At 39.1% G+C, this 576716-nt stretch overlaps 4 protein-coding genes, 1 long non-coding RNA gene and 3 pseudogenes across 27 annotated transcripts; 5 read left to right on the forward strand and 3 right to left on the reverse strand.

The window, feature by feature from the left end:
* Positions 1–4496: 4496 nt before the first annotated feature.
* On the reverse strand, positions 4497–16068 carry PRDX6 (peroxiredoxin 6). Its single transcript, XM_524972.9, has 5 exons — positions 15797–16068; positions 11808–11964; positions 7771–7917; positions 6879–7025; positions 4497–5542 (listed from the first exon to the last, which is right to left on the reverse strand). Exons 1-5 carry the CDS (start codon positions 15889–15891, stop codon positions 5414–5416), a joined length of 675 nt encoding a protein of 224 aa, XP_524972.2. The 5' UTR covers positions 15892–16068; the 3' UTR covers positions 4497–5413.
* A 66-nt stretch (positions 16069–16134) lies between these two features.
* Positions 16135–320295, forward strand: TNFSF4 (TNF superfamily member 4). 23 transcript variants are annotated; one of them, XM_063811290.1, is made up of 9 exons: positions 16141–16291; positions 16515–16668; positions 51534–51629; positions 52798–53089; positions 147325–147419; positions 295770–295966; positions 296746–296907; positions 315459–315507; positions 317162–320295. In XM_063811290.1, the coding sequence occupies exons 5-9, from the start codon at positions 147407–147409 to the stop codon at positions 317509–317511; spliced, it is 771 nt and encodes a 256-aa protein (XP_063667360.1). In that variant the 5' UTR covers positions 16141–16291; positions 16515–16668; positions 51534–51629; positions 52798–53089; positions 147325–147406; the 3' UTR covers positions 317512–320295. The 23 variants fall into 23 exon arrangements, with proteins under 23 accessions (XP_063667372.1, XP_063667360.1, XP_063667427.1 ...); XM_063811312.1 differs by lacking the exons at positions 16141–16291; positions 16515–16668; positions 51534–51629; positions 52798–53089; positions 147325–147419 and adding exons at positions 82356–82503; positions 90969–91099; positions 91278–91441 and having other exon boundaries at positions 295819–295966; XM_063811294.1 differs by lacking the exons at positions 52798–53089; positions 147325–147419; positions 295770–295966 and having other exon boundaries at positions 16167–16291.
* LOC134810092 (uncharacterized) lies at positions 66455–78319 on the reverse strand. The gene is made up of 3 exons (XR_010157299.1): positions 77931–78319; positions 76064–76207; positions 66455–67810 (listed from the first exon to the last, which is right to left on the reverse strand). It is a non-coding gene; the product is annotated as an uncharacterized LOC134810092 (long non-coding RNA).
* LOC737481 (centrosomal protein of 57 kDa-like) lies at positions 122696–131668 on the forward strand (annotated as a pseudogene).
* LOC112207571 (small nucleolar RNA U13) lies at positions 213173–213297 on the reverse strand (annotated as a pseudogene).
* LOC107973502 (ribosomal protein uL30-like) lies at positions 249034–250652 on the forward strand. Its single transcript, XM_054673374.2, is given in 2 exon segments — positions 249034–249827; positions 250515–250652. A coding segment is annotated over 1 exon segment (765 nt). The 5' UTR covers positions 249034–249056; the 3' UTR covers positions 249822–249827; positions 250515–250652.
* Positions 320296–361684: 41389 nt separating the features above from the next.
* LOC469585 (aspartate aminotransferase, mitochondrial-like) lies at positions 361685–362991 on the forward strand (annotated as a pseudogene).
* An 85540-nt stretch (positions 362992–448531) lies between these two features.
* Positions 448532–460434, forward strand: TNFSF18 (TNF superfamily member 18). Its single transcript, XM_001147996.6, is given in 4 exon segments — positions 448532–448634; positions 448637–448935; positions 455692–455722; positions 457947–460434. Coding segments are annotated over 4 exon segments (765 nt in total). The 5' UTR covers positions 448532–448546; the 3' UTR covers positions 458294–460434.
* Positions 460435–576716: the final 116282 nt, after the last annotated feature.

Genomic DNA, 576716 nt, shown 5'->3' on the forward strand with positions numbered 1-576716 from the left:
GCTCATGCTATTGTTTGTAGTTTAAGAATGCCTTTAAGAGGTTTCCGCCCCGGGTGGGCCAGGTGTTCCTTGCCCTCATTCCAGTAAACCCACAACCTTCCAGCGTGGGCATCATGGCCATCATGAACATGTCACAGTGCTGCAGAGATTTTGTTTATGGCCAGTTTTAGGGCCAGTTAATGGCCAGATTTTGGGGGGCCTGTTCTCAACATTACCCAGCTCCTATTTAAGATGGAGTTGCTCTGGTTCACACACCTCGGACAGAGGTAAGAATAGAAGGGAATACAAGAGAAGAAATCAAGTTCAAACTATTAAGAAACTTCTATACCTAGCTTAATAAGGCAGTATTTCTCAGCATGGTCCTTGGAGCATCTGTGTGTCAACAAATATGAGGTGTTTCTGAACATTACAGAAACCTGACCACAGTGGCATAACCACATAGGGGTTCATCTTTCCAGTTTAATAGGATGTCTGGAAATAGGCAGACAGGAGTGGTGCAGCTGCTTCAGGATGTTATTATGGACCCAGGGTTCCTGTAGCCTACTTCTTCTTCATGCTTGGCTTGTGATATTTATCCTCATGGTGGCAAAACAACACCTGTTAACACCAGGCCTCCCGACTGTTTTTCAGGAGTAGGGCTAAGAGCTTTCTCCTAATGAGGCTTTGCCTTTTCAGTTAGAAAGGGACCTGACCCTAGGCCAGAACTGTCACATGGCCACACCTATTTCAAAATTCACCTTGAGATGAAATGGCACCTCACCTTGTTACCCTAATGCAATCTTGGTGTTCTTAGTAAGGCTTAAGAGGGAAATGGGTATTGGTGGAACAACAGCAGTATTTGTTGTATTCTGTCACAGGTCACCTGGGTTGTCAAAAGTGAATTTGTGAGCTGTGTGTGGTGGTATGTGCCTGTAATCCCAGCTGCTCAGGAGGCTGAGGCAGAAGAATCCCTTAAGCTCAGGAGTTGGAGGCTAGCCTGGACAACATAGTGAGACCCTGTGTCTAAAATATTGTTTTAAAGTTAAAGGAAATGGATTTATAGCCACCTATGGAATCAATCCCTGAGGGTAGGCCTTTGGGCTCTGCATTTTAATGTGCTCCTCAGGTGGTTTAGTGCAGATTGAAGCCTGAGTTCCATAAGTATAGGTGATAGAGGAGTAGAAGAAAACATACGTCTGTTTGTTTAGGAGGCGGTACATCACCATATATTTGAGACAACTAGAGGATAATACTTCATCCCATGCATATGTTAGGATACTGTGGGCTGCAAGTACCAGAAAACCCAACTCAGACTTTAATACTAAAGAAATTTTTATGTAATGCAAGTTAAGAGGCAGGACATGTTTGTGATTGGTAGACTCAGTGAAGGTCATCAAATATCAGTTTTTCTTTCTCTCCACTCTGCTGTTTACCTTTTCAGCCTCATTCTATGGCTGATTCACTACTCCTAGGTTGTAAGACAGCTACCAGCAGCAATTAGTGCTTCATGTTTTCTTTTTTATATCCAGTGGGAGACAAACAAATGCTTACAATTGCTCTCCAGAGTGAGAAAGAATTCTAGAAACCTCCAACAATCCTCCATTTGTGTCTCATCAGCAAGAAGTGAATTACATGGCCATTTCTGAATGACAAGAGGGTAGCGATGGCCTTTTAACCAGTTAACGCTATGCCCATTTAGCTAGAATCAAAGTTGTCAGCATTTCCTCAATTTGCATTGTTTCAAAGAGGAAGGGTCAAATGGATGTGAGGGAGTAAATCCCTATGCCAGTTCACTGCACCCAGTAATTGGCATCCTGACTTGGCCATTTAGGCACAGCCATTCTGGCTTTTCATCCCTTTGCTGAGCTTCTCACTGCAGATCCCTATCTTTTGGTTGGAGGTTGGGGGTAAGATCAGACTTTTGACAAGACCACAACAAAGGAATCACAGGTCTATCACTTTGGTCACCTTAGAAGACTGTACACTTTAGAAGACTAGCCAAAGCATTTCCTAACTCTTTGAGGCCGCATAGACTGCCTCTCAAGTTGTATTTCTTTCATAGCTGCAGTAGCCACACATTAATTCACTTGCTATAAATAAATCATTGGATGCATAATGAAATTTATACTTTTCTACGAAAATTGAGGGCAGCAATTCTCATAAGTGGACTCTACTCTCCCTGCCTAATAGTGTTACAGTCATGCGTCACGTAACAGTGCTTCAGACAAATGATGGACCACATTTATGACAGTGTTCCCATAAGCCTTTAACGGAGCATTTATAGAAACCCAATATATTGCATTTGATGTTGGCATTGCAGATCAAGTAGGGAAATGACTGATATTCAGTAATGATGCTGGGACATTTGGTTTTCAATATGATAAAATATATAGAAAATAAAAATATATACCATCTAGGTTTGTATAAGTACACTCTATGTAATGTTCACACAACAAAGAAATTGGCTAATGGTGCTTTTCTTAGAATATATCCCGGTCATTAAGCAATGCATGACTGTGTTTAAAAATGTACTTAAGGATCACTTCTACCCTGGAAATGCATATTCATTAGGTAATATTTTATGTTTGGAAAAGAATACTTGCACAAGGTCTCATGGCTTCATGGCTGCTTAGTGACAGAACCAGAATTCAATTTGAGGGTACATGACCCATTTTCTTTGAGCTCTCTTTCAGCATTTTTATACTGACATCATCTATACTGGTAGAATAGTATATATAGCCAAGCACACACCAAGGCTGAATAAGAGGTAAGAGGGACAATAGATAGGTTTGAGGTTGGAGAAAACGTTGATGAATCCCATTTAGAATTTGCAAATTAAACAGCAAATATTCCATCCATCTGTAAACAAGATTCAAATCTGCGTAACTAATGTTGGAGATTTAAACTCTGAACTAGCACCATAATAAAGGTGAAGCCAGACTCTCCATGAGAGAGACAAGAACAAAAGAGGCAAATATCCAAGTGAAGAGAAGAGAGCAGTAAGGACCCTGATAGGGAACCAACAGGAGCCGGGGATAGTCAGATTTGCTGTAAGAGGACAGAGAGCATTTATTTATTTAAGAGACTGGGTCTATGTTGCCCAGGTTAGACTCGAACTCCTGTGGTCCAGCAATCCTCCTGCTCTCAGCCTCCCAAGTAGCTGGAACTACAGGTGCATGCCACCATGCTCAGCAGTATTAGCTCAGGGCAAAATATATTGAAATGGGGAGGAATGAGAGCAGGAAGCTAGCTAGCCCTTTTGTCTCTTTCAAACCAGCATTCCCCAGAATTGGAATTTCTACCTACGTTCTTGACCTTAGTGTTACTCAAATTCTACATATGGAGTAATCAAGGAAACTAAAGGTTTAATGACTTGTCTAACACGTGGCATTAGGGCTTGTTTTACATTATTCTACTCAATAAAAATATAGAGGTTTCGACCGGGCGCATTGGCTCATGCCTGTAATCCCAGCACTTTGGGAGGCTGAGGCGGATGGTTCACGAGGTCAAGAGTTTGAGACCAGCCTGGCCAATATGGTGAAATCCCGTCTCTACTAAAAACACGAAAATTAGCTGGGCGTGGTGGTACGCACCTGTGGTCCCAGCTGCTCGGGAGGCTGAGGCAGGAGAATTGCGTCAACCCAGGAGGCAGAGGTTGCAGTGAGCCGAGATTGTGTCACTGCACTCCAGCCTGGACAGGGTGAGACTGTCTCAAAAAAAAAAAAAGTTTCATACAAAGGACTATACCAGGTGCTATGGACTGAATGTGTCTCCTCAACATTCTTATGTTAAAGCCTAATCCCCAGTGTGATAGTATTTGGATGTAGGGCCTTTGGGAGGTAATTATTAGGTCATGAGGGTGGAGCCTTCGTGAATGGGATTAGTGACCTTATGAGACGTTGAGCGATGATCCCTCTCTTGGTCATGTGAGGATACAACAAGAAGGCAGCAAACTACAAACCACGAAGCAGGTCCTCGCCAGACAGGATTTACCAGTGCCTTGATCTTGGACTTCAGTCTCCAGAAATGTGAGAAATGTTTGTTGTTTAAGCCACCCAGTCTATAGTATTTTTGCTATAGCAGCCCAAGCAGACTAAGACATCGTAAATGGGACACCCTTTTCTAAACCTGGCACTTACTAGTAGAGTATAATCAAAGTCTGAGAGAGTATTAGTTCAGAGCAGCAAAAAGCACAGATGTACCATTATCTTTGAGGTTCACATTCCTACACCCAGCAATCCCATTAAGGAATTAGGTTAAGAGAACTCTTTATACCAGGGATCATAACATCATGGGACTGTAGGATCCAAGCAAGTAACATGAAGGAGCAAAGTGGACCAAGATATGTGGTGACATCACACGTTCTTCAGCTGTTCCTCCATTTTCATTATATAAAATCTTATGTATCTGTCTTTGGAATAAATTACTCATGCCAATCCTAGGAAGAAGGAAGCCTCTGCCCTTCAGGACATAAGTCTAAGCTGATACTTCAAAATATGACAACAGAATTCTCTGACCCAGTTTTAACAAAGGATTTTATTTTGTTCCCTAAAAAGTAAAATCTAGAAAATAGCAACCCACTGCAAGAAGAGTTCTATAATAAAACATTTTCAATCATTCTCTCTTCTCTTCACATGGTGTACTCTTTCATGTACACATCATCGGAAAACAAACTGATAAATGCAAACCCTGTGTGAAAGGCACATGGCACTAATATTGCTCACACCTGCTACACCTCCTTGGGAGCAAAGGGAAGCCTTTTCTGTAATCTCCCCATTTTGATAGAAACTTATCACAAATTTTTTTATAGCAAAATATTTAAAGGTCTCTTTCCCTGCTCTTCACTTATCTACTAGAAAGGTACAGAATTAAAAAGCTTTTTTTCCAAAAGAATATGAAAGAGCATCTGGGTTATTCTAGAAGTTCTGTGATCAAAACATATTAAAAAAAATTAAAGTGCATCTGGGTTATTCTAGAAGTTCCTGGCCTTTATACTTGGATATTTACAGAGGAAGTTGAACCTCAAGTTCTGCCACTCTTCAAAATGGGTGACAGGAGAGGATGTGATAGGACAGTTAAAAAAAATTGATAGTCATTCTCTGATGGAGTGAAGCAAGCTTTGTCAACCATCAACAAATATGACCTCATTGGTCACAAACCCTGCAGAGATCCAACAAGATTTGAGTTTTAAATACAGAACATATTTCAAACAGAACCAGTAGAGTGCTGATGTATGAATGGAATTGATTGCTGAAGGCAGAGAGTAAAGAATCTCAAGAAACTTTTAGTGCCATTTTCATTTAATAAGCCATTGGTATAGCAACCTAAAAACCTTGGCCATGATGACACCAGGATGTGTTTATGGAATTGCTGCAGGGAAACACAATTGGCAGCTGACATCCTCTGGCTCACAGCACCAACTTCTCCAAGAGACTTAAGGCTGGGGTGTGTAGCGGAGGTATTTCTTGCCAGATGGGAGCTCTTTGGTGAAGACTCCTTTCGGGAAGAGTTTTTTGGCTTCTTCTTCAGGGATGGTTGGAAGGACCATCACACTATCCCCATCCTATTGAAAGACATTGAGAATGGTGAAATTCAATCTCATAGTGAAGCTTCAAGGCCTTCAGGAATTAACTTTAGAAAAGTAGCTACAGGTGCTAATGAGACTAATCAAGTGTTCTTTACTCTCCCCTCTGTGAGGATTTTGTTTTCCAAGTTGATCTTTGGCACTTTTGGCAGGAAAGCAGTTCCCCCATCTTAACAAGAAACAGCCCTGTTTTAAACCCAGTAACAGCTGGCCACCACACTTTACATTTAATTCTGAGTATCATGGCCTGCAAGCCCTGTGTGATGGAATCCTGCCTCCTCTCGTCTCTTGTCCCTCACCCCACCTTCTGCAGCTTCTTCTCCAGGCATGCTAGCTTTCCTTGTATTCCTCCAACATGCCAAGCTCACTTGTAGGCCCAGTTTCTTGCACTAACTGCTCCTTCTGCCTATAGTGCTCGTCCCTCACAAGTATACATGCCTTGGTCACATCTTCTCCGTGTTTTTCTCCAAAGGTCCCTTCATAGACAGGCATTCCTTGACAGTCACTCTCCCACCCCGTGCTGTTATTCTCCCCATCTGTGCTTGATTCGTCCCTGTAGCACCTGTTATCACCACTTAATAAACTTGTTTACTGTTTGTCTCCACTCACTGGAATGGAAGTTCTATGAGGGCAAGGACTTTCTATTATTCACTGCTATCTCCCCAGTTCACTACTATCTGGGCTCAATAAGTACATAAATAAGTAATAATAAGTTAACTAGTGGATACAGAATTTAAGTGATTTGTCTGTCAGAAAAAACAAAACAAAACCTGCTATTCAGGTTAGCATTATTTTAAAAATGTAGCAATGTTAAGATACTCTTGTGATGTTATCCATGTCCTAAAGATGAAAAGTTTATGAACAAATTTTGGAGAATTCTAGCACAGGTTTAAAAGAATGAAGCTTAAGAGAAATGAAATACTTAATGACATTAATACACCAGTACTTTTACAGCCATGACTTAACGGAAATGGCCAATTAAGATTGTGCGATAAATATTTTGCCATCAGGGAAGGGTTAGATAAAAGTTTTTTTTTTTTTTTAAACCTTCTATTGGGAAAAGGAATCATTCTGACCAATAATTTTTCCAAATTATCTAAAAGTTGGAAAGCCATATAGGGAGTTTGTGTTGTGTATAAAAGGTGTTATAAAGACCTTGAAAAGGGCCTCTCAGCAAATCTTGAACTCAGCCATGAGGAAAAATCCTCCCAGCGTACTTGCGTGCTAGAAACAGGTAACACAGACCTTGAAGTTGGCCATTTAGAGACTGGCCCTTCAGGCAAGTAGAGAAACTGCTTTTTAAAAACATCTTTACCTTCCAATCAACTGGGGTGGCAACCCTTTTTTCTGCTGTCAGCTGGAGAGAGATGACTACCCTGAGAATCTCATCAAAGTTCCTGCCAGTGGTAGCTGGGTAGAGGATAGACAGCTTCAGCTTCTTATCAGGACCAAAAACAAACACCTGTAAAGCACAGAGGGGCATAAATAGGAAGAGTTTTTTGAGTGTTATTAAAGCCACTTAGAAAGCTCTGCAGTCATTAATAATGTTCAAGGGTATAAAAACAAGACAAAAACAAAGCATCTAGAAGGATACACCAACTGCTAATGTGGATGGCTGGAATACAGATAATTTTCTTCTCCCCGTTATTTTCTAAACGTAGAAGGGAATTCTATTTGGTTCTGGCTTTCCCAGTAAGAAAAACTGATATGCAAATTTAATCAAGGGAAAGGCTGTGTCAATTGGGGATGACTCATAAAAATAATACTAATGGGAGTTGATATTGTTCCTTGAATAGTTGTGCATTTATTCAGATGAGGGATTGGGTTTGTTTTCTAGTGGGCGGAGGACAGAACAAATAAAAAATTAAAACAGAGCTGCCTTATGAAGAAGGATATGGCCCATCGCTTTAAAGACAGGGCAGTCAGGAGAGCAGTCAGGAGAGCTATGAAAAGGTTTCTCAATTCTGGAAGACATTTTAGGATAAACAACTTTTTTTTTGTAGATTTCCATGAACTATGAATAAAGCGGTTGAAAAATTTAGCTGAAAATTGCATCAGCATTACAGATAATCGGTGATATTGTCGCCAATACACAGTTATTTCATAATTGTAGATATTCCCCTATCTCCTCTAGCTGGTACCAGCATTTACACGGACATACAGCCTGATCAGTTATGCTAACTACAAAATGAATTTGTATGACCTACCACACGAGCTGTCACAGGCATGCCCTTTTCATCCTTCTCTGCTGGATCCAGCATGCCCAACAGGATGGCAAGCTCCCGATTCCTATCATCGATGATGGGAAAAGGTAACTTTTCTGTGGGCTCTTCACAATTGTAGGCATTGATATCCTGAAACACAAGTAAAAGGGGAAAGAAGAATCTAAACCCAACACGTGCTCTGAATTTCATCAGTTAACAGCCATCACCTTGCAAGACAGGAAAGAGGACCAAATCACAGTAATTTTCTTTAAGCAATTTTAATTTTAAAAAGTGAGTAGATGAACACTCTTCATTCCAATTATTGCCAGGAATAACAGCAGAGTACAGTACTTAGGTTGTAATCATGGACCAAAGCTGTTTTCATGCCCAGTTCTCTTAAATTCAGCATGCTTTTACTGCTATGAGAAAATAGCAGCAACCCCTTTAAAATTGCAATAATTTAGTTAGATCCAAATACAAGGTACCTCTGGGTACCCAAATACTGTAAAAATCATCAGATAACAATAGGTTTGTTAAATCCATCACATCTAGAAATAATGCCATATGTAAAGAAAATCTTATAGATCTGGTCCCTACCTCAAAAGCATCCTGACTCAGATGCTAAGTTACAAGACAAATAAGAAATGACCAAAAAAAAAAAAAAAAAAACAAATCACAAAACAAAGCAAACACAAGAATGGAGAGTTGAATATATACTTGAAGGACAAGTCAAAAATAAATGGGTGAAAAGGCAGAAGTAAACCTAAACTAGGGTGAAATTCAAAGAGAAAACAAAGCATTTCAAGTCTGAACTAAAGAAAAATGATACACCTCCCTCCTTCCCTAGTAAAACTTTATTCATCCATTTATTTCTACTTTTCCTATCCCTGGAAGCTTTTGGAGAAAAAAAAAATCTAGTTTTGTTATTTGATTAAGCATTGATATAGCACTTAAGGTGGGCTAAGCATTATGGTAAATACATGTGGAATACAGATGAGTAAGACACGGCTCCTCCCTTCAAAGGAACTTCTCATTTGGTTAGAGATGATTCCAGTATGAAGCAGCAGCAAATGCAAGACTAATGTTAAATGGTGGATGGTAAATACTGAAGTATATGAACACTCCCATTTGTAGGACTCCAAAAGTTACAAAAGGCTTCAAGAAAAGAACAGGACTTCTATCTAGGCCCTTGAAGGATGGGTAAGATTTTTCACAGAGAAAAGAAAGGCATTCTAGGAATCAGGAACTATATATATATATGCACACACATATATATATGTGTATATATATTATATACGTGTGTATATGTATATATATGTATATGTGTGTGTATATGTGTGTATGTGTGTGTGTGTGTGTGTGTGTGTGTATATATATATATATATTTTTTTTTTTTTTTTTTTTTTTGAGACAGAGTCTTGCTGTCGCCCAGGCTGGAGTGCACTGGTGCGATCTTGGCTCACCGCAACCTTGGCTCACTGCAACCTCCGCCTCCCAGGTTCAAGCAATTCTCTGCCTCAGCCTCCTGAATAGCTGGGATTACAGGCGCCTGCCACCACATCGGCTAATTTTTTTTTGTATTTTTAGTAGAAACGGGGTTTCGCCATCTTGGCCAGGCTGGCCTTGAACTCCTAACCTTGTGATCCACCTGCCTCAGCCTCCCAGAGTGCTGGGATTACAGGCGAGAGCCACCGTGCCCAGCCAGGAACGATATTAATGAAACATGTGGGCAACTCTGTACATAAACTATTGATAGGAGAGTGAGGAACTTAGTTGGATAGAGTTTAGCAAGTAATGGAAAAGAGGATTTAAAATTGGAATAACGTCTATTGTGTGTAGCTTGAAAGTAAAACAGGGGCTTGATGGCATAGCAGATACAAAACCATTGTGGATTTCTCAACAGAGATGTGACAAATGTGGCATTAATGAGCTCTGAAGTGGATAACAACAAATTCTTTTTATTTATTTATTTTTTTGAGGTGGAGTCTCTGTTGCCCAGGCTGGAGTGCAGTGGCGCGATCTCAGCTCACTGCAGCCTCCACCTCTCGGGTTCAAGCCATTCTCCTGCCTCAGGCTCCCGGATGACAACAAATTGTAACATTCCTTCATTTTATTATCTTAACTTTCTGTTGTCATTGGCTGCTTATGAAGTCACCAGAGCTAAATAATAATTAATATAGTCTCATGCTAGAGGCAGATTATTATATAATCAGTTGTTTGTCAAAGTTGCGGCACTGCTTCTGATAGTTCAGACTTTTTTCCTATTCAATGTAATTACAATTCTGAAAACTTCTAAGGCAGAAGCTCAGCAGGTAAAATAAACCTGAGTATGCGTCTGTCCTTTAAAAGGTATTATACAATGGGCTATAACCGCTTCCTTTGGCAATATGTCACTTTAATTATTGCTGTGCACTAATTCTCTACTCTGCCACTTGCATCATGGGCATTAGATTACACCCATGAACACCAAAGAACCTATCCTAAATTATTTGGCTTTATTCTATCCTAAATTAGGCTAAATCCTACTCTGTATCATCTTGCATTAAAAAGAACATTGATTTGAGGTTGAAATCTCATTGCCATTGGGCAGTCTTGGGCAAGTCCCTCCAACTCTGTGAGTGAAAAAAGTATGTTCAACTGCAAAAATGAAAATGAAAAATGATAGCAAAAACTACAGTTACCACTCACTGAGAAGTGTAAGGAATGAAAAAAAATTCTACTTCAAGACAGATAACTGCCCTTCTTTTTTCTCCTACACATGATTCTTCTAGTCTCAGGTATTTAGGATTAACTGGCATTAACTGCTATAGGATGCAGCCACAGACCCCTAACTCACAAGTCAATACATCTTTCATTCAACTGCACGTTTGACATAGTTTCTAGTATACAACCCTCAAAAAGTAGTTATCATTATTACTTAACAGCACAGTGCAGTCAAGTTCTTAAAATGTTTTCAAGGTAAATTCAGACCACCAAATTTACTGTTCAAGTAAATTCTTTTGCCAGAAGTAGGTATTTCCTTCAGTTAATTCATTCAACAAATATTGACTGATCGCCTAGGATATACTGAGTAGTGAGCATTGTTCCAGCAGTGCACTAAACAGGAGTCTCTGTTCCTGCTGAGTTTACACTCTACTAGGAAGAAACAAACAAACTAAATAGGTAGTATGCAGAGTGCTGAGGAGAAGGGGATGGTGAACGTGAAAAGGAGTTATAATTTTAGATAATGAGGACAAGAAAGGCTTTGATGAAATGTCCTGTGAGTTGAGACCCAAAAGAGGTGAGGGTAAGTCACACAGATCCCTGGGAAGTGAGTCTTCCATCTATGATACAGGACATATTTTGAAGGTAGAGCTGACAAGTTTGAGGATAAATCAGATGTATGACGTGAAAAAACATGAAGAATTCAGAATGGCTCCTGGATTTGGGGTGTGAACAACTATAAAAATGTAGTTGCCATTAGCTTAGATGAGTAAAACTCTGGATCTAAGAATGAGGCCTAGTTAGACATGCTAGGTTTGAGATGACTGGACATCCCAGGAGAGATGCTAGGTAGGCAGTGGTTAAATGAACCTGGAAGAGTCTGGCATAGAGATGAAAATTTGAGAATCACAGCACATAGATGGTATTTAAAGGTGAGTGGATGAGCTCACCAAGGGAAAGAGTGCAGACAGAAAAGAGAGGAGGTCCAAGAAATAAGTTCAGGGTAACTTCAGCATAAATTAGGAGTTGGGAGATGAAGAATCAGTGAGCAGGAACAGCTAGAATGTGGTGTCCTGGAAGTCAAGAAAGGAAAAAGTTTCAGGAGGTACAGTGATCACCTGGGTTGAATGCTGCTGGCAGGCCAAGAGGAGGGCTGAGAATTGACTGACCAATGGATTTAGCAATGTGATCACTGTGTGGTTCAATTGAAATTTTCAAATAATTAGTGAACTCTGAACCTAAGGCTTACTTGTACCTTAACCTCAAAACCAAGTACTCCATAATTTATAACTTGACCTATAATCTCAGGCTCAAAGCACATGCCAATTGATACTAACCTTGCTCCAGGCAAGATGGTCCTCAACACTGTCTATTGAAAGGGCAATCAACTTAACATTCCTCTTGGCAAATTCTGGTGCCAGCTTTGCAGCTCTGCCAAGCTCTGTGGTGCACACTGGGGTAAAGTCCCGAGGGTGGGAGAAGAGAATGCCCCATCTGAAAGGAAGAAAAACAAGGTCACAATTGAATTAAGAGTTATCACCAACATCACAGAGAATGAAAAGTCGCAACTTCTGGATCAAAAACAGGCTTTCTTTTTTAAATGAATGCTTATGATGATATTTACTTTTAAGCTTTTCTGTTGAGGAGTGCTTTTCAATCTACTTACCTCCAGAGAAGCCTATGCTTATAGCCCAATTCAATCAAAGACATGAAATTCAAGATGACACATATTTAAAAAGACTAATGTTAAGGTGTTGCCTCCTTTAATAATTATGGTGCCACCCTGACTCCTTTTTGGCTAATACAATCTGTGCTATTCAAGCCAAGTAGTTCACTGAAAACACTTAATTATTTCTTCTTATCCTTTTCTACATTTTTTTCTAGCATAGACCCTGACATTCAGCTCCAATAATGGATGTCCCAGTATGCCCTGAATCCAAACAAATGCCTGACTGTAATAATAAACAAATTATGTAATCTGAAATAAATAGGTTTCTATCTTCTATTTATATGTAAAAATTAAAGTTGACACTTGGCTTCTTTGAAGCAAGTGGATATAAAATCTTTTGTAAAACCACTTTACTGATCTAACCTGCCAAACATGACACTCAATATTTATACTCTGACAAAACAATAGCACCTTCACAGTTTTACCTATCTCTTCATTTGCAGTTTCTTTTTCTTCTTTCTTCAGACCAAGCAGGTAGAATTTTGATAGCCTGCAATGTAGATTTCTACAACAGCAAATTCTTAGGTAAATACTAATATCTAAGTCATCATTGTCTAAGATTTTATAATTTTGAGCACATTTCAAGCTGTGACGAAGAAAGCTGAAGTACCATTTCCTTCTTCTTGGCAACAGAAACTACTCTTTCAACTGAAAAGGAAAATTTAACACTCAGTTCTCCACATCCCCATCAACTTAAACCATCCTAAACCAGATGATTTAGGCAGGATCCTAAACTAGTAGATAACTAAATCTAGCCTAGATGCCAAGTTGACCTTTCCGAAGTTTCCCTGAGCACAGAGAACAAGCAAAGACAAGGGCACCTCCTTCCTACTTACGGCTGCCACTCAACTCCCAAGGTTTCAAGAAGGAAAAAGATCTTCTTACAAAAAGGATGGAGGGCCCTATGGCAAGACTGGGAAGAAAGTTAGTATTTTTTTTTAAGATTGTGGAGGTGTGCACTATGTTCACTTTACTATGAAGGGCAAAAGGAAGAACATAGAGTATATCTTTTGAAGTAGATAATATCACTATGAGTAAAATCTAGGCCTTAGATTCTATGGAAAACGATCTATTTAATGGTTAGATGAGACTTAACAGAAGGTCTCCAGAAGTTGAGAAGAAATGGAACAGGGCGTTTCCTCCTCTATCGTTAAAAGGAGGATAAATTAGAAAAGTTAGGAGTTCTTTTTCCATTGTGAGTCCATAAAGACTGTTTTGCTGAATCATGCAAAAGGAACTGGTTTTAAGCCAGTTCACGTCCTTCCCTCCCTCAGAAGTGAAACTCCAGTTTACCTCATGGCTACAAATACGATAAACTCCAAGAATGTCTTACCTTGGCCTTCCTTCCCCTCCAAGTCTTCCTACTGCTGTACTTAAGAGTAATTCAGTGACATTCTCCCATTTTCTTACCCATTTTCAAAAGACAAAAGGTTTCCTCCTTCAAGAGAATGGTTCCCACTTACTAAGCCCCAGAAGACCCCTGGAAAACACATATTTTGCTTAGTGAAGATGTGCTATGAAGAAGCTGCTTCTACCACTTAAAGAAACAGCGATAAGGTCCAGTAAACTCAAGCACCCAAACTCTTTAGTTGTTTACAATGATCAGGGGTAAGGTAGAGAGATACATTTTAATTTTTTCTTCTCAAAAATACCTGAATCAAAAATTGACAGTCTGATTTGGGATCATATACAGAATAGAAAATTGGAAAAATCAGGCAAAAATCCATGTGTCATAAACCTATAAAAGGCTCAAACTTCTCTTCCCGGTAAGGTAGGGAATACTATGCCTGATCCTAGGCAGACTTGTATATTAGTTAATAAATGCAGATATTTCTATCGTGTTCCTAACTATGGCTCCCTGATAAAGTACCACTTTTGATCAAATCTAGATGGATCTAGAGGCCAATAAACATTAACAAAACCCCAAAAAAGTATGGTTAGCTTAAAAAGTGACAGCATTTATAATTGTTGGCACAGTAAATACGTTTTATGCTAATATTTAATCTATACAAGCTAAGAGTTCTGGAAATAGTTTATGTTTCATGGGGATGGGGGATGAGGGCTGCAGGTAGAAATGGGAAGGAACACAACTCTAAAAATCCCAAGGATTGCTGGAGAAATATTACTACCTAGATCCTAAGTATAAGAATGGCCATAAGCTGTATTTCTAAAGTATTTTTCTGCATTCAAGGTTTGAATATTCCATTTCTCAACCTTTTTATGGCCTAGTCCTATCTTTCACAAAGCTTAACTTTTCCCTATTCAGTGGCTGGAAAAGGGACTTAAGAGGTTATAAAGGGTTGGATAGGCATATGATGTGTAAGAATCTCTCCCTGGTTCTCTGCACAGCCCTGTCCAATCACTGATTAATTTCATAAGCCTGTCTCCCTGGATACTGTATATAAAAAGGATATAATCTGGGGAAGAACTGTCGTCAAGCCTTGGAGCCCCACAGTGTAGTGGGACCACTAGTACTCCAGAACCATAATATAACTAGACATGCCTGGAATGCTTCTGATGAAAACTAAGCAACTTCCAGTTTGCTGATTCAGGAGCTGTTAAAAAAAAAAAAAAGGGCAACACCGATTTACTACTCCTATCCATAATGGTAAAACTGCCAAGTCAGATCACAGGTCATCAATTTGGCTATCATCAGCAAGCTCATGTGCTAGAAGCAAGGTAGAAAGCGGAGGGGACAGTGAGGGGCAAGCCACTGGGAAACAAGAGAGTATCAAAGTTGGGGAGTACACGTGTCCTGGAGCCTGGAACGGCCATCACTAGCAAGAATAGGCCACTCCAGCGGAACAGCGTCAGAATGTCCTTCCCTCCAAGTGTTGCAAGTTCTGGAATCTCTGAAGGCACACCTACGCAGAGTGTTCTTGGCTCTTCCTAAAGCTGTTATCAAATCATATCTTGGCCATTGGAGGCGGCTCTGGACAAAAAGTCTTTCGGCCACCTACTTGGCAGCTAGTGGTTTTAAATTTCACATTTTGTGCCCAGAAGCCTGCAAATACCACTGCACCCTCAGATGATACGTTGGCCTTCCTGTAACCTATAGCCAGCAGCTGTGTCCTCCGACTTTGGCTTTAGACACCCATCCTCCCCAGGGAGCAAATTCCAGAACGGAGGGTGGGAGGGCGGTGCGACCCTGGGCACTAGTCCGGGGAAGTGATCGTCAATGCCGCCCCGCCCCTGCGCCCTCGGCCTGACCACGCTACCTGCACAGTTTACTAAGACGAGTTAAACGGACAACAAACCCTCCCGCGGGCGGTGAGTTTCCAGAACCCGCAGAACCCAATTTTATCCTCCCCACCCCCCACCTTGGCGTGGCCTTGCCCAGCCACGCCGGAGGCGGGGAAGCCAGGAGGGATCAAGTGGCCCGCGCAGGGCAGGCCGAACGGGTGCCAGCTCCCAGCAGCGCAGCCGACGCTGAGCAGAGGCCACACGGCCTGGCGCGCGCGGGAACCGGTGCGGGGGAAGGGGCGGGCGGCGCAGGGGGCTGAGCGGCCGGGAGGACGGAAGGGAGAAGAAACAGGGAAGGAACCTCCGAGTCCGGCGCAACCGAGGCCAGGACAGGGCTACGCGGTGGCCACTTACGAGTCTCCCAGAAAGTCGTGGAAACGGATGCGGCCGACGGTGGTATTGGCCTCAAAGTTGGGAGCCACGTCCCCGAGAAGCAGACCTCCGGGCATGGCGACGGTGATGAGGGGGCGCCGCTGGGACAGCAAGCAACCGGGTGATTCTGGCGAAGAAGCAGCCGGTCCCAGCGCGCGGAGGAATAAACGAAGGCGCGAGGGGCGGGGACTGGGGCGGCGGGGGCGGGGCCGCGGGAGGCCGGCCGCTGGGGGCCGGGCCGCGGGGGCTGGGCGCGGGGCGGGGCTGGGCTGGGCGCGGGGCGGGGCTGGGCTGGGCGCGGGGCGGGGCTGGGCTGGGCTGGGCCGGGACGCGGCGCGAGGTGGACTACCGCGGTCGCTGTTGGTGGCGCCGCCGGGCCTGCGACTAGGTGGCATCCTTCAGACACTATAGGCCGTCTCTGCACACGTGATGCGGGGCTCGGTCACGTTGCCCCCTGGAAGCTTGAGGATGCGCCAGGTTTGACTCTGCAGGGCGTGCGCGCTTTGGGGGTGGAAGGAAGAGGAACGCGGCAGGAAGGCGATCCCCAAGGTGGAGAATCGCCTGGGCGCGCAGGCTGCGGCGGCTTCGCACAGCCGCCCTGGGCGCTGCACGGGTCCGCGCGCACCCTCCTGCGCACCCACTCGCGGCCAGCTCCCTACAGAGGAGTGGAGTGACTGCTCGACTACCACCCCTCTTTTAGTGTGAGCGTCTGGAGTCCTGACCGCCCCAGCCAGCCCAGCCACGATGAACTGTCTAAGAGGATGTGGCAAGACCCAGAAGTGTGGGTGACCTTATGTCAGAGGAAGTGGCTTTCTTATTGCAGCAAAAATTCCCGTACCAATGTCAGTGCTAGGGTAATGTAACTAAACTTTTATTTATTTTTATTCTGCCCTCCCCTTTCTGTTTGTTATGAACCATAAAATATTCAACACAATTATCTTGAAATCTAAATATAAAATTTAAAACATACTCTTTGAGACCTACTGTGTGCAGGTCAACTCTGTCACCCAGGGAGGTGGGCGGCTTAGATTCATTTATTTGCTATGAGCCAAGTACAAGGTAGATAAGATGCCTGTCCTCTTGGAGCTTTCCTTCTTGTGAAGGGAAACCGGTGACAGACAATAAACACACAAACAAAAATATGTTAGACAGCAATCAGTCGTATTCAGAGAACTAAAATAGGGTTATGTGCCTAGAGGGTGACTGGGGGGCTGCTTTGGTTTGGGTGGTCTGGTCTGGGAAAGCCACCAGGATAATGTAGGTAAACTAGTCAGCTCACGGTAGGTGCTCTGGAAATGGTAGCTATTGTTTGGATGATGATACTGGCTCATGCAGTAGCTCTTGCTTTGCCTGCTGTGTGCTGGACACTGTGCCAGGCCATACAGTGGAGAAACACAGTCCCTGCTGTTACAGGGAAGGCATATTTATATGCAATTATAATAAAATGTAGGGTAAATTCTGATGGGGGAAGGTGTAAATGATTGGAGTTCAGAGATGAGAAAAATCCTCTGGATGGGGCTGGCAGGTTTAAGGCAGGGGCACGGCAGTGTTGAGAGTAGTGACTCACATACTGTGATTTGCGTTTTCATCACAGTGATGTGTTGGTGCGTGCATGCTAATCATATTTACCCAGTTCTTCAGTGACCCAGGACTTGCAGTAAGATTACTGGTAAAAATTTCTAGCCACTCCAAAAACCGTTTAAAGCTAATGTAATTTAATCTCTAATTTGGCTCCAAGTTTTAACAGCTCCTTGTTTTAACTCCCTTTGTAGGGAAGAAAGAGAATAATTGGGAAAGAAGAGTAGTTTGGCCTAAGGCACTGTTAACAATGTGTTGTGGAAATCAGCTAGAAAACACAATACTCTATAAATATGGAGAATGAATACAGAAACAGATTATTGATGTCTGTCAAAGGCATAATTATATTATTGTCTGTTGTAAATTAAGCAAATATAATAAAATACTCATTAGAATTTACGGTGCCAGAAGCTGTACACTGGCAATGCTTCTGCACTCTGTGAACTTGTTTGCTTTAGACTTTGGAGCATTTTAAATTGTCTTGAATTAGCTGTCCACTGAAGGGGGCCAGCCCCTCCACACCTGTGGGTGTTTCTCGTCAGGTGGGATGAGAGACTGAGAAAAGAAATAAGACACAGAGATGAAGTATAGAGAAAGAACAGTGGGCCCAGGGGACCGGCGCTTAGCATACGGAGGACCCGTGCCGTGCCGGCACTGATCTCTGAGTTCCCTCAGTATTTACTGATCACTATCTCTACTATCTCTGTGAGGGGGATGTGGCAGGACTATAGGATAATGGTGGGGAGAGGGTCAGCAGGAAAACATGTGAGCAAAGGTCTCTGTGTCGTAAATAAGTTTAAGGAAAGGTTCTATGCCTCGATGTGCATATAGGCCAGATTTATGTTTGACTTTACACAAACATCTCAGTGCAGTAAAGAGCAGTATTGCCTCCAGCATGTCTCACCTCCAGCCATAAGGCGGTTTTTTCCTATCTCAGTAAATAGAATGTACTTCTGGTTTTACACCGAGACATTCCATTCCCAGGGATGAGCAGGAGTCAGATGCCGTCCTCTTATCTCAACTGCAAAGAGGCCTTCCTCTTTCACTAATCCTCCTCAGCACAGACCCTTTACTGGTGTCGGGCTGGGAGACGGTCAGGTCTTTACCTTCCCACGAGGCCGTATCTCAGGCTGTCTCAGTGGGGAGAAACCTTGGACAATACCCAGGCTTTCTTGGGCAGAGGTCCTTGCGGCCTTCCGCAGTGCATTGTGTCCCTGGGTACTCGAGACTGGAAAATGGCGATGACTTTTACCAAGCATACTGCCTGCAAACACATTTTTAACAAAGCACACCCTGCGTAGCCCTAAATCCATTAAACCTTGAGTCAACACAACACATGTTTCTGCCAGCACAGGGTTGGGGCTAGGGTTACAGATTAACAGCATCTAAAGGCAGAAGAATTTTTCTTAGTTCAGAACAAAATGGAGTTTCTTATGTCTTCTTCTTTCTACATAGACAACAGTAACAGTCTGATCTCTCTTTCTTTCGTCCACATCAGCATTTTGAAAACATGATTTTTCATAAAAATATCTGGATTTTTGTCTCCTGAAAGGTCAGAAGATCTAGCAACACAGCAACACCAGGCCCATGTTCCATCTGGCAAACAGTGGCTGCTGAGTAGCCTTTTAGAGGGCGTATGTTCTCTGTTACTCAGAAGGTCCTCTGCCAGTTATTAACATTAGAGTAGAATTGGGAGGAAAAAGAAATAGTTCTTGCATTCTTATCTGTCAAAACTGCAAATGAAAGCTTAACTAAGGGCTGTATATTTCAAGAAAAAAATGATCATGTTTCTTTGTGAAAGTAGAGAATGTTCCATGAACTTAATATGCAAACAAAGTCAGAAGAACGCTGTTCTGCCTGGCCTTTGTAGGTAATTGAGTTTAACATCTGACTTATACCAAAGGTAGGTGCTCTGTGGACTGGGCCCCATTCCAGAGGGGAAATTCTAAAGCTATTTTCCTGAGGGTTAGTGAGATGTATAATGGGAAAGGAGGAGGGGAGGAAGGACAGAGGAGACATTCCAGGGAAAGACCGGAGTGTGGAAAAGGGAGAGCTTGACTAAGAAAGGATTTACTTTCCTTAGAGAGAGGGTGGAGGCTCTCATATCAGAAAAAATGTTTTCATATAGCTATAAGGGTTGGAGAGAACCTTGAAGTCCTTACAGTGATCTGAGGGTCAGGAAAGAATGGATTTCAGGCATTTCCAGAGGGCTGTGACTCTGGGATGACTCACATCTTCTCTTCTGTCCTTACTGCTTTGACAGAAGAATAAGATGAACAGATTAGCAATGGGCATTTGGAAAAACAACAGTGCACCGTGATGCCTGTCTCTCTCACTAGATTGTGAACTCCTAAAGGTTTGACTATATTTTATTAATGAATATTTGTGACCTGTTAGACATAGTGGGCATGAGGACTACGTTGTACAAAGTATTAGAGAAACATTGGGTTGCCTTCCTGCAGCCACGACAGCAAAGTTTCTTGTTTGTCCACAGCTGGGAGTAAAATAGCAAGATGTCTGTAGTTATACAGTCATGTGATACAACATTGGACCACATATACTACGGTGGTCCCATAAGATGATAATGGAGCTGAAAAATTCCTGTCGCATAGTGATGTCTTGAGGATCCTGACCCTGTGAAGCCCTAGGCTAATGTGTGCATTTATGTCTTTGTTTTTAAGTTTAAAAAGTTTCAAAAGACAATAACCTTTTAGAATTATAAAAAAGCTTATAGAATAAGAATATAAAAAAGAAAATACAGTATTTTGTATAGCTATACAATGTGTTTGTATTTTAAGCTAAGTGTTATTACAAAAGAGTCAAAACATTAAAACAATTTTAAAGTTTATAAAGTAAAAAAGTTATAGTAAGGTAAGGTTAATTTGTTATTGAAGAAAGAAATTTTTACACATGAATTTAGTGTAGCCTAAGTGTACAGTGTTTATAAAGTCTACAGTACATTCATTCACCACTCACTCACTGTCTCACCCACGGCAACTTCCAGTCCTGCAAGCTATATTCATGGTAAATGCCCTATATAGGTGTACCATTTTTTATCCTTTTTTTTTCATTTTTTTTTTTTTTAAGACAGGGCCTTGCTCTGTCACCCAGGCTGGAGTGCAGTGGTGTGATCATAGCTCACTGCAGCCTCAAGCTCCTGGGCTCAAGCAGTCCTCTCACTTCAGCCTCCTGAGTAGCTGGGACTACAGGCACATGCCACCATACCTGGGCAATTGTTTTATTTTTGGTAGAGACGGGGTCTTCCTAACCTGTGTTGCCCAGGCTGGTCTGAAATTCCTGGGCTTAAGTAGTCCTCCCACCTTAGCCTCCCAAAGGGCTGGGATTACAGGCTTGAGCCATATTTACCATGGTGTTATAATTGCCTACAGTATTCAGTATAGTAATGTGCTGTGCAGGTTTGAGGCGTAGGAGCAATAAGCTATACCATGTAGCCTAGGTATGTAGTAGACTATACCATCTAGGTTTGTGTAAGTGCACTCCATAATGTTCACACAATGACAAAATTGCCTAATGACACATTTCTCAGAACATATCCCCATCGTTAAGTGATGCATGACTGTAATTAGAGCTAGGTAAAAATCCCTGTACCAATGGGAGGAGACATATAAAACTAAAATTAATGTTAGGATGGTGAGATTGTGTTTTTTTTCAACTCTATAAACTTTATTGTTAGATTTGATTGTCTTTTCAGAAATAAAGAAACTTGGGCACAGTAACCTGTACATATCATTAAGGCAGTCCTGTCAACCTTCAGTGAGTGGGGCTGATAATCTCTCCACTGCTTTTCTTTATCATCGTAATAGTTCGTTTTCATGATGCTGGTAAAGATATACCTGAAACTGGGTGATTTATACAGGAAAGAGGTTTAATGGACTTATAGTTCCACATGACTGGGGAGGCCTCACAATCATGGCAGAAGGCAAGGAGGAGCAAGTCACATCTTATGTTGATGGTGGCAGGCAAAAAGAGAGCTTGTGCAGGAAACTCTCATTTTTAAAACCATCAGATCTCGTGAGACTCATTCAGTATCATGAGAACAGTGCAGGAAAGACCTGCTTCCATGATTCAGTTACCTCCCATTGGGATCCTTCCATCACGTGTGGAATTGTGGGAGTTACAATTCAAGATGAGATTTGGGTGGGGATACAGCCAACCCATATCATTCTGCCCCTGGCCCCTCCCAAATCTCATGTCCTCACATTTCAAACCAATCATGCCTTCCTAACAGTCCCCCAAAGTCTTAACTAATTTCAGCATTAACTCAGAAGTCCCCAGTTTAAAGTCTCATCCAAAACAAGGCAAGTCCCTTCTGCCTATGAGCCTGTAAAGTCAAAAGCAAGTTACTTCCTAGATACAATGGGGTTACAGGCATTGGGTAAATACAGCCATTCCAAATGGGAGAAATTGGCCAAAACAAAGGGGTTGTAGGCCCCATGCAAGTCCAAAATCCAGCAGGGCAGTCAAACTTAAAGCTCCAAAATTATCTCCTTTGACTCCATGTCTTGCATCTGGGTCATGCTGATGCAAGAGGTGGGTTCCCATGGTCTTGGGCAGCTCCACCCTTGTGACTCTGCATGGTACAGCTTCCCACTTGGCTCCTTTCACAGGCTGGTGTTGAGTGTCTGTGGCTTTTCCAGGCACACGGTACAAGCTGTTGGTGGATCTACCACTCTGGGGTCTGGAGGATGGTGGCCCTCTTCTCACAGCTCCACTAGGCAGTGCCCCAGTAGGGACTCTATGTGGGGGATCTGACCCCACACTTCCTTTCTGCACTACCCTAGCAGAGGTTCTCCATGACAGCCCTGGCCCGGCAGCAAACTTCTGCCTGGATATCCAGGCATTTCCATACATCCTCTGAAATCTAGGCAGAGGTGCTCAAACCTCAATTCTTGACTTTTGTGCGCCTACAGGCTCAACACCATGTGGAAGCTGCCAAGGCTTGGGGCTTGCACCCTCTGAAGCCATGGCCCAAGCTGTATATTGGCCCCTTTTAGTCATGGCTAAAAGAAGCAGCTGGGACACAGGGCATCAAGTGCCCAGACTGCACACAGCATGGGGACAGGCCCCCGAAACCATTTTTTCCTCCTAGGCCCCCAGGCCTGTGATGGGAGGGGCTGGCGTGAAGACTTCTGACATGCCCTGCAGACATTTTCCCCATTGTCTTGGGTATTAACATTTGGCTTCTTGTTATTTATGCACATTTCTGCAGCCAGATCGAATTTCTCCTAAGAAAACAGGATTTTCTTTTTTATTACATTGTCAGGCTGCAAATTTTCTGAACTGTTATGCTCTGCTTCCCTTATAAAACTGAATGCCTTTAACAGCATCCAAGTCACCTCTTGAATGCTTTGCTGCTTAGAAATTTCTTCTGCCAGATACCCTAAATCATCTCTGTCAAGTTCAAAGTTCCACAAATATCTTAGGCAGGGGCAAAAAGCTGCCAGCCTCTTGGCTAAAACATAACAGGAGTCACCATTTCTCTAATTCCCAACAAGCTCCTCATCTCTATCTGAGACCACCTCAGCCTGGATTTCATTGTCCATATCATGATCAGCATTTTGGTCAAAGGCATTCAACAAGTCTCTAGGGAGTTCCAAGCTTTCCCATATTTTCCCGTCTTCTTCTGAGCCCTCCAAACTGTTCCAACCTCTGCCTGTTAGTCAGTTCCAAAGTTGATTCCACATTTTTGGGTATCTCTTCAGCAGTGCCCCACTCTACTGGTGCCAGTTTACTCTATTAGTTCATTTTCACACTGCTGATAAAAACATACCTGATACTGGGTAATTTATATGGGAAAGATGTTTAATGGACTTACAGTTCCACATGGCTGGGGAGGCCTCACAATCATGGTGGAAGGCAAGGAGGAGCAAGTCACATCTTACGTGGATGGTGGCAGGCAAAAAGAAAGCTTGTTCAGGGAAACTCCCATTTTTAAAACCATCAGGTCTTGTGAGACTCATTCACTGTCAAGAGAACAGTGCAGGAAAGGCCTGCCCCCATGATTCATTCACCTTCTACTGGGCTCCTCCCGTGACATGTGGAAATTGTGGGAGTTAAATTCAAGATGAGATTTGGGTGGGGACACAGTCAAACCATATCAATCATGTTTAATGTTGTCATTATATCTACTACTTCCTATTATATCTACTACAGGACTTCTACAATCTGGAGAGAAATCAAAGTAGGAAATGTAGGAGTGAAAATGAAAGACAACAGCTAATAAAATGCTACAATGAGAAATAACTCTCAGAGGGATTTTGGAGTAGTAAATTATTATGGTTATTATTTGATTCAGGACCTCGCTTCACCCATGCTGGAGTGCAGTGGCATTAACTTGGCTCACTGCAGCATCCAACTCCTGGGCTCAAGTATCCTCTGCCTCAGACTCCTGTGTAACTAGGACTACAAGTGTGCCTACACTCCCTCATAAAGAAAGCTGGCCACATGGTGATTGCACAGGACCATTGATCTGGATACTGGCTATTACATGTGTTTAGTTTGTAAAAATTCATCAAACTGTACATTTAAGATAATTGCCATTTTCTCTATGTGTATTTTGCAGTACTTCAATAAGGTTAAAAAAACAGGAAGAAAAGAAAAGAAAAAGAAATTGCCACTGTGTGTACATTAGAATAGTTGTATATGAACTATTATTTTCCTGAATTGTTCAAAAAGCTCACTCCAGTGTTTCAAAACAAACTTCAGGAAGTTTCAGTCAATGTTGCTAAATTGTTAAAATCACTATAATTACTAGGAAGGTTCTTCTTACATGAAAAACATTGTTGAGATCATGCTTTCTTTATAAAACCTTTGTTTAGATGCATCCTGGGTGTAGAGGTTCATTGAACCACTGATAGCCCATAGCCTCTGGCTGTGATTGAGTAGATAGCCCACCCAGAGATGGTAGACGTCTTTGAGATCCTCTACTCTACAAAATTCTTTACATATTCACTCATTGAGATAGTTGACATCCATGCAGCAAGTGGTACATTTGACTAGCCTGGTATCTGGTTGATATGGTTGAGCTGTGTCCCCACCCAGATCTCATCTTCAATTGTAGTTCCCATAATCCCCACATGTTGTGGGAGGGACTCTCATGGTGTTCTTGTGACAGTGAGTTCTCACAAAATCTGATGGTTTTTTAAGAGGCTTTTGTCCCACTTTGCTCTGCAGTTCTCCTTGCTGCTGCCATGTGAGGAAGGATGTGTTTGCCTCCCCTTTTGCCATGATTGTAAGTTTCCTGAGGTCTCCTTAGCCATGCTGAACTGTTAGTAATTAACTTCTTTCCTTTATAAATTACCCAGTCTCAGGTATGTTTTTATTAGTAGCGTGAGAACGGACTAATACACTGGTGATCTCTCAGTGCATGTTAGTGCTTTTCCTGAAGATCCTTCCCTCAGGATATTTGCCTTTTAGTAAGTAGCCATCAGACTATAAAGGATCCCTGAAGTTTTGACTGGGAGTCATTTTGATGTAGCCTAAAAATAGACCACTATACTTTAATTTTTAAAAAATTTACCAGGTAATGTGCTCAACATACACCCTTTCCATTTCACAGAGTCTCGGCCTCACCCTTTCTTCACTCATGTGTGAGCCACACCCAGGTTCAGGGAGGGAGAAAAGAATATTGAGTGTTTGAGAAGATCAGTTGGGCATTACTTAGTGATAAAAATAATATAGTTTTTACATTTTGGCTCATCAAAATGTTCTTTATGGAGAACTTATCCAGTGGTCACTGCAGAGTGTTAGAGTCATAAATCTTTACAGTGGAAGGGAACTTTGAGGTCATATAATACAAACCCTATCTCCAACCCCCTTACCACCATTTTAAAGCTGAAGAAACTGAGTTCAAGTCAGGAATGGATTTTTAATTTTATCAAATGTCTTTTGGCCTTTAGTAACACAAAGCATGAGGCTTTTCTCCTTAATCTATTAGTGTAATACATGAATACATTTCCAAATGTTCAATCACCTTGTATTCTTAGGCTAAATCCTATTTGGTAATACTGTTTTATTAATAGATTCTTAGATTAGCATGGAGGCTGCTGCACATCCATTTATACTTCCTTATCTTCTAATAGAGTCACTGCTGTGTTCAGGTATCCATTCTCGGTGTAGCTAGCTGTCTTGGGGAAGTTGACCTCATTTCCAGCTCTAGAGATAGTCCTGACTGGTCCAAGATAATCAGTATTAATGTAACTGGGGAATTTATTAGAAATGCAGAGTATCAAGACCCATACCAGACCTACTGAGTCAGAAACCCTGGGGATGAGGTCCAGCAATGTATATTTTAACAAGTCCTCCAGGAGATGCTGATGAGCTGGTCTAAAACAACTCCATTCTGGTGATTAGGGTTGGTTCAGTTATGAGCATGTAATCCAACTCTTGCTAGTAAGCAATGACGCCTGCTAGGTGAACTTCTGCAAAAAGTGTCTTTGGCTCCTGAGTAGAAATCTAAAAGAGTTAGTGTTTCATCTTTTTCTGGAAATCATGTCTGGATGCTTGGAAATATTGCAATCATGTTGCTACCTAACCAGGAATGAAATAACACAAAGAATGACAGACCAGGAAGATGGAAAGGATGGATTCTTTTTTTAATTTCCAACTTTCATTTTAAGTTCAGGGGTACATGTGCAGCATGTGCATGTTTGTTACATAGGTAAATGTGTGCCATGTTGGTTTACTGCACAGATCATCCCATCACCCAGGTATGAAGCCCATCATTCATTAGCTATTCTTCCTGATGCTCTCCCTCTTCCCATGCCCTGTCCTCTGACAGGCCCCAGTGTGTATTGCTTCCCACAACGTGTCCATATGTTCTCATCATTCAGCTCCCACATGTAAGTAAAAACATGTGGTATTTGGTTTTCTGTGTCTGCATTAGTTTGCTAAGAATAATGGCCCCCAGCTCCATCCATGTCCCTAAAAAGGACAAGATCTCATTCCTTTTTATGGCTACATAGTATTCCATGGTGTATATATACCACATTTTCTTTGTCCAGTCTATCATTGATGGGCATTTAGGTTGGTTCCAGGCCTTTGCTGTTGTGAATAGTGCTGCAATGAACATATGCATGCATGTGTCTTTATAATAGAATGATTTTTATTCCTTTGGGTATATACCCAGTAATGGGATTGCTGGGTTGAATGGTATTTCTGCCTCTAGGTCTTTGAAGAATTGCCACACTGTCTTCCATGATGGTTGAACTAACTTACTTTCCCGCCAACAGTGTAAAAGTGTTCCTTTTTCATCACAACTTCCCCAGCCATTTGTTGTTTTTGACTTTTTAATAATAGCCATTCTGACTGGTGTTAGATGGTATTTCATTGTTGTATTGATTTGCATTTCTGTAATGAACACTGATGTTGAGCTTTTTCTCATGTTTGTTGTCCACATCTATGTCATCTTTTGAGAAGTGTCTGTTTTGTCTTTTGCCCACCTTTTAATGGGGTTGTTTGTTTTTTTCTTGTAAATTTGTTTAAATTCCATATAGATGCTGGATATTAGACCTTTGTCAGATGATAGATTGCAAAAATTTTCTCCCATTCTGTAGGTTGTCTGTTCACTCCAATGATAGTTTCTTTTGCTGTGCAGAAGCTCTTTAGTTTAATTAGATCCCATTTGTCAATTTTGGCTTTTGGCGTCTTTGTCATGAAATCTTTGCCCATGCCTGTGTCCTCAATGATATTTCCTAGGTTTTCTTCTGAAGTGTTTATAGTTTTGGGTTTTACATGTAAGTCTTTAATCTATCTTGAGTTAATTTTTGTATATGGTATAAGGAAGGGGTCCAGTTTCAATTTTCTGCATATGGCTAGCCAGTTCTCCAGCACCATTTATTAAATAGGGAATCCTTTTCCCATTGCTTGCTTTCATCAGGTTTGTCAAAGATCAGATGGTTGTAGGTGTGCAGACTTATATCTGGATTCAGTATTCTGTCCCATTGGTCTATGTTTCTGTTCTTGTACCAGTACCATGCTGTTTTGGTTACTGTAGTCCTGTAGTATAGTTTGAAGTTTGGGAGCATAATGCCTCCAGCTTTGTTTTTGTTGCTTACAATTGCCTTGTCTATTCATGCTCTTTTGGGGTTCCATATGAATTTTAAAATAGTTTTTTTCTAATTCTGTAAAGAATCTCAATGGTAGTTTAACAGAAATAGCATTGAATCTATAAATTACTTTGGTCAGTATGGCCATTTTCACGATATTGATTCTTCCTATCTATGAGCATGGAATGTTTTTCCGTTCTTTTGTGTCTTCTCTGATTTCTTTGAGTGGTGGTTTGTAGTTCTTGAAGAGGTCCTTCACTTCCCTGGTTAGCTGTGTTCCTAGGTATTTTATTCTTTTTGTGGCAATTGTGAATGGGATTTGGCTGTCAGCTTGCCTGTTGTTGGTGTATAGGAATGCTAGTGATTTTTGCACATAGATTTTGTATCTTGAGACTGCTGAAGTTGCTTATCAGCTTAAGAAGCTTTTTGACTGAGACATTGGGGTTTTCTAGATACGGGATCATGTCACCTGCAAATAAAGATAGTTTGACTTCCTCTCTTCCTATTTGAATATGCTTTATTTCTTTCTCTTGCCAGATTACCTTGGCCAGAACTTCCAGTGTTGACTGGGAGTGGTGAGAGAGGGCAGCCTTGTTTTGTGCCACTTTTCAAAGAGAATGCTTCCAGTTTTTGCCCATTCAGTATATTGGCTGTGCATTTGTCATAGATGGCTCTTATTATTTGGAGACATGTTCCTTCAATACTTAGTTTATTGAGAGTTTTTAACATGAGGGATGTTGAATTTTATCAAAGACTTTTTCTGTATCTATTGAGATAATCATGTGATTTTTGTCTTTAGTTCTGTTTATGTGATAACTTAACATTTATTGATTTTTGTATGTTGAACAGCCTTGCATCCCAAAGATGAAGCCAACTTGATCATGGTGGATAAACTTTTTGATGTGCTGCTGGAATCAGTTTGCCTGTATTTTGTTGAGGATTTTTGCATTGATGTTCATCAAAGATATTGGCCTGAAATTTCTCTTTTTTGTTGTATCTCTGCCAGGTTTTGATATCAGGATGATGCTGGCCTCATACAATGAGTTAGGAGGAGTCCCTGCTTTTCGATTTTTTTGAATATTAAATTGTTTCAGTAGGAGTGGTATTAGCTGTTCTTTGTACCTCTGGTAGAGCTCACCTGCGAATCTGTCTGGTCCTGGGTTTTTTTTTTTTGTTGGTGTTGAGGTGATCAGACCCAACACCAGGTCATGGGGGTGACAAAGTCCAGCAGAGTCAAAGGATTGAGAAAAAGACAGTTTGAGAGAGAAAGGTGGAACCAGGGGGCCATTGTTAGTGTATGGAGGCTGTGAAGGCTCTGAGCTCTGGGAGCCCATGCTATTTATTGGTAATCCAACAGAGAAACAGGTGGTGAGAATGTGGCGGTCAGAAGAGCAGGTGCATGATCTACAGCTGTGATGGTTTGGCATTTATAAGGAACATGTTCTGCTACTTGAGATAATGAAGATACAATCGAACTAGGAGCCTAGGAGGGCTAGAAGCAAGGAGCCAGCAAGTCTAGACACATTCCAGAGGACATTGTGGCAGACATGCGAGCCCTGCCTCAGCTTTCTTCCCAACACTCAGCTTTTTCCCAACAGTTGGTAGGCTATTTATTACTGCTTCAATTTCCAAACTCATTATTGTCTATTCAGGGATTCAGTTTCTTCCTGGTTCAGTGTTGGGAGGGTGTATGTGTCCAGGAATTTATCCTTTTCTTCTAGATTTTTCTAGTTTATGTACATAGTGGTGTTTGTAGTATTCTCTGATAGTTGTTTGTATTTCTGTGGGGTCAGTGGTGATATCACCCTTATCACTTCTGATTGTGTTTATTTGAATCTTTTCTCTTTTATTCTTTATTAGTCTAGCTAGCAGTCTATCTATTTTATTAATTTTTTTCAAAAAACCAGCTCCTGGATTCATTGATTCTTTGAAGGGTTTTTCATGTCTCTGTCTTCAGTTCTGCTCTGATTTTGGTTATTTTTTGTCTCCTGCTAGCTTTGGGTTGGTTTGCTCTCTTTTCTCTAGTTTGTTTAGTTGTGATGTTAGGTTGTTAACTTGAGAGCTTTTTAGCTTTTTGATGTGGACATTTAGTGCTATAAATTTCCCTCTTAACAGTGCTTTAGCTGCATTCTGGAGATTCTGGACATTGTAGTTTTGTTCTCATTAGTTTCCAAGAACTTCTTGATTTCTGCCTTAATTTCATTATTTAACCAAAAGTCATTCGGGAGCAGATTGTTCATTTTCCATGTAGTTATATGGTTTTGAGTGAATTTCTTAATCTTGTGTTCTAATTTGATTACACCTTGGTCTGAGAGACTCTTTGTTATGTTTTCAGTTCTTTTGCATTTGCCAAGGAGTGTTTTACTTCCAATTATGTGATCAATTTTAGAGTAAGTGTTGTGGCAATGAGAAGAATGTATATTCTGTTGTTTTGGAGTGGAGAGTTCTGTATATAGCTATCAGGCCCACTTGATCCAGAGCTGAGTTGAGGTCTTGAATGTCTTTGATAATTTTCTGTCTCAATGATCTGCCTAATATTGTCAGTGGGGTGATAAAGTCTCCCACCCTTATTGTGTGTGAGTCTAAGTCTCTTTGAAGGTCTCTAAGTACTTTCTTTTTCTGGGTGCTCCTGTATTGGGTGTATATATACTTAGGTTAGTTAGCTCTTCTTGTTGAAATGAACCCTTTACTGTTATGTAGTGGCCTTCTTTATCTTTTTTGATTTTTGTTGATTTAAAGTCTGTTTTGTTATAAACTAGGATTGCACCTGTTTTTTTCTGTTTTCCATTTGCTTGGTAAATTTTCCTCTATCCCTTTATTTCGAGCCTATGTGTGTCTTTGCACGTGAGATGGGTCTCTTGAAGATAGCATACTAATGGGTCTTGGCTCTTTATCTAGCTTGTTATTCTGTATCTTTTTTTGGGAGGCATTTAGCACATTTTCATTTAAGATTAGCATTTTTATGTGTGGATTTGATCCTGTCATCATGATGCTGGCTGGTTATTTTGCAGGTTTATGTGGATACTTCATTGTATCATTGGTATGTCAGTGTGTTTTTGTAGTGGTAATGGTTTTTCCTTTCTATATTTAGTGCTTCCTTCAGGAGCTCTTGTAAGGCAGGTCTGGTAGTGATGAATTTCCTCAGCATTTGTTTGTCTGAAAAGGATCTTATTTCTCCTTTGCTTATGAAACTTAGTTTGCATATGAAATTCTGGGTTGGAAATTCTTTTCTTTAGGAATATTGAATACTGGCCCCCAATCTTTTCTGGCTTGTAGGGTTTCCACTCAGAGGCCCAATGCTAGTCCGATGGCCTTCCCTTTGTAGGTGACCTGGTCTTTCTTTCTGGCTGTCCTTAACATTTTTTTCTTTTTTCTTTTTTTTTCCAGATGGAGTTTCACTGTGTCACCCAGGCTGCAGTGCAGTGGCACGATCTCAGCTCAATGCAACCTCTGTCTCCTGGGTTCAAGCAAATCTCCTGCCTCAGCCTCTTGAGTAGCCTGAGTAGCTGGGACTAAAGGTATGTGCCGCCACACCTGGCTAATTTTTGTATTTTTAGTAGAGACAGGGTTTCACCATGTTGGCCAGGCTGGTCTTGAACTCCTGACCTCAAGTAATCCACCCACCTTGGCCTCCCAAAGTGCTGGGATTACAGGCGTGAGCCACTGTGCCCAGCCAGCATTTTTTCTTTCATTTTGACTTTGGAGAATCTGCTGATACATATCTTAGGGATGATTTTCTTGAATAGTTATCTTACTGGGGTTCTCTTGTTCCTGAATTTGAATGTTGGCCTATCTTGCTAGGTTGGGGTCATTCTCCTGGATGATATCCTGAAGTATGTTTTCCAACTTGGTTCTATTCTTCCTGTCTCTTTCAGGTACCCCAATCAGTTGTAGGTTTGGTCCTTTTACATAAACCCATATTTCTCAGAGGTTTTATTCATTTATTTTCATTCTTTTTTCTCTATTCCTGTCTATCTGTCCTATTTCAGAGAGATAGTCTGCAAGCTCTGGGATTCTTTGCTCTGCTTGGTCTATTCTGCTATTAATACTTGGGATTACATTGCAAGTACTTGTAGTATGTTTTTCAGCTCTATGAGGTCGGTTATGGTCCTTTCTATACTGGCTGTTTTGGCTGTCACCTCCTGCATTGTTTTATCATGATTCTTAGCTTCTTTGCCTTTGGTTAGGACATACACCTTTAGCTCAGCAAAATTGGCTTTTGTCCACATTCTGAAGCTTACTTCTGTCATCTTGGGTCAGCCTAGTTCTGAGCCCTTGCTGGAGAGGTGTTGTGATCATTTGGAGGAAAAGGGGCTCTCTGGGTTTTTGAATTTTCAAGATTTTTGCATTGATTCTTTCTCATTTTTGTGGGCTTATCTATCTTCGATCTTTGAGGTTGCTGACCTTTGGATGGCGCTTTCATGGGTTGTTTTGTTTTTTCATCTTTTTCTTTTAGCAGTCTGTTTACTCTTCCTTACAGATGCTGCAGTTAGCTGGGGGTCCACTCTACACCCTAGTTGCCTCAGTTTTTCCTGTACTTGGAGGTATCAGCAGTGAATGCTATGAAACAGCAAAGATGGCAGCCTGCCCCTTCCCCTGGAAGCTCCATCCCAGGGCGGTACTGTCCTGTTGCCAGCATGAGCACACAGTATGTAGGGAGTGGCTGGAGACCCCAGTTGGGACATCTCACCTAGTCAGGAGGAACGGGATCAGGGATCCACTTAAAGAAGCAGTTGGGCTGTTTTTGATAGAGCAGTTGTGCTGTGTTGGGGATCCCATCAGCCCCTTGTTGGTTTGGGCTCTCCGAGGCCCACAGGCTGAACTGGCTGAGGTGCCCAACAGCCAAGTTGGTGGTCCGCCTTCCCCTCTGGGCACTCTGTCCCAGGGAAAAATTAGAAGTCTGTTGGCCACAGAACATGGGTGGGGGTGGCTGGATACCCCAGCTGGCATGATCTACCCATCAAGGAAAAGTGGATCAGGGTCCCACTTAAAGAAGCCATCTGGCCATGCCTCAATAGAACAGCCTTGTTGTGCTGGGGAACTGCTTCTGCCCTTGTTGGCTTGGACTCTCTAAAGCCCACTGGTTGGAATGGCTGAGTCATTCAAACAGCCAGCTTGGTGGCCCTCCTTTCCTCCCCTCCTCCCCTCCCCTCCTCCCCTCCCCTCCTCCTTCCCTCCTCGCCTCCCCTCCCCTCCTCCTTCCCTCCTCGCCTCCCCTCCCCTCGGGCATGCTATTCCAGAAAGAGATCAGGATCCGTTTGTGGAATACAGGCAGAGATGGCTGGAGGCCCCGGTTGGGAGGTCCCTCCCAGTGAGGAGGAATGGATTGGGGCCCCACTTAAAGAAGCAATCTGGCCACGTTCTGGCAATGCCGCTGTACTGTTCTGGGAAGACCCTTCCTTGTTTGAACCATATGGATTCTCCGAAGCCCATAGACTGAAATGGCTGAGTCAACCAAACAGTAGAGATAGCAGCCCACCCCTCCCACTGGGGACTCTGTCCCATCACAAGTAGGCTATATTCCAAGCCAGTAGGTCTTATTTTGTGAGGTGTTGTGGAAGTGGGACCCACAGATTGATGCTGCTTGGCTCCCTGGATTCAGCCCCCTTCCTAGGGGTATGTACAGACCTCCCACCTTGCCTGAGTTACAGACACCTCTGCTGGGGATCCCAGGGCCGGAATATGTAAAGTTCCTGGATCTCTATGCATGCCTGAGCAGCTGCTCTGCTGAGACTCAACACACCTCTGTGTGTGGGACCCAAGACCCTGGTGATGTGGGTGCACAAGGTGGTGTGGGTGCACTGATCTCCTGATCTGTGGGTTGCAAAGATCCGTGGCAGAAGCGTGGTTTCCTGGGGTTGCACACTCACTCACTGCTTCCCTTGGCTGGGGGTGGGAGTTCTCTTGGCTTCATGTTGCTCCCAGGTGGGCTATTGCCCCACCCTGCTTTTCTCTCTTCTCCATGGGTCGAGTTGTTTCTGTGATCAGTCCCAGTGTGAGTGCCTGGATATTTCAGTTGAAGGTGCTATATTCACTTGCTCCTTTCTTCCTCTCCCTGAGTGCCACAGACAGCTGCTCCTTCTAATTGGCCACCTTGGCCCCCCTCCCCTGGGTTCTTAATAACGTAATTAAACCACAACCCATCCTAAAACTTATCCTACTTCTAGATTTCTGTTGAGTTCAGAAATACCCTCATTTTTAAAGATAATTGGAGTCAGGGTTTCTGTTACTTGCTGTCAAAAGCATTCTTAATTAGACTTGCTAATATTTGACTTTGGATTTTAAGAATAACCCAAGATGTATTTTATTTTTACTATTGTTTAGTATTTAGTATACTTTAGTATCAGAATTAAATTTCTCAGTGAAGTGTATTGGGAAGTTTTTCATAGTTTGTACTGGCTGAATGTTTAAATAATCCAGGAATTATCTGTTCTTTATGATGTATTAGAACTTACTGATAAAACAAACTGGAACTGGTGCTTTTTTTGAAGTTAGAGCTTTTGCTGCATTTTCAAGTTTTTCTCTGATTATTGGGATAATTTCCTCTCTTCATGAGCTAATATTAGTAATCTGCATTTTGCTAAAAATTTGTCTATTTCATGTAGATTTTCTAATTTACTGGTGGGCATTTGGAATTTTAGAATTTTAAAAATCTCTTAATGCTGAATTATTTTTCTTTCCTTGTTGTAGATATTTGCATTTTCTTTCTCTTTTTTTCTTGTTCAGACTTATTAATGGTTTGTATGTTGTAGTCTAAAAACAAAAACAAAATAAAACAATTGCTTTATTTACCAGGTCTATGCAATTTTGTTTTGCCATGCTTTCTAGTTCATTAATTTTGAATTTTATTTTTATTAGTTTCTCCTATTCTCTGTTGGCTTATTTTTTTTTTTTAATTTTTTTAAACTTTCTTGAACTGGGTGCTTAGATCATTTACTTTCAATCTTCCGTATATATTAAGAAGATCACTGAAAGCTCTGAATTTTCCTTTGAGTTAAGACTTTGGTGGTATCCCATAAGTTTTGAAATGGAGTGTTGTTTCATTGGTAATTTCAAACAGTCTGTTTTCTAGTACTGATTTCCACTTTAATCCAAGAGTTGTTTAGAAAACTGTTTTATAATGTCTATGTAATTAGATTGAGTTTGCTGTCTTTTTCATACTGATTTCCTGTTTGATTACCATGTGATCTGTACTTTTGGATATTTGATATTTTATTTGTGACTTAGTCCTTGATAAATGTTTATTACTGCTTCATGGCTGTTTAAAAAGAGTGAGTTCTTTCTGTATAAAGGATACAACAAATATTATCTATGTACATGCCTTTCTCTACTTGTTTGTTGATCTATGTATGATGTCCATCACCCCTTATCTGCTTAAGCTCTAAAGGTCTTTTCTCTTTTCCCTACTCTTTCTCTTTCTACATCATCAATTCCTGATTCTCTACTAGATCATTATATTAGCATACAAACATGCTCTAGTACAACTCTCTCCAGTATAAATATGATGTGAGCCACATATGTAATTTAAGATTTTATGGTAGCCATATTAAAAAAGTAAAAAAAAAAAAGTAAATTTAATTGTCATATATTTCATTTAACCCAATGTATGTGAAATATTATTTCACCCTATAATTGATGTAAAAATTATTGATGAGATATTGTATATATTTTCTCATACTGAGTCTTCGAAATGTGGTGTGTAATTTATACTTATAGCATATCTAAATTTATGCTAGCCACATTTCTTTTCTATATACGTATTTTTTATTATTATACTTTAAGTTCTAGGGTACATGTGCACAACGTGCAGGTTTGTTACATAGGTATACATGTGCCGTGTTAGTTTGCTGCACCCATCAACTCGTCATTTACATTAGGTATTTTTCCTAATGCTATCCCTCCACCAGCCCCCCACCCTCCGGCAGGCCCAGGTGTGTGATGTTCCCCGCCCTGTGTCCATGTGTTCTCATTGTTCAACTCCCACTTATGAGTAAGAACATGCAGTGTTTGGTTTTCTGTCCTTGTGATAGTTTGCTTAGAGTGATGGTTTCCAGCTTCATCCATGTCCCTGCAAAGAACATTAACTCATCCTTTTTTTTTTTTTTGGCTCCATAATATTCCATGGTGTATATGTGCCACATTTTCTTAATCTAGTCTATCATTGATGGGCATTTGGGTTGGTTCCAAGTCTTTGCTATTGTGAATAGTGCCACAATAAACATACATGTGCATGTGTCTTTATCGTAGAATGATTTATAATCCTTTGGGTATATGTCCAGTAATGGGATTGCTGGGTCAAATGGTATTTCTAGTTCTAGATCCTTGAGGAATCACCACACTGTCTTCCACAATGGTTGAACTAATTTACACTCCCACCAACAGTGTAAAAACATTCCTATTTCTCCACATCCTCTCCAGCATCTGTTGTTTCCTGACTTTTTAATGATCGCCATTCTAACTGGCATGAGATGGTATCTCATTGTGGTTTTGATTTGCATTTCTCTGATGACCAGTGATGATGAGCATTTTTTCATCTGTCTGTTGGCTGCATAAACGTCTTCTTTTGAGAAGTGTCTGTTCATATCCTTTGCCCACTTTTTGATGGGGTTGTTTTTTTCTTGTAAATTTGTTTAAGTTTATTGTAGATTCTGGATATTAGCCCTTTGTCAGATGGGTAGATTGCAAAAATTTTCTCCCATTCTGTAGATTGCCTGTTCACTCTGATGATAGTTTCTTTTGCTATGGAGAAGCTGTTTAGTTTAATTAGATCCCATTTGTCCATTTTGGCTTTTGTTGCCATTGCTTTTGGTATTTTAGTCATGAAGTCTTTGTCCATGCCCATGTCCTGAATGGTATTGCCTAGGTTTTCTTCTAGGATTTTTATGGTGTTAGGTCTTACATTTAAGTCTTTAATCCATCTTGAGTTAATTTTTGTATAAGGTGTAAGGAAGGGATCCAGTTTCAGCTTTCTACATGTGGTATACTGGCCACATTTCAAGTCCTCAGCAGCCACCTGTGGCTAGTGGCTGTTATATTAGACAACTTAGTTTTCATATTTTTTCAGGTTTAAAACTTCTAGTTTGACCCAACGTTTCCTTCTCCTACCACTTATTTCTCTGTTCATGTTTCTTTCTTTCTCTTCCTTCATACATTGAAATACATCTTGTTAAATCCAGGCTGGGTGTGGTGGCTCATGCCTGTAATGCCAACACTTTGGGAGGCCAAGGTAGGTGGATCACTTCAGCCCAGGAGTTTGGGACCAGCACCTGGGCAGCATGGCAAAATCCCATCTCTACAAAAAAAAAAAAATACAAAAAATTAGCCAGGCATGGTGGTGTGCACCTGTAGACACAGCTACTGGGGAGGCTGAGGTGGGAGGATTACTTGAGCCTGGGAGGTTGAGGCTGCAGTGAGCTGAGATCACATCACTGCACTCCAGCCTGGGCAACGGAGTGAGAACCTGACTGGAAAAAAAAAAAAAAAAAAGAAAATCCAATGGAAGCTTTTCTTCAATTTCAATGCATTTGACAGAGTTGATTACTTTTTTGGAAACACTTCTTTCTCTGCTTCCGTTACACCAAACTCTCCTACTTTTTTGTTTGTTTATTTGTTTGTTTGTTTGCCTCTCACTGGCTACTCTCTCTGTTTCACCTCTTCTCTTACTTCTGAATGTTGGTGTGTCTCAGGAGGTTCTCTGGCTCTTTTCTCTATCTGTGGTTTCTCTGGAGGTGATATCTAGTCCAGCACCCTTAAATAACATATATATGCTGTTGATGCTAATTTTTATCTTCAGACAAGCTCAACATTTGTATAGCCATCTATCTGCCAATTTGACACCTTGATCTGAATATGTCATAGACATTTGATATATATTCAAAATTTAATTCTTAATTCTCTTTCTTTCTAACCACAACAAACTCATTCCATCCACAAATGAATATACTATTTTCCCTTTCTCTTTAGAAGGATCATCCTGATTCCTCCTTTTACTCCCCTCCCACAGGAGCCTTAACACTAAGTCCAAGCGATTCTATCTCCAAAGCATATATTGTAACTGTTCGCCTTTCCCCATCTTTACTCCTAGCCTCTATATTCAAGTATGCTTATTATTAATTTATTTCCTCTTAGTTCCAAACTACCTTTCTTTGTCCTACTTCACGATACTGGAGATGTACACTGCAAACTACATTTTTTTCTCAGATATCTGGCTTTATATTAGGTTCAGCCAATTAGGGGCTAAGGGAGTGCTGAAGGGATTCTCAAAGTTGGAGAAGGAAAAAGAGATTTATCTTCTCCTGTTATTTTTGCCTTCTCCACATGACAGTGAATGGGTCAGCACACACCTGGCCCCGGCAGTATTCCTTGTGGTGGTGAATTGTTCCTGTGGTTCCAGCAAGTGAATGTCCCCCGGAGGTTTCTTCTTCACCCCAGCAGTGGGTGACATGTTTCTGCACCAGCTGAACCATCTCCTTAGAGGCCCAAATGTTAGTCTGCTGGAGTCCTTTCTCTCTTTCTAAGTTTCCTCCTTGTTTACCTTTCCTTTCATCTTAAGAGTGATAGCTGTAGTCTGAGGTTGCCACCTCTATTACACCATACAATTCTCTTTTATCCTTTTTAGTGGTTAACCACCTTTTTACCAAGTTAACAGTTCTTCATGATTATACTTTCTTTATTTGAATTACTGTGTGATTTCTGTCTCTTGACCGGACACTGGACTCTTAACGGCCGTAGTGATCACTGCAAGGACTGTAGCGTAGGATGGATATTTCTGAGTGTAGTGCAGTGCTTACAGACAGAAGATGAAAAGCTCAGGTCCTTAAGCTCTTGGTTTAGTTCTCGGTCTGAGAACTAGAGGACTTCCATGGCAGCCCTAACAGGATCTTTTATGTCTTGTAGCCACAGGGTTGGTATTGTTAAAAATTAAACACAAAATTTAATTTTACAGGTTGCAGAACTACAACATCAGTAATTTTCTTGGGAAATTAATGCCAAGTTTCTCATGTGAAAGTTAGGTCATTGATTGGGAAGGAGACCCCAAAACTTGAAATGGGCACATATGGTTGGTCTCAAGTGAGAGTGAGAATCTTGAACCCCTGAGTTGCTCTGAGTCTCCCTTGCCAGTGGGAGTATCTTGCTCTTGTGTATCTGCAGAATTTTTTCTCCCCTCAAAAACCCTGTAATTGCCTCGCCTGGAGCAAATACTTCACAAACAAGAGGATGCTCACTCTCCTCGGAGCCTACCTGAAACACCCGTTACTGCCGCTAGACCCATAACTAGGGTCAATTGTCATCATATTCCAGTGGCCTGGAAGTGGCAGCCAGTCTGTAAATATAACTCTGGCCCTGAGTCCCAAGTTTGCCCCTTATTCCAAAAAGTCACTGTTTGCTATGCAGAGGAAGTATGGGCCAAGATAACCTCACCAAACACCGGGTTCCAGATTCTCAAGCAGTCCCTTTCAACACCATGGTTTCAAAAAGTAAATTTGAGAGGTAATTTTAAGGCTCTTACATAGAAGAATTCTCCCCAAAGAAACATATCTATGGTGATTATTGTTCAATTCTGGACCTCTCAGCATTGTTTCCTTGCTTTGTCAAGGAATATATAAATATATTTATATCATATATATATATGTCAAGGAATATATAAATAAATATAAATATATTTATAAAATAAATATACTTCTAGCTTTCTGGCTGTATGGGTGATACATGGCATAGAAATCTTGGGTGGGAGAAATGGGGTGTCTGGCAGGGACAGCCCCTTTCTCTGAGATTTGTTCTCCTGAGCTTTCTGAGTGCTGAGTCATTTTTAGCAAATGGCTGCATTTTAGCTGTTGAAAAAGAAGATCTCTCTTCCAAGGAGAAGGAATGTGGGCTTGTCCTAGTCTTTAGATACTGAGCTCAAGTGTCCCTAAACTAAATTGTTTCATTTTACAGAGGGCTAGACAATTAAAGTATATAAACAGAGTATTTACATGTGTTATATAGTCAGTAACGCTGTTTCCCAAGAGTCCCCATGGGCAGATAGGTTTATTTTACAATTAACAATCACAACCCTTTGTGAAGTTTTGATTGGCAGATTAGAAGCCCAGAATTTACTCTTACACCTCTGGGGTTTTTGTGTGCCCACTTAGGTATGAAGTCAGTTCTTGTTAGTAAGCACTCAGCTTTCATTTCCATCTCATTAGCTGAGAGTACAATCCCACTGAAAACTCAACTGTGGCTTGAGGCCTAATGGGCACCTGTTAATTTTCCTCTGTTCCATAGTCCCATCTCTCAGATCAACAACCTGATCATAAAGGTAGGTGATAAAGGTAGTTACTCATAAAGATGTGTAACTAATTCACAGAGAAGCATCTCTAGTGGAGGATAAACAATTGAAAGTACATAATTCTGGCCAGGCACAGTGGCTTATGCCTGTCATCTCAGCACTTCGGGCGGCTGAGGTGGGTGGATCACCTGAGGTCAGGAGTTTGAGACCAGCCTGGCCAACATGGTGAAACCTCATCCCTATTAAAAAAAAATACAAAAATTAGCTGGGCATGGTGGTGGGTACCTGTAATCCCAGCTACTTGAGAGGCTGAGGCGGGAGAATCACTTGAACCCTGGAGGTGGAGGTTGTAGTGAGCCGAGATTGTGCCATTGCACTCCAGCCTGGGTGACAAGAGTGAGACTCTGTCTCAAAAAAAAAAATTTAATTAAAAAAAACGAAGTACATAATTTTGTTTGGAGGCGCTGAGAAGAAATGATATTGGTGTTGCCTTTTTATATAAAGTTAGATTATTAATGATATTGGTGTTGCCTTTTTATATAAAGTTAGATTATTAATGATATTGGTGTTGCCTTTTTATATAAAGTTAGGTTATTAATGATATTGGTGTTACCTTTTTATATAAAGTTAGGTATTTAATATTTAAGACAATTTACAAAGTTAAACTTTGTGCAAGGTGCTGGTATAAAGCATTGATGAGTTTATAGTGTGATGTTCTTTTCCCTGACTTCTTTTCCTATATTTGCTCATTTGTCATTCCATTTTCTCTAAACATTTCTTCTTTCCTATTTTTTCTCTTACATTATTTAAGTGTGTTACAAAAATAATTGTTGTCTATTGAGATTCAGCTATCCCAGAGCAGGAAGATATGGATTTTGAGTACTTCTTATAGCCATGGTGGGCTGCACTCCTGCATTTTGCCTTTGCCACTAACAGCACCTGCTTATGGGACAGTTAGAGGCATGGGAGTAGTAGAAGCAATGCTAGGTGCCCTACCGAGATCAATTCCATAATGTTAGACACTAAGCTGTAGCCATCTGCCCCTTCTAAGTCTATCTTTGTCTTGCTCCAGCATTAATTAGTACAATTCCTACTTCTCTCTGAAACAATTTTAGTTTTAGGTCATTCTGTCTGCCTAGCTACCTTGCCCATATGAAGTCTGGAAAATTTCATTATGCAGAGGTGTGCCACCCAGAAGAAAATGGTTTGGAGTGGCTCCATTAAGCGTAATCTGAAAACATAAAGCCATGTATTTACGATTAGTCTAGAATGAACTCTTGAGGGTTGGGGACTTTGGCTTTGTATTTTCTTGTGGCTGCCTAGCACATTATGTTTTACTTGCCCAATAAGTCTGTTAATGCTTACTTAATAAATATTTACCGACAGCCATGAATAAAAACTAAGAAGCTAGACTGGGTATTTCAATAGTCAGGTGGACAAATTCTGTGAGAACAAACAAGTAAGAGTGACTACCTTATTCACCTTCCTTTCCAAGCTGGGGTTTGTTTTTTTATTCCAGCCTTGTAACCTAACCTGGAGTCAGAAACTATTGATCCAAGGAGGAAAAATGCTGAAAACAAGGCCAGAGATGAGAGATATCTACACCTCAGGCTGTTTCGTAACAGGTGTTTAGTAAAGACATCACTTTTAGTTTATATTGGCTCATACTCTGCAGAGCAAGTGGAATGAGACAAATCTGGGAACCTGGGCTCAGTGCCACAGTTATACTCAGAGACCTGCTGCCACTTCCAGGCTGCTGGAACATGTTGAAATTGGACTCTAGTTATGGGTCTAGTGGCAATAAGAAGTGTTTGGGGTAGATTTTGAGGAGAGTGGGCATCCTCTCTTTTGTGAGGCATCAGCTCCAGGTGAGGCAATTACAGGGTTTTCAAGGCGGTAAAAAAAGAAAAGACGTCTTAAAAGACACGGAAGGGCAAGATAGTTTCTTTTTCTACAAGTTTATTAGCTTTAGACTTTATAGTCTATGATCCATTTTGAGTTCATTTTGTATAAGGTGTGACATATAGTTTAGGCTTATTCTTCATATGTATGTATGTGTGTATGTATGCATGTATTGTGTGTATATGTATGTATGAATTTATGTGCATCTGAATGTCCAAATGTTCCAGTATCATTTGTTAAAAATACCATAATTTCTCCACTGAATTCCTTTTACACCTTTAAAGAAATCAATTGACCATAAACACAAAGGTTTATTTCTGGACTGTCAATTCTATTTCATTGATTTATCTTTTCCTTTGCCAATCCCACACGATCTTGACTACTATAAAGTCTTGAAATCAGGTAGTATGACACCTCTGATGTTATGTTTTGTTTTCTTTCTTTTGGCTAATCTGGTTATTTTGGTTTTCCATATAAAATTTTAATTGTCTAAATCTACAAAAAAAACCTACAAAAATCCTTTGGATTTTCAATTGGAATTGCATTAACTCTGTAGATTAGGAGAATTTACATTTTAACAATATTGAATTTTCCTTATCCATGAATACTGTATCTCCACATTTATTTATATCTTCTTTGACTTTTTCATCAATCTTTTGTATTCAGCAAATTGATTATGCACATATTTTATTGTTTATAACTAAATATTTTCCTTATTTTTGGTGCTATTATAAGTGGTATTTTTGAAAAAAATTCAGATTTCAATTATTCATTGCTGGTATATGGGAATATAATTAACTTTTTTATATTGACTTGTACATATGCTGGCACCTTGCTAATTCACTTACTAGTTTAAAAGCTTTTTGTAGATTCAATGAAATGTTCTACATGAACATGTTATCTATGTATGAATAAATATATTTTTGCTTTTTCCCTTCCAATATTTATATCCTTTACTTCTTTTTATTGCCTTATTACACTGGCTAGTACTTTCAGTACACTGTCGAATGTGTCAAGAGAGGACAACTTTTTCTTCCCAGTCTTAGGGGGAAAACATTAGTCTTTCATCATGAAGTAAAAAGTTAGATGTAGGTTTTTCATAGATGCCTTTTATTAGTTTAAGGAAGTTCCCTACTCTTTCTTGTTTGCTGGAGTTTTTTTTTTTTTTTTTTTTTTTTTATCATGAAGTGATTACTGAATTTATTCTAAACTTTTTCTTCATCCAATAAGATATTCATGTGATTATTCTTTTTTAGACTGTTGATGTGGTGAATTACATTGATGGCTTTTCAAATGTTGAGTGAGCCTTGCATTCTGGGGATAAGCCCCACTTGATCATGCCATATTATTAATATATTTTAAATATATTTTTGGATTCAATTTGATAATATTTTATAAGATTTTTGTGTCTGTGTTCTTAAAGGATATTGGGTTGACATTTTCTTAATTGTAATGTCTTTGGTTTTATTGGGTAATGCCAATCTCATAAAATCAATTGAGAAGTGTTCCTTCCTCTTCTTTATCTGGAAGAGATTATGTAAAATTGTTACTTCTTCCACAATGTTTGGTAAACTTCATCAGTGAAACCACTGGGGCCTAGAGAATTCTTTTTGGAAGGTTTAAACTACAAATTCAATTTAAAAGTTATACATACATATATATGAAATAAATCATTGCTTTAACATAAACTTTTTTCTTCCTGAATGAATTTGGTAATTTTTTTTAATTTTAAAAATTAGTGCATTTTGTCAAATTTACAAACAGCTTTTCATAGTACTGTTCCCTTGTTATCCTCTTAAGGTCTGTGGGGTTAATAGTGATGTTTCTTCTCTCATTTCTGATGTTTCTAATTTGCATCTTATTTTTCTTGGTCATCCTGGCTAGAGGTTTATCAATTGTGCTGAACTTTTAAAATAATCAACTTTTAGTTTCATTAATTTTCTCTATTGTTTTTCTGTTTCCAATTTATTTGAGTTCTGGTCTTCTAATAATACTTTCCTTCCTTCTACTTACTTTGGGTTTATTCTGTTCTTTTTCTAGTTTTGTCACTTGCAAGCTTAGATCCTTGATTTGAGATGTTGTTCTTTTCCAATATAAGCATTTATAAATTTCTCTAAATCACTGTTTTAAATGCCTTCTGCAAATTTTGATATGTTGCATTTTCTCTTTCATTTATTTTTCTAAATTCCTTTGTGGCTTTCCTTTTGGCCCATGGGTAATCCAGAAGTATGTTGGTGTATTAGTCCGTGCTTGCATTGTTATAAAGAAATGCCTGAGGCCAGGCACGGTGGCTCATGTCTGTAATCCTAGCACTTTGAGAGACTGAAGTAGGCAGATGCTTGAGACTAGCCTCAGCAACATGGCAAAACCCCGTCTCTACAAAAAATTAAAAAATTAGCTGGGTGTGGTGGTGCATGCTTGTAGTCCCAGATACTCTGGAGACTAAGGTGGGAGGATTCTTTGAGCCAGGAAGATGGAGGTTGCAATGAGCTGAGATTGTGCCACTGCACTCCAGCCTGGGTAATAGAGCAAGACTGTCTGTCACACACAAGAAAAAAAAAAAAAGAAAGAAAGAAGAAAAGAGAAATACCTGAGACAGGGTAATTTGTAAAGAAAAGAGGTTTAATTGACTTATGGTTCTGTAGGCTGTTCAGGAAACAGCTCTGGCATCAGCTTCAGAAGAGGCCTCAGGAAGCTTACAATCATGGCAGGTGAAGCCAGGAGTGGGAACACCACATGGTGAGAGCAGGAGCAGGAGTAGGGGGAGGTGCCACACACTTTTAAATGAGCAGATCTCACAAGAACTCACTCACTATTGTGAGGACAGTACCAAGAGGATGATGCTAAACGATTCATGAAAAATCCACCCCCATGAGCCAATCACCTCCCACCAGGCCCCACTTCTAACATTGGGGATTACATTTGAATATGAGATTTTGGTGGAGACACACATCCAAACTTTATCGGTTGGTTTCCAAATATTTGGAGATTTACTAGATATCTTTCTTTTATTAATTTTTAACTTAGTTCCATTATGGTTCAAGAAGATTGTCAGGCCTCTGAGCCCAAGCCAAGCCATCACATCCCCTGTGACTTGCACTTATACGCCCAGATGGCCTGAAGTAACTGAAGAATCACAAAAGAAGTGAAAATGCCCTGCCCCGCCTTAACTGATGACATTCCATCACAAAAGAAGTGTAAATGGCCAGTCCTTGCCTTAAGTGATGACATTACCTTGTGAAAGTCCTTTTCCTGGCTCATCCTGGCTCAAAAAGCTCCCCCACTGAGCACCTTGTGACCCCCACTCCCATCCGCTAGAGAACAAACCTCCTTTGACTGTAATTTTCCTTTACCTACCCAAATCTTATAAAATGGCCCCACCCCTATCTCCCTTCTCTGACTCTCTTTTCGGACTCAGCCCACCTGCACCCAGGTGGTTAAAAGCTTTATTGCTCACACAAAGCCTATTTGGTGGTCTCTTCACATGGACGCGCATGAAAAAGATTCTTTGTATGACTTCAGTTATTCCAAATTTGTTAAAGTTTGTTTTATGGTCCAGAATATGGTTTAGGATGGTGAATATTCCATGTGTGTTTGAAAAAAAAAGTTTTCTACCTTTGTTGGGTAGAGTGTTTTATAAAGGTAAATTATGTCAACTGGACATAACGTTGTTTGGGTCTCATCTGTTGGTACTGATTTTCTGTCTACTTCTATCAATTACTGTGAGAGGAAAGTCAAAGTCTCCAACTATGGTTGTGGATTTATCTAGTTCTCATTTCTGTTTCTGTTTTAAGTTTTTGGAACTTCTCTTAATAGGTGTGTACATTTAAGATTGTTATGTTTTCTTGATTAATTGAACCTTATCCCATTATGCAATATCTCTGTTTATCTTTAGTAGTATTTCTTGCTTTGAAATCTACTTTGATATTAATATAGCCACTACATTTTTTCTTTCGATTAGTGTTTGTATGGTATCTCTTCTTTCATCTTATTACTTCTATTCCCATCTATGTCTTTATTTTTAAAGTAGGTTTCTTGTAGATAGTTAGGTCTTATTTATTTTTAATCAAATTTGACAAACTCGATGTTTTTATTGGTGTGCTTAGATAATTTATATTTAATGTAATTATTGATATGTTTGAATTTATTTTATTATTGATTTTCTAGTTGTCTCCTCTGTCTTTAATTCCTCTGTTTTCCCTTTCTATTGATGTCTCACTATGTTTGCTGACTCTTTTTTTCTTTTTTCTGTATTTTGCTGTCGAACCCATCAATTGATTTCTTAACTTCACACAGTGTATTTTTCTCACTTCTAAAATTTCCATTTCATTCTTTAAAAAAAACTTTAAAAAGACTATTTTTAGAGCAGTTGTGGGTTCACAGACAAATTGAGTGAAAAGTACAGAGAGTTCCCATATGCCCTCTACCCCTACACATGCACAACCTCCCACACTGTCAACATCTGGTACCAGAGTGGTACCTTTGTTACGGGTGATGAACCTATACTGAAACCTCACTATCACCCAAAGTCCATAATTTACATAAGGGGTTTATTCTTGGTGTTGCAGATTCTGTGGGTTTGAACAAATCTATAATGACATATAGCCACCATTATAGTATCATACAGAATAGTTTCACTGCTGTAAAAATTGTCTATATTCTGCATATTCATCTCTCCCTCCCTGCTAAACTCTGGCAATCACTGACTTTTTTACTGTTTCTATACTTTTGCCTTTTCCAGAATATCGCATAGTAGGAATCATACAATATATAACCCTTTCAGATTGGCTTCTTTAACTTAATAACATGTATTTAAGTTTCTTCCTTGTATTTTCATGCCTTGATAGCTCATTTCCTTTTAGAACTGAATAATGTTCCATTGTATGGATATACCACAGTGTATTAGTCAGGGCTCCGTGGAGGGACAGAACTAATAGGATAGATGTATATATGAAGGGGAGTTTATTAGGGAGTATTGACTCACATTATCACAAGGCAAAGTCACGCAATAAGCTATCTACAAGCTGAGGAGCAAGGAAGCCAGTCCAAGTCCCAAAACCTCAAAAGTAGGGAAGCCAACAGTGCAGCCTTGTCTGCAGCTGAAGGCCTGAGAGCCCTTGGCAAAACACTGGTGTAAGTCCAAGAGTCCAAAAGCTGAAGAACTTGGAATTTGTTGTTTGAGGGCATGAAGCATCCAGCAGGGGAGAAAGATGAAGGCCAGAAGACCGAGCAAGTCTACTTTTCCATCTTCTCCTGCATGCTTTATAGCTGTACTGGCAGCTGATTAGATGGTGCTCACCCAGATTGAGGGGGGGTCTGCCTCTCCCAGTCCACTGACTCGAATGTTAATATTCTTTGGCAACACCCTCACAGACACACCCAGGAACAATACTTTGCATCCTTCAATTCAATCAAGTTGACACTCAGTATTAACCATTACACACAGTTTATTTATTCATTCACTTACTGAAGGACAATCTTGGCTGCTTCAAGGTTTTGGCAGTTATGAATAAAGTCACTATGTACATCCATGTGCAGGTTTTTGTGTGGACATATGTTTTTAACTCATTTGAATAAATGCCAAGGGATGTGATTGCTGGATTGTATGTTAAAAATATGCTTAATTTTGTAAGATGGTTCTTTTTTTTTTTATAGTTTCTATTATTCTGCCAATAATTTCTGTTTTTTTCCCTTTGTTCAAGAGTGTTTATCTTTACTTCGTGGAGCATAGTTACAATAGTTGCCTTAAAATCTGTGCCTGATTATTCTACCATCTTGGTCTTCTCAGTGGTAGCATTTATTGACTGTACTTTTCATGCAAATTAGTAAACTTTTATTGGTTCTTTGTACGCTGAGTGATTTTAGATTGTATCCTGGACATTCTGAGTATTTAATTTGGATGTTTTTCATTAAAATCCTCAAGAGATTTGGAAGATTGTTTGATTATTTGAGTAGGTAATCATACTGGTTTTGTTCAGACTGTCTGTATTTTATGAGTGATACTTCCAATGTTATCTCAGTTTTCGGAACCTCTACTTGGCAGCTTTGAGTATGTCCCATGCATGCACAGCTCAGGGTTAAGCCTGGGCCTGTGCTAGGTCATACACAGAGTTAGGAGATCCATTTCTCTAATCTCTTATCTCCGGGACTCCCCATAGTCACCTACCTATATGTTTTCTATTCCTCATCCTCTGGCCCAATAGACAGGGGTTCTTTTGGAGTTTTGGCTGCCTGTGTTGCTACCAGGTCCTGTGACCAGGACCATTTTGGGTGCTATGTGGAGATGGAAAAAAGAGAGAGAAAATTTACCTACTGACTTACTCCAGTACTCTCTGGACCACAGGAGCCCTTTTCTGTTTGTTTAACTAGAAAAACAGAATTTCTATTGGGATTTTAGCTGACCATGCTACTTTTCACCCTGGCTCTGCTAGGCAAGCTGTGAAAATGGGGGAGGGAATGAGAATGCAAGGATTCCTTTCTATGTTCTTCAGCTTAAAGGATCCCAGCCTTCTTTCTAGACAGAAGGGATTTATCTGAAAGTATTAGCTGTCTGCAGCACCCCCATCGCAGCTCATTTGTGTGATTGCTTTCAGCCGAAGCCTGTGAAAAGAAAGAGGAAATAAAATGAGAAACTTAATCCTGTGCAAATTGCTGTTTCAGTTTTTGACTTCTCTTCATAATCTGACTGCATTTCTTTACCTTTCAGAGTCCTTAGGTAGTTGTTTTTTGTATTTTGTCCAGAGTTTTTAGCTGTAATTAGCAGAAGAGGTAGGCTTTATTGAATTCACTCTTGACTGTACTTTCTTTTATATTCTTTTTTCACTTCTATCTGTACTACCTCTCTCAAGATACAATGACTGACACTAATTCTATCCTTTTATTCTTTGAAGTAGAAACCATGACTATCCCTTTAAAGACCACATCTGTCACTTCAGGTATTTTTACTTGTGGCTTTCATTTGCTGGCTGAGCGGGTAAAGCCTGTTTAGGAGGAATACAATTCAAGAACCTCACTTTGAAGCTAACCATAGCAAACCTAGTTTACCTCTAGAATGCAGGTGACAGTGTGCAACCACTCCTGTCATCTGTCTTTTGTATGCTCTTCATTAGCAATCTTCCTCTTCCTTCCCAGTTCATTTATTTAGCCTCTGATTCATTCTTCTCTTCTCCCACCCCTTTCTCTTCTACCAGCCAGCCTACCAATACTTATTCTCTCTGAAAGGATCTTATCCTTTACCAGAAGTTCAGTTATTACCTCTAAGAACCAGTCCCTTCCCTTTTAAATTTTCTTTTCCCTGAAAGAGTCACAGTTTTATGTATTAGAAAAATGAAGGTATATGTTTTCCTTTAAAGGGATTATAATCATTACAGAAAATTTGAAAGTTTTCAAAAAATTAAAAAAAACCCCAGAATTTCCCAAAACCTGACTATCCAAAGAGAAGCACTTAATGTTATGTGTGTGATCTTGAGTGAAAATTTAAAATTTATATTAGAACATTTTATAAATTATCCCAACTTTTTGTACGAAAAAAACAGAAAATGTAAATAATAAGAAAAAAAACACTCATCATCCTACCATCTAGAAGTAAATACTGGTTTTAGTTCAGAGTATGTGTACAGATACGTGTGTGTGTGTTTGTGTGTGTGTTTGCAGGCTGCTTGGTTGGTTAGGGTGGGGAATAGTTGAGCCTGATCTGGGATCACAGCCTTGCTGTGTTGGAGAAAGGGGTTGGGTGGAGTGGGTGTTGGTATGCAAAGGTTGATTTAAATAAATGGTTTCGATTTTGGTATTTGGACAAGGCTTGAAGTGGAATCTCCTGGTGAACAAAATTGGGGAATGGAAAGAATTTGGTAGTGTTGTGTTTTGTGTCTTCCTGTCCCTTTTCTTCTGATTTCCCAAAGAGCTCACCCTGTTCTGTAGACTAAATCTTAGGCCTCTATGGCAACAAAGACTATAGGCTAATGGCTTAGATGACAAAGAAAACAAGAGTTGGAAAGGGGCTTTCTCTACATTTCAATCAGAACATAGCAGGACTGCAGCACAGTCAGCACTGAAGTGAACTCCACTGCATCAGTTTTGTAGCGTCAGGGAGTTCTAGAAAACAGTGCCTTGTGTTGGGAACTAGCATTCTACCAGTAACTATGATATTGGTGGAGCAAGGGTGAAGAGAGGACCAAAGTGGAGGAACATGAAGGAAAAACAATGAGCAAGTTATTAGAAGTAACCCATGAAGACTCCAAAAAAGAATTAGGGGTGACTTTACAGGGGAGAGAGGTCCTGGAGTCAAGAGCCTGAGGGTGTGTGTGTATAAATATATGTCTATTTATATCTATATCAATCGCTATCTATATCTACATCTATCTTTCTTCAAAAATAGGACATTTTTACATCTACTATTGTATAATAGTTCTTCCCTTAATAATATATCTTGAAAATCTTGTCATATCAAATATAGAAATATTTTATCATTTTAAATGGCTGCATTATATTCCATTGACTGCATGAGGATTCCATTGTAATCATTGTATGCATGTATGTGAGTATCAAAATTTATTTAACCATTATCTAGGTTGTTTTCAAGCTATTATCAATTTCTTATTAGCAGTTCATTTTATTATTAAAATAATAATGTATTTTTCTCCTTTAAAAAACAACATTGTTCTGGCTTCTCATACTTTCAGCCATAGAATCCTTAGATGGCATTTAAAAGTTTCTGACTTATTCTTGCTCATCTTTTCTGCATAACCACATTTAATCTGTTTTCAATTTGATATACATGGCCAGCGGTACTGCCCCAAAGGGAAGAGGCAAAATGGACCCTAATAGTGCCCACATGTTGCTCACCTTCTTTCCTGCCCATCTTAAGGCTCACTGTCTGGCAAGGATCTGTTAGACTTACATATTCTGAAATATAAATGTTATAAAACTGAGTGGCCTGGCATGGTGGCTAACATCTGTAATCCCAGCACTTTGGGAGGGTGAGGCAGGTGGATCACCTGAGGTCAGGAGTTTGAGACCAGCCAGGCCAACATGGTGAAACTCCGTCTCTACTAAAAATACAAAAATTAGGCCGGGCACAGTGGCTCACACCTGTAATCCCAGAACTTTGGGAGGCCGAGGCGAGCAGATCACGAGGTCAGGAGTTCGAGACCAGCCTGACCAACATGGTGAAACCCCGTCTGTACTAAAAATACAAAAATTAGCCAGGCATGGTGGCGGATGCCTGTAATCCCAGCTACTCAGGAGGCTGAGGCAGGAGAATCACTTGAACCCAGGGAGGCGAAGGTTGCAGTGAGTTGAGATTGCATCACTGCACTCCAGCCTGGACGACAAAGCGAGACTCTGTCTCAAAAAAAAAAAAAACAAAAAAAACCCACGAAAAACCAAAAACCAAAAACCAAACAAACAAAAAAACCCGAGTGGATTAGATTTCTCAGGGACATTTTCATTTTAAAGGCAACAAAGAAGTTTTAGAAGCAAATGATTGAAATTCTTAGGTATGTGGGAGAGGTGTTGCATTTGGTTTTGTTTTGAAGGGGTTCTGGGGAGGAGTTGGGGGAGCAGGATCACTTGGATGCTCTTAAACTCCATCAGGACATGACCTGTTTTTCCTGAATGAAGGTCTGATCCTGGCGGTCCTGGTCTGTGTGGTGGGAATACTATACTATAGAACGTGGACTTACCGTGCATTTACTCCCAACTCAGCATTCAGTTATTTCACAGGGGGAGCTTGAAATCGGTCAGGGTAAGAGCATTTACACCATAGAAAGCAGAAAATACTACAACTCAGGTTTTTCATCACTCTCCTCCCAACCCAGACCCAGTTATTAAACATTACCAGCACAACATTGGCTTCTTATTCCTCAGTTTACCAGGCTGTTACTCAAAATTCACTTTCCAGCCCTGCTTTGGAGCAGTTGGGAACTTCAGCATTTTGATCCACCTTTCTGGAGCCACCTCATGTGAAAGATGGATGAGACCTTCGTCAGCAAACCTGGTAAGACCTCACCAGTCCTGTCCTGAGGATTGGGTGTTAGTTTTTGCCTTGCCCTTCACCCTGGAGAGTTAAGCATACGTTCTTTGGGTGGAGGTAAAATGTGACTACTCTCTCCACACCACGGGGAACATCAGAAACACAAGTATGCAAACACACATTCTTGTTCACCTATACACAAATAAACTCCCTTTTAGAGTGAAAACCAGAAACTGTTTAAAGCGCCCACTTTAAAAATGAAAACTAAGACTTCTGAAAACAAGTAATAACAACTGATCTTTGGACTTAATTTTTTTTTGAGACAGAGTCTCGCTCTGTCACCCAGGCTGGAGTGCAGTGGCTCAATCTTGGCTCAGTGCAACCTCCACCTCCCGGGTTCAAGTGATTCTCATGCTTCAGCCTCCCTAGTAGCTGGGACTACAGGTGCACACCATCATGCCTGGCTAATTTTTTGTATTTTTAGTGGAGATGGGATTTCACCATGTTGGCCAGGCTGGTCTCAAACTCTTGAGCTCAGGCAATCCACCCACCTTGGCCTCCCAAAGTGCTGGGATTATAGGGCTTGAGCAATGGTAAGGGAGGGGAGCTATAAGGAAGGAGAGGAAGTGAGATTGAGGTAGAAACTAGGAAAAGCAAAGAGAAGGGAGGGGAAAAAGGATGAAAAAGAAGAAAAGGGTGAGAAGTAAAAGAAGCAAGTAGGGAGGAAAAGTTTGGAGAGGGTGGATAGGAGAAAAAAGTGGACTGTGGAATGGAAGATGAGGAGCCTGCCGGGCTTTGGGGTGAGTGTGGTGGTTGGAGTTGAACTGTTTTGGTTTCCTTGGGCACAGGCCCTGAGAGGAGGTTACCCCTGCTCTGACTGCACTCAGAGGTTTAGTAACAATAATATTCTAAGCTTTTATTTTTATTTCCATCTTTATTGTCTATTTTTGACAATCAGAATATTTTCTACTGGGATTTTAAACATCTTCACCTTGCGACAAAATTACTTAGAACTAAAGATTTAGAAATTTAGTGATTAATATTAGATTGTATTAATATGTATAGCCTGTATTTTGCTTTGATGGATTTTAAACCTTAAAGATTGCATTAATTATTTTTAGGAAAGATTGAGAATGTGTCATTTCATAATGTCTAGATATTGCATCTTATTAAAAAATAAACCTATTTTTAGTCTACGTAGGAGCTGGTATGAGGATCACACAATGCAAGCAAATAAAATGAGAAAAGATGATTCAACAAGAGGCTTCACTGATTTACTGTTTATTTAACTGCTTTGACCAAAGTGCTTGGTTCTTATATGAATAAGAAAGGGGATGAGTTATCCACCAGAATGAAAGTTATATTCTGGTTTGAAGCTTCTGCTATCAGATAATATAGTTTTCTATAGTGTGGAAGAACAGCATCATCTTCAAGCAAGGTGGACTTAAGCATGGACAGAACTGTGTTTCTCACCCAGGAGGAGGGTAGGTTTTTTTTTCTTTTTTACTTCTTAAAACTTATTTTAATATTATTCTTCCCTCCCCCACCCCATTGGGAAAAGGCTAAAACAATCTGGATGGGTTTAATTAGAAATTAATACATACTGTCATTGTGTAAAGTCAATCAACGTTGTGGCAACAAGGGACTATTCTTGGAAAAAGTGAAACCCATATTAACAAAATATGTCATGGAAGAACCCCACTTAGTGATTTCACTGGCTGCCTGAAAGACAGACAGTGTAAAGGTCGATGTTCTGCATGTTCTCTGGGGCTTGTCCATGCAACGGAAGAAGGTCTTTCCCAGACTCAGCCAAGCCTAGTTAGCTCCAACCAGGCCCTAGACCAAAAGCAAGGGAAGAGCACATCCTTTCAATAGAATAAGGTTAGAAAGGGATTCTCTGAATGTAGTAACTATGAAGCTATGCCAAAGGTAGGCAGAAAATGGGCTTGGGAGCCAGACACTCCAGGGTTCAGTAGTTCCTACCCACAGTCTTTGTGTGCTTGCTAAATGGTGTACATTTCTTGTTAACCACGTTATTAAAACTTGATCAGCACGTAAGCTTTCTTCTGTTAGATCTTTTGGCAGCAAACAACCTTCCCCCCAAGCCTCTGAATTTTGGAGGAGGGTAGGTTTGATGAATTGTTTAGAAATTTTGTGTTTGGTGGTGGCAGGAGGGGAGGGATCATGCGGCCCTCTGGTCACAAGCAAGCCTGCAGAAGATTCAGTGGCCTTTCCAGTTGACTTAGACAGCCTGTGTCCCTGGTGTCACTGACTGGCACCTACAGCAATACTTGGTGTTATTTAGCTTCTTGTCACATACAACTTTCTTCTCTTCTTTCCTTCAATTGTCCCTTTCCTCCTGACTTCTGTGAGGGATAGCAGGATTGAGGCCACAGGCCGCCACTCAGGGCATTCACTCTCTGATAAGAGTCAGTAAGGCGGAGCCACTGGTGCCCCCTGAACCCCTGCTACAGGTGGGCAGAGGCTGGGCTGCTAGTGTGGTATCCAAAGGACAGTAGCTCTGCTCACTATGGCAGAGTCTAATTTTGAGATGTTGGGGATTCTGGAGGAGAAACATTTTGTGTGCTGCTGAGTCATTAGGAATTGACCATTATAGGTAGTAAATAGCAGAACAGAAGAAAGAAACAAGACTGATCGTGAAATAATTGGAGCGAGGAGTTCTGCTGACTGTAACAATGTAAGACATTTGCATGTACATTGTGTGGTTGATTAGGAAAGAAGCTCTTTGTTCTGAAATGTCTTCATCAGTGAAAGTTGAAGAGATATGCTCAGCTGGGATACAGTGAACTCAATCTACTCCTCCAGGACTGGATCTGCAGAACTCAGATCTACCTTCCATGACAGCTTCTGGCTGTTGGCATACAGAGCTCTCCTCTCTCTCTGCACGTAGCTTGTCACTCACTCAGCTTGTACTGATGGGGTGGGGCAGTCTCAGATTGTTTTATAGGTGCAATTATTTAACTTCTTTAGATGAGGGTTGTGCTTTATGTTACTCTCTGAAGCCTCATTTATTTGCCACATGGTGGGTACATGAAGATACATGCTAAATAAAAGTTGTGCAAAGAGCTCTGAACTTGGAGGCAGATGACCTTGGACTTTTACTCAGTCTGTGTTACACATGAGCTTGGATAAGACTGATCTTTCAGCTTTCTTCAGACCTTAAGCATGAGATATAAAACAAGTAGAACATATACATAAATAGAAGAAAATATACACAAATATTACATGATCTTTGAATTGTAAGACTCACTAAGCATAAATGCCACTGAAGAAACCACAAAGAATAGATTTGCCAGTATGGAAAGCTTTTTAATTCTATATATCAGAAAATGTAATAAAATTAAGAGGCAAATGACATACTGAGAAAAATACTTCTACTTGGTAAGTCGAAGTATAGAAAATAAGCAAAAGATACAGTTCACAAAGAAAAAAATACAATCAGCTGATAAATATATGTGGTCAAAGAAGTACACTTTAAATCTACAGTGAGATACTTTTTAATCAGCTCAAATTTTCAGGGGGACCCATTCAGTCTTATATGATGCTGGTGGAAGTAGAAATTTCCTGGAGCAGTGTGTATTAAGAGCCATAAAAATGCTATTTCCTTGAAGTTAACAAGAAACTTGCTAGACCTGTATGAAGGATGTCAACTTAAAATAATTTATAAAATGTATTTATTTATTTTTTTCATGTTGTATAGGTTTTAATGTTTTTGAAACAAAATTAACCCATGGTAGACTTTGGTGGACAATGTGAGTCTTCTACCTAGATACTCTCTAATTTAGTCAGGGTTTAATTAAAGAAATAGAAGTACTAGGATAAAAATGTATTTGTTTTTACTGGGGGACATACCATGTTCCTGAATGGAAAGATTCAGTTTTGTAGGTATACAAATTTTCCCAAAATTAATATTTAAGTTTAGTGCAATTCCAATAAAAAATTCTAGTAGGATTTTATTGGGGAGGGGCAGGTGTGATGGGAATTGATGATGTGATTTTAATTTTTCTTTTATGTTTCGAGTAAAACATTTTCTTGGGGTGCAGAAAATTTTATGATGAAAGAATAAGAAAACTAAGAATATTTTGAATAGGAACAATAAGTAGGAAAAATGTATGCAATGGGATATTAATATGTATTATAAACCCATAGAAACTGAAGACAAGAGTGATGGACTGTATATAGATGGAACAAAATAGAGTGACCACATATGAACCCTAGTATATGTGGGAATTTAGCATGTGATAAAAATGAAGAAAAATACAGTGAGGCAAAAGATGGTTTTGGGTCGACTGAGAATCAGTTTGGGAAAAAGTAACAATAGATTTTTACCTAAAAGAGTACAAGAAAACAAATTCCAAATGGAATTAGTTAAATGTGGGAGAAGGACACTAAAAAACTTGAAAATAAAGATGAATGCCTATATAATTTTGTAGTGAGAAAGACCTTTGTAAGTACAGAAAAGCTGTAAAGGAAAAGACTGATAGAACTGGTTATACAATAACTTAAAGCTACAAACTAAATTAATAAGCAAATAATAATAAGCTATTTACAACAAAAAAATTAACAAAGTTAAAATACTTAAAAAAGAAAAAGCCGAGAGACCTTGTCTGTGGCCACCCTCAGGTTGGGTAATTCACAAGAATGACACACAGAACTCAGGAAAGCAATTTTATTATGCTTACAATTTTATTATAGCGAAAGGACACAGATAATAAAATCAGCAGAGGGAAGCGACATAGGGCAGAGCCTGGAGGGGTCCATGCACAGGGCTTCCCATCTTCCTCTCTCTACAGAGTCATGGATTGTGTTACCTCCTGGTTACGATGTGTGACAATACATACAGAATACTGCCAACCAGTGATGCTTACCTGAGCCTTTAATGTCCAGAGGGTCAAAGCCCTCACCATAAATCACATCTCTAGACTGGTGGCCAAAGCCCTCAGGCCAACAAAGATACTCATAACACGCTGGGCATTCCAGGGGCCTAGAGATCACCTCCCAGTAGCCAAAAGCCCTAAGTTAATTCTTCACTATACAGAAACCTATCATTTTATCCCTATCAAGTTGACAAAATGTAGCAGATGCCTTCAGTGCCGGGATACATTTCTGGACATTTCAGCGCTCCCCAGTAGATGTCTAAGGGCAGTATTTGCAACTCCATGCCTGAGGGCTTAAAAAAAATGCTGAAGGTCCTGTGCCCTTTTCCTTAAGTAGCCCTCACTTGGCAGTGGCTCACACCTGTAATCCCGGCACTTTGGGAGGACAAGGCAGGTGGATCATGAGGTCAGGAATTCAAGACCAGCCTGGCCAAGATGGTGAAACCCCATCTCTACTAAAAATACAAAAATTAGCCAGGTGCCGTGGCAGGTGCCTGTAATCCCAGCTATTCAGGAGGCTGAGGCAGGAGAGTCGCTTGAACCCGGGAGGGAGAGGTTGCAGTAAGCCAAGATCGTGCCACTGCACTCCAGCCTGGGTGACAGAGTAAGACTCCGTCTCAAACAAAACAAAACAAAACAAAACAAAATAGTAGCCTTCACTTAATGACTCTTGGAGTTGTCATGTAAGACCTTAGCCCTTTAGGTGGGATAATGCCGGGGCATTTTGTATTATTTCCCAGAGTTTCTCTGCAAGATTAAGTTCCAGTTGCCCACTGCAATAGGTGGCTTAGTAATGCACCCTTTATTGGCTGCCTTTGCTTCTGGTTACTTCTTACCCATATCCATCCCTATTTCTGTATTACTCAGATAAACTGCCTGCACTTGAATCCTTGTCTCAGTGTCTGCTTCTGGGAGATAACAAACTAAGACATAAAATTTAAAATGAAGTTCAGAGGTGGCATGAGTACATGGAAATAGATGTTCTCCTCTGTTGCTTTGTGGAGTGTAAATTGGTTCAACCTTTTTGGTGGATACTTTGGAAATATTTATCCGGTTGCTTTAAAATATGCATAGTCTTCAACTTAGTAATTCTACTTCTGAGAATGTTTCCTGAGAAATAGCTAGGGATGTGTACTAGGTTTTCTTTTCTGTTTTCTAAACAATAAACTACTTTGAAAATGAGGAAAGGACACTAAATGACATTCATGGGTAAAGCTTTTATGTCTCATTATATTCAAGGTAGGATGCAACAAATAATTGACTACAGTTTTTCTTTCATAAGCAACTATTAATCTTTAAAAAACTTTCCTCAGAGATAGATTAACTTTTATTGAATATAGCTGTTAATAAGAAATTTTAAATTGATTGCATACTGTGTTAGTCGGCTTGGGCTGCCATAACAAAATACCATAGACAAGGTGTTTTAAACAACAGAAATAGAGATTTATTTTTTCACAGGTTTGGATGCTGACAGGTTCAAGATCAAGGTATTGGCCAGTTAGTTCCTAGTGAGGGCTCCTTCCTGCCTTGTAGATGTGTGCTCATGCGGCAGGGAGAGGGAGTAAGCTCGCTGGTGTCTCCTCTTCTAAGGACACTAATCCTATTTCATTGGGGTCTACCTTTATGATCCCATTTAACATCAGTTACATCCTTACACCAAATACAGCCACACTGGGGGTTAGGAGTGCAACACATGAACTTTGGGAGGACACATTTCAGTCCAGAGCACAAACTAATAAATAGCTCAGTTATTTAGTAAGTTTTAGAATGTTCTTATTTGCTCCTTTTGTTCTTTTCCAGCTCTCTGGGTTATATCTATTGATGAGTATCTCTAGTAGGTAAAGCCTGTCTCCCATCACTTTCTGGGTCCATCTATATAGGGGTTTTTGATGCCATTGTCCAAAAGACTTGGCTTTACTGCTTACCAGCAAGATAGGATCAGGACTAGCAGATATGGTCATGAGTGACCACGAAGCTGAGAGTTGCAGCAGTCCCCTCAGCCTTCCATTGGTTGCCCCTGTCCTGTTTTCATGGGCCAGCTCATAGGTGGAAACTCAGTATTATTCATGCCCAGCACTCCAGTTTTTCACCAGAGATGAATCCTAGGCCATTTGGCTGTGATCCTCTTTCTTTCTTCAGTGTTTCACTGTTTTGTCCCATGGGGCATTAGATTGCTCTCCCAGTCAAGAGCACATCTGACACTGAGAATTTCTCTGGATATTCTTCTGTCTGCCAAATCAGATTTCCTCAACTAAAATCCTGCGTGATCCACAGTTACATTCACCATTCTCTTTAGACACTGTATCTCAATTACCCAGATGGTATTATGGTTCCGGCCTCTGCAGAGGAGTGTCTTTGCTGGCATTTGGTCTCCATGGCATCGAATACCTCGCACACTTTTGTAGCCACTCCCATTTCATGACCCTCAAACCTCCCAAATGTTAAATGGTAACTTTTAGAAAACTACAAAGTAACGTGGATAACACATTCACCAGCACATCCATGAACTCTCATCTGTTTGCACCCATCGTTCACTCTACTCCAATGCTATGCCTCACTGGCATCTTCTTTTGATTTGGCACTTGGTGATGAAAAAGGTGAAAGGTTAACCCATTGATTGCTCACTTACCAGTCTCACTTGCTCACTTTTCTGCCAGGTCTCCTAAGTGATCTTTTGTGTAAAAAGAAGTTTAGAAAATGCTTTAGGATAAATTGTATGAGGTTCAATAGGGACAAAAAAGCACCTACATCATAATAACAGGTAACATGCACTTGTAATATCCTAATTAGATACAAGACAAGAAAACATAAGGGAAGGTAAAGTAATTTACAACAACTGTGCGTTAGTTTTCTAGGGATGCTGTAAGAAAATACCACAAACTGAGCAGATGACACTGCAGAAAAGTGTGTCTTATGATTCTGGTGGCTAGAGGTGTGAGAACAAAGTGTTAGCCGGGTTGCCTCCTTCTGAGGGCTGTGAGGGAGAGTCCGTTTCATGTTTTTCCCTTAGCTTTGGGGTGGCTTGCTGGTAATCTTTGGCATTCCGTAGCTTGTGGCAGCATAACTCATCTTCACTTGGCATTCTCCTTTTACATATGCCTGTGTCCAAATTCCCCCTTCTTATAAGGACACCAGCCTTACTGAATTAGGGGCTATTTTACTCAGATATGATCTCATCTTAACTGACTACATCTGCAACAACCCTATTTCCAAATAAGGCCATATTCGGAGGTAGTAGGGAGATAGGACTTCAATGTATGAATTTTGGGGGGACAAAATTCAACCCATAACAACTTGGAAGTCTTTGTGGTGGATTGAAAGTTGAGTCAGAGTCAGTTTCTTTTATTTTTTTTTGAGACGAAGTCTCACTTTGTTGCCCAGGCTGGGGTGCAGAGGCATGATCATAGCTCACTGCAGCCTTGATCTCCCCAGGCTCAGGTGATCCTCCCACCTCTGCCTCCCTAGTAGCTGGGTCTACAGGTGCATGCCACCATACCCAGGTTTTTTTTTTTTTTTTTTGTATTTTTTGTAGAGATAGGGTTTTGCCATGTTGCCCAGGCTGGTTTGGAACTCCTGGACTCAAGAGTTCCACCAACCCTGGCATCCCAAAGTGCTGGGATTACAGGTGTGAAACATCTCGCCTGGCCAAGAGTCAATTTCTTAAGAGATGTTTGTTTACTTATTTATTCCTTGTTCGGGGGTAGAATTATTGTACCTAGCTGCCACCCTTAAGACTATACTGCAAGTCTGTATATGAGTAAATTTCAGATTAAGAGCATACTGTGTTTGGGGCACTTGAGACAACACTCCGTATTGTGACTACTTTAGATGGCCTAAAAGGGCAGCGTAATACGAGGAGTCTTGGGGACTGCCACAATACATTTATATTTCTGTGCCTTCAAAGGGTTAGTGAATTAGTACTCCTGAGACTTGACATCTTGTTTGCTTATTTTTATTTTCCCAGTGTCTAGTATAGGCAAAAAGTTCCTGACAAATGGGTCAATAAACATTGAGTTAATCTTACCAATCAATGCTAAGATGTATATGTATATGTTACGTATATGTGTTTATGTACATACATACATATTTTCACATTTTACTGTCTTTGAAATAAAGACTGTCTTACAATACATGGAGCATAACAATTGTCACTTTTCTTCTCTTAATAGCAAATACAGTAATGCCTTATAAGCATTGGTTTCTTAGATTTGATGAAATGGGATATTTGCACAAAATTTACCTAAGAAATTGCTGTCGTTTTTACATGAACAAGGTAGATTATAGGTAAAACACCTAAAACTGGTTTTTAATGCTCCTTCATTTTTTTTTCCAGGAGAGTTCTGTATTCCTCAAAGATCCCTCAAGAATTTTGTCAGTGTTGCCATAACCTCTTGTTTATTAGTCTGCTTGGGTTGCCATAAAAGAATGTACACAGACTGGGTGGCTTAAACAACAGACATTATTTTCTTACAGTTCTAGAGTCTGGAAGTCCAAGATCAGGGTGCCAGCAGGGTTGGTTTCTAGTAAGGCAACCTTCTCACTGTGTGCTCACATAGACAAGGCCTTTCCTCTGTGTGCGTTTGTGGAGAGAGATCTTTGGTGTCTCGTTCTCTTTCTATAAGGTCACCAGTCCTACTGGATTAGGGCCCTACCCTTATGACCTCATTTATCTTTAATTATTTCCATAAAGGCCCTGTTTCTAAATACAAACACATTGGGGATTAGGACTTCAACATATGAATTTGAAGGGTGGAGGTACACAATTCATTTCATAACACTCTGGTTTGGATGGCAATTGTCTAACAAAGATCTAGTTGTTTTGGACTCGGGTGGCTGTGAGCTGGTCTCTGGGTTTGGACTGGATTCCTCACTGGGGAGCAACCCCTCGCCCTTTATCACCTGTTTATAGCATATTACTAGGAAGTGATGTGTCTTGCTTCACATTATTATGTGCCAAATGCTAATTGTGGAGGACCTCTTCTTCTTCTACCCTCTTAGGTCTTAGCCATTAGGTATTAGTTGTCAATCCTTAAGGCCTCCTTCACCCAGTTCTTTTAGGTCCTCTCAGGGCATTGCTACACTCTGCTGATTTCACTTTGCTACTATTATCAAGTGTGTATTCTAGCCAAGGGGGCTACATACTGAGCTTCAACACCAGCCTGTGTTCATGGTACATCATTGGTCACAAGTGAGGCTGGAGGAGATCTCATCTGCTGAGGAAGTAAGCACATGACCTGTCACCAAGGAGTCACCATTTGGCCAAGATCGAAATCCAACACTAAACTTCATTACACATCACCATCAGGTTGCAGTCCTGAACATGCATTGTATTCCATGCCTTCCGAGACCCTGAAATGTTGTCAGTGAAGGACAGCAGGCAAGGTAGTGCATGTGAAAACAATTGTTGACCATGAAATATTTTATTCAGAAATGAGTAAAAAAAAATCTTTGTAGCAGCCAGCCTTTCCCTTGGGGGAGAAAGCTCAGCAGTTGGTTTGGTCAGTTGGTTCACTGAAGGCAGATGAATTGGCACTTTGCAGTTGAGAGCCAATGCAGGCTCACGGAGGTGGCTTCTCTCTGCAGGCTGATTTTGGGCCCCCAGCAGGGCCCAAGGCCCAACAATCAGCGCATGGCTCTTAATTCTGTGCAACTAACAAATCCCGTCCCAGTGTGCTGAGAGCGCCCTCTAGTGCCCAGAAACTTCCACAAGAATGGAGTGTAAAGACCTTTAAGGACCTTCATCAGGAAGGAACCACCATACTTTTGAATTTCAAGCCTAACCTGAAGATTATTATTTAAGGAAACCGACAAATTTTCTCAAAGAAATTATTGTATTGGAAAATGTTTAGAATGCAAACACATTCTCCAAAGAAAACCAAAGACAACTACAGTGATTCATTTACTTTAGGTCTACAACAACAAAATATTAATTTAACAATACAAATAACATGCTCTTTAGCTCTTTGAAGGATGGCAATGAGGAAAACTGGAAAATAATGATCTAGCAATTACTGGCTGAACCACATTCTAAGAAATGTTAAGATAACAGGTGAACATTCAAAATTCAAATTTACCACTTTGGAGGCTGCTTATTTGCATGACAAATGGATTCTTTGTTTTACAGAAAGGCTTTCTCACAGGCCTGGGTTTTATTACCAATTAGCCTTAACCCCAGCAGAGCTTTAATTAGAATGCAAAGGGTTTGTGGGATCTGTGGGCACTGGAGGAAGAATGTCTTATGTTGAGATTTTTATAGGATTAAGTACACAGCCTCTGAGTTACATCTGCTATATATAGCACAAATTATATAAACGTTGGTATTGCCTGTCACCTAATACAATTATTTGTACAGACAGAGTATGACATTAATTCCTGCAGTGAACAACTCTATAGACCCTTCACCCTAATGTGTCCATTTAAATGGAGCCCTATTTGCTATGCACACACTTTTTCAAAGAATCTGTTAGAGAATGTGAATACCAAGTTATAAGCAACAAAAAAGAAAGCAACAAAATATAATGAAATCCCCATTACATCCCTTTGCCCTATAATACTTTCCCTTGACTTTGCTATAAGCATTCCTCTGGCATTCCCACTCCTGACCCACAAGATTATTAAATGTTTATTGTCTCAACTAACTATGCCAACAGGTTCGTAATATCGATACAGAGAAAGTGGAAGACTCTGTGAAAGTTATTTACATTAAACATGCAAGTGTAAAAAAGGATTGTTGAGCAACAGGAGTGAGCTAAGAAGGCAGTTGTGAATTCTGTGCATTCAAGATGAAACAATGTTATTTGTGTGTGTTAGCTGCCTGGCTGAGTAAATAAAGAAGATTCAAATTTGGCGCAGCTGTTCTTTCTCAGTGCTGCCTGGATATTAGATTCCCTGCAACCGTCTGTGTGCTTAGACCCCGCGTTCCATTGCGTAGGGAGCTGGCAGGCCTTTTTTTTAGCGGAATGCAGCTGGGAGCAGGAAGGGTGGAGCCTGCTGGGGTTTGACTCAGCAGCTGTGGGCGAGGCCCTACACACTCTGTCTTGAGGACTGTGATAAAGGTTAAAAATAAAGGATAGCACTTGAGTGGGCTTCATAAGGAGTAGCAATCTAATTATAGGGCTTATTTTTACAAAGCAGCAGCTGACAGCGTCAGCCCAGCACGTCCTAAAAGTTCTTACTAAGACAGGAAGCTGCTACATTTGCTATGACCAATGTCACTTTAAGGGGTCTTGGCAATTACATTCTCACTCAACTTTTCCTTCTGCAACAAGGATATATGAGGGGGATTAGAGGATATTGCAAAAGCTCACCTTTTATTCAGACCCAATTAAAAACTAAACCCACTAAATCAACTTCCTCTCTTCCTTCTCAAACATTTATAAAGCGCCACCACGCGGCAGGCACGGTGCTGGGTGCTGCCATTCACACCCCACATGGTCTTTTCCCACAGCTGGTGGAGGTTGTGGCATAGCCTGTGCTCAGTCTTGGATCTGTCTCTTGAGGACCAGTTTCTCTTTGGGGTCTTGTTTCCAAGAGCCATGGAGAATGAGCAGAGCAGCATCTAACAAAGGACGGGGTCCCCTCTCAGCTTCTCTGTCTTCACAAGTGAATGTCACACATTTTAAACTAGAACTCTTTCTACTTATTTAGCACCTAACAGATGCTACGAGAATTCTGGTTACTTTTCTGTTTGGGTCGGGAGTACATGTCTAAGTGTGACAAATGTGAGCAGATTATTTGGAGAGGTGAGGAAATACAGGAAAGAGGGGGGCCAGTCTTTTCTCTCTTTTGGAAAAATAATCATTTTTCATAGAAACCAGATACTTTCATAATACTCTTTTTTTTTAGAGAAATGTTTTAACATGAAAAAAATTTCAAAGATACATACAAGTAGAGATAATAGTGTAATAAGTCCCCATGTACTTTTTGTCCAGCTTTAACAATTAGCAGCATGTGGCCTGATCTTGTTTTACACATATCCTCTCTCCTGTATTATTTTGGAGCAAATTTGATATGTTCTTTCTTTCTTTCTTTCTTTTTTTTTCCTTAGACAGAGTCTTGCTCTGTCACCCAGGCTGGAGTGCAGTGGCACAATCTCGGCTCACTGCAACCTCCGCCTCCCAGATTCAATCAATTCTCCTGCCTCAGACTCCCGAATAGCTGGGATTACAGGCACCTGCCACCATGCCTGGCCACAAGTTTTGTATTTTTAGTAGATACGGGGTTTCACCATGTTGGCCAGGCTGGTCTCGAATTCCTGACCTCAGGTGATCCTCCTGCCTTGGCCTCCCAAATTGCTGGAATTACAGGCATGAGCCACTGCTCCCAGCCAATATGTTATTTCATCTGTAAATATTTCAATATGTAGTTCTATAGATAATAATTCCTTTTCAAAAAGTAACCACAAAACAATAAATTCACCTAACATTAGCAATAATTCATTAATATCATAAACTAGTCAGTATTTAAATTTATAATTATCTCATAAATGCATATGCACATTTTTTACAGCTTGTTTGAATTAAGATAAAAATCAGCTGCACATATTATAGGTGGTTCCTTTTTCTCTTAAATCTTTTATTCCATAGATTCCCCTTCCATGTCCCTCTCTGTTTTGTTATCCTGGCAATCAGTTGAAAAACTGAGTACTTTGTCCTGTAGATTTTTATGGATTGGATGCCTGTGGTCCTCTGTAACAGTATCCTCCATTTTCTGTTTCTTGTAAATTAGTACAGTCATGCCCCTCATAACAAAATATTCTGTCAACGATGAACCATTATGGATGGTAGTCCCATAAGATTATAATAGAGGTCGGGCGTGGTGGCTCACGCCTGTAATCCCAGCACTTTGGGAGGCTGAGGCGGGTGGATCACTTGAGGCCAGGAGTTCGAGACCAGCCTGGCTAACATGGCAAAACATTGTCTTTACTAAAATAAAAAAATTAGCCGGGTGTGGTGGCGGGTGCCTGTAATCCCAGCTGCTTGGGAGGCTGAGGCAGGAATCGCTTGAACCTGGGAGGTGAAGGTTGCAGTGAGCCAAGATCGCACCACTTCAGCTTGGGCAACAAAGCAAGATTCTATCTCAAAAAAAAAAAAAAAGATTATAATGGAGTTGAAAGATTCCCATTGCTTAGTTATGTAGCCATTGTAACATGGTAGCACAACACATTACCTTTTCTATGTTTAGATATGTTGCAATACACACTATTGTGTTACAGTCGCCTACAGTTTTCAGTACAGTAACATGCTGTACAGGTTTGTAGTCTGGGAGCAATAGGCTGTACCATATAGCCTAAGTGTGTAGTAGATTATACCATCCAGGTTGTGTAAGTACACTCTGTGATATTTACACAATGAAATCACCTAATAACACATTTCTCAGAATGTATTGCTGTCGTTAAGGGATGCATGATTATAGTTGACTCTAGAGACTTATCAGAGTCAGGTTTCATTTTTCTGTCAAAACGACTTCATACATGGTAGAAAAATCTCATGTCTCTCTTTTTTCCCGATGACATTCTTTACACTGTCAGTGTAGTTTCTGAACTTAGCTGCAATCTGTAAGAGAGGGTTTCTTGACTTCATCACTATTGAAGTTTTGTACCAGCTAATTCTTTGTTGTGGGGTCAGTGGGGGGGCGGGCTCTCCCATGCATTGTGGAATGTTTAGCAGCATCCTGGTCTCTACCCACTAGATACCAGTAGCAGCCACTCCCCAGTTGTGACAATCAAAAGTATCTCCAGACATTGCCAAATATCCTTTGGGAGGGTAGGGAAAAATCATCCCTGGTTGAGAACCACAGCTGTAGACTAACCATCAGTTATTCTGAAAGGTTATCTGTCCACAGCCTTTAACGTTTCAAGTGCTAATCCATTGACCATGAGACCTAGGCCATTCACTATGATTATTGTATTGATTTTTTGTTGGTGCTGTGACAAATTACTACAAATGTAGTGGCTTAAACAATACAAATTTATTATCATACAGTTCTGAAGGTGATGAGTCCAGATTGGGTTTCACAGGGCTAAAATCAAGGCATCAGGAGGGCTGTGTTCCTCCTGCATGGCGTTTTTCTTTGTCTTCAGAGCCTACAGTATAGCATCTTCCAGTCTCTCTCTCTCTCTCTCTGACTGTCTTGCATCCCCCCTATAAGAACCCATGGGAGCTGTGCGCAGTGGCTCACGCCTGTAATCCTAACACTTTGGGAGGCTGATGCAGGAGGATCATTTGAGCCCAGGAGTTTGACAGCAGCCCTGGCAACATAGCGAGACCTTGTCTCTACAAAAAAATGAAAAAATCTGCTGGGTGTGGTGGTGCGTACCTGTAGTCCCAGCTACTCGGGGCCGAGGTGGGAGAATTGCTTGAGCCCGGGAGGTTGAGGCTGCAGTGAGCTGTGTTGTGTCACTGCACTCTAGCCTGGGTGACAGAGCAAGACCCTGTCTCAAAGTAAAATAAAAATTTAAAAAATGAACCCATGGGATTACATTGGGCCCACTGAATAATCCAGAATAATCTCTGTATTTAAAAGTCCTTTATTTAATCATAGTTGCAAAGTCCCTTTGACCATGTAAAGCAGCACATTTACAGGTTCTGGGGATTAGAATGTTAAAGCTCAGAAAACAACACTCCTAAGTATGGCATTTTGACATGCTGAGTATTTTGAACTAAAGAAGCAGCCATGGAAGCAAGGTATCTCTGACCACCTCCTGCCCGCTGTCTCTTGCCTATCTGCCTCTCCTGAAGCACAGGGAGGAAATTTTTCTGAAGTTCCCATATCTGACAAAGGGAAGCACTTTTTCTGAAGTTTCCGTATCTGACTAAGGGAAGCTCCTCCAGAAGGAAGCAACTGACTTGAGCCCCACTCCCTATAATCTCATCAAACAGGGAAGACTGACTCGCAGGAAGGAACGTTAGAGTTGACGCCACACCCAGAGCCCAGACGAACTTTGTTCCAGGTTATTATCTGAGTATATAAACTTCTATTGATACAGCATGTTGGATTATTGGGTACTCACTTTCCTGTGATGCTCCATGCACTTGATAAGTCTATATGCCTTTTCTCCAGTTAATCAGTCTATTATCAGTTCATTTTGAAGACTCAAACCTCAACAGGGGAGAGAAAGAGTTCTTTTGCCCCAGTAAGGACTTTCACATCTTTTGGGGACCATATCCACATAACTGAGGCCAGAATGTGTGAAAAATTCATCAAGAGATTTACAAGGAATGAATGCAGGTTGTAGAATGTGGGAACAGTCCATGGTTTGGTCACAGTGTCCAGGCTCAGCCTCCTCGCTCTAGTTCATAGAACCACCTGGAACACACAAAGGCTGTGAGTGCATTAACCATTTACTCTATCATGTTTCTTTCTTGAACAGGGCTGAATTTTTAACTGCCTGATGTCCTTTTCTGTCTGTTTTTATGATTGCTGGCTCCTCCAAGTGTGTCCCAAACAGATTCATTGACTTTGCTTCTAAATCTGCTCTTCTTCCCCATATCACTAGTTGTGTTAATGGCTTTGCCATCTTCCTAGAGCCAGATTTCAACCTCATTATTTACCTCATCTAACATGCAATTATTTGCTAAATCCTGGGGATTCCATTTCCATGGGAGCTCTTCAATCTATCCTTTCTTCCCTATTCCCAGTGCTATTCTCTTATTTCAGGCCTCAAGTTGCTTTTTGTGGATTATGAAATAGTCTTTCTAAATGACCCCCTAGCCAGTCTCCATAGCTTGTTTTTCCTTTTCTGTCAATGGTCACACAGAAACAGCTATTCTTATGAAGCACTCTAAGTCAGTAATACCCTTAACCCTCAAACCACTCCCTGAGCTGCACTGAGCCAAGTGTAAGCCAGAAGGCAGAAGTTCAAATTCACAACCTATAAAAAAATACCAAGACATCATCGAAAATCAAATCCACAGGGAACTTTTGTACCCAATTAAAAGAAAGGAGAGGACTCAGATTAGCTGCAGGGTCATATGTGGCTGGGTGGAATATTGACAATTCCTGGGACAGTGGAGGAAAGGCTAGGAGTCATTGCATGACTCAATGCTCAACCTCTCCTTTGAAAAACTTGAATATTTAAAGAATAAGAAATATTTAAAGAATCTCTGATTGAAGGGGTGCCACCTTATTGCATGCCTGAAAATCCACCTGTCTGGTCGCATTCTTCAGATGAAGCAACTGAGGCTCAGAGGATTTAAGTAATTTGCCTGAGGTCATGTAGACAGTAAGTGGCAGAATTGGAATTCTGTTTTAGGAATTCAAAGTTTCATATTCTTTCCACTGTATGACCTGGTTTCATCCATATTTGCAACTTCATTTTCCATTCTTTTCTTTTTATCTTAATGTTGCAGTAAAACCAAATTCCTCACTCTTTTTTTGTGGGACCTGGAACTTTTCCACCTTTATATCTTTTCTCATGTGGTTCCCTCTGCCTAGAATGGCCCAGAACCTATCTTAAGCCGTGAAAATTGTACCCTTGAAAATCCAGCATCAACAGCATTGCTTCCAGGAAGGGAACAGACAGTTTCTCTCTGGCTTTAATGCACCCCTTTCATAAGAACTCATAGAATCACATTGGGCCCACCGGCCCACAAAGATCCCTACTTTGAAGTGATAAGCACTAGTAGCAGCTCATAGCTTGTTTATGGCTGTTTCTAGTTTGTGCCTTTCATTATAGATAGTCATGCATAGGTCTTCCTCTTTTAGTGAACACATTGTTCACGAGGGAAGAGCTGTGTTTGATTCATCTTTATGCTTCCCATAGAGTCTTGCCCATGAGAAGCACTCAAAATACGTATGGACGAAAGAAGCAAGTAAAGAGAAGAAATACTTTGTCCAGAATTGTCTATTTCTTTCTGGTATGGTCTGAATGTGTTCCCCCAAGTTCATATGTTAAAACTTAATCACCAATGTGATAGTATTAAGACCACAGGCCTAAGTCCTGAGAGCAGAGCCTTCCTGGATGGAATTAGGGTCCTTACAAAAGAGCTTGAGGGAGTGTTTGTTCTTTTCTGTTCTTCTGCCATGAGGATACAGCATTCACCCCCCTTTTTGCCCCTCTGTCCCTCCCACCATGTCAGGACACAGTGCTTAAGGTACCTCCTTGGAAGCAGAGACCAGGCCCTTTCCAGCCACCAAACCTGCTGGCACCTTGATCTTGGATTTCCCAGCCTCCAGAACTGTGAGAAATAAATTTTTTATTATTTACAAATTACCCAGTCTCAGGTATTTTGTTACAGTGGCATAAACAGATGAAGACACTCTCTAATTATAAAGGAATTGCCGAGGATAATATTAAAGGCAGACATAGAAGATAGGCATAGTTTTGGTTCACTTTGCTTCTGTGTCTTTGTACAAATTGTTACTTCTCCATCACCGGTGGGATGTTCTCCTTCCTACCCCATATGCTTCCACCAGTTCACAGCTACCAGTTTCTTCAAGACCTGGCTCAAAGCCTAGTCCTTCCTAGGGGACTTCTTTCCTGAGTCCAGACCACTGCAGTTGCCCCTTTATCCACTGGTCACAAGGCATCCACAGAGGCTGACAGTTGCTACCTGATCATCATCACCAGTCATCAAGCTGTTATTGCATACTTGGTATATGAAAGGCTCTATGTCATGTGCTGTGGGGGAGGGAGGGAGGGAGAGCTTTGCAGAGGAGGTGGGATTCAAGCAGGGTCTTGAAGGCTGTGTTTTAATTAAAGAGGTGGAAAAGAAGGGGAATAAAATAATGCACAACATTGAAGATCAACTTCTACTCTTCTTGTTATTGGCTATATAATTTTGAGAAAAATCCTTTAATCCCTGTGGAAATCCATTTTCTCATATGTAAGGTGGGAGTAATAAAATCTATTATTTTAGATTTAGGGAGGGTGCTTATGAGGATCAATGTGAAAGCCCCATGTATTGGTGAGAATGAATTTATTTGCAAGTGATATTAATAACTTAATTAAGATATAACATGTAAGGAGGCTGAGGCAGGAGAATCACTTGAACCTGGGAGGCGGAGGTTGCAGTAAGCCGAGATCTCACCGCTGCACTCCAGTGTGGGCGACAGAGCGAGATTCCGTCTAAAAAAAAAAAATATATATATATACACACATATATGTACATACATATGTACACATATATACACATATATATGTACATATATATACACACATATGTACACATGTGTATATATGTACATATATGTATGTATGTAACATGTAACATCTCTTCAGTGGTTAACATGAAGCTGACAAACCTCCTTTCTCCACGACATCAACTCTCTCATCTGGTGGTGTCCACTGTCTTACTCCTGTTGGTTGAAGATGGAAGAAGTCTTGCATTTATACTTCCTTGTGCAGGGGCCCACATATGGGTGTTCCGTCATTCCAGTAACTTTACATTGCTTGGTAATTGACTGGTTTTCCAAAGAAAAGGGAACTGAATTGTCTCCCCCTCCTCTGCACACACTTTGTTGTTTTAAGTCTGCACCTTTGCTTGCTGTTGCCTCCACTGCTTGGAATGCGCCATCTTCTCAGCCTCAGCCTGGTCAGCAGTTACTGGGTCAGTAAGAGTCAGCTGAGGTCTCACTCTACGAAGTTTCCCTGACCTCATTTTGACCTCCTAGACTGGCCAAGGTTCCCCTTTTCTGTACTCCCATGCCGTACTGGGTATTGCTCTCTCCAGTGCACAATTATCACACCATACTACAAAGATCTGCCTCTCTCACTGGGCTCTCCATCCCTTTAAGGCTGGCACATAGCACTCACTCATGACATGGTTGTTGAATGAATGAATGGCCTTTCTCCATTCTCTCCCAGTCCTATTTTTTTTTTTTTTTCACTCTGGGCACCACCATTCCTTCTCTCTCATTCTGCATTGTTTATGGCTTGTTAGTTATTAATGCAAAGCCATTTCTGGGTCTCTAGACCCATTGGTAATGGCCATTGGTAATGTCTCTAGGTGTTAATAATAACACTAGCTCACATTTACTGAGCACTTACTATTTGGCTGGCACTGTTCTAAGCACTTTGCATGTTTAAACTCCTTTAAACGTTCCTTTGTTGCCGCTTTTTTTCTGCTAGGGACTAACCTTGACATTGTGGGGGAGAGGTGTTCTGGTATAGCTGTGGGACTGTAACATGGCTTTATTTTCCTATTATGTGCAGGACAGTAAATCCTGCAGAGGAATACAAGTTGACTAAGTCTGTCATCACTCAAATACTGGAAGATATGGCTGGGAAAAAACCAACAACAAAAAGTTTTGATATCCTCATAGTGCAATGACATTACAGTTTTATTTTGTTTTGTTTTTTTCTTTATGCGTAGTTCTAAGTTACTGTATTATGTTTCAGGTAATTAAGCCAGAAGAACAAATTGGGATGGACTGTTGTATTTACATTTCAGTTTACTAGAGGTAGCCTTGAAATAGTTACAAAAATATGAATATCAGTGGGGAAAAGAATAAGGGGGATTTTCATTTTTTTTTTTCCAAAAACAATAAATTGGCAAGGAAGACAGATACGGGAAAATCAGTCATGAGAATTTGTCTTTCAGTGACTCTTTCTTGGCTGGGAAGAAAAGCTTTTCTTCTATTTAGTTGAGAACAGTGACAAGGGTTATTTTACTTGAGGATGGCAGATTATTTTACCAGCAGCTGGCAGATGAGAAGAATTCCCTAGACAACAAGGAGGGGCAGTATGGTAGGGAGGGAACCCGGTTCGGAGGGTTTGGGGTTCACAGCTCCACAGTGCTGCTTACCAGCTCTTAGCCTTCATTACATTGCTTACCTTCCTGGAGGTTCAGTTTCCTTATCCATAAAATGGGGGTCAGGTTGCCAAATTTATCAAATAAGAATCTAGGATGTCCAGTTAAAGCTGAATTTCAGATAAATAATTATTTTTTAGTGTAAATATGTCCCATAAAATATTTATGTCCCATGCAATAACTATGTCCCTAATGGTGCGTGGGACATATGCTAAAACATTATTTGTTGTTTATCTGAAATTCAAATTTAACTGTGCGGCCTATATTTTTTCTGGCAACCCTAAATGCGGGCAGGGGCAGTGGTGGTGACATGAGTAATTATCTTGTAGGGATGGTGTGAGGATAAAATAATACCGCAGTTAGGTTTTATCACAGTGTGTAGTCTGTGTGTAGTCAACACATAACTATAAGTAGTGACTGTAACATAACTGTAACTTGTGTATAGTAAAAAACAAATGGATATTATTAGTATAATAGTTATTATTAATAAAGGTCTTTAAATGACAATTGGCCATACAGGGAGCCTTTGGGGAAAAGTTTCTGACTCTAAATTAAGGGAAGGTAAATTATGATCAAGATCTGGGAATAAGATTTAGACTTACACAGTAATAATTTGAGGAAGAGAAAGACTTAGTAAATTAGTTATGTAATTACATAATTAACAACTTGGGAGGTTTTCTTTACACGTTTATTCCCTAGGGCATCATCTTTAAATTATATTTAGTTTTTGCTAAGTTGACCAGTTTGTGGTTTTAAGTGTTTACTTTCTTTTCTTTTGAAATGTAGGGAAAGCATATTTGACATCATCTTAAAGAAATTATGTAGCCGTATAAAACCGGAGGGTAGGGTCTACTGGCAAGGAAAAAAAAGGCCTTTACTGCCACCTGGTGGCCGTATTCTTTAACTGCAATATGCCTAAGTGAGGCTGGAAAGGAAAGCGTTGGAAAACATGCTAAACCCAGAGGGCACCAAGGCCGTGTCATGACAGTAAGAGCCGTCAAGTACTGTGTCCTTTCCCTCAGTTCTCAATCTCTCACAGCTTGAGGCTTGAGAATTAGCAGCTGGCTACGAGAGGTGGAGGAGAGAAAATGGTGAAGTCCATGCCTTCCTCCTTGGTACCGAGTTTCCAAACCTGAAGTGAAGGAGTCTGAGAGGGGAGAAGCTTCAGGTTGAGTAGACTGTTTTTTACTTTTTTTTTTTTTTGTTTGTTTTAAAGAGCCTCTTTATTTAATGGCTCAGAGTGGCTAGAAAATCCGTGGTATTGGTTAGCTTTCATCTCAAGTGCAGGGACAAGGCAAATCCAGAGAGAGGAGTTGAAAGGACAAAGAAAAAAGAAAAAAAATTGCTTTTTACGTGCATTTTGCTGCATGCAGCTCACTCAATAAACATGCGTTAAATGCATAAATATATCACGAGGTAAAAATCGGGGGAAAGGTGATGCACTGATGCTGATAGAGGACAGGCAAACTGCATTCCATTTGGACCGCAGCCTCTCATCCCCCCCCACCACACAAACTAAGGTCAAAATCAGGGAGGGAGTCCAGGGTAAAGTTATCAGTAGAGTCAGCTCTAGGAGCTATAGTTAATCTATTTTAAAAAATCTTAAAAAACCCATAAGTCCATTATAGCAGGGACATAAAGCAGTCCTAGCCTCCTGACCCTGACCCAGCCATGGCAATCAGGGCTGCTTCCTTTTATTCTCCCTTGTGTCCTCATGGGTCTTTCCAAGCCCTGCAGGGAAGGTTGGAAGCTGGTTCCATCAGTGCCTCTCCCCCAGCTTCCACCCTCCTCTCTCTTCTGTGACCTCTCAGTTTTCCTTCTCTGTACCCCAAATCATGCCTGTCTTAGTCCATTGCTGTAACAGAATTCTACAGACTGGATCATTTATAAAGACAAGAAATTTATTGCTTATAGTTCTGGAGGCTGGGAAGTCCAAGCACATGGTGCTGGCATTTGGTGAAGGCCTTCTTGCTGCATCCTCACGTGGCAGAGGGCATCACATGGCAAGGGGGCAAGAGCAGGCTTGTCCGCTTGGTTTACTCTAACTCTTCTTTTTTTTTTTTTTTTTTTTCTGAGATGGAGTCTTGCTCTGTCACCCAGGCTGGAGTGCAGTGGTGTGATCTCAGCTCACTGCAAGCTCCGCCTCCCAGGTTCAGGCCACTCTCCTGCCTCAGCCTCCCAAGTAGCTGGGACTACAGGTGCCCGCCACCACACCCGGCTAATTTTTTTGTATTTTTTTGGTAGAGATGGGGTTTCACCGTGTTAGCCAGGATGGTCTCGATCTCCTGACCTCGTGATCCGCCCGCCTTGGCCTCCCAAAGTGCTGGGATTACAGGCGTGAGCCACAGCACCCGGCCAGGTTACTCTAACTCTTCTTATAAAGCCACCAGCCCCACCGTGGGGGCCACACACTCATGGCCTTATTTAATCTTAATTACCTCTCAAAGGCCCTACCTCCAAATGTCATCGATATGTGAATTTGGGAATTAAGTTTCCAGCACATGAAATTTGGGGGACACATTCAAACCATAGCAATGCTTAACCTTAGAATACTGCCTGGCATCTGCCCAGGCTTCCACAGCCACTACCTCTGGGACATGTTGGGATCTCTATTTACATGTAAGGCTCGCCATGACCATTACACATCTGTGAGTCAGTGTAGGGTCCTGGTGGAAGCCCGGTCTTGGAGTCCCTCCATTATGTTTGCTACCCTGGCTCTCCACCTTCAATTTCTGGCTTCTCATTTTGGACCATGATGATTTTCTTGTTGTTAATTTTTTTTTTTTTTTAGTATGAAAGTTTTCAAGACGCCTACAAGTGGAAAATGCACTCCTCCCAGCCAAATCAAGCTTCGCCAGATTCCTTACAGCTGTGTGCAGTGAAATGACTAATGAAAGAGCCCTCTGCTGCTGGTGGAACTTTCACATATGGCACTGTTATGCCACTCAGCAGGACCCGACCCTGGTATTTACATATTGGATGTCACCCCAAAAGCCCCTGACCAGGGGGTTTCCGGGATGTAATAAGAATGCCACTCTGGGCTTTGGAAGGTGCACCGTATGCACACCCATACTATAGGGCAGGGGTTAGCATTTCAGACCCCTGTTCCTCCCTTGACAAGCAAGTGCTTTTCTCCAGGGAAGACGTTCAGGTTCATTCATAGATCCATTGGTGCCGTGGGCAGCTCAGTAACAATAGCTCTGCTGCCTACCAGCTGCTGGTGGAGGTGTTGAGAATACCTAATGAGGAAGTCAGGGCCCCTGCGTGCTTCAGCAGAGCTGGATGCCTGGCATGGCAATCAATGGACACAAACCTTTGGATAATTTCCGTCCTTGGCGGTGTATTCTATAGCATAGGTATGAAGTGGGTGCTCTGGGAGCTCAGAAGAGGGGCTCTTCTCTTAACTTATGGGTGGCCAGGGAAGGCTTCCTGGAGCTCAAATGACTGAGTGGAGTCTTCAACATTAAAAAAAAAAAAGAAAAAAAAAGTGCTTCCCTCCCACCCCCAGTTAAAAAGGTAATACACCTCATTGAAATAATTTAAACTTTACAGAAATGTGTTCCTTTAAAGTTCAGAGAGTAAAGAGGAAGTAATAAAGCTGAAATAGTAGAATTTCTAATTAACTGGAGCCTGTAGCTTTCTTCCTGAAAAGGGAGTGGTGTGTGTGCATGTGTGAGTGTGTGTAGGTGAATCTGTAAAGGATGGAGTAGTACTAAAAAGAGGGAGGTGAAGACGGAGGTGAGATCTCATCTTTGTGCCCTGAACCTCTTTGTTATAATGTCAGGCAATGAGAGAAATCAGTACTCACCCTCTATGGGACTCTGGCTTTTTCAAACTTGGTTTTCTAGGTTTTGGTCTTGGTTATTGATGGCTTGTAACTTCAGAGTCTCATTGCTGGCCACGCTTCCACGTGGTTTATTAAGATGTTTTCCTAAACAAAATTGATCTCTCCCTAAAAAAATTATAGGTCTAGCTGTAAGATGTTAACAATATTTAACCTGCTACAATGCCAATAAGAGTTCTTGTTTATTGAAGACTTTTTTTGCACCAGCTATGTGCTAAGAGCTTTACATTTGTTACCTCATAACATCAACCCTCACACGAACCTTATGAAGCGGGTATTTCATTATTCCCACATCCCAGATAAGGAAGCTAGGATTATTATTGCTGTACCCGCAAAGCTGATAATCAGTGGGGCTCGGCCCCAAACCGAGGTGTCTCTGACTCCTGGGTCTATGCTCACAAATGCACCATTCCTCTGCATTATTTCTCAAAAATATTTGGCTATAGGAGCATTTTCAAAAGTGAGCACCACTTACCTCTTAGTACCGTTATTAGCATTCCGTGGGACACAATTTGGGAAATACTGCCCCAGGAAAATACTGCCCTGTCTTTAAAATAGAGATAATAATACAATCTCCATATTGTGATGATTAAAAGACGTTTCAGGAAATGGGTGCTGAGGATACTTACCTTCCACCAGGAATGTGTGTGTGCTTTAAAAATAACATTTGTGGCCGGCCACAATGGCTCACAACTGTAATCCCAGCACTTTGGGAGGCCGAGGCGGGTGGATCGCTTGAGTCCAGGAGTTTGAGATCAGCCTAGGCAACATGGCAAAACCCTGTCTCTACTAAAAATACAAAAATTAGCCGGGCATGCTGGCGCACGTCTGTGGTCCCAGCAATTCAGGAGGCTGAGGTTGCAGTGAGCCAAAATGACATCACTGCACTCCAGCCTGGGCAACAGAGTGAGATCTTCTCTCTCTCTCTCAAAAAATAAATAAATAAATAAATAAATAAAAATAAAAAAATAACATTTATAATGTCCTCAGTGAAAGGAAGCAGTGTTTTGGCCAGGATGATAATGAAGATATTGTTACTGGGCTGGGAGACCCTTGGGCCCTGTTGGGGAGGGCCCTGTAAGCTGCCACTGCCCACCCTCCACAGGTGCCCCTTTGGTCCCCTTCCCTCTCCTCTGCCCTCTGGTTCTCTCCGTCATCCCTCTGTAGTGCTTGTCTTTGTTCAGGAAGATGCTCCATTTGCCTGCCTCTGGGCAGGGGACTTGCCTTAAACCACGCTGCTGCCTACTCAGGCCAGCCCAGGATGTCTCCTTTGCAAATTTGGACCATGTTCTGAGCCCCAGCTGTAGGCCAGAGGTCTGTGACATATTGGGCAGACCACCTACAGCCCAGCTGCTGCCACTGCTTAGCCTACATGTGCCCAGAGAGCTACACTATCACCACCCACCACATCTCACCGACAGACCCTGCCTTTAGAGACAAGGACCAACCTAGGAGAGCCTGGGTTGGCTCTACCTCCCTGGGCATTGATTTGGACAGCTCACCAACTCCCAAAGGAGCCAATCTTCTGGCCTGGTTGGCTCCCAACCTACTCCCTGCCCCATCGGTTTGCTGCAGGGGCCCGGTGGACCTGGCAGTCCCACATCATGACATTCCTTTTCTTCCATGCACCAGTTTTGCACAGCTGTCATTTTTCTTTCATAATTTCATCAGTCCCACAGATACGCACATTTAGGCAAAAATACTATGAACAAAACAGACAAACAAAAACAGGCCCTCAACCCAGCTCCTGAATACCAGTTAGAAAGAGCATTTTCATTCTTCTCAGTAAATATCAAGCATACTAAAAAAGAAAACAAATTATTTCACTTACATTCTTACTTGCACCTGTGAGGGAGCCATTGTTACTGTCATTTCATGCATGGAAAGGCTGAGGGTCACAGAGGTTAGCTGATTTGCCTAACGTCGCAGAGCTGAGAACACCAAAATCAGGGCCAAAATAATTATCCAGTGTTTGTCCCTCTGCCAAGTGCTGCCCCTTGGACTTGGGGCCCTCAGGCCATCAAGACTGGGGCCCTTTGCTTCTGGAGTGTCCCAAATTGATAGTGTAAGGGTGGTTCCGATTGAGTCTGACATGCTGCTAGGAACCCTCTGTTTTCTTCCCTTTATTCTCTTCTATCTTCCTTTTCCTAAGGCTCATCCCACTGTCCATTCTTCATAGGCTTCAAGGTGCTCTTTGACTTTTCTCTGTAGCTAGGCCATGGGACTTTTAGGTGTCACCCATCCTCCCACCCACTCACTTGCCTCTTGACAGTGCACCAGCTGAAGCACAACTATGTGTTGGGGAGATATGTAAGGAGAAATGTGAGACGTGGTCTTGCCCCTAATAAACTGTTAAAGAAAAATTATCCTGATATCTGTGAAAAACAGCAACGAACACTTTATTCAAGGCTATTGCAATAAGGGTCAAGATGATTGCAATAGGTGAGAGGATTGAAACCCAAATACATCAGGGATAAGGGGGGATTTACAGCCAATCAGCACGCTGGGGGAGTGGATGGAAAATTACTAACAGGAACTTGATTAGGTGGAGGAAGAGGAGCTTGATTGGATGTTGAGGGTGAGAGAATCTCAGTAAATGGACTTAACAAGATTCATTGCTAAAACTTGGCTCATCAGGTCAAGGGCAAGGCCTAGTTGAGAAGAAGGCTTCAGGGAACCCGACTAAAGTTTGGTCAAGGAGGGAGTCTTTGTCAGCACTCACAAAGTCATATGAGAGTCAGGACCCAAACACAGGACCCAAGGTGCTACGAGGCAGTGATGTGCCAGCCATGGCATGGCTGAAGCTTGGAGAGGAGCCAGTGGATATATCTGGGTTATTCCATCCCCTCGCTCCAGGGCTGACTGGCAGTCACACTGGCTTCATCTCAGGTTCATTCATTTCTCACTGCTCTATGATACACCATACTTTTCTTCTACTTCATACTTTGAAGCTTGAATTTCCAAGATTTGATAAGAAAGACTGAAAACCATAAGCAGACTGAAAAGTGCCAAGGCTTTATCTAGATCTTGGACAAGAACTTTAACCTCATGTTTCTTGTTTGCAATATTGAGACAATACTTGTTACCGATTGAATTGCGTCCCCCAATAATTCATTTATTGACTTAACCTGCAGTATGACTGTATTTGGAAACAGGGCCTCCAAGAAGGTAACGGTTAAATGAGGTCATAGAAGGTGGGGCCCTAATCTGGTGTCCTTGTAAGAAGAGGAAGAGATACCAGAGATCTTTTCCTCTGTGCACACACAGAGGAAAGGCCATGCAAAGACACAGTGAGAAGGTGGCCGTCTGCAAGCTAGGAAGGGAGGTTTTACCAGAAACAGAATTTTCTGGCATCTTGACCTTAGACTTCTTACCTCCAGAACTGTGAGAAAATAAAAATGTCTGTGGTTTAAGCCCTCCAGTCTGTGGTACTTTGTGATGGCAGCCTGAGCACACTAGTACAATACCTATCCTGTGGGTTTACGATGAGAACTGAACATAAGGTGAGTTGAGGACCTAACTGCAGTTCACACGTTGGCTTGTCCCCCTTTCCTCCTGTCATGTGATTTGTGGGGTGTTAAGTGTCTTTTGCCAGCAGACACCTTCCTTGTGACCATATGATGGTGTGGAAAATTCACACAGTAGAAGCATTCTTTTGGATTCAGGCTTTGCTTCTCTGTATAAACTAAAAGGGGGAATTTTCTGAAAGCATGTTATTATCAGTTAGGATTCCTGGTTTCAAGCAGTGTACATGAATTGGTTGGTTTAGGCCAAAAGGAACTATTGAAAGGATATAGACTGGGGTACAGGATTGGCAGGAAGGATGGAGGATCAGATGTGGGGCCTGCCAGCTGGCAAAAGGGCCAAACATCACACCTTAGAATGGGGCGTGAGGACTGCAGGGCTATGCTGCTGGGCGCCGGCTGCTGCTGCTCGCTCCTCTGACCCTGTGAACACTGGCCTGCTGTGACACTGCTGGACTAGACTCTTCTATGACCAAGTCCTCCACACCGATGTGCCCTGTGGTCTCTGTGATTCTGGAGCGCTGCTGTCTCCTTGGCTGAGCTTAGATCATGAACACTGGCATTTTCGGCACTGAGAGTGGGAGGCAACTCTGCCTCCTGTCAAGATTCATAAGGTGGGGAACTTCCCCAAACAATTAAAAGCAGGCTCAAAATGCCAGATGGTCAAAAAGAATAACAAGTTCCCCCACAGATATAGGGAAACCTTTCAGAACCCCCACATAGGAAGTGCAGCTTCACTCACAGGAGTGAGAACAAAGAATTGGAAAGCCGACGGCTGGTTACTCTGCATCTCTCTGCCCCTGTCTGTCTGTCTCTGTGTCTCTGTCTTTCTCTCTCTCCTGTATTTTCCAGCTCCACTTGCTAAAGGTAAGGCCCACCTCTGTCCTGACCATTAGAAATTAGTTGTCTCCCTTAGAACATCTTTTTCCTCATCTTCTGCAAATACTTCTCAATCCCCCTTGGAGATTCCCTCCTCTGTCCATTTTTGGTCTGGGTGGGCTCCATCCTCAGCCCTCGGGATGGGCCATAGGACCCCGTCCCAAGCCAATCAACACACTGTATTCCCTTGGATGCAGGAGTGAGTATGTGACCTAAACAGCCTCGATTCCCACCCCCTTTTTTATTGAACTCAAACTTATCTGTTGCAAAGTGTACAAAGTATACAACTTGATGAATTTTACATAAAATCCGTTGTATACACCTGTGGAATCATTACTGAGATTGAGATACTGATCATTTCCATCAACCCAGCACCTCCCCTTGTAGTCCTTCTCTGTAATACTCCACTCAAAGATAATCACTATTCCGACTTCTGTTACCATTAATGGAAATTTTACCCATTTTTAAATTCTATATGAATGGAATAATATGTAATCTTTGGTGGCTGGCTGTTGATCTTTCTGTTATTGACTTGCAGCAGTTCTTTATTTTGGATATGAGTCCTTTGCTAAATACATATATTGCAAATATATTTTCTTAGCTCATAGTTGCGTTTTGACTCTCCTAACGATGTCTTTTTAGGGATATTAGTTCAAATCGTTAGTCTTTCCTATGGTTAATGCTTTTAATTGGTTCTATTTAGAAAATCTTTCTATTTAGAAAATCTTTTAATTTGTTCCGTTTAGAAAATCTTTGCACACTCTGAGATCATGCGCAAGTTAATGACTTTGAAGGACGAAGAAGTAAAATGTTTTTGTTGCATTTGAGATTGTGAGGCAGTGAGGCTGAGCCAGAAACGAAGACAGAAAGCAGATAGACTTGTAGGGCTGGCCTTGAGATGGGGCACTGTCACAGGGTGAGTCTGAGCTTTGCAGGCACTGTCTATTTACTATAGTTGTGGCTGAAATCAGAGGCAGGCCAAGTGGATGAGACATGGGGCAGTTGACCTCAGAAGAGATTCCTTTAACTATTTCCTTTTTTTTTTTTTTTTCTTGAGATGGAATCTTGCTCTGTTGCCAAGCTGGAGTGCAATGGCGCAATCTCAGCTCACTGCAACCTCCGCCTCCCAGGTTCAAGCAATTCTCCTGCCTTAGCCTCCTGAGTAGCTGGGATTACAAGTGCCCACCACCATACCCAGCTAATTCTTTGTATCTTTAGTAGAGACGGGGTTTCACCGTATTGGCCAGGCTAGTCTCGAACTCCTGACCTCGTGGTCTGCCCGCCTCGGCCTCCCAAAGTGCTGGGATTACAGGCATGAGCCACTGCACCTGGCCAACTATTTCCTTTTTAAAATTTTTTTATTTTTATTTTTTGAGAGAGTCTCACTCTTTGGCCAGGTTGGAGTGCAGTGGTGTGATCTTGGCTCACTGCAACCTCTGCCTCCTGGGTTCAAGTGATTCTCATGCTTCAGCCTCCTGAGTAGCTGGGATTACAGGTGTGTGTCACCATGTCCAGCTAATTTTTTTGTATTTTTAGTAGAGATGGAGTTTTGCCATGTTGGCCAGGCTGGTCTCAGACTCCTGGCCTCAAGTGATCTGCCCACCTCAGCCTCCCAAAGTTCTGGGAATACAGGAGTGAGCCACTGCACTCAGCCTAACTATTTCTTGATCAAATATTTTATTGAGCTCTTCTGCTGCAAGATGACATCCTCATGGAATTTATATTCTAGAGGATTTTAGAGATTATTTTAAAATACCTTCTTATAGTCCAGATTAGGAAGCCAAGGTGAAGACATGAAAAATAATTTGCTTGTCATCACAGAGCTAGGGAAGAAGCACAGCTAAACCAGAACTACAGCTGGAACCCAGGTCTCCTGGATTGAACTGTCCCCGCCCCTGCCCCTGCCCCTGACACTAGTCCAGCAAAGAAAGACCTGAGGGGTGCTGGTGATGAGTGATGACTGCTCTGCCTCAGGCTGAAGATAGAAGCAGCCTATCTCAGGTGGGTGGAAATTTTCCTTTCTTCCTTTGGCCATGGGCAAAGTGATATGCCCTGGTCCGCAGCAACAGAGACTTCAGGAAGCCCACACACGTCAAGCGGCCAAAGCGGACCAGTGTCAGCAGGGGGAAATCAGAGGGACTTCCCCCAAGTCCTTCCTGTCAAAGAAAGAAGCATGAGAGGCCTTCATGAAGGTGAAAACCACACATTAAGGACTAGTCCAGACTGGGTACATGTCTCCCCAGTGCAGCTGCTACCCCTTGGGTTTTACCCCAGGACACTGGGTTCCGTCCTGTCATGGTGGTCAGTGCTGGAAAGCTGGGGTTTAAAGCTGTACACAGAGCTTCAGGCAAGTCCTAGGCCAAAGTTCAGTCCAAGGAGCACCAAGGTCTTCTCACTAGCAGCAGGTAGGAAATGATGGACATTGGATGATAACCTGGAGGCCAGTGACATGGTGAGACCACTTCTGACTCCCTCATTTCCCATCTCTTACATCACATCTCCACCACGTGGGCTCACTTAGACATGCTCACAACTATTAAGGTACCACTGGGGGCTTCCTATGACCAAGTCCCTTTAAATATCTTTTGAATGTTCCCTCCCATTGTGAGAGGAAGGTAGTAATAAGGTGGTACCAAAATAGAATCTTGACACCCATTTACAACTTTTATTTGAGAAGAAGAAATGGGGAGTTGATTAGTGAGTATACGGAGAACCAGTGAGTGAGTGAATGTATATATATATCTATTTACTTTCCTGGGCCCCAGTAACCTTATTCCTTGAATTCCTGTTGAACCGCAAATTTAGAGCTTCTTTGTAGGTTAGTCTGGTGATTCACTGTTGGTTTGTGGGTGTCAGACATGCAACTGTGACAGCTGTCATCATCTTCTGTTTATGCTGGATTGTGGACTTCTTAAGATCAAGGCCTGTGTCTTTTTTTATTTTTTATTTTTAAATTGAGGCAGTGTCACACTCTGTCACCCAGGCTGGAGTGCAGTGGTGCAATCACGGCTCACTGTAGCCTCAACCTCCAAGGCTCAGGTGATCCTCCCGCCTCATTTTTTGATTTTTTGTAGAGATGAGGTCTCACTATGTTGCCCAGGCTGGTCTCAAACTCCTGGGCTCAAGTGATCCATCCACCCTGGCCTTCCAAATTGCTGGGATTGTAGGTGTGAGCCACTGCACCTGGTTTTTTAAAAAATTTAAGTTTACGTTTTATTGAAGTATAATATGTATACAGAAAAGAGTACAAACCCTGAATGCAGCAGGAGGGTGTACATGTACATAAAGGACTTACACCTGTGCACTCAGAGCCTAGATCAGGAAGCATGGAGAGCTGCGGGAGCTCCTCAGGGCTTACTGCCAGCCACCACTTCCCCTTCATCCTCCTGCCAGCGTAACCACTGCCTGCACTTCTCACACTGTAGATTAGATTTGCATGTGGGAGTCATATTTTTATGCCAGAAAAGAATACTTGATTTTTAAGAAAAAATCACTAAAAGCAAATGTCCTTCAGGGAATACACAATAGTTCAGTTATAAATTCTGTAGTCTTGGGCCTTACCTTAAAAAGTTTGATGACTTTCAATTTAATTTTTTCTTCTTATTTTGAAATAATTTCAATCTTAAAGAAAACTGGCAAGAATAGTATAATGACTTTTTTTTCTGAACTGTTGGAGAGGAAATTATTGCATGATGCCATATCACTTTAATATTTGAATGTATCATTCCTGGACCCAAGGACATTCTTCTATATAAAAATAATACAACTATCTAAGTTATAAAAGTATTAATAACATTAATACATTACTAACATTGAATCTGCAGACACCATTCCAGTTTCCCCAGCTGTCCCAATAAATGTGATTATCGCAGAAGTTCAGGATCAAGCACTGCATTTGGTTGTTGTGCCTCTTTGACCCTCTCAGAGTAGGGGAGTTCCTCAGTCTTTCCTTGATTCCATGACCTTCACATTTTAGTAGATTACAGTTATTCTGTGGAATGCTCCTTCATTTGAGTTTGTCTCATATTTCCTCAGAATTAGATTTAGGTAATGCTTTTCATTTTTGGTAGGAATAGCAGAGAAGTGATGCTGTGTATGGTCTTCTCATTGCATCCTACAGGTGGTGCACAATTTCAGTTTGTCTTATTAATGGTGATGTTCACTTTGAAAACTTAATTAAGAGGTGTCTGCCAGTCCTCTTCACTGTAAAATTATTATTTTTTAAAAAAATTTGTAAATATTTTATGGAAGGTACTTTGAGACTATTTAAATATCCCATTCTGGCCAGGTGCAGTGGCTCATCCGTGTAATCCCAACTCTTTGTGAGGCCAAGGAGGGTGGATCACTTTAGGCCAGGAGTTTGAGACCAGCCTGGGAAACATGGTGAAACCCCCCGTCTCTACTAAAAATACAAAATTTAGCCAGACATGGTGGCGCATGCCTGTAGTCCCAGCTACTCGGTAGGCTAAGGTGGGAGAATCACCTGGGCCTGGGAAGTTGAGGCTGCAGTGATCGAGCCACTGCACTCCAGCCTGAGTGACAGGAGTGAGACCCTGTCTCAAAAGAAAAAAAAAAAACTCCATTCTGCATGAAATGTTCATCCATTAGTTTTAGCATCCATTGATATTTCTTGTCTAAAACCATACTATTATGACGGTTGCCAAGCAGTGATTTTTTAATTTAATTATCCATTCTGCATTTAATTAGTTGGCATTCTACTATAAGAAAAAACTTACTTTCTTCCTTATTAATCAATCAATTATTTATATTAGTATGGACCCATGGAAGCTTATTTTATCTATTGGGTTCTAATCTGTTTTCATCAAATTGTTCCCAATTTGGCCAGTGTTCCTATCATTCTTTGTATATTTTCTTGCCTGTTCCTATCATTCTTTGTACATGTCCTTGCCTTCTGGAACAACAAGGTATTCCAAACTCATCTTGTAATTTTCTTGCCATTTCTCCTGAGGGGCCTGGCTCTTTTTCATGGAAAATGGTATTTAGAAGTTGTCTTAGTCTGTTTGGGTTGCTATAACAAATACCATAGACTGGTTAGCTTATAAACAACAGAAGTGTATTTTCCACAGATCTGGAGGCTGATAAGTTCAAGATGAGGGTGCCAGCATGGTTGGGGTCTGATGAGGGTTTGCCTGTGAGATGCAGATTGCCAACTTTCTGGCTGTATAAGGGGCAAGGCAGCTCTCTGAGCCTCTTCTATAAGGGCATGAATCCCATACCTGGACCTCTGCCCTGATGACCTTATCACCTCCCAAAGTCCCCACCTCCTAATACCATCACTCTGGGGGTTAGGATTTAAATATATGAATTTTGTAGGGGATAAAAACTGTCAAACCATAGCAGAAATAAAAATATGGATGATAGCTGTGTTCATTGCTATTGGGATGTCTCTGCTCCCAGGCTCTCAATGTATAGAGCTAGGACACACACACACACACACACACACACACACACCCATTTACATCTAGTTTTATATCTGTATATTACAGGAAAGCATGAATTCATGCTGATAGTGATGATTTTAATCTAACAGCAGCACAGATTCATTCTAGTTTTCACTTTCCAGATTTGTAACTTTTTTTTTTTTTTTTTTTTTGAGGCAGAGTCTTGCTCTGTCACCCAGGCTGGAGTGCAGTGGCATGATCTCAGCTCATTGCAACCTCCACTTCCTGGGCTCAAGTGATTATTCTACCTCAGCCTCCTGAGTAGCTGGGATTACAGGTGTGTGCGACCACACCCGACAAATTTTTATACTTTTTTATGGAGATGGGGTTTCGTCATATCGCCTAGGGTGGTCTCAAGTGATTTGCCCACCTCGGCCTCCCAAAGTGCTGGGATTATAGGTGTGAGCCACCGCGCCTGGCCAGATTTGTAACTTCTTTTTCTGACTGTGAGAAGCTGGTTACCTTGATCTACCCTCAGGTTCTGACATTCCACACGGACTGTGCTAATATCCTCCTCATCCTTCTTGGGCCCCAACACCCCACGTCAGGCTGTTTGGTCTGCTTTTCTCCCCTCCCGCACCACCTGCCTCCCCAGTGGCCACCGCCTTTGCTCCCTGCACAGCCATCAGCCTTACTCCACTCAGGTGCCAGCAGTCTGCACCGAGTGATGCAGTCACCCTTCTCATCCTGCTGCTGCTGTAATATCCTGCCTTGCCATTGCTACTGTCTCCCCATCCCCCCAACTAGATTCCCCTCCTCGCCCTGCTCAGAACCCAGTACCACCCAACAGGCCGCTGTCACTGTTCACTTTCACTTTCACCCCACGGCCACAGGCTCTCCATTCGGAAGCTCTCCATAATTACCTCTCAGGATTCCCACACCTGGGAATTCTCCCCAGGTCCCAGCTACTTTGATCAGCTCCTTTGAGTAACATTTGGACCGATTCATTCAGGACAGGAGGCAGGAAGACAGAGACTGTCGCAGGGCAATCGCCCCACTGGGCACAACAGACACAGAGCCCAGGGCCCAGGGTAATTTTAGGGTCCACGACAATGTTTTCATATTAATTGCTTTTAAATTCTGAAGAAATAGTGAGTATAATAATTAAGAACATAGCAATGAATCCGGCCTGAATTATATTTATCTTTAAGACAATGTAAAATAAAAATTTTTTTTTTTTTAATGGAAGAAGGGGTCCATGAAGGCAAAAGTGCCTAGGACTCATGGAAGTTATAATGCAACCCTGTAATGTCTTCGTTAGCTATGTAGGCCAAATTCCCTGTAGAGTTCCTGGAACATAGTAGGTATTTAATAATTTTTGTGAAATAAGTAAATAAATTAGTGGTCAAGCACTGGGGCATATAGCTCTTGTTTTTCCTATGGCAGACAAGAATAGAGTACAGTAAATAATAATTAATGATGACCTGTTTACTCAAATGAGTGCTTTTTTTCCCCCTAGTAGTTCAGAGCTATCCATATATTTATTTGTTGATTCAAATATTTATTGAGTGCCTACTATATGCCAAAGCCCTGCTTCCTTTGAGTGTGTTTGTATGGTATTGCACAATGTCTACCTCAGTTTTGGGAAAGCAGGGTGTGTCTACAAGAATATAGCCTTGAACTAACTTGCCAGTGTGAAAACTGATCTGGGCCCACCCTCCTTACCAGATAACTCAAATGCACAGGGCCCACAGGTGAGAAGTGGGTCGAGATCAAACTCTAGATCCAATAACACACACCCACGTGCCATGCAGCCTTTTCTGTCCTGTTGAGATGAGCTAACTCCATATTTCGCAGTATGAGTCACAGTTGAAAATGCCTACAGCATCATAACTGGTTTAGTTACTAGTTCTGTCAATTGCTTTTTAAACAATAATAAAATCAAATCCAATGCTCATGCTGGAAATTTGGATTTATCAATGAGGTACAATGTGAGATGCATGAGATGTTTAGGGCCAGAATTGTTTACCATCTACTCTTTTTATGTAATCTTTGAAAACTTGACAACTTCATTGTGCCAATCTTATTTAATTTAAATGAGTTGTACATAATTCAGACAGTGAATAAACCTAAATTTACCTTGGTACTATGGAAAGGTACCTGGCAAACACATTAATAATGTGTGTATACTTGATTGTATAAGAAATGTTTCATATACTTAAAGTAACATCCCACTTTCAAGTGCCCTCAAATATCTTGGCACAGTGGTTTCCATGTGAGCCCTTAATAGATTCTGGCTCAGGGATTTGTAAACTGTGACCTGTGGGCCAATTCCAGCCTGCTGCCTGTTTATGTGGCCTGTGAACTAAGAATAGTTTTTATACTTTTAAGTGGTTGAAAAATAAAAGCCAAATATATTGTGATATGTGAAGACTATATTACATTCGAGTTGCAGTGCCTGTAAATAAAATTTTACTGGACCCCAGCTACACCCATTTTGTGTGTTAGTGTGGCTGCTTTTGTCTTATGAAGGCAGAGTTGAGTAGTTGCAATGGAAACCATATGGCCCACAAAGTCGAACATATTTGCAGTCTAGCCCTTTACCTTGGGACTTGCTGTTGGCTGTTTAGGTACTTGGGATACATCAGTGAGCAAAACAGACAGAAATCTCTGCCCACAGGAAACTTACATTTAATAGGGGAAGATAGACAATGAACATAAGTAAATTATATATAGCATGTTAGAATGTGATAAATGTGATGCAAAAAAATAGAGCAGAGTAAAATGGATAGGGGTTTTGGGGAAAGAAGGAAGATGTTATAGTTTAAAAGAGGGCAGTCAGGGCTGGGCAGGGTGGCTCACACTTGTAATCTCAGCACTTAGGAAGGCCCAGGCAGGTGGACCACTTGAGGTCAGGAGTTTGAGACCAGCTTGGCCAACATGGTGAAACCCCATTTCTACTAAAAATACAAAACTTATCAGGGCATGGTGGTGCATGCCTGTAATCCTAGCTACTTGGGAGGCTGAGGCAGAAGAATTGCTTGAACCTGGGAGGTAGAGGTTGAAGTGAGCTGAGATCGTGCCACTGCACTCCAGCCTGGCGACAGAGCAAGTCTCTGTCTTAAAAAAAAAAAAAAAAAAAAATGGCAGTCAGGGATGGCCTTATTGTAGAGGTGACATTTGAGCAAAGACTTGAAGTAGGTGAGGGCATGAGCCATGTGGGTGACTGGGAAAAGCATCCCAGGCAGATGAATAATTACAGTTCCTTATAGGGATGTTGTGTGGATTAACAAAATGATACATTTAACTAAGAATAGTACCTGGTACGTGGTAAGTTCTAAAAAAATAGTTATTTGCCTTAGCACAGCTGGCTGTAGGTGCTACTTCCCTCTCTGCAGTAGGCTGCTGCTCTGAGTTACTCCCTGTGGGTGATTCCATGAGGGTCCTGATAACTTAGTTTTATGTGTCCCAGGATTAGCTATCATCCCTGGGGCTTAGCTCTCAGGGACAGAGTTGTCCCTAGAGAATCATGGTCCCAGGAGATATCATATCTGTGGTCTGCATAGTTATACAGATTCCAAGAGTTTGTCACCGCATGCAAGGCAAAGGGACTTGCCCCATTATCACACAATAAGTCAGCAATGGAGCGTCAATAGACATGGGGTCATGGTCTCTTGCTTCCATGTCTAGTGCTCTATGTTCCTGGACTGCATTCCACGCTCTGCAATGAGCCTGTCCTTATATATCTTATTTCCTCCAATAGATTTTCAGGTCTCTTTGTGCCGGTATCATGTCTTACTCTTTTATATTTCCCCCTTCAGGCACTAAACAAACAAACACAAAATGAAAAAATGAAAACTCTCTTTTTTTTTTTGAGACACGGTCTCTCTCTGTCGCCCAGGCTGGAGTGCAGTGGTGTGATCTCAGCTCATTGCAACCTCTGCCTCCTGGGTTCAAGCGATTCTCTTGCCTCAGCCTCCCAAGTAGCTGGGATTACAGGCACCCGCCACCACACCCAGCTAATTTTTGTATTTTTAGTAGAGATGGGGTTTCACCATCTTGGCCAGGCTTGTCTTGAACTCCTGACCTCGTGATCCACCTGCCTTGGCCTCCCAAAGTGCTGGGATTACAGGCGTGAGCCACCGCGCCTAGCTGAAAACGCTTGAAAGGCTACTCAGTTGAAAGACTACTCAGGGTTTTGTTTGATGATACCATTTCAAATCTCAATTGTTACATATGTAGATCTGTCAGAAAATGTCAGTGTGGAATTGATTGTCCTCTGTTCCCTGCGCTTACATAAAGCATGGGGAGGTAAATTATCCTACAAATTAGGGAGCTTCTAGAAAAGACCCAGACACTTACATTGGCGAACTCCTTTATGTTGCAAAGCTCCTGGAGCATAAAAATGCATCTATGTGTTTGGGCCTTGATGGTCTCTGCTGGCTAGCAGTAGCATCAGGCTGCTAGATAACAGATGGCATTTCTAGGGCGAAAAAATGGCCAGATGATGCCAGACAAGCACTCAGGTATCCTTTGGCCTAGTCTGGAGTGTTACTCAAAGTGTGGTCCATGGACCAGCAGCCTCAGTTATCACCTGAAAACTTGTTAGCAATGCAAATTCTTGGGCCAGGTGTGGTGGCTCATGCCTGTAATCCTGGCACTTTGGGAGGCTGAGGCTGGAGGGTCACTTGAGCACAGGAGTTTGAGATTAGCCTGGGCAACATAGGGAGATACCGTCTCTACAAAAAATAAAAAATTAGCTGGGTATCGTGGTGAGCACCTGTGGTCCCAGCTACTCAGGCAGCTGAGGTTGGAGGATCACTTGAGCCTGGGAGGTTGAGGCTGTGGTGAGCCGTGATTGTGCCACTGCACTCCAGCCTGGATGCAGAGTGAGACCCTATCTCAAAAAGAAAAAAAAAAAAAAAAAAAAAAAAAAAAGAAATGCAAATTCTCAGGCCTCACCTCAGACTCCCTGAATCAGAAACTCTGGGTATGAGGCTCAGGAGCCTACAAGCCCTCCAGGGGATTGTTTGAAAGCCACTGGCTACTTTTCTGTCCTTACAGATTTCTGGCCCAAACTCACCCTTCTCTGCCATGTGCCTAAGCTATATGATGGGGTCATCAAGGAGCTTCATTTGCTGAACATGGTGATGACCTTGAAGCAGGATTGATGAGAAATAGTGCTCTGGGGAAAGGTGAGATTTGTACCCCTTTTCCAGTTGGCTGAATACGTTCCATCTGACTGATGAAGGTGGGATACATGTCAGTGCAGAGCATGGCCCAGGGCATATTACAAAATTAGGTCAGGTGTGGAAATAAAGGGAACTTCAAAATCTGAAATTATTACCTCTGGTTGGGTTTTGGTTGTGGCAGGATGTATACACAAGCTGGGCTGTGACAGCAACAGTATGGAGTCCCAGAAGCTCTACTGTGGTTTGTGAAGGCTGAGATTTGAAAAATCCTCTTGCAAGGCACAGAAGGCCAATTAATAGTAGGTGAAGTGGCTTCTCCAGGGTCCTATGGCAAATCAGCCTATGGTAAGTACAGGTATTATTATTTCTGCCTCTCAGGATTGCAGATGTGTTGTACCTTTGGCTGAGGTGTGGGAAGAATAACTTAGGAATGCATCTTTGACCTAGGGTAAAAGAATAGACATTTATTTGCCCACAACCTGCTCCCAATAGAAAGTTTCTGAGCATAAAAAAAGAAGCTTAGGATTTGAGGCCAATGGTTAAAAATATCGTTGTAAAGAAGCCATGAATTTTGAAGACATATTAACAACACAAGTGCAAATGGAAAATACGAAACTGACAGAGAGCTCTAGCTGGCACAAACTTTACACTGGCCATGTAACAAGGCAAAAATAAGGATGATCTAATGTCTGACAAACCATTGCCCATAAGATAGGACATTAGCAGCATTTTTCAACAAATGGACTTATTATTAATGACAAGCCTTTCCCAAATATATAGTTGTATTAACCTGAGTTCTCCAGACATATATGTATATGTGTGTATATATGTATGTATATGGGTGTGTGTGTGTGTGTTGTGTATGTGTGTGGAATTGACTTATGTGACTGTGGAGGCTGAGAAGCTTCATGATCTGCTGTCTGCTAGCTTGAGATACAGGAAAGCCAGTGGTGTAGTTCAGTCTGAGTCTTGAGGCCTAAGAAGTTGGGGAGATGATGGTGTAAGTCTCAGACCAAGGGCAGGAGAAAACAGATGTTTCAACTCAAGTGGCCAGGCAGAAGGAGTGAGTTCTTCCTTTTTCCACCTTTAGTTTTTTTCATGTCCTCAACAGACTGGGTGATATCAGTCCTCATTGGGGAGGACAGTCTGTAGATCCAAACACCCATTTCATCTGTAAACACCTTGACAGACACACTCACAAATAATCTTTGGCCAAATATCTGAGCTTCTGTGATCCAGCCAAGTTGACACATAAAATTAACCATCACAAGTCCACCCCTTGCCAACTTGATACTCATATGTGCCTCCTGAAACCATACTTAACCTCCAAATAAAGACGATAACAATTTCATAATTCCACATGATATTACTATCCTGTAGACAACAAAATGTATAACCTTTTTCTCAGAAGAGGAGTTAAAGCACTTGAGTGAGGTTTACCCTTCTTGAAATCTTATAACTTAAACACTACGATGTAAAATTAACAAAACTTAAATACTATGATTAAACAATACATTTTATGTTATATAATAAGAGAGTAAGAGAGGAAAGAAAGCAAATATATATGTATATATATATATATGCACATACACAATTGTATTCATAACAAAATAAGGAGGAAATAATCATGACAATTAGAGTCCTTGTTTCTGTAAGTAGTCATGTGGTCATTGCTGGCATTTATAACTACTTTCTATCACTACTTATTCGTATTGCCTTTGCCTTCAGCAAGTTTCTCAGTTGGTTGTGATTCTTTTCCTGGTGAAGTGACCCCAACTTCATTAGTGAGGCATCTGGGCCATTAGTAGTTCTGTCTGGATTGTGCTGTAGTTTTCCACTGACCTAATCACAGGGCAGAGTAATAGTAAGAGATGCCCCCAGGGATCTCCTGTATGAGAGATATACTCTTCCTTACTCCATTGTGAGTAGTAGTTCAATTTCCCTTGGGAGTAAAGATCAATCACCCCAGTCAGCAAAGGAACTCCTTTTTTTTGTCTGTTGATTCAGAGGCATGAAGAGCCCAAAGTGGCCAGGTGGCAGTTTTAATTTCCAATTCAATGGAACCATTGTTGTTCATTGTCTCCTGGTTGAAGCATTTCTCCTTTTGAAATTAAGACCTCTAGACAGGCAGAACATAAAGTTGAAGGAACAGGAAGGAAACGTTTTACTGGTGTAACTGGAGTAACAATAAGAGGTGACACTCCTGTTCCTATCCTTTGATTCCTGGACCTGAGAATCCTGGCTATGGGAGAAACAGCACTATCTATTCCTTGCTGATTCAGAGCATATATAGTTTTCTGAGGGAGTCTTGCCCAGTTCTGCAGATATTGCCACCTAACTAGTGCTATAATTGAGTCTTCAAAAGACCATTCCAATATTCTGTCAAATCAGCTGCTTCAGGATGGTGGAAAACACGGTAAGACAAGTGAATTCCATGCTACACTTTATTTGCTGTGAAGTGAGTTCTTTGATCAGAAAAAATGCTGTGTGAAATGCCATGACAGTGGATAAGTCATTCTGTAAGCTTATGGAAGGTAGTTCTCGCAAAAGCGTTGTGTTCAGGGAACACAAATCTGCATCCAGAGTGTCTATTCCAGTAAGAACAAAACACTGCCCCTTCCATGATGGAAGCCATCCAGTGTAATCAGTCTGCCACCAGGTACCTATCTGATCACCTTGGGGAATGGTGCCATTATGGGAACTCAATGTGAGTCTCTGCTGCTGGCATATTGGACACTCAGTGGTAGCTGTAGCCAGGTCAATGTTGATGGAAGTCTATGTTGCTGAGTCTTTGCATAACCTCTATGCCTGCCACCATGGCCACCTTGTTTATGAGCCCATTGGGTGATGACAGGGGTGGTTGGGGAAAGAGGCTGACTGGTATCAACAGAACAGGTCACCCTGTCCATTTGATTATTAAAATACCCCTCTGCTGTGATCACCCTTTGGTGAACATTCACATGGGACACAAATATGTTCACTTTTTTTTTTTTGTCCATACAGAGAGGTCTGTTCACAGACCACTTCTTTAAATTTCTTTGTCATCAATTTTCTAACATGTTTTTTCCAAGTCAGTGACCTTCCAGCTAAACCAGTGGCCATAGATCATGAATTACTGTATACTTCTATGTCTGGCCATTCCTCTTCCCAAGCAAAGTGGACAGCGAGTTGCATTGCTTGAAGTTCTGCCCACTGTTTCCCTTCACCAGTATCCTTCAGAGATGTTCCAGAAAGGGGATGTAGTGCTGCAGCTGTTCACTTTTGGTTGGTGCCTGTGTATTATGCAGAATCATCTGTAAACAGTTCTGGGTCTTCTTATCTGTCAGCTGTTCTTAGGGAACTTTGCATGAGGGTATAGGTGCAGGTTGGCAGAGGGCAGTAGAGCAGGGGTGAGGACCATGGATATTTGGCCATTTCTTCATATTACTTACTTGTGCCTCAGGGCCTGTTCAGACCCAGTCCCATACACATCACTCCCATCTGATGACGGAGTGCTGCTGTGTACACCCAACTTTATGGCTTGCTGGGTCAGATAACACTTCATGATGTGCAGCTCAGGCTACATGGTAATTTGGTCACCCACAGTTAAGTGTTCAGCCTTGACTAAGGCTCAGTAGGAGGTCGAGAGCTTTCTCAACAAGACAGAAGTTATCTGTGCAGGACTGCAGGGCTTTACTTCAAAATCTCAAGTGTTAATGGGTCTGGAGCAACACACCAAAATGAGAATATGTTGCCTCCAGAATCCAAAGAGGCCCAGTAGGCATCGTGCCTCTTTTTTGGTTGTATGAGGGGCCAGATGCAAGAATTTATCTTTCACTTTGCAAGGGATGTTTGGATGTTTCCCATACCACTGTACCCCTAGAAATATCACTGACGTAGGGCTGGGCACGGTGGCTCACGCCTGTAATCCCAGCACTTTGGGAGGCTGAGGCGGGTGGATCACGAGGTCAGGAGATCAAGACCATCCTGGCTAACACGGTGAAACCCCGTCTCTACTAAAAATACAAAAAAATTTAGCTGGGTGTAGTGGTGGGTGCCTGTAGTCCCAGCTACTTGGGAGGCTGAGGCAGGAGAATGGTGTGAACCTGGGAGGCAGAGCTTGCAGTAAGCCGAGATCATGCCACTGTACTCTAGCCTGGGTGACAGAGCGAGACTCTGTCTCAAAAAGAGAACAAAAAAAAAAAAAAAAAAAAAAAAAAAAGAAATATCACTGAGGTAGAAGGCCCTTGAATTTTTGTTGAATTTATTTTCCATCCTCTGACACACAAATGTTTTACCAATAAGCCTAGAGTAGAATCTACTTTTTGCTCACTAGGTCCTCAATGTAATGGATCAGTATGATATCTTGTGAAAGAGAATGTCATCAGTGTAATGGATCAGTGAGATATCTTGTGGAAGGGAAGGTGCCATGATCTCTGAGAACTAAGTTATGTATGACAAAGGGCTGAGGAGAGACCAGACCCCTGAGGTTGGACAGTGAAGTTGTACTGATGACCTTGCCTTAATAAAGCAAACTGGTTTTGTTGGCCTTATGGACAGATATGGAGAATAAGGCATTTGGCAGATCAATATCTGCAAACCAGGTACCAAGAGATGTGTCAATTTGTTCTAGCAATGAAACATATCTGTTATAGTAACTATAATTGGAGTTACCACCTAGTTAAGCTTATGATAATCTATGTCATTCCCCAAGACCCATCTGTCTTTTCACAGACCAAATAGGTGAGTTGAATGGAGATTCGGTGGGTACCACTACCCCTGCATCCTTGAAGTATCTTAGTGGTGGTGCAAATCTCTGCAATTCCTCTGGGAAGGTTGTGTTGCTTTTGGTTTACTATTTCCCTAGGTAGTAAACCTAGGGAAAAGTGGAAGCCTTTTCCAAATGGCTTCCATTTGATCTTTCCCACCAGGATAGCTCTCACTTCACAAGTCAGTGAACCAGTTTGTAGGTTCTGCCAGCTACTGACTATATCTGTTTCAATTATGCATTCCAAAACTGGGGAAATAACCACAGAATGGCTTCAGGGACCCACTGAAATAGTTCAGGGCCCACTATGAGATGAACTGAGCTAAATTCCACTGATCACCTGACTTTCATAATCCACTACCCTGATTGGAGGGCCACAGTGACATTTTGGGTCGCCTGGAATTAGTGTCAGTTCAGAGCCAGGGTCCAGTAGTCCTGAAAAGGTCCAATTATTTCCTTTTCCCCAATGTACAGTTGCTTTGGTAAAAGGTCAAAGGTCCCTTTGGATAAGGCGGGGAGGTGTATTAATATAACTTTTAAGTAGTGAATAGGATCCTTCTTCAAGGGGACCTGACCTCCCCTTCATTCAAAAACGATCTCGTTTGGAAATTGGTTGAAGGGGTTTGGCTCTCTGTTTTTATGATACAGGTTAGACTTTGTTCACTTAACCTAGAACTTTTCTGCTTATCCAGATCAAGTAAGAATTTACTAGGTTTACTACCTATTTTACTTCTAGGAACACCGTGATCAGCCAGCCAATGCCATAGGTTTTATATGTCAGACTATTCAGCCTTCTGCTGTGACTCTGCTGTCCATGATGGTAACCATGCCCACCTTGTCTTTGGCAGTTAAGTGTTGCTGCTTGGCCCCTGCCACCCAGGATCCAATTACTCTCACTGCATTTAATTCTTAACTCAGTGGCTGCAGCTTCCACTGTGAGGTGTGGCCTACAGAGAAGAGCAATCACAAGGCTTTTCAGGGATGCTAGGGCTCCTCTCACAAATTTATTTCTCACAGTATTAGTGAAAGGTCTATCTTCTGGGCCCTCCCAGTGTGAATGAGCAGGCCTTAAATGACAAATCCGCCCTAAGATTCCAATTTCCCTAAACCCTTGAATCTCTTCCTCTACGTTAAACCAATGCAGGTGTGATATATAAATTCCCTCACTGTGGGCCAACTTTTGGTCCACGTTTCAGCTGATCAGTCAACAAAAATGTAGAGCCCTTTCTAATTCCTTGAGCTCAACATTTAATGCAGAATTTCTGCTTAGTGAGCCCATATCAATAAACTTGATTGCATTAAACTTTATGTTCTTTCCACCATTTGCCCAAACCGTATTTTTTTGTATTGAGGCAGGGTCTCACTCTGTTGCCCAGGCTGGAGTGCAGTGGTATGAACATAGCCTACTGCAGCCTTGACCTCCTAGGCTCAGTTAATCCTCCTGCCTCAGCCTCCTGAGTAGCTGGGACCACAGGTGTGCATCATCATGCTGGCTAATTTTAAAAATTTTTTCATAGAGATGGGGTCTCACTTTGTTGCCCAGCCTGGTCTCGCATTCCTGGGCTCAAGTGATCCTTCTACATCGGCCTCCCAGAGTGCTGGGATTACAGGTGTGAGCCACCGTGCTTGGCTCCAAACCTTTAATATGCATTTCCACTTTTGTTCCCTGGATTTGTGACTGTATAAATGAGAAAACTCAAGTCGTTGTTTTGGAGTGTAGCACACCTCCTCTTGGGTCACACTTTGTACCTCACCTTTCAGGGCATACTGGGACAAATGTAGTTATAGGTATAGAAGCAAAGAGAGGTGGTGAGGGTGGGTCCTGAGGTGAATCAGCAGCCTTGCAAGACAGTTGCCTGGGGTGGTGGCATGACAACTTCCTAGGAAATTCAGGGTTAATCCCTTTGATTGGGGTGGAGAGGCCACTCCTACTGGGGGTGGGTAAGTGCTACCACTGGTTGTTGGGAGGCCACTTGTACTATGGGTGGGAAGGCTGTTCTGCTGTGGAGTGGGGGAGCCTCTTCTATTGGCAAAAAAAACTACTAGAATTTAGGAACTCAGTGTTCCCAGCATCATCAAAGTTTTCTCACCTGTCCCCATCCCAATTTATAAGATTCTACACTTTCCTACTTTATGTCCTCACTTTAACAGTAGACACCCTGTGAGGCTAGTAGTTTAACTTGTGTTGTATTTCAGCCAGTTGCAAGATGAGATTCTGTTTTTGATTTTCAGCAATCTCAGCTCTTTGGCTCTAGAAAATAATGGCTTCCTTCAGGGCACACATAGAAGCCTTTAAGTCATTTATGCAGTGCTCAAGCTGAGAGTTCAAATTCCTGAATTAATCCTTTTCTTACACCATTTTGGTCAGCAATATTAGGTGTAAACAGCCAACCTCATTATAGTCACCAGTTTTCCCAAAATTTTCTCTCTCTCTCTCTCCATATATATATATATATTATATACACAGTCACCACATTTTTTTGATGCTTATAAGTGGTTGACTAGGAGTATCCAATGCAGATATTTTGTGTATCTCTATTGCCAGAGTATGCCATGAATTATCAGTGCTCTCTTTACTACTGAAAATAGTCATTAGTATCTTCAAATCTAATCAAATTAGGGAGCCAATTCCAGAACCCTGGAACCAATTCAGAAAATTCATCTGTAGCATTTTGTTCCCTTAGAACCAATCTCAGAAACAAACAAAATCTGTATTAGTTAAGGTTCTCCAGAGAAACAGAATATGTCTTTATAGCCATCTATCTATCTATCTATCTATCTATCTATCTATCTATCTATCTATCTATCTATCTATCATCTATCTATCTATCTATCTATCTATCTATCTATCTCCTCTTATCTATCTGTCTGTCTATCTATCTATCTATCTATCTATCTATCTATCTAAATATAAAAGATTTATTGGGAGGAATTGGCTCACATGATTGTGGAGGGTGAGTAGTCCCATGATCTGCTATCTGCAAGCTACAGACCTGGGACAAAGACTGGAGGTGGCAAAGGACCTTGAAAGGGATAAGTTCAGAGGCCAGGGAAGCCAGTGGTGTAATAGAATCTGCATCTGAAAACCTCAGAAGCAGGGGAAATAATAGTGTAAGTCTCAGACCGAGGGCAGGAGAAAACGGATGTTCTAGCTCAAGCAGTCAGGCAGAAGGGGTGAATTCTCCTTTCTTCAACCTTTTGTTTTATTCATGCCCTCAATAGATTGGACAATGCCAATCCTCATTTGGGAAGACAATCTGCTTTACTTAGTCCACAGATTCAAACGCTAATCTCATCTGTAAATACTCTCACAGGCATACCCAGAAATAATGTTTAGCCGAATATCTGGGCACCCTGTATCTAGTCAAGTTGACACATAAAATTGACAATCACAATAAAGTATCTGGAAATATAAAGTAAGAATAGCATGAGGCCAGCTTGATTAGCAAGACCCTTGACAACAGGTGCTTAGAACATGAAACAATCATTTCAATATTAAAGTCCTGCAGTCCTCAAGTCAGGATCAAGTCTTAACATTTCACCAAACTCATGAACATATTTTTAGGAGTGATGTTAGTTTTTTTTTTGTTGTTTTTTTTGTTTTTTGTTTTTTTAAAGATGGAGTTTTGCTGTTTCCAGGCTGGCCTTGAACTCCTGGTCTTAAGGGATCCTACCAGCTCAGTCTCTTGAGCATATAGGACTACAGGCATGCACCACTGTGCCTGGATTTAAATTTTTTGCTTGTAATATCAAAAAACAAAAAGTTATACACCATGGATAAAAAGCATATCCTTCTTGCTGAAATAATGCAGATATAAATGGCTAAAATAATAATTCAAAGGAAAATGGCATGAAATTAAATAAAACTTTTTTTCTTTGTCAGGAAATAATATTGGAAAATATTGCCAAATGTCCTATGAAGAAACAATAATCATGGCAAGTTATGCAGTATGGGATGCTTATTGCATAAGTTCATTGAAAGTACAGATGTTTCTCACATGTCTCAGCTAATAGCACATTCTGGATTTTGTGTCCATAGTGGATCACAGGAAGAACTGCATTTGAAAGTGAACCACTACAGGAAGGATATACAGATAGTCTCAGTTGTAAATGATTTACTTAAAATCATCATTCTATGGGAAAACTGTATAATCTATAGCATTTTTTATCTTCTTTGGATGAATTCTAAGAAATGCTGCTCTTGCAATCTCATCTATTGTGCTACAGAACTTTACACCAAAGTGTAGCAGAATCTCAAGGTGCCAGCTGTGAGCTCCTAGGAATAAATAGTTGAACTTGTGTTCCCAGTTAAGGGGTTTGGACCTTACCATGGGGGTACATGGATCAGATTTGTGATTTGGGATGGTCATAGGCTGGAAGTGGCAAAAGGCGAAAGGAGCAAGTTCAGAGGCAAGGAGACAGTTGTGAGGCAGGGCAGATGAGCTGGGTGGATGATGGATTCCTGAACTACGGATGTGGCAGATAACAAAGTATGTTGAGTGAGGGTGAGAAAATGTCAGGAATGACTCACACGTTTCTGGCAGTGAGTTAGGAAGCAAGGACATGTGAAGTAGATTTCTGGGATACACATAGAAGGCAGAATGAGCTTTCAGCAGAACTTTTGACTTGCAGCTCCTTTTCTGTATTTTGCTCCCACATCTGGGTATCCTTTTCCACACATTTTAGGAGCTTGGTGCCCTCATCTACGTCTCTGGCTATTCAGCCCTTCCATTCCTACCCAAGCCTACATATAGGCCCCCACTCCACCTCGATTCCTTCAGTGTTCACGTCTCCCTTGTATCCTTTTGTCCCCCACCCTACCCACCAAACATTCATTCCCTTTAGGCTCTGGGTTAGGAAAATAAAATGGTCTGGAGACAGAATATTCCAAAATTTATGGCCTTGTGCTTCCATTTCAATAATTTTATTTGGAGTAAAATCCCCTTCTTTAAGGAGTTGTAATGGCAATTCATCAGTGTTTTATATATATAGCTGGAAATTGTAGATGGTATAGCTGTAATTTTTAAATATTATACTAAATATAAGGCTTTTCCTCCTACCTTTGCTAATCTGTTTTCTATCCAAATTGCCTGATTTAGTGATTATAGATGGTCTTTTCTAATATTGTTTGTCTAATCTGAAGAAAGTCTGACATTTTGCCTTCTAAAATGCCAAGAATAAGTTTCTTGAGAAAGATATATATTCTCCTCAAAGGACTTACCTAAATGTTTTGGCATCATTTCTCAGTAAATGTGTGCTCAATGAGTAGCAATGAATAAATGAATAGATTCTTGGGACTTAAGCTGTTAGTAATACAAATAATAGTTACCAGTTGGTGAATGCCAGGCAGCCTACTATAATTTACATCTATTACTTCTAATCCTAAAAATAATGATGTAATGCAGAGAGTTGTTTGGGGGTAGGGATAGGGCTCTACAATCATTTTTTCCCTTTTCGTTTTCTGGGTTTCTTTCTTCAAACTGACTAGTAAAACTTGGTTTGGTTGTGCAAGAAGAGTACTGTGTTTATTCACATTTATTAACATTTGGAAATATTTTTATGTAAAACATTTAATACTTAAACTAATTCTATGAGATAGGCATTAACCCTCACTTGATAGAGGAGGAAATTGGGGCCCACAGGGTTAACAAGTTAGACACAGAGCTACTAGTAGAGTGCAGGCCTTTCGACTCTGAGGTGACATTGAGTTAGAACTCCATTTGTCACCTGACTCTCATAAGCCTTTGCTCAGACTGGCATATTCTAAAGTGATATTATGGGTTTCAGGAATTAGTATTATCTCAGGGTTTGTAGCCAATATTCCCCAAAGATTTAAGGATATTTTTCAGATAAATGCTTGCAGGTTCATTTGGGTAACTTATGGAATTTAAAGGTCATGATGATTGAGCATTCTGGCTTACGTAAAGTATTTGTTTACAAGGTCCTGCTTTTTATTTTTATAATAAAAATCACCCTAAAACCTCTCAATTTTGTCCTTGAAGGCTCCATGGTCTATAAGCCAGAGTTAGAGATCTCTTGAGTGTCAGGCCACTGATTGCTACATATATTTCATGGTAATTGCTAGTTGTCCTCACCTCCATTTAGAGATTAGTTTAGACTGTCCAGCTGGCAGAGTGGCAGGGTTAGACTGATTTAGATCGAGGAGGAATCAGAAATGTAGGAAGAGGGAGATAAAACTGACTTTCTCAGGGGGTGGGAGGAGAGGAAGATGATTTACTAGCTCAAGACCAAGTATGAACAGGGTCACAGTGGATTCAGTGTCAGTCTAAGACCTCTTAAGGAATTTAAGGGGGATGGGAACTAGTCTTGAGAATATAGGGCTGAGCCAATATTGGAAAAACTTTTTTTTTTTTTTGCTTTCTAAGAAAGATAGACTATGCTAATGGGAAAGCCATACATATGATGAATTTGTATATATTCATTTGGAAATAATCAGAGAGAGCTAATCTAGTGTGCGTGAGAGAGAGAGAGAGAAAGAAAGAAAGAGAAATTTGAAGCTGGAGATGGGGATGCATAGGGACATGGAGAGGGAGAAGGAGGGGACCATAAAGTGGGGTGCTGCATAGGGGAAGGACCAGAGGAAGAATGTGCTGATGGCATGATTGTCTGAAGGCTGAGAATAGAAATGTTGAATACAGATTTTTAACATGTCTGCTGTGGTTATGCACACTTTATTAAGCAAGAGGAAAACATGGCCAGTTTCATAATTTATAGTTTTTCATAAAAGAAGAATGTTGAAGGCTGGGTGCAGTGGCTCACACCTGTAATCCCAGCACTTTGGGAGGCTGAGGCAGGAGGATCACCTGAGTTCAGGATTTTGAGACCAGCCTGGCCAACATGGTGAAACCTTGTCTCTACTAAAAATACAAAAATTAGCCTGGAGTGGTGGCAGGCACCTGTAATTCCAGCTACTCGAGAGGCTGAGGCAGGAGAATCGCTTGAACGTGGGAGGCAGATGTTGTAGTGAGCCGATATTGTGCCATTGCATTCCAGCCTGGGCAACAAGAGCGAAACTCTATCTCAAAAAAAAAAAAAAAAAAAAGAAAAAAAAAAAAAAGAAGCAGAATGTTGAAATTAAGTTGCTAATAATACAATTAATAAGGTATTCTGTCTTTCCACTTGCTTACAAAGTTGAAGAAATATAGTGATTTAGGTTTGAGAAGAGGAAATAATTTGGAGGACAAATTTGGTTTTGTCTTAGGTGACCTACACTTGAACAACAAAGAATAATGAGTACTTCCATTTCATGCAGTATGGTGGACTAGATTATCCATTACCTCTTCCAGTGCAAAACACCCAGAAATGCCAGACAGAGTACAACAAGTATTCTTTTCAATGCATAGTTGAATTTATACAAAAGAAAGGAAAAATCCCAGGGCCAAAACTTGAGGGTAAAATGAAAACTTGGAAAGGTTGTAGGTCTCAAATGCTTGGGGTTTAATGGCTTTCTAAGGCCTTAGGTTCAGTGGAAATGAAATTGAAATGCCAATGCATAGAGACCTACAAAGGCAGCAACAGTAGTGAACAGGGAGAACTAGAAAATGACTACTTTTGGCTGGACACTGACCTGAAGAAAAGTGTTTCTTAAGGAATGAATGCTAGTACTATACTAGTACTGTAGTATAACTATAGTACTAGTCTCACATGGTTTTGAGGTTCATATTTATATTGTCCACATGCTCTAATAACATCCAAACCAAGAAATTACCATATGTGTAAATATTTGGACATCTGGTAGTAGCATACGCAAAATCTCTCTGGAAGGACTTACCCTTAACCCAGGCCCAACAAAACATCCACAGAATTAATTGCTAGGAATTTCAGATATTGGGATTATTCAAGTCTTTAAAATAGTTATGTTCAAAATGAATAAATATATTAATGAAGGAATAAAAAAAGAGAAACAAAGCTCAACAAATAGAAGAAGCTAGGTAGATTTGAAAAAAGAATCAAATAGAACTTCTAGAACAATATAGTAGTCACTGACATTAGAAACTCAAAGGAAGAGTTATGGAGCATATTAGATGCAGCTAAAAAGAGAATCAGCAACTTAGTTAAAATCAGTAAGTTAGAAAGTTTATGAATAAAGAAGAGTGCACCAGAAATAGTTAAAAAGAGATTCTTTCTTTGGATAAATGAATACATCTTTTTGGGTTATATTGGACTAGAAGATCTTCATTCTCTAAGGTGACTTTTATACATTTCTGTTCTGATCCATGCTATATTATAAAGTCAGGCTTGCTTGTATGTTTTTGTATATGTGTATGTGGAGGCCCTTCACTGCAACTCTCATATATAGATGACAAAAATGGGAGATCTCATTTGTGGGGGATCTCGGAGGAGTAACAAGAAAGAAAAAAAGGAAAAAGAAATAAAGAGAATGGTTTTCAGACTCTGAAAGAGGAGAGAATTATTTAGATATTTAACATATTTAGAACTATTTTATTAGTTCAAAGATAAAGTGATGTTAAGAAAAGTTAAAAATGAAATTTTCTGGTAGTCATAGACATGATATTGATTTCTCTTACCCTGTCATTGGCTGCTAGATATCTAAATAAATGTGGGTGTCCTGAATGCCTCAGTGATATCTGGAAGGTAAAACATGCAGCATGTTTTCAAGAGTGTACAGCAAAAGGAAGAGTTGGAAAGTGTAATTAAATGATGATAGCTTTAGTTTTTCCTATTTTAAATTCTCAGTTAGTGTACCTAATACACTACCATTTGTAAAAAGAAAAAATATGTAATGCACATAATTATATATGCACATAACATACAGGGAACTGGTAACAGTGGTTGCCTCTAAAGAGAGAAACTGTTTGCCTAGGGGATAGTTAGGATTGGGAGAGAGACTTATTTCTCACTGTATGTCAGTAGTTCTGAAACTTTTTAGTTTCGGGGCTCCTTTAACTCTTAAGAGTCACTAAAGAGGCCCAAGAATTTTTGTTTATGTGAGTAAAATTCCTATCAATGTTTACTGTATTAGAAATTGACACAGAAATCTGAAAAATATGTATTTACAGATTCATTAAAAATAGCAATAATAAACCCATTATTTGTTAACATTTTACATGAAAAATAATTATATTTTGTAAAACAAATACTAGTGAAAAGAGTGGCATTGTTTGACATTTTTATAAATCTCTTTAATGTCTGGATTAGGAGAGACAGCTGGATCCTCATATTTGCTGCTGCATCCAGTCCGTTGTGATATCACACATCATGGTGCCTCTGAAGAACACTATTGTGCAATTTTGAGACAATTAGAGTGAAAAAGGCAAATAGCATCTTAGCCTTATTATGGACATACTTTCACCTTGTGGACCCATGGAAAGGGTCTTGGGAACCCTGTGAGGGCCCTGGACTATACTTTCAGAAATGCTGCTATAAAATCTGTTTGAATTCTATACCTTGTGCATGGGCCACTGTGTCAAAAATACATGCAAAGTACATAGACACAAACATACATAACATGCATATGCATATATAAATGTACACATTTAAAGGTGCTGTCTTTCAGGCTTTCTGGAAGGCAAAAAGAAAAGCAATTGAAGGTTGGTATGGAACAAGTGTACCACAGTTTTGATGTCAATAATACTATCTCCAGCTTTAGAAGGGAAACTAATATATAACTATTTATTATATTTAGCATTTATTGAGTGCTTACTATATGCCAGGCAGTGTGTCAAGAATTCTAGATGTTTTCTCTTGTTTAATCTTTTCCTGAACCAATGTGAAAGGTGCTATTATTTTCTTCACTTTACAAAAGAGAAAACAGACTTAGAGAAGTTCAGTAAAGTGTCATATATCATGCAACCATTAGAATCTCAGAATGTCCAACTCTAGAGCACATCACTCTCAAAAGCTGGACTCTGAATGGTTTTCCAATCCATCCTTCACTTTCATTCAACTCTGAAAATCATTTTTTTAGTGTGAGAATAAGGTATTTTATGGCTTTAAAATATGCTCAGTAATATGAAATAGGTTTCTTTTCTTGATATATGAATAAAGTTAATGGTTAATGAACAATTTTTTTTACCATATTTCAATTAAAAATTTAAAAATATCTTCTTCTCAGCTCTAAAAACCTGATATTTTAGCCCTGAGGGATAATTTCAGGCTAGTTAGGACTCTGAACATACAGCTGACTGAGGCACTTGAAAATACAGCAATGATCTCAATTGACTATCAGTTTCAGGAAGGAATCTCTTAACTCAACCTGTCTTTCAAAAACATAAGCATGTTCCCTCTGCCTTAATGCATCTTTGCTTTATAACAAAATACCTATGACTAGATAGCTTATAAATAATAGAAATTTATTTCTTACGGTTCTGGAGGCTGGGAAGTTGAAGATCAAGGTGCTGGCAAGTTCAGTGTCTGGTGAGGGCTGCTCTCCTTCCAAGATGGTACCTTGAATGCTGTGTCCTCATGTGGGGGAAAGGCTGGCCATTCCCTCTAGCCCTTTTATGAAGTATTAGTCCCATCCAAGACGGTGGAGCCCTCATTGCCTAATCACCTCCTAAATGTTCCACCTCTTAATACTGTTGCATTGGGGATTCAGTTTCAACATGAATTTTGAAGGGAACACAAACATGCAAATCACAGCATTTCATTGCTGGTTCTCCAAAATTCATGCCCTTCTCACATACAAAATACCTTCATTGCATCCCAATAGCCCACACATCTTAACTCATTCCAGCACCAACTCAAAAGTCTAAAGTCCAGAGCCTCATCTAAGTATCATCAATATCAAACATGGCTGAGAATCAAAGGTGTGTTTCATCCTGAGGCAAATTGCTTTCCAGCTGTAAACCTGCGAAATCAATCAAGTTAGGTGTCTCCAAAATACAAGTAGGACAGACATTTCCATGCCCAAAGGAAGAAATAGGAAAGAAGGGAGGAGTAATAGGTCCCAAATAAGTTCAAAACCCAGTAAGACAAACAACATTAAATCTTGAGGCTTGAGAATAATCATTGACTCCATATCCCGTCTTCTGAACACACTGGGGTGGGGATTGGGCTCCCAAGGCTTCAGGCAGGTCCATCCCCATGACTTCACAGGGTGCAGCCCACACAGCTTCTCTCGGAGTTGGAGTCAGATGCCTGCAGCTCTCTCAGGCTGATGTTGCATGCTGATGGCTCTACAGGTCTCAAGGGCAGCCCTGATCCCACTATGCATTACCCCAGTGGGGGCTCTCTGTGGTGGCCCCGACCCCGTGGCTCTCTGGACATTGACCTAGTGGGGACTGTCTGCTGTGGCCCCACTCCCATGGCTCGACTAGGCATTGCCTTAATGAGGGCTTTCTGCAGTGGCTGTGACCCCACAACTCTACTGGACATTGCCTTGGTTGGGGGATTTCTGTGGTAGCTGTTCTCTGCCTGGGCCTTGAGGCTTTCTGAGGCATCCTTTGAAATCTAGGTGGAGGTAGCTGTGACTTCATAGCTCTCGCACTCCGTGCACTTTCAGAGTTGACATACACAGACACTGCCAATGTTTACCACTTGTGCTTTCTAGAGCAGTGGTCTAAGCCACCTCTGGGCCCACTTGAGCCACAGGTAGGGCAGTTGAGGAGCATTGCAGCAGAATGTGGGGAACAGAGACTTGAGGTAGCCCTGGGCATGAGCCCCAAGGCCCCACAGGCACCCTGGGCCCCTCACTTGCCACTGTTCTGCCTTCACGGTCCTCGAGGCCCATGGACATTCTGGGCCTGTGATGCAAATGGCAGCTTTGAAGATCTCTGAAATGCCCTTGGGGTCCTTTTTCCCTTGTCTTGATGAATAACATTTGACTTCTGTCCACCCATACTAATATACTTATCAAACGGTGACCTGGCCATACCCTAGTGTTCTCTTCCTAATACACCTTTTCATTCTTTACATGACCAGGTGAGAATTTTCCAAATCTTTAAGTTTTGCTACCCTTCTGATGATAAATTCTTTTTTTTTTCTTTTTCTGAGACAGAGTCTTGCTCTGTTGCCCAGGCTGGAGTGCAGCAGCATGATCATCATGGCTCACTGAAACATCTGTCTCCCAGGTTCAAGCAATTCTCGTGCCTCAGCCTCCCAAGAAGCTGGGATTACAGGCATGTGCCACCACACCTGGCTAATTTTTGTAATTTTTAGTAGAGACAGGGTTTTGCTATGTTGGCCAGGCTGGTCTCGAACTCCTGTGCTCAAGTGATCCACCTGCCTCGGCCTCCAGAAGTGCTGGGATTACAGGCGTAACACAAAATCTCTACTAGCTTGTTCATGTAATAACAATTGCTGCTGGATGCCCCTAACATTACAGAAATTGTGTCAATGGCTTGCTGTGCTTTCTCTCTGAGTATAACATCATCACTAATTTTGTGGCTGTTATTAACCTTTTTAGCTATAGAGTGACCTGCACCTGTTTTTTGCTAAGAGGGTTGCAACTTTGAATAATATTTCTTATAGTTTTTTCTTTTCTCTGTCTTTAGGGTTAAAATAATGCTTTCTTCCTAGAAGGCAGTATTTGCCCTTGTTATGAAAACAATTCACCGGTGTTTGGAGATTGTTGGAAAAGTTTTGATGACCTCATGCCACTAGTTGGTAAAATTTCATAATAATTGGTATAATTAGGGCCAGAGATAAATGCATCAAGAACCCAATAAAATTCATTGTTTGAATAAAGGATTCATTGTCCTACTTCCTGTTTATACTTTCCATTTTTAGCTGCCTGGGAAAAATCATTTTACCCACAGAGTCATTTATCCCAGCAAATGCAGATTTACTTAAAAAAATTAGTACTAGAGTCCTGTTTGCTATTTATGCTTCCAGTTATTTTGAGTTATATCATTTATGATGCTGATTTCAGCACTATGACTACACTAAAACCATATTTGAACTATATACCCATTTTTATGAATTGGGATATAAGGCAACAGAGTAGAGATATTAAAAATTTATATTTAACATAGGTAAGTAGTAGCACATAAATATAAGAACATATTCATGAGAAAAAATGGGTCTCAGTTGATTGATTGTTAGTAGCAGTGACATGACATGTGCAGCCCTTATAGTGTATATGCACCTTGTTGGAACATTTGAAAAAAAGAATATGGCAAGATTTCTGTAAGTTGTATATTAAAAATTTGTTTCATCGCTTTTTTTTTCTCTAAATTTGCAGTAGCACTTCCAGAATCCTTAGCAGACTGTCAGGAACCACCACTGGTAGAGGGAAGACCACTGCATATGCTCTGGTGCTGGAAGAGGGGGTCAGGGTCATGAATAGAATCATGCGGTGGGGGAGGGCAAGGATGGTTCCTAGAATTTGGTGCTTTTTATAAAATAAATGTGTTTTTTGCTTTAGAACTACTATAGTAACTCTAAAGAAGGTGAGAACAATATTGTGTACTGCTCTTGGGAATACCTTTAACAACCTTTGTTCTCCCCCAACACACACAAATGTTTATTCCCAGTGGGGCTGACCTTGACCTGCTTCTCCCGATCTCATTTACTCTACTGTACTTTTTATTTCTTTTCTTTTTTTTTTTTTGTAGAATACACCTTCTTTTATTTTTTTTTATTTTTTTTTCTTTTCTTTTATTTTTATTATACTTATAGTTTTAGGGTACATGTGCACATTGTGCAGGTTAGTTACATATGTATACATGTGCCATGCTGGTGTGCTGCACCCACTAACTCGTCATCTAGCATTAGGTATATCTCCCAATGCTATCCCTCCCCCCTCCCCCCACCCCACCACAGTCCCCAGAGTGTGATATTCCCCTTCCTGTGTCCATGTGATCTCATTGTTCAATTCCCGCCTATGAGTGAGAATATGCGGTGTTTGGTTTTTTGTTCTTGCGATAGTTTACTGACAATGATGGTTTCCAATTTCATCCATGTCCCTACAAAGGACATGAACTCATCATTTTTTATGGCTGCATAGTATTCCATGGTGTATATGTGCCACATTTTCTTAATCCAGTCTATCATTGTTGGACATTTGGGTTGGTTCCAAGTCTTTGCTATTGTGAATAATGCCGCAATAAACATACGTGTGCATGTGTCTTTATAGCAGCATGATTTATAGTCATTTGGGTATATACCCAGTAATGGGATGGCTGGGTCAAATGGTATTTTGCAGCCAAAAAACACATGAAAAAATGCTCATCATCACTGGCCATCAGAGAAATGCAAATCAAAACCACTATGAGATATCATCTTACACCAGTTAGAATGGCAGTCATTAAAAAGTCAGGAAACAACAGGTGCTGGAGAGGATGTGGAGAAATAGGAACACTTTTACACTGTTGGTGGGACTGTAAACTAGTTCAACCATTGTGGAAGTCAGTGTGGCAATTCCTCAGGGATCTAGAACTAGAAATGTACTTTTTATTTCTTTCCATAGTACTTATCATCTACTAATATGCTACTTTATTTATTGTGTTTATCATTTATTTTCTATCTCCCCCTTCTAAAATGTGAGTATCACCAGGGTAGGGATATTTGCTGATCTTTACACTGATGGAGCAGTTCCTCACACCCTTTAGCATGCAATAAATATTTATTCAATGAATGAATGTACTGAAAACCAGTTAAGTGTAAGCAATGTCAAATGCATCAACTCGTTTTCTACTTGCTTTGACTTACATGAAGTGGCTAATATCCCCACACCTACCAGAAAATGGGGGGTAAAGAAGATGATGATGGTCATCATGATGACGATAGCAACATAAGTTGTCATTTGCTATCTTTCCACTGTGTGCCAGTTGATTTATTAATATCACCTCATTAAATCCTCAAATTATTCCTGAGTGGTAGGCATTTTGATCCTCATTTTATACGGTTGGAAACTCAGTTCTGAAGGGGTAAATAATATGCTCATGACAACATAGCTGGGAAGTGATTGAATGAGGACTTGAATCTCTGCCCCTGTGGTCCCAGTCCCTGGTTTTCTCCATAAATTGCCTCTTTGAAGAATCTGTTTTAACACTGTTGATCTGAAAAAAAAAAATCTACAGTATGATTAAATTGCTTAATTCTCTGTGGGAATTCAAGATTTTCTTATTCAGAGCATTGTTCCATTCTTTCTGAGAATAACTGGTTTAATATTCAAACAGATATTCCCAAAACCACAGTGTCTCTTTCCAGAATCTGAAAAGGAAATGAGGTAATCTTCAATATGTGAATGAATGAATCCCAAGCTATACAAACCACAGACAGACAAATCAGCTTTTTCCATTTTGATCTCCTTTTTGTTTGTTAAGTATGATAAAGTAAAATTTTAAAAATGTTAATGGATCTTGGTTTAAATGATACTAAAGAAGCTATTCACAAAATTTGGTTGGTCTACTACCTCTACTCAATAAACATTACTGATGTAAAGTCCTATTTCTCTGTACTGAACACATGCACTTTTATTTATGTAGACAGTTTTTCAACCTCAGCATGGATTGCTATTTTGGGCAAAGAATTCTTTGTTGTGGCAGGGGCTGTAAGGTGTTTAGCAACATAGTAAGATGTTTAGTTACATCCTTGGCTTCTACTCACTAGCAGCTAATTAGATCCCCCCACTCCTGACCTCCTGCACCTAATACTTGGAATGACAAGATTTCATCTCCCAACGTATGTTGGGGATAACTAAGATGAAAGCATGAAACAGTGTCAAACAGAGATCCCAAGCAGAGTACCAGAGCTCAAGTTTGTTTTTTAAAAAGGTAATTGCCATTGATTTTGTTCTGCAAAGATGCAAAATTTCAGCTGCTCACTTCTTAGTTTTGATGCACCTTTTTGTGTGTGTGTCTGTGTGTGTGTGTGAAAACAGTAAATCTCTTAGAATGGTGCCCCACCCATATTAAGGCCTTGATAAATGCTAGCTATTACAATCATGAAGGAGTGGTGCATAGTGGCTCTGAGGGTAGGTGATATGGTAGATATGACATAGTCCAGGCAGGCAGGGAAAGGTCCACTTTAGGAAATGCTGATCACTGTGGATTGTGAAAAAGAATAGGAATCAGTCAAGTATTTGAAGAGGAACACTGTAGGTTAAAGGTCCTAGTCCTAGCTGCACACTGGAATCACCTGGGGAAGACTTTTCTTTTTCATGGTATTTTAAAAAAATTATACTTTAAGTTCTGGGATACATGTGCAGAACGTGCAGGTTTGTTACATAGGTATACACATGCCATGGTGGTTTGCTGCACTCATCAACCCGTCATCTACATTAGGTATTTCTCCTAATGTGTCCGGAATTGGTTCCTTCTGGTGGTTTCTTGGTCTTGCTGACTTCAAGAATGAAGCTGTGGACCCTCACGGTGAGTGTTACAGTTCCTAAAGATGGTGTGTCCGGACTGTGTTCCTTCAGATGTGTCCAGAGTTTCTTCATTCTGGTGGGTTCGTGGTCTAGCTTGATTTCAGGAGTGAAGCCACAGACCTTTGCAGTGAGTGTTACACCTCTTAAAGGTGGTGGGTCTGGAGTTGTTTGTTCCTCCCGGTGGGTTTGTGGTCTTGCTGACTTCAGGAGTGAAGCTGCAGACCTTCGCAGTGAGTGTTACAGCTCATAAAGGTAGTGTGGACCCAAAGAGTGAGCAGCAGCAAGATTTATTGTGAAGAGCAAAAGAACGAAACTTCCACAGTGTGGAAGGGGACCCGAGCAGGTTGCTGCTGCTGGCTCAGGTGGCCAGCTTTTATTCCCTTATTTCACCCTGCCCACGTCCTGCTGATTGGTCCATTTCACAGAGCACTGATTGGTGCACTTACAAACCTTTAGCTAGACACAGAGCACTGATTGGTGCATTTTTACAGAGTGCTGCTTGGTGCATTTACAAACTTTAGCTAGACACAGAGCACTGATTGGTGTGTTTACAATCCTTTAGCTAGACAGAAAAGTTCTTCAAGTCCCCACCCGACCCAGAAGCCCAGCTGGCTTCACCTGTCAATCCCCCCTCTAAACAGGACACCCCAACTGCTGTTGGGAATTGGGCAATGACTGCTGTAGCTACTTCCTGCTGGATAGGGGTGAAGAAGAAGCCCTGAAGTTGTAGTGTCCTCCAGAGGGGAACTCTTTAGGCCAGTGAAAAGGCCAATGGGTTGGTTCAGGGGTCCTTGGTAGAAGTTGTTAGTTGAGCTCATTTGGGGTTCCATTTGTAAGACCGTCTGTAGCTTGGTGGCCTTGATCCTGGAGGAAACACATTTGACAAGGAGGTTAAAAATTCAGGGCCCAAAGACAAGTAATAGCAAGATGGCTGTCATGGGACCTAGAAAGGGGAGAAGCCATGTTGCCCAACTCCACAGGTTGGTGTAAGAGTTTGAGAGGCATTGTCTGATTTCAGAAGCCTTTTCCTGTAAATGTCGGGTGGCATCTCGTACTATCCCTGACTGGTTAGTGTAAAAACAACACTTTTCCCCTAAGAAGGTGCAGAGTCCTCCTTTCTCAGCAGTGAGGAGGTCTAGGCCTCGGCGGTTTTGGAGTCACTGCTGCCAAAGAGTCTATTTGGGATTGTAGAGTAAGGATAGATTTCATTATTTCTTGCAGACTGTCTGAGAAATCCTTTGAGAGTGTGTGGTAGTAGGATAATTAAGTAGATAAACTGGCTATTCCGGTTCCTGTAGCAGTAGCCATTCCTAACCCTATAAGTAGGGGTATTAGTTGTATGGCTCTGCGCTGACAGACTTGAGCTTTGAGGGGTACTGATAGGGTCTGATTTCCTTGGGCAATGTTAATGTTGGGACTTAGAAAAACTAAGGTGCAGGTGCCTGTCCAGTTAGTGGGGAGGCAGATATAGGTCGACGTTCCACATAAGAAGAATATACCTTAGCTGGGTAGACAGAACTGGTTGTGTATGTTAAAAAAGGTGGGTGAGTTTGTTGTTTTCTTTTCCCCATATTCCTAGAGTACTTGCCAAGGTAGCTCCGGTGGGTGGCTGGAAAGGGGCGTTGGGAGAAAACTGAGTGGCTCCCTGTGTTCTGTTTTCCCGTTGGAGAAAAAATTGTTCTGTATCTACTAGGAACCATTTGAGAGAGTGATTGAAAGAGGGGATGAGGAAGCATTCACTAGTGGTGGGGACGCTGCTGCAGCGTGTCCCAGGGGTGAATGGTCATGCAGGGAGTATGTTTGCCATTACAAAACCTGGACTGTTTGTTAAGCAGGGAGGAGATGATGATTTTTGGAGGCCCTGAGAAGCGGACAAGTCATCTGAATGGAGCTGTTCGGGTGACTCAGAAGTTACTATGATCAGCTGGGGCTTGAAGTTGTAGGGTGTAATTACACTGATGGGGTCTTTTAGCCTGATTTGGACTGGGTGGGCATTTTTTGCCCTTCCGAATTGTCCTTCCAATGCCCAGACTTCAGAGTTGATTCCCTCCTCAAGCAGGGGACTACAAATGGGTAACTTGTTCCCCATATTCATGTAGATAATAGCTCCAACTTTGGCTAATATGTCCCTCCATAATAAGGGTGTGGGACTTTCAGGCATAAGAAGAAATGCATGTGAAAAGAGCGAAGTCTCCCAATTACAACTGAGGAGGCAGGAGAAATACCTGGTTACAGGCTGTCCCAGGATTCCTCGGATAGTAACGGACCTTGAGGACAGTCATCTGGGACAGGAGATTAACACTGAGAAGGCCACGCCAGTGTCCAGGAGGAAGTCAATTTCCTGGCCCTCAATGGTCAAACGTACCCGGCGCTCAGTGAGTCTGATGACATGAGCTGGCGCTTGCCCTGGGCACACTCAATCCTTCCTAATTCTCCTTAGTCCTTCTGGAACACAAGTCAGCAGATGTTTAAGACTCCAGTCCCCATGATTTGAGTTGAGGTCCCAGTGGGGATCCATACTGGGGACGGCTTTCTGACTGGTAGGGAATTTGTCCCTTTCTTTGGCTGTCATTGTATCATTTACTTGACTAAGATACCAGGTATCTCCAAACTCTCAGGCTGCAGCTAAAGCCGCATTCTTTTCATTAAAGGCCAGGGTTTGATCTAACAATAGCATGACATCTCTCCAAGTGAGATTGAAGGTTTGCCCTAGACCCTGTAGGACATCTGTATATCTAGCAGGATCATCTGAAAGCTTCGCCAGGTCTGCCTTGATCTGCTTTAAATCAGAGAGGGAGAAGGGGACATGTACTCGGGATGGGCCAAATTCCCCTCCCCCTACAGCTTGAAGGGGACATAAATGATAGCCTGCGGGGGGGGGGGGGGGAGGGGGGGGTTCTTGTGGTCCCTTGGGTATTTCTTTGCTTATTTCCTTATGGGCAGGGGAGATTAGCGGAGGCTTATCATTAATAGGAAGGGGAGCTATAGGGAGGCTGGGATATGGGGGTAAGCTGAGAGGTCCTCCTGTGGGATGTAAATTGCAAGCTTTGCATAGTTGTGTATTCTCCTTCGATGAAAAGAAAGCTTGGACATAAGCTATTTCACTCCATTTGCTTTCCCTCTTACAGAAAAGATCAAGCTGCCGGATAGTATTGTAATTTATACTTCCCTCAGGTGGCCATTTTTCCCCATCAGAGAGAGAATATTGGGGCCAAGCCGTAGTGCAGAAAAAAATGAGCCACCTCTTTTTCAGGGTTTGTGAGTCAAATTGGTCCCAATGGCTTAGAATACATTTCAAGGGTGAGCCTGTTGATGCCTGAGTGTTTCCCATCTGAAAGACAAACCGCCCGTGGTTTTGGTTTGTTTGTTTCTCCCCCTGCCCAAGGACCCACAACGGTCCCTGGACCCTGCTGTTCAGAATAGTTGTGCTCACGGATGCAGCAGCAGAAACACCTCTTGCCCAAGAACCTGCAATGGTCCCTGGACCCTGCTGATCAGAATAGTTGTGCTCACTGATGCAGTAGCAGAAACACCTCTTGCCGAAGAACCCGCAACGGTCCCTGGACCCTGCTGATCAGAATAGCTGCACTCACTGACACAGCAGCAGAAACACTAGTTTTCCTCCTAGACCACAAGGGGGACCGAGGAAGGTCGGATTTAGTCGCCCTTACTGATGCATTCTCGAAAACCTGCACCCTTGCCTGTCCTCCTAGACCACAAAGAGGACCAAGAAAAATTGGATTTAGTGGCCCTTACTGACACATTCTCGAAAATCTGTTAGAGTCATAAGCTTTCTCCTGTTAGTATTGGGACTTTAACCATGTCCTATAAAGATGTTATGCCCCCAAAATTAAGTGGAGGGCCATACCCTGAGGGAGGGGAGGGATCTCCAGAGTTGGAAGAGTGAAGGCTTTTGTCCTCACTTATATGAATAGGAAAGATACCATTTCTGAGGTTAGGCCTGCTAGTCTGAGGAGGGATCCTAAAATTCCAGATAAGATAGTGCCCCACCCTGGCAGGGCTTTGGGCAAAAATTGTGTCTTTCTGGTTAGTGAGCCCAGGTGCCTAAAGAAGGGAATAGAGTCCTGGAGAGAAATCATTCTTGTAGGAGAAACTAGAAAAGCACCAGAGACAGAGAGTGGTTTTTAGAAGTGGGACTATCCTCAGAGAAGAGAGGCAAGAGGAAGTTTGTCTGACAAGCATTAGGACCCAGGAGGCAAGGGTCAGGATAGATAGGATAGATGGGCTAGTCTCGCTTGGGCGTCGTGACTTTGAGAGTTCCACTCATGGCCGCAGGGTCATCCAACTTGTTGTCGGGACCCCAGAGCTGAATGGCCTTCCTCTCTGTCGACCCTTGGCTCAGCGCAGAAGTATAGGGAAAGTGCAATCTGGTTCGGGGGTTGTTAGAGAGCCCTTTTCCAGAAAGCCTGACACTCGTGTTTTTAGTCCAGCGGCCGTGCTAGTCACTTTTAACTGGCCAACAAGTGCCCTGTATTTAGCCCCCAAATTCTAAGGAAAAATAGGACAGAATAGCAAGTGAAAGGGGTCCAATGGTACTCACCGCTTGGTGATTGTACATTTGTGGTTGCCAAAATGTGTCTGGAATTGGTTCCTTCCGGTGGGTTCTTGGTCTTGCTGACTTCAAGAATGAAGCTACAGACGCTCGCAGTGAGTGTTACAGTTTTTAAAGATGGTGTGTCTGGAGTTTGTTCCTTCAGATGTTCAGATGTGTCCAGAGTTTCTTCCTTCTGATGGGTTCATGGTCTAGCTTGACTTAAGGAGTGAAGCCACAGATCCTCGCAGTGAGTGTTACAGCTCTTAAAGGTGGTGCGTCCGGAGTTGTTTGTTCCTCCCTCTGGGTTTGTGGTCTCACTGACTTCAGGAGTGAAGCCACAGACCTTTGCAGTGAGTGTTGCAGCTCATAAAGGTAGTGTGGACCCAAAGATTGAGCAGAAGCAAGATTTATTTTGAAGAGCGAAAGAACAAAGCTTCCACAGTGTGGAAGGGGACCTGAGCTGGTTGCAGCTGCTGGCTCAGGTGGCCAGCTTTTATTCCCTTATTTCACCCCACCCATGTCCTGCTGATTGGTCCATTTTACAGAGTGCTGATTGGTCTGTTTTACAGAGTGCTGATTGGTGCATTTACAAACATTTAGTTAGACATAGAACACTGATTGGTGCATTTACAAACCTTTAGCTAGACACAGAGCACTGATTGGTGTGTTTACAATTCTTTAGCTAGACAGAAAAGTTCTCTGAGTCCCCACCCAACCCAGAAGCCCAGCTGGCTTCACCTCTCACTAATGCTATCCATCCCCTAGACCCCCACCCCCTAACAGGCTCTGGTGTGTGATGTTCCCCTCCCTGTGTCCATGTGTTCTCATTGTTCAACTCCCACCTTTGGGTGGGGACATGCGGTGTTTGGTTTTCTGTTCCTGTATTACTTTGCTGAGAATGATAGTTTCCAGCTTCATCCATGTCCCTGCAAAGGACATGAACTCATCCTTTTTTATGGCTGCATAGTATTCCATAGTGCCACATTTTCTTTATCCATTCTATCATTGATGGACATTTGGGTTGGTTCCAAGTCTTTGCTATTGAGAAAAGACTTTTCAATATGTATAGGCTTAGGGCACATGCATGGGTATTCATAAAACATCCCTAGAAGGTTCTTTTGCATAGCCAGTGTTGAGAACCATGGTCATAGGAAAGCACTCATTGAGGGAGGAGTAACATGTAGGAGAAACAGAAAGCCAGAGGGACTAAGCACAGAGAGGGTTGGCTTCCATTATCTTGTGTCCGGAGTTCGTTCCTGCCAGTGGGTTAGTGGTCTCACTGACTTTAAGAATGGAACCATGGACCTTTGCGGTGAGTGTTACAGCTCTTAAAGATGGCACGGACCCAAAGAGTGAGTGGTAGTAAAGTTTATTGTGAAGAGCGAAAGAACAAAGCTTCCACAGTGTGGAAGGGGACCTGAGTGTGTTGCTGCTGCTGGCTGGGGGTGGCCAGCTTTTATTCCCTTATTTGTCCCCTCGCATGTTCTATTTTTGTCCTATCAGAGTGCCCTTTTTTCAATCCTCCCTGCGATTGGCTACTTTTAGGATCCGGCTGATTGGTGCATTTTACAGAGTGCTGATTGGTGCATTTTACAGAGCACTGATTGGTGCATTTTACAGAGTGCTGATTGGTGCATTTTACAATCCCCTTGCTAGCTACAGAGTGCTGATTGGTGAGTTTTACAATGCTAGCTATAGAGTGCTGATTGATGCATTTTACAATCCTCTTGTAAGACAGAAAACTTCCTGAAGTCCCCACTTGACCCAGGAAATCCAGGTGGCTTCACCTCTCAATCCCCTCTCTAAACAGGACACCCCAACTGCTGTTGGGAATTGGGTGATGACTGCTCTAGCTACTTCCTGCTGGATAGGGGCAAAGAGGGGGCCTTGCAGTTGTAGCATCCTCCAGAGGGGAACTCTCTAGGCCAGTCAAAGGGTCAGTGGGTCAGTCCAGGGGTCCCTGGTAGAAGTTGTGAGTTGAGCTCATTTGGGGTTCCATTTGTAAGACCATCCGTAGCTTGATAGCCTTGATTCTGGAGGAAACAAATTTGACAAGGAGGCTAAAAATACAGGATCCGAAGGCGAGTAATAGCAAGATGGCTGTCACAGGACCTAGAAAGGGGAGAAGCCATGTTGCCCAACTCCAGAGGTTGGTTTAAGAGTTTGAAAGTGAGGAGGTCTAGGCCTCAGTGGTTTTGGAGAGTCACTGCTGCCAAAGAGTCTATTTGGGATTGCAGAGTAAGGATAGATCTTGTTATCTCTTGCAAACTGTCTGAGAAATCCTATGAGAGTATGTGGTAGTAGGATAATGAGGTACATAAACTGGCTATTCCAGTTCCTATAGCAGTGGTTATTCCTAACCCTATAAGTAGGGGTATTGTATTGCCCTGCACTGATGGACTTGAGCTTTGAGGGGCACTGATAGGGTCTGCTTTATTTTTATCCTGGCAGGAGCCACAGTATATAGTCCTACTGCAAAGAGTATGGTTAGTGTGCTGCTTAATAATGTGATGAAAGAGTAAAAGGATTGCAGTAAAGGGGCAAAGAGAGGTGTTAAAGATTTATGTATGTTTTCACTTATCTTTTTTAAGTCGGAAGGGGTTTTTCCTCAGAATCAGCTGTAGGAGTCTTTTCAGTCTGGGATATTTCCTTCCAAAATAGGAGACACAAGTCCTCCAATGGTTCACAGGTGTATCGAGGCTGGTCTGGCTGATCTTGGGTCTCCTGAGCTTACAGTCATGCAGGTTCCTCAGGGGGTGTCCAAAGTTTAACTCCGGTGTGGTGAATCTAAGATTTCACTCCTGCCACCTTAACTGCAGTGGGGGTAGAGAGGATTACCGAGTATGGTCCTTCCCACAAGAAATCCATAGATGGGGAGGTAGAGGGGAGGGACTTGACCAACACTAGATCTCCTGGTTGGAACAACTCTGTTCCCTTGTCTCTGTGATATCCTTTGGGTAGGTTCTTAAGGTTTTGTTGATATTTTGCCAAGGAAGTTATTTCCTTGACCAAGTTGGCCATTTCCTGATCAAGTAGGAGGTCATTTGTGAGAAAAAGTAACCCATATAGCATATCATATTGACTGAGCCCCATGTTGTGAGGAGAATTTCGGATTTTTAACAAGAGCATGGGCAAGAGAGTAGGCCATGGGAGATGAGTTTCTTGTGTTAGTTTCCTTAAGTGCCTCTTGAGTGTTTCATTTGCCTTCTCGACCTTCTCTGAGGATTGTGGCCTGCAGGTGCAGTGAAGGTGATATTGTATCCCTAGCACCCTGGAAATTCCCTGAGTTGCTGTGGCTTTAAAAGCCAGACCATTGTCACTTTATAATCTTTGGGGAAGCTCAAATCTAGGAATTATTTCATGAATTAGGTCTTTAACTACTTCCTGAGCCTTCTCTGTCTTGCAGGGGAAGGCTTCTGTGCAATTTGTAAAGGTGTCAACACAGACCAACAAGTATTGAAATCCCCTTGACTTAGTCATATGGGTGAAGTCTAACTGCCAATCCTCTCTGGGATAGTGCCCTATTCTTTGTTCCCCCAGAGGGGCCTTATGATGGACCAAGGGATTATTCCTTTGGCACACCTCGCAGGCTTTGATTACTTATTGGATGGTCCAGAGGAGATTTGGCCCTGTACAAAGGGATTTGGCCATTTGATGAGTGTTCTCTATACCCGTGTGAAAAGTTTGGTGGAGGGTCTTAAGTATTTTCCACTGGCTGGCTTGGGGTATGAGTACTTTTCCCTCTTCTGTCATTAACCACCCTGAGGAGAGAAAACTATGCCCCCGTGAAAGTCCCCATTCTGTTTCAGTTGGGGAATACTGGGGCTTAGTCTCTTGGAGGGGGTTGTTCCATACCAAGGGTCCTTCCATAGGTATTTCTAATGGGAGGTTCCTCCTGGCAGCAATTTTGGCCTCAGCATCTGCCCGATGGTTTCCTTCTGCCTTTTCTCCTACACCTTTTTGATGGCTTTGGCAGTGTAAGACTGCCACCTCCTTGGGTTTTTGTACTTTGTGCAATAACTTCATGATTTCCTTGTGGTATTTATTGGGGGTTCCCCCAGAGGTTAGGAACTCCCTTTCTTTCCATATTGCAGCATGGGCATGTAGGATTAGATAAGCATGCTTGCTATATGTATACACATTTATTCTTTTTCCCTTTCTCCGTTCTAAGGCTCAGGTAAGTGCCACTAGTTCTGCTAACTAGGTGCTGGTCCCTGGGGGAAGAGGCTTACTTTCAAGTACTGTTACATCACTAACTATGGCATAACCTGCCCTTCGTATCCCATTCTCCACAAATGAACTTCCATCGGTATATAGGTTAAGGTCAGGATTAGCTAAGGGGACTTCTAAGAGATCCTCTTGGGTGGCATAAGTCTGGGCTACAATTTGTTGTCCGTCATGCTTGATTGGTTCCCCATCCTCTGGGAGAAAAGTAGCAGGGTTAAGGGCCACACACATGTGTATTTGAAGCACCAGTCCCTCAAGGAGTAGCGCCTGGTATCTAAGCAGTTTGTTGTATGATAGCCATAAATTTCCTCTGGCACCTAGTATGCCATTTACATCATGAGTAGTCCAGACGGTGAGATTCTTTCCTTGTATTATTTTGATGGCCTCTGATACTAAGATGGCCACCACTGCAACTACCTGTAAACAGTGAGGCCAGCCTTTTGCTACTACATCAATTTCCTTACTTAGGTATGCCACTGGTTGTGGGGTTGTCCCACAAGTCTGAATAAGGACTCCAAGAGCTATTCCCACTCTCTCTGTGATGTATAAATATAAGTTTTGTCCTGTGGGAAGGCTTAAGGCTGGAGCTTGTACTAGGGCCTGCTGTAAGGTTTTGAAGTCTGTTTCTGCCTCTGGTTCCCATTCTACTAGATGAGTATTTGCCCTCTGGGTCTCCTTGATTAGAGTATGGAGTGGCCTGGCCATCTCGCTGTATCCGGGGATCCATAGTCAGCAAAAACCAGTGATCCCAAGGAACCCCTGCAACTGTTTTAATGTCTTAGGGTGAGGACAAGCCAGTATAGGCTGTCTTCATTCTTTGCTGAGGGTGTTGGTTCCTCTGGCTAAGATTAGGCCTAGATATTTGACTTGTTGTAGGCAGAGCTGGGCCTTCGATTTAGACGCCTCGTACCCTTGATTAGCTAGAAAGTTCAAGTGATCTAGAGTAGCCTGCTGGCATGAGGCTTCTGAACTGGTAGCCAAAAGTAAATAATCCACATACTGAAGGACCAGAGTGCCTGGACTTGAGAAGTGGCCTAGATCTTGGGCCAGTGCCTGACCAAACAGATTAGGGCTATCCCTAAACCCTGGAGGCAAGACTGTCCATGTAAGTTGGGACGTGTGGTCTGTGGGATCCTCAAACGCAAAGAGGAACTGGGAGTCAGAATGCATGGGAATGCAGAAGAAGGCATCCTTGAGGTCCAGAACAGTGAACCATTCTGCTTCCTCTGGTATTTGAGAAAGCAGGGTATAGGGGTTGGGTACAGCTGCATATAGAGGAATTACTGCCTCATTGATTAGTCTAAGATCTTGCACTAGTCTCCACTAACCATTTGGTTTTTTTACTCCCAGAATTGGGGTGTTGCAGGGACTGTTGCATTTTATTACTAAGCCTTGAACTTTTAAATGTCTAACAATATCCTGTAACCCTTTATGAGCCTCAGGTCTTAAGGGATATTGCCTTTGATAAAGAAAAGTAGGGGGGTCTTTTAGCCTGATTTGGACTAGGCAGGCATTTTTGCCCTTCTGAATTTTCCTACCAATGCCCAGACTTCAGGGTTGATTCCCTCCTCAAGCAGGGGACAACAAATGGGTAACTTTTTTCTCATATTCATATAGGTAATAGCTCCAGCTTTGGCTAATATATCCCTCCCTAATAAGGGTGTGGGACTTACAGGCATAACAAGAAAGGCATGTGAAAAAAGCAAAGTCTGTCAATTACAACTGAGGAGGTGGGAGAAATACCTGGTTACAGGCTGTCCCAGGATTCCTCAGATGGTAACGGACCTTGAGGACAGCCATCCAGCGCAGGAGATTAACACTGAGAAGGCCACGCCAGTGTCCAGGAGGAAGTCAATTTCCTGGCCCTCAATGGTCAAACGTACCCGGCGCTCAGTGAGTCTGATGACATGAGCTGGCGCTTGCCTTGGGCACCCTCAGTCCTGTTGTTGGATCATCTGGTTGGGGGCTTCTGTCCCAGAGAACCATTGCAGTCTGGGGCAGTGCATCTTCCAGTGACTGCCTCAGCATAGGGGATGTGGATGAGGGGGTGGCTTGTTTCTCATTGGACAATCTTTTTTAAAGTGTCCTTGTAAACCACACTGATAACAAGCCCTACTGGGTGATTGGCCTGCTCCATTTTCTGTCCTCTCTGAACCACCAAGGTTTGTTTGTCTGAGGGCCATGACTAAGGGCCATGACTAAGGCTGCGGCCTTTCTCTGATCTCACTTTTCCTTTTCAGCCTGTTCCTCTTGGTCCCTATTATAGAATACTGATGTTGCCAGGTTTAATAACGCCTCCAGATTTTGTTCAGGGCCCAGGGCTCGCTTTTGGAGCTTTCTCCTGATATCTGTGGCTGATTGGGTAATAAACTTATCTTTTAGGATCAATTGACCCTCAAGGGAGTCAGGTGACAGGGGAGTATATATTCTTAAGGCCTCCCATAGCCACCTGAGGGAGGCAGAAGGATTTTCTTCTTTTCCCTGAGTTATGGTGGGCATCATTGAATAATTAATGGGCTTTTTCCTAATTCTTCTTAGTCTTTCTAGAGCACATGTCAACAGATTTTTGTGACTCCAGTCGCAATGATATGAGTCTAGGTCCCAGTGGGGATCCATACTGGGGATGGCTTGCTGAACAACAGAGAATTCTCCCCTTTCTTCAGCTGTCATTGTATCATTTACTTGACTAAGATACCAGGTATCTCCAAACTCTCAGGCTTCAGCTAAAGCCACATTTTTTTCATTAAAGGCCAGGGTTTGATCTAACAATAGCATGACATCTCTCCAAGTGAGGTAGAAGGTTTGCCCTAGACCCTGTAGGCCACCTGTATACCTATCAGGATCATCTGAAAGCTTTGCCAGGTCTGCCTTGATCTGCTTTAAATCAGAGAGGGAGAAGGGGATATGTACTCGGGTTGGGCCAAATTCCCCTCCCCCTACAGCTTGAAGGGGACATAACTGATAGCCCAGGGTTTTCTGTGGTCCCTTGGAGAGTCCTTTGCTTGTTTCCTCCTGGGTGGAGGAGATTAGAGGAGGCTCATCATTAATAGGAAGAGGAGCTATAGGGAGGCTAGGAAATGGGGGTAAGCTGAGAGGTCCTCCTGTGGGATATAAATTGCAAGCTTTGCATAGTGTGTATTCTCCTTCAATGAAAAAAAAAAGCTTGGACATAAAGTGTTTCACTCCATTTGCCTTCTCTCTTACAGAAAAGGTCAAGCTGCAGGATAGTATTGTAATTTATACTTCCCTCAGGTGGCCATTTTTCCCCATCAGAGGAAGAATATTGGGGCCAGGTTGTATTGCAGAAAAAAATAAGCCACTTCTTTTTCAGGGTTTATGAGTCCAGTTGGTCCCAATGGCTTAGGATGCATTTCAAGGGTGAGCCTGTTGATGCCTGAGTGTTTCCCGTCTGAAAGAAAAAAACCACCCGTAGTTTTGGTCTGTTTTTTTTCCTCCCACCCAAGAACCTGCAACGGTCCCTGGACCCTGCTGTTCAGAATAGTTGCACTCACTGAAGCAGCAGCGGAAACACTAGTTTTCCTCCTAGACCACAAAGAGGACTGAGGAAGGTCAGATTCAGTGGCCCTTACCGAAGCATTCTCAAAAATCTGCACCCTTGCCTTTCCTCTTAGACCACAAAGAGGACCAAGAAAACTCAGATTTAGTTGTCCTTACTGACGCATTCTCGAAAACCTGTTAGAGTCCTAAGCCTTTTCTCCTGTTAGTATTGGGACCTTACACTTGTCCTATAAAGATGATGTGCCTCAAAATGGAGTGGAGGGCCATACCCTGAGGGAGGGAAGGGATCTCCAGGGTGGGAAGAGTGATGCCTTTTGTCCTCACTTCTCATCATATGAATGGGAATGATATCCCCCCCCCAATTTTGGAGTCTATAATTTCTGAGGCTCCCCATATCCTAGCTTTGGGAATAGCCTTTTTTAGGCCTGCTAGTCTGAGGAGGGATCCTAAAATTCCAGATAGTCCCCCCACTGATGGGGCTTTGGGCAATAATTATATCTTTCTTATTGGTGAGCCTGGGTGCCTAAAGAAGGGAACAGAGTCCTGAAATTTATACTAGAAATCATTCTTATAGGATAAACTAGAAGAGCGCCAGGGACAGGGAGTGGTTTTTAGAAACAGGACTAGCCTTGGAGAAGAGAGGTGGGAGGAAGTTTGTCTGACAGGCATCAGGACCTAGGAGGCAAGGGTCAGGATAGATAGGATAGATGGGCTAGTCTCTCTTGGGTGATGTAACTTTGAGAGTTCTGCTCATGGCTGCAGGGTCAACCAACTTGTTGTCGGGACCCCGAAGCTGAATGGCTTTCTTCTCTGTTGACCCTTGGCTCAGCCCAGAAGTACAGGGAAAGCGGAATCTGGTTCCAGGAAAACCAACGCTCCCAACTCCAAAGAGTCAGGGATGGTTAGAGAGCCCTTTCCCAGAAAGCCTGACACCCGTGTCTTTAGTCAGGCCCTGTGCTAGTCACTTTTAACTGGCCAACAGGTGCCTGGTATTTAGCCCCCGAATTCTAAGGAAAAACAGGACAGAATAGCAAGCAAAAGGGGTCCAATGGTACTCACCGCATGGCAATATTCCGGAGGAGCCCACAAGATGTGTCTGGAGTTGGTTCTGCTGGTGGTTTTGTGGTCTCGCTGACTTCAAGAATGGAACCATGGACCTTTGCAGTGAGTGTTACAGCTCTTAAACATGGTATGGACCCAAAGAGTGAGTGGTAGCAAAGTTTATTGTGAAGAGTGAAAGAACAAAGCTTCCACAGTGTGGAAGGGGACCTGAGTGGGTTGCTGCTGCTGAATAGGGGTGGCCAACTTTTATTCCCTTATTTGTCCCCTCGCATGTTCCATTTTTGTCCTATTAGAGTGACTTTTTTCAATCCTCCCTGTGATTGGCTACTTTTAGGATCCTGCTGATTGGTGCGTTTTACAGAGTGCTGATTGGTGCATTTTACAGAGCACTGATTGATGCATTTTACAATCCCTTTGCTAGCTACAGAATGCTGATTGGTCCATTTTACAATCCTAGCTACAGAGTGCTGATTGGTGCCTCTTACAATCCTCTTGTAAGACAGAAAAGTTCCCCAAGTCCCCACTCAACCCAGCAAGTCCAGCTGGCTTCACCTCTCAGTATGAGATGCTGTAGAGACAGGTGCAGGTCAAGGAGGCAGGCCCTCATAGGCCACATTAGGGTTTTATTCCATTGGGGAATTTTTAGACAGTTCTGATGATCCTTTTCCCTGAGTGTCCTCCTAAGCAGGGTCTTATGTTCAGAGGCAGATTTTCCATGAAGTTAAAGAAGCTTGAACTTCAGGGTCCTTCATGGCATGAGCTCCTTAAAGGGACACTGGCAGTGGGTTCACATGATCTTATGTTTTTGCAAAATTTGCAAAAAGAAGTTATTTTTACTCCATAAGCCCCCTGACTCTTAACACTACAACTTCTCCTCTGTCAAAAGTCCTTTCTGTTGGTAGGGTTGGAAGTGAGCATTTTTGGGAGGTTAAGTTGAGGATTCATTTAATTTAGGTTAAGTGGGAGGTATTTATGTATTTTACTGTCATTTCCACATGTAGTGAATTATTACTACGTGATCTTGCATAGGAATGGTTTCTAGAAAACGGAATCCTCTGTGCTGATTCATCTGGCACTGTAACACAAAGAGATAGGTTCGGAGGCTGTATCGTCAGATGAATGTGTGCCATGGTAAAATATACAAATGTTGATCCATGGAAGGGAGACAAGATATGGAGTGTATGGGGCTGGAAGCTACTCTGTGGAAAGTCCTTGCAGTCGTGAGAGTGTGGAATTGTAGCAAAGAGTTTAGTTCTCTGAATGATTCAGTCCAGGTCTCAGAAATGCCCATTGTTAACACTATCTAACATGAAGGGATGTGTGATGGAGAAGTCAGTATGGGAAGACACAGTGTTATTAGCCATTTGTCATAAAATTATCTGACTTTTCCAAACTGGACAAATGGATAATCATGTGTACTCATGCGAGGGCCCCTCCCAGGGGCTTAGAAGTAGCCTGTAAAGCGAGGGCCCGGAATACAAAGATCTTGAAAATGGCCATTCTCTTATGTCAGGAATTTATTTTTTAGGCAGCATATATAGTTATACTGCATCACATACTTTTCAAAGAAAATTGTGTCCAATCAAATTTATGCAAATTCTTGTGTTTATAGGACATATATATATATATTTTTAAATTTTTAAGTTTTAATTTTTGTGGGTACATATTCAGTGCATATGTTTGTGGGTTGCATGAGATATTTTGATACAGGCATACAGTGCACAATAATCACATCAGGGTAAATAGGATATCCATTACCTCAAGCATTTATCCTTTGTGTTTCAAACAGTCCAATTATACTCCTTTAGTTATTTTAAAATGAACAATGAAATTATTTTTTACTATATTTACCCTGTTGTGCTATCAGATACTAGGTCTTATTTGTTTTTTCTAACTATTTTTTTTTGTACCCATTAACCATCCCCCTGTTTCCTTCAACCCCTCCATGTGGACTTCCCTCCCCAGCCTCTGGTAACCATCCTTTCACTCTCTAGCTCCATGAATTCAATTATTTTAACTTTTTGCTCCCACAGATAAGTGAGAACATGCAATGTTTGTCTTTCTGTGCCTGGCTTATTTCACTTCCGTCTATGTTGTTGCAAATGACAGAATTTCATTCTTTTTTATGGCCAAATAGTGCTCCATTGTGGATATGTATTAATACCACATTTTCTTTATCCATTCATCTGTTGATAGACACTAGGTTGCTTCCAAATCCTGGCTATCATGAACGGTGCTGCAACAAACATGGGGGTGCAGATATCTCTTCGATATACTGATTTCCTTTCTTTTGGGTATATACTAGGAGTTGGATTCCTGGAACACATGGTACCTCTATTTTTAGTTTTTTGAGGGACCTCTAAATTGTTTTCCATAATGGTTTTACTAATTTACATTCCCACCAACAGTGTATGAGGGTTCTCTTTTCTCCACATCTTCACTAGCATTTGTTATTGCCTGTATAAGACATAAATCTTAAGCAGTATTACAAATAAAGAGTCTATATATGTGTGAACTTGCATATCTTATGCATACCAATATGCTATGAAACATCTTAATGTATTTGATAAATCTTGTCCTGACACAGTTTGGTGGTTCCATATGAAACATCATGCAGATCATACCCCAAAACATTTATTTTACCCAAAACCCAGTTATGTCATTAATAGAAAGAGGTAAATTTCATCAGAAGTAATGATCAACTCTTAGCTTGTTTGATGATTACATTAATTAAGAGAAATTAATTATTCAAACATAACTGGAAAATAAATTTCTTGCCGATTTGACACGACATATAAACAAAAAATAATCAAAAACTCACAAAATGCTACTACAATGAGGACATTGATGACAAATCAGTTAATGAATGATCTTAATGAATGATCGTTTAAGATTACTCACTCTACAAGAAACTTGAAGTGCCCTGAAATTTTACAGTTGATATATGAAAGACACTTGATAGAATTTCCCCTCATTATAGGACAGTGATCCTAAACATTTTGCATGTCATTAACAATAATGAAATTTGAAGCAAAAAACCTTTTGAGACAGTCAATAATAAAAAACATATTTCCATAAATTGTGCTAGAGGAAACACTAAATAATGTTGCTTCTGTAGAAAATGATATTACAAAATTCTTGTTAAAAGAGCATCTAGCCAAAAAGTGTAAGAAAATAGTATTATAGAAATGTATTCTAAAAATAGCAACTTTAATAAAATTTGTTATTTTTCTGGATTATATCATTGTTGTGTTTGTTAGCATTCTTGTGTTTTTTTCTTTTTTCCAAGTGACTTCTCACCTAAGAATGATGCATTCTTTTTTCTGTCTTTTTTTTTTTTCCCTGTGACAGGGTCTCACACTGTTTCCCAGGCTGGAGTGCAGCAGCGCCATCATAGCTCATTGCAGCCTCAATACCTGGGCTCAGCCTCCTGAGTAGCTGGGCTTAGAGGCATGAGCTGCTATGTCTGGCTTGTTAGCGTTCTTGAACTTATTTTTTTGTGATTTCTTTTTCTAAATATTTAGCCTTATACCTGATTTTATATTCATAATTTTATATATTTTTTTTCTTAAAATTGTGTAATTAAAATGACAACTTGTACAAACTTGACTACTGCCCTGCCTGATATGACATTTAGATCCCCTTGAACAGTTAGTGGTATAATAGTGATGTGATGTTCCCATTTCCCTATATTTGTTGTAGAGTGGGAGAGACCAAAGAATACCGAACACTGTTTTCTTACACTTTAAAGCGATATAATTAGTTTAATTGTAATGCGATCCTGATTGGATAACAAAATACATGCAACATAGTTTCAACTCCCTTAAGAAGTATTTTTGTTGATTTTTAAAATTGCAAAGGTAGTACAAATTATTTAAAAATTATAATACAGAAGTAACATAGCAAAAATACCATCCAGTTCCCCAGAGGAAACCGTTGCTTATTATTAGGTGTGAGTTTTTTTCTTCACACTTTTTCTATGCATATACAAATTTACATCTGTGAATATGTATATATATGTGTGTGTGTATATATATATATATATACATACACCCCAATATATATGTACACATACATCCATTTAAAGTTAAAAAATAAACTTAAAAACAAGATGATAAAATACTTACTTTTTTCTTTTTATTTTTTTGAACAATATGTTATGAACCCCATTCCACATCAGTACATATATATATATACCTAGTCTTAAGAAATGCAAAATATAGATATAGTATAATTAAATTAATCCCCTATAGATAGACATTTAGGATATTTTTATTCTTTCCCTATTATAAACAATGCTAAACTGAAATCCATAAAAATATCTTTGTACACATTTATGAGTGTTTCTGGACATCAGATTCCTAGGAATTAAATTTCTGGATCAAAGGCTTTGGGTTTAAAAATATCTGTTATTTATTACCAAATTGTCCTTCAAAAAATGGTTGGCTTTCACATGGTCACAAAATTTATGATTAAGGCCAGACTGAGTTATGTGGTTGTCCCCAACAGACTAAGAAAGTGGCACCAGTGTGTGGCAGGGGTTTCTAAGCCCAGCACTAGCACCTTTGCCCCTTTCTATCAGGGGTTAAGCTTAGGATCACCCCTGGTGGGCAGCTCCTGAGTTTTGAAGGAGAGTACGAGAACCCAGATGTCTCAGAACTGTGGAGGCTCCCTGGGTGGCGTTGGTCTCTGCTGCTTCTGGTTCTCAGTTCTCAAACATCTTAACTGAACCATCAGGGCCTTAGGGAAGCCTGTTCAGCATTCTTCATCTCCAAATGTAGTACATCCATCCGATAAGCCTTTCCTTAATAGTGATCTACGGCACTCCCCAAAATAAGCCTACACTTGCCTATCCAGAAAGCAACAGCAGAGCTATATTTTGTGCTCTTAAGAATCTTAAAGGTAAGATTTGATGCTTGGAACCTGAAAGGATTCTGGCAGAAGAAAGTGTGAAAACCTTGTCTAGAGAAACAATTGAATCCAAGAAGGTACTGGATGGAGAGATATGGGAAAGGGAGAATTCAAAGAATGAAGAATCAAAGCACAATCAAGAACTGATATCTCAGTTGATAGCTGCAGAAAATAAATGTAATCTTTTAGGAAAACAATTGGAATACATGTGAAATATGATAAAGCATGCAGAAAGGGAGAGGACATCTGTCTTAGAGAAACAGGTTTCCCTAGAAAGAGAATGGCGATACAATCAAAGACATGTTTGGAGCCAACTTGAAAAATTGGATCTTTATGAATGGGAGTATAACTTTCCACAGTGCAGGCCCTTGCAGAAAGAAAAATGTAAGAGTTGGTAGCAAAACTCTTTGAAGAAGAACAGGAAAGGAAACATGTACAAACTAAGGCAGCTAAGTTACAGACTGGTCTAGAAACAAATAGACTTATTATTGAAGATAAGGCAAGTCCGCATTTTCCCAGTGCAAGAAGAATTTTAAAAAAAGTCAAAACCACAAGAAAAACTAAGTTCTAGGAACTATTTTGGTGCACGAGTACATTATAGATTATGTTTGGGTGATGTGCCATTTGTAGCTGGGAAGTCCACAAGTCTTAGCCATGCTGTGGCAGCCAATGTTCAGCTTGTCTTGCATTGCATCTAATGAAGCAACACAGTAAAGCTTTGTGCAGTGATCAGTCATTAGTGTTCCTTTGGCAAAGCAAGTATCTTCAAGAGGTGAAGAAAGTAAGAAGTTGTCATTAATACCTCCCTCCTCTGACAGCATTAATGAGGAATTGTCAGAAGTCTTACAGACTTTACAGGATGAATGGACATAGGACCTTTAATCACCAGCAGCATGCAAAACTTACCCAGGAGTTGGCAACTGTTGAACTGAAAGACAACTTAGTGTGAGAATCGGAGGCATTAGTGGGAAGGATGGAGGCAAAAGCCAACCAAATAACTAAAGTTTGAAAATACCAAGCCCAGCTGGAGAAACAGAAGGTAGAGAAGCAGAAGAAGGAATTAAAAGCTATCAAAAAGACTCTGGATGAAGAAGGAAAGAGCAACAGCCATTCTTCTGGACCACAAATAAGAAGGCATACAGTATGAGTGCAACATGAACTGTATACACAATTGTCATCATGTTGATGTGAATCATAATTTCAACTAGATGAAGCCATGTTAACCGTTTATAAATTTGCCAATGAAGTCAATAAAGCATTTTTTTAAAAAAGAAAACACTTAAACTTTCCTTAACAGCCTGTTAACCAAGGCTTTCTTTATTGCATTTGTTGCAACTCTCAAAATTGCATTTCTAAATAGAACATGAAGGTATTGATGATAAGAAAAAACTAGTAATTTAGTATTTAACTTATTTGCCATTCTCATGCTTACATAGAAATTAAGCCCAAGAAGACTAATTTTCCTCATGGTATATGATAAGATACTCCAATAGTGCTAATGGACATGTTAGCCACATATTAGAGGAATTCCTTTATATGGCCCTCTTGGAATTGATGGAGATAGAGTTCTAGGATTGTATCCAGATATCCAGCATGAATTGTCATGGCTACCTAGGCACTAGGCATGTCAAACCTTTCTATAGTTAAAGCTTTTAATTTAGGATCCTTAAATAGATTTTGGAGTATTTGTGAATCTCCTGAAATTATATGTAAACTTTTGCTTTTGGGGCCAGTTTCTGATGAGTAGGTTTGTAGCTTGATCAGATTCACAACAGTGAGTCCGTAGACCCAAGGAAAGTGAGAATCAGTGCTCTGGTGACATGGTAAATATGTGTCTCAACCATCCTTTTAACAATGAAAACTTTTGTTATCTATTTGTTTGGAAAAGAAAAAAAAAGAAAGTGTTACCTATGCATTCTTTTTTTTTGGAGATGGAGTCTTGCTCTGTCACCCAGGCTAGAGTGCAGTGGTGCTATCTCGGCTCACTGCAACCTCCGCCTTCTGGGTTCAAGTGATTCTCCTGCCTCAGCCTCCTGAGTAGCTGGGATTACAGGTGCATGCCACCACGCCCAGCTAATTTTTGTATTTTTAGTAGAGATGGGGTTTCACCATGTTGGCCAGGCTGGTCTTGACTTCTGACTTCAGATGATCCTCCCACCTATAAGTTGTTGGTCATACTTATGAAGAGGGGTGGCTCAGCGATGTGTGACAAAAGGGCAGAAAGGAGGGGTCTCTACAGCAGAGCTCTGCTGCTTCTCTCTCATCCCGAGCAATTCTGCTCTGGTCCAAATTTGTAGATCCACTCAGCATATCAAAAGCCCCGCAGTCATCTGGACCCACCTATTTTAAAAGGCAGTTTAACAAACATCTGGTGTTATTCAAGCATGCTTTTAAGGGGATTTCACCTCCCATTTCCTCCTTCACAAGAAGTTCCCAAATTATTCCTTGTAACCACATTCAGTAAGCTGCACAAGATGAGTTCTAGTACACATGATTTTCTTCATCTCTCTATCTTTCCAGGACTGTTGCCCCATGGTTAGTTTGGCTAGCCCCTTCACTTTCTCTGCCTATTTTCCATCATAGGGCTGTTCAGGCATCTCTTCTCAGCAGCCCGTGTGAAATGCCCCCTTTGCCTATCAGCAATGCATAGTGTAGGCATGTGTTGCCTCGCACCTTTTCTTGCAGCCTTGTTCTTGCTCACATGATGACTTTAATAATTTATGTGGGTTATTACTTCCCTTCCACCCCCTAATTTCTCACAAATGGGTTCCTTGCCCGCACAGTGAGTCCTGCTCTGAAGTTTCTTTTCCACAAGAGGCCCCTCAGTTTAGCTTCTTGTTGAAGTTCTTCTCTATTTCTTTGGACCTCTTCCTGTTTCTGTCACTTGCAGTACCATAGCTAAGTCTGCTATCTCCAGCTATCCACCTTTTGTAATTCAACAGTAAAAGCCAAGGTCATAAAAGCAACAAGCTGGTTGGATCTTCGCAGCTAGTCTCAGGATTTCTAGCTCTCTTTGGTAAATACAAATCAAGCATGGTAAGTAGAATTAACCATATCCCTTTGAAGGCAGTCTTTGATCTTCAAAATTGTCATATTTATTTTAACAACATGCTTAGCTATTGCAACCCACATGTAGTGGGAGGAAATTTTTGAAAGGCTTTTCTGCCACAGTCAGCAGTGACTTGTCAGACAAACAACTTCTGAGGTGCAACTTTGGTCCTGACAGCTCTCATTCCATAAGGCACAGACCAGGAGAATGGGAAGCCAGGATACTTCAGGGAAAAGGTGTCTGTTTCATGGGCATATGCTCTTCACCTGTCAATAGACACTTTTAAGAAAGCATCCAAACAAAGGAGATGGATATAGTTCTCTCTCCAAGGGTAGAATCTGAACTGAGTCTGTGTTATCAGCTGGCTAGTTGGAATGGGGAGAAGCCAAGGATATTGATTGGCAGTATGGCTGCTGGCCTGTGTGGCCATCATAGCCAGGGTGGACAATATGATAATAGATATTGACCCTATGGTCATATAATCTGATCAATGTCCTTAGATCAGCAAGCTTCTCACTATGTGTTGTATAAAATACTGGTGTGCAGAGAATGAGATGTTGACTTCTTAATCCTCTGAGCCCAGGCAGGACCTGGAACATCAGGGAGCACGTGGGGTGCTCACCTTTGGCCTCAAGTAGCCTCTCCCATTTGCCCCCGTGTGCAGTACAAATAACATTACTTTCTCTATGTGTCCTGAAATGGAAAGATTGGAAACACTATCTTAGCAGACCTGCCCTTGAAGGCTAGTGGTTTAAGAAAGTGTAAGGTTTAGGACAGATAGAGCATCCTAAGAAGGAAGCATGAAGGAAAATAAACACGAGAAGGAAACATGAAGGAAAATAATCCCAGAAAAGTGTAATCCAATATGCTAATGTGAAAATAGTAAAGAGAGGAAGGAGAATGCCGTTGGATGGCTAAGGAAGTCAGCAGATGTAGTTTTTTTTTTTTTTTTTTTTTTTTACAGCTGGTAAAAAGAAAGTCCTTGAATTTTTCTTTTTTCTTTTCTTTTTTTTTTTTTAAATATAAAACTCTTAGACTCTGACTGGCATTTGTTTATGCTTGTCTAAGAACTGTGTTTTAAAATCTTTTTATTCCAAACACCTAACACAGGGCCTATCACATATAAGTATTTATTGATCAAATGTTTGTTGAAATGACCAGGCGTGAAGTGATTGCAAAAGAAGAAACTCATTCATTCATTCAACTCAACAAACATTTTCTAGTTACTACTACGGGCTAGGCTTTGGACATTCAAATGAGTTAGAAATACCATAGTTTTCAAGGAATTCATAGTTTAGAAGATAAGGCATATTGATAATACATTATTACGTATGGCATAACAGAGGCTGCACAAGATAAAGTTAAACGCCAAGAAGGGATAATCAATTTTATCCTGGAGAATGGTTAGGAAACCAGAGGAATGCTTTAATTGAGTTTATTTTTAAAGGTTGATTGAAATGTAATATACATGTATAGTAAATGTACAGCTTAATAAAATTTGACAGGTTGAACACACCATGTAAGCCAGGTGCCTAGAAAGATCTCTTATTTTTCTTCCTAGTTACTATCCATCAAAAGTAAGACCTATCTGACTTTAAACAGCATATAGCAGTGATGCCTGCAACTAGTGCCTTGTATAACAGGAATGACACAATATGTAAACTTTTCTGTCTGGCTTCTTTCAACAAACATTATGTCTGTGACATTCATCTATATTATTAGATATGAGTAAAGATCATTCAGTCTCATTGTATGATATTCCATTGTCAGAATATGCATGCATTCATTCCTCCATTTATTTACCTACTGTTTAGTGGACACTTTAAGTCTCTGACTGTTACATATAGTTCTGCTGTGAAATTCTAATACATGTGCTTTAATGAACATATGTATGCATTTTTGTTGAATGTACACCCAGGAGTGCAATCGTTTGTTCTTATGGTATATTAAGCTTTATAGTTACTTCCAAATAGTTTTCCAAAGTGGTTGTACTAACTTATACTCCCAGCAGCAGTCTATGAGGGTTCTGGTTGCTCCACTTCCTTGCAGACAATATTTTTTCTTTTCATTTTAGCAATTCTCATGGCACCATATTGTAGCTTAGCAGACTTTTGAAAGGTGCATTGTATTTTATTAGGCAAATGGGGTGATAGAGCGAGTCCTGGGGAGGATCAAAAAAATAAGAAAGCAGGGAGCCTGTGGGAGTCCTCAGCAGCTCTCCTTGGAGGCACTAGGGGAGAATCTATTTCCTTGTGTTTTTCTAGCTTCAAGAAGCTGCCCAAATTCCTTGGTTCCTGACCCTACATCATTCCAACTTCCTTCCATCATCACGTCCCCTTCTCTGACTCTGACTCTCCTACTTTTCTCTGTAAGGACCATTGTGATTACATTGGGTCCACCTGGCTAATCCAGGATAACCCCCCCCCATCTCAAAATCCTTAACTTAATCATGTTTGCAGATTCCTTTATCATGCAACTTACATAGTTACAGGTTCTGGGGATTAGGACATGAACATCTTTTGGAGACTCTTTTTCAGTCTACCATGGTCATGTTGTAGCCTCACCTTATCTATACTATAGTGTGTGTTATTCTTATTTATGTGGGACAGGTGCTAAGCAGAGTGGTGTGACGGAAGAGGCCAGGTGCAGTGGCTCCCGCCTGTAATCCCAGTACTTTTGGAGGCTGAGGCAGGCAGATCACCTGAGGTCGGGAGTTTGAGACCAGCCTGACCCAACATGGAGAAGCCCCCTTCTCTACTAAAAATACAAAAATTAGCTAGGTGTGGTGGTGCATGCCTGTAATCCCAGCTACTCAGGAGGCTGAGGCAGGAGAATTGCTTGAACCCAGGAAGTGGAGGTTGCAGTGAGCCGACATTGCACCATTGCGCTCCAGCCTGGGCAACAAGAGCAAAACTCCATCTCAAAAAAAAAAAGGCTGGTATGGAGTTAGCACAACAGGAACTCCCAGAACTGCTTCAGAGCTGTGAGGCCTTGGACAAATCATTTAAATTCTCCTGGTTCTCACTTTCTAGTTTGTGAAATGAGGTTATTGGTCTAGGCCAAGGAAGGCAAATTCTTGCTGGGCATACTGTCAACCTTCCCTCCCGCACCCATGGCAGAGATTACTACTTGTTCAAGGCTCTTTCTCTTGTGATCTTGTGTCCCAGCCTAATCTTCCAAATAGGCACTACCAGATGGCATGAGATAATACTGAGATGAAATCTACTTTCTGTCCCCCAAAATGATCATCTCTGAGGCCTACATCTTAAGCTATTAAAACAACATAGGCTCCTACAACTCAACTAACCTTATCGTGGATCGTCGAATGGCCAAAGTCAATTGACTTCCTTTCTTTTCTATATATTTTCTTCCCCAAGTTTTCTCTAACCTATTAACTTGGCTAATCAGTATCTTATATATCTTTGCTTCTCCTCTGAAGGGAGCAGTTAGGAACAAAAAGAGAAATAATAGGCCGAATGGGTCCCCAGCTATCTTATCATCAATCAGGTATAAATAAGAGTTGCTTATACAGAAACACTGCTCTGCCACCACACCCATGGCAATGCAGGTACTTATACTTACACCTGTACCTACACTTACATTTTAAAGCCCATGTCATTTTTTTCCCCCACACATTGATTTCTACATAGAACTTGCCTCTTCCTAATATACAGAGAACACAGCAACAAATTATACTGTTGATTGCTAGACTCATGAGCTAGAAAGAACTCTCTCAAAGGCAATTGGCAACCAGGCATGACCAGGCATGTGAAACATCTCTCTGAGAGTGAGTTTGAAACATTAACATTAAAGACATATAGCTTGGATCGTGAAAAAAGCTATGGACAGGATGTGAACTCACTTCTACTGGAAGGAGTATAATGCAAAGAATACTCAGGGGGACTTAAGTTGAGCACAAGAATCAAAGTCAGGTATTAGACCAAAAAACCAGAATAGTCAAATGATCACACTGTCTTGTGATACGTAGTTTCTGGAATGCATTACGAAAAATGAAAGAGCACTTTTCTATTAAGATAACTGTCTCTTATCAGATTCTACCTAGGTTTGCTGTAACCTGATGCTTTCAACTCCATTTGTGGTTTATAAGATTTTCCAAAGAAGAGACAATTTTTCTTCTTATTCTAATACCCCTTCTCATCAAAATGGAATTTTGAGTTACTTCATTTTATAACCACAGGACAGAGAAGATGCCTCTTCTGAGATCTGAGTTCCTCACTGGAAATTCTTGGTAGAGACAAAGATGTCTGGTGTCCTGGAATAGGTTGCCTTCCCTGAAAAGCCAGAGCATCCCTCCCCCACATTAAGTGATTGCCCTCACATAAGCCTGCCTTATTTTTCTCACAAAATGTGTCAATATCTGAAATTATTTTATCAATCTGTTTACCTTGGGAATGGCAACCCTGTAGATGATGAATTGGGGGTGCTGATCTAAGTTGCAGGCTTGTTTTCCTTGGCCAGCATAGTGGTCATAGATCAATTTTGAATTGAATGTTTTTAGACAAGCAGAAACTCTCCTGCTCAACATAATCACCACTCCCTGTATTCTCACCCTTGACTACTTCACACATGTGAGTTCTTTGCATAGCCCAGCAAGGCATTTGAGTATGGGAACTGTGGCTTCCCTGTAGCAGGTCTCCTGCCCTGGAATATAACTGCATGGCAGTGGGACCTCATCTGTACCCCAGCATGCATAATGGAAGGGATTCAACAAGTATGTGTTCACTGGGGTATAAAATGAGAGGTTTTATTTCTGGCTTCTTCTAACTTGTTGTAGGTCAAAGAGGGGGCGTTCTGCACTTTTCATACTTTCACTTTCTCACCTGTGGGAGGTTTGAGTGGTACAATGTACATGGAGCTGAGAGGGAAATGGGTGGAGGCCCTGTTAAATTCTTTTGGAGACAGCCCTCCAGAGTCAGCACTCACTAGACAATGAGAAACTCCCTTCTAGCCAGGCTTTTGCAAAGAACTGAGATGCTTCCTTAGACGGGAACAGAGGTTCACAAGTGTTATTGTTGTACGTCTCCTCTCTGTGAGAAGTGAGATAATGATGAGTCAGCCAGTATGGTGGACAAGATAATGCTCCCCGACCCCGCAAAGATGTCCACATGCAAATCCTCCAAACCTGTGATTTTGTTACCTTATATAGCAAAAGGGACTTTGCAGATGTGATTAAATTAGAGTCCTTCGGATGGGGAGATTATTCTAGATTATCCATCCAGGTTGGCCTAATATCATCACAAGGATCCTTATGAGGGAAAGAGGAAGGCAGGAGAGTCTGAGTCAGAAAGAGTTATGTGATGACAAAAGCAGAGGTAAGAATAATGCCATTGCTGGTGGGGGAGCATGAGCCAAGGGATGTGGGTGGCTGCTAGAAGCTGGAAAAGACTGGGAACAGATTATCTCCCAGAGCCTCCAGCAGGAATACAGCTCCCAACTACGCATAGGTTTTAGCCCAGTGAGACCTGTGTGGGACTTCTGACCTTCAAAACCATTAAGATAATAAACTTGTGCTGATCGAAGGCATTGTTTGTGGTAATTTATTATAGCAGCAATAGGAAGCTAATACAGTGAATCAGTATTTATCGAGCATCATTTGTGAGCCAGGAACTGCATAATGTTCTCAGAATAAAAGATAGATATGGTCTTCAAACGTAATTTTGTAGGGAGGGTAACCTTTTTAAAAAAATTTTAATTTCTATTTTTCCAAAGTTTTTAATTTTTTATTTTTTGCATTTCAGTAACTTTATTGAAAGGTATATATCCCTTAGTACTAAAACATAATGGTAGTTGGTTAGTTTACCTCTGCCAACTCAGAATTAACAATGATGTATTCAAAATGTTGAAATTTATCAGCCTTTTGGGAAAACTAAAAAGTTACCCATAAAACAGGATATTGGCCTGAGATTTCCTTTTTTTGTTGTATCTCTGCCAGGTTTTGGTATTAGGATGATGCTGGCCTCATAAAATAAATTAGGGAGGAGTCCCTCCTTTTCAATTTTTTGAAATAGTTTCAGTAGGAATGGTACCAGCTCTTCTTTGTACATCTAGTAGAATTCAGCTGTGAATCCATCTTGTCCCAGGCTTTTTTTGGGTTGGTAGGCTATTTATTACTGCCTCAATTTCAGAACTCATTATTGGTCTGTTCAGAGATTCAATTTCTTCCTGGTTCAGTTTTGGGAAGGTCTATATGTCCAGGAATTTATCTTTTTCTTCCAGATTTTCTAGTTTATGTGCACAGAGATATTTATAATATTATCTGATGGTTTTTGAATTTCGGTGGGGTCAGTGGTAATATTCCCCTTACTATTTCTGATTGTGCTTATTTGAATCTTCTCTCTTTTCTACTTTATTAGTCTAGCTAGTGGTCTTATTTTATTAATTTTTTTAAAAAACCACCTCCTAGATTTGTTGACCTTTTGAATTTTTTTTTTTTTTGGTGTGTGTGTGTCTCGACCTCCTTCAATTCAGCCCTGATTTTGGTTACTTCTTGTCTTCTTCTAGCTTTGGGATTTGTTTGCTCTTGTTTTTCTAGTTCTTTAGAATTATGGAACATGGACACTTTAATGAATTTCTTATTGCTATGAAGATGATGATCACTTAGAGACAATTACATGAATACAATTAAAACTGATTCCACAGAATGCTTATAAATGCATACATTTTCCTCCAAAGAAACATGTTTTTCACAGATTTAAGTAACAAATGATTTATATAGGATTCTCCAGATTCCAAAATATGTACAGATTTTTTTACTCTACAGAAACTGATGAGCAGTGGTTGAAAAAGAGAGTTGCTTTGTCTAACATGGCTCTTACGAAATTCTGTATCAATACACATTTTTCAGTAACCACACATTTTCCTTTTATTATTAAATGAAATTCTGGACACATCAGCATGCAGGACAAAACCATTCCCATTTCCAAACACTATTTCAAATGAGATCATGAGTGGCTGACAGCATGACTTAATTTTAGCCATACACACATGCACACACACACAGGAGCATGCACACACACAGGCACATGTGTTGCGGGAAGTCAGGGACCCCGAATGGAGGGACCTGCTGAAGCCATGACAGAAGAAAATAAATTGTGAAGACTTCATGGACATTTGTTAGTTCTCCAAATTAGTACTTTTGTAATTTCTTATGCCTGTCTTTACTGCAATCTCTAAACATAAATCATGAAAATTTCATGGATATTTATCACTTCCCCAATCAATACTCTTATAATTTCCTATGCCTGTCTTTACTTTAATCTCTTAATCCCATCATCTTTGTAACCTGAGGATGTATGTTGCCTCAGGACCCTGTGATGATTGCGTTGACTGCACAAATTGTTCATAAAGCGTGTGTTTTTGAACAATATGAAATCTGAGCACCTTGAGAAAAGAACAGGATAACAGCAATGTTGAGGGAACAAGGGAGATAACCATTGGGTCTGACTGCCTGTGACCTGGGCAGAACAGAGCCATATTTCTCATATTGCCAAAAATGGGTAAGAGAAATATCGCTGAATTCTTTCCCCAGCAAGGAATATTAACAATTAACAGCCTTGGGAAAAGAATGCATTCCCAGGAGGAGGCCTCTAAAACGGCTGCTCTAGGGGTGTCCGCCTTATGCAGTTACAGATAAGGGATGAAATATGCCCTGGCCTCCTGCAGCACCCCCAGGCTTGGTAGAATTAGGAAATTCCAGCCTGGCAAATTCTAGTCAGACCAGTTCTCTGCTCTTGAACCCTGTTAAGATGTTTATCAATGACAATGCGTGCACAGTGGGACATGGAACTTCATTAGTAATTCTAGTTTCATCCTGACCTTGTGATCTCGCCCTGACCTTCTTCTGCCTTGTGATCTTTTATTGCCCTTGAAGCATGTGATCTCTGTGACCCACACCCTATTCGTACACTCCCTCCCCTTTGAAAATCACTAATAAAAACGTGCTGGTTTTACGGCTCAGGGGGCATGATGGAACCTGCCGACATGTGATGTCTCCCCCGGACACCCAGCTTTAAAATTTCTCTCTTTTGTACTCTATCCCTTTATTTGTAAGACTGGCTGACACTTAGGGAAAATAGAAAATAACGTACGTTGAAATATTGGGGCTGGTTCCCCCGATCCACTTGCAAACACGTGCACCATCTCCAGTCTTCTCTATGACTTTTGACTAACATGGTCACAGCAGCAGTTAATGAGATCACGTTAGAAGACGACACACAAGTTAACAGTAAGGTGTCCCCGCTCCTGAGAACTCTGCCTGAGCACTGGCAGGGCTGCATCCCCGTGGATGTGAGTGAGGAACCCAGTGTCTGAGGTCTTTCTGGTTTACCAGAGAAAGTGAGCAGCTGTAGCAATGACAGTCACCAGTGTGCCTAAAACTCAATGGCCACCATGAGTATATATATTTTTTCTTCATTTCAAATTTTAATCAAAACTTGTATATAAGATTACTTTATTCCTGCATCTCCTCAATTTTTTCTTCCTTGTATTTGCCCTTTTCCTTTCCTACTTGGTGAGATTTGGCTTTCTGTTCAGGGATCTTTTTGCGGTCTTTGTCCAGTTTTAGCCTAGTGATAACTGCCTTGCTGGGGTGAATGCCTACATGGACAGTTGTGCCATTGGCCTTTTCCTGCTGCACCCATTCAATGTAGATGACATATTTCTTCCTGTAAACCTGGACTACTGTACCAATTTGCTGACCTTTATAGTGTCCTCGTACAACCTGAACTTCATTATCCTTTCGGTTAGGCATGGATTGAACATTGATATGGGCATTTAGTGCTATAAACTTCCCTCTTAACACGGCCTTAGCTGTGTCCCAGAGATTATGGTACATTGTATCTTTGTTCTCATTAGTTTCAAAGAACTTCTTGCCAAATTAAAAAATTTTGAAGCTTTAAAAAAATCTAGACCAAAGTGGGAGCAGCCAAAATGAAGTTCAATCCCTTTTTGACTTCTGACCGAAGCAACAACTGCAAAAGACATTTCAGTGCACCTTCCCACATTCACAGGAGGATTTACCTTGAGGGTAAATGTTAAGTAAATAGATGTGTGAGAAATGTTGTGAAAGAGTAATTCAGGGTGCTATGGGACCATAACACAAAGAGAAACATAGCCTAGATTGGCATGATTGGATAGAGATGCTTAGGTTGAGATCTAAATGATGGGTAGCAATTGGCTAAGAGAAGAGACCAGCTAAGAATGTTCCAGACAGAGGGAACAGAATGGGTGAAGGCCCAAAGTGAACATGATATGTTCATGGAGAAAGAAAATTCAGTGTAACTGGCAGGTTCAGGATGTGAGGAGAGAGATAGGTGAGGCTGGAGAGGTAGGCAGGTCCAGATAATATAAGGCTTTGATGATCACATTAAGCTCATGCTAAGATTTTGGACTTATTATTAGTATTTTTTAGCCATAGAAAATGCTCAGAGTGTGTACTTTTCCTATGGGCTGCTGGGTGACAGAACTGGATTTTCTTTCTAGTCTTTAGATAGAGAGTCATTCTGGCAAGGGCTTTTGGAGCTTATCCATACCCTCATCTTCTCTCCTCTTACAGGAATAGGAGACAGTTTCACTTCCCTGTCCCTTTGCAGGTAGCTGGGGCCAGGTGACTACATCTGGCCAAGGGGTCATTAGTAGAAGTAACGTGTGTTATTTTGAGGTTGACTCATTGAATTGCCAGTGTGAGAACTCCAGCATTCTTTTGGCCTGTTGTGTCAGCCTCTGAGGCTGCATATTTTAGATGTTGCATCTAGAGGTTGGTGGAGGCACCAAGAATCTGGATTGCAGAGAGCTGCTACATGGAAGAGTTGCTCCAAGGTCTCCTAGGCCCACAGCAAACTTTGAGTTAGCCTTTGTTCTGTTAAGCTCTTACTATTTTGGTGGTGTTCCTGCGTAGCTTGGCTTTTTTTCTGATTAATTCAGTCATCTAATACAGTAGCTTCTTATCATCAGAATGAAACTGGGGAATAGTTTAAACATAGAGAATGTTGGACACCCACTTGCCTTGTTCTGATATAGGCCTCAGGTAGAGCCAGGGGACTTATTGATATGTTTTATATGGAGGAAGTACTGATTCTACCAGTCTGTCTTAGCCAGGATTACAATAACAGGGCATGTGAGTTGAATTGTGCTGGCCTGCCCTGGGTACATCATATGTTACTTAAAAAACCCATTTTAATAATGCCAGTTGTTGTCTCTGGGATCCTAAGACATTCTTTGAGAAAACAGTATGTTTTAGGAATGTCAGCAAAACCAAGCTTCAAAAAGCACTTTTGTTTTATGTAGCCTTCACATAGAGGAACTTGATGCAGGGATGGAAGTATTTTTAATTAAGAGAGGAGCTACATGATTTATAGTGTGATGGGTCTGATCTACACTGTTCATTTATAACTTAGGTAAATATATACCATTTATTTTCTCCAATAAATATATTTTATGCTATACAATGTTCTACTTGCTTCTGTTTTGAAGATTACATTCAACCTAGTTTACACAGGAACTTTTTATTCAATGTTGAATGAATATCCTAGGAAGGAGTTGAGAGCTCTTGAAAAGGTTGGTAAGTGATTTGCTTTTTCTTAGCAAATATACCAATAGGTATAACTGGTTTAAACTTAGATCCTTTTATACATGTGTATAATTTTGTTTTAAATTAAAAATCTATAAAGAGTTTTTGGCCATTGGTCATTCTCTGAGTTTCTTATGCTCCTGAGGATCCCGGAATATAAATATTTCTCCCAGACTTTCTCTTATCTTACTGAGCATCCTACAGCTTAAAAGAATTGAAGTACTTGTGTATTCTTATTCCCAAGATTTATATAGAGTCTTTTGAGTTTAACCAAGGCATTGCCACACTGTCATGGGAAAAGTGAAACTGGGGAAATCAGTGAAGGCCACTTTGTCGGTTAGAGACAGAACTAATACTGCAGCCTGTCTACCTTACAGGTTATTGTAGAGCTGAAGTGCATTACTTCAGAAAAGATGATAATATATAGTATACTTATATTTATAACAGAGTTCAAAAAGTTCATTGAATACATTTAGGACTTCAATGGATTTCTGATGCAATATGGGGCAGAGTTCTGTTGTAAAACACTAAACAAAAACAAGCAAGGGGGCCGGGCGTGGTGGCTCACGCCTGTAATCCCAGCACTTTGGGAGGCCGAGGCGGGCGGATCATGAGGTCAGGAGATGGAGACCATCCTGGCTAACGTGGTGAAACCCCGTCTCTACTAAAAATACAAAAAATTAGCCGGGCGTGGCAGCGGGCGCCTGTAGTCCCAGCTGCTCGGGAGGCTGAGACAGGAGAATGGCGTGAACCCAGGAGGCGGAGCTTGCAGTGAGCCATGATCGCACCACTGCACTCCAGCCTGGGAGAGAGAGGGAGACTCCGTCTAAAATAATAATAATAATAATAATAAAAACAAGCAAGGAAGCAAGGGAAACTTAAAGTGAAGATGTGGAGATTTTTCACTGCTCACCATTGTTCAGACCTGTGTTGGGGAGACTACTTTCTCAGTTAAGATAGGCTAGGTTGTGGTACAATAACAAACAATTCTAAAATCTCAGTGGCTTAATACAACACAGGTTTATTTATCACTCACTGTATATGTCCTAGTTTTGCCTGGTCCTATGGTTACATTGCCCATTTCATCCAAATTTTTTATATTCATTGGTTGTTCATAGTATCTTCTTATGATGTTAATATTTGCAAGATTTGTGGTGGTCTTTTTCATGCATGATACTAATAATTTGTGCCTTTTCTTTTTTTCTTGATCATTCTTGCTAGGGGTTTATACACTTTATTAGCTTTTTCAGAGGACTAGCTTTTGGCTTTGTTGGTTTTCTTTCTATTGAATGTTTATTTTGCATTTTGTTGATTTTTGTTCTTATCATTATTTTATTTCTTATGTTTGATTTGGGTTTAATGTGCTTTTGTTTTTCAAGCTTTTTGAGATGGGTACTGTATTAGTTTGTTTTCACACTACTGATAAAGACATACCTGAGATTGGGCAATTTACAAAAGAAAGAAGTTTAATGGACTCACAGCTCCCCGTGGCTGAGGAGGCCTCACAATCATGGTGGAAGGTAAAAGGCATGCCTCACATGGTGGCAGACAAGAGGAGAGAGTGAGAATCAAGTGAAAGGGGTTTCCCTTATAAAACGATCAGATCTCATGAGACTTTTATTCACTACCACGAGAACAGTATGGGGGAAACTGCCCCCATAATTCAATTATCTCCCACTTGGTCCCTCCCACAACATGAGGGAATTATGGGAGCTATAATTCAAGATGAGATTTGGGTGGGGACACAGCCAAACCATATTAGGTACTTAGATTATTGATCTTCTTTGTCCTTTTCTACATATTTCAAGCTCTGCTTTCTTCTAAGTTCTGCTTTACCTGCATTCCATGAATTGGAAAATCACTGCCTTAGACTCACTCCCAAGTTACACCTTAGGCCAGTGATTCTCAACTAGGAGTGATTTTGTCCCCTTCCCCTGCCAGGAACATTTGGCAATATCTGGAGGCATTTTTGGTTGTCACACTTGAAAGAAGGGAGCTACTGGCATCTAGTGAGTAGAGGCTAGGTGTGCTGCCCTAAATTCTATAATGCACAGGACAGCTCTTTACAAAAAAGAATTATGTGGCCCCAAATGTCAATGTTGCTGAGGCTGAGAAGCCTTGTGGGCTAGACCTACATTGCCAGTAGTTGTACACCCCCTTGCCATAGTGCCCTCCACATGACTTGTTCCTCGTTCTTTCAAATTCCAGAGATGCTGTCCCTGATAACCCTGTACACATAACTCTGCATAAAATAAAATGATTTCTTTCTGCCTGCCTTCTTCCAATAGAATAGAAGCTTTGTGAATGCAAGGCTTTGTCTATTTCATTTACTTTCCTTTCCTAGTATGTAGAACAATGTTGAATGAGTTAATACTTACTGCATGATTGAGTGCATTGTTGCATGGGAAAGACTGTCTCATTCCCAGTGTGTGGCACTGAAAATACAGTGGTAAATAAGGCAGAGGTAGTGTAAGGGTAAATACAAAAAGAAAAAGTTTTCCCTGGTGCCAGAAGGGAAAGAGACTCCCTCACCACTTTCCTTAGAACATTTACTTTAAATAAAAATTATATTTATGAGTTCTCTCTCTGATTCTTTGAGATATCCATAAGAATTTTTAAAAGCTAAATAAGATGTCTGCCAATTTTACAACCCAAGGATCTTTTCCTCAAGGACTTGGGAGCTATCTCATTGAAATGGAATCATTCAAGGAGATAGTGCCCCTGTCTCCCAGACTCTGGGAGAGGGTAGGAACCTAACTTCAGTAGTGGCCCTGACTCCAAGTTACTAACCTACTTCCAGTCACAAGTATGCAAAAAACTTATTTTTCCTCTGGATAAAGTCAATTAGCAAATATCGTGGCTGCACCAATTATCAGGTGGATTTAGGAGGAACTATGTATAACAAATGTTGCCGTCAAGTCCTCTTACTTGAATACTAGTTATTGTTTATCTTGAGTACATGTGTGGAATGGATTCCATCTGCTTGGCTGTATAAATGGATGAGATTTCTTTCGGTTTTTGCAATTTCTTTAGTTTACCTGTGATGCACAACACATTCTGGTTTAATGATTATTCAATAATATAATGGCTTTCTTTTTCTTCTACTTTTGTGGAGAGGTTTTTCTGGGTGGGCAGGAGATTATATTACATTTCCCCAAGAGTAGTTATTGCCATACCAGGAAGGTGGGTTAATAATTTAAAAGATGCTCCACTGCATCCTTTCTTTTGAAAACTAACACCCTCCTTATGTTTTCTTTATCTCTCCCTTGGTAGCTGTTTTTGGAGCATCTGTACTGCTGAATCTTAGGGAGACTCTCATTTTCATCACTTTCTTCCCCCTCCACATCATCCAGGAATGCTTTCACATGGTATGTAAAGTGCTATGTAACTTCAGCTTCCAGGTAGGGAACATGTAACAATTAATACATGGATGGACTCTCCTTTTGGTCCTTCAGTGGGTTTATTTTAGACCTCTCCTTTATGGGAGTGGGTACAGAATTCAGAGGGATTTAAAAATTTTTTTCAGCTATGTGGTCCTCACTGGTTGGTACTGTGGTCTAACATTCCACATTGGGGTATGCAGGTATTTTCCCTACAACTCGCTCTGATCTGAAGACTTGTGTCTCTTTTCTGGATAGCATATGTATTTCTGATGATGTTCAAGCAACTGTTTTACTGAAGAGCTTGCTTAAGTGTCCTAAAGCAGTGCAGAGTTGAGGGTGGGGATGAGCGAATCATCAGTGGTGACTTTGAGCTAACTCCCTCACAGTGGATGGGGAGGGGTGGATCAGGCTTCATTTTAGGTCCTCAGGAAGGTGAGCCACATACATAAATTTCTTCTAGTCCCACCCATTCCCTCTCATCAGCCCTCTCGTTAAATCCTCCCTACCCAAAGTCCCTGGCCCTGCCCTCAGGGTCACTCTTGCCTTTCCTTAGGGGTAATGACAGGCTCAGACCATTCCTAGGACTTACCACTCTGCTGCCTCAGGTACCAGTGGGATCGCACCGAGTCTTCCTCCATCTGGTGGCCCACTGACTCCCTTTGTCAGGGGTGCCCCGGGAATGGTAGTCACTTTCACTTCAGTTGGGTCTCTCTCTGTTGATGACTGAGACTCTCTCCTTAACCAAACTTCAGTTATGCTTCTCCAAGTCCTCTTTTTGATTAGGCCTCACTCTTGGGCTCTGTCCTTGGTCCATTTAGTCCATCTTTCAAGAATGCTGCTGGGTTTAGTGAACATTCTTTACCCTTGCTATCTGATCAGATTCCTCATTCCCCAACCTCAATGTCTGATCATCCTGGCCTGCCTTCAGCAAGTCTTATCAAATCAGTTTAGCCAGAATCCTATTTATCTTTGAGGATTTTCTGTTAATAATTTTCTATCTACTGACCCCCAGCCTGATTTTTGGCTGTAAATCTCCACTCATTGTTGTCTTCAGAATTGAGCCAAGGTCTGTCTATACTGAGGTCTCTCTTTCTCTATTGCAATGGTTACAGAATAAAATTAACTTCCCGGTTTTCTTTGGCATTGGCAATGCCAAAGCCAGTTTTTCTCTTAAAACACTTGATGGCAAACACACTTTTCCACTGGACTAATTAATGTTTTCCAGAAAACTTCTTCGTCTGTCCTGTGTGAGGTGTGTGTATTATTTCTCTTATTCTTTGACCCTATTCCTTGTGAAACAGCAAAAAGACAAAAATCTTGGTTTTGCTATGCTATAGGCACATTTTCCTCTGTTCTTTTATTACAAAGGGCCTCTGCATTAATTGGAGATTACCTCTGCCTAGTTTTTCGATCTACATTCAAATAGTATGTTTACTTCTGATCCCCCAAATTCTCCTGTGGCAGATATGATTGAAATTTCAGTAATACCACTATGTAAATATTCAGTATTGAAACATAGACTTGCAGATATAACAGGGAAGAACTGTTTCAATGAGAGAGGTTGCATGAACTCTTTGAGGAGAGATCTTTACTTCTATAGATGACTTTGCCAATGATTCAATGGAAATACTTCAGTGATTGTAGAGTCCTGTCTAATTGAACATTGGAAGTTTGTATAAAACTTCTAAAATTATTTTTATGCTGAATATAAAAAGTAATTTGGTATCTGCTTTATTCCCTCTTGTCCTCTCGTAATGAACTTGGTCTCCAGATATTAAAGTTGGAGGTGTTTTCTTAGGGTTATTAAAATGTCAGTACAGACTAAAATATGGAAGACACTAAATGTAAGCCTGATACTGAATGTATGTCTGAAAGTGAGACTGATGCAAATTTTGAATCCCTGGGATTTATGGTGCAATCTTGCCACTTGCTGAACTTTGGACCAAGGGAGAAGGAAGCCAAATGATATTGCTAAAGCTCCTAGTATTCTAAGGTACCGTGTTAGTTGTTTACCCATATATCATCCCTTTACATTTTATTACCAACCATACAAAGTATGTTTTATTGTCTCATTGTTTGCAAATGAGGAGAGCCAAACTTAGAGAGTTTAAACGGTTTCTCAAGGTCTCCTATATTCAGGTGCAGAGTTGGAATTGAAGATTCTTGACTTTAAAGCTCTTACACTTTCCCCCATGCCATACTGCCAACTTCAAGAGTCAAAAATTCTGCAGGTGCTATTTACTGCTGTACAATAGCGCGCTGCAATGTTACATCAGCACAGAAGGATTGTGGCCTTGCTTTGTGTGGTCTCGTGCTGGTATTCTATATTCCTTTGATGGGAGAGATCATGACTTATTTAGCTTTGCCTTACCAGCACTTAGCACAGGGAGTGAAATTTAGGAAAAACTCAATAAAGGGCTGTTAAAATGGATGAAGAAATCAGACATGACCATCCTAAGCCTTTTAATTCCTAGAACCTGTAGGATCATTTAAAGTTCTTTTTCTCCTTGTCCACTTTAATATTCATAAAGTTGCCAGATATTGTCATTTTACTTCAATAATGTCTCTAACACCTGTCTGTTCCTTTTTATTTCCATTGTCAGTACTTCTTTTCCAGTTAGCTTCAGCTAGTGTCTTCACTACTTTCATTCACTTTCCATTTCATTCCATCTTATCTATCCATTCATTCATTTATCCATGCATCCACCCATCCATCCATCCATCCATCCTTTTATTCCTTCAACAAACATTTTGTGAGCACTTATTAAGTACCTGTAAAACATGTTATCAGAATACAGTGTGTAAGTTCCTTAAGAAAAGATTGTTTAGAATGCCATGAGAGTATGAAAAAGGGTTACTCTTATCCAATTTGGGGAGGGATATTCAGAGAAGGCTTCTTGGAAGAAGTATAATCTGAGCCAGATCTTGAAGAATCAGTTGAGTTAGGAAGGCAAAGGGGATAGAGAAGGGAAAAATAATACCCCTAGTGTCTCTCCCTTGCTGCATCACCATATCCTTTCCCATTTCTATTTTTCTCCATGTTCCTTGAATGCGCATTGGGCTGTCTCCTGCCTCAGAGTCTTTGCGCTTGTTTTCCCCTCTGCTTATAATGGTTTCGCAGATATCTGCATGGCAAACTCTTTCATTTCCTTCAGGACTTGCATGTCACCTTTTGAGAAATGGCTTGTCCAGCTATCCTATTTGTAGTTGCAATGACTCCCTTCCCTGACAGAAATCCCCATCTCCTGCTTTTGCCTAGCAAATATCATCTTCTATCATACTATATATTTGTTTATTTCATTTACTCCCCTATTTTTGATTACTGCTGTCTTCACTACCTACATGAGTGCTGGCACATAGAAATTTCAGTAGTTATTGATCATATGAATGAATGAAAGATTGGGAGATAGGAATGCAAAGGCAAGGATGTGAGAAATTTTAAGGAAATGTAAAACTAATTTGGTCTGATTCCTTCTGAGATCCCTTATTGCACCACCACAGAGCATTGTGTCACCTTCTTCCTTAGACTCTTGCTGAGTGCTGACTCTACTAAGGGGAAAGAAGCATGTTTTGTTGATGGTGGTAATGACTAACTTTCCTTCTCCCTTCTAGATAATGTTGCTTTGTGCCTTCACCACTACCAAACGATCACTTCTAGATTTCTCAGAAGGGCTTTTCTCTTTGGCCAAGACACAAGGCTCTTCTGCAGAGCTATGGACTTCCTGGTTCCCGTTTATCATCACATTATAGACATTAGGAGTGGAGGAGAGGAAAGTTGGAATTTTTGGTTAATGGCTTCAGCTTCCTTAGTGTGTAGGAGGTTAGGTCATCTGTTAAGAGGCAGGAGGGAGGATGAAATTTGGAACCTTTACTGACGGGATTAGGACAGGCAGTTGATAAGAGAAAACAGAGGTGTTGAACAGAATAAAGTGTTTGAGAAATGGATAATATGTCCATAAGATGGTTGTATTTTTTTTTGCATAATGCATCATTCGTGTTGTGGTTTTGTCAAAAAGGAAGAATGAAAATTTATTTCCACTGTTGGGAAAATAATAAGCAAGATGTAATAACACGCTGTGATTTGCTTATGGAGAATCCTTGTTATCCTCAAATTATGTAAGCTGCTTCACCTGGGAACATCCACTGGGCAGGCTAATCATCAACATATATAAAATAATCAGACATCCAGCAGGTATATGGGGAAGGGGTAGCCCTATAGGAACACTGGGCCTTCCAGAGGCAGATTTCATGGTTATTTCCTAGTCCCAGAGAGATTAACGATTAACCCTGAGGCTATGATTTACCAAGGATTCCTTGTGGGATCTGTGCCTATTACTGGTCAAAGCCTCTTGGAGGGACATCCAAGCTCATAAGATCATACAAGTCCCCTCCCCCCTTGCAGTAGGAGAGGCTGTTGGCAACCAAATGCCCTTGCTCTTACCTTTATCAGATCACCCTAAAGTTAGCAGAAAGTCCAACACTGTGCTATGACCATACCCTAGAGAAGCAGGATAGAAACAGAAGGAATCAAATAAGGAGAGGAGCAGGAATCTAGAGGGTACTTGGAGCCATTGAGACTTCCAGAAGGGGTGAAAGGCATTTTCAGGATGCTGGACTTGGGGTCTGGGACAGGGATTTTAGGGTAGGAAATGGTAAGGTTGCTTCTGCAATGCAGCACAGAGCAATCTTTCACCAGAATGGAAAAATCAGAGCCCAAACCAACAGAAAAGGAAGGAAAACAACATTTATGGGGCACTGACTTCATCTGGTATTTGTCTAAAGCTTATTGCATACTACTAACATACGTTACTTATATCTCATAGCAGTTCTGTGAAAGTATTGTAATGTCTCTTGTCTGCAAGTGACAACATTGAGGCCTAGAAATGCTCAGGAACTTTCTTAGGGGCACAAGCTAGTAAGTGGCCAAGCTGAGATTTAATTATGTCTCCTGATTCTACATCCAGAATTCTTATTACCTCATCCCACTTGGGGAGGAGGTTGTGGCAGCCAAGCCACTGGGTGACCAGGCCTTAGTCATATTCTGGCAAGGGGGCCTGTGCTATATACAGTTGTTAAATGTCTGTTGACTAATAAATACAAAGACCTGCTGTCTCTTTTCAAATTTTGGGGTTACACGAATTATTCTGAGCCTCCTCTGTCTTCTTTCGTAGCTCGTTGGCTCATGATTTGATCTTCTACACTGCTGTGGGCTCTGTTTGTCCCAAGCAGATAAGAAGGAAAGGTATTTCTTCTGTTTGCCAAGTGTATTATTCTGTTCTCATGCTGCTATGAAAAAATACCTGAGACTGGGTAATTTACAAAGAAAGAGGTTTAATTGACTCACAATACAGCATGGCTGGGGAGGCCACAGGAAACTTACAATCATGGCAGAAGGGGAAGCAAACACATCCTTCTTCACATGGCTGCAGCAAGGAGAAGTGAAGAGTTAAGTCAGGGAAAAGCCCCTTATAAAACCATCAGATCTCATGAGAACTCACTCACTATCACGAGAACAGTATGGAGGTAGCTGCTCTCATGATTTAATTACCTCCCATCGAGTTCCTCCCATGACTTATGGGGATTATGGGAACTACAATTCAAGATGAGATTTGGGTGAAGACACAGCCAAACCATATCACCAAGACTATGCAGCACTCACAGACAGGGCATCTTATTGCTAGTAAACCTGGATAATGGACAAAGAAGGAAAGGGAGAGGGAAAGCCTACCCATCTATTTTATCTCTTCCCCCTCATTCCCATTCTAAAACCCTCTTTATCACTCTCAGGCCATGGCTGGGGAGAGAGACCTCCAGGGAAACCAAAGCATTCACCTGTGTCTGCTTTCTTGTTTGTTACCTGAAGAATATCTAGATTTCTTGAGGTCGGCCAATCTCTCCTCCTTTTCTCCTTACAAATCTATCTGCCCTGGGGAACTGGTTGGGGATATAGGCTTCAAAAAAACTTCCTCACCCATTAAATTGCTTAACCTTTTTTTAGAGGGTCAGGCTCATCACCTCAAATGGTCCATCCTTAGTGCTGCTTCCTGCATTTCGCTCCTGCTATACAATTTCTCTTTCCCTACTATAGTAGTCAGGGTTCTCCAGAGAAACAGAACTAATAGGGTGTGTGTGTGTGTGTGTGTGTGTGTGTGTGTGTGTAAACAGATTAGATACATAAGGAATTGGCTCATACAATTATGGGGACTGATGCCTACAGTTGGCAAGCTAGAGATCCAGGAGAGCTGATGGTGTAGTCCCATTCCTGAGGATACTAGCCTCAAGACCTGGGAAAAACTGATGTTTCAGTTAGAATCCAAAGACAGGAAAAAACTGATGTCTCAGTTCAAAGACAGTCAGACAGAAGGAATTCCCTTTTACTTGCAGGAGATTTAATCTTTTTGTTCTATTCAGGTCTTCAACTGTTAGAGTGGGGCCCACTCACATCATAGTAAAGGGAGGGCAACCTTTACTATGTCTACTAATTCAAATATTTTATCTCATCCAGAAGCACCTATACAGACACACCCAGAATAATATTTGAGCAAATATCCAGGCACACCTTTGCTTAGTCAAGATGACACATTAAGCTATCACAAGTCTACCCCTGATTAACTTGGCATCTATCTACATCTCCTTAAAACATATTTAATGTCCAAATAAAGACATAAACAAAGTCATATTTTGCCCTAACATGATACAACTATCCTATGTACAACAAAAAGCACACTAACCATTTCCCAGGAAAAGCAGGTAAGATTCCTGTGTGATGTTTGTTCTTCTCCTTGATATCCCATAAATTAACTACTATGTTGTAAAATTAACAATACTTAAATACTATGATATAAAGTTACTATATCTTATGTTGCATGAGAAGAGAATAAGAGAGGGAAGAAAATAAAGATTTCATATATATACAAATTTTACTATGCATACAATCATATTCATAACAAAATAAGGATGAAATATGTCAATTACAGTACTGAATTCTGTAACATCACATTGTCATAGCTGGTATTTGTAATTACCTCCTTCTTTCACTAGCCATTCAGAATTCCCTTTGCCTTTAGCTGTTTATTTTATTTTATTTTTTTGAGACAGGGTCTCCTTCTGTTACCCAGGCTGGAGTGCAGTGGCATAATCACAGCTCACTGCAGCCTCTAGCTCCTGGGCTCAAGTGAACCTCCCAACTTAGCCTCCTGATTAGGTGGAACTACAAGCATGCACCACCATGCCCAGCTAAAATTTTTTTTGTAGAGATGAGGTCTCACTATGTTGCCCACGCTGGTCTCAAACTCTTGGGCTCAAGTGATCCTCCTGAAGTGTTGGGATTACAAGCGTGAGCCACTGCACCCTGCCTGATTGTGGTTCTTTATCTAATGAGATGATCCAAACTGTCATTCCTGAGGGGTCTAGGTCATTAGTAGTCCTGCGTGGATTATGTTGTTGTAGTTTTCCGCTGACCTTAATCACAGGGCATAGTAATACTAAGAATGCCTGAAGGAATCTCTTGTATTCCAGATTTTACCTCCATTGTGGAGTAGTAGTCCGATTTCCTTTTGGTAGCCAGGTTTAATCACCCCAGCCAGCACTGTAACTTCCTTTTTTACATGCTGTTTCAGAGGCAGGAGGATCCTCAAGTGTCTGGGCAACAGTATTAACTTCCAATTCAATGGAATCGTTGTAGCATTCCACCCCCTGCAACTAAGACCTCTGGGCTGGCAGAGCATAAAGTTGTGGGAACAGGAAGCAAAAATTTTGCCAGTGGGTCACTGACAGTGATAGTGAGTGGTGCCACTCCCATTTGCATTCTTGATTTCTGGACCCATGAATCCCGGACCCTAGCTATGGGAGAAACAGCACTGTACATTGGACACTGATTTGGAGCATATACAGTGTTCTGGAGAACCTTGCCCTAGCCCTGCAAGGCATTGGTACCTAGCTGGTGCTATAACTGAGTCTTCAAAAAGTCATTCTACCATTCTGTCAAACCAGCTCTTTCAAGATGGTGGGGTACATGGTAAGATCAGTGAATTTCATGAGCATGGGCCCACTGACACACTTCATTTTCTGTGAAGTGAGTTCTTTCATCAGAAACAATGCTGTTTGAAATACCATGACAGTGGATAAGGCATTCTGTAAGTCCACAGATGATAGTTTTGGCAGAAGCATTGTATTCAGGGAAGGCAGATCCATTTCCAGAGTAAATGTCTATTTCAGTAAGGACAAAGAGCTGTCCCTTCCATGATGGAAGCCATTTAGTGTAATCAGCCTACCACCAGGTAGCTGTCTGATTCCTGTGGGGGAATGGTACCATGCTTGGGACTCAGGGTTGGTCTCTGATGTTGGCAGATTGTGAAGTCGGCAGTGGTTGTCTTCAGCTAGGCCTTGGTGAGCAGAAGTTCATGTTGTTGAGTCCATGCATAACTTCCATCCCTGCCACTATGGCCTCTTTTTTCATGATCCTATTGGACAATGACAGGAGTGGCTGGAGAGGGAGACTGACTATTACCCACAGAACAAGTGATCCTATCCAACTGACTATTAACATCCTCCTCTCTGAGATCATTTGGTGAGCATTCACATGGGACACAAATATCTTCATGCATTTGGCCCATTCAGAGAGGTCTACTTCCTCTCTAAATTTCCTTGTCACCAATTTTCTAATCATGTTTCTTCCAAGTTCCTGACCATCAGCCAAACCATTGGCCACAACCCATGAATCCATATATAATCACAAGTCTGGCCATTTCTTCATTCAAACAAAATGAACACTCAGGAGCATTGCTCAAAGTTCTGTCCACTGGGAGGATTTCCCTTCACCACTATCCTTCAGCAGTGTTCTGGAAAAAGGCTATAGTGCTGCAGCTGTCCACTTTTGGGTGGTGCCTGAACATTATATAGACCTGTCTGAAACCAAGGCTCAGTTTTCTTTTCCTCTGTCAACTGGTCATTGGGAACGCCCAATGAAGCCATAGGTACAGACTAGAAGAGAGAGGGTAGTATAGCAGAAGTGGGGGCAGTGGACATACTTGTGCCTTCAGCACCTGCTTGGGCCTGACCTCATATTTACCACTTCCCTTTGATGATAGAGTGCTGCTTTGCACACCCAACTTTATGGCTTGGTGGGTCAGATAACAGCCAATTCATGATGGGGATCTTAGGTTTCATGGTAACTTGGTGGCCCATAATTAAGCAACCAATCTCTGTTAAGGCCAGTAGCAGGCCAAGGGTTGTTTCTCAATAAGAGAAGTTATCTGTGGAGTATTGCAGGGTTTTGCTCCAAAATCCTAGGGGCCTGCACTGCAATACACCTATAAGAGCCTGCCAAATCTCCTAACAGGATTCCTATCTGTCACTGTCATTTTAAGTATGGTTGGATCTGCTTAATCACCTGGCTCAATAGCAGATTAGCTTTTACATTAGCCTGGATTTACTGCAGAGCCTTTCCTTTTTTGGAGCCCCACTCAAAACTAGCAGCTTTCAAAGTCACTTGGTAAATAGGTGGAAGTAACACACCTCAATGAGAAACATGTTGCCTCTGGACTCTAGAGGCCTAATAAGCATTGTGCCCTTTTTTTTGGTGGTAGGAGCAGCTAGATGCCATGACTGACCTTTACTTTTCGAAGCGATGTCTCCCACATGCTTCATACCACTGTATCCCTAAAAATTTCATAAGTAAAAGCCCCTGAATCTTTACTGGATTTATTTCCCACCCTCTGATGTGCAAATGTCTTACCAACAGACTAGAGTATTGCTACTTCTTGCTCACTAGTTCCAATTGGCATAATGTCATCAATGTAATGGACGAATGTGATATCCTGTGGAAGGGAAAAGCAATCAAGATCCCTGCAAACTAAATTGTGACACTGGGCCAGAGAGAGTTGTTATACCCCTGAGGTAGACAGTGAAGGTGTATTTCTGGCCTTGTGGGCTCAAACTGCTTGAAACTACTTCCGGTGTTCCTAGATAATAGATATAGAGAAAAAGGCATTTGCCTCATCAATAGCTGCATACCAGGTACCAGAGAATGTGATGATTTTCTCAAGCAATGAAACCACATCTAGTACAGCAACTCCAATTGGAGTCACCATCTGCATAAACTTAAGATAATACACTGTAATTCTCTGAGATCCACCTGTCTTTTGCACAGCCAAAATAGGCAAATTGAATGGGAGTGTTGTGGAAATCACCATCCCTGTGTCTTTCAAATCTTTAATGGTGGTAGTAATCTCTGCAATCCTTCAGGAATCCAGTATTGCTTCTGGTTTACTGTTTTCCTAGGTAGTTTCAGTGGCTTGCCCTTGGCCTTTCCCACCATAATAGCCTCACTCCACAGGTTAGGCAACCAATGTGGGGATTTGGTGAGCTACTGAGTATATCTCTTAATTATGCATTCTAGAACTGGGAAAATAACTACATGATGGGGTCAGGACTGTGAGATAGACCTGAACTAAAACACTATTGATTACCTTATCTTCATAAGCCCACACTGTGGCTGAGGGATCAAAGTCACGTTTTGGTTCTCCTGGAAAATTATTGTCAGTTCAGAGCCAGTGTTCAGTAGTCCTGGAAAGGTCTGATTATTTACTTTCCCCCAATCTATAGTAACCTTGGCTAAATGCTGTAGGTTACTTTAGGGAAGGCTGGTAGAAATAGTAACAGTGTATATTTTAAGCAGTGTACCAGAGTTCTTCCTCAAGAAGACCTGCCTCTTCTTAATTGAAGGAATTGTGATCTGTTAACTGGCTTAAATCTAGAAATGATAGAGGGGACATCACCCTGTGTTTTTCTCATTCAGATTAGACTTTTGTTCACTTGACCTAGAACATTTCTACTTATATAGATCAAGTAAGAATTTACTCGAATGTAGTATGTTTCCCATCTATTTCATTTCTAGGAACAGCTGGTGCCTTAGGTGGGCCTGACTGCCGCCTTGACTCTGCTGTTTATTATGGTAATCACATCCCCCTTGCCTTTGGCTGTTGACTGCCACCCCAGGATCTGTTACCTCCATTGCATTTAGGTATCCTAATCCAGTGGGGGCTATTTCTACTGTAATGTCTGGCCCCTACAGAGAAGAGTGATCACAGAGCTCTTCAAAGATGTCAGGGTTCCTCTCACAAATTTATTTCTCACAGTCAAGATGTGCCTTCTAGAGCCTCTCATTATGGTTGAGTAGATCTTAAGTAACATATCCACTCTAACATTCCAATCTCCTTAAACCTTTGAATCTCTTTCTCTACATTGAAAGAAGGCAGGTTTGGCATTTCCAACTTGCTCTCTGTGGGCCACTGTTTGGTCCATGTTTCATCTAACGAACTAAGCAAGCAGTTAGAGTCAGGGAGTTTCTTAACTCCCTGAGCTGCAACATTAAATGAAGAATCTCTGCTTAATGAGCTCGTATCAATAAATTTGGCCTGATTCAATTTTATTTCCTCCACCATTATCCCACAAACTCAATGTCCATTCCTACACATGTTCCTCTGATTTCTGCTTGTGTAAATGAGAAAACTTGAGTAGTTCTTTTGGAGTGCACACCACCTCCTCTTGGGTCACACTTTGTACTTCACCTTTAGGGGCCTGCTGGGATTTAAGTCTAGTTACAAGTCTAGAAGCGAAGAGGTGGTGGGAGTGGGTCCCCTGAGGGGAGCCAGCATTTCTTGAAAGGCAACAGCCTCAAGGGAGACCATTACAATTTTCTAGGCAAGGCAAGGATAATTCTCTCATACTGCGGTGGACATACCTCTTCCACCGGCAAAGAAGACTCATCAGTTTAGGGGCCTAGTGTCCCCAGCTTCATCAGGGTCTTCTCACACATCCCCATTCCAACTTTCAGGATTTCACTACTTCCTAATCATTTTAACAGTAGGCAGCCTATAGGCCTGAAAGTTCAACTTGTGTTGTAATTCAGCCAGTTGTAGGATGAGATTCTATGTTTAATTTTAATCAATCTCAACCGTGTGGCTACAGAACATAAGGAACTCTGTTAGGGCAAATATAGAAGCTTTCACATTATTTGCACAGTTTAAGCAGAGAACTTAGGCTCATCATTTTCTTTTACCTTGACAGGATCAAGTGGCGAATGTTATTATATTCTTTAATTTGAGAACAATACCTGAAATATGTAGTCACTTAGATCCTTGCTTCTTATAAGTGGTTATTTGGGAGTATTTAATGCAGATATTTTGTGTCTCCCTATTGCCAGATTATGCTATGGACTATCAGTCCTCTCTTTACCACTAAAAATAGACACTAGCATCTTTAAATCTAATCAGATTAGAGAGCCAATTCTAGAAACCCCACAACCAATTAAGAACACGAATCCTTAGCATTCTGTTTCCTTAGAACCAATCTTAGTACCAGAATTCATTTCTCAGGGTTCACCAGAGAAACAGAACTAGTAGGATTAATTAATTAATTAATTAATAGAAATTTTGCTCACATGATTATGGAGGCTGACAAGTCTCAAGATCTGGAAGGTGGGTGAGTTAGCAAGCTGAAGACCGTGGAGAACCCTGAAACCCTGGAGAACCCTGAACCCTGCTGATATAGTTCCAATATGAGTCTGAAGGTCAGAAAACCAGGAGAGCTGATGTAGCTGGAGTCCAGTGGCCAGCAGACTTAAGACACAGGAAAAGCCTGTGTTTCAGTTTGAGTCTATCTTAGTCAGCGCATGCTGTCATAACAAAATACCATAGACTGTGTGGTTTAGACAACAGAAATTTTTTCTCGCTGTTCTGGTGGCTGAAAGTCTGAGATCAGGGTGCCTGAATGGTAGAGTTCTGCTGAGAGCCCTCTTTTTGGCTTGTAGGTAGCTGCCTTCTGGCTGTGTCCTCACGAGTTGGAGGGAGAGGGGTTCTGGTTTCTCCTCTTCTTATCTCCTCTTATGATGGGAATAGTGTTCTATTCCCATCATGGGGGCCCCATCCTCATGATCTCATTTAATAACCTCTCAAAGGCCCCACCTCCAAAGACCATCACATTATGGGCTAGGGCTTCAGCATATGAGTTTTGGGGGATACCAACATTCAGTCTATAGCAGAGTCTGGAAACAGGAAAAACCGATGTCTCAATGTGAAGGCAGCAGGTAGGAGGAATTCCTTCTGACTTGCAAGAGGGTCAGCTTTTATGTTTTTTTTCAGGTCTTCAGCTGATTGGATGGGGCCCGTCCACATTAGGGAGGGCAGTTTGCTTTATTCAGACTACTAACTCAAGTGTTAATTCATCCAGAAACACCCTCACAGACACACCCAGAATAAGGCTTGCCAAAATGTCTGTGTACCCTGTGCCAAGTCATATTGAAACATACAATTAACTACACCTATCCTAGCCACCCTTCCTTTGTTGCCCCTTGTGTCCTGAAGGCCTTTCCATTTCTTCTGATCCATGTCTTTATCCTGGCCACTGCGTGATACCGCATGTAATTTTGAATGAACAGAATTATCTGGGATTCTTTACTGGTTGTTTGTGTTGTGTCATTTACTAAATTCTAAACTCGTATATGGTGATGGCAGAGATTTTATTTACTAAACAGGAGATGTATATTTTCTATATCCTTCTCAATGGAAAGCAGGTGGATGTGCAACAAATGTTTATTTATGTATTTATTTATTTTTTTGAGATGGAGTCTTGCTCTGTCACCCAGGCTGGAGTGTAGTGGCCTGATCTTGGCTTACTGCCTCCCGGGTTCAAGTGATTCTCCTGCCTCAGCCTCCTGAGTAGCTGGGACTGCAGGTGCGTGCCACCACGCATGGTTAATTTTTTGTATTTTTAGTAGAGATGGGATTTCACCATATTGGTCAGGCAAGTCTTGAACTCCTGACCTCGTGATCCACCCGCCTTGGCCTCCCAAAGTGCTGGGATTACAGGCATGAGCCACCGCACCTGGCCCAACAAATGTTTATTTTATTTAATTAATTAATTTATTTATTTTGAGACAGAGTCTTGCTCTATCACCCAGGCTGGAGTGCAATGGCACAGTCTCAGCTCACTGCATCCTCCGCCTCCTGGGTTCAAGCAATTCTCCTGCCTCAGCCTCCTGAGTAGCTACATGTTCAATCCATTTGGAGAGTATGTTTTCAACCAGTTGGTTTCCCTGGAAGGCAGCTAGGGAAAGTGAGTGTTAGTAAGTTTGAGTCAGACAAGGGTTTCTTAGTCTTCCCCTCAGCCCTTGTGCAGCAACTCACTCCTCGGGCTGTGGGCCATGACAGAAAGGGAAGGACTACTTTGCTTCCTCACTCTTGCTGAGTGAGAGCAGCTGGATCAGAGGACAGTGAACGTCTGCTCAGGATTACAGTTATTCAGGCATACCTAGGAGATGTCCCTAGGCCCCAGACATTGCTTGAGAAGCTGGGAGTAGCTTACATTTGTCTGAGGCAGGGTTTCTTAACCTTATCACTATTGGCATTTGGGCTGGGTAATTTTTTTGTTGTAAGAAGCTGTCCTGTACATTGTAGGATGTTTGGCAGCACCCCTGGCCTGGACCAGTTACTAGATGCCAAGTAGCACCTGCACTCTGAGATATGACAACCAAAAATGTCTCCAGATATTGGCCAATATGTCCTGGGAACAAAAGCATTTCAGAACCACTGACCTTGAGCTTTGTTATTTGCGAAGAAGTTTCACCTATGTTATCATGTCTGAGAGGCATTATAGCTCTGTAAATCAGGCAGAAATCTGTTCTTTTCTCTATTTTACACAGCTGGACAAGTTGCAGGAAAAGAAATAGAACTCATGTCTTCTGACTGCAAACTTTTCCTCTTTATCTTAAGGCTCCTAGAGATAAGTAAGTAAAAGTGATAGTAACTTGCCCCCTGAAGGAGATGCCAATTTTGAGTTGAAGAACAAAAATCTTTGTTAAATTCCAAAAGTTTTGATGAAGGGACACCATTAATCACTTTGCTCTTTTCATGTGTTGGCTCTTAACTTTATTTTGATGAACTTTCATTTAGTCCTTTTGAAAGGAAAGTAGTTTAGATTTCCTTTCTGAAGTGTCTAGTTTTATTTTTGACTACTAAGGTTTCCAAATCTTTCATGTCCTAATTAAATGTGTTCACTTCCTCTTGAAGATGCGTCATTGTGATAACAGTGTGTATGTACCTTCCCAGTGGTGTTTTCCAAGAAAACCAAAATACAATACTGCTTTTAAAAACAGAAGTTTGCAGTAATTGTTACTGAGACTCGATCAGAAAACTGGAAGTACTGAAATACGAATTTGAAAGGCACAACATTCTGAGACTATACATCTTTTACTTTCTGGGTTTTGAAAAGAGGAAAGAAGGTTGGGTGCAGTGGCTGATGCCTGTAATCCTAGCACTTTGGGAGGCCAAGGCGGGTGGATCACCTGAGGTCAGGAGTTCGAGATCAGCCTGGCCAACATGGTGAAACCCCGTCTCCACTAAAAATACAAAAATTAGCCTGGCATGGTGGTGGGCGCCTGTAATCCCAGCTACTCAGGAGGCTGCAGCAGGAGAATTGCTTGAACCTGGGAGGTGGAGGTTGCAGTGAGCCGAGATCGCGCCATTGCACTCCAGCCTGGGCAACAAGAGCGAAACTCTGTCTCAAAAAAAAAAAAAAGATAAGAAAAGAAAAGAAGAAAGAAGCATATTATTTTAAATTGGCATCTGAAGGTAAAGAACTAAAATTTGCTAAATAGGGGTAAGAATATACTGAAGTTTGACATTTTAACTAGATTAAAATACATTTTTTCTATCTATATTTCTTCTCCTTTGCAATGCACTTTCACTATGCTTAGATATCAGATTTAAAATTTATAATTTTGGAACCACATTGCTAGTCATAATTATAATTATTAGTATCCAGTTAGGACCTACTTTGTGCTCTACTGTATTTCAGGAGCTTCAGTTTTTCAGGGAGGCAGAGTGCTGAAGCACAGGATATGACTAAGCAAGTTGGCAACATCTGCTTTTTCTGTTAGAAAATGCTTTGACCTTTTCCAGATGCTGGACATTTTGCAAATTATGTAGCCTCTTTGAACCTCAGTTTTATCACTTATAAAATTAGGTATTAATTATTTTGTGAAGACTAATGAAAAAATTATGTGCAACCATATTAATATTAACTTAGTATTAATATTAATAATTTATTAACAAAACATATATAACAATATATAATATACCATTAATATTGTCAATTATTAATATTTAGTATTAAAATTGTGATGTGAAATAAAAAATAATAAAAATTAGTGAAAGCATTATTAATACCAATATTAATTAACATGAATGGTAATCATTATTTTTGAGTATGTTGAATTGCTTTTGAACAGTTATGAACATTTCTGGCCAACAAGGTGGGTTGCTATTTGAGGAGTTTTCTATTTTTCTCCAAATTGGACTTATTTATTTTTTATGTTTTTAATTTGTGGTTTTATTTTTGAAAGTACCAGTGTTACTCCCCTGTGGCCTGAACAAATCCTATGGACAGGAGCTGATCTGTTTACATTACACAAATATGACCGAAGAAAGGGTAGAGTTTATGCATCACTGATTATGCTTATTTTGGGAAAAATGTCTAGACTACAGGTGATGACACTGGCATTTTTAAGGAAGTGCATAACTAAATTGTTGAGTCTGGTATATCTCAGTAAAATGTTCCTGCATTTTTTTTTTCTTTTTTTGTGGTTGAGACTCAAATGTCTCATGGTTAAAACAAACCATGTTTCTTCTTGAAATTTCTTAGTAGCAACACAGAAGGCTGTTTACAGATAACAGAACCTATCCTACTGCCTAATATTTATTGGGTCTCAATAATTGCCTATTGAACTGAAGAAGGTGCTCATATTACATGAAGTTTGTTACAGTTGTTAAATTTGTTTTCCACTTGTATATGAGGTGAAAAAAATCCCCTAAAACCCTGCTCTAATAGACAACTATATCTAATTTTGCATTGCTTTTCTTTTTTTTGGTATTTTATATAGCCGCAGTACATTCTCTGTTTTCACTCTCCTTTTGTAGTTGGCCCTCCTTAACCATGGGCTTTGCATCTGTTGATTCAACCAACTGCAGATAAAAAGTATTTTTAAAAACTGCATCTGCACTGAACATGTACAGGCTATTTTTCCTTGTCATCATTCCCTAGACAATACAGTATAACAAGTATTTACATAAAATTTCCATTGTATTAGGTAGTATAGGTAATCTAGACATGATTTAAAGTATATGAGAGGATGTGCATACGTTATATGCAAATACAATGTCATTTTATATAAAGGACTTGAGCATGTGTGAATTCTGGTATCAGTGGGAGGTCCTGGAACAAATCCCCAAAGGATGCCTAGGGACAGCTGTACTTTCATATTACAACATAAGCATTTTTGTTGTTCTTTCAGGCATAATTTTAAAAAGATGCATAATAGTTTATTTAGTAGATACCTTATACTTTCTATAATTGTTTACCTGTTATTGGGCACTTGTGTTGCTTTCCAATATTTTAATGATACAAAAATGCTGCAGTGAACATATTTACATAGAAGGCAATTTTCAATAGTATTTCATAATCCTTACTTAAAATGGCTTTCCACGTGTGGTGGAATTACTGGGCCAAAGGGCACAAGACATTTTTAAGGTACAAAACATTTTTTTTTTCTGAAGCACAAAAGTTTCTAATTTTAATTAAATTGAGGTTCAATTTATCTATTTTTTTTCTTTAGTTGTTTGGGCTTTTGGTGTCATAACACAGAGAAAAATGGACAAATCCAAAGTCATGGCAAAATAAATCTACGTTTTCTTCTAGCAGTTTTATTTATTTTTATTTTTTTTAAATTTTACTTTAAGTTCTGGGATGCATGTGCAGAATGTGCAGGTTTGTTACATAGGTATACATGTGCCATGGTGGTTTGCTGCACCTATCAACCAATCATCTAGGGGTTTTTTTTTTGGGGGGGGGTAAACTTTTTTTTTTTATTACGAAGATAAACTTTGTATTATTTTATTTTATTATTATTATACTTTAAGTTTTAGGGTACATGTGCACAACGTGCAGGTTTGTTACATATGTATACATGTGCCATGTTAGTGTGCTGCACCCATTAACTCGTCATTTAGCATTACCTATATCTCCTAATGCTATCCCTCCCCCCTCCCCCCACCCCACAACAGTCCCCAGTGTGTGATGTTCCCCTTCCTGTGTCCATGTGTTCTTATTGTTCAATTCCCATCTATGAGTGAGAACATGCGGTGTTTGGTTTTTTGTCTTTGCAATAGTTTGCTGAGAATGATGGTTTTCAGCTTCACCCATGTCCCTACAAAGGACATGAACTCATCATTTTTTATGGCTGCATAGTATTCCATGGTGTATATGTGCCATATTTTCTTAATCCAGTCTATCATTGTTGGACATTTGGGTTGGTTCCAAGTCTTTGCTATTGTGAATAGTGCCGCAATAACCATACATGTGCATGTGTCTTTATAGCAGCATGATTTATAATCCTTTGGGTACATACCCAGTAATGGGACTGCTGGGTGAAATGGTATTTCTAGTTCTAGATCCCTGAGGAATCACCACACTGACTTCCACAATGGTTGAACTAGTTTACAGTCCCACCAACAATGTAAAAGTGTTCCTATTTCTCCACATCCTCTCCAGCACCTGTTGTTCCCTGACTTTTTAATGATCATCATTCTAACTGGTGTGAGATGGTATCTCATTGTGGTTTTGATTTGCATATCTCTGATGGCCAGTGATGATGAGCATTTTTTCATCTGTTTTTTTGGCTGCATAAATGTCTTCTTTTGAAAAGTGTCTGTTCATATCCTTTGCCCACTTTTTGATGGGGTTGTTTGTTTTTTTCTTGTAAATTTGTTTGAGTTCATTGTAGATTCTGGATATTAGCCCTTTGTCAGATGAGTAGATTGCAAAAATTTTCTCCCATGTTGTAGGTTGCCTATTCACTCTGATGGTAGTTTCTTTTGCTGTGCAGAAGCTCTTTAGTTAAATTAGATCCCATTTGTCAATTTTGTCTTTTGTTGCCATTGCTTTTGGTGTTTTAGACATGAAGTCCTTGCCCATGCCTATGTCCTGAATGGTATTGCCTAGGTTTTCTTCTAGGGTTTTTATGGTTTTAGGTCTAACATGTAAGTCTTTAATCCATCTTGAATTAATTTTTGTATAAGGTGTAAGGAAGGGATCCAGTTTCAGCTTTCCAGTTTTCCCAGCACCATTTATTAAATAGGGAATCCTTTCCCCATTGCTTGTTTTTGTCAGGTTTGTCAAAGATCAGATAGTTGTAGATATGCGGCGTTATTTCTGAGGGCTCTGTTCTGTTCCATTGGTCTATATCTCTGTTTTGGTACCAGTACTATGCTGTTTTGGTTACTATAGCCTTGTAGTATAGTTTGAAGTCAGGTAGCATGATGCCTCCAACTTTGTTCTTTTGGCTTAGGATTGACTTGGCAATACAGGCTCTTTTTTGGTTCCATATGAACTTTAAAGTAGTTTTTTCAATTCTGTGAAGAATGTCATTGGTAGCTTGATGGGGATGGCATTGAGTCTATAAATTACCTTGGGCAGTATGGCCATTTTCACGATACTGATTCTTCCTACCCATGAGCATGGAATGTTCTTCCATTTGTTTGTGTCCTCTTTTATTTCATTGAGCAGTGGTTTGTAGTTCTCCTTGAAGAGGTCCTTCACATCCCTTGTAAGTTGGATTCCTAGGTATTTTATTCTCTTTGAAGCAATTGTGAATGGGAGTTCACTCATGATTTGGCTCTCTGTTTGTCTGTTATTGGTGTATAAGAATGCTTGTGATTTTTGCACATTGATTTTGTATCCTGAGACTTTGCTGAAGTTGCTTATCAGCTTAAGGAGATTTTGGGCTGAGACAATGGGGTTTTCTAGATATACAATCATGTCATCTGCAAACAGGGACAATTTGACTTCCTCTTTTCCTAATTGAATACCCTTTATTTCTTTCTCCTGCCTGATTGCCCAAGCCAGAATTTCCAACACTATGTTGAATAGGAGTGGTGAGAGAGGGCATCCCTGTCTTGTGCCAGTTTTCAAAGGGAATGGTTCCAGTTTTTGTCCATTCAGTATGATATTGGCTGTGGGTTTGTCATGGATAGCTCTTATTATTTTGAGATACATCCCATCAATACCTAATTTATTGAGAGTTTTTAGCGTGAATGGTTGTTGAATTTTGTCAAAGGCCTTTTCTGCATCTATTGAGATAATCATGTGGTTTTTGTCTTTGGTTCTGTTTATATGCTGGATTATGTTTATTGATTTTCATATGTTGAACCAGCCTTGCATCCCAGGGATGAAGCCCACTTGGTCATGGTGGATAAGCTTTTTGATGTGTTGCTGGATTCCATTTGCCAGTATTTTATTGAGGATTTTTGCATCAATGTTCATCAAGGATATTGGTCTAAAATTCTCTTTTTCTGTTGTGTCGCTGCCAGGCTTTGGTATTAGGATGATGTTGGCCTCATAAAATGAGTTAGGGAGGATTCCCTCTTTTTCTATTGATTGGAATAGTTTTAGAAGGAATGGTACCAGCTCCTCCTTGTACCTCTGGTAGAATTCAGCTGTGAATCCATCTGGTCCTGGGCTTTTTTTGGTTGGTAAGCTGTTAATTATTGCCTCAATTTCAGAGCCTGTTATTGGTCTATTCAGAGATTCAACTTCTTCCTGGTTTAGTCTTGGGAGGGTGTATGTGTCGAGGAATTTTTCCATTTCTTCTAGATTCTCTAGTTTATTTGCGTAGAGGCATTTATAGTATTCTCTGATGGTAGTTTGTATTTCTGTGGGATCGGTGGTGATATCCCCTTTGTCATTTTTTATTGCGTCTATTTGATTCTTCTCTTTTCTTCTTTATTAGTCTTGCTAGCGGTCTATCAATTTTGTTGATCTTTTCAAAAAACCAGCTCCTGGATTCATTGATTTTTTGAAGGGTTTTTTGTGTCTCTATTTCCTTCAGTTCTGCTCTGATTTTAGTTATTTCTTGCCTTCTGCTAGCTTTTGAATGTGTTTGCTCTTGCTTCTCTAGTTCTTTTAATTGTGATGTTAGGGTGTCAATTTTAGATCTTTCCTGCTTTCTCTTGTGGGCATTTAGTGCTATAAATTTCCCTCTACACACTGCTTTGAATGTGTCCCAGAGATTCTGGTATGTTGTGTCTTTGTTCTTGTTGGTTTCAAAGAACCTCTTTATTTCTACCTTCATTTCGTTATGTACCCAGTAGTCATTCAGGAGCAGGTTGTTCAGTTTCCATGTAGTTGAGTGGTTTTGACTGAGATTCTTAATCCTGAGTTGTAGTTTGATTGCACTGTGGTCTGAGAGATAGTTTGTTATAATTTCTGTTCTTTTACATTTGCTGAGGAGAGCTTTACTTCCAAGTATGTGGTCAGTTTTGGAATAGGTGTGGTGTGGTGCTGAAAAGAATGTATATTCTGTTGATTTGGGGTGGAGAGTTCTGTAGATGTCTCTTAGGTCCGCTTGGTGCAGAGCTGAGTTCAATTCCTGGATATCCTTGTTAACTTTCTGTTGCGTTGATCTGTCTAATGTTGACAGTGGGGTGTTAAAGTCTCCCATTATTATTGTGTGGGAGTCTAAGTCTCTTTGTAGGTCACTAAGGACTTGCTTTATGAATCTGGGTGCTCCTGTATTGGGTGTATATATATTTAGGATAGTTAGTTCTTCTTGTTGAATTGATCCCTTTACCATTATGTAATGGCCTTCTTTGTCTCTTTTGATCTTTGTTGGTTTAAAGTCTGTTTTATCAGAGACTAGGATTGCAACCCCTGTCTTTTTTTGTTTTCCATTTGCTTGGTAGATCTTCCTCCATCCCTTTATTTTGAGCCTATGTGTGTCTCTGCACATGAGATGTGTTTCCTGAATATAGCGCACTGATGGGTCTTGACTCTTTATCCAATTTGCTAGTCTGTGCCTTTTAATTGGAGCATTTAGCCCATTTACATTTAAGGTTAATATTTTTATGTGTGAATTTGATCCTGCTATTATGATGTTCGCTGGTTATTTTGCTTGTTAGTTGATGCAGTTTCTTCCTAGCCTTGATGGTCTTTACAATTTGGCATGTTTTTGCAGTGGCTGGTACCGTTTGTTCCTTTCCATGTTTAGTGCTTCCTTCAGGAGCTCTTTTAGGGCAGGCCTGGTGGTGACAAAATCTCTCAGCATTTGCTTGTCTGTAAAGTATTTTATTTCTCCTTCACTTATGAAGTTTAGTTTGGCTGGATATGAAATTCTGGGTTGAAAATTCTTTTCTTTAAGAATGTTGAATATTGGCCCCCACTGTCTTCTGGCTTGTATGGTTTCTGCCGAGAGATCCGCTGTTAGTCTGATGGGCTCCCCTTTGTGGGTAACCCGACCTTTCTGTCTGGCTGCCCTTAACATTTTTTCCTTCATTTCAACTTTGGTGAATCTGACAATTATGTGTCTTGGAGTTGCTCTTCTCGAGGAGTATCTTTGTGGCGTTCTGTGTATTTCCTGAATGTGAATGTTGGCCTGCCTTGCTCGATTGGGGAAGTTCTTGTGGGCAATATCCTGCAGAGTGTTTTCCAACTTGGTTCCATTCTCCCTGTCACTTTCAGGTACACCAATTAGACGTAGATTTGGTCTTTTCACATAGTCCCATATTTCTTGCAGGCTTTGTTCATTTTTTTAAATTCTTTTTTCTCTAAACTTCTCTTCATGCTTTATTTCATTCATTTTGTCTCCCATCGCTGGTACCCTTTCTTCCAGTTGATCACATCAGTTACTGTGGCTTGTGCATTCATCACATAGTTCTCGTGCCATGGTTTTCAGCTCCATCAGGTCCTTTAAGGACTTCTCCTCATTGGTTATTCTAGTTATCCATTCGTCTAATTTTTTTCAAAGTTTTTAACTTCTTTGCCATTGGTTTGAACTTCCTCCTTTAGCTCAGAGTAGTTTGATCTTCTGAAGCCTTCCCCTCTCAACTCGTCAAAGTCATTCTCTGTCCAGTTTTATTCCACTGCTGGTGAGGAGCTGCGTTCCTTTGGAGGAGGAGAGGCACTCTGCTTTTTAGAGTTTCCAGTTTTTCTGCTCTGTTTTTACCTTTGGTCTTTGATGATGGTGATGTACAGATGGGTTTTTGGTGTGGATGTCCTTTCTGTTTGTTAGTTTTCCTTCTAATAGTCAGGACCCTCAGCTGCAGGTCTCTTAGAGTTTACTGGAGGTCCACTCCAGACCCTGTTTGCCTGGGCATCAGCAGCGGTGGCTGCAGAACAGCGGATATTGGTGAACTGCAAGTGCTGCTGCCTGATCGTTCCTCTGGAAGTTTTGTCTCAGAGGAGTACCCGGCCGTGTGAGGTGTCAGTCTGCCCCTCCTGTGGGGTGCCTCCAAGGTAGGCTACTCGGGGGTCAGGGACCCACTTGAGAAGGCAGTCTGCCCATTCTCAGATCTCAAGCTGCATGCTGGGAGAACCACTACTCTCTTTACACCTGTCAGACAGGGACATTTAAGTCTGCAGAGGATTCTGCTGCCTGTTGTTTGGCTGTGCACTGCCCCCAGAGGTGGAGTCTATAGAGGCAGGCAGGCCTCCTTGAGCTGTGGTGGGCTCCACCAAGTTCGAGCTTCCCTGCCGCTTTGTTTACCTACTCAAGCCTGAGCAATGGTGGGCGCCCCTCCCCAAGCCTCGCTGCTGCCTTGCAATTTCATCTCAGGCTGCTGTGCTAGCAGTGAGCGAGGCTCCGTGGGTGTAGGACCCTCCGAGCCAGATGCAGGATATAATCTCCTGGTGTGCCGTTTGATAAGCCCATTGGAAAAGCGCAGTATTAGGGTGGGAGTGACCCAATTTTCCAGGTGCTGTCTGCCACCCCTTTCTTTGACTAGGAAAGGGAATTCCCTGACCCCTTGTGCTTCCCAGGTGAGGCAATGCCTCGCCCTGCTTCAGCTCATGCACAGTGTGCTGCACCCAGTGTCCTGCACCCACTCTCAAGCACTCCCCAGTGAGATGAACCCAGTACCTCAGTTGGAAATGCAGAAATCACCATCTTCTGTATTGCTCATGCTGGGAGCTGTAGACTGGAGCTGTTCCTATTCGGCCATCTTGGCTCCACCCCGCATCATCTAGGTTTTAAGCCCTACATATCTTATCTATTTGTCCTAATGCTCTCCCTCCCCTTGCCCCCTGCCCCCTTACAGCTAATGCACATGAGGCTTAAAACCTAGACGTTTCCCTCTGTGTGACCATGTTCTCATTGTTCAACTCCCACTTATGAGTGAGTTTGGTTTTCTGTTCCTGTGTTAGTTTGCTGAGAATGATGGCTTCCAGCTTCATCCACACCCCTGCAAAGGACATGGTCTCATTCTTTTTTATGGCTGCATAGTAGTCCACGAGTGTATATGTGCCACATTTTCTTTATCCAGTCTATTATTAATCGGCGTTTGGGTTGGTTCCAAGTCTTTGCTATTGTAAATAGTGCTGCAATAAACATATGTGTGCATGGGCCTTTATAGCAGAATGATTTATAATCCTTTGGGTATATACTCAGTAATGGGATTGTTGGGTCAAATGGTATTACTGGTTCCAGATCCTTGAGGAATCACCACATTGTCTTCCACAATGGTTGAACTAATTTACACTCCTACCAAGAGTGTAAAAGCATTCCTAGCTCCACATCCTCTCCAGCATCTCATTTCCTGACTTTTTAATAATCGCCTTTCTGACTGGCATGAGATGGTAAGTCATTGTGGTTTTGATTTGCATTTCTCTAATGACCAGTGATGATGAACCTTTTTTATATCTATTGGCTGCATAAATCTCTTCTCCTGAGAAATGTCTGTTGATATCCTTTGCCCACTTTCTGATGGTTTTTTTTTTTCTTGTAAATTTAAGTTCTTTGTAGATTCTGTATATTAGACCTTTGTCACATGGGTATCTTGCAAAAATTTTCTCCCATTCTGTAGGTTGCCTGTTCATTCTGATGATAGTTTCTTTTGCTGTACAGAAGCTCTTTAGTTTAATTAGATCCCATTTGTCAATTTTGGCTCTTGTTGCTATTGCTTTTGGTGTTTTAGTCATGAACTCCTTGCCCATGCCTATGTCCTGAATGGTATTGCCTAGGTTTTCTTCTAGGGTTTTTAGGGTTTTGGGTTTTACATTTAAGTCTTTAATCCATATTGAATTAATTTTTGTATAAGTTGTAAAGAAGGGGTCTAGTTTCAGTTTTCGGCATATGGCTAGCCAGTTTTCCCAACACCATTTATTAAATAGGGAATCCTTTCCCATTGCTTGTTTCTGACAGGTTTGTCAAAGATCAGATGTTTGTAGATGGGTGGTGTTATTTCTGAAGCCTCTGTTCTGTTCCTTTGGTCTATATATCTGTTTTGGTACCAGTACCGTGCTGCTTTGGTTACTGTAGCCTTGTAGTATAGTTTGAAGTCAGGTAGCATGATGCCTCCAGCTTTGTTCTTTTTGCTTGGGATTTTCTTGGCTATATGGGCTCTTTTTTGGTTCCATACGAAATTTAAAGTAGCTTTTTTCTAATTCTGGGAAGAAAGTCACTGGTAGCTTATTGGGAATAGCAATGAATCTATAAATTACTTTGGGCAGCATGACCATCTTCACAATATGGATTCTTCCTATCCATGAGCATGAAATGTTTTTCCATTTGTTTGTGTCCTCTCTTATTTCCTTGAGCATTGATTTGTAGTTCTCCTTGAAGAGGTCCTTCACATCCTTTATAATTGTATTCCTGTGTATTTTATTCTCTTCGTAGCAATTGTGAATGGGAGTTCACTCATGATCTGGCTCTCTGTTTGTCTATTATTGGTGTATGGGAATGCTTGTGATTTTTGCACATTGTTTTTGTATCCTGAGACTTTGCTGAAGTTGCTTATTAGTTTAAGGAGTTTTTGGGCTAAGATGATGGGGTTTTCTAAATATACCGTCATGTCATCTGCAAACAGAGACAATTTGAGTTCCTTTCTTCCTATTTGAATACCCTTTATTTCTTTTTCCCGCCTGATTGCCCTGGCCAGAACTTCCAATACTATGTTGAATAGGAGTGGTGAGAGAGGGCATCCTTGTCTTGTGCCAGTTTTCAAAGGGAATGATTCCAGCTTTTGCCTATTCAGTTTGATATTGGCTGTGGATTTGCCATAAATAGCTCTTATTATTTTGAGATATGTTTCATCAATACCTAGTTTATTGATAGTTTTTAGCATGAAGGGATGTTGAATTTTGTCAAAGGCCTTTTCTGCATCTATTGAGATTCTCATGTGGTTTTTGTCATTGGTCCTGTTTATGTAATTGATTATGTTTATTGATTTGCGTGTGTTGAACCAGCCTTGCATCCCAAGGATGAAGCTGGCTTGATTGTGGTGGATAAGCTTTTTGATGTACTGCTGGATTCAGTTTGCCTGCATTTTATTGAGGATTTTTGTGTCCATGTTCATCAGGGATATTGGCCTGAAAGTTTCCTTTTTGTGTGTGTGTCTCTGCCAGGTTTTGGTATCTCCATCCAGTTTTGTGCCCTTGATGGAGAGGAGTTGCGATCATTTGGAGGAGAAGAGGCATTCTGGTTTTTGGAATTTTTAGCGTTTTCATGCTGGTTTTTCCTCATCTTTGTGGATTTATCTACCTTTGATCTTTGAGGTTTATGACCTTTGGATGGGGTTTTTGTGGGGGGGTCTTGTTTGTTGGTGTTGCTGTTCTTGCTGTTTGTTAGTTTTTCTTCTAACAGTCAGGCCCCTCTTCTGCAGGTCTGCTTCAGTTTGTTGGAGGTCCACTTCAGACCCTGTTTCCCTGGGTATTACCAGTGGAGTCTGCAGAACAGCAAAGATTGCTGCCTGCTCTTTCCTCTGGAAGCTTCATCCCAGAAGGGCGCCAGCTTGATTCCAGACGGAGCTCTCCTGTATGAGGTGTCTGTCAACCCCTGTTGGGTGTTCTCTCCCAGTCAGGAGGCACAGGGGTCAGGGACCCACTTGAGGAGGCAGTCTGTCCCTTAGCAGAGCTGGTACACTGTCCTGGGAGAACCACCCTTGTCAGGATCAGCTGCTCTCTTCAGAGTCAGCAGGTACAAAAGATTAAATCCGCTGAAGCTGTGCCCACAGCCACCCCTTCCCCCAGGTGCTCTGTCCCAGGGAGATGAGAGATTTATCTGTAAGCCCCTGACTGGGGCTGCTGCCTTTCCTTCAGTGATGCCCTGCCCAGTGAGGAAGAATCTAGAGAAACAGTCTGGCCACAGTGTCTTTGCTGCACTGTGGTGAATTCGGCCCAGTCCAAACCTCCCAGACCCTTTAGCACTGTCAGGGGAAAACCACCTACTAAAACTCAGTAATGGCGAGTACCCCTCACCCCACCAAGCTTGATTGTCCTAGCTTGACTTCAGATTTCTGTGCTGGCAGTGAGAATTTCAAGCCAGTGGTTCTTAGCTTGCTGAGCTCCATGGGATTGTGACCTGCTGAGAGAGAACACTTGGCCCCCTGGCTTCAGCTCCCTTTCCAGGTCAGTGAATGGTTCTGTCTCACTGGGGTTCCAGGCATCACTGGGGCACAAAATAACTCCTGCAGCTAGCTCAGTGTCTGCCCAAACAACTGCCCAGTTTTGTATTTGAGACCCAGGACCCTAGTGGTGTAGGCACATGAGGGAGTCTCCTGATCTCAGTTGGAAATGCTGAAATCACGTGCCTTCTGCATTGGTCTGGCTGGGAGCTGCAGACTGGAGCTGTTCCTATTCGGTCATCTTGGACACCTTCTCTGTTACAAAACATTTTTAAGTCTTTTGATACATATAGCCAAATTGCTTTCTGAAAGGTTTTTACAGCTCTTCATATAAATTCTTGCTTTCTTACCCTTACCAGAACTAGGTATTCCCATTAAAGTTTTTCTGGTATATAGAAATATATTCCAATATTTTAGTATGCATATTATTAAATATTGATGAGGTTGAAATTTGAAAAGTATATTTTGTTCATCATTTGAATTTCCTTTGTGAATTTTCCATTCTCTTCCCCCATTCCCTTGACCTTAAGAATGCCTACCTTGCTTTGCTCCATTAGTGAACTAATAATGGCTTTAGGAGTGAATTGTTCAGGGAGGAAGGAAAGGGAAGAAGGAGAGAATGAGTTTTCTATTGTTTTAAAAATGAGAAATAGACCTCATTAGGAGATTTTATAGTATATGTCTCTACTACAGGCACCTGCCACCATGTCCGGCTAACTTTTTGTATTTTTAGTAGAGATGGTGTTTCACCATGTTAGTCAGGCTAGTCTAGAACTCCTGACCTCATGATCCACCCCCCTTGGCCTCCCAAAGTGCTGGGATTACAGACAGGCATGAGCCACCATGCCCGGCTGATTCTTTAAACATTTGGTAGTAATTTTATTTGCCTAATATGAAGACTGGAAATGTGCATATTTACAAATAGCCAACCAATTGTCCAGCTACTACATGTTGAAGTGCTATTTTTCTTTCTCAGTGATTTGTGATCCTTCCTTTATAAAGTTTGTGTGGTGTGTATTTTTCAGCCATTTGTTCTATCCTGATGACATTTACCAGTATTTGTAATTATTGTAATATTTATAATTCGTACTGATGGTGGTGTTAGTTTCCCTTTACATTTCTTACTTTTCAGAGAGAACTTTTCAAAACACTATAATTGCCTATTTATTCTTGGGATGGACATCAGAATATTTTTTAAATTGCCCTCTCTAACGGAAAAATCCTATTGATACTTTAATTGGAATTTTGTCAAAATCTACAGTTAGTATCAGAATTGAACTTTGAAAATAGAATTAGGTTTTCCTATCCAGGAATAATATTCTTCTTTCCATTCATTGCAGGGCTTTTTTGGTATGGTTTTGTGGTTTTATAGTTTCTTCATGTGGATGTTTTGTTCAAATTATTTCTTAAGTATTATATTTTGTTGCTATTATAAATTAAATCCTTTTTTAAATCTAGTTTCTTTCTTTTAAATACTACAGTTTAATTACACATGTAATAATTAAAGACATCCCCTGGGTGGGGTGAAGGACCATCGTCACACGTAAGGGTACACCTTTGACTCTCCGTTGTTAATCCTAGCAACAACACCAGAGGTATGTGTAGTAAACACACTTGGTCTTAGCCAAAAGGCCAAGAAGCGTATTGAGTAATCAAATGACCATACAGATTACCATACAGGTATCATCATGCTGTTTCCTATGGATTTATATTGTATACTTACAGAACATATTTAACATGGTGTTGATGGTGGTATTCAGCTGGTGGATGGGACAGTCATGTATCTGGCTCCTTGGTGGAGATGGCTAAAGTCTAGGCTCAGTTGGAACAATTCACCAGAACATATACATGGCTTCTCCAGCACAGTGGTCTCAAATTATTTGACCTCTAACATGGCAGCTCAAAGCTCCCAGAGAGTGTTCCAAAAGGCCCAGAAACTGCAAGTTTTTTTATGACTGGTTTCAGAAGTCCCAGAATGACATATAAGCAATGTTTTGTTGGTTATGTAAGTCACTAAAACTATCCCAGATTCACAGAGATGGGACTGTCAATGAGAGCTGCAGCAAAGAATCTGGGCTATCTTCATTATTCCAGATGGATCATAGTCTTAAAGGTTAAAGGTAAAACAAAGCTTTTAGAGGAAAACATGGGAGAAAATCTCCATGATCTTGTAAAAATTTCTTTTGTCTAGTACAACAATTACATGTTAATTTTAAGAAATATGACCTTGTAAAAATTTCTTTTGTCTAGTACAATGATTACATGTCAATTTTAAGAAATAAATAAAAATTTTATAATGAAAAAAACTATAGCCATCACAATTTTTTGTCTAGTAATTTATTTTTATTATATTTTGCAAATATATAATGAATTGGGGGAAAATGGCCTTTCACCACAGATGGTTTGAGAAACATTGATGCATACCACATTGAAATATAATAAATCCTTGATAGATGTTTATTTTAACACATAAACTAATCATGGTGTGGTTTGGCAGGAAGTTACTTCACAAGTTTTCTTCTAGATCTAAAGTTTTTTTACTTGGAAAAAGTCTTTGTTCTGAAATATCTCTGTATATTCTGTGTTATTGAGGAACTTCTGAGTACAAAGCATTTTAGAAAAAATTGATACAATCTTTTCATCCCATCTAACCAAGTTTATTCCTTTATTATAAATTAATTTATTTAAATACAAGTTACGTATATTTAAGGTAAAAACGATGTTTTGACATATATATCTACAGTGAGATGATCATTAGAGTTAAACTAATTAATATACTTATCTCAAGCATATATGGTCAACTTATTTTTGACAAGGTTGCTAAGCATACACAATGAGGAAGGGTAGTCTTTTGAATAAGCAGTGCTGAGTAAACTGGATATCCACATGTTGAGTAAACTGGATATTGACATGCAAAAGAATGAAATTGGACTTTTGTCCTACATCAGATACAATCAACTCAAAATGGATTAAAGTCTTAAATGCAGGACCTAAAACCATGAAACTACTGGAAAAAACAAGAGAAAAGCTTGACATTGGCCTTGACAATGAGTCTTTTGATATGAAATCAAAAGCTCAGGCAGCAAAAGCAAAAATAAGCAAGTGGGACTACATCAAACTACAAAGCTTCTGCACAGCAAAGGAAAAAATCAACAAAATGAAAAGGCAACCTATAGATTGGAAGAAAATATTTGCAAACTATGTATCTGTTAAGGGGCTAATATCCAAAATATTTAAGGAATTCAAACAACTCAACAGCAACAAAATAAACAATCTGACACAATCTTGATAAGCAATTCAGTGATCAAACTCTAAGTTTAAATTTGCTTATTCCATAAAGTCAGAAGTATCTTTCCTGCTCTTAGAAAATTGCCAAAGATTCCGTTTTCTCACCCACAGTAGCTTCCCTTTAATCACGTGTCCTTACAATTTAGGGTATACTTGAATGGTACATTTTTTTTTGCCTCCACATATGGTTGCAGTATGATTTCATGGGTTTTCTAAATCTTCAGTAGTCTTTTATTGAAGTAGCAGGCTGTGGTTAACATAAATAGACAAAGAACTCCCCTGTGATTTTTTTATCTGATATTCTTTTTTCTTTGATGTCTAGACTTTACCCTTAAAGATGATCAGACTTTTATCCTATAAGGAAATAAATGGAACATCTGATTTATTTAAACAGCTTTTATGGGGATTGAAATAGGGAGGTATTGAAATAGCAGACTGATTTTTAAAATCCTCTTACCATCCATTCTATGCATGTGACTGTAGTGAATTTTATATCTTAATTGACCCAACTCAGCAAGTACTCAGGCTGGCCAGAATTTTTTATTTATCTAAATGTTTGTAATTTCAAATCACAGATGAAGAGCACAGAGAAGACTTAGGTCACACGTAAAAAATGGAAAACAAAATTATTAATCTCTAATGACCTTGTTTTCTGTTTTCATCTCTCATCCTTCCTCATCTTTCTTTGTTATTAGATACTGTTGAAATCTTCCACCACCTTGACCTCTCTCTCCTTTGAGTTTCCACTGTGTTGGCTCACCCTGCTGCCCTTGCCCCAGTTCTCCTACCATTTAACTGTGGACATAGCTAATATTCGGTGCTATGGCCAAACATTATACCCATTGTACTTCACTTGGGAGAGTGTGGCTTTGACTATCAGATGAATGGCTCTTTGAGGGGGTTGGTATCTCCAGCTCTGATGCCATTCAGCACTCTTTCCTCTGTGTCTCTGTCTACAAGTTCAGCATTACATCATGATGCAAAGAAATACTGGAGTTTCCCAATTATCAAATATTCAGTAATTTAGCTGAAATATTTTCTTTTTTCAACAGTGGCTGCATCTCTGTCTTTTGCCTTCCAGGTCCTGTGCCACATACTAGAAAGAAAATAGAGATTACAGAGAAAGTAATTGCTCTTAAGGAGCTCAAATTCCAGTGATGCATGCACAGAATGAAACATGTTAGATAATAGAAGTATGCAAAATGGATGTGCTATGGAAACACAGAGAAGGAAGTTGGACATCATCAAATGGAGGGCACTGAAGGCTGATAGAATAGTGTGAGCAGAGGCCATAGCATATGTAGCCTGCTTGAGGGCTAGCAAGTATTCTCATGGTTTCGTAGGCTGAGAAATGAATCAAAATTAAGAGCTCAAGAATGGGAAGAATGGTGTAAAATAGAAATCATAAGTAGTAAATTGTAGAATTTTTACCGTGATTATAAAACAACAAAATGTATACAGTTGTTCTTAGAAGACAAGATATGTAATGTAAGAAGAAATAGAATAATCACTGGGATCAGAAAATTCAATTAGAGGTTTGTGAGACAGGCAAAAGGGAGGTCGCCATATTTCACAGATGGAAATCATATAGATTTTGATTTAGAAATGTGGGTTTAAGTGTATTTATTATAATTTTTATTATGTAAAGATGACAGTAGGATATGTAGAATGTATGACTAATAAATCACTAGAAAAGAAGAAAAACCTAATAAAAGTCAATGCAGCAAAATATATGATTATACATAAGGGAAAAGACAAGAAGTAAAAAAATAGAAAGCATATAATAAAATGATAGTAGTCACATCTGACATATTCAAAATGTCCCTATTATAAGACAAGTATCCCTAGGCTGGGCTCTACACACAAAATTCAAATATTACTATTTACATACAATAAGTATACCTAAACCTAAGTGACTAGACAGTTCCAAATAAGGAATGAGCTTGGCCATTTTATAAAAGTGTGTGTAATATACGAAGAGAGAAGATACACTTTCCATGAGTAATGAAAATTGACAAGTCATTAAGAGAACTATCGATAGTCTATAAAAATTTCTTGGATCCTCAGAGAGGTTATCGAAAGGAGTATGCTCCTCTCGAAAAAGAAGAAAAACCGAGAGAAAATCTAAAGCATTGGGAGAATTTCTTGTAAATAAAGTGTCTTGTACTTTTTTGGAGAACAGAGCTATGCAGCATCACTAACATATGAGAGATGATAAAATATACTATTATAATTAAATGTATTACTGCTTAGGATGTGGCAAAATTAAAGGTATTTGTAAATCCGATATTCCAAAAGAGTTCTCAAGCGAAGTAGACACAGCATGCATATAGTTTAAAACAAAACTGAATTGCCTTATTCAATTGAGAATGTTAGGTTTTATTTATGTTCCTAATGAATTCTGTATTATCTTTAAACATTCTATTAAAATGCTAAGTATCCAATATATCCATATAAAACATCACATAAAAACTGGATGGCAAATGATAAATCAGAAGAAAAAAATTAACTGTATAATGGGCAATGACTTGATATCCTTAATGTATCAAGATCTTTTATGTAGGGGGGACCCTTTTCTCCTCCTCCCCGAATCCTGACATTGGTTACTAAGGTAGAATTTTCAACTATTTAGTAGAAAAGTGAAGGGAATATCCACTAGTACATTCTGAAACCTTTGGGGAGATTGAGAGAAAGAATTGTGATGCAGGGCTGCCACTTGCTCAGGGCTGTGCATCTGTCCCTGTAAGTGGGGCTGAAACTCAGCTGAATCTGCAGGCCTTGTGTCCTGGAAAAGAGCTAGTATTTATCTGGAGGAAAGGGTTGATTCCAACAAAGGTGTTGGTGTCTCCAAGCCTCAGGGTCTGGATCCACGTGTAGCAGGTACTTCTTTCTACAAACTTGCCATTTGTGCTGGTTGGGGGCCCTGTGAGCATGTGTGTTTTAGCCTCTTCTGGGTTCTTTTCCATTTTAGATAAGCCCCCACAGCTGGGGTACTCTGGTCTCTTCTTCTCCATATGACAGACTTAACTGTCTTCTGAATTAAGAGGCCCACAGTTTATGCCTGAGCCTGGGGGAGAGGGACTGGTGGTAAGTCTGATTAATTAAGAAGTGAACTTTTAGGAAATCTATTTGGCTTCCTCAACATTATCTTCATTAGTAAGAAAGCTGATAATTTGATTTCTATATTTTGAGTCTTTGTCTATTTTCTCTCTTGGTTTAGGATTTCAGAGAGGAAAAAGGAGGATGTTATTCCATTACTGATCTTAAGCCCCACATTGATCAATAAAAAGAGAGAGACAAGAAATTAAAAAAAGAGGAGAGGACAGGAAATTCACTCAAACACAAATACAACAAAAGGGAACACAGAAAGGCAGTTGTATGAGTAAAAATTCATAATGTCTCAAGCAACTGATGAAATGAAAATTGAAATGCTGATAGATAATTTTCACCAATGCAATGAGAAATTTAGAAAATTTTAACAAGTTATGTCAAGGTGATAAATAGAGGCTCCCGCAGTTGCTAGTGGGTTGTAAATCTGTATATTACTGAAGACAGGGATGGTACTATACAGGACCTTAGAATTTACAACTTTTCTTCTAAGACTTATCTTAAGAAACTCATCATGGATATGCACAAATGTATACTTACCAGATAATTAATACACGTCACAAAAGTAGCATATAAGCCAGAATCAAGTAAATGGAATTAAACTGTTTTAAGGTCCTTGCTCTGTGCCGGAAGAGGTTAAAAGCAACAAGAAATATTAGACATTGCTAATTCAAGGATGCCTATTATAATTTCTAAAGTAACCACCAAAAAGGAGTAAAATAGTAAAAAGCTATCAGAGGATGTGTCCATTACCAATTTGTTGCTCCTCGTCTCCAAATCCACATTTTATTGCCCTGCTTGAGGTACTGATCATTTCTCTCTTGCCAATTGGCATGATGGTAAGTTTCATGAGTAGAGGGCGTGGGAGAGATGCTGGAGGAGGAAGGGGCTCTTCCTGGTTCTGGTCTGCTCTACTTGGTTGACTCTTGTATCCCACAGAACTTCCTCATGGACACCTTACCCTGCCACCCCAGTGTGTGGTTTTCCACACAAAGAAATGCTTCATCTACACCCTAGAGGGTGTCTTCCCACTTCCACCAGTGAGACCTCAGGTCATCTCCACTGTCTAGTGGGCTGTGGTCATGCCCTCTCCAATGAGGTTTGAATCTCAGCCTGGTGAAGGAGAGGGGTCCTTCAGATTTATTCCTTTATTGTTTACTCTCACAGCCCTAGGGTAGTGGCTCCTCCCTTTTATTGGTACTGCATTTTATCTTGTATCTATATCTGACTCCTGTATAATTTAGCATTCTCTTAACTTATTAGCAAATCCCATATTACTTCAATCTTCTGTTATAGTTAATATATCTTTATATTAAACTTTGCCAATTCAAATGGCTGTATGATTTCTGTTTCCTGATTGGACTTTGATGGATACACAGGAAAGAAAGGCAAATAATAAAAAATGGTCAATCCAAATGATGGCAAAAAAGGAGCAATAAAAGAACACAGAAGAAGAATGACAATGAGATAACAAATATTAAGACCCAATCTGATCACTAAGAACATTAAAAGTAAATGGACTAAATGCTTTAATATACACAGAGATTATTAGTTTGGTTTAAAAACTTAAACATATGATGTTTACATGAGATAATATAAAATATAAGAATAAAATATAAAAAATGAGGCTGTGAAAAGATTAAAATTACATGATGGTAAATATCTACCATGTAAACAACCAAAAGAAACCTGATGCAGCTGTATTAGCAAAAGTGAACTTTAAGTCAAAACATTATTAGTGATAAAAAGAGGAAGGCTCAGTAAGTTTCAACTTACCATGAAGAAATAATTTTAAATTTGTATGCACCTAATAACGTAAGTATTAAAATATAAGACAGAATTAACAAAACTGCAAGGAGAATAGACAAATCCACAGTCTTCATTGGAGGTTTTTAACATATATTTCTCAGTGACTGCTACAATAGCAGACAAAGAAAAAAAAAAGAAAAAGTACAATAAAATTATAGAAAATTTGAAAACTGTATTAAGAAAATATATCTAAAGGACAGCTATATAACACTATACATTCTTTACGAGCCTACACTTTTAAGAATTGACTATATTTTGGGTCCTGAAGCAAGACTTAAGGATTAAAATAATGAGGTGTTCTATAATGACAGTGCAATTAAAGCAAAAAATCAATTACAAAATGTTAAGTTGAAAAATCCCTGTATGTTGTAAATTAAGAAATATATTTCTGAATACCCCTGGGTCAAATATTTAAAAATCACAATGGAAATTAACAAATGTTTTGAATTAAATGATAAAGAAAATACTACATATCAAAACATGTGGTACCCTGCTAAAGCAGTGTTTGGAGGACATTTTTTGCCCTTAAATACATACAGTAGAAAAGAAGACAGTCTCAAAGTAAATAAACTTGTCATCTATCTCAAGAATTTAGAGGAACAACAACAAATTTAAGCTAAAGAAAGTAGAAAGAAGAAAACAAGAAACAGAAACTAGTGAAACAGAAAGCAAAAGAAAGGAGCAAAAAAGTCAAAAGATGTTTTTGTGATTAATAAATTTTGGTGAGACTGATAAAGACAAAAAGAGGGATAACACAAATTTCAATATTGGAAGGAAAAAGGTGACATTAGTACAGAATTGACAGTCATTAAAATCTCATATGAACATTATGAACAACTTATTTTTTATCAATACATTAAAAATGTATATGAAAAGGATACATTATTAACAAAATACAAATACCAAATTTTATGCTAAAATAAATGGAAAACCTGAATAATTCTGTAACCACTAGGAAATTGAGTCCATCATTAAAAATATTTTCATTAAAAAATTTCAGGTCCAAATGGCTTCACTGGTGAGTCCTATTAAATGTTTAAGTAAGAAATAATGCCAGGTTTACATAAACTATTTGAGAGAATAGGAAAGGGAACAATCTCAACTCATTTGATAAGGCTAGCATAACGTTAATAGCAAAGTCTAATAAGGACATTAAAAAAAGGAAAAAAAATCACAAGCTAATCATCTCCTATAAGTGCAATAGGTCCTAAAAAAATCAGCAGGCAAAATTCAGCAATATATAAAAGGGATACTATATCCCCACCAAGTTACGTTTATTTTGGAAATACAAGTTGATTGGTTTTCAAATCAATCAACTAAAAAAGAAAAATTATATAATTGTCTCAATAGTTCCAGAAAAATCTCTGATAAAATTCAGTATCTATCCATGATCTTAAAAAAAAACTCAGTAAACTATGAAAAGGATATTTCTTACTTTTTAAAAAAGTACATAGTTAAAAAAATAGCAAAGATCATTCTTAATAGTGAAATGTTACAGTTTCCCTTTGAGATCAACAATAAAATAAGGATGACTGCATCGCCGTTACTGTTCAAAATTTTACAGGTCCTAGCCAGTGTAATAAGACAAAAAATGCAAATGAAGGGCATGAGGATTAAAAAGAGAAAATAAATGGTCATTCTTTATAAAGGTTATGAACATTCAGATGTAGAACATCTAAAATAATCTATAGATAAATTATTAGAATGAATAAAAGAATTTAATTCACACCTATATATGCCCCACCCCATAAGATCTTCTAGCATGTGACATTGATATTTCTCCATTGAGTGATGGAGTCTATGGTCCTTCTTCTTGAACCTAAGTGGACCTTGGCAATTGCCTCAGTCACTGGAATGCAGTGGAAGGATGCTGTGTGACTTTTGAGGCTATTTTATAAACATCAATACAGCTTCTTAGCTCTCTCTCAGGATACTTGCTTTTGAGATCCAGGTCTTATGAGGATGCCATATGTTAGTCCACAGTCCCAGCTAGGCTCCAAGATGCTAGGCAGCATGAATAACTAGACATATGAATGGGCTAGCCTTCAGATAATTCCGTCCTAGACTTTGATTCTTCCAGCTGAGCCCCCAGATAACATGGAACAGGGATGAGCTGCCCTCATCATGTCTTGTCTGAGTAACTCACCAACAGACATCTTGAAATAACAATGAGATCACATGGACACAGGAAGGGGAATATCATACTCTGGGGACTGTGGTGGGGAGGGGGGAGGGGGGAGGGATAGCATTGGGAGATATACCTAATGCTAGATGACGAGTTAGTGGGTGCAGCGCACCAGCATGGCACATGTATACATATGTAACTAACCTGCACAATGTGCACATGTACCCTAAAACTTAAAGTATAATTTAAAAAAAAATAAAGTATGTTAACCACATGATGAAAAAATAAATAAATAAATAAATAAAGTTATTATTAAAAAAAATTATTATTGTTGTTTTAAGTCACTTAGTTTTGGAGTAGTTTTAGCAGCAACAGATAACTAACATAGGTCAATATAAAAATCAATGCATTTTATAAAACATTCAGAAACAAAAAACAGGATTTTTTTTAAAAAAGTAGTGCTGTGTCTCCATATGGAAAAATAAAAATTATTATCTCCCACCATACACAAACAACAATTCCAGGTAGATTATAGATCTACATGTGAAAGACAAAAGAATAAATATTCTAGAAGACAAAATAGAAAAATGTCTTCAAGACCTTGACACAGGGGAAAAGGTCTCAAAACACACACACACACACACACACACACACAGAGAGAGAGAGAGAGAGAGAGAAAGAGAGAGAGGAGTGGGATGGAGGAAGAGAGAAGGAAGAGAATAAAGTTGACTGCAGTCAAATTGAAAACTTCTGTTTATCAAAAGATACCATTATAAGACTTAAAGGCTAATCACAGAGTAGAAGATATTTGCAACACATATTGCTGACAAAGGGATTGTATTTAGAATAAAGAATTTGTATAAAAAATAAGAAAAAGACAGACAACCCAATTCAAAATGTGCAAGAGACTTGAACAAGGCATTTAACTAAAGAGGTTATTCAAAGTCCAGTAACACTGACCAGGTGCTCCACCTTACTAGTAATCAGGGACCTTTCCTTTTCTATATTATAAGCCTAATCATGCATAATTTTGAGGGTTGTAAAAAACATGAGATAATTTTTAAACTTTTATTTTGAAATAATTCAACCTTACAGAAGAATTGCAAGAACTCTCATATATATTTTGCTCAGATTAACCAAGTGTTACTGTTTTGTCATATTCTGCACTCCCTTTCCAGATCCAGACTCACGTGTGTGTGTGTGTATGTACCTATTATTTTCTGAACCATTTGAGGGTTTTATATTAGTATATCATGTCCCTTTGTGGCTAAATACTTTAAATACTTTAGTATTTCATGAGAACAAAAGACCTTCTTTACATGACCACAGTATGATTATTGCATTCAGAAAATTTAACATAGATTTGCCACTATTATCTGATACAGAGTTAATATTTCAATTTTCCAATTGTCTTAATAGAAAAACTTTTTTTTTCCAAAACCGGAATCCATTCCAGGATCATGCACTGTATTTAGTTGATGTTTCTTTCATTTTCTTTAATCTGTAATGGTTCCTCAGCCTTTGTCATTCATGACATTGACACATTTGAAGAATATAAGCTAGTTGTTGTGTACATTGTGTTTGAATTTGGGTTTGACTGCTATTTCTTCATGATTAGATTTAGATTTTGCATTCTTGGCTAGTATAGTACATTAGCAATATTTTGTCCTTCTCAATATATCAATAGTATATAACTTAAAGGACCTGGCATAAATAGATTATCATTATATCTTACCTTACTGTTATTTTTTTTTATTGTGAGCAATTTCTCAGCATTTTTGGGAAAAAGTAGAGAATGAATTGATTTAATAAATAAAGCATTTTATAAAGTATTTTATGTGTGAATATATTTATCTGACAGTTTTATGGTAAAACCTGAAACAGATGAAGTTGCCAAAACTGATCATTCCAAGAAGCAATTAATAAGTAGGATTCTCAGAGTCAATGAAGATGCTTCCAGAGAACCATCTGGAGAATTTGTTATGTGTTCCCTGGAGTTGGAGGGGTGCAGGGACTAGTATCTGACTCAAAGCTGCAAAGTCTAAAGGTGAGAGTTGGAGGCCTGAGCTCTGCTGACTTGGGGCAGAGTCAGGGAAGTTCGAATCCATCATGATTTCTAGCATCTGGCCTGACAAGGAAGCTTGAATTTCCCTTGAGCTTATGAGACCCCACAGGAGGAAGTCATATTGAGTTCTCTTGAATGAGATTCCACTAAAGAGGACTGAGCCCTGTAATGGTTGGGCCACAAGAAACCAGTGGATAAAGGGAATGTGTAAGTGGCCATCTCCGTGGAGGAGGCATAGTGTATGTGAAAGGAAGTGTAGACAAGTGTAGGAAGTGTAGGAAGTGTTCCTAGTGATGGAGGTCATCTGTGAAAAAGCCACAAAACCACTCCAGGAAAGAAACAACTGACATTTGGAATATCCTTTGCAGAGAGAATACCTACACTAGACTATAACCGTATGGTGAAATATTACCTTTACTTACCCGTGCCTCTTCCCACCCATCTCACTCCAGTCCCTGAGGGGCCCCAAAGTATCTGCCAGGGAGTGAAGGAGAAGGTGGAATAAGAGCTAGAGATTAATATGATTACCCCCATCTTTTCTCATTATAGGCTTCCAAGCCTGAAGTAGGTCAGAGCTCAGAGAAGAGAGAAGTTTTAAAGTTGATGAGAATAGAGTTTTAATTACTATACTTGATTAGAATTTCTAATACTTAGAAAAAGACATTACTAAATTTCATCGAGTCTTCGATGCTATTGATTCTAAGATACTTCATTATTTTTATATACCACTAAGAAAGGGAAAAAATCTCCTTCCAGTTATGATTATAAGGTGCCACTGAGATTTGGATTTCAGAGATGAGATGAGATGTTAAAATGGAAAAATATGTTCATGTTGGAGTAGATTAACACATTTTATTATCTGAGAGTGATTAGAAAAGCTATGAGATCCGTGTAAGATTTCATCCAGGGAAGGGTGATGTGGTTTGGCTCTCTGGCCCCACCCAAATCTAATCTTGAATTGTATTTCCCATGTGTTGAGGGAGGGACTTTTAATCCGCACATGTGGAGGGAGGGAGGTGACTGGATCATGGAGGCAGTTTCCTCCATGCTAGTCTCATGATAGTGAGTGAGTTCTCAGGAGATCTAATGGTTTTATGAGTATTCCTTCCACCATGATTGTAAGTTTCCTGAGGCCTCCCCAGCCATGTGAAACTGTGAGTCAATTAAACTTCCCTTTTTTTTAATAAATTACCCAGTCTCGGGTAGTATCTTTATAGCAGTATAAAAATGGACTAATACAAAGGGTAAGTGAATTAATATAGAGGTTTTAAGTGGGGGAGGCAGTGGGATAAAAAGTAAGAGTGATTCCTGCTTCTTCTCTACATTGTCCAACTGGTTCAAGAAACTGGTTGAATGATCCAATTTCTCAGTCTAATTTCAGGCTAACAACTATACGTGGGCCAAGCCTGCCTTTCACAAATGCTTGAACGGAAAAGTTGATCTGGGGGCTTAAAGGTTCATTTGAAGGTTCATCTCTTCCACTTAAGCGTGTTTCATCCTGCCCAGAAAGAGCTGAATACATTCCCTGAATATTATTTTAGGTGCTAGATTTTCTTGGTAGGAATTAAAACTTGGGGTACATGGAGATACTGAAAAACTTGGAGTGTTCTTATAATTTATGGGAAATAACAGGAAAGATTTTTTCCAAAATTGTGACTGTTTTTGCAAATTGTAGATCTCATACCCTTTTGGCATGTTTCATAACATATGGAATAGTATAACTAAAATATCATCTGGTCTCCCTGCCTCTTAGGTGTCTGGATAAATTAAGTGGAATCCTCCCAATTCTATGGCCTATGGAAGTCTGAAAAATTCCTGTTCGTTTTTGTGAATTCCTAGGGGATTATGTCCTATGGTTCCTCAGGCTCTGGCTCTTAAGTGCATCAATCTGGGTTTGCAGCCAGACCCCTGTGGTGATTTTACAAAATGTCCACCAATTCTTTAACACTCTTCTCTTCAAGAGATAGCACTTAATTCCTCTCCCCTTGACTGTGAGATGGACTAAATGACTTACTTCTAATGAAAATAATATGGTGGAAGTGACAATGTGTGGCTTCTGACACTAGGTTATGAGGCAAGTGGCTTCCTCTTTGTCCTCTCTCCCAGATTGCTTGCTCTGAGGGAAGCCAGCTTCCATGCCATGAGGGCACTTAAGCAGTCCTGTGGAGAGAGAGGTCCATAAAGTGAGGGCTTGAGGCCTCCAGCCAACAGCCATGTAATTAAGCCATCTCGGAAGTGGAGGTTGGTTTCTTTGTCAATTTACTGAGAGTAAGTAACATTTTAGAAGAAAGGGTCAGAGTTTGTAGTTGTGCTTCTATCAGTGGTGATTATATTAAGGCCCAGAATCATTTTGCCTTAACAATGGTGAACACCTAAAGGACTTTTCCCTCATGAGCAACTGGTTTTCCTTATCCTGGATTTTCCCCTTTCTAAACCATTCTCTCTAGCCAGTGAGATTTTCCTATGTCATTTATGTATCCCCCAGTTAAGAAGTGCATCCATGCCCAACCCAGTCCCCTTGCCTTCAGGATAAAATCCAAATTCTTCTACCTAGTTTATAAGAACTCTCAGCACTGCCATGATATGAGATTGTGGTCACTTCTCTGGCTGTGGGATATTTGTTTTGAATATCGTGCAATAAAGGTTTTATTTTTCACAAGTTCTATGGAAATAAGATACCATAACCTTTACTTGGAGGTTTTTTGTTCTAGAAATGAATACTTATTTTATGTCAATGGTTTTTTTTACATACACAGAATTACTGGACCAAGTGACCAGAGCTTCTGAGAAAGAAAGAAATAACTGTTTTCACACCTTTATAGCAGAAATAATGAAAACTGTGTGGGCAGTTAAAACTGGACAGGAGAATAAAAAGATATTGGTAAAGCAATATATCTTTCTTCTGAAAATGCTGTTGCATTAAAGTCTTAAACACAGAATAAAGATAATTATGATATTTTCACTGTGTAGTCATTGAAAAGTAAAAGGGTAACTTACTTATATATTATTGACCTGGAATCTTGTCTATCATATAGAGTAGAAAAAATGGTTAGAGAACAGTATGTAGAGAATAATCACATAATCATATGTAGAGATTAATAAAATATTTAGTTATGTATGCATACACAAATAGTGTAGAAGGCTCTATATCAAGTTGTTAATGATGATTATCTCTGGGGAAAGGTTTATGAGAGGAGTTTGTGGGATGTTTTTTACGTTATTCACTTCTGAATTAAAAAACGTATAAAAACATCTTTCATAATTTAAAAAGATAGTTCCATTTTATAAAGATCAAGGATCACATAAACTAGGTGATAGAGCAGGAGCACCGTCACCTCGGACAAACACCGCCACTTTAAATTCCACCTCCCATTCTAGCCTCATGCATTTCAAGGAAACCTCTTCTAACTACGGAAAGAGCAGCCAGAAAGAGCAGACAGGAAAACACAGATAAGACAGCTTGGGCACGGAGGGAGGTGGGGGGAAAGTCTCTTGGGTAACTACCAAATTTCACCCTCATACAATGTGCCCCAATAAAACAGTGGGCCTTAATAAGCACATTCCTTTCCCTTCAGGGGCACTGAGATAGGTAAGCTAAAAGCAGACTTGGGGGGTATGACTGCAGCTGCAGAAAGATGTGTGGGAACAGACACACAACTCTCCCTCCCAGATAAGCATAACAAAGAGACACAGAAGCAGTCTAAGCCTCTGATAAACTCTCCCACCCTGAATCCTTAAAAACTCTTAGTCTGTAAGAGAGTGTGGCTCTGACCTAACTTGGTCAGAAGGCACCTCTCAGGTTTGTTTTCTCTAAAATAAATCTGTCTTGACTGTCCAGCCGCTTTTCATGTTTCTTTCCTCTTTCTTTAATTGTTACACTAGGAATCCTCAATTAATACCTATACCTCTGTCATCATACAGACCCTCATTTAAATCCTGTTGGAATGATGAATGGTTTGATGTCAGGGTTTAATCACATCTTAAAACTGTTTTTCAAAGGTGTCTTTTATAACGTCATCAGTGGCTAAAACACTACTTGTTATTAAATTATTCCTCATAGCCAATCCTCATGTTATTCCATGTGATTTTCCTCTGGAGCTCAGCTAAAAATGGAAAAAAAAGAAAGAGTTGATGACTTTCTTTGTTTAAAAATGATTAAGTGATTTTTAGTTTTATTTTCATAGTATGTTTATCTTTTTTTAGATATCTTGCCCTTGATCATTTCTTGGAAGCCACATTGTAAAAACAGTATGGGATTGGAAGTTGGAGGAACTGATGTCATACCCTGTTATCTTCACATACCGGTAGTCTACCTGTGGGTCAGTCATTACCTTAAATTGTCTGAACTTTGGTTTTCTCATCTATAAAACGGGAATGAGAGTGTCCTAGAGGATCATGGGAGATGAGGTCAAAGAGTGTGATGAACAATAACATCTTTCACATATGCTGGTTTACCCTTCTCTTTCTCCTGCCCTCTTTCTTTCTCTTCCTTGCTTCTTAGGGATGTCAGAACTCTCTACAATCAGTGTCTTCTTCTGTAAAACAGAAAAAGAAAATAACTCTTTTTCTTCTGTACTTCAGAGAGTCACTTTTGTAAGACTCATTTGGATAAATGAATGTCAAAGTGTGTTTTAAAGAATAGGGTCTTACACAAATGCTAGCTGTATTTGTGCTTTGCCATTATGTCAGCCCTATGAATGCATTTGTCCTAGTGGATATCATCCTTCCCATTTTATAGAGAAGAACACGGTTTGAGAGGACCTGCACAGGGTCTCACAGTACTAGAACCCAGGCTTCCAGACTATTAAAGGCCGTTTAAAAAGTTTAATTCTCTTCTGTAAATTAAATGACCTCAATTCTTTTAGCTTTTTTTCTCCCATAAATTCCACACATCAAAATAACTGACAAAGAAAAATGAGTGAATTGTTCAATTAGTTTTTATATTGAATTTTGCTATTAAAGTTGAATCAATTTATGTGAGTGCAGGGAATGAGAAGTGGTAAGTGAGAAGACATGATTTCCGCCTTTATGGAATGTATGTTCTGTAGGGTGGGGGTGGGGTGCATGGGTGGTAGCAGAAAATAAGTGAGTAAACAAATAAATGAACAAGATAGTTGTAGGTGGTGATAAGCATTTTTGGATCAAATGAAGCATAGTGATATGAAGGAGTGACAGTGTGGTGGTGTTGGATGAGGAGGTGTGGCCTAGACTGAGTAATTAGAAAAAGGCTTTGGGAGGAGATGACCTATGGTGTTCAACAGATATTTGCTGAATGAATTAATGAGTGAATAAGTCATTCATGCAAAGAATAGGAGCAATGGCAGAGAGTGTTTGGAAATACTTTTGCTATAATAGTTAATACTAATAGCTGCTTTTGATTTGCTCTTATGTGCCAGGCACTGTGCTTAATTATTTATATTTACCTAAAAGTTGAATCTTCACAACAACCCAAAGAATTAATTAATTAGAATAACTCCATTTTTTAGACAAGAGTTGTAATGACATTTGTGGTAAAAAAAAAATGGAACTTTTTACTTAAAAATCTTTAATGTTCTTATTACTCCTTTAAATCTCAAGCACTTAAAGAACAACATTTGGTTATAAATTAATCAAAGTGCTGGGAAAGGTGGTGGTCTGTCTCATTCACCTAATTTTCTATCAAAATAGATTTGTTAAAGTTCTGTATAAAAATAATAGCTTCTTCATCTGCTCTGTTCATGTGTTACAATTAGATCATAGAAAGTCAGAATGGAAAGCAACCTTGGAATTCAACTAGTCCAGCAGTAGTGTTTTATAAATAGACTTAGGCATAAAGAAATTAAATGAATCTTTTTAAAAAAACTGGATTTTTGTAGTGAGCATTTGGAATGCATAAAACTGTAAGAATGGTTATCATTCGTTCACATAAATTACCTGTTTCTCAAACAGTACATTTGTTCTTCATAAAAACTACAATGACATTATAATCCCCACTTTCCTGATAAAGGCACCTAAGTAAACTGCTTAAGATCACATTGACACTAAACAGTAAACCCAGGATTTAAAGTCAGATATGCTCCTCCAATACACTTTGCTTTTACTTTCAAAATAAGATCAACTCATAGTAAAAATCTTTTAGAAATTAATCACAGCAGTTATAATAGTTTGGATTGAATGTTTACTCATTCTAGAACACTGGAAATTATGTTGATTTTGTTTATTTTTTGGGGTGGGGGTGGAGCACTCCACTTGAAAGAAAAAGGTAGAAAAAATTTCATTACTTATGTTTCCATTAATGCCTGTAGCATCGCAAATCCAGTGATCAACAAAATCCAGTACCATTTGGGCAGTGAGATAGTGGCTGTCAACAACTATGGAGAGAGAAACTTGCAGAGACTATTGGGGGAAATCCCTAACCTAAGAAAATCCCTCCTCAGCAACAGAGTGTCCCAGGGACCTTTGAGATTCTACTAAGGGCTGGTAAAGTAAAATGTCAATCCAAGTGGCAGATACTATCTTTCATGTCTTCTCTGAATTACAGGATTTCTCTCCTCCTATACCTTCTCTCCTCCTATTCCTCATAGGAAGTTCCTGGCTGGAGAAACTCCCAATATGGGTAGGCCAAAGAGGAAGGACTCTAGGGCTGCTTGCTCTTCCTTGGGGACTTAAATACCAACTTCTGCTTTTATCTTGTATGTATGTATGTATGTATGTATGTATGTATGTATCAGTCATCTATTTATTATCTATCTATCTATCTATCTATCTATCTATCTATCTACCATCTATTTTGGGGGAAGTAGGGGATTATAATGAGCAGTAATCAAATGACCAATATAGCCTGATTTATTGAACTCATAAAAAATCAGTAAAATATGCCCTTTAGAGATTGAGAGAAATTAGCCTAAAAGTAATTTTTTGGCCATGTGAGCAGTTGACAATGGGTTTAAATACAACTTAATCTTTAGTTGATGAGCCTCTCAGCCTACCCCTGACACTACAAGAAAACTGCTTATAGTTAATGCATGTCTTCCCACATTCCCTGTCCCTTCTTATGTTCCCCCTCCCAACTTTACATGTTGGGGGCAGGTGGAATCCTAATTTATATAGTTACCACAGTCTGAGAAACAGGCGAACTCTGCATTCATGATTACAAATTTAGATTGTTTGCAAAAATAACTCTTATGCATCATCCCATATAAAGCCTTAATTCCAGGCTCATAAATCAAATAGTCAATACAAAAAGCACTTATGAGTTACCTCCTGTGGATCTTTTGCTAAAACACAATGCAATTTAGTAGTTAGAGGTCCTAAACTAGTAGAAAAGTATTTCAAGGAGATTTGTTTGAATAACCCGTGGGAGAAGGAAAGAAGTAGGATTGGGTAGAGGGAAGAAGTGAAATGCAAAACAGTCACAAGTCCTCATGCAATCCTCATAGATGCCCTGAGTCTTTAGATAGCCCCTCAGAATCCTAACACCTTGGGGCAAGGGAACTGGGTCTTTATTTCCCATCCACCAGTGATCGGATGCAGGTTGGCCCTGGGAGTGAGCCATTATCTTGGGCAAAGCAGCTTTCATAAGCTTAGGGCAGTTTCCAGAGAATGATGCAGTTGAGAGCTGTCAGCTGCTGTCAATACTCCTAAAAGCAGTGGGGAAAATGAGTGTGCTTCAATTCTGGATGCAGATTAGACATCAGGATTTATGGGCTGTTGAATCTGGCTGTTAAATCTGGCACTGAGTGGCATACCACAGCATCCACTACAATATTTAAAAATTATTGTTAGGTAAAGGACATCATAGCCCAACAATTTCTCAAGTGACTGGTACTTTTTATTTCAAATGTATAATTGGAAAATGTTAACAAACTGGATATATCACTCATACAATCTAAATTTGTAATCATGAATGCAGAGTTCACCTGTTTCTCAGACTGTGGTAACTATATAAATTAGGATTCCACCTGCCCCCAACATGTAAAGTTGGGAGGGGGAACATAAGAAGGAATAGGGAATGTGGGAAGACATGCATTAACTATAAGCAGTTTTCTTGTAGTGTCAGGGGTAGGCTGAGAGGCTCATCAACTAAAGATTAAGTTGTATTTAAACCCATTGTCAACTGCTCACATGGCCAGTTGACATGTGACATATTAGTTTAGAGGTGTCATGTTAAGTACTCATTGTTATATAGCTACTAAATTTCTGTATGAATTATATTTTATATATCCTCTTTCATTTATCCAGTGTGATTTGCTTAAAAGAACTCTGAAACTCTTTTATCTCCGAGTTAAAAGACCTGGGTCCTTACCAAAATCTGCCACTTACCATAGAACAAGTCATTTTACTTCCTCATCTGTAAATTAGTGATGATGATATTTTGGCTGACTCTTCCACAGGGTTGTTGTGCGCAGTAACAAACAAAATGCTTGTAAAGGCCTTTTGTAAACTGCTGCTAAAGAAGAGCTCAGAGAAGCTGTAGCTGTGGGAGTCCTGCTCTGGCTAAACAGCCTCAGTTAGCATGAGGAGCCCCTGAAATTTGAGAGTAGTGCAGAGTGAAGTGTGGATGATACAAACAGAGGGAATGAGGCAGGAGATTCCAAAAAAGAAGGGGTGAGGAAGAAAGGTGGAATTTTCCTTGGGTACCAAAGACTATCATTTCCTACTTCACCACTCTAACTCAGGCCAGCTCTACTAAAGCAAATTGAAAACAGAACAAAACACAAAATAGACAGACAAATCAGCTGACTGAATTACATGTTAACTAAACCATTATGCATCTTAGAGCATGTCTCTTCCTCCCATTCTTACCCTGTTTCCCGCACCAGGTAAACAGCAATCATATTACTGAGAGGAAAGAAAAACCACTGTATTTGTTTAGTTTTGGGGGTTCTTGGCTATAATATAGGATCTGTCACCTCCTTAACACCACTTTGACTCAACCTTTTCATCTGAAAGCAAGTGGGTGTTCATTTCTAAGTCTCTCTTTATTGCTCTCTCTTTTTGTTGTGGTCGTGGTTGCTTTGGTCTCATTTTTAATCTTTCCCCGTGACAGTCCTCTCTCAGCCCCTGTCCTGAAAGTAAGTGATCAGCCTTCAGGTCAGGGTAGAGTTAGCCTGGACTTCCCCAGACTCTACCCACAGCATCGGAAATGTTTCCTTTGAATTCTCAGCTTTTTCAACATTGACGATACAGCCTTGGTTTTGGTTTAAAAAACGAGATAAATGTCATGTGGTCAACTCCAAGGAGGCATAGTTGAATGATTTCTAACCAGAGGCATTTCCCAGTTGGTTGGCCACATTGAGACCAGCTTTCCCTTCTACCCCAGAGGTTTGCTGTAGCATATTCTGCTCCCCTCGCTGTATTCTTCCTTCCAACAACCCATCTATACATCCTCTCATTCATTCATTCATTTATCTATTTCCCTCTCTTTTGGTCAAGAAACCAGTGTGGGCTGCATTGCATATTTCGTATTCTCTCCTGCAGCCTCCTCGCATGGGCCAGATATGGATGAACTCCTCCTTCAACTTCAATTCCTTGCTCCTAGCACCTACTTTTTCTGGTTTGGCCTCCATCTCTGGGAGCTGATGAGTGGCCAGGATAATTTCAACAAAGCAGCAGTGCAGATTGGGGCCAGGTCTGTTTTGTGCTTTCTGTTACTTCAGGATTTATGGGCTATTGAATCTGGCACTCAACCCTGGCTTTGCCAACAGTACATTTGTTTTATCCATAAAGCAAACAGCAATGACTGTGAAACTTGACTTTACTTGGACTGTGACAAATCTGTCTGCCATACCAATGATCTTTTTTTTTCGTGTGTTGCCAGATAACTTCTCCCTTCTTGCCCCCCAAGATTTCTTAAAGGAAACAAGGTCTAACATATCATTAGATGGTGTATGAATATAATGAAAACATTTTTCTCATGGAAGTCTGCCCTGTCTCCCTAAGGATAGGCCGGCTACCTTTCTCTGTACTCCAATGGCACCTTATACTCTTCCCTGTATTTTCTGTATCTTTCTCTCCCACTAGACATCATGAGGACAAAAACTCTCTTGCTCATCATTATGTCTCCAGTCTGGAACCCAGAACTGTCAGTGTATGTTTATTCACTGATGAACTAAACATTATAATGTGTGGGCTTTCTTCCAGTTTCCTGAGAAGGAAGGGAAGTAGTAATATCTGCTTTTCTGGGCACTGTCTACCTGGGACTCCAAGGCCTATTGAGAGGCCGTGCTGAGGGTAAGTTGGATGTTGGGTTCTTACATGTGATTTTGCTTTTCCATTACATCTGTCCATCCATACCATTTTCCTTGCCAGAACATGTCAGGCACAATCTTCTGCTATAGGGGAAGCATGATTGGCGATGGCTAAAGGTGATCAGAAGAAAAATAGCCAGAAGAAGCATGCCCTATTTTTCCTGCCTACCCATGTCCAGTAGGAAGTCTGTGCTTGGCAGTGTATCTATGGCTGTCAAGATCCTTTCCCAAGCCTGTAGTCTTTCCTTCTTTTGTCTCCCTACCCCTCACTCAACCCCCTTTGCAGCCTTCTCTCCTGCCAGTTAAAAAAGCCACCACACCTTACATTACTTAGAGTAAATGATCACTTGTGTGTGGCATAGGTGGCTTTTAAAGCTGATTTAGATTACTATGAAAACTCTGTATTTTTTTGTGTGTGTCTAAGCTCTTCCTCTTCAACATATTGTAAGCTCCTTGAAGGCATGACTCATCCTCACACTCTTTTTTTTCTTCCTCTTTGGCTCCAATATGTAGAATAGAATGCCTTCTATATATTAGGACTTTAATAAATATTCGTTGGGTAGAACTGAAATTCACATAATGAGACATCTCATTTGCAATGGGTAGCTGTGCTTGATGACATCACCTTTGGTTTCCAAGGGGTCAGGATTTCTAACCAAGCACATTCTCTTCCTAACTCTTTGGCTAACTCATACTTGTCTCAAAAATCACTTCCTCTGAGGAGCCCTCTAGGATGACAGAAAACTGGGCTAGGTACTCCTTCTGTGTGGTTGCATAACATCTTTTACTTCTCCATTTAATAGGAATGTACTAGGGTTCTTAAAAACATTCATGGAAAATGTGTATTATGAAAAAACTATGCATAGATTTTAATTTTTTTCACCCAAATAAACTTGTACTAACTTGCTATAACATGTCTGAACAGGAGCTAGTTTGAGATACTTAGAAAGATAAGATGTCAGTTTGAAAAAAGACCCTATCAGAGCCATACAAATTCTGCTAAAATTGAAGCAGGAACAAACATCAAATTTATGATGAAGTTTGGGGGGAAGAGTGGTGAAATCAGTGATGCTTTAAGAAAAGTTTATGGGGACAATGCCCCAAATAAATCAGCAGTTTACAAATAGATAGCTCATTTTAAGAAGGGATAAGATGACGTTGAAGATGAAGCTCACAGTGACAGAGCTTCCATGTCAATTTGCAAGGAAAAAATTCATCTTGTTTATGTCAGCTCTCTTCACGCCTGAGGATTAACAGCAGAAACAATAACTAACACCACAGGCATCTCAATTGGTTCTGCTTACACAATTTTGACTGAAAAATTAAAGTTGAGCCAACTTTCCATTTGATGGGTGCCAGTACTGTTGTGTCCAGATCAGGTGAAGACATGAGCAAGAGCTTTCAAAGGAAATTTTAAACAAGTGGGATCAAGATCCTGGGGCACTTCTTTGAACAATGATTAATTCCTTTTTATTATAGGTTAGTATTTTGTGGGATAGATACATCACCATTTGCTTATCCATTTGTTTCATGATGAATTTAGGTTGTTTTCAGCTTTTAGCTATTATGAATAAAACTGTTATGAACATACATATTTTTGTGTGAAAATGTGTTTGCATTTCTCCTGGGTAATTACTTAGATGTGGAATTGTTGGGTCATATGGTGAATGTATGTTTAACTTTATAAGAAATGGTCCAAGTATTTTAAAAAAGGGTTGTATCATTTTCAGCTTCCACCAGCAGTATATGAGAGTTGCTCATCTATACTTGTTATTGTCAGTCTTTTAAATCCTAGCCATTCTAGTGGGTGTGTAGTGGTATATGACTGTGGTTTTATGTTGCAGTTTTCTGTTGACTAATTATGATGAGCATCTTTTCATGTGTTCATCAGAGATTTGTATAATTTTTGTGATTGACTATTCAAATATTTTGCCCGTTAAAAAATTGGATTGTCTTCTCAGTATTCAGTTGTTAAGAATTTAAAAAATATATATTCTGAATAAAAGTTTTTTCAGTCATATGTACTGCAAATATTTTTCTGCCTGTCTGTGGCTTTTCTCCTAGTCTGCCCTCTGTATCCACAGGTTCCACATTTGTGGATTGTTCTTTTCAAAGTCCAACTTTGAGTTTCACTGATTTTTCTCTATTGTTTGTCCCATTTCAGTGTGATTGACTTCTGTACACATATTTATTATTTTGCCCTTTATTGTTTGGGCTTAATCTGTTCTTCCTTTTTATTTTTTGGGGGGTTTGTTTTGTTTTTACTTTTAAAAAACTTTTATTTTAGGTTCAGGGGTACACTTGCAGGTTTATTACATAAATATATGTTGTGGAGGTTTGGGGTATGAATGATCCCATCACCCAGGTAGTGAGCATAGTACTTGATAGTTTTTGAACCCTCATCTATGACCCTCTCCATTCTAGTAGCCCCGGTGTCTATTGTTCCTATCTCTGTGTCTGAGTGTACTTAATGTTTAACTCCTACTTGTAAGTGAGAATGTGCAGTATTTGGTTTCCTGTTCCTGCGCTAGTTTACTTAGGATGATAGCCTCTGGCTGCATCCATGTTGCTGCAAAGAACATGATTTTGTTATTTCTCATGTTTGTGTAGTATTCTATTTGTATATATACCACATTTTCTTTATCTAGTCTACTGTTGATGGGCATTTAGGTTGATTCTATCTGTCTGCTGTTATGAATGGTCCCATGATGAAACATACGAGTGCATGTATCTTTTAAATAGAATGGTTTATTTTTCTTTGGGTATATACCAGTAATGGGATTGCTGGGTTGAAGGGCAGTTCTGTTTGTAGTTCTTTGAGAAATCTTCAAATTGCTTTCCACAGTGGCTGAACTAATTTACATTCCCACCAGCAGTGCATAAGCATTCCCATTTCTCCATAACCTTGTCAACATCTGACTTTTTAATAATAGCTATTCTGATTGGTGTGAGACAGTATCTCATTGTGGTTTTGATTTGCATTTCTCTGATAGTTAGTGATGTTGAGCATTTTTAAATATATTTGTTGGCTTCATGTGTGTCTTTTTTGAGAAGTGTCCATTCATGTCCTTTACCCATTTTTTCACAGGGTTATTTGTTTTTCTGCTTGATGCATTAAGTTCCTTATAGATTCTGAATATTGACCTTTGTTAGATGCATAGTTTGCAGATATTTTCTCCCATTCTGTAGGTTGCCTGTTGACTCTGTTGATAGTTTCTTTTGCTGTGCAGAAGCTCTTTAGTTTAATTAGGTCCCATGTGTCAATTTTCATTTTTATCGCAATTGCTTTTGGGGACTTAGTCATAAATTCTTTGCTAAGACTAGTGTCCAGAATGGTATTTCCTAGGTTTTCTTCTAGGATTTTTAGAGTTTCAGGTCTTAAATTTAAGTCTTTAATTTATCTTGGGTTGATTTTTGTATAAGGTGAAAGTAGGGGTCCGGTTTCAATCTCCTGCATATGGCTAGCCAGTAATCCCAGCACCATTTATTGAATAGAGTCCTTTCCTCATTGCTTGTTTTTGTCAGCGTTGTTGATGATCAGATGGTTGTAGGTGTGCAGCTTTATTTCAAAGTTTTCTATGCAGTTCCATTGGTCTGTGGGGTCTGTTTTTGTATTAAATACCAATACTATGCTGTTTTGGTTACTGTAGCCTTATAGTATAGTTTGAAGTTGGATAGTATGATGTCTTTGGCTGTGTTCTATTTGCTTAGGATTGCCTTGGCTTTTGGCTCTTTTTTCACTCCATATTCTGTGAAAAATGACATTGGTAGTTTGATATGAATAGTATTAAATCAGTAAATTGCTTTGGGCAGTATGGCCATTTTAACAATACTGATTCTTCCTATCCATGAGCATGGAATATTTCTCCATTTATTTTTGTCACCTCAGATTTCTTTCAGCAGTATTTTGTAATTCTCATTGTAGAGAGCTTTCATTTCCTTGGTTAGCGGTATTTCTTGGTATTTTATTTTTGTGGCTATTTTTAATGGGATTGGACTCTTGGTTTGGCTCTTGGCTTGAACATTATTGTTGAGTAGAAATGTTACTAATTTTTGTACATTGATTTTATATCCTGAAACCTTATTGAAGTAATTTTCAGTTCTAGGACCCTTTTGGCAGAGTCTTTGGGGTTTTCTAAGTATAGAATTCTATTATCTGTGAAGAGCGATAATTTAACTTCTTCTCTTCCTGTTTGGATGCCTTTTATTTCTTTTTTTTTTTTCCTGATTGCTCTGGCTTCCAGGACTTCCAGTACTACGTTAAATAGTTGTGGTGAGAATGGACATCTTTGTCATTCCCCACTTCTCAAGGGGAATGCTTCCAGCTTCCAGCTTTTGCCCATTTAGTATAATGTTGGTTGTGGGTCTGTTATAGATGGCTCTTATTATTTTGAGCTGTGTTTCTTTGATGCCTCATTTGTTGTGCATTTTTAACATAAAGGGATGTTGAATTTTATTGAAAGCCTTTTCTGCATCTATTGAGATGATCATATGGTTTTTGTTTTTAATTCTGTTTATGTGGTGAGTCACATTTATTGATTTGCATATGTTGAACTAACCTTGCATTTCAGAAATAAAGTCTACTTGATCATGGTGAATTAACTTTTTGATGTGCTACTGGATATGATTTGCTAGTATTTTGTTGAAGATTTTTGCATCTATGTTTATCAGGGAGATTGGCCTGAAGTTTTTTTTCCTTGTGTTTCTGCATGATTTTGGTATCAGGCTGATGCTGGTTTCATAGAATGAGTTAGAGGGGAGTCCCTTCGCTTCAATTTTTTGGAATAATTTCAGTAGGATTGATACTAGCTCTTCTTTGTACATTTGGTATAATTCAGCTGTGAATTTTTCTGGTTTAGGTGTTTTTTTTGGTTGGTAGATTTTTTTTATTGTTGATTTAATTTTGGAACTGGTTACTGTTCTGTTCAGGGTTTCAATCTTGGGGAGGTTGTGTGTTCAGGAATTTATCTATTTCTTCTGGGTTGTCTAGTTTGTTTAATAGCCTAGGTATTTGTAACAGCCTGTGAGGACTATTTATATTTCTGTGGGGTCTTTTGTAATGTCACCTTTGTCATTTACATTTGTGTTTATGGGGATCTTTTCTCTTTTTTTCTTTGTTGATCTAGATTTCAGTCTTTTAATCTTGCTTATTCTTTCAAAGAGTTAACTTTTGGTTTCAGTGACCTTTGTATGGATTTTTGCACCTCAGTTTCATTCAGTTCTGCTCTGATTTTGGCTACTTCTTTTCTTAAGCTATGTTTGTGGTTGGTTTGCTCTTATTTTTCTAGTTCCTCTAGGTGTGATGTTAGGTTATTAATTTGAGATCTTCCTACTTTCTTGATGTAGGCACTTTGTGCTATAAACTTTCCTCTTAACATGCTTTAACTGTGTCCCAATGATTCTGGTATGTTGTGTCTGTGTTTTCATTAGTTTCAAAATTTTTTTTGATTTCTGCCTGATAGAGTTTAGATATGTGGCCCTGCCCATATCTCATGTTGAAGTGTAATTCCCAATGTTGGAGGTGGGGCCTTTGGGAGGTGATTGGATCATAAGGGTGGATTTCTTATGAATGATTTAGCACCATCCCCTTGATGCTGTCCTCATGATAGTAAGTGCTCATGAGATCTGGTTGTTTCAAAGTGTGTGGCACCTCCTCCCATCCGCACCCTTGCTCTTGCTTTTACCACGTAAGGTGCTCACTCCTGTTTTGCCTTCCACTAGGAGTGAAAGCTCTTTAAGGCCTCCCCAGAAGCAGATGCCATTGTGCTTCCTGTATATCCTGCAGAACCATTAGACAAATAAACTGCTTTTCTTTATAAATTACTCAGCCACAGGTATTTCTTTATAGCAATGCATGAATGAACTAATATACTGCCTTAATTTTGTTCTTTATCCAAAAGTCATTCAGGAGCAAGTTGTTTAATTTCCATGTAATTGTATGATTTTGAGAGAGCTTGTTGGTATTACTTTCTTTTTTTATTGCACTATGGTTTGAGAGTGTGGTTGGTATGATTTTTTCTTTAATTTCTTGAAACTTGCTTTGTGGCCAGGCATGTGGTTGGTCTTCGAGTATGTGCCATGTGCAGATTAGAAGAATGTATATTCTGTTGTTGTTGGGTGGAGTATTCTGTAGAAGTCCATTAGGTCCAATTGGTCAGGTGTCAGGTTTAAGTCTGGAATATCTTTTTAGTTTTCTGTCTCGATGATCTGCTTAACACTGTCAGTGGGGTGTTGAAGTCTCCCACTATTCTTGTGTGGTTATCTAAGTTTCTTCTAAGAATTCGTTTTATGAATCTGGGAGTGTGAATGTTGGGTGCATATATGCCTAAAATGGTTAAGTCTTCTTGTTGAATTGAACTCTTTATCATTATGTAATGCCCTTCTTTATTGTTTTTTATTGTTTTTGATTTAAAGTTTGTTTTATCCAACATAAGAATAGTAACCCCTGCTCTTTTTTTGGTTTTCTTTTTGCATGATAGACCTTTCTTCGTCCCTTGACTTTAAGCCTATGAGCGTTACATGTGAGGTGGATCTCTTGAAGACAGTAGATAGTCGGGTCTTGCTCCCTTATCCAACTTGCCACTTTATGCCTTTTAAGTGGGGCATTTAGCCCATTTACATTCAAGGTTAATATTGATGTGTGAGAATTTGATCCTGCAATCATGTTGTTAGATGGTTGTTATGTAGACTTGATTGTGTAGTTGCTTTATAGTGTCAGTGTGCCGTGTACTTGAGTGTGTTTTTGTGGTGGCAGATATGTTCATGATGTTTTCGTTTTAAGGTAATTTGATTATAATGTACCTGGTCAGGTTTTATTTATTTTTATTCTGCTTGTGGTTCATCAAGATTCTTGGGTCTGTAGGCTTGTAATTTTCACAATACCTTGGAAAATGTTGAACCATTATTTCTTCAAATTTTTTTTTTTAGCCTCAAATATATCTCTTCTCCTTCTGGAACTCCAGTTACACTTCTGTTGGATTTCTTGATATTGCCCTATAGCTCACCGAGGTTTTGTTTATTTTTTTCTATCTTTGTACTTAGGTTTAGGTGGTTTCTATTGCATATCTTAAACCTCACTGATGTATTCTTCTGCAGTTTCTTATTTGCTGTTAATGCCATTCACTGAATTTTTCAATTCAGATACTGCATTTTTCAGTTGTTGAATTCCCATTAATTCTTTTAATCTTCTATTTTTACTCTTATTATGTTCATGTGTTCATTTACACACTTGAGCTTATTGTTTGTTAATTTTGCCATTAGTGTCATTTCTTGGCTGATTTTACTGACTTTCCCCCCTGCTGGCTATGGGTCACATTTCTCTCATATTTGCATGTCTAGTAATTTTAAAAAGTAATTTTTATTATATGCTGGACATTGTGATTGTTACATTGCTGAATGTTTAGATTTGGTTGTCTTTCTTTAAAGAGTGTTGGAAAAATTCTGAGAAGCAGTTAAATTACTTGTGGATCAGTTTATTCATTTTAAAATTGTTTTTAAGCTTTGGGAAATTTCAAGGTAGCATTCATTAACTAAAAAATTGCCCCCCCGACCCCTCACTTATGTGAGCGCCGTGTCTCTTACATTTCTATATAAATCTTCATCTTAGAGCTCTCCTGTAATTTTTGGCCTCACGTTATGCCATCTACACAGATGGTTTAGTATTTATCAATGGACTCAAGGGGACCACATTGCATATTTTTAGAGGTTTAGAGCCTTTTCTATGCATAGTTTCCTTTTCTCCAACACTGACTTGAAAAACCTAATCACTTTGGCCTCCCTGTTCCCCTCAACTCACAGAGCTCCTTTCTGTCTCTTAAACTTAGTGAGACAATTGGTCTCTGCTTGGGTTCTCTTTCTCTGCACTGTAGTCTGGAAATTCCTCCACGTGGAAATCAAGAGTAGGCATAGGGGTCTCTTAGTTTATTTTCTTTCTCTTAAAAATTCCATTTACATACTGTGTACAATTTCTTAAAACATAGTTTCATATATTTTTCTAGTTTTACAAAGGAGAAGGAGAAGTATGGTTTCAATTATTCCATCATGTCAAGTGGCAGTCCTGACTGGTAGTGTTTTTATTATTGTTTAGTTTTAAAGATTTTGAAATTTCTATTATGATTTTATTTTAACCCATGAATTACTCACAATTGTGTTTTACAATTTTGAAAAGATATGAGTTTTAATTTTTTTATTTATTTTGAACTTAGTTTTATTGTACTCTGTGAATGTGTTCTAATATAACAACAAATAACTGAAATTTGTTGGATTTGACTTATTGCTATCTTACAAACATTTCACATGTATATGAGAGAAAAGGGTATTTTTTAATTATTGGGAACCATTTCTATATATGTTCATTAAATCAATCATATTGTGTTTAAATTTTTTATATCTTTGCTAATTTTCTGTTTGCTTGGCTATTTATTTATTTATTTATTTTTGAGACAGAGTCTGGCTCTGTCACCCAGGCTGGAATGCAGTGGCACCACCTCGGCTCACTGCAACCTCTGCCTCCTGGGCTCAAGCAGTCCTCCCGTTTCAGCCCCCCAAGTAACTGGGGCTACAGGTGCATGCCACCACGCCCAGCATAGGGATGCAGTTTTGCCATGTTGCCTAGGCTGGTCTCAAACTCCTGAGATCAAGCGATCCACCCACCTTGGCCTCCCAAAGTGCTGGGATTTGGGATTACAGGTGCAAGCCACCCCGTGCTTGGCTATTTATTGATGAGAGATACATGTTGAAATCTAATACCAGATGGTGAAGTTGTTAACTTCTCTTTATAGTTCTATAAATTTTTGCTTTATGTATTTGGAAACTTTAAAGATATTGAGTATACATTACACATGGTAAAATACACAAATCTTAAATGTCTAGTTCAAAGAATTTTTATACATATGAACATACACACATCCCACTATGTAACTGCCTCATCAAGATGTAGAATATTTCTTCAGCTGCAGAAGCCTCCTTTGTATCTACATTCTGTAAATATCCAAAGGAAACCACTGTTCAAACTTGTACCAATATTGATAAGTTTTGTGTGGTTTTGAACTTTATATAATTAGAAACATAAAATATGTATTTTTTGCTCAGCATTGTGGTTTAAGATTTATCTGTGTTGTTTTCTGTATCAGTAGAGTTTTTTTTAATGTTATGAAGAATTCCATTGTGTGAATTTTTCTCCGTTCTATTATTGACAATCATTTCAGTTGTTTCCAGTTTAGGGGTATAATAAATAACTTTTCTGAGAACATCCTTGTACATATCTTTGATGGAGACCATAAACATTTACATTTATTGATAAATGCCCAGTAGTATAATTGCTGAATCATAGAGCAAGCATCTGTTTTGCCTTAGTAGATATCACTGAACGCTTTTGTAAAATAATGGTACCAATTTACTCTTATATCATTACTGTATGAGAATTCCAGTTGCTCAACATGCTGTCAACACTTGGCATTGTCTATATTTTAATTTTGGTAATTCTGGTGGGTGTGTAGTGGTATCCCATTGTGGTTTTTAAAAATTATTTATTTTATTTTTGAGTCAGGGTCTTGCTTTGCAATCCAGGTTGGAGTGCAGTGGCACAATTACTGCTCACTGCAGCCTCAAACTCCTGGGTTCAAATGATCCTCCTGCTTTAGCCTCCCAAGTAGCTGGGACTACAAGTGCACACCACCATGCCTGGCTAATTAAACATTCTTTTTTTTGTGGAGACGTCAGGGGGCATCGGATCTGGCTGTGTTGCCCAGCCTGGTCTTGAACTCCTGGCCTCAAGCAATCTTCCTGCCTCCACCTCCCAAAGTGTTGGTATTATAGGCATGAGCTGCTGTGCCCAGCTCATTATGGTTTTTAAATTTGCATTTCTCTGATGACTATGGATGCTGGGCACATTTTAATATATTTATTAGTTATTTCAATGTCTTTTTTAATTAAATGACTAGATATGGCTTTTTTGTCCATTGGATTTTTTCTCTTTTCCATACCAATTTATAAAATGTTGAAGATATATTCTGAATAATAATTCTTTGTTAGATGTACATATGGAAACTGTCTTATTTTTGTGTTTCTTGCATTTTCATTATCTTAATAGTGTCTTTTGATCAACACATGCTTGATTTTAAGAAAGTCCAATATATTAATCTTTTTTTATGGTTAGTGCTTTTTATGTCCTGTTTAAGAAATCTTTGTCTTTCCCAAGTTCAGAAAGAGATTCTTTTATTTTTTTCTATTAGAATATTTATTGTTTTAACTTTCACGTTTAGGTCTGTGGTTCATTTGGAATAAGTTTTTGCATGTAGCACACATTGAGTCTAAAGTTAATTTCAAAAATGGATATCCACTGAATCCATCACTATCTATTGAATTGACTGTACTTTCCTGACTGAATTAGTGTCTTTGACACAAATCAGGTGACTGTATATGTGTAGGTATATTTCTTGCTTAGTAGCTATTCTGTACCATTGCTCCATTCTTGTGCCAATATTACACAGTATCTTAATTTCTTCAGTTTCATAATGGTTTGAAGTCAGACAGTGTATGTCTGCCAGTTTTGTTCTTCTGTTAGATTGTCTTGGCTTTTCTAGGTCTCTTACATTTCTATATACATTTTAGAATTCGCTTTTCAATTTACAAAACAAAACAAAACAAATCTTAGCTGGGTTCTTAAATTGGGATTGAACTGAGTCTATAGAACTATATGGGGTGAAATGACATTGTAACAATTTTGAGTTTTGTAATTCATGAGCATATTATACTCTTCCATTTACTTAAGTTTTCTTTAATTCTCTTGTTATTTTCTGAAGCTACTTTGTTAGGTGTAAAAAAGTTAATTAAAAACATCTTCCAGATAAACTGAATATTTTAACTTTTCTGTGTCTTTTCATATTGGTCAGCGGTCAGCAAACTGTTTTGTAAAGTGTCAGAGTAAGTATTGTCAAGTTTGCAGGTCATGCAGTCTCTGTTGAAATTATAGGCATACCTCAAAGATATGGTAAGTTCAGTTTCAGATTATAGCAACAAGGACAGTCACATGCATTTTTCTGGTTTCCCAGTGCATATAAAAGTTATATGTATACTATACTGTAGCCTACTGTGTGCAATAGCATCACGTCTAAAAATAATGTACACAGCTTAATTTAAAAATACTTTATTGCTAAAAAATGTGATCACTTGAGCCTTCATCAAATTGTAATCTTTTTGCTGGTAGAGAAACTTGCCTGGATGTTGATGGCTACTGACTGATCAGGGTGGTGGTTGCTGAATGTTGTGGTGGCAGTGGCAATTTCTTAAAATAAGACAACAATAAAGTTGCCGAACTGATTGACTTTCCTTTCATGAAAAATTTCTCTGTGGCATGAAATGCTGTTTGATTGCATTTTACCCAAGTAGAACTTCTTTCAAAATTGGAATCAATCCTCTCAAACCTTGCTGCTGTTTTACCAACTAAGTTTATGGAATATTCAAAGTCCTTTGTTGTCATTTCAACAATGTTCACAGCATCTTCACCAGAAATAGATCGCATCTCAAAAAAACACCTCATTTGCTCATTCATTCCTATGAATGAGGAAGCAACTCTTTATCCATTCAAATTTTAGCATATAATTGCAGCAATTGAGTCATATGTTTAGGTTCCACTTCTAATTCTAGCTCTCTTGCTATTTCTACCACATCCGTAATACTTCCTCTGGTGAAGTCTTGAACCCTTCACAGTCATTCATGAGGGTTGATATTAAGTTCTTCCAAACTCCTGTTAATGTTGATATTTTAACCTCCAAACAAGAATCAAAAATTAATGTTGTCTAGAATAGTGAATCCTTTCCAGAAAGTTTTCAATGGACTTTGCCCAGATTCATTAGAGGAATTGTTACTTATGGCAGATATAGCCTGACAAAGTGCATTTCTTTAATAGGACTTGAAAGTCAAAATTACTCCTTGATCCATGGACTGCAGAATAAATGTTGTGTTAGCAGGCATGAAAACTACATTTGTCTTCTTGTTTATCTCCATCAGGTATCTTGGGTGATCAGGTGCATTGTTAATGAGTAGTAATGTTTTGAAAGGACTCTTTTTCTGAGGAGTAGGTGTTAATAATGGACTTAAAGATAGTCAGTAAACCATGCTTCAAATGGATGTGCTGTCATTCAGCCTTTGTTGTTCCATTTATAGAGCACATGGAGAGTAGATTTTTACTTAAGGGCCCTAGGATTTTCAGAATGATAAATGAGCATTGGCTTCAACTTAAAGTCATCAGCTACATTAGCCCTTAACAAAAAAGTCAGCCCGTCTTTGGAAGCTTTGAAGCCAGACACTGACTTCTCCTCTCTGGCTATGACAGTTCTAGATGGCATCTCCTTCTAGTAGAAGACAGTTTCATCTACCTTGAAACACCTGTTGTGTAGTAGAGCCACCTTTATCAGTTGTCTTACCTAGACCTTCTGGATAACTTGCTGCGGCTTCTACATCAGCACTTGCTGCTTTACCTTGCACTTATATGTGATGAAGATGGCTTCCTTCCTTAAACCTCATGAACCTCAAAGACCTGTTTTATCCAGGATCTAGCTACTTTACAGTGGGAGAGTCCTTCAGAGTATGTATCCCACCACATAGGTTAAAGTGGAGGTCTTCAGGAACCATGTTCAGTTGAACTCAGTGCCTGTCACAATGATTCATTGAATGAGTAACTTACCTTCTGGGACTTCTGCTAGCTTCAAACTTTTCTCCTGCAGCTTCCTCACATTTTCCAGCCTTTCTAGAATTAAAAAGAGTTAAAATCTTGCTCCAGATTAGGCATTGGCTTAAGAAACGTTGTGGCTGGTTTGATCTTTCCAGATCACTCAAACTTTTTCTACATCAGCAATAAGGCTATTTTGCTTTCTTATCATTCATGTGTTCACTGGAGTAGTACTTATGATTTCCTTCAAGAACTTTTTTTTTTTTTTTTGCATTCATAAGTTGACCATCCGTTTGGCACAAGAGGCCTAACTTTCAACCTTTTGACCTATGTACTATTATTGTCATTCCTTTGCTTTGGTCTTTACTTTGTAAAGATCATCTGTCAGTCTGTATTCTTATGGTTTTCTTATAAATAAAATGTTTAGATTTACCTATATGTTTACCATTTTTCTTGCTCATGATTTTTTCAGCATCTTAGACTTCTTTCAGGGAACATTTTCCTACTGACTGAAATATAGTCTTAGAATTTTCTTTAGGGAAGGTTTGTTTGTGGTGACTACCAGCTTTTATTTATCTGGAAATGTTTTTATTTTGCCTTTGTTTTTGTAAGGTAGTTTCAATAGTCTACAATTCTTGGCTGACCATAGATTGAGAGTGCTCTTCTCTAGAGAGGATTTCCAGTTGTTTCTGCTAGCAGCCAAGAGGTTGCCAAACTGAGACCATTTCACCTCTGTCTAGGTTTCTGGCGTACTGTGGGAATCTCTGATTTAGACTACCCTCCTTGGTGCTTAGTTTCTCAGTTATCTGCAATACTGATCAAAACAACTTGAAGAAAATCTTGTCTTTTTCTTGCTTGTTGCCCATTGATGCCCTCTCAGGTTTCAACTCTCTTTTTTGCGGGGGGAAAGGATGGGGTGAGAAAGTTGTTAATTGGTGCCTTCAGAGATATCCCGGAAATATACATTCAAAGGCCTGTTTTATCCAGGATCTAGCTACTTTACAGTTGGAGAGTCCTTCAGAGTATGTATCCCACCACATAGGCTAAAGTGGAGGTCTTCAGGAACCATGTTCAGTTGAACTCAGTGCCTGTCACAATGATTCATTGAATGAGTAACTTACCTTTGACATAGGTAAAGAAGGTAGCTGTCAGTATAGCATGTACTGATAGATCTGGGACAGAATTGGTGCTGAAAAATGCTTTCACATTTGCTCCCAGTTGATGCCTGCATCTTTTCTAAATGAGCTTCTTTTAAGTTAAAGCCGATATTATTTAGTAAATGGAAATGCCTGCCAGGTTGGTCTCTGTATGTAACATATAAAAATTGTCATCAGTCATTTATCATTTATACCTTAGTAAGAATTTATTATATAAACAAAATGAAAGAGTCATCACATGTTTAAGCTAAAGAAACCTTAGACTTTATACATTTAAAAATTTAGGCCCAGCGTGGTAGCTCACGCCTGTAATCCCAGCACTTTGGAAGACCGAGGCGGGTGGATCACAAGGTCGGGAATTCGAGATCAGCCTGACCACCATGGTGAAACCCCATCTCTATTAAAAATACAAAAATTAGCTGGGCATGGTGGCACATGCCTGTAATCCCAGCTACTCAGGAAGCTAAGGCAGGAGAATCACTTGAACCTGGGAGGTGGAGGTTGCAGTGAGCTGAGACAGTGCCACTGCACTCCAGCCTGGGCAACAGAGTGGGACTCTGTCTCAAAAAAAAAAAAAAATTTAGACTGTGAAATTTAACATATTCTATCCATATTATTCATAGACAGTGAGTTTAAATGTCTTATATAAGATCCTATAACAAACTCTACAACCACCAAGAAAACACAGACTTTTATTTCATTTTTTATTGATACATAATAATTGTACATACTTATGGGGTGCATATGATATTTTGGTACATGTATGCAATGTGTAATGATCAGATCAGGGTAATCAGAATATCCATCACCTCAAACATTTATCGTTTCTTTGTTTGGGAACATCCTAAATATTCTCTTCTAGCTATTTTAAAATATACAATAAATTCTTATTAACTATTGTCACCCTACTGTGCAATCAAACGCTAGAACTTACTTCTTCTATCTAACTATATTTTTGTACCCATCAACCAATATCTCTTTACCACCCTCACCATGCTTCCCAGTTTCTAGTAATCATTCTACTCTACCTCCATGAGATCAACTTTGAAAAAACAGATTTTTGATAAGAAGATTGTGTGGAGGTTGTGCATGAAAAGACTGGGAGTTGGACACACCTGGCTTTGCCAGTTAGTGATGTGTGACTGGACAAATTCTTATTCTCTCTGTGTCTTAGTTCATTTTTCACTGAAATAGATAATGTTAATATGTCCCTCATAGGATTGGTTGTGAGTATTAAATGAGATAATGTATTTAAAGCATTTAGCAAATGTCTCATGCATAATGAGTTCAATAATGTTGGCTGAAGATTTGATTACTCCATCCTTCTAGCTGTAGAAGCAAGCCAACACAGAGGAGAACCTTGATCTTGAGAACATTGATCACCTTGAGCCATTAGAAAAATATCTAAATGTTATCTTAAAAAATAGAGCCATTATAGCTTTCTTATGTAAGCATATTTCAGTCATAATATATATTTTTACAATTTAAAGAGATATTCAATAGCTTCCTGAGAAATGCAGTCATACATTAGTGCTTATTCAATTTCTGATGATGACATATAAATGAAATATGTTGTGCACATACCACTCTGCCTGATTCCCATGTTCTTGCTCTCATCTTGAGGAGAATATATTAAAGCTTAGATTTTTGGAACAACTTGCCTAAGGAACTAAAAAGCCAGGTTTCTATACTAAACATCTTTACTAAGTTTGTTAAGCATGGGCTCTTTCCATTCAGCGTGCATGTAATATAATCCTTTACATCTGAATTCTTCCATACATTAAAATCACACTTGGCAAAAATATTCCTTTTTTTTTTCTTTTTTTGTTTGTTTTGTTTCACGTCAGATGGGTAATGTGCCAACAAACTTTGTGTGAGACGTGCCTCCCACAAACTGTTCTAACAATGCGCATCTCATGTACTAGTGTGAAAACCCAATTATCACGCTTATGAACCACAACAGGATTGCAAAAAATATTTCCCCATTTTTTTGAGACTCAACACTGATTTTATCTCTTGACTTTAAAGCCTCTTTTTCAGTATTTCAAGTTTTAAGATTATGTAAGAACTAGTAATAGTTAAATCTAGCAACTGAGAAGTACCCTTACAAAATTGGAAAGTAGGTTATTGCCCGGGAGTTTAAATAATAAAATCCATGTACAATGAATGAGATGAGCCATCTCTAAAGTTAGGCTAAGAGATTATTAATAATCTTTAAACTTCTGACTCATGATTTTTGAAATTCCCCAAGCACCAGTCAATGAGATCTGGGCATAATCTCAGTGAGACAGAATTAGAACGTGATTTTAACATACTAAGTAGAAATAATCAATTGCATTATATTATTTGCTTTAAAGTAAGGTATTGGAAGCAGACAAGCTTCCATAGTGAAAACTAAAAATGAGGGCCGGAGAGAAAGCATTCAAATGTTTATTCAGCCTTATCCAAGGAATAAAAACTAACTTGTCGTTGTTAGGTAGTGATTCATTATCAGGACTCACAACAATGATTTGAATGAGGAGGGACCATTAAGACTAATTATTGTGTTTTGTCTTCATGTTCTCCATCTATCCATTCATTCACCCATGCCCCCACCCATTTATTTGACAAATATTTATTGAATCTCTACCATCTGCCAACTACTAGTTAGATTATGAACACATGAAAATGAAGGACACAGACCTTGAACTCAGGGAATTCATAACCTAAAGGAAGAGAAACCAGAAAGACAGATCAACCATGATTAGTGTAATTGGTAAAATGGTACAAACAGGAATGGTATCCAGCCTCCCTTGAGGGGCTGGAGGGAAGAGTAGGTAAGAACAGAGGAAGAGTAGACATGGGAGACAGTGGTGGTTAGGTTATAGTGATGGACATTATGAAAAGAGTGTACAGGGAGGACATCACTAGTTTAAATTTGGAAGGATGTATGGAAGTTTGGTATGCAGAGAAAGGAAGAAAAGACATCCTAGGCAGGGGCACTGTGTATAAAACAGAGGAAAGACTGAAAAAGTGAGGCATTTTCTGAGAAGACCAAGAAGTTTGAAAAGAGATGAGGCTACATTTTGGCAGAAGGCAGTTTATAAAGGGCCTCACAGACAATGGAAAATATTTTATAATTATTCTAAAATAATGAAGGATAATTAAATGATGTTGAGTGAGATTATTATGGATTTGTGTTTTGTTTTTACACATTATTGGTATTGCACTAAATGTTGTCAAGGGTGTTACAAAGGAGACTCAGGGAAACCTGAAAAAAGGTAGTAGCACTGGGAAATGAGAGAAGGAATGGGTCTGAGAAATACCTAGGTGACAGGATTTATCTAGATTCATGGTTAAGTTTTTGGAGTGTAGATAAGGAAGGGAAGGCAATTACGATGATTGCCAAGTTTCTGACTTGAATACAAGTTGGCTGGTGCCACGTTTTCTACTACTGTTAGAAAACACAGAGGAGCAGATAATGATGAAGACATGGTGAGTTCAGTTTTGGACCATGATATTTGAGTTTGGCTACTCAAGTGGAGCTTACCAGAGGCAGTTGGATGTGTGAAGCTGCAATTTGGGAGAGAGATCTGGGTTGCATATTTAAATTGGGGTTTTTAACAACATAAAGACAGAATTGAAGCCATGGATAAGAACGAGGACTGAGGACAGAGGCTTGAGTAAATTAACATTTAGGGAGACAAAAAGTAAAGGAAACTCAGAATGTTCAAAGAACTAGAAGAACCAGGTAAGAGTATGGGCTTAAACCATGGAAAGAGAGTTCTGTAAAGAAAAGTGAACAAGAGCATTTAATGTCACAAAAAGATCAAAAGAAAGGTGAGAAATGTAGATGTTCATTTGATTTTGAAATGTAGGGGTGCTCTTAGTCACCATTAAGTCCTTTTTATACAAAATATGAGTTGTGATTATGACCTACAATGTCCTAGGGGAAACTAGCTTGCCAGCTTTTAAAAATCACTTGGTAGTAATTGAGTCAGTGGCCAGGAGAAGCGAGATCTTCCAACAGTAACAATTTATGCCCACTGGACAAGTAGGGCAGCTACTATGTTTCTTGTGGCCTAGTAAAAGTTTTAAATTTTACATGTTTGGATTACAAATATGTTTTTCCTCAAGATATTTTTGTTGACAAGCAATTTGACCCATTTGTGTGCAGCCACTGTGGCTGATCTGACATTCTTATAGGGCTTTGGATGCTTTTACAGGGAATTCTGCCCTTATCTTCCTTCTTGATTAATTGGCTAAATAATATCATCATATCAATTTATTTCGAGAATGCTTCTGGTAGCTGGAACATGTGTTCTGGAAATCTCCTCCCCTTGCTGTGCCTCCCATTCCTTTAATTTTGAAACATCATTTGTGTGGAAAGAAGGTTATTCCATATCTGTATAATCACTTATATGCTAGCTGTGCTCTGAGATCATATTTGATTTGTTAAGATGTAAAGTGCAATTTTTTGAAGACTTTACTTTCCAGTGAAAGTTTCATTGAGCTCTGCCTCATAGATATATAAAAGCTTTTCATGCTGATGTTGGGAATGGCATAAATGATGGTGGTAGGGTTACTTAATGGAGACAACGACAAATATTAAAGTAGTCCATGCCAGTTGGAACCTGAAATGAATGGGCTTGGGAGAAGAAGAAAAAATATTTCTTGTCTATTTCAAGGAGGCTGGAAATAACCAGAAATGCATCATTTTGAAGGAACAATCAGGAGAGTGTAAGAGATATATAAATTCATTCATTCATTAAAAAATAATTGAACACCTACTCTATACCAAGCATTGTGCAAAGTGCTGGCCATGTAGTAGTTACCAAGATAAACAAGATCTCTGGATGCACAAAATGGGAGAATGTAGTATATTTTACATTTCAAGACTTGAAATTGTATTGAATTAAAAGTTGTCAGAAAAGGCTGGGAAAAATGAAAATAAGACTTGGGATCTCCTATTTAAATGATCTGAGAGCATTTGGATACTGTTCTTCTTAGATGAGCAAATCTCGTTGGTTATTGAATTTAGGCCTGACACAAGAAGGATTTGGACCTACACTAAAGTTTTACACTCCCTGGGATTCTTCGTGGTGTCATTCTTCCCTTAGTGTAATCCTCCCTCCTATACCTGTCATGCTATTTCTGCCAGGATCATTTCTGTAGGAACCTTGACCATATAAACACAATGGTTAAAAACATGAGTTTTGTAATCAGACTGACCAGGACTCTCGTTTGTCATTGATGAGCAATGTATAACCATACTTACTTCAATGGACTTCTGTGAGACTAAGTGAAATGAATACCCAAAGCTTTTAGCACCCAATGTGCCTGATACATTGTAAGTGTCCATTATTATTAGCATTGCCCTGGATTCTAATAGTGACCCAGAGATAGTGCTAATGCAGAACTGATAGCAATAAAAGACAAATCCACCTTTGTACTAGCCACTCTTGTGGGTCACACCTGGTAAAAACTATTGTATATTAAGTACTTATTATGTCCCAGCTTTATGCTAAGTAACTTACATATGAGTTGACAGTGTCTATTCCTCCTTGCCACTCCTCTCATATTTTTGTTCTTACCGTTGAAGTTCTGAGGACACCCTAGAAATAGGGCATCCCCCCAAAATTGGGGTCAATAGGTTAGAAAGGCTACACAGGTCACAGCAGAACTCTAATCTCTCAGACTCCCAAGTTTAAGACTGCACTTTCCCTCAATGCTGTATTTAGGTCTCTTTCTTTATTTTCCTGGCCAAGTCATCAGAAGCTGGTTGAACAGAACAGATCCTGAATAGTTACCTTAATGACAAATAATAACAGCTACACATTTTCCCATGGTCTTCACCCCAGTCAGGTTTCTGTCTCCTCACTATGGAAGGTGGTAGGGTGAATACCATGAAACCACGTGCTGCTCTCTTTTTTACCACTGGCAGAGTTTCACTCTGGTTGAATGGGTTCAAAGAGAAGGTTTCACTCTAACTGCTGGCCTTACAGACACCTGGAACATCTGAAGCATTATTATTATGGCTGACTTGTTCTGAAGAACTCAGGCTTTTCTCATTTTTAGAAAGTGTAATTTTGTGTACTTGTATGAAGGGAAGAGAAATACTGCCCTCAGAAATGAAAATTCTATCACAGCATCACTGTTAGTTAGATATCATATGTACATCGAGCTGCAGATAATAAAGCAGCCATGTGATGGCTAAAGAGCCTGGTTCTTGGGTTGAAGAGGACAGACACAGGCAAGTTCTCCCCATCATCCTACCTGTGATTAGCCCAGTGGCCTGTTCTAATCTCCCTTTCTAAAATTCAGGCAAATGTTAATTTTCGTCTCAATAGTACTTAGTTAAATTTCTTGCAAATTTGAAATGTCAAATAGAAAACTCCCACAAAGTTGAGCTTGTAAATTAATCATGGCCACAGGAGCTAACCAGCAATGCCACTGGGCTAGACTTCAGCTCCTTTCCTGTGGCTCTAAGGCCTCCAACTCAGTAGCTCCTTTCTCTACTCATTCTCTCTGCTGCTGTTTAGGTCAGGCTCATTCACTCCCAGCTTAGTGTGCTTTTCCCTTGGACAAGATGACAGAAAGTTGACGGGCCATCATAGTGTTTGAGTCCTTCCCAATCATGGGAAACTGGGAACAACTGTGTACACTCTGAGACTGTGTGGTAGAGGTGGAGAGGAGAAGGAAGAGGGTAGTTAGGAGAAGTCTGAAGCCTATAGCTTAGAGAGTGTCTTCCTCATGAAAAATTGCACTCACTGGGCAGTGGCACTACAGAAACAGGCTTAATTTGGATTAATCTTTCTGTAAATCTGTATTGAGAATTGTTTCATAAAACAATGTCACCGGTCTTCTCTGTTGTTTGTCTCTCTGTTGCATAGGTTTAACATAATTATCTTTAGTTTTTCATTCTTAGGTATGATGTTGGTTGTCGATATTGATATTCTTTTTTATGTTAAGGAAACATCTATTACACATTTTTGAAGAGTTCATTTAACTAAAGCAATGGTTTTCAATTTGATTGAATTTCTTTTTGATGGCAACCAATTAAGATGCTTTTATTGTTTTTCTTATTTAATGTAATGGCACTCATACCAACCACACTATTGGGAAGTTTTAAAGGGCTAAATATGTTAAGCTACTAGAATAGTGTCATATAGTGTTAGCTGTTATTATGATACATGATGTGGTATGTTATCTTAATAAATTACAGATAACCCATTCTTACATTCCTGGATTAAACCCCAAAGCCTCTGTCAACCTGGGCTGCTGACTGATGTGTGTCCCATGGTGGGGAAACTCTAAACATTGTAAACAACTTTTTTTCCCTCAGGGGTTCCATGTTTTCCGTTGGGATTATAATTGTGTGAAAGCCGGCATTAACTTCCCTCTCTCCCAGAAAACATTGGTAATAAGAGATCTGCAAGTGCTTACAAATTGAACAGAAGTGGTCTCACCTGCTGTTGGTCAGATTATTTTGAATGGCCAACAGAGTGTTATAATCACAAAAATGTGGAAATGAGAGATGGATTTGTTCAGAGGCAATTCACCTTGGTGTTTTTACACACCTTATGACAGCTTTAGTTCCAGACTATCTTTTCCAGGATGTTTGTATAGAGCACAGAGGCTTGGGAGCTAGAGATGGTATCTCTCTCCAGGTCAGACAGTAGATTTGTTTCTTGAAAAAGATAATATAGTTTCTCTCTGTGGAGCAAAGTTTGGGCAGGTTTGCTTGCAGCCACTTAAAAGATGGGAAGTTTCCTAAGCTCAGGGTTCCTCATCTGGGATGGGACATGGATGTGTGTGCAGGATCTGCCCAGGCCTGTTCTGTGTCGTTCCCTTCCCTGATGGGACTTAGGGACAAAGGGACATATAGAGAACACGGAGCTTGTGCTGCATGCTCTGCCATGAGTAAAAATGGTCCAAATCAGTTTGGGCTTGTTGTTTCCTTTCCAACTAAATTTTGAAAGGGCAGCAAGTCAGCTTAGCACCTATGCTCTTGCTTAGAGATTGCTTAAGCCCTTGACAAGAGTTACACAAATGACGCTATAGCAAAATAGTCAAAGCAAAGTACTGCATGTGAACAGGCAATCAACTCAGGGGAAATCTAACTAAAAACATATGGAAAGTTTCTTGATTTTAGTGAGACATGCAAAATAAAGATACTTTTTATTAAACATGTATCAAAAATAAGGTACTCTTTTTTACTTATCAAATTGACTGAATTTAAAAACATATTTAACATTTGGTGCTGGTGAGAAAATGAATATAGTTACCTCATACAATGCTTTCAAGAGAGTGAATTCTTACTGTATTAATTTTCTATTGCTGTGTAACATTTGAATCTCTGAATTCTTTTTCTGGGATCAGCTGGAGAAAACGCTCTGCTTTTAAAGGGCTCATGTGGTTAGGTAAGAGCCACCTGGATAATGTCCCTATAGTAAGGTAATAGAATCAGGGAATCTATCATATCCACAGTTTTGGGGATTGTGCAGGGTGTGTACACAGTGGGAAGAGGGGGACATCTTAGAATTCTGCTTACCGTGGTTACTACAATCTTGGAAAGTAATCTGGCAATATCTTTTGCAATTATGCATCCATATACATTTTGATTCTGCAACCCAGCTTTTAGAACTCCATTTTTATAGAAGTACAGCAACATATAAGAATAAAAGTTCAAAAATGTTTTCTGCATTGTTTGTAAAGACCTCAAAAGGAGAATGCTTGAATAAGTTATGAAATATCAAAGACATTCTTATTGTAAATAACTTCGATCTTTATTGATTTGTACAGTGACAAATGCAAGTTGCTGAGCAATATGTGTTTAACAATATGATTCTATTTTGAAAAGAAAAATACAGAAACTATATGTATATACAGTGTGTGTGTGTGTGTGTGTGTGTGTGTGTGTGTGTGTGAACATGGAGAAGCAGGGACACCAACCTGTTAATTAGATTGCCTCATGGGCTAGAAATGGAAAGAGTTAGATGGGGTGGTGAATGGGGAGACTACTAGGAACTTTATCTTGACACATCTCTGCACTATTTCACTTGCTATAAGTAATATCTCACTTTTGTAATTAGAAATAATAAATATTATAGAAAGCTAAACAAAATGCGTATCCCTTATAGAAAGTTTGCAAAATACAGTCAAGCCTAATGAAGCAAATACAATTATCCATAATCCAAACATCCAGCCACACTTCCTTTTAATAGTTTGCTATATTCTATGCACATACATCCAAAAATTCAAAATGCTAATATTACTTTGAATCTTGATCTTTTTCATGTGAATATATTACAGATGAAAGTCTATCTTCATCCTAGGATTATGTACATAGTTATGAATATTTTCTTCCATGGCTATTATGGTCTAATTTTAAATATTTAAATGTGTAATTCCTCTGAAATTTATTTTGGTGTACGGTGCTAAATGACGATCTAATCATCTACATTTTTTCCCAACTGGTTAACTATTATCTCAATAACATTTATCAAATAGCCATCCTCATTGATTAGAAATGCCACTTGTATTATACTAAATTCTTATACAAAGGGTCTTTGAAAAGTTCATAGAAAATGTAGAATATAAAGAAAACTATTTCAAAAATTTTTTGCACCACAATAAACTTATAATAACTTGTGATAAAATATCTGAACAAGATCTAGCTTGAGGCACTAGGAAGAATAAGACATCAGTTTGAAGAAAGTCCCTATCAGGAGCAACACGAATTCTGCTAAAATTGAAGCAAGAACAAACATCAAATTTATGGTGAAGCTTGAGTGGAAGAATGGTGAAACCATCAATCCTTTGTGATAAATTTATAGAGACAATGCCCCAAAGAAATCAATAGTTTACAAATGGATAATTTATTTTAAGAAAGGACAAGATGATATTGAATATGAAGCCCACCGTGGCAGACCATCCACATCAATTTGCAAGGAAAAAATTCATTTTGTTTGTGCCCTAATTGAGGAAGACTGATGATTCACAGCAGAAATAATAGCCTCACAGATGTCTTAACTGATTCCGCTTACACAGTTCTGACTGAAAATTAAAGCTGAGCAACTTTTCACTCAATGGGTTCCAAAATAATTGTTCACAAATCAGCTGCAGAAAAGAGAGCAGAGCTTTCAATGGGAATTTTAAATGAATGAGATCAAGACCTTGAGACATTTCTTTGAAGCACTGTAATAGGAGATGAAACACAGTTTTACCAGTGGGACCCTGCAGACAAAGCCCGATCAAAGCAATGGCTTTCGAGAAGTGGAAGTGGTCCAGTTTGCAGACAGGGCAAGAGCAAAGGTCGTGGCAACATTTTTGGGGAACACTCAGGGTATTTTGCTTGTTGACTTTCTGGAAGGCCAAAGAACAATAACATCTGCTTATTACAAGAATGTTTTGAGAAAGTAGCCAAAACTTGAACAGAAAAACAACCAGGAAAGCTTCACTAGAGAGTCCTTTTTCACCATGACAATGTTCCTGTTCCTTCCTCTCATCAAACAAGGACAATTTCATGAATTTCGATGGGAAATGATTAGGTAACCATCTTGCAGTCCTGATTTGGCTCCTTCTGACTTCTTTTTGTTTCCTAATCTTAAAAAAAATCTCTAATGGGCATGCAATTTTCTTCAGCTAATAATGTAAAAAAAGACTACATTGACATGGTTAAATTCTCAGAATCTCAGTTTTTTTTATTATTATACTTTAAGTTCTAGGGTACATGTGCACAGCGTGCAGATTTGTTACATACATATACATGTGCCATGTTGGTGTGCTGCACCCATTAACTTGTCATTTACATTAGGTATTTCTCCTAATGCTCTCCGCACCCCCCAACCCCACGACAGGCCCCAGTGTGTGATGTTCCCCACCCTGTGTCCAAGTGTTCTCATTGTTCAATTCCCACCTATGAGTGAGAATATGTGGTGTTTGGTTTTCTGTCCTTGTGATAGTTTGCTCAGAATGATGGTTTCCAGCTTCATCCATGTCCCTACAAAGGACATTAACTAATCCATTTTATGGCTGCATAGTATTCCATGGGGCATATGTGCCACATTTTCTTAATCCAGTCTATCATTGATGGACATTTGGGTTGGTTCCAAGTCTTTGCTATTGTGAATAGTGCCACAATAAACATACATGTGCATGTGTCTTTATAGCAGCATGATTTATAATCCTTTGGGTATATACCCAGTAATGGAATGGCTGGGTGAAATGGTATTTCTAGTTCTAGATCCTTGAGGAATCACCACACTGTCTTCCACAATGGTTGAACTAGTTTACAGTCCCACGAACAGTGTAAAAGTGTTCCTATTTCTCCACATCCTCTCCAGCACCTGTTGTTTCCTGCCTTTTTAATGATCACCATTCTAACTGGTGTGAGATGGTATCTCATTGTGGTTTTGATTTGCATTTCTCTGATGGCCAGTGATGATGAGCATTTTTTCATGTGTCTGTTGGCTGCGTAAATGTCTTCTTTTGAGAAGTGCCTGTTCATATCCTTCGCCCACTTTTTGATGGGGTTGTTTGATTTTTTCTTGTAAATTTGTTTAAGTTCTTTATAGATTCTGGATATTAGCCCTTTGTCAGCTGATCTTTGACAAACCTGACAAAAACAAGAAATGGGGAAAGGATCCCCTATTTGATAAATGGTACTGGGAAAACTGCCTAGCCATATGTAGAAAGCTGAAATGGGATCCCTTCCTTTCACCTTGTACAAAAATTCTTTCAAGATGGATTAAAGACTTAAATATTAGACCTAAAACCATAAAAACCCTAGAAGAAAGCCTAGGCAATACCATTCAGGACATAGGCATTGGCAAGAATGACATCATGACTAAAACACCAAAAGCAATGGCAACAAAAGCCAAAATAAACAAATGGGATCTAATTAAACTAAAGAGCTTCTGCACAGCAAAAGAAACTACCATCAGAGTGAACAGGCAACCTACAGAATGGTAGAAAATTTTTGGAATCTCAGTTCTTTAAGGATGGACTAAATAGTTGGTATCATCACTTACAAAAGTGGCTTAAACTCGATGCAGCTTATGTTGAGAAATAAAGTTTATATTTTATATTTTTATTCCATTTTCTCATGAACTTTCAAAAGTACTCTCATATATATTTCCAAAGATTCAGTTCTACTCCATTGGTATGTATTTCTGAAAATTTGGTTCTACTGCATTGGTCAGATTATGACTCTAGTGCCACCTCATTAAAAAATGTACTATAGCTTTATAATATGCATTCACATCTGGTTGGGAAATCTCCCTGCTACTGTTGTATTTCTAATAGTTTTTGCTTTTTGCTTCCTTTTCTTTAGGCTTAGCTCCCTTGTTACTTGTTTGCTTTAACCACAGGTCTGTATAATTCTGCTCCTTCACAGCCCAACATAATTGGGAAAAAATGTACCACCATGCTGAGTGTCTGACTTTAAATTTATGATTACTCATCTTAAGTATTATGCTCCCCAATAATAGTCCATATTTCCCTATACTATTTACTTTCTCACTCTTCTAGATGATCATTTTGTACCATCTCTTTTCTCTTCAAATCTTTCGTTCCCAATCCTCACCCTCAGTTGTAACCCCTGCTTCCTCCTCAACCTTCTGCTTACTAAGCATTTGAGAGCCCCAGGGTCCTCTTCACTTTTCTATGTACAGTCATTGCCTAGGTGAGCTAATCCAAGCTCATGACTTTAAGTGGCACCTTTACACTAGCAATTCCCAAACTTACAGTCCCAGCCTTGACCTCTTCCTTTAACATCAGTGTCTAGCTGCTACTCATCTTTACTTTGAAGTATAACAGATATGTGAAGCTTATAAGTTCCAAATTGAACTTCTAAATGTTTTCCCCCAAATCTGCTCCTCTCATGGTCTTCCCCATTTTAGTATAGGGCAACTCTATTTTTCCAGTGCCTCAAGTCAAAAGACAATTGAGATTGTTCTTGACTTTGCTCTTTCTTGCATACCACACACCTGCTCTGTTAGCAAATTCTATCACATCTGCTTTCAGAGTATTCTCACAGTCTGACCCCTTCTTAGCATTCCTGCAACCTTCCAGGCTGGAGGCATCATTATCCTTATTGCAATAGCCTCTTGGCTGGTTTCCCTGCTTCTTCCCATCACAGCCCTTCCAATGTGCTCTCAGCAAGTGGCTGTAGTGATAATGTTAAAACATGAATCAAATCATGTCATCTCTTTACTGAACCCCAAAACAGTTGTCCTCTTTTATCTAAACTTTCTGTAGTTTCAGTTACCAGTGGTCAACCATGGCCTGAAAATATTAAATGAAAAATTGCACAAATAAACAATTCATAAGTTTTAAATTTCCACTGCTCTGAGTAGCATGATGAAATATTTCACCATCCCACCCAGGACATTAATCATCCCTTTGTCCAGTGTGTCTATGCTGTCCATGCTACCCGCCTGTTAGTCACTTAATAGCCATCTGGCTTATCAGATCAACTATTGTGGTATTGCAGGGCTTGTATTCAAGGAATCCTTATTTTACTTAATAATGGCCCCAAAGCATGCAAAAATAGTGATGCTGGAAATCTAATTATGCAAATGGAAGCTGTAAAGTGCTTCTTTTAAGTGAAAATGTGAAAGTTCTCAACTTAATAAGGAAAGAAAAAAATTGTATGTTGAGGTTGCTAACACCTATGGTAAGAAAGAATCTCTTACCTGTGAAACTGTGAAGAAGTAAAAAGAATTTCATGCATTGTATACATAGGGTTTATCTATATAAACTATCTGTGGTTTCAGGTATCCACTAGGGGTCTTGAAAAGTATCTTCCTCAGAAGATTGCATTCTGCCATTCTTATTTCATCTACCCCTCTATCTACTCCCTGGACCCTCTTGATTATTACTTTCAATAGAGCTTTTAGAAATTACATTTTGCATTATAAATTATAAATACATGTAAATATTAATTCATTCCACCTTAGTAAGTCACGTGCACATAATGTCTTTTGATAAAAATAGACTATAATGAGGAGAGTAAACGTTGTACTCTATCTGAACCGCATCACTGAGGACATTAAAAATGACTTCGTCACATTTTTTGAGGTTATGTATTTACAACTGTGGTCTTTATCAGCACCACTTAAGATTTCAAATATGGTAGGTGCATAATGTCATTTTGCTATATTCCTTTTTGTCCCTAATAATGTCATTATGTCTGGGTCTACTTTATCTGATAGTAGTATAGTCATTTCTGCTTTTATTGATTATGCATGATATATCTTTCCCCATCCTTTTACTTTCATCCAACCTATGTCATGTTTGAAGTGAGTTTCATGTAGACAGTATATAGCTGGATTGAGTTTTAAAAATCTACTTTGCCAATCTCTTTCAGTTTGTGTAAGTCTGACATTTTATTATTTGTTTTCTGTCCATTCCCTCTGTTTCTTGTTTTTCTTTATTTCTTGGCTTCCTTTGGGTAACTTACACATTTTTTAAGAGTTTCATTTTTATTTATTTATGACATCTTTGATTGTATCACTTTGTGTAGTTTTCTTAGTGGTTGCTCTAGGTATTTCTGTGTATATACATAACTTACCTTAGCCTACGGGTGTTGCTGTTTTACCACTGTTAGTGGTAACCTAAGTTTAGAAACCCTATTTCCATTTCAGGTCTCTTTAGCTTCTTCTGCTTCTAGATATAATTGTCTTAAATATTTCCTTTACGTATATTGAGCATCACATCAGATGGTATTAGAAGTTTTACATCAACTATGAAATGTGATTAATGAACCTCATGAAGTGAAAGATGGTCTATTATATTTGCTGCTGTTTTTTTTCATTCAGTTGCCCTTCTTTTCTGTCTGAAGGCCCCAGCCTTCTCCTGTTACCATTTTTGCTCTGTTTGGAGAGTTTGTAAGCTCTTTAAGTGTAGGTCTACTAGAAACAAATTCTCTTGATTTCCCTTAATCTGAGGATGTCTTTGTTTCTCCTTTGTCCTTGAAAGATAGCTTTGTCAGGTGCAGGATTCAGAGTTAACAGTGTTTTCTCTAAGTACTTGAGAAATCTTTCACCAAATTTTTTTGTGACCTCTATGGTTTCATATGAGAAATCTGCTGTCATTTGCTTTGGTGTTCCTTTACAGGAATACTTCCTCTCCTGTTCCTTCTCTTTCCTCTCCTCTCCTCTCCTCTCCTCTCCTCTCCTCTCCTCTGCTCTCGTCTCCTCTCCTCTGCTCTCCTCTCCTCTGCTCTCCTTTCCTTTCCTCTCCTCTCCTTTCTTGTTTCCCTCCACCTCCTCTCTGGAAATTAGTTTCTATTGTACTGGCAATCTGATGAAGGACTGACTAGTGAGTAATCCTGGAAGCAAATCCTCCAGCCTTAATCAAACCTTCAAATGACTGTAGCCCTGGCTGACAGCTTAACTGTAATCTCCCAGGAGACTTTGAGCCAGAACCACCTAGATCATTCATGACCCACAGAAACCACGAACTAATAAATTCTTGTTTTAAACCACTGAGTTTTGTAGTAATTTATTATGCAGGGTAAGATGACTAATGCAAAAATCCCATTAATTAGATCAATGTCCCACAATGGGTAATTACTATCACACATACAATAGAGCAGATATTTCATTTTTATGATTGGATAAACCTACTGGTATGCAAATTGGGAATCAGCATTTATAATATGTGCTGCATATATTTGAGGGAAAAGTGCACAATGGCCTTTTGTTTTGTTCATCACTGAAATCCCAAATTATATGAGAAAATATGTTTTGTTTAGTTGCTGATGATCTCATGAACTTCAATATAGCCTGGCAAAGGTATGTTGGGGCTCCTAATTCCAGGATACTCACTATGTTTGCAGAAAGAACGGGTGTTACTCTGCTAAAGGAGGTTAAGCCCAAGCTCTATTTCACCTTATTTTTTAAAGGAGAATAGTTGATTAATAATACATCTTTCGATCTTAATTTATGATTAAAGGAAATAGTGAGACTTGTGGATACAATCAGATAACAGTCACTGGCTATGCATCTTTTCAGTGCTGTGTAAGTTAATGGAAAGCATGTGAGTATAAGACTGTCTTTTCCACATTGAGAACACTAGATGTCAAGAGGAAAGTTGCTCCTATGAGTTTTAAAAATAACAGCTGGGTTAAAAAGATTTCTTCATGACACCGTGATACTGAGAATGATGATAATAACCATTCAAACAATTTCATATAGTTAGAACTTCCAGTAAGTAGTTCCTGGATCCCCCAAATTTGAGTAAACACTTACCTGACACATGGAAGACATTAAATGACAGTTATCATTTTATTATTTTTTGGATATGTATTATTTTTTGAGTGCTCCCTAAACGTTTGACACTGTAATAAACACGAGGAATATAAAAATAAATGTGACCATCAAGGAGTCTAGAAAAGGGAGAAAGGCACATACACTAATCATGTGAACGCCAGACAGACATTGCTATGCTGGAGGAATTCACAGAGAACATGAAGAAAGGCATCTAGCTCAATTTGGATGGGTGGCTAGAAAGGCTTCCTGTAGGAACAATATTTGAGAAGAATCTTAAAGGAATAGTGACAATAGAGTACGTAATTTGTTGGGGGCTGATTCATGACACATTTCCATATATTTTAGAAGCCAGACAAGCAGGTGTTCATCCTATTTTGAGGTGCTCAACCAGGACTCTCACTTGGTGGGAGGCTATCCCATTTCTCTACAGAGTTGGGCTGTATTTTCATGGTGTAGTATATATATATATGCATACCCTTCTTGCAGTAATTTGCCTTGTTTTCTCAAACTGTATGTTTGCAAAAGCTGTTTCTACTCTCTTTGATATTCTTTACTCATCATCCATTGAACTCATTCACACCCAGCCTTCAAATACATACTCATCCTTCAAATTCTTTCTTTAGAAGTATTTCCCACTACCCTAGGTTGAATTGGTTATTATCTCTCCATCCTTCTTACTCTTGCACACTCTTTACATTCATTAATGATTATCTTTGTTCATGTGATCCGGGATAGTTTTAACTTTTGGAAGACAGGACATATGTCCTATTGTGATGGTTGCATTATTATTCTAGTCAGGTTAAGCACTTATATATCACTCCATAAGCATTAAGGAGTTAAAGTTTAGAGGAAAAGAGTTTTATGATTAGATTTGCCATCTAGAAATATGACTTTTGCAATAGGGAGGATGCAGTATCGGGGAAGCATTAGAGACAGAAAGGCTAGTTAGAAGGCTATTACCACTAATGCAAATTAAAATAATGAATGGGAATAAACAAAACAAACTAGAAAATTTAGTGGGAAAGAATATCATTCCCAGTCGAATTGAAATGAATAGAGATGCAGAAGGGAGTCATGTGGTTGGATTTCAGCTGTCCTTTGAAGAGTGGAAAGGATTTGGATAGACAGAGTGTGTGGGTGAAATCATTCAGGTAGGAAGAAGAAAATATGGGCATATATGGAAATGATTGCTGAAGGGACCAAAAAAGTAACTTTTCTCTAAAAGTTACTGTTCACTTATACAGTCATTGATGTAATGTGGGTTTATGCAGGCTCTCCATTTGCTGTTTTATATATGATCATAAAATAGCCCATCAGAAATTAATCTGGCTAATTTCTATTGAGTCTACAGATCTCAGCTAACTTTCCTTCCCGCTGGACCAGCAGTGTATAAGCTGAGTATGCATACCCCAGAGGATAAGTAGAGCCTTTCCTAGGGGTAGTCACAAGTAGTGTCAAGGAAACACGTTTCCAGACCCTCAACTTCCAAACATATTATTTCTTAAAATTAACTCATGATATTCCACTGCCCGGCTATAGGAATATTCTGGACTCCTTTCTCAGTCCACTTTCATAATTGGTCTCTTTGTCCTTTATAAAATAAATTCACATCTCTCACTCATCTTGAATCTTACTATGCTACATTGGGGAGTAAAAACTTCTGCGGGGTCTAAAAGAAGGGACCATTTGAAATATTGGTATTAGAGAAGTCTCCTCTGGTCAAGGCTCCATAAGGTTTTTTGTTTGTTTTATTTTCTTTGCTTTACACATATTTCCATCAAAAGCAAAGCATGCCATAGAAATGAAGTATTTTGCCTTGTGTTGTGATGGTCTGAATTCAAATTTACTGTAGAGTGGGCAGTGGAATAATGATAATTTTCATTCAATAACCTTGTCCTTCTTCCCTTCTCCAACTAATGTCACTGAATGTAGTGTCCCTGAGGGAGAGTCACTTAAGAACAGTAGAATTTTAGAAAGAAACAGGGAGGGAAGTTGGCCTTACTGCATTCAGCAACAAAATTATAGTAAGTTTCAGTACCCGCTCTCTGTCTTTCTCTTTCTCAGAATTATAATTCAGAAGAAGCTGGTTGTTACAGGAATGCATATTAACATTTTGTTAAAATTGAATAATGTCAGAAAGTTTGTTTGCTTTGCCTGATTGGTTTGGCAATGAAGATTTGCTTTGTTCATTACATTATGTGGCAGACCATTTGCACAAGTAGCCTCTACTAAGTCTGCAGTTTCAAGATTTGGAAGAAAATATACTTTAATGTAAGATTTAGTTAAATATTTCTATATGATGAAATGTTTATATTTTTAAATATAAGAACTCAAGGCCAGGCATGGCGGCTTACACCTGTAATCCCAACACTTTGGGAGGCCAGGAGAATCACGTGGGCCCAGGAGTTTGAGTCCAGCCTGAGCAACATAGAGAGACCACTGTCTCTACAAAAAAAAAAAAAAAAAAAAAGAAGCCAGATGTGGTGGCATGCACCTGTGGTCCCAGCTACTTGGGAGGCTGAGGTGGGAGGATCTCTGGGGCTCAGGAGGTCAAGAGTGCATTGAGCAGTGATCACTCATGCCATTGTACTTCAGCCTGGGTGACAGAATAATACCCTGTCTCAAAAAAAATTCAAAATATTTTAAAAAAATTTTTATTTTAAGTTCAGGGGTACATGTGCAGGTTTATTATATAGGTAAATTTGTATCATTAGGGTTTGTTATACAGATTATTTTGTCACCAGGTACTAAGCCTAGTATCCAATAGTTATTTTTTCTGCTCCTCTCCCTCCTCCCACCTTCCACCCTCAAGTAGGCCCCAATGTCTTCTGTTCCCTTTTGAAAGAATTTTATGGTGGTTTGCTGTGGTGTGTCACCTAGGTCCTCCCTTCAGGATTTCCCCAGTTGCCTGGAATAGTGGCTGCTCACAGCCTTTTCCTCTCTGGAAATTGCCCTCTGCTGAAGGAAATGTCCCTTCCCAAGGCTATGGCTCTCCTTGGGGTCAGCCTACACTCAGTGGTTAATCCCATGCAGATGGCATAAAGACATCCTTTTGCCTCCATTTCGGAACATCTCTGAAGGGCCATCTCATCCCTAGATCTCAAACTAAAGGAAGTGATTCTCCATGACAGAGTAACAGCCACAATTACTAATTATTTATTAAGTGTTAGTAAGAGCCTTTTGGATTTACTTCCCAGAAAATGAGAAAGTGAATGATTTTGTAATGTCTGGGTAACAAATTCTTTAGCCAGTTAGGTGGTTTCCAATTTTTTGCTTTCAAAAAAATTGCAGGAGGGTCCAATTGAGTTGTGAGTGATGAATATTAAAAATAATTTCTAGAAATAGCTTATCATCTGATTTCCAGATATAACTCAGAAAGAGACCAAAGAAATTGAGTAAATTGAATTGAGTAATTGAAATAGCGTTATGCTTCCAGCTGTGTTCTTTTTGCTTAGGATTGTCTTGGCTATTTGGGCTATTTTTTGGTTCTATATGAATTTTAAAATAGTTTTTTCTAATTCTGTGAAGAATGTCAATGGTAGTTTAATGGGAATAGCATTGAATCTATAAATTACCTTAGGCAGTATGGCCATTTCACCATATTGATTCTTCCTATTCATGAGCATGGAATGTTTTTGCATTTGTTTGTGTCCTCTCTTATTTCCTTGAGCAGTGGTTTGTACTTGTCCTTGAAGAGATCTTTCACTTGTTAGCTGTATTCCTATGTATTTTATTCTTTTTGCAGCAATTGTGAGTGGGAGTTCGTTCATGATTTGGCTCTTGGCTTGTCTGTTGTTGGTGTATAGGAATGGGTAGTGATTTTTGCACATTGATTTTGTATCCTGAGATGTTGCCGAAGTTGTTTATCAGCTTAAGAATCTTTTGGGGGCCGGGCGTGGTGGCTCACGCCTGTAATCCCAGCACTTTAGGAGGCTGAGACGGGCGGATCATGAGGTCAGGAGATTGAAACCATCCTGGCTAACATGGTGAAACCCTGTCTACTAAAAAGACAAAAAATTAGCCAGGCACGGTGGCAGGCGCCTGTAGTCCCAGCTACTCGGGAGGCTGAGGCAGGAGAATGGCATGAACCTGGAAGGCAGAGCTTGCAGTGAGCCGAGATTGCGCCACTGCACTCCAGCCTGGGCGACAGAGCGAGACTCCATCTCAAAAAAAAAAAAAAAAAGAATCTTTTGGGCTGAGATGATTTCTAGATATAGAATCATGTCATCTGCAAACAGAGACAATTTGACTTCCTCTTTTCCTATTTGACTACCCTTTATTTCTTTCTCTCGCCTGATTGCCCTGGCCAGAACTTCCAATACTAGGTTGAATAGGAGTGGTGAGAGAAGGCATCCTTGTCTTGTGCCAGTTTTCAAGGGGAACGCTTCCAGTTTTTGCCCATTCAGTATGATATTGGCTGTGGGTTTGTCATAAATAGCTCTTACTATTTTGAGGTATGTTCCATCAACACCTATTTTATTGAGAGTTTTTAACATGAAGGGATGTTGAATTTTAGCGAAAGCCTTTTCTGCATCTATGATGATAATCATGTGGTTTTTGTCATTGGTTCTGTTTATGTGATGGATTATGTTTATTGATTTGCATATGTTGAACCAGCCTTGTATCCCAGGGATGAAGCTGGCTTGATTGTGGTCGATAAGCTCTTTGATGTACTGCTGGATTTGGTTTGCTGGTATTTTATTCAGGATTTTTGCATCGATGTTTATCAGGGATATTGGCTGAAGTTTTCCTTTTTTGTTGTATCTTTGCTAGGTTTTGGTATCAGGATGATGTTGGTCTTATAAAATGAGTTAGGGAGGAGTCCTTCCTTTTCAATTTTTTGAAATAGTTTCAGAAGAAATGGTACCAGCTCCTCTTTGTACCTCTGGTAGAATTCAGCTGTAAATCTGTCTGGTCTTGGGCCTTTTTTTTGGTTGGTAGGTTATTTATTACTGCCTCAATTTCAGAACTTGTTATTGGTCTATTCAGGGATTCAACTTCTTCCTGGTTCAGTCTTGGGAGGATGTATGTGTCCAGGAATTTATCCATTTCTTCTAGATTTTCTAGTTTATGTGCATAGAGGTGTTTATAGTATTCCCTAATGGTTGTTTGTATTTCTGTGGGGTCAGTGGTGATATCCTCTTTATCATTTTTTATTATGTCTATGTGATTCTTCTTTGTTTTCTTTTTTATTAGTGCAGCTAGCAGTCTATATATTTTATTAAGTTTTTCCAAAAACCAGCTGCTGGTTTCATTGATTTTTTTGAAGTGTTTTTCATGTCTCTATCTCCTTCAGTTTCACTCTGATCTTGGTTATTTCTTTTCTTCTGCTAGCTTTGGGGTTTGTTTGCTCTTCATTCTTTCATTCTTTTAGAAGTGATGTTAGGATGTCAATCTGAGATCTTTCTAGCTTTTTGATATGGGCATTTAGTGCTATAAATTTCCCTGTTAACACTACTTTAGCTGTGTCCCAGAGATTTGGTACATTTTCTCTTTGTTCTCATTAGTTTCAAAGAACTTTCTGATTTCTGCCTTAATTTCATTATTTACCCAGGAGTCATTCAGGAGGAGGTTGTTCAATATCTGTGTAGTTGTGTGGTTTCTTAGTCTTGAGTTCTAATTTGATTGCTCTACCTTCTGAGAGACTATTTGTCATAATTTCAGTTCTTCTGGATTTGTTGAGGAGTGTTTTACTTCCAATTATGTGATTGATTTTAGAGTAAGTGCCATGTGGTGCTGAGAAGAAAGTATATTCTGTTGTTCTGGGGTGGAGAGTTCTGTAGCCATCTAACAGGTCCACTTGATCCAGAGCTGAATTCAAGCCCTGAATATCTTTATTAATTTTCTATCTCAATGATCTGTCTAATATTGACAGTGGGGTGTTAAAATGCCCATTATTATTGTGTGGGAATCTAAGTCTCTTTGTAGGTCTCTAACAACTTGTTTTATGAATCTGGGTGCTCCTATATTTGATGCATATATATTTAGGATAGTTAGCACTTCTTGTTTAATTGAATCCTTTACCATTATGTAATGCCCTTCTTTGTCTTTTTTGATCTTAGTTGGTTTAAAGTCTGTTTTGTCAGAAACTGGGATTGTGACCCCTGTTTTTTTGCTTTCCATTTGCTGATAAATATTCGTCCATCCCTTTATTTTGATTCTATGTGTGTCTTTGCATGTGAGATGAGTCTCTTGAATACAGCACACTAATAGGTCTTGATTCTTTATCCAGCTTGCCATTCTATGCCTTTTAATTGGGATATTTAGCCCATTTACATTTAAGGTTAATATTGTTATGTGTGGATTTGATCCTATCATCATGATGCTAGCTGGTTATTTTTCAGCCTTGTTAATGTAGTTTTTTCATAGTGTCATTGGTCTGCCTAGTACAGTGTGTTTTTGTAGTGGCTGGTAATGGTTTTTCCTTTCCATATTTGGTGCTTCCTTTAGGAGCTCTTGCAAGGCAGGCCTTGTGATGACAAATTCCCTCAGCATTTGCTTGTCTAAAAAGGATTTTATTTCTCCTTCACTTACAAAGCTTCGTTTGGTTGGATAAGAAATTCTGGGTTGGAATTTCTTTTCTTTAATAATGTCGAATATTGGCCCCCAAACACTTCTGGCTTGTAGAGTTTCCACTGAGAGGTCTGCTGTTAGTTTGATGGGATTCTCTTTGTAGGTGACCTGTCCTTTCTCTCTGGCTGCCCTTAACATTTTTTCCTTCATTTTGACCTTGGAGAATCTGACGATTATGTGTCTTGGGGTTGATCTTCTCATGGAGTATCTTAGTGGGGTTCTCTGGATTTCCTGAATTTGAATGTTGGTCTGTCTTGCTAGGTTGGGGAAGTTCTTCTGCATGATATCCAGAAGTATGTTTTCCATCTTTGTTCCATTCTCCCTGTCTCTTTCAGGTGCCCCAGTTGTATGTTTGGTCTTTTTACATAATCCCCTAGTTCTTAGAGGTTTTGTTCATTCCTTTTCATTCTTTTTTCTCTAATCTTATCTGCCTGTCTTATTTCAGCAAGATAGTCTTCAAGCTCTGAGATTCTTTTCTCCGCTTGGTCTATTTGGCTATTGATACTTGTGGTTGTCTTATGAAGTTCTTGTATTGTGTTTTTCAGCTCTGTCAGGTTATTTATGTTTTCTCTAAATTGGTTATTCTGGTTATCATCTCCCATATTGTTTTATCATGAATCTTAGCTTCTTTGCATTGGATGAGAACATGCTCCTTTAGCTCAGTGAAGTTCATCATTACCCATCTTCTGAAGCCGACTTCTGTCAGTTTATGCATCTCAGCCTCATCCCAGTTCTGTGCCCTTGCTGGAGAGGCGTTGTGATCATTTGGAGGAGAAGAGGCACTCTGGCTTTTTGAGCTTTCAGCATTTTTGTTAATTCTCATCTTTGTGAGCTTATCTACCTTTGATCTTTGAGGCTGGTGACCTTTGGATGGGGTTTTTTGTGGGGTCTTTTTTGTTGATGTTGTTGTTGTTGCTTTCTGTTTGTTTTTAACAGTCAAGCCCTTCTTCAATAGGGCTGCTGCAATTTGCTGGGGGTCCACTCCAGACCCTATTCACCTGGGTCCCTCCTGCACCTGGAGGTGTCACCAGTGGAGGCTGCAGAACAGCAAAGATGGTAGCCTGCTTCTTCCTCTGGGAGCTCCATCCCAGAGGAGCACCAGCCTGATGCCAGTGGGAATGCTCCTGTATAAGGTGTCTAGTGACCCCTGTTGGATGGGGGTCTCACCCAGTTAGGAAGCATAGGATCGGGGACCTGCTTAATGAAGCAGTCTGGCTGCCCCTTGTTGGAGTGGGTGTGCTGTGCTGAGAATTTCCTGGACTCTTCAGAGCGAGCAGGCAGGAAACACTAAGACTGCTGAACCACAGAGACCATGGCTGCTCCTTCCATCAGGGGCTCCATCTCAGGGAGGTCAGAGTTCTGTCCTCTGTCCATAACCCCCTGGCTGGAGTTGCTGAAATTCCTGCAGGGAAACCCTTCCCAGTGAGGAGGGACAGATCTGGGTCCCACCTAAAGAATCAATCTGACCACAATCTGCCACAGCTGCTGTGCTGCCCTGTGGGGAATTCCTTCCATTCCAAACCATCCAGACTCCCTGGCCCTGGTAGGACAGACTGGAGCCACGGTGACAGCAGCTCCTCTCACCCCGGGAACTCAGTCATCTTAGGCAGTTTCCAAACTGCTGCTGCAGGCCACAACCCAAACAGCTGCTGAGTATCTGCACAACTCTGTGCTTGGGACCCAAGGCCCTGGTGGCATGGGCTCACAAGGGGATCTCCTGATCCGCAGGTTGCATAGATCCATGGAAAATGCATGATTTCCTGGTTGGGGTAGCACAATCACTCACTGTCTCCTTTGGCTGGGGATGAGAGCTCCCCTTGCCCTGTGCTACTCTGTTCTCGGGTGGGCCATTTTTCCACCCTGCTTTTCCTTGCTCTTTGTGGGTCGTGCTAACCACCTATTAGTCCCAATGAGAGAACCTGCATACCTCCGTTGAAGGTGCAGACTTCACTTACCATTTTTGTTCTTGGTGGGAGCCTCTGACTGCAGCTGCTTCTAATCAGCTATCTTAGCCCCTCCCCAATCCTGCTTTTTTATTACTGATTCAATGGAAGCCTGCTAGAAGTCTGCTGGAAGCCAAATGGAATTTGGTTGGTCTTTGTCCCTGGTTCCCGGGAGATAACTGCTAACCTCTTGGAATTTCCCAAGTGATATGAGAGTGACTTTATTAATGGTGGGCCCTGATAGTTTACCAAGCTGACTTACTTTGACTCCTGCTAACGAATGACTCAGGATGGGGGGGCTGGCCATGGCTGAAAGATCAACCATGAGATTAGAAAGTTGAGGCTTTGAGCCATTGTGATATCAGTCTGACATCTGGAGGGTGGTGCCAGAAATTGAGTTCAACCACATAGGTGTTGATTCCATCAAAGATCCTATGTAATTAAATCCCAATAAAACTCTGGACGTCAAAGCTTGGGTGAGCCTCTCTAGTTGGCAGTTCTCTGTGTACTGTCCTACATGATGTGCCAGGAGGATAATCTACCCTAATTCCATGGGGAAAGGATAATAGAAGCCTCATGTTTGGAACCCTCCCAGATCTTGCCCTCTGCATGTCTCCCTTTGGCCAGTTCTAATTTGTATCTTTTTGCTTTAATAAAACTTTAAAAATAAATATAGTGCTTTTGTGAGTTCTGCAAATTGTGCTAATAAGTTATCTAACCTGACAGGATAGTGGAAACCCTAAAATTTGTAACCCGTTGGTCAGAAGTGAGGGTGGGCTGGGGACCCCTGCACTTGCAGCTGGCGCCTGAAGTGAGGGCAGCCTTGTAAAGGACTGTACCCTTAACTGTGAAGTTTGGCCCAACTCTGGGTAGTTAGTGTCATAAGTCATTGAAATGTCCATTCCTAATTCTGCCTAAGCCTATTAATAAAGTGTTATCTAAATATACCCCTCTCAGTGTAGACACTAAATAGCTAAAGCCACAATGATGCTGTGAATGGGAGTTAATAAAGAGGGACTAGATTAACATCAGAATCCCCATCATACAATATGGAGTCATCAGTGCATAGGTGTTGTTTAAAGCAGTTAGACTGCATTAAGCCTTGGAGATACGAAAGAGTTTCTTTCTTGGATTTCTGAAGTAGAAGCATTGGATAGTGCCTTCTCCCAGGTGAGAGGGAGATCTGGGCTCATCTAATCTCATCAGCCACATGGGCAATGAGTTCAACAGTAGAGAAGTGATGAAGAAGGAATAGGCATTCAAGAAGATGACTTTAGTCCCTTTGCTTATCCACCCAAATCTTCAATTTGACCCAATTTCATCTTTAGAATCCATTTATATTTAAACCATAATGGAACTTGTGTTTGAAGAGCTATGAATTCAAGAGTAAGGAATATGTTCAAACATTTCAGTGCCCTTTAGAGGTTAAGTAAGAGGTTAAAGATAGAGCAGGAGGCATGGCCTGGCCACTTCAAGGGTCTTCCCCAATAGATAGGGGAGTTTTCTGGTTTTTGGTTGTTGCAAGTCATGTTTCTAAGATAGAGTGGTAGGATAATGCAGTAAGAGATGGGTAGAAGCCTCATGCTGTCTTCATTCTATCCAAGTTTAACTCTTGCCCCTAAGGCCAGAATCTACATCAGGCTGTGAAAGTTTCTCAGTTTGACTGTCTCTCTTCTACCATTGTTATGGACCGAATTGTGTCCCCTTCCCCCAAATTCATGTGTTGAAGCCCTAGCCCCCAGTGTGATGGCTCTTTGGGTATTTTGAGATGGGGCTTTTAGGGGTAATTAGGCTTAGATGAAGTCATGAAGGTGAGGCCTTCGTGAGAAATCAGTGCTCTTATAAGAGACACCAGAGCTGTCTCTCTGCCATGTGAGATCACAGCGAGAAGGTGGCCATCTGCAGGCCAGGAAGAGGGCCCTGGAACCAAATCAGCTGACATCTTGATCTTAAACTTCATAGCCCCCAGAACTGTGAGAATAAATTTCTGTTGTTTAAATCACCCAGGCCGTGGTATTTTGCTTTAGCAGCCCAAGCAGAGTAAGATAATATTTAATGTTAATTATGCACAGAATCTGGTGACTATGTTATTAATATTCTATTTTACCATGTTTTTGTTTGTGAACTCCCTCCAGTCTTCATTGATATGTTTATGGACAATTGGGGCAAAATCAGGCATTGCTGTCTTCCTACTATTTAAACCAAGAAGTTCAGCCTTGGTGCGTTTGGCTTAACTTCCTTTATCTTTTCCAGACATTTTCAAGGAATTGTAAGAACTACCCTCTCTTTTCCACTTCCACCTTTCTCTCTTTCTTTGAATAACACTCAAATAAAAATGATGATGTTATTACAATGGTATCTTGTTAGGACACTAACTGAATCCTGACCTACACCAATCCTCACCTCATTTAGAGATTCTCTGAGGTCTTGGAGGTGGGGGCACAGATAAAAACAGACAGATTGTGACGATGAAGTAAGACAAAGCAAAGCAAAGAGATGGTTATTTCTTAGTTATAAGGTTAGCTCCTAAGCCTAATGCAGAACTCTAAAAAGTTTCAGTGGATCTTGTGAAGAACTCCCTTTTGCTGTGCTAGTATGTGTCTAACTAGTCAACAGTGTAAACTGTCTATTTTTGTTTCACAAACAAAAACCCACATGCAGATCATACCCTCTTTTCCACTCTGTTTGCTAAGAATAAGGGAACCCAAAAGAGGCCACACCCACATTATAACGATTGTTAACTTGGCAATGTGGTAACATTTAATACCAAATAGCCAATAAAATCCTAAACTTAAACCTAAATAATACTTCTCCATAGGGACTGGAAAGAAAGGAGATGGGGAGAAGGAGCCTTGAGCTCCCCCTAGAGGTCAGCGATTACAGTCCCATAAATTAGGTTTTATATTATAAACTGACTTTTGCTTTCTTATATAATTAAAATTTCCTTCACCAATCGTCCTGCCAAAGTCTGTTCAGAACTTTAGGGAGCATTAAAGTAATTAGATAAAAAGAAAGCATAAGTAAAGCACACAGCCTAAAAAAGGCACAAAGACACATGCTGTAATTGTACACACATTCTTTTTGACCCTTGTTACAAGCATCCTGGTAGGGGCATGAGCGTTGAGGTTTTTGCCTATCTCAATTAGCCACTTCAGTTAGAAATGACCACACAGGTTACTTGAAAAAGAGAAAGACTAGTTTTACCCCCTTTCCCCAGCAACTTCTCAGACCACTAATTCAGAATCTCTAAGGGTGGAACTCAGTGTTTTTAAAAAAACTTCTAAGGTGTCTTTAATGTGCAGCCAAGTTTGAGAACCAGTGCATTGTGGGCAAAGATTTGTTCTTCAAACCTAGCTTCTTCCTTCTGAGCCCCACGTCTTTTCTCTTTTTATAATTTATGATTCCATTTTCTATGATTCCATTTTGTTGCAGGCAGTTCCTCTTTGATCTCTTTTATATTTTAATTTTGTCAATCTTATTTTCTTCACCACTTTCAGTCTCTGTTCAAAAGATGCTTCTAATTTGCAATTATTAATAATAAGCCTAAGATAGTCTAGGTTTACCCCCATCACCCTTGATCTGGTGATTCCTACTCTTCCAGGAGCCTGGACCTTGTTTATGAGAAATAGGTATTAAAAAATTATAGAAGGTCATTTTTTAGACTGAACTTTTACTAAGTCCCAACAGGTGAGAACAAGCCAAAATGGAGTCACTTTGCTAAATGCCACATAGTGAAACTCAAACTTTAAGGGAGCAGACAGAACCCAAAACAGACCATTTTATCCTGAAAACAGGAGATTCCAGTCTACTGGAGTCAGTTGAATAAGGAAGTCCCTTCTGCTTTAACTCTTAGAAAAAAAAAGTGAACTGAAGCAGCCTGATATTAATAATCAGCCATTTTTTTTCCTACTATTTTATTTCCTTGTTCCCACCTTACAAAACCCACTGTATGCCATTGCCTAGTGGGAACTCATATTCTATTTTATAGAATGGAGGCTGACCTGATTAATGAATTGTGAATAAAAACCAGTTAGATTTATAACTAAATTTGTTGTAACTTAGTCTTTGACAAAGGTAAAGATCTCTATCAGGCACAAAGGCCTCAACTAAAGAGTTTGAGTCTTAAGACTTTTCCTGAATTCATCACACTTTGACTGATGGCTACCTTTGCATTGTATTAATTTGTTCAAATTGCTCCCCTTAGAATTCGATTTTTAAATAGAACATCAAAGAGTTTAAGATCTTATACACAAATTCATCCAACCATAACCCTAAATTCAATAGTAGACCTAATGCCTCCATCTCTCCACTTCTGTAACTGTCCTGGAATGTCTTTCAGAAAGCTGGGAAGATAGACTGCTGGCTGCATATTGACTTCTTATCTACTGCATACACGTCCTACAACTAATATTTAGACATGACTAAAGAGAGACAGGGTAACTTTGAAATTTCTAATAGAAAAAAACTCATCTCACTTTAATTTATATGCTTGGTTCAATTTTAGCAGGAAAACCCCACAACGTCAGAGGAGCTTATCCAGCTACCTTCACAGCATTATGTAGTATTCTCTGTCCACAATCCCCACACCAGAGTAGGGCAGAAACTAGACGTTCATATGTCTTGGCTTTATCCCTCTAACCCATAGCTCAGTTCTCTCTTTGTTACCAGGCAAGAATCAAATGAGAAAACAGTTGCCAGGTCCTGATGTTGTTGCCTCAATTTGTCTGTGTTATTAAGGTTGAATTGCAAGGCCTATGTCTTCCTCATTACTCCCCTTCTCCAACTCCCAACTTTACTTTTTTGAATACTCACACTCTTACCAAGTATCTAGGAGAACCCTTTGCCAGCACGGCATGGGGCAGAGTCACTGGTCTACTATGGATCCTGTTCCTCTAGCTTCTGCCGGCTTTCTTCTTTGCCATATGCCTTTTGTATTCTATTCTAAGTTCGTTCACTTATGTTTGAGGATTCTTGCTTTTGACCTCCCTCCCAGATAAATGGGGATACTAGAGCTGAGCTCTTGTGGTTGGAATGGTTATGACTAATATACAAGTATAGGGCTTGAAGAAAAAAAAGCCTGATAGCTGAAAACTGCAGAAGAGTTGCCTATGAGAGAAGGTCTAAAATATCAAGTCCAGATAAACAGGGGAAAAGCAAGACATTGACCAAAATTGAAGGGTCAGCCAAAAATTTTGGTAAGACAGAGTGAATGGATTTAAGAGAAAAAACCTGAAAATATTCCTAAATGCAAGGAAGTACAGGGGATGGGAATCTTTTATAGTTTGACCATGGCTGAGCCCATGGAAGGGAGGCATGTAAGATTTCAAGGAAGTTCTGAAACTTATCCTGCTACAAGGAAGCTTGTAATCATTTCATCTGCAAACTCTTAAATACATCGTAAGTATAATTTTCACCAGAAATGTCTATGGAAGTTTTCTATTACCAGGGTGTTCTGTGAAAAGTCTGCTGCAGTTCCTTGTTCACTTGGGGAAATTTCTCTTGCTCTCACTCCTGATCAGTGCTCCCCCTGATGTCTGAGTTGCTGCTTTCTATCAGCCTTCAGCATGGGTTCTTCACAGTTATGAACCACACATCCTACTTTGGTGGGAACAGTTGTTCCCTAATTGTAGTCCAAGCCAACCTGCAGTAAATATAGACATTGAGACGTTTCCTATGCAAGGCAAGTAAACGTTCTTCCAACCTAGATTCAGGGCAGAAGTGCAGTGAGTATGTAACCATTTAATATCTTGTATTGCACAGATAATTATCTCAAAGGAAGAGAAAAATGGTGGAAAGGCTCCTTAAGGAATTCCCTATATTTAATTTCAGCAAATAATTCTGTATTTTAATAATTTCAACAATCAGAGCTTCACATCTCTGATTAGATTTGTATGAAGATTATATGAAGCTATATCAAGAGATCCAAAATTAAGCTGTTAAGCGTTCTTCCAACATAATTATTAAAAATTGGACTTACCTTGTAAGATAGACTTTCTGGAAGACTTTATTTTTTCCCTCCCTCCTTTCTTTTCTATTTTTCTTTCTATCATGAGAGCTGAGGACTGGAACTATTATAAAAAGTGGAAGAATCAGTATTTTGACAGTATTATCTATTAACATAAAACATTTGATCTAGTTAGCCAACTAAAACCTGCCTAAAATTCAAGCCACACAATAACAGGGCATTTACCTTATTTTCCAATCATAATTCTCTGTCTTCTAGAAAGGACTTCAACAAGGACACGTTCCTGTGTTTCTTTCCAGGGAAAATAGGTTGCCACATAGGGTAGGCACAAATCCTTATAATGGCAATTGACACAGGGGCCTTAGTCCTAAGCATTGATTCCTCCACAGTAGTATCATTGTAAAAACCACAAAAATGATCACAATAACCATAAGAACTAACACTTATTGACAATTTCCCAGGTACTCTGCTGTGTCCTTTATATGTATTTTCCCTTTTAATCCTTAGAATACCTCTATGGGATAGAAACTGTTACCATCCCTATTGTACATATAAGGAAAATAACACTTAGATTAAATAACTGTTGCAAGGTCACACAGCTGCAAGGGCTAGAACTGGGACTGAAACCATGTCTTCCTCACATACCCTCCCCCTGGCCCCTTTCAGACATCTTGAGGGCCCACCTTGGTCAGCCCTTCCCACATGTGAGATTGCCTCATCTATTCACCAAATAGGTATTGAGTACTATGTGCTAGGCACTGTCATAGAAAATGGGGGTTCAATAATGAACAAGATCAGTCTCTGCTATCAAGGAGCTCAAAGATTAATTCAATTTCCCTTCAATTTTTTCTGTAACAAGATTTCTTTTCAGATTTCTTTCTTGGGCAATTAACAAGAAGTGAAAATTTAGATGCCTGTACAGAACCTGCAGTTAAATGGTGTGAAGTGTGCCAGGCAAAGGTAGAATTCTGGGAGCAAAGCTGTTTTTATTTTGACCAAATGCACACATCTGCCTAGTTTTTGCCATATTAAACACCTGGCGGCTTTATAGTATCTATGGACTGTCTTTGTGCCTTCATTTTCAAACGTTTCCAAACCTAAGTGTTCATCAGAATCACCTGTAGGGCTTAAGACAGACTGCTTAGCCCCATCCCCAGTTTCTGATTCAATAGGTCTTAGGTGGGGCCTCAGAATTTGCATATCTAACAAGTTCCCAGGTGATATGGATGGTGCTGATGTGGGGACTACATTTTGAGAAACATTGTCAGGCCACCTATGCATAATTTTAGTCTTCCTATTATATTAGTTTTATTATTTCTGGTGAGATTCCTAAGGAGTTTAGTCTCTCAATAGACATTTGATCTTAAAAGCCCCAGATCTCATACTACTTCTCTCCCTTCAATCCTCCAAAAAAATATTTATTGAGATCTGTGTTAAGAAACTGGAGAGGCCGGGCGCGGTGGCTCACGCCTGTAATCCCAGCACTTTGGGAGGCCGAGGTGGGCGGATCACGAGGTCAGAAGATCGAGACCATCCTGGCTAACATGGTGAAACCCCGTCTCTACTAAAAATACAAAAAATTAGCCGGGCGTGGTGGCAGTCGCCTGTAGTCCCAGCTACTCGGGAGGCTGAGGCAGGAGAATGGCGTGAACCCGGGAGGCGGAGCTTGCAGTGAGCCAAGATGGCGCCACTGCACTCCAGCCCGGGTGACAGAGCGAGATTCTGTCTCAAAAAAACAAAAAAACAAAAAACGAAACTGGAGATACTGAAATGAATAAGACAGTATGGCTGGTAGCTTTGTACATATAAGACATGATTTTCTGTCTCTTAACCTCTATTTCTATATTCTCTTTCAGTATAATCTGTTAAATTTATTGAAATTTGTTTCAGGGTGATGAGCTAAATTATAAGTTAAACTAAGAATTCACCTACATTTTATTAATGTGTTAAATGGTAAAAATAATGAAAACCTTTAAAAGTTTTCATAGAACAAATAAAAAATAATCAAGTAGATTAAAATAAAGATCTCAATTTAGTCACTAGATGCCGTATATATAGGATAGTTAGCTATCGAATGGCTTCTCAGGTGCACTGACGAACAGGGAGTATGCTCAGCACTAAATTTTCTTTGGAAAAGTACACATTTGAAGATTTAAGAGGTTCAGGAACTTTTTTTTTAAATTTTAAGTTCAGAGGTACATTTGCAGAATGTGCAGGTTTGTTACATAGGTAAACATGTGCCATGGGGGGAAATAGAACATATTATTCTTATGAGTTATCAGTATGACTACCATCGATACTGCCAGTATCACCCAATATTTATTAAGTGTTGACTATGTGTCAAGAACTATGGTTCGTGTTAATGATGCATTATCTCCTCCTGCTCACGAACTCTGTGAAGCAGGTACTATTATTATCTCCATTTTTACTAAGGCTTTAGGCAGATTTAATACTAAGTGTTGGTACTGAGTGTAGTCTTGCTGCTAAAGGCAGGAAGCTGTGGTGTCCTGGCACATGAACTGTTAATATACTGTGTGCTTGGGAATTAGGTAGACTTAGGCTATTTTCCAGAAGTCATGAGTGCCCTGCCCAGGTCCACCCACTGACTTCACAGCCCAGCTGAGTTTTGCCCTTTTCTTGTGTCCTCCCACCCTGTGGTGTACTGGGTGTGGCACTGCTAAAAGAATGACATCACAAGGAACAGAACACTTAGCTCTACCAGAGTGTAGCTTTCTAAGAGACACTAAGAGTATAGCTTTCCCTTGCTATGATATTGTAGAAATTGAATGGACAGTTTTATTTTTGGATAGTTCCCTCAAGCTTGCATTTTGTTAATATGAGAGATGTCCTCAGAGACTAACAAAGATCTTTTCCCTGATATCTAGGTCAACTTTTCAGCATTCACAAGTCCTCTTGTTGCTTTAAAATGTATCTCAATTTTGATATGTTCAAAACTGAGCTTACCTCTTTCTGCCTCTGCAAACCTGCTCACTCTCTAGTATTTTCCACCTTGAAGAATGGTCCTGTCATGAATTCAGTTGTCCCAGCCAGAAACTCATCCTTAACTCTGGTCTTCTCCCTATCCCTCCCTTCTACTTAATTAAGTCTTGTCAACTCTACTTCCTAAAAGATCATCCACTGTTTCCCCAACCTGCATATTTACCTTTCTTACCTTCTTTCCTTTAGTTGGCTACTCATTCATCTTTTATTCATGTTGTTGTCAAAGTAAAACTTCTAAAACTTAAATTATTATGTCATGTTCTTACTTAAAATCCCATTAATGAAAACCTTTAAAAGTTTTCATAGAACAAATAAAAAATAATCAAGTAGATTAAAATAAAGAGCTCAATTTAGCCACTAGATGCCGTATATATAGGATAGTTAGCTATCGAATGGCTTCTCAGGTGCACTGACGAACAGGGAGTATGCTCAGCATACTTTGGCAGCTTTCCATTGCTGTTAGCATAAGCTCCAAATTTGTAACATGACTTACAAGATATTTCATGTGTCTGGCTCCCGCCTGCCTCTCTTGTCTTTTCTCTACCCACTTATAATCCCACCATGATTAATTTTCTTTGGCATCTTGAAAAGGTCTCTCTCCCATGTGAAACTTCTTTTTTCTTTTCTTTCTTCCTTTGTTCTTTCTTTCATGAAATTTTCTTTTCTCCTTCCTTCCTTCCTTCTCTTTCTTTCTTTCCTTCCTTCCTTCTTTCTTTTTCTTTCTTTCTCCCTCTCTCTTTCTCCTTCTCTCTTTCTTTCTTTCTCCCTCTTTCCCTCCTTCCTTCCTTCCTTCCTTCCTTCCTTCTTTCTTCCTTTGTTTTTTTTTGACAGAGTCTCACTCTGTTGTTTAGGCTGGAGTGCAGTGGTGCAATCTGGCTCACTGTAACCTCTGCCTCCCAGGTTCAAGCAATTCTCCTGCCTCAACCTCCTGGGTAGCTGAGACTACAGACGTGTGCCACCAGGCCCAGCTAATTTTTTTTTGCATTTTTCATAGAGACGGGATTTCGAAGTGTTAGCCAGGATGGTCTCAATCTCCTGACCTCATGATCCACATGCCTCGGCCTCCCAAAGTGCTGGGATTACAGGTGCGAGCCACTTCGCCTGGCCTGGAACTTTTCATATGCTGTTCTATCTATCTAGAACACTCACCCCTCAAGTCCTGTTCATCAGCTTAAATATTCATTTCTCCTGGACACTTTCTATTCTTCTTCATTAAGTAAGCTATGAGGCTACAAGGGCTTTGAACTTCTTTAATGTAACACTTGTTCACTTTATTATAAATTCTTGTTTAAAAGTCTTATCATTTCTGCTGGCTTATAAACTCAGAGATGGCAGAGACCATATCCAGCTATTCATAAATGTATCACGAAGCTTGGCACATAGTAGGGACAAATTAAATAGCTTTTTAATTAATTAATCATTTGAATGACAAATAGGATCAAGTTTTCAAATAAACTTGTACTTTCCTACATCACTGAAGACATGTAGACATGTAGCATTTTAATCTCTACCATCTTTTCCTTGTTTTGATGATTTTAAAAAACAAAAAAAATAAAAAAAATGCCAAACTGGGTCAGAGATAACCGAAACTTTGTTTAGCTCTAGGTAAAACTATGAAATAGAGAAAAGATGAATTCAGTGGCCACTATTGTCAACTGGCTGAGGTTTAAGTTTCTCTCCTTTCTGCTCAATGCCCTCAGTTGAGAATCTTGGGTAGGCCCAGTTCCCCCTAGAATTTATAATTTTTCCTATTAATCTTTAAAAAAAATCTCACTAAAACTCAGCTCAGATGTATCTTTTCTCTCCCTCCTCCTTCAGAACATACTCTGTATTCTGCTTTTCCATGGAGCCACAGGTTTGGAGGAAATCTCACACCGTATCTAGTCTAACTCACCCTTCTATGCTTTAACTTCTCTTTTTCATTTTTTATGTTAAGGGTTATCCAGTGCCAGTTGCAGTGATACTCAGTGACAGGGAACTCCTTACCTCCAGAGACAGCCCATACAGATAGTACTAATTGGTCAGAATCCCCTCTTAAAAGGGCACCCATCCCTGAGTAGGAGGACACATTTTGCTTTATTGCCAATATAAACTTTGATAGAGTTTATTCATCTTTTTCTGAGACAAGGTTTGGTAGGGGAGGAGAGGAGACAGTATTTAAGGCATTAGATTCCCTGGGAAAAGAAGGAGGCACTATAGAAATAGGAAAAAAAGGTATAGAAATGAAGATCTAGCCCTTATAGGCAAAGTAGAGATACTGCCAAGTTTGGCAAGTTCTTGTCTTAGACTTGGGAATGTTTGAAAAGCAAAAGAGAGAATATCTGGAGGACAGAAGACCCAGAGAGACTAACACTGATAGGTTGTTTTGGTGGTGGTGTGTGTGGGACCAGGAAGGAATAGAGGTCGCAAGGTTGCATTATTATTTTTTGCACATACTTTATCATAAGTGGCAATTAAGATCTGAGAGGAAAAAAAGATCTTTACATCTAGTACTTTAGTATGTGTGCTAATAAATGGGTAAAAATATTTCACTCATCAGCACTATTGCTGAACATATTCAGCAAATTTATGTTCAGCATTTCTTAGGAAGTTCTCGTTAAAAACCTGTCAGTTTGAAAATAGTATAGAGGTGTATATGTGTCACACTTTGTGTATCCAGTCTGTCATTGATGGGCATTTAGGTTGGTTCCAAGTCTTTGCTATGGTAAATAGCTGCAATAAATATATGTGTGCATGTGTCTTTATAGTAGAATGATTTATAATCCTTTGAGTATATACCCAGTAATGGAATTGCTGGGTCAAATGGTTGAACAATGAGAACACATGGACACAGGGAGGGGAACGACACAAACTGGAACCTGTTGGGGAGTTGGGGGCAAGGGGATGGAGAACATTAGGAAAAATACCTAATGCATATGGGGCTTAAAACCAAGGTGACCAGTTAATAGGTGCAGCAAACCACCAATACCTATGTAACAAACCTGCACATTCTGCACATGTATCCCAGAACTTAAAGTGAAATAAAAAAAAGTATAGATGTTTCTCAAATTAAAAATAGGACTACCCTAAATAAGATCCAGCAATTCCCCTACTCAGCATATATCCAATGGAAATGTAGTCAGTATTTGAAATTCCCATGTTTATTGCAACACTATTCACAACAGCCAAGATATGAAATCAACCTAAGTGTCCATTGGTGGATGAATGGGTAAAAAAAATGTAGTACAAAAACTCAATGGAATACTATTAAGCAACAAAATGAATAAAATTCTATCATTCATGGCAACATGGATGAACCTGGAAGACATGTTAAGTGGAATAAACCAGGCACAGAAAGACAGATACCACATAATTTCACTCATATGCGGAATCTAAAAAAGTAGATCTCATAGAAGTACAGAATAAAATATTGGTCAGCAGAGGGGAAGGGGAGAAGAAAGGGGGTCTTAGGGAGATTTTGGTCAACAGGTAAAAAGTTACAGTTAGATAGAAGGAATAGGTTCTGATGCTCTATTGCACAGTAGGGTGACTATGGTTAACAATATTGTATATTTCAAAATAGCTAGAAGAGAGGATTTTGAATTTCCTCACCACAAATAGATGATAAACATATGCAGTAATGGATAAGCTAAATACCCTGACTTAATCATTATGCAATGTATACATGTATGGAAACATCACGCTGTACCCCATAAATATGTATAGTTATTATGTGTCAGTTAAAAGGAACACACAAAACGAAACAAAGCAAATAAAGAGCTTGTCATTTTGCTTGTAGTAACTGAATATTCTGAATGAGGAAGAAAGCAAGGGAACCTGGAATAATCTCTATAAAAGCAAATATTGTCTCAATGAGATATTAAATATTCAAGAAAAATAATAAATACAGTATCAGCAACAGCAAAATATTTTTTATCTATAAAACCACAGATGAGTATCTTTATTGATCACCTAGTCCAGTGGTTTTAAAACATTTTTAAGGCGCATGATCAGTAGCTGCACCACTAGAAAGATGGCGGAGCAAGAGCAAAGAAAAATCCCTTTGGTTCCAGAAAATCTCCTGAAAAAGAGGAAGGCTTATCAAGCCCTCAAAGCCACCCAGGCAAAGCAGGCACTTTTGGCAAAGAAGGAGAAGAAAGGAAAAGGGCTCAGGTTTAAGCGACTGGAATCATTCCTACATGATTCCTGGCGGCAGAAACGTGACAAGGTGCGTCTCAGATGACTAGAAGTGAAACCTCATGCCTTGGAATTGCCAGATAAACATTCCTTGGCCTTTGTTGTACGCATCGAAAGGATTGATGGCATGAGTTTACTGGTGCAGAGAATCATTGCAAGACTTCACCTAAAGAAAATTTTTAGTGGTGTCTTTGTAAAAGTCACCCCCCAGAATCTAAAAATGCTGCGTATAGTGGAACCTTATGTAACCTGGGGATTTCCAAATCTGAAGTCTGTCCGAGAACTCATTTTGAAACGTGGACAAGCCAAGGTCAAGAATAAGACCATCCCTCTGACAGACAACACAGTGATTGAGGAGCACCTGGGGAAGTTTGGCGTCATTTGCTTGGAAGACCTCATTCATGAAATTGCCTTCCCAGGGAAGCATTTCCAGGAGATCTCATGGTTCTTGCGCCCTTTCCACCTCTCAGTGGCCCGTCATGCTACCAAAAATAGAGTGGGCTTCCTCAAGGAGATGGGCACACCTGGCTATCGGGGTGAACGCATCAATCAGCTCATCCGTCAGCTGAACTAGACCCAGGTGAGGCAGGGCTGAAAACTGCCCTTGGGCTGACTTTTGATAGGCCATGCCTTGCCACTTTACAAGTTCTTTTTGCATTTACTAGTATTTAAGAGTAACCTTGAGATTGGGAGGAATAGAGGAGGCTGGTACAAATAGATGGGGACCTGCTGGGATCAGTGAATGCCTGATTAGGACATGGGGCTATGCATAGCCTAAGAGTTATAGGCTTAAAGATGTCGAGTAACTAAAAACTGTATTGCTGGCCGGGTGCGGTGGCTCACGCCTGTAATCCCAGCACTTTGGGAGGCCAAGGCGGGCAGACCATGAGGTCAGGAGATTGAGACCATCCTGGCCAACATGGTGAAACCCTGTCTCTACTAAAAATACAAAAATGAGCTGGGTGTGGTGGCGCGTGCCTGTAGTCCCAGCTACTCGAGAGGCTAAGGCAGGAAAATCGCTTGAACCCAGGAGGCAGAGATTGCAGTGAGCCAAGATTGCACCAGTGCACTCCAGCTGGGCGACAGAGCGAGACTCCATCTCGAAAAAAAAAAAAAAAACTATTGCTGCAGTCATTCAGATGGAAATGGGGAAAGAATAATATTAATAACTGATTTCAAAAAGGACTTGAAGATGTGAATCATCTATTTTGCTGAAGAAATCTTAACTCTTTGAAATTACTTTTTATTGCTGTTGTCATACTCTTAGGTGCCAAACTGCGGTAAATTTTTTATCAGTGAAGTGGAAGCATGTGTTTTGTTTTGGGAATTTTTATCAAGTATCTTCAGAGAAGATTATTTCCTGCTTTATCTTCAGAAACTGGAAAGGAAGGGTCAAAGAAAAGACAGTAGCTGGCCGGTCGTGGTGGCTCATGCCTGTAATCCCAACACTTTGGGAGGCCGAGGCGAGCAGATCACCTGAGGTTGGGAGTTCGAGACCAGCCTGACCAACATGGAGAAATGCCATCTCTACTAAAAATACAAAAATTAGCCAGGCATGGTGGCACGTGCCTGTAATCCCAGCTACTCAGGAGGCTGAGGCAGGAGAATCGCTTGAACCTGGGAGGTAGAAGTTGCAGTGAGCTGAGATCACGCCATTGCACTCCAGCCTGGGCAACAAGCGAAACTCTGTCTCAAAAAAAAAGACAAGACAGTAGCTTATGTTCATGTCAAGCACCTCTCATCACAGTCTAGTTCCAAGGAAAAATTCCAGCGTTTTCTACATTGGGTGCTGTGTCATCTGAAATTGGCACATTCCATGGAGGAAGGAGTCCTGCTTTGTTGCATGTATCCTAGGGTTTAATGTTGGTAAATGAGTCACTCTAGCATTTGTAGAAGGCTCCCTGAGACTCCTGCAGCAGTCGACCAAGCCCAAGAACATAATTGAATCTGGAGAGTCCTGGGGCCTTGTTTTGAAAAAGACTTGAAATACACATAGGAAGAAAGGCATAAAAATAAATGTTCACTTGTCTCTGCAAAAAAAAAAAAAAAAAAAAAAACAAAAACACAAAACATTTTTCAAAGAAGGTAATGTCTACTTTTTGCTATTTTGAAGTGGAATATGCCAAAATCAAAGAGAAAACAACTAAAAGGAAGCTGCTTTGATTGAAGCTGTGGTGGCACCCTCTAAGTTATGTTTACTTGTTTCCTTTTCTCTTCTGTAGAAGTGAAAAATTTAGTTTGAAAACTACTGATCTAGTATAGCCCATACTAGTCATCATATAGATAAAGTTAAGACCACATTAGAAAAAATTAAGATCGCATCAGGTTTATCTATCAATGTCCTTCTAAAATAGCATGGGAAAGAAAAGATCCAATTACACAGAAACAGAACTGAGAAGTAACACACTCTATAAGCATGCATTTCTTATAGACACACACACACACATACACAAGCACACAATCTGCAAAAAGTTATTCAGATTATGCTATGCTACATAGTACAAAGTAACTTATTGTGTACGCATATCCAAATATCATTTGCGCGGCTGTGAACATAATGGAAAACTCCATGTGCTACCCCCAATTTTTTTTAATTCGAGGGTTTATGTTTTAATAGTCATCTCTAGCTCAAAGCTTTTGCTTAAATGGAATTAGCTGTATTTAGGAACTGTTGCACTGTCTAGCTGACACTTCCCTCGTTTCTACCATGTCATACCAGACATGGGACTCAGCCCTAAGACATAATACATAATCTATTTCATTTGGAATGTTGTTATTTGATTCTAGTCTTGTAACTCCCAAAATGATAGACTTAATTTTATTCTGTCAAATGCATTGTTTTCAGAGTTTATGTAAACTTCACTCTTTGAATGTTTAATATTGATTCATCAATATGCAAGTATTTACAAGATCAGAAGAAGAAAACGTGGCTATGAAGGGGCTGCTAAAAAGCTTAGTGAACTGACGTAATTTGGAAATTGCAAGAAGCTGCTCCCTGTTCTTGAAAACTCCTTGCAATAATGTATCAAGATACACATTTCCTAGCCTACTCTAAGGTGACAGAGCAATGATTAAAATGGTTGTGAAGTAGATGGGGACAAAACTGAAAGCAGAGACATAAAAGAGGGGACTGCAAAATAGCCTCACCACAAACCCAAAATATGGGGAAGACAGGGATATGAGAAGAATGGGCAGGTTTTAGTGTATCCTGGGACTCAGGATCAAAAGAGAGAAGAAGCAGAGATGCCACCACTGTGTGTTGATCAGTAGGCATGAGCAGATAGTGGAGAGGACATATGGCAGGGGGTGATGATATAAAAGTGGAAGAGCTAAGGTTTTTGTCAGGTGGAAGCTGTGACTAGCTTTTTCATGTATTGTTTTGGGGATAGCTAGATGCCTATTTTTATTCTTGCCAAAATTGGACCAACAGGTTCATGTACCCACTGCATAGTAACAGACCAATTACACGGAGACAGCAGGGTTTGCAGTAGAGAAAGAATTTAATAATCACAGGGTGGTGAGTGAGGAGATGGGAAGAGACCCGCAAATCCACTTGCCCAAGGAGTTCTGGGCTGAAGCTCTTAAGAGGACTGTGGAGGGTAAGGGGCTGGAAAATGGGATTATTGATTGGTTGGGATAAGGGGGATGAAATAATCAGGCTGTGGAAACTGCATTCTTTGATGAGTTGGCTTCTGTTGGGTCCTTCAGATCAGCTGGATCAGTAGTTTTATTGATGTGTAGGACGTGGAAGAATATCTCAAATGGAACTTAACAGTTCACAGTGCTTAAGTTGTTGTCTATAGAGTAGTTAAGGGGAACTACCATCTTGTGAGAGGTCTATTTGATCCTGGGGCAATAGGCATTAAGCAACTATGAGCAAGGAGGCCAGAGAGCAAGTTGACCTCATGATTAATGTGGAATGTGCCACAAGCTTGGTTTATATTTGTGCCCCCCCCGCCCCCCCGCCGCCCACCAACTTCTTACCTGGTTAATTTCATAAAGCTTATAGAAACTGTTTCAAAATTAGGGATGTGTCTTAGCTTTCTAATATAACAAAGTACCACAAAATTAGTGGCTTTAAACGACAAACATTTATTATTTTACAGTTTTGTAGATTGGAAGTACATGAGTCTCACAGCAGGGCTGCACTCCTTTGGTAGACTGCAGGGGACACTCTGCTTCCCTGCCTTTGCCAGTCTCTACAGCCTGCTCATGTTCAGTGGCTCATGGTTCCTCCCTCCATCTTCAAAAACCACATCACTCCATCTCTCTCTGACTATTTGCCCATTGTCACATCTACTTCTGGAAAGGTCCTCTGCTTTTAGGGACTCACGTGATTTGATTGGGTCCACCTGGATAATCCCCCCTAATCTTTAAAGTTCCTTAATTTAATCATGCTTGCAAAATCCCTTGACCATGTGAGGTGACATACTCATAGGTCATTATTCCACCCACCACAGGAGAATGAATTCCTTCTCTGATCTCAGTGCTACTCTAATTCTTTTACTCAAAGCAAAATGAACCTACTAGTAGCCAAAGAATTCTGTTCTCTATTTCCTATAAAACTAATTGTCAAGCAATATCCTGTTATTTTCTGTTTCCTCTGTCCTGCCTAAAGAAGGGAGTCTCTAAATAGCTGAATGGTTCGGGGCCCCCATACTGGCTCAGTTTTTTGGTGTTTGGAGGGTGGATTAAAAAGCAGGAATACTTCTGTCATAACCAGATGATCATTTTAAAAGGAGAGTGAGTATTTTGGCCACTCTAACTTTATCCTCGGGAAAATACTGTGGCCTGGAGTGCTATCCACTTATAACACTCTAATCTCCCTCTTCAGGCTGGGAGGGGCACATTTTTCTTCCATATATTTCAAGTCAAGCAAGTATGATTAGTAGAAAAAACAGACTTCTCATTGTGAAACTCTAAGCATTACATATTGTAAGACCTAAAATTCCAAGTGCTTCTTTGACATCTTCAAGACTTGCAGGCCCCCAAAGGCCTGGCTGTAAGTTCCCCTACTCTTGTCAGATGTCACCTGCTCTTAACAGAGTCTCACGCAATGCAAAAGGCTATCCACTTGGGCAGTTCCCGTATCAGCCAGACCAGCTTCACCCTACCTCATCTTCCACCTAATGGGTTTCACCTTCCTGCAGCCCATGAAATTATTCAAGCAAGCGAATCACATCCTCCCACAGGAAACAAGGGTCACCCCATTCTCTTGTCACTTCTAAGCCTGCCTCCCATAGCCTCTGCTGGCTCACTCTGTTGTCCCTGTGTGGTCCCTCATGGCATGGGTATATTCATTCCCTCAGCCTGTAAGTATATGTGACTAATAAACTGTTGCCAATCTCATCTGGGCAGTTTCAGACATCATGTGCTCAGCCATCCTGTACTCTTTATAAGCTGCAGACTTTCTCCTTTACTAATGCTGTAAATAGAGAGTAGTGCAGACTTTCTCTTTTACTAATGTTGTGGATAGAGAGTAATCAGAACACATGCTTACTTTCCAAATGTATGGTCTATCCTCTGGATAAAAGACAAATGGATGCTCGTAGTCCCTTGCTAAGAACTGCAGGCACCGTCTTCTTCATGCAAAAGGAAAAGAAGTCAATATATATTCAGATCAAGGGGGTCACAGGATTTTTCTAGGGAGTTCCAGTAACATTATTGAAATGTGGCAGAGGACAGAGAATAAGGAAATTGGTTTAACAGGCAGCTCAGTATCTTTACTGGGTGTAAACTGATCTTCTGAAACTACATTAATAGTCTCTGGAATGTGTTGGGGTTGGGGAGAGGTTCCTGGTAAGACTAGGCTCCATTCTATTTCACTTTCCCAACAAAGTTTTTTCTTGACTTTTGTAGAAATAGGAAGTATGTGTGTCATAGCGAGGTCTAAATCTAGAAGAGATAGATGGCTAGAAGGTAAAAGAAACTCCTACAAATCAAGAAAAGATAGTAAATTCAATAGAAAAAATAGGTAAATTATGTGGCTAGACAATTGGCAGAAAGAGAAATCCTGATGGCTAGTAAATACTAAAGAGATGCTAAATCTTAATAGTAATCAAGGAAATGCTGTTCAAAATAACAATACTACTTTACACTCATCATTTGGCAAACATGAGAAAGTCAGATAATATCAAGTGCTGGTGAGGATAGGGGACTGGGTTCCTCATGCTCTGCTGGGGACAGTGTGAACAGGTACAGCTATTCTGCAGTGCACCCTGACATAATTTTTGAAATTAAGCATACTTGTACTCATGACTAGCACCTTTGTTACTAATAATATATCCCAGTGAAGTCATCAAGGAAATGTTTATGAGGGTATTCAGCCAAGTGGTAATTGTGATAGCAAAGAATTGGAAGCAAACTAGATGACGACTGATTGCCAAGGCAATATATAAAGTGTGATTGTATGATCAGATTCTCAGTATCAGTTAAAAATAATAATTTAAGTTTACATTTAGCAACATGGATAGACCTCAGAAATATAATATTGAATACAAATAACTTGAGAAACAGGATAGCACTTAGATTTAATTGCTTTTATTTAAATTGAAACTCCAACATGAAACATGCCATATATTTAAAAAATATCTCTAAGTAGATGTTTGAAAGGTGGATTGGAAAGAGAATGTCTATGGAGGGGAAAAGGGAAGTGGGATTGTAGATGGGAAATAAAGATGAAAATATAATAAAGTAAGATACAGCCAACAAGAGGCCCTACCTTGACTGATAATGATAGTGTGCCACAAAGTGGGGTTTTATTTAACTCAATTCTGTGTACTTATTCTTAAGAAATAAAAAAGGTAGGGAGGAAGGAATGAGGAAGGAAAGAAAGAAGGAAGGAAGCTAGTTGTTGAATGTGGGGGCCAGGTAGTAGGAAACTGACTTTTGGAGTTTGACTCAACCACTGAGCCAGTTCTCTTTTTTTCTTTTCTTTTTTTGAGACAGAGTCGTGCTCTGTCACCCAGGCTGGAGTACAGTGATGTGATGTCTGCTTACTGCAGCCTACACCTCCCAGTTCAAGTGATTCTCCTGCCTCAGCCTCCCAAGTAGCTGGGATTACAGTTATGTGCTACCACGCCTGGCTAATTGTTTGTGGTTTTAGTAGAGATGAGATTTCATCATGTTGGCCAGGCTAGTCTCGAACTCCTGGACTCAAATGATTCGCCTACTTCAGCCTCCCAAAGTGCTGGGATTATAGGTGTGAGCCACTGTGCCCGGTCCCACTGAGCCAATTCTCTTATTGCCACTTTGGACTCCTCCCAGTGAGGACAAATAGACACTGAGGACATCATGATATGCAGAAAGAAACTTGGAGTGCAAGACAAGAGACCCGCACCTTTCTTTCAGCTCTGTTCCAAGCTGCTTGATCACAGACATCTCTTCTGTTAGATGAGGATAACAGGATCTGCTCTACCTGCCCTGGAGGATCTTTGCAAGAATGAAGTTAGGGGGAAAAAAGTGACAGAACATATTGAAAACTTTTCATAAATATCAGATGCCTTATTTGTTGTGACACTGTGGGTGGACAGATGATTTCAGTTGAGAGAAGAATTAAGATTCCTATGCCCTGCGTTTAACTGGGTCTTGGTTACCCTGAAAGACTGAGAGAGCAAAACCCAAATATATAGGGAGTTTTTCTTAACTGTCCTCCCACCATGGCTTATTTGCTTCCTTCTGAAAGTTCAAAATTGATGCTATTAATTTGGGGTGTCAGCAGTTATTAATGGATCCTTGGGTCAGCAGATTTTTGTTCCTGCTCTGGAGGGCAGGCATAACTCTGATGTGAATTGGACGTGTTGAATACTGGAGTGGATTACTGAAAGAAGGAAGAAAGGGAAAGTTGCATTTCTTGAGTGCCAAGAATGGATATTTGAAACATCATTTAATTATACAGTAGTTCAGTGAGGTAGCAATCACCATCAACATCTTGGAGATAACAGGCTCAGGGAAGCTTAACATGTTCTCAGTGACAGAACATCATACACACAAAGTGGCAGAATTGGAGTTTGAATTAGAATGATGCCAAAGCCAATTATTTTGTTCTCTATCCCCCTGAGGTCTTAGGGCTCATCTAATACCCTTTTTTTGGCCTCTAAAACTTCTCCCTGCATTTTCAGGTGAGAAAACTGAGTTCACTCCACAATGACTGAACTAATCTACACTCCCACCAGCAGTGTATAAGTGTTCCCTTTTCTCTACTACCTCATGAGCATCTGTTATTTTTTGACTTTTTAGTAATAGCCATTCTGACTGGTGTAACATGGGATCTCATTGTGGTTTTGATTTTTATTTCCCTAATGATTAGTGATATTGAGTATTTTTCATGTTTGTTGGCCACATGTATGTCTTCTTTTGAAAAGTGTCTGTTCATGTCCTTTGCCCACTTTTTAAAGGGGTAGTGTTTTTACTTGTATGTTTGTTTAAGTTTCTTGTACATTCTGGATATTAGACATTTGTCAGATGTAGAGTTTGCAGATATTTTTCTCCCATTCTGTAGGTTGCCTGTTTACTCTGACAGTTTCTTTTGTTGTGAAGAAGCTCGTTAGTTCAAGAGCTTCTTTAGGGTCCCATTTGCCAATTTTTGCTTTATTGCAATTGCTTTTGGCATTTTTCTTGTGAAATCTTTGCCATTTTCTATGTCCAGCATGGTATCGCCTAGGTTATCTTCGAGGGTTTTTAAATTTTTAAGTTTTGCATTTAGGTCTTTAATTTATCTTGAGTTGATTTTTCGATATGGTGTAAGGAGATTTTCAATCTGCATATGGCTAGGCTGTTTTCCCAGCACCATTTATTGAATAGGAAATCCTTTTACCATTGCTTGTTTTTGTCAGCTTTGTCAAAGATCAGATGGTTGTAGGTGTGTAGCTTTATTTCTGGGCTCTCTATTCTGTTCCATTGTTCTATGTGTCTGTTTTTATACCAGTACCATGCTGTTTTGGTTACTGTAGCCTTGTAGTACAGTTTGAAGTTGGGCAATGTGATTACCCTAGCTTTGTTCTTTTTGTTTAGGATTGCCTTGGGTATTCTGGCTCATTTTTGGTTCCATATGAATTTTAGAATAGTTTTTTCTAGTTCAGTGAAGAATGTCATTGGTAGTTTGATAGGAATAGCATTGAATCTGTAAATTGCTTTGGGCAGTATGGCCATTTTAATGATATTGATTCTTCCTATCAATGAGCATGAAATATTCTTACATTTGTTTGTGTCATTTCTGATTTCTTTGAGCAGTGTTTTGTAATTTTCATTGTACAGATCTTTCACTTCCCTGATTAGCTGTATTACTAGGCATTTTATCCTTTTTGTGGCAATTGTGAATGGGATTGCATTCCTGAGTTGACTCTTGGCTTGGATGCTATTAGTGTATAAGAATGCTACTGATTTTTGTACATTGATTTTGTATACCAAAACTTTGCTGAACTTGCTTTTCAGCCCAGGGAGCTTTTGGGCTGAGACTATGGGATTTTCTAGATATAGAATCATGTCATCTGCAAGCATGGATAGTTTGACTTCCTCTCTTCCTATTTGCATGCCTTTTGTTTCTTTCTCTTGCCTGATTGCTCTGGCCTGGCTCCTATTATTTTAAAGTATGTTCCTTGGACGTTGAATTTTATCAAAAGCCTTTTCTTCATCTGTTGAGATAATCATGTAGTTTTTGTCTTTAGTTCTGTTTATGTGATGATTCACATTTATTGATTTGCATATTGTATTAGTCTGTTCTCACGCTGCTAATAAAGACACACCAGAGACTGGATAATTTATAAAGGAGAGGTTTAATGGACTCACAATTCCACATGGCTGGGGCAGTCTCACAGTCATGGTGGAAAGCAAAGGAGAAAGAAAGGCACATATTACATGACAGCAGGCAAGACAGCTTGTGCAAGACAACTCCTGTTTATAAAACCATCAACTCTCATGAGACTTATTTACTACCATGAGAACAATATGGGGGAAATCACCCCCATGATTCAGTTATCTCCATCTGGCTCTACCCTTGACATGTGGGGATTATTACAATTCAAGGTGAGATTTTGGTGGGGGGACACAGCCCAACCATATCATGTATGTTGAATGAACCTTGCATCCAAGTGATATCAAACCTCTTCCTAATTCCCTTTTCCTCCTACCCTTACCAGTCTCTAATATCCTCCATTCATTCTATTTTCTACTCCTGTGAGATCAACTTTTTTTTAGCTTCCACATATGGGTAAAAATATCTGGTGTTTAGTTTTTTGTTCCTGGCTAGTTTCACTTATTATTATGTCCTCCTGTTCCATCCATGGTGCTGTGAATGGCAGGATTTTATTGGTTTTATGGCTAGATAATAGCCCAGTGTGTATATATACCATATTTTCTCCATCCATTCATCTGCTGTTGGAGACCTAGATTGATTCCATATTTTGGCTATTGTGACTAAACGATAAACGTGGGGTTGCTGCAATAAACATGGAGGTATACATGCAAAACATTTCTTAACATCTTTTTTTTCTAACTCTTCTACCCCTTATTTTATCACCAAACCCTGCACTATCTCCTGTTTTTTTTTTTTTTTTTGAAATAACTGATGCTTGCTTTACAGGAAGCCCCAGAAAACACTGTGCCTTGGAATTCCTAGGCACTTAACTTACAAATATAAGGGAACCAAGGATCAGAAGCTGGATTTGAAGACATTGCAAGGAAGGTGTTTCCTAGAGTAATCTATAGATGGAATTGATTCTGTAGAAAGGTGATAAACCCTGACCATTGAGTGTTGAAGCTAAGATGAGGAGACTACTGGTAGAAATATTCAAAAGTAACTAAAACACATAGGTGCTGGGGATGGATGGTTAGTCAGATTATTGACTCTCATGGCTTGTAATTAGTTTGTGATCTGAATTTAAATTACTTAGGAAAGGAATGGCTTTTCAGCAGAAAAATATATGCATCAATAGCACCTACCAGTCCCAACAAATGATTCTATATATTTTTTTAAGTTGGTGAATTTTATTATATATATTTTGCCACAATTAAAAATAAAAAATAATTTGAAGGGAAATAATTTTAACAAATAAAATAAATGGAGTGGAAGGAAATATGGAGGGTTAGTAATCAACAGGCATTAAGTCCAGCAAGATGAATAAGCTCTAGAGATCTGCTGAACGACATGGTACTTATAGTCAACAATAATTTATTGTACACTTAAAAATTTGTTGAGATCTCACGTTGTGTTCTTGCCACAATACAGTAAAATAAAAATAAGTTTTACACATTTTTTAAAAGGTTATACACCTCATAAAAGTGATAGAGAGGGAGAGAGCCAAATGCTGCCCAGGCCATTGTGCACAGGGAGCTTACCTAAACGTGCCCACAGTGAAAAATTCTGTCCCTTAACACATGCGTAGTATGTGTAGACAAGCTCCTTGGGTTTTCCTACTTTACTGTGCATTACAACTCATGTGTCAAGTTCAAAGACATTCTGTCCCTGAACACATGCATAGTAAGGGAAATAAATCAATATGGAGTGGCTCAGACTAAGGGCCCACCTGTGCACTGGGACAATGGGGTGGACCCACCTGGAATCCACGCCTTATAAATTGGGGAGAAGCCTGGCCTTTTCAGCTCATGTGTGGTGGCCTGGTATTCAATCTGTGAGGTGGAAGCCTGTTGAAAGGTCCCCCTTTTTTCTCTGAGAGCTTTCTTTTAATTCTGCTCTCTCTACCTTTCAATGTGTCCACGTACCTAATTTTTCCTGGTTGTGACACAAGAACCAGGATTTTAGCTGAACTAAAGAGCAAAAAATCCTGCATCAAAAGGAGAGCCAAGACTCAAAAAAAGAAATAGTCTTTCGAATTTTTCATTGATTTTAATTCAGTGACTTCTCTGAACAATAAAGTTGCAACTTATTTGAATAAAAACACTCAAAATAAAGGGAACACTAAAACTTACAATTGAATGTGTCATTTGCCTGATTATAGGTCTTTGGGAATCTGCAAGGTAACCTTTATTCCTGCAAGATATAGATCTTAGCTTTTCTTTTTTTAAATTATTATTATTATACTTTAAGTTCTAGGGTCCACGTGCACACAACGTGCAGGTTTGTTACATATGTACACATGTGCCATGTTGGTGTGCTGCACCCATTAACTCGTCATTTACATTGGGTATATCTCCTAATGCTATCCCTCCCCACTCCCTCCACCCCACGACAGGCCCCGGTGTGTGATGTTCCCCTTCCTGTGTCCAGGTGTTCTCATTGTTCAATTCCCACCTATGAGTGAGAACATGCGGTGTTTGGTTTTCTGTCCTTGCGATAGTTTCCTGAGAATGATGGTTTCCAGCTTCATCCATGTCCTACAAAGGACACTAACTCATCCTTTTTTATGGCTGCATAGTATTCCATGGGGTATATGTGCCACATTTTCTTAATCCACTCTATCACTGATGGACATTTGGGTTGGTTCCAAGTCTTTGCTATTGTGAATAGTGCCGCAATGAACATACATGTGCATGTGTCCTTATAGCAGCATGATTTATAATCCTTTGGGTATATACCCAGTAATGGGATGGCTGGGTGAAATGGTATTTCTAGTTCTAGATCCTTGAGGAATCACCACACTGTCTTCCACAATGGTTGAACTAGTTTACAGTCCCACCAACAGTGTAAGAGTGTTCCTATTTCTCCACACCCTCTCCAGCACCTGTTGTTTCCTGCCTTTTTAATGATCACCATCCTAACTGGTGTGAGATCGTATCTCATTGTGGTTTTGATTTGCACTTCTCTGATGGCCAGTGATGATGAGCATTTTTTCATGTGTCTGTTGGCTGCATAAATGTCTTCTTTTGAGAAGTTTCTGTTCATATCCTTCGCCAACTTTTCGATGGGGTTGTTTGATTTTCTCTTGTAAATTTGTTTGAATTCTTTGTAGATTCTGGATATTAGCCCTTTGTCAGATGAGTAGATTGCAAAAATTTTCTCCCATTCTGTAGGTTGCCTGTTCACTCTGATGATAGTTTGTTTTGCTGTGCAGAAGCTCTTTAGTTTAATTAGATCCCATTTGTCAATTTTGGCTTTTGTTGCCATTGCTTTTAGTGTTTTAGACATGAAGTCCTTGCCCATGCCTATGTCCTGAATGGTATTGCCTAGGTTTTCTTCTAGGGTTTTTATGGTTTTAGGTCTAACATGTAAGTCTTTAATCCATCTTGAATTGATTTTTGTATAAGGTGTAAGGAAGGGATCCAGTTTCAGCCAAGACTCAAAAAAAGAAATAGTCTTTCGAATTTTTCATTGATTTTAATTCAGCGACTATTTCCCTGAGCAATAAAGTTGCAACTTATGTGAATAAAAACACTGAAAATAAAGGGAACACTAAAACTTACAATTGAATGCATCATTTGCCTGATTATACATCTTTGAGAATCTGCAAGGTAACCTTTATTCCTGCAAGGTATAGATTTTAGCTTTGGTGAGTCTGACAATTATGTGTCTTGGAGTTGCTTTTCTCGAGGAGTATCTTTGTGGCATTCTCTGTATTTCCCGAATTTGAATGTTGGCCTGCCTTGCTAGGTTGGGGAAGTTCTCCTGGATAATATCCTGAAGAGTGTTTTCCAACTTGGTTCCATTCTCCCAGTCACTTTCAGGTACACCAATCAGACGTAGATTTGGTCTTTTCACATAGTCTCATATTTCTTGGAGGCTTTGTTCATTTCTTTTTACTGTTTTTTCTCTAAACTTCTCTTCTTGCTTCATTTCATTCATTTGATCTTTAGTCACTGATCGCCTTTCTTCCAGTTCATCGAATCAGCTACTGAAGCTTGTGCATGTGTCATGTAGTTCTCGTGCCATGGTTTTCACCTCCATCAGGTCATTTAAGGTCTTCTCTACACTGGTTATTCTAGTTAGCCATTTGTCCAATCTTTTTCTCAAGGTTTTTAGCTTCTTTGCAATGGGTTCGAACATCTTCCTTTAGCTCGGAGAAGTTTGATCATCTGAAGCCTTCTTCTCTCAACTCGTCAAAGTCATTCTCCGTCCAGCTTTGTTCCATTGCTGGTGAGGAGCTGTGTTCCTCAGTTGGAAATTTTAGACCAATATCCCTGATGAACATTGATGCAAAAATCCTCAATAAAATACTGGCAAAACAAATCCAGCAGCACATCAAAGAGCTTATCCAACATGATCAAGTGGGCCTCATCCCTGGGATGCAAGGCTGGTTCAACATACACAAATCAATAAATGTAATCCAGCATATAAACAGAACCAAAGACAAAAACCACATGATTATCTCAATAGATACAGAAAAGGCCTTTGACAAAATCCAACAGCCCTTCATGCTAAAAACTCTCAATAAATTAGGTATTGATGGAACGTATCTCAAAATAATAATAGCTATCTATGACAAACCCACAGCCAATATCATACTGAATGGGCAAAAACTGGAAGCATTCCCTTTGAAAACTGGCACAAGACAGGGATGCCCTCTCTCACCACTCCTATTCAACATAGTGTTGGAAATTCTGGCTTGGGCAATCAGGCAGGAGAAAGAAATAAAGGGTATTCAATTAGGAAAAGAGGAAGTCAAATTGTCCCTGTTTGCAGATGACATGATTGTATATTTAGAAAATCCCATCGTCTCAGCCCAAAATCTACTTAAGCTGATAAGCAACTTCAGCAAAGTCTCAGGATACAAAATCAATGTACAAAAATCACAAGCATTCTTATACACCAATAACAGACAATCAGAGAGCCAAATCATGAGTGAACTCCCATTCACAATTGCTTCAAAGAGAATAAAATACCTAGGAATCCAACTTACAAGGGACATGAAGGACCTCTTCTAGGAGAACTACAAACCACTGCTCAACGAAATAAAAGAGGACACAAGCAAACGGAAGAACATTCCATCCTCATGGATAGGAAGAATTAGTATCATGAAAATGGCCATACTGCCCAGGGTAATTTATAGATTCAATGCCATCCCCATCAAGCTACCAATGACTTTCTTCACAGAATTGGAAAAAACTACTTTAAAGTTCATATGGAACCAAAAAAGAGCCCGCATCGCCAAGTCAATCCTAAGCCAAAAGAACAAAGCTGGAGGCATCACGCTACCTGACTTCAAACTGTACTACAAGGCTGTGTAACCAAAACAGCATGGTACTGGTACCAAAACAGAGATATAGACCAATGGAACAGAACAGAACCCTCAGGAATAATACCACACATCTACAATCATCTGATATTTGACAAACCTGAGAAAAACAAGCAATGGGGAAAGGATTCCCTATTTAATAAATGGTGCTGGGAAAACTGGCTAGCCATATGTAGAAAGCTGAAACTGGATCCCTTCCTAACAACTGATACAAAAATGATTCTATATTTTATGTAAGTCTTGTTTCCTCTTAAGGGGCTTGAAGGTGCTATCAAACAATGGATGATTGTTCTGTTCTCTGTGCCTTAAGGCTGTCGACTCTGCCGTATTATAAAAGGTCTGAAGTTATCCATCCCATCCTTCTTTCTCACTATGCCCCAGTTCAGTGTCTTCTTTCAGGATCACATGACATTCCAGTTACTCTGAAAAAATTTGCCAGGCTGTCTGTCTAATCACAGTAAATAGATGAGATACAAATTCCTGGGGAGTGGAAGTTGCTCTTGAGTAGAGGGGAATGTGAATACAGTCTGGGAAAGACAGTGTGGGTAGGAAACAAATCATCCATTCTCAGGAAGGACAGATAACATTATAGAACAAGGCAGGCTAGGTGAAGAGTTGCAGAAGGAGGATCAATATGGAAAGTTCCATGGCTGGACCCTGAGGGGAGGAGAAGGTGGACCTGGAAGGGGGACATGTGTATACATGAAGGGAGGTTGACTTACAAGGAGGGAGGTGATCAGTGTTTGCTGTTGCACTTGGGAGCTGGCTAGCAGATTTGCAGACATGGACTTTAGCATATTGATTCTGAAATCACTGAGGAATGTTGTGAGTGTAAGTAGGGGTGGTGGTAGGATCAATGGATGGTCAATGTATTCCAATGGGACATATCATAGGAAAAAGTTCTTGTTCAACTTGAAATGCCATGATTCTCTGATTCTAAAAGTAGAAGTTAATGAACAAGTAAAAGTAATAAAGTCCTCTAAAAAAAGTAATACCTCATTCCTCTCTTTGCATTCTTTTCAATAATGTGATGTCTGGAAAAAATGAATTTTGCCACTAAATTATGAGTCTCAAAGCCACTAGGGCTGGAGCACATTCTTACTCATCAACACCTTATGTGAGTCTGTACCTTGAGCTTCTTTTCAAGAGAAGGTGCTTCTACAAGCTTCTCTATAGCTCAGTCTGGAAAAGTTTTCTTCATTTTTAATCAGAAGCCTTTGAAGCCTTCTTTTCTAGACTACTGTCTTCAGTAATGATGGAGTATAAATTTGTTTTTTGCTGAAGATATATTGAAATTTTTATCCTCACAGCTGATTCCACAGAAATAAATGAAGTGCATCTTCATTTTGTGGGCATGATGGAAAGTCACAAAAACTTTTATGTAACAGATCTGATTTTACATCCTAGCTCCACTACTTGCTGGCTGTGTTTCTGCCTCCAGATGGTTGTGCATGCTGTTCCTTTTCTCCAAATCTTTGCCTGAATCTCTCCTTCATATCATGCAGGTCTCCTTTCACTCCTTAGCTTCCACTTACTTCTTTTCTTCATAGTTCTTATAATTACCCATTACATTAGTTGTTTGGCTTTTTTTTTATTTGAATACTCTTTTATAGTATTTTCCTTAATTAATGTTTGGCTTAGGGCAAGCAGTTGTAAATATTTATTAAATGGATGAATGAATGAAGCACTTAGTGACTTTCAGCAACTTAGTAAATGTAGTTGAGTTTTTTTGTTAAAAAAGATAATTAAATTTCCCTCAAGGGATTGCAGTAAAGATTAAACAACATAATCTATGACACATCTAGCACAGTGCCTACCACATCAAATGCATTCCGGACATCTGGATTTTTCTTTCCCTGGAAGTAAAGGATTTGTTTTCAATGTTCATCTAATGGATGCTTTGGGATGTGTACCACTGGCAGATAATCAAGCTTGATGATAGGAAAGGATGAAAAAACTCAAGACTTTTAATGGATTATGTGACAGTAAGAAGAAAAAAACTCAGTGAAAATTGACAAAGAATATTTTGTAAGACGTTATTGCTGGGATAAAGCTTAGAGGTCTATGGTTTTCTGATCTCCTTCTGTTATGGATAAGGCAAGAGAAGGATAGGGAGGTTAAGTCACTTGTCCAGGTAATGAGTAGCAGAGTTGGACTGGAACCCAGATGCCTGAGTCTTTGTTTGTACTCTAACCTCCTACACTTCACTTGCCTCCAAACACAAATTGGTTCAAACCAGTTTCAGAGTTTACAAGCTCAACAGATGGAAAGTATTAATCATTCTGGTTTCAGATTCTTGGCTGTTTTCTGGAGGTTAAGTAGCTTTCTAACTCTAGTTATAAACATCTCTTAACCTTTGTCATAATAACACTTTAATAAAAATAAAGACATTGGAAGACTTTTTTTTTCTTGTTTGCTAAATTAGGTGACCTCTTCACATTTTTTTTGTTTCTAGGCCTAAAATTATAGTACAGAAAATATTTAATAAAGAAGACATATACCAATATGGGAAGTGCATACAAAATGAAAATAGGACAAAATGCTACAATCACTTTAATATCTTTGTCAAAATTAGTATCATATCAAAGACTAATAGTCTGAAAGTGCGAACACTAGTCAGTAAATGTGAAAAGATGAAGTAGTGCTGTAAATATGGCCTGAAAGTGTGGTCAAAAATAAGTTTAATAATTTAAAGAGTATGCTTTAAAATTTTACTTTCAATTTTTAGACATGGTCAATATTCTAAGAAACTTGGTTTGTTTTATAATAAAAAAACTTTGCAAGATTTAAAATAATTAAACATTTGATACTAAATCAGTTTTATGGAAAGTTTAAAATTTTAGTGTGTATTAAACTATCATTCTCATCTAGCTTATTCTGGGTAGAATTGCAGTAGATTTTAAAAAATTTAGTGTGTATTAAACTATCATTCCTATATAGCTTATTCTGGGTAGAATCACAGTAGATTTATTGTATAAACCTAGTTCCTAGGAATGAGTGAAATTTTTGTCTAATGGGCTTCTAATAACTTGATGGTCCAGGTTGCATTTTGATGGGGCTCTCCAAGAACAAACAGTCATTAATTTCTTCTCTTCCTTCTTTTCCTTTCCCTCTAATGTCCCGTCCTCATTTTCTTACCCGTCCATTCTCTCTCACATCTCTCTTCCCCCTTTCCTTCCCGCCTCCTGCTTTTTCACATCCCTCATCCCACACCCTATGCTGCTCTTCCTTCTCATTTTCATAATTTTCTCATTGCCTTTCTTTGTTCCTCTTTCTTTCCTTTTATTGGTTCAAGTAAAGTTGAAAAAAATTATAGAAATAAACAACAGTCTTAATATTTTTGAAAACCACATGAATAATCCTTTCAATTTAAAATACACAGTAATTTTTATTACAGATGGACGTGATCTTAGATATAATTTGTAGTATATTGCATTGATGGCCCTGGTTTTTCCCTGAAACCACATTCTTAGGGAAATTCTACTCTGTGAAAAGGTGGAACTACATGGAAGGATATTTCCCTGCTTTGACTTTGCTTTGGCCATGTGATTTTTTTTAATTTAATTTTTATTTTTTGGTATTTGCATGATGCAATGGGTAAATGTTTGGAAGATCTGGATAACTCAGTGAACCAATATTTTAAAAATGACCAATGTATTATGCTACAAATTTATGTATGGGTAAAAGATCCTTTCAAAATGCAAGATATTAATGGATCTTATTGTGATAGTATCGTAAGTTCATTCACATGGTTTTAGATTCTATCTGGCAACTAACCTTTAAGAAACTACTTCTTGAGTTTTAGTGTGTATTCAAATGATAATATCCAAATTATCTGAAAAGGATATTAAAGTACTTCCCTCATTTCTAACTACACATTTGTAGTCAGTTATAGTATTTTTTCATACACATCAGCCAAAACAGCATGTCACAACAGATTGAATGCAGCAGACACGTAAATCCAGTTGTCTTTTATTAAGCTAGATATTTTTAAAAATCAAAGCATAAAACTCTACTCATCAAATTTTTATAAAATAGTTATTTTTCATAAAAAATTATTTACATTAACTTGTAATAAAGTTTATTTTTTAAATGAATATTTTAAAAATTCTGTTTTAATTTTTGCTGTGGTAAATATCAATAGATATAACACACATAAATAAAAGCTCTTAAAAGTTCTCAATAATTTTTAAGAGTATAAAGAGGTCCTCAGATTAAAAAAAAGTTTGGGAATTGCTGGTCTACAAACAACTCTATAATATAGGTAAAATTATATTTCCATCTTATAGATGAGGGAACACATGCTTAGAAAGATTAAGTAACTTGCGCAAAGTCAAATAGCTTGTGCATTGTAAATCTAAGATTCAAACCCCAGCAGACTGATTTCAGGATTTACATTTGTTGCCACTATACTCAAAATACCTCCCAGTATTTAGAAAGCACAGAAAACTCAAGGCAGCTTCCACTTAGAACAGACTTTCTACAAGGGTTCATATCCTCTAAGTTCATTTTTTATTCTACTGACCCTAGTTTTTTCTCAGTTCTGAAGACATGAGTCAGTTTATATGCAGAGCTGTATTAAAGTCAGATGAAATGCAGCCCAAAGGAAGGAACTGGAGAGAGAATTATTTTAGACCTGTTTGTGTATGTCTTTTCATTTACTGTAAGTAGGACAAGTAGAGGAGATCTGAGGCAGAACTTAGGGGGTTGGGGAAGGTTGGCTTAGTTGGCCAGGGTAGGTGGCAGGAAGATCCAACTCAAGGATTGGGGTTTGCCCCGTTCCACGTCTTTAGGTCAGGAATATCCCAAAGATGGCACTTCTGCATCTTGCTCCATGGCAGACACTGACAATCAGTTATAACTCTCTTTCTCACTGGGATCAGAGGCAGCCTCAGTGTCCTTCTCAAAACTGAGTCCAGTATAGGCACTCTGCATTAAGGACATGACATATATAATAAAACATGATCACCATTTTGGCTTTAGGTTGTACCTGCAACCCCATCTATGCAGCTGGTGTATCTTGGTCAAGCACAGAGCCCATCATAAGGCTGTGTGTAACTCACTCCTAGTATTGGAAAGGCAATTCCTGGCATGCCTGTGGAGTTTCACTGTTTGCATTAAATTGGGAAAGATTTGCATAATTTTCCTCGTATACGTATGGAATTGAAGCTTTTTTGTTGTTCATGTCCCCGTAGGCAGAATGTGTAGTAGTTAATAACATGGACTCTGGAGTCAGATTATCTGGGTTTGACTTTGCAGTGGTATTGTAAGGATTAGATGACTTTATAGAAGCAAAACACATTTCACAGTACCCAGCATAGTGTTCATATTAGCTATTATTATTATTGGATAATACAGCTATTATTATTGTTATTACACTGTGGCAGGTTCCTTGTTTAGGAAAATATCAATAATTTAAAACAAGGAATTACAGATTGCCTAGTTCCAGAGACAGGGAGGTTAGGTATTGGTGGTTATTCTTTTATTGAAAATAACCAAAAGAAATGGATAGAATATGAAGAATATTTTTTAAATTCCATCTTTGTGTCAGCAAGCGAGGAAGGCATCCACAGAGGTTAAAAACTAAGTGAAAGTGGGCACCTCGAGGGCAAATAAGCATCAAAGAAGATTTCATCTAAGAGTATCTGACAAACCTTGATAGCCTCAAAATTTTGTTCTGATGGATGTACAGGACTTAGAAGACAAGAGATAAATCCTAAGGTTTGTCTAAGGTGGGGATCTAATAAGTGACCCACAAATAAAACTTGGATACTAGTGAGCTATGTCCTCAGTTTAAGGTTAAACTAAAAACAAATCTGTCCCATAGAATTGGAAAACAAGGAAACTCATCTGGCTTTACCTCGGTGTTGGGGGAAAGAAGAAGAAAAATTCATCCTGATAATTTACTTGTTTTTTATTTTTTTATTATACTTTAAGTTCTAGGGTACATGTGCACAACGTGCAGATTTGTTACATATGTATACATGTGCCATGTCAGTGTGCTGCACCCACTAACTCATCATTTACATCAGGTATATCTCCTAATGCTATCCCTTCCCCCTCCCTCAACCCCATGACAGGCCCCGGTGTTTGATGTTCCCCTTCCTCCCTTCCTGTGTCCAAGTGTTCTCATTGTTCAATTCCCACCTATGAGTGAGAACATGCAATGTTTGGTTTTCTGTCCTTGTGATAGTTTCCTGAGAATGACGGTTTCCAGCTTCATCCATGTCCCTACAAAGGACATTAACTAATCCATTTTATGGCTGCATAGTATTCCATGGTGTATATGTGCCACATTTTCTTAATCCAGTCTATCATTGATGGACATTTGGGTTGGTTCCAAGTCTTTGCTATTGTGAATAGTGCCACAATAAACATACATGTGCATGTGTCTTTATAGCAGCATGATTTATAATCCTTTGGGTATATACCCAGTAATGGGATGGCTGGGTGAAATGGTATTTCTAGTTCTAGATCCTTGAGGAATCACCACACTGTCTTCCACAATGGTTGAACTAGTTTACAGTCCCACGAACAGTGTAAAAGTGTTTCTATTTCTCCACATCCTCTCCAGCACCTGTTGTTTCCTGCCTTTTTAATGATCACCATTCTAACTGGTGTGAGATGGTATCTCATTGTGGTTTTGATTTGCATTTCTCTGATGGCCAGTGATGATGAGCATTTTTTCATGTGTCTGTTGGCTGCATAAATGTCTTCTTTTGAGAAGTGCCTGTTCATATCCTTCGCCCACTTTTTGATGGGGTTGTTTTTTTTCTTGTAAATTTGTTTGAGTTCTTTGTAGATTCTGGATATTAGCCCTTTGTCAGCTGAGTAGATTGCAAAAATTTTCTCCCATTCTGTAGGTTGCCTGTTCACTCTGATGGTGGTTTCTTTTGCTGTGCAGAAGCTCTTTAGTTTAATTAGATCCCATTTGTCAATTTTGGCTTTTGTTGCCATTGCTTTTGGTGTTTTAGACATGAAGTCCTTGCCAATGCCTATGTCCTGAATGGTATTGCCTAGGTTTTCTTCTAGGGTTTTTATGGTTTTAGGTCTAACATGTAAGTCTTTAATCCATCTTGAATTGATTTTTGTATAAGGTGTAAGGAAGGGATCCAGTTTCAGCTTTCTACATATGGCTATCCAGTTTTCCCAGCACCATTTATTAAATAGGGACTCCTTTCCCCATTTCTTGTTTTTGTCAGGTTTGTCAAAGATCAGATGGTTGTAGGTATGTGGCATTATTTCTGAGGGCTCTGTTCTGTTCCATTGGTCTGTATCTCTGTTTTGGTACCACTACCATGCTGTTTTGGTTACTGTAGCCTTGTAGTATAGTTTGAAGTCAGGTAGCGTGATGCCTCCAGCTTTGTTCTTCTGGCTCAGGATTGACTTGGCAATGAGGGCTCTTTTTTGGTTCCATATGAACTTTAAAGTAGTTTTTTCCAATTCTGTGAAGAAAGTCATTGGTAGCTTGATGGGGATGACATTGAATTTATAAATTACCTTGGGCAGTATGGCCATTTTCACGATACTGATTCTTCCTATCCATGAGGATGGAATGTTCTTCCATTTGCTTGTGTCCTCTTTTATTTCATTGAGCAGCGGTTTGTAGTTCTCCTTGAAGAAGTCCTTCACTTCCCTTGTAAGTTGGATTCCTAGGTATTTTATTCTCTTTGAAGCAATTGTGAATGGGAGTTCACTCATGATTTGGCTCTCTGATTGTCTGTTATTGGTGTATAAGAATGCTTGTGATTTTTGTACATTGATATTGTGTCCTGAGACTTTGCTGAATTTGCTTATCAGCTTAAGTAGATTTTGGGCTGAGATGATGGGGTTTTCTAAATATACAATCATGTCATCGGCAAAGAGGGACAATTTGACTTCCTCTTTTCCTAATAAATATTCCAAATAAATAAAATTCCTTTTATTTATTTGTCCTGCCTGATTGCCCAAGCCAGGACTTCCAACACTATGTTGAATAGGAGTGGTGAGAGAGGGCATCCCTGTCTTGTGCCAGTTTTCAAAGGGAATGCTTCCAGTTTTTGCCCATTCAGTATGATATTGACTGTGGGTTTGTCATAAATAGCTATTATTATTTTGAGATACATTCCATCAATACCTAATTTATTGAGAGTTTTTAGCATGAAGGGCTATTGAATTTTGTCAAAGGCCTTTTCTGCATCTATTGAGATAATCATGTGGTTTTTGTCTTTGGTTCTGTTTATATGCTGGAATATGTTTATTGATTTGTGTATGTTGAACCAGCCTTGCATCCCAGGGGTGAAGCCCACTTGATCATGGTGGATAAGCTCTTTGATATGCTGCTGGATTCGGTTTGCCAGTAATTTACTGAGGATTTTTGCATTGATGTTCATCAGGGATATTGGTCTAAAATTCTCTTTTTTTGTTGTGTCTCTGCCAAGCTTTGGTATCAGGATGATGCTGGCCTCATAAAATGAGTTAGGGAGGATTCCCTCTTTTTCTATTGATTGGAATAGTTTTAGAAGGAATGGTACCAGCTCATCCTTGTACCTCTGGTAGAATTCAGCTGTGAATCCATCTGGTGCTGGGCTTTTTTTGGTTGGTAGGCTATTGATTATTGCCTCAATTTCAGAGCCTGTTATAGGTCCATTCAGGGATTCAACTTCTTCCTGGTTTAGTCTTTGGAGGGTGTATGTGTCCAGGAATTTATCCATTTCTTCTAGATTTTCTAGTTTATTTGCGTAGAGGTGTCTAGTATTTAGGTATTTTGTAGTATTCTCTGAAGGTAGTTTGTATTTCTGTGGGATTGGTGGTGATATCCCCTTTATCATTTTTTATTGCGTCGATTCTTCTCTCTTTTCTTCTTTATTAGTCTTGCTAGTGGTCTATCAATTTTGTTGATGTTTTCAAAAAACCAGCTCCTAGATTCATTGATTTTTTGAAGGGTTTTGTGTCTCTATCTCCTTCAATGCTGCTCTGATCTTAGTTATTTCTTGCCTTCTGCTAGCTTTTGAATGTGTTTGCTCTTGCTTCTCTAGTTCTTTTAATTGTGATGTTAGGGTGTCAATTTTAGATCTTTCCTGCTTTCTCTTGTGAGCATTTAGTGCTATAAGTTTCCCTCTACACACTGCTTTGAATGTGTCCCAGAGATTCTGGTATGTTGTGTCTTTGTTCTCATTGGTTTCAAAGAACATCTTTATTTCTGCCTTCATTTTGTTATGTACCCAGTAGTCATTCAGGAGCAGGTTGTTCAGTTTACATGTAGTTGAGCTGTTTTGAGTGAGTTTCTTAATCCTGAGTTCTAGATTGATTGCACTGTGGTCTGAGAGACTGTTATAATTTCTGTTCTTTTACATTTGCTGAGGAGTGCTTTACTTCCAACTACATGGTCAATTTTGGAATAAGTGTGGTGTGGTGCTGAGAAGAATGTGCATTCTGTTGATTTGGGGTGGAGAGTTCTGTAGATGTCTATTGGGTCTGCTTGGTGCAGAGCTGATTTCAATTCGTGGATATCCTTGTCAACTTTCTGTCTTGTTGACCTGTCTGATGTTGACAGTGGGGTGTTAAAGTCTCCCATTATTATTGTTTGGGAGTCTAAGTCTCTTTGTAGGTCTCTAAGGACTTGCTTTATGAATCTGGGTGCTCCTGTATTGGGTGCTTATATATTTAAGATAGTTAGCTCTTCTTGTTGAATTGATCCCTTTACCATTATGCAATGGCCTTCTTTGTCTCTTTTGATCTTTGTCAGTTTAAAGTCTGTTGTATCAGAGACTAGGATTGCAACCCCTGCCTTTTTTTGTTTTCCATTTGCTTGGTAGATCTTCCTCCATCCCTTTATTTTGAACCTATGTGTGTCTCTGCATATGAGATGGGTCTCCTGAATACAGCACACTAATGGGTCTTGACTCTTTATCCAATTTGCCAGTCTGTGTCTTTTAATTGGAGCATTTAGCCCATTTACATTTAAGGTTAATATTGTTATGTGTGGATTTGATCCTGTCACTATGATGTTAGCTGGTTATTTTGCTCATTAGTTGATGTGATTTCTTCCTAGCATCGATGGTCTTTACAATTTGGCATGTTTTTGCAGTGTCTGGTACCGGTTGTTCCTTTCCATGTTTAGTGCTTCCTTCAGGAACTCTTTTCGGGCATGCCTGGTTCTGACAAAATCTCTCAGCACTTGCTTGTCTGTAAAGGATTTTATTTCTCCTTCACTTATGAAGCTTAGTTTGGCTGGATATGAAATTCTGGGTTGAAAATTCCTTTCTTTAAGAATGTTGAATATTGGCCCCCACTCTCTTCTGGCTTGTATTGTTTCTGCTGAGAGATCCGCTGTTAGTCTGATGGGCTTCCCTTTGTGGGTAACTTGACCTTTCTTTGTCTTGCTGCCCTTAACATTTTTTCCTTCATTTCAACCTTGGTGAATCTGACAATTATATGTCTTAGGGTTACTCTTCTTGAGGAGTATCTTTGCTGTGTTCTCTGTATTTCCTGAATTTGATTGTTGGTCTGCCTTGCTAGATGTGGGAATTTCTCCTGGATAATATTCTGCAGAGTGTTTCCCAACTTGGTTCCATTCTCCCCGTCACTTTCAGGTACACCAATCAGATGTAGATTTGGTCTCTTCACATAGTCCCATATTTCTTGGAGTCCTTGTTCATTTCTTTTTACTCTTTTTTCTCTAAACTTCTCTTCCTGCTTCATTTCATTCATTTGATCTTCAATCACTGATCCCCTTTCTTCCAGTTGATTGAATCAGCTACTGAAGCTTGCACATTCATCACTTAGTTCCTATGCCATGGTTTTTAGCTCCATCAGGTCATTTAAGGATTTATCTACACTGGTTATTCTAGTTTGCCATTCATCTAATCTTTTTTCAAGGTTTTTTAGCTTCTTTGCGATGGGTTCAAACTTCCTCCTTTAGCTCAGAGAAATTTGATCATCTGAAGCCTTCTTCTCTCAACTTGTCAAAGTCATTCTCCGTCCAGCTTTGTTCCATTGCTGGCGAGGAGCTGTGTTCCTTTGGAGGGGGGAGAGGCGCTCTGATTTTTAGAATTTTCGGCTTTTCTGTTCTGTTTTGTCCCCATCTTTGTGGTTTTATCTACCTTTGGTCTTTGATGATGGTGACGTATAGATGGGGTTTTGGTGTGGATGTCCTTTCTGTTTGTTAGTTTTCTTTCTAACAGTCAGGACCCTCAGCTGCAGGTCTGTTGGAGTTTGCTGGAGGTCCACTCCAGACCCTCTTTGCCTGGGTATCACCAGCAGAGGCTGCAGAACAGCAAATATTGCTGAACAGCAAATGTTGCTGCCTGATCATTCCTCTGGAAGCTTTGTCTCAGAGGGGTACCCAGCTGTGTGAGGTGCCAGTCTGCTCCTACTCGGGGGTGCCTCCCAGTTAGGCTACTCATGGGTCAGGGACCCACTTGAGGAGGCAGTCTATCTGTTCTCAGATCTCAAACTCCATGCTGGAACAACCACTACTCCTCTTCAAACAGGGACATTTAAGTCTGCAGAGGTTTCTGCTGCCTCCTGTTTGGCTATGCCCTGCCCCCAGAGGTGGAGTCTACAGATGCAGGCAGGCCTCCTTGAGCTGCAGTGGTCTCCACCCAGTTTGAGCTTCCCAGTCACTTTGTTTACCTACTCAAGCCTAAGCAATGGTGGGTGCCCCTCCCCCAGCCTCACTGCCACCTTGCAGTTTGATCTCAGAGTGCTGTGCTAGTAATTAGCAAGGCTCTGTGGGGGTGGGACCCTCCAAGCCAGGCATGGGATATAATCTCCTGGTGTGCTGTTTGCTAAGACCATTGGAAAAGCACAGTATTAGGGTGGGAGTGACTCGATTTTCCAGGTGCCATCTGTCACAGCTTCCCTTGGGTAGGAAAGGAAATTCCCTGACCCCTTGTGCTTCCCGGGTGAGGCAATGCCTCGCCCTGCTTTGGCTCACGTTTGCTGGGCTGCACCCACTGGTCTGCACCCACTGTCCTGCACCCACTGTCTGACAAGCCCCAGTGAGATGAACCCAGTACCTCAGTTGGAAATGCAGAAATCACCTGCCTTCTGCATCACTCATGCTGGGAGCTGTAGACTGGAGCTGTTCCTAGTTGGCCAACTTGGAACCGCCCCTACCCTGATAATTTATAACTAGACCAGTCTTCTCAGGGATTTGAGGATGAATGGAAAGTCTGAGATGCAAGAAGAAATGGTGATCAAATATATAATCAAATATAAGTAAACACTGACAATATAAAATAACAATAATTATAATGCTCAATTGGTGGAAAAAATCAAAATAAGATAGAACCAAAATACTATGCAGCTAAAATATCTAAATTCAGGGAGTGGCATTAATTAGATTTAAACATTCTAATGTCTTTATAGTGTTTGAGAGAAGGGTAAAAATATTTATGAAATTTAAAGCTTGTTAAGTATGCCTGAAAAAAAAAAAACAAAAGAATAGACTAGATGTTCCATTTCCTGAACACCTCTTGAATTTTTCTCAAGTATCATGAGAACTTAAGTTGTATTATCCAAGTCCTTGCAGTTAGGTCATAAAGGGAAGCAAAGGTTCTCACAATATAAAATACTCATTAATGAACTGGCTAATAATGAAATTAGTTCTCATATAAGCATACTTCCCCTTTTCTCTATATCCATGATTGTAAACATTTGAATGCAAAGTAAATTGAGTAATAAGTAAAGCTGCAAATCTTGTAAGAGAGTCAAGATATCAAAAATTCAGTGAAAGTAAAATTAGAGAAATACTTAAATTGCACTTAAAGCTTTTGAAAAAGGAGTCTCTGGCAGAGTCAGTTCAGTTAACAGCTGAAGAAGAGTGAATTAGTCGAGATGATAACATGACTAGATGACTCAAAGGAGAAAGATTTTGAAACATAAAGATTAAGAGAGCCCTTGAGAAAACTGATGAATCTTTAATTGTCTCTCTAACTGTATTAATTATGGAAAAAGCTAAGGTGCTGAAAAAGTGACACCCAAATACAGTGATTTAAAGATGAAAGAAGTTTATATCTCATGTAACCATCTAGCTCTTTGAGGTCAATCATGGGTCCACATTCCCTATATCTCTAATTTCTCATAGGGAGAGATGCTCATTTGCATAGTCAAAGCTGGATCATATGGCATATTCATGTTTTAGTACAAAAAAAGGGAAAAGAGAGAAAGCCCAGGGCAAGCAATTTCCTTTTGAACAAGTAAGATAGAAGGTGTGTACATATCACATCCCCCCACATTCCATTGGAGAGATATAAATCATGTGGCCATACCCAACTGCCAGTAAATCTGGGAAATGTCTCTAGCTGGATAACAAAGGGCCTAAGAATAAGGGGAGAATGGATTTTGGGGGGAAACTGATAATCTGTTTCATAAACATTTATGCAAAAAATTATTGTGTGATCATAGTCTGAAAAAACATGAAGGATGATGTACATATAATTAGGTCTGATAAATTATGCCTACCCAAATAAATACCTGATTCATTCTTTAACTTAAAAGCAATCACATATCAATACTCACATTTTATAAATTCAGATAAAATGAATTTATTTTTAAAAATGAATAAAACACAGTGAGAGTTTACTAGGTTATGAGGTGCTTAATAGCCTGTTTTATGTTTATATTTTCTAGTAGGATGATTAGAAAAATTCTTATTTCTCCTTCATATCTGTAGTTGGTATGATTCTCCATCCACAGTCTCTGTGTTCAAGAATTTTAACCAACCTAATTTTTGTCTTTCTATTTCTGTTTTTCACCATCATGTATTTTGGTCTGAGATATAGCAATTTAATTTCAATTCATGGTTCCTCTTTTTACTCTGGTTGCACCTAAGTTCTGGGGCTTTACTTAGCATCCAGGAATTATTAAGGGAAGCTAGTCCTCAGTATTATCTGTCTAACCTAGCATTTGCTGAGATAGTCATCTGTCATTTGGGCCTAATTCGTTCAGAGAATACTTAAAACACCGACATATGCCAGGTACTGAAAATAGTGTTGGTCAAGAGAAACACTTTAGTCCCTTTTCTTATGAAAGATAGTGTTTAGTAAATTTTGGTGCATTGCAAAAAATTCTGGACCAAGGGCAAAGCCAAGCATACACACGTGTAGAGAAAGGGGTCATTTAAAAAGTTTGTCCCAAAATGAGGAGAAGAAAGTTAATGATCAAATGAAAATTTGTGGATTATTTATGATTTTCCATTTTCAATGACTTTTCCATTCCACCATAACCTATGAAAATTGAGAATTGGTGATGTTTAGAAGTCAGGAAAGACTTAGAGAAGATAAGGATGAGTGAGAAAGTGTGACTTCCCTTTCTCCTGGGTAATTCCTCTTTTAGTGTTAGGGTGCCTGGAGAAGGTCTTCTGTAAACATTCAAACTAATCCAGTAGTATTTAACCAACCTCTTACCACATAATCTTCACTTCCTGGTTGCTGTGGATAACAAGGGGAGTATGAGACACAGTTCTGAAAGTTGGTTAAAGTCTCTATACCAAGAAAAATTATAGCCAGGACAGGCAGGAAACAGAACTACACTAATAAAAAAGCACTGTGGCAGAAATAAAGCCTATTTTGGATTGCAGAGAGGAAGGGGAGATGATTACCAGATGGGAGAATGGTGTAGTCAATTAATTGCAAAGGTGTGGCAAAAAACATGGTGGACAGAGGGTCTAGGTGGAGGGAGGACAGGCTTGACTGGAGCTAAGATTTGGGTAGAAAGTGTGATTCTGTGGCCATGCTCTCTCTTCATCTGCTCATGCTGTGTAGCATTGCAAGCCTACTCCCATGCCCCCAGTTTAATTGCATTACTCTTCACTATAGCTTAGGGAGTGGGAGCACTGGCTGTGTAGCCAGACAGACCTGAGTTTGTCTTACTCAGTGTCTAACCACTGCTTACTAGTGTCTAACCTCAGGGAAGTTACTTAACCTCTCTGAACCTGATTTTCCTTACTGCGTTGCATGTTTCTGACAGTTATTAATGAGTTACCACATGCAGTGCTCAGCAAGAGTTTTCAAAGCCCTCAATAAGAGCAGCTACCATAATTACGGCCTACCAATGAGGGGTTGAGTGCTGGGACCAGGATGGTAGCGTGAGGCATAAAAAAATAAGTGTTTTCGTTTCAGACAGTCATGAGTGTTCACATTCCAGCTGCATCACTTCCCTTCTAATTCCCACTCTGCAGGGATTAAATTAGATCCTGAATACACAGTATTCCACACAGGGCTGGAGTACCAGTGAGTGCTTTTAGAAAATGTTTGTTTCCTTCCTCATCACTTACCCACACTCGTTTATTTCTTTATTCCTGAGCGTACATCTAGTCTTCTAGTTTTGTGTTCGTGCATGGAATAGGGCAATGGACGCTTACTAGGATGTCTGGATAGTTCTGATGTAACCTGTTGGCACAGCTTTGTTATGATCTTCCCTTTCTGAAAATGTCCTATGTTTGGACAATAAATTACCCTAGTGCTGCTTAGGGCCTTTTACTCTCTAGTCTAGTGGGTCTGGTGTGATCCTAGGCTTCCTTTTCTGAGGAGGAAATCACCTGGGGGCTTTGGGCTAGAGCATGTCCTTGCAGCGTTACTGCTGAGTTGACAGGCATCCCCCAGGCAACCCCCCGGGTGTATGTCTTCTTCATCATCTGGGGGTCCCCAGGATTAACTGTCCCACCTTCTGCTTTCGGCCACCACCCATTCTTTCCCCTGGGGTTTCTCTCCTTTGCCTGGAGCTCTTGCTGGAACAAGATACGAGGCATGATAGAGTTTCCCCCACCCCCTTCTTTCCTACTCGTTTGAATTGTACAAAACAATACACTCTTTTTCTGGTTGTGTAGGTTTCTAAGATATGTCTAGGAAAAGGAAGACAGGGCAACAAAATAATACACAAGGAAAAGTTCCAACTCTTTATGACATTAAAAGTTATCCTAACCTTCGTAGGCATTTGAATAGAACTAGAGTTGGTCTTTCTTGGCCCTCTTCACTGATTCGTCTCTTCCAGTGAACTTCTGAAATCCACCTTTACCTGATTGTCTTTTCCCTCTATTTTTACTCTTGGGACTTTATGCAATGGTTTCCGTCACTGTTTTCTTTAGCTTATTTTTTTTGGGGGGGCGGGTGGCCTTAGGTACTCAATAAATATTCTTTTCTAGAGTGGTGGTAAGCAATAGAAATGAATTGAAATGGAACAAAGTTGTGACTGAGAATTTTAAAGAAATGTTCATTGCTACCAGAAAGAAACCCTGGTCCAGCCAGAATGAAACTCCAGATAATAGTATAACAAGTGTAAATGCTTGTTAAAAGCTGTATGCCAGGTACTTTACATGCATTATCTCATCATCTCACAGCAACCCTGTGAATTGAGGTACTAGTTACAGTCATTACACTCTTTCCCACATTTATTAATAAGAAAATTAAGGCTTAAAAAAATTAGATAATTTGCCCAGTTACTTCCATAATTCTTCCATTATGGCTGAAAAGCTTGAGGCAAGCTGGAATTCAGATTCAGCCAGCCTGTCTCCAAAGCTCTTGCTCTTAACCATTACATTAGACTGTCTCCCCAGACTGCAGGAACCAGAGACTCCACCCAGAGGTGTAGCCCTGCTTGAACTGGAGAAAGCCTTGTCGAGGATGGGCCTTTGTCTGGGGTAAGAGTGGGCCCTATATTACTGAAAAGAGGCATTACAATTTGAGGATTCGTTTCTACATGTCTCACCATGGTCTTGTTTTACCCCACTTCCTCTGATAGCTTTTTGTACCAGTTTTAACGATCATATTTTCATTTCACCTTTAATAGCTATTAAAAAGACACCATTATGGTGACTATTCAGAAGGATCACCCTCCTTCCAACCTTAGTGGGCACTCATTTTTCATTGTAGTTCATTCTTGCCAAAGTATGTGCTGTGACAGAGGAGAGACCATATCACAAAGGTATTCATATGTTAGGAACTTTGCTTGATGGAAGAGGCTGCTGCACCTATGAGGGCCCAGGGAAGGAAATTTGTATGCATTTAACCTAAAACCTCTAAATCTTGCTAATTTTAAACCAGTCCTTCCTCTGAGGTCAGTCTTGGGGAAATGCTCTTGAATACTCCCAACCTTTGGCCTTCCAGTATCAAGATCTCAATTGCCTGATTGTATCATGTGTGGTTATTTTTCTTTATTGATGCAACTAACTTTCCCTGATTAAGGTTGGGACTTTTTCCCTTTGTCATTTCAGACCGTTTTGGTGAAGTTTTCATATCTTGTCTTTTGCCTCAAATGTTTCCTTTACTTAGTCAGGCTTTATTTTAGGTTTCATTTAGTACTCCCTACCCACCCACCCACGGGAGAGTACCCGTTATAGGAGATCAAGGTTTTCATTCTGATCTGTAGTCAAAATAATAAGAAGTAAGACAAGGACCACACACTGGTGATCTATTGGAGGGAGAAAATATACCTCCTTGATGAGTTCTTTTAGTTGGAGTAAATCCAGGATTATAATGCTACTGTAGCTTTGGAGATGACTGACTATAAGAATAGCTAATATTTATTGAACACTTATTGTATACTATGCCATGCACATTGCCTGCTTTGCCTCACTTAACCCTTACATAAAGCCTTGACAAGAAAACTTCCAACTTTAAGAGGAGAAAAATCAAGGTTTAGAGAAATTAAATGACTTGCTCAAGGGTCATACAACTAGTAAATAGTGGCCCTAGGATTAGGATTCAGCAACCTTAACCTCTATGCTACTGAGTAAAGAAAAATATCACATAAAATGAGTTAGCCAAGTGACCAAGGCCAAGTTGCATAACCTCTCTGTGCTTTAGTTTCCTTGTCTATAAAATGAGTAAAAGAAAATGACTCTTGGATAATTATTGTGGTGCTTATATGAGGAGCTGTGCAAAACTGAGCTCTTCATTTGCAAACTGCCTCTCCCTATCTGCTCCTCTTTGGTCTTCCCCTTAATCTCAGTCAATGGCACCACCACACAGTTACTCAGCCCAATGATGTACAAGTTATCGTTGATGCCTTAATTTCCATTACTTACCGTATCTAATCCAGTAAGTCTTATTGCTCTGCCTCCAAAGTATATCCCAGATCTGATAATTCGTCACCCTCTTTTGCCATGGCCTAGAAGTCAAGGCACTTTACATCTTATCTGGGCCACTTTACATCTTATCTGACAGTCCTTTAACTCATCTCTCTGCTTTAACTCCTATTCCATTGTGGTCTGTTTTGCCACGCAAAAGCCAATTGGCTTTTAAAAACATGAATCTGAAATCACTCTCCTAATTGAAACCTTCCAATGGCTTTCCGTAAAATTCATGATCCAAAGGCTCCATTCAGTCTAGCCCCTGCCTACTTGTTAATGCTATGGCCTATTACTTACTTGTCCTCACACCTGCTTTACTCTGCTGTAGCCACTTTCTTTTCTTCAGGCATGCCAAAGTTGTTTTTGTCTTAGGCTTTCAGACTTGCCAATACCAGCCCTACTGCCTAGAATGTTTTTCCTTCCCCTAGCTCTTTCCCTGACTGACCCATGTGAAGGCTTTGCTCCACTATCATCTCCACAGAGAGGCCTTTGATGGCCCAATCAAAGTGATGCCCCTTCTTGTCCCTGTCTATTTCATTACTCTGTGGGTTTTGGGTTTGTTTATTTTATTTTTTTTGGTGAGTGTGAGTATGTGGGTCACAGCATTTAACCACTTTTTAATTGTCTTCGTCAGTTCAGGCAGCTATAACAGAATCCTATAGTTTGGGTGGCTTAAACAACATTTATATTTCATAGTTCTGGAGAACTAGGAAGTTCAATATCAAGGTGCCAGAAGATTCATTGTCTGGTGAGGGCCTTCGTCCAGATTTGTAGATAGCCACCTTCTTGCCGTATCCTCACATGGCAGAGGGATCATCTTTCTTGTGTCTTTTCTAATAAGGGCACTAAGTTCATCATGGCACCCCTACCCTCATGACCTAATTACATACCAAAGCCTCCAAATACCATCACATTGGGAATTAAGGCTTCCACATATGAATTTTTGGAGAACATAAATATTCAGTCCATAACACTAAGGTTATTAATTTTTCTGTGCATACATTTATTGTCTATTTTCTCCAACAGGAATATAAACTCTAAGAGAGTAGGCACTGTATTTGCTCTTTAGTAGGAACTAAATAAATAGTTTTTAGTAATGAAAAAATGTACAAATGAGCAAAGTAAGCAAAATTCAAAGCTTGTGTGCAGTACCTACCTATGTTTAAAACAGGTTAATTTCCTTTATCTTTTAACTGCTCCTTGAGTTTTTGCTAAGAGAAATATTCTGAGTCCTGAGATCCAATTCAGTTTTATCTGGGGGCTCAGAGTAGCAGAAGAAATTTTGCTTTTTTTTAAAAAAACTTTATTTTCATCAAGAGAACAATATTTGAAGGTTGCTGGGTTTCTACTGCAAAGAACCACTTTGAATAAAATCCCTTTGTTTTGGGAAGGTGAATAGATTTTTTTTTAGTCTTTAAAATTTTTTTTTATTTTAATAGGTTTTTGGGGAACAGGTTGTGTTTGGTTACATGGATAAGTTCTGTAGTGGCAATTTCTGAGACTTTGGTGCACCCATCACCCGAGCAGTGTACGCTGTACCCAATGTTTAGTCTTTTATCCCTCAGCCCCTCCCACCATTTCCCCTGAGTCCTCAAAGTCCATTGTATCATTCTTATGCCATTGCATCCTCAAAGCTTAGCTCCCACTTATGAGCAAGAACATACAATGTTTGGTTTTCCATTCCTGGGTTAGTTCACTTATAATAATGGTCTCTAATTTCATCCAGATTGCTGCAAATGCCATTATTTCATTCATTTTTATGGCTGAGTAGTATTGCATGGTGTGTGTGTGTGTGTGTGTGTGTGTGTATCACAATTTCTTTATCCACTTGTTGATTGATGGGCATTTGAGCTGGTTCCATATTTTTGCAGTTGTGAATTGTGCTGCTATAAACATGTGTGTCCAAGTGTCTTTTTCATATAATGACTTCTTTTCCTGTGGGGAGATACCCAGTAGTGAGATTGTTGGATCAAATGGTAGTTCTACTTTTAGTTCTTTAAGGAATCTCTACTAGTTTACATTCCCACCAGCAGTGTAAAAGTGTCCCCTTTTCACTACATTCAAGCCAACAAAACAGATGATCTTTAAAGGTAAATAGTCACTAATTTCCAGGGAAAACCAGGTGTTGTGAAATGGTCTACAAGCAAGTATTTCTTACTAGTCTCTTGAGGATTATATTTAAGTCAATAAAAACCTCGAGATTACCACCCTTATGCAGTGATAAAGAATTTAACCAATGGAAAAGTGTTCAAAAACTCCTGTGTTAGCTAGCAGGCTTCTGAATGTATTGCTGTGGTCCACAGAGAAGGCTAGAGAAGGTAGCAAGGAGATGCTGTATCAGCTACTACAGCCTTAAAACAAAGTAGGTGTCTCTTTGGACTTTAAAATTGTTCCTATGAAGCTTATTTTATTTTTGTTTAATCAAATAAACAAGACAGTTTTTCCATGAAAAAAAAGAATTTGAATATAATACAATTGGCAATTGGCTCCCATCCTCTGCCCAACCCTATTCCCAAGGGAAATGATGCAGCTAAAGTTCTTTTGGTGGGAATGGGAAGGTGAGAGGAGGTTAGAAAGGGACTAATTTGTGGTTACTTGGGACTTTCTCAGTTTAGTATGTAATCTATTACATATATTTTATGTTTCTTATGGCTTACATAAGTTGTTAGTATTAACCAATCTCCTATACAAGTAATAAAAGAAAATGAATACACTTTTCTGTCTTTTATTTTTCTAAGCAGTAACTGAGAGATCAATGAAAAAAAAATTTATATATATTTGCTAAGTTGGCAATAACCAAATGCCACATTTTACACATTATAGAGGAGCTTCGATGTAATGTAAGGGTTAGAAGTAGGGAATTTTTTTTTTAAATTTTAGGGGAATTTTGTTCCTCATATCTGGGGCAGGGATGGAAGACTGGGTCATAGTAACTGAAGAGAGAGTGTGAAAGGAGAGGGGGCTTCTGAGTATAAGGAGTCTTGGGAATTTTTTCATTGATGGGCACTGAGTTGGCTTTCCCACTGCCATCTGAAAGCTGTGAGGAAGTGGGCGGTGGCCCTTGAAATGGTGTACTGAGCTCTTGAGTGCTGAGACTAGTCATTTCTAGTACCCGTGGAGGGGACCTAACCCACAGCACATAGGAACAAGCAAATAGAGAGGTCAGTCTGGAATATCAAAGTGATTAGATCATGGGAGGGACCTGAAGATTCAGGAAGAACAACAGTTCAGAGAGAGAACAGTTGACAGAGGTGACAAGCATCAGCCTGGACCAATTTGTGGAGCATATGAGTGCTCCCTGGTATTCCTAGAAATACCTGGGGAACCACACTGAGGGGTGTGAAGGCATCATCCTACCATGTGTGTTAGGGTCTATCTAGCCCAGCACTGTCCAATACAAATATCACAAGGTAATTCAAAAATTTCAGCTGGGAATGGTGGTTCACGCCTATAGTCCCAACACTTTGGCAGGCTGAGGCGGGAGGATTGCTTGAGGTCAGGAGTTCAAGATCAGCCTGGGCAACATAGGGAGACCCTGTCCCTACAAAGAATAAAAAAAATTAGCTGTACATGGTGGCACGTTCCTGTGTCCCAGCTACTCAGGAAGCTGAGGTGGGAGAATGCTTAAGCCCAGGAGTTCAAGGCTGCAGTGAGCCGTGATTATGCCACTCCAGCCTGGGCAACAGAGTGAGACCTTTTCTCAGAAAATTTTGTTTTGTAGCAGTCATATCAAAAAAATTGAAAGAAACAGATAAAATTAATTGTAATAGTGTTTTATTTACCATAATAGATCCAAAATATTATCATTTAGATATGTGGCACTAGCCTAGTCATTTGCTGGTAAAGCAGCTCTCTGAAAAAATTTATAATGTTTACCAATTTCCATGGTATAAATACTCTCATCATGGTCAATTTTAAGCTACAATAGTGATAACTAACAATTATTGAATGCTAATATGTATCAGGCATGGTTTCTCTCTGTGTGTGCCTTCTACCTATATTTATTTATCTATCATTTGTGGATGACTAAATGAAAGATAGGAGCTAAATAACTTGCTTAATTAGAAATAGTAATGCTTTTATTTGCATACAGATCTGACTTTTGCCCAGAGTGTCAAAAATAAAATCAAGGTAGGATCAGAGAACAGTGGGGAGCTGAAGGGGCAGAAGGAAAGAAGGAACTCTGAATAAAACTTCACCCCACAATCCAGTCTAATTCTGTTCATGTATTGAGCACAGCTATGGATTAGTGCTGGAATAAGCAGGGGAATATGAAGATGAATGGGTCTTGGAGTTTCTCCACCCAGGGGAGACAAACACATACATGCATAACCCTGACACAGGGCAGACTATGGTCTGTGCTAAGAGAAGAGTGTAATTATTCTTCCCCAAACTGAGTCTGGAGCAGACGGGAGGTGGTGTGGTAAGAAACAGGGTTGAACACTGGGGAGAGGGATTTTTGGGACCTGGAGCTGGGCAATTCCTATAAGGACATCCTTTGGGACTTCTGGGTCAGTGATGAAGCAGAAAGTTGAGATCTCTTCCAAATATAACCAGGGCGAATTTGAGCCAACATAGGAAGAATAAGGGTAAGAACAGCAGAAAACACCAGGGAACATGGCAGACAGTAGGAAGGAAAGGTCTACAGTAATTCCCTGAGCCAATTTGTAGAAAGCTGAAGAGGTTTTTGTTTGTTTGTTTGTTTTTCATGTGTGTGTTTGTGTATGTGTGAGATTTGCAGAAAGGACATACCCCAAAGACTTCTGAGCACAGCTTAAGGAGGCAGAAAGGGGTGAACAAACTGTATACAGTGGTAATGAGTGTGGAGATAGGGAATACTACCTTCAAAAAGAGAGAGAGAGAAAATCATGGCTCATTGCTATACTTCTCTCCATCCACCCTCAGTCTCTGATCATAAGGAACCATTCATTTGGTTCTTTATGTGGCAGGGCACTATTTTGAAATTAATAATTTATTTTTTTTCCCTGGCTATTTCCTTTTATTTCCTGGCCCCATTTAGTTAGCTTGCCTATGTTCATTACCTTTGGGGGAAGGAATGTGGTGGCACAAAGCAGAAAAAAAGATTCTCTTGACTTTAGAGTTTCAAAAGCTCTGTCCCAAAGGGGAGCAGAAAATGTTCGATGAGTAAGCGGAAAGCTTTCTGGCCCCCTGATGGTGTAAAGATCCCCTGGGCTGGAGAAAGAAGGGAATTAAGGGGATGAATTGGGTGCATAGATGAGGGTAGATGCCCATGTAAGGGGATTCCTACCCTGCTGATGCCTAGGGTGGGGATGGGGCTCAGCCAAAACTCATGTATGTTTTAAGATGTAAGATGTTGTTATGGAAGGAAGTTTCTAGTGTCTTGTCAGGGATCTGCGCTTAGTCTTCTGAGTCTTTATGAACTCACTCTTTCTGTTAATAATTTAACTAAGTGCTTTTCAAATTTCATGTGGATGCAAATCTTTTTAAAATCTGGATTTTGATTTGATAGGTCTGGGGTGGGGCCTGGGATTCTGCTTTTCTAACAAGCTCCTGAGTGACGTGGATGCAGCCATTTGTGGACACAGACCACAGACCACACTTATCGCAATTATTGTGCACCTTCTATTTGTAAGACAGTGCTAATGGGTGTAAACATTGTCCCATGTAAACCCTATAGCAACCCCAAGAGGTAAATCCCATTGAGGATTTGAGGCAATTTTAAAACTAGAGCTTACTGGGGTTCAGTGTCTCATGCTATGATTGGGATAAAGATGTTGATGATTGCTGATTGCACCTGAAGAAAGCTTTAAGAGATGTTTAATGCAACATATGTCAGTGAAACAATAAACACTAAAAAGGCTTACAGGTTTTTTGTTTGTTTGTTTTGCAACACCATAACATTTGCGTAGGCCTACTCTGTCTAGACATGCTGCTTGGTGTATTACGTAGACTATTTTATTCTAGTTCCAAAATAGGAAAGACATTTAAGAATATTCTTATAAGGACATCGAAGGTAACAGGATAAAATTCTTGTTATCATAGAGAATGATAGGTAAAATTCTTGTTACCACAGAGGATAAAATTCATGTTATCACAGAAGAAGTTAGAGAAACTTCAAGAAGCAATGCTCTTTTGGTACAATTTTATAATTTCCAGCCATCTTAGTCTGCTTGGGCTGCCATAAGACACCCATAATGTGGGTGCTTAAACAACAATAATTTATTTTCTCACAGTTCTGGAGGCTGGAACTCTGGGCCAGTGTGCCAACATGGTTGGGTTCTGGTGAGGGTTCTTTTCTTGGCTTGCAGACGGCCACCTTCTTGCTGTGTCCTCACTTGATGGAGAGAGAGATGGCTCAAGGTCTCTGGTGTCTTTTCTTATAAAGGCCCTAAATTCCATCAGACCAGGGCCCTGCCCTCATGACTCGACTACTTTCCAAAGGCCCCATCTCCAAATACAATCACATTGGAGGTAGGGCTTCAACATATGAATTTGGGGTGGGGGGTTGCAGGAACACAAACATTCAGGCCATAACACCAGCAATTGAGTGGTCTGGTACAGTTAAACAAGCAGGCAAACCCAGATGATCTTGGTTTAACTCCCAATGCTGTTGTGCTTAGGTTACCCTGAGATTCTGGTTCCTTGTGTTAAAGATGTGTTAGTAATAACCAGGCAGAGTGTTCGCAGGAGGATTGAATGAAAGAAAGCTTTTGTGCCTGACACAGAGAAAGCACAAAATAAATGGAAGATGTACTCCCATTCATCAATAATCTGAAAAGAAAAGATCTAATTTAAGTTTGTTCAACCCGCGGCCTGTGGTCCACATGTGGCCCAGGACGGCTTTCAGTGCAGCCCAACACAAACTTATAAACTTTCTTAAAACATTATGAGACATTTTTGCAATTCTTTTTTTTAGCTCATTAGCTATCATTAGTGTTATTGTATTGTATGGTAGCCCAAGATAATTCTTCTTCTTCCAGTGTTGCCAGAGAAGCCAAAAGATTGAACACCCTTGATCGAATTGACAGGAAGAAGTTCTTTTTTTCTTACTGGATTAGTAGCTGTGTGCATTTGGTGTATTAATATCTGCTTAGATAAACTGTTTACTGGGCATCTAGGCCAGATGCAGAACTTATATTTCATTTAAAAAGATCAGTAGTATCACACACAGTTTAAGAACAGGCTCCAGAGTAAACAAAGCTGGATTCGGATACCAGCTCTGCCATGTACTAAGTGTGTGACCTTGGCCAAGTTAGTTCATCTCTCTAAGCCTCAGTTCGTCTCAACTGTAAAATGGGGAGAAAATAGTACCCGCTTCATAGGGTGGTTGCTGAGGAGTGGAGAGGTGTTTCAGACAGGACAATAAACATATGCAAAAACTCAGAGAGTGAATATTGTATTGCCTCATTCCTAATCAATTATGGGCATGGATGTATCCACATCAGGGTTTCTCAACCTCAGCACTCTTGACATTTTAGGCTGATAGTCCTTTGTTGTTGATGGCGGTGAGGTATTCTGAGTGGAATGTTTATTAACATCTCCAGCCTCTATCCACTAGATACTAGTGGCACCCTACCCCCAATCCAGATAAACAAAAATGTCTCTAAATATTTTCAAATGACCCCTAGGGGGCAAATCTACCCTTAGTTGAGAAACATAGGTTTATGCTAATTCTAATTTATACTCAGTTGGATTTATTTTGAAAAGGAGAGGGGATTAATGTCTCATGTATTCAGTATAGATTTGCTTTTGGAATGATTTCTATTTAAAGAAAATTATCTTTTGAAGATGAATTAAGTTTATCTTGATTGTGTTGGTGGTTTTGTGAGTGTATACAATTGTGAAAGCTCATCTAATTGTACACTTTAAATAATGCAATTTATTGTCTAAAACTATATTTTAATAAAGTTGATTTTTTGGAAAAAGAAAATTGCTTATATCCTATTGTGAGTTGAAAAATGTACTTGTAGATTTTTACGTGTTCTTGGCGTTGCACACATATTTTAAATACGCAATTTAAAATGTAATTTTTTGTGTGTCAAAAGTCTGTCTAGATATTTGCTTTCTATAATGGTGTGGTACATCATGGGTACAGTTCCATTCAGAGAAAAATTTCAGTAGCTGTTTTGTGCCACTAAGTTTTAGAATCTGTCATCATGCCCTAAAATAACTGCCAGTGGTCAAGATTTAAAAAAAAAAAAAACTAAGCAACATGAAGAATGAAAGGGAAAATTGGCATCAGAACAAAAGGGGTTGACAAGTGAGAGACTAGTGAGTCTGAAACCCAAATGGAATATCATCACAGGAGTTCACATTTGTATTTGAACTAATGGTGTGCATCCGGTTTCAATGAAAAGTATACATTTCAGGTTTGCTAATCTTTCACCTCTAAGATCAAAGTCCAGCTACCAGGAGACTTCTGTATTTAATAGTGCTGTTTTCAGTATTGTTTAGACTCTCATTATTTCTGGTCCTGTGAACAGTGTGTTTCAGCTCTATTGCAGGCAAATTCAATTTGGCCCTGTGAGAGTACAATATAGGACTCCTAACCTCAGGAACTTGCAACATCATGGGGGAGACTGAAATAGATTTATTTATTTATGTATATTTTTGAAATTTTATTTTTATTTTATTTTTTATTTAAAAAGTTTTAAATTAATTAAAAAATTGTGAATACATAGTAGGTATATGTATTTATGGGGTATGTAAGATATTTTGATACAGGCATGTAATGTGAAATAAGTCCATCATGGAGAATGGGATATCCATTCCCTCAAGCATTTATCCTTTGAGTTACAAGCAATCCAATTACATTCTTTAACTTATTTAAAAATATACAATTAAGTTATTATTGACTATAGTCACCCTATTGTGCTACCAAATAGTAGGTCTTTTGATTCTTTCTTCTTCTTTTTTTTTTGTACCCATTAACCATCCCCACCTCCTCCCTCCTCCCCCTGAAATAGATTTAAAGAATTACAAGATGAAACAGAGCATAATAAATGCTCTCAACACAGAGGTGAAAACAGCTGCATTCTTCTGGGAAATCCGGGTGAGGCTTCCTATCATAGAAAGTAATGGTGAAAGAGACCTTCAGTGGTCATTTAGGGAGATTCACAAGTCTGGCTCTTATGGACTATTTTAGAAATATGGCTTCAAAAGACATCACTCCAAACCTACTGCTATGGTTTCGATGTTTGTCCCCTCCAAGCCTTATGTTGAAATTTGAGCTCCAGTGTTGGAAGTGGGGCCTAATGGGAAGTGTTTGGGTCATGAAAGCAGGTCTCTCATGAATAGATTAATGCCCTCCTTTTGGGGTGAGTGAGTTCTCACTGTATTAGTTCCTGCAAGAGCTGGTTGTTAAAGAGAGCCTGGCACCTCTCTCTTGTATCTTGCTTTCTCTCTTACCATGTGATATCTCCACACTCTAGCTCCTTTTACCTTCCACTATGAGTAGAAGCACCATGAGGCCCTCACAAGATGCAAATGTCCAACCTTGAATGTTGCAGCCATCAGAATTGTGAGCCAAATAAACCTTTTTTTCCTTTCAAGTTACCCAGCCTTGTGTATTCCTTTATAGCAAAACAAAATAGACTAAGACACCCAAGGAATCAGAATTTCTAGAGTGAAGGTATTAGGAGTCAGAATCATTAAAAAGTTCTCCTAGTGATTCAGATGATAAACTAGGCTTTGGGAGCCACTGATCCTATCAACCCTCTACTCAATGCTAGAATTCTCTGAACAGAATTTCTTCAAGGTTTTTGTTTAGTACTTCTAGAACACAGCAAGCTCACTACCTCACAGGACAGCCCTTCATGGGGAATGTGTAACATGTAGGGTTTTGATAGTCAGAGGTGGAGGGTAAGGGTGTTTGAGGCAGAGTGAATATTAGAAATAATCAGAAAATAGAGGGAGATAAGTTTGGAAGGAAAACTTGGAGCTCCTGCAGGAGGAAACCTGTGCCAGGATGAAGGGCTTGGAGAGCTGACTGCAGGAGCTCAAGTGAGGAGTAATAAGAGTTTGGATTAGAAGCAATAGGAATGGCAAAGAGGAGGAAAGAAAAAACTGCATTGCAGGGCTAGCCTACAAAGCTTGATGACTGGGAACGAGGATGATTCAAAGTTGATTCTTGGATTTTGAGGTCCTGGAGTACAAAAACATTAATCAGGACAGTGACATTAGGATCAGGAATAGGTTGAAAAGGCAGATTACAAATCAGATTTTGACATTTGAAAATGCATTTGTTTCCATCACCTCCCACATCACTCTATCACTTGTCCCAGGGCAGAGTTTATCTATGACTCCCTGTGTATGCTCAGAGATTGGCACTGAGTACACTCTCAGAATGTCTGGTGAATGAAGAGCCACTGTAAGTGTCTTCTCCTTTTGTGTCCTCCCTGCTTTAGTTTAGGACCTTATTTCTCACTTGAATCAGTGCAGACTCAAGGTCCCTAGCTTATACCACTGTCTTTGTGTGTTTTAGAACAAGGCACCCCCTGCGGGTTTATAAATTAGAAAAAGAGCCTGCATTTAAATGAGTACAGCCCTTTGTTCAGGGCTTGGGAAGCAAAGTTCACCTTTGTGGGATGATAAACATATCCCTTCCTGCAGGAGGAAACTTCCTGTACCAGGAGGGAGGGCTTAGAGAGCTGACTGCAGAGGTGGAATTTTAGATCTCACTCATTCCCTCAGCTGGCACAGAGCACCCTGGAAATGTCTCCCAATTGGCCAACTTGATCCTGCCTTGCCATATCTGTCTCTTTTTTCCCCCCTAGAATTATTTCCTGAAGTACCTGCCATTTCTATTTCCCTCAGTCAGAGTGATTTTTTTTGTAATTCTAAAATGTAATCATATCATATCACATTCTGCTTCAAACCTCTCCATGTTTCTCCAGTAGCTGCAGCATGAAGTCCAAAGTCCTTAACTTGTAACAAAAGTCCATTTACAACAGATTCTTCTGAGCCTCTTCTCCAGCAGCCACTCTCCTTCACCATCTTCCTCTTCAGCTGTAGTTCCCTGAACTGACACTGCACAAACAGGCTCCACTGCCCTCACTCCTGGCCCAACAGGCACTGCCCCTCCCCGGTGCCCCAGATGGCCAGACTGCTTCTCGTTTCTCCCAGATCAAGGAAGCTGTTCCTGTCCTAATCCCAGTGTAGATTAGAACCTGTCCCCCTGCACCCTTCCCTTCTGCACTGATACCTAGGACCCAGAACTTTCCAGGTTGTGGACATTCCGCTTTCCTGTCTGTGACCTCCCTGCGGACTAAAAATGTGTTTTGTTTGTGTCTTTTCCTCTAGTATTTGGCTCAGTCTTGTTGAATGGACAAATGAAAATCTGACTTAGAGATAAATGAAAAATGTAGATTTTTTTATCACCAAAAAACCCCAAAACCAAAACCCAGACACCAAAAAATCCAAACAACAACAAAACCCTCAAACCAAAGAAAAAAAAAAAACCCCAAATGTTTTTTGCTTCTTTCTGAACATGAGGTATCTTGTGAGTGGTCAAAGCCCTTTTCTTTTCCATATTTTCTGTAGTCTTGAAATGGCTATTCATTTAGGAGGTTAATAGTCTATGGGAAGATAATTACTTTGGTTTATTTTACATCCTGTGGCTTTATTTTAAGGCTGATTTGCTCTGGTGTGCTTATGTATTTAATATTTGTGAGATACTTTAAGAAAAATTGCCACCAGGCTTGGTGGCTGATGCCTATAAACCCAGTGCTTTGGGAGGCCAAGGCAGGAGGATTGCTTGAGGCTAGGCGTTTGTAACCAGCCTGGGAAACATAGGGAGTCTCTACAAGAAATTTTAAAAGAAATTAACCAGACCTGGTGTTGCGTGTCTATAGTCCTAGCTACTTGGGAGGCTGAGGCAGGAGGATTGCTCAAGCCCAGGAGTTCCGGATTACAGTGAGCTATGATTGTGCTACTCTACTCCAGCCTGGGCAACAGAGCGAGACCCTGTCTCTAAAATAAATAAATAAATGCAAATGAAAAAAATTGCCCATAGATTTAGTAACGTATTTGACCCCTTTAAAAACAATTAAGCTTTATTTTTTGAAAAACGTTTTGAAGATGGAGGACTCTGCTCATGTGCCTGAGACTGAAAGGTCAGCAATGATAACTCTAATAGTGATTTCATTTGTTCAAATGCTAGACTAGCCCAATGATGAACTTTGGAATGCCTAGATAGTCTATCAAAAAGCTGTGCCTGAAACTTCCAGCCTGATGTGTGTGTGTGTGTGTGTGTGTGTGTGTGTGTGTGTATGTATCTCTTTCCACAAAGAATGTGAAGAGCTGTGAAAACGTCTTCAATAAAAAAAGAGACAATTAAGTGTAAAATATCACTTAAACATCAACAAAAATTACAACTAGGCAAAATATGGTAGTAGGACGACAAGACAATAAAAATGAGAGGTGTGTCATCCAAGTGTTAGCCTAAATGTGGGTAGAGATGACTCTGTGCAAAGATTTTTCTTTCTCGGAGCCATGATATTAACACTGAGAAGAAATGCTGCTTAAGGCACAAGTATGTGCATGGTAAATGTTTATTTTTTTCATTCTTTTGACAGTAATTTAAAAATGTTATCTACGATTTTCAGCATGAATAGTTTTTACTACTTTTTCAGCTTATTTCTAGTTTCCAATAGTATTTATGCCTTTTTTTTTGCTGTGACTCTTATTTTTTGAAAATTGATGAGTAAATAGTTACTGATTTTAATACTCTTTTATGATGAACTATTACACAAGAATTGGGATTTACACACTGATTTTTCCTTCAACTTTTTTCTCCACACCCTGTATGTAACACAAGCTTTGTTCAAGGGAATAACTGTGACAAATATGTTTGGATACAACTTGATTTCTAGTTTTGGCTTGGAGTCTATGATATTGTGCCTTAGTTACCTTATCTTTCAGATAAAACTTAAATTTCTCAACACCAGTATGTTCTCCTAATGCAAGGCATAATTATTGTAGTGAAGGTATTAATTCATATTTTAATTGATTAATACTGTAGTCATAAATGTACTTTACATTTCCCACAAACTTTCTCTTTTAAGTATGCCTCATTTCCATTTTTTCTGTGAAGTGAAGTGGTATAACAACTCATACTGTCAATATCCAAAATATTTCTCCCTCCTTTCTTTACATATCTGTTGGGTGCCTTATGGGGAGCTGAGAGAGACATACTTAGCCACAAAGAGAGACAATTCCTTCTTAAACAGCTTTTCCCCAGCAGCCTTATGTTGTCCAGTACAGTGCCAGCCTCATATGATGTACTCAGTAAATATTTGCCAATTTGAACTTTACGTTATAAGTAATTTTATCATTTATTTCATTTCATTGTTTATTTTAGTGGTAAAGGGTACCTGGTGTCTATTGATAGAATACTCTTACTTTTCAAGTTCTGAGGCCAGCCACGACCTCAAAGAAAGAAATAATCTTCAAGGCTTATTTACATCTATTCATTTGTTCATTCGTGGAAAAATTATGTACGGGAGAAATGTGAAGTGGAAGGAAAGGAGACAAGGATACCCTTCTGCTTCTTTTCTGGTATGCAGAAAATTAATCATATAATTGTTTATTGAATTTGCCTCAAAGGGTTAAATGAGAGAAAGATTGCAAGTCCATCTAACACAGTGTCTGACACATAGTAAATGCTTCCAAAAGGTAGTTTATTTTTATGCAGTAGACTACAACCAAGGATCTCTCCTTTACTTCTGCATGACCCAGTGTCCTATTTTCTTGTTTTGTCTTTTTCATTCAAGAATGATCTGTGTGTGCTTTCTTTCTGAATCTGTGAGAGGGGTTCAATGTTTAGTTACGTAGTAAAGTGCAGATAAGAACCTTGGGCCAGCATTTCCCCTAAATCTTTTCTATGATTTAGGACACCTTGGGGAAGGGATATATGAGCTGCTACATTAACGGATGATGATTTTTATCTTTACCAAGTGACCCACAATTTGTTACTGGTGCAATAAGTTAAGAAAATAGCATACTTTTATGACTGTCATTTCACAGTCACTCAAATCAGAACTGGAATGTCACAAAAACAACTCCCTGTTAGCCCAGAGGAAAAAAAAAAGAAAGAAAGTAAAGGGGAAATTCAGATTAGTCACAAAGAAGTTCCCCCGCCTGCCTGCAAAAGTTGCAGCGTTAAAACTGAGAGAGTCCGCTTTGCTCTTTCAATCGCCTTTTATCTCTGGCCCTGGGACCTTTGCCTATTTTCTGATTGATAGGCTTTGTTTTGTCTTTACCTCCTCCTTTCTGGGGAAAACTTCAGTTTTATCGCAGGTTCCCCTTTTCCATATCTTCATCTTCCCTCTACCCAGATTGTGAAGATGGAAAGGGTCCAACCCCTGGAAGAGAATGTGGGAAATGCAGCCAGGCCAAGATTCGAGAGGAACAAGCTATTGCTGGTGGCCTCTGTAATTCAGGGACTGGGGCTGCTCCTGTGCTTCACCTACATCTGCCTGCACTTCTCTGCTCTTCAGGTAAGATGCACCACTGGGCGCTGTTTTCCCACCAGCTCATGCTGATGGCAGCTGCAACAGCCGCAAACAGTCGCTTGGAAATAATCTTATGCCAAAAGTGTTGAGTTTTTTTTCCCTCTCCCCACAGCAATCGTAAAGTGTGGTTAAACGCCCTTCTGTCTCTCCTTTCCTTCCTTCTTTTCAGCAGTGGCAGTGGTAGGGCAGAGTGGAGGTAGGGCAGAGGCACAGCTTCTAGATCTTTTTCTTTTTCTTTGCAATGCAAGATTCCTTGTATCCCTTTATAAGCTGTCACTTTGAAGCTTTGAGTCACTGATATACCTGGTCTACCCATTGTGATAGTAATGTGTTTGATCAGGCAATTAATATTAAAAGGAAATAGGAAAGAGACCAGTTCCACTTTCCCATAATATTCATATACTCTATAGACCTGCAAGGTGATTTTCTTTGTAAAGAATGCTGAAGGTATCAATATTAATAGTGGAGCAATGTGTGCGTGCATGTGTGTGTGCCTATGTGCTCACTCATTCACCCCAATGATTTAATCAGATATTGTTTCTCACAATCTATCTCTTCCAGTCATAATTTAAAGGCATCATTTCACCTTTTCCCTACCTTATTAAATACATCATGTAGTAGGAGATTATCCTTCTAGTATTTTCCCCATATAGTTAAAATATTTCCATTTTTCTTTCACTTTATTCTTGTTCCACACTTCTCTCTTTTGCATTATTTTTTCTTATTCAGTAGTTCAGATATACAAACATTATTAGGTATTTAAGGATGTTCTTCACTGCAGAAGATGCCACTGGAGAAAAATAAATCTATACTCTCTTCGTGTTCCTTTGTTGAGCTAGTCTGATAATCTTGTTTTCTAGGTGGTTGCTTTGGGTTAGAAATGCTTCTCCCTGATAAAGTTCAGGTAATACAAACTGATTTCTGATGGTCTTGTCTGAGATTAAGCACCTCCAATGAAACCAGAATGAGATGAGAAGTCTTGGCAAATGCCTGGGCTTGTTTCTGCCTACAGGAAATAGGGTTTTCAGTGCATGGAGGCTGGTAAGAGTGTGTGTGGTTATGATCACTGTACCACAGACAGTGCTTGTGTCTCCAAATTCCAGAAGTGTAGCTAGTGTCATGCTCAGGTCTGCAGACCAGTGAGCACAACAACACTTTCATCCTCTCCTCATCACACCACACTCTTATGTCTTCTCGCAGAACTCTTTGGGTGAAATTAAAGTAGGCGATTCGGGGAGAGGGTGTGGGGGAAGAGTAAGGTGTCCATGGCAGGATGCCCAAGACATCGACCGGATGCCCAAGACATCAACCGGAATTAGGCTCTTTTGAGAAGAAAACAAAGAGAGTAACCAAATATAGAACAGCTGAGTGCATTCACCAATCTGGGAGCCCTGAGAGTGCTTTTTCTAACAACCACAGTGTTACATATTTCCTTACACCATGGGATGATAAAACACAGGACACATGGCTCCATTCAAGGCTAACTGATTGCACAACGGCTCTGAGCAGGAGAGAGCAAAAGGTGAACCACAGTTGTACAGCTTGCTGGTGGTTGGGGTCACATTGGACTATCAATATCCAGGAGATGTTGAGAAAAAGAGGGGATCCTTTCCAACAAGTCATCCAGCAACTCTGGGACAGAAGGAAAGCTGTGGGAAGAAAAGCAGGGTGCTGGTTTCTAGGACACTAAACCTCATGGTGAGTGATCTCTAGGGGAGAATTAGCTTCTATAGTCCTGGCACAGAGATGGAAGCAAGACATAGGTGGTATATTTGAGTTGTTTGCTTAAGAAACATGCCCTGTCTACTCTGAAAATAGATTTGTTTTTTTTGCTCAGATATTTGAAGTTCTTCACTTGATGTTAATTATAATTTTTTTATTTCTAATTAGCTAATGTAATTTCTTATATTGTTATAGGATCTGGGACAGCACAATGGGTCCTTACATTTAATCTTATATTTATTATTTACACTTCATTATGAGAAGGAAAGCATAGATGGGTTGTGTGTGTTTTCCCTAGAACCTGATAGTTTACCAAATAATGTTGGTGGCAGTGATAGCAGCAGTGTGTGTGTGTGTGTTTGTGTGTGTGTGTGTTTCTGTGTGTTTGAGAGAGAGAGAGAAACAGAGACAGAGAGATTGAGAGAGAACATTGTAGAGCAGCTGTTGACAAAGAGACATAGACTAGTAGCCATTTAAAACTCATCTACAATACTGTTTGGAAGTTTGATTGAGGGAGCGGGTGGTGGTGGTGGTGGTGGTGTTGGTAGTGATGATGCAAGTCAAACCTCTATTTTATAAGACATAATGTTACAGTGATGTGTATTGGAGGTGAAATAGAGCTGAAATGCTCACCATTTACCCAGTTAAATTGGACCTCTTTTATTGTGAGAGAAAGGTTTTTGGGAAATAATTATGATTTTCCCTTTTATTTCTTAGATTTAATTTTTTAGCCTTATAAAATAATTGCCTACATGAATGGCTCTGTAAATACAGATATAGCTACCAAGCTCCATTTGGCCGTCAGCTTTCCTTTCAATCAAGTTTATTTAGTAGCCTCTGTTTTCTCATCACTGGGTTAGGTCTATCTACATGCAGGAAATGCAGAATATTTTGTTTTTAAGATGCCAGAAAAAAAGTTAGACCCTACCCACTCCTCATCTAATTTACTTTCCTCTTTGAGCCTTGATTTTTATAATCTGTATTATGAGAAAGTAGGATCAGATGATCAATAAGATGTCTTCCAGCTCAATATCTTATGAGTATATAGTTTATATATTCATAGAATGGATATAAGGATTTGAGAAATACAAAATGTGTGTTAGTATACTTGTGTTTAAGCTTATGGATTTCCTGGCTCCTAAGAAGGGATTGAGGGGAATCAAATTTGCACATATGTACTTTTCTATACTTAAGTTATATATTCTGTACATATCTAAATAACCTATTCTGGATTAGCAAAACGCACTGTTTAGAAAAGGGAAAGAAGTGAATGCCCTGTAAGAATATTCATGACATAAGGTATATAATTCAGTGCTTCTGTCACCAAAACCAATACACACTGTTTGGATATTACATTGGGACATCCACTTAAATTGTCAGGCTTCCAGTCTTACCTGGAACTTCAGCTATGGAACAAAGGCAGAAAAAGCTGACCTATAAGGTGTGAGAAACCTCACTGAAACCATTGAAACTTGGCTTTTCCAAGATTCATATCACCTTTATCATCATGCTCAAAGACCTGAAGGCTTTTAGTGATTTTTTTCAGCAATTCCTACTTATCACTTTTTTTCAGTTCTTATCACTTTTTTCCATCTGGGAACAACAGAAGTAGAGATACTTAGAAAGTGAGTTGACCAGTTCTGTATCAGTGAAAGCTGGAATTAGAACAGTTTCTTAATGAAGTTTCGGGCTACAACTTGGACCTTTCTTTGTATCATTTAATAAGAGAAAGAGGAGTTTGCCTGAAAAAAATATTGTTTCAGATTAGCTTAATTTAAATGTCTCCATGTAATTTAGAAAGTTTTTAGAAGTTCTTTTTTAACAATAGACCTGCAAATAAGATAATTTCAAGGCATTTGAATTTGCTTTTCATAAGCAAATCTTTGAGAATTAAAAAATTAACATCTGAAGTTGACTTGGCTTGTCATAAGGCATTTTGAGGCTTCTGAAGGAGGTATTAAGCATATAGAATCATTGAATTTGGGGGCAGGTATTAGATATAGTCTATTTACAGATAAGAAAACAGAAACCTAGAGAGGGTAGGTGAACCATTCGTGACCACTTAGCTGGTTAATTCACCAGAACTCCTGATTCCTACACTATGGTTCTTCTTATTATCAATGAAACCATCCTTACACAGATTTTTTTCCATTGAGTGTTTACTTGTGCTAGGTACCATTTGAGGCACTGGCGATATAAACATCCATTGGAGAAGGTTTTTGAACTATTTACACTCACAGTCAAGATGCAGGGTGGGGACAAAAGAGTGACATGCTCAAGGGACAATGGGAAGATGAGAGGAGGGAGGAGGGAGGGCTGCCTCAGCCTTCTGGGGAGTCAGGAAAACCTGCAGGAGGAGATAATGCTTCAGCTAATACTAGAAGGAGGAGGATAAATTATTTAAGCAGACAAGCGGATGGGAATTGGTGGGTAGGGGTAGAAGGCTTACTAGGTAGAACAGCAAGTTTTTCTGAATAGCTCAAGTTGAGTGTTCCTGTGGGAAAGTGGTGGAGATGAAGCTGAAAAGCTGGGGAGGTGGGGAGCAGTTCACAAAGGATCTTGTGAATCATGCTAAAGGAACACGCTTCATTCTCTCCTACGCCAAAGGAAATACAGGAAAAATTACCAACATTGTTACCTCTCCAAATTTTGCTTCTCTTGTGTGGTCTGTATTTTGGCAAATATAGAAAGTGAGTCTAATCTGAACAGCACTAGGGGGCACCACAGTAAAAGTAACCATTCTCTTGTGTCTGAAGACAGCTTATCCTCTTTTCCTGAAGAGTTGATTAGAAAACTTCTCAGGCAGTCAAGTGCTCATCCACAAATAAGAGAATGAACAATATCAGGGGCAGCTAATATTATTCACTATTTGCAGAGTGATGATATTTTCTAAATGAAGTGTTTAGATATATGTTTTGATCTGGGTATTCAAAATAGGACAGAATAATTTGGATGGGGATGATGCTGAAAAATATTGCACGTGTATGCACATATAGATCCAAATATACACACACAGAGGAGAGTTGGGAAACAAGCTGAAAGGCTCTAGGTATAGATCTAGGGATACAATCTTTCTGTTCCTCTTCTCTGACCTCAGCTGCTGGTTGCTAGTACTGAGTAGACCCAGCCTTGTTTAGGGGCTGGCCACCTCGGCCTTCCACTTCTTCTTCTTCTTCTTTTATATATATATATATATATTTGCCATATATATATAAAATTGCCATATATATATATAATTGCCATGTGTGTATATATATATATATATATATATATATATATATATATATATGGCAATTACTTCTTTCTCAAATGACAGCTTACCCCACTTCAGGGATTCTCCATTCATGGAAAATGAAAGTTAATCCTTTTGCATCATTTGGGTTAGAGGAGCTACATACAGTGTTGTTATTACTGTTTAATGAGGGAAAAATAACCCAGCTGAGTTGTAGGTGGAAAGGTTTTTGTCTCCATAGTCACTAATGAAATACATGGTAGAGCTGGATTGAAACTGAATTTTCTACCATCCTATGCTTTGTATATTTTGTTTTTAATCACCCATGCTTTTGACAACCAATCTTTTCAAACAAAGGAATTAAAACATTTGCTTATACAAAACTATAAAACATCATCTCAGATTTTGGAGGACTCATTGAAGTATAAAGGGAGTGCCCTGGGCCAGGAACCAGAATTTTTCAGTCCAGGCTTTTATCTCTTGACCCCAAGTAAATTTCTTGAAATTCCCTGGGCATCAGTTTAATCATTTCCAAGACTGGAATTTGGTTGTGGTGAGGATTAATTGATACACAGCTTTGTAAATGCTAAGATTATTATTATCATTATTCATGAACATGCTTCCATTAACATACTGCTACTAAAATGTTGACTTTGTAGTATGTGTGTGCACACATACACACACACTGTAACTCAAATCTCAGAAAGCATATCATAGTTAATGTTAACCATAACTTCATGAACCTTGATTTCCCCAATGTAATTTTTAGTATTAAAAAATCCACATTGGAAGAGTCCTATTATTTTTAAACATAGATTTCTAATTAAGATTTCATGGGTGCATTAGAGAACAAAAGAATGAAGGGGAGAATTTATGAGGTTATGAAGTGTGATTAGGTTCAGTGTCTGTTTGCACGTGGTTCAGAGATCTAAAATTACATACTCAGAGCACATGGCTTAGGCTATTTCCGTTTCTTCTTATTTTGATATATTTCATCCAATTCTCCAATGACTTGGCTACCAAATAAGGCAGGAAATTAGATTTATAAGACGCATATCATCTGGTTCACTAATCTAGAAACATTGGGGAATATTACTGGCATAACCAAAATCTTTTTTCAGTAGACCTTTCATTCTGAAATGCACCTTAATTTTTATAAGTTTGCCTAGCTTGATAACATGCAAATGCTATTTAAGAACACATGCTTCTTGACAGAAAGATGGGCAAACAAATCTGAACTTTAATTCTTCTTATACTAATTTAATAAGATCTTGTGGTTAGAGAGCCTTCATTCCCAAAGTACTATATTGTACAGGTGGGGAAGTGAGGGCTCCAGTGAGTTTAAGTGATGTAGCCTCAGGGCTGGGCTCCCCAGCGGCAGCCAGACCTTCATCCTAGAAAGCCAGTGAAACAGTGTCAAAGATCAAGATGGAATGACAATATTACAAAAATGATAAAGAACATCAAAACATGCATCAAAGGAAAGCATCTTAATGAGTTATAAAATAAGTCATAAAACATGTATTTTACAGTTTAGTAATGTAAAACATATTTTGAATTACTTGTGTGTTGGATGATGACAATTTTTAGCTTCTAAGACCCCCATGCATATTAATCTGGCCTTGTATATGGTGCAGTAAAACCTAAACTCAAACCGTTTTTTAGAATGGACGGGTAGCAGGGAGGTTGAATGGTATTATTCAATGTACTACTTGCAGTAACAGTCCCTCATCTTTGCAGAGCTTTTTCCTACTTCTGACCTCATTTCTTCACTAAGACCTTGGAGAAAGATTGTGTGCAGTTTTACACTGAGGAAATATGAGGTATAGAGACTTGACTAGGTTTGCACAGAAAGGTCAGGGTTAGAAATTAAGACTCAGTCTAAATTCCAGTCCTATCTTCTGTTATGCCTGGCCACGAGGCCAGGAGTCTGAGCTTTAAGAATGTTGGCTAGCTGTTTTTAAAATTCATTTTCTTTTTTGGCATTTGTGTTTTTTGAAGAAAAATTGGAGGAAGGATTTATGCCATCATAAAGGGAAGAAAGACTCTTTTTTAAAAAAGATTTAAATCTACTTACACAAATGTAGATAACATAATCAACAAAGCTTTAACAATCACATAATAACTTATGGATTATTTTTATAAAATGGTCAAAGCATTGTATGTATGATATATTTGTACAAGAGAAAGAGGACCTGAATTCTAGTACTAATTCAGTAATTTATTCTCTCTGAGTCTTACTTTCCTCTGCATTTTTTTAAATGATAATGAGATTAAGCTATATAATCTCCCAAGGCCTTTCTAGTTCCATCAGACTGATTCAAAGAATTACTTAAGTGATAGTGTAATTTGCACACTCTATACAAATACCTATTCAACCATGAAGAAATTTCTTAGGGCTATTGGAACAAATTACTACAAACTGGGTAAATTATAACTACAGAAATTTAGTCTCTCACAGTACCGGAGAATAGAAATGTGAAATCCAGATGTCAGAAGGCCACGCTCCTCTGAAGGCTCTAGAGAAGAATCCTTCCTTGCTTCTTTCTAGCTTCTAGTGGCTCCCAGCAATCCTCAGTGTTGTTTGACTTGTAGCTGTATTGCTCCAAGCTCTGCCTCTATATTCACATGGCCTTCTTTCAAATGTGTATCTTGTGTGTCTTCTCCTTCTCTTCAAGGACACCAGTCATATTAGATTTAGGGCCCACCCTAATCCAGTTGACTGCATGTTAACTAATTACATCTATCTACAAAGACCCTATTTCCAAATAAAGTCACATTCTGAGGTTCCACATGGACATGAAGTTTGGAGGGACACTATTCAAGCTGCTATAAAGCACTTATTCATTAACTTATTCAGCAATGTTTATGGAGCATCAGTTACCTGTCAGGCACTGAGGACACAAAGGTGAGTGAAATAGACGTGGTCCTCCCTGCCCTCCCAGAGTTTGCAACCCAGTAGGAAAACAAGGCAGTTAAACAAGCAATAGCATATGATAAGCACTGGATAACCAAGGAGGGTACGGTTCTTCAGTAAGAAGTTTCACAGAAAGCTACCTACCAGCTTTAATACCTAGTATCTTGATTGGGATTATAAAGTGGGCATAGTTGTTTTTTGCATTAGGTACTTGGTTTCACTTCCATTAATTAACAGGAAGGGTTTAGTTTAAAATGACATGGTCATCATTGTCACCACCATAATCCTCATCCCACTGCTATTCTGTGATGATGTTACCATTCGCCAGTCTCAGTTTGTATCAGAGCACAGGTTGAAGATTATTTAGCCTCCCACAGATGAGGTGAAGAGCTTCACTGCATGCACAACACTAGGGATCATCTTTTTTTAACTTTTATTTTAGGTTCAGGGGTACATGTGCAAGCTTGTTATACAGGTAAACTGTGTGTCATAGGGGTTTGGGGTACAGATTGTTTCATCACTGGGGTAATAAGCATAGTACAGGAATAATCTTTTTGTTTGTTTGTTTTTTGAGATGGAGTCTTGCTCTGTCACCCAGGCTGGAGTGCAGTGGCACGATCTCGGCTCACTGCAAGCTCCGCCTCCTGCGTTCACGCCATTCTAGTACAGGAATAATCTTAGTTGCTCATTTACTATTGGAGGGAGCCACTTGGGGAAAAAGAGGCCTGCTGCTTTTGTTACAGCAGAGGGGTCTATTGTGTTGAAAGTGATCTTCTGTTCAGAAGGTCTTCTTATCACACAATCCTTTGAAATCTATCTCGCTTTTGAATATTGTGATTTGCCTAATCTTTGAAATGGAAATTTTTCATTAGACACTTTATTCCAATAATCTAAATTGAGTTTAGACATTGAAATGAGAATATTAGAAGCTGAGGAAGGGAAAGAACATTTTCTGGTCCGGGAGAAGAACTCAGGTGTGCCTAGTCCCAGTGCAATGTCTTGTTCAGTCTACCAGGTTGCCTTCTCAAGACTATATTCCCTCCTTGTTATATAGCAAATTAGATAAGGGAATGAGTGATTTCAAATAAAGAGACTGACTGCAGTAATTCTGCTACTGTCTTTGTATTCAAGGATGAATGGGCCAATTTCTTTTTTTTTCTTCTCTACATTGAACTTTTATTATGACAATATGCAACTGGTAATGTGCACCGTGACTGAAAAAAGTTCTCATATAATTTGATTTGGTACTGGCATAAGAATAGACAGATCAGCGTTTGGAATTTAGAATCCAAAACGAAAGCTGCACATTTATGGTCAATTGATTTTCTTTTCTTTTTTTTTTCTTTAACTTTTATTTTAAGTTCCAGGGTACATGTGCAGGATGTGCAGGTTTGTCACATAGGTAAATGTGTGCCATGGTGGCTTGCTGCACAGATCAAACCATCACCTAGGTGTTAAGCTCAGCATCCATTAGCTGTTTTTCCTGATGCTCTCCCTCCCCTTGCCCCTGCAACAGGCGCCAGTGTGTGTTGTTCTCCCACATGTCCATGTGTTCTCATTGTTCAGCTCCCACTTATAAGTGAGAACATGCGGTGTTTTTCTGTTTCTGTGTTAGTTTGCTGAGGATAATGGCTTCTAGATCCATCCACATCCCTGCCAAGGACATGATCTTGTTCGTTTTGATGGCTGCACAGTATTCCATTCCATGGTGTATATGTACCACATTTTCTTTCTCCAGTCTATCACTGATGGGCATTTGGGTTGATTCCATGTCTTTGTTATTGTGAATAGTGCTGCAATGAACATATGCGTGCATGTATCTTTATAATAGAATGATTTATATTCCTTTGGGTATATACCCAGTAATGGGGTTGCTGGGTCAAATGGTGTTTCTGCTTTTAGATCTTTGGGGAATTGCCACACTGTCTTCCACTGTCCTCTACAATGATTGAACTAATTTACATTCCCACCAACAGTGTAAAAGTGTTCCTTTTTCTCTCCAACCTCACCAGCATCTGTTGCTTCTTGACTTTTTAATAATGGCCATTCTGACTAGAATAGGCCAATTTCTAAAACCTTGAGCAATGTATAGTGTTGACTAGAGCCAGTGTTAGATATTACATGATCTTGTAGCTGATGAAGGTCCAGGGATGTCCTGAGGGGCTAAGTTCCACCTTAGTTCAATATTTATTTACTAAGTGCCATTATGTTTGAGACATGGTAGGAGGTATGGCAAGGCAGTGGGTACCTTGTAAACCTACCCTTCCAGTTGCTTAGAGACTAAGCTGATCTGAGGATATTACAGTAGAGACTTACCAATCATTGAGGTGGGGACAGGAGTTCTCAGAAATGTTTTAGTAAATCCCTCTGTCAGTGTACTTTGAGTGCTTCCTCAGTTGTATGTGGGAAGGGAAACCAAGATACAAGAAAATCTTCCCTCTGACGATATGAAGAGTTGGTGCATTAGCTCAATCACATAGATTTCATGTCACATGGATACTTTTGGTTGATTTGATATTTTACCTAAATATAGGACATTTCTCTTGGGAATCTGTCAGTTGCTAATTGTATTAGGGACAGTAAAACCACAGTTCATGCTCTCTCTGAAACAGAGAGAAGAGAGGCTTCTCTGTGGGAAAACTCATAGCCATTACTTAGTAGACTCGATGAGAAGAGTGGAAGTGGTTAGAGGGAGAGGTGGCTATGAGGATATCACACAGGATATATAGTGGGGAGGAAGGTGGAGGTTAAGAGAGAGATGACTGGGAAAATATGCTGGCAGAGATGGTAAGGGTTTGGCATGGAGAAAGAGAAGGCTTTGGATGGCAGTTAAAATGGCTTTTCTTTGTGTTCATTAAGTCCCAATAAACTCGTTATCCAACAAGGTTTTCAAAGCCACACATCTTTGTCTCTAAGAAATGTAACTTTTGGGATAAGTCTTTCTGAATATGGGAAACTCCTTCACCAAAGAATCAGTTTTTCCCATTTTTCCTACTCCTCTCTCTAGGTGGAATTCTGAACTTCTGTGATCAGAAGTCAGGGCTCATCTTTTTGTAAGGGGGCTGCTTCCACTGAGAATAGACCATGTCTGTCAGATGAGGATCTATCCTCTCAGTCTACTGTGGTGGCTAAGAGTGAAAAATTCTCCCTTTCTCTTCTGAGGCCCCTTGAGACACACCCTGAGAGCTTGTGAGGTCATGCTTTCATGATCTCTCAGATCTCCACTGGTTGGCATGAAGCCCAAGGTGCGGGGAGGAGAGATTCACGTCCAGTGGCAGTGGTTTGGTGAACTGGGGAGTCCCCACCCCAGATGTGTTTCCCTCTACTAGCCCACTACTACCACCCTCTACTAGCCCACGTCCCACTGCTGCCCACCACCAAGGCCTTGACATTGTGGCCTTGTACCAAGCAAGGAATGGCAAGGCCGGTATAGTGAGTGCAGAGCCCACTTCCTGGTTTCATGCTTGGTGAGTATCATTTGCTCCTGCCACTGATACCCTTTACCAGGACAAGTGTCAAATGGGTTTAAGGTCGACAGCCCCATGCCACATCCTAGTGAGTCAGAATTAGAGGTACACACTCTCCAAAGATGAGCTCTTGAAAGAAGTGTCACTTTCTTGGGAACACAGCACAGGCTGCTGAATAAATGCCAGATATCAGACACTTTCCACCTTTGTTCTTGGACAGCCCAGTGCTAAAAGCGCTGAAGGAGGCCAAGAAAGAACCTAATTCTGACTCTTCTTTGCTACACCTGCATGGGGAGCCTACTTTGTACTTGTCCATGGGCCTGCAGTTCCTTGCCAGGACAGTTTTACCTAATCAGAGCCGAACTAATAATTCTGGCAACCTGAACTACATAGGCAACCCTGCAACATTGGTTGAGGAGCTCTTTCTAGAGCAGGATTTCTGGATATTTTGATGTATATCTGTGTATTTTGACAACTATTCAAAAATTAATATTTAATCTTATTCAGTATTGATGATGAAAACAATTCAAGTTAATTTAGGACCCTCAGATAAATGCTTTTTTTTTTTTGGTGTTATTTACTCTTATGATAGTGTAGGATAAAGAAAAGGGATGTTATCATGAACTTGGGATTCAACTGAACTCAAATGAATAAATATTTATTCCCGACCAAGTTCTTAGCAGCACTAATTTTTATTTCCCTATCTGTAAAATATGGGTGGTTATTCTTTCCACATCACAATGTTATTTTGAGCAGCAAATGGGATAATACATTTGAAACAGTGCATAGCATATTGTAAGTGCTCAATAAGGTTTTATTTATTCTTTGCCTTTTTTTTTTTTTTTTTTTGAGACAAGTTCTCTCTGTCATGCAGTGGCATGATTGTGGCTCCCTGCAGCCTCAATCTCCTGGGCTCAAGCGATCTTCCCACCTTAGCTTCCCAAGCAGTTGGGACCACAGAGGTGTACCACCATGTCCAGCTATTTTTTTTATTATTTTTAATTTTTTTGTAGAAATAGGGTTTCACCATGTTGTCCAGGCTGGTCTTGGACTCCTGAGTGCAAGCGATCGGCCTGCTTTGACCTCCCAAAGTGCTGGGATTACAGGTGTGAGCCACCGCACCAGGCCCTTTTTCTTGAATGCACAAAGGATGGCCTCATTTCTAGACTTTTCTTCCAACTATTAATAATTATAGAATGTCTTTTGCTCATCCAGGTCTTCTCTGTCTTTCAAGGCCTAAGTCCAGGTCTTTCCTCCTTGTGCTGACAAAGCCTACAGTGATTTTTCTGTTATTTGAAACCTTATGACTTACATTGCCTGTAGGTATTTACTAAAGGTTTTATGTACAGGGACTATTTTCCCAACTGGCATAGAAGTTCATCAAAAGTAAGGATTGTATGTTCTATCTCCTTGTGTTCCAAGAGTTGAGTGTAATAACTGCTGCATAGCAAGTACTCAATAATTGCTGATGTTATTTTTAACCAAACTACCAAATAATATGACAACCATATTATTCATTCAACTACTGAATAACACTTAGAGCAGAGAAAAAATTTCTTGAGCACCAGCTTTTGGAGAGGCATGCTTTTTGCACAGAATGTGGTTGAAGATAAATTCTCTGGATTTAGACTTTTGGAAGTTCATAGTTAACAGCAGTGATTTTTAAATCTGAACCTTGGTTACTTGTAAAAATGAAGATTCCTTGATCTACCCAGACCTTTTGAATTAGAGTCTTTGTGAATAATCTGACCATCTGCACTTAAAACAACAACAACAACATATTTTGGTGGTGATTCTAATGCACATTTAGAGTTTAAGAACCACTGGGCTGGTAACCTTCCTGTTGCATTATCAGCTGCTGCCAGACATGACGCTTGTACATTACATTATTCAGTCATTTGGTCAAAGAGCCCATATTTGCCAAGTGGGTACTTGATTGTTCCTATTTTTTTTGCTTCACTTATGGGAGCCCTGAAACCCAAGAGGGAAGCCTGGAGTGTGGGCTCTCCGTTTTCTTTCTCATGATGAGGTCATTGCCAATCATCTGTATGGCAACTTCTTCTTTTCTCTAAGCTTGCTATTAAAGTGGACATAAGAAATGGAATATTAAAATCTTCATATAATATTTTTCTTACTTCAAATTCGCATGGGAGAAAAATAGTACTTGTGTGGTATAATAAAAATTATACTGAAATTGAAGGGCATGCATCAAATCTCTTCACTTCTGTGAGCCTTAATTTCTTCATATGCAAAATATAATGTTCAACTAAAATATGACTTCTTTTGCATTTTTTTCATGCTTCTAAGACCATTACATTCAAAATTCACGGCTATACTTCAATTCTGGCATGGATACTTAGGAGCATTTGCATTTCATCCTTGAGTATGGTGTGGACTCTTCAGACCTTCCAGATTGAAGAAGCTTTATTCTATAGACTGTGCTTAGATGGAAGCCCCCTGGCCCTTTGATATTTTCTATTTTCTTTGAGTATGTGGAGAAGATCTGGGGATTTTGCTTTTCTTGATATACAAAACACTAAGTCTATGTGTGGGGGTAGACCAAATGTCTTCTGATTGTTTTCTGTCAACCTTTCTCATAAAACCCAAATTCTTTTGTATTGTTTCTCTGAGGTACAGGGAATCAGAGCACTGATATGATAACTTTGTTAGTCTTTGTTTTTTTCATTAATCCATTCCTTCATTCTGTTGTCATACAGTTTATACAGTATTATGTAGAATAAATTATGAACATGACATGGATATTGTTTTCCATGTGCATCCAAGAATAATTGCTGATGTTTATTAACTTCTTGCAATGTTCCATGACAGGTCCTGATCACTGACATATATTATTTCATTCAAACTTTACAACTCTCTGATATACAGATTTTTACTATCTCCATTTTACAGATTAAGAAACAAAATCAGCAAGATAAATGCAATTTTCCCAAGGTCACACAGCTAAGTAGTCTTGAGTAGAGGAGCAATTTTCCCAAGGTCACACAGCTAAGTAGTCTTGAGTAGAGGAGATAAGACTTGTATTCACTGGCAGTATAATCAGTCAATAGAGTGTTTTTTTAATGTTGGGGTTAACTGTACATTCTGTGGGTTTTGACAAGTGTATATAATGACATGTATTCACCATTACAGAATCATACAGGATGCTTTCACTACCCTAAAAATACCCTGTGCTCTACCTGTTTATTCCTCCCCCATTCCTAACCCCTGGCACCCACTGATCTTTTTAATCTCCATAGTTTTGCTTTTTCCAGAATGTCATATAGTTAGGTCATTCAGTATATACCGTTTTCAGATTGGCTTCTCTTGTATAATAATATGCATTTAAGATTCCTCCATGTCTTTTCATAGCTTGATAGTTCATTTCTTTTTAGTGCTGCATAATGTTCCATTGTATGGTTGTATCAGTTTATTTATCCATTCACCTACTGAAGGACGTTTTGGCTGCTTCCAAGTTTTGACAATTATGAACAAAGCTGCTATAAACATCTTTGTGAATGAGTGACTTTAAATACTTGTATGGGAATACAGAAACTGAAACTCAAGGATTTGATTTAGGCCTTGAAGATGGTAAGATTTTAATGGGCAGAGACAGATGGAGGGACATGCTGGAGACAGTGGTGTGATCTTGGCTCACTGCAACCTCTGTCTCCTGGGTTCAAGCGATTCTTGTGCTTCAGCCTCCCCAGTGGCTAAGATTACAGGTGCATACCACCACGCCTTGCTAATTTTTGTATTTTTTGTAGAGACAGGCTTTTGCCATGTTGGCCAGGCTGGTCTCAAACTCCTGATCTCATGTGATCTGCCTGCCTCGGCCTCCCAAACTGCTGGGATTACAAGCGTCAGCCACTGCATCCGGCCTACATTTTTAAAATGCTTACCATGTACCATGTGCTGGCAAACTGCTGGATGCTTTAAGTTATCCTATCTAAACTTGGTGTTCATCTTCTGGAAAGTTCCGCTCACAGTGTTATGTCTTATTTTCACATGTATAAAGGCTAAACCGAAGAAATGCTATAACTTTTCCAAATTCAAAGAACCAGAGCAGTCACAGTTTGAACTAAATCTGACTCCAAAGTCTATGCTCTTTGTGCCATCCTACCAGGCTGCCTACCCAAGTGCAAGGAGATCAGAACAAATAGTTGGCTGGATCATTAGACACAGAAAGGATATATGTGGCAATAAAGCTTGACAATGAGGTAGGAGCCAGGCTCTTCAGAGCTTTGACTTGGGCACTGTGGGGGTGTCTCTGGGCACTGGGGTAGTCAGCATGAGGTCATCAGGTATGGAGGATGAGGGGGAAGATGGTTGGAAGGCCAACAAACAAGAAGAAGGACCATCTTTTTCTACTTCACAACATTGCCTAAACTTGATGTTAGTAAGAGACTTCTGAGGATATGCAAACTTCTACCCCTATGTGACCTTCAGGAGAAGGAACAGGATGCCTGAGTCTGGAGTTCCAGTAGATGAGCTTCCTCCAGGTTGATCTACTGGAAGTCTAGACTCCAACACGGAGGAAGTCACATGTGCTTTACTCACTCACTGCCTGTCAGCATCATGGTCCCAGGGAATGTCTGTTTGGTCACTGCCACCCTTACTTCATCAGGGCACTTCAAAAAGTTGGAACATTCCTTAAGTTGCAGGATATTTTTGGAGATCTTTGCAAAGTCAGTCAAAATAATCAAATCACAAGGGCTTTTAGATCAGGGAGTGAAAGCAAATTTGGGAATGAGGAAGCTTTATGTTTTTTTCTCTTTTATTAAATTAAACTTAAAGTCACAACTTCTAAAATCTAAATCATGGAAAGCTAGTGCTGAAAGGAATGCCCCTGATCTTCTAGTGACTTTTAAAGATGAGAAACTGCCATCTAAGGAGATTATGAAACTTGCTTAAGTTGGCACAGTGCCTGCCTGCCTGGCATTAGCACTCTGTCACTGCACGCTGAGGCCTGTGCTATTTGTGCCACTCCACAGAGGGCTTCTTTCTAACTTTAGCACGTGGCAATTCATGCTGGCACTTAGCCCAGAGAGCAGTGGAAACATTTATTTACCCAGGAAACTATGGTCATAGGGTCATTTGCCTTCTGACAGGTTTTCTTCCAGAGCATTGCCTTTAAGCACGAAGGGCACTAATTAGCTATCACACCACGAAGAGTACAGAGAAGGGGGAGAGCTAAAGACTCCTGCTTCTACCCAAGTCAGTGCCTCTCTCCATGTGCTCAGCACATTGAACTCATATTGTTCCTGCAGCCCAGTCCCTGGCAGGGCTCAGAATGACTCTCCATTCTTCCTATGCTGCCTGTTGGTTTTAGCTGGTAAGGCTTATGATTATACTTGTAATAGAAGTAGGGAATTCCTCATCTGTGTGGGCAGGTGCCAGTGGAATATGCTTGACTGAAGCTACCAGTGTGCCAGGAGAGTGGGAAACAGGAATTCCCCTACCCAGGGCATAAAAACAAATCCGTCTTCACATTTTTGATTAGGACGTCATGCCAAAATAAGCTTGTGGGAAGAGCCGTTGTTCTTGGCAGGCATAATAGGCTTTTATTTTTTTGAGATGGAGTCTCCCTATGTCCCTCAGGATGGAGCGTAGTGGGGCGATCTTGGCCCCCTCCCAGGTTTCAGTGATTCTCCTGCCTCAACCTCCCAAGTAGGTGGGATTACAGGCATGTGCCACCATGCCTGGATAATTTTTTTTTTTTTTTTTAAGCAGAGATGGGGTTTCACCATGTTGGCCAGGGTGATCTCGAACTCCTGACCTCAGCTGATCTACCCGCCTCAGCCTCCCAAAGTGCTGGGATTACAGGCATGAGCCACCGTGCCCAGCAGACATTTTTTTCTACTTTCTTTTTTAGTAGATAAGACAAACAAATGGCACAAAACTTTTTTAAAAATTAGACCATGAAAAGTAGAGGTCAATCCTACTCCTGACCTCAGGCTTCCAATTTTTTTCTCCAGGGACAACATTTGCAACTAGTGTCTTGTGTATTCTTTCAGATACATTAATGTATTGTATATTCTTTCAATGCCCACACAGGTGTTATTATTATTATTTAACACAAATGGCAATATATTTTATGTATAATTCTGCACCCCCCCCAACTTTTTTTTTACTTAAGAGATCTCGGAGTTGGTTCCATATTGAGCTTCTTTGTTCTTTTAACCACAAAAGTACTGTAAAAGTTTTATCTATCAGGTTTCCTGTCTTCACTGTTTTACTTCTCTTTTAGCAATTGAATACTGACTTAATTCAAGTTAGGTTTTTTAAGCTGTTGAAGAGAAAGATCCAATGTTTTAAAAAGCTACACCAAATATATTGAGCTCTGTAGGATTGGGACAGTTTTTATTGCCTTTGTCCCCTGAAAATAGGATGCTTTTACTCCCGCGTTAAAGTGAAAGACCAGACATGCAGGAAGCTTCCAGAACTCCCTCCCAGTGCATTCTGGGAGTCTGTGGCCATGATGGATTGATTGAACACAGCATTCTCCATGAGGGAATCTCTACGACTGAATAGGTTTCTTAACAATATGACTATAGTGCTACGTTATCCAAAATGGGAAATTGGGGCACAGTGAGACAAAACAGTATACCAAAGAAGAGTTTGGCAGAAATGCGGACAGATCTCAGACACTTGCATGAAGGAGCACAATAGTCCTAATTTATCTTAAGAGATATTATGGAAAAGCAAGGGGGCAGGTGGAAGTCTAGGTCCAATCTTCATAGAAAAAGTCAGGGCCGGGCATGGCGGCTCATGCCTGTAATCCCAGCACTTTGGGAGCCTGGGTGAGAGGATTGCTTGAGGTCAAGAGTTTGAGACCAGCCTGGGCAATATGGCAAAACCCCATCTCTACCCCCTCAAAAACTCCAAAAAACAAAAATTAATCAGGTGTGGTGGTGCGTGCCTATAGTCCCAGCTACTCAGGGGGCTGAGGTGGGGGGATCACTGAGCCCAGGGAGGTGGAGGCTGCAGGGAGCCGTGATTGTGTCACTGCACTCCAGCCTGGGTGTCAGAGTGAGACCCTGACTCAAAACAACAACAACAACAAAAAGTCAAGTCTTCTGTTGTTTTTGTTTTCTCTACAGGCTACTGCATTTCTGCTTCACTGTTCCATTAAATATGACTTGCGAATTTCATTTGTTCATGTTTTTTTCCTAAGAATATATCTTTCTTCCTCCCTCAGGTATCACATCGGTATCCTCGAATTCAAAGTATCAAAGTACAATTTACCGGTAAGTATTGTCAAAAGTTTAATTGATTCATATTTTTGAAAGAATCTTCTCTTCAGTCTCTTAATTTCCTCTAGAACGCAAGATCTCTTCATTTCCTAAGGGAAGGAATTAAATTCCAATTAAATCCCAGGATTGTTGTAGCCTGCATATTATTTTCATTAGGGATACAGATGTATGAAGAGAAAAGGGGATTAATTATTCATCAAATATGTGCTTGTCTCTGTACTAATCACTTTATGTTCCTCATTTAATCCTCCAAGGAACCTTCTGGGTAGAAATTATTTCCATTTCTTAGGGAAACTAAGGCTTTACTTCTTACAAGTCTGTCTGACTGTAAGACCCATTATTGCCTGCTAATTGTATTCTGGGGCAAGAGTTTACCTTAATGAAAGTTGGGGGAAGCCCTTGATAGAATAAAAACTTCGACTCCAGAGAGAGGATTGTTTGGGTCCATGATTAGTGCTAGCACAACCCCTAGTGGTTTCCACACGAATATTCATTTTTTAGTTAAGTTCTCCTGAGCCTGAGGGAAGGGAAGTATTTCTTGCCCTCCATAAGTGGTCCCTTTTTCAGTTCAAAAGTATGTCCCTCTGGACTGGTACAAAGCAAGAATTACTGAATTGTGGCTAGCGGTGGGGACCTATTCTTTTGCCTAACAAAGGAACATGGGCCAGAACAGTGTGTGTCCAAGATGTGGTTACTTGGCTATTCAGGATGATTTTAATGCTAATAAGGAAATAAAAGAAGTTCAGGCTTTTTGGCTTGCGCTTGGGATGGCCCTGCACAAAACAACCAAGTCTATCACTGCCTCCTACTCCACTTCCTCCTTTTCTTTCTCCTGTGGCAGTGACTCTTCCCAAAGTACCTTCCGGGAAAAACTAGCAATAGGAGGTAGAGAAGAGAAGCAAGTATATGCCCTTGAGCTCTTCCACCTGCAGCTTTGAGAGCCCACCCTGAATCCACAGATACGGTGTGCACAGTTGTATTATTAAACTTAAGTGACCGCTAACAAAGCCCACTAGTAACTGCTGTGGATAGGTCCAATGCCTGGGGCATGTGGAAAATTTGCATTTCATGGTCAGATGACAGAAAGGCAAGAGTTGAAAACAATTGCTTTGAGTCAAGCTTCAGAGTATGGGTAGTGTGCAGGGCTAAGGCATGGGGCACCACTGCAACCCTTTGCCCATAGTTCATCCACTGAGCCAGAAAGGAGGCACTGAAGTTGCCAATCCATCCTTGTTCTGAAAAATTGGGGAAACCCTGAAACCACCTGTCCTGCTATAGGTGCTTTGTGACAATTTCTGTAATCTCTCAGCTCCTGAATCTCAGCCCCATCTGAGACTCTGTTGGGCATTAGTGTTAGCATTGCCTCTTCTTCCATTCCACAGGTAAAGCAGTTTCCACCCTGCAGGTAGAAACACAGTGCTCTCTTGCTTTTACTCCTTTCTTTTTCTTTTTTTTTTTTGTTTGAGACAGAGTCTTGCTCTGTTACCCAGGCTGGAGTGCAGTGGCGGGATCTTGGCTCACTGCTTTTACTCTTTTCAAAATCTCTCCCTATCACTTTCTCTTCATCTGATTCCAGATGTATTGGAAGGTTGTTGCCCAATTCTATGCTTAGGAATTAATTAAACAAATTTTCCCCTATCCTCCCTAGAATATAAGAAGGAGAAAGGTTTCATCCTCACTTCCCAAAAGGAGGATGAAGTCATGAAGGTGCAGAACAACTCAGTCATCATCAACTGTGATGGGTTTTATCTCATCTCCCTGAAGGGCTACTTCTCCCAGGAAGTCAACATTAGCCTTCATTACCAGAAGGATGAGGAGCCCCTCTTCCAACTGAAGAAGGTCAGGTCTGTCAACTCCTTGATGGTGGCCTCTCTGACTTACAAAGACAAAGTCTACTTGAATGTGACCACTGACAATACCTCCCTGGATGACTTCCATGTGAATGGCGGAGAACTGATTCTTATCCATCAAAATCCTGGTGAATTCTGCGTCCTTTGAGGGGCTGATGGCAATATCTAAAACCAGGCACCAGCATGAACACCAAGCTGGGGGTGGACAGGGCATGGATTCTTCATTGCAAGTGAAGGAGCCTCCCAGCTCAGCCACGTGGGATGTGACAAGAAGCAGATCCTGGCCCTCCCGCCCCCACCCCTCAGGGATATTTAAAACTTATTTTATATACCAGTTAATCTTATTTATCCTTATATTTTCTAAATCGCCTAGCCATCACACCCCAAGATTGCCTTGAGCCTACTAGGCACCTTTGTGAGAAAGAAAAAATAGATGCCTCTTCTTCAAGATGCATTGTTTCTATTGGTCAGGCAATTGTCATAATAAACTTATGTCATTGAAAACGGTACCTGACTACCATTTGCTGGAAATTTGACATGTGTGTGGCATTATCAAAATGAAGAGGAGCAAGGAGTGAAGGAGTGGGGTTATGAATCTGCCAAAGGTGGTATGAACCAACCCCTGGAAGCCAAAGCGGCCTCTCCAAGGTTAAATTGATTGCAGTTTGCATATTGCCTAAATTTAAACTTTCTCATTTGGTGGGGGTTCAAAAGAAGAATCAGCTTGTGAAAAATCAGGACTTGAAGAGAGCCGTCTAAGAAATACCACGTGCTTTTTTTCTTTACCATTTTGCTTTCCCAGCCTCCAAACATAGTTAATAGAAATTTCCCTTCAAAGAACTGTCTGGGGATGTGATGCTTTGAAAAATCGAATCAGTGACTTAAGAGAGATTTTCTTGTATACAGGGAGAGTGAGATAACTTATTGTGAAGGGTTAGCTTTACTGTACAGGATAGCAGGGAACTGGACATCTCAGGGTAAAAGTCAGTACGGATTTTAATAGCCTGGGGAGGAAAACACATTCTTTGCCACAGACAGGCAAAGCAACACATGCTCATCCTCCTGCCTATGCTGAGATACACACTCAGCTCCATGTCTTGTACACACAGAAACATTGCTGGTTTCAAGAAATGAAGTGATCCTATTATCAAATTCAATTTGATGTCAAATAGCACTAAGAAGTTATTGTGCCTTATGAAAAATAATGATCTCTGTCTAGAAATACCATAGACCATATATAGTCTCACACTGATAATTGAAACTAGAAGGGTCTATAATCAGCCTATGCCAGGGCTTCAATGGAATAGTATCCCCTTATGTTTAGTTGAAATGTCCCCTTAACTTGATATAATGTGTTATGCTTATGGCGCTGTGGACAATCTGATTTTTCATGTCAACTTTCCAGATGATTTGTAACTTCTCTGTGCCAAACCTTTTATAAACATAAATTTTTGAGATATGTATTTTAAAATTGTAGCACATGGTTCCCTGACATTTTAAATAGAGGATACAACATCACAGAATCTTTCTGGATGATTCTGTGTTATCAAGGAATTGTACTGTGCTACAATTATCTCTAGAATCTCCAGAAAGGTGGAGGGCTGTTCGCCCTTACACTAAATGGTCTCAGTTGGATTTTTTTTTCCTGTTTTCTATTTCCTCTTAAGTACATCTTCAACTATATTCCCATCCCTCTATTTTAATCTGTTATGAAGGAAGGTAAATAAAAATGCTAAATAGAAGAAATTGTAGGTAAGGTAAGAGGAATCAAGTTCTGAGTGGCTGCCAAGGCACTCACAGAATCATAATCATGGCTAAATATTTATGGAGGGCCTACTGTGGACCAGGCACTGGGCTAAATACTTACATTTACAAGAATCATTCTGAGACAGATATTCAATGATATCTGGCTTCACTACTCAGAAGATTGTGTGTGTGTTTGTGTGTGTGTGTGTGTGTGTATTTCACTTTTTGTTATTGACCATGTTCTGCAAAATTGCAGTTACTCAGTGAGTGATATCCGAAAAAGTAAACGTTTATGACTATAGGTAATATTTAAGAAAATGCATGGTTCATTTTTAAGTTTGGAATTTTTATCTATATTTCTCACAGATGTGCAGTGCACATGCAGGCCTAAGTATATGTTGTGTGTGTTGCTTGTCTTTGATGTCATGGTCCCCTCTCTTAGGTGCTCACTCGCTTTGGGTGCACCTGGCCTGCTCTTCCCATGTTGGCCTCTGCAACCACACAGGGATATTTCTGCTATGCACCAGCCTCACTCCACCTTCCTTCCATCAAAAATATGTGTGTGTGTCTCAGTCCCTGTAAGTCATGCCTTCACAGGGAGAATTAACCCTTCTATATATGTGGCAGAGTTTTGTGGAAAAAGAATTGAATGAAAAGTCAGGAGATCAGAATTTTAAATTTGACTTAGCCACTAACTAGCCATGTAACCTTAGGAAAGTCATTTCCCATTTCTGGGTCTTGCTTTTCTTTCTGTTAAATGAGAGGAATGTTAAATATCTAACAGTTTAGAATCTTATGCTTACAGTGTTATCTGTGAATGCACATATTAAATGTCTATGTTCTTGTTGCTATGAGTCAAGGAGTGTAACCTTCTCCTTTACTATGTTGAATGTATTTTTTTCTGGACAAGCTTACATCTTCCTCAGCCATCTTTGTGAGTCCTTCAAGAGCAGTTATCAATTGTTACTTAGATATTTTCTATTTAGAGAATGCTTAAGGGATTCCAATCCCGATCCAAATCATAATTTGTTCTTAAGTATACTGGGCAGGTCCCCTATTTTAAGCCATAATTTTGTATTTAGTGCTTTCCTGGCTCTCAGAGAGTATTAATATTGATATTAATAATATAGTTAATAGTAATATTGCTATTTACATGGAAACAAATAAAAGATCTCAGAATTCACTACTGGTGAGAGTGTTGGAGTGTTCATTTATCCTTGTCTTCTCCATGTTCTGAGTAGCTCATCCTCTGAAGAGGGGAGGACGGGGCAAGCTTTCCAGTTTCCTACTTGCCTCCAGTTTTAGCCATCAAAGACACATCTGAGGGATGGTTGAGGTGGCAAAGCCCATCTTTGCTTTTGAAAAGATGCTCACTGGAGGTCCTTAGAGTCCCTCTTCATGGTTCAAGAGAGACTGATTTAAATAGAGTTCTACCATGTACTGTTTTTCCTTTCCTCAGAACCTTATTTCTAACCCTGGATGATTTCTTATGTCCCCTCTCCTTAGTGGTAATTACATCTGCTGTCTCAATAAAAGGTCACAACTATTAATGGGTTTGTGTAGCATAGTCTGGCCACAGTGATCCCTGTGCTACTTTTGATGGTGCTGATGACGTTGTCCTCCTTAAAACACTTCTGTTCCCCAGCTTTTTTGACCTCACCCTTTTCTGGACTTCTCTTTCTCTTCCTGTTCTCTGCCTTTCTTAGTCTTCATCACCCCTCCTCTTTCTCTGCCACCCCTTTAATGCTGGTGTACTTCAGGACTCTACTCTCAGCCCTATTCTTTCTCTACAGCAGAAACTGCAAACTGGCAGCCAATGAGCCACAGTCTAGCCTATGTCTGTGTTTCATCTGTTTATTAAGTTGAATTTAGTAGCTGATATTTAAATATCGGGAAATTTCTGATCTTTTTTGAAAACAAAACCAAAAACAGAAACAGGAGATCTGGTGATGCTGGGCCCAATTTTGGCATGGCAGCAACCTTCCCAAACAGAGTGGCAGCTTCCCTCTTTAAGGAGACTCCATGCACTCCATTTCCCAAGAGTTCTCCTCACCCACACAATGTGCACATGCACTTACACCAACTCACTGCTGAAGTCCCTCAGGCATTTGAGTTGTGGTCTCTGCTCTATACCCTTGCCAATCTCATTGATTCTTGTGCCTTCAATCAATGCTCCCACATCAGCAATACCTAAGACCATTTTTCAGCTCAGATGTCTTCTACTCCAGTGCCTCATTTGTTGTAATCACTTGTGTTATTAGTAATAAAATACCATTTAGTGAGTTCTTTCCCTGTGCCAGGCATCATATTAGCCATTTATATAAATTGTTATTTCTATTGTCTCAACAATTCTTTGAGGTAAGTGGTATAATTCCTATTTTACATATGAAAACTTGAGACTCTGAGAGGTGAACTTGTCTAAACGCATGCAGCTACTAAATGGTGGGGCTTAGATTCAAGATCAAGGGTAGTTAACACCCAAGACCACACTTTCAACCACTGCTACTCTGCTTCTGGGCAGCTCTGTATGGATGTAATGGGCTCTTCTACTTAGTATGCTCAAAATAGAACATTCTATCCTCTTTGGCAAGTCCCTCCTCCTGGTTCATGATGTTGGGTAAAGGCATAAACATTTTTCCGTTTTCCCTTTTGGCCCAATTCATAAAAATACCTTATTTTTTCTATCAGTTGAACAAAAGCTTTGAATTACTTTTACTAGAAGAGAATAAGAAAAAGAAATGTTGTAAGAACATAACAACCAAGTTTATAATACTTTTTGCAAAAGGTATGCACAGAGCTTATTAAGTTCAGAAGTGAATGTTTAATAAAGACCATACTGGGGTGGTTTTCAGTAGCATTTTAAAATATCAAATGGAATGTTATGAGCACCAAGAAGTAATCCCTGAGGATTTCAACCACTCTATACATGTATTTTTTATTACTTAAATATGTTTTTTTCCTGCAATTTTTTGGCAGCCCTTTGGAATTTTATTCCTGCAGTAGCCTTCCTTATGGAGTATGTGGATGGTTTGGAGCCTTCCTTAGCAGCATACCTTGTAACTAGCCATTGTAGCTGTTGTAGCCACTCATTCACTCCACGGGATCAAAGCATGGAAAGATGTTGTTAAAATGTAAATGTCAATATTACCTAGCAGAATTGGCACATGAACACTTTTAATGCCTTACCTTCCCTCCATCCCCGAAAGCTGGTCAGATGGCCCGTTTTGACCCTGAGTCATGGAATGTAAGGCCCTCTAGTTCCGACTAAGGGCCTGGGGAACAACTGGAGTAGCATTCAGGGAGGGAACTGCCTTAGGAAGAGGAGATTGAGCGCTCAGAGTATCCTACCATTATGCCACAGCCCTTGAGAAATCTGGTGCCATGGTCTCATGGGGCATGATTTTAAAATGGGCTTTGATCAATGTTTTGGTCAATGGAACTGATTGACTTTGATCATATCCTTGTGGCTTATCTACTGGAGGGAACAGAGGGATGTTAGGAGCGGAAATACAGACTTTTAGCATTTGGATTTCCCTGGAGTCCTGCCAATGCTGAGAAAATACAGCTCTTCATTGCTGTGGACATAAGACCTGATTTTTCTCCTGATTTATACGATCTTGGCCTTCTTTGGTATTTGAGGCTTGAGGTTAAAAACAAAGAACAATAACAACAAAATACAAAAGTAATTAACAGGAAGACCCAAAGTTGTAGAAATATTAGCAGAAGGTAATCTCTAAAGGTCATTTCAGTCCAGTGCTCTATTGTCATTTAGGATGAACTATTTATTAACAAGGACATACACCCTTTAAGTAATTTTTAGGATATGACAATCTGTATTCTCCCCTTATAATCAGTTTCAAGGTATAACATTCTATAATCCTATGATCATTCCTTAAGGCAACATGGCCTTTTAAATTTATGAAAATCTCACTTACTATTATAAAACCATCAACACTCAGCCGTTTGAAATAAATTTTTTCTGCTTCTACTATATGCTATGCCAGGCATTGTGCTAGGTACTTAGTAATCATCTGTTTCCTTGAGAGAAGTAAAAATTAGCTGAGCTTGATCTCTTTTGCTCTCCCAAATACTTGTTGCTATCATGTCTATTGTTCTTCGTATCCCTAACACACATGCATTACCTAGATGCACTTCAAAATACTGTTGCATCAGTAAGTAGCATTGATAAAATATACCAAATTATTTTAATTATTTAAATTAATACTATTTCTATCCCTTTAATCATGTTCATACTATTTTAAACTCTTGAACACTGACGCAAACACACTTCTTCTAGGTAAGTAATAAACAATTCTTATTGCATGCATGGTTAAATCTCATTTTATTAGTGGTCAAATAAATAGTAGTTTTTGAAAAGGCAGACATTTGAAAGTCTAAAATAATTTTATCTATGAATTTTCATTTCTAGGGTGTCAATTTGTAACATAAGGAGACCTGAGACAGAGCCAGTAGATTTTATAATACACTACTTATATAATTAATGATACTTTATCCATTCATCCACAGATACTGATTGAATTTCTACTGTATGTATTGTGTGTCTACAGTGCTAGGTACTAGAAATGTAAAGACAAATATGAAATCATTTCTTCTCACCAAGCGTTGAATATAGTGAGTGGTATAAATTGGATTGAAGAGAAGCTAGAAGCCAGGATATCAGATAAGAAGCTGAGTGCTGACGACTGGAAAGAAATGAATGGATCTGAAATATATCAGGAATAAAAAACTAATAGCACTTTGGGATTGGTACATACGGGTGGTAAAGAAAGGAAGGAATTAATTTGTTCATTCATTCAAAAATATTGTTATTTTGAGAGGCATGAAGAAATAAGAAACAGTGAACATGTATAATTTGAAAGAAAAAATCAGAATGCTATGAGAAAAAAATGGGATGGTCTACTTGAAATTGGAAAGAGGCAAGGTCTCTCTGGGGAGATGACGTTTAAGTTAAGGTCTGAAAATTGGAAGAAACCAGCTCTGTGAACTGTTGGCAAGGGTCAATGGCGGGGGGTAAAGAGTGGTAAAAGGAAGTTAAAAATACCATCCAAGACTATATGACCAATTTTAGAAATGAAGGCGAATGGTTATTAGCTTCTTTCTTATTTTGGTATGAATATATTTGTCTATGTATTAGCCAGTGCTTTCCTTCCACTCTCCCATTCCTCTTCATTCTAATTTAACAGTGTTAATGGTAATTCATTTTATATCTTATCACTTAAGTTAGAGAATATCAAAGAGGGAGTATGACTCAACTAGAAGAACGAACATCATCCAAAGATGGATAAAAAACTTGTATCTTATTTGCGGGAGAGAGCTAACATGTTTTTGATTATACAACGGATATTGGCATCATTGGGTAGAAGCATCATTTTACTATTGTCTTTATTTGGAGGTTAGGTATGATTAAAGAGGTGTGTATAGATGTCAAGTCGACAAGGGGTAAAATGTGGTGGGTTTGTACTAACACAAGTTAGCCAAGCTAGAAGTATAGTCCCCAGAATTCCTCTTCCTGTGTAGCAACAAGTCAAAGTTCGCATGAGATTTAGAAGGTGAAAGTGAAGGGACAGCCATTTTTCTACTCTAAAGTTTGGAGTACAGTGCCAGGTGCCGTGCAACTCATGCCCATTGCTCCTGATCTTCTGGCTCATCGTGTTGCTGTGGAGCTTCAGCTTCTCCAGTTCTGTCTGCATCTAGGCAAAAATATTATCATCAGACTCTTTGAGACTAACACTCTATTAGTTTTCTATATCTGCTGTAAAAAATTACCACGAACGAAGTGGCTTAAAACAACAAAATTTATTCTCTGAGAGTTCTGAAGGCCAGAAGTCTGAAATGAGTATTGGAGGGGCCAGAAGCATGTTGTTAGCAGAGCTGGTTCCTTTTTGAGACTCTCAGGAGAACTCATCTCCTTGCTAGTTCCAGATTCTAGAGGCATTTCTCACTCTTTGGTTAATAGTCCTGTATCATATCACATTTTCTCCCATTGCTTCAATAGTTACATTGCTTTCTTTCCTTTCTACAGTCAAGTCTGCCACTGTCTGTCTCTTATAAAAAATGGTTACATTTAGGAACCCCCTGGAAAATTCAGGATAATCTCCTCATCTCAAGATCTTTAACTTAATGGTGTCTGCAAAGTCTGTTTTGCCAGGAGGTAACATTCGCAGGCTTCAGGCATTAGAACATACATATTTTTGGGGGTCATTATTCAACCTACCGGAAATATTTTAAGCCAGAAGGAAACAGAATAACATATTTTAAATACATGAGAAAAGAAAATAGGAGCCCAGAATTTTATATCCAGCAAAACTGATATTCAACTTATTTTTTAAATTTTTTAATTTTTTTATTTTGAGACGGAGTCTGTCTCTGTCGCCCAGGCTGGAGTGCAGTGGCGCCATCTCAGCTCCCTGAAAGCTCTGCTTCCCGGGTTCCCGCCATTCTCCTGCCTCAGCCTCCCCAGTAGCTGGGACTACAGGCGCCCGCTACCACGCCTGGCTAATTTTTTGTATTTTTAATAGAGACAGGGTTTCATCGTGTTAGCCAGGACAGCCTGGATCTCCTAACCTCGTGATCCGCCTGCCTTGGCCTCCCAAAGTGCTGGGATAACAGGGGTGAGCCACCGCGCCTGACCGGATATTCAACTTTTAAGAATTCAGGGAATGTTGTTCCTATCAGCCCTTCCTAAAGGATCTATTAGAAAAAGAGCTCCAGACAGCTAAAGTAACTAAAGAGACATTGACTTCGGGACTTGTGGTGACTATGAAACATGTGATTTTTACAAAAATAAGGCTTAAAAGGAAAAGATTATGATATATAATGGGTATATCCTCTGGTAATGTGGGTATAAGTCTAAAAAATAGGTAGGATAATGAGAGGGTATTAAAATGTGTTTTAAACTGTTCTTACTAATGATATTAATGGTGGCTAGTTTTTCTATTCTGAAACTGTTATTTTTAATATGAAAAGTAAATGTGTAAACATCATTCAAGGCTCAGCTCAAACATGCTCCTCCATGAGAACTTCCTTAATGTCACTAGGAAGAATATATCTTTTACTTTTTTTAAATTCCTGTAACATATTATATAATTCTTTAATGGCACTTATTACTTTCTATTTTGCATTATAGTGATTTGATGCAAGTTTTTTTTTTAAGTTCCATAATAACAAGTTTCTCTACTTAACAAAGTGCTATGCCCATAAAGTTGGCCAGTAAATATTTGTTTGTGAATGACTAAGTGATTTACCTTGAAGAAACTTAGCAGGGACAGAGACTGAAAACTGCAATTGCTAACAAAATTCCCATATAGAGTCTGCATTTTTTATTTTTAAAAAAATTTATTTTAGGTTCAGGGGTACACACACAGGTTTGTTATATAGGTAAATTGTGTGTTATGGAAGTTTGGTATACAGATTTTTTTCGTCACCCATGTAAGAACCCGATAGGTAGCTTTTCCATCCTCAGCCTTCTCCCACACTCTACCCTCAAGTAGGCCCTGGTGTCTGTTGTTTCCTTCTTTGTGTCCGTTTGTACTCAATGTTTAGGTCCCACTTATGAGTAAGAACATGAGGCATTTTGCTTTCTGTTCCTGCATTAGTTTGCTTAGTATAATGGCTTCCAGCTCCATCCATGTTGCTGCAGAGGACATGATCTTGTTCTTTTTTATAGCCAAATAGTATTCCATTGTGTATATATACCACATTTTCTTTTTTTAAGGTAAAATTATAATATTTTCTAGTCTAAAAATTCAGTGGTAAAATATGCAAGCATAAAATTTACCTTTTCAACCATTTTAAAAACTTTTATTTTAGGTTCAGGGCTACATGTGTGGGTTTGTTACATAGGTAAACTGTGTGTCATGGGGGTTTGATGCACAGGTTATTTCATCACCCAAGTAATAAGCATAGTACTCGATAAGTAGTTTTTTATCCTCTCCTAACCCCCATCCTCCACCCTCAAGTAGGCCCCAGTGTCTATTGTTCCCCTCTCTGTGTCCACATGTTCTTGTTGTTTAGCTCCCACTTATAAGTGATAACTTGTGGTATTTGGCTTTCTTTTCCTGGATTATTTGCTTAGGATAATGATCTCCAGTTCCATCCGTGTTGCTGCAAAGGACATTATCTAGTTCTTTTTATGGCTGTGTAGTAGTCCATGGTATATATGAATCACATTTTTTAATCCAGTTTACTGTTGATGGGCATTTAGGTTGATTCCATGTCTTCACTATTGTGAATAGTGCTGTGATGAATATATGTATCTATGTGTCTTTATGGTAAAATGATTTATATTTCTTTGTGTATATACCCGATAATAGTTTTGCTGGGTTGAATGGTAGTTCTGTCTTCAGAACTTTGAGAACTCACCAAACTTATGATTTCCATAGTGACTGAACTAATTTACATTCCCTCCAGCAGCGTATAAGCATTCTCTTTTCTCCACAACCTTGCCAACATCTGTTATTATTTTACTTTTTAATACTAGCCATTCTGACTCGTGTGAGATGATCTCTCACTGCGGTTTTGATTTCAGTCCATATTTTTTCTTTCCCAAAGTGACACAACATCTGAGGGATAGAGTATCCTCATTAATAATATCTCCTCATTAAATAGTGAAATATTCCTTCTGTAAGTTCAGGTTCTTGCCTTGGTTAATTTTTTTTTGTCCATACTGGTAGTATGGAAATAATTATCGAAGGGCCCATATTTTTACTGTTTTCTGAAGGTAGTTAGTTTTTACGGATATGATTTGTTAGGCAAGCTTCATAAATTATAATTATGTACCCACACAAAAAGCAATTACACCACTACTAATTACCTGTCCACAACTCTTTGATACACAGAACAAGATACTTTGTATAGGATATAAGGAAGCTGTAGCATTCATTCTGAGTCTACGCCCCAGCCATGTACTTACAAACACAAGACATTTGTGAGAGGAAGCATCAGCCAGCTGGTCTTAGATTAGGAAAAAAAACACAAAAAAACAAAAAACCATGACTTCCTCCTGTCTTGGTAGACTGCTCTGTTAGTTTAGTGTCAATTGAAAACGGAACTCATGTATGCGCCAACAAAAGTCTTTCTGGAAGAGGAATCAACCTAGCTAAGGAGCCTGGGGAAAAATAGGGTCCCAAGCTTAGTCTAGACATGCAGACAGTTGAGCCTAAATCCCCATTACATAAGAAGTGCTGGTCTGACCTGATGATTGTTTTTCCCATAATGTTAAATAAAACAAGAGCCTCTCTCAAATTACAGTAAGTCATGCTCTTCATAAGACTTCTGCCAGAAATTCTCAAGTGGCTAAGTGGCAGCACAAGTTGTGCTATAACTTTCTAAACAAAAGCTTCCTTTTCAGGGGGCCTGACAGCATCAGGCAAGGAATGAGGGAGTACAAGTGAGGAGAAAGCAAAAATAAAGTAGGCATAGAGAAAAAAATCAAGGAAGGGATAATATAAGAGCCTTTCAAGAATGTAGATTTACACTAGAGATTTATTAAATTTGAGGGCCTTATAACAAAATTAATTTATTTAAACAAATATTTGTTAAAAATTCTTTTACAAAGTACCTGCCACTGTGTTAGGTGTTCTGGGGAATCTGAGAGAAATAGAAAGACACCAGAATAATATGGTTGGTCTAAAGCACTCAAGATTTAGAATCAATGGAGGCTTGTGTTCAAGTTGAGATTTTACCACCACTTATCAGCTGTATCCTCTGGTTTTACTTAATTGTAGGTCTACTGATCACTGCCTTCCCTGCTCTGCCATCATACAAATTATCTCATAGGATTGTTTTGAGGATTAAACAAAACACCAACCACAGGTCACAGATTATGACATTTTCAAGGTATTTAATAATTTTTAATTACCACTTGTAGAAACCACAGTCCCTGCCTGACAGGATCTTACTTCACAGAAAACAAAGACGTAAGAGACTCTAAAAGGAGTAAAGAAAGATGAAAGTCTGTAGGTTTACAAGATAGATGATTAAGATAAGTGGTATTTCTTACATTATTACCAAGTGGGACAGACTGTATAATCTGTATGAGGTGCTAGCCCTGCAGCTTTTTGTTTCATCATTGAAAATTCTATAGAAGTGACATTGGCCATATGGCAGTGTATGAGATACCAGCTTTCATTCCCCCACAGAAAACAATGAGACAGCAATTGATATGGTTTGGCTCTGTGTCCCCACCCAAATCTCATCTTGTAGTCTGAGGTGGGATCTCGTGGGAAGTGATTAGATCATGGGGGTGGTTCCCCCATGCTGTTCTGATACTGAGTGAGTTCTCATGAGATCTGAGGTTTCAGAAAGAGCATTTACCCCTTCACTCTGCACTGCTTGCTGCTGCCATGTGAAGAAGGACACGTTTGCTTCCCCTGCCACCATTGTAAATTTCCCAATGCCTCCCCAGCCCTGCAGAACTGTGAGCTAGTTAAACCTCTTTCCTCTATAAATTACCCAGTCTCGGGCAGTTTTTTATAGCAGCATGAGAATGGACTAATACAGTAAACTGGTACCACAGAGAGTGGGGTGCTACTGTAAAGATACATGAAAATGTGGAAGTGACTTTGGAACTGGGTAACAGGTAGAGGTTGGAACAGTTTGGAGGGCTCAGAAGAAGACAGGAAAATGTGGAAAAGTTTGGAATTTCCTAGAGACTTGTTGAATGGCTTTGATCAAAATGCTGATAGTGATATGGAAAATAAAGTCCCGACTGAGGTGGTCTCAGATGGAGATGAGGAACTCATTGGGACCTGGAGTAAAGGTCACTCTTGCTATGCAAAGAGACTGGCAGTATTTTGGCCTTGCTCTAGAGATCTGTGGAACTTTGAACTTGAGAGAGGTGATTTAGAATATCTGGCAGAGGAAATTTCTAAGCTGCAAAGCATTCAAGAGGAAGCAGAGCATAAAAGTTTGAAAAATTTGCAGCCGGACAATGTGACAGAAAGGAAAACCCATTTTCTGGGGAGAAATTCAAGCTGGCTGCAGGAATTTGCTTAAGTAATGAGGAACCAAGTATTAATCACCAAGACAATGGAGAAAATGTCTCCAGGGCATGTCAGAGACCTTCATGGCAGCCCCTCCCATCACAGGCTCTGAGGCCTGGAAAGGAAGGATCGTTTTCTGGGCACAGCCCAGGGCCCCCCTGCTCTATGCAACCTCGGGACACGGTGCCCCGTGTCCCAGCTGCTTCAGCTCCAGCCATGGCCAAACGGGGCCAATGTACAGCTCACGCCCTTGCTTCAGAGGGTGCAAGCCCCAAGCCTTGGCAGCTTACATGTGGTGTTGGGCCTGCGAGTGTACAGAAGTCAAGAATTAAGGTGTGGGTACCTCTGCCTAGATTTCAGAGGATGTATGGAAATGCTGGGATGTTCAGGCAGAAGTTTGCTGCAGGGGTGGAGCCCTCATGGATAACCTTTGTTGGGGCAGTGTGGAAGGGAAATGTGGGGTTGGAGCCCTCACACAGAGTCCCCACTGGGGCACTGCCTAGTGGAGCTGTGAGAAGAGGGACACCATTCACTAGATCCCAGTATGGTAGATCCACTGACAGCTGGCAGTGTGCACCTGGAAAAGCCACAGACACTCAATGCCAGCCTATGAAAGCAGCTGGGGGCTGGGGGGTAGTCTGAAAAGCTACAGGGGTGGAGATGTCCAAGGCCATGGGAGCCTACCTCTTGCATTAGCATGACCTGGATGTGAGACATGTAGAGATCATTTTGGAACTTTAAGGTTTAATAATTGCCCTATTGGATTTAATAGGGCAATTATTAAATTTGCCCTATTAATAATTAATAATTTGCCCTATTGCAAGGAGACTGTAGCCTCTTTGTTTTGGTCAATTTCTCCCATTTGGAATGGGTGCATTTATCCAGTGCCTGTACTCCCATTATATCTTGGAAGTAACTAACTTTCTTTTGATTTTACAGGCTCATTGGCAAAAGGGACTTGCTTTGTCTCAGATGAGACTATGGATTTTGACCTTTGGATGAATGCTGAAATGAGTTAAGACTTTGGGGAACTGTTGGGAAGGCATAATTGTGTTTTGAAATGTGAGAAACAGGAGATTTGGGAGGGACCAGGGGTAGAATGATTCAGTCTGGCTCTGTGTCCTCACCCAAATCTCATCTTGAATTGTAATACAAATTATAATCCCTACGTATTGGGGAGGGACCTCATGGGAGGTGACTAGATCATGGGGGTAGTTCCCCCAAGCTGTTCTCATGATAGTGAGGGAGTTCTCATGAGATCTGATGGTTTTATAGGGGATTTTTCCTCCTTCACTCTGCACTTCTTGCTGCTGCCTTGTGAAGAAGGACATGTTTGCTTCCCCTGCCGTCATGATTGTAAATTTCCTGAGGCCTTCCCAGCCCTGCAGAACTGAGAGTCAATTAAATCTCTTTCCTTTATAAATTACCCAGTCTTGGGCAGTTCTTTATAGCAACATGAGAATGGACTAATACAGCAATCCACAAAGGAAAATAGCTTTGAGAGGGCTCAAGGGTCTAATTAAGAACCTGCAGCAACACAGTGGAGCAAAAAATAGATAATAATAACACATAATGATTGTTGGGGATATCAGCATACCTGAGATGTGTAGAGATGACTAGAAACAGGGACATAGAGCAGGGGATATCAGCTTGAGTCACAGTTACACAGTGGGTTCCACTGTGGTCCCCAGTGGCATGCTCTGCAGAGGACACTGGAAGCTTTTGCCATTGAGGTAACTAATAGCAATCAACACTATGAAGTCCCTGGAGAGGGAGATAATGCTATGTCGGCCCTAAAAGAAGCCACTGTTGTGCAGCTCTGGGACTGAGGCAACCCTTTCTCTGATTTCCTGTGAACTCCCTGCCCCAGATTTATGGCTGCATTAACCATGCTTGCACCCCAGACACTGGAACCACCATCACAATGAGCTAGCCTGCACCCTGGTCAGTGGAGCCACTGTTCCAAGCATACTTATATTTCAGACCCAGGCTCTGTGGCCACTCTAATACTGGAGCTACCACTGCAGCAGTCATGTCAGCAACCTGATCCCTGGAGCAGTGGTAGCCCTACACATGCCTGTACACCAGACCCAGGTTCCACAGCTACTTCATGAATGCCTGCACCTCACACATCATTACCGATACAGCAGCAAGAGCTCCTGCACCCCAGGCACTGATGCCACTGCTGCCTCTGACCCCAAAGCCATGGTCCTTCCATGCAATATTGTGCTCCAGACCCTAGCTTCATGGTCACTCCATGGGTGCCATGCATCAGACACCAGTGACGCATCACCACAAATGCACCCAACCATTGGACTTGGTGCTAAGTGGGATCCCCTTAGCCTTGACTTTTTCAGTGAAAGAAATATAAATCAGGAGAATTTTAGCAGTCCTAGTCACCAGTGTAGACACCCACAGCCATGACCACAGAGGACCCCTGTATTCTTCACCAATGTCAACCTCAGCTGACAGAGCTGCTTGGAGACTACATCACTGTGTACTCATCACAGCCAGAATCCCCCTATTTCATCCAGCCAGTGCATTTTCACACACCTGTAGATGAAGGTCTTTCTATATTGAAAACAGTCTGTGAAGTCTAGAAGAGGTGACTGCTCTATCAAATGCACGGACGTTAATGCAAGGTAACAAGAAACATTAAAAAAAAGTCGGTCCCCAAGGCACACAGCAATTTTCCAGAAACCATTTTCAAAGAAACAGAGATGTATAAAGTACTTGACAAAGAATTCCAAATAATTGTTTTAATGAGGCTCTGGGAGCTACAAGTAAACACAGATAGACAACAAAACTCAGGGAAACAATACATGAACTAAATGAGAAGACCAATAGAGAGTTATAAATAATTTTTTAAAAACCAAACAGAAATTCTGTAGCTGAAAAATACAAGGAATGAAATGAAAAATATAACAGAGAGGATCAACAGCAGACTTGATCAAGTAAAAGAAAGAATGTGCGATCTCTAAGACAAGGCATTTAAAAATACACATTGAGAAGGAAAAAAGAGTGGAAAGGAATGAGTAGGGGATTTATGAGATACCATTGAGAAAGCTAACATTTGCATGATAGTATTTTATAGAAGGAGCAGACAGAGAAAGGGGCAGAAAGTTTATTTAAAGGTATAACAACAGAAAACTTCCCAAATCTGGGGGGAAAATGAGCATCCAGATACATGAAACTCAAAGATCTGCAATTAGGTTCAATCCAAAGAAGACTTCACTGAGGCATAATATAATCAAACTCTCAAAACCCAAAGATAAAAAATCTTGAAAGTAGCAAGCATATAGAAGTTCCTCCCATAAAAAGAAACACCCCAAAAGCTATAAGTGGCTTTCTCAGAAGAAACTTTGCAGCCTAGAAAAGAGTGGAATGACATTTTCAAAGTGCTGAAAGAATAAAACTGCTAATGAAGAATACTCAGCTCAGAAATCTGTTCTTCAAAAATCAAGGAGTGATAAAAGTTTTCCCAGACAAACAAAATCTGAGGGAGTACATAACCACTAGATATGCTAGAGAGTTCTTCAAGCTGAAACACAAGGATGCTACTCAGTAATATGCAAACATATGAAAGTATAAAACTCACTGGTAAAAGTGCATAGTCAAATTCAGAATACTCTAATACTATAATGGTGGTGTATAAATTACCTGTATCTCTAGTATAAAAAAAGATGAAACTATTAAAAATATCTATAGCTACAATGATTTTTAATGGATATATAATATAAAAAGATGTAAATTGTGCCATGAAACAAAATATGGTGTGGGTAAAATAAAAAGTGTAAAGATTTTTAAAAATGCAATTGAAGTTATAAGCTTAAAACAGACTGTTGTAACTATAAGATGGATGTTATATGTAAGCCTCATGGTAACCATAAAGTGAAAACCTATTATAGCTACGCAAAAGATAAGAGAAAGAAATCAAAGCACACCACTACAGAAAATCATCAAATCATAAAAGAAGACAAGAGAGGAAAAAAGGAAAAAGGGATCTATAATATAGCTGGAAAACAATGAAAAAATGGTAATAGTGAGTCCTTATCTATCAATAACTACCTTGACTGAAATGGATTAATTTCACCAGTCAAAAGACATTGGATTTGGACTATACTTTAAACAAAACAGACCTAACAGACATACAAAAAACTCTATCCAACAGAACTAGAATACATATTCTTGTCAGGAGCACACATAACATTTTCTAAGATAAGTCATATGCAGGTCTACAAAACAAGTCTTTTTAAAATTGATACACAATAGTTGTATATTATGGAGTACATGTGACATTTTGTTACATGCATAGAATGTATAATGATCAAGTCATGGTATTTTCGGTATTGATCACCTCAAGTATTTCTCATTTTAATGTATTGGGAACATTTTAAGTCTTCAAGCTATTTTGAAATATATAATATATTGTTAACTATAGCCACTCTACACTGATTTCAAACATTAGAACTTATTTCATCTATCTAACTGTATGTTTGTACCCATTAACCAACCTCTCTTCATCCCCACTGTCACACTTTTGCCAGCCTCTGGTATCTATCATTCTAATCTCTAGCTCCATGAGATCAACTTTTTTAGCTTCCACATGATTGAGAACACGTGATATTTGTCTTTCTGTGCCTGACTTATTTCACTTAACATAATGATGTTCAGTTCCACTCATGATACTGCAACTAATATAATTTAATTTTTTATGGCCAAATAGTATTCCATTGTGTATATATACTACATTTTCTTTATCCATTCATCTGTTGTTGGACACTAAGGTTGATTCTATATCTTTGCTCCTGGGAAGAGTGCTGCAGTAAACATGGGATGCAGGTATACCTTTGATATACTGATTTCCTTTCCTTTGAATAAATATATGGTAGTGGGGTTGCTGGATCATATGGTAGTTCTATTTTTTTTGAGAAATCTCTATACTTTTTCCGTAGTAGTCGTACTAATTCATATTCCCACCAACAATATATTAGAGCTCCCTTTTCTCTGCTCCCTCATCAGCATATGTAATTTTTTGTCTTTTTGTTAATAGCCATTCTAACTGGGTAAGGTGATATCTTATTGTGGTTTTGATTTGCATTTCTCTGATGATTAGTGGTGTTGAGCATTTTTTCAAATATCTGTCAGCCAGATACTTTCAAGTATGTCTTCCTTTGAGACATGTCTATTAATTTCCTTTGCCCACTTTTTAATGGGTTTATTTGTTTATTTTATTTTTGAGTTGTTTGAGTTCCTTTTATATTCTGAGTATTAGTTCCTTGTTGGATGAATAGTTTGAAAATATTTTCTCCCATTCAACAGGTTGTTTCTTCACTCTGTTGATGGTTTCCTTTGCTGTGCAGTAGTTTTTTTAGTGTAATATATGTCTCATTTTTCTATTTTTGTTTTTGTTGCCTGTGCTACAAAACAATTCTCAACAACTTTAAGATGTCTGAAATCATAGCAAGTACATTTTTTGGTTGTAATGTTATAAAACTAGAAATCAATAACGGGAGGAAAACTGGAAAATTTACCAATATGTGCAAATTAAACAATATACATATGTGAAACCAATGGGTCATAGAAAAAATCAAAAGTAAAGTATAAAAAGTCTAGTGACCAATAAAAATGGAAATACAATCTCTAAAAACTTATAAATACAGCAAAAATACTTCTAAGAGGAAAGTTTATAGCAATAAATGCCCACCTTAAAAAAGAAGAAAGCTCTCAAATGAATAATATAATGTTATATCTCAAGGAAGTAGATAAAGAACAAACTAAGCCCCAAATTACTATAAGAAAGAAAATAACAAAGATCAGAGCAGAAATAAATGAACTAGAGGCTAGAAAAACAATATAAAATTTAAAAACTGAGTTTTTTTTCAAAAAGATAAAATTGACAAATATTTGGCTAGCTAGACTAAGAAAAAATGAGAAAAGTCTAAAATAAATGAAATCAGAAATGAAAGGGTAGGCATCACAACTTATAACACAAAAATACAAAGGATTATAAGAGATTTCTATGAACAATTATACCCCAACAAATTGGATAGCCTGGAAGAAATGAATAAATTCCTAGAAACCTACAGCCTACAAAGACAGAATTATAGTGAAATAGAAAATCTGAACAGAATAATGAGTAAGGATATTGAATCAGTGATAAAAAAGTCCTCTGTCAAAGAAAAGTCCAAGATGAGATGGCATCAATGCTAAATTCTATGAAACATTTAAAGAACTAATACCAATGTTTCTCAAGCTCGTCAAGAAAATTGAAGAAGAGAGAACACTTTCAAACTCATTTTATGAAGCCAGCATCACCCTGATACCAAAGCCACACAAAGACTACAAGAAAAGAAAATTACAAGCTAATAGCCCTAATGAACATAGATGCAAAAATCCTCAATAAAATACTAGTGCACTGAATTCAACAGCACATTAAAAAGATCATACACAATGATCGAGTGGGATTTATCCCAGAGATTCAAGGATGGTTCAACACACACAATTTAAAAATATGATATATCACATTAACAGAATGAAGGTCAAAAACCATATAATCATCTTAGTAGATGGAGAAAAAGCACTTGACAAAATTCAACATCCTTTCATGATAAAAACACCCAACAAATGAGGTATACAAAGAATGTAGCTTAACATAATAAAGATCACGTATGACAAGCTCACAGCTAACATTATACTGAACAATGAAAAGTTGAAAGATTTTTCTCTAAGGACAAGAGCCAGACAAGTATGCCCACTTTCACCATTTGTATTCAACGTAGTACTAGAAGTTCTAGTTAGAGCAAATAGGCAAAAGAAAAAAAGAAAGAAAAGGAATTCAAACTGGAAAGTAATTGTCTCTGCTTGGAGAAGACATAATCTTACATATAAAAAACCCTAAAAACTTCACCCAAAAACTATTAGAACTAATAAATGAATTTAGTAAAGTTGCAGGATACAAAACCAACATACAAAAATGAGTTGTGTTTCTCTACACCAAGGAGAAACTATCAGAAAAAGAATTAAGAAAATGATCCCATTTATAATAGCATCAAAAAATACTCAGGAATCCTCATCTCTACTAAAAATATAAAAATTACCTGGGTGTGGTGGCAGGTGCCTGTAATCCCAGCTATGCAGGAGGTTGAGGCAGGAGAATTGCTTGAACCTGGGAGGCGGAGGTTGCAGTAAGCCGAGATCATGCCACTGCACTCCAACCTGGGACACAGAGCTAGACTCCGTCTCAAAAAAAAAAAAAAAAAAAAGCACTGATGAAAGAAACTGAACTGAAGAAGACATAAAGATATCCCATGTTTATTGGATCTGAGGAATCAATATTGTCAAAATATCTATGCTACTCCAAGTGCTCTAGAGATTCAATGCAATCCCTACCAAAATTCCAATGGAATTTTCACAGAAATATAAAAAATAATCCTAAAATTTATATGGAACGACAAAAGACCCCAAATAGCTAAAGCAATCTGGAGCAACAAGAACAAAGCTGGAGGCATCACTCTTTTTCAATTTAAAATTATATTACACACCTCTAGTACTCAAAACAATATAGTACTGGCATAAAAATGAACACATAAACCAATGAAACAGAATAGAAAGCCCAGAAATAAATCCACACATATATGGTCAACTAATCTTTGACAGAGGCTCGTTGTCAAAGTATGCCTAGAATATATAATGAGGAAAAATAGTCTCTTCAATAAATGGTGTTGGGAAAAACTGGATATCCATATGTAAAAAGAGGAAACTGAGTTCTTACAATAATAGACTCAAAATGGATTACAGATTTTCATATCGATATTTTTTTGTATATGACATCAAAAGCACAGGCAAGAAAAGTGAAAATAAACAAGCGGTACTATATTAAATTGAAAAGTTTCTGCACAGGAAAGAAAAAAATCAATAAAATTAAAAAGCAACCCTAGGAATGGAAAATTTTTGTAAATCATATATCTGATAAGGAGATAATATCCAAAATATATAAAGACCTCATACAACTCAATAGTAAAAAATCAAATAACCCAATTAAAAATGGGGAAAGGACCTGAATAAACATTTTCCTAAGGGATAAATACAAATAGCTAACTGTTCTATAAAAAAGTGTTTGACATCAGTAATCATCAAGGAAATGTAAATCAAAACTACAATGAGATGTCACCTCACACCTGTTAGGGTGGCTGCTATACAGTTAAAAGATATCAAGTGTTGGCAAGGATGTGAAGAAAGGAGATGGCTTATACATTGTTGGTGGGAATTTAAATGGGCACAGCCATTATGGAAAACAGTATGAAGTTTCCTCAAGTAATTAAAAACAAAACTACCACATGATTCAGCAATTTCATTACTGAGTATATACCCAAAGGAAATAAAATCACTATCTTGAAGAGGTATCTGCCCTCCCATGGTCATTGAAGTATTATTCACAATAGCTGAAACATGGAAACAACCTCAATGTCTGTTGATAGATGAATGCACAAAGAAATTGTGGTATATATACAAAATTGAATATTATTCAGCCTTAAAAAAGAAGAAAATCCTTCCATCTGTGACAACATAGTTGAAACCAGATGACGTTATGTTAAGCAGAATAAGCCAGACATAAACAAATCAAATACTACATGATCTCACTTATATGTGGAATTTAAAAATATCAAACTCACAGAAACAGAGAATAGGAGGGGTACCAGGGATCAGACAGGGTGGGTTGGGATAAAAGGGGAGATGTTGGTTAAAGAGTACATACTTGCAGTTATAAGATGAATAATTTTCAGAGACCTAATGCACAGCATGGTGACTGGAGTTAATAATAATGTATTGTGTACTTGAAATTTGCTAAGAGAGTATATATTAAGAATTCTCACCACAGAAAGGTGAGGCAGTATGTAAGTTAATTAGCTTGATTGTGGAAATCGTTTTGTTCCTGGACCAAACTGAGAGTTGGGCTGCTATTTCTCATGGCCCAATAATGAGACGCAGATGTACTGGGGAGGAAGAGAGTTTTTATTTCTGTAACAGGTTACAGGGAGAAGGCCTGGAAATGATCACCAGACCAACTCAAAATTACAGAGTTTTCCAGTGCTTATATACCTTCTAAGCTATATGTCTACGTGGAAGTGTCCATTCACCTAAAGACATAAGTGATTAGCTTCTTTTAATCTATAACTAAGGTCAGTCCTGAAGACCTTCCTCTGGAGCCTCAGTACATTTACTTAATCTAAATGAGTCCAGGTGCTGGGGTGATTGCCCTTGTCTCCTGCTATATCACGGAGATTTGGGGCGTTCCTTCAGACCTCCAATTAACTTGTTTGTGGAGGCCTGGGGAGTTTCTTCACACCCATAATAAAGCTTGTTTAATCCTAAATGGGTCCTGTTAAGAATTCCTTCGTTATTTTGTCATGCGTTAAGGCCCAGGAAAGGTCTAGGCAAACCTCTTGGTGGGCTTTTGTTACATTCCAGCCTTTGCATGAGGGCACGGGCTTTTTCTGGCTTTTAATATTTAACTTAACCACTTGGTCAGTACTGAAACAGTTGTTATGGGGGCCTGTATTAGTGAGACATGGCCTGCCACAATTTCATAATGTATATGTATATCAAAACATGTTGTATGCCTTGAATGTATGAAATTTATATTTGTCAATTACACCTTAATAAAGTTAGAAAAATGGAAGGAAAAAGAGCATTCTACAGACTTAAGAATGATTAATTTAAAAGATGGACTTACTACTTTTGCAGATGAGAAAACTAAGGTTTACAATAGCAGAGACTACTAGCTAATAACCAGAATTGTCTCTTCTTTTTCCTGGAACTCCCAGCCTTCCTTGCAGTTAGGAATGGATATTTGACAGACTTCTAACTAATACAGTGTTAGTCAAAGCCCACCCACCTGTTGCCCTCTATGTCCTCTCTACTGGCTGTATGTTGACCTCTAGGGCATCGGAAGCCTTCATTTGCCTAGAGGCAAATGCTTTAACTAACTGCATGGAATAGACACCTTTCTCCTCTTTTCTTGCCAATCAGAAACACCTGTTTGGTCTATATAAGCAAGAAATTTCCAATATTTTAAGTCACTGAGATCTTAGAATTTTTCTTTTATAGTAGCTAGAATTGGTTAACTAGTATAGTTGGTAAGAATATGAAATTGGGTATATATAGAACCACTCACAGAGCCAAGTTTATAATCTCAGAGCATCAAGAAATCAGACCGTAAATCTACCTTTTTCTTTTCTTCACATGCTGCACTTTAGACAGGACTTAAAACTCATAAAACTGTTAGTCTGACTCCTATCTTTGTTGAGATTGATGCCTACAAATGAAGGATAATTATTTTTGTATTTGTAATGAAAATACAACCAGTCAAATGTAAGCATTGCATCAATGATAAGACCTGTTATTATGTTTAATATTATTATAATATTATGTTTTTCTGTAACTGAGTGTCTTCTTTTTTATACTTTCTAATACCATTGTACAGGTTAAGTCAGGATATATGGCAGCATTATAAACATTGCTCTTCTGAAGTCTAAATGTTTAATGAAATCATTGAAACAAAGCTTTACATCCAAATAGAAGTGCAATCTTTAAGTCAATTATTTTCCTATGGCCTGTCCCTACTCTAAAGTCATAGCATAATGGTTATGATGATAACAACCAATTCTCATGAAGCCTACGCTGTACCTATAACCCGATTCAATATAATCCGAAAGGGATCTGGGACTCTACTTCTCTACTCAAAATATTTAAAATGACTTGTTGAAGTTTTTACAAACATATGGTTCTCTAGATCTCCATACAGCAATGATCAAAAAGAGAAATGAAAACTTTGCCGCTGACTTGTCTGGTGCAATTTACTGCATATGTTTTATTTGCAAGTCAGCAGTTTAGGTTTCCCTTCAGACCTAGCCAGTGTGGTGTACTAGAAATGAACTATGTACTTCAGGCAAGACCCTTGGGTTCCAGAATAAAGTCTGCCACACATCTCACAACCCTTGGCCTTAGATTTATAGTTTGTCATCCTAATTCTTGTTTTCAAAAAGTTCTGAATCTATGGAATAGGTAAATATGTCAGTATAATCTCTAATATTTCTCCTGAATCTAATATTCTACTAGAGAAATAGCCATATTTAGGGGGAGAGTTACCACTAACATCACCATCATCATCACAGTTCTAAGGGCAATAATATATAATAGTGACTAGGAACAGATTCTGGAGCCATATGACCTGTGTTTAAATCTTAGTTCTACCACTCACTAGCTGTGCAAGATACTTTGGACAAGATACTAAACCACTCTATGACTCAGAATGTTCATCGGTTAAACAGGGGTGAGGATAATAGTATTCACTTCAAAGAATCACTCAGTGGATTAAATTATTTCACCTATAGTTATGCACTGCATAATGTTTGGTCAATGACAGACTGCATGTACAACAGTGGTCCATAAGATTATAAAGGAGCTGAAAAATTTCTGTTGCCAAGTGAAGTCATAGCCATTGTAACATTGTAGTATAACACATTACTCACCTGATTGAGGTGATGCTGGTACAAACCAACCTAGGTTGCTGCCAGTGGTATAAAAAGTACAGTATATACAATTATGTACAGCATGTAATATTTGATAATGATAATAAACTACTATGTTACTGGCTTATGTGTTTATTATAGTATTTATTTTTATCATTATTAAACTATACTCCTTCTACTTATTAAAAAAAAAGTTAACTGTAAAACAGCCTCAGGCAGGGCCTTCAGGAGGTATTTTAGAAGGCATTGTTATCACAGGAGATGACAGCTCCATGTGTGCTATTGCCCCTGAAGACCTTCCAGTGGAGCAAGATGTGGAGGTGGAAGACAAGTGATGTTGATGATCCTGACCCTGTGAAGGCCTAGGCTAATGTGTGTGTCTTAGTTTTTAACTTTTAAAAAGTTTAAAAAGTAAAAAACAAAAATCAGAAATTTTAAAAATAGAAAAAAGCATATAGAATAAGAATATAAGGAGAGAAAATATTTTGTATAGCTGTGCAATATGTTTGTGTTTTAAGGTGTTATTAAAAAAGAAAAAAGGTAAAGAAATTAAAATGCTTATCAAGTAAAAAAGTTATAGTAAGCTAAAGTTAATTTATTGTATAAGAAAGAAACATATTTTTAAATAAACTTAGTGTAACCTAATATACAGTGTTTAAGAAGTCTACAGGAGTGTACGATAATATCCTAGGCCTTCACATTCACTCACCACTCACTCACTGACTCATCAAGAACAACTTCCAGTCCTGCCAGCTCTATTCATGGTAAGTTCCCTACACAGGAAATTGCCTGAAGACACATTTCTCAGAATGTACACCCATCTTTAAGTGATGCATGATCATATATAAAGCATTTAGAAGGTTCCGGACATCTACCTGGTAAACACTATGTATTAGTTTTTATTGTTAAGGTTTTAGGGTAAGTCATGGCTGGGAAAAATATGAGACCATCAAGGTCTCGTATTCCTGTCACTTTTATCTACGTGTCTATAAAAGGCGTGGTGATAGATATCAGAAAAGTGTGGGTATTTTGACTCTCTTGGGGTGATAGATAAGGAAGTGTTGCTAATACTCTGATTCTTAGGTTGGGTAGTGGATAATGAGGGTTAGTTTCATTATTATGTTCCATAATATACACATATACAGTATGTATTATTTTGCCTGCATTAAATATTTCATAAAAACAATGGGATTTGGGAAATTCTACTTCTGAATATGCATGATATTTTATATATAGATGTGCAAGTCTAATAAGAATAAATTTATAACATTAAAAAATCATAGGACGAGCACCCTGATAAACCCAATTGCAGAGTGACATCAGAGAAGCTGAGTTAAATTCAATGTTGATTTGCTTTGCCTAGAAGAATGGGACTCAGATGGGAATGAGCCATATCAGATACAATGGTAAGGTGGGTAATATTCATCTTTGATGCCAACAGGATTCTACTGTTTATTCCTTTACACTCCTGGTTTCCTCTGGATCTCACCTTCAATCTTCATCAAATCACACTTGTTGGCCACTATCACTTATTGCCTAGACTTATTTGACGTCCTCCTAACAGCTCCCCTTGTCACCAGTCATGTCCTCTCCAATCATCTATCTGTCCCACATCCATCAGGTGCTTTTGAAAATGCACATTTGACCATGTCACTTCTTAGCTTGAAACACTTAGATGATAACCCATTGATTTCTGAACAAGGTTAACATGGTGTGGCATAGCAAAGACTATTAGTTGCCCTTAATATCTTTTTTCTTTCATCCTTACTAACAGAAGCCTGATTTTGTTAGAGAGAGCAATTGTGCTCAGCTACTAGCATCCCTTGCAGTTGGAATGGTTATTCTGGCCAAGGAGATGTTCTATATTCTGGCCAAGGCGATATAAGTCAAAGTATAAGTAGATATAAGTAGAGAGTGGCATCTATAAAAGCTCTGTAAAAAGAGTCTCACTCAGGGGGACTGTAACCTGCTGTTCTTTTTCTCTTATTCCATCTCCCTGCTTAGCAGAAATAGTGCCTAAAGCTGAAGTGGCCATCTTTAGAGCTTGAAACGGTCTTATGGCAAGAACTCCTGCACTAAAGATGGCAGAGCTGAAAGCTAGAATAAGTTGGGATCTTTGATGTTTCTTTCATCATGGAGGTAATTTGGACTGCCTACTCCTGGTCTTGTTTTTGTTGGGACTCAGAAAACTTGGAAAATACCACAAAATGAAGGCCTTGGAAACAGCCTCAGAAGCAAAAGTTTTTTCTGACCTTCTCCTGCCTCTTCTCAGTCTCGTTCTCCCCTGAGGATAACCAGAGACACTAGAATCCCCTTTTCCCCAAGGTGGGGTCATAGAAACTAGAACCCTATTTTCCCAAAGCCAGTCACAAAACCTAAAATTATTACTCTCACTTTGACTCCACATTTCTTTGTAAAAACTGGCCATAAATAAATTATCTGATCTACCTTGTTTGACTGTAGGTCATAAGACCCCTGTTCCAGAGAAGTCTCTACCCATACCCAGAAGGAAGAAATGCATGCTCAGAGAGGCCAAGAAGGATCCAGATAGAAGCTGTGTAGAAATATAATTGGACCAATAAGGTATGATCTAACGAGTGGGGAGTGTGTCTTCATTCCGAAGGCTTCCAAGTACATGTTAATAAATTTGTATGCTTTTTATCTCATTAAGCTGCCCCTTGTCAGTGATTTTCAGTGAACTTTAAGAGGGTGAAGGGGAAGTTTTTCCTTGGCCCCAAAATTTTACATGAGAGAAAAATAATCTATCTTATTTAAATAATTATTTTTTTATTAAGAGCATTTAATAGAAGTCAAAGCCATATAAAAGTGGGATGACTGAGGTGTTATTTTCAAATTTTATTATTATTATATTTTAAGTTTTAGGGTACATGTGCACAATGTGCAGGTTTGTTACATATATATACATGTGCCATGTTGGTGTGCTGCACCCATTAACTCTTCATTCAGCGTTAGGTATATCTCCTAATGCTATCCCTCCCAACTCCCCCCACCCCACAACAGTCCCCAGAGTGTGATGTTCCCCTTCCTGTGTCCATGTGTTCTCATTGTTCAATTCCCACCTATGAGTGAGAACATGCGGTGTTTGGTTTTTTGTCCTTGCGATAGTTTGCTGAGAATGATGGTTTCCAGTTTCATCTATGTCCCTACAAAGGACATGAACTCATCATTTTTTACGGCTGCATAGTATTCCATGGTGTATATGTGCCACATTTTCTTAATCCAGTCTGTCGTTGTTGGACATTTGGGTTGGTTCCAAGTCTTTGCTATTGTGAATAGTGCCACAATAAACATACGTGTGCATGTGTCTTTATAGCAGCATGATTTATAATACTTTGGGTATATACCCAGTAATGGGATGGCTGGGTGAAATGGTATTTCTAGTTCAAGATCCCTGAGGAATCGCCACACTGACTTCCACAATGGTTGAACTAGTATACAGTCCCACCAACAGTGTAAAAGTGTTCCTATTTCTCCACATCCTCTCCACACCTGTTCTTTCCTGACTTTTTAATGATTGCCATTCTAACTGGTGTGAGATGGTATCTCATTGTGGTTTTGATTTGCATTGCTCTGATGGCCAGTGATGATGAACATTTTTTCATGTGTTTTTTGGCTGCATAAATGTCTTCTTTTGAGAAGTGTCAGTTCATATCCTTTGCCCACTTTTTGATGGGGCTGTTTGTCTTTTTCTTGTAAATTTGTTTGGGTTCTTTGTAGATTCTGGATATTAGCCCTTTGTCAGATGAGTAGCCTGCGAAAATTTTCTCCCATTCTGTATGTTGCCTGTTCACTCTGATGGTAGTTTCTTTTGCTGTGCAGAAGCTCTTTAGTTTAATTAGATCCCATTTGTCAATTTTGGCTTTTGTTGCCATTGCTTTTGGTGTTTTAGACATGAAGTCCTTGCCCATGCCTATGTCCTGAATGGTATTGCCTAGGTTTTCTTCTAGGGTTTTTCTGGTTTTAGGTCTAACATGTAAGTCTTTAATCCATCTTGAATTAATTTTTGTATAAGGTGTAAGGAAGGGATCCAGTTTCAGCTTTCTACATATGGCTAGCCAGTTTTCCCAGCACCATTTATTAAATAGGGAATCCTTTCCCAATTGCTTGTTTTTCTCAGGTTTGTCAAAGATCAGATGGTTGTAGATATGCGGCATTATTTCTGAGGGCTCTGTTCTGTTCCATTGATCTATATCTCTGTTTTGGTACCAGTACCATGCTGTTTTGGTTACTGTAGCCTTGTAGTATAATTTGAAGTCAGGTAGCATGATGCCTCCAGCTTTGTTCTTTTGGCTTAGGATTGACTTGGCGATGCGGGCTCTTTTTTGGTTCCATATGAACTTTAAAGTAGTTTTTCCCAATTCTGTGAAGAAAGTCATTGGTAGCTTGATGGGGATGATATTGAATCTATAAATTACCTTGGGCAGTATGGCCATTTTCATGATATTGATTCTTCCTACCCATGAGCATGGAATGTTCTTCCATTTGTTTGTATCCTCTTTTATTTCATTGAGCAGTGGTTTGTAGTTCTCCTTGAAGAGGTCTTTCACATCCCTTATAAGTTGGATTCCTAGGTATTTTATTCTCTTTGAAGCAATTGTGAATGGTAGTTCACTCATGATTTGGCTCTCTGTTTGCCTGTTATTGGTGTATAAGAATGCTTGTGATTTTTGTACATTGATTTTGTATCCTGAGACTTCGCTGAAGTTGCTTATCAGCTTAAGGAGATTTTGGGCTGAGACAATGGGGTTTTCTAGATATACAATTATGTCATCGGCAAAGAGGGACAATTTGACTTCCTCTTTTCCTAATTGAATACCCTTTATTTCCTTCTCCTGCCTAACTGCCCTGGCCAGAACTTCCAAAACTATGTTGAATAGGAGTGGTGAGAGAGGGCATCCCTGTCTTGTGCCAGTTTTCAAAGGCAATGCTTCCAGTTTTTGCCCATTCAGTATGATATTGGCTGTGGGTTTATCGTAAATAGCTCTTATTATTTTGAGATACATCCCATCAATACCTAATTTATTGAGAGTTTTTAGCATGAAGTGTTGTTGAATTTTGTCAAAGGCCTTTTCTGCATCTATTGAGATAATTATGTGGTTTTTGTCTTTGGTTCTGTTTATATGCTGGATTACATTTATTGATTTGTTTATGTTGAACCAGCCTTGCATCCCAAGGATGAAGCCCACTTGATCATGATGGTTAAGATTTTTGATGTGCTGCTCGACTTGGTTTGCCAGTATGTTATTGAGGATTTTTGCATCGATGTTCATCAGGGATATTGGTCTAAAATTCTCTTTTTTTGTTGGGTCTCTGCCTGGCTTTGGTATCAGGATGATGCCAGCCTCACAAAATGAGTTAGGGAGGATTCCCTCTTTTTCTATTGATTGGAATAGTTTCAGAAGGAATGGTACCAGCTCCTCCTTGTACCTCTGGTAGAATTCGGCTGTGAATCCATCTGGTCCTGGACTTTTTTTGGTTGATAAGCTATTGATTATTGCCACAATTTCAGAGCCTGTTATTGGTCTATTCAGAGATTCAACTTCTTCCTGGTTTAGTCTTGGGAGGGTGTATGTGTTGAGGAATTTATCCATTTCCTCTAGATTTTCTAGTTTATTTGCATAGAGGTGTTTGTAGTATTCTCTGCTGGTAGTTTATATTTCTGTGGGATCGGTGGTGATATTCCGTTTATCATTTTTTATTGTATCTATTTGATTCTTTTCTCTTTTCTTCTTTATTAGTCTTGCTAGTGGTCTATCAATTTTGTTGATCTGTTCAAAAAGCCAGCTCCTGGATTCATTAATTTTTTGAAGGGTTTTTTGTGTCTCTATTTCCTTCAGTTCTGCTCTGATTTTAGTTATTTCTTGCCTTCTGCTAGCTTTTGAATATGTTTGCTCTTGCTTTTCTAGTTCTTTTAATTGTTATGTTAGGGTGTCAATTCTGGATATTTCCTGCTTTCTTTTGTGGGCATTTAGTGCTATAAATTTCCCTCTACACACTGCTTTGAATGTGTCCCAGAGATTCTGGTATGTTGTGTCTTTGTTCTCGTTGGTTTCAAAGAACATCTTTATTTCTGCCTTCATTTTGTTATGTACCCAGTAGTCATTCAGGAGCAGGTTGTTCAGTTGCCATGTAGTTGAGCAGTTTTGAGTGAGTTTCTTAATCCTGAGGTCTAGTTTGATTGCACCGTGGTCTGAGAGACAGTTTGTTATAATTTCTGTTCTTTTACATTTGCTGAGGAGTGCTTTACTTCCAACTATGTGGTCAGTTTTGGAATAGGTGCAGTGTGGTGCTGAAAAAAATGTGTATTCTGTTGATTTGGAGTGGTGAGTTCTGTGATGTCTATTAGGTCTGCTTGGTGCAGAGCTGGGTTCAATTCCTGGGTATCCTTGTTATCTTTCTGTCTCATTGATCTGTCTAATGTTGACAGTGGGGTGTTAAAGTCTCCCATTATTATTGTGTGGGAGTCTAAGTCTCTTTGTAGGTCACTAAGGACTTGCTTTATGAATCTGGGTGCTCCTGTATTGGGTGCATATATATTTAGGATAGTTAGCTCTTCTTGTTGAATTGATCCCTTGAGCATTATGTAATGGCCTTCTTTGTCTCTTTTGATCTTTGTTGGTTTAAAGTCTGTTTTATCAGAGACTAGGATTGCAACCCCTGCCTTTTTTTGTTTTCCATTTGCTTGGTAGATCTTCCTCCATCCCTTTATTTTGAGCCTATGTGTGTCTCTGCATGTGAGATGGGTTTCCTGAATACAGCACACTGATGCGTCTTGACTCTTTATCCAATTTGCCAGTCTGTGTCTTTTAATTGGAGCATTTAGCCCATTTACAATTAAAGTTAATATTGTTATGTGTGGATTTGATCCCGTCATTATGATGTTTGCTGGTTATTTTGCTCATTAGTTGATGCAGTTTCTTCCTAGCCTTGGTGGTCTTTACATTTTGGCATGTTTTTGCAGTGGCTGGTACCGGTTGTTCCTTTCCATGTTTAGTGCTTCCTTCAGGAGCTCTTTTAGGGCAGGCCTGGTGGTGACAAAATCTCTCAGCATTTGCTTGTGTGTAAAGTATTTTATTTCTCCTTTACTTATGAAGCTTAGTTTGGCTGGATATCAAATTCTGGGTTGAAAATTCTTTTCTTTAAGAATGTTGAATATTGGCCCCCACTCTCTTCTGGCTTGTAGAGTTTCTGCCGAGAGATCCGCTGTTAGTCTGATGGGCTTCCCTTTGTGGGTAACCCGACCTTTCTCTCTGGTTGCCCTTAACATTTTTTCCTTCAGTTCAACTTTGGTGAATCTGACAATTATGTGTCTTGGAGTTGCTCTTCTCGAGGAGTATCTTTGTGGCATTCTCTCTATTTCCTGAATGTGAATGTTGGCCTGCCTTGCCAGATTGGGGAAGTTCTGGATAGTGTCCTGCAGACTGTTTTCCAACTTGGTTCCATTCTCCCAGTCACTTTCAGGTACAACAATCAGACGTAGATTTGGTCTTTTCACGTAGTCCCATATTTCTTGGAGGGTTTGTTCATTTCTTTTTATTCTTTTTTCTCTAAACTTCCCTTCTCACTTCATTTCATTCATTTCGTCTTTCATCACTGATACCCTTTCTTCCAGTTGATCGCATCGGCTCCTGAGGCTTCTGCATTCTTCACGTAGTTCTCGAGCCTCGGCTTTCAGCTCGATCAGCTCCTTTAAGGGCTTCTCTGGATTGGTTATTCTAGGTATCCATTCGTCTAATTTTTTTTCAAAGTTTTTAACTTCTTTGCCATTGATTTGAATTTCCTCCTGTAGCTCAGAGTAATTTGATCGTCTGAAGCCTTCTTCTCTCAACTCGTCAAAGTCATTCTCCATCCAGCTTTGTTCCGTTGCTGGTGAGGAGCTGCACTCCTTTGGAGGAGGAGAGGCACTCTGCTTTTTAGAGTTTCCAGTTTTTCTGCTCTGTTTTTTCCCCATCTTTGTGGTTTTATCTATTTTTTGTCTTTGATGATGGTGATGTACAGATGGGTTTTTGGTGTGGATGTCCTTTCTGTTTGTTAGTTTTCCTAACAGACAGGACCCTCAGCTGCAGGTCCATTGGAGTTTGCTAGAGGTCCACTCCAGACCCTGTTTGCCTGGGTATCAGGAGCGGTGGCTGCAGAACAGTGGTGGCTGTAGAACAGCGGATATTGGTGATCCACAAATGCTGCTGCCTGATCGTTCCTCTGGAAGTTTTGTCTCAGAGGAGTGCCCTGCCATGTGAGGTGTCAGTCTGCCCCTACTGGGGTGTGCCTCCCTGTTAGGCTGCTCGGGGGTCAGGGACCCACTTGAGGAGGCAGTCTGCCTGTTCTCAGATCTCCAGCTGAGTGCTGGGAGAACCACTACTCTCTTCAAAGCTGTCAGACAGGGACATTTAAGTCTGCAGAGGTTACTGCTTTTGTTTGTCTGTGCCCTCACCCCAGAAGTGAAGCCTACAGAGGCAGGCAGGCCTCCTTGAGCTGTGGTGGTCTCCACCCAGTTTGAACTTCCTGGCTGCTTTGTTTACCTAATCAACCCTGGGCAATGGCGGGTGCTCCTCCCCCAGCCTCGCTGCCGCCTTGCAGTTTGATCTCAGACTGCTGTGCTAGCTATCAGCGAGACTCCGTGGGCGTAGGACCCTCCAAGCCATGTGCGGGATATAATCTCCTGGTGTGCCGTTTTTCAAGCCTGTTGGAAAAGCTCAGTATTAGGGTGGGAGTGACCCGAATTTCCAGGTGCCGTCCGTCACCCCTTTCTTTGACTAGGAAAGGGAACTCCCTGACCCCTTGTACTTCCCGAGTGAGGCAATGCCTCTCCCTGCTTTGGCTCGCGCCCGGTGCACTGCACCCACTGTCCTGCACCCACTATCTGGCACTCCCTAGTGAGATGAACCTGGTACCTCAGATGTAAATGCAGAAATCACCCATCTTATGCGTCGCTCATGCTGGGAGCTGTAGACCAGAGCTGTTCCTATTCGGCCATAATTCTTTTGGTGATTTCCATTTCTCACAGTGACACAGTGACACAAAATTTCTAAGTTTTGCTCATAGATTTATGACCTGGTTGCGCCCTGTATCTTGAGCCTCACCTTCTACAAAGCCTACCTATTTTTGCCCTCTACCCTTAATGCCGTACATCTCAAGCAGAATAAACTACATTCAGTTTTCTAAACTTGTTTACTGTTCTCTCTGCTTGAAATATTTTCTTTCCTTCCTTTTATAATGTCTGCTCTTTTTTCTAGATTCAATGATCACTTATTCTAGGACAGCTTCCTTTTAACTCTGAGACTGGATACTTATTGTATGTATTCCCATAAAACATCCTGAACTTTGTGTTTTGCCTGGTATCAATTTTAATTGCTAAATCACTTGTATGTTTCATTCACTAGGTCTTAGATTCAATGAGGGCAGGGGCTGTCTTCTGTCTACAGTTTTATCCCTAATATTTAGCAGGAATCCTGGCACCTTACAGCCAGTCTGTACATGTGTGGTGACTGGAGAATGAATGGATGCATGGATGGATGGATGGATGGATAAATTCACACCAAAGTGAAAATGATGTATTTATCTTAATTATCTGCTTCTAATTGGGCTATTTTACCTACAAAAATAGGCAGAGCATAACTCCTGTGAAAGAGCTAGGTGGTCCTTTTAGTTCTCCTGATATTGCATGACACAGCCTCCAGTTCCACAGAAACAAATGAAGATAGCAGCCTTCCACTTTTGTCTGGCAGCCTTTGTCAATATGCACTCCTCGCTCTTTCTCCTCCTCCTCACCACCTCCCACACACCATGGCTTAGAGGAAAATTCAATTAAGGATGAGTATTTCTTCAGAGCAAACACCATCTCTAATTTAAATAAGCAGATCCCAAGGAGTCAATTGGGCTCTTTTATGGTTGAGTAATGAGCCTGGAGGAGTGTGTTGCCATGTGTCAGATGCTATAATGATATCATCAACAATTTGTGCAAGCTTGACTTTTCTCTCCTCAGTTTTTATTGTTACTCACACTTTCATGTTCTTTGTTCCTTTTCTGAAGAAATGATTTGCCAAAAGTTAGCTTGTCTTAGGGTCTATGCCCAGGGAGAGGCCGAAACTTGGCTTGAAGTATTTGTTGGCCAAGATTCAATTATACTATTCATAATTTACTTGATTTTGTGAGTCTAAGGCAGGTAACATCAAAAATTGTTACTAAAAGCTGAGGACCTGGGATTTCCATTAATTCTTTTTTGTTAAAATTAGCAATATAATTTATTTATTGGTGGTATAAGAAAATGTGGTGCAACTTAGAAGAATGCTATCTTATATTTTGTCAATTATAACATTCAAACTACAAAACACAAAAATTCAAAATAGCTTTAACATTTTCCCTAATGTCTGTCTAGTTTCAAGTGCCTCATTTTAGGAGCTGTGTATATATATATATATATATATATGTATACACACACATATATACACATATGTATATATACATATACATATATATGTATACACACATACATATATATTCTCTCTCTATATGTATACATATAATAACTATATATACACAGAAATATATTCAATTTTGTTTTCCTGGGTGAACATTTGCTTGGCTTATTTAGAATAAGTTTTCTATCACTCTTTTAACTAGAATGTCTCCCCAGTTTTATGGAGTTATAACTGACAAATAATAATTGTATGTATTCAAGGTATACATCATGATGTTTTGTGAAATGAGTGCCACAATCAAGATAATTAACATAGGCATCACCTCACCCAGTTATCTTCCATTAATTTTTGTGATTTGGCTAAGGAATAAAATGCCCACCCTCAAAGACTGATAAATAAAGTAGCTAAGTTTCAAGAGTTGGAAAAACTAACTCTTGATTTTCCTGACATTGTGTTCTATCCCTGAATAAAGGACAGATTACTTCCTAAACTTTCTTCTTGTAAGTCACTCAGACGGACTTCTATAATTCTGAAAAGGAGACTTGGGACTAAGGACCAGAGAAGCTGCATTTCTGGAACTTATATATAAAATTTTACTTGTGTCTGTTTAAAAATTACTGAAGATATACATATTGATGGACTTTTATCAACAGTCACCTACTCCTATCTGCCTGGCCAATATCAGAATAGAATGAAATGAAAATAAAATTCATGGTGTATCTGGATTCTTTTTGGAGTTGTAGCAAATTCAGCCAAAGTCAGCCAAATCTTTTAACAATTGTTTTGCAACAAATAGTCCCATATCAACTGATGGAAACTTGGCTGTCAGAAAACAGAGGTGTTGGTGAGGAGATATGGCGGCAGCGTGAGTGGTGAAAGAATAGATTTAAATGTCTCAGAGGCCATCACCATCCCCTTTCCTATAGTGGCAGATTACTAATTGATTTTGACATTCTCTGCTACTATGCTGAATTTAGCTTCAGAAATCTTGTTAGCCCAGTGTTCTAGGTAGATGCTGAAACTGATTGACATTAGTAAGAAAAAGATGATTTCTTTATAACTAAAGATTTAAAAATGAAAGTACTAGGGTGGGGGAGTTCTTAAAAATGAATGAAAATGTAATCATGGAGATGGGCTTAAATTAGGAGTTCCAATCAGCATGGTTGTAGGATTCACTGAGTTTGAATGTAAGTTCTGTAGGCAGGATAGTTGTTCCAATGGGTAGAGGGCATTTGGGAGGTGCGGGAAAGCTGAGTATCCTGTGACCTACCTCTGATGGTATAAAGTACACAGATCTCCTCATCCTCTTCATTTATGGCCATGTGACTTTGTGAAAGTCACTATACTTCTATGAATCATGCTGTCCTCATTTATAAAATTTTGTGACAAAGTTGTGGTAAGAATTAAATGATAGAATCAAAAGAGTTTTATAAATTATAAAGTGTTATGAAAACTTAGGATCGGGGAACTACTGATTTGTAACAAACACTAGCCTAATGAACTGAGATAGTTACTATATTAGTGGATGTGAAATTTTGAGATATATTGGAAGGATAAAAAGCTTACTAGAGACAATCTACAGAGTAATCAAGCCTCCAAATTATGAACCAAATCACAAACAAGAGAAAATCACTGTGGAGGTAGGAGTGGGTGGGAGGCCTCCAAACCTAACATCCACAGGTACAAGAAGTGGGAGGGCACCCTGGAGCCTTCATCGGGGGATGAAGTGAGTTGCTCTGCTTGGAATAACTAGGCTGCTGTGCTAAGCAGTGGGAAGCAGTGGCCATGGGTGTCGGGGCCAGAAGAAGAAAGGAAAAGTTGAGGTCTAGCCACATGTCCCACTCCTTTCCCATGATGACCAGGGGCAGGTGAGGAAACCAGAATAGGCAGGCCCCAAGCTAGGTGCCTCAATAAAAAGACAAGAAAACACATAAAACCCACACCATGAAAAAGAGGCACTAAAGCCAACACACAGAAGAACTATTTCCTCTGGTTAGGAAACACTATGGTAGAAGATACTTATATGTGGAAGTGGGGACTGATTTTCAGAGGAGGGGGCCATTTGATGCTAGTCCAGATCCAGGTGTTTGTGAGGGTTTATCTAAACCCCAGAGACTCCACAAGAGCCACTGTCATTGATCTACAACCTTCATTACAAGTTGTACATAGTACTTATGACATGTCCTCATTACTCACGCTTTGGTGTTGCAGAATCCTTCAGAGAATTGTGAAAGCTTGAAAGCCAGTAGTGCTTCCAGAAATGACATCAGAGTGGGCTGAGATACTGAGATACGGGGGTGTCAATCCAGCACTGAGTTGAGTATATTCTGTGGGAAGGCTTCTAATAAAGCACTAGGCAGGGGTGGGTACATGCCAAGAAAGTGGCAAAACTTTGATCACATGACTTCAGATTGTTTTTCAGATGCTTACTACCCAGTGATATTCAAACTTTTTTTTTTTTTTTTTTTTTGGAGACGGAGTCTTGCTCTGTCGCCCAGGCTGGAGTGCAGTGGTGCGATCTCGGCTCACTGAAAGCTCCGCCTCCTAGGTTCATGCCACTCTTCTGCCTCAGCCTCCCGAGTAGCTGGGAATACAGGCACCCACCACCATGCCTGGCTAATTTTTTGTATTTTTAGTAGAGATGGGGTTTCACTGTGTTAGCCAGGATGGTCTTGATCTCCTGACCTCGTGATCTGCCCGCCTCGGCCTCTCAAAGTGCTGGGATTACAGGCGTGAGCCACTGCACCTGGCCTCAAACTTCTAAATGTGATAATTATACAAACATTTAGTGAACATATATCAAGTAGCAAGCATGAGAGGTGCATATATATATGTGTGTGTGTATATATATATATACACATACACACAGATATATTTTTTTTATATATATATATATATAAATGCCTGTGAGAAATAGCCCTGATGGAGTTTTCTTCACTCTATTTTAGCTGCCTTTACACATAATATCACAAATAACAATATAGTGCAAGATGTTACAAGTGTAAATGAATGGTACGTACATGAATGGCTACAGTATTTAAAAAATAAGTCATTATGAGTTGGAGCTCCCTGAAAAGGTTTCATGAATGTGGTAAGCCATCACTGACGTTTAAGACCTCTGGCTGAGTAGCAGAAACAGTGAAAATGCTAGGCAGTCAGACTTGCAACTTGAAGGCTTTGTGAATTCTGAACAGGCATATAGTTAAGAAAAGATACAGACTCAGACTTTCCTCGTCAAATTTTGGAAAAAGGCAAGAAACACTAAAGAGTAATGATCAGAAAGAGAAGCCAGGCCAGACTGCTTTTTAGATCAGGTCCCTGATCCCATTCTTCCTCACTGGGTGGGACCTCCCAACCAGGGTCTCCAGCCACCCCAACTGTTGTTCTCCAACTGACAGAAATTTGAAATCTCCCTGGAACAGCACTCCCAGACTGACTTAGCCACTCCAGCCTTCAGGCATTGGAGAGTCAAAGCCGACCAGAGGTGGAGGCAGTACCCCAACATAGTTCTCAAGAGAGGTGGAGGCAGTCCTCCAACTGCTCTGCAAAATGTGGTCAGACTGCTTTTTTAAGTGGGTTCCTGATTCCATTCCTCTTCACTGGGCAGTACCTCCCAACGAGGATCTCTAGCCACCCCCATTGGGGTTCTCTGGCCAACAGAGATTTGCAACCTCCCTGGGACAGATCTCCCAGAGGAAGGGGCAGGCCACCATCTTGGCTGTTTGATGACTTAACCAATCCTGCCTTCAGGCTTTGGAGTGTCTGAGGTGATCGGGGGCTGAAGTGGACCCTCAGCACAGCACAGCCACTCTACAAAAATGTGTCCAGACTGCTTTTTAAAGCAGGCCCCTGATTCCATTCCTCCTCACTGGGTTGGACCTCCCAACCAGGGTCTTCAGTCACCTCCCCCAGGTGCATTCAGGCCGGCATCAGGTTCATAACACAGTCCTTGTTCCCCTTGGACTAATGAACGAACAAAGACCCTAAGTGTCTTATCCACACCTCCAACAAGTTGCAATCAACCCAAAAAAAGACCAGTCCTTCTCCCACAGGTCCCACACAACCCCACTGCTCCTCACCAGACAGGGAACCCCTGGTTTGAGCCCATAGCACAGGCCTTCCATTCTAGGGTGATTGCAGTATCTGATTGCTGACCTGCATCTCTCTGGGTTGGAGCCTCCAGGAGACAAGCAAAGGACCCTTTGGCACAACCACTACTGAGGTCCCTTCCTCTGCTACCTCCAAGCTGTGGAAGGAACATAACCACTGAGATTGTACCAGAGCTGCAATGGGCAGCCTAGGAGTGCCAAGTTGCAATCTATAGCCAGCACTCAAGGGGGAGAGGAATCCACACTTTCAGGGCATTGAGAGAGAACATGGCTGAAACTGTGAGGAACCATAGAAGAGCCACAGGACCGAGCAAGAATCTACCAACTGACCAATAAGCCTAAAGTGCCACATGTTGAATCACACCCCAAAGCTTCAACACCAAAAGTCCCTCATTAACATAACCCCCTCTGAAGCCAGAGACAAGAAGTCAGCTTCAAACAAAGACCCTACACAAAGACTCCATCTGGTGAAGACATCCAGAAAAGAAGTCTATTGACTGTACTCAATGTAAACTGCAGTTAAATGAACATCCACATGCAGAGATGAGAAAGAACCAAAGCAAGAACCCTGGTAACTCAAATGGCCAGAATGTCATATGTCCTCCAAACAACCACACCAGTTCTTCAACAAGAGTTCTTAACCAGGCTGAACTGGCTGGAATGACAAAAATAGAATTCAGAATATGGATAGGAACAAAGATTATTGAGATTCAGGGGGATAGCAAAACCCAATCCAAGGAAAATAAAAATCACAACAAAGCCATACAGGAGCTGAAGGATGAAATAGCCAGTATAAAAAAGAAACTAATGGGTCGGACCAAGCTGAATGACACAATACAAGAATTTCACAATGCAACCACAGGTATTAACAGCAGAATAAACCAAGCTGAGGAAAAAATCTCAGAACTAGAAGACTGATTCTCTGAAATAAGACAGTCAGACAACAATAAAGAGAAAAGAATAAGAAGGAATGAACAAAACCTCTGAGAAGTGTGGTATTATGTAAAGAGGTCACATCTATGAATCACTGGCATCCCTGAAAGGAAGCAGGAGAAAGCAAAAAACTTGGAAAACACAATTTAGGATATCATCCATGAAAACTTCCCCAAGCTTGCTAAAGATTAAATTCAGGAAATACAGAGAACTCCTGAAAGATTCTACACAAGAAGATTATCCCTAAGGCATAAAATCACAGTATTTTCCAAGGTTGAATTGAAAGAAAGAAAGAAAGAATGTTAAAGGCAGAGGGAAAAGGCAGGTCACTGAAAAAGGGAACCCCATTAGGTTAACCCTGGACCTCTCAGTTGAAACCCTAAAAGCCAGAAGAGATTGAGGGCTTATATTCAACATGCATAAAGAAAAAAATCTTCAATCAAGAATTTTTTATCCAGCCAAACTAAGCTTCCTAAGTGAAGGAGAAATAAGATCCTCTTCAGATAAGCAAATGTGAGAGAAATGTGAGTTCCCTCCTCCTATCACCTACTCCTATCTTCCTGGCCAATGTCAGAATAGAATGAATGTAAGTAAAATTCATGGTGTATCTGGATTCTTTTTGGAGTTGTAGCAAATTCTGCCAAAGTCAGCCAAATCTTTTACAAATTATTGTGCAACAAATATCCCATATCAACTGATGGAAACTTGGCTGTCAGAAAGCCAAGACATGCCTTACAAGAGATCTTGAAAGGAGCACTAAATATAGAAAGAAAAGACAGCTACCAGCTAACACAAAAACACACTTAAATACACAGACCAGTGTCACTATATAGCAACCACACAAACAAGCCAACATAGTAACCAGCTAACTGCACAATGACAGGATCAAATTCACACATATCAATACTAACCTTGAATGTAAATGGGCTACATGCCCCACTTAAAGAACACAGAGTGGTAAGGTGGCTAAAGAAGCAAGACCCAATGGTATGCTGTCCTCAAGAGACCCATCTCACATGTAAGGATATGCATAGGCTCAAGATAAAAGGATGGAGGAAAATCTACCAAGCAAATGGAGAACAGGAAAAAGCAGAGTTGCAATCTTCATTTCAGACAAAACATATTTCAAACTAATAAAGACTGAAAAAGACAAAGAAGGGCATTACACAATGGTAAAGTGTTCAATTCAACAAGAAGACCTAACTGTCCTAAATATAATATATGTACCCAACACAGGAGCACCCAGATTCATAAAGCAAGTTGTTAGAGACCTATAAAGAGATATAGATTCTCACACAATATTAATGGGAGACTTCAGCACTCCACTGATAGTATTAGACTGATCATCAAGACAGAAAATTAACAAAGATATTTAGGACCTGAACTCAACATTGGACCAAATGGATCTGATAGACCTTTACAGAGCTTTCTACCCCAAAACAGCAGAATACACATTCTTCTTATCACTACATGGCACATACTCTAAAATCAACCACACAATTGGAATAAAACAATGCTTAACAAATGCAAAAGAACAAAAATTATACCAAACACACTCTTGGACCACAGCACAATAAAAATAGAAGTAAAGACTAAGAAACATCACTCAAAACCATGCAATTCTATGGAAATTCAACAACATTCTCCTAAATGACTTTTTGGGTAAATAATATGAAGTTAAGGCAGAAATCGAGAAATTCTTTGAAAATAATTAGAACAAAGATACAACTTAGCAGAATCTCTGGGACACAGCTATGGCAGTGTTAAGAGGGAAATTTATAGCACTAAATGCCCACATCAAAAAGTTAGAAAGATCTAAAACTAATAACCTAATATCACAACTGAAAGAATTAGAGAAGCAAGAACAAATAAACCCCAAAGCTAGCAGAAGACAAAACATACATAAATCAGAGCTGAACTGAAGGAAAATGAGACATTAAAAATCATTAAAAATATCCAGGAATGCAGGGGTTGGTTTTTTGAAAAAACAAATAAGATAGGCCGCTAGCTAGATTAATAAAGAAGAAGAGAGAAGATCCAATTAAATACAATTAGAAATGATGAAGGGAATGTTACCACTGACCCCACAGAAATAAAAACAACCATCAGAAAATACTATGAACACCTCTATGCACACAAACTAGAAAACCTAGATTCTACCTGATGTTAAAATAAGAGCTGGTACCATTCCTATAGAAACTATTCCAAAAAAATTGAGAAAAAGGGACTCCTTCCAACTAATTCTATGAGGCCAGCATCATCTTGATATCAAAACCTGGCAGAGACACAACAACAAAAAAATAAAACTTCAGGCCAATATCCTTAATGAACATCGATGCAAAAATCCTCAACAAAATATTGGCAAACTGAATCAAAAAGTTAATCCATCATGATCAGGTACACTTCATCTCCAGGATGCAAGGTTGGTTCAGCACATGCAAATCAATAAATGTGAGTCATCACATCAACAAAACTAAAGACAAAAACCACATGATTATCTCAACAAACACAGAAAGGGCTTTCTATAAAATTCAACATCCCTTCATGTTAAAAACTCTCAATAAACTAGGTACTGAAGGAACATACCTCAAAATAATAAAACCATCTATGACAAACCCACAGCCAGCATTATAATGAATGGACGAAAGGTGGAAGCATTCTTCTTAAAAACTGGTGCAAGACAAGGATTCCCTTTCACTACCTCAATTCAACATAGTATCAGAAGTCCTAGCCAGAGCAATCAGGCAAGAGAAAGAAATGAAGGGCATCCAAACAGGAAGAGAAGAAGACAAACTATTCCTGTTTGCAGATGACATGATTCTATATTTAGAAAACCCCATAGTCTTGGCCCAAAAGCTCCTTCAGCTGATAAATGACTTCAACAAAGTTTCAGGATACAAAATCAATGTACAAAGATCACTAGCATTCCTCTACACAAAAAACAGCCAAACAGAGAGTCAAATCAGAAAGGCAATCCCATTCACAATTGCCACAAAAGAATAAAATACCTAGGAATACAGCTAACCATGGAGGTTAAAGATCTTTACAATGAGACTTACAAGATCCTGCTCAAATCAGAGAAGACACAAAAAAGTAAAAATCATCCCCTGCTCATGGATAGGAAGAATCAATATCGTTAAAACGGTACTATCTAAAGGGATTTACAGATTCAGTGCTATTCCTATCAAGCTACCAATGACATTCTTCAAAGAACTAGAAAAATATATTTTAAAATTTATATAGAATCAATAAAGAGCCCAAATAGCCAAGGCAATCTTAAGCAAAAAGTTCAAAGCTGGAGCCATCATGTTACCCAACTTCAAACTATACTACAGTGCTACAGTAACTGAAACAGAATGATACATGTACAAAGACAGACACATAGGCCAATGGAACAGAATACAGAACTCAGAAATAAGGCCACACAGCTACAACCATCTGATCTTTGACAAAGCTGATTAAAACAAGCAGTGGAAAAAAGACTCACTATTCAATATATGGTGCTGGGATAACTGCCTAACCATATGCAGAATATTGAAACCTGACCCCTTCCTTACCCCATATACAAAAATCAACTCAAGATGGATTAAAGACTTAAATGGAAAACCTAAAGCTATAAAAACCCTAAAAGACAACCTAGGCAATACCATCCTGGACATAAGAATGGGCAAAGATTTCATGACAAAGACACAAAAAGCAATTGCAACAGAAGCAAAAACTGATAAGTGGGATCTAATTAAACTTAAGAGCTTCTGCACAATGAAAGAAACTATCAACAGAGTCAACAAACAACCTACAGAATCGGAGAAAATATTTGCAAACTATGCATCTGACAAAGGTCTTAAATCCGGCATCTGTAGGGAACTTAAACAACTTTGCAAGAGAAAAACAAACCACCCCATTAAAAAGTGGGCAAAGGATATGAACAGACACTTATCTAAAGAAGACATACATGTGGCCAACAAGCATATGAAGAAAAGTTCAATATCACTGATCATTAAAGGAATGCAAATCAAAACCACAATGAGATACCATCTCACACCAGTCAGAATGTCTGTTATTAAAAAGTCAGAAAACAACAGATGCTGGTGAGATTTTGGAGGAAAGGGAACACTTATACACTGTCGGAGGGAGTGTAAATTAGTTCATTGCTGAAATAAGTATGGTGATTCCTCAAAGAGCTGAAAGCAGAACTACCATTCAATCCAGCAATCTCATTACTGGGTATATTCCCAGAGGAATACAAATCATTCTACCTTAAAGATACATGTCACAAATGTTCATTTGCAGCACTACTCACAATAGCAAAGACATGGAATTAACCTAAATGCCCACCAATGACAGATAAAGAAAATGTGGTACAAATACACCATGAAATACTATGCAGCCACTATAAAGAATGAGGTTATGTCTTTTGCCGGGACATGGATGGAACTGGAGGCTATTATTCTTAGCAAACTAATATAGGAACAGAAAACCAAATACCATATGTTCTCACTTATAAGTGGGAGCGAAACAATAAGAAATTATTAACACACTGCCCTCCTACCATCCACCATGGCCCTGCTGCACTCCTCTTCGGGATTACCACAGCCTTCCACCCAGGCCTTGCTGCTGCAGCCTCTGCCAGAGCCAGCTCCTGGTGGACCCATGTGGAAGTGGGACCTCCAGATCCCATCCTGAGAGTCACTGAAGCCTTTAAGAGGGACATCAATAGCAAAAAGATGAATCTGGGAGTTGGGATGATAACGGGAAGCCGTACATGCTGCCTAGTGTGCTCAAGGCAGAGGCCCAGATTGCTGCAAAAAATTTGGACAAGGAATCCCTGCCAGTAGGGGGACCGGCTGAATTTTGCAAGGCATCTGTAGAACCAACCCTGGGTGAAAACAGCAAAGTCTTGAAAAGCGGCCGGTTTGTCACTGTGCAGACCATTTCTGGAACTGGGGCCTTAAGGATCGGAGCCAGTTTTCTCTAAAGATATTTTAAGTTCAGCTGAGATGTCTTTCTACCGAAACCAAGCTGGGTAAATCACACACCCATCTTCAGGGACGCTAGCATGCAGCTACAATGTTATCGGTATTATGACCCCAAGACTTGCAGTTTTGACTTCACAGGCGCTGTGGATGACTTTTAAAACATACTAGAGCAAAGTGTTCTTCTCCTGCATGCCTGCACCCACAATCCCATGGGAGTGGACCCACGCCCAGAACAGTGGAAGGAAATAGCAACAGTTGTGAAGAAAAGGAATCTCTTTGCACTCTTTGACATGGCCTACCAAGGCTTTGCCAGTGGTGATGGTGATAAGGATGCCTGGGCTCTGCACCACTTCATCGAACAGGGCATTAATGTTTGTCTCTGCCAATCATATGCCAAGAACATGGGCTTATATGGTGAGCATGTAGGAGCCTTCACTGTGGTCTGCCAAGATGCAGATGAAGCCAAAAGGGTAGAGTCACAGTTGAAGATCTTGATTAGTCCCATGTATTCCAACTCTCCCCTCAATGGGGCCCAGATTGCTTCTACCATTCCAAACACCCCAGGTTGGTGAAAACAATGGTTGTAAGAAGTGAAAGGCATGGCCGACTGCATCATTAGCATGCGGACTCAGCTGGTCTTCAACCTCAAGAAGAAGGGTTCCACTCACAACCGGCAACACATCACTGACCAAATTGGCATGTCTTGTTTCACAGAGCTAAAGCCTGAACAGGTGGGGTGGCTGACCAAGGAGTTCTCCATCTACATGACAAAGGACGGCCGCATCTCTGTGGCAGGGGTCACCTCCAGCAACATGGGCTACCTTGCCCATGCCATTCACCAGGTCACCAAGTAATGTCCCTGGTGTGAAGAAACAGGGACAAACTTTCTGTCTTCAGCCTCTGCTATTGGGATATTCACACAGAGGATGAGAGAGGGTGGATGGTGGTGAGTGGATCATTTCTTTCAACCATAGTGTGTAACACTCAGTGATTGAATGTTTCTCAGAAAAGAACATGTAGTGACACAGGGCAGAGGCTGGCATCTGGAACATTGTGGCTCTAAACCAAACTCTCCCCTGTCCTTTTATCTCCAACTTTTCTCGAAGAGTTCACATGGGCAAGAAAGTCATCACACCAAAAAACCTGCCAATTATGCCATTGCAATATTTCAGAAGCTTTAACTGAAGTGTCAGGTTCCTCATGAGAATAGCACACATTAGAGGCACTGAGAGAAGACCTAGTTCTGTCATGAACAGTTGGCCTCGTGACTGTCCTCCCATCATGGAGCAACCTTATCAACAGACCGCGTTGCAGAAATTATGTTTTATAAAAACCAGTGAATCTGCTGCCACTACAGCAAGGAAAATAATGTGGTTTCCTGTCTTATTTAAGAAAAAGAGGAGGCTCTCTTTTCTCCCTTGTCATTGCTGTTCTTTTCCTTACCGCACAAAGATTTTTAACTAATGTAGATTTTCATCCCATTCTACTGCTTGACTGACAATCAACCCCATCCTATCGGGATTTATTTAAGAATAAAGAATATAATTTTCTTTTCTTTTCTTTTTAAGACGGAATCTCGCTCTGTTGCCCAGGTTGGAGTGCAGTGGCGTGATCTTGGCTCACTGCAAGCTCTGGCTCACTGCAAGCTCCGCCTCCCAGGTTCACACCATTCTCCTGCCTCAGCCTCCCGAGTAGCTGGGACTACAGGCGCCCGCCACCACGCCCAGCTAATTTTTTGTATTTTTAGTAGAGACGGGGTTTCACCATGTTAGCCAGGGTGGTCTTGATCTCCTGACCTAGTGATCCACCCGCCTCGGCCTCCCAAAGCACTGGGATTACAGGCGTGAGCCACTGTGCCCGGCCCAAGAACATAATTTTCTGCTGATGTCAAGCCCTCACCTTTCTCAGCAAAGAATCATGGAGAGTAGGTAACTGTACTTTATCTCAGCATCCTCTTGAATGATTGTGTAATCTTCTACAGTTGGGATGTTGTCTCTGCCCAGTTGGACTTCCTCCCTTTGTTGAATGTGGTTGTGCAGTCACTCATCTCACACTGTGAGTCCAGTGGCGCAGGGTGGTGCCAAGAAAGAGGATATTCTAGGCTTTATGTGCTGCCAGCAGGATTCAGGCTTCACCCGCTGGAAGGAATCATCATTTGCTCTAATCATGTAGGCTTATTGCGGCCTGGTTTCTCTGTTACAATAAAATTACTGTAGATGCCCTTCCACTCAAAAAAAAAAAAAAAAAGGAATTATGAACACAAAGAAAGAAAGAACAGACACTGGGGTCTACTTGAGGGTGGAGAGTGGGAGGAGGGAGAGGAGCAGAAGAGATTATTGAGTACTGGGCTTAATAGCTGGGTGATGAAATTATCTAAACAAACCCCTGTGACATGAGTTTACCTGTGTAACAAACCTTCGCATGTGCCCCCAAACCTAAAATAAAAGTTAAAAATAAAAAACAAGAAAGAAAAGCGAGTGTGCAGGGCACACTAGATACTATACACGTTGAGGTGAGGACTTCTGTCATTTTTGGCTGTCCAACATCTTGTAAATGTACTCTATATTTTGATTGTTCCCCTATTATGATTGTTCCCTTTCTTTGTTAGAATGGTGCTAGCATGTGATCTAGAGTCCACCAACTGGACCTGCAGTTTTGGAGTGAGTCATGTGAGAAAACAGACTGGGTAAAGATGCCAGTGGATTGGTTTACGGGTCCATGGTGGAAGCACTGTTATAGGGTGAGTTTCTTCTGGGAATAGTTTTTGGAAACTCAGTCATAAGCTTATATCTCCAGCCCGCTGAGCTACTGAATATTCCATAATATATATTTTTTCTGCTTAAACTAGCCAGAGTAGGTTCTATTTTTTGCAACAGATACCTAGCTGACATTCTATGGGCTCTAGATAACCTTTGTAGGTCTTGGCTTTACACCTGCCCCTCATCTCTCACTGGTCATTGAGTGTATCCTGTAGTAGAGGGATCAATCATGTATAACTCATGATATAAAGGAGAGCACAAGTTAATTATCTCCCTCCACCTTGTTATTGTTGATTCAGAGGAGATCATCTTTCCCTACTCCCAGATGGAAACTCCAGTGAATTCCAAGTCTTTTCTATTTAGGACATTTAAAATAATAAGCACAGTGTGAAGTCAGTAACTAGAATTATTATTATTTTTTAAAATTGTTTATTTCAATTTTGTGGGTATATAGTAGATGTATATATTTATGGGGTGCATGAGATGTTCTGATTCAGGCATGCGATGAGTAATAATCACATCATGTAAAATGGGGTATCCATGCCCTCAAGCATTTATCCTTTGTGTTACAAGCAATCCAAGTAGACTCTTTTAGTTATTTTTAAATGTACAATTAAATTATTACTGACTATAGTCACCTTGTTCTGCTATCAAATACTAGGTCTTATTTATTCTTTCTATTTTTTTGTATCCATTAGCCATCTCCAACTTTCCCTCAAACCCCCACTACCCTTCCCAGCCTCTGGTAACCATCCTTCTACTCTCTATCTCCGTGAGTTCAATTGCTTGATTTTTATATCTCACAAATAAGTGAGAACAAGAAATTAGAATTATTATTAAACAGATCTCAAAATGTGACTTAGTCGTGCATCTTCTCCTCCTCTCCCTGTATCAGCCTGTTTCAGCCTGGAAGCCTCTAGTGGGAAGGAGGGATGTGATTGGTTGCTTCTTATTCTGATCTTCTTTCTTACCCCGGGACTTGCTGACTAGGGAGTATAAAAGGGATGGAAAAAGCATCAGTTGAATTGAGTGAACAAAGTCAATTTAAACATGGCAGATGTTTAAAGCAGAATCTTCCAATGAAGCTCTTTTCTGGGTCTTCGGAAGCTATGATCAGGTCTCTCAGGCTTCAGTTTCCTTGTCCTTAGCAGACACTTCTCTAATGTAGATGGTCACTTATGCCTCCTGTAGCTCCTGGTAATGTAATATTCATCTCCAGGTTTTTGCTGCTGGGGTTCTTCTGCCTCTTTAGGTGGCCATATAGGATAAGCCCCCAAGGCTCTTTTTTACACATGGTTCCCATCACCATCCCTCACCCTGACAAACTGTAGTATTGTTCCATCTCAATATAACAGCACATGGCCTGTTTCAGCCACTGGAACCATTAGCCCACATTTTGTATCAAGATTCTCATCAGACCTCAAACCAAAGCCCTATGTCTTTCAACTATAGTGGTCATATATTAAGCTCTCTCAGCAGTCCACAGAAGTAAAAAACCCTCCTATGTGTGAGATGAGATGGCAGGCATCCCTTTCTAACATCCTGATATAGAAATAAAAGACAGGTATATGTTTTGTTAAAAATAAAGTGCTTTGAAAATCCAATAAACTGAATTCAGCAAACCCATACGCAAGGGTAGTAAGCTAGTCATTGGGGATACAGAAATGAATAAAACATAGTGTTTGCTCCCTGCATAGCAGATTTGTAATTGCAAACAAAATAGTTGCAGAATGGCGTGTGTCAGGGAAAAACAGTCGCATAAATCACCTGCTAGAATGATTTAGCCAGAAGAGAAGATTCTTAAGAATGAGTAATAATATTTTTAAGGGAAAATAAACCATATTAACCCAATGGGAAATACCTGGATGAATGAGATTGACAGAAAAATATGGGAAATTTTGAAATTGAGAGAGACTATGCTAGGAATTTGGCTCATTGAGGAGGGAGTTTCCTTTCAGTTTGCTGCACAGCAGTTTTAGATTGTGACATCTTGTCTTGAGGATATACCTTAAGTGATATCTGGGAGACTCACGGCTTCAGACATCTACATATTTTGTTTGGCTTCAAGTATCTATGTAAGTTTTTGACTGAGAACATCAGTGAATATTGACAAGACTTTTGCTTCTTTAGCATTCTCTCAGGGAACACAAAAGTACTAGAAATTCCTTAATGGATAGAATTATTTTCCTTGGATCAGTGTCTCAGGATTCTGAGGTCAGGAATCAGGAGACTTAACAGTTATATTAACCCTAGTAAGGTCAGAGGCTTCATCGGGGGAGAGGCCAGAGGGAAACCTTGTGAAGAAATAATTCTGTGCTCAATTTACATAGGTCTTTAAAATAATCAAAAGGAATACTTGTTATTTCATTATCTCCTTACAACATGCCTGCAAGATAGGTAGAGACCAGGATTACTTTTTTAAAATCCTGAATAAGTCAACAGTAAAGCTCATAATCTACTGGCCCCAAGTCTAGAGCATCTGCAAGAGACCTTACAATAAATGGAATGACTTAAAATAAATGGAATAAATAGAAATTACTGAGGATTATACCTGCAAATTCCTTCCTCTCCTTTTAATCCCCTCCACTTAGAGTCATCATTTCAGTGCCAAAGTTTTAAAGTGAAGCTCAACAAATAGAATAAAGAAAGTAATTTTATGTTGGTAAAAGGCATAATTAACATTAAAGACAAACATATGGAATCTCTAGGCACAGATAAATATATAAACAAAATACATAGGAAAAATTATCAAAAATTAAGAAAAAACAGAAATATAGTCAGGGTGAGATATTTTAGATATCACAAGCAGTCTACAACATTTAAAACATTAAAGAAAAATCTGAGCCTTGGTTTCATCATCTGTAAAACAGTGTTAATATTTACCATCAAATATGTTGAGGTTGATAGGGTTACTATCGAATATTTGGGAACACATATGTAAGGCACCAAGCACAACAGTTGTCATGAGTATGTGCTCAATACACAGTACTTTTTAAAAAGTAGAAATTGTAGCAGTTTATAGATGTATATACCCCCAAAACATAGGATTTATTTTCTTTCTGATAGTTATAAAACGTACATAAAAACGAGACATAAAATCTGAATAAACTAACAACATAAGAAATTCTTCAGATTATGTTGCTTGGTCACAGTGCAATTAAATGAAAGATTATTGTAAGTAATGATTTATTGTTCTAACTATTATTGATGCAAGAATTTAAATAAATCACAACTAAATCATATGGAAAATGTTTAAAACTCTCCAGTATAACCACTGAAATAACATGTAAGCCAATCAGCAAATAACATATTTGGAGAAAATAACAAAAATGAGAACTCATAATAAAGAAAACTTTTGGGGTGAGGTCACAGAGATGCTCAGAAGTCAATTCAGTCTTCATTGCTTTTACTATTAATATTAAAAACAATAATAAGATAAAGCATTTCACTTATTTAGTAAGAGAAAGCACATCTATTCAAAGTCCTAAGAATATTATCAGAAATTAAATAAAACAAAAGCCAAAAAAGATAAATTGTTAAGGAAAAAAATGTTAAGGTGGAATTAGCAATTCCAAGAACTATGATTACATTTGCAAGACTGTGAATCTCATCAAAGAAGAAACTAAAATGAAAAGGAAGAAAAACAATGTAGAAGAGACTGATTATTTACAAGGGTTCCCTGAATAAAGACAGAGGAAATTTATCAGAGGGTTCGGTGGTGGAAGTCTTATTACCCTGGGCTCAGCACTGCAGGGCTTTCTTGCTGAATTTCTTGCCGAACATGAACGTTTTTAAGCCAGGCACCCAGAATAGGGAACTCCACCTGAGACAGAGACAGAGACAGAGAAGGAGTGGGCAGCTGCGCCTCAGCGTGAGCCAAATGCATTAAGGAGAGATGACTTTCTGTATGTATCTTTTCCATTCCTTCTCTACTTGGTTTGAAGGTCTGGGTCATGGGAGATCTACATGATCATCCTCAGGTTATGAGTGACGAGAAAGAGACAACACTGAGAGCAGGTGAGATTTAACACAGGAGGAGTGTCAAGGGCTGTCATCACTACTACATGCAGGACCACCACTGTAGTTATGCTTTAGAAGTCAGGACGCTCCACAGGGTGGGTGACTAAACAGGAGAATGCTGTCTAGCCGCCAAAACCTGCCTCACATGCCTGTAGTCCTGCATGCCAGTGGCTGTCAAGTACTGGGTCAGAGTCCGGCTGTGCCACTTCCTTGAAACATTCATGTCTCCGGACCTTACTGGCTGGAAAACCTGCAGCAGGAAGATGGCCTTACCTCACTTCTAGCTTCCAAGTCTCACAAGAGAGCACAGGCAGAACCGAAGCCACATCCAGGACCTGGGCTGAGAACATCTGGCACATGGAGCCTGTAGCATTCTACATTAACAACAAAACAAAACCCAAAACACAGAAGAAGTTTGGAAACAGATGTTAAGTGCTTATGGCCATATTCAGCACAATGTGTTTAGATGCAGGTTTCCTTTTATTTACCTTGTTTGTTTGGGGCTTCCTGAATCTGAGAATTGATGTCTTTTATCAATTCTAGAAAATGTGCCATTATCCACTCAAATGTTGCCTGTCCTGAGTTCCTACTTTCTCTTGGTTTTTGTCCTCTGAAGATTCGATTCAGCATTACTTTTTTTTTTCCATTGACTCACTAACAAAGGGGCTTTGTTTTAAGGGAGGTAATTTACCCAAAATATTAGGTTGTTTTCAACCTTTCAGCTGGACTCCACTGAGTTACATAAATAATAAAAATGGTTCTGAGGTAAAGTGTATGGTACGCTTAGTTTTTTCCCCCTTTAGCAATGGCAGTTTATTAAAGAACAAAAGCCTGTAGCCTATGGACTGTGACATTTACACACTGTCTTTATGGTTTTCATAGACGTCTAAGGATGATTCATGCTTGCTAGCATGTAGCTAACTCTCAGGTCCAGCAAGAATGTCTTCGGACAGTCTTCTGTTAAAGCAAACTTTCTTAGGCAAATTCATCTGCCGCTCATGTCAAACAAAGCTTACTGCTCATTAAGGGGGAAAGTAACACATAGATAATGAAATGTCAGTTCTCAATGACAGGGAACAAAAGAGGGTTTATGTATAGCAGCTTTTAACCCTATCAGTGACATGGATGATTTGGAGACTTTTCTTGAGGGTTGCCAGGCATGAACTATTAATCAGAAACAATAACTAATATGTCTGAGAAGAAAGCAACAAGAAAACTGTCCCGTAGCCATTAGACAAGGCCAGACAACAAGACTTGACTCCTTAAGAGGTCAAATTAGGAAAGAAGTACAGACAGTTTCCAATAGAGGTAGCTCAAATAGAGACACTCTGGCAGCAGTTTACAAATGTGCGATTAAAAGTAATTTTTTTTCCTCACTCAAGGGAAAGAAACGAAGGCTACTCCCTGTTACCTATACCCCTCACATGCATTGTCTCACAGATAGCAGGGGGCAAGTGAAATATTGCAGGTCACTGGCACTGATGCATGGCCATATGAACTCAATCCCCTCCAAGTCCTCTCTCCAGGCTACAGTGCATGCATTAAAATGAATTTTGATCTTGCCACCACTCTGCTTAAAATCCTTCAATGACTCCTTCATTGCCTTCAAAGTAAAACCCAAATATGTTATATAAGATCACTGATGGTCTTAACGACTGGATTTTTCTCCACTCCATCAAAGTATTTTGGTTTTCTATGAACATATTGCATTGTTCCAAATCTCTGGTCATTGCCTTGGTCTCCCACACTTTAATCCTTTAATCAATGAATTCTATGCTCAAGGACTTTTGGGCTTGAGGGGGAAGAGGAGCGAGTGAGAGAGAGAGATAATGAGAGAGAGAAGTCCAACTCTTGTGGTTGTCAATGGAGAGTCAATGAAAGAGTCTTTGAAGTTTTATTCTGAGGTATACATGGCGACCATGACATAGCTCCAGAAGATCCTGAAAACATGTGCCCAAGATGGTTGGGCTACAGCTTGGTTTTATACATTTTAGGAAGGCATAAGACATGAACTAATACATGTAAGATGTATAATTGGTTTGGTAGATTCAAAGATTTTCTGATTGGCAATTGATTGGAAGAGTTATTACCTAAAAATCTGGAATCAATAGAAAGGAATGTCTGCGTTAAAATAGGACGTTGTGCAAACTGAGGTTTTACTAAGCAGATGAAACCTCCAGGTAGCAGGCTTCAGAGAGAATAGACAGTAAATGTCTCTAATCAGACCTAACAAGGTGTGACTGTTAATTAAGCTCTTCTGGATCAGGGTAAAGACCTAGAAAGGGAAGGGGATTCTCTACAGAATGTAGATTTTCTCCACAAGAAACAAGTTTATAGGGCCATTTCAAAATATGTCAAAGAAATGTATTTTGGGGTAAAATACTTCCATTTCTATCATGGCTTGCTGTCTGTCATATGATGCTATATAGAGTCAGGTAGGAATTTGGTGTCTTATTGCTACAGAGTCTGTTTTGTCAGGCTTAAGATCTCTGTTTTAATGTTAATGCTGGTTCATTGTGCTTGAATTCCAAAGGGAGAAGAGTACAGTAAGGCGTGTCTGTCCTGCCCCCACCCCACCACATCATTTCCATCATGGCCAGAACCCAGAAATAGATTATCAGGTTTACTTTGGAATGCCCTTGGCCAAGAGGAGGATCCATCAGTCAGTTGAAAGGCTTAGAATTTTAATTTTGGTTTATATGGTAGAAGTTGTAGGAGGTCAAATTCAAGAGTTTTCTATATGTTTACCCAAACATATGGAAAACTACTCAGCTAATTCACCATGAAAGATGGTTGAATAGGAACAGCTCTGGACTGCAGCTCCCAGTGAGATCAATGAAGAAGGTGGGTGATTTCTGCATTTCCAACTGAGGTACCCAGCTCATCTCATTGGGACTGGTTAGACAGTGGGTGAAGCCCATGGAGGGCAAGCTGAAGCAGGGTGGGATGTCACCTCACCTGGGAAGTGCAAGGGGTTGGGGAACTCCCTCCCCTAGCCAAGGGAAGCCATGAGGGACTGTGCTGTGAGGAACAACGCATTCCAGCCCAGATACTATGCTTTTCCCATGGTCTTCGCAACCCGCAGACCAGGAGATTCCCTCAGGTGCCTACACTCCTAGGGCCCTGGGTTTCAGGCACAAAACTAGGCGGCCATTTGGGCAGACACCGAGCTAGCTGCAAAAGTTTTTTTTCATACCCCAGTGGTGGTATGAAATTGAGGCAGTAATTAATAGCCTACCAACCAAAAAAAGCCCAGGACCAGACATATTCACAGCCGAATTCTACCAGAGATACAAAGAGGACCTGGTACCATTCCTTCTGAAACTATTGCAAACAGTAGATAAAGAGGGACTCCTCCATAACTCATTTTATGAGGCTAGCCTCAGCCTGATATCAAAACCTGACAGAGGTACAAAAAAAAAAAAAAAAGAAAGAAAATTTCAGGTCAATATTCCTGATGACATCGATGCAAAAATCCTGAATAAAATACTGGCAAACTGAATCCAGCAGCACATCGAAAACCTTATCCACCACAATAAAGTCAGCTTCATCCCTGGGATGCAAGTCTGGTTCAATATATGCAAATCAATAAACATAATCCATCACATAAACAGAACCAAGGACAAAAACCACATGATTCTCAATAGATGCAGAAAAGGCATTTGATAAAATTCAACACCCCTTCATGATAAAAACTCTCAATAAACTAGGTATTGATGGAATGTATCTCAAAATAATAAGAGCTATTTATGACAAACCCACAGCCAATATGATACTGAAAGGGCAAAAGCTAGAAGCATTCCCTTTGAAAACTGACACAAGACAAGGATGCCCTCTCTTATCACTCCCATTCGCATAGTATTAGAAGTTCTGGCCAGGGCAATCAGGCAAGAGAAAGAAATAAAGGGTATTCAAATATGAAGAGGGGAAGTCAAATTGTCTTTGTTTGCAGATGGCATGATTGTATATTTAGAAAACCCCATCATCTCAACCCAAAATCTCCTTAAGCTGATAAGCAACTTCAGCAAGATCTCAGGATACAAAATCAATGTACAAAAGTCACAAGCATTCCTATACACCAAAAATAGACAAACAGAGAGCCAAATCATGAGTGAACTTCCATTCACAATTGCTACAGACAATAAAATACCTAGGAATACAACTTACAAGGAATGTGAAGGGCCTCTTCAAGGAGAGCTACAAACCACTGCTCAAGGCAATAAGAGAGGAAACAAACAAATGGAAAAACATTCCATGCTCATGGATAGGAAGAATCAATATCGTGAAAATGGCCATACTGCCCAAAGTAATTTATAGTTTCAATGCTACCCCCATGAAGCTACCATTGACTTTCTTCACAGAATTAGAAAAAGCTACTTTAAATTTCATATGGAACCAAACAAGAGCCCATATCACCAAGACAACCCTAAGCAAAAAGAACAAAGCTGGAGGCATCACACTACCTGACTTCAAAGTATACTACAAGGCTACAGTAACCAAAACAGCATGGTACTGGTACCAAAACAGATATATAGACCAATGGAACAGAACAGAGGCCTCAGAAATAACACCACACATCTACAGCTATCTGATCTTTGACAAACCTGAGAAAAACAAGCAATGGGGAAAGGATTCCCCATTTAATAAATGGTATTGGGAAAACTGGCTAGCCACATGCAGAAAACTGGACCCCTTCTTTACACCTTATACAAAAATTAACTCAAGGTGGATTAAAGACTTAAATGTAAGACCTAAAACCATAAAAACCCTAGAAGAAAACCTAGGCAATGCTATTCAGGACATAGGCATGGGCAAAGAGTTCATGACTAAAACACCAACAGCAATGGCAACAAAAGCCAATTGACAAAGTGGATCTAATTAAACTAAAGAGCTTCTGCACAGCAAAAGAAACGATCATCGGAGTGAAGAGACAACCTACAGAATGGGAGAAAATTTTTGCAATCTATCCATCCGACAAAGGGCTAATATCCAGAATCTGCAAGGAACTTTTAAACAAATTTACAAGAAAAAAACAACCCCATCAAAAAGTGGGCAAAGGAAATGAACAGACACTTCTCAAGAGAAGACATTTATGTGGCCAACACATATATGAGAAAAAGCTCATCATCACTGGTCATTAAAGAAATGCAAATCAAAACCACGATGAGATACCATCTCATGCCAGTTAGAATGGCGATCATTAAAAAGTCAGGAAACAACAGATGCTGGAGAGGATGTGGAGAAATAGGAAAGCTTTTACACTGTTGGTGGGAATGTAAATTAGTTCAACCATTGTGGAAGACAATGTGGTGATTCCTCAAGGATCTAGAACCAGAAATACCATTTGACCCAGCAATCCCATTACTGGGTGTATACCCAAAGATTATAAATCATTCTACTATAAAGACACATGCACATGCATATTTATTGCAGCACTGTTCACAATAGAGAAAACTTGGAACCAACCTAAATGCCCATCAATGATAGACTGGATAAAGAAAATGTGGCATATATACACCATGGAATACTATGCAGACACACAAAAAAGTATGAGTTTATGTCCTTTGCAGGGACATGGATGAAGCTGGAAACCATCATTCTCAGCAAACTAACATAGGAACAGAAAACCAAACACCGCATGTTCTCACTCATAAGTGGGAGTTGAACAATGAGAACACATGGACACAGGAAGGGGAACATCACACACCGGGGCCTGTCAGGGGAGGGATAGCATTAGGAGAAATATCTAATGTAGATGAGAAGTTGATGCGTGCAGCAAACCACCATGGCAGGTGTGTACCTGTGTAACAAACCTGCACGTTCTGCACACGTATCCCAGAACTTAAAGTAAAATAATAACAATAATAATAATAATAATAATAAAGAAAACTACTCACTAATGAGAGAGGATGAGGCCCATATGCAGAAAAATATATAAAAACAAAAGAGACTGAAAGAGAGTCCTGGCAGCACTGGGTCCACAGTTCTAATTGGGTTTTATTATATCGTGTTGACTTGGCTGACTCCTTCTTAAGAGATGTGAGTGATCCTTCTTAAGAGATGTGAGGAATTAAGTTAGAACATACTGATTATCTGTAAAACATTCCTTGTGGGCTTCAGGTTGAGCAAGCTTGTGCTGTTTGAACTTGGGGTGTGGAAAATTACACCTAAGAAATTTCCCTTTCATTGTTAGTACAAGTCAATACGCAGGAAGCTGCTTGGGAAAAGATGCAATGGGGTGTGCCTTGTGATGATTCCTTTCTTTTCATTCACAAGAACCTGGCGCAGCTTACCCTCTGTAGGCACTGGCTGAGTGCAGTACAAAGCCAGCAAACCAAGCCAGAAAGCCCATGACATATTAATAGCTCCATGAACTGCAGCTGAGAAAGGTGCCACTAGTTCAATAAAACCAAAGCCATAGAGAGAGAGGGTGAGGGTAGAGGAAAGGAACTGGGCTCTAGATCAGCGTCATAGGATATTAATAGCCAGGGTCTTTAAACTGGGGCACTACTTACCCTGCAGGTGCACCAAAATTAAGGTGTATGTGGCCACAAGTAGTTTTAGGGAAAACAAGTTCCAGACCCTCAATTTCCATAAAACTCTCCCTGAGAATATGCTGGGTTGTCCTTTTCAAACTTTGCTTAGGAAAAGAAAATCTTTCTCCCACTTTACATAAGAAGGAACTCCAAAGAGAGAAGTGTGGGGTGGTTATGGTGGATGCGTGTGTGTGTGTTCTGGGGAAGATTTAAAATACCGATATGTACAAAGCCTCCTTTATTTAGGCACCAGTCAATGTTCACTTGCATATTTTGCACAATTTCAAGGAGAAATTTGCTGGAAATTACATCTTTAGTAATGTTAGAGCTTGGAAACAGATACTCCAAAATATGCTGCTTTGAACTGGACTTTGAGCCTCATAGTCTCTCTGATGCCCCCACCTTCCCCCATTTCTCCCAAAGCATAGGATGAAGTTGCTCTCTAAATTTCCTTATCTACCTAAAGTCTGGACCTACTAGAGAAGAAAACAAAAACCTTTGGTCTCTTCCATGAGTTTTCATTAACTGAACCCCGATGATGAGAAACACAAATTCTGCCAATGTATATTTACAGAGGTTAACTGTAAGCCAATATGAATGACCACGGCCCATAGTCGCACAATCTCAAGAGGGCCTGAGAAAGCGCACCCGAGGTGGTTGGGCTACAGTTTGGTTTTACACATTTCAGAGAGACAGAAATTGCAAGTAAAATAATAAATCAATACATACAAAATTTGGCCTGAACAGGCAGGACATTGGTCCGGCCTGAACAGGCAGATGTCTTGAAACTGGGGCTTACAAATCATAGATGGGTTTTAGGGATTCTCAAGATGACAACTGAGAGAGTTAAACTGTTGTATAAACACTTGAAGTCGGTAGAAAGAAATGCTTGAGTTAAGATACAGAGGGTCTGCTGTCTGTCATGTGATGCTATACTAAAGTTGGGTTGGAAAGTAATCCACATTATACCAGGTTAATAGCAAACCAGGTTCTATGGTTTCTAGGGTGTGACTCCTAAGGTCCCTTAGATAGGAATTTGGGCAAAAGAAAAAAGGTCAAAGTTCAGTCCTCAATGCATATCGCAGGAAGGAAGACTAACGTCTGTTAACAAACCTGTACAGACTTTTGTCACAAACCATTGCCTGCTCTGCAGGCCTAATAGACTTTGTCCTAGACCATTGTATGTTCTGCAAGTCCACTGAATTCTGCCTAGTAATTACTTATTGTTCTTCAACAGAATTCCTCTTCTCCCTGTCCCATACCTAGTTTGCCAGGATCCATGCCTCTATTCTTTCTGTAACCTCAAGATGGTATATAAGCTTCTGCATTAAGAAGTTGGGTTTTCATTCTGAAGGATCCATGCCTCTCTTCTTTCTGTAACCTCAAGATGGTATATAAGCTTCTGCATTAGGAAGTTGGGTTTTCATTCTGAAGGCTCCTGCGTCATGCAAAGCTATGATCAAATAAATTTGTATGCTGTTTCTCCTATTAATCTGCCTTTTATGAGTTGATTTTTCAGCGAACTTTCTGAGGTTGAACGGGAAACTTTCCCTTTACCTATAGCAACTATTTAAATTTGTGATGAAAAATTGAAATGTCAACTTATAAATATGCAAATCAATATAAACAGCTCTCACTTTGCTCAGTAGTGTGGCGTCATAAAAATAACTGTGCAAGCGAAAAATGTGCAATCTCAATAATCAATGGGAAGAATCACAATTGTTAACATGACCGCTAAAAATTTTGGTCAAAACATTAAAAACTCTCTTACTCTCGGTTATAAATGTATAAAACTAATACTTAGTATACTGCAACTTAAACACTAGAACATTCAGAATTTAAAACACTGAGAAGTAGAAAACTTATCAAGTGTAGCTTGAACAGTATTTGCCCTCTTATAAAACAGTGAACATCTTTTCCTTGTCTTGGTGATGTGAACCATATATAAATCTTAAGCACATCCAACCGACTGAATGGATTCCTCCTCTAGAAGGGAAATCAACCAAAGTAAACCTCAGAAACTAGTTCTGGCCATGATGGGAAGGGGGAGTCAGACATTTCTCATTGTACTCTCCTCCCTTTGCAATTCAGGCACAGCTGACTGCATTTGCATTACAACACATCTTAAGACTGACAAAACAGACTCTTTGTAGCAATAAGACACCAAATTCCTACCTGATTCTAGTATAGCATCACATAACAGCAGGACCTAAAATAAATGAAAGTATTTTATCCCAAAATATATTTCTTTGACATATTTTGAAATGGCCCTGGAAAGCTGTCTCTTGTGGGGAAAATCTACATTTTGTAGAGAATCCCCTTTCCTTTTCCAGGTCTTTTCCTGATCCAGGAGATATTAATTAAGAGTCTGGCACCTTTTTAAGTCTGATTAGAGACATTTACTGGACATTTACTGGAGGTTTCATCTGCATGATAAAACCTTGGTCTGCAAAACATCTTATTTGAACCCAGACATTCTTTTCTATTGATTCTAGGTCTTCAGATAATAACAACTCTTTCAGCCAGTTGCCAATCAGAAAATCTTCAACTCTATGTATGACCTGGAGTGTGCCCCTACTGCCCCCTCCCTGCCAGCCCTTTGAGTTGTTCCACCTTTTCAGACAGAACCAATATACACCATCCATGTATTGGTTGATTTCTGCCTTTAACTTCTATCACCTTAAATTTTATAAAACTAAACTGTAACACAACCACCTTGGTTCTCAGGACTTCCTGGGGCTGTGTCACAGGACTTGGTCGCTCATATTTGGCTCAGAATAAACCTTTTTAAATATTTTACAGAGTTTGATTTTTTTTTTTTTTTTTGGTCAACAGTGAATTGTCATACTCCTTTTTAAGTTTGTATCTGTTTCCAACATCTTATCCTGTGTGCTTTCCATGTTGTGAAATATCTCTGAGAGTTCTCTTCATGTGAAGTTTTTTTTTTGACTGCAACATTTCCTTTGGGACAACATCCTCTTTGTCGGGACTACTTTTTCTTTTCTGTTAGTAAGTTTGCTACAAATTTTTCCCAATTCTTTTAAAAGGTATTGAAGTAAAAGGTACTATTTAAAAGGTATTGAAAGGTTAACATCTATTATTATTATTGAAAGGTAAAAGGTATTATTTAAAAATATTGAAGTAAAGAAAGGAGGGATTAAAGATTTAGTTCAGGTGGCCCACAGAGATGCTTGATTTGTGAGGTTGTTTCATTTAGACCCTTTTATTTTATACCTAGGAAAATAAGGCTTGCTCTATCTCACACAGTTAGTTAATGTTGGAGTCTGGTCAGAAGGTAGGTATCTGCAGGTGGTTTGGTATGTTATGGTATATTATTCTGTCATAATAAAGTAAATCTTCTGGTAGAGGCTCTTCCATCAGCCGGAAGAAAAAAAATCATTGGCTGTCAGAGTAGACAGGGTTGATGTCATTTGATATAAGATATGGATGGTAACATGGGCCTTCAAGGTAATGTTCTTGAAGGATAGGCTGAATTTGAGGTAATGTAGATGAAGGGGAGTGGGTAGTGGTTGAGGTCCTGTAGGGTCAGAATGATATGGATGTTAAGGGCAGAGTAAGGGGAAGAGCGTGGCTGTCACGGGGGTCAGGGTTGGCAATGCAGCATGGAGTCAACAATGTTTGTGATCTTCCCAAGGAGGGCATCCAGGTTGAGATCTCATTATGTAGAAGAAAGCATATTGGAAAATGAGGGAGGAATTAGGGCAGTACAGGAAAATGAGATAATAGACTGTCGAATACCTTAAATTCTATTTAATTCACAATATGTAAGGCACCGGAGTGTTGTAAGTGTCAAGGGGTGCAGCATCAGCAGAATAAAAGAAGTCAGGATTGTCACATGCGTCCGTGTGAACAGACCACCAAACAGGCTTTGTGTGAGCAACAAGGCTGTTTATTTCACCTGGGTGCAGGCGGGCTGAGTCCAAAAAGAGAGTCAGTGAAGGGAGATGGGATGGGGTCGTTTTATAGGATTTTGGCGGGTAGTGGAAAATTACAGTCAAAGGGGGTTTTTCTCTTGCGGGCAGGGGTGGGAGTCACAAGGTGCTCAGTTGGGGAGCTTCTGAGCCAGAAGGAATTTCACAAGGTTAATCTCTCAGTTAAGGTGGTGCAGGAACAAATCCCAATGGTGGAATGTCATCAGTTAAGGCAGTAACCCGCCATTTTCACTTCTTTTGTGATTCTTCACTTGTTTCAGGCCATCTGGATGTATACTTGCAGGTCACAGGGGATATGTTGGCTTAGCTTGGGCCCAGAGGCCTGACATTCCTGTCTTTTTATATCAATAAGAAAAATAACATAAAATTGTATTGAAGAGTTGGGGCAGTGAAAATTTTTCGGGGGTTGTATGGAGAGATAATGGGCAATATTTCTCAGGGCTGCTTTGAGCAGGATTAGGGGTGGCGTGGGAACCTAGAGTGGGAGATATTAAGCTGAAGAAGATTTTGTGGTAAGGGGCGATATTGTGGGGTTGTTAGAAGGAGCATTTGTCGTATGGAATGATTAGTGATGGCCTGGATGCGGTTTTGCATGAATTGAAAAACTAAATGGAAGACACAAGGTCCGAATAAGAGAAGGAGAAAAACAGGTATTAAAGGACTAAGAATCGGGAGGACCCAGAACATCTAATTAGAGAGTGCCCAAGGGGGTTCAGCATAATTACTTGCTTGGTTGGCGAGTTTTTTGCTCTATCCTTGAGTTTTTTTGTTGTTGTTGTCATATACCAGGCCAGATTGATTTAGGTAAAAACAACACTCTTCATTTAAAAATTATACAGAGTCCTCTTTTTTAGCAGTAAGTAGAGGCCTCGGCGATTTTGGAGGAAAGAGAAATGCAAAGCCAGCAATTGTTTGTTAACAAGGAATTGCTTAACGGAATGATATCTGGGGGAGGCAGGGAAATGAGTGAGGGCGTAGGAATCCTGGGGACCAAGAAGCAGCAAAAGTTCTTAGGGTGCTCTGAGTTTCTGAGAAGGAAGTGGTGGAGAGAGAGGCCAAGAGCCAGTCTCTGACAATTCTAAACATTGCCCGTAGTCACAGATGCTCAGTTTATAGACTCAGAATGAGTGTAGTCTTTCAGTGCCTTGACAACCCTTCCCCAGCAGGGACATGTCAGGTTCAAAGTCCGGAGGTCTCCTGAGTACTTAATTCCGAGTCCATTTACTCTAGGCCTCTCAGTCTCTGCTGAAGCAGGAACCAGCCCTGATCTCCTTATTTGGGTATTAAGGAGCTGGGAGCTCATCGGACCACTAGAGAACAGGCAGTTCGGGGAATTAAAGGCAGATTAACAAAGGTTTGAGAGTGGAACTGGGCTCCCTGAATGCCAAAAGGAGGAAGCTGTCTACCCCTTCTGAGCCCAAGGCTTTTTTGCTTCCTTTGCTTGGCTTATCCAGCAAGTAGCTGCAGTGTCCCAGGAATGTGCTAAGTAAAGGAAGCATATGGTTGGTTTCACTTTTAAAATTAATTGCAACCTAGAGAAACTGGCAGAGATAGTATCCCTCCCGGGCTTCCGCTTCTCTGTGATGCAACTGGGGCCTGGAGGGTGCAGCTATGATGCAAATAGCTTGGGCCAGCACCAGGGTAATCTCTAGTGGGTGGAACTGTCAGAGGGGATTTTCTTTCTGTTAGGAAATAAAATTGCATCCTTGCCCAGTGGTAAGAGGAAGAAGCTTCCGCATTTGTTCAATGAATGGAGACACAGCTGCAGAGCGGGAAATCTGCGTTCTGGTTCACTCGACCTGCCTGATTGTAAAGAGTAGTTGATTTTTTTTTTTTTTTTGTCTCTGTAGAAGGGTCTTTCTCTTGGCCACTTTAAGCAAGGAATAAAATGGCTTGTTCTCTTCAAGGGAGGAAATCGATCCTCCAGATCTGTGCCAGCACATTTACTTCACACAGCATATTTCTGACCCACCCACAAAATTTGGAAGTTTGTAGTTAGAGAAAGTAGAAGGCCGTCCAGATGAAATAAATGTCCTTCTGCGTCAAAACAGAACTGCTGACTTGACAGACATGTGCTTTGCAAGATCATTTCCAGGAGTGATGACAGAGTTATGATGGCCCACAGAACCTTGTACTTTCATTTACATAATTTGTAAGTTACACCCTGCCTTTTCCTAAAAGGAAAGATTTATGGTGCTTTACAAAAACAAACAAAATGAGCAACCTGGTGATTACAGTAGAAATGGAAGTTCTAAGATAGGAAGATGGAAATATTTAATTAGTAAATATGCCAAAAGGAAAACCAATATTATTACTGTGAATTGTATGTTCAAATAGTGAAAAGAAAGCAGCCCAAGTAGCCAAGTAGCCAAATAATAAAAAAAAAAGAAGAAAAGAGGAAAGAGAGGGACCTATACTTATATAATATCTAGCATTACACTATCATTACACTAGGCACTTTTGTAGCTTTCCTTTAGTCCTTAGAACAGCCCTATGAGGGAGTTATTATTATTGTTCCTACTTCATAAACAATAACAGAGAGTTTAAATATAGTAGCCCAAGATTGTATGACTAGTAGTTGGGACTAGGATACAGCTTTTTATTTTCATGCCTAATGGGGATCCAAGAAGATAGATAGTCTCAGTGGAGTTAAGAGTGTGGGTTCTGGAGAAACAGACGTATGGGCTCAAATCCTGGCTCCAACAAGTACTAGATGGATGCCTTCTGGAACATTATTTAACTACTCCACGCCCCATCTCTGAAATGGGGATAATGAGGATTACATGTGATAATCTATATAAAGCAAGTAGAATAATACTTGGAACACAGTAAATGCTCACAAAGTATTAATAGTTGTTATACAGAAACTGTGGGAGTGGGTTGGCCAACAACTGTTGTGGTTTGTATTTTTTTTCTTCCTGGGTATCTTTTAAAGATAAAATTGAAACAGTGTCTGTCTATCACTCCTCTATCATAATTATTTGTACATTTATGGCAGCATATTCTTTGGTTGGCTCTTCCTATGGCAATACATTGTAATATTCTCCATAGAAAATAGAAAGATAATTCAATATTTAACCTAGCATGGCTGATCAAGATTTGTTTTTTTATGGATGACAGACGGAAAATTTTTCTTTCATCTTCAGCACTATTTATTTATTTATTTATTTTTTGAGACGGAGTCTCGCTCTGTTGACCAGGCTGGAGTGTAGTGGCGCCACCTCTGCTCACTGCAAGCTCCGCCTCCCGTGTTCACGCCGTTGTCCTGCCTCAGCCTCCCGAGTAGCTGGGAGTACAGGCGCCCGCAACCATGCCCGGCTAATTTTTTGTGTGTGTTTTTAGTAGAGACGGGGTTTCATCCTGTTAGCTAGGATGTTCTCGGTCTCCTGACCTCGTGATCTGCCCGCTTCGGCCTCTCAAAGTGCTGGGATTACAGGCGTGAGCCACCGCGTGTGGCCTCAGCACTCATTATTAAATGTTCCCAATGTAACTGCTTGCCCGAGGATAAAGCTTCAGAGAATTCCAGCCCTGGAGTTCTCTCACGTCTAGGATGTGATCTAGGCTGAGAGCTGCTGCCTCAGAAGCTCGTCCAAATTGGCGAAGCTTTTTAGCTCCCGGTTTCCTATCCCCACTGGGCTAGTCTTCAGGATGTGAGGAGGCCTTGGAGACTGAGTCATAGTGGCTCTCAAGGCAACATCTCATTAGATTCTTCTTCTTGGAGTAAACAATAGAGTCCAGAAGCCTGATGAGGTCTGCTTCTGGGGGCAAGCAGGTTGTTTCTGGGGGCAACGTGCATGTGTAGGTACTGCTGGCAGTCCGTGGGCCCTACTCATGGCCCCAGGACCAATGTGGCCAGCCCTAGGCACCATGCCATTCTTTCCTCAGCTGCATTCTTCCCTGGTGAGGAGTTGGCAGGCCAGACGGTTATGCCTATCTGGAGCTGGTGGACTCCTAAACTTACTGCTTCTAGGGCTTGCTTGGATCTCTCCCCTGGGTTCATCCTTCAGAGGGTAAACCACAGTTGTGGTATGTGCATCCCTATGCTTCAGAGAGGCTGAAGAATAGTGGTATTCATCAGAGATGGGATGAGGTGGGAGTGGGCCCTCCAGATTATTATGAAGCCATATCTCCAAGTAAGAGGGGAGGATATGTTTTATTTAACAGTTTGGTACTCGATTGTAACATTCATGTATTTATATGTATAGTATGAGGGCCTCCCTTTGTACTCTTACCATGGCTTCACAAATTTTGTGTGTGGACCTGTTGGTGAGTGACAGATCTCTGATCACAATTTAGCATGTATCTTTGGCGCCTGCGCCCAGATTGTTCAGCTCTTTTCATGAGCCTTCTTCACCCTTACTAAGAACAACTGCTTCTCCTATGTTTCTTGCGGTTTTACTCTGCTGGTCAAGTAAGAAATCTGAGGCTGCATTGGAGAAAGCATGCTCACTCTAGGTTAAGCTATAAAGCAGTTTGTTTTGGGTGCTCAGGCTTCTCTGACCCTTCTCTTTCCAGGCTCTGCTATGCCCCAGGAGCACTCTCTCTCAAGTCCTTCTCAGGACAAGTGTTATATTTGTGTGAATTTATCTCAGCAATTACCACTCTCAGGAATATTTGCATTTGAAGGCTTTATAGGACATTGGCCTTCAGGGATGTTGGGTTTTTGAGGGGTAAGAGATGAAGGGCTTATGTACTACAAGGTGTTTAGATTATACAATAGAAACATCTGACCCTAAAGGTCCTGAAAGAACATTTTGTAAGGTACATAGCCCAAAAAGATATATATTTCATGAATAAATACATAATTATCCTGAGGGAAAAAGGATAATTCCACGATGCAACTGTAGAGAAAAATCTAGAAAGCATATGAAGCATCTGTTATATGTATTGGTGGTTATTGCTTGAACAAAATTATATGCGTGGCTCAGATACATGTGTACATTGGGAAAGATAAGAACATTTCAGCCTTGCCTGACACAGTGGCTCATGCTTGTAACCCCAGCACTTTGGGAGGCCGAGGGTGGAGAATTGCTTAGGGCCAGGTGTTTGAGACCAACCTGTACAACATAATGAAACCCTATTGCTACAAAATAGTTTTTAAAAAATTAGCTGGGTGTGGTGATATGCATCAGTAGTCCTAGCTACTTGGGATGTGGAGGCAGGAGGACTGCTTAAGCCCAGGAATTTGAGGTTGCAGTGAGTTATGATCTTACCACTGCACTCTAGCCTGAGTGACAGAGCAAGAGCATATATTAAAAAAGAAAGAGAGAAAGAAAGAAGGAAAGAAAGAAGAAAAAGAAAGAGATAAAGAGAGAAAAAGAAAGAAAGAAAGAAAAAGAAAGAAAGAAAGGTCAGTCAGTCTATGAGGACAAGGCCCATTACTTATTCCCTTCTTGGAGGCCAAAGGACAGCCAGTAATAATAGCTGAATTGTGTTAGATACACCTCTACAGGGAAAGTTGTTCTACAATTTCAATAGATTTCATCTGTTAGTTCACTTAAAAAATATTTGTTCACTCAGTTATTCACAGTCTCTGACATTTTTTCTTCCCAAAATTTTGATCGAGCATTTCAAATGGTAGTTCAGACCAATGTGGAAGCATCTAATCTAGTGGAAAACAACATCATATATTTTAAGAAGCTTTGTGAGTATTGCCATGGTCACACGGTAAATCAGAGCAACAAAGCTCTAATAATGAAAGCCAACATTTACGTAGTTCTTACTATGTGTTAGCATGGATCTAAATATTTCACATGTATTAACTCATTTAGTCTTCATAGCATCTTGATGAAGTTGGTACTATTATTAGCCTCATTAAATTGGTACTGTTGTGCTCTGATGAGGTGCAGGGCATACTTCCTCAAAATATGGCACCTTGGCATTTGAGAAAACAGCAGAAGCAGGAAGGTTTCTCTCACCTTCCCCTCTCCCTTTTCCCTGAAGCAGGTCATACAATGTTCATTACAGAGGTGCCCTCCTTATATCTGAGGTCAAGGAACGTCCTTATCTCTGAAGACACAGGAGACATGAGAAGAATCTGAACAAACAGAACTTGCTGTTTTCCCCAGTTTATTACTGTTAGATCCTACCCGCTTTGTTCAGGCATACTTCTTTAGGACTATCCACTTCTTTATCAGACTAAGCATAAAAATGCACAGATTTCCTTGTTTTTTTTTTTTTTTTTTGAGTCTTCATTTCTGAAGTCTCCTGTGTCACATAAAACATATTAAATAAATTTGCATGCTTTTCTCTTGTTAATCTGACTTCTGTCATACGAGCCTCAGCCATAAACCTCCAATGGGAAGAAAAGACATTTTTTTCTTTCCTGGACCTCATTTTAGGAAACTGGGGCACAGGGAAGTTATGTAGCCTGTACAAGATTACACATCTTACTAGGAGTGGAACTAGAGTTCATACTCAGGTAATCTGGGTCTGGATGCTTTGCTCTTGACCACTAACTATGCTATACTGTTTCTGATAGGAGGGCCAACCACATAATACTCACCTCTATAGCCTCTGCACCTCGCTTATGAGCAAAATGCTTCAAGATATCAGTCTGTGAAACACCTTGTATAATAGGTACACATTTCACACTGTGTTCCCCAGGAGCTGTAGGGTTTCAAAGAGATGTATTAAGATTAGTTCTCAGTGGGAGGAGGAAGCTGATTTGGCCAACTCTGGAGTCACCCATCCTAATTCCCCTTTTGTCTGTTTTACATATCGTGGTTTCACATATTATTTATTTGGAAAAAGGGTTCTGTTATTGAGCATTCAAAAGAGTTTGGGGCCCAGAAAACAAAAATTCCATTGAATATACAAGTAACAAAAACTTTGACTTAGGTTCTAATGTAATAATAAGCAACAAAGACTTGGAGAAGCTGATCAAACCTGAACCTGACTCAAAGTTGTAACCCCCATGGGGTACATTGGATAACAGAATCAGGATCTAAAAATGTCTCTAAATTCTAAAGTTATGGACAGCATTAGCAAGTTAAATGACAGTGATAATGTAAATTTATAGATTTAGGACCAAAAACAAACGCAAATGAAAGAAAAGCAGATTCACTGGATAGATACTCTGGGGCTTTGTAAGGGCACATGTAAACAATAGCTAAAAGTTTAATAGCTAAGAGTTTAAATCAACAATATTTGAGACCAGTGTGATTTCCTGATAAAGGAAGCAAAATAGTCTGCTCAGTGCTCCCCAGACTATGCACTATTTTCACCTCTGAGAAAACTTTAGAAGTGACACTGACAAGCTGGAGTTCATCCAGAAGATGATTGTAATAGTGAAGAGATGTGATACCCGGTCACAAGAGATTTGATTGAGGAACTAGGAATGCTTACCCTGAGAAGAGAGAACTTTGGCATGAGGGCCAGCTCTGAATATGAGTAGAGATGTCATGTGGCAGAGAGAGGGCCTTATCTGCCTCTAGAATGCAGAATTAACATATGGGAATCATAGAAAGGTAGATTTCACTTACTGTTAGGAACACTTTCCAGGGCTGTTAAAATAGAAATCATTGCCTGGAATTGGGTTAGTGGCTTCCCCAACAAGAAGATACTCATTTTGGGGCTGCATACCCAAAGAGAAAAAAAAAAGAAATTAATCCTCATTTCATAGCCTAAGAAATCTCTCAAATTATTTCCAGCTCTAAGATTATGTTATGCTATGACATTTTTTTGCTATAAAGAAAAAGGGGTAAAAATTAAGATGTTCTTTTTTCTTCTTAGGTGAAAATTGAAACTTATATCTGTGGCAGAAATAGTAAGACTCACTGCCATGGTCAGGTTGGGCTGCTAGAACAAAATACCAGAGACTGTCTGGCTTAAATAACAGACATTTATTTCTCACAGTTCTGGAAATGGGAAGTCCAAGATCAAGGTACTGGCACATTTAGTTCCTGGTGAGGACTCTTCCCAGCTTGCAGATGGCTGCCTTCTCACTATGCCCTCACATGAGGGAAACAAACTTCTCTCTCCTTTTATAAGGACACTAATCCCATCATGGCAACAACATGACCCAAATTACCTCCCAAAAGCCTAACCTCTGAATACCACCATGTAGGGGATTAGGGCTTCAACATAAACATTTTAGGGGAACACGAGCATTCCATTTATAGCACCAAATATCCTATGTACTTACCTGTATTACCCAGTCTTCTTAACATTAGGCAGGGCTATGTGATTAGCTCTGGACACTGGGTGTGTATAGTGAGTTGAATGGTATCCCCCTAAAATTCACACCCAGCCAGAACCTTAGAATGCAACATTATTTGGCAATGGGGTCTTTGAAGATATAATCAGTTAAGACTCAGATAAACCCTAAGTCCAATGACTGGTGTCCTTATAAGAAGAAGAAAAGATACACAGAGCCAGAGAAGAGAATAATATGAAGATGGAGGTAGAGATTGGAGTGGTGCACGCATAAGCCAAGGGATCACCAAGGATTGCCAAGAGCCACGGGAAGATAGAGAAAGGCAAGAAAAAATTCTTTCCTACAGCCTTCAGAGAAAATATTCTTCTTCCTACAGCAGTGCATGTGCCTGCTGATCCCTTGGTTTCAGATTTCCAATCTCTAGCATGGTGAGAGAATAAATTCCTGTTACTTCAAGCCACCAAATTTGTGATAATCTGTTATGGCAGCCACAGAAATGACAAATGTTACCTTCTGGTCCACAGCATTTAATTGCCAGTGTGTGACTCTTTCTCCTTCCCTTCCTTTGCCTCAGCAAATATGGAGGCTTCCTACTGAGATGGCAGAGAAGGAAACAACCTAGATTGTTGAATCCCAGAATGGAGAATAGTGGTCCTGAAGAGTTTGCAACATCTGCAGTGGAATTTGTATGAGTGATACTTAAGTTTTTCTAATGTTAAGTTATGGACATTTTGTTTTTGAAGCATAGTCTATTCTATCTTGACTAATAGTATTACTTGAAAAGGGTGAGAGTAGAAAAAATAGAACACATTATACATTATTCACTAATCTAGGTCTCAGAGAAGCCTCAGAAATTCCTTATTAATTCACTATCCAATGAAGCTAAGTGCTTTTTTAAACTTGTAGTTCAGCAACCAGTACATGCCGTCATTTATGAAGTGAGTACAATGTGGCATTACACACACCAGGTAAGTCTAGGCCCAGTCTCAGAAAAGATGGTTTAGACTAAATTAACCTAAGGAGAGATAAATAGATAGATAGATAGATAGATAGATAGATAGATGATAGACAGACAGATAGACAGAAACTCATGAGTAAGGAGTATGGGAGGCTAAGGGACATGCCTATCCAGAGCCTGGGATCTCCCACTTGGAGACCTCTCTCCAGATATACAGAACTCCTTGTCCAAATAGTTCCAGTCCCTTTTCCAGGGCCTTCATGGGCCTCTTCCCCAGGCCTGTGTTCCTGAAAGAAGACCTGCCTCTAGGCCCAAGGGATGGCCACAGGGTTTCTCCTTGCAGGGATACAGACAGAGCCTGGACGGGCAGGTTGGTTTGCCCATGTGCAAGTGTTTATGGCTCATCACTTTCTTCTAAACTGTTGTAATCAACGTAATATGAGAAAACATTTCATTTAACAGCCTCTTAGCTTGATTTATAACTTTAAAATATTTAAAATATGGTACGTGGGTCTCCATTTATTTTTCTATAACTGGACCTGAGAATGTGAGGAGTAAAAGTGCTTAGAAATATTTTCTTTTTCCTCATAGAATCTGCTTTTCTTTTTTCTGGATAAACTTCCAGTGGAATTTCCATCATAAAATTCACTGTTGGAGGTGGATATAAAATACCTTCAAACCTGATCACTGGCTGACCTTTATTTTCTCACTGTTTTAAAGCAAGGGGGTCTTATATAGCTTTTCAAATTGGTCTCTAACTTGCACCTAACCTGTCATGTTTTCTTAGGTCCTTCCTGAAGTTTTTCTCTATCCAGGAAGTGTTGAAAATTAGCAGAGAAAGCCAAAGTCCTCTGCACTACCCCCTCTCTTTTCTCCACGCCAACCTTGGAAATACATGCACACACATGTACACAGCCACGTGAAATTCCTGTAAAAACTGGAACTCTTGTTCTCACCACTGAGGTTCTCTGGTGTTTCCTTCCTCCTTTACTGCTCTAGTGCATTTTCCACTCAAAACTGTTGACTCAAAAGAAATAGAAAAAAACACCCTTAGGAAAAATAAAAAGGGAAGGGTTCTTGTCAGAGCATGGAAAATAAAATTCTAAAAATAGCTCATATTCTCATATTTCCCTATAGATATGATGCAAGCATTATCAAGTTCAGGAACTGTTGACTCCAATAACATGATTTCTGGTCCTTGGCTCTTGTCTTCCTTCTTTCCCATCAATGTTTTCTCAAAGCCATGTTCTGGGCAGTGACTCTTGATTGCAACCTTGTAATCAAGCTCCCAGAGACAAATTCTAGAGCTGTCCCCACCCCCCTGCCTTAAACTTGCAATTATATTTTTTATGGCGATATATGCAGATTGAGGGCTTATTTGCTACAAATAGCTCTTTAAATTTTCCTGGTGTGGTGAAGGAGATTGAAGATGAAGATGGGACGAATGCATTCAGAATCAAATACAAATTAAGGAGCTGACTTCATAATGTTGATAAGATTGGGCACAACTCAGCAGGTTTTATGAGGCTATGACATTAAGATAATTCATCAGCCCATTAATTCATTCAACTAATCCTTCTATTATATTACTCTTATTCTAACAAAAAGGATCAAAGCAACTAAATTTTATGTGTTGTGTTTCTATGACAAGAATTGTGTACACTTCTGGAAAACATAAGATTGTGACACAACTGTCCAGTAACTTAAAACTCACTGGGGAAGGAAAACACATATTTCAGAAAGTGAAAACAACATAATACTTTATCAGGTGTTGTACTCCAAGTTTTATCTAATTTCCTCAGCCCACATTTTATGTAATAACCAAGGTTGTCGTTCCAAAATGAAAATCTCATGTCAACAATCTGCTCAAAACCCATCAGTGGCTCACTGTTATATACTGGAAAATGTTGTAGTACCTTAGCATTGCGTACTCAGTGTTCATGACCTTGTCTCCATCTACCTTTCTGAGCTCATCTCCAGTCACCGCCCCCCTCCTTCTGATGTGAAGAATGGGAGCTTCCTGAGAGCCATGACTATGTCTTACTCATCTGTGACTTCCCAGTATCATAATGGAGGCTTAGCAAACCCTGCATTTTGAATGAATAGAGTCTATTCACATATTAATCTCTTTTCAAAACAACTTTATTGTGAAACTTAACACATACAGAAAATGTAATAAAACAAATGAATAGCCTGCTGAGAGATCATAAAAAGAATACTCATGTGACTAACACCTCATTCAAAAATTAGAACATTGTTGGCTCTTTGGAAGGCCTCTGTCTGCCCTTTACAAATTACATCTCCTTCTCTAACTGCCAAAAGTAAATATTCACCACCCCTGTTAATCAGTTCTCAGGTCAGGACACATTCCCCCACCTCACCTTACCTCCATAATCTTTCCTTTGACTTCATACAGCCCTCGGGAGGCTCCCTCTCTCTCATCTTGGAAACACTTGGGTTCTTTAACTTTCATTTGGCATCTGAAAAAAAATTTTTTAAATAAATGTATATTAATGATATCCTTCTTACTTACATTATTTTGCCTTCACTGTATATATCTTCAGATAAAGGGGCAGGTGCAGTGGCTCACGCCTGTAATTCCAGCACTTCGGGAGGCCAAGGCGGGTGGATCACGAGGTCAGGAGTTCAAGACCAGCCTGGCCAAGATGGTGAAACCCTGTCTCTACTAAAACTACAAAAATTAGCTGGGTGCAGTAGCAGGCACCTGTAATTCCAGCTACTTGGGAGGCTGAGGCAGGGGAATCTCTTGAATCTGGGTGGCAGAGGTTGTAGTGAGCTGAGATTGTGTGACTGCACTCCAGCCTGGGTGACAGAGTGAGACTCTTGTCTCAAAAATATATATATATGTATTTAGATAATATTTTTTGATGTCTATACTCTGTGTTGCTATAGTCTATTCTTTACTTTTATAGTTAAGATTTCATTAGAGGTGCTCAATGAATATTTATTGAATTAGTAATTAATGAATGAGTGAATGACAGTTACATCAAAGCACAGAAGAGGCAGAAATTTACTTAACCAGTGAAAGATAAACAGTAGAATATAGTTTATGCAAATAGATAGACAGACACACACATACATGCACATGCACACAGAGGTGGAGAGAGAGAGGGAGAAATAGAGAAGCAGGACATTGTTCTGATGTCATGCACCTGAATATTCAAGAGTTTCACACACAAAAAATAACTATTTCCTTCTCTCCCCTCTCTCCTGTTACTCACTTCCTCAAACCAAAGCAGTGTTAGGAAATCCAGATATGCTTCAGACACAATCTTCATTTGTTTCAACACCACTGTTTATGATTGTAGAAGGCTTTTGGGACCAAGCAGTAAATGTCCTCCTTCAGCATTTTACTTGAAAGGAAGCACTGCAAGAACATGGGCCAGACTACAGGATGACCTCCTTACATGGATATTCTAGGAAAGATTCCACATAGGGAAACCGGAAGAGATGACAATGGAAAATCCTTTTCTACTCTATGATGGCATGAGTAAATGAAAGACATTGGCAGTCTAAAAATAATAATTAAGTCTGTAGTTTTACCTAGATATTAAGTTGGCAATGAAAGCTTAGGCCTAGGACATGAGGTTGTAACTCAAACTCTCCTAGGTTCCAGCTAGTACATACAGCTAAAGTGTTGAGTCAACCTATACTTATCCTTTCAACTCTTGGATTGAATAATTCTTAAACATATAAACGTGAATTCTATTTCCTTGCTTTTCATATACTGTTCAATGATTCCCCACACCACCCATACTTTTCTTGCAGAACATGGCTGATTTTTGGAGATTCAAATAAAATGTATCCTCTCTATGAAGCTGACTTGATCCTTCATAAAAGTTAGGACTTTGTCTGTTCTACTTCCACAATAATTTTTTCTCAAAGTACTAAACACATTGTATTTCCATTAGGTGTATTTATCTGCTTTATAGAATTATAATCTCCTCAACTTAAAGGATTGAGTTTTATTTTCTGTCAGACCTATAGTAGGTACTCAATATGTTTCTGAATGAATAAAAAATACAGACAAAGTAGTAAAATATGAGACAGAATGAAAGTTTTAAACACCAAGTACCAAAATAAATATCTTCTGTTTGCCAGATATTAATTAGGTGCTGAGAAAAAGCAAATGAAACACGGAATAGGCATCTAGGAGCTCACAGTCCAGTGAGGGAAACAGAAGTGTGTGAACACATGCAATATGGCTAGAGGGAGGAAGCCAGACATGGGTAAGGGGCCTTGAGAGCCCATAGGACTGGCCTCTGTCTCAGAGGAATAAAAGACAAGTTCAAGTTGATTCATTAAGGACAGGTAGAAGTCACTCAGGTGGAGAAAGGAAATAGGTGGGGGGTAATCAAGGTGGTGGAAACAGAAGCATTGAAGTCCTCATGGAAGGCCTATCTTAATAAAACTTGATCATAAAGCTTTGCGTGGAAATTCCCAGTGGTGAGAACAAACAGAAATTTGCTTCTACCAGGTGGAGTTGTGGCCCTGGTGTGTCTGCTGGGTGCACAAGAGAGGAAAAGGGGAATGACGGAAGTGCACAAGAGAATAGCTGGAGAGAGCATAAACCCATGCTCAACTAGAAGGGAGAGTAATTTATTTCCATCTGACTAGGAAAAAGAGAAGAGAATGCATCTCAGTCACAAATTGACTCACATTGCACTTAGATCCACAAAGAAAATTAGCTGCTTTCTTTATTTTCTATGATATGTCTAATCTTTCTTAAAATTCCTCCACAGCCCCTTGGATGGGAAGGGCAGAGACTGTTAGCTTCCTACTTCCTGCGTCACAAGTTTTCAGTTTGAATAGTATATTTTGAATGACTCCGTCTCTTTTGGGTAAATTCTTGGAATTTCAGATTTCCTCTCCCCATTTCTCCTCTTGCCTACGACCCTTGCTCTTTTTCAAGTCTAATCTCATGTCAACAGAGAAGACAAATGATTGGAAATCATGTAGCATTCTCTGGAATCTCATTAGTCTCCTCTGGGCTCTTCTACAGGGCAGCCAGTCAAATATGTTCCCTGGACTATTGACGATCAAGGTGCAGCTGGTTTTATTTGGCCTTTTAGAGGACATGCAAGTGTCCATGACTGTAATCTAAAGTCAGGGCATTTGCCTGATGGTTTACATATGACAAGCACTTTATTCAGACTCTAGGTCTTAGCAAGTCTCCTGCTCCTATCAATACCTCAGTATCTACTCACATGGTTGAGTACCATACACAACTTAGGGAAATAAGTAAAGATACTTTAGGATCATCTTTCTGAGCACCCTCCCTCAGGATCTACAGACTTGGCATCTGGGTGTTTTCACTTGGTCCCTTCCCGTTGGGGTTCATCTTGAGTCGGGGAAATAAAGACATAAAAAATCTCTCCATAGCATTTAGTCAACTCTCTTTTATTTCTTATAATATATTAGGATAGAAGGGGCAACTGTTCTATTTCTTCTTTCTCAGCATAGACTTCCATTACATCATATCCTCCTTCTTCCTCCTTAGTAGGGAAGGAGTATTATTTTCATATCATGGGACAAAAAATAATTTGAGAAGAAACTCTAAAATATTAATTGGTCAGGCTGCTCTTGATAAAGGTCAGAGATAATAACCTAGTTTAATGTCCCCACATATCACTCAATCACAAGAGTACTACCATGGCAAAAAGCAAAATTCAAAAGACAGAAGTGTTCTGATATGGAAGAACAAGGCCTTCAATGGACCTATAATCTTACAAAAACATAGAAAATACATGCAAAACAACTAAAATCCTCTATTTCAGAACTCTAGAAAATAACCAGACTACAGAAAAAACTGAAAATTGTCAATTCAAGAGAAACTACCTGTAATTAACAGGTAATTTAGTTAGGAGTCTATGTCAGCCAGGCGCAGTGGCTCATGCCTGTAATCCTAGCACTTTGGGAGGCTGAGGCAGGTGGATCACCTGAGGTCAGGAGTTTGAGACCAGCCTGGCCAACATGATGAAATCCCTTCTCTTCCTAAAATACAAAAATTAGCTGAGCATGGTGGTGGGCACCTGTAATCCCAGCTACTTGGAAGGCTGAGGCAGGAGAATGGCTTGAACCCAGGAGGCAGAGGTTGCAGTGAGCTGAGATCGTGCCATTGCACTCCAGCCTGGGTGACAAGAGTGAAACTCTGTCCCAAAAAACAAACAAAAAAAGAGTCTGTCATTTTAACTTGGGGTGATCCCTCTCTCATAACGCACCTCTGCAGCCCAGTGGTGTGGTAGTTGTAAAAAGACAGCAGTCTCACAGTAGAGATGACTGACTACTTCTGGAACTCAATTAAAAGTCCCATTAATAGAATAAAATAAATATTTTATCTGAATTAGCAGCTACTGGGAAAATTTCTATTCCCAGGGCACTGGTGTTATTTGATTTGACTCAGAGCTTAGCTCAATAACAACAAAAAGGCTCTATTCCCAAGGTGTTGCCTAAAACAATAGTAATCCTCTGGTAACACCACCACTGCTGTGCTAAATCTGTGATTTCAGTAGAGAAAAACAACAGCATGGCCAAAAATTTGAAGGAACATCCTGGAGATCTACACAAACATAGGGAGCTTCAAAGAACTCTGACATATTTCTGAAGAACTAGAAAACAGTGTGTGTGTATGTGTGTGTGTGTGTGTGTGTGTGTCTGTGTGTGTATGTGTGTCTGTGTCTTTGTGTCTGTGTGCATGGTTGCACCTGAGAAAGCAGAAGGCTCCAGTCACTCCCTTTCATGCCCAGCTGACATTGAGGTCCTCCACAAGCAGGAGGTAAAATCTAAGGCTGTTTTGTAAATTGCCTGAAGTTTGAAGGAATGCCTTCGTATACAGAGCCCTTTGGCAAAGGGTGGAAAACATATAAGCAAAGCATTTAAAGAAACCTTCGACAGATCATTGGCTGGCCAATAAAGTATACTCTCCCAAGGATAATCCCTAGGGCATAGAGGCTTAAAATTAAAACAAATGAAACCAACCCTGTAGTCTCATAGACTGTTCTTTTTGATAAACATAGAAATTGACACTTCTGGTCTTAAAGCTTGAAATTTAAATTTGTTTTATCTGAGTTCCTTTCTCAGGAAAATGCCTTCAGGCCTTTAAAAAAGTATGAAAGAACTGAAACTCACCAGGTCACTGCACCAGATGGAGGACCCCTCATTCATCATGATTGCTTCCTTTCCCCTCCCTAGTTCCTGTTTTTTTACACATTGTTACATTTCTTCCCTGCTATATAAACCCTTTTTTTTAGTCAGTTAGGGAGACAGATTTGAGGCTGAGCTCACATCTCGGCTGCAGCACCTGATTAAATCCTTCTTCCTTGGCGATATTTGTTGTTGTGGTGGTTGGCTTTCTGTGTGGTGAGATGCAGGACATAGACCAAACCCCCAGTGTTTTGGTCACACAATAACTTAAAACAAAACCTAGAAGATAACTCAGTAAACACAGATACTATCGAATTAGTTCAGAATTAGTTTCCTCTTTGCTGCTTGCCTAAGAAGCAGTGAAAACAACAATAACAAAAAAAGAAAAAAGAAAAGAAAGAAAATAGCAACAACAACAAACTTTGGGGGTGGTGATGGATGATCTGATAATATAGTTGTTACACTATACTAACTGAAATATCCAGATTCAGCAAAAATTATAAGACATAAAGAGAATAATGAAAATATGACACATACATAAGAAAAAGGTAGCTAAGAGTTAAATGTCCTTAAGGGGTAACTGATACTGGTCCCCAAGGGGTAACTGATAATTTAAAGACAAAGACTTTAAATTATCGATTATAAATATGATCAAATAACTACAAAGTTAAAAGAAATTATGATAATAATGTCTCATCAATTAGAGAATATCAATAAGGAGATAGAAATCACTTTTAAAAGCCCAGTAGACATTTTGGAGTTGAAAAGTGTAATAATTCAAATTTAAAAATTCACTAGAGGAGCTTAAAAGCAGATTTGAGCTTGCAGAAGAATTGGTGAACTTGAAGACAGATTAGTCGAAATTATCCTGTTCTAGCAACAGAAAGAAAAAAGAATGAAGAAAAACTAATAACATCTCAGGGACCTGTGGATACAATTAAGTATATGAACATAGACAAAATGAGAGTTCCAGGAGAGAAAAGAGAAAACAGTAGAAAGGATACTTGAAGAAATAATGGCCAAAACTTCCCATATTTGATGAAAGCATCAATTTACATATCCAAGAATCTCAGTGAACTGTAAGTAAGATAAACTGAAAGAGATCCACACCAAGATACATCATAATCAAACTCTAAAAGGACAAAGACCAAGAGAGAATCTTGAAAGCAGCAAGAGAAGTCACTCATCACATACAAAGGCTTCTTATCAGAAATGAAGGAAGTCATAAGGCAGTGGGTAACATATTCAAAATGCTGAAGGAAAAAAAACTAACAAACAAGAATTCTATATCCAGAAAAACTATTCTTCACAAATGAGGAGAAATGACACTCCCAGATTTAAAAAAATAACAACAATCAACACAAAACCCTGAGATAACTGTTAATAGCAGAGCTGTCCAAAGACATACCAAAGGAGGTGCTATAGGCTAAAATGCAAGGACATTAGATGATAACTAAAGTTTTACATGAAGAAACAAAGGGCACTGGAAAAGGTAAGTACATAGATTAAATATAAAACATTTTTGTTTCTAATTCCTTTCTTCTGACTTAAAAGGCAACTCCATAAGCAGTACACATAAAATTGAGTTGATATATTTGTAAAGTATAAATATATAATTTGCATGCAAATAATAGCACAAAGAAGAGGTGGAGGGAACAGGTATTTTGGAGCAAAGATTTTGTATACTGTCGAAATAAAGTTAGTATTAATTTGAACTAGATTTTTAAAGTGAAAATGGTAATTTTAGTCCCCAGGGCAACCACTATTAAAGTAACTTTAAACACATAGTAACAGAAACAATAAAAGAATCAAAAGGTACAATAGAAAATATGTATTTAACACAAAAGAAGGCAGTAACAGAGAAACAGAGGAACAAAAAGACATAAGATATAAAAAATAAACAGCAAAATAGCAGACATAAATACTACCTTATCAGTAGTGACAGTAAATGTAAACACTCCAATCAAAAGTATAAGTTGGCAAAATATATAAGAAAACATCTAATTATAGGCTGTCTAAAAAACATGCTTTGGATTCAAAGATATGATTAGGTTGAAAGTAAAAAGATAGAAATGATATACCAAAAAACAGTAACCAAAAGATAGCTGGGATGGCTATACTAGTATCAGACAAATAAGATTTTTAAAATAAAAACTATTACTAAATAAAATGAAGGACATTTAAAAAAATAAATGAAATGGTTAATCCACCAGAAATACATATTAATTATAAATATGTATGTACCTGAAAACAGAGTCCCAAAATGAAATAAGCAAAAATTCATAGAGTTGAAGGGAAAAATAGAAAATTAAACAATAATAGTTGCAAACTTTTCAATCCCAAAAGGTCAAGAAAGAATTGGAAGACTTAAACTGTAATCAACTAGGCCTAGCTGACATCTATAAAATATTTCACCTCAACAAAGTAAAGGGTTAAATATACATTTTTCTCAAAACCACATAAAACTTTGCCATGATAGAGTGCATATTAGACAGGCCATAAAACAAGCTTTAGTAAATTTCAGTGTATTGAAATCATACAAATTATTTTCTCTGATCTAAAATTACATTAGAGATCAATAATTAGAAGAAAATTTAGGAAATCCACAGATATACAGAAATTAAATATACTCAAATAATCAATGTGTTGAAGAAATCATAAGGGAAATTAGAAAATGCATTAAGATGAATGAAAATGAAAACTCAACACACTGAACTTAAAGAGAAAATGGTTGTAGCAGTTTTTACAGGGAGATATATAGCTGTAAATGCCTTTATTTAAAAAGAAGAAAAATCTTAAGTCAATAATCAGGTTTTCCACTTTAAGAAACTAGGAAAAGAAGAAAAAACTAAACTTCAAAGAGGCAGAATTAAGGAATAATAAATATCAGAGGAGAAAGAGATGAGATAAAGAATAGAAAAACAACACAGACAATCAAAGAAACCAAAAGTTGGTTATTTGAAAAAAAAAAATAAACAAAATTAGCAAACTTTTAGCTACACTGACCAAGAAAAAAAGAAAGACGATTTAAGTGACTGAACTACTCTGAGGAATAAAGAGGTGAGAAAACTCACTAGTGAAACTTATAGAAGGATTGAAAGGGGAAACTATAAAAAATTGTATAACAACATGTTTTATGACTTAGGTAAAATGGACAAACTCCTAGAAGGACACAAACTGCCAAAACAGACTCAAGCAGAAATAGAAAATCTGAATATGCCTATAACAAATAAATAGATTGAATTAGTAATTTTAAAACTTTTAATAAAAGACCAAGTTCAGGTTTCACTGGTGAATTCTACCAAACATAAAAAAAATTACTACCAATCCTTCACAAACTATTCTAAAAAATAACACTATCAAAAAAGTGAAGGCAAGGAAACGCTTCTCAATTTATTCTATAAAGCTAGTACTACCATTACATAAGAATCAGACAAAGGCATCTTAAAACTATAGGCCAATATGCCTTATGAATGTAAATGTAAAAATCTTCACAAATTACTAGCAAAAATGAATCTAGTGACATGTAAGAAGGATTATACAACATGACCAAGAGGGATTTATCCCAGAAATGCAGTCATTTTAACATATGAAAGTCAACACATGTAATACACATTAATAAAGAACAAAAACCCAGGTGATTATTTCAACTGAGACAGAAAAACATTTGAGAAAATCCAGCACTCTTTTAATATAAAAGCACTCAACATATTAGGAGTGGAAGGAAAGTTCCTCAACTTGATAAAAGGCATCTACTAAAATCCCACAGTTAAATTCATACTTAATGTTAAAGACATTCCCCCTAAGATCAGATAAAAGGCTCTCTCACCAATTCTATGCAACATTATGTTAGAGACCTAACCAGGGCATTTAAGCCAAAAAAGTAAATTAAAAGCAATCAGATTAGAAAAGAAGTACAACTATCTTTACTGAAAGATGCCATGATCTTGTACATAGAAAATCCTAAACAATACATTAGAACTAGAAATCCTATTAGAATAGCCTATTAGAAGCCTAACAGAATAAATGAGTTCAGCAAGGTTTCAGAATATAATATCAATATATGAAAATCATATGCATTTCTTTATATTAGTAATCAACAATCTAAAAATGAAATTAAGAAAATTTTATTTATACTAGCATCTGAAAGAATAAAATACTTAGGAATACATTTAACAAAAGAAGTACAAGCCTTATACATTAAAAACTAAAAAATATTATTTAAAAAATTAAAGATTTAGATAAATGGAAAGACATCCTATATTCACGCATTGGGATAGTTGATATTGTTAGGACAGCAATACTCCCATATTGATCTATAGATTCACTGCAATCCCTATTGATATGGAAGTGGGGCAGGGAAGTGGTGGGTAGAGAAGGGCGGGTCCCTGGTGAGGGCTCCGCGCTCGGGCCTGTGCCCATGGACCTAGGTGAGGACAGGCACTCCTGTTTTTATGCCCAAGTGTTGCATTTTCCAAGACCACCCTGGCCCTCCATACCCCCTATCCTGTGCCTATAAAAGCTCTGAGACACAGGCAAGCACAGGCACAAGCAGCTGGACATCAAGAGGAATGCACCAGCAGAAGAGCACACATGCAGCTGGACCTTGAGAGGAACACACTGGTGGAAGAGCACACCAACAGGCACTGGCAGACATTGGCAGGCCATTGACCAGTGGAATGATGTGGAGTTTGGTGGGGTGGTTGGAGGACAGCCTGGCTGCTGGGTGGCCCAAGTCTAGGGGAAAATCACCACCTTCCCACACCATCCCCCTTCTGACTTCCCCATCCAGCTTGCTGAGAGCTATCACCACTCAATAAAAAACCTTGCACTCATTCTCCAAACCCACATGTAACCCAATTCTTCCAGTACACCAAGGCAAGAACCCCGATACAGAAAGCCCTCTGTCCTTGTGATAGGGTAGAGGGTCTAATTGAGCTGATTAACACAAGCCACCTACAGATGGCAAAACTAAAAGAGCACACTGTAACACATGCACTCTGGAGTTTCAGCTTTAAATATTCACCCCTAGACACTGCTGTTGGGTTGGAGCCCCACAACCCACCTGTCTGCATCCTCCCCTTCGGGGTTTGAGCAGTGAGGAACCAAAGAAGTGAGCCACTCCCCCTGTTGCACACCCTGTGAGGCAGATAAGGGAACTTTTCCCATTTCAACTGGGGGCTTGTCCAGGATCCCAGAAGGTGACTGAAAATGTCAAACTGTCAGATATGCCTCTTCCAAAACCCTGCCACCTCTCTCTCTCAAGTGTCCATCAACTGATGAATAAATAAACAAACATGGTGTTAAATATAATTTTGTAGGAGGCCGTGGACTTGAACTGAACTCCCACACTAAGCCTAAGAGAACAAACCAATATGAGTTTAAGTACAGTAGCTGAGCTTTAGTTAATTGCAGAAGACTCCATAACCAATTAAACTGTGTATGTACCACATTTCTGTTTCCTATATAGGCTGTCAGATCATATTACTGGTTGGAGTTCTCTGAGTCTGCTCTATCAGAGGACTGCCATATTCTCGAATCGTTTCTGTTTTGTTTTGCTTTGTTTTGTTTTGGTTATAATTGCTCAAATAAATGCTGTTGAATTTAATTAGTTTAAGATTTTTCCTTTTGACAGAGGTATGTTCATAAAATGTAATATAATTCATCCATTAAAAAGTTTGATACGTGTTGTAATTCAAGGATGAACCTTGAATACATGCTAAGTGAAAGAAACCAACCATAAAAGGCCATATAGTATATGATGCCATTTATCTAAAATGTCCAGAATAGGCAAATCCACAGTGACAGAAAGTACATTAGTGATTTCCAGGGGCTGCAGGGAAGGGGAGTGATTGCCAATGGGTATGGAGTTTCTGCTTGGTGGGATGAAAATGTTCCAAATTGAAATTTTGGTGATGGTTATAACATTCTGAAAACTACTGAACTATATATTTTAAATGAGTGAATTTTATGGTATGTGAATTATATATCAATAAAGTTGTTAAAAAGAGGAGGGAGGAATACCATAGAAAATGTGAAAAGTTAGTGGGTAGAATGCATGGCATATTAGGTTCCCTAAACAGTGCTTATCACTGGCTCTGTTAACTAGCTGCTTTTGGAGAATCGATAATGTGCTAGAATGTAGTGTGTCCCCTGGCTAATATTTATTTATTCAGATCTCTACATTTCTAAGCAGACTTTGTCTGTGATTTTTTTTTTTTTGAGACGGAGTCTCGCTCTGTCGCCCAGGCTGGAGTACAGTGGCGCAATCTCGGCTCACTGCAAGCTCCACCTCCTGGGTTCACGCCATTCTCCTGCCTCAGCCTCCCGAGTAGCTGGGACTACAGGCGCCCGCCACTACACCCGGCTAAGTTTTTGTATTTTTAGTAGAGACGGGGTTTCACCGTGTTAGCCAGGATGGTCTAGATCTCCCGACCTTGTGATCCTCCCGCCTCGGCCTCCCAAAGTGCTGGGATTACGGGCGTGAGCCATCGCCCCCAGCCTGTGATTTTTTAAAAATAAATCTCCCAGGGAGTTTGTTATTTTTTTCTAAAAGGCCAGAAGCCCATGATACCATTGATTTCTACCTTCAAATGTTGAATCCAAATGCAATATTTTATAAATCCCAAATTGGTGGCATATCATTCTCTAAAGAGAAACTAGTAAAATTAATAGAGCCAAATTTGAAAATGATGATAATCCAGCCCTGGATGTGGGATATAAATGAATGCCAGGCCATAAAGGAACACCCACAGCAGCATCTTTATGAGCTGATGTAAACATTCCAAAGAGGTAAGTGTGGTTGGCAAAAAGTTCTACTTGAGGAATAAATGGGCCTGGAGACTCCTAAAGTTCTTCCTGAGAAACAAAGAGAGGAAGTAGTAGAGTAGGGCCTGAAAGTCTTTGTACCACAGGAGTCGAAAATGAAGAAGCAATCTGTCCAAGCTGACCCTACTCCAAATAGATTTTGTGCAATTGAAATAATTTTGAGCCCACAAAACCCTAGGCAATAATAATGGGGTAGGGGGCGCTTCCCAGTTATTTTTCTGCTGGGAACCTACCACTCACAGTAGATCTGGTCTGAGACTTTTTGGGTTTCAGTGCAATGCCTAGGAAAATGACTTTTGTTTTTTTAGCAACCATTGCCCTTTGTGCAATTAATTTAGCTCCCTTTTGCCAGCACTGAATAGAGCAATGTTTAATAGTTCCAGCTAAACATTTTGTGTCTAAGTGTAAATCCACACATTCTTTAGAACCTCAGGTCCCTTGGTTAAGCATGCTTCCATTCCTTATACCCCCACCGGCTGGCACAGTGGCTACACACTTTATATCTTCTGAAAACCTTTGCAGAAAACCTCTTCTTGCCTTTGTAATTGCAAATTTAACATTCTGCCATAGTCTTATAAATTTGCCCATCTGGGAGGTATTGTGTGCTTTCCCCTGGGTATAGACAAGAGATTAATTCAGGGGGAGTTTATGTAAATAAAATTAAAATACATAAATATCCAAATCAATACCATATTTTCCAAATATGTGTATATTTGTCATACTTGTAATATATTTATACATTACAGTAAAAATATTAATATATAAATATAAAATTTAGATCTGTATTTTTGAAGGATATACACATATGCTCATGCCTGGGCGCACACACACAGACACAGACATGGACATGGACATGGACATATATTAGACATGTTACAGTGAGTCCTTGTGGGGATAAAGGAGATAGAAATGGGGAATTGAGATTTTAAAAAAAGACAGAGAAATAGGGCTTTTCATGGACTAAGGATGATGTACCTGTAGCCCAAAACAAAACAAAAGATGGGGAAGAATTTTCTTAGGTAGGGAAAAGAGATTAAAGAATGGATTAGGCAGAAGAAATGATACACAATTTACTCTCTCCTTAATGAACTCAACCCATACTTACAGAGCATCTACTATGTCCTAGGCATTAAGGATATCTCAGTAAACAGGACAGTCATCAACAATCAACAGTTCCAGTCACTGTTCAAAGCATATGACATGTATACTATAGCCCTCACATTAACCCGATTAAGACAAGTGCTATTATTTTCCCCAGTTTAAATGATGACAAAATTAAGGCACATAGAAGTTATGTGCTGAGTTGTCCTGCCACACAAGCAGTAAATGGCAGAGGCCAAGTTTGAATACCAGCAGTATGACTCTGGAACCCACATGACCACAGACTTAATCATGCCTTATACTTGCTTATAAATAGGAAACAGTGGCATGTGAGATGAGTACTGACAGAATTCAAATGCTCCAAGTTCTCCAGCTCTCGTCATTGACCTTTTGCTTGATAATTGATTGGACTGGCTCAGTCCCTATCCCAGGAGCCATAGGAAGTCGGCTATGGTTCCCATGATCAAAAAGTCTTTGGGAGTGAGGGGAAGTGGAAAAATCTATATTCCCTTGGTCATTCAGTACTGCAGCAAACTTTCCTACTCTGAACCTGATTCTGGTTATGCCTGTCTTTTTTCTATGTTCATATTATTTTTGGCATGAAATACTATTTGTTTTGTTCCTTGCCATCTCCCCCACACAACTCTGTCCCAGAACTGTTTACAAAATATATTTGCAGCAGAGTTTTATTGAAAGTTTGGGAGTTAATGAGAGGAGACTTCAGGGCAGCTCAGTATATGTATCAACTGAATATTTGACATTATTATCTCAAATTTCTCTGTGAGCACTTAGCCCAGCATGCTGACAGTTGTTTGGTCTGTTGCTCTTCCCAAATACACTTTTTGCAAAGTGGGAAAAGACTCTTTTAAAGATAGATAAAGAGAATGGCAAGATATGAGGAAAAGTCTTTGCAGCCAGACTAAGGAATCAGAATTTATCCGAAGGCAGTGAAAATCCATAAAAAGAGTTTCATGGGGGGACTATTGTAATGTTTCTTTCTTCCTCCCTTCTCTTCATCGCTCTCTCTTTTCCCTCCTCTCCTTCTTTCAGAAAAATAATGGTAGAGAATGAATTGGAGAAAGCAAGAGTAGAGATTACTGATGTTGCAACTTGAGTAATGATAGTGGGACCAGAGAAAAATGGATGGATTCAAGAGTTATTCCAGATTTAAATGATGAGGGAAGAGGCAGTGAGGCAGAAAGAGGCATAAAGAGAGGGGTACTGAATTGATTAGCGGGTGGAGTGATGGATTCACTATGATAAGGAATCCAAAAGAAGAAATTAGTTTAAATGGGTATCTAATGAATTCCATTTTGGACATGCTGAGTAATCAAATTTCTAAATAATGATGATCAGTAGAAAGTCGGATATATGTACATCAGGAGTGGCCACACGAGAAGAGAAAAAGAACACGGACCAAATGTCCATGAATACCAATCGTTTAGGAATGAATAAGGAAAGAGGAGCTGACTGTAAAGACTAAAGAGGATGGAACAGAGAAGTGGAAAGTAGGACAGAGAAACCAAAGAGTGTTTAAAGAAGGAAAGAGTAGTAGGTCATGCCAAAGCTCAGAGACATGTTCTGGAAATGGTACTTCTCTGAGTTATGTTTCCCTAATTTGATTATAAACTTCTTGTGCCACTGTTGAGTTTAAAATTGGTGCTCAATAAGTAATTCTTGGTTGACAGAACACATTCTTCCTCTGCTCCCAAGTATTTGAAGTCCATGCTCTTCTGAGAGCACAGACATTGTTTTCCTTTACAAAGAAAGGCTGGTCATTTTCTTTGAAAACTTTAGAAAATCTGTGGCTGAGTTATTTGTACAGATATGTATGGCAGCAGTTAATCTGTTGGCATGCTATCTCATTACATGGCAAATACCATATGTTTTAGAAAAGGGTGACTTTTCTCCTAACTTTCTATTTTACTGCCTACTGCTTGCAGTGATTTCCTGGGTGAACCTCTTATTCTCTAAAGCAACTAAACTTAAATAATTTATTTTCGGTTAATAAATATGGGAAATGGGGCTCTTGTGGGTGTGACAGAGGGTAGATATCTTAGATTATGTATTGCAGAGTGGCTGGTGTCACATATTTGCTAGAGCTAGTACTAATGATTCATGAAGGCTTGACTTTGTGGTTCATAGAGCAGTTCCCATTTGGACTCAGCAGCACCCTGAATCAGCTTACTTTAACAAGTCTGGTCACAATTCTGGAAATTGGGTACCTTATCAGTCACTCAGAGAAAGAAAAAATTTTGGAAAAATACTTCTTGTAGTTAAAAACAGGAATAAAAACAATTTCACTTCCTGTAATTGGTGTGAAATTTATCTGCTCAGGCTTGTGAGTGCTTGGAAATTGTCTTTACTTCTTTTTTTAGTTGCTTTTTTCCATTTGAGCTAATTTTGATCATAGAAAAACACTTAAAGCCAATTAGAAAATCTGTGGCTTTGGCAGCCATACTTATGCCTCCACTAAGAGGAAATAGACTTCAACTAGTTGGGTTCTCTAGAGGTAGTAGCTGTAATAAAATATTGAATTAGCTCGAAGCCTAGCCTCAAAGGAATGTAGCTGATTCACTTTTGATGTTTGCTGAGAAATCCAGCACTGAATAAAAGTTAGAAATGACTACTAGGCTACATTATCAATATATGCTTTTCCTTATTGTCTTTCAGATGGCAAGAGGATGAATAAAAATTCTCCCTCTTTTACATTTCTCACTCACTCATCAGATACTGCCTGTGGTGAGTGAGAAATGACCTACAACAATTTGTTGTCACAGGAGAGGTCTTCCAACTTTCTGGCTTGTATTAAAGTGTGCATTCTTTCATTTTTACCCCAAGAATTAAATTGGCCAGGCCCTGTTATTATCATCTTTTACAGAAATGGCTTTCATGTGACATTTCTATAGATTATTCTTCTGCCTTTATATAGGGTCATTTGGTACATTTGATTTTTAAGTCTTACATAAAACTGTAATAGAAGATACTATCAGATACTATTTGCATGTCACTCACAGATATACATAATTCCTGGAAGTACTATTTATGCCTTTTTATGAAATTAGAAAATAAACACTTTATCACCTATCATGTTTGCTTCTCTTTTTCCATGTCTGCCAGGGAATTTAGAGCCAAATATATTGCTCAAATACCATATGCTAGTTCGTCCTTCACCTGTTAATGCCCCTCTGTACTGTATGGTATCATAGTGGCTTCTGTACCAGAAATAGCATGGCCTTTGTTCATAGGTCAGACCAGGGTTCAAATCTCAGCTCTACATTTTGACATTTCTGTGAACTTGGCAAGACACCTGATCTCTATGTATCCCAATCTCCTTTTGTGCAAAATGGATAAACTCACTGTCATTTCATTAAGGTATTTGTGTGAAATAAATGAAAGCCTATGCCGTGGCCCCCAGTAGGAACTCAAGCTATGTTGGGCTACTTTCTTTAAGATGGACCACCTTGAATTTTATTCTTAGATGCTTTGCTGAGTTTAAATCTGTTCATGGTGGGGTGCTGACTGGAAAGAGAAAGGATCTCTCTCCAGCTATATGAAAGGCCTTTTGTACAGAGGAGGAAGAAAGTCTGAGGGAAGCCAGACAGCTGTTTACAATCTCCTACATAATTTGAAAATTGAACTTTCTTTGTAATCATTTGTAGCAAAACATGGTTTTAGAAACCTCCTTAACACAGTGTTCCCAGAAAGCCACTGTGGAGTTAGTGGCTGGAGTCGATTGATTGGTGTTAGTGTAGGAAAACTAAATCCTCTTCATATCTCAATGTTGTCATTTAAAAACCTTGGCATGTTTTTTATGAATTTTTCTTTTAGAATAAATACAAAACTACATGGTTTCTTCTACACTCTCTCACCTGACTTCACATTTTAATTATAAAAATCATTTTCATAATGGGTATTGGGAAAATCAAGATTGTCTTTGGCCATGGAATCAATTCTCTTAAAGAAGATATGAGATTCAAAGCAAGCAGGAAAATTATCCCTAAGTTATAATCTCTATTTTATTATCAATCTTTTGACTAGTAAATAGCAATAATTATTTGGTTCACCAGTACATTGTTTTTTAAAATAAATGAAACTACAAATTGAGGTAGTTTAGTTTAGAAGTTAACAACACAGGCTGAGTCCTGACTACTGGGATTTAAATTCTGCTTTGCTGCTAGCTAGTGGTTTGATGTTGGGAAAACTACTTTGTGTCCCAGTTTTTCCACCTGTAAAATAAGTGCATAAGCTCTCTGTGCCTCAGTCTTTTAATCTATAAGATGTGAACGGTAGTGAACATACCTTATAAGATTGTTATGAGGGTTCAACGATTTAACACTTGCAAAGCACTTAGAACAGTGCCTGTCATGTAATGGGTTCCCTTAAAAGAATTTTTGTAAATAACTAAGCAGTGTTTTGTAATTATCATTGTGGAGATCTTTCACTGACCTGGTTAGCTGTATTCCTAGGTATTTTATTCTTCTTGTGGCAATTGTGAATGGGATTGCCTCCGTGATTTGGCTCTCGACTTGCTTGTTGTTGCTATATAAAAATGCTAGTGATTTTTGTACATCCATTTTGTATCCTGAAACTTTGCTGCAGTTATCAGCAGAAGAAGCTGCTGTTAACTTTAAGGCTGAGACTATGGGGTTTTCTAGTTATAGAATCACGTCATCTGCAAACAGGGATAGTTTGACTTCCACTCTTCCTATTTGGATGCTCTTTATTTCTTTATCTTGCCTGATTGTTCTGGCTAACACTTCCAATATTATGTTGAATAGGAGTGGGAGAGAGGGCATCCTTGTCTTGTGCTGGTTTTCAAGTGGAATGAATGCTTCCAGGTTTTGCCCATTTAGTATGATGTTGGATGTGGGTTTGACATAGATGGTTCATAATATTTTGAGATATGTTCCTTCAATACCTAGTTTATTGAGAATTTTTAACATGAAGAGATGTTGAATTTTAGTGAAAGGCTTTTCTGCGTCTACTGAGATAATCATGTGGCTTTTGTCTTTAGTTTGATTTATGGGATGAATCACATTTATTGATTTGTGTATGTTAACCAACCTTGTATCCCAGGGATGACACCTACTTAATTATGGTGGATTAGCATTTGATGTGCAGCTGGAACCAGTTTGCAAGTATTTTGTTGAGGATTTTTACAAAGCACGGCTCAAAGAAATCAGAGAAGACACAAACAAACGGAAAAGCATTCCATGCTCATGGATAGGAAGAATCAATACCATTAGAATGATTATACTGCCCAAAGCAAGTCACAGATTCAATGCTATTCCTGTCAAATTACCAATTACATTCTTCACAGAACTAGAAAAAACTATTTAAAATTTGTATGGAACCTACCGTTTACTGCAAGTCCAGCAAAGTAATTCATATGGAGTCAAGAAAGAGCCTGAATAGCCAAGGTAATCCTAAGCAAAAAGAACAAAGCTGGAGACATCAATTTAACTGACTTCAAACTATACTACAGCGCTACAGTAACAAAAACAGCATGGTAGTGGTACAAAAACACACATAGACCAGTGGAACAGAATAGAGAGCCAAGAAATAAGGCCACATACCTATGACCATCAGATCTTTGACAGGCAAGGGGGAAAATATTCCCTATTCAATAAATGGCACTGGGATAACTGGCTAGCCATATACAAAAGATTGAAACTGGACCCCTTTCTTACCCCATATACAAAAATTAACTCAAGTTGGATTAAAGACTTAAGTGGATAACCCAAAACTATAAAAACACTGGAAGATCACCTAGGTAATAATATCCCAGACATAGGAACAGGCAAAGATTTCATGACAAAGACACCAAAAACAATCACAACAAAAGCAAAAATTGACAAATGGGATCTAATTAAATTAAAGAGCTTCTTTCTGTACAGTGAAAGAAATTATCAACATAGTCAACAGGTAACCAACAGAATGAGAGAAAATATTTATAAACTATGCGTCTGAAAATGGTCTAATATCCAGCATCTATAGAGAAATTAACAAATTTATAAGAGAAAAACAAACAATCCTATTAAAAAGTGGGCAAACGACATGAACAGACACTTTTTAAAGAAAACATACATGTGGCCAACAAGCATATGATGAAAAGTTTAATATCACTGATCATTAGATAAATGCAAATTGAAACCACAATGAGATACCATCTCATACCAGTCAGAAGGGCTACTATTAAAATGTCAAAAAATAACAGATGCTGGTGAGTTTGCAGGGAAAAGGGAACACTTATACACTGTTGGTGGGAGTGTACATTAGTTCCACCATTGTGGAAAGCAGTATGGTGATTTCTCAAAGAGCTAAAAGAAGAACTACCATTCCACTCAGCAATTCCATTACTGAGTATATGCCCAGAGGAATATAAAGCATTCTGTCACAAAGATACATGCACGTGAATGTTCACTGCAGCATGATTCACAATAGCAAAGATATGGAATTAACCTAAATGCCCATCAATGGTAGACTGGATAAAGAAAATGTGGTATATATATGGTATATATACACCATGAAATACTATGCAGCTATGAAAAAGAATAAGATCATGTCCTTTGCAGGGACATGGATAGAGCTAGAGGTTATTATCCTTAGCAAACTAATGCGGGAACAGAAAATCATATTCTGAATGTTCTCACTTCTAAGTGGGAGCTAAATGATGAGACCTCATGAACCCAAAGAAGGGAACAACAGACACTGGGGTCTACTTGAGGGAGGAGGGTGGGAGGAGGAAGAGAAGCAGAATAAAATAACAATTGGGTACTAGGCTTAATACCTAAACAATTTGCACGACAAACACTGATGACACAAATATACCTATATAGCAAACCTTCACATGTACCTTCAAACCTAAAATAAAAGTTAAAAGAATTTGTTAAATAACTAAAGAAAATGTATAGGACTGTAATCCCAGCACTTTGGGAGGCCAAGGTCGGAGGATTTCCTGAGCCCAGGAGTTTGAGACCAGCCTGGGCAGTATAGGGACAACTTGTCTCTAAACAAAAAATTAAGGCTGGGAGTGCTGGCTCACACGTGTAATCCCAGAGCTTTGGGAGGCTGAGGCAGGTGGATCACTTGAGGTCAGGAGTTTGAGAACAGCCTGGCCAACATGGTGAAACCTCATCTCTACTAAAAATACAAAATACAAAAATTAACCAGGCATGGTGGTATGTGCCTGTAATCCCTGCTACTCAGGAGGCTGAGGCAGGAGAATCACTGGAACCCAAGAGGCGGAGGTTGCAGTGAGCTGAGACCACACCACTGCACTTCAGCCTGGGCGACAGAATGAGATGGAGTGAAAAAAAAATTAGGCAGGTGTGATGGCTCATGTTTGTAGACTCAGCTACTTGTGAGGCTGAGGCAGGGGAATCACTTGAGCCTGGGAGGTTGAGGGTGCAGTGAGCTGTGATTGTGTCACTGCACTCCAGCCTGGATGACAAAGCGAGACCCTGTCACATAGTCGGTTAATAGTGAAGACATCATGGGCAGGTGTGCTGGCAGGTTGTTATGAAGGAGGAACATAGACTTTGGAGACAGGTTGAATTTGGACTCTATCACTTGCTGGCTATAGAAGTTTGGACCAGTCAATTTTTCCATCTGAAGAATCAATTTAGTACTCACTTAACAGAATTGTTGTGAGGATTAGAGCTAACCCATATACATGGCCTAGCACAATGTCTGTGCTAGCACAGTACCTTGCACATAGTGGGAAAGCATATTAGAAAAAGTATTTAGCTGCCTTAAAGAGGAAAAGGTAGAATAGGGTTACATATACAGTGGAAGGGGTATGGATTAGCTAACAGGAAGACTTTCTTGGCAATATATCTTTGAATAAAAAGGCTGGCACAGTTCACAAGGAGAATGTGCGGACTCTCCCTTTTAAGCACTTAAATTCCATGATAACTAAGCATCTGAATCAGTTTAGCTGGGTAGGATATAGAATCTAGAGATGAGTTTTTTCCCTCCTCACCTCCCTTCTTCTTTCACTTTTCTTCCATTCTTCCACACTGATTGAATGCCTGAAATGTGCCAAACATTATCCCAGGCAACAGTGGTACACACAGGACTAGAATCCAATTCCTGCCCTTCAGAAGTTCACCATTTACTGCTTGTGTTGTATAACTGAATCTTTGCTGATGCTAAACACGAACTGCAGATAGTATTTAAAAAGTCATCTATGTCTTTTATGCTGACATAACCTCTTATATCTATAAAGGACTTTTCTCCTTCTCCTTATGCTCTCAATCAATGTCTTCTCAGCACCTATTGTGTGTTAGGTGCTATAATGACGTCTGCTAATACAAAGTTCATTAAAACATAGTGCTGCTCTCCAGATGCTCACAGTATCATGGGAGAGATGCACATGCATACAATTGCCAGGCAGCCTTTATATGCTGGAATAGTGACAGAAACAGAATTGTAGAGTAGAAAGTGTCTAAATTTTCACAGGAACATCAGGGAAGGCTTCAAGGGTAAGGAGAAATTTTATCTGGGCTTAAACAGGGAATTGATGCTTTCTAGATGGAGAAGGGAGAAGGTTCCTATGCAGAGAGAAGAACTTGAAGTCCTCAGTGTACAGAACATTTGAGGGAAACGGAGAGATGCTCAGTGACCTGTAGACCAGTGGCAGGAAGGAGGCTATAAAAAGAGTTGGTTGTAGGAAGATCTTCATGAAGGAGCTCAAACTCAGTCCTCTAGACCATGGGAAGCCAACAGAAATTTTTAAGAAGTGAGTAGTATCATTAGCTTTTCAGGAATATATTACTTGTGGAATAGGAGAAATGGTGATAAATGGACCAGTGAAGAGGCTGCTACAATAAGCCAGTAAAGATAAAACAAAAGCTTCAACTAAGGCAATATGATGGGGGATGAAGGAGGGGGGTAGGTTGTACAAGGTAAACGTGCAAGATTTGGAAACTGATAGGATCTGAGGGCTGAAGGAGAGAGAAGCATTAAAGTAGATTTAAAGGTCTCAAGTAGAGTAATTTGGTGGTTGGTATAGCCAATGGTCATGTTCTGGAATACAGAAGTAAGCTGGTAAATAAAATAATTCATAATTTGAAGAGCTTAAGTTTAAAGAGCCCTGAGACAAAGAGTTTGGAGTTCAGCAGGAAATTTGGAATCACAGATTAGCAAGTTAGAGGAGAGGTATTCTGAAATGGAAAACTCTGAAATGGGAAATGAAGTTTGAAGTCACAGAAAGGGAGAGATCATCCAAAGACATTAAGGTTTTTTTTAAATTTTAAAAAATCATGATGAAATACACAACATAAAGATTGCCATATTAACCATCTTTAAGTGTACAGTTCAGTGTCATTAAGTATATCCATATTTGTTGTGCAACTATCACCACCATCCATCTCCAGAACCCTTTCATCTTGCAAAATGAGAACTCCACCTTCTGTGGTTTGAATATTTGTGTACCCTCCAAAATTTGTGTTGAAAGTTGACACTCAATGCAGCGGTATTAAGATGCGGGGCATTTAGGAGGTGATTAGGTCATGAGGACTCCACCCCCATGGATAGGATTATCACCCTTAAAAAAGGCATGAGGGAGTAAATTCAGACTCTTTTTGTCCTTCTCTCCCTTCTTCCTTGTGAGGACACAGTGTTTGTCCATTCTGGAGAATGCAGCAACAAGGTGCCATCTTGGAAGTGGAGAGCAGTCCTCACCAGATGTTGAACCTGCTAGCGACTTGATCTTGTACTGTCCAGTCTTCAGAATTGTGAGAAATACATTCTGTTGTATATAAATTACTTGGTCTGTGGTGTTTTGTTATAGCAGCACAAATTGACTGAGATAATATGTATGAAACAATAACCCTCCATTCTCCTGCCAACAGTGCACAAGGGTTCTAATTGCTTCACAACTTTGTCAGCATTTGTATTTTTTTTTTATTATTTTTGGTAGTAGCTATCTTAATGGTTCTGAGAAGGTATTTCCTGGTTATTTGTGCTTCCATAATAATTAGTGAAATTGAGCATCTTTTCATGTACTTTTTAACCATTCATGTATCTTCTTTGGAGAAATGTCTATTCAAGTCTTTTGATTATTATTGAGTTGGTTGCTTTTTCATTGTTGAATTTTAGGAGTTTTCTATACACTCTGGATACTAATTTCTTATCAAGTGTATGATTTGCAAATTTTTCTCCCATTTTATTGGTTGCCTTTTTATTCTGTTGATATTATTCTTTGATGCACAAGTCGAATTTGTCTATTTTTCTTTTGTTGCCTGTGCTTTTAGTGTCATATCCAAGAAATCAATTCTAAATCAAATATCATGAAGTTTTTCCCTTTGTTTTCTCTTAAGAGTTTGGTGGTTTTAGCTTCTACATTTAGGTCTTTGATTTGTTTTAAGTTAAATTTTGTATATGATGTAAAGTAAGAGTCTAAATTCATTCTCTTGCATATGGATGTCTGGTTTTCCTAACACCATTGTGTAGCTTTGGCAATCTTGTCACAGACCATTTCAGCAAATATGTGAGGATTTATTTCTGGGCTCTGCATGCATTGTGTTTCACTGGTCTTTACATTGACCTTTATGCCATTACCATACTGTTTTTATTTTATTTATATTTTTAGCTTTATTGAGGTATAATTGACAAATAAAAATTGTGTATATTTAAGGTGTACAATGTGATGTTTTGATATACATATACATTGTGCAATGATTACCATAATCAAGCTAATTAACATATTCATCACCTTACATCATTATCATTTTTTTATGTCTGGTGAGAAAATTTAAGATCTACCCTCTTAGCAAATTTCAAGTACAGATGCTTTTTGACTTACGATGGGGTTATGCAACCCTATCATAAGTAAGGGAATATGCTGAATCAATATTGCTTTCACATCATCATAAAGTCAAAAAATCCTAAGTCTAACCATAATACTGTAAGGTACACAGATATTGTAATATATTACAGTATTATTAATCATAGTAATCAAACTTTACATTATATCTCCAGAACTTACATCTTGCATAACTGAAACTATGTACCCTTTGATCACGCCCAGCCCCTGAACCACCATTCTACTCTCCCCTATTAATCTGCATTTTTTGATATAAGTGAGAGATCATCCAGTGTGTGTCCTTCTGTACTAAGTTAATTTCACTTAATGTAATGTCCTCCAGGTTCAATCATATTGTCACAAATGACTGGATTTCCTTCTTTCTCAAGGTTGTATAATATTTTATTGCATATATATGTGTATGCCATATTTTCTTCATCCGCTTATCCATCAATGGACACTTAAGTTAATTCTATATCTTGACCATTATCAGTAATGCTACAATGAATATGGGAGTAAACATGCCTCTTCGAGATACTGATTTCATTTTCTTTGAATATATACCCAGTAACAGAATTGCTGGGTCATATGAATCTTATTTTTACTTTTTTGAAGAACCTCCATACTGTTTGCCATAATGGCAATACCAATTTATATCTCCGCCAACAATGTACAAGGATTTTCTTTTCTGCATATCCTCACCAATATTTATTATTTTTTCTTTCTGATAAATAGCTCTTCTAACACATGTGAGATGATATCTCACTGTGGTTTTAATGTGCATTTTTCTGATGATTAGTGATGTAGAGTATTTCTTCATACATTTCTTGGCCATTTGTACATCTTTTAAGAAATGTTGGCCAGACACGGTGGCTCATGCTTGTAATCCCAGCACTTTGGAAGGCTGAGATGGTCGATCACGCGGTCAGGAGTTCGAGACCAGCCTGGCCAACACAGTGAAACCCTGTCTCTACTAAAAATTCAAAAATTAGCTGGGCATGGTGGCGGGTGCCTTTAATCCCAGCTACTCGTGAGGCTGTGGCAGGAGAATCGCTTGAACCCAGGAGGTGGAGGTTGCGGTGAGCTGAGATCGAGCTGTTGCATTCCCGCTTGGGCAACAAGAGCAAAACTCCATCTCAAAAAAAAAAAAAAAAAAAAAGAAATAAAGAAAAAGAAATGTTTATTCAGGTTCTTTGCCCATTTTTTCTTTTCCAGGATATTGGTTTTTTCATCGCTGAGTTGTTTGAGTTCCTTGTGTACTTTGGATATTATGCTCTTATGAGACATAAGGATTACAAATATTTTCTCCCATCCCATAGATTGTCTCCTTGCTCTGTTGATTGTTTCTTTTGCTGTGCAGAAACTTTATAGTTTAATTGATGTTATTCAGTTTGTCTATTTTTGCTTTTGTGGCCTATGCTTTTGGGGTCATACTAAAAAGTCAGCACCCAGAAGAATGTCAACAAACTTTTCCCCTATATTTTCTTTTTCTTTAAACTTTTATTTTAGGTTCAGGGGTACACATGCAAGTTTATTATATAGGTAAGTTGTATGTCACAGGGGTTTAACTTGCAGATTATTTAGTCACCCAGGTAATAAGCATAGTACCCAATAGGTAGTTTTTCAATCCTTACCCTCCTCCTACTCTCTACCCTGAAGTAGGCCCCACTGTCTATTCCCTTTTCTGTATCCATGTATACTCTATGTTTATCTCCCATTTATAAGTGAGAACATGTGGTATTTGATTTTCTATTCCTGCATCAGTTCAGTTAGGCTAATGGCTTCCAGGTCCATCCATGTCACTGGAAAGAACATGATCTCATTCTTTTTTATGGCTACGTAGTATTCCGTGGTGTATATATACACTACATTTCCTTTATCCAGTCTACCATTGATGGGCATTTAGGTTGATTCCATATCTTTGCTATTGTGAATAGTGCCGCAATAAACTTATATGTGCATGTGTCTTTATGGTAAAACAATTTATATTTCTTTTGGTATATACCAAATAATGGGATTACTGGGTTGAATAGTACCTCTGTTTTAAGTTTTTTGAGAAATTGCCAAATAGTTTGCATACTGGCTGAATTAATTTACGTTCCCACCAACAGTGTATAAGCGTTCCTTTTTCTCTGCAACTTTGCCAGCATCTGTTACTTTTTGTCTTTTTAATAACAGCCATTCTGATCAGCATAAGATAATATCTCATTGTGGTTTTTACTTGCATTTCTCTAGTGATTAATGATGTTGAGTATTTTTTCATATGCGTGTTGGCCATGTGTATGTCTTCTTTTGAAATGTGTCTGTTTATGTCCGCTCACTTTTTAATGAGATTGTTTGTATTTTGCTTGATAATTTGTTTAAGTTCCGTATAGATTCTGGATATTAGACTTTTGTCAGATCCATAATTTGCAAATATATTCTCCCATTCTGTAGACTATTTAGTCTGTCGATAGTTTCTTTTGCAGTGCAGAAGCTCTTTAGTTTAATTAGGTCCCATTCTCAATTTTTTTTTTTGTTGCAGTTGTCTTCGGGGTCTTCATTATGAACTCTTTGCCAGGGCCAATGTCCAGAAACTTATTTTCTAGGTTTTCTTGTAGCATTTTATAGTTTTAGGTTTTGCATTTATGTCTTTAATGCATCTTGAGTTGATTTTTGTGTATGTGTAAGGAAGGCGTCCAGTTTCAATCTTCTGCATTTGGCTAACCAGCTTTCCCAGCACCATTAATTGAACAGGAGGTCCTTTCCTCATTCTTTGTTATTGTCAACTTTGTCAAACAAAGACTGTATTCTGTTCCGTAGGTCTGTGTGGCTGTTTTTGTTACTGTAGCTCTGTAGTAAAGTTTGAAGTTGGATAATGTAATTTCTCCAGCTTTGTTCTTTTTGTATAGTATTGCTTTGGCTATTCAGACTCTTTGTTGGTACCTTACAATTTTTTTTTTTTTTTTTTGAGATGGAGTTTTGCTCTTCTTGCCCAGGCTAAAGTGCAGTGGCGCAATCTCGGCTCACTGCAACCTCCGCCTTCTGGTTTCAAGTGATTCTCCTGCCTCAGCCTCCCAAGTCGCTGGGATTACAGGCGCCCACCACCATGCCCAGCTAATTATTATTTTTTTTTTTGTATTTTTAGTAGAGACAGGGTTTCACCATGTTGGTCAGGTTGGTCTTGAACTGCTGACCTCATGATCCACCTGCCTCGGCCTCCCAAAGTGCTGGGATTACAGGCGTGAGCCACTGCACCCAGCCCGTACCTTACAATTTTTTAAATAGTTTTTTCTAGTTATGTGAAGAATGTAATTGGTAGTTTGATAGGAATAGAATTGAATCTGCAAATTGCTTTGGGCCGTATGGCCATTTTAACAATATTTATTCTTCCTAGCTATCAACATGGAATGTTTTCCATTTATTTGTTACATCTTTGATTTCTTTCAGCAGTGTTTTGTAATGATTGTTGTGGAGATCTTTCACCTCTCTGGTTAGCTGTGTTCCTATGTATTTTATTTTTTTGTGTCTATTGGGAATGAAGTTGCTTTCTCTCAGTTTGGATGTTGTTGGTGTATAGAAATGCTATTGATTTTTGTACACTGATTTTGTGTCCTGAAACTTTGCTGAAGTGTTTTTTATTTTTTTTAAATCAGATCTAGGAGCTTTGGGGCAGAGACTATGGAGTTTTCTAGATACAGAATTATATCATCTGCAAACAGACATTTTGGCTTCCTTTCTTCCTATTTGGATGCTCTTTCTCTCTTTCTTCCTTTCTTTCTTTTTTTTCTTCCTTCCTTCCTTCCTTCTCTCTCTCTTTCTTTCTTTCTTCCTTTCTTTCTTTTTTTTCTTCCTTCCTTCCTTCCTTCTCTCTCTCTCTTTCTTTCTTTCTTTCCTTCTTTCTTCTTCTTTTTTTTTTTTGCCTGATTGCTCTGGTTGTGACTTCTAGTACAATGTTGAATTGGAGTAGTGAGAGAGAGCATCCTTGTCTTGGGCCAGTTTTCAAGGGGAATGCTTTCAGCTTTTGTCCAGTTGGTATGATGTTGAGGTTGTATATTTCCAAAAATTCATTCATTTCTTCTAGGTTCTCTAGTTTGTGTGCATAGAGGTGTTAATAATGGTCTCTGGGGATTTTTTTGTATTTCTAAGGGGTCAGTGGTAATATCCCCTTTGTCATTTCTGATTGTGTTTATTTGGATCTCTCTTTTTTTATCAGTCTAGCTAGCAGTCTATCAATCTTATTTATTCTTTCAAAAAACCAACTCATGGATTTATTAATCTTTCTTATGGTCTTTTTGCATCTCAATTGCATTAGTTTGGCTCTGATTTTGGTTATTATCTTCTGCTAGCTTTGGGATCAATTTACTCTTGTTTTTCTAATTCCTCTAGGTGTAATAGTAGGTTGCTATTTTGAGATATTTCAAACTTTTTGATGTGGGTGTTTAGTGCTATAAACTTTCCTTTTAACACTGCTTTAGCTGTGTCCCAGATATTCTGGTATGTTGTGTCTTTGTTCTCATTAGTTTCAAAGCATTTCTTGATTTCTGCCTTAATTTCATTGTTTACTGAAAAGTCATTCAGGAGCAGGTTGTTTTCCATGTAACTGTATAGTTTTGAGCAACGTTTTTAGATTGATTTCTGTTTTTATAGTGTGGTCTGAGAGTGTGATTGGTGTAATTTCAGTTTTTTCCTAATTTGCTGAGAATTGTTTTATGACTGATCATGTGGTTGATTTTAGAGTATGTGCCACTTGTAGATGAGAAGAATGCATATTCTGTTGTCTTGCAGTGGAGAGTTCTGTAGATGTCTGTTAGGTCCATTTGGTCAAGCATTGAGTTCAGTCCCCAATATCTTTGTTAGTTTCCTGCCTCAATGATATGTCTAATACTGTCAGTGGGGTGTTAAATTCTCCTACTATTATTGTGTGGTTATCTAAGTCTCTTCATACTTCTGTAAGAATTTGTTTTATAAATCTGGGTGCTCCTGCATTGGATACATATATATTTAGGATATTTAGGTCTTCTTGTTGAATTGAACCCTTTACCATTGTGTAATGCCCTTCTTTGTCTTTTTGCTCTTTGTTGGTTTAAAGTCTGTTTCATCTGAAATTAGAATTGCAACCTTGCTTTTTTCTGTTTTTCATTTGCTTGGTAGATTTTTATCCATCCCTTTACTTTGAGCTCATGGGTGTCATGCATGTGACACACGTCTCTTCAAGATAGCATACAGTTGGTTCTTGCTTCTTTATCCAGCTTGCCACTCTGTGACTTTTAATTGGGGAAATTAGCTCTTTTACATTCAAGGTTAGTGTTTATATGTGCAGATTTGATCCTGTCATCATGTTGTTAGCTGGTTGTTATGCAGACTTGATTGTGTGATTGCTTTATAGTATCACTGGACTATGTACTTAAGTATGTTTTTGTAGGGGCCAATAATGATCTTTACTTTTCTTATTTAGCATTTCCTTTGAGATCCCTTATAAGTCCAGTCTGGTGGTAATCAATTCCCTTAGTATTTGATTGTCTGAAAAGGATGTTATTTCTCCATCACTTATAAAGCTTAGTTTGGCCGGTTATGAAATTCTTGGTTGAGAATTCTTTTCCTTTAAGCATGCAGAATACAGGACCTCAATATCTTCTGGCTTGAAGGGTTTCTAATAAAGGTCCACTGTTTGCCTGATGGGGTTCCCTTTGTAGGTGACCTGCCCCTTCTTTCTAGCTGCTGATGCATGCCATCAGGGGAGGTACGGTGATATTGTTATGTATGCACACACTGGAAAAGTGGTCAAATGGGGCTGTGGGTGAGCGTGTAATGGCCAAGTGGTATGAGTGCCGTGGTGTGGGGAGGCCATGGAAGAACTGGTGTGCATTGGCAGGGGTTGGTTTGCTGGAGCTCACCAACAGTCAGGTGCAGACTGCTGGTGAGAGAGGTATGATAAGGGTCCCTGGAAGGACGCTCGTTGTGCATCCTAGGATGTGCACAAGCAGGCATGACCAGGCTGGGGCCCTAGAAGAGGCCAGTAGACAATGGAGTGCTCAGATTGGATTGACCCACAGGGAAGACTATCTGGCTCTGTCCAGGTCTGGCAGCCACCCTAAGTCTAACATCTAGAGGAGCATGGCAAGCTTTGGGGAATGAGCATCCCTGGCCATGCTCTACTGTAGATGTTTCCACATGAAACCATCTGAGCTCCACATAGTCTGGGGTCCTGCCCCTGACACCTTCCTTTTTTCTTTTTTTTAGAATTTTAAATTTTATTTTTCATTGTTTTACTCCACATTATTTAACCCAATATGCCATTTTATTTTATTTTGGATTTTAAATTTGAACAGGTTTATTCTGAACCAATATGAAGCCCGTTGCTCATGGAGCCTCAGAAGGTTCCAAGAACATGTGGCCAAGGTGGTTGAGTTACAGCTTGGTTTTATACATTTTAGGGGGACAGAAGTTACAGGCAAATACGTATATCAATAAGTGGTAGGTAGACATTGGTTTGGCCTGGAAAGATGGGACATCTTAAAGCAAGGCTTCCAGGTCATAGGTAAATTCAGAGACTTTCTGATTGGCAACTGGTTGAAATAGTTAAGGTTTGCTGGTAAATGTCTCTTATTGGCCCTTAAAATGTGTCAGACTCTCTGTAAAAGACTGAGTAAGGGAAGGAGATTCTTTATAGAATGCAAATTTTCCCCACAAGATATGGCTTTGCAGGGCCATTTCAAAATATGTCAAAGAAATCTATTTTGGGGTAAAATACTTTGATTTCCTTCAGGATCTGCTATCTGTCATCTGCTATCTGTGGTGCTATACTAGAGATAGTTTGGAGTTGAGTATCTTATTGCTACAAAAAGTCTGCTTTGTCAATCCTTTATTTTTATTTTTATTTTATTTTTAACTTTTATTTTAGGATCAGAGGTACATGTGTAGGTTTGCTATACAGGTAGACTCATGTCACAGGGCTTTATTGTACAGATTATTTCATCACTTAGGTACTAAACCTAGTACCCAATAGTTATTTTGTTCTGATCATCTCCCCCCTCCTATTACCCACCCTCAAGTTGGCCCCTGTGTCTGTTTTTTCCCTCCTTTATGTCCATGTGTTCTCATTTTTTAGCTCCTGCTTGTAAGTGAGAATATGTGGTGTCTATTTTTCTGTTCCTGTGTTAATTTGCTAAGGATAATGGCCTCCAGCTCCATCCATATTCCTGCAATAGACATGATTTCATTTTTTATTATGTGTGCATAGTATTCCATGGTGTATATGTACCACATTTTCTTTACCCAATTTGGCACTGATGGGCATTTCATTGATTCCATGTCTTGCTATTGTGAATAGTGCTGCAATGAACAAACGTGTATATACGTCTTTATGGCAGAATGATTTACATACCTCTGGGTATATATCCAAGAATGGGATTGCTGGATTGAATGGTAGTTTTGCTTTTAGCTCTTTGAGAAATTGCCACACTGCTTTTCACAATGATTGAACTAATTTACAATCCCAAAAACAGTGTATAAATGTTCTCTTTTCTCCACAACCTCACCAGTATCTTTTTTAAAACTTTTTATTTATTTTATTTTTATTTTTTGAAACAGAGTCTTGCTCTGTCATTCAGGCTGGAGTGTAGTGGCACCAACTCAGCTCACTGCGACCTCCACCTCCCAGGTTCAAGTGATCCTCATGCCTCAGCCGTCCAAGTAGCTGGGATTATTAGGTGGCAACCATGCCTGGCTAATTTTTGTATTTTTAGTAGAGATGGGGTTTCTCCATGTTGGCCAGGCTGGTCTCGACCTCCAGGGTGCTGGCCTCAGTGTGTGTGTTTTCAACAGCAGTGGTGGAAGTATGCCAGTGGTGGTGTTAGGACGGGGGGCAGGTCTGCTGTTTAATGTGCCTAGTTTCACTTTAGTGGCAATGTTGATGTAGCATTGGGGTGCTGGTGGGGGTTCAGGGCTGGCAGGAGCTATACCCACCAATGTTCCAAGGACAATGATGGTGAAGGAAGGATAGGAGGATGGGTGCATTCATGCCAGCAGCAGTCCCTGCCACCTTTCAAAGCAGGTATCTTTGTCAGCTCATGTCAATGGGAATCATGGTTTCTCCTTCTGATAGGATTCCAGAAATCTTTGGCGAGAATGGGCCACTCCTTGTCTGTTCAACTTATCACTTTCCAGGAGTTGCTGGGGACCAGGATGAGTCCCTATGTTTGGCAATCCCGTATGGGGTTCTCAGCTTTCTCCTCTTTCAGCCGAGTGTCTTTATTCTCTCTCTACTCACTACCAATGCCTCCCCTCCAAAGATCTCCTCAGTGTGTGCTAGTCTTCCTGATATCACAGTCCCTCAATGGGAGATGATCCTCTTGGCTGCGTCTAGTCAGCCATATTGTTCCATTGAGCTTTACATTTTATTTTACTAGTTTTACAGATTTAGGTCTCATGTTTACATCTTTAATCCACTTTGAGGTTTTTAATATGGTGTGACATAAGTGTCCAGTTTCATTCTTCTACTTGCGAATATGCTGTTTTTTCCAATATCATTATTGAAATGACTGTTCCCCCCAACAGGACCTTTGTTAAATAAAAATTTTTTTTCTTTTTTTTAAATTATACTTTAAGTTTTAGGGTACATGTGCACAACATGTAGGTTAGTTACATATGTATACATGCGCCATGTTGGTGTGCTGAACGCAGTAACTCGTCATTTAACATTAGGTATATCTCCTAATGCTATCACTCCCCACTCCCCCCTCCCCAGAGCCCACAACAGGCCCCAGTATGTGACAGTCCCCTTCCTGTGTCCATGTGTTCTCGTTGTCCAATTCCCACCTATGAGTGAGAACATGCGGTGTTTGGTGTTTTGCCCTTGTGATAGTTTACTGAGAATGATGGTTTCCAGCTTCATCCATGACTTGCTTTATGAATCTGGGTGCTCCTGTATTGGGTGCATATATATTTAGGATAGTTAACTCTTCCTGTTGAATTGATCCCTTGACCATTATGTAGTGGCCTTCTTTGTCTCTTTTGATCTTTGTTGGTGTAAAGTCTGTTTTATCAGAGACTAGGAATGCAACCCCTGCCTTTTTTTGTTTTCCATTTGCTTGGTAGATCTTCCTCCATCCCTTTATTTTGAGCCTATGTGTGTCTCTGCACGTGAGATGGGTTTCCTGAATACAGCACAGTGATGGGTCTTGACTCTTTATCCAATTTGCCAGTCTGTGTCTTTTAATTGGAGCATTTAGTCCATTTACATTTAAGGTTAATATTGTTATGTGTGAATTTGATCCTGTCATTGTGATGTTCGCTGGTTATTTTGCTCATTAGTTGATGCAGTTTCTTCCTAGCATTGATGGTCTTTACAATTTGGCATGTTTTTGCAGTGTCTGGTACTGGTTGTTCCTTTCCATGTTTAGTGCTTCCTTCAGGAGCTCTTGTAGGGCAGGCCTGATGGTGACAAAATCTCTCAGCATTTGCTTGTCTGTAAAGTATTTTATTTCTCCTTCACTTATGAAGCTTATTTTGGCTGGATATGAAATTCTGAGTTGAAAATTCTTTTGTTTAAGAATGTTGAATATTGGCCCCCACTCTCTTCTAGCTTGTAGAGTTTCTGCCAAGAGATCTGCCGTTAGTCTGATGGGATTCCCTTTGTGGGTAACCCGACCTTTCTCTCTGGCTGCCCTTAACATTTTTTCCTTCATTTCAACTTTGGTGAATCTGACAATTATGTGTCTTGGAGTTGCTCTCCTCGAGGAGTATCTTTGTGCCGTTCTCTGTATTTCCTGAATGTGAATGTTGGCCTGCCCTGATAGATTGGGGAAGTTCTCCTGAATAATTTCCTGCAGAGTGTTTTCCAACTTGGTTCCATTCTTCCTATCACTTTCAGGTACACCAATCAGACATAGATTTGGTTTTTTCACATAGTCCCATATTTCTTGGAGGCTTTGTTCATTTCTTTTTATTCTTTTTTCTCTAAACTTCCCTTCTCACTTCATTTCATTCATTTCATCTTCCATTACTGATACCCCATCTTCCAGTTGATCGAATCGGCTACTGAGGCTTGTGCATTCATCACATAGTTCTCGTGCCTTGGTTTTCAGCTCCATCAGGTCCTTTAACGACTTCTCTGCATTGATTATTCTATTTAGCCATTCATCTAATTTTTTTTCAAGGTTTTTATCTTCTTTGCCATGGGTTTGAACTTCCTCCTTTAGCTCAGAGTAGTTTGATCGTCTGAAGCCTTCTTCTCTCAACTTGTCAAAGTCATTCTCTGTCCAGCTTTGTTCCATTGCTCTTGAGGAGCTGCGTTCCTTTGGAGGAGGAGAGGCACTCTGATTTTTAGAGTTTCCAGTTTTTCTGCTCTGTTTTTTCCCCATCTTTGTGGTTTTATCTACCTTTGGTCTTTGATGATGGTGATGTACAGATGGGGTTTAGGTGTGGATATCCTTTCTGTTTGTTAGTTTTTCTTCTAACAGTCAGGACCCTCAGTTGCAGGTCTGTTGGAGTTTGCTGGAGGTCCACTCCAGACGCTGTTTGCCTGGGTATCAGCAGCAGAGGCTGCAGAACAGCGGATATTGGTGAACAGCAGATGCTGCTGCCTGATCATTCCTCTGGCAGTTTTGTCTCAGAGGAGTACCCGGCCATGTGAGGTTTCAGTCTGCCCCTACTGGGTGGTGCCTCCCAGTTAGGCTACTCGGGGGGACAGGGACCCACTTGAGGAGGCAGTCAGTCTGTTCTCAGATGTCCAGCTGCCTGCTGGGAGAACCACTACTCTCTTCAAGGCTGTCAGACAGGGACATTTAAGTCTGCAGCGGATTCTGCTGCCTTTCGTTTGGCTGTGCCCTGCCCCCAGAGGTGGAGTCTACAGATGCAGGCAGGTCTTCTTGAGCTGTGGTGGGCTCCACCCAGTTCAAGCTTCCCTGCCACTTTGTTTACCTACTTGAGCCTCGGCAATGGTGGGCACCCCTCCCCTAGCCTCGCTGCCGCCTTGCAGTTTGATCTCAGACTGCTGTGCTAGCAAGGAGCGAGGCTCCGTGGGCATAGGGCTCTCTGAGCCATGCGCAGGATATAATCTCCTGGTGTGCCATTTGCTAAGACCATTGGAAAAGCACAGTATTAGGGTGGGAATGACCCGATTTTCCAGGTGCCGTCTCTCACCCCTTTCTTTGACTAGGAAAGAGAATTCCCTGACCTCTTGTGCTTCCCGGGTGAGGCGATGCCTTGCCCTGTTTCAGCTTAGGCTCGGTGCACTGCACCCACTCTCTTGCACCCACTTTCTGACACTCCCCAGTGAGATGAACCTGGTACCTCAGTTGGAAATGCAGAAATCACCCATCTTCTGTGTTGCTCAAGCTGGGAACTGTAGACTGGAGCTGTTCCATTTGGCCATCTTGGCTTCACCCTGTTAAAGAAAAATTGACTGTAAATGTGTGAATTCCTATTTATTGATTAATTGATTTCTCTATTCTTTTCCATTGGCTTATATATCTGTTTTCATGTGAGTATCATACTGTTTTTATTACTATAGCTTTGTAATATAATTTGAAATTAACTTGTGTAATGCTTTCAGCTTCATTCTTTATCTCAATATTGTTTTGGCTGTTTCCCTTTTAATTTCTTCTTTGATCCATTGCTTTAGAGTGTGTTGTGTAATTTCCATATATTTGTCAATCTTTCAGCTTTCCAAACTTTTAAAATTTATTAAGTTGGGGGTGGAGCCAAGATTCAGGAAATACAGAGAACGCCACAAAGATACTCCTCGAGGAGAGCAACTCCAAGACACATAATTGTCAGATTCACCAAAGTTGAAATGAAGGAAAAAATGTTAAGGGCAGCCAGAGAGAAAGGTCGGGTTACCCACAAAGGGAAGCCCATCAGACTAACGGCAGATCTCTTGGCAGAAACTCTACAAGCCAGAAGAGAGTGGGGGCCAATATTCAACATTCTTAAACAAAAGAATTTTCAACTCAGAATTTCATATCCAGCCAAAATAAGCTTCATAAGTGACGGAGAAATAAAATCCTTTACAGACAAGCAAGTGCTGAGAGATTTTTGTCACCACCAGGCCTGCCCTACAAGAGCTCCTGAAGGAAGCACTAAACATGGAAAGGAACAACCAGTACCAGACACTGCAAAAACATGCCAAATTGTAAAGACCATCAATGCTAGGAAGAAACTGCATCAACTAATGAGCAAAATAACCAGTGAACATCATAATGACAGGATCAAATTCACATATAACAATATTAACCTTAAATGTAAATGGACTAAATGCTCCAATTAAAAGACACAGACTGGTAAATTGGATAAAGAGTCAAGACCCATCACTGTGCTGTATTCAGGAAACCCATCTCACGTGCAGAGACACACATAGGCTCAAAATAAAGGGATGGAGGAAGATCTACCAAGCAAATGGAAAACAAAAAAAGGCAGGGGTTGCATTCCTAGTCTCTGATAAAACAGACTTTACACCAACAAAGATCAAAAGAGACAAAGAAGGTCACTACATAGTGGTCAAGGGATCAATTCAACAGGAAGAGTTAACTATCCTAAACATATATGCACTCAATACAGGAGCAGCCAGATTCATAAAGCAAGTCCTTAGAGACCTACAAAGAGACTTAGACTCCCACACAGTAATAATGGGAGACTTTAACACCCCACTGTCAACATTAGACAGATCAATGAGACAGAAAGTTAACAAGGATATTCAGGAATTGAACTCAGCTCTGCACCAAGCAGACCTAATAGACATCTACAGAACTCTCCACCCCAAATCAACAGAATATACATTCTTCTCAGCTCCACACTGCACTTATTCTAAAATTGACCACATAGCTGGAAGTAAAGCACTCCTCAGCAAATGTAAAGGAACAGAAATTATAACAAACTGTCTCTCAGACCACAGTGCAATCAAACTAGAACTCAGGTTTAAGAAACTCACTCAAAACCACTCAACTACATGGAAACTGAACAACCTGCTCCTGAATGACTACTGGGTACGTAACAAAATGAAGGCAGAAATAAAGATGTTCTTTGAAACCAAAGAGAACAAAGACACAACATACCAGAATTTCTGGGACACATTCAAAGCAGTGTGTAGAGGGAAATTTATAGCACTACATGCCCACAAGAGAAAGCAGGAAAGATCTAAAATTGACACCCTAACATGACAATTAAAAGAACTAGAGAAGCAAGAGCAAACACATCCAAAAGCTAGCAGAAGGCAAGAAATAACTAAGATCAGAGCAGAACTGAAGGAAATAGAGACACAAAAAACCCTTCAAAAAATCAATGAATCCCGGAGCTGGTTTTTTGAAAACATCAACAAAATTGATAGACCGCTAGCAAGACTAATAAAGAAGAAAAGAGAGAAGAATCAAATAGACGCAATAAAAAATGATAAAGGGGATATCACCACCGATCCCACAGAAATACAAACTACCATCAGAGAATACTGTCAACAGCTCTATGCAAATAAACTAGAAAATCTAGAAGAAATGGATAAATTCCTTGACACACACACCCTCCCAAGACTAAACCAGGAAGAAGTTGAATCTCTGAATAGACCAATAACAGGCTCTGAAATTGAGGCAATAATTAATAGCTTACCAACCAAAAAAAGTCCAGGACCAGATGGATTCACAGCTGAATTCTACCAGAGGTACAAGGAGGAGCTGGTACCATTCCTTCTGAAACTATTCCAATCAATAGAAAAAGAGGGAATCCTCCCTAACTCATTTTATCAGGCCAGCATCATCCTGATACCAAAGCCTGGCAGAGACACAACAAAAAAGGAGAATTTTAGACCAGTATCCCTGATGAACATTGATGCAAAAATCCTCAATAAAATACTGGCAAACTGAATCCGGCAGCACATCAAGAAGTTTATCCACCATGATCAAGTGGGCTTCATCCCTGGGATGCAAGGCTGGTTCAACATACACAAATCAATAAATGTAATCCAGCATATAAACAGAACCAATGACAAAAACCATATGTTTATCTCAATAGATGCAGAAAAGGCCTTTGACAAAATTCAACAACGCTTCATGCGAAAAACTCTCAATAAATTAGGTATTGATGGGACGTATCTCAAAATAGTAAGAGCTGTCTATGACAAACCCACGGCCAATATCATACTGAATGGGCAAAAACTGGAAGCATTCCCTTTGAAAACTGGCACAAGACAGGGATGCCCTCTCTCCTATTCAATATAGTGTTGGAAGTTCTGGCCAGGGCAATCAGGCAGGAGAAGGAAATAAAGGGTATTCAGTTAGGAAAAGAGGAAGTCAAATTGTCCCTGTTTGCAGACGACATGATTGTATATCTAGAAAACCCCATCATCTCAGGCCAAAATCTCCTTAAGCTGATAGGCAACTTCAGCAAAGTCTCAGGATACAAAATCAATGTGCAAAAATCACAAGCATTCTTTTACACCAATAACAGACAAACAGAGAGCCAAATCATGAGTGAACTCCCATTCACAATTGCTTCAAAGAGAATAAAATACCTAGGAATCCAACTTACAAGGGACGTGAAGGACCTCTTCAAGGAGAACTACAAACCACTGAACCACTGCTGAATGAAATAAAAGAGGATACAAACAGATGGAAGAACATTCCATGCTCATGGGTAGGAAGAATCAATATCATGAAAATGGCCATACTGCCCAAGGTAATTTATAGATTCAATGCCATCCCCATCAAGCTACCAATGACTTTCTTCACAGAATTGGAAAAACTACTTTAAATTTCATATGGAACCAAAAAGAGCCCGCATTGCCAAGTCAATCCTAAGCCAAAAGAACAAAGCTGGAGGCATCACGCTATCTGACTTCAACCTATACTACAAGGCTACAGTAAGCAAAACAGCATGGTACTGGTACCAAAACAGACACAAAGACCAATGGAAAAGAACAGAGCCCTCAGAAATAATGCCACATATCTACAACCATCTGATCTTTGACAAACCTGACAAAAACAAGAAATGGGGAAAGGATTCCCTATTTAATAAACGGTGCTGGGAAAACTGGCTGGCCATATGTAGAAAGCTGAAACTGGATCCCTTCCTTACACCTTATACAAAAATTATTTCAAGATGGATTAAAGACTTAAATGTTATACCTAAAACCATAAAAACCCTAGAAGAAAACCTAGGCAATACCATTAAGGACATAGGCATGGGCAAGGACTTCATGCCTAAAACACCAAAAGCAATGGCAACAAAAGACAAAATTGACAAATGAGATCTAATTAAACTAAATAGCTTCTGCACAGCAAAAGAAACTACCATCAGAGTGAACAGGCAACCTACAGAATGGGAGAAAATTTTTGCAATCTACTCATCTGACAAAGGGCTAATATCCAGAATCTACAATGAACTCAAACAAATTTACAAGAAAAAAACAAACAACCCCATCAAAAAGTGGGCAAAGGATATGAACAGACACTTCTCAAAAGAAGACATTTATGCAGCCAAAAAACACATGAAAAAATGCTCATCATCACTGGCCATCAGAGAAATGCAAATCAAAACCAGAATGATATACCATCTCACACCAGTTAGAATGGCAATCATTAAAAAGTCAGGAAATAACAGGTGCTGGAGAGGATGTGGAGAAATAGGAACACTTTTATACTGTTGGTGGGACTGTAAACTAGTTCAACCATTGTGGAAGTTGTTGTGGCGATTCCTCAGGGATCTTGAACTAGAAATACGATTTGACCCAGCAATCTGATAACTGGGTATATATTCAAAGGATTATAAATCATGCTGCTATAAAGACACATGCACACGTATGGTTATTGTGGCACTATTCACAATAGCAAAGACTTGGATCCAACCCAAATGTCCAACAATGATAGACTGGATTAAGAAAATGTGGCACATATACACCATGGAATACTATGCAGCCATAAAAAATGATGAGTTCATGTCCTTTGTAGGGACTTGATGAAGCTGGAAACCACCATTCTCAGCAAACTATCACAAGGACAAAAAACCAAACATTGCATGTTCTCACTCATAGGTGGGAATTGAGCAATGAGAACACATGGACACAGGAAGGGGAACATCACACACTGGGGCCTGTTGTGGTGTGGGGAGACGGTGGAGGGAAAGCATTAGGAGATATACCTAATGTTAAATGATGAGTTACTGGTTTCAGCACACCAACATGGCACATGTATACATATGTAACAAACCTACATGTTGTGAACATGTACCCTAAAACTTAAAGTATAAAAAAAAAAAAAGAAAAAATTCCCTTGATCCAGAATTTTCAGGTTGTAATGCTATGGCTCACTCCCTCATCATAAACGGATTCAGAATAGGAAAATGTTAAAAGTTTAGGTTACTAGGTCAGGTGCCTTCTATCAATAAAACTATGAGAAAGCTAAAAAAAAAAAAATTTCTTAAGCCTTGTTTTGTGGCCTAACATTTGACCTATCCTGGGTAATGTTCCATGTGCATTTAAGAAAAATGTATATTCTGCTATTGTTGGGTAGAATGCTCTGTATGTGTCTGTTAGGTTTGAGCAGTGTATAGTGTTGCCCAAATCCTCTATTTTCTTATTAATCTTCTATCCAGTTATTATGTAAATGATTAAAAATGGAGTATTGAAGTTTTCTACTATTATTGTTCAGCTATGCATTTCTCCCTTCAACTCTGTCATTGTTTGCCTTATATATTTAGGAGCTCTGATGTATGATGCATATTTATTTATAAATGTTATATTTTTGGTAAATTAGCCCTCCTATCATTATACAATGCCCTTCTTTGTTTATTGAACAGTTTTTAGCTTAAAGTCTGTTTTGTCTAATTTTAGTATAACCACCTTTGTTCTTCTTAACTATTTGCTTAGAATATATTTTTCCATTTTTTCACTTTTAACATATGTGTGTCCTATAGAGTTACAATGAGTCTCTTGTATACAGTACATACTTGGATCTTGTTACATTACCCATTCTGCCAATATATGTGTTTTGATCAGAGCGTTTAGCCCATTTACTTAGTAATTACTGATAAAAAAGAACTTACTATTGATATTTCGTTGTTTTCTGTATATCTTATAACTTTTTTTGCCCCTCATTTCCTCCCTTACTGCCTTCTTTTGTGTTTAGTTGGTTTTTTTTTGTTGTTCATTTTGTTTTTGTTTTTGTTTTTTTGTGGTGATGCTACTGGGGCTTGTTGCCTGATGTGTTAGAAGTTAATATTATGACACTGGATTTTTGAGGGAATAAAAGTTCTTTATTATTAGTTGACTTTGAAGGAGACAGAAGTCTAGTTTAAATTTGTCTCTCCATGTTGCCTTTAAGACAGTAATTTTATTAGAAAAGTTTTAGGGGGTGGATTTTGAGATTAGCAGGTGATTGGTGGAAGGAAAGGTAAGGTCTGGAAAATCTTTTGGCATGTGTAGTTTTTTAATGTCTTTTTATGGATTTCATGTGTAAATTTAGGTGGAGTTAGTATAAAATATGTGGTGGAAATTTAGACTGTGACATTGGTAAGCTCATTTTGTGTAAATTTTAGCCAGCTATATTGGTTTTCATTGATTTTTGTTGGTTGTGTTATCTTACTAGTGAAGGGAGTTTAGCCTTTTAGCAAGTTGGTTTTTCTTCGCATGTGTCCAGATGCAAATTCAAACATTTTTGATCGTTATTGGTTTCTTTAACTCTTTGGGGCCCAGTTTCAGTGACATTTTGGTTCTCTTCTCAATTCTCTTTGCATATATGCTATAGATATCTTCTTTGTGTTTAACAGGGATTACATGAAACATCCCAAAGTTAGAACGATCTGTTTAAAACTGATAATGACTTAACTTTGCTTATGTACAAAACTCTGGTTCTTTACAGTTCCATCCTCCTCTATTTTATGTTATTCATGTCACAAATTACATCTTTACATTTCGTGTACTCATTAGCATAAATTTATAATTATTTTTGTGATTCTGTGTTTTTGATTTTATTAATCATTAAAAGTGGAGTTAAAAACCAACATTATAAGTTTTTATATCTGCCCATATGTTTACATTTACCAGAAAATTTTATATTTTCACATGGCTTTGAGTTACTGCCTAGCATCCTTTCATTTCAACTTGAAGGTCTCCCTTTAGCATCTTTTGTAGGGAAGGTCTAGTGGTAATGAATTCTCTTGGCTTTTTATAAAATCTGGGAAGTCTTAATTTCTCTCTCATTATTCCTTTATTATCAATATGTAATAAATGTACACAGTTTTGGGGTGCATGTGATAATTTAATATATTTATATATCTCCCTTAATGTTAAAGGACACATAAAATTCTGTTTTTACAGGTGTTTTTTTTCTCTGAGATGGTCTCTTTATTATAAAAGCATTTTTTGTAACTTTTCTTTTAGGGTTGGGGTACATGTGCAGATTTGTTATATAGGAAACACATCTTGTGTTATGGGGGTTTGTTGTACAGTTTATTTTGTCACTTGGGTACTAAGCCTAGTATCAAATAGTTATTTTTTCTGATCCTCTCCCTCCTCTCATCCTCCAACCTCAAGGAGGCCCCAGTACCTGTTTTTTTCTTTGTGTTTATGAATTCTCATCATTTAGCTCCTGTTTATTAGTGAGCACATGCGGTATTTGGTTTTCTGTTCTTGCATTAGTTTGCTAAGGATAATGGCTTCCAGCTTCATCCATGTTCCTGCAAAAGATATGATCTCATTCTTTTTATGTCTGCATAGTATTCCATGGTGTAGATATACCACATTTTTTTTTTATCCAACTTGGCACTGGTGGGCTTTTAGGTTGATTCCATGTCTTTGCTATTGTGAACAGTGCTGCAATTAACATTCACATGCATGCGTCTTTATGGGAAAATGATTTATATTCCTCTGGGTATATACTCAGTAATGGTATTGCTGGGTTGAGTGGTAGTTCTGCTTTTAGCTCTTTGAGGAATCACCACACTGCTTTCCAAAATGGTTGAACTAACTTACACCCCACCAACAGTGTATAAGTGTTCCCTTTTCTCTGCACTCTCTCCAGCATCTGTTATTTTTTGACTTTTTAATAACAGCCATTCTGACTGGTGTGAGATGGTATCTATTGTGGTTTTGATTTGCATTTCTCTAATGATCAGTGATATTGAGGTTTTTTTTCATATGCTGGTTGGCTGCATGTATGTCTTCTTTAGAAAAGTGTCTGTTCGTATCCTTTGCCCACTTTTTAATGGAGTTGTTATTTTTTTCTTGTAAATTTATTTAAGCTCCTTGTAGATGCTTGATATCAGGCCTTTGTCAGATGCATAGTTTGCAAATGTTTTTTTCCCATTCTGTAGGTTGTCTGTTGACTATGTTGATAGTTTCTTTCCCTGTGCAGAAGCTCTTTAGTTTAACTAGATCACATTTGTCAATTTTTGCTTTTGTTGTGATGGCTTTTGGTGTCTTTGTTATGAAATCTTTGCCAGTTCCTATGTTCATGATGATATTGCCTAGGTTGCTTTTTATAGTTTTGGGTTTTCCATTTAAATCTTTAATCCATCTTGAGTTGATTTTTGTATGTAGAGTAAGGAAGAGGTCCAGTTTCAATCTTCTGCATATGGCTAGCCAGTTATTCCAGCACCATTTATTGAATAGGAAGTCCTTTCCCCATTGCTGGTTTTTGTTAGCTTTGTTGAAGATCAGATGGTCGTAGGTATGTGGCCTTATTTCCGGGCTCTCTATTCTGTTCCATTGGTCTATGTTTCTGCTCTGTTTTTGTACCAGTACCATGGTACTTTGGTTACTGTAGCCTTGTAGTATAGTTTGAAGTCAGGTAATGTGATACTTTTGGCTCTGCTATTTTTGCTTAGCATTGTGTTGGCTATTCAGGCTCTTTGTTGGTGCCTTATGAATTTTAAAATAGTCTTTTTCTAGTTTTGTGAAAAACGTCATTGTTAGCTTGATAGGAATAGCACTGAATCTTCTTTACAGTTTTTTTTTTTCTGTCAACACTTTAAATATAACCTACTGTCTTCTGGCCTGAAAGTCTTCTATTGAGAAGCCTGCTGACAATCTTATTGAAGATTTCTCATTTGTAAAGAGTAATTATTTTTCTTGAGATTTTCAAAATTCTTTATGTCTTTGACTTTCAGTAGTTTGAATACAGTGTGTCTTGCTGTGTTGTGTTTAGTTTAATCCTATTTGGTGTTTGCTGAGCTTCTTGAATTTGTGCATCCATGTCTTTTCTCAAATTTGGGAAGTGTTCAGCCATCATGTCTTCAAATGAGCACTCTTTCTTTTCTCTTTTTTTCTTTTTCTAGGACTCCCATAATTCATGCAGTTGATGGTGTCCCGTAAGTCCGTTAGGCTCATTTAACTTTTATTCTTTTTTCTTTTTGTTACTCAGAGTTGATAATTTCAAATTACCTGTCTTCATCTTTATAAATTATCTTCCTCTGTTGATTCCCTCTAGTGACTTTTTACATTCAGTTCTTGTATTTATTTCTTAGATCTAGAAATCTGTTTGGTTTTTTTTTTTTTTTTGGTAGTTCCTCTTTTTTGATATTTTCATTTTGTTCCTACAATATGTTCTGATTTCTTTTAGTTCTCTGTCCTTTTCTCTAGGTCTTTGAGCATATTTAAGACAATTGTTTTAAAGTCTTTGTCTAATTTTTCTGAAGTCTGTGTTTCCTTAGGGTACATTTCTAGCGGCTTGTTTTGTTCTTTTGAGCATGTTTCCTTGTTTCTTTGTATGTCTGGATCTTTTGTTCAATTGGGCATTTGAAAAAATAGTCACCTCTTCCTGTCTTTGCAGATTGGCTTTGTGCAGAAAAAGACCTTCACCAATCAGCCTAGCATGAAGGCTGAAGGTCTTCTCAGACCTTTTCTGAGCATTCATGTTCTCTGTATTTGTGCACGTGCTTTCCCTCCAATTCTCCTATATACAGAGCTTTATTTAACATGCCTTAATTTCTCTAAGAGTCTCATCCTTCTTCTCAAAGTCTTAGATATTTTACTGTATTTCTCTGCTCATTATCTCTTGTCCCCAGTCACCTGTGCATTTTCATCTGCTTGCATCTCTCACAGGCTGAGGTTGTTGCTACCGCTTTCAGTGGCTTTCAATATCCAAACTATGACTACATTCTTGCCTGAGTTCCAAGCCAGGAAAGAGAGAAACCAGTCCTGCCGGCAGCCTCCAGACAGACATTGTAAACATGTCCCGCTTTTTTTTTTTCATCCTGTTTCAAGGGAGGAGGCAGGAATTGGGTGGCTTCCTCTTAACCCCACTGCACTATGATGAGAGAGAGACTAGGGCAAAGGCTAAGAAAAATGCCATGAAATTTTCTACCATTTTGAGTGTGGCTTTTGCTTGGTTGGACATTTTCTTGGTTGCTGCAGTCTCTTGACTGGTTTTTAGAGCTCTCACAAGGCTATTAAGCCATTCCTTTGTTGTTTACTTCATGTTTCTGTGGTGGAACCAGGACCTGGATTTTTCTATTCTGCCATCTTGCTGACATCATCTTCTCCAGAGATAGCTTTTAATCTGAAAAGACAATTAAGATTGAACACCAGTGAATTCTACCATTAAAGGAAAATGGGAAAGGACTCCATAAAGATGCCTAATGATAAGGCAAAAAGAAGGGAGAGAACCAAAAGAGAATCATATCCTAGAAACCAAGATAAGAAGCAGTCTCAAGAAATTTTTGGTAAGTAGTGTTAAAATCTACAAAGATATCAAATAAGATGATGACTTATATCAGCCAACTGGATTTGGAACTGTAGAATGCTGAGGGTGGAAGCAACATGTTATGTAGCTATGGGAAGAGTCTACCTGAATAGTGAAGCTGCATAACCACTAAGTGTCTCAAAAAACTGAAACATGACGTCAAACACAAGACTGTTTAGAAAAAGGATAAAGCACCCAGGATTTATGAAATACTATTTGTAGAGCTGTACAGAAAACTGTTTTTCAAATCAATTCCAGCAAAAAAAAATGTTGGCTTCTGATTTGCTTTTCCCCAATTTACAACATATGTGTCTTCTGATTCTGTGTCATCTCTTGTTTATTTCTACTCTTTCAAGTGATGCTTTTGTGGCTAAGAAATCAAAGGCCAGATTTCTCTTCTTAATATGAATTCTATTTAACTACTTTGATTTTCCAAACTTCCCTTTGCATCCCATCGTGTATCCTAGGGGCATTACAGATTTCTCCTTTGATAGTATCATATTTCTACATTTTAAATCTAAATCCAAATGGATAAATATCTTTACATAACTGATCAGTCAGAATTAAAAGAAACAAGTGAAAAAATGCTCCTCAGGGGGCCAATATCCTGGGTGTGATGACAGTAAGCCAGTTAATTTTGTTCTAATCCAAGACTGCACTTATCCCGCAATCCTATCCTGTAGCCCCATCAATGCATGCTTTTCACCATAAAAGAATATAAGATAGAATGTGTGAAAGATGATGGGCAAAGTTCATTTCTACTCAGAAAAATAATTAAAATTATATGTAATATTTGACTCAAAGAGGATCAATATATTATTTCACTTACTTACTCACTCTTCTCATAAATATTTCTTGGACAACCATACTATGTCAGGCACTGTGTGTGCAGAGGTAAACATAGTCCCATCCCCTCAGAGGCTTACACAGTCATAGATACTATTAAAGAGATAGGTACAATGCACTTTGGTAGGTGAAAAGAAGGAGTAACCAATACCACAATTATAAGCTGACAACAAACTCAAGAGTTGTTTGGGAGGTATGCCAGACAACAAACTCAAGAGTTGTTTGGGAGGTATGTCAGCTGCTCAGTTCATTTTATATGGGCTTATTACTGTCATCCCTATTGATAAGAATGTACTTGCTGTATTTACTTCTTTAACATGAGTGTGGTTTTGTGGCAGGCTTTACATTACAGCGTGGTTTGATATACATCAGGAAACAGTTATACAGAGTAATCACTCAGTGCCTACAGGGTGTATAGTAAGGTCCTGGTAATTACAAACCACAGACAGGGTGCTCCTGGGCATTCAGTATGGACAAGACCAGTGTGAGTCATGCTGTTTGTATGACAAGCTTTAGGTGATATAATGAGTACAAACATTGCTTTGCTTCCTTTCCTTGGTGTTATTTCATAGCTCTCAGGAGTCAGAATCTTACAGGAGAGAAAGAGTGGACCATTACAGTCAAACATAAGAGACTACCAGACTTTAGCTGTACAATATAAAATGTTGTTATCAGTGTTGTGATGTTCAGTAAATAAAACCACCATGGAGTTCAATGTGAAACTAAACATTCAACATAAACTTGGCTCTGGTTATAGATGATTAGTCAAGGTAGAGTGGTATAAACATAGTACTTATAAATTTAAGTCTTGAAAGCTGAATCTAGTCTGATCGCTGCTCCGTGGTGATATAATGTTAGTAAAACCATCCAACCATCCATCCATCCATCCATCCATCCATCCATCCATCCATCCACTCATTCAATGTTTATTGTGCCTCCTCTATGATCCAGGCCTTAGGTAGGTTTCAGGTGTTAGGAGATTTTAACAACTCCTTGCCTTTAGAGGCCTACACCCAAATAGAGAAGATGGTATGCAGATGATTATATTGTGGTAATACCAGTGCTGTCATACGGATAAATACAATGGGATCTGGGAACACATGGAAGAGGCATTTAACTAAGATGAAAAGGCCAGGAGGTGATTTCTCTAGGAGGTAGTATGTGGATGAAGTTTAGAGTATGACAACAACTGGCCAGCACAAGGTTAAGAAAGAGAAAGTCTAAAGGATGGTTTGTCTCTCAGATATTGGCACTTTCATAATAGAAAGCAGATTCTTGCCATAAGGCAAGATCCTTATTAACCTAATTTGGGGTAAGAACCTCCTTTAAGTAAGAAACCAAGAAAGAAACATACTGAGAACGCTTCTCAAATACAAAGTGGAAGAACTGCAACTTGTAATCGTCAGACTTTTTCAGCAGCAAAACAGTACTGGGCCTCCTGATAATCACCTTCAGGCAGTCTCATCTCCTCTCTGAAAAGACTCAGGGTGTTTCAGAAGGAACACTAGTTAGAGCTTAGACATGTATTCTAACCAAACTCTCATCTCACAGTTGAATTCCTGTTTTGCCCAGTTTTGAGCTCAGGAAATAAGCTTGAGGATAGGCTATAATCCCTAATAATGTTTTCAGAGGTTAAAGCCCACCTGATCTATTGCCTTCTTTTTACCCATTTGGCACCAAAGGAGAGGAAGACATGTCCATGTGAAAACACTTGATTATATATTGCTATTTATTTTCCTGAATATTAAAACATTCTTGAAAAATTTTCAAACAACAATGTATTACTATATACATTCAATGTGGATACCATGCATCTATTAAACATCATTTTATATATTACTTAAACACAGTGCCAGTTATGTCATACTGTGTAAAAAGTAGGTTATGGAGCTATATGAAAAGTATGATTTTAAATTTGTATGTAAAAAAAATCTACACACGTTTTTCTTCTTCAATGTCTTACCCTTTGATGACTGGTGCAGGGATTACTACAGAGACAGCTTACAGCCAAGGATACATGGATGTTATGTTCTAAGTTAAACTTGTATGTGAAAAAGCTGCCTGTTATGTCTTACAAAGAGGGACATTCCATCAAATATTCTAGCAACCTCCCTTTCCTATATTGATAAAAATGGCTAGAGTGGGGAAGAAGGGGTCATGGAAGCAAGGGAACATATTAGAAGAGCATCTCTGAGGAAAAGCCTTCTTGTGGAGTTGTTCAATGTGGTGTGTCAGAGAGGGGATGGTTCCTCTTCATTGCCCACTGTACCCTTGTATCTCCATGGAGCAAGGCAGGAACAATATCGACTTAACAGGTGTCTAGGCCACATCATGGAATTGGCAACAGACCACCTATCCCAAAAGACTGTCTGGGGGAAAGATGAACCTGCATTGAGGGAACCCTGGAAATCCACTGGGAGTGGAGGGACGATGCAGCAGTGCTGTCTCAAGCAATCCCTGGCATCAGAAGGCAACAGAGGGGTGGCTGGCATCCTAGTATGCAAAAGGACAACTCAAAGATGTCCACACCTTAATTTCTGGAACATCTGGCTATTTTACCTTATGTGGCCAAAGAGACTTTGCAGATGTAATAAGATTATGGGAAATTAAAATTGGGAAATTATCCTGGATTATCTGATGGGCCCAATGTAATCACAAGGGGGATAAAAGCAGATAACTTCATGGCTGAAGTTAGAGAGATACCACAAGTCACAGAGATTCAAATCATGAGAAGGACTTGACCTGGTATTGTTGGTTTGAAGATGGAGACTAGAATTCTCCCAACTACCTGAAGGAGCCTAGAAACCAATTCTCCTCAAGAGCCTTCGGATAAGAGGCCAGGCTGGTCAACATGTTGATTTCAGCCTTGTGCAACCCTAAGTAGAATATGCAGTTGAGTCCACCAGACTTTAGGCCTACAGAACTGTGAGATGGGTGCTGTTTCAAGATCATTACATTTCTGGCAATTTGTTATGGCAGCAATATAAAATGAATACACACCCAAGATCACTTAATGGTCACCCAAAAAGATCATGGCCCAGTAAAGTCACTCCAATCTCCGTTGATGGTCTTCACTGGCCTGAGCAGTCTTCTTTTCCCACCCTCGCATGTGCCCTCTCTGCCATTTATGTTGAGCTTGTGACTAAGGCACAGAGAATGTGAGAAAAAGAGAAAGTAGGTCATATCCATACCACCTTTTCCTCAATTGCTGCAAGTTCACACTGATAGGGTGTATAGGGTTTGGGGTAAATTTAAAAGAAAGCGAAGTTTGGCAACAATTATTGAAAAAGTAAATCCTTCTCTGTATTTACATTGCTGTGTTTAGACTATAATTCTTATTTGTTTTATAGATATAGAAAAATGAAAAATTAATTAAATCTGCATGCTAATAGTGGTTATAGCTAGTTGGTTATATCTTTGATTATATCTTACAAAGAGGGACATTAAAATCATACATAATTATGATTTTAATGATTTACTATACTTTTCTAGATTTTCCAAAATTCCTACTGTTATACTGTTAAAATGTTATTTTAAAGGAAGTATACTTATTGTAGGAATTCAATTTTTGTTTCCCTTAATGGTTTGCATACTTTTGACGGTATAGTCTTTATCTTCTACATTTCCCCCCTATTTTCCCAAGTACCTAGTACAACAATGTGTTATTTGAAAATTGGAGGAAAACTAGTCTTCAAATTTTTTATGTCAGTAAACCTTGAATGTGTTTATCCTTATCACTTACTAGGGAGATTTTGTTGCAATAATTTCTAAGTAATTATTTAGTTACTTAGCAAAATAGTACTAGTCTGTTTCATCAAGAGTCTTGAGTAGTTTTTCTCTGTGTCCACAATTCCATTATTGGAAAATGAAGGGACTAGTTAATCTTTTTCAGCTTTTACAGTTTAGGATTACAAGATGACAAAAGACATCCTAAGGATCCTATCTATACACTCATGTTTTAGACTCAACAAATGTCCAAAATGTTCTGTGCTCTGTCAATTTCTTCAGATAAGTGAACACAGCAGCTAAATAAACACTTAAGAAATTTGGCTGATTTACAGTTCATTTTTGATCTCATAATATGTGTGTGTGTGCGTGCGTGTGTGTGTGTGTGTGTGTGTGGTGGGGAGGGATTTCATAGGAAAACACACATGAAACTATTTATAACAAATATGAAATAAGTGGTGAAATAAGTGGCCTGGTAAGTTCAATTGCAAAGACAGAAAAGCATAACAACTGTCCCACATTTGTATAGGGCTTTAGAGTTTTCAATGTACATATACATATATATATATTTTAATGGATAAATAAATTAACATCCACAAGTATTTTTTTTGACATGGTCAAGGTCATACATAGCTAAGTATACAGAACCAGACCTAGATTCTGGAATGCTTGACCCCTTGGCTGGGCTCTTTCTACCTCATCAAGGTGCTGCCCTGGAGCTCTTTCCACTACTTCAAAACATTGAGAGGCAATAGGACATGAGAAGGTTTGGCCTCCTCATGCCCACTAGCTCCAAGCCACTATGTGAGACTGTGGCAGACAGGCAGGCTGGATTCAGAAAAGGGAAATAATGGAGTCAGAACCCACTTCTCCTTTCCTTAGCTCATTCAATTCAGAAACCCCTGCTATTTACTCTTATTGGCCCTCCATCCACTGGAAAACCACATGCTATGCTTTAAGCATTTGTGGTAAATACAATTGATGGTGAATTTGCATATTTCCTGCTTTTAACCTAAAGTGGTCTTGTACATTGGTTGACTTCAAATCAGCATGGTCAAGTCCTTCTTTGGGGCTGATCAACTCCTATGTCGTTGAGAGAAAGTGCTCAATTAGTGTTAGTTGTTGCTGTCATTCCTGTGATACTGTTTTAATCAACAGAATCTTCACACCAAGTTTAGTGCCTTCAGCATTTCCATAGTGACCCTAATGGTTGTTGAAATCATCTGTCATCCCTACCACAATTCTTGTCTCATTCCTCTTCCTTTTGAACTCTCTGAGAGCTTTATTTTCTTCTACAATGAAAATACCACAATTAACCCCTCCATTTGGTTTCCATAATTCTACTTGGCTCTAGATTTCTCTTTTAATTAATACTCCCTTACCCAATTTTTGTCCACAAATTTTACTATTAGGTATTACTATGATCCTTAAATTCATGTGAAAGATAAGATTTTAAATAAATGGGTGTGATATAAACAGTATTGGACTATAAAGGGTTTTTTTCTCAGTTGGCATCATTTACTTCTAAGAAAATTGAGCCATGAGAAAATGTTTGTGGCAAGACATATTTTTGTTATTTTCCACACATTTAATATCTTAACACTAATTTAAAATTTGATTTACAATCTGGCTCCATCTGGAAGCCTGAATTATTTTAAGATTAAAGAGGAAAAAGAGGAAGAATTATAGAATTGAAGATGGAGCAAAAAAATAAAAGCTTATTTTCAAACAGATATGTGTATTTAGTAAGAACTTTTCCTTCAAAAAATATATTGGTTGATGTCATATTCAGAAGTGACATAAAGATCCTTAACTGTGCTAATTACTCCCCATTTTAAAATCTTTTCTCTTCTGAAGCCAAATTCAGACACTCATTACACAATGCAATACACAATGCAAAGAATAGATTTTGGAATTGAACTGATCTGGATTTGAATGTTACTTGTTGTATGACCTTGGGTAAGTTGTTAAACATTTCTTAACCTCAATTTTCTCATGTGTAAAATGGAACTAATAAGACCTACTGTGTAATGGTATTGTGAAGGTTAAATAAACAAAATAATGCATGAGTTGAAACTTTAAAACGTGGCACCTGGTAAAGAGCATGGCTTTAATATGTATTTGTTTCCTTGTTATTACTCTATCATTTTCTGTCTTCTTTTTTCTTTACGGTTGATGCTTGAAATTGCCACTCAGTGGTGTTGCAGTCAGAGAGGCTGATATCTGACAGGATCTAGGAATTCATGGGATAAGATATAGAAGCCGTGTACGTGTGGAGAAGGGGAATATTCTTACTTTCAGCCAAAGAGATTTGCCCTAGGCTTGTTGAGAGAATGAAGACTTAAAATAATTTGGACCTTATGTTGGCATAATTTTCATATGTAACACCTCTGGGATGTTTGTTCTTTATTTAGTAAATAGAACTGCCTATTGGGTTCCATTGGCACCATTCCACCAAGCAGCATTCCATAATGTTGCATATGAGTCAATTTTTTCCATTGGCATACCATTCAAAATTTCCTCATTATAGAGGAATATCCTACCGCATTCACAACTAGAGTCACCAAACTGGATAGATGAGTAGCTTGGCCTGAACAACTCTAGATGGTTGGCCAATTCTTGCCTGAATTATATTACCTGGTAACTCCAGGGAAGTTTCATAAGGCCCTACAAAGAAGATCTGTGATTGTAAACATATTTTCCATGCAATTTTGTAATGCTCAAATGTAAGAAAATAGCAATGACCAGATGATGGATTCCTTAAGATCAGAGACCTTGTCTTATTTATCTTTATTTCTCCATTGCCAAATTAAATACCTGACATACATACACACACACACACACACACATACATATCAAATATATATCATATACTATTCAGCAAGTGTATTAATAGGAACAGTAATTGATCGGTTTAAGAGAATGACATATAAGCTTTTCCATCTGAATAACCTCTCTGCAAACTTGTATCTCAGTGTAGACATTATCTCCTTGGTATTTGGTGCTCTCCCAATTACTACATTTCTCTCTGTTCTGCTTTTGTATATTTGTCTCTTTCTCCAGCTACCTAAAGAAACAAAGCAAAATGAAATGAAAAATAAAAAAACTTTAAGATAGGGACTGACCCTTGTCTATCAGTATTCAAGCTTTTAACATTGTACTTGCTACAGAAAAGGCATTCAATATTTTTTAAATAAACAAGAGAAATAACATGTCCTGTGTATTTAGGAATCATTTCATATAGAAAAGCAAAAATCAGCTTTTATTTATTTAGGTTCCTGGTTCCAAAACCAACAAATCTAGTATTAACCAAATGGCTACAAGATCATGTGAATGGCACAAGATCATGTAAAAAATAGAAAACCAGATGAGAAAGAGTCTTAGACTGTAGAGCATATGAACACATGTCAGAGTTGGGTGCTGAAAGCAGTGGATGTGCTGATTATTCTCCACTGAAGCTGGTATGTAGTAGTTTGAAGGGGGAAATTTTAGGACCTTGTCAAAGGGGGAACCAAATAGAAGAGTAAAGGGAAAATATTTTTCTTCTATTCCCTCTTCCAGGGCCACCCCCCAAAATTCAGATTTGGGGGGAATACTTAATCTCAGGAGACTTAAGACCCTTTTAACTCAACTAGATTGATAGGTAAAATACATAATTCTATGGCAATCGATGCAATATTGGGCAAGATGTAATTTAACAGCAATGCTCATTCATTACAGATTCTAGGGTGATGTTTGATGGTTTCAAATAGGAAGTATTATGCCATATTGCACAATGGCCAATGTTTTCATTGAGATCCTAAGCAGCAAGTCATTCTTCCCATCAAAAGGTATTTAAGATACTCCTCCTATGGCCAAAATACAAAATGCTCATTAGTCCAGTAAGGGCATACACACACACACACACACCCCCAAAACAACATGCCACTGACATAGAGGGCTCAGGCTAGAGAGATAGGGACCTATAACATCACAGAGCCATTCTAAATGATTAGTTGTAAGCCATGTGGCTAGCACAGAAAGGCTTCAATGGAAATTGGCCATTAGACTTTTTACTTAAAGTTGTACTTGAGCTAGTAAAACATAGCCAAACAATAAAGAATTTGGTAAAGGTTCCAAAAAAGTGGAAATCCAAAAAAAGACAGCACAAGGCAACACAATATGGGGGCATAGAGGAGGGTCCCCAGGTTGTGAAATCAAAACACCACTTGAATTTGATCTATTTCCTAGATCAACCTGATTAGGATTGTTACTAGTTCTATAGACAGGATGATCTGAAGGTTGATATAGTCCTTGTATATCTTTTAGAATTTATTGTACCTATAATATGTACATGTGTATATGTATGTATATAATATGGACATGTAATACCTTCACATACATCTACTTATGTATAATGAACTGTACGTAATTCTCTTTATGGAGTAGGCATTTATTAATTTTAACAGATACTGTTGTTTCTTTCAAAAAATTCCAAGTTTAAAACCCTATTTATAGATCATGTCTGTCTATTTTCTCCCATTATTGATTTACTGCATATATCCATCTATGTGTCTTCAAGTCAAATGAGCCCTATTTGTCATGACAGTAAATACTCTGACACCCAGAGTAGACAAAATTAGTTGTGTATTATTCCTCACTGAGTTCTGACATATTGAAAAATTCTGATTGATTATGCTATACCCATACACTATCTCAAGGATAAAGTCATGATAAACAGTGGTATTAGGGGAATGTGGCGAGGAGTGCAGACCTGAGTACTAACAGATTTGGAGGAAACTGATGTCCACCTAATGCCCTCTTACAGACTTTAATATATCTTCTACTCTGTTGACTCTACATGGGATGTACCTGACATACTTCAGCATAAAGAGGTAGAAAAAATATGAGTTTTGGGGCCCAACATAGGAGGATTCAATCCCTATTCTGCCTTTATGGGCAAATGATTAATCTTCCTGAATGTCAGTTCATCATTCTAACAGATATAGAGAATACAGGGCTGTTTGATGTTCAAATGTAATCATTTGTACACAGAGAAGAAGCGTAAGTGCCTAATGCATTTTAAGGTAATTTAGTCAGTAAGTGAACTGAAACCATGTTGTTCTATAATTAATTCTGAATTCAAAGCAGCCATGGATGCAGTTCAAATTGCTTAATCAAACATATCTTAGATCCTTTTTTCAATATTAAAAATACAGAATAGAGGTTTTCTTTGACCTTTTTTCCTGAAATTTCTTACTTTGCAGCTCTTGAATGAAAAATACCAGCTTCATTTAAAAATTTAGGATTTTGTCATTGTTTATATTGAGTTCTTATTTTAATTTCTAATATTTACAGATGCTTATACCTCTGAATATTTATTTCTAAAGTTTTATCATACCCTCAAGAAAGAGTACCCTCCTCTCTCTTCTTAAACAGTTTATTTCTAACCCGCTATTTCAACAGTTTCAGTTTATCGAGGTCTGTTTTCTCAGGCACTTTCTTATGTATAGTATCAATTTGGGCGTCTGTCTCCCTGCGGATAAGGTTTCAATTTGGTTAGATGGCAAATTCATTGGCAGCTGTTACTTTTTTTTTTTTTAATTGAGACGGAGTCTCACTCTGTCGCCGGACTGGAGTGCAGTGGCGCAATCTCGGCTCACTGCAACTTCCACCTCCTGGGTTCAAGCGATTCCCTTGTATCAGCCTCCCGAGTAGCTGGGACTGTAGGCGCGCGCCACCACGCCTGGCTAATTTTTTGTATTTTAGTAGAGACGGGGTTTCACCATGTTGGCCAGGGCAGCTCTTACTTTTTAAAATATCCCCCAAATCTCCTAGCACAGTAGTGGGCAGATAGTAAATGTTTGACATGGATTTGCTTGTCAGATTTAATTGAAAAACAAACAAACAAACAAACAAACAAAACCCAGAAACTTCATGCTCAAGTATCTGAGCCAGGGACGGACCATAAACCCGAAGCTTGAGTTGGTGCTCATTTACCTCTTGTCAAATCCTGAGATATAACATGTAATCCTGATAACTTACACCAAAATCGTGCCAACTGTGACTCATTGCTCTAGAATTTCAGAAAGTCTTGCCTACTGTTACCTGTCTTAACTTGAAGTTTCCTCATTTCTAAATCCTATTTCATGAAAAGAGGCCCTAGAATATAGTCTTCTTGAAATAAGTATGTCATCTTTCTTAAGATACTGTCATAAGGTTAAATAATTAATAAGGATATTCCAGGGCCTAACAGTGGTTAAAGGCGGAAGGAGGAACTGGATTTTATTTAGAACAGTTTCTCATGTGAATAAATGTTTACCTAAGGTAGTAAGCCAGGGAAATTCCCTCAAAAATTTGGAAAGCAGACAGGAAAAGGGGCAGATCATAAAAACAGGAAGGACATAATTTAACTTCCAATTTTAAGTTCTGTGCTTGTGTATATGAATTCCAGATCTGATGCAAGTGCAAAGGTTATGGGATCAAGGCATCAGTCTTTTTCTAGAGTAAGTTTATTATTTATCCCTGCATTGCAGCATCTAAGTACAGAGCCACAAAAACATTTGTTGTGTTGAAAAATCATTTTTGTGTAACTGGTCTTTTAAGAAGCAGTTTATTGAACAAGGTAAAATAGGGCCCAAATTAAAATTTTGACAGTTCAGAGAGAAATATTGCTAATAATATTGTAAATAGTATAAAATTAAGACAAAATGGTTGGATTACAAAGCAGTATCTGTGGGCTTGAGTTTTCACTCCATCATTAACCAGCCAGCAGTGATTTGAGACACTACTCACACCCTCTTGTCCTTAGTTTCCTTTTTTTGTAAAGGAGGATGTTAAATCTCTGGACTTTTTTCTAATTTATAAATCGTCAATTCTCTCTTAGATTAAAAAATAGGTTTTCCAAAATACTTTCATTGTACTTCCTTTTGTTTAAGTAAACTTTAGGTGAATTTTATCTTGTGGGAAAGATAAAGAATGTTCATTCTTTTCTAGGATTTAATAATTGAATTAAACTTCACTACATCTCTAAAGAGGGTAGAGAAGAGATAATCTAACATTTATGGAATGCATGAACTTTTCACCTTCATTTCATTCTCCACAAAAGCATTATACAGTGAAAATTTTCTTCATTTTACAGTTAAGGAAACTGAAGCTCAGAGAACTCAAGTAACATGCCTAAGGCCACAGAGCAGGTAGGAACTGGGCAGTGCCAGCCTCTGCTCTTGAGGTCTGTCTGATTTAAAAGCCTGTGTGACTGAGGTCCATAGAACCAGGAGACTTCCTCAATTTTGTAGTAAACCCATACTTTTGGGCCCAGGAAGAAAATCCAAGGTTTTTTTTTTTTTTTTTTTGGAATAGAGTATAAGCTCAGGCTGAGGGCAGGATGCAGGAAAATATCCTTCTGTAAAATAACTTCTTATGCCAGAACTAGATTATCAGAGTTTAAAAATGATGAAATATAAAATTGAGCTTATTGTGTTTACAATTTTTTATTAAATTCCTGTAATACACTTGATATTTTCTAGAGACTATCTCAGAATGAACGCATTCTATACACTAGAAATTGATGAAACATTTTTGTGAGTATAGATTTTATTTTTCCAGCTTTATTGAAGTATAATTGACAAATAAAAATTGTGTGTATTTAAGGTAAACAAGATGACGACTTGATTAAAACTCTATTTTTTCCAAACTAGAGATCCTAGCCTCTCCAGCTTCCTAACACTCTGCCGCTCATGTACATGATATCTGGAGTATGGTAGGGGGATTAATCTTAAACTTTATTTTTTCTTATAAAAAGTAATTTTCTTATCTAGAAATAATCTGGAATACTTTCTTAGATGAGAGCACACCACTTTATTCTCCCAAGCCTCCTCTACACGTGCACTGTACTGCCATTTGATTTAGGAAAGAATTTTTTTTCCCCTCTGAACTTCCCTTGTGCTTTTTTTTTTATGTTCTGAGTTTGTGTTGGCTTTCAGCCTTCCGTTCCTTTTGTTGTATTTGACCTGGTGCCAAATGAGAGTCAGCACTTAAGTTATAAGTATCATTTTCTAACACAGTGACAGAAGGAAAACTCCGCCTTCCACACCCACTACTAATTACCATATTGCTACAAAACATGACATTGCATCCTTCACCCATCACTTGTGAATTTTTGTTTTCCACAGCTCTCATTTCTCCAAAAATGTGTTTGAGCCACTTGGAAAATATGCCTTTAAGCCATTCAAGAACTCAAGGAGCTCAGAGATCATCCTGGAAGCTGTGGCTCTTTTGCTCAATAGTTATGTTGCTATTTCTTTGCTCCTTCAGTTGGCTAATCTTTATTTTTCTCCAATTAGAGGTAAGGAGGCAATTGTACCTAAGGTTACTATTTGCTATAATCCTCTATTTATTTGTTTTTCTAGTTATTATCATTGTCACTCAGTATTGTTAGCAATAGTTGGAAGGAAGAGATGTGTATACATAATGTAAATACAATTCTAATATTGTCACGACATGGCTTTTGAAGTTTATCTAAAGGTTTTGAGATAAAAGATATCAGAAAATGCTAAATGTTAGCTGCAGAACTCTGTTAGATAGAGAGAACTGGTTAAGCCAATTGACAGGGGCCTGTGGAGTATTTTTCCTTCCCTCTGCTATAGCTCTTGGTGGAATAAAAAAGGTAAAAATATGAATGAATATCAAGGAATGGGATGCAAGCTATAGTTTTATTTATGGAAAAGACTTAAAAAAATAGTGAAAGACAGGATTAAGTAAATGACAGGTGGTTTGTGTGTCTTTGAGGAGGGAAGTGGCCCTGAGCTAGGTGTAAGAAGATCTGGATTCTGGTTCTGGGTCTCCTAATAACCAGCTGTATAAATTTGATAAAGACATTTAATCTCTCTAGTTTGCAGCTTCTTTATCTAAAAAAAACCGGTGGTAGGGGAATGGATTTATTATGATGTTTCTTCTAGCTATAAAATGTCATGATCAAGAATTTATTTAAGGGTAGTATGAAGAATAAATGCCTAAGTCACTCAAAAGCAGGGAACAATGACTTTAGATTGAGTTGATCAGGGAAGACTTCATGGAGGAAGGAGAAAGCCCATATCTATTTGGGAAGCCCCTGCTGCTTGTCAGGAATTTCCCATTGAGATGCAGGCCAAGCTGTGGGCCTAGAGAATGGGATGATACACTGGGAATGGAGATTAGTTTTGTTCTTTACTAAAAAATCTTTCCTCACAGTTGACTACATAGCACTGATCAAAAAGAAAATAAGAAATGCTTTATTTATTTCAGGATTTAGCCTATTTCTGGCTAAATTTGAAGACTCTAAGTTTTGGGGAGAATAAAGTGGTATATGTCCTTCTGAGAAAGAGTTGAAATGTGACTGCAGAAACACTTTTCTTAAGGGAACTGACCAGCGAAGATTTCAAAGATATAGTTCTACCACTTAAGATAAGTAAAAGTAATTGAGAAAAGATGCAGGAGGAAGCAGTCCCCTATTGATATTAATTTAGAGTAGGTATAGCTTTGGCCAATTTTTCCACAGTAGCCCATTAATTTGTATTCCATAACTGTATACAAGGCTTATGTGCAACAGAGGCATTTCTAATTACAACCCTGCTCTCTCAAGAAATGTATGAAGCAGAAGTGTGAACTTTCTGGGTCAGTGAAGTTGAAAGAAAGAATTGTCAGAAATTCTTAGTGTCTAGATTTCTGAAGAAGAGGAAGGGTGAGAATAGCAATAACTTAAATTTGGAAGTGCTTCTTTCTTCTAAAAATTATAAGATTAATTAGCCAGATAACCCTGAAGAACACTGAATATAAGCATCATCAGTTCCTACATATGACTTGGGAATGAATACACAGATGCCTTTCCCTAAAGGCACCCAGCAGTTCTTGCAAAGGGAAAGAGAAAGTCTAATAATGCCAGATCATCTGGGACACCTCTCTTCAGAATCAAACTGGATTAATCCCATGTGTTTGAGCTCTGATTCTGGTTTCTCTCTCCTAGATCCAGTTTCTCAATGAAATGTTCTACCTCTAAAGATAACCCAGAGTTTGTTTCAAATTTGGGGAAGTACAAAATGTTTTTAGAATATTGTTCTGACAGGACACTTGCAGGATTTGTTTCTATGGGAAAAGCCAGTGGCCTGACCAACCATACATGATATTAGCTTCTGCATTTCACTTTCCACTTACCTGTACTTCCCTTTCCCTATTGGCCACAAATAAATATCTCTGGAAAAGAGGTCTGAGAGGCTGGCAGATAGTGATTCATTATGATGTGGCCACTTCCACATTGTCACAATACCCATGAACTTTGAAGTTTTATTTTGGTCTCCACTCTAGTTTTTACATACAAAGTCCCACTTTCCAGATTGTCTAGACACTACTTTAAAAAGTATACACTTAAAAGAAAGTGTAACACTTTAAAAAGTGTTAGATGGGAAGCTTGGCTCCTTGGGTCAATTTTTTTCTTTTTTTCTCTCTTCTTTGAGAAAATATTTAACTAAAAGGATAGCTGTGAGTCCAAGGAGTTTGGTCAATCCCTCAGTGAAAATAATCTCACAGGAATTATCACTAAGAAATCAAATGTTCAGCAGAGTCTGAACTTCAGCAAAATGAAGGATACTTTCAGAAGGGGAAGTTGTACTTAAAAGCAGAGCAGATTTTATTTTCACTGATGATTTGATTAGGGTTGGTTTGGAGAGAGAATGATTGTTTTGGCCATTTTGAGCCGAACTATGTAAATCTAGCCTTAAATCAAGAAGAGGTTACAAAAGCAACTGATCCTTCTAAGCAAAAATAACTAACCCATATGTGTCTTTAAGAGTGGGTATTTACTACTTCCAAACATCAGCAGAATTATAAATAGAAACTTACCCCACAGAGTGGTAGGGGTGAGAGTTTTGACCCAGACAGACTGGGTATAGATCTCATTCTTGCCTTTTATTGGCTGCATGACCTTAGGCTAGTTACTTAATCCCTCTCATCCTCATTTCCTCATCTGCAAAATGAGCAACCTAATTTTTGTAGAGTTGTGCTAAGGATTAATGAGACAGTAGAGTATCTGACATAACGTAGCTCCCAGTAGAGGGGAGTGATTAATATTTGCCCCATTACTATTAATGAGATAATAATGGGCAAAAATTTAACAAGATCATTTAACAATATGGATAGTCTTTGCCTACCTATATCACTCTCTCAATCAAAGACTATATCTCACAGCCAAATTTATGATTTTGCAATTAGATGGATTTTTAGTGGTGGCAATAAGTAGAGAGTATCACAGTGATGGTCTCTGTAGCACTAAATAGACATAAAGCAGCCTGCAGTATATTATACGGAATTTCTGACTCTGGAAATTAGTTTGTCCTTAGGTTGTCTATAGCTTAGGTTTCTCTGAGCACATCTCATACATGTTAGTAGATGGTGCAGATACTATCTGTGGCACGTATTTTGGCACTCATTCATATTTAGATTGTTACCAAATTGCTTTGGGTGTGTAATCATGTCTTTCTAGAAAGATTATAAACTTCTTGAGAAGCAAGGACCAAAAATTACATTTGTTTCTCATGCTTACAATGCTGTACAATGTTGGGAATATGGATGCTTAAATTGTAGTTCAATTCTTCATTACAATCAGCATCATCACCGAAACAGCTAATATTTATTGAACAGGTCCAGGCAGGATATCTAGGCAAAGCCCTTATTAAAAACGACCTCATTTAACCCCAACAACTTCAACAAGCTAGATGCTATTATTTCTCCCATTTTATAGATGAGGAAATTGGGGTTAAGGGAGTCTTTGTCACATCCCTATCATGGGTTGAACTAAATTGAATTTCAACATCTCTTCCAGGAAACACCAAAATGAGGATGAAATAATTGCAAGAGGCCAGGCACAGTGGCTCACGTCTATAATCCCAGCACTTTGGGAGGCTGAGGCGGGTAGATTTCTTGAGCCCAAGAGTTTGAGACCAGCCTGGGCAACATGGCAAAACCCTGTCTCTACAAAAAAAATACAAAAAAAATAGCTGGGCATGGTGGCATGCACCTGTAGTCCCAGCTACTCAGGGGGCTGACGTGGGAGAATTGGTTGAGTCCAGGAGGATGAGGCTGTAGTGAACTGAGATCACACCACTGCACTCCAGCCTGGGCAACAGAATGCGACCCTGTCTCAAAAAAATAACAACAACAACAACAACAACAACAACAACAAGTGTAGGGAATCAAAAAATTTATTTCCTAGAATAGTGGCTTTCAGACTTTTTAATTGCACCTCCCTCTCAATAACATATTATCAGTATAATTCCCAACATTTGTATGCTAATTATTATACTATATACAAGTACTAATAATATGTACACTAAAGAGAGACACAAAATATATATTTATAAGGGTGAGCCAAATAATATATTCAATGTAACTCTCACAATGCAAAACCATTTTGCTTTCACCAAAATGTTATATTTTCTATAATCATTAATATATCATATAAACATTACTAAAATAAGTAAAATATTTTAATAACGTGGTGAATGCATTTATTTTTTTAATCTGAGCTTAACACTATGTGATACAGCAATTTGAAGTTTGATATGTTAATTTACCTTGTTTCATGATTTTGACTATCATGACTGAAAAATTACCCGACAAACAAATATAGATTAAAATGGAAGAACACATCTTTGGATATTCTTATCATGTCATACCACTTAATTTTCAATCCATCATTCAATGATGGATGCCTCTCTTTCCTTCCTTCCACAACTAAATTCCAAGATCTATAGCTTTAACACCTCCCTTGCATAAACTCACTCACTTGCTTCTCTCTATCTTCATTATACTCTAATGACAAAAGCTCGACTATGGAAAACCTCCAATGCTGATTAAATCCAACTGCTCTGTCTCTTTCACTGTTGAATATATCTGAAGAAAAACATAAAATTTTTTGAAAGGTCTTACTTTAAATTCACAGCCACTGCCTTCAAGTGGATTTCATTGTTGCTCTGGGAACAGCCCATGTTTCCCCAGTCCATTCACTCTCCTCTACTGGATGATTTCATACCTTTAGCTTCTCTTCAAACATCTAATAACTCTTCCCCATTCTCACTCTCCACTGATAACGTTGCCTCCATATTTTAAGAGAAAATAGAAGTACGGAGGAAAGAAGTTCCAATATCAACAACTCATTGGCATTTGTGTCCAGGTATACTGTTATTCTGTCTTGTCACTATGGATAAATTGTCCATGCATCTATCCAAGCCATCTATGAACTAAATCTTATCCTCTCTTGCCTACTCAGGGACATTGCTGCAACAGTTCTCTCCTCGCTCTTACATATTATGCCTCATCCATTTTACAGAAAGATTTCCATCAAATGGAAATAGAAAAACGTGTTGTCATTTCTCTCACATTAAAACATAACAACAACAACAACAACAAAAAACCTCTTTGATCTCTCATCCTCATCCAAACTCCACTCATTTTTTTCTGCTCTCCCTACAGCAAAATTCCTCCAACTTCTCTTTTCCCATTTACCCTTAAATTTATTTTAACTAAGCTTCTGCCCTCTTCACATATCACAGAAACTAATTTTGTCAAGAACTCCAGTGACTACCATGTTGCTCAATCTATCAGTCAATTCACTGTACTCTTCTTACTTGATCTATCAACAGCATTTGACACCAGCTGATCACTCGTCCTTCATGAAATACTTTCTTTTCTTGGCTTCCAAACATCAGACTCTCCTAGTTTCCTTTCAGACTCAGCTTTTCCTTTCCATTGTCCCTTGCTTGTTCTTTCTCATTCTCCTACCTCTAAACATCACAACGCCCCAGTATTCCTCTCCATCTACACCCACTAACATGATGGCCTCATACAATCTCACAGCTTAAAACATCAACTATGAGCTTAAGACTCTTAAATGTATATCACCAGAGCTCCTTAAGTTTCAACCTGCTTGACACACTTACTTGGATTTATAATAAACATCACAAACTAATATGTCCACAACCAAACTCATCATTGTTCCCCTCCCCATTTATTCCTCTTACATCTTATCCATTTTAGTGAATAACAACTTTATCTTTCCAATTATGCAGGCCTAAAATACTGGAGTCATCTTTGTTTCTTCTCATTCCCTACCCCATATCCATGTCAGGAACTTCTGTTGGCTCTGTTTTCCAACCAAGTATCACCATCTACACAGCTAGCACCTTGGTCAGAGGCACCATGCTTTCTTGCCTAGATGAATGACTGTAATGATCTCTTAGCTAGTCTCACTACATTTGCCCTTGCCTCTGTTTAATTTGTTCCTAGCATAGCAGCCAGAGAAATCCTACAAAAGGAAAGTGTGCAACATGTTTAAGTTCAAAAAGTCTTTTAAGCACTTTGCCATTAAGAAACCAATAACCTTTGGGTGATACAAAAAATGTTTGTGGTTATGCCTTAATTTACTACAAAGTATTTTTGACATTTAGCATTAACTACTTGTGTTTGTAAAATTAACCACACACTGATGGCATCTTGTAGCATGTGAACTGCCGCACATTGCAGTAGTCTGAAACTTGGAACTGTTTTTCAGGGTATCTCAGATACTGTATATGACATGTAGTTATCTGAATATTATACATGGGTGGTTTCATCAATCTGAGTTGTAAATATTTCTAGGGCTTAATTTACTATTTTAAATAAAATAAACATAAATAGAAGCTTCATTATTTTCCTTTCACATGCCAACAGATCACCTTGTGCAGTCACTGGGGTGTGGAAACTGCTATTTTGTTGAAAAACTTTTAGAGCCCAAGGTTGGGGGGGGGGGGCCGATATCAAATAGTTGTCCTGTAGGTATAGATTAGGTAATGGAATGAGATCTTGACCTTTGTCTAAAAGACCTAAAAGGGAAGCTAGGTAATAAAAGGTAAAGGATGGAGCCACTCAACTTTAAAGGGAGGCTGAGAGGGCTGAGACATGGTGAAGGGAAGGATTTTTTTATGGTTATAGAACACTAGTTTGCTTCAGGAATTCAAAACTCTAAATAAATCTATCAAAAAAATTAACGACACTGTCATCATCCTAATCAATTCATCTTTTCTTTCCCCAACAGACTGCTAAGGAGCCCTGTATGGCTAAGTTTGGTGAGTAACCTATCTTGCATGTCTTTTACTTTTCTTAGTTTTTGATGCAAGAAGGCAGGTGTCAGCGATCTCAAGAAAACCTGTATTTTCTTTTATTCATTTCTGAGCTACTATGTATAATTACTTATCATGTACTGGGCAGTTGCCCAAGAGCTGAGGCTTTCAGAGGTAAACCAGGCAAAAGAAGCCCATGCCCTGATAAAGCTTATGTTGAAGGCTGCATCTCTGGCCAGGAATGAACATCTCTCTTACTGGCCTATGAATCTGAGATCCAGGAATCTCCTTTTAATTCTGTGTTTTAATAAACACAACAAGTTTCAGATTTCTACAACCTTTCCTTAAAGTCTTTCTCATGTTTCACATATTGCTAATGTCCAATGGAGTATGTGAGAGAGTGCCATTGTTGTTTCTAAATGTATAGAAGAGCAATGAGAGTTGGAAAAGTGGCCACTTCCTCTACTCCTTTCTCTTCTAAGCTTAGCTTCTGAGTCATTTTCCCTTGTGGTCACCTGATATTTGCTTAGAAAACACACCAGTTTACAGTTACACTGAGCCTTAGATTCTTAGAATACATGGAAAATTTCAGATAAATCCATTTTTTTAAAGTTGTTTATAGGTTTCAGGCCAAACATACATTTTCAGTTGAGAACAGACCATTTCTAGAGTTAACTCTGCAACCCCTGTGTTCCTATATAGTTTAAACCAGTAGGTTTCCTTGGCTTGTGGGAATTAGAAAATGTCCTTTTGCCTGTCTCTTTCTTTGTGTTTTGTTTTTGTTTTGCCCGTAAGTGGAATGGAATGCATGGCATGTGTGAAATTCTGCCTTGATGTGGTAAAAGTTGAGAAACTCAAGTGATGCTAAGGTGATCTTTAAATGACCCCCTTTCACAGAATTAAATGGGAGAACCAATGACACTTCTTCCTGGTGACCTGCCTATTGCCTATTACATGTCAAGGAAGAAGAAATTTACTGGGCTCCGAGCTCATTGGCGATACTGGGTGGCTTTGTCTTTTGTTCTAGTGATCGCTCTTTCATTCTCCTCCAGAATCTACCTTCAGAGTCTTATATTAGTCATTCATATGAATGAGCATTGAAGTAAAAATGTTACCTCTTCCAGGGTGTTTTCTCATCAAGTTTTCTTTTTAATTATGGGACAAAGGACAAAAATTATGGAGAATTGCAGAACAGATAAGCATTCTGGGTGGTAAAAGCACCTCCTGGGGCTGTGAGATCACACTGCTGTGCAAAACCAAGTAATGTTAGGCAAACATCTAAGTTTCATATGTGCTAATGAAAATGAATGATTAGGTCTTTACCTTTTCTTTACCATTTGGGGCAGTATTGCACTAGGGATCCTTATATTCAAATAGTCAAGTTATTTCTATTTATAAACTCATAAATTTACAATTAGCTATTTTTGGGGGATTTATTTAATGAATCCTAAGTAGGTCTTAAATGATATATACCTACAAACTGAGGAGAACAGCCATAATTTAGACACAAAGCACCTAATTCAGGAACATGGAAGTATCATTCAATCAATAAATATTTATGGAACATCTACCAGCTACCAGGGACTTTTTCAGGTGCTGAAAATACAAGAATCAACAAAATAGAGATATATTTGTCCTAAAAAATTTTACATTCAAAGTGATACAAGATGGACAATAAACAAATGAACAATTTAGTTTATAACATCCTAGACACTGACACACTTTATGAAGAAAACTCAAGCAAGGTAAAATGAGGGAGTGATAGGAGAACGCTTTTTAATATAGCATAATTAAGGAAAGCCACACTGATAAAGTGATAAACAGCCAGTGGTATTTACACTGAAAATGCATGGAAAGGCATGGACTGCCAACCCTGGTTTTCAAAATTTTGGCTTGTGATTTCTTTCTCCATTAGTCTTTTCTTCTCCTTTCTTTTCCCCACAAATATTAATCAACAAGAGATGCGAATTCACTTAAGTCATTTTTCTATTCCAAATTCTTTTCCTTAGAATTCTTGCTCCAAGCAAGAAATACTCTTTGGATTTGCAATTTCTCTAAAACAAGGAGTAGATAGGTACTTAAAATAGAAAAATTCTGCTTGAAGAGAACTAGTGTAGATCAGGTAAAGAAACAACATGTATGTGGTAAATAATTAACTACAATCTGGAAAAGGATGAAATAATGAAATAACTATGCTTTCATCTTTTTTATCCTTGTATATTTCTTATAGGACCATTACCCTCAAAATGGCAAATGGCATCTTCTGAACCTCCTTGCGTGAATAAGGTGTCTGACTGGAAGCTGGAGATACTTCAGAATGGCTTATATTTAATTTATGGCCAAGTGGCTCCCAATGCAAACTACAATGATGTAGCTCCTTTTGAGGTGCGGCTGTATAAAAACAAAGACATGATACAAACTCTAACAAACAAATCTAAAATCCAAAATGTAGGAGGGACTTATGAATTGCATGTTGGGGACACCATAGACTTGATATTCAACTCTGAGCATCAGGTTCTAAAAAATAATACATACTGGGGTATCATTTTACTAGCAAATCCCCAATTCATCTCCTAGAGACTTGATTTGATCTCCTCATTCCCTTCAGCACATGTAGAGGTGCCAGTGGGTGGACTGGAGGGAGAAGATATTCAATTTCTAGAGTTTGTCTGTCTACAAAAATCAACACAAACAGAACTCCTCTGCACGTGAATTTTCATCTATCATGCCTATCTGAAAGAGACTCAGGGGAAGAGCCAAAGACTTTTGGTTGGATCTGCAGAGATACTTCATTAATCCATGATAAAACAAATATGGATGACAGAGGACATGTGCTTTTCAAAGAATCTTTATCTAATTCTTGAATTCATGAGTGTAAAAATGGAGTTCTATTCCCATGGAAGATTTACCTGGTATGCAAAAAGGATCTGGGGCAGTAGCCTGGCTTTGTTCTCATATTCTTGGGCTGCTGTAATTCATTCTTCTCATACTCCCATCTTCTGAGACCCTCCCAATAAAAAGTAGACTGATAGGATGGCCACAGATATGCCTACCATACCCTACTTTAGATATGGTGGTGTTAGAAGATAAAGAACAATCTGAGAACTATTGGAATAGAGGTACAAGTGGCATAAAATGGAATGTACGCTATCTGGAAATTTCTCTTGGTTTTATCTTCCTCAGGATGCAGGGTGCTTTAAAAAGCCTTATCAAAGGAGTCATTCCGAACCCTCACGTAGAGCTTTGTGAGAACTTACTGTTGGTGTGTGTGTCTAAACATTGCTAATTGTAAAGAAAGAGTAACCATTAGTAATCATTAGGTTTAACCCCAGAATGGTATTTTATCATTACTGGATTATGTCATGTAATGATTTAGTATTTTTAGCTAGCTTTCCACAGTTTGCAAAGTGCTTTCGTAAAACAGTTAGCAATTCTATGAAGTTAATTGGGCAGGCATTTGGGGGAAAATTTTAGTGATGAGAATGCGATAGCATAGCATAGCCAACTTTCCTCAACTCATAGGACAAGTGACTACAAGAGGCAATGGGTTGTCCCCTGCATTGCACTGTCTCAGCTTTAGAATTGTTATTTCTGCTATCGTGTTATAAGACTCTAAAACTTAGCGAATTCACTTTTCAGGAAGCATATTCCCCTTTAGCCCAAGGTGAGCAGAGTGAAGCTACAACAGATCTTTCCTTTACCAGCACACTTTTTTTTTTCCTGCCTGAATCAGGGAGATCCAGCATGCTGTTCAGGCCTTACCCCAACCAAATTCCCCTCTTCACTTTGCAGGGCCCATCTTAGTCAAATGTGCTAACTTCTAAAATAATAAATAGCACTAATTCAAAATTTTTGGACTCTTAAATTAGCTACTTGCAGGTTCTTGTTGAAAGGTGTATAATATTACATTGTAAACAAATTTAAAATATTTATGGATATTTGTGAAAAGCTGCATTATGTTAAATAATATTACATGTAAAGCTATTTAAAAGAGTTTTTTTTTGTATTTTGTGTAACAAAAATTGCTCAGGAGCATGCTAAGCCTGAGGCCAAGTTGTTTCTTAGTATGACTTTTTAAAAAAACATCTGCTGAGTAGCTACAGGGCCAAAGACTTGGAGAGCTTGTTTCTGTTGCATTTGCATATCTTCTCAGGAAATTAAAGTGTGTCATACATGTGTGTGTGTGTGTGTGTGTGTGTGTATATGTATACATATAAAATCTTGGTGTTCTTGATCTTTGTTGTGTTATAAGCAATGTGTGCTGGAGTGGGCTGGTGCTAGCTTATAAGCACATATTATTAAATTTTCAGGAATGTTGCACTTTAGTTATTAACTATAGGCATTCTTGAAATTGGCTATGGTGGGAGTATTTATACCATGTAAATTGGCAAACACTACACATTTTCCTTTTGGACAGCTAGTTCACCAGCACACCACTGTGAAACTCTCCTTAATGACTCCTCTCTGCCCCCGCTTCATTCCTGGGATAATCATGGCAGACTAAGGGAGAAAATGAAATTGTAAAAATTTGGCATACTGGTGATTTCTCAGGGCAAGCAGAGGTTACTACAGCTGCAGCTAGAGGGATGACTACCAACCAGGTGACCTTTACATTTTCCTGATGTTATAATTTTAGCTTTTGTTTTCAATGTATACTGTTTTCCTGTTTTTCCACATAGTAGCCTGCATTTTAAATCTATAATAAAACATGCTGATAACTGGGTTGCAGCTGATTTATCTGTGGGTCATCAGACTAGAGTTAGTAATCCAGGGAACACAAAGGTACATCATAGCAATCTTTGCCCATATGAAACACTGTTTGGCAAGTGTTAGGCAGAAGTGAGAGCTGGATGCAACTGACTTTTCATCATAGCTGTTCCCATTTCTGATGAGTTAGTCAACAGTTTCACTTTCTGACTTTTACCTACCTCCTTTTCTCCACCCTGCCCACATTCACCATCAAAGCCATTGTCAACCCTTCTCACACTGTTTTTGCCTTCCATTTTGCCCCATCAAACAAGAGCATGCTATATGACTATGGATTAAGTTTCCGCTTCTGAAGATGGCAGTTAATTGAAAAGGGATGTAATCTAGTCAACAAACTCCTTAGATGAAGTGTATCGGTACATCTTGAAAATGAAATTCCTGCCTTTGTGTTCCATCCCAATTAGGCAATTTAATTTGGGAGGACATATTTTTATTAGAGAGAAGGAGAAGACAAAATCTGATTGACTGAAAAGTTAACAGTTCAGAGATTTCCATCAGGTAAAAGCTACAAATGATGCTTTGGCACACATTTACTCTCTGATCCAAAAGAATGCATGCCTATTCTAGGGTTTACTTGAAATTCTGCGACAGTCACTCCACTGATTATGATTCTTCCATGAGTCTCCCATCTATGCATAGGAAATTTGTACACATGCCTTGCCCCTACAAACTAAGAAAGTATGAGCCCACCTCAATATAGCAAAATTCTCCTGCCTCCACTACCAAGCAGTTGGCCTTTCTTTTCCAGACAGATTTTCTGGGTGGGGTCAGACTAGTCCAGTATCAGCTCTAGCTGTATCAGATGGAGGCAGGCACCCGTTCTTTGTATCTCCTAATAGCAAGAAATATTTTTCAAAGCTACTTTAGAAATTCCCTTGAAGTCTCCTTACCACGCTTCTGGTTAGAAAGTTTCATTGCTCTCAGTTCTTCCAGCAAAAGAAAGTGGGTAAGGACTCACAGAATGGCCACAGCTCTAAGTGTTGTCATCAATACCTCCTTCTCCCTCTTCTGGCCTTATTTTATCTCTCTTTTTTTTTTTTTTTTTTTGACAGAATCTCACTCTGTTGCCCATGCTGGAGTGCAGTGGCTCACTGCAGCCTCTTCCTCCCAGGTTCAAGCAATTCTCATGCCTCAGCCTCTCGAGTAGCTGGGACTACAGGCTCCCACCACCATGCCTGGCTAATTTTTGTATTTTTAGTTGAGATAGGGTTTCATCATATTGGTCAGGCTGGTCTTGAATTCCTGGCCTCAAGTGATCCACCCAACTTGATCTCCCAAAGTGTTGGGATTACAGGCATGAGCCACAGCGCCTGATCCTCATTTTATCTTTCATCTGGGTGAAATGTTTACAAGTGAGTGGAGGGAAGGGACTTACTTCCCTTTACAAATTCTGCATATTGCAGGAGGAGGAATTGTCTTACTCTCACTTTGGTAACCAGGTACCAATCATATTGTGTCCGCGTTGAAACTGTCAACAAGAGTCAGATTTTAACACTGAGTTTTACTTATATGTCCAAAAGGAATATTAAGGGCTTGTAATAAAATGCAGGAATACAAACACCTCCAAATCATCATCACAGAATCAATAATAAAATAGGGCTAAATCAAAGGTAGAGGGAGAGGAAAATTGTTCAGAAAAGTTAGACTTAAGAACATTATTACTAATTAACATAAAGCATTGCTTTTAATTTCTTGATAGTCAAGAAAAATTAGATAAAAAATTAGAGAAAATATGCTCTGTGTTGTGTCTTGGAGTGATAGCTCAACTAAATGTTTTGAACTCCTTGAAGTTGATTACTGCTATCACAAACCAGTAAATTCAAATAAGATAAATGGAAGAACTTTGGGAGGCTGAGGTGGGTGGATCATGAGGTCAGGAAATGGAGATCATCCTGGCTAACATGGTGAAACCCCATCTCTAGTAAATATAAAAAAAATTAGCTGGGCGTGGTGGCATGTGCCTGTAGTCCCAGCTACTCAGGAGGCTAAGGCAGGAGAATCACTTGAACCCGAGAGGCGGAGGTTGCAGTGAACCAAGATCGCGCCACTGCACTCCAGCCTGGCCAACAGCGAGACTCTGTCACAAAAAAAAAAAAAAAAAAAAAAGATAAATGGAAGCATGCATTTTGCTATCTTGGACATATTAAATCTGCTTAGAGTTCAGCACTAGGAAATAGCTTTATTCCCTTATAAAGGAAATAAAATCATTTAATTTAATTTTTTAAAGCACACTGGTTATGTAGAAAAAGACACTTTTTCCTAGTGCTGAGCTCTAAGCAGATTTAACGTGCAAGATAGCAAAATGCAGACTCTTCCTTTATCTTATTTGTATCTACTGGTTTGTGATAGCAGTAAACAACTTTAAGGAGTTCAAAACAGTTTATTTGAGCTATCACTCCAAGACACAACACATAGCAGTAGTGGTGAACCCAATTATGTTGTTTGAGCAAGTACATCAGAGGGTTTATTTGACCTGCCTTAAAGATCTTAGGAAGTGTGTGACAATAGGAAAACAAAAATTCAATGAACAAGGTCTGTTAGATTAAACCAACTCCCCTATCTCTTCAATAGCATAATCACAATGGGAATCTCAGATTTCAGTGTTCAAGGTGATCATTTCCATCCAGCTTTGGTGTTATCCAAGGACACCACAGGAGTGGCATGCCTCTCACATAGAGCCTTAACAGCACACAGTCTCAGTTAGACTGAGGTATACTGGTTGGTTTTAGTTTCTTAGAATGGAAGATACAGATAATCTTTTTGTCTTCTCTCCCTGCAGTTTGCTTGTACCTCTTGGATAACAGGCTAGGATTCTGATGACCTAGATTCCCACATCTGACACAGTGCCTGGCTCACAGTCCTTGATTGACTGTTGCAAATAAATGAGTCAAAAATGTATCTGTGTGTTTATGTTAATGTATAAATAGCATTATCTTGTGCATTTTGTATGGCAGAGTCCAGGGGGCAAAGCCCTCAGGCTCCCTTTCCTTACTGTCTCTCATCCCATCACTTACTGTTCACAAGTATTCTTCACCTTCCTCCACAAAATCTGTTCTCAGGAACATTGTTAATGTAATTAAAGAAAGGAAACTTATAAACTCACTTGCACTAAGGGAAAGTGGCTAATATACTATCTTGCCTTGTGTCACTAAAGCAGGATAGAATCCGATTTGTTTTAAGCTTGCCAAATAGATGCACCAAGAAGGAATTGCCTTTACAATAACCCTAGGCAAAAACATTTATTTAATAATCAATGGCAGAGTTTTTCTTTTTTTTTCTCCTAATACTATCCCTCCCCTAGCCCCCCACCCCCTGACAGGCCCCGTTGTGTGATGTTCCCCTCCCTGTGTCCATGTGTTCTCATTGTTCAACTCCCACTTATGAGTGAGAACATGCGGTATTTGGTTTTCTCTTCCTGTGTTAGCTTGCTGAGAATGATGGTTTCCAGCTTCATCCATGTCCCTGCAAAGGACATGAAAGTCATTCTTTTTTATGGCTGCATGGTATTCCATGGTGTATATATGTCACATTTTCTTTATCCAGCCTATCACTGATGGGTATTTGGGTTGGTTCCAAGTCTTTGCTATTGTAAATAGTGCTGCAATACACATACATGTGAATGTGTCTTTATAGGAGAATAATTTATAATCTTTTGGGTATGAACCCAGTAAAGGGATTGCTTGGTCAAATGGTATTTCTTGTTCTAGACCCTTGAGGAATCACCACACTGTCTTCAACAATGGTTAAACTAATTTACACTCCCATCAACAGTGTAAAAGTGTTCCTATTTCTCTACATCCTCTCCAGCATCTGTTGTTTCCTGACTTTTTAATGATCGCCATTCTAACTGGCATGAGATGGTATCTCATTGAGGTTTTGATTTGCATTTCTCTAATGACCAGTATGTCATATGTTTGTTGGTGCATAAATATCTTCTTTTGAGAAGTATCTGTTCATATCCTTTGCTTACTTTTGGATAGGGTTGTTTGTTTTTTTCTTGTAAATTTGTTTAAGTTCCTTGTAGATTCTGGATATTAGCCCTTTGTCAGATGGATAGATGGCAAAAATTTTCTCCCATTTTGTAGGCTGCCTGTTCACTCTAATGACAGTTTGTTTTGCTGTGCAGAAGCCCTTTGGTTTAATTAGATCCCATTTGTCAATTTTGGCTTTTGCTGTAATTGCTTTTGGCGTTTTAGTCATGAAGTCTTTGCCTATGCCTATGTCCTGAATGATATTACATAGGTTTTCTTCTAGGGTTTGTATGGTTTTAGGTCTTACATTTAAGTCTTTAATCAACCTTGAGTTAATTTTTGTATAAGGCCTAAGAAAGGGGTCCAGTTTCTGTTTTCTGCATATGGCTAGCCAGTTTTCCCAACATCATTTATTAAATAGGGAATCCTTTCCCCATTGCTTGTTTTTGTCAAGTTTGTCAAAGATCAAATGGTTGTAGATATGTGGTGTTATTTCTGAGGCCTCTGTTCTGTTCCATTGTTCTACATGTCTATTTTCGTACCAGGACCATGATATTTTGGTTACTGTAGCCTTGTAATATACTTTGAAGTCAGGTAGTGTGAGGACTCCAGCTTTGTTCTTTTTGCTTAGGATTGTCTTGGATATCCAAGACATATACGGGCTCTTTTTTGGTTCCATATGAAATTTAAAGTAGTTTTTTCTAATTCTGTGAAGAAAGTCAATGGTAGCTGGATGGGGATAGCATTGAATCTATAAATTACTTTGGGCTCTATGGCCTTTTTTATGATATTGATTCTTCCTGTCCCTGAGGATGGAATGTTTTTCCATTTGTTTGTGTCCTCCTTTATTTCACTGAACAGTGGTTTGTAGTTCTCCTTGAAGAAGTCCTTCACTTCCCTTGTAAGTTGTATTTCTAGGTATTTTATTCTTTTTGTGGCAATTGTGAATGGGAGTTCATTCATGATTTGGCTCTCTGTTTGTCTGTTATTGGTGTATAGGAATGCTTGTGATTTTTGCACATTGGTTTTGTATCCTGAGACTTTGCTGAAGTTGCTTATCAGCTTAAGGAGACTTGGGGCTGAGATGATGGGGTTTTCTAAATATACAATCTTGTCATCTACAAACACCGATAATTTGACTTCCTCTCTTCATATTTGAATACACTTTATTTCTTTCTCTTGCCTGATTGACCTGGCCAGAACTTCCAATACTATGTTGAATAGGAGTGGTGAGAGAGGGCATCCTTGTCTTGTGCCAATTTTCAAAAGGAATGCTTCCAGCTTTTGCCCATTCAGTATGATATTGGCTATGGGTTTGTCATAAATAGCTCTTATTATTTTGAGATATGTTCTGCCAATAGCTAGTTTATTGAGAGTTTTTAGTATGAAGGGGTGTTGAATTTTATCAAAGGCCTTTTCTGCATCTATTGAGATAATCATGTTGTTTTTGTCATTGGTTATGTTTATGTGATGGATTACATTTATTGATTTGTGTATGTTGAAGCAGCCTTGCATCCCAGGGATGAAGCCGACTTGATTGTGGTGGATAAGCTTTTTGACGTGCTGCTGGATTTGGTTTGCCAGTATTTTATTGAGGATTTTTACATCGATGTTTATCAGGGATATTGGCCTGAAATTTTCTTTTTTTGTATTGTCTCTGGCAGGTTTAGGTATCAGTATGATGCTGTCCTCGTAAAATGAGTTAGGGAGGAGTCCCTCTTTTTCTATTGTTTGGAATAGTTTCAGAAGGAACGTTACCAGCTCCTGTTTGTACCTCTGGTAGAATTAGGCTGTGAATCTGTCTGGTCCTGAGGTTTTTGGGGTTGGTAGGCTATTAATTACTGCCTCAATTTCAGAACTTGTTATTGGTCTATTCAGGGATTCAACTTCTTCCTAGTTTAGTCTTGGGATGGTGTATGTGTTCAGGAATTTATCCATTTCTTCTAGATTTTCTAGTTTATTTGCATAGAGGTGTTTATAGTATTCTCTGATGGTAGTTTGTATTTCTGTGGGATCAGTGGTGATCCACCCTTTATCATTTTTTATTGTGTCTATTTGATGCTTCTCTCTCTCTCTCTCTTTTTTTTTTTTTTGAGACAGAGTCTCGCTCTGTTGCCCAGGCTGGAGTGCGCTGGTGTGATCTTGGTTCACTCCAAGCTCTGCCTCCCAGGTTCATGCCATTCTCCCACCTCAGCCTCCTGAGTAGCTGGGACTACAGGCACCCGCCACCACACCCGGCTAATTTTTGTATTTTTTAGTAGAGGCAGGGTTTCACCATGTTAGTCAGGATGGTCTCGATCTCCTGACCTCGTGATCTGCCCTCCGCAGCCTCCCAAAGTGTTGGGATTACAGGTGTGAGCCACTGCACCCAGCCCTCTCTTTTTTCTTTATTAGTCTGGCTAGTAGTCTATGTATTTTGTTAATTTTTTCAAAAAACTAGCTCCTGGATTCATTGATTTTTTGAAGGGTTTTTCATGTCTCAATATGCTTCAGTTCCACTCTGATCTTAGTTATTTCTTGTCTTCTGCTAGCTTTTGAATTTGTTTGCTCTTGCCTCACTAGTTCTTTTAATTGTGATGTTAGGATGCCGAGTTTAGATCTTTCTTGCTTTCTCCTGTGGGCATTTATTGCTATAAATTTCCCTCTAAACACTGCTTTAGCTGTGTCCCAGAAATCCTGGTACATGGTGTCTTTGAAAGAAAGTCATTGGTTCTTTCACAACAACATTGTGTCATTGGTTTGAAAGAAGTAATTTATTTCTGCCTTAATTTTTTTATTTATCCAGTAGTCATTCAGGAGTAGGTGGTTGAGTTGTCATGTAGTTGTGTTGTTTTCAGTGAGTTTATTTATCCTGACTTCTAATTTGATTGCACTGTGGTCTGAGAGACTGTTTGTTATGATTTCCATTCTTTTGCATTTGCTGAGGAGTGTTTACTTCCAATTATGTGGTCAATTTTAGAATAAGTGCGATGTGATACTGAGAAGAATGTATATTCTGTTGATTTCTGGTGCAGAGTTCTGTAGATGTCAATTAGGTCCACTTGGTCCAGAGCTGAGTTGAAGTCCTGAACATCCTTGCTAATTTTCTCTCTCGTTGATCTGTCTAATATTGACAGTGGGGTGTTAAAGTGTCCCACTATTATTGTGTGGGAGTCTAAGTCTCTTTGTGGGCCTCTAAGGACTTGCTTTATGAATCTGGGTGCTCCTGTATTGGGTGCATATATATTTAGGATAGTTAGCTCTTCTTGTTGCATTGATCCATTTACCATTATGTGATGCCCTTCTTTGTCTTTTTTGATCTTTGTTGGTTTAAAGTCTGTTTTATCAGAGACTAGGATTGCAACCCCTGCTCTTTTTTTGCTTTCTATTTGCTTGGTAAATATTCTTCCATCCCTTTATTTTGAGCCTATGTGTGTCTTTGCACGTGAGATGGGTCTCTTGAGTACAGCACACCAATGGGTCTTGACTCTTTATCCAATTTATCAGTCTGTGTCTTTTAATTGGGGCATTTAGCCCATTTATATTTAAGGTTAATTTTGTTATATGTGAATTTCATCCTGTCATTATGATGCTAGTTGGTTATTTTGCCCATTAGTTGATGCAGTCTTTTTATGGTGTCGATGGTCTTTACAATTTGGTATGTTTTTGCAGTGGCTGGTACCGGTTGGTCCTTTCCCTGTTTAGTGCTTCCTTCAGGAGCTCTTGTAAGGCAAACCTGGTGGTGACAAAATCTCTCAGCATTTGCTTGTCTGTAAAGGATTTTATTTCTCCTTCACTTATGAAGCTTAGTTTGGCTGGATATGAAATTCTGGGCTGAAAATTCTTTACTTTAAGAATGTTGAATATTAGCCCCCATTCTCTTCTGTCTTGTAGGATTTCTGCAGAGAGATCTGCTATTAGTCTCATGAGCTTTCCTTTGTGGGTAACCCGACCTTTCTTTCTGGCTGCACTTAAGAATTTTTCCTTCATTTCAACCTTGGTGAATCTGATGATTACATGTCTTGGGGTTGCTCTTCTGTAAGAGTGTCTTTGTGGTGTTCTCTGTGTTTTCTGTATTTTAATGTTGGCCTGCCTTGCTAGGTTGGGGAAGTTCTCCTGGATAATATCCTGAAGAGTGTTTTCCAACTGGATTGCATTCTCCCTGTCACTTTCAGGTACACCAGTGAAACATAGATTTGGTCTTTTCACATAGTCCCATATTTCTTGGAGGCTTTGTTCATTCCTTTTTATTCTTTTTCCTTGAATCTTGTCTTCTCACTTTATTTCATTAAGTTGATCTTCAATCTCTGATATCCTTTCTTTTGCTTAATCTATTCAGCTACTGATACTTGTGTATGCTTCATAAAGTTCTCGTGCTGTGTTTTTCAGCTCCATTAGGTCATTTATGTTCTTCTCTAAACTGGTTATTCTAGTTAGCAATTCATGTAACCTTTTTTCAAGGTTCTTAGCTTCCTTGCATTGGTTTAGAACATGCTCCTTTAGCACGTAGGAGTTTGTTATTACCCACCTTCTGAAGCCTACTTCTGTCAATTCATTGAACTCATTCTCCATCCAGCTTTGTTCCCTTGCTGGCGAGGAGTTGTGATCCTTTAGAGGAGAAGAGGCTGTCTGGTTTTTGGAATTTTCAGCCTTTTTGCACTGGTTTTTCCTCGTCTTCGTGGATTTATCTACCTTTGGTCTCTGATGTTGGTGACCTTTGGATAGGATTTTTGTGTGGATGCCATTTTTGTTGATGTTGATGCTATTCCTTTCTCTTTGTTGGTTTTCCTTCTAACAGGACCTTCTTCTGCAGGTCTCCTAAAGTTTGCTGAAGGTCCACTCCAGACCCTGTTTGCCTGGGTATCACCAGCAGAGGCTGCAGAACAGCAAAGATTGCTGCCTGTTCTTCCTTCTGGAAGCTTTGTTCCAGTGGGGCACCAAATGGCAGAGTTTTTCAAAGTGAGGCTCGTGGATGTTGTATTAGATTCACCAAAGATGCTTGGAAAAAAAAAGGTAATTCATCAGTCTCATTTACAGTCACTTGAATAAACATTTCTAGGAGTGAGGCCTAGGAATAAAATTTCTAACCAGCTCTGACCCATGGGTAATTCTTATTTACACTACAGCTTAAGAGTCACTGCTTTATGAATGCAACATTGAATCTCATCTGAACATTTTTCAACCATTTAAAAAGAGTAAATGCTTCTAAACAAATAAACAAAACAATACAAAAAAGCAACAAAATCTCACAGTTGGTGCTGCCCATGAAATTTCCCATAACCCATCTCTCATCACAAGAGCAAGTAGCTTTCTATCCTCTATGCATGTCTAAATAATGGTCATGCCCTTTAATTTTCATAACCTAATGGTAACATTGCCACTTGAACATTGGCATTCTAAGGCATCTGAGCCTTGCTACAATCAACATCACCTTATTTACCTGTATGATAACTCCCAATATATATCTCTAGCCCAAGTTGCTCTCATTTACTTCAGACTTATAGATCCAAATATCTACACAACAATTTCACATGGAGGTATAATGGACACCTCAAACTCAACATGTCCAAAATGGATCTCTCAATGTTCTCCCATACCAGCTTTTCTTGAAGCTCCCCTCATTTCAATTGTATTGCTTAGGCCAAAAGCCTCTGAGTCATGGAGTCATTCTTGAATTTTGTCTTTCACTTATCTAATCTTAGGACATTATTTTGTCTTTACCTATAAAGAGAATATGACCTCTTTTCTCCTGTAACTCTTGTCCATGCCACCAAAATTATTTCAACAGCTTCATAATTTGTTACTCTGATTTTATGTTGGTAGTTAGGCAAACTTGTTTGCAAGTCTCAGCTTTGTCATTTACTATTTATTTGGATCTTGGACCATTTACTTGCCCTTTCTGAAACTTGATTTCTTTGGTTATTTTGTTTACTGGTATTTATCCAGTGCCTGATAGATAAATGGGAACTTGATAAGTATTTATTAAATCAAGGAATACCTTTAAAATATTTTAAAAATACCAACTAATATATGTAAAGTTTCAGATACAAGGTAGACATGAAATAAATGGTGTCTGCCATTGTTTCTATTTTTATTAAATATTTGAACATATATTTACATTTTTGAACTTTATCTTTTCCCAAGTTAAAAAATATTTTCTTAACATCTATCTGTTATTCTCTCTCTCCTCCCCAAGAGGAGTTAAGTCCAAAGATAAAAGCATTTTGCTTATTCAATACTCTATGACCAACACCTATAATAGTACCTGGAATATTGAAGACATTCAACAAATATTGAAGTGAATGAAAAAAATAACAGGATCCTGGGTCTTGGTTAGAGTTACCAGTAAGACTATATATATATACACACACACAAAAAAAAATATGTATATATATATATTTACAAAACAAAACCATACAAAAGATAAACAAAACCATACAAAAGATCAACAAAACCAAAAGTTGGTTATTCGAAAAGATAAATCAGATTGATAGACCACTAGCTAAATGAATAAAGGAAAAAAGAGAAAAGATCAAAATAAACACAATAGGAAATTACAAAGGTGATATTACCACTGACCCCACAGAGACACCAAAACCTCAGAGACCATTATGAACATGTCTAAGCATACAAACTGGAAAACCTAGAAGAAATGGATAAATTCTTGGAAACACATAACCTCTCAAGATTCAACCAGGAAGAAATTGAGACCCTGAACAGACAAATAATGAGCTCCAAAATGGAATTAGGAACAAACAAACAAACAAAAAACCTACCAAATAGAAAAAGCCCTGGACCAGACAGATTCACAGACAAATAGACAAATTCTACCAGACATATAAAGAAGAGGTGGTACCAATCCTACTAAAATTATTCTAAAAAATTGAGGAGGGACTTTTTCCTAACACATTCTATGAAGCTGGCATCATTCTAATATCAAAACCTGGCAGAGCACAACAACAACAACATAATTTCAGGCCAATATCCCTGAAAAACACAGATGCAAAAATTCTTGACTAGCAAACTGAATCCTGCAGCACATCAAAAAGCTCATGCATCATGATCAAGCAGGCTTTATTCCTGGGATGCAAGATTGGTTCAACATATGCAAATCAACAAATGTGATTTACCTTATAAACAGAATTAAAAACAAAAACCACATGATCATCTCAATAGAAACAGGAAAGACTTTCAACAAAATTCAATATCCCATGTTTAAAATACTCAACAAACTAGGCATCAAAAGTTCATACCTCAAAATAATAAGAGCCATCTATGATAAACCCACAGCCAACATCATACTGAATTGGCAAAAGCTGAAAGCGTTCCTGTGTTAGTCCTTTCTCACACTGCTATGAAGAAATATCCAAGACTGGGTAATTTATAAAGGAAAGAGGTTTAATTGACTCACAATTCTACATGGCTTGGGAGGCCTCAGGGAACTTACAATCATAGCAGAAGGCAAAGGAGAAGCAGGCACTTTCTTTATAGGGCAGCAGGATGGAGTGAGGGCAAGCAGGGGAAATGCCAGATGCTTATAAAACCATCAGACCTTATGAGAACTCACTCACTATCATGAGAACAGCATGGGGGAAACTGCCCCCATGATCCAATTACCTCCACCTGGTCCTGCCCTTGACACATAGAGATTATGGGGATTACAATTCATGATGGGACTTAGGTGAGAACACAGAGCCAAACCATATCAATTCCCCTTGGGAAACGGAACAAGACAAGGAGGCTCACTCTCTCCACTCCTATTCAACTTAGTACTGGAAATCCTAGCCCGAGTAATTGGGCAAGAGAAAGACATAAAATGTATCCAAATTGGAAGAAATAAATCAAACTATCTCTGTTTACATATAATATGATTCTATATCTAAAAAGCCCCATAGTCTCTGCCTAAAAACTTCTAGATCTGATAAACGACTTCAGCAAAGTTTCAGGATACAAAATCAATGTATAAAAATCAGTAGCATTTCTAAACATCAACAATGTTCAAGCTGAGAGCCAAATCAAGAATGCAATCTCATTCATAATAGCCACAAAAAGAATAAAATACCTAGGAATAAAACTAACCAGGGAGGTGAAAGATCTCTATAATGAGAATTACAAAATACTGCTGAAAGAAATTGGAAAAACACAAACAAATGGAAACACATTCCATGATCACGGATAGGAAGAATCAATATTGTTAAAATGGCCATACTTCCAAAGCATGTCATAGATTCAATGCTATTCCTATCAAATTACCAATGACATTTTTCATAGAATTAGGAAAAAATTATTCTAACATTTATTTAAAACCAAAAACAGAGCTCAAATAGCCAAGACAACCCTATGCCAAAAGAACAAAGCTGGAGATATCACATTACTCAACTTCAAACTATGCTACATGGCTACAGTAACTAAAACAACATGATATTGATACAAAAACAGAGATATAGACCAATGGAATGCATTAGTTAACCCAGAAATAAAGTTGTACCCCCACAACCATCTGATTTTTGACAAAACCAACAAAGAAAAGCAATGCGGAAGTGACTCCCTATTCAATAAATGGTGCTAGGCTAACTGGCCAGCCATATGCAGAAGAATAGAACTGGATCTGTACTTTTCACCATATACAAAAATCAACTAAAAATGAATTGAAGACTTAAATGTACAACCTAAAACTAAAAAAATTCTAGAAGAAAACCTAGGATACACCATTCTGGACATTAGCCCTGGCAAAGACTTCCTGAGGAAGACTCCAAAAGCAATTGCAAAAAAACAAATTTGACAATTTGGACCTAATTGAAAGAGTTTCTGCATAGGGAAAGAAATAATCAACGGTGTAAACAGATAATCTACAGAATAGGAGAAAATATTTGCAAACGACGCATCTAACAAAGGCCTAATATCCAGAATCTATGAGGAACTTAAACAAATCAAACAACCCCATTTAAAAATGGGCAAAGGATATAAACAGACACTTCTCAAAAGAATACATACACACAGCCAACAAGTATATGAAAAATTGCTCAATATCACTAATCATTAGGGAAATGCAAGTCAAAACCACAATGAGATATCATCTCACTCTAGTCAGAATGGGTACTATTAAAAAGTCAAAAAAAAAAAAAAAAAGAAAAGGTGGTGGCAAGGTTGTGGAGAAAACGGAACACTTATACACTGTTGGTGAAAAGATAAATTAGTTCAGCCACACATCCATAGACTACTATACAACCATAAAAAAGAACAAGATCATACTCTTTGCAGCAACATGGATGCAGCTGGAGGACATTATCCTTAGCTAACTAATACAGGAACAGAAAATCAAGCACTACATGCTCTCACTTAAAAGTGAAATTAAACATTGAGTACAACAGACACAAAGAAGGGAATAATACACACTGGGGCCTACTTGAGGGTGTAGGGCAAGAGGAAGGTGAGGATTGAAAAACTATCTACTGGGTATTATGTTGACTGCCTGGATGACAAAATTATCTGTACACCAAACCCCTGTGACAGGCAATTTACCCATGTAACAAACCTACACATGTACTCCATGAACCTAAATTAAAAGTTGTTGATATGGTTTCGATCTGTGTTTGCACCAAATCTCATGGAGGTGAGGCCTGGTGGGAGGTGACTGGATCACGGAGGGGGATTTCTCATGAATCATTTAGCACCATCCTCTTGGTGCTGTTTTTGTGATAGTGAATGAGTTCTTGAGAGGTCTGCTTGTTTAACAGTGTGCGGCACCTCCCCTGCTTCTTGCTTGTTGCTCCAGCCATGTGATGTGCCTGCTTCTCCTTTACCATGATTGTAAGTTTCCTGAGGCCTTCCTAGAAGCCAAGCAGATGCCAGCATTATGCTTCCTGTACAGCCAGCAGAACTGTGAGACAATTAAACCTCTTTCCTTTATAAATTATCCAGTCTCAGATATTTCTTTATAGCAATGTAAAAACAGCATAATACAGTTGGAAAGAAAAAAAAAAGAATGTATGACATAGAATTATCAGAATTTAATGATTATGATAGAAACAATAGAAACTATTGGGATTTCTCCTAAGCTTGTAATGATTTCCTTATTGGACTTGCTTATCTATAAAGCTGGGACTCAGCAGTCTCATTTTTGCCATGTGAGCCTACTCTTAGAGGTGATTTTTCCAGGATTAACTATTCTGAGATGGTCTCTTGGCTGGAGAAGATAAACATTTGGGAGCTATGGGAAAGTTCACCTTCTCCCTGTAAATGGAGTGAGATGCAGTTAAAGCCAGTATGGGTAGGACATAAAGATAAAAGTGATATGCAGAGAAGAGCAGAAATAAAATATGGTGTGACAGTTAACTTGATGTATCAGCTTGACTGGACTAAGGGACTCCCAGGTGGCCTGGTAAAACATTATCTCTGTGTGTGTCTGTGAGGATGTTTTAGTTGACTGGGAAAGCAAAGACTAGGTCCTGGTTTACAAATGGTTCTACATGATATGCAGGCACTGCCTGAAAGCGGACAGCTGCATGCCCCTCTCTAGGACATTGCCCTGGAGGACAGTGGTGAAGAAAAATTCTGCCACCTGGTTATTCACTTTGCTTGGGTGTAGAAATGGCCAGATGTGAGATTATATACCTGTTCATGGAAAGTAGCCCATGGTTTGGCTGGATAGTCAGGGACTTGAAATAAATGTGGTTGGAAAATTGGTGACAAAGAAACTGGGGGGAGGGGTATGTGGATAGACCTCTCTAAATGGGCAACGAATCATTTCTGTCCCTTGTGAATGCTCATCAAAGGGTGACCTCCACAGAGGAGGAATTTAATAATCAAGTGGATAGGATGACCTTTTCTGTAAATACCAGTCAAACTCTTTCTTCAGCCACCCTTGTGATCACCCAATGGGCTAGAAACAAAGTGGCTGTGGTGGCAGGGATGAAGGTTATGCATGGACTCAGCAACATGGACTTCCAGTTACTAAGGCTGATTTGGCTACAGCCACAACTGAATGCCTGACATGCCAGCAGCAGAGACCAACACTAAGCCCCTGATACAGCACTGTTCCCCTCAGTTGATCACCTAGTTACCTGGTAGCAGGTCGATTACATTGGACTGCTTCTTAATGGAGGGGACAGCATTTTTTCCTTACTGGAAGAGACACATACTCTGGATATGTATTTGCCTTCCCTGCATGCAACTTCTGCCAAAAACACTGTTCATGGATTAACAGAATGCCTTGCCCACTGTCATGGTATCCACACAGCATGGTTTCTGATTAAAAAAACTCACTTCACAGACAATAAAATGTGGCAATGGGTCCATGTTCATAGAATTCACTGGTCTTACCGTGTTCCCCACCATCTTGAAAGGCTGTTTGAAGACTCAGTTACAGTGCCAACTAGACGGCAATATCTTGCAGGGCTGGAGCAAGGTTCTCCAGAAAGCTGCATATGCTCTGAATCAGGTTTCATGGGCCCAAGAATCAAAGGGTGGAAATGGAAATGGTATCACTCACCATTACCCTTAGTGGTCCCCTAGCAAAATTAAAGCCTAAAAGTCTTAGTTCCAGAGGCAAAAATGCTCCCACAAGGAGACACAATTATGATTCCATTAAACAAGAACTTAAGACTCACCCCTGGTCACTTTGGTTTCCTCATGCTCTGAGTCAATAGGCCAGCAAGTGTTACAGTGTTGGGTGAGGCGATTGATCTGGATTATGAAGAAAAAAATGAATTACTACTTCACAATAGAGGTAAGAGCTGGGCGCAGTGGCTCAAGCCTGTAATCCCAGCACTTTGGGAGGCCTAGGCAGGCAGATCACAAGGTCAGGAGATCAAGACCATCCTGCCTAACACGGTGAAACCCTGTCTCTACTAAAAATACAAAAAATTAGCCAGGCGTGGTGGCAAGCACCTGTAGTCCCAGCTACTCGGGAGGCTAAGGCAGGAGAATGGTGTGAACCTGGGAGGCAGAACTTGCAGTGAGCAGAGATCATGCCACTGCACTCCAGCCTGGGTGACAAAGCAAGACTCCATCTCAAAAAAATAAAAAGTAAATGAATAAAAATAAAAAAACACACACACACAATGGAGGTAAGAAAGAGTATATCTGGAATACAGAAAGTCCCCCAGGGCATCTCTTAGTATTATAATGTCTTGTGATTAAGGTCAAAACTCCAACTCAATGGAGGCAAGACTACAGAATGGCCCAGACCCTTTAGCAATGAACATTTAGGTCGCTCCTTCAGGTAAAGAACCATGACCAGCTGAAGTTCTTGCTGAAGGCAAAAGGAATATAGAATAGGTAATGGAAAAGGGTAGTTAGAAATGCCAGCTATGACCATGTGACTAGTTATAGAACTGAGGACTGCAATTCCTGTGATTGTCATGAGTATTTTCTCTTCATTTTGTTATAAATACCTCTGTGTGTTTGTGTATGTGTGTGCACTTGTGTGTGTATGAAAACAAATATCTGTTTTCTTTCCTCTTTTATTTTTTTATTATGTAACATAAGAGGTATTGACTTTAGATCATAGTATTTAAATATTGTTAATTGTACATCATACTATTTAAGTTATGGGCTATCAGGAGAAGAGTAAACATTACTTAAGGATTTGACCTCCTCTTCTGGGGAAGGGATTAGTGCATTTTTGGTTGCACATAGGATAGCTGTATCGTATTAGGTGGAATTATGACCTTATTATTGTCTTTATTTAGAAATTAAATATGGTGTAAGGGTATGCCTATGGATGCCAAGTTGACAAGGGATGAATTTGTTATGGCTAATTTTGTGTCAACTTGACTGGACAAAGGGATGCCCAGGTAGCTGGTAAAACATTTCTGGGTGTGTCTTTGAAGGTGTTTCTGGAAGAGATTAGTACTTGAATGAGTAGACTGGATAAAGATCTGCCCTTACCAATGAAGGTGGGCATCATGCAATCACCTGAAGGCCTGAATAGAACAAAAAGGAGGAGGAAGGATGAATTTGCTCTCTCTCTTCTTGAGTTAGGACATCCATCTTCTCTTGCCCTCAGACATCAGAGCTCCTGGTTCTTGCCTTTGGATTCCAGGACTTACACCAGCACCCACTATCCTAACCCCAGTTCTTAGGCCCTTTGCCTTGGACTAAGAGTTATACTATCAGCTCCCTGGTTCTTAGGTCTTAGGACTTGGACTGAATTATACCACTGGCTTTTCTGGTCCTCCATATTAGAACTTCTTAGCCTTCATAATTTTGTAAGCCAATTTCTACCCTATCTATCTATCATCTATCTATCTATCTATCTATCTATCATCTATCTATCTATCTATCTAATCTCCCACTGATTCTGTTTCTCTGGATAATCTTGACTAATACATACAGGAAGAAACTCCATTGAACTGTTTCTGATGCATAAGGCCCATGTACATTTTTGTCCTTGGATTATGCAAGAATTATTGTACCTTTATGACAGATCTTTTTTTCCACTCATTTAGCTTAAGTTGGTTTCTATTAATTGTAATCAGAATCTTAACCAGTATAGTGATCGATTGAAAGTGAGGGATAAAGAAGAGGAAGAACCTTCTTAGACATGTTGAGGAAGATGGTGATGTTTTTATGGTGGGGAATATGCAAGGAGGAATTGGAGAAAATTTAGTGTGGATGAGATAATGTGTTTAGGTTTATAAAGGTATAGTTTCAGATGTTTGCAGAATATCCAAGTGGGCTTTACTAGTATGCAGCTGGAACTCAGGAGGAGTTGCATGAGATGGGATGAATATTTAAAAGTCAACAGCCTTCTGGGTGAAGTCACTGACAAGGATAAAATCGCTATAGAGAGTGGGTAGAGTGAAAATGGGGCAAATGACTGAGACGTGGGGATCACCAACATTTGAAGACAGGCAAAGGAAGGAAATCCTGTAAAGGAGCAACCAGGGACAAATGACATTAACTGGAAGAAAATAATAGGTCCACAGAAACAGACAGTGAGAGATTAAGAATAAAGGAGTGGTCAACAATGTTAGAGGCTCCAAGAAGTCAAATACTATGAGGATTGAACATTGCTAATTGGATTTTGCTGGTAGATAATTTTTGACAACATAAACAAGATCATTTTCTGTGACATATGGGGGCATAATCCAGATATCAATGATTAAAGAACAAATGGGAAGTATAATTACCAGATAAGGAGAAATGGAAGATGAGACAAAAAAATTACACTACTCTTTGTAGAAACTTGGTTGTAGGAAAAACAAAAAAGAATTGTGGAGTGGTAGAGAGCAGGTAACCTCAGGGGTAAGGGAGAAAAAAGGCATATGCCTGGAAAGCCAGGTATTAATGTTTGGTCAGGGCATCCTCTTCCCAGCAGAGTGCTGGAGACACACAGTGTGATCCATGTCCTTGTGCAACAAAATGAGCTGGACAAATCTAATTACTTTTCTTGGTAATTTGATCTAGAACTTAGGAAAAAAACGTACCATTTTCCAGTGAAGAAGAAGTGAAATGATGCCATGGAATTGTTGATAGGCTGGAAAAATAAAGCTGATGTGAGGGGAAAGCAAGGGCTGTCATATGAATAGGAGAGAGAGAGAGGAAGAGACCACGTAGCTTTTCGAAAGAAAAAGTTGAAAACAGTCAATGCTCGGGGCTGCTTTAGTTTCTGACATAATTTCAGTTCCTGTTTCAGGCCTTGTAAATCCTTTCAACAAACCACCCTTTTTCCTTGATTTAGTATAAATGGGTCATTTTTCTTTCAATAAAATGAGCTACTTAACTATTTTTAATTCTCTAACTTGTCTTTTTAAGACATTTAAAACAATCTGTTATTTTCTAGGCTATATCACCTCTGGGGAGGCAGTTGTGTGCTGTCGTTAGGAGAATGGGCTTAGATGTAGACAGGCTTGTTTAAATCTTGACTCTGCTATTTATATTTTGTGTGAGCTTGAGCAATTTGTGTGCCTTCTCTGGGGATAGGTGTTCTTATGTGTCAAGGGAGGATAATTAATTCTACTGTACAGAGTAGTTTAAGGATTAAAGTAAAATAATACACAGAAAAAACTTAGTTCAGTGTTTGGCACATAGAAAGAGCTCAATAGGGCCGGGTGCGGTGGCTCACCCCTGTAATCCCAGCACTTTGGGAGGCTGAGGCAGGTGGATCACCAGGTCAGGAAATTGAGACCATCTTGGCTAACACGGTGAAATCCCGTCTCTACTAAAAATACAAAAAAACAAAATTAGCCAGGCGTGGTGGCAGGCACCTGTAGTCCCAGCTACTTGGGAGGCTGAGGCAGGAGAATGGCATGAATCCAGGAGGCAGAGCTTGCAGTGAGCCGAGATCACACCACTGCACTCCAGCCTGGGCAACAGAGCGAGACTCTGTCTCAAAAAAAAAAAAAAAAAAAGCTTGATAGATGCCAATTTTCAAAATATTTTTATCAGTTTACAACTAGCTATTTTAGGTAGCTTTTTCTCTGTTTATCTTAAATTTGTTTCTTTTTTAGCTTCAATGAGTTCCTTCTAGAAACCAAGTATATAATTAGTTTCTTCACACTCTATGAATTTGCATCTTGTATGTTTGCATGGTGCTTGAAAAGATAAATGTTGAAAAGTTTGAATCTCTATGACTTGTTCTATTAATAGTTGCCTTTTCTTATATTGTCTCTAGAAATACAGAATTGGAGGTTATATTTTACTTAAACTACAAAAATAATGATGAAACATTTGGATGTATTTTATATAAAGAAAATATGGAATTATTCATTCATTCATGAATTTTTTTCACTGCACATATATTTATTAAGGTTTTTCTATGTACAAAGCACAGGTAGGCACTAAAGATGATGTGAAGATTTCTAAGATACTGTGACTTCCTCAAGAAGCTACATCTGCTAGGATAGACAGACTGATTCAAATCAGAACTATGGAGTTAAAAATATTTTAAATAAAGAAAATTAATCCCTAATCTCTCATTTACAAATGGGGAAGCTGAGACACAGTGAGGTTAAGGGAATGCAGGAATTGGAATCTGGATTGCTCAAATCCTTGCCCAGTTCTTTTCCCACTAGCTCATCCAATACTGTAAAGAAAGAAGCAAGTGCGATGATAAGCAGAGGACTATAGTAAAGAAATATAACAAACTCTAGCTAAATGGGAGAAAGAGGAGGCATTTTAGTCTTTGTGTGATAAAAGAGTAGCAGGTGGGGATGCAATATGAGCAAGAACACAGAAGGGTGGCAGAGAGTGTATGTAGTCCCATGGCCTGGTGAAGATGACATGTGGAGATATGAAATGGGAACCAACACTGGGCAACAGGAGGCCAAATCCCAAGCTGCTAGAAGGCCAGCCCAAGGAATCTCTGCTTTCCTATTTAGGAACTTTTAAGTTATTTTAGAAGTTTATGGCTTGATCGGACCTGTTTCAAAGAAAGTAACTCTGGTGGTGTGATGAAAGATGAGTGGGAGAGACAGAGCAAGACCACCTAAGAAGCTATGGAGATAGGCTAGGAGGAGCATGGTCTACAGAGCAGAAGCAATGGAGAGGAGGAGAGCTCTGCCAGAGGAGCAGGAGTAAGAAAACATGGATCTCGAGCAACAGGTATGGTTCTGAGAATAATGGTCTGAATCATAACTAAAACAATTGCTTCAATATTGTAGCTTTTTAAAATCGACAAATGGATAAAATTATTTTCACTAAAATAATCAAATGCATTTTGAAGTTTTGATGCTTTTAATAACATAACAAGATGTTTTTTTAAAAATCATTCAATGAGGACAAGAAACCAGCCTTCAAAACTAGTTCATGTCTTCCTCCTTGGTACCTTTTTGCCTTCCACAATCACTAAAGCAGAATTGACGGCTCTCCTTTGTACCACTACGGTACTGGATATATATTGTTATTATACTAAGTATTTGTGTAAATATCTGTTTTTCTAATGTACTCTAATCTTCTTGAGAATAGGAACATACTTTTATTTTGTTTCTCTGGTGACTAGCTTAGTTCCTTATCTGTGTGTATTATCACAGCCTTCTATGTACACATTTCTCCATCTTTTTTATAAGGATGGCAAAATTGTTTGATAAAATCTGTATGTGCTAGGTCTATGAAATCTCTTTCGTGTGTCAGCAAACACAGATGCCCAAACAGGAAGTGTGTGGGGTCCTAAAAGAACATGTTATTAGTGAATCCACTCTGATCCTAAAATATCACCACTTCCTTTTCTGTGTTAAGAATCTTTTAAACGTTCTATTTTGGATTATTTTTGTTACTGAGACCAAACACTTTGGCCTCTAGTGTTTAGAGTTGTGAAACAGCATATTTATTGACAGCTTACTGTGTGCCACGTACTCTCCTAAGTAATGCTCATGACTTCTTGAAATATATCCTTTTATTATCCCATTTTATAGATGAAGAAGCTGAAGAACAGGGATGTTCAATAACTTGATTAAAATCACAAAACCAGTAAGGAATAAAGCCAGAAGTTTTTCTCAGCAGTCTAAGTCCAGGGCGTATTCTCTCAACCAATCCACAACATTTTCTTTCATTGTATTCTACACTGTAAAGTTGAAAATATAAATAACATTTATCAATTTTTAGTTTTCTGGAATTTTTCTAATTCTATACTGTCTCCAAACTTTGCCATGAATTATAAAATAATTTACCAAGATAAATAGAGCTAAACCCATTCAAAAATCACAGGAAGTCTAGTATATTCATATCTCTTATCTGAATTGCCCTTTCTAGTCTGCACAGCATTTCATTGACTCAGATGTTCCAGTCTTTCTGTGAATCTTCCTATAGATCCCCAGGCAGATGTGGGTATTTTTAAAGTTCTATTCCCCTTGGGTTTTGTATTCACCTCTGTTACTATAATTATTTCAGTATATTTCTTATATATTTTATCATTATTTGCATGTCTATCTTTTTTTTTTTTTGAGATGAAGTCTTGCTCTTATTCCCCAGGCTGGAGTGCAATGGTGCGATCTCGGCTCACTGCAACCTCTGCCTCCCAGGTTTGAGTGATTCTCCTGCCTCAGCCTCCCAAATACCTGGGATTACAGGCACCTGCCACCACGCCAGGCTAATTTTTGTATTTTTATTAGAGACGGGGTTTCACCATGTTGCCCAGGCTGGTCTCTAACTCCTTACCTCAGGTGATCCGCCCGCCTGGGCCTCCCAAAGTGCTAGGATTACAGGTGTGAGCCACTGCACCTGGCTGCATGTCTATCTTCTTACTGGACTACCAACCTCTTGACAGAAGAGATTATATCTTCTCATCATAATAGAGGTACCCAGTAAATATTACCAATAGAAATGGGAGAAAAGCAAAGGGGGTCTTGAAAAACTCAGGTTTCTCTGACATAAATATTAACATGACATTATTATTCCCAAGAAATCAGGCTCTTATTTTTTCTTGTTAATCTTCTCTAAACAGACAAGCAGAAACAATGAAACAAAGAAAGCAGTCTTTTTATTCACTTCAGACTCCCTCCTCTCACCACCACCACACTTTAGTTCATTCTGGGCTACAGACTTTCTGGCTCTATTCTGAGAGATTTATGTCATTGCTTTAAAATTGTCTTCATTATGTGCCCTGTCTCTCATCTTTTATTTCTATGCTTTTGGCTCTGAGCCCATCAGTAAAGCTATTTGCAGTGCCACATTTCTCCTCCTATATGCACTTCTTTACTTACTCATTGGATGATACACTGTTGCCATGTCAGGAACTTCTTTTTGATAGTTTCTCATCTCTCTCAAGCTACTCGCTGTCTTTCTCCCAACTGCAGTTGATTGAATTCTATCTGACTGTTTGGTTTTCAAAATTTTTCTTCTCCAAAATATAGGGATTCTGACCAGTGATTCTCTTTATTGGTAATTTGCATGATAATTCCATATGCATTTTCATCTCTATAACTTTAGAACGTGAAGAAGCTGAAGTTAGGGAATTTAGAAAAGTACTCAAGGTGAGACATCTTCCGAGTGGCAGGAAGTTGCTTAAAACCATGTGTGTCTGATGCTAAAGCACATGCATTTTATCCGTTACATAGCAGGCCTCAAGACACACATTGTCCAAGGCAAACCTTAGTACCAGATCACTCAAGGCCAATCAGGAAGTACTTAGCAGAGCTGTAATTAGAAGCAAAGTTTCTGACTGCTAATGCAGTGCTTTTTCCATGTCTTGACATCCCCCATTACTAGGTCTGAGTAGAGAGCACAAACACTGACTTGGTATTTTATATAGTATTTTGAAGGATTAGATGAGCTTTGAGTGTGGCAGGATATGGCATCATTAGATCCAAATATCATGTTGGAAAAACACTGGCATCTCTTTATTTCCTGTCTTCATTCACATGAAGTAGAAATCATTGGTACATTCCATCAAAGGCTCTGCTGATGCAATACTAAAGCTTTAGGCAGATGGCACTATCAATAGTTCCTTTTCCAGAGTCATTGTTAAGGCACCCTTCCTCTTATTTTTCCACTTCTGCTTTCATAATAAAAATAGAGAGAGGTTTATAGAAAACATGAGAGTAGGGGAAAATTAGTTCAGGAATTTTCTCTGGAGCTTTAAAAATAATCTAAGATATACTAGGGAATACAGTTTAGTCTGCTGACTCCTTTCAGTTATATTGGTTTTGTTGTACAGTCCCATTCTTCAGCTCTCTACCCCTTTAAGGACAATCATTCAGCCTTTGCTGATAGCCAGTTCTCCTAACATCTATCCACTGCCTCATTCAGAGTAACTCTAATTCCTTTCTCATCTAATGGGCCTTCCAATGTTTGAAAAGTATTAACATGAGCCACTAAGTCTTCTCTCCCTAGGTTGAACATCTCAGTGGTTCTATGTATAGATGAAAGAATGGAGATCTAAGAGTTAATTACCTAGCTCTGCCACTTACTAACCATGTTGCCTGGTCAAGACTTAATGTCTCTCGCTTTTTACATTGCCACTTATAAAAATGGATGTAATAACACTTATCTCAGAGGATAGTTATGGGGTCAAAATTAATATCAGAGAGTGTGTCAAACACTTGCATACTGTAAATTGCTATATAAATGCGATCATGGCTACCCTGCCCCTGCTGGGCATAAACTGGAATAAAATGCTTCAGAATGGGGTAGATCTATAAAGGATATAGGGAGATCATTTGTTTCATCAACAAAAACAATATTCTTTGTAGGCCTAAAGTGGAATTAGATGTTGTTAGTAGCTATGCTAGTTCATTTTAATCTTGTGGTCAACTGAAACACCCAGATTTTCTCAGGTCATTTCTATTTTGTTGACATACAATCATGTTATTTATCTTAGATGTCGGAATTTATCTTTGTGCCAGTTAAATTTTGCACTATTGGTCTTGGCTCAATGCTAGCATATTTTGATAGTATTTAGAATACTGAGTAAGTCTTCTTGAATAAATTTTGCTTTCCAGCTTTGTAACATCTGGAAATAGATCTGTTTTCTTTCTAATATCCTTTGCCTATGGACTGCATAGGACATAGGTTTGTCCTCACTTTTCTATTGCAGAACTGGAAGACTATGCACCTGTAGATACAGGAGGTCTTGAAATACTTTGGGATGGGATCCATAATCTCTTGAAGGGTCTAAGAAAAGCCCCATTGGTGACATTTCTTTCCTTGGGTTGGTAGTATGAAGAAGAATTAAGTGGCTTACTTTCCATGCCAATACTTGTGAAAGGTGTCTACTTTTTGGAGGAAAATTGATAATATCTTAGAGTAAGATTATGGACCGAGAACTTAAAATTTTACTTGTCATAGTGATGAAAGGAAAAATCTTGACTTGTCTACTTTCAAGTTGTGAAGACCTTTCCACACCCATTTATTGCATATGAGCACTTCTGCTTTTCACAGGAATGCAGAAGAGTATATTTATTTGCCGCCTTAGTCCATATGTGTTGCTATAACAGAATACCACATGTAGGGTAATTGAAAAAGAACAGAAATGTATTTCTCATAATCTGGGTTCTAGGAAGTCTAAGATCAAGACTCTGATACCTGCTATGAGCCTTCTTGCTGCAGCCTCACATGGCAGAAGGCAGAAGGGCAAGAGAGAGCAAATTCACTCCTAAGAGCAAAATCTTCAGGACTTAAACATTTTCTCATAAGGCCCCACTTCGCAACATTGTTGCCTTGGGAATTAAGTTTCCAACACATTGGCTTTTGATGGCACATTTAGACCATAGCATTCTGCCCCTGGCTCTCCAAATTGATATCCTTCTCAAGTGTCATGCCATCCCAATAGCCCCCAAAGTCTTAACTTATTTTAGTATCAAATTTCTCTCCAGCTATGACTGTGTGAAATCACACAAGTTATGTTTTCAAAATATAACGGAAGAATAGGAATATAATAGACATTCTCCTTCCAAGAGGTAGAAATAAGCTAGAAGAAAGGGGTAACTTGTCCCAGGTAAGTCCAAAACTCAACAGGGTAAGCAACACTAAATCTTAAGGACTGAGAATAGTCTTCTTTGACTCTCTGTGTCACCTCTTGGACACACTGGTGTGGGAATTGGGTCCCCAAGATTTCAGGCCACTGTGTCTTCATGGCTTTGATGAACATAGCCATGTATTCATTGCTCTAAAGTTCTGCCATCCATAAAGTCCTAGGACATAGACATAATTCAGTTAAGTTTTTTGCCACTTTATAGCAAAGATGACCTTTTCCCTAGTTTCCAATAAGATATTCCTGATTTTGTTCTCAGACTTTATGAGAATGACTTTTACTGTCCAACATTGCTTGTGACCAGTTAGGCAATCTCTAAGAAGATTCAGACTCTACCTACAACTCTTTTCTTCTGAGCCCTCATAAGAATTGCTGTTAATGCTCCACTTACAATACAGGCTCTTTCCAGGATTTATTTCAAAACTGTTCTAGCCTTCACCCATTACTCAGTTCCAAAGCTGTTTCCATGTTTGTAGGTATTTGTTGTAGCAAATAATTGCTGTCTTAGTTCATTTATGCTCCTGGTACCAATTTCTGTCTTAGTTCATTTGTGCTGCTGTGACAGAATATTACAGACTGTGTACCTTATAAAGAACAGAAATTTATTTCTCATAGTCTTGGGATCTGGAAAACCCAAGATTAAGGTGCTGGCATCTGTTGTGGGTCTTCTTGTTACATCCTCACTTGCAGAAGAGAGTACACTCACCCCTGTAAGTCCTTTTTTTTTTTTCTTTTTAGGAAATAGAGATGGGGCTAGCTGTGTTGACCAGGCTGGTCTTGAACTCCTGGTCTCAAGTGATCCTACTGCCATGGCCTCCCAAAATGCTGGGATTAGAGATGTGAGCCATTGTGCCTAGTCTTGTAAGCCCTTTTTATAGTGGTATTGATCCATGCATGAGAGCAGAACCCTCATGAACTGTGCATCTCTAAAAGGCCCCACCTCTCAACACTGTTGTACTGGGAACTGAGTTTCTAACACATGAATTTTGGAGCACACATTCAGACCATAGCAGTTGTCTTTTTATAGCCCAAGAATATGTAACTTAACAACTCACTTATATCACTTTCATCTTCTGGAACACTGACTAATTTTAGGAAGTTTCAGGCCTATCTTTCCAACTTTGGGACTATAATATCTAACTTTAGATAGAGTATAGAACAGTGGCTTGATTAAAAATTCTCAGTGGCAAGCAGCAAAGATCATGTTTCTGAACTTCAGTTTCTCATCTGAAAAAGAGAATTACAATGCTTATAAGTTTGAAATGTTGATAAGTAGCCCAGATTTGTTTTGTTCTTATAAAAGTGTCCATCATAGAAGTAACTGTAACTCTAGATATTGTCCTGTGATTGATAAACTTGGGAACTAAAAGTCTAATCATGGCTCTAACATGAAAATGTCCCACTAGAGAAAAACCCAGTGATAAAAGGATGAAGCTTTTCAGGAATGTTATTATAGATTAAGCAGCCAGGGAGGAGACACTGAACAGGATTAGCTTTGGTACTTGGGCTTTAAAAATATTCATACAGATCTTTCTCTGAGCCTTCGTGCTCAACTCAGCATTTAGTTCTATCTTTTCCTATGCATCCCACTTTCTTAATCTTTGATGACTTTGTGATATTTTAAATTTCTGCCTTTATAGCCAGTTCTTCTTCTGTGTCTTTAAACATGTTTAGATTTTTTTTGATCTTGAAAAATTTTTCTTTGATCCTGCTACCAACTCCAGCAATAGGTGAGGTGGGCTTTTCAAACCGTAGTCTATACCCCTTTGCTTATACTTCCTTATCTTTAAGTTATTCATGGGTTTGTGTTCCACCTCTACCACCAAAATGGAAATTTTAAGGTTATCCATAATGTCTCAAATGACGTATTCTCAGTTTTTTTATTTTTTGGCTTCTTTGAAGGATTAATTTGATTGACTCTTAAAGTCTTAAAACTCTCCCTGGCCCGTGACCTTCAAAATGTTTTACTGTTCTAGTTTTTTATGCTGCTCTAGTTGCCTTTCCAGTGCCCTTAAAATAAATTCCAAGCTATTCACAATGACTTACAAGCTCCTTTATAGTTTTGGTCATTTGTCTAACTCTCTAGATTAATCTCTTGCCACCTTCTACCTGTACTTTATACTCCTCTTGCTAACATTCTTTGGTTTCTTGATAATTGCTGTTTGTCCTTATTCAACTCTGTCCCTGGGACATGCTGCTCCTTCTCCTAGGATACCCATCCCACTTTCCCTTCATTTGGCTAACTCTACTCATTCCTTGTCTCAGCTGAAATGTGAGTTCCCCAGGGAGATATTCCCCAACCTTTAAAGTAGGGCTGTATACTCTTTGAACACAGAGATCTATATCAAAACATTTATGTTTTTAACTGGAAGTTACCTCAATTAAGCTATAGGCTTTAAGAAGAATGTTTTTATGGCTGTATCTTTCTATAATGTGGCACATATAATTACTTACAAATGGTTGTTGAATGAATGCATAAATGAATGAGTGATCGTCCATTCTCTGTCATCTCTATTGATTTCTCTTTTTCCTCTGTCCTTTCATGCATAAAAGTTGGGATAATTGTATCTCTCATAATTATTGCATGGCATTTTTGTGAAGATTGAATGAGGTAATGTACACAAAATGATTTATTTCCAAATTCATGCATATAAGTATGCATAAAAACAGACATGCAACAAGATCACTTGATATAATTATTTTCCCTCACTAGCAAGACTTAGTCTCTTTTGTATGGTAAATAATGCTTTCAGAAATATCCATATTAGAATTCTCAGGCACTTCTGAGATTGGACAAATTTGTGTTAATCCTGATTAACCAAAGATACAAGAGGATTTGAGTGAAGGTTATAAAAATCACTGACATCCTTGTGAGGGTTCTCAGGAAAATTTGAGATTTGCTTTTTGCTTTTTTTTTTTTTTTTGTGGAGGGGAACAGAGTCTCACTCTGTTACCCAGGTTGGATTGCAGCAGGGCAATCATGGCTCACTGCAGCCTCAATTTCCCAGACTTAAGAGATTCTTCCACCTCAGCCTCCTGAGTAGCTTGGGACTATAGGCATAGGCTACCACACTCAGCTAATTTTTAAATTTTTTTGTAGAGACAGGGTCTCACTATGTTGCTCAGGCTGGTTTTGAACTCCTGGCCACAAGTGATCCTCCTACCTCAGCCTCCCAAAAAGCTAGGATTATAGGCATGAGACACTGCACCTGGCCACTTTTTGCAATCTTAACTCAGGACATAGGAAATTATCCATAAAATAATAATTTCTACCCAAAGTTATTCTATCTTGAAAGTAAATCCATATTAAACAATGCCTTTCCTCATACTATAGTATGTTTTTTTTTCAATTTTCCTTGTTTTTGATTCCAGAAAGTTATCTAAGTTCTTTATTAATTAGTTTGTCATGGAACCACAAAAGGATAGATTTGAGAAGTTACAAAATTAGGAAGGGCTTTTATGTCCTTGTATTCACCTGTTGTTTTGGGGGAAATCTTGGCATGCTTTTAGATAATCTCTTACAGTAGAGTAGAAATGAATAATATTTTTAAGAATTATATTTGGGAAAATCCAAATCCAAGAAGAAGTAATTTGCCTATAGTTCTCTGTGACAGTAGAGTCACAGAACTATGCATAGAAATAAGATAATTTTTGATACCAACTTCTAAAAGCTAATTGCCAAGCTGTTTTCACAAAGTCTGTTGATCACAACACATTCTGAAGTACTACTACCAATTCAAATTACTTATACTGGGCTTTGGTCTGATTGGATAATACTAATGAAACAAATAAACTAGGTTAAGTCCCTGGAAATTTCCTTATTGTACAGTATTCTAGCTTGTACTAATGTTTTACTAAAAGGGAAGCAGCCAGGAAAGAGGAAACAATACAAAATGATGTCATGTAGTCATGGAATGTGTTCTGGTTTAGTAATATTCATTTGAACTCATGCAAGTCAGCAGCCCTGGCCCATACTCACTGCTTCCTGGTCCAGCACTACAGTAGAGCAGAACCCACATATGGTTATGCTAGAGGGAATAGTGTGTACCTTTGCTAGGCTCTAAGGCAGGATAAAAATATCTACTCAAAGTGGAATCTCAGTATTTGGAACAGGGAGTGAATATGCCAAGAACTCCAGGTTGCTAACATATCTTCTGGAGCTAAAGAATAAGAATAACTAATACTTACTAGCACTTAGTGTACCAGGAGCTCTTCTAAGTACTTTATGTGGAACAATTTATTTAATCCTAACAGATCTATGCCAAATAAGACAACTGAAATGTAGAGAAGATAAGAAACTTGCTCAAGTTCATGCAAGAAGTAAACGGCAATGTTAGGCTACAAGCATAGGTAGTTTGACTTTAGGACTGAACTCTTTATCATTTTGCTGTATTAGCTCACTTGTCAATGTCCATTGTAAGCCTCATTTAAGGCATGCAATCCTTACAAGATATTGTGTTAATTGGAGGAGAGTTACTGTCTAGATTGAGAGTAATTATGAAGCATACTGATAGTTGACATAAAAATGACAAATGAAAACGTCATTTAATCAAATATTAATCGAACACCACATAACTGACCTCTGGGAAGAACTGAGGAAGCTGTAAAAAAATGGAAACTTGAACCTGCTGACCAAGGCACCAGGCCAGGCTTCCTGAGGACTCTAGCAGCAAATTTACCCATGGACCACTAGAAAGCCATCCTAGAATTTCTGGTTAGACTGACTGATGAAGAGCTTCCCCTGCCAAAGTGAGTCTGTAAAGACTGAAATAAGTGACTACTTCTTTAATTGTGCAGACATCAACACATGGCCAAAAAGATCACACACAATCAGGGAAACATGATACTATCCAAGGAACAAAATAAAGTGCCAGTAAATGACATGAAGGAAATGATTTACCAACTATATGATAAGAAATTCAAAATAATCATCTTAGAAAAGCTCAGTGAGCTACAAGAGGGTAAAGATAGATAACTAAACAAAATTAGAAATAGTACATGAAAAAAATGAGTTCAACAAAGAGACAGTAACCATAAAAACAACCAAACATAAATCATGACGCAAAATAACATAATTACTGAGATAAAAAATTCCATAGAGAACTTCAACAGCAGACTTGATAAAGCTGAAGAAAGAATCAAGGAGACTGAAGGTAGATCATTTGAATGACCAGTCAGAGGAACAAACAGCACAGAAACAGAAAGAGGAGGAAAGATTACTTTTAAAAATAGTGACAGAAAACTTCCCAAATCTGTAGAGGAAAAGGAACATCCAGATCCATCAACCCCATTGAATCCCAAATAAATTAAATATAAACACATCTTTACTGAGACACATTATAATCTCTCAAAAGTAAAAGCGAAAGATAATTTTCAAAGCAGCAAGAGAAAAGCAACTAGTCACATACAAGATAACACCAAAAGGAAATTTGTGGATTCCTCAGTAGAAAGCTTGCAGGCCAAGGGAGAGTGGAATGAAATAGTCAAAATACTGGGGAAAAAAATCCCATCATCCAAGAGTACTATTCTAGGCAAGGCTTTTAGAAATGAAACAGAGGTAAGGACTTTCCCAGAGAACAAAAGCTGTGAGAGTCCATTACCACTAGACATGCCTTATGAGAAATGCTAAGAAAATTCTTCAAACTGAAAGGAAATGATGCTATTTAGTAACATAAAACATATGAAAATATAAAATTTAGGGATCAAAGTAAGTATACAACCAAATTCAGATTATTCTCATACTGCAGTGGTGGTGTAAGTAGGTATAAGTGCGTAAATCACTTATGTCATTAGTATAAAGATTAAAAGACAAAGCTATTAAAATTAATGATAGCTGTAATAATTTGTTAAGGAATAAACAATATAACAAGATATAAATTGTTTTTAAATGTGATTGAAGTAAAGTTGCTATGAGCTTAAATGAGACTGTTACAACTACAAGATATTTTATTTAAGCCTCATAACCATAAGGCAAAAACATAATAGATACACAATAGTAAAATAGTCAAAGCATACCACTAGAGAAAAATCATCTAATAACAAAGGAAGACAGCAAAAGAGGAAAAAAAGAACAAAGGAGCTACAAAGCAAGAAGAAAACAATGAACAAAATGGCAATAGTAAGGACTCACTTATCAATAATTACCTTGAATGTAAATGTATTAAATTTTCTAATAAAAAACCAGAGTGGCTGAACAGATTAAAAGAAGAAAACCAGCAGCAAGACCAACTATATGCTGCCTACAAGAGACCCACTTCATGTTTAAAAACATATATAGGCTAGAAGTGAAAAGATAGAAAAAGATATTCCAGGCAAATGGAAAATTTAAAAAGCAGGGGTAGCAATACTTACATAGAATAGATTTTAAGTCAAAAACTGTAAAAAGAGACAAAGAAGGTCATTATATAATGATAAAGAGGTCAATCCTTCAAGAGGAACAACAGTTGTATATATATGCACCCATCATAGGAATACCTAAATAGATAAAGCAAATATTAATAGATCTGAAGGGAGATATAGACTGCAACAAAATGCAATACAATAATGGTAGGGGACTCCAATATCCTACTTTCAACAATAGATAGATCATCCAGACAGAAAATCAATAAGGAAACATTGGGCTTCTACACTCTAGACCAAATGGGCCTAACAAACACATACAGAACATTCCATTTAGAGTAGTAAAATACACATTCTTCTTAAATGCATATGCAATATTCTCCAGGATAATAATGTTAAACTGCAAAAAAGTTGTAATAACTTTTAGGACATTGAAATCACAGCAAGTATATTTTTAACCACCATGGTATGAAACTAGAAGCCAATGACAGAGGAATTTGGAAACATTCACAAATATATGGAAATTAAATAATATGAACAACCAATGGATCAAGAAGAAATTAAAAGGGCAATTAAAAGATATCTAGAAACAAATGAAAATGGAAACACAACATACCAAAACTTATGAGATGTAGCAAAAACAGTTTTAAGAGTTAAGTTTATAGCAATAAATGCCTACATCAAAAAAGAAGACAGATCTCAAATAAACAGCCAAACATTGTACCTCAAGGAATTAGAAAAAAAAAAAAAAACAATCTGAGCCCAAATCTAGTAGAAAGGAAACAATAAACATCAGAACAAAAATAAATAAAACAGAGACTACTAAAACAATGCAAAAGATCAGTGAAACTAAGTTTTTTGAAAAGACTAACAAAATCAACAAACCTTTAGACTAAGAAAAAATAGAGAAGACAAATAAAATCAGAAGACATAAAATCAGAAAGACATAAATAAAATCAGGAGAAATTATAACTGATACCACAGAAGCACAAAAAAATCAAAGAGACTACTACAAACAATCATACACCAACATACTGGACAACCTAGAGGAAACAAATAAATTCCTAGAAACATAGAATTTACCAAGACTGAACAATAAAGAAATAGGAAATTTAAACAGAACAATCACAAGTGAGGAAATTGAAATATTAATAAAAAGACTCCCATCATAGAAAAGCCCAGGACCAGAAAGTTTCACTGCTGAATTCTACCAAACATTTAGAATGGTAATACAAATTCTCCTCAAACTCTTCCAAGACAATCAAAGAGGAGGGAATACTTTGAAACTAATTTTATGAAGCCAGAATTACCTTGATATGAAATCTAGGCAATTACACTACAAGAAATGAAAATTACAGACCAGTATTTCTGATGAACATAGATGTAAAAAATCCTCAACAAAATATTAGCAAACCTAATTCAACAACACATTAAGAAAATCATATACTATGATCAAGTTGGATTTATCTCAGAGATGCAAGGACACTTCAACTTATGGAAATCAATAAATGTTATATACCACATTAACATTATGAAGGCCAAAAGCCATATGATCATTTCAATAGATGAAGAAAAAGTATTTGTCAAAATTCAACATCTTTCAATAATAATAACCCTTAACAAATTAGGTATAGAAGGAGTGTACCACAACACAATGAAACCCATATATGAAAAACTCACAGCTAACATTACAGTCAATAGTAAAAAGTTGAAAGCTTTTCCTTTAAGATCAGGAAGAAGATAAGGATCTCTACTCTCACCTCTTCTAGTCAGTGTAGTCCATTGACTTCATATGTAAGTCCTAGCTAGAGCAGTTTAGCAAGAGAAAGAAATGAAGGGCATCAAAATTAGAAAGAAAGAAATTAAATTGTCTCTGCAGACAAAATGATCTCAGAAAAGAACACCTCGAAGACTTCCAAAAAACTGTTAGAACTAATAAATGAATTCAGTGAAGTTGCAGGACACAAAATTAACCTATGGAGCAGAGAGCAAAATGTTGAAATAAAAGCCTACATTGTTTGTTCCCCCTGCTGGAATACCAGACTATAACAACTATCTGCACACAGAAAAGCACTGTCAGAAGAACCAAAAATCAAGGGAGCAATCACAGTACCTCGTTTTAACTTTGTATTGTGGAAAGAGGCATTGAGGAGGGCAGGAGAGATGGTCCTCAATCACCAATGCCACCCATCCCCCATCCCGTGTAGTGCAGCTGTGTAGTATGGATAATCTCTGCATTTTGGGGAGGGAGAGCACGGCAAATTGGGAACTTTATATTGACTTCAGTATTGCCCTGTCACAGCAGATAATAAAGCCATGCTAGGCTAAGCCAGCACCCATGCATGGAGGAGCATTTGGACAAACCCTAGCCAGAGGAGGATTGCCCATCCCAGTGGTTGGAACTGAGTTTCTCGGCAAGCGTCACCATTGTGAGCTGAAGTGCTCTGGGGCCCTAGGTACCAGTTTAGCCACAGCAGGATAGAGCAAAAGCAGGCTCTTGGGGTCCCTGGGTGCAGGACTAGGTTTGTGGACAGCATTTCTGGTCCTGCTCTGGGCCAGAAGGGAGCCCACTGCCCTGAAAGGTGAATCCTAGGCCTGGCAGCACTCACCATAAGCTGATGGGAGAGCCCTTGGGCTTTAAGAGAACATTGGTGGTGGCCTAGGAAAACTCCCCCACCTTCCCCCCACTACCATGGACTGGTGTTGGTGGCAGCCACAGGGAGAGGCTCCTCTGCCTGTGGAACAGGGAAGGAAGAGCAGGAAAGACTTTGTATTGTGGTATGAGTGCCAACTTAGCTGCAGTAGAATAGAATATTAAGTAAATTGCTAAGGTTTTTGACTCCAATTCCTGGCTTCTAGATAGCATCTCTGGACATGCCCAGGACTAGGGGGAACTGATCACCCTGAAGGGAAGGGCCTTGCGACAGTGTTGTGTTGTCTTCAGGTCTGACACAATGCAGTCCCAGTGATGGTGGCCACAGGGGTGCTTACCCCATCACACCTCCAGTTCCAGGTGGTTCAACACAGAGAGAGAGGCTTCATATGTTTTGGAGAAAGTAAGCGAAAAGAACAAGAGTCTCTCCTGGTAACCCAGATAATTATTCCAGATTTTATCCAAGACAACCAAGGTGGTACCTCTATGAGTCTGGAAAAAGCACAGCATTATTGAGTTTGGGGTTCAAGTCCCTTCAAATACCTAGAAAGCCTTCCCAAGAACGATAGGTACAAATAAGCCCAAACTGTGAAGACTATAATAAATACCTAACTCCTCAATGCCCAGACACTGAAGAACATCTGCAAGCATTAACACCAACTAGGAAAACATGACCTCACCAAATGAATTAAATTAAGCAGAAGAAGGAATTAGTGAGCTTGAAGATAGGCTATTTCAAAATACATAGTCACGGACAAAAGAAAAAATAATAAAAAGTGATGAAGCCTGCCTACAAGATCTTGAAAATAGCTTAAAAATGGCAAATCAAAGAGTTATTGGCCTTAAAGAAGAGTTAGAGAAACACATAGGGGTAAGAAAATTTATTTAAAGGGATAATATCAGAGAACTTCTCAAACCTAGAGAAGTATATTAATATCCAAGTAGAAGAAGGCTGTAGAACACCAAGCTGATTTAACCCAAAGAAGACTACCTTAAGACATTTAATAATCAAACTCTGAAAGGTCAAGGATAAAGAAAGGATCCTAAAAGTAGCAAGAGAAAAGAAACAACATAGAACGGCGCTCCAATATGTCTGGCAGCAGTCTTTTCAGTGGAAAGGCGGCCAGGAGGGAGTGGCACGAAGTGCTGAAGGAAAAAAAGAAAACTTTTACCCTAGAATAGTATATCTGGTGAAAATATCCTTTAAGCATGAAGAAATAAAACCCTTGCCAAACAAAAGCTGAGGGATTTCATCAACTCTGTCTTATAAGAAATGCTAAAGGGAGATCTTCCTTCTGAAATAAAAGGACCTTTTTTTTTTTTTTTTCAGATGACGTCTTGCTCTGTTACCAGGCTGGGGAGTGCAATGGCACCATCATGACTCACAGCAGCCTCAACCTCCCAGGCTCAAGTACAGATGGGATTTCATCATGTTGCCCAGGCTGATCAAAAACTCCTGAGCTCAGGCAATATGCCTGCCTTGGCCTCCCAAAGTACTGGGATTTTAGGTGTGAGCCACTGCACCCAGCCCAAGAAAAGGACTTTAATGAGCAAGAAGAAATCATCTGAAGGTATACAACTTGCTGATAATAGTAAACACATAGAAAAATACAGAACGGTATAACACAGTACTCACGGTGTGTAAACTTCTCTTAAGTAGAAAGACTAAATGATGACTCAATAAAAAATAACAACTACGACAACTTTTCAAAACATAGACAGTACAATAAGACATAAAGAGAACTAAAAGTTAAATAGCAAGGGAATAAAGTCAAAGTATACAGTTGTGGACCAAGTGCAGTGGCTCATACCTGTAATCTCAACACTTTGGGAGGCCAAGGCGGGTGCATCACTTGAGGTCAGGAGTTTGAGACCGGCCTGGCCAACATGGCGAAACCCTGTCTCTACTGAAAATACAAAAATTAGTTGGACATGGTGGCCCAGGCCTGTAATCCCAGCTACTTGAGAGGCTAAGGTAGGAGAATCATGGAGGCTGCAGTAAGCCGAGATGGCATTGCTGGACTCCAGCCTGGGTGACAGAGCAAGACTCTATCTCAAAAAAAAAAAAAAAAAAAAGCATACAGTTTTTAAAGTGTTATTTTGTGTGTTTTTTATGCAATCAGTGTCAAGTTTTCATCAGTTTAAAATAATCAGCTATAAAATATTATTTGAAAGCCCCATGGTAACCTCAAATCAAAAAATCTACAACAGCTACACAAAAAACAAAAAGCATGAAATTAAAGCAGACCACCAAAGAAAATCACTTTCACCAAAAAGCAGATAAGAAGGAACAAAACAAGGAAGAGAAGACTGCAAAACAATAAAAAAACAAATAGCACAATGGCAGGATTAAGTTCTTAATTATCACTAATAACATTAAATTTAAGTGGATTTTAGTCTCTAATCAAAAGACATAGAGTGGCTGAATTAATTTTAAAAATGACCCAATGATCTGTTGTCTATAAGAAACACACTTCACTTATAAAGATACAAATAGACTGAAAGTAAAGGGATAGAAAAATATATTCCATGCCAATGGAAACCAAAAAATAGCAGGAGTAGCCATGTGTATATTAGACAAAATAGATTTAAAGAAAAAACTATAAGAAGAGACAGAGATGGTCATTATATGATGAAAAAGGGGTCAATTCAGTAAGAGGATATAATGAATGTAAACGTATTTGAACCCAACACTTGAGCATCCAGATATAAAAACCAAATCAAATTAGAGCTAAAGAGATAGGCCCCAGTACAATAATAGCAGGAGACTTCAACACTCTACTTTCAGCATTGGACAGATCTCCCAGACAGAAAAACAATAACAACAAAAATTGTATTCAATCTGTACTATAGAACAAATGGACCTAATAGATTTCTTGAAGCAAATGATAATGGAAATACAACATACCAAAAGCTATGGGATACAGCTAAAGCAGTACTAAGAGGGAAGTTCATAGCTATAAGTGCCTGCATCAAAAAAGAACATCTTCAACCAAATAATGTATCTTAAAGAACTAGAAAAGCAAGAGCAAATCAAACCAAATATTACCAGAAGAAAAGAAATGATAAAAATCAGAGCAGAAATAAATGAATTTAATTGAAGAAAACAATACAAAAGATTAATAAAACAAAAAGTTGTTTTCTTGAAAAGATAAACAAAATTTGCAAATCTTTAGTCAGACTCAGAAAAAGAGAAGACACAAATAAATGAAATCAGAGACGTAAAAGGAGACATAACAACTGTAAACACAGAAATTCAAAGGATCATTAGTGGCTACTATAAGCAAATTTGGAAAATCTAGAAGAAATGGTTAAACTCCTATACACATATAACCTACTAAAATTCAATCATGAAGAAATCCAAAACCTGAACAGACCAATAACAAGTAACAAGATCAAGGCCATAATAAGACATATCCCAGTAAAGAAAAGCCCAGGACCTGATGGATTCACTGCTGAATTTTACAAACATTTAAAAGAAGAATTAATACCAATCCTCCTTAAACTGTTCCAAAAAATAGAGGAAGAGGGAATACTTCCAAGTTAATCCCAGGAGGCCAATATTACCCTAATACCAAAACCAAACAGACACATCAAAAAAAGAAAACTACAAGGCAACATGTCTGATAAATATCGATGCAAAAATCCACAACAAAATGCTAGCAAACTGAATTCAACAATACATTAAAAGATCATGCATCATTACCCAGTGGAATTTATCCCAGGGATGTAAGGATGGTTCAACATATGCAAATCAATCAATATGATACATTTTATCAACAGAATGAAGGACAGAAACCATATGATCATTTCAATTAATGCTGAAAAAAGCATTTGATAAAATTCAACATCCCTTCATGATAAAAATCCTCAAAAAATGAGATAGAAGGAACATACCTAAACATAATAAATGCTATATATTATAGACCCATAGATAGTATTATGCTAAATGGGGAAAAACTGAAAGCCTTTCCTCTAGATCTGGAACATGAAAGGTTGACAACTTTCACCATTGTTATTCAACATAGTTCTGGAAGTCTTAGCTAGAGCAATGAAACAAGAGAAAGAAATAAAAGGCATCCACATTGAAAAGGAATAAGTCAAATTACCTTTGTTTACAGCTGATATGATCTTGTATTTGGAAAAGCCTAGACTCAGCCAAAAAACTATTAGAACTAATAAATTCAGTAAATTTACAGGATATAAAAGTGAAATACCAAAATCAGTAGTATTTCTATATGCCAACAGTGAGCACTCTGAAAGAGAAATTTAAAAAGTGATCTCTTTTACAGTAGTCACAAATAAAATTAAATACCTAGGAATTAGCCAAAGAAGTAAAACACCTCTAAAATGAAAACTATAAAACATTGATGAAAGGAAATGAAGGGGACACCAAAACATGAAAAAGTATTCCATGTTCATGGATTGAAAATAATCAATACTGTTAAAATGTCCATACTACCCAAAACAATCTAAAGATTCATTGCAATCCCTATCAAAATACCAATGACATTATTCATAAAATGGAAAAAAATCCTAAAATTTATATGGAATCAAAAAAGATCCATAATAGTGAAAGCTATCCTAAGCAAAAATAATACAACTGGAGGAATCACATTACCTGACTTCAAATTATACTACAGAGCTATAGTTACCAAAACTGCATGGCAGTGGCATAAAACCAGATGTATAGACCAATGAAACAGTATAAAGAAGCCAGAAACAAATCCACACACCTATAGTGAACTTATTTTCAACCAAAATGCTGAGAACATACATTGGAGAAAAGACAGACTCTTCAGTAAATGGTGCAGGGAAAATTGAGTATTCATATGCAGAAGAATGAAAATTGATCCGTATCTCTCACCTTATACAAAAATAAAACCAAAATGGATAAATACTTAAATCTAACACCTCAAATTATGAAACTATTACAAGAAAACATTAGCATTCTAGTAGTTGAGGAGAAAAAGCCCTGTGTGTTTTTTTCCTAAGAAGAGGGAATATTGAGAAAGGGAATTATCTCCTCTGCCTCTTTCATGGAGGAAGTGTTGAAAGAACACTAAAATTACAGCCAAAAAGGCTGAATGCTGGTTTTACTATCTTAAAGCAGAGAAGCAATTGGCAAAAGCTTCTCTAAGAAGCAGGCTCCCATTGGGGCCTGAGGCCAGTAAGACAGAGACCACACATTTAATGCGGAAGACTGTTTAAGAGCCTAAGCCTTTGTTCCCAGTTAGCCACACCCTCAGTCTGCCTATGCCCTTCTTGTTGTGAATGGCTCTCCTTGATGATGAATGGTGATGCCGTGGGGTGGGAGTGAGAGATGTAAGTATGGAAAGACAAGGGCTTTCTGTGCCAGCTTTCACTAACAATGAGAAGGAAAAACACAGCCTTTGGCTCACTCTGGTTTCCCTCTGGCTTCACACAGCTCCCTGAACAATACTCTCAGTTGCCTCTTTCCCAGGAGGTCTTTGGGATTCACAGATGAACTCCAACATACAATGAAGGATTGTGATGGCTAGAATTGAGGCAGGAGGGCAATTTAATTTCCTAAATTTTCTGCTCTCATCTTAAGATGAAACAGCCCTTCCTCAGCCCCACATACCTGCTCTGCACACTTTGGTCTTTGTGTTTTAAGTTCCTACTGTTTGGAATACCCTTCTATTCCTTCCTCTCTAAATCTGCCAGTCCTCCAAGGCTCAGCTGAATTTATTTTCCATAAGTCCTTTCCATCACATAAGTAAACTCTACCTTGAACTCTTCCTCAGGACTCCCATCATAAAGGTTTGCATTATCATAGAGATACCTTACACTTCTTTAATTGCTTTGGATGTATTCACTTTGTTTTCTAAACTGTACACAAAAAGGGACTAGGTCACAGAATTGTTTCGTATCCAGAGAAGAAGGTACGTAGTGCTGGGCCCATAACTGGGCCTTATAGATGCTTGCTTGATTGGCTCTGTGGTGATCTATACCATTAGACAATTAGAATGGGTGGAGCAGTGGAGACTCAGGACTCAGGGAAGATGCAAGGATAACCAGCATGAGGGTAATGACAGGAGGAACTGTCAGAGAGCCACCTGCTAGCTGTAAGTACATGCCACAGCTTGCTTATGGGTGTCCTGTTGAAGTTCCTATTTTATTAGATTGCTAAAGAAAAGAAGCCCTCCTCATAGCCACAGAGGGATGAACATGGATGATCTTCAGGGTTCTCAGTGAGAGAAGTCTGAATATCAAAACAAGCTGTCAGCACCTCCCTGTTCACCCCTTGGCTGGTACATCACATTTTTGTCTTTGTCAGCTTTGGTGTATATAATAATTTGCATGGGGTAAGTATGCTTCATTCACAGGGATATTGGCGAACCTTGCATAAGAATGGAGCATGTTTTCTACACTTTACAGTTCACAACACGCTTTTGAACTTACTGGAATTCCTGGACCCACCCAAGACTGGAAATGAGGGGTTTAGCATTGTTAAAGCATCATAGTATCATTTCTTGTGATGAGAGTCTCTCTTACCTCAAGAATCAAAAATATGCAGAAACCTACCCAAGTAAGAGTTCACATGAAGAGAATGAGGGCTACTCTAACTTATTTTGGGAAATGTATCAAAGTTGAGATTGTGGCTATGTGGAAAAAATTCTCTTGTTGTTAATAATGTGGATGCTTGGAAAATGAAAGAGCATTTATAGAATGTCATCCCTACTTTTATTAGTCCTTTCTCACACTGCTGATAAAGACATGCCTAAGATTGAGTAATTTACACAGGAAAAAGATTTAATGGACTCACAGTTCCATGTAGCTGGAGATTGTGAGAGGAGACCTCACAATCATGGTGGAAGGCAAAAGGCACATCTTACATGGCGGCAGACAAGAGAGAGAATAACAATCAGGCAAAAGGGGTTTCCTCTTATAAAACCATCAGATCTTGTGAGATTTATTCACTAGCACAAGAATAGTATGGTGGAAACCACCCCCATGATTCAATTATCACCCACTTTTTCCCTCCCACAACACATGGAAATTATGGGAGCTATAATTCAAGATGAGATTTGGGTGGGGACACAGCCAAACCATATCATTCTGCCCCTGACCCCTCCAAAATCTCATGTCCCCACATTTCAAAAACCATCCATGCCTTCTCAACAGTCCCCCAAAGTCTTAACTCATTTCAGCATTAACTCAAAAGTCCACGGTCCAAAGTCTCATCTGAGACAAGGCAAGTCCCTTCCACCTATGAGCCTGTAAAATCAAAAGCAAGTTAGATACTTCCTAGATACAATACGGGTACAGGCATTGGATAAGTACAGCCATTCCAAATGGGAGAAATTGGCCAAAACAAAGGGGCTACAGGTCCCATGCAAGTCCAAAATCCAGCAGGGCAGTCAAATCTTAAAGCTCCAACATGAACTCCTTTGACTCCACCTCTCACATCCAGGTCATGCTGATACAAGAGGTGGGTTCCTTTGGTCTTGGGCAGCTCTGCCCCTGTGGCTTTGTAGGGTACAGACCCTGCTCCTGGCTGTTTTCACAGGCTGGCATTGTGTCTATGGCTTTTCCAGGTGCATGGTGCAATCTGCCAGTGAATCTACCATTCTGGGATCTGGAGGACAGTGGTTCTCTTCTCACAGCTCTACTAGGCAGTGCCTCAGTGGAGACTCTGTGTGGGGACTTCAACCCCACATTTCCCTTCCACACTTCTCTAGCAGAGGTTCTCCATGAGGGCCCTACCCCTGCAGCAAACTTCTGCCTGGACATCCAGGTGTTTCCATACATCCTTTGAAATCTAGGCAGAAATTCCCAAACCTCAATTCTTGACTTCTGTGCACTGGCAGGCTCAACACCACGTGCAAGCTGACAAGGCTTGTGGCTTGCACCTTCTGAAGCCCAAGCTGTACCTTTGTCCATTTTAGCCATGGCTAGAGCAGCTGGGATGCAGGGCATCAAGTTCCTAGGCTGCACACAGCAGGTATGGGGCCAGGGGGGTGCTGGTCCTGGCCCAGGAAACCATCTTTTCCTTCTAGGTCTCTGGGCCTGTGATGGGAGGGTCTGCTGCAAAGGTCTCTGACATGTCCTGGAGACATTTTCCCCATTGTCTTGGCAATTAACATTTGGCTCCTTGTTACTTATGCAAATATCTGTAGCCAGCTTGAATTTCTTCTCACAAAATGGGTTTTTCTTTTCTATTGCAAAGTCAGGCTGCAAATTTTTCAAACTTTTATGCTCTGTTTCCCATTTAAAACTGAATGCTTTAACAGCACCCATGTCACCACTTGAATGCTTTGCTGCTTAGAAATTTCTTCCACCAGATACCCTAAATCATCTCCCTCAAGTTCAAAGTTCCACAAATCTCTAGGGCAGGGCCAAAATGCTGCCAGTCTTTTTGCTAAAACATAACAAGAGTCACCTTTACTCCAGTTCCCAATGAGTTGCTCATCTCCATCCGAGACCACCTCAGCCTGGATTTCATTGTCTATATCATTATCAGCATTTTGGTCAAAGCCATTCAACGAGTCTCTAGGAAGTTCCAAACTTTCCCACATTGTTCTGTCTTCTTCTGAGTCTTCCAAACTATTCCAACCTCTGCCTGTTATCCAATTCCAAAGTTGCTTCCACATGTTCAAGTATCCTTTCAGTAATGCCCCATTCTACTGGTACCAATTTACTGTATTAGTCTGTTCTCATGCTGCTGATGAAGAAATACCTGAGACTGGGTAATTTATAAAGAAAAAAAGGTTTAATGGATTCACAGTTCCACATGGCTGGGGAGGCCTCAAAATCATGGTGGAAGGTGAAAGTCATGTCTTAACATGGCAACAGAAAAGAGAGAGAATGAGGGTCAAGTGAAGTGGTTTCTCCTTATAAAACCATCAGATCTCATGAGACTTATTCACTACCATGAGAACAGTATGGGGGAAACCATCCCAATGATTCAGTTATCACCAATGGGTCCCTCTCACAGCATGTGGGAATTATGGGAGCTACAATTCAAGATGAGATTTGGGTGGGAACACAGCCAAACCATATCACTACTTTAACTGCTTATGGTTTTATTTATTGTTATTAATAACAATAGAACTGTTGCACATATGTACCTTTGTGTGGATGTGTTGAGGAGAAGGTTGAAGGAATGAAGGGATAAGTTGAGCGATGATCCTGACATCCAGGAAAAATCATAAGCTTTATATATTATTCTTGGAAAAACTCACCAATTCATTTATTTATTCACTCAACATTTATTAATGCAATAATTTGTTGAATACTTACTTTGCACCTGTCCTACAATTTAGGGATCCAATAGGACTCCCCCAGGTTATTGGCCTAAACAGAGTAGGTAAATACTAAATATTATATAGTGGCACAAAGGAGAAAATAAGATGGAGATGAAATGCAGGTCAGCAAAGGCCTCTCAAAAAAGATATTTAGTTGGATTTTTAAAGGAAATAAAACTTAGTCAACAAGACATTTCAGACAGAGAGAATAGTGCTTGCAAAGGCGCAAAAGCCCGAAAACGATAAGCACATTCCAAAGATTATATGTAGTCTGGTGAATGGCGAGAAGGAGTATTGATGGGAGAGACTAAGAGTAGTCAAGACAATCATGGTAAGATGTATATGCCATGGGTAGTGTACTTTTTTTTTTTTTTAATCTCACCAGTATCTCTTCCCCCTTCAAGGGATAATATAACCCTGGTTTTCTTTGGAAGACCATATATTCCAACTCCTTGTAACCTTGGTTAGCCTTTTCTTTGTTCAATCTCATAGGGAAGGTAATGACTAAAGGTGCCTCATCTAGGGTTATAGCCTCCTTGTCATACTGATTAGTTTAAGGCATGTAACCCAAACTAGGCCTGTTGGAGCCTTGGGATACCAGATCTTTCTTCCTTTGGAATCTCGAATTATATGAATTGTTATAAGTAGTTACCTTCCCTGGCCTAAAGTTTTTGGCCAAATAAGGCAAACACACAGAGGAAAGCAGAATTCAAGAATGGAGTGAGAGAGAGCAAGAGAAAGGGAAAGGTGGAGGCTTGGTGACACTACTTGATCCCTGTGCCTGAAGTTTTTGGTTAATCCATGGACATTCAAGTCACATGATTTGTTTCTACTTGAGTCACTCTGAATCAAATTTTCATTACTCTGACCATAAAAGTTACATGAATGTTAAAACTATGTTAAGGATTTTGGACTTTATTATCTGGACAGTGAGGGGGGTTTTGTGTGATATATAAGCAAATTTAGTTTTGCCTAACAAATTCAAATTCCATTTAAAGAAGGTTGTTCTGGGAAGTGCATTAATTGGATGGACTTGGATTTGCCAAATATAACTTGTGTGATCTTAGATCTTCGGTCACGAAACTCTTCACATACATTTAATCTCTTGAAAAATGCAGAGCATTAATGCTGCTTTGGCCTTCCCCACAAAGGGCTATGTGAGGTTTTCAAGTGAGGTGTGTGAAAGTATTCTGTAATGTGTTAAGTACAATATGTATATCAGTAAGTCATGAATATTAGAGAATATTGCCCTAATAAGGTTGTGAGTACATTTATTAGATTTTTTTTTTGCTGAACTTGTGAATCAGATAGACTTTTTTATGAGGATTTATCATAATTTGGCTGACAACATACAAATCTGCTTTACCTAAAATTAAAAGGGAAAAAAGAATGGGATGGAAACAGGAAAAGAAAACAACAAAAAAAACTATGGCCAAATTTGTTAGTGTGGATGCACCTGTTAGAAGAGCTGCAGAGTTTTGATGATATAAGATCACAGTTAGCAGCAGCATGAACTGGTAGAAAGAAGAGTCAAGGGAGGAGAGTTCAAATTCCAAGTATGTTTTTGACTCATTGTGTGACTATGGGAAGACATTCCTTAGCCTTCTATGTTGAGGTTTCTGAGGGGATTAGCAGTGGGAAAAGAAAAGCAAAAATAACATGTAACCAAAAAATCAAATTCAACAGATAAATATTACACTATTGTCAAGATATCAGTACTTTGCACAGAATCAAGGATCACCAAATATTTGTTGTAAAAGTAGCTGAATGAGTGTTGGTGTCAGAGGTAGTGAACAAGAAGAAAATCATCACTTGCTTGACCCTTACTATGTTGTTAAATTTCCCTTTTCTCTCTTTGTATTCTCACCTGCAATGTGGAGGAAAGACAATTTTTATACTGAGAATTAATGACAAAAGAGGATTGCAAAGTAAACACAAGATAAAAGTAAGCTTACTGCTGTGATTTTTGAATGTTTATGTCCCCTCCAAAATGTACATGTTGAAACTTAATCCCCAATGTGATAGTATTAAGAGGCAGAGATTAAGTCATGAAGGTGGAGCCCTAGTACATGAGATTAAGACCTTTATAAAAGAACATTAGGCCCATGTGTCGTTTTGCCTTCTACCATGTAAGAACCCAGTAACAAGACAGCATCTTGGAAGCAGAGATCAGCCCTCACTAGACACAAGACTTGATCTTGGATTCTCTAGTCCCTAGAACTGTAAGAAATAAATGTCCGTTCTTTATAAATGACCTAATCGGTGGTATTTGGTATTTTGTTATAGCAGCATAAACAGACTCAGACATTTACCTTCCATACGTAAGCCCAATATTTTTCAAAGTTCTTTTATGTGCACCTGTTATTGAAGCTCATTGAAACAGGAGACTGTGGGATTTTATAGGTATAATATTTAAACAAACATACTTGCTTGTTTTCCCTCTTGCCAATAGGACTGACCTCCATCTCATCTCCTGTCTCATTCATGCTCACGGAACATCAGGAGCCATTTCAAGGAATCATGCCAAGTTCCATCTGCAGGTCTAGCAACTTGAGACAAGTGTGGGCGATGGGCATGATTGAATCCTTTGGGTATTGAGAAACCTACCCTGGACTTATTGCCTTAGCAGGGCTGGCAATGACCTAGAGAAACTCTTGGGCCTCACCCCTGCCTTTCCCACTGCTGCTGTGATGTAAATGACATTACCTAGAGGGTAGGAGTACTCAGAGGAAGGGAGTGGAGATCAACTTAAGCAGAGAAAATATCAGGAAATCAGATGGCAGCCCAGACCTAAAGGAAGGGAGGCACCCCCAAGTTTACCTGAACATCACTGTCAATCAACACACATTCCTCATTTAGCTGTAGATTGCCACAAGAGAGAGTAAACCCTGATTCACAAAGGCTCATGGGAAAGAAGATTTTACTTCACTTCATCATGTACAGGGTGCAGATTTGGGTGAGTACAGGGATTTAACATGCCTTACCATGATCTTTTGAAGCTAGAATCTAAATGTTGAGCTTTATCCTCAGAATTATTGGAATCCTAACGATCTGTGGGATTCTTTCTGCAACCTCAATATCACAAAGTGGAATCTGGAAATACTGGAAAATTGGATCCTGGGTATTGTCAAAAGAAATCTGGAGGACCATCTCTGAAAGCAGAGAGTAGCATGTTCTATGCATTCCTCAGTCTTTCTCATAGACTTCTCAGCTTTGACAGGGGCAGGGTCATGGTATATAGCTATTTGTGTTATTAAGCACCTGGCTTATGTAGGTGCTAACTTAGCAAATAGTTGATGGAAATGACAATCTCTAATAGAACAATGGTTGGCAGCAGTCAGGAAACAAATAAAAACTTTTAAAGGGCCCCAAGTTTTGATTTTGACCTCATTAGTGCCATGCTAAAATACACCTGAACCATCTAGTTCTTGGTTTTATCTATGGGAAACAATGGAGGAAGAGAACATCACCCAATAAGTGAAATGTCTTTGCCTTTTGACTTCTGCCTTATTCCAGCCAATTGCTCTATAAATTCCCTCCATTAAGTCAAACCAATCTCACTAATGGTGAAACAACTCAAAACATGCTACTTTCATGAACAAAGGTTGTTAATATCAATTTTTGTTTTTTAGTGACTGGAGGGCCACTCAGAACTCATTACTCTCAGCCTCCCAATAACTGCTAAGCAGGAACAGTTTTCTATGGTGCTATAGAGGATACTAATGTATAGTGGTAGAGTTCCAGATAGAATTTTAAATTGTATTCTGTACCTTCTCTTGGACAAAGCAATGATAATAGGAGGGAACTTTTTGTAATATAAGTTCAACTATGAAATCCTAAGAACACGCCTCAAGCCTTATTGCTCTTAAGGTTGAAAGTAAAGATGTGAAATCAATCTATCACTCAAAAATGTTAATTGAGCATCTGTTGAATGCCAAACACTATGGTAGATGATCAGTCTACAGAGCTAATTAAGACTCATGAAGTCTTAATTAGCTTCATGAAGGCAAACATACCAAGAAATAATTTCAATACAGAATGTAAATGCTGTGATGGAGGTAGAGATACAGAGCAGCTTTGTCCGGTGTAGAATTTCTAGAAAAGCTTTATATAATGTAATATAAGGGAAAAAATTTGAATTCACTTTGGAAAAATGGGTAGAGATTCCACTGGTGACTGTGTTGTGGGGCAGCTGGGGGATGGTTGAGAATAATCCAGGCAGAGGGAAGACTGGACATGCCTCCATTTTTCTTTTTAATGCACATGCTTTTCCATATACAATCTTTTTTACAGGATTTTTTTTTTTTTTTTTTTTTTTTTGGTCAGTGAAGTGGTGGCAAAGGAGAGATACATCAGAAACATCTTTTCAGAACCAATACATGCCATAAGAAAGAAGCTGAAGGCTGCTAATTTGATTACCTATAGCCATATTTACTATCCTAAAGTTTTACTCAGCTTGCCTCCCAGACCAAACTGGGATAGCATAGGGAAGGAGTTGGAGTTTGCCATTTTAGTGGAGCTTAGGGATTCTATGTAATGGATAAACATGTTTAGTTGTTTAGACTGTTAAGCAATGGGAAAATCTGACTTAAGACTAGGATCTCAATCATTAACATCATTCAAGTGTTCCTTGCCCTTCATGGGACCCTATTAACTATATCCTCCTGCTCTTTATGAGGCACTGAGGAATTTACAACATTTAACCCAAATACTTTCATCCAAACATATTTATTCAATTATTTTTGCTTCCATCAAAGCAAAAATTGCACTGGACAAAGTTAAGCAGTCAAGAAAAGACTTTATCAAGGCTATTGTAATAGGATAGAGAGACCAGAACTCAGTCTGAGCTCCACTCTGTTGAAACAAAGGGTGAGAGGGTTTTTAGGTTCTGTGGTGAGCTAGAGGAAAAGTATTGGAAGATGTTGAGGGAAGTCATAGACCAATTGTGTTTGCTAATTGACTTTATCTGAAAGAAAAATACAGTTCTCATATCTTTATGACCAGGAAGTAGTTTTGCAACTTGGAGCAAGGCATTCACTGAAGTTAGGCTCCTACCTTCTGACATAGAAGGGGAAATGTGCTAATATCTTCCTTGATGATTACATTTGAAAGTTTGAGATATAACTCTTTTAAAAAGCCTCCTGCCATTTTTCAAACCTAAGCTCCACTAAAAACCCCTATGCTCCACTAAAATGGCAAACTCCAGCTCCTCCCCTATGCCATCTCAAGTTGGTCTGGGAGGCAAGCTAAGTAAACTATAAATGTTTATTATAAAACTTACAGCCAGAGAAAGAACTTACAATTACAAGTTCTAAAGCAAATCGCCCAAGAAAATGGAGATCAGGGCCTAGAGTTAGGAGTAAGCCTGTCTGAAGTTCAGTCAAGCCAAGGGAACCATTATGACCATCTCATTCACTTCCCTAAAGGCATTTTACTAGGTATAACTTACCATACTCCTTTTCTTTGCATGCCCCACTTCTACTTCTTACCTTTGCCCTCAGTGTAATTAAGCTCATAGGCAACAAAGAAGCAAAAACAATGACCTCAGCAAGAGATAGCTTTAGAATCCCTTCCTACTGTTTCAACTCTTTGAAAACTCAAACTGGGTTTGAACAATTATAATAGTAGATGCTTCTTTTAGCATGAGTCTTCCTGGTTTATGTGAAACAATGGTTGAAAAAAAACCAGGCACCCTACTGTTGAGGCAGAAGACACCAGACAAGAACCAATGCTGGATTTGAACAAGACACACTTTTTTTTTTTTTCTGGCTGGAAATGAAGTAGAGTATTTTTCTCTCCGGAGAGCCTGGACTCCCCATACTGGAAAGGAACTCTGATTTTCCATTTAACTTCTATCTTATATATGTTGTTCCTGATAATAGGAAAGGAGTAGTGGTGCTCAACTTATTTTATGAGCCTATTGTAGTGTTGATTCCAAAAACAAATAAGATGCTTCAACAGTTTGTCATTATTAAAAAAAAAGAATAGCCAGGAAATTCCTGAGCTTAGCAGAAATATGTACCAGGCTATTCCTAGTCTTTAATGAAATGCACTGAGTTTTTTTTCATTGTGGTTAATGAAAAAACCTTAGTGCATTCCAGTAAAGACTAAGAATAAGAGAAGGGTGACCTCTAACACCGCTACTACTTCACACAGTACTATACATGCTGGTAAATATAACTAGGAAAGCAAAAGAAATAAGAAATTCAAGGACTGGAAGACAAGAGATAAAACAAACATTTCACAAGTGATATAATTATCTACCTAGAAAAAGCAACAGAAGTGCAGGCTATTAAGACTATTAAGAGTTAATACTTAAAACTATTAAGAGTTCAATGTGCTTGCTGGATTAAAGATTACTTTACAAAATTAAAGGGCACATTTTTCATCAGTAGTAGTCAAATACAAAAATGAAATTTAAAAAGATTTAAAAAGATATTTCTCTCAATAACAAAAAAGTTATCCAAAGTTAAGATGCCAAAGAATATACAAGTTTTCTAGAAGATGACCTGAACAAATTTAGAGGCATTTTATAATCTTGGATTCGAGGACTTAATATTACAAAGATACCGATTCACTCCACATTTATTTATAAATTCAATATAAACCCAATAAAACTTGAATATGAATCTTTGAAGAAACTAAAATCACCTTATTCTAACATCTCAGAAAAAGGACTATAGACAGAAGTGCCCTAAGAATTAAGTGCCATAAGAAATGCCCTACCATTTATAAGAAATACTAAACATAGTAATAAAAGTAATTTCCCAGACCATAGAGCTCTGAAAACAGACCCATGTACAAACAGCAAAGACAGCCCTGCAAACCAACAAGGAAAGGACAGATAATTTAGTGAATGGTGTTAAGAAAACTGGTTTGCAACACGTCAAATAATAAAACTAAACCCCTTTTAACAGTAAATGCAAAAGGAATATTATGAATGAATTCAGAAACAAATGTTAAAATGAAAACTACAAAGTTTATACCAGAAAATGAAGAAGAATACCCTTGTTACCTAAGATTGAAGGAAAATATTCTTTTTGTTTTGTTTTGTTTTGTTTTTTATTTTTTATTATTATACTTTAAGTTTTAGGGTACATGTGCACAATTTGCAGGTTAGTTACATATGTATACATGTGACATGCTGGTGCGCTGCACCCACTAACTCATCATCTAGCATTAGGTATATCTCCCAATGCTATCCCTCCCCCCTCCCCCCACCCCACAACAGTCCCCAGAGTGTGATGTTCCCCTTCCTGTGTCCATGTGTTCTCATTGTTCCATTCCCACCTATGAGTGAGAATATGCGGTGTTTGGTTTTTTGTTCTTGCGATAGTTTACTGAGAATGATGATTTCCAATTTCATCCATGTCCCTACAAAGGACATGAACTCATCATTTTTTATGGCTGCATAGTATTCCATGGTGTATATGTGCCACATTTTCTTAATCCAGTCTATCATTGTTGGACATGTGGGTTGGTTCCAAGTCTTTGCTATTGTGAATAGTGCCACAATAAACATACGTGTGCATGTGTCTTTATAGCAGCATGATTTATAGTCCTTTGGGTATATAGCCAGTAATGGGATGGCTGGGTCAAATGGTATTTCTAGTTCTAGATCCCTGAGGAATCGCCACACTGACTTCCACAATGGTTGAACTAGTTTACAGTCCCACCAACAGTGTAAAAGTGTTCCTATTTCTCCACATCCTCTCCAGCACCTGTTGTTTCCTGACTTTTTAATGATCGCCATTCTAACTGGTGTGAGATGGTATCTCATTCTGGTTTTGATTTGCATTTCTCTGATGGCCAGTGATGATGAGCATTTTTTCATGTGTTTTTTGGCTGCATAAATGTCTTCTTTTGAGAAGTGTCTGTTCATGTCCTTTGCCCACTTTTTGATGGGGTTGTTTGATTTTTTCTTGTAAATTTGTTTGAGTTCATTGTAGATTCTGGATATTAGCCCTCTGTCAGATGAGTCGGTTGCGAAAATTTTCTCCCATTTTGTGGGTTGCCTGTTCACTCTGATGATAGTTTGTTTTGCTGTGCAGAAGCTCTTTAGTTTAATTAGATCCCATTTGTCAATTTTGGCTTTTGTTGCCATTGCTTTTGGTGTTTTAGACATGAAGTCCTTGCCCATGCCTATGTCCTGAATGGTAATGCTTAGGTTTTCTTCTAGGGTTTTTATGGTTTTAGATCTAACGTTTAAGTCTTTAATCCATCTTGAATTGATTTTTGTATAAGGTGTAAGGAAGGGATCCAGTTTCAGCTTTCTACATATGGCTAGCCAGTTTTCCCAGCACCATTTATTAAATAGGGAATCCTTTCCCCATTGCTTGTTTTTCTCAGGCTTGTCAAAGATCAGATAGTTGTACATATATGGCGTTATTTCTGAGGGCTCTGTTCTGTTCCATTGATCTATATCTCTGTTTTGGTACCAGAACCATGCTGTTTTGGTTACTGTAGCCTTGTAGTATAGTTTGAAGTCAGGTAGCGTGATGCCTCCAGCTTTGTTCTTTTGGCTTAGGATTGACTTGGTGATGCGGGCTCTTTTTTGGTTCCATATGAACTTTAAAGTAGTTTTTTCCAATTCCATGAAGAAAGTCATCCTTGATGAACATTGATGCAAAAATCCTCAATAAAATACTGGCAAACCAAATCTAGCAGCACATCAAAAAGCTTATCCACCATGATCAAGTGGGCTTCATCCCTGGGATGCAAGGCTGGTTCAGTATATGCAAATCAATAAATGTAATCCAGCATATAAACAGAACCAAAGACAAAAACCACATGATTATCTCAATAGATGCAGAAAAGGCCTTTGACAAAATTCAACAACACTTCATGCTAAAAACTCTCAATAAATTAGGTATTGATGGGACATATCTCAAAATAATAAGAGGTATCTATGACAAACCCACAGCCAATATCATACTGAATGGGCAAAAACTGGAAGCATTCCCTTTGAAAACTGGCACAAGACAGGGATGCCCTCTCTCACCACTCCTATTCAACATAGTGTTGGAAGTTCTGGCCAGGGCAATTAGGCAGGAGAAGGAAATAAAGGGTATTCAGTTAGGAAAAGAGGAAGTCAAATTGTCCCTGTTTGCAGACGACATGATTGTATATCTAGAAAACCCCATTGTCTCAGCCCAAAATCTCCTTAAGCTGATAAGCAACTTCAGCAAAGTCTCAGGATACAAAATCAATGTACAAAAATCACAAGCATTCTTATACACCAATAACAGACAATCAGAGAGCCAAATCATGAGTGAACTCGCATTCACAATTGCTTCAAAGAGAATAAAATACCTAGGAATCCACCTTACAAGGGACATGAAGGACCTCTTCAAGGAGAACTACAAACCACTGCTCAATGAAATTAAAGAGGATACAAACAAATGGAAGAACATTCCATACTCATGGGTAGGAAGAATCAATACCGTGAAAATGGCCACACTGCCCAAGGTAATTTATAGATTCAATGCCATTCCCATCAAGCTACCAATGACTTTCTTCACAGAATTGGAAAATATTCTTAAACAGTATTTTCCCTTAAAATTAATAAATTATGAATAAAACAATTGATGAACTTGATTACATCATAATTAGGTCTTTCTGTTGGATGAAGCATGTCATGGATAAAGTTTACAGACAGGTTACATATTGAGAGATGTTTAAATATCTAAAACCATGAAAGACCAATATTTAGCATGAGAAATACTTGCAAATCAACAACAAGAAGAAGAAAGAAATCCCCGATTAAAAAAAAATGTGCTAAGGGCATGATTGGGTAATTTACAAAAGAGCAAATCAACAACAACAAGAAGACGGAAATCCCCAATAAAAAAGTGTGCTAAGGATATGATTGGGTAGTTTACAAAAGAGAAAATCCAAAAGGCTAGCAAACATGAAAAACTGCTCTCAAACTCATTAGTAGTCACAGAAATGTAAATTAATCAATAATGAGACATTACTTTACATATGTTAAACTGGCAAAAAATGAGAAAGCTGGACATTGCCAAATGATAATGGGAATGTTGTGGCATCTTCCTGAGAGAGTAGAGACTGTTGCAGAGATCAGTCTAGCCGTCCTTAGTCCTAGTAAACATCCCCACACTTTATGACTCAGCAATATACTTCTGGATAATCGACAAAAAGAAGTTCTCACATAGTATCCTGAGGTCACGTTTTCAAGGAAGCTCATCATACTGTTGCTTTAGGTGGTGGAAATTAGAGATGATCTTGGTGTCCATTCAGTGAGAAAGAAAGAGATTGAAAATGGAGTATTCCTGTCATGAAGAATCTATACAGCAGAAACAGTGACAGAGTACATATGCCTAGAGCAACATGAGTGGATGCTAGAAACCTATGTCTCACTTTTTAAATAGAAGGAAAAGAAACAGGAATGAAATCTGTAAATAATTTTATTGGCATAAATTTAAAATTCATGCACATGAAATACATATTTTGTAAAACAGACAATAAAAAGTTTCACATATTTTGTAAAAACATATAAAAGGATATATATTAAGCACATTAGAATGCTTGCCTATTCTGTGGAGGGGGGATTGGAGACAGAAGTAGGAAGAGAAGTAAGAAGAATGAATAAAAGAAATTAAAAGAGGGGCCAGCGTGGACCTATGATAATAATGTGATTCTGAGGAGTATCATTGACTTATAGAGTAAATATATATAATAATATTATCTTTATATATAACTCTGCAATATACAACAAATATATTGTAGTATAATTATATTATAATAGCACATGAATATATACAATTTATATAATACATAAAATATAGCATAATTATATATACTACGTTATATAATGTATATAATTACATGTCACAATCATCTCTTTGTATGTCCATGAAGGGTTGGTTCCAGGGTCCCTGCACTGTGGATATCAAAATCCGTGGATGCTCAGGTTCCTCATATAAAGTAGTATAATATTTGCATATAACTTATACACATCCTCCCATGTATTTTAAATCACCTCTAGATTACTTGTTATACCTAATATAATGAAAATGCTATCTAAATAGGTATTATACTGCATTATTTAGGAAAGAATGACAAGAAAAAAGTCTGTACATAGTACATACACAACCATCCTTTTTTTTTTCCCAAATATTTTTCATCCTTGGCTGCTTGAATCCACAAATGAGGAACCCATGCATATGGAGGGCTGACTATATATATTTTATATATATATAATATTAAATAAATATATTTTATATATTATAATATATTTATATCATATCTTATATAATATATAATTGTGTTATATATTATATATGGTATATGCTTATATTATATCACATATATTCTATTATAAATATATAAATATTTATACATACATATTATATATATTTTATATAAACACACATACACAGAGATTGAGGGAGAGAGAAATTTCCACTGCTAGGTAAAAGCATAGAATGGAATCATAGAATGTCCTTGTTGGAAGATATGGCTCGAGATTGAATTTTATATATTCTCTTATATATTCTCACCCTCTAGGAGAGTTTTTTTCAAATCCTGGTTACTTAACTGAGAGCTCATGTCAAATCCAAAAGAAAAAAAAAGAGGAAAGAAAAGAATTCAACCAAACAGACTCAAAGAACCATTATTTAAATATTACTGATATAACTGAGTAAGAGAACTTCAGTTATGAAAGAAAAAATAAAACCAAGGAAGGATTAAATAATATATTTGCCAAATCCACAAAATAATACAATTTTCAGAGAAATTGATTAGTTCGGTACAAGTACAGCCATTCTTCCTCTTGATCACTGTGGATACTAAACAGCAAGACTCACTATATTTCAACTCAATTCATGGAATATTTTTTTGTCAGTCAGGAACATTCTCAAAGTCTGTGGTATATTCTCACTTCATAGTTCATTTGGAGAAGGTTTGAAAATCCTAGTGGAATGTACTCTTACGCACTGTTCAATGTAAATTGTATGTGGGTTCCCATTTTTGGTACCCAAGCAAAGGAAGCCGACTTTTCCATAGTTTTAGACTCTAGAGAGGAAAAATAAATTGTTTCCCAATGAATTTTACAGGAAAATAGCAGCTGCTTCTGACATAAGTGAAAAGACACCAATACTTCAGCAGAGGGATTGGTTTATTTTGGCAAATGTTATGAATAGAAAAATCAAACACCCTTCCTACACAAATATTTCTTAAATTTTCTTTTGGTATTAAAGAAATATCTTTTAATATCTTGATTAAAAAATGTGGATCACATGAAACTATGCCCAAATCGAAGAAATAGCAAAAAGAAAAAAAAGTATCACAAACATTAGATGAGAGATTGAGAACCATTTACCATAAGGAGGCAAGGATCAGAAAAAAAACAAACCACGAGTTCCCACTCTGGAGTGAAGCAATGCGTGCTTAGGAGAAACATTCTAGGACTTCCGTTCATTCATTCAAAATACATCAAAGAGTGACTCATTCTTCAAACATTGTTATCAGAATTGTAGACAACACCAACAGAGCCGTTTATAGTCTAATGCAATCATACAGACAAGAAATGTGATTTTATGTAACATTAAGCCACAGGGCAGAAAACAAGAGGAAAAGTAATAATGGGAGAAAGAGAGGAGAGAGCAAGAGACAGAGTGTATAGTGGTTACACTGGTGGCTACCCTTAAGTAGAGTGATTACAAAAAGCATTTACGGAGAGTTGGCATTTTAGGGGGAACTGAATGAGGAAACGACAGGCTGATAGATAGGGAACAGTGTTCTAGGGAGAGGGAAGCAAGTGAACCATTAAAGAGATGGGTATGTATGGGGACAGGAAGAAAGGCAGTGTGGCTCAAGTATCGTGAACAAATTGGAAAGTAATTAAAGGCGATCAAAAAGAAGATGGGGTTATATTACACAAAACCTTATTGGCTATGAGAAAAGGTGGTTTATATTTTTATTGTAAGTGCAGAGAATTGTAAGAGAGAAGAGAGAGAGAGAAGTGGGAAGCGGGGTAATTTAATCTAATTTACATTTTGAAAGATCATTTTGACTTCTAGAAGTAGAGAATAACAATGAAAGCAAGACAACAAGTTAGGAGGCTTTTAGGGCAATCTTGAATGAAGTGGTGGTTTGGGTTAAAATTCTATCAGGAGAAATAATGAGTTGTAGTCTGACTCAGGCATCTTTGGAGGACTGACTGATTGATTGGAGGTGGTGTATAAGGAAAGGAAGGAAACCAGGGACAAGTTAAATCTGAGATTTAATGTGTCATATAATCAAGTGGAGATGTCAACTAGGCAGCTGATTGTAAGAGACTGGAGGTCTTTGATGAGGCAGCAGCTGGAAAAATAATTATAACTACTGTAATGCTTAATTTTTCTGAAGGATTGAGAGTTGATCAGACACTTTCTATGCTTTTGGAAAATCTTTCTAAAATATACATCCTTCATAATCCAGTATAGTATATACTCAGTGCATATAAGCATGTCTTCAATTAATGGTGGTGATTAAGTGATTAATTCACAGTTCATTATACTTACATTTGATATACTTACATTTGATACGATTGAGGCAAATCAATGGGCAAAGTACTAGGGCAATTTCTTCATCTATAAAATGAGTATAACAATATTATCTTGCAGGGTTGTTATAAAAATAAGAATGAATGTATGCAAAATACCTGGTGAATAGTAGGTATCAATGTATAATAACTTTATTGTAGATTATATTCTAGTCAAGGTAGAGCTAACTATAAGGCAATCTGAGCAACCTTCTCTGAAATGAAGGGGCTCCAAATGAAACTTTCTCAGTCTAAGTGACATTTCAGGAAATAATACTCAATAGGCTAACATTTCCTTTCAGAGTTAAGGCAATGGCTCTCAGCAACCTAGGGTTTATTTAATCTTTACCTTGCATACAATACCTGTATTGTTGGCCTCAAGAAGTCCAATACTAACTTTGTTTCGGTATGTATTTGTATTAGTCAGGATTCTCCACAGAAACAGAACAACAAATAAAATGTGTGTGTGTATGTAGTGAGAGAGAAAGAGAGAGAGAGAAGGGGGGCGGGAGAGAGAGAGCAGAGAGAGAGAGATATTTTAAGGAATTGGCTCATGTGATTGTGGGGGCTAACAATTCCAAATTCTGGGTAAGTCAGCAGGCTGGCGAGAAGACTTAATGTTGTAACTTGAGTCCAAGGGTAGCCTGGAGGCAGAATTTCTTCCTATTTGGAGGACCTCAGTCTTTTTCTCTCAAAGCCTTCAACTGATTGGAAAAGGTTCACCCACATTATGAGGGGTAGTCTGCTTTATTGAAAGTCTCTGATTTAAATATTAAGCTCATCTAAAAACAGCTTCACAGCAACATCTAGACTGGTGTTTTACTCAATATATAGGTATTGTAGCCTAGTCAAATTGACACATAAAATTAACCATCACGATGTTCATTACTGGGGTTGAACAAAGGTGGTACTATTTATTTCATACAGCTGAAAAAGAAAACATCCAGCAACTATGTGAAAGAAAGCTTCAGTTATTAAAATTCCAAAACAGGGCAAGCTCACTCATTCCACATCAGTGTCTTTAGTGTCTTCAACCATTTCCTGCCAAGGTGAGATTCTACAAACTCATAGTTTTTCTTAATACTACAAGCTTTCTTTCTACGCACTCCTCCTTCTCCTCCACTCCCATCTTATCAAATATTCCTGATGAAATATAGGTGTAAGCACTTTTAAAAGAAATGTCTCTATAAAGAAGAAAACATTATAAGCAGAAGGGAGACTATATTTAAACAGACAGTACTAGATATCACACACGTTGGTAATTGTACCACAGAAAAAGGCATAAAACAGAGAAGAAGACAACAATAAAACAACAATAAAAAGCTTCTTTCCAGTGCTTTCTCCTCAAACAGGCCATGAAATGGTCACCACCGACCTATGGCCAAGAAATGACTTGGGGAAGTGAGAGTTCCAGGTCAGCCTCATTGCATGGCAGTTCATATTTTACTCTTCAATGACTTTGAAAGGAACTGACTAATTTGAACCAAATGTAGCAAATTATTACCAAACCCCAGCATGCATCATCATGCTTATTTATTTTCAAAACAGAATACTTTTAATCACTGAGAAATGTTTTGGGCACATAGGACATAGTCTGGCTATGTTTACTACACAAATATTTTAAGCCCAATTATCAATTATCAATAAACCCAAGTATTTCCATTAATTCTGTGGGCAAAGACATTAAGGCAATATGACAAATATTTTAAGGTGAGCAAAAGTTTCACCTCCAGCTACCTGGGCAGGAAGTGTGGACAAACCAGTTTGGTTCTATTGTGCTGGTGGTTGCGAGGAAGAAATCATACCATAGCAGAGTTTCAATATGCCTTAAACATAGTATGATTCCTCACACATTTGAAAGATATTCCATTCATTTCAACAATGTTTACTGAGTTCCTATCATGTTCAAAGCCCTGAACTAGGTGGAGGTATTGGTTTGGGGGAAGATTTACAGATGGGTAAATCATAGGCTCTACTCTTCTCATAATTAAAATTTAGAAGGAAGCATAAAAGCAGTATGTCATATAAGACAAAATATAGTCAGAAACCTAAGAACAGAAATATTTGTGTAGTGGTTTATTGGCCAAATGTCTTTTTGTACTTTCAGAAGAAGAAGGGTTGGGACAACCAACCTCGATTACCTTTGAAAAAGTTGCTCAATGGCCAAGAATCTTGGATAAACTCAGCTTATTTTGAAAATAGTCTCCAGCGCTAACAACAAAGCCTTCCCCATCACTTCATTCTGTTCTTGGTCTTCCTGATTTAGATCTCCAGTGAGATTTTAGAAATCTGCTTCTGTAAGTGGCATTAGGCCATCAGGTGCCTGACACTGCTAATACCTTTGGGAGGCCCAGGCTGCACCCTGGCTTTCCAAGAACACAGAATGCAAAATGAATACTGAATGCCACCAAACATTCTGGGTGCCCTCCACCTTGTCCTTGACCTGATGTGAGCCTGCATCTCTCACCTATCCTCTGTTTCCTTGGTCTGCCCTGGGCCAAAGCCAAGAGCTCCTTGCTTTTTTTTTTTTTTTTTTTTTTCAGTCACTACCAAACTTGTTGACTTTGGCCTTTCCTTGTGATAATTTTCAGTTTAACTGTTTGTTCTGGCCACAGAGATTTCAGTCTAGCTTACACACTACTTTTATTGTATAACTCAGGGTTTAGGCCAGATTGGTAGCTGGCTCCAGTTACACACCCTGGCTAATGATTCAACAGCTATTGTGTTCCTGGGAAGCTTCTGGTTAGAACTGGATGAAATGATGTGACGTCAGTGGCTGCCAAACTGCACAATTCTTTAGTTTACGTTTCAGTCTAAAGTGATTATAAAGTTATTTTGGGCACTTTTTTTGAGGGACCTTGACACTTGCCACAAAAAACAAAGCCAGATGTTTTTCAGGATTTGATTCCTCTCCACTCATCTCTGTCCCAGTCAGGAACTCAAGGACACCTGCCTTTGGAACTTAAACTTTGATGATGCAATTCATATAAAGTTCAGAATGTCCAGGTTCAAACAGGGCTACGTCCATACTAGCGATTCATTAAAGATTTTGGGGGAGAATATATCTCTCCACTGCCTCTTACCATTTTTCCCTAACATTTCCTTCATTCAGTTAATCACTCAATTATTCATCAAATATTTATTGAGTGCTTGCTATGTGCCAGAGACTGTTCTGGGTACAGGGAATGTATCAGGGAATAAAAGTAGCACAAGTTCTGTTCTCATGAAGCTTATACCCCTTAAAATATACAGGGTTAAAGACAGTAAATACCTTGGCGAATTATACATTATTATAAATGGATATAATTGATATAAAGAAAAATAAGGTAGGGAAAGGGATAAGGAGGATGAGGCCAAAAGAAGATGTGGATTTGAATAGGGTACTTCTTTGTTAAAACACTGGGCTATTACGAAGGATTGGCAAAAAAAATTGAGAAAGAATGGCCAGTGAGGTAGGGGGTAAACAAGAGGAGGGTGGTTTTGGTGGTCACACCACTTTGGGAAACTGTTTGACAATATCTTCTAAATCTAAATATGACCCTGTGGCTCTACAACTGTACTCCTGGCTATGCACCCAGCAGAAACGAGTGCTTATGTGCAAAAAAAAAAGAAAAAAAAAAGAAAAGAAAACTGGGAAAACTAAAAACATGTACAAGAATGTTCTTAAGAGCTTATTCACAATAGCCAAAAATTAGAAACAGTCCAAATATTTATTCATGGTAGAAAGGATAGACATGCTGTGATATAATTGTACAATGGAATATAAAGTAGAAATGAAAAAGAATGAACTACTGCTACACTCAAACAACATGGATGGATCTCACAGAAGTATACTGCATGAAAAAATCTAGACACAAGAGTGTATATTGTATGAGTCCATCAATATATTTAAAAATATTTAAGTTATTTTAAATTTTAAAATTTAAAAATAGACAAAACTAATCTGTGGTGATAAAGTAGAAAATAGACATTACCTTTGGGGAGACAGAGACTGAGAAGGGGCATAGGGGAGCCTGTCAAGGACTGGTGTTATTCTTATCTTGATCAGAGTAGTGCTAAAGTGCTATATATTTAAGATCTGTGCATGTCACTGTGTACAAGTCATACATATATATATATACTATGAAATACTATGCAGCCATAAAAAGGAATGAGATCATGTCCTTTGCAGGTACATGGATGAAGCTGGAAGCCATCACCTTCAGCAAACTAACACAGGAACAGAAAACCAAACACCACATGTTCTCACTCATAAGTGGCAGCTGAACAATGAGAACACATAGACACAGGGAGGGGAACAACACACACCAGGGCCTGTAGGCAGAAGGGACGTGGGCCTGTAGGCAGGAGGGGTGGTGAGGGGAGGGAGAGCATCAGGACAATTAGCTAATGCATGCAGGGCTTAAAACCTAGTTGGCAGGTTGATAGGTTCAGCAAATCACCATGGCACATGTATACCTATGTAACAAACCTGCACATTCACACACGCATCCTGGAACTTAAAGTAAACAAAATTAAAAATAAAAAGAAAAAGAATTTAAAAAATAAAAATAAAAAAAATTAGAAGTAGAATTGGGAACAGGGACTGGGAACAATTCTTTCATTTTTTTTCCCCTTAACACTAAGTTAAAGTTCTAAGTACATAGACTGTTAAGACTGGGAGATGATTTAAAAATCATCCTGTCCAAACTCCTTCCATAATAGTCAATGAAGCATGCTGCTTTCCTGTGGATGGAGTCTGGATATGTGGCTTTTTGGGTGTTGATCACTTTTCTATAAATTATTTTTGTTGACTTTTTCAATTATGGAAATCAATAGATAAAGTACAGCAAAAAAGAGGGTAAACTTAAGGCATGATTTCTTTAAAGATCAAAGATATTGAAACGTGTTCCACATGGAGATGCGAAATTCCAACCAACTCCTCCCTCATGTTATATTTATTTATTTATTTATTTTTTTGAGACGGAGTCTCGCTCTGTCGCCCAGGCTGGAGTGCAGTGGCGCGATCTCCGCTCACTGCAAGCTCCACCTCCCCGGTTCACGCCATTCTCCTGCCTCAGCCTGCCGAGTAGCTGGGACTACAGGCGCCTGCCACTACACCTGGCTAATTTTTTTGTGTGTGTGTATTTTTAGTAGAGACGGGGTTTCACCGTGTTAGCCAGGATGGTCTGGATCTCCTGAACCCGTGATCCACCCGTCTCGGCCTCCCAAAGTGCTAGGATTACAGGCGTGAGCCACCATGCCCGGCCGATATTTTATTTTTAAAAAGCACCATTTCTGAGTTGAGAAAGCATGTTTACGGTAGAAGGCATGAGGTGTGCCAACACAAATCCTGGATTATTCCAATCTAGGGGTTTCTCCATGTATGAAAGAAATATAAAAATCTTCTTAGCTTGAATTGCATCTTTTAAATATTTTTAGGCAAGCTGGTGTAAAGATAACATATCCAAGAATGGCTCCAAGTAATGTCATAACCCAACCAAACCACTCAACATGTGCTGGCCCTGGTGAGGAGCCTTACCTTTTATGTTGATTTGGAAATAATGACATAGCATAAACCAAGCCCTCTCTCTCTTGAAGCCAAGCCAACTTCCAGAGCTACCACCTTTCCTTGCCAAAGAAAGCACCCTGAGCCACGTGAACCTTTCTTGCACAGTCCTCAAGAGTGTGACGTGGCAACAGCGGTATGACTGAGAGCTTACGAACTGGGAAAAGGAGGTTGCTGGCCCAGAGGGAAACTTCTCCTGCCTTCTCTCTTGAGCACACCAAAGTTATGTAGGAAGGCAAGCCTTCTCTTCCCTCAGCAGGTACAAATTTAAAAAGGATAGAAACTGTCTGTGGTAGCTGCTGGCATAGGAGGGAAAAAGCTGTTTGTTTTGTAAGAATAAGATGGGGCAGGAATTGGAGAGGAGATTCAGGGAAACCCTTGTCTGCGGATTGCAATCTGTGCTGTAGGAAATTATGTAATTGAGGTTTCATAAGCATCCAGGTTACTGAAGCTAATACTGTTCACCTCCTAGGACACAAGTCTTTAAAAAGTCTAGATGACGATACTTTTTGGGAAAATGAATATTAAGGCATTCATTCTGTTATTAGAAGATGGGATGGAGAGATGATGGAGACGATTAAAATGGTATATGGCTTTCAACACCAACTTGTGTCTCATATGTGAACAAAAGTGATATTTTTAGAGATCAAAATGATGCTCATATGCAGCATACATTGTAGGTTTTCATTAAACGTTTTGATTGAGAAGCGAATTTATGTTAGCTACTAGGTCTTTTAAAGATAAACTTAGATTTTTTAAAAAAGCAATACACATCTTAAAATTATTTATATTGAGATTTATTTATAGCTAGGCATTATCGCTTGTGAACTTCTTAAAAGGCAAATTATTGGGCCCCACACTAAAATCAGGAGTTTATGTTTTAACAAGTTGAGAAACACCACATCAGGGAATCATCAGAAACAATGCCATCAGTTTTCACATGATCAACCACATGCAACATATTTTAAAAAGGCATACTCAGAGTTTTACTTGCAATTAGATTGATCTAAAAATCAACATAATTATAAGCTTGCAAATTTTAAAAATGTTAAGTAGAGAAAGGAAATTTTCTTTGTGCTGCTGCACATAGGCAGACTGCTGATAATATTCCAAAGTAGGCTAGACTGGCACATGCTAGAAAACTTTATTCCACGCAAACACATGATTACATGTTCCTAATTCCTGGAAATGTTACACAGCTGCTGTACTTGGTGGTCCTTTCCCACAGTAACTCATCCTCCATGTTAAAGCCAAAAAAAATTTCCACATGCAACATTGGTCATATGACTTTATATCCAGGCTTGAAAAACCTCCAGGCTTTCCCATGCCCACAGGCTAAAGACCAAAATCCCCAGCATGGCCTCGGAGGCCCCACACATTCTGGCCCCAACCTACTTCTCCACCCTTGTGTCCTACTATGCTCCCTGGTGAGTTCTGTGCTTTGGCCACAGTGGCCTTCTCTGTGTCCCGTTGAATCCTTACCACCTCTCCTGCCACAAATTCTTTTCATATGCTTTAACCTCTGCCTAGAACACTGTTCTCCCTTTGTCTTTGTGTATTTAATTCCTCCTCATCCTTCAAATCGCAGTTCAGTCCTCACCTCCACAAGGCGACCTTCCCTGACCTTCTTCCCCAACCTCCAACCAGGTCACACTCCTCTTTTATGTTTGAAGAGCACAATACTTTATCTTTCAGAGCACTCCTCCTAAGTAAAATCTTGCATTTATCTGTGAGACTCTTGACTACTTCTATTTCCCCCACCATTCAGTCAACTCCCTACAGGTAAGCTCTCTTTTAATTCCCGGTGTCCAGTCAGCACAGGACTTGACATATAGCAAGAGCTTGAGGAGGATTTTAATGAATGGATAAATGGATGAATGGAGGAATGAATGAATGAATGAATAGCAGTTTGGCTATATTTATAGGACTTCTTACTATTTAAGTTGTTTACCATAGGCATTGACCTGTGTCACACCATCTGCATTCCCTTGTTTAAGGTCCAGATAGTCTTACTGGAAGGGAAAAAAGACATTCCAGAAAGTATTGGTGTTTTTTGTTTATCACCCTGTCTGAGTCTTGAGATTTGCTTGAGGGAGAAAACTGAACTAGAAGCCAAATATTTCTCTTAGCTGCAACTGTCTCTATTAGCATGTGCACACTAGCTTTGCCACAGTGGATTGGATGTGAACCATACACTGCTTTCTGGCATCATATCAGCAGGCTCGGCCCATCAGTTTCTTTCACCTGAGCTTGTTCTGACAAGGTTAAAGCTTTCACATTCCTAGAGCCTAAGACAGTACCTAGCTAAAGTCGAAACTGGCATGTAAAGTATGTGGAGGGATTTGTGTGAGAGCAAAGCTTGGGCTGAACAAGCTAGTGACATGGGTTGTGCTCGCAGCCCAATTTGTTTGAGGGGATGGGGGCCCTGGATATATCATGTTCCAAGAGAAGAGCATAAGTTCCCTCTGTGGTAGTGGGCAGACTTATCAATAGCAATACTAGATGCAAAAAGATAATAAAATTCTATTTCAAAATATTGAGGAAAAATAGTTTTGGACTTAAAATTTTATATCCAGTAGCATTTTCATTTAAAAAGAGGGCTTGATAAAAAAAATTCTTAGGCTTAGAAAGCCTCAGGTTTGCCTCATAGAGATACTATACTGAATATGGTTTTAGAGGAAGTTCTAACTAAAAGAAACATATCCAAGAGCTGCTTGAGATGAGAAAATAAGGGTAATCAAATACCTTGGTGAATTTTATTGTTCTCTTTTTTAAAAAATCTAGAACCAAAGAAAAACAAAAAGGGAAATATTTGATCCAGAAGAAAAACTTAGACAACATGAATACATGAATATGGAGACAAAACATAGTATTTTTAATAGCAAGATAAGAGAATTGATACATTAAGAAACCAAAAGGGATATAGGCACATAAGTATTGATTCTACAAGAAAAAATAGAATATGTAATTTTAAAGTAGTACAAGAAAATGTAATCTATCCTTTGGAAAGCAGAAAATAGAGAAAGGGAACTAAAGGAAGCTATGAAAAATGAATAAAGACTAACTCTCTGGGCTGCTCAATGGTAGTGCATTGGGATCTGGCAGTGGCCTGGGGAAGAGACAGAATTAATAGACATTTTGTTTTGGAGGAGAAACCCTTGGTGACCTCATCACAATTATTCATCTTTTCCTTTCTGATCACCACAAAGCTGAGGAGCCTTCATAGTGCCCATTGTTCTAACTCAACCACTGTGTAATCAAAGTAATCTATTTGGAAAATAGGGTTTTTGTTTGCCCTGCCCTGGGCCCCAGGGAAGGTCTTGAAAGTTTGCCCAGCTCTTAAATTTCAAATTAAGGAACTGACAGAGACAAATGGCAGGCCAGGTTAATAACAGTGCAAAAAATTGGCATAAATGTGCTGGACCCATAGTCTCTCTATGTAGTCTGTTTGCTATTCTATGGATCAAGGATAAATGAGTAATTTGAAATGTGCAACCACTATACTTGTCAACTAGTTGCAAAACTTGGGGCCCAAAACAACGATAAGAGACAAAATATCTCTGAGAACTGAAAACTTGTGTATTTGACTTTTCTATATATACAGAACCCCAAGCACTTGACTTTGATAGTAAATTCAAAATGGAAGGAGAATTAGCTTGCATGGGAAGAAATTAGCTTTCTGGGTTGAACATTCCAGTTCCAGAGGAATGTGTTGATCTTCTACTTTCTCAAGACAGAAAGGCAAGACACATTTTTGGTATTTCTGCTCTAAGACAAGCCTCCATAGTGATTTCTCAGATTCTTTCTGAATGGAAGGCACATTCCCTGGCTTGATGGAGCATTCACTGAGCTGGGTGGCCTAGAAAGCTTCAGTTCTTGAAGACATGTTTACTTAGCAGTGAGCTTAGATGCTATCTGTGGGAGCAGATGTTTCAACACCCATTTAGCAAACCCATCTGGAATGCTGGAGGAGCATTCCAGAGTGGAATATATTCTAGCATCCAACAGGGAGAACTGGGAAGTTCATATTCAAGACTCTTCATTCTCAGGCTAAGGAATCATGAATGTCTTTACCAGCATGCACAATTAGCCTTCCCAAAGGGCACCAGAAAAAAAAAAAAGACATAGAAAAAAAAAGGATACAGAAAAGAAATTTTAAGATCTACTAATTTCCTTTAAGTGTACTTAATTTCACTTGGGTTCTGGTTGCATAAATTAGGTATTATTTAAATAAATTTTTGTAACTTTTTCAAGGCAATTGTTTTCAGAGAATATTGTTGACTGGCATATTTTGCCTTTCTAATTTTTTAGGACTCCCAGGAATTTTTAAGTTTTAGGATAAGCACTCTTCCACATAATTTTATTAACAAACTTATTAGAAAATACCCTATAACATACATATTCAAAATTCAGTTGTTTGTATAAATCTGCGCATGCCCACAGAGTTTCTCCTAAGCAATCGTATTCTGCAAAACCTATTTACCTTTCCCATAAATCAGAACTGGAGATGTATGTATCTTTGTAATTTAGACCTCACAGTTTATCTCTGTGAAACTACAGAACTTAATTTAGTCATCACTACAAAACTACTATTTCTGTTTACTATCAGAAGGATTCTCAGAGGCTTGAGCTGGCTAGAGTTATTGCACTCTAAACCTGATGGATTAATGGGAACTGTGGGTTGGGTAACAGTCTGGTTTTTTTGTTTTGTTTTATTTATTTATTTAACAAATTTTATTTATTAACTTTTTTCTTTTAACTCCATTTTCATTATGACACCTCATCCTAATTAATTCTGCTAGGGTTTTCTAAAAGTAAGAATAAGTATTCTCTTACATAAACATAATAGCACAAACACCCCTAAGACATTAATAGTGATTTCCTAGTAATTGTCTTCTATCTAATCAATATTCAAGTTGCCCCAGTTGTCTCCAGAACACCTTTTGGTTAGAATTTAATTTCTTTTGATTTAGAACAGACCCCAGTCCCACAACGTTTTATTTGGTTTTGTTTTTATGACAATTGACTTTTTGATAGGACCAGGTAAGTTGTTTTGTAGAAAATCCCACAGGCCACATTCTGTGTGTGGGGGGGTGGGTAGTGGGGGAGCAGGGGTGGGGGTGATGTTTTAACTTGTTGCTCTAAACCTATATTTCCTATAAACTGAAAGTTAGGACTAAATAACTTTTAGTTATTTTTCTGCCTCTTGTAATCTAGCAGTGCACCTGGAACACAGGTATGAATGAATGAATGAATGAATGAAATATTTAATATGTACATCAAGGAGGCTGAACTAAAGAAACTTGAAGTAATTTTCGTAATCTAGCACCATAAGTTACACTGCTAGATTACAAGAGACAGAAAAATAACTAAAATATAGTTCCTGCTTTTGATGAGTTCAAAGTTGAGTTAGGATACAGACATGGAAAGAATGATCATTTCATCCAGGAAAACTTTCCTAACTTCCTTATTTGGCATTGAAAAGAGACATGCTCCTCCCTTCATGTTTCTCTAGAACTCTCTCTATATGCCCAATATTGTTTCTCTCATAGCATTGTGATTATTCATTCCTTGTCATTTTTCTCACTAGACTGAGAATTCCTTGAATTCTCTGAGTTTTTTTGCCTTTGGGTCTCCAGCATCTAGCAATAATCCCTGAAACATAATAGATGCCCAGTAAATAACTGACAGGTGTACACAGTGTTATTAGAGATTAGAGAGACATGTATTAACTGTTATTAGAGAAATATTAGACTAGTGGTGTGGAAATATTGAGAAAGTGACTTTTGAATTAGAATTCTAAAGGATGGATAGGAAAAGACTGCAGAAAACGATATTATAAGGAAAGGGAACTGCAGGTAAAAAGGCCCATGGTTTCCAGAGAACAAAGCAACACTTCAAAGGGCAAAATATAAGGGATAAATTATCAGGGTGAGAATGTGGGTTGGGATTAGATTTTGAAGGGACTTGAATGCAATGCTAAAAGTGTTTAGATTCTATCCCATAGGCAACAGAGGGAAATTAGAAGCTTTTTAAGATAAGGAATGACACAATTACTTTTATTTTTTCAACATGATTGTTCTAGTATAGGACTGGAATGGAGAAAATTGATGTCAAGGAGGAGAAACAAAAAAGAAAAAAAAATTGAGAGCAATACAGTGACTTGACCAATATCACAGTGCTAACCCACCAGCATCCCATTAACACAATCTGGAGCAGGGCAAGAATAGTGAGTTTAAGGTTATAAGATGTGAGCATAAGTGTTATTCAGAGGTGAGTGAGTTAAGAGAAACTAGAGTTACTCAAAATGAACCCATGGATGAGGGAGGAGGTAAGCTGAGTCATAAGGAAAGATTCAAGAATTGTTAAAATAGGCTTAAAGGAAAAGAATACATTCTAAGCATGGATTGAAACAGTGAAAGGCTTGGACAAATTGCTGGGTGAATGTGCTGGCTGTGGGGTAGGGACTAGAAGGAAATAGGGTTGCAGAGATAATTATGGGCTAGTTTGTTTATGGCTCTTGAATAAATAATGTTAATATATATATATATAGCTCTAAACTGTTATCATCTCCAACTCTATTCCAGCTGTCATAAGTGATTTATTTATTAGTCATCTAGCTAGAGAGATGAAAGGTTAGTTGTTCAGCTAATTGGTTACTTTAGAGCCATGTACCTTATAAGGGACTTTTTCCTGGCCATGTGTTTTCCACTGGTCAGAGGTGCGTAGGTCCCATTTTCTGGGATGGAACTACCCTAGGCTTCTTCATTGCCACTTACCACACATGAAACTACAGTTGAAACCCACTGATAGGCTGACAGGGATAGTCAACAAATATGACATGCTAAGACGGGACTCTAAGAATCTGAAAGCATCCTGCAGACACATACATTTCAATGAGGTGTGAAGCTCTTCACCACATAAAGCCAATCTCCATCCAGAGGAAGAGATGTGAGATAAATTTTACATTCAGGATTCCTTCCCACAGATTCTCACAAATGCCGTTCAGGTACTGGCAGCAACCAAAAGTTCATTGCAGCTTTTTTTTTTTTTTTTTTTTAAATATCACTTGTTCCAGGAATTGGGGAGGGTGAAGGCTGGGATGGAAGACTTTTCCTTGGGGCCCTAAATCTACACAGCAGCTTTCAAATGAGTCTAAAAGCATTATACAGCATAACTTCTATTTATTTCCCTTTTTTGTTGAAAATTTTGTTTTAAAAGTTTTCTCCTTTCTGTGTCTCTCTGAGCTATTATGCCAGGATGGGCCTTGGAAACACAAGTAGTTCAAACAATTAGAACAAATGAAGAACCTTTTCAAACCATTCTACTTTCTTTTGTTCAATTCATTTAATGTATCCATTCATTCAGTAAATCATTCACCCATTCATTCCTTCATTTGTTGAACAAATTTTTAGGGAGTGCCTACTACGTACCAGACACAGTTCTAGGCATTACAAATACATCAGTGAGGCCAAGCGCCGTAGCTCACGCCTGTAATCCCAGCACTTTGGGAGGCCGAGACGGGCGGATCACAAGGTCAGGAGACCGAGACCATTCTGGCTAACACGGTGAAACCCCGTCTCTACTAAAAATACAAAAAGTTAGCTGGGCGTGGAGGCGGTCGCCTGTAGTTCCAGCTACTAGGGAGACTGAGCCAGGAGAATGGCGTGAACCCAGGAGGCAGAGCTTGCAGTGAGCCGAGATTGCGCCACTGCACTCCAGCCTGGGCGACAGAGCGAGACTCTGTTTCAAGAAAAAAAAAAAAAAAAAAAAAAAGCATCAGTGAATGAAACAGATGCATTCCTCTGTCCTTGTATAACTTAACTTCAAACAAAGAGAGACTTACCTTACATAATAAACACATAGGTAAGTAAAGCATAGAATATGTTAGAAGGTATAAGTACTATGGAGAAAGGGAATGCAGCCAAAAATGAGAGATTGAGAGTGCAGACGGAGATAGGAAGGAGGATGTAAGAATTGCAATTCAAAGAATGGTGGTCAAGGAGGCATTGGGAAGATGACATTTATTAGCACAGCCTTGAGGGAGGTGCCTTCTGCATAGCAAAGTGCTGCTTTACTCTTCTTAAGCAAGTTTTGTAGCCAGTGCTATTCTCAATTTTTCCAGGCCTCCAGAGAATGCTGTTTGCCATGGAGGTTCCTTTCATCAAAAAGATGGACAGTTGGTCCAAACCAAGTCCTTCACCTTGATGCAGAAGACTTGGATGATTTTTAAATCTTCTCTGCTATGAAGCTTCTACAAGGGAATTCTGAGAATAATATCATTCTCTCCAGTCTCTTACTTCTTTGCATGGTTTCCCCCTTTCCTATATTCTGTATCCATCTCTACATAGCAACAATTATCTAAAGAAAACAGGGGAGATCTTGGCTTTTGTTTGAATTTCCTAGAATATTGAGGAAAGAATGTATATAGCTAGCAGTGTTTGAATATGTACTCTGTCCAAGTACCATTTTGTGTGCTTACGTGTGTAGTAAAACTCATAAAAACCTTAAGAGGCAAGTATTTGTATTAGTCAGTTTTACAGATAAAGAAATTAAGGCTTAAATAAGTTAAATAACCTGTCTAAGGTCATAAAGCTCACATATTTAGAGCCAGGATTTGAACCCATTGTTTATTCTGAAGCCTACACAATGTTTGGGAGTCACTTCAAAGTTCACATCTGGCCACTGCTAAGCCAAGTTTTAACTCTGTCTTTTTGCAAGACTACAAGTGCCTGAATCAACATATCTTAAATCATGCCTTCCTATGATAGTTAATATAATATCTGATATAACTTTTCCACTCAGCCCCTTTTTCTCCTCTAAGTAAAGAAAATTTAACAATAGACAATAAATGGAGATCCAAAGAAGCTTACAATGTGGTTTTTAATTAAACACACTTTAAAGACGGAAAGGAGGGAGGACAAATAGAGCAGCAAGGAAAAGAGTAGATTCATGCCTATGGGAGTCCCACAGGTCACCACCACGAAAAAAGCCACATACCCTTATTTTACTTATGTTATTTCCTACTTACTCAAAGTGCCCTTGCCAAGTGTTTACCAAATGCCAGTCACCACAGTTATGGGAACATTTCTACACATCAGTAATGTTAATAGTGTTAATAGTTATAATCCAAATGTCACTGTTTTACTTCCATATACTCACAGAGGTCTTCAATTGTGATACATGAAAAAGCTGGTTAAGAAAGGGTTTGCTCTTTAATTTTCTTCAGTATTACAAATTAGAAAAAAAGAAAAGTTTTGAGAAGTAAAACCTTTAGAGAGCAGAGGAAAGCCACAATTTTTTTTCCTGTATAAATGTTTTACTTTCTTTCTTTCCTTTTTATTTCTAACCTTTAAGTTCAGGGGTACATGTGTGGAATGAACAGGTTTGTTATATAGGTAAACGTGTGCCATCTTGGTTTGCTGCACAGATCATCTCATCATCCAGCTATCAAGCACAGCATCCATTAGCTAATCTTGATGCTCTCCCTCCAACCACCCCAACCCTCCAACAGGCCCCAATATGTGTTGTTTCTCCCCATGTGTCCATGTGTTTTCATCATTCAGCTTCCACTTATAAGTGAGAACATGCGGTATTTGGTTTTCTGTTTCTGAGTTAGTTTGCTGAGGATAATGGCTTCCAGCTCCATTCATGTCCCTGTGAAGTGCATGATCTGTTCCTTTTTATGGCTGCATAGTATTGCATGATATATAAGTACCACACTTTTTTTTATCTAGTCTGTCATTGATGGGTATTTAGGTTGATTCCATGTTTTTGTTATCATGAATAGTGCTGCAATGAACATACGCATGCGTATATCTTTATCATAGAATGATTTATATTCCTTTCGGTATATACTCAGTAATGGGATTGCTGGGTCAAATGGTATTTCTGCCTCTAGGTCTTTGAGGAATACCCACATTGTCTTCCACAATGGTTGAACTAATTTACACTCCCATCAACCATGTAAAAGTGTTCTTTTTTTCTCCACGATCTCACCAGCATGTTGTTTTTTGACTTTTTACAACAGCCGTTCTAACTGGCTTGAGATGGTATCTCATCGTGGTTTTGATTTGCATTTCTCTAAAGGTCAGTGATGTTGACCTTCTTTTCATATATTTGCTGGCCGCATGTATGTCTTCTCTTTAGAAGTGTCTGTTCATTTTCTTTGCCCACTTTTTAATGGGGTTGTTTGATTTTTTTCTTGTAAATTTGTTGACGTGAGGAAAGCCAAAATTACAATTTATTTTGGTAAAAGGGAGAGTGATTTCCTTCTGGGTGCAAAACACCATAACTTTCCAGAGACCCATGCATTTAATTGATATTGGTTATACCCTGCTTAATCTGTATATCTTCATAAATTTTTCAATTTTGTTTATTGTGATAAAATACACATAACATAAAATTTATCATCTGACTGGTTTTAGGTGTACAATCCTCATAATCATAATATTATAGTCATAATCATAGTCATGATATTTCATAATATGAGGTATGCATCTATTGTGAAATCAATGCTTAGGAAGACTTAACTCTGAGAGAGTGTATCCTTTCCTATTAGCTTTAGTGGGTGAGTAGTTCCAAGAATTAGATATGATGCACCCAAGATGGATGCTGAAGGTCCTCCAAGCATCTTTTATTATCATTCCCACTTGGATAAGTAGGAGTCTCTTGAACTTTGGGTGCCTCATCTCTAATTCTTGGAACTACTAATCTACTAAAGGTAATAGGAAACAATACACTCTCTCAGAGCTAAGTCCTTCTCTTCAAGGAGAACTACAAACCACTGCTCAAGGAAATAAGAGAGAACACAAACAATGGAAAAGCATTCCATGCTCATGGATAGAAAGAATCAGTATCCTGAAAATGGCCACACTGCTGAAAGTAATTTATAGATTTAATGCTATTCCTGTCAAGTCTCCATTGACTTTCCTCACAGAACTAGAAAAAAATACTTTAAATTTCATATGGAATCAAAAAGAGCTCATATAGCCAAGACAATTTTAAACAAAAAGAACAAAGATGGAAGCATCATGCTACCTGACTTCAAACTATACTGCAAGGCTACAGTAACCAAAACAGCATGGTCTTGGTACCAAAACAGATATATAGACCAATGTAACAGAACAGAGTCCTCAGAAATAACACCACACACCTACAACCATCTGATCTTCAGCAAACCTGACAAAAACAAGCAATGGGGAAAGGATTCCCTATTTAATAAATGGTACTGGGAAAACTGGCTAGCCATAGGCAGAAAACAGAAACTGGACTCCTTCCTTACACCTTATACAAAAATTAACTCAAGATGGATTAAAGACTTAAATGTAAAACCTAAAACTATAAAAACCCTAGAAGAAAACCTAGGCAATACCATTCAGGACTTAGGCATGGGCAAAGACCTCATGACTAAAACACCAGAAGAAATTGCAACAAAAGCCAAAATTGACAAATGGGTTCTAATTAAACTAAAGAGCTTCTGTACAACAAAATAAACTATCATCAGAGTGAACAGGCAACCTACAGAATAGGAGAAAATTTTTACAATCTACCCATCTGACAAAGGTCTAATATCCAAACCTTACAAGAAACTTAAAGAACTGAAACAAATTTGCAAGAAAAAAAAAAACCATCAAAAAGTGGGCAAAGGATATGAACAGACACTTCTCAAAAAGAAGACATTATGTGGCCAAGAAACATATGAAGAAAAGCTCATGATCACTGGTCATTAGAGAAATGCAAATCAAAACCACAATGAGAGACCATCTCACACCAGTTAGAATGGAGATCATTAAAAAGTCAGGAAACAACAGTTGCTGACGAGGATGCAGAGAAACAGGAACACTTTTACACTGTTGGTGGGAGCGTAAATTAGTTCAACCATTGTGGAAGACAGTGTGGCAATTCCTCAAGGATATAGAACCAGAAATATCATTTGACTGGGTATATATGCAAGGATTATAAATCATTCTACTGTAAAGACGCATGCACACGTATGTTTATTGCAGCACTATTTACAACAGCAAAGTCATGGAACCAACCCAAATGGCCATCAATGATAGACTGGATAAAGAAAATGTGGCACATATATACCATGGAATACTATGCAGCCTTAAAAAGAAATGTGTCTGTGAACTTTGCAGGGACATGGATGAAGCTGGAAACCATTATCCTCAGAAAACTAATACAGGAACAGAAAACCAAACACCACATGTTCTCACTTATAAGTCGGAGCTGAACAATGAGAACACAGGGACACGGGGAGGGAAATATCACACACTGGGGCCTGTCGGGGGGTGAGAGGCAAGGGGAGGGAGAGCATTAGGACAAATACCTAATGCAGGTGGACCTTAAAACCTAGATGACAGGTTGACAGGTGTAGCAAACCATCATGGCACATGTATACCTATGTAACAAACTTGTGTGTTCAGCACATGTATCCCAGAACTTAAAGTATAATTTTAAAAAATATGAAAAAGAAAAAAAAGATACTGGGAATAGGTTTTTACTGGCTGTATTTCAGAGACTGCTTGGATTCACAGACATCTAGAAAGAAATTATAAAATTCTCTTTGATTTGTTTTTACCACAACAATTTCTCCAATCTGTCAGGGGATTACATAAACTGAAAGGCAAAAGTTAGCTATGTTTGTATGTACAAGCTGTCTGGTGACTTGGCAAGGGAAACCTGCCAACACCGTTACAGTAAAAGGAGAGTCAGGGAGATGTAAATCAGTAAACTTGAAGAAGGAAAGGTCTGTGGGCGTTTCATGTGTGAATATTTTAATTGAATTTTTAAAAACTGAATCTATTTTTCTATAAAGAAGCATTTGTTTAGGTGTATTTTCTCAGCAAGGAAATGTTCGTCCCCATTCCTTGAAAAGTCGTACCCCAAAGACCCCAAGGGAAGTGGCCCTAGGAGGGGTAGTTTGAATGAATGTTGTAGTAGGGAAAGCTGGAGAGAGTGAGAGTCAAGGCTGTGAAATGGGAATTTAGGTGGAGCTGCATGGAGGATGCGGAGTGAGGAAATGCTGCCGCGTTGAGGGAAGTAGCAGACAAGGCAAGGAAGTAGAGGAGGTTTACATGTGTACTGCTTGCCCCAGTGTTTCATTATCTTAGTGTTCCCTAGATCTGCCAGGTTATATCCCAGGGGAGGAACACAGAGACATCCTCACCCCAGAAAGACAGAAAACTAACTTCTAACCCAGTTCCCTAGCCTCATGAAAGCTTTTACCATTTTCTACTTCATTTAGAGAAGGCTGACCTAATTTCAATTTCATTTAAACTGATTTCCTCTAACCTGACATCTAGGCACATACTCTGTTAGGTATTCTAAATGGTAAAGAATTTAAACAACTTTTTTCCTCTGAAGGAGCCAAGGTAATTTTCCCAGGGAACACTTTATATTTTAGTTCTACAATATTCCTCAAACTCCATTCAGCTGATTGCTCATATCTGCAAGTATGCTCCTTGGTCCGCTTATTCTAGTGACCAGCAGATGATCTGTGGATCTGTGTGCTCCTACTCAGGTCTCCCCTGGCAGCAATCTCAGAGGTAGAAAAGATCTTGCAAGATATCTGGTTCTGGGTTCAGCTCTGTCACCAGACAAGTTAATATCTAGTCCAAACTAGACAGATGTGTGTGTGAAATGAGGGACAGAAAGTAATGTCATCTGGACTGCTTCCCCAAATCCTCTGCCTACTACCTGACATCTGGCAGCACTTCCCTGTGCTGCTGTTTCCTTCTGCCTTCCATCCAACCATCAAGATGATTGTGCCCCCATCCAGGCTGGAAAAAATGAGTGCCTAGAGAAGTCACCAAGCCCCATTCTCACAATCTCCCTTTCCTTCCTCTGAGTCTTACCACTCTTCTAATACCTCTGAAGGGCAAGGGCCAAAATAAGTGGGTTCACTTCCTAGAGACTTCCAGCCCTCTTTTATGAGTTGGTCTTTGACCTAGAAATGGCTGCAAACACTGTATGCTAGAAGCAGTGTGTGTTTACGATATCCTGAGTTTTACATTAGCTTTATGAAACTCAGTAGCAAGGATGAACTTGTTTAAAATAAAAATCTAGACCTTCACACCTCCTCTTTGTATATTTTCCCACTTTATTTTGTTTTCACATGGAAACATCTGGAAATAAATACTACTGCATTTATGGCCTACAGCAAAAAAGGCTTATCCATGGCCTAAAATGGATTTAACTAAGGTTCCTCACATATAAATTCAGGTCAATACCTCTGAATGCCACGTGAGGAAGGTGAAAACTCACTGTTTTATTCGTAAGATTTTATTATGTAACCAGGCTAGTGCTTTAATGAAATGTTTTATTTGAATTGATTCATCTTCAATAGAAACTAATTAGCTTGAAATTAATTTGACCAAAGGAATCTTCTATTCAGAAGCCAACTCCTCTTTAAATGTCTCTCTCATTCTAGATTTGTGAATCTGTAGCAAACCTTTGCTCAACATTTTAGCACAAACTAGGCATTTTATTAAAAGTGTTTGTTGGCTGGGCGTGGTGGCTCATACCTGTAATCCCAACACTTTGGGAGGCTGAGGCAGGTGGATCACTTGAGGTCAGGAGTTCGAGACCAGCCTGGCTAACATGGTGAAACCCTGTCTCTACTAAAAATACAAAAAAAAATTAGCTGGGCATGGTGGAGCACGTCTGCAATCCCAGCTACTTGGGAGGCTGAGGCAGGATAATTGCTTGAGCCTAAGAGGCAGAGGTTGCAGTGAGCTGAGATCCGAGATCTTGCCACTGTACTCCAGCCTGGGTGACAAAGACAGACTCCGTCTCAAAAAAAAAAAAAAAAAAGTGTTTGTTTACTGACATTATGCAGCATGTGGAGAGGAATGAATTTGCCCCCTCACCCCACCCCCTCCCCCAAATTTCCACGAAACTACTTGAGGTCAAGAACCAGTTTCCATAATGTTTTATTTCCCACTCTGCTTCCTTCTCTTTTATCCAACTGGTTCTCAATAGCAGAACTGAAGAGAGGTTTATCCAGTAATAGTAACAAATTTAGCCTTTTTACTAATGAGCTGTTTTTTCCATAAGTGTAATTTGTTTTACTTTCCCATATCATAAACTTGTGCTGATATTTATAGAAGTTCTTAATTCGGTGGAAGGGGGAACAGACTGAATCAATGTGTTACACTTACTAAGTTGATTATAATCCATTTTATTTGAATTGGTCATAAAATAGTGACATTTACCCTCTTAAATATCTCAACAATGAATCTAGAAAACCTCAGATTCTGAGGAAATATTAACAAATAAAATACATGAGATTGATTTCAGCTCAGCTTGTCAAAACAAAGCCCAACTTGTCAAAAGAGCTATACTTCCATTCTTTACCACAAAAAGAATCTGAAACCCCTGGTTCTTTTTCCATGCTGAAAAAAACTACATGCAAACAAAACTATTGATATATGGAGCACCTGTATAGTAAATAATACAAGTGGTGGGCCACCACATTATTTATTTTGATGGTACGTATTCAGTCAACTTTAATGTAATGCAAAGTGTTCATGCATCTGCTGTCACGCCTACTTAGCCAACTCTGGATTAAGGCTCTAGGTTACCTTTATTCCTGCACCAGGGGAGATAAGCACCCAATCCTGGAAACTGGAGCCACTAGGGTTAATAGTACTAGTGGGAGATTTAATACCAAACACTGACTATTTGTTCTTGATTTGATTTTTTTTTTTCTTTTTGAGACAAGATCTCACTCCCTCACCCAGACTGAAGTGCAGTGGTGCAATCATATTTCACTGCAACCTTGATCTCCTTGGCTGCAGCAATCCTCCTGCCTCAGCCTCCCAGGTAGCTAGGACTACAGGTGTAAGCCATCATGCCTGGTCTAATCTGATATTCTCAAACACTATCTCAAAGCTCCATCTCTGTTCAGCCCATTGTAGAAGATGCTTTTGCTACTTATTTCTCTGAGAAATTTAAGGTTAATTAGGCATGAAATATCTGAACTTCCTGTCTCTCTACCCACATAATTACCTACATTTATATTCTCCCTTTCTTTTCTTTATTTGTGGAGCAACATGAATTGTCCTTTCTCTGGTTCAAGGCAAACACACTGCTCTGTACTTTGGATACCAGCTCCTCCTGTCCCCAGCAGGACTCAGCTCCAGCAGTCATCATCCCTCTGTTTTCTCTGTTTTCAATCTGCCCTTTCCATTGATCATCTTATAACCATGCTCATAAGCAACTTCTCCCCTCTATTTGCCTCATGATTTATTTTCTTCTAAGACACTTCTTTTACCTTCCATTAAAATCTCAACTTGCTGTAATCTGGCTTCTACCCCAAAAAATCCCCTGAAGCAGTTCTTGTTAAGTGCATCGGTCTTAGCAGAACTTTGATACGTTTGACAGTTCATTGCTATTCCCTTAAAATGCTCTGCCCCTGCATTTTTATAGTAAAAGATTCTGTCTAAAAGTTGGTGTCTCCTGAGGACCTATCCTCGTGATATTTTTCTCATTCTACATTGCTCCCTGGATGATCTGATCTACTTCCATTGTTTTAACTGCTTCCTAGAGGCTGGTGTAGCTGATGTAGTTGTTTTGTTTTCCTTCTTAAAGTGTAGTCACTTTTTGTGCTAGCAGTGTTAAAAGGTCACCTTGTGTCCCTTCTTGGTTATGCAGATATGTAGCAGGCAGTTTCCTACCCTAAGGAAAGGTGTCATGCAAGTTTTCACTAATTTATTGGAATTATCCCAGCCTCCTGAGATACAGAACTCCATACAGAGCTCTGGGCAGAACATAAGACAACTTGCCTAAGGACCCCTGAGGATCCTTCCATGTAGGTAAGTGTAAATAACCCCAATCCCAGAATGGATGCTCACATAGGCCTCGTGGGGAAGCAAAGTGATAAGTTTCCTAAAGAACCGCCATGAATAGAAACAGAGGAGATTTAGTGGGCTAGCCCTGGGGCTGCCTCAGGAGAGGCAAAGGGGAAAGATGGTTCTCTGTCCTTGAAGTAGCCAATGTGGGGACCCCTGGAGGGTGATCCAAACCATTATCTTTCTCTTACTTCTTAAATCCTGTCAGACACCAAATCTTTCTGATTCTAACTTTCAAATATCTCTTGTCTCTTTCTCCCCTTCCAATTTCATTGTCATTGATTTGAGTCTGTCCCTCATCATCTCTCACTCCGACAGTTGCAATCAATTCTTTACTGGTTTCCTACCTAAATGTCTTACCACTAAAAATGCAAACTTGATATATCACCTGTCTGCCTAAGACCACTTGGTGGTTTCCCACTATTCCCAGACTAAAGCCCAAACTCCTTCACATGTGCCAAATGCACTCCATTTTCCAGAGTCTGCCTGTCTCTTCTACCTCAATGTTTTCATTTCCTGCCTGCAGGAAAACCAAATTATGTATAGTTGTTCTTAATCCCATGGTGTTTTTTGCTTTCTGTCTTATTCCATTGGCCTGCTATAAGAAAATACCATAGAGTGAGTAGCTTATAAACAACAGAAGTTTATTTCTCACAGTTCTGCAGGCTCAGAAATCCAAACTCATGGCACCAACAAATTCAGTGTCTGGTGAGGGCCCGTTTCCTGGTTCACAGTTGGCACCTTCTAGCTGTATCCTCACATAGTGAAAGAGGCAAGGAAGCTCTCTGGGGCATCTTTTATAAGGCACTAATCCCATTTATGAGGATACAACCTTCATGACCTAATCACCTCTCAACATCCAACACCTAATACCATCATCCTGGGCATTAGGAATTCAGCATATGAGTTTTGAAGGAACAAACATTCAGACCATGGCATTTTCATCTCTTTGTTCACACTGTTCATGAATCTAGAATACTCTTCACCTTTTATCTTGCTCTTAATCATTTTTCAAGACCCCGCTTGGGCATCATCAATTCGCTGTCTCCTAACCCATTTTCTGTATAACTGTTGTGCTTTCTCCTCTTAGTTATCCTTGTTGCCAACCTCCCTCCCCAACCCATCAGACTATTCAGCTATTCAAGAATTCTCAATGTCATTGCTTAGAAGCCCATCCTGACAGTTATCACAGCCAGTTAGTGCAAAACAAGTGGTAATAACACATTGTTGAGAAGATTGGGAAATGACACATACAAAAATATCTTCGCCATCTGGAGGATTACAGTAGGCCTCAGCTTTATTTTCCTCCTGACATTATTCATGTCGCTTTTATTTACCTCTCTCTGACAAGACATATACCACTGATAATAACTTTTTTCCTGTAGATTCTCCACATGATATTAAAAGGAATGTGACTAATTATGTACTTATGAGGTGTTTCACTCTCTTTCTAATTTGTGTAATTCCCACTCCTCGAAGTAATTAGCAAATGTTTCATAGGACCACACAGTACAGTCATTAAGGGTGCAAGTTTTGAAATTAGACCAACAGACTTGACTTTAAATACTCACTGTACCACATGTTGTGTAACTTTGGAATTTTAATCTCTCTAAGACTTAATTCGCCATCTCTAAAATGGAAATAATATGAATATCTACCACATAAAGGTTAGCTTTATGATGTTCTTTGGGGAATGATGAAAATTAGGACCGGCAGGGAGACCTGCAGGAGAAGAGAAAATTCGGAAGAGAGAACTCATGTCCGCATGTTAGCTTGGAGTTAACATAATGATTCCTTCACTGAAGTGAAGCAGGAACGCCTTTGGGTAACAGCTGCATGGACAGAGACTCTTCTACTCCGTCAGATGGGAGGCAGTGGAAATGATTCATGCTACCTGGAGGAGAGTGAAGCTGGTGGAATGAGAAACTGTATAGGAAGCTCTCTAAGTTGTAGCGTAACTTTCTGTTCCTCCACCTTGGTTCAGGAGCTACCCTAGGGTTGTGACAACAGTGGGGTATCTGTGGGAACTTTGGAAAGGGCTTGAGAATGCTTACAAGGCTGGCCCACTTGACAATCAAGCCTATGTCTATGGACAGTGCTTATCCTCTCAGTGTGGATAGACCAATGGCAGATGCTGGTCAGCTGATCAGGACCAAAGGGTGAGCCGGACACAGAGTGGGCCCTACACACAAGTGCAAAACCAAAGGAATGTGTTTCTGTGGAACTCCCTGCCTCCCAAGCCTATGTCCTCCTAAGGGCCTTGAGCTCTTCATTTCTAAGACTCTCCTCTACAAATGAGGCAGGCTCTAGACAGCTCTGAGGAGAATGGGGAGTATGTCTGTTAATGACTCAGCAGCTGAGGGACTAAGTTCGAATCTTAGTATTTGACCAAATCTAACATAGAAAAGTGCACCTTTTCTATCATGGGCTTTCCAAAAGCAAATGTTTCAATCCCAACCATGAGGAGCTGCAATTCTCTTAGCCAAAAGAATTTTCATTATAGCAGTAGTGCTGTAGGCTTCCTCAGAGATGTCCCCATTTTTGGGTAGCATCTCTGTGCCAATTTGCCAGCTCACAATGTTCTCTTCTGCACAGTGCTACCCAGACTACCATGAGTTCAACATCTGTTCCTGAGGATGAGGGTCAGAAGGGGAGTTTAGGATGTTCCTTTAGTAAATGGGAGACTTATGCCCCTATAGTCCCAATTATTAATATGATGAATCTTACATTTTATCTGCTTTAGGTCAACTTTATAATTTCCACTAAATTGGAAGACTGTCATCTAAAATGGTCTCTTCTTACTTATTCACTGGTTAGTCAAACATGTGATGTAACTGCTCCTCCAATTCCTTGAAAGTAAGAAAGGGGACATGAAGTCATCTCAAGGCATTTCTTAAGAAAATAGGGCAGGTCCTGGGGTTGGCTTCTGTCTTTTGCAACACTGGACTGTTAGGAGTACATGTATGTACAATACCCATTATCCCCTGCTGGGGTTCACCAGGGTAGATTCAAATATTTTTGTTAAATAAATAAAATACAGATAAGGGTGAAATCTTCCGTGCACCTCTCTCCAGTTGTAGTCACGATCATGAGATAGGGTTTTATCATTTCTGTGAAATTTTTTCTACATAGCAACAATAATAACATTCATAGTAATAATAACTAACACATGTAGTGCTTATGGTGTGCCCAGCACTATTCTAAGCACTTTCTATGTATTCACTTGTATAATTGTACTACCCTACAAGGTAAGTTTTATTGTCATTCCCATTTTATTAATGAGGAAACCAAAGCTCAGAGTTGCCCAAGGTCACATGATAAGTAGGAGAGTCAAAATCTGTAAAAATATATAGAGTGATTTTAAAGTAACATTAATGGTATCATAATTTGCTTTGTAAGTTACTGTTTGTGATATTTGTCCAAGTTAATAAATACAGCTCTCATTCATTCATTTAGACTGCCACACAAAATTACATCATATGGCTTTTCCACATTATACTTATCTATTCTTCTGTTCATGGACCTCTAGATAGTTTGTAATGTTTAATATGATAAACAATGTTGTCAAGTAACATTCTTGTATATATGTTCTTTTTGCAGGTATGCAAGAATTTCTCTAGTGTAATATACCTAGAATTGAAATTGATTAGTCATAGAACATTTTGACAAATTGTGTCAATTTATACTTCTACCAGTAATATATGGAAGTTATTCTTTGCTTCAAACTTTTACAAATACCTAATATTGTTAGGCTTTTAGATTCTGCACCCACCCACACAAAATCTGATAGAAGTAAGATAATATCTTGTTGTGGTTTAGATTTGTGTTTTCCTGATTTCTGGTAAAATTGAGCATCTTACCTTTACTAGCCATTGAGACATTCTCTGTGCTTTGATTTTGCCTCTTCCGTTTTTTGCCAATTTTTCCTTTGAATAATTTTTCTTTTTTGTATTGGTTTTTGGGAGTCCTTTATATATTTTGAATAGTAATCTTTAGTCTCTACATGCTTATCTTTAGTTTACTTATACTGTGTGACATTATCCAGTGGATAATGTTTATTAAGTGGGGTGTTCATATATCATAAATCTTTTCACTGACACTTGCTTTGAATCCATGGGCTTAATCTCATTATGTTCTTTATTCCTGTTTAGGACTTACCAACACAAACACCAGATTCCTAGATCCATATCTCCTGTAGTTCAATTCTCAATAGTTTCCACATATCATCTAATTTACCTTTTTCTCCTGCCCTTTCCCAATTCTCAAAACCCTTCCATTGTGCCCTATGCAATGTATGGTCATGAAGAACAAAATTCCTTATATTCTTAAATTCTTTTCTGAATACTCCTTTCATCTTCTTGCTCTAAGAGGAAAGTAGTTCACCCTGAGGACACAGCTTGCCCTGCAGCCTACTCAAGTGGGGCTATTTTATTCCGTGAAGTTTTCTACCACCAGGTATGAAGGTGGAGTATCCTCATGTCGCCTCAGTGCTACTTTCAGATCATTATTTCTCCTCTTCTAAAATCCTTCCCTCTCTCTCACCACATCTCTGTATCTCTTGTGTGGTAATTTAAAAATATGGTCCCCAAAGCCTTTGATATTTCTTTCATTGAGAGGTGGGGGCTGTGTCCCTTCCCTTGAATCTGACTTCTGGGACTGAATTCAGTGATGTGATGCTGTAGCTGTTTCTAGATCTAGGCGTCATGAAACCATCTGCTTCTACATTTTATCTCTTGAGATTCTGACTTTTGAACCCAGCTAAATTATTTGTGTCAATTACGCAACATGTAGATCAGCCTAAGTGGAAAGAAACAAAGATGTCCAGCCTACAGCCCAGCTGAGCTCCCAGCCAACAGCCAGCATCAACTTGCCAGCCATGTGAGACATTAAAAGAAAAACCTGTTTTTCTTTTGCACACGCATTTCACTTCTGACCTCAGATATGTGTGGGTTTTCCCCTACATATTAGGCAATTCTCTAATTCTCTGTGAATGCCTACTGACTGTCCTATAATTTAAGTCAGTTCTGACATTAACTACCCAGAATTAGTGCAGATCTCACAAGGTAAGGACTCAGCCCCATAAGACTGCCCCTACTTTACATATCAATTGCAAGTCCCATGTTGTCACCTGTACTTCTAACGAATTGGCTATAAATCAGGCATTCCTGCAACTCTCTCCTCAGGTTTGAAAATTTGCTATAATCATTCATTAAACTGTAGGACACTCTTACTTATGTTTATCAGTTTCTTATAAAGAACAGCTAAGTGGAAAAGATGCATAAAGCAAAGTATGGGGTGGGGGTGTAGAGAGCTTTTGTGACCTTTCCAGGTGTGCCACCTTCCCAGTACCTTCATGTGTTCACCAACCTGGATCCCATCATTGAAAGTTTTATGAAGGTTCCATTATGTATACATGATTGATCAAATTATTGGTCATTGGTGACTGAACTCAGTCTGTATCCCCTTTTTCCCCTTTGGAGATCAAGGGATGGGCATGAAAGTTCCAACCCTCTAATCACAAGGTCATTTTCTCTAGCAAATGGCCCCCATCCTCCAAGCATCACATCATTAGCATAAACTCATTTAAGGTTAAAAAAAGGGCTTATCTATGAGTACACAAAAGATGCTCCTTTCACTCTTATCACTTAAGGAATTCCAAGGGTTTTAGGAGCTTTGTGCCAGGAACCAGGAACAGAGTCCAAATGTATATTTCTTGCTATATCACAATATTACAGTCATCTTAGAAGTGGCTCTTCTAGCCCCACATAAACAGCTTGAGCTGATATCACATGGAGCAGAGACATGGTTTCCCCACCAAGGTCTGTCCAAATTGCAGATTCACAGCTACATTAATGATTGTTATTTTAATCCACTAGGTTTTGATGTACTTTGCTATATAACTAAGGTTGCTTTCCTTCTGAAATTTTATGAGTCTATACTTAAAAAAATGGCTAGCATCCTAGACTTAAGATGAGAACCAATCTTTGTTAGTTGTTCATAGATTACGGCCTGATTATTCCAACAGTTTCCTCATTGTAATAAATGCCTTCTGCAGAGCTTCCCAGATTGAACAAATAACTCAGTATTGGATAAGACAACATTTCTTTCCTCTTAATTTGGATTCAGTCTGGAGCGCTATATGCACTTTTCGGAATTTAGTTAAATAAACACAACCTATCTTGGCTTCATCATGTTTTTATTAAGTACGCTGACTCTTCTCTGAACTAAGTTACATTCATGCTTTATACTTTGTCTAATGCTTAGAAATATCTAGACAAAATTCTTTGTCAGTAGCTCCTAAGGCATAGAGAAGACACTAATACTCACTTCAACTGGAGAGAAATGCTTGAGTGGAGAGGCAATGGGCATGTGTTTTTTTTTTGTTTTTTGTTTTTGAGATGGAGTACCGCTCTGTCACCCAGGCTGGAGTGCAGTGCTGCGATCTCGGCTCACTGCAAGCTCCGCCTCCCAGGTTCATGCCATTCTCCTGCCTCAGCCTCCCGAGTAGCTAGGACTACAGTCACCTGCCACCACGCCCGGCTACTTTTTTGTATTTTTAGTAGAGACAGCGTTTCACCGTGTTAGCCAGGATAGTCTTGATCTCCTGACCTCGTGAACCACCCGCCTCAGCCTCCCAAAGTGCTGGGATTACAGGCATGAGCCACCGCGCCCGGCCATGGGCATGTTTAAAACAAAAGAATGGTTATTCTTCTTCTCTTTTACTACCTCTTTTCCGGAAACAAATTCTGACAGTCCTTTTGCTCTACCCCCATTTCTGGATAACAAGAGGAAGAAGAGTAATCAAAAGAAGGTGAGAAGCAGCAGAGGTGAGGGGTGGAATGGGAGGGCATCCCAGAGAGCATATCTACATTTTTACAGCACTGGGAACTTTTTCTTTTAAAAGGGATACTTCCTGTGAAGTAGATAGTATGAAAGTATACTTCCTATGAAGAATCCCTATTTATGGGCCTTCAAGAATTAGTGATTTACAGGACATCATGCACTTTGTGGCAGCAAACAACCTGGAATCTAAATAATCTTAGGGATTAATTTTATTCTAATATCCCTGCAAAGGATGTTGGAGGTCAACTACCACCAGGGCCCTGAAAAAAATCACCAAGGATGTAGAGGCTGATGTTCCTAAGTCAACACCCACACCTGCCCCTCTGGAAGTGGCTCATCTCCTCCTCCAAAGTTTTCTCTTTCTTCTTTCCTCCAGACCAAACTTCAATCTCCTGCCCTAATTCTCCCCAGGTTTAGGAATGGGGTTGAAAGAGGAACTCATGGGCTCACCTGAGTCTTTCATGGAGGTGGGAATGGGCAAGCAGAGAGTGATAGTCAGGAATTATATTGTTGTCTTCTTTATGTTCTTTTTTGTTTGTTTGTTTAGTTATTTAGTGGAGGAGTGGAGGATGATCATTTTAGGGTAAACTCCCCTTTGCTCTTACACTCCCCACATGATGCCAGAGAACAAAACGAAGCTAACTGGCATATAGCCATGCCCTAGTCTGCACTTCCTTTCATTTTATTCACATCAAAAAAAAAAAAAAAAGAGTGAATTTATATGTCCTTGGGAAAACAAAGAACATTTTTTTTTCTCACAGTGTCAGAGCTGGAAGGCAACTTGGAGATGTGGAGGCCGGCAGTCTCAGTCTCAGGCTCTATTATATAGCACCTTGGGGCTCTGTGGAGGGAAAGCCGAGGGAATGCCAACCAGGAAACTTCTCTGCCCACTTCAACCAGCATGGCATTGCTTCTGCCTCTTTTATATACCATAGCTTTATGTAAGATTTTATTAATGAAAGGCTACCATTTAAAAAAAAGTATAAAGAGCCACCCTTCTGCTCCAATCACCTTATATTGCAGAGGACAAAACAAAGATCCAGTAAAATGAATGGATTTCCCAGGAACTTGAGTGTGCAGCAGAAGCAGAATCTAAGCCTTTTAACCCCCTTTCCAGTGTCCTTTGTTTTTCACCAAGTTTCCCAGTCCTTTACCCACTCAGACTTCTGCAGTTGGGATATGGGAATGGATTGACTTTGAATTTCACCCTCTTGAGTTAGCTGTCTTCAAGGCCTTACCATTGTCACTGCTCCTGCTCTGCACTCAGCTCATCATGAGCTGGAAGCGTGTGTCTCCATACTGATAATGCTCTGTGCATCCCCTCATGAGCCACACTAAGCCACAGTCATTGGCATGGACTCAGCTTGCAGGGCTGCAGGAGGTCGACTCACTCACTGTGCTGAGAACATCCTCCTGCCAGCTCATCAGTGCCCTCAACTCCAGACCATATACCTCTTAAGACATGAACAAGTTTATTACCTTCCAAATGTGAATGGGTAGAATATTCTGCTAAGGCCATGCTTGTGCTTTCATTTCAGAGTGGGATTTCGTTGCCTTCCTGGCCCTAAATTGCTCTGAAATGATACAATGCTCTTGTCTGTATTAATAATCCTGGCACTTTTTATTTGGTCTTCTAGTTTTTGTTTTGTGGTTCTGCCTCTGCAACAGAGTGGAAGATTTCTTGAAAGCTGGGATTAGTTTCTGAGAACCATATTTTTCAAACCTCAAAGTGGGACTTATAAATAAGAATATGCATAGAAAGCTTGGACAGAATATTAGAATCAAAGACTGTCCTGAGAGAGACAGCATTTGTAGCAATTGGTAAATACACATAGCAGAATGCTATGTTTTTAGTAGGATCCTGGAGAAAAGCATTAGACTCAGGTGGCTATGGAGACCTCATGAAAGCATATAAATGACCTAGAGACATCCTATGATGGTCAAGAATAAAAATGAAATAAATGATGCACTCATTGATGATAAGCAGAATGAAAGATAGCTATGCATTTGGAGATGATGGAATGATGGTATCCTTTTCAATGCAACCCAGAAAACATTGTTGAGCATTGTCTATAAGTAAGGTTAGGGCTAGGCACCCTGTGGGATGCTGGTTCAAAAAGAACATCCAGAATTCCTTGCTAATGCTGCAACATAGTACGGGACAGAAGTGGAGTAGGACCAGATGGAAAGTCAGAGTGAATAAGTTGTTTGTGGTCTGGTAAAGGGCTTTGAAATGAAGTTGAGATTTTGGATGACCACTTTAAATCACTCCAGGACTTTGTCAAAGTTCTGGGATTAAGAAAACTGCATTAGCTGCAGTGTTAAGGGTGATTTGGAGAACGTTATTGCTAGAGGTGAGCAGGAATGAAAAGACTTAGGTTTTAACTTGGGCCTTGTGTTAGCCAAATGGCCCCAAACTGCTGGTGAGAAAATTTGTCTAAGTTTTTGTCATTTAACAGCAATAAAAATATTGGTCTCAGTTGTTAATGGAAAAGCCCATAATGTAAAAAGCTATGATGACTTGAAACTGTTCCATTACTTTTCATTTCATTTAGTTATGCTTTATGAGACATGTCAAAAAAGGAAGCAACATTGCTTTCTAGAGAAATATTTATTTCCTGAACTGATGTCACCAAATGAAGTCATATGGGAGGGCTTTTCCTCCAAAAGGAGGACTAATGGTGACATAATGTGGTCCAAAGCATGAGCAGGCAATTTCTTGAGAGTGAAGAGATGACAGAGAGCCTAGAGAGAGAGAGAGAGCCTAGAGAGAGAGAGAAAGAGAGAGCCTAGAAAGAAAAGGCAAGGCAGAACTGCTTAGCCCCACAATGTTCTGAATTAAGCTGATAATTTTCTTGTTCATAGAAACACTCCAGATTCTCAGAAATGTAAGTTTCCATCAAAAGGGGTTTAACATCCTTGGTCTTTGTGAAGTATGTGGTCTTTTCAGTTTTTCAAATCAAGGCAAATAGGCAACCCAGGAAAGATTACGGTTGACCTCGGTGACTGCAGTGTCTAACTTACTCTCACCTGCTTCCTATCCTTTGCAGAATAAAGTGTTAAGCCAATGAATCAAACAAGCAAGCAATCAATGTGCAATAGAAGGGATTAATCCTCTCATTTAGAGCTACTTTTTCAATGCATACTCCTGCTCCTGTTAGCTTATCGGTCTTAGCCTCACAAGTGGCCAGAGAGTTGATTGCAAGAACTGCTTAATAAGCCATGAATTAAGGGACATGATAAACTCAGTTCTTGATATCTGAAGTTCATAAATACATTTTTTAAAATAGAAAAGATATTAGATAGTTACAAGAATAAAATCCCTTTAGAATAGCTGTGATTTCCTGGGGAAAAGAATGTAGGGACCTAGTGGGGCTAGAGATCGAATAACTGGTGATTTGGCCTTTCTGATATCTTTAAGGCAGGGAAGTCAAAGTTTGGCATAATTTCCACAAGACCCCTAAAACTCTGCCAGTTTCTATTAGATCCCTTACCACATTGTATTGCAGATGTCTACATACAAACTTCCACTATCAATTCTGCAGGGTGCAGCTTTCTACTCTCCTAAATCTCGGAAGCAATAACAGCCTTTTATTTTTATTTGTATTCTTACTTTCTTCAAAGCAGATGCCTATAAGATGTTGAGTAGGTGGGTGGGTAGGTAGATAGATGGAGAGAAATCATCACACTCACCATGGTTAATCAACTCAAGCCTGGAAATGGAAGGAAATTAACACTGCCTCATGGAAATTAACACATTAATTTAAAACTATTAATTTCCATGAGGCATTTCAGGTAAACTAAGGGATGTGTGTTGGTAATTAAATGAGCAATCTACTGAAAAAGCACTCACCAGTTTTCAGAGAAATTTATTTTCAAGAAAGGCAAGTCACAAGTGAAGATATTTGCACCCTTTCTCTTTTAATTATAGCAATACAATAGAATGGCGTTCCAGAAAAGGCCAGTGAGGATTAACATCCTGATATTTTGCAAGTCTTCCCTTTGACAAGTCAATTATTCCAATCCTTGGGAGTGATTTTTAAATACTGTCTCCTAGAACAGGGGTTTTTAACTTTCTTTTTCTTATGTTACACACATCTCTGTCTCTCTACTCCTCTCCCTCTGTTTGTTTTTCCTTCTCCTCCTTGCCACCTCACACCGCTTTCCTGTCTCCTCACATCTGCACTCCCTTTAAGCAATTATTCTGTCTGTGTTTATTGCCTTGGGGGAGGAATGTGAAATGGTAAAAAGTTGGAATACCCTTAGAGCTATTTATTTGCTTTAGTTCTAAAATCCTCAGTTCTGTGGGGGAAAAGAGGCAGTTCTGTGTTCATCCAAAATATATGAAGAACAAACTTGAAGGATAACATTCCCTCAATGCTAGAAAAAGCTTCTCCAGGATGGGGAAGATGTAGAGAAAGAACAGATATGATGAAAGCAGACAGGTGGGTGGACTCCAGAGACAAAGGCCTGATATCCTGCTGCCTCAAGAGTCCTAGAGAGGTGGCAAGACCTCTGAGAGATTTAGCATAGTAGAAAGCTGCACCTGCAGAAGGAGCAGCAGAACCAGAGACAAGAACTGTGGTCCAAGACAGGAGAAGGCTATGGATCAGCTAAAAGATTACCATATCCCAGGATGATCTGGCAGCAGAAAAATGGTCCCCATTACACAAATGAGGCCCAGAATCTGTGAAGAGATCCACCACCCTTTTCCACAGGCAGTTCAGGAATGACATGAATAGGCTAATGACTGAGGACCAGGCTGAACCAGGGAGTCTCAGTAAAATCCTGTGGGAACAAATGATGTGAGAACCAGAAGTGTTCCTGCAACACAATGCCTGGTTCCCTATAAGCTCTTCAGAACTGATCCACAGCCCTGCAGAAAAGAGGAAGAAATCTTAAATTGAGCTTAGTTTCCCTTTCTAGGGTAGAATCATAGACTCAAAATACTAATGAAGTAGAGATATAAAAATTGTAAACAATTTGTATATGCTGCACATCTAAGTGTAGATTGAGATACATTCTTGTTATTTATTGATATCTGTCTTCCACCTATTCATCTATCCATCCTTCACCATTTTTTAGGAAGAACCTAAGCCCGCTTATGAGTATATATGATCAATCAAAGAACCTTGGTGCTACCATAATAGACACATAAATTGGACCAGGCATTGCAGTTCAGGTGCCGAGAGGGACCAGACAGCCAACATAAATAAATGAAGCCTGTCCAAGAAAGCGCTATCCTTTGTTTAAACTGTATCTATTTTTACTGACTATAGTGTGTGTTGTATGGTATTAAACATCCTATTTAAAATTTGTGCATGTGTGTGTGTGTGTGTGTGTGTGTGAAATGTTAAATTATTGCATTTTTATTTTTGTAATTGAGTTCTTAGATTAGGAACAAGAATCCTGGCAATGTTAGATCTTGTATTGCACTTTGTGGCATGCCATATATAGAATTCAGCCTTAAATTTTTAAACCGGGAAGGATGTTTTGTTTTATTCATCATAGTAACAGCCAGTCACAAATATAGGTTTTTCCAAACAGACTTTTCACAATTTTTTTATATTCAAGGAACTGTTCCTCTGCTCTGGACTAATACCAATAATAGTAATTGTAAATAACAACTTAGACAATTTTCGGTCATTTTCAAAAAGTCTGAAATCAGAAAACCATTTCTGAAATGTAGTCTTCCAATCCCTAAATTGGGGATGTTAGTTTAGGCCACCACTTTCATGGTGGGGAGAGTCAATTTTAGTATATGAAAGTGGATCATATTCTTTCTTGACAAATGAGCTTCCCAAAATCATAATTTTGTCAGGAGGAAGCAAATTAAATAATATATTTGTGTACCTTTTTACCTATTAATGAATGCCTCTGTAGAAAAAAAAATTAAAATATTTAGTTTGATCCAACTTCTCCCATAAGTTATTTCTGTAATTTCCCTTTGAATAACGTGAACATATCAGCTTTTTTTCCCAACAAATCAAAAAGCTTTTGGCACCATATAATGAATGAACAAGTCACCTAATGCATATGTTCTATAGCAGATTAGGTATCAACCATATCGTTCATTAAGAAAGTATTGCACTATCTGTGGTTCAGACACAGAAGCATGGAGTTAATTACAATATTCATGATGAGGGAAAAATCTAACTTTCTAGCAAAAAGTGGTTTCTACAAAAGATGTAGCAAGCAGATTTAAGTTCCAAGTCCTTTTAAAACAATGCCACACTGGATTTAAGTTTCATTATGAAGACATGTTAACATCAAGTTCCAACAGTATTCACAAGAGTACCATTTGAAGTCATACTTAGTACTTTTGATTAGTCTAAATTAAATTTTTCAAGACTATTCTCAATACATAATTTCCTGAAGTTGTGTCTCTCCTAGGCCTCTTGTGTCTCTTCCAAATGTTATTTAGTAATGGTAAAATATTCATTAACACTGTATTAGTCCATTCTCATGCTGCTATGAAGAAATGCCCAAGACTGGGTAATTTATAAAGAAAAGAGGTTTAATTGACTCACAGTTCTGCATGGCTGAGGAAGCCTCAGGAAACTTACAATCATGGTAGACAGCACCTCTTCACAGGGCAGCAGGAGAGAGAGTGAGTGCCTAGTGAAGTGGGGGAAAGCCGCTTATGAAATCATATCTCATAAGAACTTACTGTCATGAGAACAGCATGGGGGAACTGCCCCCATGATGTAATCACCTCCCACAAGGTTCCTCCTCAAACACGTGGGGATTACAATTTGGATTACAATTCAAGATGAGATTTGGGTGGGGACACAGAGCCAGACCATATCAAAGACCATAAAAATAGGATGGCATTATTTAAATCTGCTCCCACCCACTGCAATATAAGACATCACAAATGATTTCACTTTTCTACAAAATTCATTCTATAAGCTTTCACCTATGTCTTCAAAATAATGAGCAACATTATACCTGATTAGACTTCCATTCATAAATGGCCATTCCTGATTAGTACCCATCATCTCTGCTGCAACACTGACACACTGTTATGGTCTGAAAGTTTGTATCCCCCTGAATTCTTATGCTGACATTCTAGCCCTCAATATGATGCTTTTAGGAGGTGAAATCTTTGGGAGGTAATAAGGGTTAGATGAGGTCATGAATGTGGGGCCTTCATGATAAAACTAATGACCTTATAAAGAGAAGGAGACACAAGACCTCTCTCTGCTCTCTCGAGGGCACCTTGAGAAGATGGCAGTCTGTAACCTGGAAGAGGCCCCTCCCCAGAACCTGACCATGCTGGCACTCCACTCTCATCTCAGACTTCTAGCCTCCAGAATTGTAAGAAATAAATTTCTGGTTTTTTAAGCCACCTGGTCCATGGGTATTTTGTTATATATAGCAGCCTGAACTGAATAATACAAACACTTTTACAACATTGTCATCTGTAAACACTTTTGATTCTAGGAAAATTTTTCTTAATATATGCAAGCATTTTACAATAGCCTGTCATTTAGTCATAAATTAGCCTTGTTTACACATTATGCCTTTTGTAGTTGACTAAGTTTTTATCCTACCTAATCCCCATATTCATATTGCTGTCTTTAGGTTGCATTCTGTTGTCTCAAGCACACATTTTTTGCACATTAATTATATAAACATTTTTTACTTTTTAAAAATAGTGTGAAGTTTTCTTTTGTTTGGTCTTTAACCTAAACAAGGCTTATATTACCAAAAAACAATTAATACAAGGATTTATAGGGAAGTTGAATTTGGGAGGGGCCAATATTCTCATCTCATCTCCTCTCATCTCACCTCATCTCATCTCAATGGCATTTTAGGCTAGTGAGCAACTCTGCAAGAAGGTTAAGACTTCAGTCTTCTTACAGTTTACTGTCTACTTCTATTTATTTCAGGGTGTGCATACAACAAATGAATCATGCTATTGATGCTGCTGTATCTTTTTCTCCAAAGATGCTCTCTTGCTACTAACAGAACACTAAGCTTTATACAGGAAGTGATGTTTGAAGCATGTCAGTTAATGAATTAAAACACCAAAACAGGCCAAGTATTGTCAGCTAGTTTGGGGTTTTAAGATAAACCAGATGTGAAGGTGATAATATTAACTTGCCAGTCTTTTAATAGCAACCAATTCAAACAAATTGCTTTTCACATATTGTGGGCAACTAAATCTGTGCCACCAGCTTGCAGCTTGCAAGTGACTAGAGATCTTTGCTTTATGAGAGGAGCACTTTTCTTGTAGCTTTATTTTCCAGCTATTTAATTCACTACCATACTCTCCTAGCCATTCCCAGCCATATTGGGCTGCCAGAAATGTTGCTTCTGGCAAACTTCACAGCAGTCCTTTTTTCCTCCCTGCATGCAATAAGCACAAGCTCAGCTCACTGAGTGAGATGCTGTGCCAAGCTCCAGGGACTCAGGATTTGAGGAATACTCACACTTCACTGATGACACCCTGGTTACATTCAGGGGCCACATGATGGGCCCTGGCCCACCGGAAGTGCTTGGTGGTGCAAAGATGGATGTGCCATCTTCATGGCCTCAGTCACACAGGAGGTAAGAGGGCATTGCAGCTTATCAGGCCCTACCTGAGCATGAGGCTGAGGCCACATTGCCACTGCTCATGCTCCTTCCTCAAAATGTGCTCACCCTGTTCCTTGTTTGATTTTTTCGTGTCTTCCCATCACTCTTACGCTACAAGCCAAGCTTCTAGCAGGGCATGTGAGCCCCACTCCTCAACCAGCCTGGCTGTTGATTCTCCTCTAATGTCTCTTCTCTTCTCATTTGTCACCCTGGGAGCCAGTTGAGTGTACCCTTCCCTGACTTTTGTTTTTTCTTTCTTTTTTTTTTTGAGACAGGGTCTCGCTCTGCCACCTAGGCTGGAGTGCAGTGCCTCACTGCAGACTGCAGCCTTGAATTCCTGGACTCAAACAATCCTCCCACCTCATCCTCCTGAGTAGCTGGGGCCACAGGCATGCACCACCACACCCAGCTAATTTTTTTGTAGAAACACGGTTTCACCATGTTGCCCAGTCTGGTCTAGAGCTCCTGAGCTCAAGCAATCCACCCACCTTGGCCTCCCAAAGAGCTGGGATTACAGGTGTGAGCCACCACCTCAGGGCTTGGTTTTTCTTTGTTCTATCATACGCTGTGAACTCCTGGAGGCTGAGAATGCTAGTTTTTGTCCTTGCATCACTAGCACAGCAATCCCAGATAAATTGGACATCTTAAATATAGGCAAATGACAAATGCTAATAGCTTCCAAAAGTTTTCAACCAATCATTTAATAAAGATTTAGTGAGTGTTTATTAAATGCAAAGCTCTCTTTTGCGCATGACACAAAGATAAATGAGATGCATAGTTTACATTCCAGGAACTTCAAGTCTAGTAGCAACATGCAAGCACGCAGACCTCCAAAAGAAAACCAGTGACGTGGGGGCTGTCTGGACTCTGCACAGTTGACCTACATAGTATTACAAATTTAAGTTTGTTGCAAAAATAGGGTTATTTGTATAGAAAAGCCGAGTTTTCATCTTCTCTTGAAAAAGTAAAGAAATTTGGCATCACTGCTTTGCATTGTCACATGGCAATCCTGGGCTAAAGCTGAGAAGTAGCCTCCCCTTATATGGGGCAGTTGGACAGACAGCTGATAGTACTCTGAGCACTCATTACTAGTCAGCGTCTTACTCCAGCCATTTTACCCCTTGGCTATCTTGCTGGCCCTTCCAAACCAAGCCTTTATGAAAATATATGCTGGTCATAAGAGTGAGAAATAAATAATCATAAGTGAAAGGTTCTGATTTAAAGGCTTAAAGTTACATATTAAACAGTGAAACTTGTCTTGGCAAGGGTAAAGAGTAATTAAGGAAATAATTTTTTGCATGTAACTAATTTTTGCTGTGGTTTCATGGAAAGCAGCTTAAATTTAAGCTTCAGGAATTCTTACAAGATGTCACCACAAATTACTAGCAAACCAAAAAGACTTCAACTACAATTATAGTCTAAGTCTTTCTCTGGCTGAAATCTTAGAAAAACATTTATTCAAAGTGTCTTATTAAAAATCTTTAAATAAAAGCAAGGAAATTAACCTACTTTTCTTTTTCTTTCCTTCCTTCCTTCCTTCCTTGCTTCTTTTTTTTAATTCTTGAGATGAAAAGAGAAAGAAATTTCTTATTGTAGTAGATGCTGTTGGTACCCTGCTCAGGTTCCCTTCACTGAGTGGGCCCAACCATCCCCCAACAGCCTTGAGTGTCACTGCTAAGGGTCCACAGCTTCCCCTTCTTCAGAGAGCTGCTGTCCCAGAGAAGCCACTTCCCTGAAGGCAGCCAACCACCCATGACTTATTGACAGGGCTTATGTAATACCGGTCCCCTCGTCTCCAAGTAAGACTAACCTTGTGGTATAATTCATGCTCCAGAATTCCTCGCAGGTCACAGGCTGAAGGTAGCCCCAGCTGAGGCCACATCCTTATTTTCCACCCCTACCCTACCCCACTTCCCTCCCTTTATTTTTCCTGAGAGCACTTCCTCAACAAATTGCCTTCACAAAAATCCCTGTCTCAGGCTCTGCCTCGAGGGAAGCTGACCTAAGACATCTATCACCTGAGTAGATCCACCTGGCTCCCACTCTAAGGACTCCGTAAGTTTAAATACTTCGCTGCCAAGTTGAGGGAAGCAGGAAAATTTAACACCTCTGTGCCTGGGCCCTGTTCAAGGACACCTCCTGGCTTGTGCCCCTGCCATCAGAAATTTATTCTGCTGTAGACTTACCAGATACACCCCTCAGATCAAGATAGAACTGCCCTATTCAGATCAAGAAAATACATATTGCTACTGTACTCCCATCAAATATACATTTTCCCATAGGTTTCTAGAAGAAATAATCTAAAAAGTTTGATTCTCACTTTTGAATCAAATAAGGAAAACAGACAGAATAAGACAAAGAGGGAAGGATTCTCATAAAAATAGGCCAAAGTAATCAGAAGCTTTTGTGATCATTAATTAAATAAATTTCCACTTCATCCAGGACATCAGCAATCCCATGCATAGCCTATGATTAAGAGTCTAGTTAAAAATTTTTTGTTGACATGTATTTCTCCTGATGACTAAAAGTCAGTCGTCACTTTACCATACTGAGTGGTGAGAAACTTTCTTTGGTTGGGACTCTTAAGCAGTGGCTTGCAATGGTGTTGCAATATACTAGAATGTTTTCAGTTATCAGAAATGGGGGCAAGTTGCCATAAGTTTTCAAAGATTCCATGTTTAGACAATATTCATTTTAGTTGCTTTCATTTCAAAACCTAAAATTTTAAAAACAACCCATGTAAAAATTCAGAGCACTGCAAAATAAAATAACAATAATAAGAAGTAATGACACCTTCCAAGTTGGGAATTTCCATCTTGAGAACTAGATCGTTAAAAGATCACCACCAAAAAGTAAAATAAAAGGTGTTATAGTTGTAAGACAACAATCAACAATAGGTAAGATAAGCAGGGAAGAATACAACAATGTTTTAAGAGCACATAGTTTGTCATTTCCTAGAGCATGCTATTTACTGAATGCGTCCTCTCCTAAATTAAGAGTCCTTGGAACTTTAGTGTACTCTCAGAAATATGAGTTTTGATCAGGCACCATGGGAATTCTATACAACCTCCGTGGAGGGTGTCTACTGTCACTTGGCTGAGGGAGTGTAGATTGGGGGACATATAGGACAGTAGAGAAAGAAACTGTAGTAGATTTTACATAAATTCTCTCATTTGCACCTAACAGAGATCTAATTAGTGGTGGCCATTAAGACTAATCTATGGATTCAAAAACTGAAGTTGAGAGGTTAAGTAACTTATTGCTTCCATCATTTCATGGGCAAAGTCTTGACAACAAAGTGGTAGGGTAGACTAACAGTGGAACCTTAGCCTGACCGTATCCTCTACCTCTACCCATTGGAGTAAAGAGAATGCCTATCCAAAGGGATTCATTTGGAAGCATGTCAGTAGAAAAACCAGAGATACTTTTAATTTAGGTCGAGAAACTTTCTTTATAAATAGGAGGCAATGTACTATAGCAATAAGAACATAGCTATGGGGGTCAGGTACATTGATTTAAGATTTCAGGTCTCCAAAGATTTAGCTGTGGAGCATTACCAGAGGTGCCTTAATATATCTGAGCCTCAGTCCTTAAGGGATAACAGTAGTACCTACTTCATAGGATGATTGTTGGGATTAAGATAATGCATATAAATCTAGGCCAGGCGTGGTAGCTCACGCCCTATGCCTATAATCCCAGCACTTTGGGAGGCCAAGGTGGGTGGATCATCTGAGGTCAGGAGTTCAAGACCAGCTTGGCCAACATGGCAAAACCCCATCTCTACTAAAAATACCAAAATTAGCCAGGTGTGGTGGCATGGGCCTGTAGTCCCAGATACTTGGGGGCTGAGGCAGGAGAATCACTGGAATCAGGGAGGTGGAAGTTGCACTGAGTCAAGATTGCACCACTGTACTCCAGCCTGGGTGACAGAGTAAGACTCTGTCTCAAAAAACAAATTAATTAAATAAATAAATAAATCTAGAGCAGTGTATAGAAAATAGTAAACGTTCATTGATGGTAGGGAAAACTGTTAATATGACCTATCTGGCATTTTCCTTCCTTCAGGTCTCTTGTGTAATGTTGGTTTATCACTAATATAATCTCTTTGTCTGTCTCCACTTATTTTATTATTTATTCATTTTATCGATAAATAAAATTGTATATATTTATGGTGTACAACATGTTTTGAAATGTGTATACATTGTGGAATTGCTAAATCAAGATAACTAGCATATGTACTGCCTAACATAATTATAAGGCACTTGTGGTGAGAACACTTAAAATATACTCTTTTAACAGTTTTCAAATGTGCAATATATTGTTATTAACTATAGCCACCATGTTGTACAATAGATCTCTTGAACTTACTTCTCCAGTCTAATTGAAATTTTGTATTTTTTGACCAATATCTCTTCAGCCCTTCCCTGTCCACTCTGGTAACCACTATTCTACTTAGATTCCTATTTTCTAGTAAAGTAATAGTTTCTCATTCTTAAATTTGTTTTATTTATTGTTACCAAGTATTAGATAGAAGGTAGCCAGATGTTCCTCAAGTCAAAACAGATATCACAAACAGTAGAGACCTCTTTTACAGTTTGCCTCCACAACAACCACCTCTAAAAACATATATTTGGGACTTTCTATTTTGTAGGGTTAGGTACGCCAAGTTTACCTGGACCTGAGACATCTGGTCACTCAACAATTCTGCCTGGGGTGATAGTCTCTCACTGGGCACAACTCACTAAATTGAAAGGACAATGGCTACTGTTGCCCCTCGGAGGCCTGATGATGGCAGGAACAGGGAAAGGGTCTGGATGATAGAACTCAAATAGTAGGGCTCCCTTTTGCTTGAGAAAGATCATTTTCTCCTCTTATTCTTCCTGCAAATACAGCCCCAGATACAGCACAGTAAAATTCTTAAGGAAGTGAATTCTCTGCAATGGTTAACTTTATGTGTCAACTTGATGAGGTCATGGGCTGCCCAGATATTTGGTCAAACATTATTTTGGGTGTGTGTGTGAGGGTGTTTTTTTGATGAGATTAATCTTTGAATTGATAGACCGAGTAAAGAGGATTGCCTTCCCTGAAGTGGGTGGGCCTCAGCCACTCAGCTGAAGGCCTACTAGAATAAGAAGGCTGACCTTCCTGTGAGTAGAGGGGAATTCCACTTCCTTGACTGCTATGAACTACTATGAACTTGGTCTTTTCCGGCCTTTGGGCCAGAAACCCGGACTGAAACATTATCTCTCTTGGGTCTCCAGATTGCCACCTGAAGATCTTGAGACTTCACATCCTTCATAATTGCATATTCCTCATCTCTCTTACGACCTCTCTCTCTCTACACATGTACATGTGCACATGTGTGCACATGCATGCACACACACACGCATGCATGTGCATGCATACACACACATTGTTCTGTTTCTCTGGAGAACTTTAACATACTCTCTCAGAACTTAACCTGTTTTTAAATCTGTTCATTTTTAGTAAGAATATCTGAGAAATAAAATCTCCATTCTTAAGAACTAGCATTGTTTTTTGAAAAGAGAATAAAGCATACAAGGAGGAAATACCTTCTTGCCAGTCTGTGATGTGTGTGTGTGCACATGCGCGCGTGTGTGTGTGAAGGATTTGGTTTCTAAGGAATAAAGAAAGATAATAATGAGGAGTATCAACAGCAGATCTGTAAGTTATTTTATGGTATTTTATGATATTTCACATATTATTCAGATGCTGCTTTAATTTTTCAAGATCCTAGCTGGAAGAAGTATGAAAATGTGATTCCTGTTGAATGCCGTCCAAGAGAAATAGACTCTGGCAGTATAGGGGCAGCAACTTTATGAAGAATTCCTTTGGTTATATGAAGAAAACAATAGAATTGCCATATTGTCAAGCAATTCTACTCTTAGTATATACTCAAGAGAAATGAAATCATATATTCACTAAAAATGTGCACACACTCATAGCAGCATTACCCAGAATAGCCAAAAAGTAGAAACAACTCAAGTGTCCATCAGCTGGTTAATGGATAAATAAAAATGTGGTATATCTATACAATGGAATATAACTTACTCTCAGAAAAGGAATGAAGTACTAACACAGGTTGCAACATGAATGATCCTTGAGAACATTATGCTAAGTGAAAGCAACCAGTCACAAAAGCACACATATTTATACAGCATTTCCATGATACTATTTATACAGCATTTTCGTAATAGGCAAATCATGGAGACAGGAAGTAAATTAGTGGTTGCTAGAGGTTGGAGGGGAGAATAGGAAATGGATTATTCAAGCACAGATTTCTTTTGAGAGTGATGAAAATACTCTGGAATTAGATAGTGATATCTGCAGTTATGTGAATATACTGAAAACTGTTGAACTGTACATTTTAAAATAGTGATTTTTATGGTATGTGAATCTCATTTAAAAAATCAAGAGCAGTGTAAATTATCCATTCTTTCCATGATAGAGCAGGACAAATGATGAATGTATATGTTGGCCAGTGGCATAAATGCAATTTGAAGCTTCATAGCATGGTAATTTGTGGCTTACAGAATGCTCACATTCTTTAGTACCTTAAAATTGTTGATCCTAATGTGCTCCTCTTCTCTTTTCTTCTCATCCCCACTTTTATCCTCTACCATACATACAAGTCATTTCTAGTGTAAATTTTAGCTGTACATTTCCATGTTGCAGACATTACAATTTTCAACATGTTCAATGACTAGGCCCAGAAGAGGATGTCATCCAAGGCAATGTTTTCCAAAGTGGATCAAAATTACTGAGGAAGGGAGTCTTTTAAAAAATCAGCTTCCAGGACTATGCATAGAAGCAAGGAATTTGCCTTGATCACGAGCATCGCAGGAGATGGATGCATAGGCACACCCACGTTTGGGAATCTGCTTCTAGAAATTGAGCAAGACTTAATGCGGGTTCTTTGCCTGTTCACTCAGTGATGACAATTATGGTTAAATAAACTTTCCTAGGCCTCTGAACTTATCATTGACTCTGTCTCCTTTGTAACTCTGCTCTCCTCTTCCCAGATGACTGGCCATCTGGATGCTGTAGTGTCAGGGGAAGTACACAAAGCAGCCTTCCCCATTCCGTGTGAGAAGACTGACATTCTCTGCACTTAAAGGCAAAGATGCTTGCATCAAATTTACCGAATAAGGCACAGACTCACTTCAGGACCCTGTGTCCCATTGTTCCTTCTATATTTGGAAGACTAAACTAAGAGAGTTCTGATAATGGACCAAGGGATACACCATCTATGACGTTATTATTAACACAAATGGGTTAAATAAGAGGAAAAATAATTTATCATCTGTGTCCCTCGCAGGCAAACAGGAAATCCTTCTGATAGTTATCTGGCCAGCATGACTCAGCATGGCTGTGACTCATCTTCCATTCCCTGGTGTATTTCTAATGTGTACCCATAGTGTGAGTCCATGGAGGCTGCCAGGTTTTTGTAATCCCTCTTCTACCCCTACCCTCAACCTCCCAGGCAGCCTGAGATCTGACAAAGAGAAGTTAAAAAACGCAAATGTTCCAAATCAGTGACTGGAAAAAGTGATATCACAGGCGAAACAAGAATCCAGTCCATAGGCCAAGACTGCTATCTTTTTTTTTTTTTTTTTTTTTTTTTTTTGAGATAGAGTCTCGCTCTGTTGCCCAGGCTGGAATGCAGTGGCGTGATATTGGCTGACTGCAAGCTCTGCCTCCCGGGTTCATGCCATTCTCCTGAGTAGAGTAGCTGGGACTACAGGCGACCGCCACCACACCCAGCTAATTTTTTTGTATTTTTTTTAGTAGAGAAGGGGGTTTCACCGTGTTGGCCTGGATGGTCTCGAGCTCCTGACCTCGCTACCTGCCTGCCTCAGCCTCCCAAAGTGCTGGGATTACAGGCGTGAGCCACCATGCCCGGCCCAAGTCTGCTATCTCTATTCCAACAAGGTAAGAACCAATCTCCAAAACAGGCCTCTAAATGAAACTGATTTTTTTTTCTTAAGCAACCTACATCAAGACCAAAACCTAATTAATGACTTCTTAAATTCTATTTTTTTAATATATAAATCCCCCCAAACATTTAAAAATATCTTACTTTCTAGAGCCACTATCTAGGAGCCACTTCTGCTCTGGCTGTCCAGTTTCACCTGAGTTTCTCTTCCTGGCTGTGTTTTTCTGTTCTTAGGCTGGTGATGAATACCAACAGTAACACCTTTGTCCCTTCCACTCAGCCCACTGTGTGCCATACTGGGAACTGAAGAACTAGCCTCAGGGTAAAGAAAGCTAGTGATTGCAATCAAAATGAAGCAGAACATCACATAAGATTTGATTCCATGGGATTATCCCAGAACCCCACGTTCCTAGACCTGATACCATCTTCAAGCAGAAGGTGGAATTGACTTTCCCTATATTCCAACTTTTCAGCTGTAATTCCTCCTTTTGGCATGTGCCCCATTTAAGATGCCTTTGATGTTCAAGTTAACTTGGTTTTATATTTAGTAAGCATTGTACAAGTATAGCAAGCAGGAGTGTACTTTAATCATGACTGCCCATTTCTCACTGTCACTCCATTTCTGTAGATCAGTGATTTTCAAAGCATAGTTCTCAGACCTGTGACAACATCAGCACCTTGGAATATGTAGAAATGCAGATGCTTAGGCCCCACCTCACAAAACTCTGGGATGGGGTCCAGCAATCTGTGTTTTAATAAGTTTTTCAGGTCATTCTAATACATGCTAAAGCTTGAGAGCCCCTGCTCTGGTATCCATGAGATAGCAGTTTATGCCTTCTATTGTGAAGCTCAAAGCCAACCAGATAGTACAGAACCTCTAGGAGAAAGTCAGAGGATCTGGAGCTGATGTTGGGGCAAAACACAGAAGCCACCTTTAGGCTAAACAACTGTAGCAATATTGGCAGCATAAGCAGCAGAGGGCAGAAGGGGCTATGACCATTGAGTCTCCTTTTGCTGGGTTTCCCACTAACCTCTTTTGTCTCCTCTGTGTCCCTGGATTTTCTTTCAGTTGATCAGCACTTGGGAGTATACACATTCCTATTTGAACATTACTCCTTCCACAGACAGTGAGTGGCTCTCTTTCTCATCTTCCAAAATATGAACGTGTACACAGAGTTCGTAATTTTATTACATGGGAGCCAAATAAACAGAGCACAGTTCACAGAAAGAACAAAGAGTTTAGCTTGAGTCCTAGACACTTTTAATTCATCAAAATATATTTATTTATTCTATGAGTTCAGTATGATGGTAGATCTTGTTAACAATTGGCTAACGTGTTCATGAGGGTATTTTGGTTTATTTTATTTTCATGTGTTGGTGTTCAGCAATAGTCTACTATCACATCTCCTGGGTTTCACTTTCCTCCCTCCTTCCAATCCACTTGCTATACAGAAGCCAAAAGGTTTTTTTTTTTTTTTAAAGAAAATTCCTTCCCACCACTTCCTTCCTTAGAAATATCCAATGACTTCAAATTGCACTTGAAATAAAAGTTAAATGAATTTCTAAAACTTACAAGAGTCTTCATAATCTGGTCCTTATGCGGGTTCCTACTTCCTCAGCTACCCCTTTCATATTCACTAGGCTTTGGTCACCATGGCCTTGATGCTCCTCAACAACTCAGTCTTCTTCTTACTGTAGGGCCTTTGCATTTGCTGTTCTCTTTGCCTGGAGGGATCCTTCCACTATTTTCACATGCCTGGCCCCACTTTAGTCATTCATGTCTCAAGTCAAATATTCTCTTCTCTAGGAAACATGAGCACCTACTCTTTATTAGCCAATCCCTGTATGATTGCTATCATGCTCCCTTTTATAGTTAAATAAAGCTCCCTTTTACAGTTATAACCAGCTAAATAAAATTATCTATCTATCTATCTATCTATCTATCTATCTATCTATCTAATAATTCACCTTTCTGTATGTTGTTTGTTTAGTACTTTTTTTGTCTGTCTCCCCTCACTTGGAATCTAAGCTCCATGAAAACAGAGACCTTTTCTGTCTTTCTCACACCTGTACTCCCAGGTATAATAGGATAATAAATATTTTCTGAATAAATATGTGAACAAATGCACATGTGTTACAGAATAGTTTGAAGAATAGTCTTATATAAAGTTATTTTTTAAAATAAATCAATTATTTATAAGACTCTAGGAAGATAAACGTGAATTATTATACAGTATCATGTTGTAAAATCTGAATTACTTAGGGGAAAGTAAGCATAAAGTCTAGAAATATTTTCAATATGGAATATTGGAGCTCAGTGGAGTATTCAAAAAGTATTTATTTACTTATTTATTTTTGTACATGAATAAGTTCTTTAGTGGCGATTTCTAAGATTTTGGTGCACCCATCATCCAAGCATTGTACACTGTACCCAATGTGTAGTCTTTTATTCCTCACCCCTTCCCACCCTTTCCTCTGAGTCCCCAAAGTTCACTGTATTATTCCTATGCCTTTGCATCCTAATAGCTTAGCTCCCACTTATGAGTGAGAACATACAATGTTTGGTTTTCCATTCCTGAGTTACTTCACTTAGAATAATGGTCTCCAGTTCCATCCACGTTGCCGTGATTGCAATTATTTCATTCCTTTTTATAGCTGATTAGTATCCTTCAGTGTGTGTGTGTGTGTGTGTGTGTGTGTGTGTGTGTACCACATTTTCTTTATCTATTGTTGATTGATGGACATTTGGGCTAGTTCTGTATTTTTGCAATTGCGAATAGTGCTGATATAAACATGTGTGTGCAAGTACCTTTTTTGTATAATGATTTCTTTTCCCCTAGGTAGATACCCAGGAGTGGGACTTCTGGATCAAGTGGTAGATCTACTTTTGGTTCCTTAAGGAATCTCCACTCTTTCCATAGTGGTTGTACTAGTTTATAGTCCCACCAACAGTGTAAAATTATTCCCTTTTCACTTATGTGATCATATCCTTTCCTCAGGGCAAGAATGCTCTCTAACCATGAAACAGATTAATGTCTTTTATTTTAATAAAATTATCAGCCTTTTCCTTTTGCCCACAGGGAAGTCTTTGGGGCCTGGAATATAGCATGACAATTTGCATTCAGACCACTGTCTCCAAAAATGTCATCACAGAAAGCTATCTTGCAAACCACAGTCATATTTTCTAATGAGTAAGTGCAACTCGACAAGCAAGTGGATTTGTCTGCCTCATAAGGTGGATATATCTTTAAAGTAAAGGAGGAAAACAAAGGGAATTTCCAACTGCAATTTTCGTTTGAAAAATCTGCGCCAGAGTTAAGTGGTTCAAAAGAAAAGATAATAATTAGAGAGGTAGAAGAATTGTGTAAATCACCTAGCCCAAACTTCTGCCCCCTGTGAAAACCCCACCCTCTGTAGCTTCTATAACAGCTTTTTCTTGATCATTTCCAATCTATTACCTCATAAGACAGCCCATTCCACATTTGAAAATTTTGAATTACTAGGTCACTCTTTCCTATAGTGGGTTTAAATTGGCCTCTTTAAAGCTTCCCCTTTACCTCTGCCCTGTTAGAGCAACCCAAAATGAGTTTGCTCCCTTTCCCACACAACATTCCTTCAAACACGGAATCACATCATTTCTTCCTTTTTCTCTTTTGAGACCAAGCTTTCTCAATGCCTTTATTTGTTTCTTCTTTGATTTGTTTCCAAGCTTGTAATCATTCTGATTCCTTTCCTCTGTACATGCTTCAACTTATCAGTATTTCTCTTAAAACCTAAACTCCAGGCTGGGTACGGTGGCTCACGCCTGTAATCCCAGCACTTTGGGAGGCCGAGGCAGGTGGATCACCTGAGGTCAGGAGTTTGAGACCAGCCTGACCAATAGGGTGAAACCCTGTCTCTACTAAACATACAAAAATTAGCCGGGCATGGTGGCATGTGCCTGTAGTCCCACCTACTTGGGAGGCTGAGACAGGGGAATTGCTGGAACCCAGGAGATGGAGGTTGCAGTGAGCCAAGATTGTGCCACTGCACTCCAGCCTGGGCAACAGAGCGAGACTCCATTTCAAAAACAAAAACCCTAAACCCCAGAGGTAAACACAACAGTAAACAGGTAGCTCAGCTGTTCATGGTATGTTACATCTAACATTCCCTTTATTTTAGTACTGTTCCCAGTCTAAGACTAAGTTAGTGTTTTGACAGGCTTTATCACAGCTGACTCATATTTGGAACGTATGTACTAAGAATGTCTCTCACTTTAGGAATGTCTCAAATCCTCTGCCAGATATTATCTGAAGGTATATGATGACAGAGGGACACTTAGTACTGTTCAGTTTAGGATTTCCCAGGTTTTTAAGGTTTTCAGTATAGTTAGCAATAAAGGCAAGAATTCATTCTGTCTAGGTGGACTTTCCAGGTGAATTAAAGGATTTACTTTCATTTGTAAGCCTTATTCTAAGTCTCTGACTTTCTTCGATAGTTCTTTATCAACAACTCTTTTACAAAGGTTCTAGCTCTCAGAGAGAGGTGTCCAGAAACAAATGGCCCCAAACGGAGAGCAGCTTCTCAAGCTTCTTATTTCTTTTCAGATACAGTCTCAGATGCTAACTAATGAGTCTCCATGGTTTGGATGCTAATTATTTGGCTTTTCCTTTTTTTTTTTTTTAATTTCCTTCTAACAACATCCATGTTTTAAAGCACAATAAAACATCACACTACAAACCTCAGAACTGTAGTTCCAGATGGCCAAATGTTTTTTCTGCCAAGACCTTGGGAATTCCCTCCTTCTCTTGTTGCAACAAGCACTGACTTTCTGACCTCTGAGGCATCAACTAAGGTTTATGTTTATTAATATTCATCCAAAAAGCATTAGATGATCTAATCAATCTAGGTCCTTCCTGCCTTACTTTGAATTTGCCATTGGCAAGAAGAGTTGGAAATAATGTGAAACTAAAGCTGAAACATTCCTGACTTAGGTATGTGCTGTGAATATCACACTGTATGATCTAAGGCATTTATAGCCCTGATTGCTTCTGCATGTCTTTAGCAAGGTACTGTTCATCTGCAGAGACAGCAATCAATACATGTGTCTAGTGAATGAAGTGACTTGTATTACAGGCCTCCCCCTTGACCTTCCATACATGCCTAGATGCATAGGATGCCCAACATCTATCACTGACTACATGGACCAGTTCTCTACTTTTTCCACCAAATTCCTGAAGGGGCCTGGCATAGAGTCATCAAGATAAGGTCAGATCCCCTGTTCTCTTGGAAGTTGGCCATCCCTGCCTCTGAGCCTCAATTGTCCCTTCTTGGCATTATAATCCCTTTGGTCATTGCGCTTTCCATTGTCTATAGACATTGCTGCAGGATCCCACTCAAACTTATGTTCCATAGCATTATCTACCAGTCCCTCCAAAACATCCCCGTCTATGTTATGCTCCTTACTCTCAGAACTTCAAAATATGTGTAGAAAACTAAGGTAAGAAATATAATTATGTTCAGATAGGAATAATGTGGTAGTTTGTTAACATAGAGGTTGAAAGTGCCAGGTTTTAGAGCCAAGCTGCCTAGGTTTGAAGCCCAGCTCTACCACCTACTAGCTAATCCACAGGCAAGCTATTTAACTTTTCTGTGCTTCAGTTTTCTCATCTGTAAAATAAAGCTAATAATATCTACTTTATAGCGTTATTATTAGTATTAAATTTATGTAAAATTCCTTAAAAAGTATGCGGCATATAATACCTAGTCAGTAAGCACTAGGTATTATTTCCTCCAGTCAGTACTACCAATTAAACATTTTAAAGGCTTCATTTAGATGAGTAATGGTAAGGATTTCAGGAATCGCTGCTTTGGAAGTAATTTAGAATCCAGAAAAAATATTCTGATGCTTTTTCAAGCCACATTACTTAGGTATTTAGCTATCACTTAGGAATAAAGGCAACTTAAAAAACCAAAAATACCATAATTTCCATGCGTAGAAGCAAGGACACTGAAGCAGTGGTGTTGAAAGTGCTGTACATATCCCGATGGTGTGAGAAGACTTTCTGAGGGATACACACACATAGATGTCTGTAAGGGACTGAATTTTCAGATATTCAGCTTCCACAAAGTGTCTGAGATGTGTGAGATGAAGCATAGGTTTTTCTCCCCCACTCCTACACAATAACTTTTCTTCCACTTTACAAAAGAAAGAAGCCCTCCTCACCTATCCTAAAGTTACTTTGGATCATTGCTCCAGAGTGTAAAAACCCAATGGGTGACAAACAAAGGGACATTTAAAAATATTGATGTTAATGTTGAGAAAGTAAATAATGCTAATAAGTGGATATTTGTTGCAAATCAGGTGATTTCCAGCTCTTTGATTAAGAAAAAATTCAAGGAGGATCTAATCAATTTTTCAGTTGACAGATCATTCAATAAGATTTCCATTACTCAATTCCCAGTGTGCTTGCTGACATTTAACAAAGAAGCGGGGAGATTAAGTGACATTTTTATAATATTCCATTTCCACTCCAATCTACTTAGTCATGTGAATAAAATTCTCAGTGCTTTATATGTATGAAAATAAAAAGTAAGAATAATATTGATGCTGAAACTTGCTTCATTCTAGTAATGAGATATTCATTGATAGATACCTGAAATAATTTGAAGAAAAACAGTCCTATTAATTTTTTTTAAGTTTGAAATTTTATCCAATTACAGGCATACCTCATTTTATTGCACTTCATTTTGCTGCCCTTCCCAGGTAATGTGTTTTTTTTTTTACCAATTGAAGGTTTGTGGCGACTCTGTGTCAAACATGTCCGTCAGCACCATTTTCCCAACAGCCGTGTACTCACCGTATGTGTCTGTGTCACATTTTGGTAATTCTCATAATATCAAGCTTTTTCATTATTATTATATCTGTTATGGTGATCTGTCATCAGTGATCTTTAATATTACTATTGTAATTGTTTGGGGGCACCACAAACGTTGTGTGTGTTCTGACTGCTCCACTGACCTGTTATTCCCCTGTCTTTCGTTCTTCTTGGGCCTCCCTATTCCCTGAAACACAAAATATTGAAATTAGGCCAATTAATAACCCTACAATGGCCTTTACATGTTCAAGTGAAAGGAAGTCTCATGTGTCTCACATTAAGTCAAAAGCTAGTTATGATTAAGCTTAGTGAGAAAGGCATGTTGAAAGCCAAGATAAGCTGAAGGCTAGGCCAAACAGCCAAGTTGCAAATGCAAAGAAATAGTTCTTAAAGGAAATTAGAGTGCTACTTCAGTGAACATATGATTGATAAGAAAGTGAAAGAGCCTCATTGCTGATATGGATAAAGTTTTAGTGGTCTGGATAGATCAAAGCAGCCACAACATTCCCTTAAGCCAAAGCCTAATGCAGGGCAAGGTCCTAAGTGTCTTCAATTCTGTGAAGCCTGAGAGAGGTGAGGAAGCAGCAGAAGAAAACTCTGAAGCTAGCAGAGGTTGGTTCATGAGGTTTAAGGAAACAAGCCGTCACCGTCACATAAAATGCAAAGTAAAGCAGTAAATACTGATGTAGAAGCTGCAGCAAGTTATATCAAAGATCTAGCTAAGATCATTGATAAAGGTGGCTTCATCAACAAATAGATTTTCATTGTAGGTGGAACAGCCTTCTATTGCAAAATGGTGCCATCTAGTACTTTCATAGCTAGAAAGTAGTCAATGCCTGGCTTCAAAGCTTCAAAGGACATGCTGATTCTCTTGTTAGGGGCTAATGCAGCTGATGACTTTAAGTTGAAGCCAGTGTTCATTTTCCATTCTGAATATTCCAAGGCCCTTAAGAATTATGTGAAATTCACTCTGCCTATGCTCTAGAAATAAAACAAAGCCTCAATGATAGCACATTTGTTTATAACATAGTTTAACAAATATTTTAAGCCCACTCTTGAGGTGTACTGCTCAGAAATAAAAATTATTTCAAAATATTACTGCTCATTAACAATGCACCTGACCACTCAAGAGCTCTAATGGAGATGTACAAGGAGATTAATGTTGTTTTCATGACTGCTAACACAAACCCATTCTTCAGCCCATAGATCAAGTATTTCAACTTTCCAATGTTATTATTCAAGAAATTCATTTTGTAAGGCTATGGCTGCCATAAATACATTCATCTGATGGATTTGGGCAAAGTAAATTGAAAACCATCCAAAAAGATTCACCATTTTAGCTGCCATTGAGAACATTCATAATTTACGGGTGGAGTTCAAAATATCAACATCAACAGGAATTTGGAAGAAGTTGATTTCAACATTCACAGATGACTTTGAGGGGTTCAAGAATTCACTGGAGGACCTAACTGAAGATGTGGTAGAAATAACAAGAGAAGATAATTAGAAGTAGTTTGTGAAGATGTGACTGAATTGCTGCCATCTCATGATAAAACTAGAGCAGATTAAGAGTTGCTTCTTATAGATGAGCAAAAAACGTGATTTCTTGAGATGGAATCTACTCCTGGTGAAGATGCTATGAATGTTGTTGAAATGACAACAAAGTGTTTAGAATATTTTATAAACTTAGTTGATAAAGCATTAGAACAATTTGAGAGGATTGACTCCAATTCTGAAAGAAGTTATACCGTCAGTAAAATGCTATCAGACAGCATAACATGCTACAGAGAAATATTTCATGAAATGAAGAGTCAATTGATTTGGCAAACTTCATGTTACCTTATTTTCAGAAATTGCCACAGCTGCTCTGACCTCCAGCGACCACCACCCTGATCAATCAGCAGCCTTTAGCACTGAGGCCACACTATCCACCAGCAAAGATATTAGATTAAGACTCACTGAGGCTCAGATGATCAGTAGCATTTGTAAGTAATAAAATATTTGAAAATTAAGGTATGTACATTGTTTTTTAGATAGAATGCTATTGCATACTTAATGGACTACAGTATGGTTTAAATATAACTTTGTTTTTAAGATGGGGTCTTGCTATTTTGCTCAAGCTGGTCTCAAACTCCTAAGCTGGGACTACAAGCATGCACCAGCATGCCCAGCTCTAAACATAACTTTTATATACACTGGGAAGCTGAAAAATTTGTGTGACTATCTTTACTGCAATATTTGTTTTATTGTTTTCTGGAACCAAATGCACAACATATCCAAGGTATGCCTGTATATTACCTCCCACATATTATATATTCGTGTTTGATCCATTTTGTACTAATAACTTGGACAGTAGTGCAACCTGGGAAAATTTTTAACTAATGAAATTTCAATTTATCTAGTACACATGTTTGCTACAAAGAAAAATTATAAGGTAATCAATGAAAAAATTTCAGGGCTAAAATAGATTACACTAAGGGAACTTAATAATGTGACAGGCATGATATAGTTTTAGATCATTTTACAAAAGTTTTGGGGATGATGTGAGCAAAATGTCTGGAAATCGCTATATTTAAGTATACTGTCTTTTTGTATATTAGTACCCAATGTAGGACTAGCGTATGCCATGCAGAGGTACAAAAAATGGGCAGGATTTCTGGTTGCCAAATTTCCTAGAAGAAACTCCATAATATTATTGTTATGTGTGCGTACTCCTCAAAGCATGCTAAGTGGCAAACCTCTTCTCTATATCTTTTGTCTCTGCTGTGCTTGCTAGGGCTGACTTCATTTCCTTAATATTAGCTTCAGGTATAATTCACCACTGGAAAACTAGAAGAAAGACCTAGTTTTTCAAAGACCTAGGGTCAAGTCTCCATCTCTTAAACCCTTGGGTTTTCCACTGACTCTTCAGTCAAATCTCAGTTCTGCCATTCACTGGCTCTATGTCCTTAGATGGATTACTTAACTTCTCTAAACCTAGCAGTTTCATGGGTAAAGATGATGTTATAATGCTTAGCTCATAGGATCATTTTGAGTATCAAATGAAATAATATATTCATTGTGTTTAACACTGCATGGAATATAATAAACATTATTCTTAACATTTGTGTCCTAATTTTACCATTTCTAAATTCCAAAGAATTTCATAACTGCTTCATTTTCTCATTTTTATTCATGGCTCTAACTAATTAATAGGGAGTTTATTATTTACATGCTACCTTCTACCTTCCTAATGAAGAGAAATGGCATGGATGGATAGAATGAAAACATACATATACTTGTTCATCAGATTCGAGTTATTTGATTCAAGACCAGATGTCATAGGACTCGTTGTATGGGCTGAATCTATACACTCATGGTAAACACAACTAAAATTTTTTGGATGGTTTGATTTTCCCCATTAGAAATAATCATCCTGATGGTGTGCTGCACCCATTAACTTGTCATTTAGCATTGGCTATATCTCCTAATGCTATCCCTCCCCCCTCCCCCCATCCCACAATAGTCCCCGGTGTGTGATGTTCCCCTGCCTGTGTCCATGTGTTCTCATTGTTCAATTCCCACCTATGAGTGAGAACATGCAGTGTTTGGTTTTTTGTCTTTGCGATAGTTTGCTCAGAATGATGGTTTCCAGCTTCATCCATGTCCCTACAAAGGACATGAACTCATCATTTTTTATGGCTGCATAGTTTTCCATGGTGTATATGTGCCACATTTTCTTAATCCAGTCTATAGTGGTTGGACATTTGGGTTGGTTCCAAGTCTTTGCTATTGTGAATAGTGCCGCAATAAACATACGTGTGCATGTGTCTTTATAGCAGCATGATTTATAATCCTTTGGATATATACCCAGTAATAGGATGGCTGGGTCAAATGGTATTTCTAGTTCTAGATCCCTGAGGAATCGCCACACCGACTTCCACAATGGTTGAACTAGTTTACAGTCCCACCAACAGTGTAAAAGTGTTCCTATTTCTCCACATCCTCTCCAGCACCTGTTGTTTCCTGACTTTTTAATGATTGCCATTCTAACTGGTGTGAGATGGTATCTCATTGTGGTTTTGATTTGTATTTCTCTGATGGCCAGTGATGATGAGCATTTTTTCATGTGTCTTTTGGCTGCATAAATGTCTTCTTTTGAGAAGTGTCTGTTCATATCCTTCGCCTACTTTTTTGATGGGGTTGTTTGTTTTTTTCTTGTAAATTTGTTTGAGTTCATTGTAGATTCTGGATATTAGCCCTTTGTCAGATGAGTAGGTTGCAAAAATTTTCTCCCATTCTGTAGGTTGCCTGTTCACTCTGATGTGGTTTCTTTTGCTGTGCAGAAGCTCTTTAGTTTAATTAGATTCCATTTGTCAATTTTGGCTTTTGTTGCCATTCTTTTTGGTATTTTAGACATGAAGTCCTTGCCCATGCCTATGTCCTGAATGGTATTGCCTAGGGTTTCTTCTAGGGTTTTTATGGTTTTAGGTCTAACATGTAAGTCTTTAATCCATCTTGAATTAATTTTTGTATAGGTGTAAGGAAGGGATCCAGTTTCAGCTTTCTACATGTATACATATGTAACAAACCTGCACGTTGTGTACATGTATCCTAAAACTTAAAGTATAATAATAATAAAAAAAGAAATAATCATCCTGAGAACATAGAAGTGTCTAATTGATAATTCAGAAAGACTGGCTCTTTATGGTGTGTCTTATTTAACCATACTTGCATAAACCTGGCTATGGTGTCTTTGCTGAAGTAGTGTGTTAAACAGTTGATATTATTAGGCTAACATTGGTAGGAAAGAATTTGAGTATAATTTTTCAGAGCATATTTGTGTGGGTGTGAACTCTGGAGATACTCTTAGGGAAATCTTCACTAAGCGCTGGGGTGTGGTAGGAATAGATTTATTATCCTGAAAATGGTTTTGTTTGGTTTTTAGAAACCATAATATAACTCATATTAACAGTGAATCCTAGGTCATATCAATCATCAATCCAGTTTAGAGAAAAGGTCGAAAGGAATATCTTGCAGGCAAAAATTAATCTCTAATGTTAATCTCAAAAAGGAGATAGTCAAAACACTTCTCACTGGAAATTACACATCTATTATTCTTCCCCCATTCAGTTAGTCGGTCCAACTGGAAACATATAAGCCATGCTTAGCTCCATCCAACTGGTCATTAAGACTTACTAATTCATCCTCCTTAAAGTATCTACTTAAAGTACCTACTTAAAGAGACCCCCATTTCCTCTCCCAATTGCACTGCTTAAATTTAGGTCCTCACTTTCTCTTTTTTGGACTTTCCTGCCAGAGAAAACCATCTAAAATGCAAATTTACTCTTCAAAAATCTCCTTACTGCATGCAAGATAAAGTCTAAGTTCTTTAGCATGACGTATAACGTCTTCCAAGATTGGGCCCTTGTCTGTCTTCCTGTTCTCTTCCTTGTCTGTCTCCTCTTTCATGTGTATACTCTAGCCAGATTGAACTGCTTACATTTTCCCCAGACTCAAATATGCTCTCTTCTACAGCCCTTCCCAACCTCCCCAAGTAGAGAAAGCCACTCCCATGTCTGTGTCATCATTGCACCTAGTTCGTATACTGTTACATTACATGCAGTTATTGGTTTCTTTTTTATTGTCTTCTCACTTAGATTCTGTGCGGAGAACACAGACTATGTTATATAACCTCTGACTTTACCCCCAGTGTTGAACATAATATACACAGAAGACACTCAACAGATAGCTGAAGATGTAATGAATAAACAAATAAACAAATGCATCTTTTCTATACACATGTTGGACCCCAACATATGAAAGTGTTTTTCCTTAGTTTCTAATAAAATTCCTTTGGGAAATCCCAGTATGATTCAGTTGTGCCATGGAAAAGGCCAAAATTGATTTTGGTTGTGACAGCACTCAGATCACAATCTTACGAGAGCAGTGTACCTTTCAGTACAGGATAAGGCAGTAGATGTAAGAATCAACATAACAAAATCTCAAAGGGAAGAGGAAACTTGAACTGTAGAGTCAGCTTTGTCTAACTGGTTCCCCCAAACTCTATGGAGGTTTTCCTCCTGGAATTCTTCTCTGCTAAAATCTGTAAGATGTGGTGTTTTGGTTTCATAGTGAAGGGTGTTTTCTCTAAAGATAACAAAATATCAATCTCTCTGATGCAGTATAAATGAAAGAAACAGATCCACAGCAAAGTAAAGGGGCTGACCTCACATAGGGGCACAGAAAATTCATCAATTTTCATAGGAAGGGAGGGAGAACCTGTGGGCACAGGGGCAGGTAAGTTGAAGGTTTGATGAAGAAGAATGAGGAGGTTATTTTCTGATTGTTCTTATCTCCTCAGTGAAGAACCAAGCAAAGTAATCAGCTGAAAGGAAGGAACAGTAGGTTTATTGGAGGATTGAAGAGAGAGGA

Source organism: Pan troglodytes, chromosome 1, assembly GCF_028858775.2.
Source record: "Pan troglodytes isolate AG18354 chromosome 1, NHGRI_mPanTro3-v2.0_pri, whole genome shotgun sequence".
NCBI classification, from domain to species: domain Eukaryota; kingdom Metazoa; phylum Chordata; class Mammalia; order Primates; family Hominidae; genus Pan; species Pan troglodytes.

Coding starts and splice junctions, on each gene's coding strand:
- PRDX6 (XM_524972.9), bottom strand. CDS start 15,891: ATGCCCGGAGGTCTGCTTCTCGGGGACGTGGCTCCCAACTTTGAGGCC. Junction 7,026..7,770: donor TGCCTGTGACAGCTCGTGTG/GTAGGTCATACA, acceptor TGTGCTTTACAG/GTGTTTGTTTTTGGTCCTGA. Junction 5,543..6,878: donor CCACCCCAGTTGATTGGAAG/GTAAAGATGTTT, acceptor GTCTTTCAATAG/GATGGGGATAGTGTGATGGT.
- TNFSF4 (XM_063811284.1), top strand. CDS start 82,550: ATGCCCTGGTCCGCAGCAACAGAGACTTCAGGAAGCCCACACACGTCA. Junction 147,420..296,745: donor TCCAGGAATGCTTTCACATG/GTATGTAAAGTG, acceptor CCCTCTACCCAG/ATTGTGAAGATGGAAAGGGT. Junction 296,908..315,458: donor TGCACTTCTCTGCTCTTCAG/GTAAGATGCACC, acceptor TTCCTCCCTCAG/GTATCACATCGGTATCCTCG.